The 573,412-nt window shown below is 48.5% G+C and overlaps 6 protein-coding genes across 15 annotated transcripts; 3 read left to right on the plus strand and 3 right to left on the minus strand.

Annotated features, from left to right (window-relative positions):
* Window positions 10,438-117,099, plus strand: KAT6A (lysine acetyltransferase 6A). Of its 2 annotated transcripts, XM_018041955.1 has the most exons (17): window positions 10,438-10,563; window positions 13,033-13,945; window positions 63,216-63,324; window positions 65,913-66,028; window positions 66,805-66,886; window positions 67,827-67,962; window positions 69,290-69,606; window positions 72,092-72,210; window positions 91,330-91,445; window positions 98,517-98,658; window positions 100,263-100,424; window positions 101,454-101,547; window positions 103,384-103,615; window positions 104,306-104,555; window positions 105,916-106,548; window positions 109,426-109,738; window positions 111,701-117,099. In XM_018041955.1, the coding sequence occupies exons 2-17, from the start codon at window positions 13,346-13,348 to the stop codon at window positions 114,343-114,345; spliced, it is 6,066 nt and encodes a 2,021-aa protein (XP_017897444.1). In that variant the 5' UTR covers window positions 10,438-10,563; window positions 13,033-13,345; the 3' UTR covers window positions 114,346-117,099. The 2 variants fall into 2 exon arrangements, with proteins under 2 accessions (XP_017897444.1, XP_017897445.1); XM_018041956.1 differs by lacking the exons at window positions 10,438-10,563; window positions 13,033-13,945 and adding an exon at window positions 28,117-28,296.
* ANK1 (ankyrin 1) lies at window positions 152,030-393,323 on the plus strand. Of its 7 annotated transcripts, none has more exons than XM_018041976.1 (44): window positions 152,035-152,278; window positions 289,743-289,844; window positions 312,417-312,515; window positions 317,777-317,875; window positions 318,403-318,501; window positions 319,393-319,578; window positions 320,596-320,694; window positions 321,139-321,237; window positions 321,500-321,598; window positions 322,553-322,750; window positions 324,724-324,822; window positions 325,241-325,339; window positions 325,791-325,889; window positions 328,089-328,286; window positions 328,689-328,787; window positions 329,937-330,035; window positions 333,175-333,372; window positions 336,052-336,150; window positions 338,366-338,464; window positions 339,193-339,291; window positions 340,332-340,424; window positions 340,866-340,938; window positions 341,698-341,721; window positions 342,992-343,085; window positions 344,503-344,581; window positions 346,622-346,719; window positions 346,805-347,029; window positions 348,150-348,304; window positions 348,590-348,801; window positions 349,306-349,510; window positions 349,800-349,896; window positions 350,160-350,388; window positions 352,036-352,161; window positions 352,512-352,631; window positions 353,858-353,936; window positions 354,169-354,243; window positions 357,937-358,068; window positions 360,102-360,248; window positions 375,354-375,912; window positions 378,955-379,192; window positions 384,413-384,496; window positions 385,398-385,538; window positions 385,781-385,914; window positions 392,578-393,323. In XM_018041976.1, the coding sequence occupies exons 1-43, from the start codon at window positions 152,153-152,155 to the stop codon at window positions 385,877-385,879; spliced, it is 5,778 nt and encodes a 1,925-aa protein (XP_017897465.1). In that variant the 5' UTR covers window positions 152,035-152,152; the 3' UTR covers window positions 385,880-385,914; window positions 392,578-393,323. The 7 variants fall into 7 exon arrangements, with proteins under 7 accessions (XP_017897466.1, XP_017897465.1, XP_017897467.1 ...); XM_018041978.1 differs by having other exon boundaries at window positions 152,036-152,278; window positions 385,398-385,463; XM_018041979.1 differs by having other exon boundaries at window positions 152,036-152,278; window positions 375,840-375,912.
* On the plus strand, window positions 397,901-402,372 carry NKX6-3 (NK6 homeobox 3). The gene is made up of 3 exons (XM_018041839.1): window positions 397,901-398,282; window positions 400,342-400,511; window positions 402,132-402,372. Exons 1-3 carry the CDS (start codon window positions 397,901-397,903, stop codon window positions 402,369-402,371), a joined length of 792 nt encoding a protein of 263 aa, XP_017897328.1. The 3' UTR covers window position 402,372.
* On the minus strand, window positions 419,084-449,711 carry GPAT4 (glycerol-3-phosphate acyltransferase 4). Of its 2 annotated transcripts, XM_018041984.1 has the most exons (14): window positions 449,570-449,650; window positions 447,273-447,374; window positions 435,355-436,298; window positions 427,765-427,834; window positions 427,341-427,641; window positions 426,574-426,648; window positions 425,750-425,839; window positions 425,519-425,612; window positions 424,629-424,744; window positions 423,829-423,884; window positions 423,266-423,351; window positions 420,083-420,211; window positions 419,920-419,999; window positions 419,084-419,740 (listed from the first exon to the last, which is right to left on the minus strand). In XM_018041984.1, exons 3-14 carry the CDS (start codon window positions 435,517-435,519, stop codon window positions 419,632-419,634), a joined length of 1,371 nt encoding a protein of 456 aa, XP_017897473.1. In that variant the 5' UTR covers window positions 435,520-436,298; window positions 447,273-447,374; window positions 449,570-449,650; the 3' UTR covers window positions 419,084-419,631. The 2 variants fall into 2 exon arrangements, with proteins under 2 accessions (XP_017897473.1, XP_017897472.1); XM_018041983.1 differs by lacking the exon at window positions 447,273-447,374 and having other exon boundaries at window positions 449,570-449,711.
* On the minus strand, window positions 487,309-501,377 carry GINS4 (GINS complex subunit 4). Its single transcript, XM_005698886.3, has 8 exons — window positions 501,200-501,377; window positions 500,170-500,284; window positions 495,500-495,586; window positions 494,309-494,422; window positions 491,162-491,259; window positions 490,927-491,015; window positions 488,454-488,544; window positions 487,309-488,362 (listed from the first exon to the last, which is right to left on the minus strand). Exons 2-8 carry the CDS (start codon window positions 500,263-500,265, stop codon window positions 488,266-488,268), a joined length of 672 nt encoding a protein of 223 aa, XP_005698943.2. The 5' UTR covers window positions 500,266-500,284; window positions 501,200-501,377; the 3' UTR covers window positions 487,309-488,265.
* On the minus strand, window positions 518,019-534,854 carry GOLGA7 (golgin A7). Of its 2 annotated transcripts, none has more exons than XM_018042032.1 (6): window positions 534,767-534,854; window positions 534,305-534,437; window positions 529,136-529,288; window positions 523,047-523,148; window positions 521,801-521,863; window positions 518,019-519,400 (listed from the first exon to the last, which is right to left on the minus strand). In XM_018042032.1, exons 2-5 carry the CDS (start codon window positions 534,413-534,415, stop codon window positions 521,816-521,818), a joined length of 414 nt encoding a protein of 137 aa, XP_017897521.1. In that variant the 5' UTR covers window positions 534,416-534,437; window positions 534,767-534,854; the 3' UTR covers window positions 518,019-519,400; window positions 521,801-521,815. The 2 variants fall into 2 exon arrangements, with proteins under 2 accessions (XP_017897521.1, XP_017897520.1); XM_018042031.1 differs by lacking the exon at window positions 534,767-534,854 and adding an exon at window positions 534,653-534,756.

Raw genomic sequence — 573,412 nt, forward strand, 5'->3', positions numbered from 1 at the left:
ACTGAGTTTTCCAATCCAGAAGATGTATCTTTCTATTTTCTTCAGTTCAGTTCAGTCACTCAGTTGTGTCCGACTCTTTGCGACCCCATGAATCGCAGCATGCCAGGCCTTCCTGTCCATCACCAACTCCTGGAGTTCACTCAGACTCATGTCCATTGAGTCAGTGATGCCATCCAGCCATCTCATCCTCTGTCGTCCCCTTCTCCTCCTGCCCCAATCCCTCCCAGCATCAGAGTCTTTTCCAATGAGTCAACACTTTGCATGAGGTGGCCAAAGTACTGGAGTTTCAGCTTTAGCATCATTCCTTCCAAAGAAATCCCAGGACTGATCTCCTTTAGAATGGATTGGTTGGGTCTCCCTGCAGTCCAAGGGACTCTCAAGAGTCTTCTCCAACACCACAGTTCAAAAGCATCAATTCTTCGGCGCTCACTTCTTAGGCTTTCTTTAATATTCTTGGCAGTATTTTATATTCAATAAACATATCTTGCACATTATTTGTCAGATCTACTCCTAAATATTTTGATATAACTATATACATTATATTTTCATCTCTAATTGTTGCTGATATGTAGAAATAAAATTTATCTTTTACACCAATACACTATACTATCACATATATATGGAATTGAGAAAGATGGTAACGATGACCCTATATGCGAGACAGCAAAAGAGACACATATGTATAGAACAGTCTTTTGGACTCTGTGGGAGAAGGTGAGGGTGGGATGATTTGAGGGAATGGCACTGAAACATGTATATTATCATATATGAAACAGATCAACAGTCCAGGTTCGATGCATGATACAGGGTGCTTGGGGCTGGTGCACTGGGATGATCTGAGGGATGGGATGGGGAGGGAGGTGGGAGGGGGGTTCAGAATGGGGAACACATGTATACCCATGGCTGATTCATGTCAATGTAAGGCAAAAACCACTACAGTATTGTAATTAGCCTCCAATTAAAAATAAATAAAAAAATAAAAATTTATCTTTAACAGTAGTAATATACACATAAAATTCACCATCTTAATCATCTTTTTTTTGGGGGGGTCATGCTCTCTGGGCCACATGGCTTATGGGATCTTAATTCCTCAACCAGGGATTAAACCCAGGCCCTGAGCAGTGGAAGTGCAGGGTCCTAACCTCTGGACCAGCAAAGAATCTCCAATCTTAACCATTTTTAAATGCACATTTCAGGGGAGTTCAATCCCTGGGTCAGAAAGCTCCCCTGGAGAAGGAAAAGTCTACCCACTCCAGTTTTCTTGCCTGGGAGATCCCATGGACAGAGAAGTCTGGCAGGCTCAGCCCATGGAGTTGCAAAGAGTCAGACACAACTGAAGCAACTTAGCACCGTTTTATGTATAGTCAGGTTCCATTTGCTACAACTTTCGAAAGAAATTTGCATCTGTGCATCCACATTCATGAAGGACACTCTCTTTTTTTAGTAATGCTTTTGTCTAGTATTGAAATCAGAGTAATGCTGACCTCAGAAAATAAGTTGGGAAATATTCTCCTACAATTTTCTGGAAGAATTTATGTAGAATGGGTTTTATCAATTTATTGTGTTTGGTAGGATTTACCAGTGAGAACAATGCCTGAAGTATCTTTGTGGAAGGTTTTAAAACTATAAGCTCCAATCCTTTGATAGATGTAGGATTATTTGAATTATTTCTTCTTGTATATCCTTTAGTAGATTATGTCATTCAAGGAATTTTTCCATTTAAGTTGTTCAGCGTTTTGGTGTAAGGTTGTTCATATTATTCTGTATTCGTTTACCATGTGTAGGATCTTTCATTCTTTTATCTTTAATCTATTTCGGCCGTGCCACACAGTATGTGGGATCTTAGTTCCCCAACCAGGGATTGAACTTGCGCCTCCTGCAGTAGAAGCATCGAGTCCTAGCTACTGGACAACCAGGAAATTCCTGGATCTTTCACTCTTTATGTTGTTAATTCTTGTCTTTTCTTTTTGCCTTCCTGGCCAGTCTCCTTAGAGTTTAATTGATTTCATTAATCTTTACAGCAAACCATCTTTTAGTTTCATTGATTTTTTCTTTTGCCTTCCTGCTTTTCATTTCATTGATTGCAACTCGTTATTACTTCCTCCCTTCCATTTACTATGGGGTTTTTATTTGCTTTTCTTTCTCTAATTTCTAAATGTAGAAGCTTGATTAATTGAGTTGAGATGTGTCCATGCTTCTAATATAACTGTTTAGTGCTCTAAATGTCCAAGCACCAATTTAGCTGCACATTTTGATATGTTTCTTTTCATTTTTATTCAATAAAACACTTTCTAATTTCTCTTTTAATTTCCTGGTTGACCCATGTGTTACTTGATTGGCAAACATTTGCTGATTTTCCAGATACACTTCTGTAATTAATATCCAGTTTAATTTCATTTTATCAGAGATCACACTGTGTACAATTTCAATCATCTTAAATATAGTAAAATTAGTTTTATGACCCAGACTATAGTCTATTATGACCCAGAATATTTTGTGTACACTAGTGAGAATGTGGATTCTTCTGTTGTTGGGTACAGTGTTTTATAAATTTCAGTTAGTTGACATTATTTCTCACGTATTCTATATCATTGTTCATTTTCTTTCTACTGACGTTTTAAATTAATTATTGATATGGGACTGTTGAAATTTTAACTCTAATTGTAGATTTGTCTCGTTTTCTCCGTTTTTGCTTCAGTATTTCGAAGGTCTGCAATTAGTTTCATGTACCTTTATGATTGTTAAATCCTCTTGATGAATTGACCCTTTTATCATTCTAAAATATCCATTTTTATTCCTGGTAATAAACCTCATTCTACAATCACCTTTTTAATATTAATACATCCATCCTAGTGTTCTTTTTCAAATCTTAATGAATTTGTTAAAGTATTGCTTCTGTCTTAAGTTTTGGACTTTTGACCACAAGGCATGTGGGATCTTAATTTCCCAACCAGGGACTGAACCTGTACACCCTGCTTTGGAAGCAAAGTCTTAACCACTGCACCACCAGGGAAGTCCCTCCAGTATCCTTTTGATTAATGTTTGCCTGGTCTATCTTTTCTTATTCTTTATTACTAATTTATTTGTCTTTGTATTTAAAATTTCCTCCTTATAGACACTACATATTTTGGCTCATACTTTTATCCCATGTGATTATCTGTACCTTTTAGTTGGATGTTTATATCATATATATTTAATATAATTGCCAATAGGGTTGAATTTAAATCTACCATTTTGCCAAAGTTTTCTATTTGTCTCGTCTGTTCTTTGCTCCTTTTTTTTTCTTTCCCTATCTTCTGGACTGAATAATTTTGTGAGTCCATTTTATTTCTAGTATTGGCCTAGGAACTATACCTCATATTTATTATGATTCCTTGTAGTGGCTGCTCTAGAATTTATAATACGCATCTTCAACTTACCCCAGTACCTGCAAATATTATGCACTACTCTATGCGCAGTGTAAAACCTTGTGACAGCTACTTCCATCTCCCTGGACAACCCCATCATCCCCACTTTATTCTATTCACATTTTAAACTCCACGCGTATTGTCTTTAATTTGCCTTACAATCAATCATAAGTTTTTTAAAAAAATTAGTCTTATCCATATATTTCTTATTTCTAGTACTACTACTTTCTACAAACCGACATTTCCACCTAATAAAGGATATACTCTTTCCTCTTCTTTCTGAAGAAATGTTTTCCACATTTCTGGCAGTTCAGGTCAGTAGTGATAAACTGTCTTAGCCTTTTCTTTTTGTATCTGAGAAACTCGCTATTTTGCCCTCATTCCTAAAAGACTTTTTTTTTTTTTCTGAATGAGGAATTTCAGGACGATTTTTAATCTTTCAATATTCTAAAGTTTTTTTTCTCTTTCTCGGTTATATAGTTTCTAATAAGTCTAATGTAATTCTGTGCAGCTTTATATATAATGTGGGCTTCGCTTGTGACTCAGCTGGTAAAGAATCCTCCTGCAGTGTGGGAGACCTGGGTTCAATCACTGGGTTGGGAACTCTGGAGAAGGGAAAGTCTACCCACCCCAGTATTCTGGCCTGGAGAATTCCATGGACTGTATCCATGGGGGTCGCAAAGAGTCGGACACGACTGAGCAACTTTCACTTTATATAGAATGTGGCTTTTATTCCTCTGGTAAATGTTAAGATTTTTCTCTTTACCACTGATTTTTCAGTAACTTTAGCATACTGTGCCTTGGTGTGATTATGATTTTGTTTATTGTGCTTGGTGTTCATTAAACTCCTTGAATTTGTGGATTTATAGTTTTCATTCAATTTGGGAGTATTTCAGCCATTATTGCATCAAATGTCTCTCCTAACCCCCAATAAAGGGTAAGTAGTCGGACACGACTGAGGGACTTCACTTTCACTTTTCACTTTCATGCACTGGAGAAGGAAATGGCAACCCACTCCACTATTCTTGCCTGGAGAATCCTGGGGATGGGGGAGCCTGGTGGGCTGCCATCTCTGGGGTCGCACAGAGTTGGACACGACTGAAGTGACTTAGCAGCCACAGCAGCAACAGCCTCAATACTAAGATGATACCCAAAGCTGACAGTGTTGAAAGCCTTCCATTCTAGCTTCTGGAAACAGACACTGTTTCCACTCATATGAGAGCTCTGGGAATAGTTTCCCTTGCTCTTTTTTGGTGGTTAGTTTGCTCTCAATCATGTGCAGATGAATATTCATTCGCAGGCTGCAGACATCTGGGGTTGTAGATAGATGCATCTTTCCCCTTTCTGGTTCCCTGTCCTGCAAATGTTAGCTAGATACCTTGTTCTCTCTCAGCAGCGATATTTGTATCCTCAGCTGAGCAATAATATTGCTGGGCTCAGGGCTGAGTTCTAAGCATGTCTGAATGCAGTAGGCCGGGGCAGTTTGCTGGTTCCACTTCTTCACTTCTCATTTCAGCCACCACTGCGTTACCCTGTCTACTGTTTAATGTCTTAAAAACCATTGTTTCATATAGTCTTTCAGGCTTTGCAGTTGTTTAAGGGGTGGGAGGATAAACCTCAATACTTGATCATGGTCAGAGCAGAAGTTCTTACTTGCAGTTTTTTAAAACACAGAGCCAAAGTCATCTCACTCTCAGAAACTCCGATTCAGTAAGTCTGGAATGGAATCCTTGAATCTTATTAAAAAGTACTCAGGTGATTCTGATACACAGGAAGTATTGGAAACTTACCTTGATACATCAGGCAAAGCCCTGTTCAGACATTCTTCCAATGAGAAGGACAGACCTTTTCACTTTTAACACTTTTCCTGGTTCTGAGCATGGTGGGGGCACTTACAGCAGGCCAAAGATCGAGCTGAAAACCATGAGGCGAGCAGGTACTGGATAAAACACCTACTTGAAGGCATCAGCAAGCAACTTAAGGGACCAGACTTAAGAGGATCCAGTCTCAACTAAGGGGAAACTTTACACACAGGTGGGGTGACATTCTCCAGCACCTTTGTTCCTCAGGGAAATTCTAGGCATATGGCCAGAGTCCGAGTTTGGGAACAGACCCACAAGAGGCCCCGAGAGGCAAAGAGACCAGCAGGAACTGTGGCAGTTAAGCAAGGTTGGAGAGACAAAATCAAATAGAGGGGCCAGATTTCCAGTGAAAAGGGACAAGTGAGTAACTGAGCCTAAGTCTCCGCTGGTTTCCTCAAGTTCCTCTCTCTCTCTCTCTCTTTTTTAAAATATATGGATCTTTATTTTTATTTTCTTGGCTGTACCTTGCGGCATGTGGAACTTCCCTGACCAGGGATCGAACATGGGCCCCCTACATGAGAAGTGTGAAGTCTTAACCGCTGGGCCAGCAGAAAAGTCCTCCCTCAAGTTTCTGAAGATGCCTAAGACAGAAGGTGTGTCGGTTGCTCATTTGTGTCTGACCCTTTGTGACCCCACGGACCAGAGCCTGGCAGGCAAGAATACTGCAGTGGGTTGCCATTTCCTTCTTCAGGGGATTTTCTGGACCCAGGGATCGAACCCAGGTCTCCTGCATTGCAGGTGGATTCTTTACCTACTGAACCAGAAGGTTAAGCCCTGGGAAAGCAGAGTGGAGGTTTTTGCCATCTCAGGGTTTTGAGGAAACCAGCATTAGATTTCAGGGTCCACAGTGACCACTGTCGGCTCCAGGGAACACAGACTTTCAGTTGGAACCCTGAAGGCTGTGCTGTAGGAGCTGCAGCAATATAGGAGATCAAGTCTGGCCAAAACCCAATCTCAACTGTGAGATTTAAACTATGTGCACAATTAAAATCCATGATAACGGCAAACACAGAAGGTGAAGGACTAAGTGGAGGAACAATATTATTCTATGCTTTTAGCATTCAGAGGGAAGTGGCAAAAATAATCCTTTATATTATAGTCTAATAAGTCAATCTTTTTGCTTTTTCATAGTGTTCATGGGGTTCTCAAGGCAAGAATATGGGAGTGGGTTGCCATTTCCTTCTCTGCTGGACTGTTTTGTCAGAACTCTTCACTGTGACCTGGCCATCTTGGATGGGTCTGCTCGGCATGGCTCATAGCTTTATTGAGTTATGCAAACCTCTCCACCACAACAAGGCTGTGATCCATGAAGGGAGAAAGGGAAAGATATACCCATCTAAGTGCAGAGTTCCAGAAAATAGCAAGGGGAGATACGGAGTACTTCTTAAATGAACAATGAAAAGAAATAGAGGAAAACAATACAATGGGAAAGACTAGTGATCTCTTCAAGATAATTGGAGATATCAAGGGAATATTTCATGCAAAGATGGGCACAATAAAGGACAGAAACGTCAAGGACCTAACAGAAGCAGAAGAGATTAAGAAAAGGTGGCACGATTTCACAGAAAAATTATACAAGAAAAGGTCCTAATGACCCAGATGACCACATTGATTGTGATCACTCACCTAGAGCCAGCCATCCTGGAATGTAAAGTCAAGTGGGCCTTAGGAAGCATGATTATGAACAAAGTTAGTGGAGGTGATGGAATTCCAGCTGGGCTATTTAAACTCCTGAAAGGTGATGCTGTTAAAGCTCTGCACTCAATATATTAGAACATTTGGAGAATGCAGCAGTGGCCGCAGGAGTGGAAATGGTCAGTTTTCTTTCCAATTCCAAAGAAGAGCAATGCCAAAGAATGTTCAAATTACCATACAGTTGTGTTCATCTCACAGTAATTATATTAAATGTAAATGGACTAAAACTTCTGTTGAAACAAGGATAGAGCAACCATCCAGTTTGAGGCTTAGCTGAACTCTGCATAAAACGTAGTTAACAGATACAGCTGAAAAGGCAGGGATATCTAGAGTGAAATGCGGAAGGGGGACAAGCTTTGAGCTGTCAGCCCAACAGGGCTGAATTCTGAGTAAGCTTGAAACAAGAGAAACTATCCTTTGGATACTGTGGATTTCTTTTTAGCATGCAAAAGATGAAGACCTGAATCAGTCTTTTGAGAAGATTGCCTGAATGTGCCATTAAGTTATGCAAATGTAAAGCAAAGACTCTCTATGGAAGCTGTTTGAAAAGCTAAACTGTGCTTTGTTGTTGCAAATTGTTTTAAATTCTTGCTGCTGGGTGCTTAAACTCCAGTTTGGTCTTTCCACAACAAGGGCTGTGGCTAGTTTTCTTCCAAATTATCCAAAAGGAAACAAAAGCCATCTTGGTTATTTTCTTCTGAAGGCCACGCACTCACCTCCCGTGAACTAATTTTTTATTAGTATGACTTTACCTGTCCTCTTTGGGAAATAAGAACATTGCTTCAGTCTTCTAAAAGAGTCTCTCCCACTCCCCGCCCACAGGTGTATTTTCGTTACAATCGTCTCTCATTTTTCCTGAGAATGCATCCATCTAACTCATCTAGAATGGAAATTACCCTAATATATTATTTTCTATCCCCACATTTCTCTAATTAGGGGATGGGGCTTAGTGGTAAGTAAAGAAAAGGATGATTCTGTAAATCTTACAATTACTGTTATCAGTTGTCACTGGTAGGATACTGAGTTCAAAATGTAAGTTTTTATGTTATTATTGAACGGCCTAGACCGTCTATGATGTATAGAGGAATAAGGCTAAGGAATAGAATGGAGAAAAGCTACAGAGACAAGAAAGGATAGGTTGAGACATAAACAAGAGACGGCTTGATGGGGGTGGAGGTGGACATTCCACCTCTTCAGTTCAGCTCAGTCAGTTCAGTTCAGTCGTGTCAGACTCTTTGCGACCCCACTGCAGCATGCCAGGCCTCCCTGTCCATCACCAACTGCTGGAGTCTAACCAAACCCATGTCGGTGATGCCATCCAACCATCTCATCCTCTGTCATCCCCTTCTCCTCCTGCCCTCAATCTTTCCCAGCATCAGGGTCTTTTCAAATGAGTCAGCTCTTTGCATCAGGTGGCCAAAGTACTGGAGTTTTGGCTTCAGCATCAGTCCTTCCAATGAACACCCAGGACTGATCTCCTTCAGAATGGACTGGTTGGATCTTCTTGCAATCCAAGGGACTCTCAAGAGTCTTCTCCAACATCACAGTTCAAAAGCACAGTTCCACCTTACTGTTCATTCACTAGCAACACCTTTTTGGACTCTGAACTGCACGTACAACACTACGCCACTAGAGATGCAAAGAGGCATTCCAGAATATACCTGGGAATACGCTCGTAAAACGTAGATAAAAGGCCATGCAACAGGTGCCACACGGATAGGGCAAGCGATCAAACTGCAAAAGTTCACGAAGGCAACGTTAGGGGAGTGAGCCAGAGCGCGGACTTTAAATGAAGCTGGGATAAATCCAGGAGATGTTTGGGGAGAACAGTCTGGCCGGTGAAATGGTCCGGGGGCGGGAAAATGTGTCCACACAAAAGTATGAGTTATTTCGCCTGTCATCTGTCATGCACTGCCCTTCCCTGGAATGCAGATTAATAAAAAGGTCTGACTCAGTAGTCCCAGCCACCGATGGGACACCAGACAAAGAAAACATCCGTGCGGCCGGAGGAGGACAGACGGGCCGTGAAAAGGGCCCCGTTCTCAGCTCGGCAGTAGATTCGGTAGAGAGAGGGCCCGAGCAGGGCCAGGCGCACCGGACTGGGGAGTCGTGGTGGGAGCCCGACGGAGGCTCCAGGCTCAGACGCGCAGCGGACCCGCGCGGGGCTCGCCGCCGAGCGCACACCTGCCCCTGCAGAGCGAGATGGCTCTGCGCGGTCCAACAGGTCCCCCGGGGCGGGGAGGGTGAGGTCAAGGCGGCGGCGCTCCGCGCGCCGTCCAACTTTCCGCCCCGGCCCTCCCGCCTCGAGTCCTCTCCTCTTCCTGCGAGGGGATACCGAAGTGATGAACATGGGGGAGGGGGCACCGACGTGATGACCATGGAGGGGGAGGACACCGAAGTGATGACCATGGAGGGGGGCACCAAAGTGATGAAGGTGGGGACACCGCAGTGATGACCATGGATGGGGGACACCGCAGTGATGACCATGGAGGGGGGACACCGCAGTGATGAACACGGAGCGGGGCACCGAAGTGATGAAGGTGGGGACACCGCAGTGATGACCATGGAGGGGGAGGACACCGAAGTGATGAACATGGGGGGGGGGACACTGAAGTGATGAACACGGAGGGGGGCACCAAAGTGATGACCATGGATGGGGGACACCGCAGTGATGACCATGGAGGGGGGACACCGAAGTGATGAATACGGAGCGGGGCACCGAAGTGATGAACACGGAGGGGGGCACCGAAGTGATGAAGGGGGGGAGACACCGCAGTGATGAAGGGGGGGGGACACCGAAATGATGAAGGGGGTGGAGACACCACAGCGATGAAGGGGGGGATATCGAAATGATGAAAGGGGGGACACCGCAGTGATGAAGCGGGGGGTGACACCAAAGTGACGATGGGGGGGCACCGCAGTGATGAAGGGGGGCGGCTTCCTCCCCCTCCGCCCCCTCCCGGCCCCGGCTCCAGAGGGCCGCCCGCAGAGGCAGCGAGGAGCCGGGCTCGGTGGCTGTAAACACGGGGCGCCATCAAGACTTCGGATCCTACCGGATTTCCGCGCCGCCCCGAAGCCTCCCCGCCCGGGCGCGGCCCTCCACTCCCCCGGCGGTGCCATGGGGCTCGCCGCGGCTGCTCCGGCCCCGGGGTGGGGATCCGCCCGGCCCTGCTCGGCCCGCGCACGGGCGCCCCCGGCCGCCGGGGCTCGGGGCGCGCGGCGCCGCCTCCCACTTTGGCCTTTTGTACCGGCCCCACGTGACCCGCGCGGCCGGCTCTTCCCTGCTGCCCCCGCCCCGCCCTCCGGCCTTCCCCGGCGCCCGGCCCAGCTCTTCCCGCTCCGCGGCCGCCTCCCCCCCGCCCGCCGCCCGCGCGGCCCCCTCCTCCCCCTCCCACCCGCCTCCCTCCCGAGCCGTTCCCGCGCCCTCCCCCAGGCCGCCGTTCCCTCGCGCCGCCACCCCTCCCCCCGCGGCTGTTCCGCCGCCTCGCCTCCCCTCCCCCCGGCCGGAGCGCACTGTCTCCAAGATGGCGGCCGTGTCAGTTCGGGGCATCTCCGCGGTCCGGCCCGGGGCCCCGGGCACCCGGCGCTCTCCGCCCCCGGTAAGTAGCCGAGAGGCCGCCCCCCGGCCGCCCCCGGCCGCCAAGCCCGAGGCCGAGCCGCCTGGGGGCCTCGCCCCGCCGCCGCGCGGGCCCAAGTGGCCGCTGCAGGCCCCGCCGCGGCCTGCGCCGCCTCCCGCTGCTCTGCGCCAGGCCTCGGGCTGGGGCGCCGCGGCCGCCCCCTCGCGCCCGCCGGGCGCCCGGCGGCCTCCCGCCCGCGGCCCGCGCCCAGCGCCCGGGCCCGGCTCCGCGGAGCGGGGGAGCCGCGAGGGGGCGGCGGCCAGGCCGCGGGCGGGCGGGCGCGCGGGCAGGCGGCCGGCCGGGGCTCCCTCGGGGCGCGCCCACCGTCCGGCGCCCGCGGCCCGGGTGCCCGCGACCGGCCCCGGGCCCGGCCGCGCGGCGCGGGCTGACAGGCGGCCGTGCGGGGGGCGCGGAGGGCGCACGTGCGGCGGCGGGTCCGCGCGCTGTCAGCCCGGGGCCGGGGGGCGGCGGGCGCCTGTCAGCGCCGATCTGCCCGGCGGGGCCCCCCAACCGCGCCCCGCGCCGCTCCCGCCGGGACCCGGCCCGGCTGCGGGGCGCCCGGGAGCGCAGACGAGCGCCGCTCGCAACTCTTTCACGTGATTTCATTGTTAACTTCGTCCCCGGGTTCCGTTCCCGTCCGGTGGGAGCCGCCGGGCCGCCCCCCGCGTCTGCAAGCAAGCCGCAGGCTGGTGCCAACGCCAAGTTGTTGTTGCTGTTGTTTTTAAAGTTTTTCTCGCTCTTTTAAAAAAGAGAGCGCGAAGCTGTGTCTGGGGGTGGAGGGGGTTGGAGGCGGGTGGGGGTGGCGGGGAAGGAGGCCCGGGAGGACTGTGGGGAGCGAGGGGGCAGTTTCCCCGAGTTGGCGTTCAAGTCTGCAGGCGCTCTGCTCGCCGCAGACCCGGGGCCCCAGCGTGGAGCCGGGAGGCCGGCAGCGGCTGTCATTCATTCTCTCTTCTTACCTGTGGGACAGGTGAGCCCGTGCGGGACGGGCCCCGCCGCTGAAACCCGGGCTGGGGTCGCTCCTTTCTTTCAGCGCAGATATGCCCCCATAATGAACTTCTCCGGCAATGCTATTATGATTTCTGTCCTCTCGAGACGCTTCTCACACAAATGTAGCTTAGTTCTCTCCGGGGGTGGGGGGGGGGCGCTTTTCAGCCAGAGCTCATTTAAAAATTACGTCTTGCCTTAGGTTTGAGTGTTTACTCGAGCCTTTTCTTTCTTATCAGAGTTAATAGTACTATCGGTTTCCTCGCATCTTGTTAAACTTTTTCTTTTGAGTTTAGTGGCACTCTTTAAGGAAGGATTGCTGTGCGAGCCACTATATGACATTGTTTATGTTGTAAAGGCTCCTCAGAATAAGAGTTCTCAGGAGCACTTAGGTAAGGTTAAGTTTATTTTTGGAAGCAGAGGAGTTACAGGGTTCATTATTTAGGTGATTTTTAAAAAGATGCAAATCTTTCGGGTTCTTTTGTTTTAAAGTGTTACTGACTTTGATCGTGGAGCGGCAACGTCATGTATATGCATAATGTTTTTTTTTTTTTCATTAATGTTCACTTCAGGACAACAGTCTTGAATCATGAGATCTCCTCTTTAGTCTACACACAGGCAGTATATTTCAGCCCTCTGAACTGTCCATTTGATATGTAAATAAGTGTACGTTTGAACCTAGGAATTTCCGGGCCATTCTCATTTCTAGTTTCTCTATCTGTAGATTGGTTGCGAACATTTTGACAGTTGTTGGACTCTCTCCAGTATATTGAATGTTACTAGGAGAAGCTATCACAGCATGTGATTCTTAAAATCTGAATGAAACTGGCTTATTTTAAAATTCTTCAAACACTTTTCACACTTGACTATTTTCATTGTTATTTTGTTTCCATTTGGAATGTATATAGTAATATTGTACTTAAAATATGAACTGTGCTGTGTGTAAATTTTGTTTCTTTTACTAGATGAAGTAGCTAAAACATTTTCTCAGTGGTTTTTTGCCATTCTAATTGACTGCTTTCATCCAGTCTAAATGTCTGGAATTTTGAAAGATGAAAGATTCACTCTTACTTTCATTGCAGGATTCTTTGTACTAATTCAGGTAACTTGTTGAAGTTCTGATTAGTTTGTTGGGGAAAGCTGTCAAGGAAGAGTTTCAGTTCATAGACAGGTGAGCAGAGATTGTGCAGAGCAGAATAGCCAGCACCCTCTGTGTAGCCTGAGGTCATTTACAGTGCATCTCATCTTGTTTCCTCATCATCTTTTTTTCCTTTTCTTTGTTATCCCAATGGTTTGCACACATGATTGTTTTGAACAGTAATAGAAACATGTTCACACTTTTACAGGTGCGCAGTGAACACTTGCTGTTGGAGTGCTTTAAAGGCTAGGATGCTTTTATAATAAGTTACAACTTACTTATAAAGTGGACCTTGATAGAAAACTGACTTTGTTTTAATTCTTTTTCAGGCATAAGATGCACATTTTTTTGCTGGGAATGAGATGTTCTTGAGTTTTTACACCTTTATGAAGAGACCCACATGTGGTGCTATTGAGAAGTTGGTGGGGAAGTTTGAAGACTTTTCAGATAACAGGTTTTCATTTCTAAAATAAAAGTGGGGCGGCCTCTGTTTTGTGAAAGGAGAAAGGACTGAGGCCAGGAAACTTGTATGCTATGGTTAACTGGTTCCCAGCCTCCGTGAATGGTGTTTTCCGCGGTGTGAAACTTACGCAGCATCAGGATAAGGGATAGCGACTCTATGGATATACAGAATCCTTCACCATGGTAAAACTCGCCAACCCGCTGTACACGGAGTGGATTTTGGAGGCCATAAAAAAAGTGAAGAAGCAAAAACAGCGGCCTTCAGAAGAAAGGATATGCAATGCAGTGTCTTCATCCCATGGCTTGGATCGTAAAACTGTTTTAGAGCAACTGGAGTTGAGTGTCAAGGATGGAACAATTTTGAAGGTCTCAAATAAAGGACTCAATTCCTATAAAGATCCTGATAATCCTGGGCGAATAGCACTTCCTAAACCTCGAAACCATGGAAAATTGGATAATAAGCAAAATGTAGACTGGAATAAACTGATCAAGAGGGCAGTTGAGGGCTTGGCGGAGTCCGGCGGCTCAACTCTGAAAAGCATTGAACGTTTTTTGAAAGGTCAGAAGGATGTGTCTGCATTATTTGGAGGCGGTGCTGCCTCTGGCCTTCACCAGCAGTTACGATTGGCTATTAAACGCGCCGTTGGCCACGGCAGACTCCTTAAAGATGGACCTCTTTATCGGCTCAACACTAAAGCAACCAATGTGGATGGGAAAGAGAGTTCTGAGTCTCTTTCCTCTTTACCTCCAGTGTCACTCCTTCCACATGAAAAGGATAAGGTAAGAAGGGTGTGCATATCAGTGTTCCCAGAGCTGGGGACACAGCATGGTACAGAGCCACGTTTCCAGGATGTTCAATAGAGGTTACATTCGGCATTCAGGGCCCTTTGTGGATAATCACTGCCTGGCTTTTATTGGTGGAATCTAGATGTGAGAACTCAAGAGATGTGATTGGTCTAATACTTTGACATATTTGATGCCTAAGATTTCAAAGTGTAGAGTATTGCTCCACCTAAAAGAACATACTTAGGATTAAGCAACTTTAAAACTGTTCTGTAAAAGTTTTTATAATATCTTTCTGCTGAAGTTGCTGAGCAGCCAAATGCTGGGAACTCTAAGAACCTATCTTTTTCCTCTCTTCGTTTCTTACTAGACAGGAATGAAACTGATTATCTTGACCAAAGCAGTGGCAAAGCAGATTTAGCAATTCTTATTTCTGCTGTTTGTATTCTAATTTTTGATCATGTGTTATTTTTTTGCATGCGATGAAGTCCTAAACATTATTTATGACAGATGTAGCTGCATGGGTTGGAAGTATAGTAGTGCACGTCACTAAAGCTCTGGGGAGTTGGGAGTCGGCACACATAGGCATCTTACTGTGTTGTGTTTTATGCCATTATTTTGTACAGCTGAAAGTACCTTCTTAACAGTTAACCTTGGCCCTTAAGTAGAAATTCAGGATGAGGAGAGTTGTTAGTAGCTCCTTTTCACATTGACCTGGTGTGACAGCTGTGAGTTTATTTCAGGTGCTCAGAGTTGTAGTTCTGTGGGAAGTGGTTGTACTTTAAGGCTGTCGCACACCTTAGCGAACGCCAGTAACATCATCTTCATTTTGCTGAAGACCATGGAGGCTATTTCTAGCATGTTAACATTCTAAAGTTAATAACATTGAATGTATTTAAATGTATTTTAAAGTATTTGAGGTTAGATCTAGATTCTTGCAATTAATAACCTGCCAGTAGATTTTTGTTTAAATAACAATTGAAAATGAGCAGTTTTTTTGGATCAGAGTTTTACAGATCTATTTTAGGGTTCCGCTTTCCCTGTGGACTTTGAAATAGAAGCATTATCTTAACTGTTATTACTCTTAAAATGATTCTAATGGAGTCTTGAATTAATAGGCAGTCCCATTCATAACATGGTTCTGTACCATCGGAACGTTCATTAAGGGTGTATTGAAAATTCAAGGTGGACAAGGAACTGAAATACTTCATTCTGCAGTTCAGTGCTGTAAGGATTGTATGAATTGTTTCTTGATCCCATGGCTGAAGTTAAATGAAATAGAACAATTGATTTCAACAACTGTTATCAAATGATCTCTAGGTTTACTGCCTGGGAATGGGAAATACTTAATAGTTTAGAAGGAAATCAGTGTCACATCTGTGAATTGGGTATTATAAATTCTTGTTAGAACTCCTGAGTGCTTTAATTTCTCTCGCTTGAATTAGGTATTTTAATTTTTAAAAATGTTAGCCATACATAAAATGTCAGTTGTGCATATCTTTTTTTAAAGGTAGTCGATATAGTACAGTATAGGATAAAACTGAGTCTTATCACCCTAAAGTTGTACTTTTGAAAGGGACTTTTGAAAACCATCTAGTCCAACAGTCCTTATTTTGCTGCTAGACCGGAGACCTTTGCATTAAAAAAACATTTAATCCAGTAGAGGTCTGCTGGTTTGCTTTGGTTAGAAATATCTCGTTGGCTACATAACTTTTTTATTATACACTATTGTAAACCAAAGTAACTGACTGTGGAAAAATTGAGTTTTGTTGAGTAGATTTTTGTGTATTTGTACTGGTCTGATTGGGAAGCCAGTTTATGGTAGTTATCTACAAAGTTAGGGTTGATGAGATCTGTTATATGTTTTTTAATAGGAGTCTTATTTTGAGGGGTTGAGTTTTATGCATGACTTTCCCCAAAGATAGGAAAAGCTCACATTGAAAATCATAGTGCAGTAAACTTCAGGGCAAGGAATTATTTCTCCCATGAACAGATTACGTTTGTTCCTTTTGTTGTATTTACGTTCTTCGTTTTTAAAAAACTGTCCAGTCAGTTCCCATTTGGAATTGATTGATTGCTATTATGAACCTAGGTGTTCTTTAAGAAATTATCCAGATTGTATTTGATAATACAAGTAATTATTAATTCAGCAAATAGTCACTGAGCGCCTGCTGGGGACCGGGTGCTGTGCTTGGAGCTGCAGTGGCCTCCCCGGTGTCTGCAGGGCGCATGTACCTGCCGGTCCGCTCGGCTGTGGCTGAGAGATCGAGTGCAGGGACTGCAGTAGCCTGAGCAAGTTCCCCTTTATTTTCTTCTGTATCAGCTCTAACTTTTAATTTTTTCTTTTTAATTGTGATGTTAACCTTTGGAAGGAGCTATATGTTAACTTTTCAGCAACTGAGTGGTTTTTGCTTTGCTCTGAAAGTGAGATGGCTGTGTACAAAAAATTTTGAGAGTTTTTGTGAAGACGCTTAAGCTAAAGTGTGTTTTCACGTTGATAAACAGGAGAATCTGGAGATACTGTGATTGAAGAGTTGTACCCATGTTATAAGGGGAATTTCTGTGCTAACTTCAGGGTGTGGTAGTGGATGGTGAGTTTGTTTACCTTAATGATTTGTTTATGCTGTGCGCCAGGCATTACTTTATGGCCACACGTAAGTTAACTCATGTGATCCTCTTACAGCTCAATGAGATAGGTGCTGTTATTTCACAGGTGAAGAAATCGAGGCATAAGAGCTTCAGTAACTTGTCCAAGTCTCAGAGGCGTTAGGTGACAGACAGGGCGCGGTTTTGGCCGTGGGCATCCTGGCTCCAGAGTCTTTGTCACAGAGATGCCTGCTGCCCCCTGAGAGTCGTTCGGCGTCATGCCTGTCACTGCTCTCGGGCACAGCTGTGAGTGTTCTTGGTGTTAACTGCGAGGCACAGGGAAGAGGACGTGTCCCGAGCTCCCCCTCGCTGTTTGCATCCCTTTCTTCTGTTTCTGTCGTGGAGTGGATTCTGAATTTGATTTCAAACCAGCAATAAGAATGGAGCAGAAGTAAAAGATTATGAATAATTTATTTTTGTATACCCGAGATCCATAACTAAAAAAAAGTTTGTTCTGTGTGACTTTTTTTTTCCTTAAAGTTATTTTTCTGTGTGTATTAATTTTCATTTCAGATTGCCCTGGAGTCTTCTGATTTGTAGTTTGGGGTCGGTTGCGTGGCTATAATAGAGTGCTCTAGTTTGGGACAGAATGTTGCTTTCCCTTGAATTATGGGCTATAGGTGGAGGTGGTGTGTGTAACTGGCTTAGATAAGAACTTCCGCTTGCAGATTCCCTTTTTTTTTTTTTTTTGAAGTAAACATTACTGTAAGAAAATTTGTTCATTTACTTTTATTTATTCGGTAAGTGTTTAGGTACCTACCACGAACAATGCATTTATGATTTAGGTCCTGTTGGGGATTAAGGCAGACAGCATAGAAATGGGCAATAACTTTTTTTACACCATTGTTTTAGTTCACAAAATATAACTTTTAGTTTTTACATTCACTGATTTTTGGTGTAACCATTAGGTGCTGTGAATCTCTTGAGAAAGAATAAGATGTTTCCTGGGTGAGGCTAATTATTACCTGAGATTTGAATGGTCCATTAAAAGAATTACTTTGGACACTGAATCTTGGAAGGATCCATTTCCCTTTCAAGAATAATTTCCACCTTCATTTCAAATTTCTGGGTTCGTTTAACACACAGAACAATGTACTTGAATATCTTTATCTTACGTTCCATATTACCAATCCAGAAAACTGCTCCTGTGGTGATCAGCCAGATGAGGAAACTGTTAATCTGTCAAGCATTGTGGAACAGAATTATATTTTGCTGAAGCATTTCAGTTGGGAAGGGAAGAGAAGATACTGTCAACCAGTGTTATTGTTTAGGTCATTACCCAGCTGAGCGACTTAGAGCCAAAAGATTAAATGATAAATTGCTAGCCTTCTAAGATAAGTTGTACTGAAATTCAGTAAACTCTTAGTAGAGTCCAAACTATTCTGTGTAACTGGAGCTTGGCATTTTAAGTGCATAGAATAAATGAGGCTTTGATAGGAACTTTGATTTTTGATGTAGAGATGCTGATTAGAATGGAAATATATTTTCAAGTTAGGACAGTTAAGAATGAGAGTTTTGATTTAGCTGTTTGGAAATGGCCTTAATCATAAAATTGTTTCACATTTTATGTGTTAGAATAGTGGATCTGATAAAATTGTTAATAAATGTAAGCTTGGTAATGTTTTCAGATATTTTGTTGCTATGGTACTTTATAGTAATCGTCCATGCTGTTAAATTCAGGGGTGTGTTTACTGCTTGGCAGAATGCTTGTCTACTTAAAACATGCACACACATAGCAAATACCAGAAAGCGAGACGCTGCAGAAAAGTTGAGATGACATAAATTAGTAGTAAAAAGTGAAAAAAGTTCTCAATTTAAAATCCTTATGAGAGCACGCAAATGTATTTTATAGTATAATTATTGGGAAACTCTTTAAGACGCAAGTTTTCATTCTAATTCTGTGGGAGAAGGAATGGAGGATAATGACAACTCTGTCAGTCTTTAAGTGAGGAAGGATTACTTTAGAGAAAATTATCCTAACCATATGTTGCGGACTTTTTTTTTTAAGTAATGGCAAGGATACAGCAACATGAATAATGTAGATTTTGTGATGTCACCGAGTTTGCAACTGACTGATCTCAGTAACTGTATTTTCTCACATTATAGTCAATTATATTTTATTAATTGTAATTACAGTATTGTACACTTCTTACATCATTGTTTATACCATTTTTTGATGACCCTTAAATGTGCAGGGTCCTGAGGAGAAGCTGGCCAGAAATAAAAATTTGTTACTAACAAGTCATTGAGGTGGGTTAAATATAAATGTGTGTGCGTGTATGTTAGTCGCTCAGTCGTGTTGGACTCTTTGTGACCCAGTGGATTGTCCACCACCAAGCTTCTCTGTCCATGAAATTCTCCAGGCAGGAGTACTGGAGTGGGTTGCCATTCCTTTCTCCAGGGGATCTTCCCCACCCAGGGATCGAACGCAGGTCTCCTGCATTGAAGGCAGATTCTTTACCATCTGAGCCGCCAGGGAAGCCTTAAATATAAATTTGGTTAATATAAATTGACTTTGTCTCAGCAGACTTGTTCTTATTTAAAAACAAAATTAAAAATAACTCAGGCAGAGGCATGTTTGTGACACAGCATCTATCTAAGTGCAGCCAGTTGTGCAGATATTTTTTGGTCTTCAAGCTCGCCTGTGAGCTCTGTGTGCTTTGGTTGTCTTCAGTCCGTGATGTTCCCTGAGAGAGAACTTGAGCCACTAAAACAACCTTTGATTTAGTCATTGCTGATCAAAACTTCTGTACTCAGCCACTTGCTGTTGAGTCATTGAGTCGTGTCAGACTCTTTGCAACCTCATGGACTGTGGCCTGCGAGGGCCCTATGCCCATAGGATTTTCCAGGCAAGAATACTGCAGTGGGTTGCCATTTCCTTCTCCAGGGGATGTTCCTGGATCAGGGATTGAACCTGTGTCTCCTGCATTGCAGGTGGATTCTTTACCATTGAGTCACAGTTGCTAGCACTTTGCTCTTTCTTGGGCTAGCTTCTTGTAAATTGATGAAATAAATGGAAGAAATTAAGGAAGACATCAGGTAGTACAGCAGATTGCTTTGGGAGTAGAGACTTAGATGATCTAACCTCTTTCTTTGCCCTGTATCAGGAGGCCAAGGAGCTGGAAGCAGTTGCTTATAGCAACTATTAATAGGTAGCATTTGTTAAGGCCTAACCATGTCTTGGCCACTGCTGTGAGTGCTTCAGCGTGTACTTTCTTATTGAAGTCTCAGAAGAACTTTACATGGTTAAGTTTATAGGCATAGTATACTTATATAATAGCTATTTAATAATACAAATGTTCATAATGGCATCTCATAAAACACCAAATGGAAGATAAATGTATGCCAAATATATTATCTTTTTTCTTATTCTTCTGCCAGTCCTTTATTCAGTTCATCCAGACACCGTGGGCCAGCACTTTTTTACATTGTATTTAATGTTAATACTATGAAGCAGATAGATAACAGAAACTGTGTAATGAATCTGGAAAAAAAAAATTGTATCATTTCAGGCCTCTTGCAGTTGTAAGACTCTCCTTCACAGATATTTTTTTCTCTTGCTGTTTAGAATACTGGCGAAAGTATAATTACACTGACCTGGTTCTTTGCTGTGTGAAAGGACTGACTCAGGGTGCCAAGTTTGCTGGTTAAACTAGAGTTAAAAATTTTTTTTTCTGGTGAACTGAGAAATTTTTTTAAACTTATAATGATAATACTTTATGTGCTCTGCTTTGAAACTTTTTAAAGAATCAAATAAGTGTTAGGTATGGGAATCAGCTGGCTGCTCAGGGGTGGAGTCGGCACACCCAGGGTCTGCAGCAGGTGAGTTAAACCTGTAGCGACTTCACCTTCTGCTTCTCCAGCTGGGGTGGGATTTGGACTCCTTCAGCTGCAGCTAGTGGAGAAGGCCATGGCACCCACTCCCACGTTCTTGCCCGGAGAATCCCAGGGACAGAGGAACCTGGTGGGCTGCTGTCCATGGGGTCGCACAGAGTCGGACACGACTGAAGCGACTTAGCAGCAGCTGCAGCTGGTTCCCAAGAAAATCTAGGTTGTTTCTTCTGGGTTTTTCTTTTGACAGGAATGTCAAAGTTCCCAACAGATGGCTTTCATCAGCACTTTACATAACTCTGTAAATTCAAGTCCAAAGAAATACTTTTGGCTTCGTTAGGGAACAGGTGAAGAAACAGTTCATAGCATGGCACTGTTTGGTTTAGGGTTGAAATTAAGCGTGGAGATGACAGGAGTGTAGCATTTAGGTTTGGAGAATGCCATTCTGGGTCAAAATAGTTTCTAACTGCTAGCAATTACAGAAAAGGACCTGCTGTGAAAAAATAAGTGTGGCTCTATAATGTTGAGTAAGTTGTATTTTTCAACTATGATATATTTTATATTATATATTTATTTATATTTTGTATGTTTTATATTAATTTTAATTAAATATGTTTTTATTAAAGTATATTATTTTTGTTTTGAATAATGCTTACAAAGTATGGATAAATTCTCAGGAAGAAAAAGAATACAGTCATCTGCATTTTGTAAAACTTGGGGCCAGTAGCCATCTTGGATAAGGATGATTCTAATCTTATTTCACAAACAGAGAAGCTGAGATCCAGAGAGGTTTATGAGTTTTGTTTAATGGCACACGGCAAGTTAAATCACATCTGGGTGATGTGATCCGGCCCTTCTCAGTTCTGTGCTTTTTTCATTAGGCGGTAGTACTGCTTTATAGTTTTAAGAGAGGAAAGAGTATAAAATAACATGGTTAGAAATCTCTTCTTTGATGGAAACCATAGGATGAACCCTGGTGTAGAAGATTTTGTTGGTTTTTGTAAACCACAGATCCATAAATCTGCTTGTCTCAGCGTTCGAAGATTCTGGAAAGTTGAGCAGGTGTTTTGGTGGCGGGAGACTGATGAGGGATTAGAAAGTTTCCTTCTGTTTTAGCTAAATATTATGAGAACATGTTAAACTACCCTAAAACTGGGAGATAAAATATTCCTTGAGTTTCAAAAAAAAATGTTCACTTGCAGTTAGGTCTGATTTTCAGAAAGTCATGGATGATGATTGAGTGACTTGGGTAGTTGGTTTGAACTTAAATTTAAGACTGAGATAGGGAGGGACAAGCCTTTCTATTATTAACAATTAATGAAGTGATTTTCATTAAAGGCATAAAGATGGTTGGCCTAGGAGTGTATAGTCGTATGTACACATAGTATTTTGGTTCTGGATTTTGTAATTGTTGTTCAGTTGCTCTGTCTTAACTCTTTCGAAACCCCCATGGCCTGTAGCCCACAGGCTCTTCTGTCCTTGAGATTTGTCGGGCTCGAATACTGGAGTGGGTTGCCATCTCCTTCTCCAGCAGATCTTCCTAATCCAGAGATGGAACCTGCGTCTCCTGCATTGGCAGGTGGATTCTTTACCACTGAGCTCCCAGGGAAGCCCTGATTTTGTAGTGCCAGGAAACAGACTTTACAGGAAAGGCAACAGACAATAAGTCATGTTTGTCTTTTTCGGTTTTTATGACCAACAGGTCATCTCTGCATTACTTTTACTTTGTTGTAAAACTTAGCAAATGGACTAGTGAGTGGCAAATAAAAGTTAAGATTGGGGACAGTTACTTATAAAATAATTGGGTAGAGTAATATGGCACTATTTGGTTTGGGTTAAAATTAAGCATGGAGACTATAGGAGTGCGTAGCATTTAGTTTGGCAGTGGGTACAAAGTGTTCTTGGAAAACTTTGAGAGGAGAAAGTGACTGCTGTAGAAAGATAATCAGGCAGCCTAAAAAAACTTAAAATTGTTGTGTGTATGAAAGAAGGCAGCTGCTTCCTTTTTACCTTTTGTGCAGAAGAGGGGGTCCACGTGTGTGAGGTGGTTATCATGCTTGCCCTGTAGGCTGCCTTTCCTCCAGGGAGTAGGGGACTGCAGCTGCCCCAGAAGGCTGTTGTTCAGTGTCGGTTTTCAGTTCTCTCTGCTTAGTAGAGTACAGGTTTGTCTTTTTTCTTCCTCATTGGCTGTAGTGAGGCACTTAACTCCTGACTTTTCTAGAACCTGTAACAGAATTCTTGAAAACATTATTGCTCTGTGTGTGTGTGTGTTGAGTGTAGTGCTGTACTTTAATAGTTTCCCAGCTTTTCTGTTCAGGACGTCTTTAAATGTATGATGTAGGGTTTAGATCCTCTTTCACCATTTTCCAATTTTAGTTATGTCTTTTCTTCCCATGCTAGTCTGTTTTCCTTTAAACAGACATAAATAACATAACATAAATCTAAACACAGATCTAAAGTTCTGTTCTTTGTAAAGCAGTGGTTCTTAATACTAAATCCGCTTTAGAATTACCTGAGGAGGCTTAAAAGACAAACACCAAACCAGTTAGATTGGAGAAGGAAATTGCAATCCACTCCAGTATTCTTGCCTGGAGAATCCCATGGACAGAGGAGCATGGTGGGCTATAGTGCATGGGGTCCCAAAGAGTCAGACACGAGCCAAGTGACTTACACACACATACGTGCACACGCACACAAACCAATTAAATTAGACTCCAGTGGTGGGGCCCAGATTTCAGTTTATTTACTGACATCTCCCTGCACGTCTGATACACAGCCATGGTTGAGAATCACTGCTCCAGTGCTTAGAACCAGCATGTCCTGGGGTGGGAACTGTCGGAGGGAGTTGAGGAGGAATGGGACGCGTGGGGAAGGAGTTGCCTGTAATTGAAATTCAAATACAGGGAACACTCTCTTGAATGTACCTTGAACTCAGGACAGTGTACCCCTGAATTTTGTTCTAGTCCCTGACTGTAACTGCCCTGTGTTTCCACCGTTCTCTCTTTTCCCTCTTGCTGCACCTGCTCTTTTATCTCATGAAGGTCTCCCATGGGGTATGTTCTTCAAGGAAGGTTCCCTATGCGATTCTGCTGTGTCCCGCCATGAATGCTTTCCTTCTAATTGCTTGGCCTTATGGTTTATCATTGCAGTTACTTGCTTTACTCCCGGACCTCATTGGCAAACCCCAACCTTGAAATTATGCCAGCTGTTCTCTCTCTATGGGCTTCCCAGGTGGCCCAGTGGTAAGGAATCTGCCTTGTCAGGCAGGAAACTTGCGTTTGATCCCTGGGTCAGGAAGATGCCCTAGGGGAAGAAATGGCAACCCACTCCAGTGTTCTTGCCTGGGGAGTCTCATGGACAGAGGAGCCTGGTGGGCTGCAGTCCACAGGGCCACAAAGAGTTGGACATGACTCCGAAACTACACGACCACTCCACCATCCTGTCCTTGCTCTTCTGTGGGACTCGATCATTTTGAAGAGAACTGTGCAAACTCACAGAGTGGTAGGGTGCCGCTTACAAGTTTCGTCTCTGTCGTCTGCTTGGGGCTGTATGTCTGTCTGCAGTCTTTTCTCTCTGCAGGATTTCAGTATTCTCTCCAGCCCTCTGCCTCGTCTGCAACGGATACTTGTATGTACTCCTTCAGAGAGAATAGAATGTCTCCAGCCACGTGAGCTCATCCAGCTTTACCCTCCCACCCTACCCTAAATGCACGGGTGCTTGTGTTTACCCCTCTTCTGCCCACTTAGAAGACGTGAGGGGAGCGTCCAGAGGCAGCGTATCTGTTCACGTGCAGAATGCTCTCCTCTCTTGCCCTGGAGTCTTGTTCCATCTTTTCACTCCCTGCCGTGTTACATGGGGACGTCGCTCCTGCCAGGTTAGAATAGAAACAAGCATCGCTGCTCCAGCTTCTCTCCATCTGCACCCTGTGTCCTTCCCTTCATCTTGAAACTTCTTGGGAGAAAGTCTAGAATTGTTCCGAATCTGTCACAGTCTTGCCTTTGGCCCTAAGCACCATTTGAAACAGCTCTTGCGGACAGTTTTCAGTCTTCATCTTTCCTGATGTCTCAGCAGCACTCAGCACTTGTTGATTATTCTCTCTTCCCTTGCCCTCTGGGATAATTCTTTCCTGGGTCTTCGCCCACTCCGCTCATCTTTCTGGTGATTCATTTTCAGTTCACTGGCTTTCTGTCTTTTGCTTTTAGCTTACCTTGTTGAATTTCCTAAGGTTCTATTCTTTGTCTCCTTATTTTCACCTTCCTGAATTATCTCTAGACATACCTTCTCTGTACTGATGACTCTAAATTCATTTATTGTTCAGTTGCTAAGTTGTGTCAGACTTTGTGCAACCCCATGGACTGCAGCATGCCAGGCTTCCCTGTTCTTCACTGTCTTCCGGAGCTTGCTCAAACTCATGTCCATTGAGTTGGTGATGCCATGCAACCATCTCATCCTCTGTCGCCACCTTCTTCTACCCTCAGTCTTTCCCAGCATCAGGGTCTTTTCCAACGATTCGGCTCTTTACGTCAAGTGGCCAAAGTACTGGACCTTCAACTTCAGCATTAGTCCTTCCAATGAATATTCGTGGTTGATTTTCTTTAGGAGTGACTGGTTTGATCTCTTTGCTGTCCACAGGACTCTCAGGAGTCTTCTCTAGCACCACAGTTCTTAAGCATCAGTTCTTCAGTGCCAGTGATTCTATCTTTCCCCCTTCTGTTTGCTGTGAAGTGGTGGGACTGGATGTCATGATCTTCGCTTTTTGAGTGTGAGTTTTAAGCTGGCTTTTTTACTCTCCTTTCACCCTCACCAAGAGGCTCTTTAGTTCTTCTTCATTTTCCGCCATTAGGGTTCTATCATCTGCATATCTGAGGTTGCTGATATTTCTCCTGGCGATCTGGATTCCAGCTTGTGCTTCATCCAGCCCGGCATTTTGCACGTATATAAGTTAAATAAGCAGGGTGACGATGTACAGCCTTGACGCACTCCTTTCCCCGTTTTGAACCAGTCCATCGTTCCATGTCTGGTTGTGACTGTTGCTTCTTGACCTGCATACAGGTTTCTCAGGAGACAAGTAAGGTAGTCTGGTATTTCCATCTCTTTAAGAATTTTTTACCATGTGTTGTGATCCACACAGTCAGAGGCTTTAGTGTAGTCATTGAAACAGAAGTAGATACTTTTCTGGAATTATCTTTCTTTTTCTATGATGCAAGAGATGTTGGCAGTTTGAGCTCTGGTTCCTCTGTCTTTTCTAAATCAAACTTGTATATCTGGAAGTTCTCGGTTCACATTCTGTTGAAGCCTAGCTTGGAGGATTTTGAGCATTACTTTGCTTACATGTGAAATGAGCACAGTTGTACAGTAGTTTGAACATTCTTTGGCACTGACTGTGGCCTACCAGGCTCCTCTGTCCATGGGATTCTCCAGGCAAGAATACTGGAGTGGGTAGCCATTGCCTTCTCCAGGGTGTCTTCCCAACCCAGGGATCGAACCCAGGTCTCCTGCCTTGCAGGCAGCTTGTTTACCATCTGAACTACCAGGGAGGCCCCAAAATATGGAATGCTTCATGAATTTGGGTGCCATCCTTGAGTGAGGGTCTTGCTAACCTTCTCTGTATCATTCCAGGTGTAGTGTATGTGCTGCTGAAGAGACCAGTCTGTAAATTCATATCTTAACCCAGACCGCTCTTTTGGTCTCTGGACTTAGGGATCACTGTCTTGTGTAGAGTCTTATCTCAGTTGATCACCCTCCTCAGCCTGCTCTTTTGATCTCATGCTTTGTGAGAGGCATTGCCCTTGACTCTGATTCCTAGTGGGCTGGAACTCTGGTGCCGCCTTCTGTACTCGCATGCTTCTCTTTGGGATTCAGCTCTAGTCCATCCCCAGCCTTTGCGCCTTTACTTCTGGAACGTCTCTTTCAGGGAGCTTCGTCTTCATTCCAGCCACTCCTCTCGGTGTGCGTCCTCACCATCACTCTCCTGACCTAGTCAGTTGAGAACAGAGGCTCAAAAACCAGAGGGTCTGGGTTTGCATCTCCTGTTGGTACTGCTTGCTTTATCACCTCGCATAATTTGCTTAATCTTTCTTTGCCACATTTCTTTCTATAGAATGGGGATAATACAGTGCCTGTCTTGTAGTGAAGCTCTGAAGATATGATGAGTTAATAGAGTGTACGTCAGTGTTGTCTAATAGAGCTTTGTATGATGACGGCTGTCCTCAAAGCAGTTGTCACTCGCCACATGGCTCTTGAGCCTATGAGATGTGGCTGGTTGACTGTAGAACTGAAGTTTACATTTGCTATACTTGTAATTTAATTGAAATAGCCCCCTATGACTAGTAGCTGCAGCCCTGAGCTGCACATGCCTCGTGCTGTATAAATGTTACCTGTTAGCCTCTTTCTAAAACTCTGCTGAAGGTCCTCAGTGCCAGATTCCGTGGCCTGCAGAGTATGTGTGACCTTGACCCCCTTTTTACCTCCCGTGTCGCTCCAGTGCCCTCCGTGCCCCTCGATGCGGCGCTGCTCGGAGTGTGGTCCCAGGGCCAGAAGGAGCAGTGATGTCCCTGGAAAACCTGTTTGAGGCACAGATTCTTGGGCCATTCTCACGCCTGCTGAATCGCGCACGGTGGGGTGGGGCACAACCGTGTGTAGGTTAATAAGCCCCCAGTTGATTCTGAGGCGTGCATGCTAGGGCTTGAGGACCGCTGCGCGTTCGCGGCCACCTGGCGTTCTGCGGGTCCACCGTGTTTCCTCCTCCTCTGTTTTTCTCCTGTCTCGGTTCCTTTTTCTCCTCTTCACCACTCAGCTCTTCCTTAACTTTGAAGACAGCCTCGGCACAGCCTAGACGTGTTCTCTGCTCCCTGTCACCCGTCTTGCTTCCAGGCTGACTTAGCCAGTCCGTTCTCCAGGAACGGCTTCTCCCTTCTCCACTTCCTCCTCTAGGCCCCTGATGTGCTGGACACGCTCCTCCTAGCCCGCTTGCATCATATGAATAGTGGACTGAGGGTCTGGTTGTCCGTCTCTGTGCCCCATCCATCTCGCACAGTGTCTGGTGCTTTGCACGTGTTTCTGGAGCATCTTCCAGGTGCCAGCACGCTGGTCAGGTCCTGAGTGAGGGAGATAGAGCCCTGGCATTAACACTCCAGTGGTCGGGCTCTGGTGGACTGAAGCAGGACTGAAGCAGTGTGCCGTGGAAAGGCGGAGGGGGTGGGGAGGGTGAGGGAAGCCTTCTCAGAGGAAGTCACATGTGAGCAGTTAGAAAGTGGGGAAGCAAGTGGGTGGGGTGGGAAAGAGAGTGGTTCCTGCAGAAGGAACAGCATGTACAGAGGCCTGGAAGCAAAACATTGTAGGCCCACAATAAACATTTAATTGAATATGAATTTTAAAAAAAGCAAGTCACATGTCTAACTTTTGAAGTGCTTCGCTCTCCCCAGCAAACTTTAGTTAGCACTTTATGAGGTGCTTTTATATTTGATATCATGCTTTCTTTGAGCTGATGTTTAGAGGGTGACCTCCAAGCCAGCAGAATACATTTATCTTTTTTCTTTCTTCCTTCCCTTTTGCCTTTTATATGGTAGAAGAAAGAATTTATCTGAAGCAGTCTTCTACAGAGTGAGGGACACATCAGTGCTAGCACAGGTAAACACATTCCTTTTATTGCATAAGAATAGGCCAAGGCTTTAAGCAAGCAGCTTCAAATTAAGGGCACTGACGAAGCATGTCCGGAGGAAGGCTGAAAGGTGGCCAGCATGACCGTCGCAGCTGTGGGCGCTCCTGTAGCCCAACTCTGTACCGGCCCTTTTTACCCTTGTTGCTGCCTCCCAGGCTTCTTGTTGCTCTCATTAACCCCCCGTTTTAAGGGCATCAGTCCTTGGTGCTATGTAAGTTCCCTTTTTGTAGCTGTTGAATGCCTGCTTCTGTCTGTATGAGACTTTATATGTGTGCTTTTTAGTAAAAAACTCATCTTTTACTCTCAGAATGCTTTACAAGTAGTTTGGCTCCATCAACTACTAATTTTGGAGAAAGAAAAAAAAACACACAGTTTTGTTTCTGATAACTTCAGCAATGCAGACAAGTCCTAACGTTAGCCTAGAAAGCTAGAGAAAGGAAAAGAGAAAATTTTCCCCCAAAACTTTATATGGGTGGTAATAACATGCTCTGGTGTTCCACAGATTGAAACGGGCTTTGCTTTCATACGTATTTTCTTTTGACACAGTATTTGTAGCAAGGTAAGCAGTCCAGGTCTAGGGTGACCAGGTTTTGCTTATTCAGAATTGTGTGGTTAGTTAAGGGAATAAATAGAACTAGAACCAGATTTCTCTCTCTCTCTCTTTTTTGGTGGTATCTTTGGTTTGGGTATCAGGGCGATGGTGGCCTCATAGAATGAGTTTGGAAGTTTTCCTTCCTCTGCAATTTTTTGGAACAGTTTAAGAAGGATAGGTGTTAACTCTTCTCTAAATGTTTGATAAAATTCGCCTGTGAAGCTGTCAGGCCCTGGACTTTTGTTTGTTGGTAGGTTTTAAATCATGGTTTTCAATTTCAATGCTTGTGATTGGTTTGTTTCTTCCTGAACCAGGTCTCTTTCAAGCCCAGTACTCTTTCAGCCACATTAGGCTGCCTCTTGTTCATGAAAATGATAGTGTTTTAAAAAAAAACATAAATGGGTGCTTCTTTAGCATTTTTAGTTACATACATCTGTGAAACCTCGCATCAAGTCAGACGTGTTATTAATCCTTATAACCAGGTCTTGACATACTGTTAGATGCTCAGAAAATGCTTGTTGAGTGGAAACTGTCAGGTTTAAACTGGAAAGGGGGATGATAGAAACAAGGTGGTTGGTTTTTTTCCTTCTTCTTCTTTTAAGTATTAAGTCTCCTAGTGAACTTAGAAGCTGAAACCACTTATCCTCTTAGAATATATAGATTGAAGGGAGAGACAGTTTCTGATGTTTTCTGCAAATGCTTGACACCTCAGCTGAAAAGTGCCTTCTACTACTTCCTTCAGGGTAGTATTTGTTCTGTTACCCATGTAGTGTTTTTAAAAGTTTAAGAAATTGTCTTTCCCCCATAGGTAACACATTCACTAGTACGTAAAAATTTTAAAAGTACAAAAGAGGAATATTCCATGAGACGGCCTCCTAACTCCAGTGCCCTAGCCGGCCAGTTCTCTTCCTGGGTAGCTGTCAGTAAGCTTTGTTTCCGTCTTGCCTTCCGAAGACATCTGTGTGTATGTGAGCAGTCACTCTCTATATGCACTTTTCCCTTTGTTCCCCCCCTCCACAGTTGATAATGTATCTTAACATTCTGTTCTGCACCCTCCTTTTTTTTCCCTCCCTGCTTAATGACATAGCTGAAGTGTATTCCATATCAATACGTAAAGTTTGGTGGTATTCCCTTGTGTGGGTGTGCTGTAATTCATATAGCTAGTCCCATGCTGATAGACATTTGTTTCCAGTTTTTTTTTGTGTGACTGCAAATAGTACTCAATTAAATAACCTCCTTTGTATGTTGTTTTACTAACAAATTCCTAGAAGTGGAATGATTGAGCAGAATGTGTCTTATCTTCGTAATTTTGATATTTCTAAGTTTCTCCCCGTGGAGATCCACCCACCCACTGTGTGTATGAAAATCCTTGTTTCCCTACACCCTTTGGAGTAGTTTTTTCAAACCTTTTGGTCTTTGGCAGTCTGATAAATGCATAGTCGTTACCATTTTTGACTCTGTTCTTTCGCTCTTGTTGGAGTTTGCTCTTCTAGCCTAGTGACCAGACAGCCTCTGATCACCTCTGATCCACCTCTGAACCTTTCTGCCTGATTACTTGAAAACACGCAGTTTTTAGAGATCGTTGTAAATCTTCTTTTAACTGTTGCCTTAAAAAGCATATAGGTCTTTTTGCTGAATCTCTCTTGTAAGCAATGACTTATACTGATAGATTTCTGTCGAGTAGAATGAGCCCCCTTTGCCTACCGTAAAAATTTTAGCCTGTCGCTTTACTACTTCTGGCAAGGAATAGATGATTTAGTATGACCTTGTTCGTCAATCTTTTTAAGTGCTTATATTTGAAAACACATAATTTTGAATAAATATTGTATGCTAGGTAATACATTTAGGTCATACCAACCTTTTAAGGAAGGTTGTCTCTTTTATAGAGGAAACAAAGGCTCATAGAGGTTGAGTGATTTGCCCAAGGTTGTATAGCTTTAGTATGTATGTGCCAGAGTGTAGAGGCTAGTGGAGTGGTCAAAAGAAAAAAACACTATGAATTCAGAGTTGACATAAACTGAAACTATGGTAAACTGATGCAGTGGTTTAAAGTGCTTCCAAAATTATATTAATAACTCTGATTAGCTTAGGGCTTATATTTAAGAGCACATATCTTGACCTCATTGATTACTTATTGTTTGATTTTTAAATTACTTCACCCTCCATGAGCTTCAGTTCCTTTCCTGTAGAAGAGAAGTAACCACCTTATGCATCCAGCAACTGCCTGTTAAAGATCGTTTCAAGCTTGAGCAAGTCGTGGCTCAAGTGGTTCCTTTCTTTTTTTTTTGCCTTCACTTGAAAAAAAATAAGCAGCAGGAAACAGTGCTGATTTGCCTCGCCTTTCTCCAGAAAATACCAGAACAAAACCAAACAAATTGGTTTATTAACCCACAAAATACTGCCATCATATTTTAAAGGCTGAAGTTTTCATGAACACATACCCACTTTTAACAGGACATAGAAGCAGACGTCTAGATAGATTAAAAAACATATTTCACACATCTATAATCCTTTTAAGTTAGGGTGGATATTCTCTGGTCATATTCTTGTAGAAATAGGGACACTATATGACAATCCCTCCTTTGGCCTTTTTTTAAGTAACAGTATTTCTCTCTTCTGTAGTAAAAATGATAACCAAAAAACCAACAACCCTCGCCACCCCCACCTCCCCAGGGTACCCCCTTTGTTAAAGTTGTCAAAATAAGTCTGTATTTTGTATCTTGAAGTTCAGGAGTAGAGTAAGGATGAAGCCTTAGAGCTGTTGTTTTTCATCATGCAAAGCAACCTGGCCCATATTGAAAATCAAACCAAGAACTTTAATGTAATTAAGCACCGTGTTATATAGCACTGCTTCTCAAATTTTCATCTGGAGATCTTGTTAAAATGCAGTTTCAGGTCTTCGCCTGAGATTTTGCATTTCTAACAAGCTCAACAATTCTGCTGCTGCACTGAACACCCTTTGAGCAGCAAGTTTCTGTAGGACTGAATTTCTCCTTTACTCTTGACTGATTTTCCTAAGTCATATGCTTAATTTCAGATGCTCAGCAGATTGCCCCTGAAACTCTGTGTCCCAGGCACTGTGCTAGGACTGGGATCATAATGAGAATGCTTGGGAGACACTGCTGTCAGTCAAGGGAAAGCCACGGAAATAAAAACAGTCCAGTAGTGAAGTTGTGATGGACGTGTCCAGGGAACTCTGAAAAAAATCTAAGTCAAAAGCTACTTTTTAAACAGGTTTATGGAGATCCTGAAACTGGGTTCTCTGATACGTTGTCATGTAAGTTCTCAATAGATGTAAAGTGAAACTGTTTGAATTGTTAGTCTAAAACAGATGTTGGCAAACTCTTTTTTTGTGAAGGGCCCGATAGTAAATATTTTGGTCTATCTGACCACTGTGTGGTCTCTGACCCAACTACCCAACTCTGAGCAAAGCAGCCACATGTATCTTCTTGGAAGGCTTTGCCTACAGAACTGCTGGCAGGCTGGATGTGATCTGGAGGCCACAGTGTGCCCACCCTGGTTATTACACCTTGTATATTACACTCAGTTGTAAGTTGTGTGGAAAATAACTTAAAGTAAGAATGATTTATTTAAAAAATGCGCTCTCTTGGAACATGATCATTTACCTAGTGATACCCCTGAGAATGGATCGTGCATGTAATTGTCATTTGTCCTGTGTATCATCCGGAAAAGATGGGTAAAGAATTACAGTTAATACTCTTATTGAAGAGCAGCTCAAATGCCTGTTTCATCCTTTTCTTACATGGAGAAAGAAGCTATGACAGGTAAGAGGGGTTAGGGAGTTTCAGTACAGCTATGTAATAAGACATTTCCATAATTTACTTTTTCTGGCCAGTATTGAAAAACATGTAATTTCTGGATCAAAAGAGAATGATGTTGTTAGGTACTCAGATCAGTTATTATCATTTAAGGTGATTAATAGAATTTAGGCTCTGGAGTTTGCTTTCTGGTCTCTCCACTTAACTAGTTGTGATCTTGAGCAAATAATTTATAAACTCTTTGCTCCTCAATTTCTTAGTAGGATCATGACCTTGAACACAGTTTTGGGGATGATAAGAAATGCTATTTGATAGAACTGGTAAACAGTAGGCCCTCAGTAGATGTTACTTTCCCTCCCTTCTGATCTGCTTGAAAAATTAAGAAAAAAAAGTCTCTGTCACATAAGAATGTTAAAATTTTCTTGGAGGTAAAAAAAAAGTGATGGAGGAGCAGCTCAAAATAACGTGCAGACAAATGTAAGGCCTGTTAATAGAGAAGTAAGTGGGTAAGAATTATTTAACTCTGGAACTGAAGTCTTAGAAATTCTTTCAATTTGAATTCCTATTTTTACAGACGAGAAGAGATTGCATGACTTCGCCTAAGTATCTCTATGTTGTCTTTGTAAATAGGTAAAGAAGGAGACTAACATTTATCCATTAACCAGATGTTTCTGGCTCTTGGTTAGGAATTTATCTCTAAGCTAAATTCATCTTGTTTCATTTTAAACACTTAATAGCTTTCTTTGCTTATTTTGAACCCTTGGTAAATGTTGACTCAAATAATTTTGTCTTCAGCAGAGATGAAGAGTAACTATAGTCCTGACTATAAATTAAATAATCTTGATTTATTTAATGTTGCCACTAGGAACAAATTTTTAATGACATATTTGTAGTTCTTTTAGCTTGGTTTTTTTGCAGACCTAAAAATTTACAATAGTATTAGTCTTTTTGAATTGCATCAGTAGAAGGGAATACTGACAAGCCAAAAAATGACACAATATATGTGTGTGTGTGTGTGTGTGTGTGTGTGTGTGTGTGTATGTATATATAAATTACTATTTAATGGCTTAACTCAGTTCTTTTCTGTCTTGGGTTATTGTAGTTGTCTTTCAGCTGGCTTTCCTTCATTCATCCAATAAGTAGTAATGATACCCGGCATGATAAATGCTGCGAATTGAGCAGTGAACCAAATGGGTACAAATCCCTGCCCTCATGGAGCTTGTATTACCTGGCAGACTTCAGTCTCGCCTTCTGAAGCTCACGTCTGTATTGTCTGATTATCCTCTCTAAAATGTCTCGTCTTCCGTTGTTTAGAACCTTCAAGCCTGTTGGACTTCTGTTACTATGTGGATAAAATTCAAGCTCCTTAGCCTTTTTGCAGCTTCATCTGTTGACACGCTCTTCTTGACCCATAGTCTTTCAACATATCACAGTTCCTTGTAAGCACCACGTTCTTTTGCCTTTCAGTTTTTATATGTATTTATTTCTGTTTGGAATGTCGTTCTTTTAGACATTCCTCCAGACAAAACCAAAAACAGCTAATAAACCTCCTTGAACGACCCGCTGCCATTACTGGTTTGGTGAGATGACTTTCTTCCTGTATGACCATAGCAAGTATATTCTCATGGTATGTTAGGCATGCTGATTTTTCTCCCTAGGTTATGATAGTCTGTTTAGCTTCATCTCCTACTGGAATTAAAAGCTAATTGCTCTTTCTTTCTTTATTTTTCCTTGTCTGTCAGGGCGCCTGGCTGGTAGTTTGAAATAATCCATTGAACAGTGAATGAAATGCATGAACTTCTATCTCAGTACTATCCAGATATCTAAAGAGTGTTGGGGGTTCATGCAATAAATCTTTGAATTTGTGGAGTGCTTACTATGTGCCAGGCAGTAGATAAGTAGCTGACCTGCTCTCAGATGAGTCTATAAGACTAACAGCTTCCTCACTTTTACAACAAGCTATCTTTTTTTTTTCTCATTACCGCCCCCCCCCACAGATGTCGTAAAGAGTGCAGATGAATCAGTAGTCTGTACTCTCGAGTCCAGTGCTGATGGTATCGTTCACATACACAGTGTTTTAAACTGTTGAATAGAGACTGATGAAAATGTGGGGATCCACAAACCATCTTAAGGTCATATGAGGAGGGAATGTGAGTCCTGGTTTATCAGGAAACCTTCTGTGGTACCTTCTGGCGAGATGAAGAAAGCGTCTACATCCAAACTGGGAGGAGCGGGGTACTAGCTTGGAAGAAGATTTTGGAGACCACAGTGAAATAGCCTTTAAGAATTACTGCGGCACTGACACCTGGATGGTTCAAAGAGTGATACTGTAAATGAGCAAGAACCCCCAGCAAAAACAGGAGAGCGTTCCAGAAGAGGTGGACTCTGAAGTTAGGAAAGGTGTAAGACACTTACTTTTGCTTACATTTTTCTTTCTTGTTTGCACAAGATTAATATATGATAAAATATAAGAACACTTAACAATATGTTTACATTAAACATTTAGGTAATAAGAATTTGGAAAGAACTGGAGCGGGGGGATTGGACATATAGATGTGTACGAAAGCGCTAGTATTTTTTGCACCCCTCAGAGATCCAAAGTTATTTGGATAGTTTAGTGGCATACAAAATGTATTTTAAACAACTGTGCTCATTAAATTATTGCATTTATTCTCTTTAAAAATGTGAAGGCTTCTAAATGGTTTCTTCCCCCGATTAAGAACAGAATTTTGACCTTTAAATGTTACCCTTGGAGGAAAATTTCTTCTGTTCCCCTACCTCTCACCTTTGTGATAGAGCTATCTGCTTGTACATCTCAAATTTCACCAGCGTCCCTCCTTTTTGAAGACTAATGGGCTCTGGCCTCTTTCATAGTGCCGTTGTCTTTGACTCCTATTTTACAGTGCGGCTTCTGTGTCTGTAACTGTTGGTCTCTGAAGTTGTTGTACGTTTATAGGGATGTTAAAAGTGTTTCGTATCCTCATGCTGGTGTTTTCAGTTCATGGATATGCATATGTAAATCTGCGGTTTTGGAAAGGATTGTTAAAGTATAAGGTGTGTGTATATTTGTTACGGGGAAAAGATTTAATTAATCTTTGATGAGCCTTGGTGTTAATTTTTATTGCTCCGTTTTCATACTGATTTTAAAACAGTAAGCAGAAGAGGGTTGTGTTTTCCAAATTGCTTCCTTGGGGTACCGGTTACTGAGTTTGTGTTCCGAGAACAGAGGGATCCCTGTCGCAGTGAGTTTAGGAACAGTGCATATTCATAGTTCACATAAGCACGTTAAAGGCATGTGGAATGCCTTTTCACTCTGCTTAAAGAAGCCTGTTTGTATAAGGGAAGGCACCTTCCCACCTCTTACTGCCCTTAAGATCTGTTTAGGAACCACAGCGATTATAGTTTTTCTGGGGCTCTAATATGCTTGCAGATCCTGGCCTTTTGGTGGTTAGTGGCGGGTAGAGTCTTTACTCTTGCCTGCTTTTGCAGTAAAAATGTCTGTGGGAGTTATTAATATTTAAAGGGGGGAAAAGGAGCCAGTCATTGTCAATCAGAAAAACCTGTGGCTAGGGCATCTGTTTATGTCCATGAGCAGACGTCTCTGCTATCTCTTAGTTCTTAAATGAACATCAGACTTGTTGGCTGTTTGGATTATTGGAGCAGGAATAAATTGATGTTCAGTTCATTTTTTATGGCATTGGAAGGGACAAAAAATGTTGAAAACAAAATTTTTATTAAATCAAAGTGCCTTTTTTTTTTTTAAAGAAAAACTTTTAAATGAAGAAAAATGTTCTTAAACATAAGTGTTTAGCTCAGCCTTTTTAATCACCTGTTTTTCTGTTCAGAAGATAGACTAATGCATATTCTAGGAATTGAAATGTCCCCAGAAAGCTTACAGGAAGTTGTGAGCTGGCACTGCAGGCTCCCTTAGATGTCTTCATTTGTAAGCACCTTGAAGAGAAAGTGTCCATCTTTCTATCGCTCACAGGCAAATTGTTTCATGTGAGGCAGTAATTCGTGTCCTCATTTACGGCAAGAAGGGCTTTGTGTTGAGTTGTCAAGTGCCGCCTGTGTGTCTCAGCACTGTCGACCGCCTGGGATAGCTGTTCAGTGCGATTGCGGTATCCGGAAGGTTGTTTGTGCAGTTGCCTCCTGATTCATCTGCCCTCCTCACTTCCCAGCTCCGTCCACCCCCGCCCCCCCCAGCCCCCCGCCCCCTCTCGCTCGGGCTGAAGGGGTCTGGCTGTGAACTGCAGTACTGCTCACCTTAGCACAGGACCGCTCACTTGAGTCAGGACTCGAGTACAGAAGGGGCACAGACGTGGCCCTGACCTCACTGGACAGATCGTTTGTGGGTTTGATGTGTCGTGTACAGGAGGCTTTGTGTGTCTCTGTGGATGACGTTGGTGGAGCATCTCTGACTGACTTGGCGTTTTCTAGCGTGCTCTGTTCTTCTCATTGCCCTAGTGTCTTCTTTCATGCAGTCGTTCAACCATTTGAAATTCTCTCTTGAGGCTTAAGGACAAGGAGTAGTGGAGGAATTACCAACAGTGTTTCCTCAGCTAATTAAAGAGGCTTGAACCTATAATCTGACCTATCCTAATCCTGAACTTGTAGCTAGGATTAATCATTGCATGTACCAAAGTATGTTATTCTGCTTCAGCTTCTGTCTCCCTTGCATATGGATTTGTTCATTCTAATTGAGTAACGCATCTCTGACTTTCTGTGTGTGTGTGTGTGTGTGTGTGTGTGTGTATCTACGTATATATCTTTTCCTTATTTTGATGTTCATTTGTCGTGTCTATCCTTGTCTTACAGCTGTGATCTCTGCCCCACTCAAAATAAAACAGAAACTGATCATGCTGTTTCATGATCAGCATCAGCATTTCAGGATTGAAGGTATATTTGTTGATTTAATTATATATATATATATATATATATATATATATATATATATATATGAAAAAAACCCTGGTAGCTTGAGACTTCTCTCTGTATGTATTTTAAGAAAGAACATAGTTTCCTAAGTCTCAAGCTGAAAATGTGGCTGTTTTTCCTGGTGTATTTGCCTTCAGTTGATTTTTCTGTGAGTTTCGGCCTTGGATAGCTATAGCGTGGGCACAGTGACTGTGAATGGCGTAGTAGCTCATTACAAGAGTCGCAGCGTTCTTACAGAGGTGCTTTTGCACTGTGTTGTGTGGGGGGCAGTTTGGTAGGAGTGCTGACTGCAGCAGAGCCTGGTGGTGAGTCTGACAGCTTTGTCTCACACGTCACCTGCAGTCCAGCGGCAAACGCTTCTGTCTCTGCCCTCAGTGCGCAGGTTGGTGATTTACGGCCCCAACCACACTGGCCCCCCACTTCTTTTGTACAACCTATGAGGTAAGAATGTTTTTAAACATATTATTAAATGGTTGAAAAAATTTAAAGGATAATATTTCATACTTGGTGAAAATTATATGTAATTCAGATTTCAGTGTCTTTATAAAGTTTTTTGAAGCACAGCCACACTTGTTCATGGCTTCTCTCTTCTCTCCCACTTAACAGAAGAATTGAGTAGTTTCCGAGGCTTCCCTTGTAGCTCAGTCAGTAAAGAAGCTGCCTGCAGTGCAGGAGACCCAGGTTCGATCCCTGTGTTGGGACGATCCCCTGGAGAAGGAAATAGCAACCCACTCTAGTATCCTTGACTGGAAAATCTCATGGACAGAGGAGCCTGGTGGGCTGCAGCCCATGGGGTTGCAAAGAGTCGGGCATGAGTGAATGACTAACTGCGTAGTTTTCAGCGAATGTGGTTGCAACTAATGCGGCCCGCAGAGGCTGAAGTATTCACCGCCTGGCCCTTTCCAGAGACAGCTTGCCAAGCCGCGCTCTGGAACACACGGCAGGGGCCATCACGTGTCTCCCCCCCACCCCCCACTCTCTGGGTCAGACTTATGACTTGACCATTGCTTTTGCTTCCTGATTATCTCCTTGCTCTTGTCCTTGTCCACCTGCATCTACACACAGAGGACTTTTTTTTAAAAAAATCAGATTTTGTGACTGCTTTGCTAAAAACCGTCTATAGTGGTTTGCTGCCTTGCTCAGTGAGTGTGGAAAGTGTGTCAGATTTCTCTGTTGGTGATTGTGGTGTAAAAGCAGACATGCAGTGTGGGAGCAGATGGACACGGCTGAGTCCCAGTAAAACTTAATTCACAGCAGCAGGTGCTAAGCTTGGTGCGGCCTCTGGGCTTTTTCTGACTTCTGCTCTAGAGAGTGTGAAAGCTTCCCAAGCCCTTTCCTTCCACGTGACATGCATTTCCTGGTGTACGTCCTGCTATTCTCCTCCTCTGCTGCCCACCAGCCGCCGGACTTTCCTTTCATCCCGGCACATCCCCGCATAAGCACGCTTGCACGTGCCGGGCCCTCTACTTGGAACATTACCACCACCACCCCTCCTCACCCCCCAGGCAGTATCTGTTGGGTACCTGCTATGTACCAGAGAATGTCCTCAACTTCTGGGATTTACCTGTGAGCAAAACCTAAAACTTAACACCTTATGTAGCTCACTTCAGGAGGAGTGTGTGTGTGTGTGTATGTGTGTGTAGACAGTAAAAATAACAGCAGATATAAAAAGTAAAGGATACTATGTGTCGTAAGACACATGCAATGGGAAAAACCAGACTGTGCTGAGAGAGGCCTTGTGGGTAAAGTGACGTCTGCAGAGATCTTTGGGAGTGGCTGTGGGAGGGGGTGGTCTCCAAAGTCAGTGTTTGCATGGCTTGGCTCCCTCCCCTTCTTCCCTGACTGCCCTGTAGAAATTGTGGAAATTGCAGCCTCTCCATCACACCCGGGACTCCCTGGTGCCATTTCTGTGTGGTTTCTGTACACAGGACGCACTGCCAGTTGACTTGCTCTGTATTCTAGTTGGTCTCCTCCTCCTAGAATGTAAGCTCCAAGAGAGCTTTCTTTTTGATTCCTGGTTTTTACTTAGTGCCTGGCACATAGTTGGTATTCAGTAAGTATTTATGCAGTGAATCCGTCTAGGTGAATTGATAACCCCTAGACTTTTTCTTTACCAGTAGTATTTTTGTCATGCTTATCACTGCATGTATTTACCACTTCTTGGTAAGAAATAGGTTATTGGGTGATAAATACGGAAGCACAGGGGGAAGGAAGTTCAGCAACACCAAGTACTCTTCAAGATGATTTTGTTTCTTTTTAAATCAAATGGCTGCATATGTATAGTTAGAAAGACACCATTAAAAAAAAGTGATGTTGAGACTTCTCTCCTGGCCCAGTGCTTTAAGACTCTGCCTTTCCAATGCAGTGGGTGTGGATTTGACCTCTGGTTGGGAAACTAAGATCCTACATGCTGCAGGGTGCAGCCAAAAAAAATAAAAATAAAAATAAATAAAAATTTTAAAAAGTGATGTTGGAAGGTGATTGAGGAAGGGAAAAAAACAAGGCTGTGCTTAGTGATAGTCTAGGTGGACAGTGAGCTGGATGTCCTGCTTCTAAACAGAAAGGCCCATAAGGACGTCCACATGTCCTCCCCCTTGTCCATCACTCTTCCCTTTTTCAATTTGAAATAGCCTCGAAACAGTTGATTTAGAACAGGGGTCAGCAAACTAGACCCAGCCTGTGAGCCAGTCCTGTCCAGGACCTGTGTTTATGTGGACTTTTAGCCAGTTTTATATTTTTAAAGGTTTATTAAAAAAAAGACTGCGCTGTAGATGACACAGGCTTTACGTGGCCTACAAAACCTAAAAATACTTTCTGCCTTCCTACAGAAGCAGTTTGCTAACCTTTGACTTATAGGTAAGGCACCTTCTTGGTTGCTTACAGCGTAGAAAGATATTTCTCTATGGTGGTATTCATAAATAACAGAACTTTAGATTTGGAACAGGTAGTCCATCTCACTTGTTTCGAAGGTTGTGTTGAGACCTGGAAAGCTATCTTAGCTTTCTGGGATAGCACAGCTTTCTAGGTATAGACCCCAAGTCCCTAGCTTGTTATTTTTTATGTACCTTTTTTTTATATCAGTAAAGAGTGGTGTGGAGAAGGCGATGGCACCCCACTCCAGTACTCCTGCCTGGAAAATCCCATGGACGGAGGAGCTTGGAAGGCTGCAGTCCATGGGGTCGCTGAGGGTCAGACACGACTGAGTGAATTCACTTTCACTTTTCACTTTCATGCATTGGAGAAGGAAATGGCAACCTACTCCAGCGTTCTTGCCTGGAGAATCTCAGGGATGGGGGAGCCTGGTGGGCTGCCGTCTATGGGGTCACACAGAGTCAGACACGACTGAAGTGACTTAGCAGCAAAGAGTGGTGTTCCCTCTTTTGTTATGTCTTAGGCAGACTGTTTTCTTCTAAGCCTAATTTTTATCATCTGTGAAACTGAGAAATTGATACTGTAGGCATTCTGTAATAATTAAATAATGCCATAAGGTACAAGTATACAGTTAAAAGTGCCCAACAGATCAGAGCTACTTTATGTTATTGTGGTGTAGTCAACAGATTTCTGGTGCCTAAAGGTCACGCCCCTCTTCCTGCCCACACCCATTGTTGAGGGGGTGGGGTCGCTCCGGTCTCCCCTCCATCCTCAAGTCAGCTTCTGCTCTCTGCGTGTGTCCTGTCTCCCTCTGTCCTGTCTCATAGGGATAAATATGATGGCTCACATGGTAATCCAGGATAAATGCAGTATCAAAGTGCTTCATTTAATCATATCTGCAAAGATCCTTTTCCAAATAAATGAACATTTACAGGTTCCTGGGATTAAGACCTAATATCTTTGGGAGCAGTCATTCCGCCTGCTACTGCAGGTTTTCATTTCACTTGGGTAAACAGCTAGGAGGGAGACTGCAGGGTTGAATGATAAAGGTATGTTTAACTTTATAACAAATTGCCAGGCTGTTTCCACAGTGGCTGTGCTGTTTCACATTTTTACCAGCAGTGTTTGAGTTTCATTTGCTCTGCATTCTAACACTTGGTATTGTTATTTAAAAAATGTATTCTAATAAGATATACCATTGTGATTTAATTTGCATTTCCCTAGTGATTAGTCATGTTGAGCATCTTTTCATGTGCTGATTTATTTATATCTTCTTTGGTGAAATGTCTGTTCATGTATTTTACCATTTTAAAAATTGGGTTATTTTCTGAGTTGAGTGTGTTCCTTTTTTCACAACTTTGTTCTCCCCAAGCTCATCCTGAGCCCCAGGGACTTAGGAAGATGTTGGTGCTTCTGTGATCCTTGGCATTTCTTAGATTTCATTGCTGTGCACTTTCCTTTTTGAGTTTCTAAAACTAAAAAGACTTGAGTCCTTTTCGAGCTCCTAATAGATTTACTATGTAAAAGAGATAGAATCTGAATAAGCCTGTGGTGGGTGTGTTGGTTAGGTCTAGGGTTGTGAAAGAGTGATTTATTCATGCGTGTGAGCAGACTGAAGGAGAGGGAGGGAGCTGGCTCTCCGGCCAGCTGGCCCAAGACTAGAGAACTGCGGATTCTCACTTCTCTCCTCTGCCACTCTCTTTGAATTGGTTATGTGGTCTCCTATCTCAGACAGGTTTTCTCTCACTGGATGTAGGTCTCTCAGAACTCAGATCCTTCCACCCTCGTGACCCTAAAGGAAAAAAAGGATCCTCTCTTCAGACTTTGTTCAGAAAACCCCTGGGTTTTCAGCGTGAAGGCATATGCAGATCAGTAAAACAGTCACTCTGCCCTAGTTGAACATCTTAGCTCAAGTTTAATGGGAACAAAACAGATTCTTGATCTCTTCCTTCTCTTTTCCCCATAGTTTTCTTTATATCAGTAAATCCACCCTTTCTCTGTCAAAACCAGAGAACAAGAAGTCCTCCTTGATTTCCTTTAAGGCATAGCCCTCTTCCTGCATATGCAGACCATCACCCTTGCTTGCTGCTCTGTAACCACACTTCTCTTTTCCAGTTTCCTCAATTTCCAAACTCTTCTTGAGGCCTTTGCACCTGCTGTGTGTTTCTGCGTGCAGTGACTTACCCCTCCAGGGTGTAGCTTCTTCTCTACCACAGGCCTTTGCTTGAGTGTCACCACCTTGGAGAGGTCCTCTTTCTAAGGCATGTGGTAGCTCTTCCTTTTTTCCCATCTCTTTCCAAACTCTTTATTTGCTTCCCAGTACTCCTTATAACAGCCAAGAGTCATTTGACCCATCTTCCTCTCATGGATTTTGCCTTTTTTGCCGCCAGGCTCTACCTAGTTTGAGTTTGGGGACTGTCATGTTTGCCTCTGTGTCTCTGGTTCTAGTTCAGCGTGGGGCATGTTGGGGACGTGAAGGTGTTTGAATGAATGAATCAGAATGCCTTTCACAGTTGGCCTGACTTGGGTTTAGTGCTCTCCCAGCGTGGGGCGTTGGTGGATGGACGGAACTACAGTAGCACCATAGTAGGCTCCAAGGGAACCTCTGTTAAGATGCCACACTTAATTTTATTTTTTTTAGTTTTTCTAGTAATAATGATTAATTCTGATATTAATCATTGTGTTTATTATTTTTATTTGAATAGAAATAATTTCTAAGGGTTATTTGTAGGCGTTGGTCTCAACTAAGTTTAAAATCTTGATTTAAAAGAACAGCCAGAAGAGTCTGATTAGCACTCTTTCCTCTAATACTTTGTGCGGTGTGGCCATGTTATGGGCCAGCTAGGTGTTTGAAAACATCAGTAAGAACATTCCCCTTCGTGTTGCTCTATTGTGCTTACCCTGGGAAGCTTCTGTTCAGCTTTCTGTATTGTCTCTTTCTGTCACTTTTCTTGGGATGGTCCACTTATTTGCTGCTCTCTTAATCAGCTCTGGGCAGTTCAAGACAGAATCCGAAGTCAAGAATGTTTGGAGATGCAGTAGAACACAAAAGTTCATAACCTGCTTGGGATGACTCCTGAGTTAGTGAGGTTTCAGGTGATCATACAACTTGACATCCAAAGCAGGGTGTTTCTGAGCTGAAAGGGAGTGCTGAGAAAACAGTTATAACCTGGACCTTCCTGCAGAGCCCGGTGATGGGGAGGTGACAGTCTGTTGTTGCAAGGTGGGGTAGGGTGCCTGAGAGCTTTGGGTTGGGAAGAGGCTTGCCACTTGAGGCCATTGGTTAGCATAGATCAACTAAGATCATGGCATCCGGTCCTATCAGTTCATAGCAAGTAGATGGGGAAATAGTGGAATCAGTGGCTGACTTTATTTTTCTGGGCTCCAAAATCACTGCAGATGGTGATTGCAGCCATGAAATTAAAAGACACTTATTTCTTGGAAGAAAAGTTATGACCAATCTAGACAGCATATTAAAAAGCAGAGACATTGCTTTGTCAACAAAGGTCCGTCTAGTCAAGGCTGTGGTTTTTCCTGTGGTCATGTATGGATGTGAGAGTTGGACTATAAAGAAAGTTGAGCACTGAAGAATTGATGCTTTTGAACTGTGGTGTTGGAGAAGACTCTTGAGAGTCCCTTGGACTGCAAGGAGATCCAACCAGTCCACCCTAAAGGAGATCAGTCCTGGGTGTTCATTGCAAGGACTTATGTTGAAGCTGAAACTCCAATACTTTGGCCACCTCATGCGAGGAATTGACTCATTGAAAAAGACCCTGATGCTGGGAGGAATTGGGGGCAGGAGGAGAAGGGGCCAACAGAGGATGAGATGGCTGGATGGCATCACTAACTCAATGGACATGGGTTTGGGTAGACTCCGGCAGTTGGTGAAGGACGGGAAGCCTAGCGTGCTGCGGTTCATGGGGTCGCAAAGAATCAGACATGACTGAGCGACTGAACTGAACTGAGAACATTTTCATTATCACGGAAGGTATCATAGAAAGTTCAGTTAAGAACAGTGTGAAAGAAGGAGCCAGGCAGGGCTCTTGGCTTCCTGTAGTCTTTCTGAGGACTGAATGTAAACAGCGAGCCAAGGGGTCTGTAGATCTGTCCCAGTGAGGAGATGCCTTACGGATAAGGTCGAAACCCTAGGGTCTGAACCAGATTCTCTTTTTGTTTTCCCATAGGAAGCTGGTTTTGCGTTCTGCTGTGCTGTTCACTCAGAATACACGGGCTGTGTGGTCTGCAGGCGCTTGGCCCCGTCAGCGGGTCACTGGGTGGCTTCCGCGCTAGCGTAGGGTTTTCCCTTCACAGCTCCCTGCCAGTTCGTCTGCCGGTGGTTGCAGTGCGCATGCGAGGGTAGGTTGGAATGACAGACCTTGAGTAGTTTTTGAATCTTATTTATGTGAAGCAAATTGGAACTCTTAAATTAGAAGGAGGGCAGAATTTTATAGCCAAGTACGCACTGTAGAATTTTGTCTTCGCTTTTGCAGTTCCAATCTGTAATTGAGATGAATAGCTGTGTTAGTATGTAGCATGACGGATTCTGTAGAGGTAAACTTATCACTCCAGAGTTGGGTTTACCTTTTCAAATTGGGTAAACACGTGCTTTTTCTTAAAAAAAATTTTTGCTTTTGACAAAGGATGCTAATATCAGATGTTTTGTGGGAAAACAGAAAAAAACATTCAAAGTTACATGAAGATTGTAAAACACACACACAGTCACCTTAGAGCCACCTCATATGTAACATTTTTAATGAAGACACTTTTGTTATGCCTTTTCTTAGATTTTTTTTTAACTTCCTTGTTATATGTGCCTTGAATAAATATAACTATATATGGTTGTTCAGTGAGGATCACAGTTATTGTGAAATTTCTTGAGATAACAACATTAAAAATAGTACTTAAAATTATATTCCTATATAAAGTAGCGACAGTGCCTCTTAATGTTTTAATTCAGAGTAATTAGTCGTTACCATTTGGTTTCATTTAGTCAAGTCAGACAAGTTATCTCCATTTTATGGTGAGAATGGGTAGAGTAGAGATAACTGGCTGTGCTTTCAGCGGCTGGCTAAACTAAACCCTCAGCGTTACAGTAAAGCGGAGGGAAGATGTGATGGAAGGCCCTTGGAATTAAAAACTGGCCTTGGACAGGGCACAGTGCATGTAGTCATACACTGGATAGTTGGTCAAAAATTTTTTTTCACGGTCAAAATTTGCTCTGTAGACGTTGTATTCAGTTTTTGTAATCTGTTTTTATGTATCAACTTTAAAACTTTATCAGTTTTAAAATGTGATTTCCTTCTATACAGATTTTCTAGAATGGTACCCATACAGATGCCATTAACTGCATGTGGCTAATTCAATTTAAAAATTAAAAAAAATTAATTTAGCTACATTTCAGGTACCTGGTATCCCACATGTGACCATTGGTTAGCATAGATCTAGAACATTTTCATCATCACGGAAAGTATCATGGAAAGTTCAGTTAAGAACAGCATTAAAGTATCACGAGAGGACAGGGTTTGTTTTTTGCTTATTAAGCTTTAGGGGTTTTGGGCGTTAAAAATGTTAACTTTGAATTATTTCTCCTAATGAGCTGGGCTTTATCAAGCTTGTCATGCTCACACTTGCCCTAATCTTTTATTAGTCTCTCTGGCTCTGTGTAAATCACTCATACTAGGCTGAGGTATTTGGGGCTAAGTAATACAAAATCTCACACGCTAGTAAAGTAATGCTCGAAATTCTCCAGGCCAGGCTTCAGTAATACGTGAACCGTGAACTTCCAGATGTTCAAGCTGGTTTTAGAAAAGGCAGAGGAACCAGAGATCAAATTGCCAACATCCACTGGATCATCGAAAAAGCAAGAGAGTTCCAGAAAAACATCTATTTCTGCTTTATTGACTATGCCAGAGGTTTTGACTGTGTGGATCACAAGAAACTGTGGAAAATTCTGAAAGAGATAGGAATACCAGACCACCTGACCTGCCTCTTGAGAAACCTATATGCAAGTCAGGAAGCAACAGTTAGAACTGGACATGGAACAACAGACTGGTTCCAAATAGGAAAAGGAGTATGTCAAGGCTGTATGCTGTCACCCTGCTTGTTTAACTTATATGCAGAGTACATCATGAGAAACGCTGGCCTAGAAGAAGCACAAGCTGGAATCAAGATTGCCGGGAGAAATATCAATAACCTCAGATATGCAGATGACACCACCCTTATGGCAGAAAGTGAAGAGGAACTAAAAAGCCTCTTGATGAAAGTGAAAGTGGAGAGTGAAAAAGTTGGTTTAAAGCTCAACATTCAGAAAACGAAGATCATGGCATCTGGTCCCATCACTTCATGGCAAATAGATGGGGAAACAGTGGAAACAGTGTCAGACTTTATTTTTTTGGACTCCAAAATCACCGCAGATGGTGATTGCAGCCATGAAATTAAAAGATGCTTACTCCTTGGGAGAAAAGTTATGACCAATCTAGATAGCATATTCAAAAGCAGAGACATTACTTTGCCAACAAAGGTCCATCTAGTCAAGGCTATGGTTTTTCCCATGGTTGTGTATGGATGTGAGAGTTGGACTGTGAAGAAGGCTGAGCGCCGAAGAATTGATGCTTTTGAACTGTGGTGTTGGAGAAGACTCTTGAGAGTCCCTTGGACTACAAGGAGATCCAACCAGTCCGTTCTGAAAGAGCTCAACCCTGGGATTTCTTTGGAAGGAATGATGCTAAAGCTGAAACTCCAATACTTTGGCCACCTCATACGAAGAGTTGACTCATTGGAAAAGACTCTGATGCTGGGAGGGATTGTGGGCAGGAGGAGAAGGGGACGACCGAGGATGAGATGGCGGGATGGCATCACGGACTCGATGGACGTGAGTCTGAGTGAACTCCGGGAGTTGGTGATGGACAGGGAGGCCTGGCGTGCTGCAATTCATGGGGTCGCAAAGAGTTGGATATGACTGAGCAACTGAACTGAACTGAATACAGAATTTGCAAATGTGTTTTATGTTGTTAATGTTTAACATCTTTTAAACCTTAAAGCTTAATATCTTCCTTGTCAGTAGAGCTCAGATAATGAAATAATGACTACATGGAATTTGAATTAATTGACTGGGTTTATGAAGTTGACAATTTGAATCCTAATGAACCTCTTGGTCCCAGCAGAACTCTTTGCTCTATTTAGGAGTTATCTCAGCTTCAACTTTGCTTCAGATGCTATGCCCTTAACGTCAGGACTCTCAGCTCAGTGCCTCATTGATCCGTGCACCTGTTACGTCACTCCTCTGGTCCACCTCTGTCTTACGTTATTTGCTAATTCATGTATGATTACCCATTGCAGTTACCCTTAATTAGATTATGAGCTCCTTGGAAGTAGGAAACGTACTAAACACAAAACTATTTTGTGTTTAAAATTCCTGTACTTTTAGAAATTAAGAACTGAAAGAGACTTTAGAGATAATCATGGCAAATATTTTCATTTTACAAATGAAGAACATAAGAGGTGAAGTTGCCCCTTGTTGGAGAACTTGGACCACAGAACTTGGATAGCTTCCTGTCAAGCTGTCTCCTTAATTAGCTGATTTTAAAATTCAAATTGAAGGAAGTCCTAAGCACAACTGTTGGTTGAAGCTACTATATTTTTGTGTATAAACTATATCAGTGCAGAACAGAGTTATTTATAACTACTGATTTCAACACACGCTATTTCCTGTTTGTTTCTTATGACACATTCTTAAGGGCAGATTGTATGCTATTTTCAGAGATACAGCATTTTGATCTTGAAAAGTCATTTTTGGTTTTAGACTAAAATAGATTAGTTTCTCAGGTTAAATAAATACTCAGGTTTTTTTTTTTGTTTTCCACGTATTGCTTTTGGTAGCAGTGACTCATATAATGTGTCATGGGGTTGGAGCATCTATTTATTGAAATTAATGGTGTTGAGTTTCTACGAGCTCTAAATTCTGACCTGTACTTTCATATTTCAGTTCCAGTTTTGGTTTCAGTATTATTGTGTACACACACACAGACACACACACACACTCCGGAGTGCTAAGAACGGCAAACTTTCCTACATTTACTACATTTCTGGGGCATCTGAACTGCTTCTTAAGGTTCTCTGTTTTTCTCTGTAGTTATTGGCAAGGAACTGCATTAGGCATGTGTAAGGTAATTGCATTAGGTGTGTGTAAGGTAACTGCGTTAGGCGTGTGTAAGGTAACTGCGTTAGGTATTAGGTGTGTGTAAGGTAACTGCATTAGGTGTGTGTAAGGTAACCGCGTTAGGCATGTGTAAGGTAACTGTGTTAGGCGTGTGTAAGGTAGTTGTTGCCACACAGGATGCTTTTGCATTAGACGTGTGTAAGGTAACTGCATTAGGTATTAGGTGTGTGTAAGGTAACTGCATTAGGTGTGTGTAAGGTAATTGTTGCCACACAGGATGCTTTTGGATTAGGCGTGTTTAAGGTAACTGCATTAGGTGTGTGTAAGGTAACTGCATTAGGTAACTGCGTTAGGAGTGTGTAAGGTAGTTGTTGCCACACAGGATGCTTTTGGATTAGGCGTGTGTAAGGTAACTGCATTAGGTGTGTGTAAGGTAACTGCATTAGGTATTAGGTGTGTGTAAGGTAACTGCGTTAGGAGTGTGTAAGGTAGTTGTTGCCACACAGGATGCTTTTGCATTAGGCATGTGTAAGGTAACTGCGTTAGGCGTGTGTAAGGTAGTTGTTGCCACACAGGATGCTTTTAGATTAGGCGTGTGTAAGGTAACTGCATTAGGTGTGTGTAAGGTAACTGCGTTAGGCGTGTGTAAGGTAACTGTGTTAGGCGTGTGTAAGGTAACTGTGTTAGGTATTAGGTGTGTGTAAGGTAACTGCGTTAGGCGTGTGTAAGGTAACTGCGTTAGGCGTGTGTAAGGTAACTGCGTTAGGCGTGTGTAAGGTAACTGCGTTAGGCGTGTGTAAGGTAACCGCATTAGGCGTGTGTAAGGTAGTTGTTGCCACACAGGATGCTTTTGCTTCTCAGCAGTGTTGCAGGTTTATTTCCGTGGCGGTGTGTGCTTGTAGTGGGCATGGGCCAGGCTGGCTCAGGCTCTCTCTGTGGACGCTAGTTGCTTGCCCACGGGGTTAGAATACCTCCCCATCCCCTTCCTTTTTCCAAGAACTGACAGCAGTTTCAGAAGGGAGTCATTTCTCGTGAATTAGGACTTTAATCATAGACTTTCTTCTTTCCAAAGACAGTTCTGTCTTCTGCAGTTGTTCTTTGGGTGGGGTGCACCTGTGTGCGTGTGCATGCGTGGGTGTGCGTGTGTGTGCAGCATTTGGGCCTGTGCAGCGGCAGCGCACTGGCTTTTCAGACATGCTTTGTATAGTAACGGCGTGTGCGGAGGGGTGGGCAGGCTGCACAGCAGCTTCTCTCCTCGCCCTGCTCTCAGCCTCGCTCCCTCCCGCGACCTGGTGACATTACGTGGATGGATGCGCCAGCTCGGAAAGCAGCAGCAGGAGCTGAGTGTCTGCCAGAGGCGTGCGGCGTGAGCCCCGCTGGCTGCCCCGGCTCGCCTCCCCGGCTCTTCTGGTGTGTGTGGTCTGCGCGCTCAGGGCTCGCTGTGCAGACCCTGACGTCACCGTGTTCTCCTCCTCAGGACACTGTCCTTTCTTCTGAAAAGCTGCTGGCCTCAGGCTTCAGGCCTGTGAAACACTGCAGGCTTTATTTATACTGTTATGGGGGTAGTGTTGAGGACGAAATATATTGACATCTGAAAGAGAGAGTTTAGTTTGATAGAATACCGGCTTGGGGTGTGAAGATACAGCATCCTTATGCCTACACCTGGGCAGCCTCCAGGTGGTGTAGAGAAGTAAGGTCCTGGTACCTCCCTGAGCTTATTACACTGCTTAAAAAAAAAAAAAAATTTCTTCTTCAGGAAGAGGGATGTCTCCTCAAAGGACTTTGAAGACAGCTGAGAGAAGTACTGATTTTTAACTGTAGATCAGCATTGCAGACAGACCTTTCTAGAACAGAGGTGATTCAGTTTATTTACTGTGTTGAATTAAAGAAGATAATATGAGATCTGGAAGTTTGCAGTTCTTATTTTCAAGGCTGCTAATGAAGTTGAGTATCTGCACTGTGTAAAATGTGTCAGCGATTTTAGAGAAATTAGATTTTTATGCTTTTCCATAGTTTGGTGAGACTGCTTAAATCCATGTCTAAAGAAAATGGTTATAGCTATTAAGGAAAGATTTATATAAACCTTTAAAAAATAAGATGAAGTCCTGCTTTTTTTTTTTCATTTTGGGAAAGCATCATTATAAATAGGTTCATTTGGGTGCTGCTCACTGTAGTATTTTCACCGTATTTGTTCCTTCTCTTGCGCTGCCCTGTATTCGAATGCATTTTTAATGTGTATGTTCTGTTTTTACAACTAGATTCTAAGACCCAAAAGCAAGGAACTAGTTTTGTTGTATCTTGTTTCTCCAGCATCACGTTGAGTGTCCTTCTGCGTAATAGGTGCTGTGGACAATAGCGTGTAGAGGTACGCTGAGGGTGAGACCTGCGTGAGGTCATTTTACCTGCCTCAGTCATCTGAGGCTTCCATGCAGAAGCCCACAGATGGGCAGCTCAAAACAGAGGCCGTCCTCTTCTCAGTTCTGGAGGCTGAAGGCCACGGTGAGAGCTCCAGCAGGGCTTGTTTCTCCTGAGGCCTCTCCCCTTCTCTTGCAGACGGTCACCTTCTTTTCCTCTGGGTGCACACACTCCTGGGGTCTCTTCCTGCTCCTATGGCACACCAGACCTCTCGGCTTGGGGACTCACTCTTGTAATCTCTCTTAACTTAAACTCCTTAAGAGTCCTGTCTCCAGGTACGGTCCTGTTGAGGGTTAGAGCTTCAACATATGAATCCTGGAGGGATACAGATCCATCCAGAACATTGACCTGAAGATAGACATGCTGAGTTACTAAGGTAGGAGATAACACACGTTGTTGTACACCTGTAACTAACACATCATCGTTAATCAAGTGTGCTCCAATATAAAGTGAACATTTTAAGAAAAGATACGAGATGACATATCAGTCAAGATGCAGTCGGAAAGCAGCAATCGCGAGAGGATGGAGGTGGTTCTGAGAGAGCTGTTAGCAGCTGCAGACCGCAGCCAACCGTGCTGCTCGGCTGGCCCTGGCCAGCCCAGGAGACAGGCCGCAAGAGGCACGTCCACTCTCTGCCGCTCACCGTTTGCTCGCCCTCCCGCGCCCCGGTTGCTGGGGCCTCCTGGGAAGGCCGCGGAGTGAGGAGAAGCGAAGCGGGCCCTCTGAGCCCAGTGTTACAGAGCCGCCTGAGGGTGAGCGTGGAGCTGAGAGACGACAGCCTCCTGGCTGGCACAGATACTGCCGGTGGGAGCCAGCCTTGCTGAAATGCACTCGGCAGCGTGTGTCAGAAATCTTAGGGAGGAGTACCTCTTTGACCCAGCAATTCAGGTCAAGAAATATATCCTGAGGAAACAGTCCCCAAAGTGAGCAAAGATGTATATACAAGGGTATTTGATTATAGTATTGGGTATAATAAAATATTAGAACCATTAAATGTTCATCTATATGGGATTGGTTAAGTTATCTTAGAACATGTAATGGATGTTTTCTAGCCACTAGAAAGTGATGTTGATTTATATTTATTGATGTGGAAATGTAACAGAAAGAAGATTATACATTATATGTCATATGAGCCTATTAATGTTTGTGTTTTAAACTGTCTACAGAGGAAAAGTTGCGAACAGTGTACATGAACAGAAACTGCACAGTTCCAGATTGAAGCACGTGGTCTCTGCGGCCAGCATACCTAGGTTTCTGTCTGGGCTCTGCCGCATTAATCTTTCTGGGGATCTGTTTTCCCATCTGGAAAATGGTGATCAGCGTCCCTAGCCCATAGGGTGGTTGTTGGGTCTGAACATGTTGATGCCTGTAAAGAGTATATGACAGCGCTTGGGGTGCTCAGTGGATAGTGGTTATTGTCGGAGAGGAAGAGGAGGGGGAATTTTACTGTCTTCTCTCTCTTTCTTACCTAACTTTTTAAACAGGGATGTAATAACTTAATTATGAGGATAAAGTTTTCTTTTAAAACGAAAAATGAAGATGCCAACCAAGTTGTAATAAGCGTTCTTGCATACTTCTGGCGGTCCTGGAACCTGCAGGCAGGGGAGCCTTTCCCACTGCAGTCGCAGCGGTGAGGCTGGTCTCCCAGTGGCTCCTGCCTCCCGCCGCGCAGGTCCCCCCGCTGCCCCGGGCCGGGCTCTGGGCAGGCTCTGGGCCATCGTGCTGTGGCTCCCTGAGTGGCCCTCTGCGCTGCTCCGGGAAGAACCAAACTGAAGTTCCCTCACTGTTTTTTTCATTACTGAAAAGTTGCTCACTTCTCTTTTTCATGTGGAGTGCAAGTTTGAAGATGTCTGTTGTAGCACAGAAACAGTCTTAGAACGGGGTGTCACACGGTTCTTCACAGTCCTTTGACCAGCCTGCTTCTTGGGGTTTGTTCCTGGCCACCTCTCTGTCCACACTCCCCGCTGCTTCCGCTTCCTTGACCCTCTGTCACTGCCCTCTCTCTGGGTTTGTAGGCAGGCAGTTTGCCTGCCTTGTTTACCAGGCCCCTAAGGTGCTGTGCTAAAACACAAGAGCTCTCTAGCAGGGACCTGCCCTGGCTTCTGCATTTTTGTTTTTCTTATACCCTCCTCAATCATTCTCTGGAATTGGGAAAAAGAGGTAAAAGATGGCTTTCCTTTTTTAAATAAGCTTGGTTTGGGCCGTGTTGTGCTGCTTGCGAGATCTTAGTTCCCTGACCAGGGGTTGAACCCTGGCCCCCGGCAGTGACAGCGCCGTGTCCTAACCCCTGGCTGCCGGGCTGGGCTCCCAGAGAGTGATTTTTCATTGCTGTGGATGACGCGCCTCGTCGAGGAAGGCAGGGGCGCACCCTTGGTCAGCTTCAGTTTTCAGGGTGTAAGGTTAAATCCCGCCACACCATGTTATTAGTGGTAGTGTTACTGTTCGCCAGTGATGGAAACGCAGCCTTTCCCGTCTCTAAGGTCTGTCTATTTTTAAGAAATTATCGTATCTTCAGATTGAGTCACTGAGTTGAAGCTTTTGACTAGAGTCAGTACTCTCGCTGTTGAATTTGGGGTACATACCTGACTTTGGGTGTTAGCTGTAGCCACTTGACTAGGCGCGTATAGCCTTGGACAGTGCTGTTAGCCCCTGCTGAGGTGCATGTGTAGTGGCTTTGAAGGCCCTTCCAGTTCCAGACCGACAGGAGCAGGGCACGGCGTGTTGTGTCAGATACGGGCCAGTTAGTATTTTTGGTCGGACTTGAGGGAATGACGCTGTTTGCCAATTTGTTACTTGTTTTAGACCATGGTTTGGTCAGAATAAATGCTGGTAAATAAATGTCTCTTAAAAAATGTAAGAGAACACAAAAGTCTTGTTGAACATCTTTCTCCTTATAAACCATCCTCACTTTTGTATATTTTTAGCATAGAAAATATTCTTTTGCTAATGCTCTTATACTCAAGTACCTGTATAGTTCTTTATTTTTTTAAGTGGTAATTGTGTGTGCAGAAAGACTTAAAAAAACTGAATGCAGTCATGCAAATAAATGGCATATATAGAAAGTATTTTAGTTCATAGGAAATTTTAATCACTGTGCCTTTTGAGGGAGTCAGAACAAAAATTTGCTCTGACTTAAAAAAATAGTCACTTAACAAAGGTAAACTTTGAAGGATAGATACAGTTTTGAAGTGTAAGAAATCAGCTGTTTTAGGTGCTTACGTTTGAGTTACAGTCTCGTAACTTTATCTCATTTAATCTTCTTGGTAACTCGAAAGGTAGGTATGTTGTACCATTTTGCACCAAAGAGTTATGTAACATGGCCAATGTGATGCTGTAAGTAAGGAAACCCAGTCTGTCCCTAAGCTCTCCTGAGTTGATTCTTAGAGGCAGGGATACAGAGAACTTCGAGGCATGGGGTAAAATGACCTGGAGAAAGAGCATTGAGTGTGACATCTGAAGACAAGTGAGTAGTCGGGAGTAGACGAAGGCAGTGTGAGAAAGGCAGTTTGGTGTGTGGTGGAGGAACGGCATGCCAGTGACGGGCTGGCGGTGGGGTGTGTACGTTTGAGCCGGGCAAGTAACTGGATTAAAGACGGTAGTATTTTAGGAGGATTAAACCAGGTGGCAGTAGACGTAAATAACCTTCCTGCCAATGCAGGAGACAAAAGAGATTGGGGTTCAATCCCTTGGTCGATTCCTGGGTCTGGCAGATCCCCTGAAGGAGGGCATGGCAGCCCACTCCAGTATTCCTGCCTGGAAAATCCCGTGGAGAGAGGAGCCTGGTGGGCTACAGTCCAGAGGGTTGCAAAGAGTCAGACATGACTGGAGCAGCTTCACACATACCCACGATCCGGACAGTCTGGTAGTAGTGTACAAAAACACATCAAAGAAATACTGGTCAGTCCATGTAGAAGATTGTATTGGTGATGTGACTCAGAATTAGGGGAGAGCCCTGGGTGTATAAAAGAAACAGAAGTAGGAAGGAAAGGCCACAGAGGAAGGGAGCGGCAGTCAGAACTTGGCAGTGTCGGATTTGGATGAATGAGGAAATTGATAACGTGGTGATGTGTCTGACAAACAGAAAGCAGAGCTTTCAAATAACTCAGGAATATGGGAAAAAAAGACGATTTCGTTACTATTTCTTAGTGTAGAATTTAAATCTAGCAAATATGCATATTACCATTTTTGATATCACCTCTGATTAAGGAATAGAAAGTTGTTATACTATCTTGACAGATGATTGCTTACTCATCTAAATGTGCAGTAATCTATATAGTAAAAGTGTAAATTGAAATTGATCATTACTGATCTAATTATATCATTAACTTATTTTCTTTCCCCAATGATCTTGTTATTATATCTAATTGTAGAAGTCATTGAATGAACTCATCATAATAAAAGAACTCAATTTAGTACCCCTATTAAAGCTTTGTAATGGCTAATTGGTTATGTTGGAACTGATTAAAATTATGCAAGGTTACCTTATTGTAGACTATAAATAGTAGAGAATGGACTCTTCTCCAGGCCATTCATGTTGTTTTATTACTGTGTTTCTTTTACAACTGTATACATTTAAGGAAAAGATTGTCCTGAAAAAATGTTTAATAAGCAACCATAGAGTACTTACTAGCATACGGGGTGCTGAAGAATTTGAAGGGATTAAATCCTGCCCAAGTATATCTCCCCTGAAGGTTATTGATTCTTGGAGGAAAGGCTTTGAGTAAGTAACTGATAAACCTGTATGGAGCTAAGCAAAATTTTGTTGTGTTTTAATTTCAATAAATGCTCATTTATTTAATACATACTGTGTGCAAGGCATGGATAAGACATGAATTAAGAGTTCTAGGGTAATTTCTGCTTACCTAGGGTTGTCTTTCTCCCTGGAGGAGTAAATGGGAGCCCACTCTTGTCTGGAGAATCCCATGGACAGAGGAGCCTGGCAGGCTGCAGTCCTCTGGGTCGCAAAGAGTAGGATACAACTGAGCTGCTAACACTAGGGTTGTCTTTCTGGAAAAGATGAAGACAGGTTGAATTCTAAACTGTTGGGAAGGATTCGGGAGAAGCATGAGCTCACCCGAGGCCATTGGTCGTGAAGAGCTGGGCAAGGCTGAGAGGAGGGCTCGCTCAACTGGAAGAGGACGGCGTATGTTAGAATGTCCAGCCTTCTCCACAGAGTACGATGCTTCCCAACATTCCCTAAAGTGAACTCTTTCTTATGGGCCAGTTTGCTTCCCTTCTAGTATTGGAAATAAGGAATCATGCCATCACTCTCTCAGAGAGCTTGCTTTAGAGTTTTGTCTGTGTATTTGTGTTAAGTGGTTAATGTGAAAAGTGAAAAGTGAAACCAGTTTAATTGGTTTCTAATTATTTTGTAGGGGTTTTGTTTGTTACTGACATTTGTAGGTGGTTTGAAAATGTGAGTCCTGATTCTCTGTCTTATCAAATTTTATTTTATATTATAGTGCTTACCAAACAGTAGCATTTATAAGACATTTTATTCTTTGGATAGTATTTTGAAAACCTAGCAATATTTGTTTTTGTTGTGCTGTTGGTCACTGAGCAGCATTTTGCTTCTCTTCACTATACAATACCTACGAGTAGTCAGTTTTCCTCTTTCTAAGCTAAGACTTACCTCCTCTTTATCCTTTGGGTACTTATTATTAATGTATATAGCAAAGCCATTCTGTTGGCTTTATTATACATAACAATACTTTAGCAGTACGTGTTATCAACTAATACATTATCTCTCTGCTGAAAATTATTTAAGTTTCAAGTTGTGTGAAATAAATATCTATGTAAGAAAGTTAATTGGCAGTTAAATTTACTTGATTGTAATTGCAGGAGCAGAAAGAGACAGGATAAACAGATAGCTCTGAACCACTAGAAGAATTCAAAGAGGTAGGTGAGGTTCATAGCTTGAGGAGAAGTTAAATATAAGGAAAAGAAGTCTGGGGGGTGGACTTGAGGGGAGCTTGTGGTGGTTCAGAACCCAGCTGGCTCAGATACGCAGCGGTTGGAAAGAGGTTTCTGCTTGAGACTGAGAGGTGCTTGATGGCAGACTATAGTAGTTTCTTCTCATCTTCATCAGTTTTGACCTTATTACTTAAATCATCTTAATACTTAGACTTGTTTTACAAGAAAAATTTTAAGGCATTAAGGGTGAGATGTCTTCATGTAATTAGATTAAAAGGTAGCCAACTTCAGGGTAGAGATGAGAATAAAATGAGAATGAGAATAAAATGGTACATGGTTAAATTCAGTTACCAGAATTTGTTATTAGTGATGAAAAACATTTTCATTTTGGGGAGTGTTAAAACTATCTCTAAGTCTAATTTCTGTCCTCAAAGAACAGTTAAAAGACACAGGTTTTCAAGATGAGGACAGATTATAGTAGTTGCTTCTCACCTTCATCAGTTTTGACCTTACTACTTTAATTATCTGACTTGTGAGAATATGAAAAATCTATACCACTTAATTTTTTTGTTCATTTTTTTATTATGGTAAAATTTACATAAAAATTTTAAACATTTTTTAGTGTACAATTCAGTGGCATTGCGTATATTCACAGTGTTTTGAAACCATTGCCACTATCATTTCCAGAAGCTTTTCATCATCTTAAAATCTCTTTATAGAGCTTTATAGATATTTTGTATTCAAGTCTAAGGAAGAACGATATGACTATTATTACTGCTTAGTGCATGTTTGAGTAGTTCAAGGAATCTTATATGAATTATGTATTTCTTTCATACTCTTAATATTGGCTCTGCTAACTTGTCTTAATCATTTCCAGTGGTCATAAAATGAGGATTTGTAACTTTTAAGAAGTCACAAAGCTTTATTACCTCAGAGTCTGTGACATATGATCGCTTAGAGGTTTCTGAAATCATAAATCTAAGTTTACAAATGCAGTTTTGTCCTTGAAAATTCTGGTGGTCACAGTTCTAGAATTTATCATTCAGTTCCGTTTTGAAAGAAATAATTAAAACAGATTCTTGATTATCCTTTATGTCAGTGTTTAGAAAGAGAGACAACATAAAGATAGGTTTGAGGTCCTCAGAAGATATGAGAACATAGAGACACAGACAAGTATATAGTGGTTAAAAAATTAAAGTCAGGTGTGGGAAAAAATAAAATTGTACTTTAATAAAGATGGGAATAACAGATGATGCATTTCAGCGCCTAGAAAATGTTACATTTAAGATTGTCTAAATGATTGTGTCCGAAATTTATTTATTTTTTTCATGTTTTAACCTCATGTAATAGAGATCATTGGGCAAAATTTTTGCTGTTCTTTTTTTCCAAAGTTATTTCCCAAAACCCAAGTCCGAATGCTACGCAGCCTTTGGCCTACTTACCCGAACCTCTGCTGTGTGTTTGTCTCAATGCTGCCATCTAGTGATTATTTGGGGTATCTCAACAGGGAGCTTAAGTCAGCCTGTGTCCCTCCTTGACACAGTACCATCTAAATGCCTCCGGCCACAAACCTCCCTCTGCTTTTGAGAAGTCGAATAGCAGCGGGTTGCTGTGGCAGAAATCTTAGTTATGAAGACCATGTAATCACTTGGAAACAGTAGTTCAGTTCAGTCGCTCAGTCGTGTCCGACTCTTTGCGACCCCATGGACTGCAGCACCCAGGCCTCCCTGTCCATCGCCAACTCTGGGAACTTGCTCAAACTCATGTCCATCGAGTCGGTGATGCCATCCAACCATCTCATCCTCTGTCATCCCTTCTCCTCCTGCCTTCAATCTTTCCCAGCATCAGAGTCTTTTTCCAGTGAGTCAGTTCTTCGCATCAGGTGGCCAAAGCATTGGAGTTTCAGCTTCAGTATCAGTCCTTCCAATGAACATTCAGAACTGATTTCCTTTAGGATTGACTGGTTGGATCTCCTTGCAGTCCAAGGGACTCTCAAGAGTCTTCTCCAACACCACAGTTCAAAAGCGTCAATTCTTTGGCGCTCAGCTTTCTTTATGATCCAACTCTCACATCCATACATGACCACTGGAAAAACCATAGCCTTTACTTTCTGGACTTTGTCAGCAAAGTAATGTCTCTGCTTTTCAGTATGCTGTCTAGGTTGGTCATAGTTTTCTTCCAAGGAGCAAGCGTCTTTTAATTTCATGGCTGTAGCCATCATCTGCAGTGATTTTGGAGCTCCCCAAAATGAAGTCTCTTACTGTTCCCACTGTTTCCCCATCTATTTGCCATGAAGTGATGGGACCGGATGCCATGATCTTAGTTTTCTGAATGTTGAGTTTTAAGCCAACTTTTTCACTCTTTCACTTTCATCAAGAGGCTCTTTAGTTCTTCTTCACTTTCTGCCCATAAGGGTGGTATCATCTGCCTATCTGAGGTTATTTATATTTCTCCCAGCAATCTTGATTCCAGCTTCTGCTTCATCCAACCCAGCATTTCACACGATGTACTCTACATATAAATTAAATAATCAGTAGAGTGTTTTTATATTATTGAGTTTATTATTGAGCTGAACATAGCTCTCTCAGTCTCATAACCAACTCATTGTTCTTTCTAAGATACTGTTTTTCTTATTGTTTCCAGTTTTTCAGGGTAATTTAATTAATGCACTGAACAAGACTTATTAAATGCATCTTATATGCTAGACACTGTTCTTAGTACTAGGAATATAATCCTCAGCAAACAGAAATCATAGCTTTCATGTAGTTTACATTTCATTGGGGGAACAAATGGTAAGAGATACATACAGTATTTCAATTAGTGAGAAGAGTTTAAGAAGAAAAAATAAAGCAGGGAAGGGAGATATGACTTTCTGTGGTTGGTAGATTGTTTTGAGGTGTTAGGTGGAGTGGTCAGAGAATCTTACTGAAGGCAACGTTTGAGTAGAGGTCTGAAGGATCTAGGGAAGTGCTCTCCAGACAGAAGGAAAGCAGGGGCAAAGGTCTTGGAACATCTGACTCATAAAGAAAGAGCAGAGTGTGAAAGAGAGAGAGCTGTAGCAGGTGAGGTTGGGGAGGCCCTGTGGGGGTGTGTGTGGGGGGGTACAGGTCACAGAGGGTCTTGAAACTGGATGTCATTGGGCTGGATGAGAGGTGGGCGCCAAGCTGTGGGCTCGCTCTGGCTTCTGTGTTCAATGGTGTGAGGCATCATTTGCTGCAGTTTTTTTCTCTTGTCGTATTAGCAGTAGAACAGATTTACTTTATGGAGATGCGAGAACGGTGAGACGTGAGGACTGTGTTTCGACAGTTCTGGGATCAGTGACTATATGGCATGTTGTGTATCTATACATATTTTAAAGATTTGCTCCTGGATTATCAGTTGTTCTTATTTTATTTTTGTGATGCAGGGTACTTGAAATCAGCTGGTGGAGTTTTACTTGGAAAATGTTATGCATGTCACTACTCCAGTACAATTCAGGGTCACCTCTTACAGTGAGCAAACACAATGTAGTGTTAGCCTGTCTCAGTGATCTTCATACGCAATGATACTTCGGGAATGAGAATCCTCTGGAGTTAATTTTTTTCACACTTCATGATATGGTTAGGGATGTGCCAAAACAAACCACACAGTTAGCTGATCAGCACTTCTATTTGCTCCACGCAGAAAACCTCATAGATTTATGTTGTAACCTAGATGATTTATTTAAACCACTTTTTTGCTTGTAGTTCATCAGCTAAAATGACTAATTCTCAAAGTACTATTACTCTTGCCCAAATTGTGCTTAAAAAGTGCCCTGAAATTAAAAAACAGAAAGCCCTGGAATTATCAGTTAAGTTACAATATCATGATCAGTTGATAACAGTATTTCTCTACAGGTTCCGTGTTTTTTTTTTTTTTTTTTTTTGTAGCTAAAATATTTATTGTTTTCATGCTTGGTCTTATGTGGTCAGAGAAGAAACACCCTCAGTGTAGTGTGGTTAGGTCAAGGAGATGACGGCTGCGCTGCCCTGAGCTCCATGTGTTTTCTGCTGTAAAGCACCTGTTGAAGTCGTCTGTCTTTTCCTGACTGATATGTAAGGGTTTTTCTGGGTAGTACTGGATATGAACATTTGTTAGTTAAACGTGTGCTAAGATCTGCCTTTCTGTGGCTTGCCTCTTCGCTTCTCTGATGGTGTCTCTCTGGTCTTCCATCCTTCTCTGTTCCCTACCTGCTACCCCTGAGGAGTTACCCGTCAGTTCCTGCCAGATCTGCCTTTTCCAGTCCTCTTATGTCTCTCCTCCAGTCATTTCGTCGGTGCCTTAATGCAGGCCCTTGTTACTCATGGCCTGGATCACATGTAGATCGTATTCCTTCCCGACCATTTCCACTTACACAGTGACTTTTTAAAACTTCAAATCTTGCTCGTATCATTCCTCTGTTAAAATCTTCTAGCGGTCCTGAGAGGCTGCAGCATGAAGCTCAAACCTCATGACCTTGCTTCTGCCTTCTTAGAGGTTACTTCAAGCTTCTGTTCCTGTATAATGTCTTTCCCAGGTTTATTCCCTGGTTCTTTTTAAAGGAAGGATGTGGTTGTCTTTACCACAGCCACAGTTGTTAAAAGACAACTCCCAGCTGTTCATCTCTCATTTCATCTCTTGGCTGAGCAGTACTGTTGGTTTGCTTGTGTTGGACGTTTTTATATTGATGTACCATTGAGCTCTCTGACTAGTCTATTTCTTTTCCAGGCTTTTTCCTCCGCCAGTCCCTTACATATTGGTGTTCTTGGCTCTCCTTGCCACCTGTTGTCCATGGGAAAACCCTTCAACTGATGGCATTACGGCTATTTTGTATGTATAGTCAGCCCTCAAGGTATCTGCGGGTTCTGGATTCCAGATTCAACTGATTTGGATCCACAGTTGGTTGAATTCAAGAATGTGGAACCCAGGGATATGGAAGGCTGACTATGACTTCTAGATTTTAATTTCCAAATCAACCTTTCTCTTGAGCTCCAGATCCATGGACATTGCTCCTTGGATGTTTCATAGGCATTTTAAGCTCTATTAAGACCCAAACTAAGCTCATTCCACCTGGCTCCCAAATCTGATTCTCTGTGATTCTGTGTTTTCTTTCAGCATCCTCCTCAGGTGTGCCGGCGCCTGTCAGATAACTCTAGGAAGCCGTTCCCTGGCCCCGCTTGCACCTCCTTGATCACCTGGTCCTTTGTCTCCCACTCTTGTCCTTCTGCCATGATACCTGTAGATGCTCTGTCTGCTCTCCCCAGTGGACTGAAAGCATGTGGAGGACTGGGTGTCACTGTCCTGCACCCTGCTCAGCGGAGTTGAGAGGTGACTGAGAGTACCTCCCTATGAAACACAGCTGAAATCAGGCTCATCGGCTCTTTCCTTTCCTCCTGACTTTCTTCGCTAGGATGACTTTCGTAGTTGATGATGTCACCACCTTTTCAGTTAAGTTGTTGTTGTTCCCTTGCTGGGTCGTGTCATGTTTAATTCATTTCCTTTCCTGTTACTTCCACTGCTGGTCGCTTTCTGAGCCTGTAGCTAGTTCTGCATTTCCATTCCCTCTTCCCCAGTCTGCCTTTTTTTATTGATACGGGGCTATTTTTCTCAAGTACAGGTGATCGTCTCTTGGTTCAGTAACTTATTGTTCTTTTCTGCAGAGTGAAGTCCAGCTTCTTTATAAGACATTCAGTGGCAGTCTTAAAGAACTGATCTAGCCTCTCTCTCTCGTCCCCTCACGCCCCCCGCCCCCGCTTATCACAGAAACTCTATCTTTAAAGTACTAGCCTTGGCAGACTGTACACCGAAGCTCACCTTGTTTACACTGCCTGTACTGCCCTTCTCTCCATCCACTGCTGTGGAGGAACCTAGAGACCGAGGTTTAAACCTGCTTTTAACAGTTACTATCTGTTGTCTTTGGAGAAGCTTAGATTACCATAACACCCATGTATTAAGTACTGGCACTTAATATGTGTTGTCTTGCTCATTCAGCCCATCTCTTCCAGACCACATTGGAATGTATTTTTCCCATTTGCATAGAGCTCTGTTTGTCTCGTTGCACTAATGACCTGCTTTTCATTATGATTGTTATTATTTTTCTCTTACATCACATGCCTTGTAAAGGCTAATACTATGATTCTTGTACTTAATTTAGTTGAATTTTTCATTCTTAGGTAGTTGATTGCTTTGCTTAACCCATATTGGGTCATTTAGTTTCTAAGTGACCAACTGATTAGGGTATGAGTTTTTAGACCAAAGTTGCCAGTGTCAGGACCATTTGTAAAGATGTAGCCAAAGCAGGCTTGGTAAAAACCCATCTACTTTGTGAGTTGGAAATTTCGGAGGGGTATACATTTGTGCCAAAGTTATATGTAACTCTTAAAGGAATTTAAATTGTACTTCTACTGTCTTTATATTAACACTAAAGAAAAGCCCCAGTACCGAGTGAATTGTGTTTTTCTTTGCAGCCGGTTGCTGAACCCATCCCCATCTGTAGCTTCTGTCTTGGCACAAAAGAGCAAAACCGAGAAAAGAAGCCAGAGGAACTCATCTCCTGTGCAGACTGCGGCAACAGTGGTAGGTGACCCTCTGTGCACGCACTCTCATGGGGTTTGTCAGGCAAAAGCATATTTAGCTGGAAATTGTACGCTTGATCCTTAAGAGAGTCACATTTGCATTTGATTCTGGTTTTAGGGACCTGAGATGAGCTTCTAGATGAGGGAAGAGTTTAAATGTATACTTGAAATGTTTGATTCAGTTAACTTAAACCAGGTCTTAGTAGCTGTTTTTTTATAAGAAGTATTCCATAGACTTCTTTTTGTTTCTGTTAGTCTTTATTTTTTTCTGTTAGTCTTTATATTTCACTATCAAGCATCTGTTCAAATCATAGCAGTCAGTTGGAAGTTATTGCTGGTTTCTTTAATAATCACTACTCACCCTTGATTTATGCCTCAGCCTTCGTGAATAGAACCAGGATAACAGATTTTTTTTTTTTTTTTACATAAACTTACATATGTCACATTGAGAAACAGAGTGTTGACTGCAATTTAGTGAGCTGTGTGAAATTTGGGGCTCTAAAAAAGATTTTTCAGAGTCTCCTAATTTGTTAATTTCAGAGACATTCTTTGTCTACATTTTAAGAACTAATGAAGCTTTGTAGTATCTTTGATCATTGGCTTGATATTCAGTGTGTTATACCAGTAACAAACAGGATTTAGTCCAGAAAGCAGAAAACACTACGTGCTTCAAGAGGAGAGGAATTTGATACCAGAATAAGGTTTTTGTAAGATTGTTGGAAGGGCTGAAGAGGCAAGCTCTGGACGGGCCTTGAGGCCTGATTCCCCGGGCCAGAGGTGGCCCACTGGAGAGAAAGAGCCAGGTGGAATGGCAGCGCCTTTCACTCTGACCTTAGCAGTCAGGTGGCCGTTGCAGCAGCGTCCTGTTTGGTGCAGAGAGGACTCACAGGGTGTGAGCCGGTGGTGTTGCCAGGAGGGCTGCTTGGCTGTCACAGTAACCAAGGAAGAAACCATGGATACGGTCAAGTACATGAAAGTTGGGCATTTTCCACATTGAAAGCTAAAGTACCCCAAATTTTAAACAGTAAGAATTGTTTGAGAAAAATAATTGTGTTAAACATTTGGCAAAGGGCCAAAAGCTATGAAGTACAAGGAACGCATTTACATTTTTAAAGTCCAAGGGGCAAAGGAGATGAATAGGCCATTTATGTGACAGAAATTAAGAGTTGAGCACATTAAAAATGTTTTCCCCAAATAATAATAGGAAGACCCACCAAAGCAGCAGTGAAGTGTTATTTTATAGCTTTTATAAAACTTGAAAGATAAGAGAGCCCAAACTGGAGCTAATAAAATTGTGGTAAAAGGTTTGTACGCTGCTGATGTCACTGGATATTACATCGTAGGGCTTGGAGCATGTTTTGGCAGGGCAGATCTACCTCTCAAGCTATAGAAATGTTTATTTCATTTCGCTTGCCAATTCCTCTTTTAGGAATTTATTCTAAGGAATTAACTTAAAAGAAGGAAAGAATCTGTAATCATGAAATAATTCATTTTAGTATTCTAATAACTGTTATGGGTTAATTGTGTAAATATTTACAACAGGCAGATGATCAGGTAGGTTCTAGTGTGTCAACTCTGGAGTATAATCAGTTTAAGGAATGTAAATATAAAGTTTGCTTGAACAAAATAATGAAAAGCAGAGCAAAGCTGCACATATCCTATAATTAAAACCATTCAAGGGCTTTAGTTAGTTTAGAAAGGAAAAGTAGAACATGAAAATAGCTCTTCTGGGATGATGAGATTACAGATGAGATTTTTTTACACTTCTACCATTTTTCTTGGATGTTAGTGATGTTTCGATGATAAATTTCTTATCTTAAAAAAGAAAATTTATTGCTAGAAAAGAGAAAGATAATTTAACCAACCCTTTCTCTCACTGAAGAAAAATAAACATAACCAATTTTTAGAGGAAACAGATAAATCTTTACGAGCAAATTGGCTATCCTGATTTTGAGAATCAAACTGATTGTAACTCTTGAGAGAGGAACCTTTTTTTCCCTGTTACTGTTAATTCTGATCACAGTGGAAATATTGCTTAGGGTTAGTTTTATCTTGAGTGCCTTAAGTCATGAGCACATAACTCGCTTTTAAATGATGGGATTTAAAAAATTTATTTATTAGTTATAAACGTAACACATTATTGTTTAAAAAATGTGAGCACAGAAGGATATAAAGTGAAATGTAAAATCCCTTTCCTGAAAAATATTTATAGCGCTGCATCCTAGGATGTTACAGCTGTAAACAGTTTTTGTGTTTATTCTTCCAGAAATGGCCCAGGCATATCATGCATTCATATACATAGGACCATGTGCACACACACAGTACTTTAATTAATGCAGCCTTAATATAAGTTTGGAATTTTTCAGGTTTTTTAAATAATCAAATTGGGAGGGGCTGGTGTATGTAGCGCGCATAAAACTGAACTGGAGTGTCAGGTCCTGGTGAGGCGCGTGTGGCAGGCTTCCCTGAGCTCCTTGTTTTCCTTGATGTTTTGATTTAAGATGATTCCCTTTTTTCTACAGCATTTCTTTCATACAGTTGCAGAGTGATTCTTGATTGTTCCGTTTGCCGCTTTTCACCTTTTATTAGGTCATCCATCCTGTTTGAAGTTTTCCCCCGAGCTAACAGTCCGAGTGAAGGCCTTACGGTGGCAGTGCATCGAGTGTAAAACGTGCAGCTCCTGTCGCGATCAAGGCAAAAATGCAGTGAGTAGCTTTGCCTTCCACTGTGAATATTCCATTTAGAAGTAGAGTGCACAGCTGGCACTTTCTTCTGTGTATGTTTGATTATTTTCAGTCACTTGGTTCAGCAGAATTTAGAACAGTAGCCTCTTAAAGTTCACATCATTCGTTTAGAGAACTTGCTCAGTGACGAATGAGCAAGTATTGAATAATTCTTGAATAATTTCTAGGCAGTTTTCTACCCCACTCCCCAGTTTTTTTTGGCCAAACTGTACAGCTTATGGGATCTTAGTTCCCTGACAAGGATCGAACCTGGGTCCCCCAGCCATAGAAGCGCAGAGTCCTCGCCCCTGGACTGCGAGGGAATTCCCAGATTTCTTGGTAGTTACTAAAGCACTTTAATTGTATGTTTGCAGAGAGACTAGCTACTTTAAAGAAATACTTGTGAAATTTGAGTCTTATAAAGGTATTCATTTAGGAATGATCAGTTGTATTAATTACAGTCATCTTCCTCTCTCTTTTATTAAAACAGACTAAAAACGTTATCTTGTATCTGGCTACTGGACGCACATTTTTTTTAGAAGTAATGAAGCTTTTAGTTCCTTGTTAAAGATGGATGAAGCAAAACTTTTTGCTAACTCAGGCTGTGCGTTTCCTCAACTACTACAGATTAAGGGAACTTTTATTACTAGGTAACTCATCTCCTCTGTGGAAACGAGCCCCCTAGGTTTCGTAAAGTCATGACCCTACTATGTTTCTGTTTCATGTGACTGAGCAGAGCTGTTCTTTCTCTGCTTTAGGATAACATGCTCTTTTGTGATTCCTGTGACCGGGGTTTTCACATGGAATGTTGTGATCCGCCACTCACTCGGATGCCAAAAGGTAAGAGACACTTTCCGAAATCAAGCTGGCGATAAGGGGCAGGGTAGTGAAAGCGCCTTTTAACCTACTTTGTTGAAGTGAAAGAACAGCTTACATCTTCCCCTCTGGGCTGTCTTGAGTGGAGAGCTGTGGCCCTAAGGATGGGACAGTCTCATGACGTTCTTATGTGGTGTGGCTTTAGTATTAGTTTCCTCTGTTTTCAGTGTTTACGCATCCATGAGGGTGAAGGTGTCCATTTACCAATTTTTGCCAGCCCTGTAGCTAGAGGGCAAAATACTTGACTTATATAATACTTTGAAATATTTATTTCTTGAAGAAGTGAGATTCTATTAGGTCATGTTGATTATATCATAACTCATCACCTTTGAGGGGCTTAAAGCTGTTAGAGCCTCTGGTTTATCAAAAACCTCACAAAGTTTTATAATATTTTGCAAGCAAACAAGTGCCCAAATCAGAAGAATACAGCTTAAAACTGTTATTTTATTCTTTTGACACGTGTTCCCTGAAAGGTATTTACTTGAGATATAGTTGCCTGTTGTTTGGACTTCCATATTATCATATGCTTACACTTTCTTCAAAAAAATCATTAGTCTTCTCTGCTTTGTCTTATCATAAATTCCATTTTCAACTCTGGTTTTTGTGATTCATAGATATAAGTAAAATGCTTGTGAGATACTTTATGTCTCTTTGACAAAGTGTTTCCTGCTGATGGAAAGAGACTCAGCCCTAGTTGTAGCCAAGTTATTCCACTTCAGGATTTTACTTGAGCCCTCTGTGCCACTATTGATGGTTACCTTTTGAAAGAGTCACACCTGTATGCACTGGGGGAACAAGTGTCCCCTCTTCCTACCTGTTCCATGAGTCACACCTGTATGCACTGGGGGAACGAGTGTCCCCTCTCCCTACCTCTTCCATTTACTCGGATCTTCTTTCTTTACAGGCATGTGGATATGTCAGATATGTCGACCTAGGAAAAAAGGAAGGAAGCTTCTGCAGAAGAAGGCAGCACAGATAAAACGGCGCTACGCTAATCCAATAGGACGTCCAAAAAACAGGTTAAAGAAGCAAACCACGGTGTAAGTTGCGCTTGTGGCAGGGTGAGGGGAGGAGAGGGCAGGGCCTTCTCTGCAGGGCAGGGCTCACTTGTTTGCCTTTGGAAAAGGAGGTTGACTTTTACGTACTAATAATAATGGCTAATGCTTATTGAGCCCTTAACAGAGGGCCAAGGCACCCCCTGTTCTAAGTACTTTACATGTATTAAATCATTTAATTCTTCCAATAGCCCAGGGAAGTAGGAACTGTTGGTACTCTGATTTTTCAAAGGAGGAAGCTATAGCATAGAGCAGTAAGTTGCATAGTTTATAGTAAGTGTTGAACTGAGATTAAAACCCCAGTAGGCTGGCACCGAAGTCTGGCTCTTAGCCGTTTCCTTAAATTTTCTCTTTTACCTGAAAAACAAGGAAGAAAAAATTACATTATTGAAGCATTTCAAAGATTCTTTTCTTAATGTTATCTCAGTAGTTTGTGTTATATGTACAAATTGCTGGATAGCTTCTCTCATTGCTCATAGCTAAGTCCCATTTCTGTGTCCTAAAGTAAAATAATGTGGAATTTTCACCTATTAGCAGAAATCAGGAATATAATTGTCTCTTGTGGACTAGAAAACTGGGCTATGTCTGGAGGAGGTGGGGCAAGATTCAGTAGCTAATTTTGTCTTTTTTTTAGAAGTATCTCTTCAGTAATTCACCTTTGATGATATGTAAATTACCTTTAAGCCTGTCCACCTCTCCTAAAATTTACCCACCTTTTCTACACTTAAGACTATCTTGAAGGTGATAATAACTGAAGTGAATGGGCATTAGCAGTTTGAAATACACAGAACCAGTACTGTAATTTATGCTTTTAAATCTTAAATCAAGCTTTAATTTTCCTATAAAAAGATCTTTTGATTCCTGGCTTGCAGGGAGTAACCCATCCTTATGTTGAGAGGTAAGAGTCTAACTCTGAGTTGGTGCAAAGATCCTAGGAAGAGCCTTCATACCAGGAAGGGTCTTAGGTTTTCTGTGGTACAGCTCTCATTGTGTAGGTAAAGATACTTCTTTAAAGAGAATGTGATTTGTCTAAGATGTGCAGCTAGTAAGTGGCAGAGTTATGACTCACATATGCTGTCTGACTCCGGCCTAGGAGTCTTTTTATTATAAAATGCATAGGCTTCCCAGAAGTGGATGTTTCTAATAATATTACTTCTTAATCATATAATATTTATTACAGTTTATGGGATATTCTTAACAATATGGATTTAAAACATACAGTTGTAGATATTTACTATATGTTATGTATTAAAGAGAAACCTTACAAAGATTTCTTTTTAATAGCTCCCCCTTTCCCTGTTTGATTCCTTAGGTCAAAAGGTCCCTTCAGCAAAGTTCGAACAGGCCCTGGAAGGGGTCGGAAACGTAAAATCACTCTCTCCAGCCAGTCAGCATCATCATCAGAAGAAGGATACCTAGAGCAAATAGATGGCTTGGACTTCTGCAGAGATGGCAGTGTCCCCTTGAAGTTCAATAAGAAAACCAAAGGGCTCATCGATGGCCTTACCAAATTCTTTACCCCTTCTCCCGATGGGCGGAAGCCTCGGGGGGAAGTGGTAGACTACTCTGAGCAATACAGAGCTCGGAAGAAGGGCAGCAGGAAGCCAAGCACTTCAGATTGGCCCACAGGTAAAGGCTGCTCTCCTGGAAACAAGGAGCATGCCAAAGGCTGTTGCTTGGAATAACACTACTTATCTGGAGTAGATTGATATTTGATTTATTAAAAATCAGTCTTGGAATATGAGAATATGTTCAAGGTCATGTATTTAGGTGATACTCAGGAGAAGGAGATGGCAGCCCACTCCAGTGTTCTTGCCCGGAGAATCCCAGGGACAGCGGAGCCTGGTGGGCTGCCGTCTATGGGGTCGCACAGAGTTGGACACGACTGAAGCGACTTAGCAGCAGCAGCAGCAGCAAGTGATAACAATGGCAGGAATTTAGAACCTAGAGATGAAGCTGGAGAGTGGACAAGTAGGAGTTTTCAAGAAAAGAAGATGCTTTTTTTGGTGGAAGCACAAAGAATCTGCCTACAGAAGTGTGGGTTATAACCTTGACTCAGGGATAGCTTTTTATTCCATAAATTGCAGAGTAAATCATGTGATGAGCTTTGTAGGCTCGCTTTTGTTCCTGGAAGGAACTGCAGCGAGTATGGGTAAATAGGCTGCTGTTAATCTGAGCATAAGTGAAAGACCAACTTATTTGGAAATATGATGAGGTCATTGATTTTTTAACTTCAGATCTTGGCAGATACAGTTGTAATTTTTCATGGATTATTCTTAGAGAGCCACAGCTTCAGACTATTTGCCTACGTTTCAGGCTAAGTTCCCTCATTTTCAGATTAGATAAGATCTGTGAAGAAGAGTTAAAAGTGCAGCAGATAATTCAGGTCAGAGGAGACAGTGTTGATGAGCTGGTTTCATCGCTGTGGAGCTGACAGCACCAGATAGTGTGAAGGAAGTAGGAAGGGCTCTGAGCAAAGTCAAAGAGTGAGAGTGGGCTCTCAGGTCGTGGGCTGTGTGTGCCCAGACGGTGCCTCATGGGCTGCAGGGGGCAGTCTGAACTCTGATTCCTTCCCCTGACTGTCCCACCGGGAATTGTACTCCCACTCCGTATCATTCCTGCTTCTATAAAGGATGGACCAGGCCACTGCAGGAGGGAAAGATCCTCATCCTTGTTAGATCTGCCCCCCTTTTATGCTGTATTGATTGACTTTTCACCTGAGTGGCAATCAACTAATTACGGTTTAGGCTTTTACTTTTTAAGTCTTTATCAGCCATGAAGACTGAAGATAAGGCCCACTCCGAGTACATTTATCTGAGAAAACATGCAGGCCGTTCAGGTTGGACTTAGGAAAGAATCTCATAAAGCAGAGGGTGATAAAAGGGATTTCTGAATTAACCATTTCACCGGAGGTAGATTATTAGAAGACTCTGCTGGAAGCGTCAGGACATTTTCGATCAGAGCGAATGCATTGAGCGTGCGGAGAACCATTGCTGAGTTTCGGGCGTGGCTTTGGCTTTCACGGCTCCATCATTTTGCCTCTGAGCTGCAGTTCAGGAGGCAGCCTGCACCATCTGGTAGAGCGCGTGGAGGGCTGTGCCCAACCTGGGCCTGTGTCCGGCTGTGGCACGCACTAGGGGGCAGTGAAGGCTCAGAGTATCTTCAGATCAGACACGTGTTTTTCAGTTTAGGACTATCATCGAGAGTGAACCCCTGTCCTGTTCCTTCTTCCACGAAATGAGTAACTGTGTATACAGTTGATTTTTTAAAAGAACTGTCCCTAACGGGTCTTTTCAGCTGCACACATTCAGAGAAGCAGCAGGACCACATTGATGTCATTTTCAAATGCAAAGGCCAATGCTCCGCTTGATCCCCCAGTACCCCTCTCACTCGTTTCTTTACCCATTTGAGGAAGGTGTGTCATTCAGTGAATGCTTATTTTAATTTCTTGTACTTTCCCAGAGGGTTACTGCCTGTGATCCTCAGGCTTTGGACTTTGTGCTTTTAACGGGCACCCAGAAGGGGAGGGGAGTTGGGGAGTTGGCACTGGGCATCAGTTAAAATAACCAGTTGAAATTGACTGTTTTGTTGAGATAAGAATGGGTTGGCCTTATGAAGACTGTGGAATCATTGAGAATTTTAAGAGGAGCAGAGTTTTCTTGTTTTACTCTAAAGTGATGAACATTATGTCCTGCTATACCATAAACTTCTTCCATACTACCAAAGAATGAAAAAGCAACATTTGTGTGTTGACATGTGTTAAAAGTTTTATATCCTTGTTATTTCAGAATAGGCTGCATATTCCTTAGACCTTTTTCCTGTTCTACTTTTTATATATACATGTATGTATATGTTGAAATACAGACTTGTTCAATGAAGTTTAAATTTAGTTGTGTAATATTTTTAAAAAGCTTTAAGTCAATTCAGGGTTTTCATTATAAGGCAGATATAATAGGTACATATCCTTTATTGACCAGTATCTTTCTGAAAGTCAGCTTAGTGTTGTCCTTTTCTCTCTTATATAAATAATATTAAGACTTTTGAAATTTGTTCTAGTTTGGGTGCTGAACTCATGATAGCATCAATAACATGTAAGCCCTTTCTTAACGTGCAGACAATCAGGACGGCTGGGATGGCAAACAAGAAAGCGAGGACCGGCTCTTTGGGAGTCAGGAAATCATGACTGAGAAGGATATGGAATTATTTCGTGACATCCAAGAACAAGCGCTGCAGGTAAAGTTGAATATTCGCATTGGACAGTCAGTTTGTTCGTGGGTAAGAAACAGGGTTAATTATATTGTGGGTAAAGCAGTAGCAGTTTATTCATCCGTCTGGTCTGATGTGGTTTGTGCATGTCCATTGCTGGTTAAGGTGTTCTTTCCAAACCCATGGTAATTGGTTTGGTTTTGCAGATAAACACATTGCTTTAACTATCCAATGAGCTTGGTTTATTTTCTGTCTTATATGAAGAAGAGTTTAGGATTTGACTGGCACGCAAACGAAAACCAAACCTCGCTCAGGTGATGAAACACATATTCATTAACTCAGGAAATATTTATTAAATGCTTGTGCCTTAATCCTTTGTTGTCACATAGCAAGATATAAACGTGCAGACACAGAGCCTGCTTATGTGCCAGCTGCCTGAGATGCCAAAGTAAATGACAGGATTCCTTCTCCAGCCAGGAGAGACTTGTAAATAATTTCCTTAATGTGGAAGTTTAATTATAGAATAGGTTAAGTGTGGGGAGTAGAGGAGGCAAGCCTGTACTTCTCTCTGGGGAGTCAGAGAGGCTTCATTGAGGGGAAGTACCGCTTGAGCTGGTCTTAGAAATGTAAAGGAGTTTATCTGGATGACAAGGAATGTGGTCTCATTAGTTAGGAAAAACGGAAGTGCAAAGATCTGGAAGTATTCTTTGAAACGCAGAGAACAAGGGTGTAGATAATGGCAGGAGAAAAGATAGGAGAAGTGCAGGTGTGGATCATGAAGACTCTTGGATTTTGCTTATCTTTTGTCTTGCTCCTTTGCCACCAACTCACTGTGTAAGCCAAATTGAGTTCTATCTCTTATCTTGAAATTAAGAATTTATAAGGCCACTGCTGGGGATTCCTGATGTGTGGGTGAACCTCTTTGGATTCAGAGATTGACTAGTGAACAGATTGTTTATGTATTTTTTTTTAATTGGAGGATAATCACTTTACAACATTGTGTCACTTTCTGCCATACAGCAAGGTGAATCAGCCGTGCATGCATATGCCCGCTGCCGCTGAGCCTCCCTCCCACCCCGTCCCCGCCCAGGCCGTCGTGGAGCGCCGAGGGGGCCCCCCCGTGTAGCGCTGAGCTGGCTCCCTGTGTTGTCACGCAGCTGCTTCTTGGCGGGTGTCTATTTTGCACATGGCTGTGTGTATGTCGGGGCTGCTCTATGCGTCTGTCCTGCCCTCTCTTTCCCCTACTGTGTCCGCAAGTCTGCTCCCCACGTCTGCGCCTCCATTCCTATGCATTTTTGAGAAATAAAAACAACAGTATGAATATTCAGGAAACATTTACTCAGCATTTCACCATCTTAGGACTTAACCAGGTTTGGCTTTGAGTCGGGGGATCTGGGTTCAAGCCCTGGTCTTTTATTGACTTATACTTCAGACAACTTGCTTATCCTCTAAAGGCATGTTCTTTTCCTGACAATAAGTAAAAAAAAAAAGTGTTACAGGTACTCTAGTAGGTGTTTACATGGTATTTAGTGGGAATTCAAAGGAGAGAGGAGTTTCTTTACTTTAAAAAAAATTTTTTTTCTTTTTATTTTTTTATTGAAGGGTAATTGCTTTACAGAATTTTGCTGTTTTCTGTCAAACCTCAACATGAATCAGCCATGTGTATACCTATATCCCCTCCCCTTTGAACCTCCCTCCCATCTCCCACCCTGTCCCATCCCTCTAGGTTGATACAGAGCCTCTGTTTGAGTTTCCTGAGTCATACAGCAAATTCCCATTGGCTATTTAACATATGGTAATGTCAGTTTCCATGTTACTCTCTCCATACATCTCACCCTCTCCTCCCCTATCCCCATGTCCATAAGACTATTCTCTATGTCTGTTTCTCCATTGCTGCCCTGTAAATAAATTCTTCAGTACCATTATTCTAGATTCTGTATATATGTATTAGAATACAATATTTATCTTTCTCTTTCTGACTCACTTCGCTCTGTATAATAGGTCCTAGGTTCATGCACCTCATCAAAACTGTGACTCACACGTGTTTGTTTTTATGGCTGAATAGTATTCCATTGTTATATGTACCACAACTTCTTTATCCATTCTTCTGTCAATGGACATCTAGGTTGCTTCCATGTTCTAGCTATTGTAAATAGTGCTGCAGTGAAAAATGAGCATGTGTCTTTTCCAGTTCTGGTTTCCTCAGGGCGTATGCCTAGGAGTGGGATTGCTGGGCCATATACTGCTTCTGTTCCTAGTTTTTTAAGGAATCTCCATACTACCTTCTGTAGTGGCTGCGTCAGTTTACATTCCCACCAACAGTGGAAGAGTGTTCCCTTTCTCCACACCCTCCGCAGCATTTATTGTTTGTAGACTTCTTGATGATGGCCATTCTGACTGGTGTGAGGTGATAACTCATTGTAGTTTTGATTTGCATTTCTCTAATAATGAGTGACGTTGAGCATCTTTTCATATGCTTGTGAGCCATCTGTATGTCTTCTTTGGAGAAATGTCTGTTTAGGTCTTTCCCCCACATTTGGTTGGGTTGTTTGTTTTTCTGGCATTGAGTTGTATGAGCTGCTTGTGTATTTTGGAAACTAGTCCTTTGTCAGTTGTTTCCTTTGCTGTTATTTTCTCCCATTCTGAGGGTTGTCTTTTCACCTGGCTTATAGTTTCCTTTGCTTTGCAAAAGCCTTTAAGTTTAATCAGGCCCCACTTGCCCACACTGTTTACTTTTGTTTTTATTTCTGTTACTCTAGAAGGTGGGTCATAGAGGATCTTGCTTTGATTTATGTCGTCCAGTGTTCTGCCTATGTTTTCCTCTAAGAGTTTTATAGTTTCTGGTCTTACATTTGGGTCTTTAATCCATTTTGGGTTGATCTCTGTGTATGGTGTTAGGAAGTGTTCTAATTTCATTCTTTTACACGTAGCTGTCCAGTTTTCCCAGCACCATTTATTGAAGAGGCTGTCTTTTCCCCATTGTATATTCCTTTGTCAAAAATCAGGTACCCATAGGTGCATGGGTTTAGTTCTGGGCTTTCTGTCTTGTTCCGTGGGTCTGTATTTCTGTTTTTGTATCATACTGTCTTGATGACTGTAGCTTTGTAGTATAATCTGAAGTCGGGAAGTTTGATTCCTCCAGCTTCATTCTTCTTTCTCAAGACTGCTTTGGCTATTCAGGGTCTTGTGTGTTTCCATATGAGTTGGGAATTTTTTGTTCTAGTAAAAAATTAAAAAATTTTGTTCTAGAAAAGTGTGCTGGTAATTTGATAGGGATTGCATTGAATCTATAGGTTGCATTTGGTAGTATAGTCATTTTCACAATATCAATTCTTCCTACCCAGGAACATGGACTATCTTTCCATCTGTTTATGTCATCTTTGATTTCTTTCATTAGTGTCTTATAATTTTCTGTGTACAGTTCTTTTGTCTCCTTAGGTAAGTTTCAGTTCAGTTCAGTTCAGTTGCTCAGTCGTGTCCGACTCTTTGCCACCCCATGAATGGCAGCACGCCAGGCCTCCCTGTCCATCACCAACTCCTGGAGTTTACCCAAACTCATGTCCATCGTGTCGGTGATGCCATCCAGCCATCTCATCCTCTGTCGTCCCCTTCTCCTTCTGCCCCCAATCCTTCCCAGCATCAGGGTCTTTTCCAGTGAGTCAACTCTTCGCATGAGGTAAGTTTACTTGTAGATATTTAATTCTTTTTGTTGCAGTGGTGAATGGGATTGATTCCTTAATTTCTCTTTCTGAATTTTCATTGTTAATGTATAGAAATGCAAGTGATTTCTGTGTATTGATTTTGTATCCTGCAGCTTTGCTAAATTTACTGATTAGCTCTAGCAATTTTCTGATACTGTCTTTAGGATTTTCCATGTACAATAACATGTCATCTGCAAACAGTGAGAGCTTTACTTCTTTTCCAGTCTGGATTCATTTTATTTCTTTTTCTTCTCTGATTGCTGTAACTAAGACTTCCAGAGCTATGTTGAATAATAGTGGTGAAAGTGGACACCGTTTGATTTTATGGGGAATGCTTTCCATTTTTCACCGTTGAGAATAATGTATGCTTTAGGCTTATCATATATGGCCTTTACTATGTTGAGGTAGGTTCCTTCTGTGCCCATTTTTTGAAGAGTTTTAATCATAAATGGGTGTTGAATTTTGTCAAAGGCTTTTTCTGCATCTATTGAGATTATCATATGGTTTTATCATATGGTTTTTATCTTTAAATTTGCTAATATGGTATATCACATTGATTGATTTGTGTATATTGAAGAATCCTTGCACATTCCTGGAATAAACCCAACTCGATCGTTGTGTATGAGCTTTTTGATTTGTTGCTGAATTCTGTTTGCTAAAATTTTGTGGAGGATTTTTGCATCTATGTTCATCAGTGATACTGGCCTGTAGTTTTCTTTTCCTGTGTTGTCTTTGTCTGGTTTTGGTATCAGGGTGATGGTGGCCTCGTAGAATGAGTTTGGAAGTGTTCCTTCTTGTGCAATTTTTTGAAAGAGTTTTAGAAGGATAGGCATTAGCTCTTCTCTAAATGTTTGATAGAGTGCTCCTGTGAAGCCATCTAGTCCTGGGCTTTTGATTTTTGGGAGATTTTTGATCACAGCTTCAGTTTCAGTGCTTGTAATTAGGTGGTTCGTAATTTCTATTTCTTCCTGGTTCAGTCTTGGAAGATTGAGCTTTTCTAAGAATCTGTCCATTTCTTCCAGGTTGTCCACTTTATTGCCATATAGTTGTTCATAATCGTCTCTTATCACCCTTTGCATTTCTGCATTGTCTGTTGTAACCTCTCCTTTTTCGTTTCTAATTTTGTTGATTTGATTCTTCTCTCTTTTTTTCTTGATGAGTCTGGCTAAAGGTTTGTCAATTTTGTTTATCGTCTCAAAGAACTAACTTTTAGTTTTATTAATCTTTACTTGTTTATTTCATTTCTCTTCCATTTATTTCTGCTCTGATCTTTGTGACTTCTTCCTTCTACTGATTTTGTTTTGTTGTTGTTTTTTTCCAGTGCAGGTGTAAAGCGAGGTTGTCTGTTTGATGTTTTCCTTGCTTCTTGAGGCAGGATTGTTTCGCTGTAAACTTCCCTCTTAGAGCTGCTTCTGCTGCATCCCACAGGTTTTGACTTGTCATGTTTTCATTGTCACTTGTTTCTAGGAATTCTTTGGTTTCCCTTTTGGTTGCTTCAGTGGTCTGTTAGTTATTTGGAACGTGTTGTTTAATCTCCATGTGTTTGTGTTTCTTACAGTTTTTTTTTTTTTTCCTTGAAATTGATATCTAGTCTCATAGCATTATGGTCGGAGAAGATGCTTGATACAATTCAATTTTCTTAAATTTACTGAGGTTTGATTTGTGACCCAAGATGTGGTCTAGCCTGGAGAATGTTCCACATGCACTTGAGAAGACGTCATCTTCTGCATTTGGATGGAATGCCCTGAAGATATCGATGAGATCCATCTCATCTAATGTATCATTTAAGACTTGTGTTTCCTTATTGATTTGCTGTTTTGATGATCTGCCTATTGGTGTGAGTGGGCTGTTAGAGTCTCCTGCTATTACTGTGTTCCTGTCAGATTCTCCTTCTATGTGTTCGTGTTTGTCTTATGTATTGAGATGCTCCTATGTTGGGTGCATAGATATTTACAATTGCTCTGTCTTCCTCTTGGATTGATCCCTTGATTATTATGTAGTGTCCTTCCTTATCTCTTGTAATCTTTATTTTAAGGTCTGTTTTTTCTGATATGAGGATTGCTACTCCAGCTTTCTTTTGCTTCTCATGTGCATGGAATATATTTTTCCATCCTCTCACTATCAGTCTATATGTGTCTTGAGGTCTGAAGTGGATTTCTTGTAGACAGCATATATATGGGTCTTGTTTTTGTATCCCTTGAGCCAGTCTGTGTCTTTGGTTGGAGCATTTAATCCATTTACATTTGAAGTAGTTATTGATATATCTGTTCCTATTGCCATTTTCTTAATTGTTTGGGGTTGATTTTGTAGATTTTTTTTCTTCTCACATTTCTTGACTATATATTGTTGTAAGTTTTGTTTGGTGGTACTGAATTCTCTCACCTTTTGCTTGTCTGAAAAGCTTTTTATTTCTCCATCAATTTTGAATGAGATCCTTGCCAGGTACAGTAATCTTGGTTGTACTTTCACTACTTGCTAGGTTCAGTAATCTTTCAGTACTTGAAATATATCCTGCCATTCCCTTCTGGCCTGCAGAATTTCTCCTGAAAGATCAGCTGTTAAGTGTATGAGGTTTCCCTTACGCTTATGTTAAGTGTATGTTGCTTGTTGCTTCTCCCTTGCTGCTTTTAATATTCTTTGTGTTTAGTCTTTGTTTGATTAATATGTGTCTTGCCATGTTTCTCCTTGGGTTTATCCTGTATGGGACTATGTGCCTCTTAGACTTGATTGACTATTTCTTTTTTCATGTTGGGAAAATTTTCAACTATAATCTCTTCAGAAATTTTGTCATACTCTTTGTTTTTCTCCTCTTCTTCTGAGACCCCTAAAATTCAAATGTTCTTGCATTTGATATTGTCCCAGGAGTCTGAGACTGTCCTCAGTTCTTTTCATTCTTTGTACTTTATTCTGCCCTCCAGGAGTTATTTCCACCGTTTTATCTTCCAGCTCACTGATTCGTTCTTCTGCTTCAGATATTCTGTGATTCCTTCTAGAGTATTTTTAATTTCAGGGACTGTGTTGTTTGTCTCTGTATGTTTATTCTTTAATTCTTATAGGTCTTTGTTAATTGATTGTTGCACTTTCTCCATTTTGCTTTCAAGGTTTTTGATCATCTTTACTATCACTATTCTGAATTCTTTTCCAGGTAGTTTGCCTATTTCCTCTTCATTTATTTGGAGTTCTGTTTCTAGTTTGTTCCTTCGTTTGTGTATTATTTCTCTGCCTTTTCATTATTTTTTTTAACATACTGTGTTTGAGGTCTCCTTTTCCCAGGCTTCAGGGTTGAATTCTTTCTTCCTCTTGGTTTCTGGGCTCCTAAGGTCGGTCCAGTGGTCTGAGTAAGCCTCGTCTGGGGTGAGAGTGTGCTGAGTGTGTGCGTGTCTGTCTTTCCCTTGATGGGCAAGGCTGCGGAAGGGCAGTCCTGTCTGCTGACGGCTGGGTTTGCATCTTTGTTTGGTCTGGTGCTTAGGTGCAGTGTGCTGCACAGGGCGCTGCTGGGGTCGGGTGATGGCGGGCCTTGTGTGCAGGCGGTGTCCTCTGTGGGAGCTCTCACTCTTCTCTCCCTAGGTCAGTTCTCTGCTAGTCCAGGCTCTTGGCGTCAGTGCTCCCTCTCCAGAGGCCCGGGGCTTGCTCTCAGGTTTTGCGTGGTTTTCTGTCTTCCTGTCCTCTGGTGGGGTCCCCCTGTCTGCTCCAGCTCGTGTCCTGCACGCACTTCTGTGTCTGAAGGTGTGCTCCTGATGTATCCGTGGAGAGAGATGTCCTCCACGTCCACACACTCCTCCGCCGTCTTGTTCAGTCAGGTTGTCGTTTCTTCCCTTTTTAAGAACCTTTTTTCCTGAATTAAGTTGCAGACGTGTACTAATGCTTTTTACTCCTGTTTACTTGTGTGTATTTCCTAAAAGCAAGGACATTCTTATAGGTGACCACATTCCAGTCCAGATCAGGAGTTTACACCCATGAAACATGTTATCTAATCTGGAGACTTTATTCCGATTTCACCAGTTGTACTGCTAATTTTCTTTATAGCAAAAGGAAAGGAGGCCTTGTCCTGGTCAACTAGCCAACTGAGGATTGTGCGTTTTGTTTACTCATTATGTCTCCTTATTCTCCTTTACCCTGGAACAGTTTCTCAGTCTTTATTTTTCATGCCCTTGACATTTCTGATGAGTGCAGGTCGTTTTTTGTAGAACATCCACAGTGGTGATGTGTCCTGTGATCACTTGGTTACAGTGATATCATGCCATGTTTCTTATCTGTGAACTCATTTGCCCGCTGTAATTAAGTAATTTTGGGGTATGTACTTTGTTTAAATATGTGCTGTTTCTCAACCGATTTTATCCTCTAGACTTTGTTGGTTGCTTTAGATGGAATTAGATGATTTTATAATTCCATCATATATGTCTTTTAATTGGCATACTACTATAATGAAGAGCTTTTCCTTTTTTTTGTCTATCTATCTATCCATCCTTCCATCCATCCGCCTCTCTATGACTTACAGATTCTTATTTAATGAGTTATCATTTGTTTTTACTGGTATTTATTTAAATGCTCAGGTTGTTCCAGATTTGGGCAGGGAGAGCTTCTTTGTGTGTGTGTGTTTGTGTGTTATTTTGTCCAATTTATTCTATTCATTTGATGATTTTTAAAGTTGAGGTATAATTGGCCTCAATTTTATATAACTGTAAAAAAGTTTCAAGTGTACAGTGAAATGATTCAATATTTATATAGCCCATCTTCGTATCTGCTTTTAGCCACAGCAGTATATCCTAGGCTCCCGCGTTCACGTTGTAGATTCAGCCATTTCTCTGAGAATCCCTGGTTCCTTTTATGGAGAATGGGCATCAGCAGTAGCTCTGTTCTTTCACTTTCTCAGGCCCAAAGAAGTGTCATCCTTGATTTTTTTTCTGTCTCATACCCGTACATATTCAGTTCATCAGCACATCCTGTTGGTCCTACCTCCAGAATATCTCCAAAACATGAGTGCTTCTTTCCCCACCCGCCTTCTTAGCCTGAGCTGCCTTCCTTTCCTCTCGGGCTGCTCTGATGTCTCCATACTTATGTGCTTGCTTCCACTTCTGCTGCTCACCCCAGTGTCTGAGCTGTATTCTTTACACGGGGGCCGGAATAAATGTTTCCAGACTTTCCACTCCTCTGCCCAGGAAGCCTCCAGTGTCATTCAGTCCTGCTGAGGCTATTTAAAGAGACCCACTGTGACTGCTCCTACCCGCGTCGCACATGGTCCTCCCATTCTGGCGCTTGTTCACACCTCACCAGCCGCAGGCCCCCCCCCTCAGATGCGCCAGGCGCGCTCAGGCGCCCCCCCCCCCCAGATGCGCCAGGCGCGCTCAGGCCCCTCCCTCAGATGCGCCAGGCGCGCTCAGCCCCCCCCACTCAGATGCACCAGGCGCGCTCAGGCCCCGCTCCCTCAGATGCACCAGGCGCGCTCAGGCCCCTCCCTCAGATGCACCAGGCGCGCTCAGGCCCCTCCCCCTCAGATGCGCCAGGCGCGCTCAGGCCCCCCCCCCTCAGATGCGCCAGGCGCGCTCAGGCCCCTCCCTCAGATGCGCCAGGCGCGCTCAGGCCCCCCTCCCTCAGATGCGCCAGGCGCGCTCAGGCCCCCCTCCCTCAGATGTGCCAGGCGCGCTCAGGCCCCTCCCCCTCAGATGCGCCAGGCGCGCTCAGGCCCCTCCCTCAGATGCGCCAGGCGCGCTCAGACCCCTCCCTCAGATGCACCAGGCACGCTCAGGCCCCCCGCCTCAGATGCACCAGGCGCGCTCAGGCCCCCCCCCTCAGATGCGCCAGGCGCGCTCAGGCCCCTCCCTCAGATGCACCAGGCGCGCTCAGGCCCCCCTCCCTCAGATGCGCCAGGCGCGCTCAGGCCCCCCTCCCTCAGATGCGCCAGGCGCGCTCAGGCCCCTCCTCCTCAGATGCGCCAGGCGCGCTCAGGCCCCCCTCCCTCAGATGCGCCAGGCGCGCTCAGGCCCCCCTCCCTCAGATGCGCCAGGCGCGCTCAGGCCCCCCTCCCTCAGATGCGCCAGGCGCGCTCAGGCCCCCCTCCCTCAGATGCGCCAGGCGCGCTCAGGCCCCCCTCCCTCAGATGCGCCAGGCGCGCTCAGGCCCCTCCCCCTCAGATGCGCCAGGCGCGCTCCCGCCTCGGCGCCTTTGCACTTCCTGCCCCCGGGCTGCACGGTCCTTGCTCTGGCCCAGAGAGCGAGCCTGCTCACTGCTCACCCTGTCTGGGTCTCTGCTTCTGTCTTCCATGAGAGAGGCTCTTCTAACTCCCAAACTGAAACAACGTGCGTTTATCCCCACTGTGTCACTCTCTGTCCCCCTACCTGCTTGTCCTACAGGCTACTCACCACTTAACTTATAAATGTGAATATTCATTTCTGGAATGCCAGTGCCTTGAGATCAGGTACCTTCTTTTTGGTCACTGCTTCATACTGAGTATTTGGAATATAGTAAAGGCTCAGTAAATATTTGTCTACTGAGTGGATATTTAAATGAAGTTTTCTATTGGGTGAAATGAGCCAGAAGTTGTAATAATAGGTGTGAAGAGAAAAGATGTGAAGAGGACGATGACTAGGGAGAGTTAAAAGGGGTGCTGAGCCTTGCTGAGGCCCAGTGGAGACAGTATGTTTCTTCCAGTGTTTTATTAAACTTGTGATTGTCCATGTACATATCTGGCACCAAGGAAATAGGCAGCTAGACTTGTGCGTCCTAACCTGTGCTGATCCTCATAAGCACACTATGGAAATAATTTAGTGCACTACCGTGCAGTGAGCTGAAGTTCTAATGATGGTATCTCCCCATGAAGTCCACGCATTTAGAATTCATGTGCCTGGCGTGGAGCTGGAGCTATAGGGTAGACAGACAGTCACAGACTCTGCCTTCATGAAACATTCAGTCTCATGAGTGCAACACATAGTAAACAGTTGTACAAATAAGTCTGTTGTTACAAGCTGATAAGTAGTGGGAACAAAGTAAGAAGGTGGTGAGAGGGCATAGTAGACACTTCCTGTACCAGTCTCTGGTATTCCTAGGCAGCGATAATTCACACAGGAACTTAAAAGATGAGTAGAAAGTCAGCAAGGCAAAGAGCTACTGAGAAGACATGGGGGGCTGCCTGTACACGTGTGGAGGCATAAAAGAACTTGGTACATTTGAGGAAATGAGAGAAGGCCAGGACAGCCAGAGTGCAATGAGCAAAAGCCACAGACGATGAAGCCGGAGATAAAATGAGGACATAAGTTAGGACTGGAGTGTTTATTGCACTCGTAGTGGGAAGGTATTGAATGATTTAAAAAGATGGCATTTCCATTGTGTTTTATTGTAGGATATACCTACAGTATATCTCTACAGTATAGCAGGATATACCTACAATATATCTCTACAGTATAGTAGGATATACCTACGATATATCTCTACAGTATACCCTTGTTCATCTCTTTTGTATATAGTAGCATATATTATCTGTCCCTTTCCCCTTTGGTAACCATTAGTTTGTTTTCTATGTTTGTGTCTTATTTCTGGTTTTTAAATAAATGTATTTGTGTCTTTTTTTTCTTTTTAGAGTCTACAAATAATGGTGTCATGATAATTCTTTTGATGGCTGAGTAGTATTCCATTGTATGTATACACCACATCTTCTTTAATCATTGAATGATTTTAGCAAGGAAATAGAACAAATATGAATTAAATTTTCTTTTTTTAGCCACTATATGAATGGATTGAAATTCTTCATATTCCAAGCCAAGAGCAGAAGCACGGAAACAAATGTAGAGGCTTTTTCAGTGATCGAGAAGAAAGAAGATGGTGACTTAGACTAGAGAGGCGGCAGTGGAGATGGGGGAGAAGATGAATTTAGAATCCTTTTCAGAGGTGGAGTCGGTGTAACTTGGTAGATTTGATGTGTAGTTTAAAGGAGTAAGGGGATGTTAAGAACAGCTTCCAGGCTCTCTGACCTAATGTCCTAGACAAAGTGAGTTAAAGCAGTGGGGCGACTCACTATTGATTAGATTAGATGATGTTTTTAAATAATAACAGCATTTATAAACATAACATACAGAGTCATTTTGGAGAGCCTAGACATGCTGTAGTAGAAACTGCTTCAACCATTGTTCCACAAATCTTGCAGGAAGATTTTATTACAGTGTCTTAGATGGCAATCCATCCAATCAATAGCTCATCATATTTTAAGTACCTACCCTGTTCTAGAAATTGCTAGGTGCAGGGGCTGTGAGTGAGACATAATTTGAATTCTCATAGAGCTTTAACCAGTCACAAAAGCAGCTCCCAATAGTGATAGCTTATAGTGATGATCTTGAGCAATTAAATTTTGTGTGATATATTACCTAAGTAAGTCAAACATTATTGAAGTATTTCACAGTGTTTCTTTTTTTCACCCCCCCTTCAAGAAGGGTCATTTAATAATTGGTTTTGCTTTTTGTTTGCTTTTTGAAAAATAAAAAAAAATTTCAGGAGAAGGGTATAGTTTGCCTGGTACTATGTTCCATCGTTAGTAGCTATTTAGTGAACACTTCCATAAAAAACAGCCACCTCTTTAAAAAAAAAAAAACAACAACACAGAAGCATAAACAGAAGCATAAGAAATTGGTAGTATAGGGTTTTATTTGGAATTATCTTTCAAAAGTGATTTTGTGAACTTGGAAGGAATGGTTTTTCTTAGAAGATTCATCACTGAAAAGAAGCATTTGTATTTAAGTTATTACGTTGAAGAGCGTGACAGCCTCCTCGAAATATATAGAATGGGTTTTTACATAAAATATCACCAAATAGTGTATTATATTTCCTTAGTAATTTTAGTGCTTTCTAATTTTGAAGGGTTTGACTGTGTGTGTGTGTGTGTGTCTAGAAAGTAAATAGCATTTTTGAAATAACTTTTTTCTTTGCGTAAAGAATTTAACAGTTAATTAGAAATGAAATAAACTAGGTTCAGCAACTCCCTTCACTCTGAGAGTTGTTATCCCTATCTAATTATTTTTTTCCTTGGAAAATATTTATCTTAGAATTACCAAAATGCATGTGAAAGCATTGACATTTTACCCTCAATGTCCCAACTACCTAAGCAGCCATTCTCAAGCCAGAATGCACTTTAAAATCACCTCATCCTGCCTACGCCCTGTTCAGATATTCATGAACTCCAGCGACTGGGGAGAAGGGCCCGGGCATAGTATTGGGAAATGCTCTCTAGGTAGTGTTGTAATTTGAAACTGCTCGAAGATAGGCATGCCTATTAGCGAATACTCCAATAGGAAAATCAAGATGCAAACTCACTCTTAAGCCGTGAGTTCTCACCCACAGTAACTGTCTGTAGATTTTTTGACAGTGGTGGACAGGTAACAGAGGTAACCAGTGTATAGAGCTTGTTTGGTGAATCTTCACCTTCTGGACAGCCCCCCCTTGGACACAGTGTGGGACAGTCCTTACTCTGGCCCAGCAGCTGCGTTGAGCCTGGTGTCAGGGCACACATCTGGAGTCCCCGCCCCCTTCGTGGCAGATTACTGGGTTTGTTTGAGTGCCCGGGGCATGCTTCTTGAAGTCCGCTTCACACTGCACTTGGGCGTGTCCATGGTGTATTCTCCGGTTACCTCCTTGTTGATGGCCCACTGGCCCTTCTTCTTGCTGCCCCTCTTTGTGGGAACCATCCTGCTGGACTGGACAGTTTAGCAAAATTTTATTGAATATTCATTAAGATAGTGGTTAAGAGCCTAGGTATTAGAAATAAGCTGCCCAGGTTCAAATCCTGTCTCTGCTGAGTGACCTTTGTCAACTAAGTTACCTAATAGGTTTGTTGAAAGGATGAAATGAATTTATATTTGCAAAGCACTTGGTGTGTCATACATGTGGTGAGCACTGAGTCAGTGCCAGTTTCTGCTAGCTGTCTTAGTGGTGGGTGCTGGAAACCCACAGACACATAGACGCTGTGTCCCTGCCCCCCAGACAACATGCGTTCATAAGCCAGCAGCTGAAGCCTTGTGGTTTGTCATGGGGGGTCTGTTATTGCGTTCTAGGTTCACTACCTTCACCATTATGTGTCAGCTTTTGCATTTAATAAAATCTTGCTGTTACTTGCTCCCATTTCAAACATCTGAAGAAACTGAAGCCTTTGAAGGATTATCATACCTGGAATTACATAGTTAATCAGTATCAGAATCAGCATTTGAACCAGGCCTTGTGACTCGAGATCGTTAACCCTTGACTGCTAGTCTGCGGTAAATGCTTGAGATGCCGGGAGAATGACAGTGTCTGCCTAGGCTGTGCGTGTCGTCCTCAGGGAGCAGGTGGTATTTGACTAGGGTGTTCAAGGAATGAATGAGGATTAGCTACTGGATGGGGAGAGGAGGGCATTTCTCATGGCATAGTTTGGGTGTGAGAAAGGTTACTGAACACTTAGAACTGTGTGTAATTTCTTCGGTTGGCGTTCAGTTAAGAGACGAGGTTGAAAAGGTGAGTACAGACCAGAAGACCAGGTCATGGAGATCCTGTGGTCCATGTTAAGCAGTCTGTACTTTGCTTTCTAGTTATGGTGGTTCTTTAAAGTCGTTAAATAGCTCTTGAGGAGCTCCTGAAGAATTTATTTTAAAGAGGATGGCATGGTTGTATTTGCATTTAGAAACCTAGTTCTGGTGATGCAGTGTGAAGTGGGTCAAAGAAGCCCTCCAGTCCAGCGCTCACAGTGGTCAGTGAGGGCTGACCAGGGCCTGGATGAAGGTGGAGGGGGTCCAGGAGGCAGAGGTTGTGCGAAGGATTAGGGTAGGATGGGAAAGGCAGAGTGCTGGGTTCAGTTGAGGTTAAACGAAAGGACAGGACCACATAGTTCCCAGTGTTCTTTTCTGAGTGGATGATGATCCTGGATGTGGGAAGGGGAGCTTCTTTGGATGGTCTCTGCCAGTCGTGGTTACACAGATTGGGTGCTTGTCCGAAGTCTAGACTGTTGTGTGTATCGATGTGGAGATCAGGAGGGCTTCCAGGTAGGATTGCCAGGTTATCAGCACACAGGTGACAGCTGAAACTGCATGGGTAATAGCTGAAGTTGTTAACATAGATGACGTTCATTTAACGGTAAACGTTGCCAGGTGCTGGTTACCATGTGTACCGTTGGGCACTAGAGATAAAACAGGGACCAAAGCAGACTTTTCTTATAAAAAAAATTATTATTCTCAGGAGCTAACAGTTTAGTAGTGGGGATGGGTTAAAGTAAATACTGTATCATGTGGTAACATTATGGAGAAAAAGCAGGCGGTGGGGGGCAGAGGACTCTGAGGGGAGGGATAGATTTGTGCAGTTTTTGAATTGTTGAGCTAGGGACTGTCTACCACGTAGCAGAAGGCTGAACAAGGTGAGGGAGTGAACAGCAGAGTATTGGAATCACAGGCTGGGGGCAGGGGCTTGTGCGTGGAATAATCCACGAGATACACGAAGGCCACGCGCTCGCTGACACTTGGCATTTTCTGGGGGTTTATTTATTTTTAGTAACCGTCCAAATGGTGTGAATGGGTGTGATTTACAGTTGCATTTCCCTGGTAACTGGTGACGTTGAACATCTTTTCATGTGCATATTGCCCATCTGTATATGTATCTTCTTTAGAGAATGAAAACTGATTAGAAGTCATTATATTGTAAGATCTTATCCTAATTCAGTTGTTTGGGAAACATAATCTGAACTGGTTTGAGACTCTATATATATGTGTGCACATATGTATAGTCTTTGCTGTGTCAGTCGCTGAGTCATGCCCGACTTTTCATGACTCCATGGTCTGTCATGGAATTCTCCAGGCAGGAATACTGGAGTGGGTTGCCATTCCCTTCTCCAGGGGATCTTCCTGACCCAGGGATCAAACTTGGGTCTCCTGCACGCAGACAGATTCTTTACCATCCGAGCTACCAGGGAAGCCCAATATTTTTTTAGTTATCCTATTTAATATGAATATTCATATGCTTTGCTGAAGAAATATTAAGGTATCTGATTATGCAGTGTTGTCCCAAACCCTACTGAGGCTGTTGATTTAAGATACATATACATACTGTAACACTTTTCTAACGAGGAAAGTTCACAATTCTAAAGCACATTCTATTCCAAGCGTTTTGGGTAAGAGGCTATGGATGTGTACTTTGGAAAGCTAAGTTCTAGTTCAAAAAACTTTACAAACTTTTGGAGTTCAGAAATTAATTAGTTCTGTCTCGCCTTGTGCCTGCGGTTCTTTTCTGTCTGTGCTTCACTCTTGCTGGCCCTGTGCTGCCCTTCTCTAGCTCTCAGCTTCTCTGAGCCTGGTTTCCCTCCCCGACATCCCTCCCCATCTGTGAAGTGGGCGTGTGTTTCCTGCTTTGAGGACTGAATGGGGAATGATGGAGAAGACAGTGCAAGATGCAGGGTCTGCCCAGGTGGTACCCCACACATGCTGAGGCTCTTTCTTCCCAGTTCATGCTCTCTCCACCTCGTAGCATGTGACCTCATTCTTACACATCTCTTTCATCAGGTAACTTTTAATCCTTAAGGAGCAGGACTGTTTTTTATTAAAGTTTTCATGGGAAATGTTCCAATGTCAGAAAGACATATCTTCCCCCACCATTGCACATTCTCGTGCTGATACTAAGGGGAATCCTACCTTCCACTCCCACCTCAAAGTGTCATTCCCACAGGGAATGGAAAGGAAACATCTGGCGGGGGAGGGGGCAGGGCTGTGTCACCTTCAATTGTGATTTTCCTTTTGTACCAGATCTAGACTGTGGGTCTCTGTATGCAAGAGTGGTCTCTCTCTATTGGATGGAAGTGGAGTTTTTTTGCAGAAAAGTAACAATCTTTTCTCCAAAATGGCTGGTAATAAGTTTCATTATCTACAATAGGCATATTTAAAGATACCTCTTTTGATTTAGCCCAATTACTAGTGTGTTCAGTGCCCCCTCCCGTGTTTTCTTAGGTTGGACAGTCCATTCTGGCCCAGAATGTACGTCTTGTTTTAGCCGTTCTGGCATATTCAAATGAGGAGGAAGGCGCAGGGTGGGAGCACCTGAGTTAAAAGCTTAAAATACTTATGTGCTCTTGATTTGTTAAATACCCACTACTTTGGAAAGTTGCATATTTAATGACATTTTGACTGAAATTTACACAGGAAATCAAAGATAACCTTGTAATTCAGACTTGGCAGTTCGATTTTGGCAAGGACTGGGTTAACGGGTGATTGGGTGCACCTGTTCCTTCCTGACTGCGCAGCCTTTGTTGCTTCTGCACGCTGGCTCAGAGGCTTCTTTCACAAGGGAGCTGGAGGGTGGCCGGGCGTGTTTCCTAGTGCAGGAGGCCGAGGGCCCTGACGGCAGGGAGGTGTGCCGTGCCTCCAGCCTTCCGCAGACCCTCTTAGTGTCGGCGATGTGCAAACAGCTATACTGGAGCTGGGTGTCCACCTTCACGTCAGGCATCCGCCTGGAGGAGCGCCCGGCCGCGGACGGGAAGGCTCTCCAGCAGCAGGTGATGTCGCCGCAGGTGCGTGGTCTCGCCCTGTGTGCATCCTGTGTGATCCTTGGCTCAGGAGGTTAGATTTGGTTTCTGACTGGTTATTCTGATATTTTCTGTGTTACTGTTCTTGTTATTTGGAGCTGTGAAGATAGGCTAAAAGATGCTACTTTGTGAATTACAGTACATGATTCTGGAATGTAGTTTAAAGAACAGTGTGTTTAAAACCTTTTGCAGAGCTCTGTTTGGCTTTTGAGAAACAAAATCTTACTCTAACCCCATCTTGTGTTTTTCTTTTTGATTTTTGCTCTTGAAAGAGCCTCAGTGCTCCTTGGTGTCATATTACAGTTTATCCAACTAACAGATGTTTGTTTTTTGTTTTGAGGTGTCTTAAGGAAGAGGTGAGGTTTCACCTGGCTATGCTCCAACATGAAACCTGAGATACGTCCCTTGGCCTTTTAGAAAAGGGAGTGGTTAGAAAGACCAGAGGGAGTCCTGAGATGAGTTATGGTGAAGAGGCTTTTTCTTTATAAAGAATATAAATTTGATATTATATCTTTTCAGATTTGTTAGAGGTGGGGGTGGGGTGTGGTGTGTGTTTGTCATGAGCTCCAGCAAGGGACTTTTAGTAATCTCTCAGTGGTTTTTAAAGCATAAAATGGTGAAGGGTAATTTTGATTGCTCCTTTTAAAAGTTATTAATACTTGTGTTAAATTAGGTTGAATCCTAGCTCCATTTTTAAAAACCTTAATTCATGTTTATAGAATATCCATGATAATTATACGTGGTTAGGTATTATATGTTATATATACAACACACACGGGGACATACCTTCTTTTATTGCTCTTCAGTTTATTGTGCTTCACAGGTAATAATGTTTTTACAAATTGAAATTTGTGGCAACTCTGAGTTGAGCAAGTGTTACCAGCAAGCACCATTTTTCTAAGAACATTTATTTGTTCATTTCATGTCTCTTTATCACATTTTGGTAATTTTTGCAATATTTCAAACTTTTTCATTATTATTGTATTTGCTCTGGTGATCTGTTATGGGACTTGCTGAAGGCTCAAATAATGGCTGGCATTTTTCAGTAATAAAATATTTTTAAATTAAGGCATGTCCGTTGTTTTTTTTAAAGACATAATGCTATTGCAAACTTAATAGACCAGAGGGTAAACATAATTTTTATATGCACTGGGAAACCAAAAATTTGTGACGTGCTTTATTGTGCTTCTTACTTTGTTCCTGTGGTCTGGAGCCGAATCCACAGTATCTCTGAGGTATGCCTATATGCATATATGAGTCTTGTTACATTGGGCGCAAGGCAAATCAAATCCCCCTGTGAAAAGCTACTAGGAAGGGAGTTTCAGGAGAAGTGTACAATGGACTGAAGACTCTTGTTTTGGTATATTCTTTTCATATTGTTCTTAGTACTGACTCTTGCAGGCTGGAGGATGATTGCTTTCTGTGTGCGCTCCCGTGTTGAGCAGGTCGTTGCTGTTGCCGTCAGCTGGGGCGCTGTATGTCTGATCGCAGCCTGTGGGCAGCAGGCCCTCCTCCCCACCCCTGACTCCGAATCCCCACGTGCCCGCGGTGTCTCTTTAACTACTGAGTCATTAAGGAAGGAGTTTAGTTGCGGATATTCACAGTATTGTTAAATATGGAAACTGTAGTGTCACCAGCTGCATTTGGTTCTAGGAGATTTATTAGCATATTTAGTTTTCTTTTGGCTGCTCGTTTTAAAGAATAAGACAGCTTATTTCAAAACTCATCAGCCTGTTTCTGGCTTTTCTAATTCCTTGTGGAATCCTGAGAACAGGCCACTTCAGTTCAGGTGGTTTTTGCGTTTTGTTTGTTACCTTTCTTAGTGTTTTTAATGTGGCTAACTTATATAACCAGTGTATTTTCTCACTGCGCTTTTAGTGTTTCTAATGTAGCTAACTTACGTAACCAACGTGCTTTCTCCCTGCACAGAAAGTTGGAGTGACTGGTCCTCCTGACCCACAAGTCCGCTGTCCTTCTGTTATCGAGTTTGGGAAGTATGAGATTCATACCTGGTACTCCTCTCCATATCCTCAAGAATACTCAAGGTATGTTTTAAGAGGCCATTTACCTTCTGCTCTTAGATTCCTGGAACTCCAGCACTAGAAGTGATCTTGGAGACATTGCTGTGGTCCAGTTTATCTCTTTACATTCAGGAAAACTGGTAGGTTTTAAGTGTCCATAATAGCAGCATACTTTGCCAGCCACTTAGTCTCAGTTGGCTTTATAATAGATTTTCTTTTCTGTAACCTATCCAAAAACTATTACTTACGATCGGAAACCTGACACATGGTCAGAATGAAAGGGGAACATGTTTTCTTTATGAGAAATTGACCTTCATATCTCACACCAAAAACTTCTTATAAAGAGATATTCTTATACTTAACTATAAATAAAGTTTTACTGAGTAGCCTTTTATTTAAATTTTTATAATTTAACAAACTTGGTAAATTATTTGTTTTCCCAGGAATAATTAGCCAAATGGTATAAAATTATATATAAATGGCTTGGGTTTCTAGATATAAAAATGCATCAGACACCAGCTTTTTGGGGTAACGTAGTGAGCTTAGTGAAGCCAGATTGTTTCTTGACTCACCTCTGACGTTTATAAGCTATATAACCTTAGAAATTACCTAGCTACTTGGTACTTCAGTTTCCTCATCTGTAAAACAGGGATAATAATAGTTCAGACCTCAGGAGGTTTATTGTGAACATTAAATGAGTAGAATCATGTAAATCACTTAAAAATGATGAGTGCTCAATAATGTCAGTTATTTTTTTCCTTTAGGGTTGAAATTAAAAGAGTTGAAAAATAAGATTCAGTCAAAAAATTAATCATTGGCTTAGTATTTGAAGTACAGCAGTCATTAATTCTTCAATCTGGTTTATAAATCTAAGCAAATTAGAAAAATAGGAGTGAGACCCAGACCTCAGTGACAGAGAGAGGGGGGTAGAAAGCAAAACCCCAGGAAATTAACATACAAGCTTATGAAACACAGTAGCTGAGAGCCATTTATTGTAGGATCAGTTACCTCCAAACTCTGTGTTAGACCTTTAAGGCAATATTCTGTTTATTTCATGGAAGAATAACAATCTGAGTTTGTTAAAAACATTAAATTATATGTTATGTATATATGTTAAAAGAGGGAAAGAAATTCCTCAACTACCTACAGAACACAGGTATTCAGTGCAATGTCTTCCTCAGGAGTTATGGCTAGCTAGGGTATTGTATAATCAAAAACAGCAAAGTTGAAGAATTAATTTCATCATTAGGTTTAAAGTGAATTATTACCATTTTTAAGTGAGCTCTTTACCAGCTGTGCAGATCACAAGAGTGCCCTTCCTGGGACAGAAAGCCTGTTCAGCCTGTGTGTCGCCTGTCCTAGTGGCTGCCATGTGGAGAGTGGAGCCCCAGGCACCTGCTCTTGTCCTTTCCAGGGCGGGAGGAGGAGAGGAGCTCCTTTAGTCAGGAGTGGAGATAGAGAAGATGAGAATGAGGCCGTCAATTTTAAGATATTAAGTCTGATTAAAAACGTTGCATTTTGCTCTGATGAGTTTGTCCCTAGACTTTGACTTCTTAATCAAGTTTGAGGGAGTTAGTTACCAGTGAAAGAACAAACATCGCCAGCAGAAAAATAAATAACCTAAGACGTTTAACAGGAATTGTAACAGAAAGCAGCAGTAGGAAAAAAACTGTAGCATCCATCTAAGTAGAATTTTAGACATTTTCTGTACTTTTCATTAGTCACCATTGTGAAGGGTTCCCTGAAAATAGCAGATAATATTGTGTAATTTATAAGTTTTTTTAGTAATTATTATTTTTTCTATCTATATAGTCTTAATTTTCTTAATTACATTTTCAAAAAACCATGTTTTATTGAGTTTAGACTTGTTTCACTTCTGAGTTCTTTAAATTTGAGTTGACTATAATGTTTAGAGATCACATGTTTTCTAAATAATAAACCTATATTTTTAATTTGTTAATGACTATTATTCTCTGCTAAATTACTTTTAAATTATTTTCTTATTAATAAAAGTTCTAAACACTTTAAAAATTTTCCAAATCGTAAAGCATGCAAAGTAGGACAGTTGGAGCAAAAACAAAGAAGAAAAGATGAAATAAAATGGATGAAAGGAGAATAAAAATACTCATAGTATTAATCTTAAATAGTAGCCATAGTTACCATTCACTGAGCTTACTAAACATCTCTGGAGTAATTCTTTGAGGTGGATATTGCTATCTTTGTTTTTACAGGCCAGGACCCAGCAAACATATTCAAGACCATACAATTTATAAGTGGGAGAACCAGGATTTAATCCCACTTTTCTCTTACCATATAGCTATAACTTTTAGCCACTGTACATGACTACTCCATATAGCATTGACATCTAGATTGATCTCAGATGGCTTGTACCATAATCTTTGACTTGAGTATTTGGTGTTAATTTCTATTGTATTAAAATTTTACTATTGACGTATTGTAAAAGCCACACAAACTGCTGCTATCTTGGGCAATGTTCTAAAGCCACAATAGGAAGAATATTTGCATTATCTTAGAGGTAAGGGAACCAGTACAGCTGCAGCCCAGTCCTGACTTCAGAGATTGTGGTATCCATGTGATGGGTGACTGTAAAATAAATGCAAGTGTGGGGGCCATACACCCACTGTGCAGCTGGTCAGAGTGACCGTGTATCTCCTCGATAGTCCGGGCCTAGGTGCTGTCAAGGAGAAGATGGCAGAAAGCAGTACTCGGCAGTGTTCTTTAGGTCGGGGAGTGTTCCTGATTTCAATAACTGCACTTCATTTCATGTGATCTGATGTTTTCTCTATTTGATATATTTTTTCAATGAGAGAACTGCAACCATTTGTACTCTTACTAGAAGAAATATTTGATCTTTTCTAGAGTTTTATTGAATGATTCCCATTAGACTAACAGTGTCATCCCAGTAGCCTTGGTTTTAATAAAGTCACAGGCTTTTAAAATACAAAGAGGATCATAAGAGACTATGACACATAGCTATGTCAATCAAATGGACAACTGAGAAGAAATGGGAAAGTTCCTAGAAATGAACAATCTTCCAAGGCTGAAGCAGGAAGAAATAGAAGATGTGAAAAGACCAATTACCAGTAATGAAATGGAATCAGTAATAGAACAACTATCAGCAAACAAAGCTTCAAGACCAGATGGCTTTATAGGTGAATTCTGCCAAACATTTAGTGAAGTGGTAGCACCTGTCTTTTCTCAAACTATTCCAAAAAATTGCAGAGGAAATAGTGCTCCCGAACTCATTCTGTGAGGCAAGCATCTCCTTGATACCAAAACAAGGTAAAGATACCACAAGACAAGAAAATTATAGGCCAGTATCACTGATGAACATAGATACAAAAATCCTTAACAAAATACTAGCAAACCAATGCAACAATAAACAATAAACAGTGTCAGACTTTATTTTTGGGGGGGCTCCAAAATCACTACAGATGGTGACTGCAGCCATGAAATTAAAAGACGCTTACTCCTTGGAAGAAAAGTTATGACCAACCTTGATAGCATATTGAAAAGCAGAGACATTACTTTGCCAACAAAGGTCCATCTAGTCAAGGCTATGGTTTTTCCAGTGGTCATGTTTGGATGTGAGAGTTGGACTGTGAAGAAAGCTGAGCACCGAAGAATTAATGCTTTTGAAGTGTGGTGTTGGAGAAGACTCTTGAGAGTCCCTTGGACTGCAAGGAGATCCAACCAGTCCATTCTGAAGATCAGCCCTGGGATTTCTTTGGAAGGAATGATGCTAAAGCTGAAACTCCAGTACTTTGGCCACCTCACGTGAAGAGTTGACTCATTGGAAAAGACCCTGATGCTGGGAGGGATTGGGGGCAGGAGGAGAAGGGGCTGACAGAGGATGAGGTGGCTGGATGGCATCACTGACTCGATGGACGTGAGTTTGAGTGAACTCCGGGAGTTGGTGATGGACAGGGAGGCCTGGCGTGCTGCGGTTCATGGGGTTGCAAAGAGTGAACTGAACTGAATGCAACAGTGTATTAAAATGATCATAAGCAATGATTATTAATAATAGGTGAGATTTATCACAGGGATTCAAAGATTCTTCAATATCTGCAAATCAGTGTGAAACAACACACTGAAGAAAAGAATTAACAAATTGAAGGTCACACTAAAAATAGTGTGACCATCTCAGTAGATGCACGAGAAGCTGTTGACAAAATTCAACATTCATTTGATAAAAACTCTCCAGAAAGTGAGCATAGAGAGAACACACATGATAAAGGCTCATAGGATGAGCCCACAGCTAATTGCATACTTAGTTGTGGAACGCAGGTCAGGAACAAGCCAAGGAATAAGACCACTTTAATTCAATGTAGATTGGAAGTCCTAGCTACCGCAGTCAGACAAGAAAAAGAAATAAAGAATCCAGATTGGAAAGGAACAAGTAAAATTGTCACTGTTGGCAGATAATATGACGCTATACATAGAAAAGTCCTAAAGAGGCCACAAAAAGCGTTTGGAGCTCACTGATGAATTTGGTAAAGTTGGCAGGATATAGAATTAACGTGCAGAAATCTGTTGCATTTCTATACACTGACAGTGAACTATCAGAAAGTAAGGAAATAGTCTCATTTTCCATTGCATCAAAAAGAATAAAATACCTGGGAATAAACCTGCTTAAGGAAGTAAAGGATCTGTACTCAGAAAACAGTAAGACATTGCTGAAAGAAATTGAACATGACATAGACAAATGGAAAGATATATTATGTTTATAGATTGGAAAACTTATTGTTAAAAACGACAATACCATGCAAAGCAATCTATTCATTATGTGCAATTCCTGTCAAATTACTCAGGGCATTTTTCATAGAACTAGGATAAAATTTTTAAAATTTGTATAGAAACACAAAAGACCCCGAATGGCGAAAGCAATCTTGAGAAAGAAAACAGAGCTGGAGGGTTGACTAAGGTGATGGCACCCCACTCCAGTACTCTTGCCTGGAGAATCCCATGGATGGAGGAACCTGGTGGGCTGCAGTCCATGGGGTCACTAAGAGTCAGACACGACTGAGTGACTTCCCTTTCACTTTTCACTTTCATGCTTTGGAGAAGGAAATGGCAACCCACTCCAGTGTTCTTGCCTGGAGAATCCCAGGGATGGGGGAGCCTGGTGGGCTGCCGTCTATGGGGTCACACAGAGTCGGACACGACTGAAGCGACTTAGCAACAGCAACAGTAATCAAAACGGTGTGGTCCTGGCACAGACACACAGAGATCAATGAAACATAATAGCCCGGAAATAAACCCACCACTTACGGTCAGTCTATGATGGAGAAAGCAAGCATGTACAGTGGGAAAAAGTCAGATTCTTCAGTAAATGATATTGGGACGATTGGACAGTTACATGTAACAGAATGAAACTACAGTTTTCTTATATCAAAAATAAACTCAGGATGGTTTAAAGTCCTAAAGATAAGACCTGAAACCATAAAATCCCTAAAAGAAAATATAGCTGGAATACTCTTTGATATAAATTGGAGCAGGTTTGTTTTGTTTTGTTTTGATCTGTCTCCTAAAGCAAAGGAAACAAAAGCAAAAGTAAACAAATGGAGCCTAATTAGACTTAAACCTTTTGTACTGCAAAGGAAACCATTGACAGAATGAAAGACAACCTACTGAATGGGGAGAAAATGCTTGCAAGTGATATGATCAATAAGGGAGTAATACCCAAAATATATAAACAGAGGTGTTTTTTTTTTTTCAATTTCCTTCAGCCTCAGTACATATTTATATGAAAGAAGATATATTTGAATTATATTTCTTGTCATTGTATCATCCAGTATTTTTGTCTATACAGTTTTTGTTATAGTATCAGATCGTGCTTACCGGTTTTGGACATAGTTCAGGATACAGGGGAGCCTCTGTGCTGAGGATACATGGGGTATGTGTTTATCATAGAGAGCCAGGCAGTCTTCTCAGTCCAGACTCAAATCCTTACAGAAGCCACTGGCTTTTAGTTCAGGGTATGCTCCTTCTGTGGCTTTATGAACTGGCCTAATCACTTTAGCAGAGCTTCCCAGGTGGCTCAGTGGTGAAGAATCCATCTGCATTGCAGGAGAGGCAGGAGACTCGGGTTCGATCCCTGAGTTGGGAAGGTCCCCTGGAGGAGGAAGTGGCCACCCACTCCAGTATTCTTCCCAGGATAACCCCATGGACAGAAGAGCCTGGCGGGCTGTGGCCATCAGGTCGCAGAGTCAGACATGGCTGAGCACACATGCGCACACAACCACTTTATTGCCTGGCTCCTTATCACAGAGACTTTGCAAGGGAGAAGTCCTCCTGCTAAAAAGCAAGTGCATTGAATAAATATAAATTACTATATAAAAATAACAATATAGATGAAGCAATAATTAGAGATTTTATTTCAGTCATTGAAAATAGACCTTTGAGGTACAGGATTCAATGTCATATTTAACTGGAGAGAAAGCCAGAATTTCAGAGCAGAAGGAAGGAGGCAGTGTAGCATGTCCTGACTTGAAAAAACGTTTTCCGTATTATAATTTTATACTTAAAAATGTGTACAAAATCTGCTCTTACAATCCCCACTGTATGTCCGTCATACTCAGCCTCTGTACCCAGTGTACCTGACGCAGGGCCTGATGGTGTTCAATACATGTTCATTTCCTGAAATTAGTGAGTGAATGATCTAATAAAGGAGGAAAGAATATACAGCTTAACAGAATCTTCACTTATTGGTGTATTCCCAAGGTAGGCTTTACTTTTTACTTATTGGAGATTATCAAGGAGGAGAGAAGGTGAGATTTTCATGGTTGTCTGGTGGGTAACTTTAAAAGAGAACAAAGATTAGTTTACTAGGAAGATCCCTGGATTGTGTGAATTGATTTCCCACCCTTGCCCTCTTGCTATCGATTAGTTGGATGCTATTATCCAAATTAGTTTTATCTTTGATTTTTGTGTTTTCTGTTTTAAAAATTTGATTAATGGGGATAATGATACATTCTTTACCTTTTTACCTGGGTAGTAATGAGAAAGAATAAGAGTGAAAGTTTGAAGTCTTATATAAAGCCCTCTTGTTTGTGTAATTATCTTTTTTTACAGGCTGCCTAAGTTATATCTCTGTGAATTCTGTCTAAAATATATGAAAAGTAGAGCTATCCTGCAGCAGCACATGAAGAAGTGTGGTTGGTTCCATCCTCCTGCTAATGAGATTTATAGAAAGAATAACATTTCTGTTTTTGAGGTAAAGTAGAAGACGTTTAGTAGTTGTCTTCCTATCCATTTCAAATACAGCACCCCCTGTGCTTTATCCGATTGCACAGCTTGATTTGTTTTGGAAATGTTTTACTATTGTTTACTCACTATGGAGTCAGTAGTTCAGCTCTATAGGGGAGAATCAGAATTAGGTCAGTCTAAGTGGTACCAGTTCACAAACTTGATCTCTGAATAAACTATTTTGTATTTCACTGAATCAAAGACATCAGTTGTAACGTATTTTATGTTCCACTCAGAAGGCAAAAGTACTGCAAATTATGAGATATGTATATATATATATGTGACTCCATTTGATATTTTAATGCCAACAGATTTTACTTTTGTATAGATGTGATAAGATTGTGTCTTAGACTCTATGAAACATGGCACTTAAAAGATTTCTACTGCTCTGTTTAAAGGAATATTGTGTAGAGGTATATATGTAATAGCTGTAGGAAATCCTAATATTTCCTGACTTCATCATGATTGTTTGACTTAGGCTACCTCTGTGATTCTGTTTGTTAATAGTGGTTTTTAATTCCTTGATCTCAGTTCTGGTTTGATTGCCCAGCTACTAACTGAGTGCCTACCATGTGCTCGGTTCTGTTAATTCCGATGATGACAGACTTTCAGGTTGTCAGAATCTGCTCCATCTCTCACTTTCCTAATCTTCCCAGAGCTTTTATTTTAGGTGAGGAATAGAGGAGCTCTTGACCTTTCAGGGAGGGAAAAGGTGTTTTGTACATTAAACTGCTAAAGAAGTGGCAGTCTTTTTTTTTTTTGGCCACAAAGTGTGGCTTCTGGGATCTTAGTTCCCCAACCAGGGGTTGAACCCCAGACCCTCAGCAGTGAAAGTACAGAGTGCTAACCTCTGGACTGCCACGGAGTTTCCAGAAGTTGCAGTCTTAAAATGTCAGTGTCTTTGGGTCTGATGTAAGCAGTCATTGGCGTGCTCACAGAGGAACACACACTGCAGGGTGCTGGGAGCATGCAGTCTCGTGCTGGCCTGATCCTGGCCAACCAGAGCCCAGGAAATACCTCACTTGCCAGGCTGCCGCCCAGGGAACCTGCTCCTTGCTTTTGACAATAGATAATAATCCCTCAAGGAGCTTTACTTACGGGGAAACCTCATTTTGGCAGTCTGATTACATTGCTTCTGGCTGCTGGCACACGTTAAACTGTTGTTTTACTTTGTTTTGCTTAACAGATGTATTTTAGAAGAGGTTACATTTAGATCTTTTGTTGAATTAAATACTTTTAAAAATATATCAGATCAGCTTGCCATCTGAAGGATTCCTGTAGTCAGTCTTTTTATAAAAGCAAAATGCTGTTTTGAAAATGGCCATCACCTCCTTGTCTAGCCTTTTTTTGTGCTTTGTTGAAGTGCAGTGTTTTGTGTATTTAGTTGTCTTAAAGTAGCAGATACTGTACTCTGCCATTTCAAGGGACAGATTCCAGATCCAGTGTGTTCTGAGAGTTGTCAGCTCCTCCTGGGCTGGACTGTGAGTACTCACAGGCACTCGTTGCTGACGTGTGTTATTCTAGAATTAAAGAGACACCTCGCTGACCGTTTTGTCTGTTTTTTCCCTCTAGGTTGATGGGAATGTGAGTACCATTTATTGTCAGAACCTGTGTCTCTTGGCAAAGTTGTTTCTTGACCACAAAACACTCTATTATGACGTGGAGCCATTTCTTTTTTATGTTCTAACCCAGAATGATGTCAAGGGCTGCCACCTTGTCGGCTACTTTTCTAAAGTAAGTACAGCAGCTGAAATGTGTCTTGAATTCATATGGAAATGTGAAACAGCCTTTGGTCGTGTCCAGGAGGCAGTACAGGATGCAGCCCCTTCTGGGTGCCGTGCAGCTTTCTGGAAAGGCAAGCAGGAGGACCGCTGAGACACTTAGCAGGTGCCAGCAGGTGCCTAGTGACGTTCAGCAGACTGTTCTCTGCTGGGAACACAGAACTGCCACCCGTGCCCCAGAGGGAAAGCTTTGCCATGGCCTCTACTCCCATGGTGATCATAGGGAGAACTCGTGAAATAAACAGAGTTAGTACCTGTCTGAGTTCTTTCTCTATTTAAATCTTCTCTTCCCAGTTTGAATTTTAGGCATAGAAGTAAGAATTTTTAAGAAGCCATTTTTTATTAAAGGATACTTTCTCTCTTTCCATTTTCCATTCTCTTGAAGAGAAGGAAAAGTTTCTTTTGTTGTCAGACAATGTTGAAGATGCAGTTCTATTTAAGATAAAATCTAACTGTGTAAACTAGTCAAGTGCAAAGCCCTAGCTGTTAGTAGGCCATTTCAGTAGTTAAGCATAATTTAAAATATATTGCTTGATCTATAGAGGTGTATTTATAAAAAACCCACCGTATGTAGTGCCAAAGCAGGTGCTACAATAGAAGGCACTTGGAAGTCGGTGATGAACTGTCCCACTTCTAGGGGCCACATTGACGGCAGCGTTTGTAGCTCTGCAGGTGGGTCAGGACTCGGATTCCTCTGCTCATCTCAGGCGCTGACATACTGTTTTTGAGTTGCAGATGGTGTTGGGTGGCGTCGCTTCAGTTTATGTTTTTCTCCTGGGGACGGTTGCTTTGTGGGGAATGCCAGGGACTTAACACTGTCCTCTCCCTCTCAGAGGGGTATTTTTTTCCTGATGTGCATTGCTAATCCCAAAGGACCAGGGCTGTGGTTTTGACTGTTAATCTTTGTTTTTTAAAAATTAACATTAGTGTTTAGTCTTACCAGCCTGTTGTTTTAAAACTAGACTTTTGTTTTCTTTACCAGGAAAAGCACTGTCAACAGAAATATAACGTTTCCTGTATAATGATTCTTCCCCAGTACCAACGCAAGGGCTATGGGAGGTTTCTCATCGATTTCAGTAAGGATTATAGTAACGTAACTGCTCTTCATTGTATCTTCATGTGGACTTTCTTTTGGTTGGACATGAAGTATTTTTAAATTGCTAATATTAGATATGAGTTTCTATGTGATTTATAGCAAATAGTTTTAATTTGTAGTTATTAATTTACAGTGGAACTTAGTTTTATTTTATGCAATAATTCTATCTCACAATATTAAAAAGCTTTGTAGAACTACTTAAATTAGCACTAATAAAGAAGTACAGCACCTGCCCTGTTTTTCTTACCCAGTTATCTGAGAAATGTGTGCAGCGCATTTTAGTTACAGGCTCTACCTAGTGGTTAAAAATATGCGATGCACCTTTAAAAATGATAGAAGTAAATGATAGGGTAGATAATGTAATTTCAGTTAAAAATTGAAAGCTAACTGTTCTAAAAAGGTCGTGTGGAACTTGCATTTTGTTTTATACATTGATAATCTTGCTTTGAAAGTAAATGTGCATTTGAGGTAAATTTTCTATTGATTCCTGGAGAAGGAAATGGCAACCCACTCCTTTATTATTGCCTAGAAAATTCTGTGGACAGAGGAGCCTGGCTGGCTATAGTCCATGCGGTCGCAAAGAGTTGGACATGACTGCACACACGTGCCTTCTGTTGATGATGAAATAGTGGTATTTGAGGGAATATTTTCCCTCAGATATTCGCTCAAAATAGTAATATTTAAAGGAATACGTTCAGAAGTAATGCTTATAAGGACTCTGAGAGGCAGTTCTTCTAAATATCAGATGGTTCCATTTCTAGTGTTAATTCTCTCACATGGACCAGTGAAGCTTATTCTGCTTAGCCTTAGACTGTGTCCCTAACCATATTTACTTGGAAATATGTGCCAATATGTGACACAGTATAACCACCATATGTGGTTATTTTTTATATTTTCCTGTTTTTCCAACTAGTAGTAGAGGATAAGACACACACAGTTTCCTTTAGCATCAGTATATTGTTTTGAAATAGAACTCATGATCGGATGTGTTATGCCATTAAGTAGCAGAGTTGGGAGGAATATTTTCAGTCATTTTTTTTGGAGCTATACACACAACAGTCTGTATGATTATAGTATTTGTTTTTATTTTAAAACTTTTCCTAATGTAATGTATTTTCCCACTTTACCATTCTTAGATGGATATTTTCTTTGATGACAAAATGCTACCTTTTTCTGCCATCTCCATTTTTGATACTTTCGCTTACAGTTTACTCCTTCCTTTTCCTGTTCCATGCATTGGACAAGAAGGCAGAGTAACAGCACCACACAGTGATGCTGGCTGTGGCCATTCGCGCTTATCAAGAATTAGGGTGGTGGGCGACTGCAAGGGATGCTTCGGTTGAAACCAGAAATTGTCATAGAGGCCCCTCATAGAACCACAGTCTTGGGACTATGTAAAAACTGAAGGCAGTCTTGTGCAAACAAATAGTTCTGTTGCCATCTAGTGGCCCAAGTGAAACATGCAGGGATGGTTCCCCCCATCGTACATTGAGGCAAAAAGCATTCTTGCCTCGATCTTATCTGTGCAGCCTGTTAATACGAAGTCCTGATTTTTAACGGTTTGAATATTTCTAACAATGTGATTTATATTAACTATAGACAAAATAATACTAATTCAATGTCCAGAGTATATAAATTGTGTAATCTTCTTGCAAATTTGTATTCAAGTAATTTTGTAATTTTGTTCTTGAAGGAATTAGCCTCTGAAATTATAGCCTATAATACTTGGATTGATTATGGAAGAAGGGCTTGTTATTTTTGTAAACTGATATCTTTTAGGCTCTCTGACATATTTGTGATTTGGGGGTTTCTTTAGGTTATTTGTTATCAAAGCGTGAAGGCCAAGCAGGGTCTCCAGAGAAACCGCTGTCTGATCTAGGTCGCCTTTCCTACATGGCTTATTGGAAAAGTGTAATACTGGAGTGCCTTTATCACCAGAATGACAAGCAAATCAGCATCAAGAAGTTGAGTAAGTTGACTGGAATCTGCCCTCAAGACATTACTTCCACACTCCACCACCTGCGAATGCTGGACTTCCGGAGTGACCAGTGAGTATTAACATCCCTTTGTATAACCTTTGAAAGGTGATTGGGTAAAGGTGTCTGGATCGGGCAGCCAGATTAATATCAGTTAAAGTGCATGAATTGACATAAGTGGTGTACTTGGTGATCCTGAGACAGCATTTCCTTTATATATTTTATACTAGTGATCATTTTTTAAAAAACGTTTTTTCTGGTCTTCCGTCTAACTTTCAGACCTAAGCTACTGAATCTGTTATTTATGGGAAGCACCTTCACAATACAAGTAACAGCTGCAGAAATAGTATCAACTAAAATACACCTTTGATTAATTTCCATACAGATGGCACAGAATGAGCTACAGGTCAGAGGAAAGACAGCTTACCTGTCTAGTGTGATGGAGAAAAGGTCACAAAGAAAGGAGGCATTTGGGCCAGAACGATGGGGAATAAAAGAAAGCGAGAGAATGGCAGAAGTTTCAGAGGTGGGAAGTGTGAGACAGGAAGTGACTGAAACAACCGCTTCCATCACTCTAGTTGAGTGTGAAGTCTTTGTCCAGCTTCGTGTTTCTGAGCCATCTCGGTGGTGTCTTTCCAGGCAGGCTTTTTTGAAGCATTTATCTGCTCTCATTTCCAGGGCTTTCTGGGAGTGCAGCTCCATACTCATTGTTTGGTACTCCTGGTGCGTCGTTGATTGCTATAAACTTTTCTCTGGTTTCAGATTTGTGATTATCCGCCGGGAAAAGCTTATCCAGGATCACATGGCAAAGCTTCAGCTGAATCTGCGGCCTGTAGATGTAGATCCCGAGTGTTTGCGCTGGACTCCCGTCATAGTCTCCAATTCTGTTGTCTCGGAGGAGGAGGAGGAGGAGGAGGAGGAGGAGGAGGAGGAAGAAGAGGAGGAGGAGGAAGAGGAGGAGGAGAGAGAGCCGGAAGAGCGTCAGAGCCAGGAACGAGAATTGGAGCCAAATGTAAGGGCACGGACGGTCCCCGGTGTTGGTAAAGGAAGAGCGCGTGTTGGTTTTCAGGCGTTTGTGATGTACATATAATGGGATCTGAAACCAGTACTATAAACTCACGTTAGAATTTCCAAGTTTATTTCAGTGATAGAAATTTCAGGAAGACTGGGTTTTGTTTACTTATTTGTATATTTTCAAGCCTTGTATCATTAGGAAACCTTCAAATTTGTTATATTGTGTTAGTTATGAGTATTTATCAAGAGTGCCTATAAGTAGCTAAGTTTGAAGCTGTATAGGAATTGAGGAATCTTAATTAAATTTAAATCTGACCGTTGTTTAAAATGAAGATTCATTTTCCTTAAAACATTAAGGAAATAATGTAAGCAGTGCGTATTTCCTAATAGAGCACTAAACGCTTCGGTGTCTTTCGCCATTAAAGGGTTAGTGAAGGTCCTACATCATTTTCATCATTTTTCTTCATGTGATGCATACTGTTCTCTGTCCTTTTCTTTTTAAAGCAGTGCTTTCATCCTTTAAAACTCTGTGTTCTCTTTTGATAGATATAAATAGTTTCAATGCCCCCTGTTTAGTGTAATTTTCCAAGTAAAATTAAGTATTCAGAATAAAATAAGTCAAAATCACTCCAGAAATTTTCTTTCATTTTTTGAGCATCCTCTTTCTCTTGCCCATGCCCCAGAGTTTGTCTCCTCTCTGTTTATAAATTTCTGATAAATTTCATGAACTGTCTCATTTAACATTTACTAGATTATAAGGAAAATAGTACAAGGCTTCCCTTGTAGTTCACTAGGTAAAGAATCTGCCTGCAGTGCAGGAGACTCAGCTTCGATCCCTGGGTTGGGAAGATACCCTGGAGAAGGAAATGGCAACCCACTCTAGTATCCTTGCCTGGAAAATCTCATGGACAGAGGAGCTTGGTGGGGTGCAGTCTGTGGGGTCACAAAGAGTCAGGCGCAACTGAGTGACTAACACTTAAGGACAATAATAGTCACTTTGTTTATTGTTTGCATAGTGGTTAAGAGTACTGGCTCTTGGATGGGACTGTTTGGGGTTACGTCCCAGCTTCTTCATTTGCTATTGCATGGCCTGGGGCAGGTTACTTACATGTTCTGTGCCTCAGTTACCTCATCTGTAAAACGGGGATATAATAATAATATTTCACATAATTGGTGTGGATTTTACCCATACAGCTTTTAAAACAGTCCCTATCACACAAGAAATATTCATGTTAAGTATTAAATAATGTCATCTTTGAAGCTCTGTTTTCTTATTTCAGCATTTAAAAGGCCAGAATAGGAGATGTAAGCAAGTAAGACTGGAAATTAACCAGCATGGTTTTATTTTCTAAAATCAGGTGGGGAAGTCTGCATCTCGTGAGAACAAAGAACAGGATTCTTACACTTCAGTAGAAAGTGAGAAGAAACCAGAAGTTACCACACCAGCCAGTACCACTCGTTTGAGCAAACAGGTCCTTCCCCGTGACAGTCTTCCTGCCAATAGTCAGCCGTCTCGGCGAGGCCGCTGGGGGAGGAAGAACAGAAAAGCCCAGGAACGCTTTGGTGATAAGGACCCGAAACTGCTCTTGGAAGAGACGCCAGCCCCCCAGGAGCAGTACGGAGACTGTGAGGAAAAGTCAGAACCTTCCCAGGAGCAGTTCGTGGAGAGCGAGGAGCCAGCGGCAGCCTCCCAGGAGCAGCCGAGCCAGGACGGGAAGCCGGATGGGCCCAAGAGGAGACCTGGCGAGGGGCTCGAGCTCTGGCGAGGCCCGCCGAAGAAGAGCCCCGAGCCCCTGAAGTGCGGGCTGCCCGACGCCCACGACCGGCTGCCCCGTCGCTACAGCGAGGGGCGCTACTGCGAAGGCCGCTACGCTGACGGGGACCGCCCCGCGCTGCGGGGCTGCAGCGAGAGCAGCGAGGAGGACGGGGAGCCCGAGAGTCCCCGGTCCAGCTCGCCCCCGGTGCTCACCAAGCCCACGCTGAAGCGGAAGGTGGGCCGCCCCTCCCTGCCCCGTCCCGGAGGTCAGGGCGGGAGTCCACAGAGTGTTAGCCTTTCAGCTGCAGGCCCAGTGCCTCCTAGCCTGTGATCTTCCCAGTGAGCGCGTGGGATGTGCACTCGGCTCCTCTGGTTCATGAGTGCTCACCTGGAAGTCATCCATGTATTTAAGGGCTGACAGGCTGTTTTCGGCTTGCTGGTTTGATTTCAAATTATGACTTCTTACTCCAGTACTCTTGCCTGGAAAATCCCATGGGCGGAGGAGCCGGGTAGGCTGCAGTCCATGGGGTCGTGAAGAGTCAAACAGGACTGAGCAACTTCACTTTCACTTTTCACTTTCATGCATTGGAGAAGGAAATGGCAAGCCACTCCAGTGTTCTTGCCTGGAGAATCCCAGGGACGGGGGGCCTGGTGGGCTGCCGTCTATGGGGTCGCACAGAGTCGGACACGACTGAAGTGACTCAGCAGCAGCAGCAGGGATTTAAAAAATCCCCTGGGGACTTCCCTCATGTTCAGTGGTTAGGACTTTGAGTTTCCACTATGGGGATCATGGGTTCACACTCTGGTCGGGGAGCTGAGATTCCATAATCACAAGGCCAAAAGCATGGGTTAGAAATGTTTCTACTAGAAAAGAAGAGGCAGACACTCCATAGTTGCATGGAGAGTGGGCAGGACGGTGCCCCAGTACTCTAGAGTGATGCCTGTCCCCTCGCCCTGCACGGCGCTGTGTCCTGCCTGGGTCTCAGTCCTCTTCAACCCTCTGTGGTTTCACTTAACTTTGTTTTCAAAGTATTTTCTAAGCTATATTTCATCATCTTGCAAAGTTTGAATGATAGCCAGGTTATTACTGAAGGCTGTGAGGTGGTAGTCACAGATTCTGTTAAACTGTATACCAGAGATCTCCCAAACTGTGGCGTGAACTTTAAACATTGCTGCAGACCAGCCAAGCTGAAGCATGCCGGCTCTCTGGATGAGCCACCCTGGACCAGAGAGGTGGCAGCTTTCACCCAGCGCAATAAAATCATTCTTCTCCTTAGCAGAGCCTTGGGGGGGAAAAAAAGATAGGGCTATTTATCAGAGGAAAAAGAGCTTTCCGTTTTAGGAGCAGTTTTAGATTCACAGGTTTATTGCAAAGAAAGTATGAAGAGTTCCTATGTTCTCCACTCCCCGTCTCCCCTGTTACTGCCCTTCTCCCTGGATGCGGCACATTGGTCACAAGTAGTGACCCAGCACAGATACTTCGTTAACTGGAGCCCATACTTTGTTCAGATCTCCCCGTTTCCCCAGGATACCACCCAGCACACCACATACATCGCATTCAGTTGCCGTGTCTTTTTAGGCTCCCTGGTTGTTGTTGACAGTTTCTCAGACTCCTCGTTTTTGATGACCTTGGCAGTGTTGAGGAGTACTTGCTAGATATTCTGTAGAATGCCCCTTATGGTATTAAAATGGGGTGAAGTGTTTTGGGAAGAAGGCCACAGAGGTAGAGGGCCATTCTCATCACATCATAGAAGGGTATCTGCCATCAGGCTGTACCAGGACCAAATACAGGGGCATCTGCTGTCCATGTGACTTCTCACTGTTGACGTTGATGTCAACTTCCAGGTGCCAGGCTTGTCAGGTCTCTTCACTCTTGAGTTACTGCCTTTTTCAGACCCCTTTCTGTACTGTACTCTTTGGAGGGAAGTGACTGCCTGCACCCCGTGCCTAAGATGCAGGAAGTTATACTCTGCTCCCTAAGAGCAGAATATCTGTGTTAATTACTTGGAAGTCTGTTCGAGAGAGTTAACCATTTTTTCCTGTTGCTTGACATATCTGTATGGCCTCATAGATACTTTCATGCCCCAGTCCTTGGATCAGCCATTTCTCCTTAGAGCAGGGCCGTGTTTAACCTCGTTTGAAAAACTGTGTTCTCAACTAGAAAGACTAGTAAGTTTGAAGTGGAGAAAAGTTGATTAAGCTGCTGTTCATTACATGACTGTGAAGAATATATCTTTGCCATCCTAGGCTTATGTTGCCTTTTTACAAAATAAAATTATGCTATTTCCCTGTGTAAAAAGAGAATATTATAACAGGCAGTGAGTACATGTACAGGATACTTGTAAAGTTTTGAAGAAATTTACTTGACTAGGAATCGCAAATAATTTTTAGCCATTTCTTTACTGTCTGAATGTGACCTTAAAGCAAGTCCTGTAACCTTTCTGGCCTCTGTAGAATGAGGGGATTGAATTAGATCAGCTTTGGTAATACATGATATCATTTTGTGATCTCTATTATGTGATTTAAGATGTTAGATCAACTCTAGTACAGAAGTATGCCTACTGTGCCACATCCCAACAGCACATTTGTTTATTTCTGAAATGCTCGCTAACACCAAGGAGATCTATACCGATTCCACATTCCCGTGCCCCACTTTAACTCTGGATAGTGCATAGCAGCGGCGCATGGCCTTCCTGCTGGTTCTGCCGACACGCACAGTGGAGCTGTGAGATGTACGCTGTTTTATGTCTTTTTTTCTCTTTTGAGGAAAAGAGAAGAAACTAGCCTTTGTGTCGTTTCAGTATTGAAATAGGCTGCTCCCTAGGGTACTAAGTGTAACCAAACCGTTAGTAGGGGAATGATAACATCCACTCTTTACTCTGTTTTTTTTACAAAATTGTTTTCAGTGATCCTTTTTGTATCTATGACACTTTATGTATATATAGTATCTTAACTATGGTATTTTGAACTAATGTTCAAAGTGTCTTTTGGCAAACAGCATACTCATTTGATACGTGCTAATTCTGTCAGGGTTTAAAAACTATTAATCGTTATTAATGGAAATGACGATGTTCATTACCGTAAATAAAATGCTGCTTTCTCTCTTAAATAGAAACCAATTCTTCACCGAAGAAGGAGAGTCCGAAAGCGCAAACACCACAATAGCAGTGTGGTCACAGAGACCATTTCTGAGACCACGGAGGTCTTAGACGAGCCTTTTGAAGACTCTGACTCCGAGAGGCCGATGCCGAGATTAGAGCCGACGTTCGAGATTGATGAGGAGGAGGAAGAAGAGGATGAGAGCGAACTCTTCTCTCGAGGGTACTTTCATCGCTTGGCCTCCCAGGACGTTCTCAGGTGTCGGTCCGATTCTAAGAGGAAGTCTAAAGATGAAGACGATGACGAAGAGTCAGATGATGCTGATGGTATGTTTCACAGAGCGGTTGCCTGTTGTAGTTTCCTGGTTTTGAAACATACAGCCGTGGTAGCTGCAAAGCGTCCAGCAGAGAGGGTGAAGGGCAGATGACCCGCCGAGCAAGTGCAGGATGGCTTGCAGCCTCCGAAGAGCTGTGTCGAGTGTGCTCATACTTGTCTTCTGCCTTAGTTCTCTGTCCTTTTGTCAGTGGTTTTTCCCAGTTCCCCCATAGCACCTGTTTTTGCCTCCGCAGATAGTAATCTTGCTGTTCGGAAATTGTTCTTTTTGCCTAGTCCTTTCTCGGCCATTACGTGTATCTTTAGTTAATGGGTAGATGAGACTGAGCGTGAAGAAGATAATTAATAACCCTTTACTGGAGTGCGCAGTCTATAGACCTGGCCTGTTCTGCTAATTATGTGTGCTGAGTGCTTAAAATAGGCACTCCGTAAATACAGTTAAATGACTAAGTGCTTAGAAGTGGCTCTCGAATAAGGTCAGACTCGTGTAAATTGGACTTGCTTCAAATCTGTTCCTGAATCCTATCTGTAATATGTCTTATTCAACGAGTAGTAAATTTCTCATTAAAAGGGTGACAGCTACCTCAAAATAAGTTAAATTTTATGGCATAGCTAAAAATCCAGTGATTAGACTGGTTGTCATTTCCTCTTTAAAGATGAAAAGAAGGGGCTCATATATGACTTGGATCCACATCGTCGCCTGAATTTCCTGCCTTGTGCTATGTGGCCTCCTTGCTGGGGTCACACTGAACTGCTTTGCTTTGCTGGGCGAATTCAAAGGAATCGCGTCCACACTTGGTGCATAAACCTATAGCTTTTATGTACTGACTAGTTGGGCTTTTAAAAATAAGTTCACTCAATTTCAAATCTAGTAGACAACTTGCATTTTCTTCAGTCTCGTATTGTTGTATAATCAATACTTTAAATGTAGTGATGACTTAAGTTTTTTGCTTTATTGTGCATGATTTTCCAGAATTTTATTGTTATATTTTGAGATATGTAACTAGGAAACTAAAAATTTATTTTGTAAAGAATGTGGCACTTTTGCAAAATTCTGTCTTATATCATCATAGATTAAAATAGTATCCTCTAAGATCCTATTGAACAGAATTTTCTCTAATGTAGCCATTTTCTTTGTTTATTTTCAGGTTACTACCTGTAACTATACCTTTTTAGTCTTACCAGTTCCACCCACCAACCCCCTAAAAAAATTCCTGTTCCTACCTTGCTGGTCTTATTTTTAAAAATTAATGGGAAATGTGGATGTACTTATTATGCTATGGATATTTCATAGTTTTTAGAAAAAGTGATGGTGAGAAAGTGATGCTAATATCAAATTTATTTCTAGTAAACCCTTATGATTCAGGTTAGTATTTGTCCAGGACTACATGCCTTGCAGCTCTTTTTACACAAACACAACACTGGCTGGGAAATGTTCCTGTAGGATTGCTCAGATATGGCCTGGAGTAGTTGGCTCATGATATTACCCAAAGTAACAATTTTGTAGAAACTAAGAAAACCAAAGCAATAATATAAATGGGGGGGCGGGGAGGAGGGATAAGTGAGCTGATATGTAACTTGCATGGTAAAGACAGCTTGTCTAAAGTAGCTGTGAGAACTGCTAGTATTTGTGTCCTTATACATCTTATCTCCATTTTTTAAATGATAATGGTGAGTCTTAGGGTAACTTCCCAAAGATGTGCAGTTGGCTTTGATGATGCACTTGAACCTCGTGGGTGGACCAGAATTCTTTTCCTTGTTCTGCCAGTTCACTCTGTGACTTCAGAGGATATCATGAAATAGGTTTCTCCTTTAGATTCTTAACTTAAAAATGAAGATAGTCAGGAGTTTGGGGTGGTAATAAAATCATTTCTGTTGTACATGTGTGCTTGGAAAACGGCACTAGCAAATACAAGATCCTGTAATTTATTTTATTTTTTATCCTTCCTGTGCAGACACTCCTGTCCTAAAGCCAGTGTCTCTCTTGAGAAAATGTGATGTGAAGGACGCTGCACTTGAGCCAGATACATCCACGCCCATGAAGAAGAAGAAGGGATGGCCCAAGGGCAAGAGCCGCAAACCAGTCCACTGGAAGAAGAGAGCTGGTCGCAAGCCGGGCTTTAAGCTGAGTCGGGAGATGGTACCCCTGTCTGCTCAAGAGTGCGTCGTTGAGCCCATCGTCCCCCTTCCGAAAGCAGGACGTAAATCCAAAATGGAAGAGAACGAAGAAACTGTTGAACCAAAAGACGACTTGCCTTTAACGGAGGAAAGGAAGGAAGAGGAGGAGCTGCCCCTGGAAGCGGAGGAGGTTGAGGAGGGGGAGGAGGAGGACACCACCAGCAGTGACGTCAGGGCGGCCTCTCCCGCCGACGCCAGCAGCCCCGAGGCCGAAGCCAAGGAGCCCGAGGCCGGTGAGGAGGAGGAAAAGCCCCGCGTCCCCGCAGAGCAGCGGCCGTCGGAGGAGGCGCCGCAGGAGCTGGCCAGGCGGGAGCCCGAGGAGGAGGAGGACACGGCTGCGGAGACCAACCAGAGCGAAGACCACGACGCGGATGATGAGGACGACGGCCACCTGGAGCCCGCCAAGAAGGAGGAGGAGCCGGGGGACCCGCCGGCGCGGGAGGGCGTCAAGGAGGAGCCAGGCGGCCGGGAGGCTTTTTTAGATCCTAACGTGCAGGGCAGCGGGGAGAACCCGAAAGACAAGGAGGAGATGGAGCCGGATTCTGAGGAGGAGCAGACTTCACACGAGGCATCCGTGGTGTCCGAGCACATGCCGGGCTCTGAGGATGACCGCGAGGAGGACTCACGCTCGAAGGAGGAGCTACTGGAGCTGAAGGAGGAGGAGGAGATCCCACACAGTGAGCTGGACCTGGAGACGGTGCAGGCCGTGCAGTCCCTGACGCAGGAGGAGCGCGGCGAGCACGAGGGCGCCTACCAGGACTGCGAGGAGACGCTGGCCGCCTGCCAGACACTGCAGAGCTACACGCAGGCCGACGAGGACCCTCCGCTGGCCCTGGTGGAGGACTGCCATGCCTCGGAGCACAACAGCCCGCTGTCCTCCGTCCAGTCCCACCCCAGCCAGTCAGTGCGCTCGGTCAGCAGCCCCAGCGTGCCCGCCCTCGAAGGGGGCTACACCCAGATCAGCCCGGAGCAAGGATCCCTGTCCGCCCCGTCTATGCAGAACATGGAGACCAGCCCCATGATGGACGTGCCTTCCGTATCCGACCACTCCCAGCAGGTGGTGGACAGCGGCTTCAGTGACCTGGGCAGCATCGAGAGCACCACGGAGAACTACGAGAACCCCAGCAGCTACGACTCCACCATGGGCGGCAGCATCTGTGGGAACAGCTCATCCCAGAGCAGCTGCTCCTACGGCCTGTCGTCCTCCAGCAGCCTCACCCAGAACAGCTGTGTGGTCACCCAGCAGATGGCTGGCATGGGCGGCGGCTGCAGCCTGATGCCGCAGAGCAGCGTGCCGCCCGCCGCCAACTGCGGCATCAAGTCCCCGCAGAGCTGTGCGGTCGAGAGGCCTCCCAGCACGCAGCAGCCGCCGCCACCCCAGCCGTCACAGCAGCCCCCGCCACAGCCTCAGCCACCGGCCCCGCCCCCACCGCCGGCCCAGCCGCCGCCCCCGCCCCCGCCCCCGCCCCAGCAGCCACAGCCCCCACCCCCGCCCCAGCAGCAGCCCCCGCTGTCACAGTGCAGCATGAACAACAGCTTCACTCCGGCGCCCATGATCATGGAGATCCCCGAGTCCGGCAGCGCGGGGAACATCAGCATCTACGAGCGGATCCCCGGGGACTTCGGTGCCGGCAGCTACTCCCAGCCGTCGGCCACCTTCAGTCTAGCCAAGTTGCAGCAGCTGACCAACACCATTATGGACCCCCATGCCATGCCTTATAGCCATTCTCCTGCTGTGACTTCCTATGCAACCAGTGTTTCTCTGTCCAACACGGGACTGGCTCAGCTGGCTCCATCGCATCCCTTAGCGGGGACCCCTCAAGCACAAGCCACCATGACGCCGCCCCCGAACTTGGCCTCCACCACCATGAACCTCACGTCCCCTCTGCTGCAGTGCAACATGTCTGCCACCAACATTGGCATTCCCCACACTCAGCGGCTGCAAGGGCAGATGCCCGTCAAGGGGCACATCTCCATCCGCTCCAAGTCGGCGCCCCTGCCCTCCGCGGCGGCTCACCAGCAGCAGCTGTACGGCCGCAGCCCGCCCGCGGTCGCCATGCAGGCCGGCCCGCGTGCCTTGGCCGTGCAGCGTGGCATGAACATGGGGGTGAACTTGATGCCCACCCCTGCCTATAATGTCAATTCCATGAATATGAACACCCTGAACGCCATGAACAGCTATCGAATGACCCAGCCCATGATGAACAGCAGTTACCATAGTAACCCGGCCTACATGAACCAGACAGCACAGTATCCTATGCAGATGCAGATGGGGGTGATGGGGGGCCAGGCCTACCCCCAGCAGCCTATGCAGCCGAGCCCGCACGGAAACGTGATGTACACGGGCCCCTCCCATCACAGCTACATGAACGCGGCGGGCGTGCCCAAGCAGTCGCTCAACGGACCTTACATGAGAAGATGAGCAAGACGGACTTGCAGTTCAGAACCTAAATATATATAAATAAAGGAACCTTTTATACTGACAAACCAGAGAAAAATGGACCTTTTTTCCAGTTAAAATATTGCTGTAGATTTAGAGGAATTTTTCTTTGGTTTATTTTATTTTTTAGAAAACCTGGTCTTTTTTTGGGGGGGTTCATTTTGTTCTGGGTTTTGGTTTTCTTCACAATCTTGAACATTTTACAATAGAACTCATCTAAAAACGGATTTGGGGATAGGGGAAACATGCACAGAAATCTTTTCATAATTAAAAAGAGCCTTACTTTCTTTACACGCCACATGGACAGAATTTGTGTAAAAGTGAATTATCTTTATTTTATTTTAAAATGTATGTTTCCCCTCAAGTGTTTGCAGCTCCCAGTGTCGTCATTTTTAAATGTTACTTATACATCTCGAGGGTTAGCCAGACCCTTTTCCTCCACACCCAGCCTTTCATTCCCTACTTCATTCCAGCAGGAGGCACTTATGGGAGACTCGGACGGGGACATGGAGAACAACCCAAGCTCCTTAAACTTATTATTATTGTTAATATTATTATTATTATTATTAATAAAGCGAGGCAGGAAAATGCTTCTCCTCCTAAAATCCCCTCCACTCCCTACACATACACACACGCGCACACACACACCTCTTGAAACCTTTCCCCAAGAATGTTTCTTTATAGATGGACTTCATTGAAATGTTTTTCTTAGATCAAGTGTAATATAATTTTTTAAAAACTACTCCCACTCAGCACTCAGAGACACAAAAATACTGTAAGTCTCAATTAACAGCAGAATCTCAGAGGAAAGCTGTTTGCAATCCTGATCAGCCTTGGAGGAATAGATGGTCAGTTAACAATCAAAAGAGGAACGTAACCTCTTGTTTTTTTAAACCACCTGGTGAATCAGCCATACGCACATAATTCCACGCAGCCTCTTGATTTTAGTACATACCTTGAGACTCTTAAGGGTCTCGATTCTCGAGCCTTCCTGACTCATTAAAGTGAACAGCAGTCCCCGGTGATTTGGCGATGAGCCTCTTACATCCTCATCTAAAGGGTTGGCAGATGACTGTACACGTCAGCGACTTGAGAAATACCTGACTAACCTTTGACACTGTTTACTTCGTGTTGGAAGAGATGACGCAGATAGCGTGTTGTGAGGGAGACCGTGGCGTGAGTCTCATAGCTACTTCAGTGATAACATACCTCTAGTTTTCCTTCGTCTTTTGAGATCCTGAGTCCCTTCCCCTGTGAATCGGGATGCGCGGCCCTTCCCCGGGGAGAGGCTGAGGAGAAGAGGGATCGACCAACCACCAGCATAGTCGGGCAGATCTGGACAGCAGGGTTTAGCAGGCTCCTACGTCACTTCCGACTCCATTCTCTTCTCTCTTGTGCAGCCAGTTTGCCCATTCTCTTGTCACTTGCTCCAGGGATAGGTTAAAAAACATATATATATAAGTATATATATATGTGTGTGTATATATATACGTATATATGTTCCATCATTGGAAGATGGACACTATTATACCACTTGGTATGTGCAGTCAAATATCCAAAAGGAGGAAGTACTGCTTAAAGAAATGCCTGTAAGCATTAAATTCTCTCCTTTATTTGTACATTTTATATAGATAAATTTTTGAAGTAACAAATTAGGCATTAAATTTTTTCAAATGCACAGGTTTGTTGGTTTTTTTATATATATATATACACTTTAATTGACTTTCTCAATTAAACGTGTTAGGTAGAACAAGACAGAATCCCGCCTCCTAACCGCTGTCTGAGCATTCTGAGCATGCGCAAGGCTGAGTAGGACCAGTCTCTGTATATACCTTTCCAGCCCCCAGTCCTGTGTGTAGAACGTGCCCTGTGCTGCCCTCTGCCGACTCTTCAGCGCTGTCATTGCTTCCTGGTTGGGGTGGGGACGGGGGGGTGGGGGGTGGGGAGGGAGGGGTCTTGGGAGGAGGGTGGGTCAGGGCAGAAGGAGAAGCTGTTGAAACGAGGGCCGTGAATTCAGTTTCTGTTGGTTTGCGGTTGTGTTTGGTTTTGTTTCTTTAAAAAAAAAAAAAAAAAAACAATTTTCAATCGGGCAGCTCCCTTTTTCCACAAGCCTTTTTGTGACTTTAGAACTATTGTAGAGAAAATGTTCTTTTCTATATTATAAAAGAAATTATCCAACACAGTAATATTGGTACCTGTCATTTTTTCACTTCTGTTTAAAAAAAAATGTATTTTTAGCAAGATAACTTGGGTAATCTTCTAAAAAAAGAAATTTAAAAAACTCACTGTTAGTGACTTTGATGCCTTTTAAAATAAGAGCTTTTTCATTTCATTCCATCTTTAAAATTTTTTATCTTTGTTGTAGAATATTAAAAACTATTTTAAGAAAGATAAAAATTCTCTTTAAAGAGATCTCTAGAGTGTGTGAATAGAGCTCCAGATGCCTCTAAAAGCCGCATGTACAAATGAAGCTAAGTCTATTCCTGTCTGTTTATATTTGCTTTTCCTGTTTTGTAACCTCTTTGTACTTTGTTCATGGTGACTTGTAAGCTCTGGGGAAGGGGTGCCTAGATGCCTTTGTACTTCTCCATGTCACGCGCTCCTGGGCCAGCCGGTCTCCTTCCTCTCCTGTATGTAATATCACTTTTTTTTTCCCCCTTTCTAGCAAGTACTTTCAAAAGAACTCTGTACATTTTAACATTAAAAAAAAAATAAATTATGTTGAGCCATTTTGGATGTCTGTCTTGCAAGTGGAATTTTTCTCCCAAGTGCTTCAAATTCTCTGATTCTTTTTTCTACACACAAACTCGGGAAGATTAGCCTTTTCACACTCCTCTTAAATTTCAGTTTTGATTCAAATAATGTTTCATTTCCAAGAATATAGATAGTTTTCCCTTTTCCAGAGAAAATGATATTAGAACTTCACTTTGGTGGTTTTTTGGAGTGGGGAGGGGGACCCATTTGAAAAACTTTCAAAGGGGTTATAATTCAGCCAACCAAAAAAAAAAAAGATAGTAACAAGTAGCTCCCAGACATGGAACAAAGCAGTGTTTTTTCTCATCTCAGTTGACCTGATTGTGTAATCTAGGAAGGTTTGCCAGAAATCTGGGTCGTAAACATCAGTCATTTTTTTGATGTTTTCTGAGTTACTGTTCTCGCCTCTCATCTAAGAATTTTGGGTATAAGGCAGATTCCAGAATCAGATTTGGCTTTGGGAAACTGACAGCTGTTTGGGGTAGAGAGGCGAGGCAGATGCAGGTTTTCATGCCCTCCTAACTTGATCTGATGCCCTTTGCTGCTGAGTTAGGAGTTTAGGAAGTGGACGTGAATCATGTTCATAGCAGACATTTGTTCTAAAGTTTGTGCCGTTGGAGTTTTAGGCCACGTCATCTCCAGAAAAATGTTTTTTCCCCCGCTTATTTGCTTGCTTCAGTAGTCATAACTTGGACCCCAGGTCGTCACTGCACTACGCAGTTAGTAGTGAATTGTCTCAAAAACATACACTGCCTTTAAAGCTACTGCAAATTCCCTGCTTTAAGTGATTTCAACATGGCAACAATTCTGATTTTTCTACCAAGATAATGTGACCAAATAGGCTTCTTTTAAGTGTGAGCAACCCCCACTACATATTAAGTGTAGAATTGGAGTAATTCCATGTGTAGCCAGCTCCCAAGTGATCAGGTGAAGAGGGCCTCTCTTTTCTTTGCCATCTGGCCTTTTCATTCTCAGCAGATGGGTAAGGGAGGAAAGGACCATACCCTTGATGTCTGTGTGTGGCTGAGCGCCTTGGTCCGGTAGGATAGAATCTGCTGCTGCACCTTCCCTTCCTGAGCTTCCAGGAGCCCTGTTCCCATGCAGTCTCTCTGAGCATCCCAGGTGGACCGGCCCCTCTGTACTATGGGGACAGCCCTGTGTACTCACTGAACGTCAGGGATTGGCGTGACAGCTCCAGCTCTTCAGGTGAGAATTACTGTTTTAGGATCTCTCTGGGACACCCTGTGCTGGGTGTGGTGTTTTTTGTTCTTCCTCTTGCTTTTTCATAAAGATGACAGTGGGAAAGCGTAGCGAAAAGAGGAAAACCTGATTGTTATTGGCCCGGCAGAGTAAACAGTTAAAGTGGTGGCGGTGGGGAGGCGTGCCATACTCTTCATGGAACTTAGATCTAAAACTTCAAGCGACACATTCTGTGTGTGAACCCAAGACCCTGCAGAGTGACATTTATATTGTCAAATGGCTGTAATTATTGAGCATGATCATCCAATTAAAAGTCAAAAATCCCCTGAATAAAACCCAGCTCATCTATTAATAAATTTCTGTTAAGGGGCAGGTTGGGTTTGTTATGTGAGTCAGTGTGGTTACTGAACTCAGCCCAGATCCATGGATTTGCTTTGCAGAGTGACAGCTACAAATTGGGCTTAACTGTGATTCCTTGCTACCTCAATAAGGAGCCTAAAGATTGGTATACAGATTACATAGAAACTCAGAAAGGTGGCAGGTGTAATTTTCGCCTGAAATAAGGGAAGCCATGGAATACGGTGGCCTTTGGCTTTCTGAACTGTTTTGTAACAGGAGAGAGACACAGGGGATTGTTCTCCTGCAACTGTTGTGAATAAATAAACTTTTTGAGAATGAGAGATACATTCTTGTTAGCAAGAAAAAAAGTTCTAACATTTAACTCTATACTAACAGACATTTCTGAAAGCCTCATTTAAGCGACATAAAAAAAATAACAACGTTCTCTAGGGTGACGTGTTCATTTTTAGTCTATGCACGCACAAAGAGCAAGCAAAGGCAAGCAGGTGAACTGAGATAAATGCACCGGCTGTGCCTACATCAGAGAACTACAGCTGGGACTGCCCGGGGTTTCTATGAATATGCGTCAGAAAACTTACATCCGTTTAATGCCTCCAGACCAGCCATTCAGATCACCTTTCAAGTTATTTACATTGGCCTTAAAGAGATTTTTGAGCCTCAGAATCTTCTATTTTTGAAAATGTCATTTAAAGCCCTTCAGCTGTTATCCTAAGTTCAAAGTCTTGCGAACAAAGTAAAGAAAAACATTCGTACATAAAACCTCTTTGCTAGGACCGAGGCTCTGCCTCATGTACAGGCAGGCTCTAATTATTTAATTGATGTATTCCATTTAATAACATTCAGTTCAGTTCAGTTCAGTCGCTCAGCCGTGTCCGACTCTTTGCGACCCCATGAATCACAGCACACCAGGCCTCCCTGTCCGTAACCAACTCCCAGAGTTCACTCAGACTCACATCCATCGAGTCCGTGATGCCATCCAGCTATCTCATCCTCGGTCGTCTCCTTCTCCTCCTGCCCCCAATCCTTCCCAGCATCAGAGTCTTTTCCAATGGGTCAACACTTCGCATGAGGTGGCCAGAGTACTGGAGTTTCAGCTTTAGCATCAGTCCTTCCAAAGAAATCCCAGGGCTGATCTCCTTCACAATGGACTGGTTGGATCTCCTTGCAGTCCAAGGGACTCTCAAGAGTCTTCTCCAACACTACAGTTCAAAAGCATCAATTCTTCGGCGCTCAGCCTTCTTCACAGTCCAACTCTCACATCCATACATGACCACTGGAAGAACCATAGCCTTGACTAGATGGACCTTTGTTGGCAAAGTAATGTCTCGGCTTTTCAACATGCTATCTAGGTTGGTCATAACTTTTCTTCCAAGGAGTAAGCATCTTTTAATTTCATGGCTGCAGTCACCATATGCAGTGATTTTGGAGCCCAAAAAAGTAAAGTCTGATACTGTTTCCACTGTTTCCCCATCTATTTCCCCTGAAGTGATGGAACCAGATGCCATGATCTTCGTTTTCTAAATGTTGAGCTTTAAGCCAACTTTTTCACTCTCCACTTTCACTTTCATCAAGAAGCTTTTTAGTTCCTCTTCCCTTTCTGCCATAATGGTGGTGTCATCTGCATATCTGAGGTTATGGATATTTTTCCTGGCAATCTTGATTCCAGCTTGTGCTTCTTCCAGCCCAGCGTTTCTCATGATGTACTCTGCATATAAGATAAATAAGCAGGGTGACAGTATACAGCCTTGACGTACTCCTTTTCCTATTTGGAACCAGTCTGTTGTTCCATGTCCAGTTCTAACTGTTGCCTCCTGACCTGCATAATAACATTGGTTGATTTCATTTTCTTTTTAAAAGAAAGTAGAAAAAAGCAGCTGTAGTCAATTATGTCAAAAGGACTGAATTTGATAGTTTTCCAGAGAAAGTGAGAGCAGTTGTATGTTGACTAGGAGACAGTGACAAAGGCTTTGCTAGAGGCAACGACCTCTTGCAAAAATGGAATAATTACACAATTAAAACAACAACATTGTTCAGCTCCTATTTAAGGGGAAAAAAAAACTAGAATTGACTAGAACCCCTAACTTGGCATCCCTGAAAGTTTTTTTTTTTCTTAATATATGTATTGTATTGATGTATAGTTCACTTACAATGTTTCAGGTGCATACAAGGTGATCCAGTTATACACATATATTATTTTTAAAATTATTTTCCATTATAGGTTTTTTTTTTTTTTACAAGATATTGACTACAGTAAACCTTTGTTGCTTGTTGTATATCTGTTTTGTGCTTGATGGAAAGAAAGTCTTGAATCTGAAACTGAATAATATGAAACATTGGAAGAACAACCGTGGAAGGCCGAGAAACAAATTCTGTTAGAATCACAAGGGAAAACAAAGCCAAAGAGATCGCAGCCAGGCACTACAGCCTATCTTAGTTATTTCTTTGGGGTGCCAAGGTATTTTATTCTCTTTTAGTGTGATTGTGAACGGGCTCATTTCCTTGGTTTATCTTTTTGAGAATTTCTTGTTAGTGTACAGAAATGGAACAGATTTCTATACGTTTTGTATCCTGCAGCCTCACTGAATTCACTGATGAATTCTCGTATTAGTCGTTTTCTGGTGGCATCTTCAGGGTTTTCATGTCATTTGCAAACAGTGACAGTTTTACTTCTTTTCCAATTTATATTCCTTTTATTTCTTTTTCTTGTCTGCTTGCTGCAGCTGGGAATTCTAACACTCTGTTGAATAAAGGTGGTGAGTGGGCACCCTTGTCTTGTTCCTGATCTGAGGGGAAATCCTTTCAGCTTTTTGCCGTTGAGAATGATGTTACCTGTAGGTTTGTTATATATAGCCTTTATGTTGAAGTATGTCCCCTCTATGCCCACTTTCTCGAGAGTTTTAATCATGGATAAAACTGGATAAAAATGGATATTAAATTTTACCAAAGGCTTTTACTGCAGTTATTGAGATGATTGTATAGTGTTTATTCTTCAATTTTTCAGTGTTGTGTATCACACTGATAGACGTGCAGATGTGGAAAAATCCTTGCATCCCTGGGATAAATCTTGATCATGGTCCTTTTAATATATTGTGGGTTTGGTTTGTTAGTATTTTGGTGAGGATTTTTGCATCTATATTCATCATTGATATTGGCCTGTAATTTTCTTTTCCTGTCATATCTTTGTCTGGTTTTGGTATCAGGATAATACTGGCCTCATAGAATGAGTTTGGAAGTGTCCCTTTCTCTGCAATTTCTTGGAGTAGTTTGAGAAGGATAGGCTTTAACTCTTTGCCAAATGTTTGATAGAGTTCACCTGTGAAGCCATCTGGTCCAGTCTTTGTTGGGAGTTCTAAAAGTACTGACTAAATTTCATTACTGGTAATTGGGCTGTTCATATTTTCTGTTTCTTCCTGATTCAATCTTGGGAAATTGTACCTTTCTAAGAAGTTGTCCAGGAGAAGGCAATGGCACCCCACTCCAGTACTTTTGCCTGGAAAATCCCAGGGATGGAGGAGCCTGGTAGGCTGTAGTCCATGGGGTCGCTAACAGTCAGACATGACTGAGCAACTTCACTTTCACTTTTCACTTGCATGCATTGGAGAAGGAAATGGCAACCCACTCCAGTGTTCTTGCCTGGAGAATCTCAGGGACAGGGGAGCCTCGTGGGCTGCCGTCTATGGGGTCGCGCAGAGTCGGACACGACTGAAGCGACTTAGCAGCTGCAGCAGCAAGAAGTTGTCCGTTTCTTCTAGGTTGTCCATTTTATTGGTGTATTACTTCTCATAGTCTCCTCTGATCCTTTGTATCTCTGTGGTGTTTGTAACTTCTTTTTCATTTCTGACTTTATTGACTTGGATCCTCCCCTTTTTTTTTTCTTGATAAGTCTGGCTAAAGCTTTATCAATTTTGTTACCTTTTCAAACAACCAGCTTTTCATTTCATTGATTATTTTCTGTCTTTCATTTAGTTCCTCGCCTTTATGATTTCTTTCCTTCAACCAACTTTGAGTTATGTTTGCTCTTCTTCCTCTAGTGGCTTTAGTTGTAGGATTAGGTTGTTTCTTTGAGATTTTTCTTGTTTCCTGAGGTAGGATCATATTGCTATGAACTTCCCTTTTAAACCTGCTTTTGCTGTGTCCCGCAGACTTTGTTGCGTTTTTGTTTCCCTTTGTCTCCAGGCATTTTTCTTTAATTGCCTCTTTGATCTCTGCAGTGATCCCTTTGCCTCTTCAGCAGCATGTTGTTCAGCCCCCGTGTGTTTGCAGTTTTTCCTTACAGTTGATTTCTAGTCTCATTGGCCTTTTTTTTACTTTCTTAACCGTCTTTTGATGAACAGAGCTTTTCCTTTATGGATAGTGCTTTTTCTGCCTGGATTAAGAAATCCTTTCCTACCCCGAGGTTATAATATTATTCTCTGTAACTTATGACAGCCTCCTTGTTTTGCCTGCATAGCTAATATCTGAAGTTGATTTTTGTTTAAAACCAAGGTAGGGGACCAGTTTCATTCTCTTCCCGAATGGATATACAGTTTTAACACCGCTGTCTTCCGCCACCTCTCTCAATCAAGTATCCGTGTATGTCTAGATTTCACTCAGTTCAGATCAGTCACTCAGTGGTGTCTGACTCTCTGTGACCCCATGGACAGCAGCACACCAGGCCTCCCGGTCAATCACCAACTCCCAGAGCTTGCTCAGCCTCATGTCCATTGAGTCGGTGATACCATCCTACCATCTCACCCTCTGTCGTCCCCTTCTTCTGCCTTCAATCTTTCCCAGCATCAGGGTCTTTTCCAATGTGTCTGTTCTTCGCATCAGGTAGCCAAAGGATTGGAGTTTCAGCTTCAGCATCAGTCCTTCCAGTGAATATTCAAGACTGATTTCCTTTTCTTCTTCAGAAATGACCAACGCTTCTCGGTCTTTTGTCTGCCCATAGATTTTTAGAATTAGCTTATTGGATTCCTTAAAAAGTCCTAATGACATTTTATTGTGATTGGATTGACCCTTAAAGCCAGTTTGACAAAAGTTGACATCTTAACAGCGCTGACTGTTGCATTCATTTAACATAATGCATGTGTTTGATTAATTTATATAAAAAATTTAATTGACTTTTTGCATAGATGTTCTGTACTTTTTTATTTTATTCTTGTATATTTAATATTTTTGAAATATTAACTTAAAAAATTTTATTCTATGTTTATTTTTGGTATATAAAAATTTCAGTGATTTTGTATTTTGCCCTTGTATCCGGTAACTTTTTAAAATTCACCTAGTAATTCTAATAATTTACCTACATATTCTTGGACTATTTACCTATTTTGTCATATTATCTCTAAAATGAGAGTTTTATTTCTTATTTCCAATTGTTATAACTTTTTCCTTTTTCAGGACTCACAGTGCTGTTTTTGACCCTCAGTGTAATGTTAAAAGTAGGCATATCCTTCATCAGATGAAAGAAGATTCATTTAGTTCCTAGTGTTTTAAAAAGAGCTTTTATAAAAAAATATATGTTAAATATTATCAAATGCTTTTTCTACATCTATTGAGAATTGATAGGATATTTTTTCTCCTATAATCTGTCAACGCGGCCAAACTATTGATGCTTTTCTAATGTTAAACCAGTATTTAGGAAAACAAACTAACTGGTATGTGTATAAATCTAATGGATTATATACACATATCATTAAAATGAAAAATGACAATTTCACATTAGTTAGAGGATTAAAAAAATCTTTCTTAAACGTTTTTTGGGAAAAAAAAAAACCTAAAAATCTCCTTAAAATTCTATTATGTGCTGTTTATATGAGAAATAGCAAAAGCATAAGGATGATCCAAAATTTTAAATAAAAAAATAGGTATGTCAGGAAATTACTATATAGTAGGAAAGCTACTGTAGCTATATTAACATGAGATAAAATAGAATTTAAAGCAAAAAGGATTACTAAAAGAGGACTACTTAATAGTGATAAAGTTTTAATTCACTGCTAATTTATAAAAATTCTACATACATATATACACTTATTGTCATGACTCCAAAAGCAAAAATGGCAAAACTATGAAAAGAAATTAAAAAAAAATCTACAGTCATAGTGAGAGATTTCTTTCTAGATTAATAAGTTTTGTTAGAGCAGTTTTAGATATACAGCCAATTAAGCCAAGTATACAGAAAGTTCCTGTAGAAACCCTGTGTCTGTACCACACGTGTGCACACCTTCCCCACTAAGGAACCCTCTCCCACAATGGAGCATTTGTTACAGTCGATGAGCCTACATTTCACATCATTATCACCTTCAGTTCATAGTTGACATTAGGGTTCACTCCTGATGGTGCAGCTTCCATGGATTTTGACAAATACGTATCATGTATCCACCAGCATGGTGTCATACAGAACAGTTTTGACCGTCTTGAAAATCCTCTGGGTTCCACCTATTCATCTTTTCCTCTACCCTGCTGCTGCTGCTGCTGCTAAGTCACATCAGACGTGTCCAACTCTGTGCGACCCCATAGACGGCAGCCCACAAGGCTCCCCCATCCCTGGGATTCTCCAGGCAAAAACACTGAAGTGGGTTGCCATTTCCTTCTCCTTCCGCTACCATAAACCCTGCCAATCACTGATTTTTTTTTTTTTTCTGTCTCCCTAATTTTGCCTCTTCCAAAATGTCATGCGGTTGGAAGCATACCTATGGAGTCCTTTCCCCTAGGTGTGTCCATCCAAGGTTCTTCAATGTCTTTTCATGTCTTGAAAATTCTTTTTTTTTAACCATTGAATTATATCCTATTGCCTAGACATACCACAGTTTATATTTGCTTCCAAGTTTTGGCAGTTATGAACAAGGCTTCTATAAACATCCATGTGCAAGTTTTTGTGTGGACATAAGTTTTAAACTCATTTGGGTAAATCCCAAGGATCGTGTAGTAGGAGAGTGTTTAGTTTTTTGAGAAGCTGCCAAACTGTCTTTCTAAGTGGGCTGTACCATTTTGCATTCCCACTGGCAATGAATAAGAGTTTCTGTTGCTTGACATCCCCACCAGTATTTGCTGTTATCAGTGTTTTAGATTTTGGCCATTCTGATAGTATCTCACTGTCGTATTAATTTACAGTCCCCTAATGACCCTTTGAGGGCTTCCCAGGTGGTGCTAGTGGTAAAGAACCTGGCTGGCAATGCAGGAAACAAAGGGATGTGGTTCTATCCCTGGGTCGGGAGGATCCTCTGAAGGAGAGTGTGACAACCCACTCCAGTATTCTCACCTCCAGAATCCAATGGACAGAGGAGCCTGACGTGCTAGAGTCCATAGGGTCGCAAATAGACAAACATGCACAACTGAAGCGACTTAGCATAGCACACAGCAAAATCACACTTTCATATCTTTTCATTTGCTTGCTTGCAATCCACAGTCATCTTTGGTGAGGAATCTGTTCAGATCTTTTGCTCATTATTTAATCATGTTGTTATTTTTCTTATTGTTGAGTTTTAAGAGTTTTTTTTTTTTATATATTTTGGATAACAGTCCTTTATTAGATATATATTTTGCAGATATTTTCTTCCAGCCTGATTTGTTTTCTTGATGTTGTCTTTCGCAGAGCAGAAATTTTACATTTTAATGAAGCCCAGTTCATTAACTACTTCTTTCATGGATCACGCCTTTGGTGTCCCTGAAAAATCATAGCTATATGCAAGGTCAGCTAGGTGGTCTCCAAAGTTATCTTTTGAGAGTTTTACAAAGTTTTGTGTCTTACATTTAGGTTTATAATCCGTCTTGAGTAGAGTTTTGAGTTTTGTGCAGAATGTAAGATCTGTGTCTAGATTCGATCTCTGGTTGGGGAGCTGAGATCCCCCATGCCTTGCGGCCAAAAAACCAAAGCATAAAGTAGGAGCAATATTGTAGCAAATTCAATAAAGACTTTAAGTATGGTCCCCATCAAAAATCTTTAAAGAAAAAAATAGGAAAGGACTGAAAAGGACTGAAATCAGAGTAAGTCTTCTGACTACTCTGTGATAATGCTGGAAACTGGTAACAGAAAGATGACTAGAAAATCTCCATATATGTGGAAATTAAGAAATACACTTTTAGATAATTCATGGTCCAAAGAAGAATAAAAATTAGAAAATATTTTAAGCTGAGTTATTTTCCACCTGTATGAAATAGGGGATCCAAGGGGGGACCATCAAACACTGCTAGCATCATAGTGAGAGAGACATCCAGGACACATCCATGAAAATCTTCCTGCCAGAAAGTCAGCCTGATTCAGAACCAACCTCAGTCTATCTGTGTGCAGGAAACACAAGTGGCTACAGAACATGCTAAACACCACCACAGTGAGGCAGTCAACAAAATCCAGAATGTGAGAAACTTTCCAGGATAAGTGACTCAATTTCCCCAATAGGTAAATTGCAAAGAATAATGAAAGACAGGAGGTGGTGGGAGACCAGCAGTGCAGTGGGAATCTCTTAAGAGATGTAAGAGATGTGTGGGGACCTTGTTTGAATCCTGAGTCCAAGAAATTAGCTTAGAAATGTTCGTGATACAGGGGAGTCTGAACACTGTGTATTGAATCATATTGGAGGTTTATTATGATTTTATTGTGTTATTCACATCTTTAAGTATAGTATAATGATTTCATTTCATGTTTCTTTTTAAAAAGACCATTCTCAAAAAGAAAGATCATTTTCTTTTAGAGTTAAATGCTAAAATATGTATATCAATGAGAGGATACGTGTGAATGGAATTTGCTTCAAAATAACCCAGTAATGTTGTAAATGACATAGTATTAGCAGTGGGCTGATAAATGTTGAAAGTCACTAATGAGAATAGGAGAGTTCATTATACTATTTTCTCCACTTTTGAATTCATTAAAATTTTTTCTGAAAAATGGTTTTAAAAATCACAAGATGCAACCAAAGAAATATTTAGAGAAATTTATGGCTTCATTGAAACACCTATATTCAGAAAGAAAGTCTGAAAAATGAACAGCTATTGTGTACCCACCAGGTTAATAAAAGTGAAAAGGATAGAAAATATAAACTACTGGTGAGAATGAGAAGAAAATGGAACTCTTATAAGCTGCTGGAAGAGTGTAAATTAGTTCACCTCCTTCTGGAAGCTTCTTGGGATCACCCAGTACAGTTGAAGTTTCACACGTCCTGTCACTCATCCAGCAATTCAAAAGCTAAGAGAATGCACTGGTCACAGCAAACACCCTCTTCCAACTACACAAGAGAGGACTCTACACATGGACATCACCAGATGGTCAACACCAAAATCAGATTGATTATATTCTTTGCAGCCAAAGATGGAGAAGGTCTATACAGTCAGCAAAAACAAGACCGGGAGCTGACTGTCGCTCAGATCATGGACTCCTTATTGCCAAATTCAGACTTAAATTGAAGAAAGTAGGGAAAACCACTAGACCATTCAGGTATGACCTTACAATTCAATCAAATCAAATTCCTTATGATTATACAGTGGAAGTGACAAATAGATTCAAGGGATTAGATCTGTTAGGAAGAGTGCCTGAAGAACTATGGATGGAGGTTTGTGACATTGTAACAAGAGGCAGTGATCAAGATCATCCCCCTCCCAAAAAAATGCAAAAAGGCAAAATGGTTGTTTGAGGAGGACTTACAAACAGCTGAGAAAAGAAGAGAAGCTAAAGGCAAAGGAAAAAAGGAAAGATATAAGCATCTGAATGCAGAGTTCCAAAGAATAACAAGGAGAGATAGGAAGACCTTCCTCAGTGATCAATGCAAAGAAATAGAGGAAAACAATAGAATGGGAAAGACTAGAGCTCTCTTCAAGAAAATTAGAGATACCAAGGCAACATTTCATGAAAAGATGAGCACAATAAAGGACAGAAACGGTATGGACCTAACAGAAGCAGAAGATATTAAGAAGTGGCAAGAATACACAGAATAACTATACAAAAGAGATCTTCATGACCCAGATAATCACGATGGTGATGCGAAGTCAAGTGGGCCTCAGGGAGCATCACTATGAACAAAGCTAGTGGAGGTGATGGAATGCCAGTTGAGCTACTTCAAATCCTGAAAGATGATGCTGTGAAAGTGCTGCACTCAATATACCAGCAAATTTGGAAAATTCAGCAGTGGCCATAAGGCTGGAAAAGATCAGTTTTCATTTCAATCCCAAAGAAAGGCAATGCCAAAGAAAGTTCAGACTACCACACAATTGCACTCATCTCATATGCTAGCAAATTAATGCTCAAAATTCCCCAAGCCAGGCTTAAACAGTACATGAATCATGAACTTCCAGATGTTCAAACTGGATTTAGAAAAGGCAGAGGAACCAGAGATCAAATTGCCAACATTTGCTGGATCATTGAAAAAGCAAGAGAATTCCAGAAAAACATCTACTTCTGTTTCATTGACTATACCAAAGCCTTTGACTGTGTGGATCACAACAAATTGTGGAAAATTCTGAAAGAGATGGGAATACCTGGCCACCCGACCTGCCTCCCGAGAAATCCGTGTGCAGGTCAAGAAGCAATAGTTAAAACTGGACATGGAGCAACAGAATGGTTCCAAGTTGGGAAAGGAGTATGTCAAGGCTGTATATTGTCACCCTGTTTATTTAACTTATGTGCAGAGTACCTCATGAGAAATGCTGGGCTGGATGCAATACAAGCTGGAATTAAGATTGCCAGGAGAAATATCAATAACCTCAGATATGCAGATGACACCACCTTTATGGCAGAAAGCAAACAGGAACTGAAGAGCCTCTTGATGTAAATGAAAGAGGAGAGTGAAAAAGTTGGCTTAAAACTCAACATTCATCAAACTAAGATCATGGCATTTGGTCCCATCACTTCATGGCAAATGGATGGGGAAACAATGGAAAGAGTGAGAGACTTTATTTTCTTGGGCTCCAAAATCACTGCAGATGGTGACTGCAGCCATGAAATTAAAAGACGCTTACTCCTTGGAAGAAAAGCTATTACCAACCTAGCTGCTACTGCTAAGTCGCTTCAGTCGTGTCCAACTCTGTGCGACCCCATAGACAGCAACCCACCAGGCTCTGCCATCCCTGGGATTCTCCAGATAAGAACACTGGAGTGGGTTGCCATTTCCTTCTCCATTACCAACCTAGACAGCATATTAAAAAGCAGAGGCATTACTTTGCCGATAAAGGTCTGTCTAGTAAAAGCTATGGTTTTTCCAGGAGTCATGTATGGATGTGAGAGTTGGGCTATAAAGAAAGCTGAGCACTGAAGAATTGGTGCTTTTGAACTATGGTGTTGGAGAAAACTCTTGAGAGTCCCTTGGACTGCAAGGAGATCCAACGAGTCCATCCTAAAGGAAGTCAGTCCTGAATATTCATTGGAAAGACTGATGCTGAAGCAGAAACTCCAATATTTTGGCCACCTGATGCGAAGAACTGAGTCATTTGAAAACACCCTGATGCTGGGAAAGATTGAAGACAGGAGGCGAAGGGGATGACAGAGGATGAGAGGTTGGATGGCATCACTGACTCAATGGACATGAGCTTGATCAAGCTCTGGGAGTTGGTGATGGACAGCGAGGCCTGGCATGGTGCAGTCCATGGGGTTGCAAAGAGTCAGACAAGACTGAGCGACTGAACTGAACTGATAAACCTAAAGAAATACATGGAAATGTGTCCCTGGATACAATTATAAGAGAGTTCATGGCAGTGAAATTTGTAATGGCCGAAGACAACCCTCATGTCATCACCAATAAAGTGGGTGAATAATGTGCATTGTGTACCTGCCAGGGCCACGCACCAGTCACAGTGAAGGAACCACAGTTGGTGATAAATCAGTCCCAGGAACAGTGCTGAGCGAACGAAACCAAATGTGAAAGAGCCATAGGGCACCAAGGACACGAACCATGCAGTGAAACATTTGATAAACTGGATTTTATCAAAAGAAAAAGCTTCTCTTCAAAAGACACCATAAGAGAATGAAATTTCGTCCACAGGCTGCGTGGCATACACGTTTGCCATACATATATCAGACGAAGGACTTGCACCCAGAATATACAAAGAATAATAAGACAAACAGCTCAATTGTAAAAATGTGTTTATTCGCCTGTGCTGGGCCTTCGTTGCTGCGTGCGGGCTTTCTCTAGTTGCAGAGCATGGGGGCTGCTGAGTTGCAGCGCTGGGCTTCTCGTTGCGGTGGTTTCCCTCGTCGGAGAGCTCAGGCTCTAGGGCGCTTGGGCTCCACTAGCTGTGGCTGCTGGGCTCTAGGGCACAGTCAGTGGTTGTGGTGCACGGGCTTAGTTGCCCTGCAGCATGTGGAATCTTCCCAGACCAGGGATCAGGCAGGAGGACTCGTCACCACTGAGCCACCAGGGAGGCCCCGATTAAAAAAAATAGGCACGTGACTTAGACACGTCACCAAAAAATGTATGTGAATCACCAATACGTAGGTGAAAAGATGTTCACACCGTTAGTCACGGAGGAAGTGGAAATTAAGACCACGAAGAGACCTCACTTCATGAACAGGTCTACCTTATATTCCTGGATGTGGAGCACTTTGAACTTTCGTATGGTACAGGTGAGAGTGCATGTAATGCCACCACTTGGAAGAAGTTTGATGGTTTCTTATAAAGTCAGTTGTAAACTGACCGCACACTTCACCTCATGTCCACTCCCTGGTTTTCACCCAAGAGCAATGGAAGCAGACATCTCTTGCAAAGACTGATCTGAAAATACAGCAGCTTGGCTCACAAATGCCCAACCCTGGAAAGAACCCAGGGTCCTACAGCTGCTGAATGGATGAATCAATGTAATTTATCCATCCAATGGAACAATGAACTCTGCAATAAAGGAAAAACTACGGGTGTATAACAACAGAGATGGATCTGAAAAACACTAAGCTGAGCGCACAAGAAGCTAGACTCAAAAGAGGACTTTCTGTGTCATTCCCTTTAAATGAAATTCTAGAAAAGGCAAAACTGATCTTTAGTGACAGAACGTAGATCAGTGATTGCCTAGGGGTGGGGTAAGGAATTAACAGCAAAAAAGGACAAAGGACTTCTTGAGGTGAAGGACATGTCCCGTATCTAGCCAAGCTAATGAAACTGCACGTGTAAAATGGGTCAAATCGTTGTATATAAATTATACCTCATTACACTTGGTTTAAAAACCAAACGAGAGATGTACAAGCACGTTCACAGCTGCATTATTCGCAATAGCCCCAACATGTAAGCAGCCCAGGTGTCCACTGATGGGTGAATAGACACGCGAAGCGTGGTCTATGTGCAGAATGGAACAATGCTGAGCCTTTTTTTTCTGTCCGTACCATGTGGCTTGCGGGATCTCAGTTCCCAGACCAGGGATTGACCCTGGGTCGTGACAATGACGAGCTGAGAATCCTAACCACTAGGCCACCAGGGACCTCCCTATTCAGTCTTAAGAAGGAGGGAAATTCTGACAGAGGCGACAATGTGGATAACATCGGAAGACATTGCGTGCGTGCATTCTAACTTGCTTCAGTTACATCCGACTCTTTGCAAGCCTTGAGGCTATAGCCCGCCAGGCTCCTCTGTCCATGGGATTCCCCAGGCAAGAATACTGGAGTGGGTTGCTATGCCCTCCTCCAGGGGATCTTCCCCACTCAGGGATCAAACCCACGTCTCTGGCACCTCCTGCATTGGCAGGTGGGTTCGTTACCACTACCGTCACCTGGGAAGGCCTTGAAGACATTACGTTCAGTGAAATAAGCCAGACACAAAAGGACAAAAGCTATACGATACCACTTAGAGGATGTACCTGGAGGAGTCAGGTTCACAGAGAGAAAGCAGAAGGGTTATTACTAGAGTCTTAGGAGGAGACAGGACTGGGGAGTGTTTGACGGGTTCAGAGTTTCAGTTGGGAAAATGAAAAAGTTTTGGAGGTAAATTGGTGGTGGTTTTACAGCAATGTGGATAAACTTAACGTCATTTAAAAATGCTGAAATTTAGGTTATATATATGTTACGACAATTTTTAAAAGAAGAGAAGGGAAAGACCAAATGGGAGGCACTGGGGATCAGATTTTTCTCCCTGAGTCTTCTAAGACTGCAGGTCAAAGGGTGTGTCAGGGGCCCATTTCCCAGCAAGATGAGGTTTTGGGGGGGGTCTGCCACTGGGCACAGCCGGGTCACACAGCTGCTGAGAGAAGGGCTGAAAAGTTGCTGATGGTGCTCACGAGACGGGAACACATGCAGGAGAATGGGAGCTGTCTGAGCGAGGCTTATGTAACTAGCTCAGACAGGAGTCCTTTACGAGGGCTGCCAGGAGGTCATGGAGACCTTCCTGGAGACAGCAACCAAAGAAGACCTGGCAAGTGATGTTTCTGGGTGCAATTAACTAGTAATTAGTAGTAAGTAAAGTAAGACGTGGTCTTCCCTGGTGGCTGAGTGGTAAAGAACCCACCTGGCAATGCAGGAGATGCGGCTTAGATCCCTGGGTCGTGAAGACCCCCTGGAGAAGGAAATGGTAACTCACTGCAGTATTTTTCCCTGGGATAATCCCATGGACAGAGGAACCTGGCGGGCTACAGTCCATGGGGTCACAGAGTGTCGGACGCGACTTAGCAACTGAGCACACGTGCACGCATGCACAAGGTAAGACCTGTGTTAGACAATGAGAACCTCATAGGAGGGTCCGTTTGCATGTCTGTCTGACTCACTTTGCAGTAAGGCAGAAATTAACATTCTAAAGCAACTCCAATAAAATTTACTCCAGTAAAAATTAGTTAGAATAAAAAAGGTATGTTTGCAATGAGCAGCTCTTTCCTCTCCCATCCCACCTCCTCCACGCCCTCCCCCAAGAGCAGCCTTGTGAAGGATTTTCCTGGATCTTTCCCGACAACCTTCAGTGTGGAGTATGTGGTTCACTCACCAGTTTCACTACCCAGACTCAGATCCACCATCAACACCCTTGTTCCTCTTCTCTGAATTTCTCACTCCCTTTGGCAGGGACTCGGGGCTCCAACCACCACACCGGGCACTGACTCGTTTTTGGTAAACACTGGATGGCTCTCCTTTGCGGGGAAATGTTCATCACAGGCAAATGCAGACCCCTTTCCACTTCTCTCTGGGGCCGCATAGCTTCTCCTGTGGCCTGGTCTGGCGCTTGGGGCCTTAGCCACGTGGTGTCTCCTCTGCACAGGCCCACGTGTTTGGTCAGCCCTGCAGTGAGTCACATTGAGGCTGCAGCCTCCAGGCCATCTAGACACTGCCCTGCCTGCACAGGCTTCCTGGAGCCTCTCTGTGTCAGGTGCCGGCTCCTCCTTGTTCATTTTCTCTTCTCCCTCCTGCCTGGCTCCTTCCTCCTGAGCTGCGGCCTCAGCCTCTGCTCTCGGCCCCGGGCGGCCGGGCCCCCCAGAGGCTTTTCCTTCTGTGTGATGAGCACAAAGCCTAGTCAGTTCAGTTCAGTTGCTCAGTCGTGTCTGACTCTTTGTAACCCCATGGACTGCAGCAACGCAATCCTCCCTGTCCATCACCAACTCCCAGAGACTGCTCAAAGTCATGTCCATTGAGTCAGTGATGCCATCCAACCATCTCACCCTCTGTCATCCCCTTCTCCTCCCGCCTTCAATCTTTCCCAGCATCAGGGTCTTTTCCAATGAGTCAGTTCTTCACATCAGGTGGCCAAAGGAGTTTCAGCTTCAGCATCAGTCCTTCCAATGAATATTCAGGACTGATTTCCTTTATTGACTGGCTGGATTTCCTTGCAGTCCAAGGGACTCTCAAGAGTCTTCTCCAACACCACAGTTCAAAAGCATCAATTCTTCGGCACTCAGCTTTCTTTATAGTCCATCTCTCACATCCATACCTGACTACTGGAAAAACCATAGCTCTGACTACTAGATGGACCTTTGTTGGCAAAGTAATGTCTCTGCTTTTTAATATGCTGTCATAGATTGGTCATAGCTTTCCTTCCAAGGAGCAAGTGTCTTTTCATTTCATGGCTGCAGTCACCGTCTGCAGTGATTTTTTGGAGCCCAAGAAAATAAAGTCTGTCACTGTTTCCATTGTTTCTCCATCTATTTGCCATGAAGTGATGGGACCAGATGCCATGATCTTCATTTTCTGAATGTTGAGCTTTAAGCCGACTTTTTCACTCTCCTCTTTCAGTTCCTCTTCAATTTCTGCCGTAAGGGTGGTGTCATCTGCATATCTGAGGTTATTGATATTTTTCCCAGCAATCTTGATTCCAGCTTGTGCTTCATCCACCCCGGCATTTCCTATGATATATTCTGCATGTCAGTTAAATAAGTAGGGTGACAATATACAGGCTTGACATACTCCTTTCCCATTTTGGAACCAGTCCATTGTTCCATGTCCTGTTCTAACTGTTACTTCTTGACCTGTATACAGATTTCTTGGGAGTCGGGTAAGGTGATCTGGTGTTCCTATCTCATGAAGAATTTTCCACAGTTTCTTGTGATCCATACAGTCAAAGGCTTTGGCATAGTCAATAAAGCAGAAATAGATGTTTTTCTGAAACTCTCTTGCTTTTTTGATGATCCATCATCATGGATGTTGGCAATTTGACCTCTGGTTCCTCTGCCTTTTCTAAATCCAGCTTGAACATCTGGAAATTCATGGTTGACGTACTGTTGAAGCCTGGCTTGGAGAATTTTGAGCATTACTTTACTAGTGTGTGAGATGAGTGCAATTGTGCAGTAGTTTGAATATTCTTTGGTGTTATCTTTATTTGGGATTGGAATTAAAACTGAAAAATGTCCTGGGGCCACTGCTGAGTTTTCCAAATTTGCTGGCATATCACAGCATCATCTTTTAGGATTTGAAATAGCTTGACTGGAATTCCATCACCTCTACTAGCTTTGTTCATAGTGATACTTCCTAGGGCCCACTTGACTTTGGACTCCAGAATGTCTGGCTCTAGGTGAGTGATCATACCATCATGGTTATCTGGGTCATGAAGATCTTTTTTGGCATCTGGTCCCATCACTTCATGGGAAATAGATGGGGAAACAGTGGAAACAGTGTCAGACTTTAATTTGGAGGTCTCCAAAATCACTGCAGATGGTGACTGCAGCCATGAAATTGGAAGACGCTTACTCCTTGGAAGAAAAGTTATGACCAACCTAGACAGCATATTCAAAAGCAGAGACATTACTTTGCCAACAAAGGCCCATCTAGGCAAGGCTATGGTTTTTCCTGTGGTCATGTATGGATGTGAGAGTTGGACTGTGAAGAAGGCTGAGCACCGAAGAATTGATGCTTTTGAACTGTGGTGTTGGAGAAGACTCTTGAGAGTCCCTTGGACTGCAAGGAGATCCAACCAGTCCATTCTGAAGGAGATCAGCCCTGGGATTTCTTTGGAAGGAATGATGCTAAAGCTGAAACTCCAGTACTTTGTCCACCTCATGCGAAGAGTTGACTCATTGGAAAAGACTTTGATGCTGGGAGGGATTGGGGGCAGGAGAAGAAGGGGACGGCAGAGGATGAGATGGCTGGATGGCATCACTGACTCAATAGATGTGAGTCTGAGTGAACTCCAGGAGTTGGTGATGGACAGGGAGGCCTGGTGTGCTGTGATTCATGGGGTCGCAAAGAGTCGGACATGACTGAGCGACTGAACTGAACTGAACTCTGTGTATTCTTGCTAGCTTTTCTTAATATCTTCTGCTTCTGCTAGGTCCATACCATTTCTGTCCTTTATTGTCTGTCCCATCTTTGCATGAAATGTTCCCTTGGTATCTCTAATTTCCTTGAAGAGATCTCTAGTCTTTCCCATTCTATTATTTCCCTCTATTTCTTTGCATTGATCACTGAAAAAGGCTTTCTTGTCTCTCCTTGCTATTCTTTGGAACTCTGCATTCAGATGGGTGTATCTTTACTTTTCTCCTTTGCCTTTAGCTTCTCTTCTTTTCACAGCTATTGGTAAGGCCTCCTCAAACAACCATTTTGCCTTTTTGCATTTCTTTTTCTTGAGGATGGTCTTAATCACTGCCTCCTGTACAACATCACAAACCTTGTCCCTAATTCTTCAGGCACGTTATCAGATCCAATCCCTTGCATCTATTTGTCACTTCCACTGTATAATTGTAAGGGATTTGATTTAGGTCATGCCTGAATGGTCTAGTGGTTTTCCCCACTTTCTTCAATTTAAGTCTGAATTTCGCAATAAGGAGTTCATGATCTGAGCCATAGTCAGTTCCTGGTCTTGTTTTTGCTGACTGAATAGAGCTTCTCCATCTTTGGCTACAAAGAATATAATCAATCTGATTTCAATATTGACCATCCAGTGATGTCCATGTGTAGAGTCTTCTTTTGTGTTGTTGGGAGAGGGTGTTTGCTATGACCAGTGCGTTCTCTTGGCAAAACTCTGTTAGCCTTTGCCCTACTTCATTCTATACTCCAAGGCCAAACTTGCCTGTTACTCCAGGTATTTCTTGACTTCCTACTTTTGCATTCCAGTCGCCTATGATGAAAAGGACATCTTTTTCTGGTGTTAGTTCTAGAAAGTCCTGTAGGTCTTCATAGAACCATTCAACTTCAGCTTCTTCAGCATTAGTGGTCGGGACATAGACTTGGATTACTGTGATATTGAATGGTTTGGCTTGGAAATGAACAAAGATCATTCTGTCATTTTTGAGATTGCATCCAAGTACTGTATTTCAGACTCTTTTGCTGACCATGAAGGCTACTCCATTTCTTCTAAGGGATTCTTGCCCACAGTAGTAGATAAAATGGTCATCTGAGTTAAATTCACCCATTCCAGTCTGTTTTAGTTCACGGATGCCTAAAATGTCAATGTTCACTCTTGCTATCTCCTGTTTGACCACTTTCAATTTACCTTGATTCATGGGCCTAACATTCCAGGTTCCTATGCAATATTTTTCTTTACAGCACTGGATTTTACTTCCATCACCAGTCACATCCACAACTGGGTGTTGTTTTTGCTTTGGCTCCATCCCCTCATTCTTTCTGGATTTATTTGTCCACTGATCTCCAGTAGCATGTTGGGCACCTACCAACCTGAGGAGTTCATCTTTCAGTGTCCTATCTTTTTGCCTTTCATACTGTTCATAGGGTTCTCAAGACAAGAATACTGAAGTGGTTTGCCATTCCCTTCTCCAAAGCCCAACCCACATTCAAATATCCAACGTGCCAGTGTATTTCTGGAGAGGTCTACATTTAAAGTGTGTTTGGTCTTTGTAGGTGACCCAGTAACTTGGACTTCACGGGCTGTGGCCATATCCGGGTGCAGGGTCCTTGCAGAGCAGCTCCTTGTAGAGGTGGGGGACGGGGTCCTGGGCGGTGAGGCGCAGGTGGCCTCCCTGTGGTCACACGAATAGACGGTCACGTTGAGGCTATGTGTGATGGAGGTGTGGAAAGGGGTCTCGCTCATTCACTCAACATTCACTGGCAGAGGCCACCACCAAGGGGGGACAGAGAGGCTGCCTGCGGAGGCTCAGTGAGTCATTTATTCAAGCCTCAGTGCACATCCCAGGGGCCACTGCTAAAGGTCACATGGCCTGGCCTGCTCTGGACTCTGCTCGGGCTGGCGTGGTGTGGCCCCGAGGTCCGCCCCCTCCTCCCGGCCCCTTCCCTCTCTGCTGCTGCCCCTGCCAAGGCTGTCTCGGGCCCTCCCTGCCCTCAGGGCCCAGTGGGAATCAGGGAGACTCTTGGCTGCTGGCTCCTGGCACAACCTGGGGATGGATCTCTTGACCCCGTGCTCCCAGAGGGCTGACTGCGCTTACTCACCTCGGGCTACAAAGCCCTCTGGAAGTGCCTTGGTCCCCGCCCGGGCCCTGCACTCTCAGGCTGCCTGGCCTGCTCTCCTGGCCCCTCCAAGTCACACCCCCTCCCCAGGCTTCAATTTCCTCTCTGCAGGAGGGTCAGAGAAACTTGACCTGCCTTTGGCTCTGATGGGGATTCCACCAGCAACCTGAGTCTTGGGCTTTGGACCTCATTGGTGGCCTTGACATCCTGAGGAGGGTCGGGGATGCCTGTGAGATCTTCTGAGCCTGATGCTGAGACGCACCTTGTCCCTGGGTCACAGGGGACCTCAAAGGAAGCTGCAAGGTCCCTCTGGTGCTGGCGGGCAGCGGAGCACATGGACCAGCCTCCCTCCTCAACCCTCCACGTTACCCCAGGTCACCATCCCGCAACCTCCGCTCACACACACTCCTGAGTCCAAAGTTGGGAGCCCAGAGCAGCCTTGTAGAAATTCTAGGGGAAAAAGACAAAAAGGTCCAAAGAAATGCCAGGAGGGCTGGGCCTAACTCAGCACAGGATGAGGGCCCTGGGTGGTATTAGATGAAGGCAGATGTGGACATCAACCCACATTCTAAAAGCGCCCGAGGAAAACCACTATTAAGGAAATGCACACTGAATCCTTTAAAAGAAAATAAGAATTTTTTTTTAAGATCCATTACGCAGCAATCACCCTTTCCTTTTGCCCCCTTCCTTTATTTGATGTTTTTGGCATTTTCAAATTTTTATGTATTGAGTCTTCTTAAAGCCAGGGCCACAATTACAGAAAATTTCACTGGAGGGGGAAAAAAAAGGGCTACATGTATGCTTCTCAGGGTGTGTTTTTAAATACCAAACAGAAGGGCAGGAGGGAAAAAAATTACACGCCTTCTGGTGCCAAAAGGAGATTAAGAAACGAAAAGGCCTTTTGCAGTTGGATTGAGAAGAAGGCACTGAGGGAGAAACAGTCCACTAACAGCTGAGCGAAGCCTGGCGCTCACCACGAGCACACGTGGTCGAGATGGCGAATCCATTTCCAAGCTCGTTACGCAATCTTTAATAAAAGTATTCAGTGAAAGAAATATGAGCACCAGGGTGTTCTGGAGGCCTTTTAAAAGTAGTTGTGGCTTTAATCAATTCATTAAACACATGTGAATTATATATGTGAGTGATGCTGTATTAGCGGAGTGTCTGCTGGGTCCTGGGCTCAGTTAGAGGCCCTGGGAATAATGCGCTGACCACCACAGACCCAACCCTGCCCTCAAGGGGCTGACATTCAAGTGGGAGAAACAAAAAGACAGAACCGACACTCATAGTGTGACAGGTAGCGACCAGAGCGCAGGAGCGAAATATACACAGGAAAGGGGGGAAGAAAGGGAATGGAGCTGAGGGGACGGGGCTTCAGGGAACATGATCAGGAAGAGTTTTATGGGCTTGAGGTGTGTCCTCCCCAGCCCATACTGAAGTCCTAACTTGCCAGCACTTCTGAGTGTGACTGTGTTTGGACACCAGGTCTTTAAAGAGTTGGTTAAGTCAAAATGAGATCATGAGTGTGGGCCCTGAACCAAGCTGGCTGGTGTCCTTGCAGGAAGAAAAGACAGGGACACAGATGCCCACGAGGAAGTTCATGGGGGGACACGGGGAGAAGACGACTGTCTCCAAGCCCAGGAGGGAAGTCTCGGAGGAAACCTGCCAGGCAAACACCTTGGTCTGGGACTTGTAGCCTCCAGATCCACAAGACAGTCCATTTCTGCCCCCCAAGCCACTCACATGTGGGACTTTGTTATGGGAGCCTTGGCAAACCCACACAAAGACCTCACTGAGAAGGGAACTTTTGAGCAGTGGTCAGAAGAAAGCGAGGGCTGAGCCAGCAGGGGCTGTGAAGTATGAGGTGGCTGAGCAGGTACACGGGCCCTGAGGCAGCGGTGCAGCCCGTGGGGCCGGAACAGCACAGCTGGAGAGGACTCAGGGGTAGCAAGGGGTCTGGGAGGTGAGGCAGGGGAGCCTCTGGCTTTTACTCTGAGCCAGGAAACCGCTAGAGGGTTTTGAGCAGAGATGTGAGACATGGTCTGACCTACATTTTACCAGAAGCATCCCGGCTGCTTGCCGTATGACTTGCAAGCATATATTGGGTAGACCAGCAAGTACGCAGGGGGACCAGTTAGGAGGCTGGTCAGGGCCTCCAGTGAGAAATGATGTCAGCCTCTGCGAGAGTGGGCGGGGGTGGCGTGATAAAATGTGGCTGGATTCTGGTTGTGTTTTGGAGGCAGAGCTGGTAGGATCGGCTGACAAATCTCTTGTACACAGTGATGGAAAGAGAAGGGTCTAGAGCTCTGCATCAACCGATCCACTGGAGGGAGGCAGCTGCCAGCACCTAGGATGGCAGCGGGTGGCGGAGCACCAGGGCTCTGTGTCGGGTGTGTTGGAGCCTCTGGCCTGACACTGGCTGCTGGAAATCCAGATGGAGACTGCTGGCCATCTGGGGGTAAGTGTGGCCTGAAGATCGACACGGGCCTCGTTGGTAGATGGAGGGTCTCAGCTGAGAGTGTGGCTCCAGGGACAGAGGGGTCTCTGCTGGCAGCGGTCGGAGGATTGTCACGTGGACCAGAGCTGGCTCTGGGGTGGAGAACGAGGTCAGGAGAGGAGCCAGGGGCGGCCAAGGCCAAGAATTGGGGAAAAGGACATGGAAAAGCTGAAAAGATTTTTATATCGGGTGTTGTGTGTGTTAGTCACTCCGTGATGTCCGACTCTTTGCGACCCCATGGGCTGCAGCACACCAGGCTCCTCTCTGTGTGGAATTCTCCAGGCAAGAACACCGGAGTGGGTTGCCATTCTCTCCTCTAGGGGATCTTCCTGACACAGGGATCAAACCCACGTCTCCTACATTGCAGGTGGATTCTTTACCACCTGAGCCACCTGGGAGGCCCTAAATTAGGGAGGGGCCCCATTCTGTAATCTGGAGATTTGACAGGACCATCACTGGCTGTGGACATCTTCCCTCCCTCATCACTCAGCAGAGGCTTGTTGACACGGCCTGGGTGTCCCTGTGCGGGCTCTGGGATGGGGGGACGGGGACCTCTGGTCCAGCTCTGGTAACTGCACGCCTTCGAAATCCTCAAAGCCATCCTTCCTTGGTTCTTTCGCTGACTCATCTCCCGCATCCCCCTGGAAACTGCTGGGTCCCCAGGGTTCGCCCTTTACTCACCTGGGTCTCTCAGAGCCTCAGGGGGTCTCTGTGTCCCCTACCTGCAGATGTCCAGGATGTGTAGTGACACAGACAAGCCTCCAGCTCTGGTCCTGGTGGCGCCTTTCTCTCCAGGTGGTGCTGGGGCTGCTCGCCTACCTGTGCCGATGTTTCCCATAGCCTGCAGCTCAGGGGATTCTAAGGATGACACGAGGCAACAGACACGGTGTCCACCACGGTGCCCGGGCGAGGGTGGTGGGGCGAGAGAGAGGGTGGCCCCGAGCAGGCACAAGGCTGGCTTTACCACAGTGGTCCTGACCCCTGTGTGAGTGACACTGATTGATCTGACAACTCAGGAGTTCGGGACGTTTGCTTGGTGCCCAGCCGGGTGGATGGGGAAATGGGAGGGAAGAGAAGGGCAGGGGGGCATGAGCGAGTATGACCACGGGGTTGGGAGGTGTGCAGACACTGTCCTCTGAGGGGCTACAGCGAGGGAGTGTGGCGAGGGGCCTGGGAGCCAGGGAGGCAGCCTTGATCACCATCGCCCTGGGGGCCCTTTCCTTCCCTGGGGAGCAAACAGGGAGGCAGCTGCTGAGCTTCTCAGGAACAGAGGAAAGCGAGCGTTGGGAGTTGAACTATGTCCCCAGAAAATGTTGCAGTCCTGACCTGTGGATGGGACTCTGGGAGTGTCACTCAGCCCTGTGTGTGACATAGGACCATCCCACACACAAAAATGGTCTTTGCTGATGAACAAGTATAATGTGAGGTCATTAGGGTGGGTTCTAATCCAATATGACTGGTGTTTTTATAAACAGGAGAAATTTGGACACCTGGCCCCCAGATCGGTGAGATGAGCAATTTCTGTGGTTTAAGCTGCACCGTCCGCAGCCCCTAGAAGACACCACGGTGAGTGATCAGATGAGGAGGGTCAGGCTGGAGGCTGGACTGGCCAGGGGGGTCACAGCTGGGCAAGGAGCCCCCACAAGGGAACTGGAGCAGGGCAGGAGTGAGGAAGAGCCCACAGTTGCAGAGAGGAAAATGCCAGGACTCGATAAAAGACGAGCCGGAGACCCGAGCAGACGCTGCAGGTTAAGAGGAATATTCTAAAAGCTGATACACACTTAGCAGTGTGCTCAGCTTCTCTCGCCATCAGAAATGCAAATTGAAACCACAGCAGGCAAGTGCTTCTCGCTCACCGGAAGGGTGGAACCATCAGTGATGCCAAGTGGGGGCAAGGGTGTGGAGCCACTGGTGGGAACGTCACTGGTGGGAATACAACTCGGTGTAATCACTTCAGAAAAGTGCTTGTGCCAAACAAAATGCACACATGCCTGACGATCACGCCATTTCACTCCTGGGTCCTCACCCAGCACAGATGCGTGTCAGTGCTTCTGTCCATAGAAAGGACATATGTGATCGCTGTGTCCATAGCAGCTTTATTTACAGCAGCCTCCAGGCAGAAATAGCTCATGTCCATCAGCATGAGGGGGCCTCTCAGGTGGCTCAGTGGTAAAGGATCTGCCTGCAACACAGGAGACGCGGGTTCAATCCCTAGGTTGAGAAGATCCCCTGGAGGAGGGCATGGCAACCCACTCCAGTATTCTTGCCTGGAAAATCCCATGGACAGAGGAACCTGGTGGGCTACAGTCCGTGAGGTCGAAAAGAATCAGACCCAGTTGAACAACTGGGGATGAGCACACATCAGTATGAGGATGGGTAAATTGTTGTACATTCACACCATGGAATATGCTAAACAGTAATGGCAAGGAAGCGACTCCTGAGCGATGTGGCAACATGGATGGTCTCAGAGAGGCGATGTTGGGTGAAGGAAGGCCCGTACAAAAGGGTCTATGTTGTGCCACTCCATCAAGATGAAGTTTAAACCCAGGGCAAGTTACCAAAGGGGATGGAGGTCAGAAGAATGTTGACCTTAGGGGCAGGCACCGTTAGGGAGGAGGTCAGACGTACCCCGCTGCCATGCTGGAAATGTTCCCCACCTTCATCTGGTGGCAGTACACAGGACGCGTTGAATTGCTGTGCAAGGGAGGGACAGAGGCTAGGGGCCTTGGTTGCAAGCCATGCCTCCCTTGGAGGAGTTCAAACTTGAATAGATCCCTAGGTGATTTGAATGCGGGTTCAAATTTGAGAACAGGTTTTGAAGAAAGACTCTGCTATCTAGTGGGCAGTGGAGCTGGGTGTGGAAAGGAGAGGAAAGGGGGAGCTCCGTGGGACCCCAGGTTCCCGACTTGAGTGAGCAAGTGAATGGTGGTCGTGTCATCTGGGAAGAGACGCTGGGAGGGGTGGGGCTGGGTGTGTCCTCTGACGATGCTGCCTCCAAGGCTTGGTCCACTGCTTGACTCTCAGGAGAGAGATCAAAGCTCTCGTTAGAGACCCAGTGTCATTGGAAAGTGGGTGCAGGTCACTGCCAAGCTGGGGATCATGGCAGGAAAGTGAAAGTGAAAGTCGCTCAGTCATGTCCGACTCATTGCGACCCCCTGGACCATACAGTCCATAGAATTCTCCAGCCCGGAATGCTGGAGTGGGTATCCTTTCCCTTCTCCAGGGGATCTTCTCCACCCAGGGATCGAACCCAGGTCTCCTGCATTGCAGGTGGATTCTTTACCAGCTGAGACACCAGGGAAGCCCGGGAATCACAGCAGGAGGAGAGCTAAACTGAAAGAGGCCTGGGCAGAGTTCTTACTCATGAGCCCTGGGAAGATCTGAGTTCAGGAGACAGGAGGGGAATCAGGCAAGACGGGGGCAAGACCCAGGAACTCAGGGAGACACAACCAAGCCAGAGCCAGATGTCCTCAGGAGTTACCTTCAGGATGGAGGTTCTGTGATGCGAGGACAGCATGTTCGGGGTGAGGAGTGAGCGGCGGGAGGCAGCGACTGCGCTTTCAGGCAGCTTGGCGGTGGAAGGAAGAGCCAGTGGTCCTGTGGGCATCATGGCTAGTGGAGAGGTCTGCGGAGGCAGGGCTGACAGAAGCCGCATTATTTCAGGAGGAGGGAGGGGAAGAGGTCCAGAGGACAAGCCAAAGGAGGCCTGTGGACCAGGGCAGTGGGCGTAGACAGGTCCACGTGCTGAGAGGTGAGGACGGTCAAGCTGGTGGTTTCTTCTGTGACGTGGAAGACGCAGGCACGGGTGGAGAGCGACGGAGGACCTGGTTGGGGGGAGGACAGGGTGCAGGGGGCAGGCAGGAGCGGAGCAGACAGGGTCTCCTTGGGCTCTGGGGCCCAGGGCAAGGTGAGTGAGCGCATGAATTTGATTCCAGCATTTTCCAAGAATGCAAATGTAATACCTCCTTCTGTTTTTCCGTTTCCTCCGAGTATCTTGGCTTTAGGGCTCCTTTATCTTTTCAAATCCCACTCTGGAAAAGGCAATGATTAAAATGGTAAGTTTCATCATAAGTAAACCTTGGGCAGGAAACGAGGAATCCGGGAGCTCAGTGATCACCTTTGCGATGAGCTCCTGACATTATTTCGGCCGAGGATGGGAGACAAGGGAAAGCCTTCCTCAAATATTGGAAGGGACATCACACAGAAGAAAAGTTTGACGAGTCTCTGTGTTGGCAGTGCAGGGGCTGATAAAAGCACTCAGGGAGAGGCTGTGGGTGCAGATGGAGCAGAGAACAGACCCTCCAGGCTGTCTGGGGAGTGACCTGGCTTGGGAACATGGGACCGAACAGAGGGATCCAGCGCTCACACTGGTTGGGAAATGGAAAGGCAATTCCTTTGGATTCTAAGAGTTTCGGATTTGGAGCTTTTTCTGGCTCACATTTGACTTGCACACCTGCGGAGGTGGCACTGGCGGGGGCGGGTTGGGACCCACAGAGGGACAGGACAGCCTCTGTTCTCAGAGGGCTCAGAGCTTCCCAAGACTTCTCATGTTCCTTCTTTGCTAAAAAGGGATTAAGAAAAAAAAGAAACAAACAAACAAACCAAAAAAAGGGATTAAGAACTCAGGGACAGAGTTGGACAGGCATGGCAACCCACTCCAGTATTCTTGCCTGGAGAATCCCATGGACAGAGGTGCCTGGTAGGCTACAGTCCACGGGGTCACAAAAAGTCAGACACGACTGAGCTACTTCACTTTCTTTCACTTTCCTACCCCTCCTCCATCTAGGATGGCAGCCCCAGAATCGCAGACTCTACAGACTGATTTTTTGTTCCAACCTTAGCTTTCCTAGGTGGTGCTAGTGGTAAAGAACCCAGCCGCCAGTGCAAGAGACATGAGAGAGGCAGGTTCGATCCCTGGGTCGGGAAGATCCCCTGGAGGAGGGCATGGCGACCCACTCCAGCATTCTTGCCTGGAGAATCCCATGGACAGAGAAGCCTGGCGGGCTACAGTCCACAGGGTCACAGAGAGTCTGACACGACTGAAGCAACTTAGCACAGCACACACACTAGGTCCCTCGGCTTACCAGCCAGAGACCTGGAACAAGTTACGCACCCTGTGCCTCAGTTTCCTCACCTCTAAAATGGCAATGGTGACGATGGCAGCTCCCACATGGAGCTGTTCTTGGGGTCAAATATGCTCAGAAGAAGGCCTGGCGCACTCAGGGTATTTTAGCTATTTATATTATTTAGCTCAGGAGGCAGCTTTTATCTCTGGAAGCTTTATTAATTATTAATAATGTTTCTTTTAAGAACAAAAATCGGTCTAGTTGCATAAACTCATAATAACAGAATGGGGTTGGGAACTGGAAATTCTAGGGAAGAAAGCAAAAATATAAAAGTGGATGCCCTGACTTTCCCTTAACAGCAAAATTAAAAGACTCCACTGAAATCTAGAGTTTACTTGAGTAGTAATTGTCTCTGGGGAGGAGAGAAAAATAGGGGCTTCCAGGGACTATCGCCTACACTGGGGCTTCAACTCGCATCCCACGGCCACTTTCCTGGACATCAGAGTGGACAGCCCGTGCTGACCACGGGTGCACACAGGACCCCGGGGAGCAAGAAGAAAAGGCAAGAAGAACCCAAGGAGGGTGACGGTCCTACCCCGCCAGCTGGTCAAAAGTGTGGAAGGTGTCCCTGGCAATGCTGTGCAGAGCCCTGTGGATTCTGCTTCTACAGCTTCAGGGGGATAGGCTGGCCCTTTGGTTGCCTGCCTATGGACAGTACCGATGGGCACAACTCAGGTCATTGCTGTTTCTTCCGCACCTTGGGGCCTGCTGAGTCACCTGCCCAACTGGTCATCTGCTGGTTCCCTTTAGGTCAGCCTGGGAGTTAGGGAGCTTGGGTCTGAATTCTGACTCTGAGTATTACATGTATGACCTCAGGGAATTTAGGTCAACACACTTGGTAAAGAATCTGGCTGCAATGCAGGAGATCCAAATTCGATCCCTGGGTCGGGAAGATCCCCTGGAGAAGGAAATGGCAACCCACGCCAGTATTCCTGCCTGGAGAATCCCATGGACAGAGGGGCCTGGAGGCCTTAGGGTCACAAAAGAGTCAGAGATGACTGTGCCACTAAACCACCACCACCTGGCCTGTTTCCTCCTGTGAGAAGCAGGGATAAGAAGGCTCTTGTCATAGGAAATACATGGTGCACAATGCGTATCAGTGCTTTGGGCACAATTAATAAATGTGATTCCTTTTACTATCATCTATTGACATGGGGCGGAGAAGGCAATGGCACCCCACTCCAGTACTCTTGCCTGGGGAATCCCATGGACAGAGGAGCCTGGTGGGCTGCCATCTATGGGGTCGCACAGAGTCGGACACGACCGACGTGACTTAGCAGCAGCAGCAGCAGCATTGACATGGGGAGTGTCTAGAAGGGCTATCCTCTGAACCCCCTAGATCACGGGTCCCCAACTTCTGGGATCTAATGCCTGGTGATCTGAGCTGGAGCTGATGTAACCAAAATAGAATTAAAGTGCACAATAAATGTAATACACTTGAATCATCCCCAAACAACCGCCCCCCCCCCAACCACCACCACCATACCTGGCCCATGGAAAACTTGTCTTCCACAAAACCAATCCCTGGAGCCACAAAGGTGGCACACAGATGACCAACACTGTCCTCTGACCAGGACGAAGGAACCCCTCCAGAGGCCAAGATAGCTGACGTTGCCCTTTTCTCCCATCTCTTCACCTGCTGACGGGACTCAGCTAGAGCGCCCACGTCCAGGTCACCCTGTTGGAGCAAATACCTTCAGAAGGCTCAATCGCATCTTCTTCTTCTCATTTTGAAGCCTTCTCAGTACCTAAGATCCAAGGGAACAACCTTATAAATGACCCCCAGCAGTGGACCAGATTTCCATCTTGCCCTCACTGAGGTTTTGGAAATCTAGGGCCATCCAGAGGGTATTTGGGGGGAACCGAGGCAGGACTTTTGTACCCACCTCCCACTGTTGATCAATGTTTCCCCTTTGCGCCTCAGGGGTTTTTGTGTGTTTTGTTTTTGGTCTTTGAAAGGCTCCTGTAAAGATCTAGATATAGAGAAATCAGGATTCCAGAGCTAAAAACGACCTTAGACACCAATTTGTCCGACTCATTGCCTTAAGAAACGAAGCTCACTGCAGCACTTTGTGTTTACTGAATGGTTTCTCCCTGGCCCTCCTGACCACCCTTTAAGGGAGGTATTATCAATGTCTCTGTTTATATATAGATAAGCAAATTGAGTGATTTAGCGCGATGTGATGGTTAAGAATTTGCACTGTGGAACCAGACTGCTCAGGTTCAAATTGTGGCTCCATTGTTGACTAGCTGTGTGACCTTGAGTGAACTGGTATACCCCTCTGTGTCCAGTGCCCCCATCTGAACAATGACGCTAACATCCAGTGCAGCGGAGGGCTGAGTGAGGGTCAGCTCATTTTATTGTCACAGAGATCCTGCGGGTTTTCTTCCAGACCACCACGGTAAAGCGAGTATGGCAAAAAGTGAGTCATCCGAATTGTCTGGTTTCCCAGCACAAATAAAATGATGGGTACACTCCACTGTGGTCTGTTAAGTGTGCAAAAGCATGACATCATTAAAACTGTGCCTACCTTAATTAAAAAACACTTTATGGCTACAAAGTGCTAAGCAGCATCTGACAATGCAGGGTGGCCACAAACTTTCATGTGGTGACCCAAGGACGAAAGAGCAGATGAAACCAAGGAGGGTCTTGGAAAGCAGGAACGGAAAAACCAGACCCTTATCCACCTTCCCTTCCATCCCCAATGTTGTAACTATTAATGAATTCAGGTCTTCCTGACCAGTATAACCTGTTTCCCCTCCTTCCCCATATAGGAACAAGGTATTTGCCTTACTCTTCCCCCCCGACCCAATATACCTGCCTCATCCAATCAGCAAATGACCCGCAAGACCCCTATCCCGCTCTTTACACCCAGGGTATAAAAATGAATCAAGGACCCGTGTTGAGCGTCGGCTCTCCCTGACCATCGGGAAGCCAGTCCGCTATACTGGCAGCCACTCTCCCCTCCCCACTCTCATAAACTTTATTCTTCTTTTCATTCTGCCTCATGTCTGGAAATTCTTTTCCAACCCACACACAGACCACAACATTTCATTTTGCAAAAAATGTTGTATCTGGGAAGTGCAGGAAAGTGAAATGCAATAAAATGCAATAGCCTGTCTTCCTTGAGCCAGACAGAGTAGACTTGTTGATTTCTTCAACACACGTTTATTGAGTCACTATGGTGTGCCTGGCCTGCAAGGAGCTGACAGTACAAGGGTGGGCAAAACAGCGTTCCTTCCCTCATGGACCTTAACATCTAGTGGGCAAGATGGGCATCGGTGGAAACAGTCACACGTGGGTGCAGTTGTACCACAGCAGGTCCTATGCAGGAGGCACAGTGGGGAAGGTAAGAGTCTGCAGGGCCTCCAGAAGAGCTTCCCTGAAGAAGTGAAAACCACCTTGATGTCTGAGGATGAGCTGGACTTAGGCAGCCTGGGGATGGTGGGGTGGGGTGGGTGGTCAGGCAGAGCAGTCTGAGCAGAGGGCAGTGAGGTCCAAGTCCCCGTGGAGGGACGGCACTGACCCCTTCAAAGGCTGCGGAGGCTGGAGCCCGGGGTACTAGGGCCAGTCTGAGGAAAGACCAGTCGGTGGGAGGAAGCGTCTGATCCTTCAGAGCCTTATCAAAGATTTTCTTCATCCCCAGAGCAAAAGAAGAATGCTGAGCTGAGACGTGACAACCATCAGATCGGTGTTTTCTGAAGGTTCATGTGACTGCAGTGTTCGGGATGGGTTGTGGGTGACCGAGGGGATGCAGGGAAGATGGAAGGAGGACAGGGGTGGGGCGCCGGTGTGTGGAACTGGCATTCGGAGGAGAGGTCTGGGCTGGAGATAAAATATGTGCTTGTTGGCAGGGTAATCACAGCCAGGGGCACAGGGGTGCTGCTCTGGGAAGACAGTCTAGAGTCACCTTGTCCCAGTAACCAAGTCACCTGCAGCTCTTACGTGACTAAAACGTGCCTCCTCTGAATTTAGATGTGCTGAGTATAAAGCACCCGCTGAATTTTGAATTTATTTGAATTTTGGCATTTACCATACTAATAAAAACAGCACTTCCCTCATGGCTCAGCCGTAAAAAATCCACCTGCCAATGCAGGAGACATGGGTTTGAACCCTGGGTCAAGAACATCCTCTGGAAAAGGAAATGGCAGCCCACTCCAGTGTTCTTGCCTGGAGAATCCCATGGACCGAGAAGCCTGGTGGGCTACAGTCCATGGGGTCGCAAGAGCTGGACGCGACTTAGCGGCTAAACAACAACAAGAACAGTATAAGACAATGTGAACTATCTCGCTGATAGTTTTATATCGGTTGCTTGTTGAAATGATATTTCGGATGTAGTGAATTGAATAAAATATATTATTAAAATGAATCGTACCAATTTCTTTGAACTTAAAAAGAAATATGGTACTTGAAAAAATGAATTACTTGTGGGACTGGGATTAGTGGCTCCCGTCATGTTTTGCTTGAACAGCGCTGATCCAGGGTGAGAAAGGGAGAGGGTCTAGGACCCAGCCCTGGGAAAGAAGGATGTTCAAAGCAAGATTTCAGACAGCACCTAAGCTACGGGCAAGCAGCTGGGTGGAGACGGTTGCCAGGGACATGGAGATCGAATGCTCACTTCCAGGCTCTAGTCCCGCTGGTTAGCCTGCCTCAAGCCCTCAGTTTCGGAGGGTGGAAAGAAGCAGATTGTTTGATAAAAACTTTTCACTAATTCTGAAATACCGTCCTCCACCAATTCCTCTTTAGCTCTACGTGGACCAAGAGCTCCCTCCCACTGGCCGGGCTAGAAGGGGCCTGGGAAAGGCCCCAGACTGAGGGACGGGGCCTGGCACTGGGTCATGCAGGGAGCTGGGGGATGAGCCAAAGGCCCCTTCCCCTCCGCAGCATGGGTCTGTGGCCGGTGACCCACACGACCAGGGGTGTGGCTCGTACAGCCGCACACACAAGCGCAGCACGGGGTGTGAGATGCCAGGAATGGGGGCGGGGGTGGGGCGGGGGGGGCGGGGGGGTCCCCGGGGCCGATACCTAGATCCACTTCTCTCAAGAGACCACTAAAGGCAAACTTCATCTCGGACGCGTTTCCTATCTGTAATTGGTAAATATGCAAATGAAAGGCCCACATGGTCTGGCCGGGCAAATCAAGCTCTAGGCGAGCGGCTGGGGGAACCGGAGCTTCCGGGGAGCCTGGACACCGTGCCCCTCCGCGGGCGCCCGAGGCGGAAGGCCGGGCGGGGGTCAGGTGGGGTGGGGTGCGTCCCGGGCCCCTCGGCCGCCGCCCGGGGGCGCTCCAGGCCCGGAACCGCCGCGCCCCCGACCCCCGCCCGGGCCACGCGGGCCTGGCCTCCGCGCCCCGCGATGCGGTCGCTTCCGCCGCCGCTACCAGGCGCGCTGGTCGGCTGGGCAGCCTCCCCTGCGTCCCCCGGCTCGTTGCGGCGGGGCCCTCCGGCAGCTCCGGGCGGCGCGGCGGCTTTGTTCCCCGCGACCCGACGGCGCGGGGGCCCGTGCGTCTGGCGGCGGCGGCACTGCAGTGGCGGAGCCCGGCCGGCCCGCGCGCCTGCTGCCGGGCGCTCGCAATGCGCCAGCGCGGGCGCCGCGCGCGCCGAGCCTCGTCGGGCCGGCGGGGCAGCCCGGCTGCCAGCTGCCCCCGCGCCCTCCTGCGTTAACTGCTGGGGTCCGCCCCTCCCCGCGGCCCGCCGCCCGCCGCTCGCCGCAGTACGAGCCGCCTCCCCGCCCCCGCCCCCCGCGCCGCCGCCGCCGCCGCCGCCGCCGCAGGAGAGGGAGGGGGCCGGAGGGAGGGGAGGAGGGAGGCGGTGGGGCAGAGCCCAGAGCCCGTCCCGGGCGCCCGCCAGGAGCTCCGGCCGCGGCGGGAGGCGCCATCCGGGGGCCGCCGGGCAGCCGCCGCGCTCCTCGCCCTCAGCGCCTCTTGCGGCCGCGTCCCCGCCGACCCGGCCGCAGCCTCCCGCCGCGGGGAGGGCAGCGCCCCCCGCCGCCCCGGATCCCCCCCCGCCCCCTCCCCCCACCACACACCGCGGAGGGCAGACTCCGTTTTTCCTCCCCGGGAGGGTGTCGCCACCTGGATCGCCAAGTGCGAAGGGCCCGGGAGGCGGGGACCCACCGGAGCACGGTGACCGGCCATGGCTCAAGCGGCCAAACAGCTGAAGAAAATCAAAGACATCGAGGCGCAGGCCCTCCAGGAGCAAAAGGAGAAGGAGGAATCCAACAGGAAGCGGAGGAACCGCTCCCGTGACCGAAAGAAGAAGGTAAGGGGTGGCGGGTTGGGGGGGCGGGCGGCAAGCCGGGAGGCAGAGGCGCCCGGAGGTGGCCGCTGGGGGAAGGGGCGCGGCGGAGCCCGGAGAGACAGGGGGACGCGGGGCCCCGCGGCCGGTCGAGGCGATGTTGCCGAGTGCAGGGCGCGCGGGGCAGGAGCGGTGGAGGGAGAGGGCTTCGCAGCGGCCGGAGGAGGACGGGGCAAGGGGCTGGAAGGGCAGAGCGGGCGGCCCGGAGGCTGAGGGCGCGCAGGAGCCCGCCCGGCCGCGGAGACCTTTCAGCACCTTGGACAGACGCCGCGGGCCAGGCGCCGCCGGGAGGAACTTTTCGTCCCCCCGCCCCCCGTGGTCGGCGCCGGGTTGGGGGCTGCTCGCCGTCTCTCCCGGGCTTTCCAAGGAAGCCGCTTTGGGAAATGCGGCCCCGGGCTCCGGAGACCGCTCTGCCCGCCGCCTCCCCGGTGACCCACTCTCGGAGGCGCGGAGAGCCTCCTTCCCAGGTCTCAATGGTGGAGCCTCTGCCCTTTCCCCACCCTCCTTGAACCCCGGGAAGCACCTTGACTGACCCTGTGGGGCCCCGGGGCAGAACTGCTTAGCCTGATGGAGGCAGGGGACGGGTGGGCATTTGGCACCGTCTCCAGTTGGGGTCACTCAAGATGAGCAGCGGATGACCAAAAGAACTTCCCTTTGGAAACCGGCCCCAGGTGCTGTCCAGCCTGGCTCAGGGGCCTGGTCAGAGAACAGGTCTCCTTTTTGTGTAGGAGTCGGTTGGTGGTGGGGGCCGGGGCTGGTAGTGACAAGACAGCCCCCACAAAGACCCAGACCCCTTAGGGCAATTGCTGTCTGTTCAGCACTCTGGGTCTGGGGCCTTTCTACCCCCAACTCAAAGCACCCTTTAATAAAAACACCTTTGGTGAGAAATGCCTTCACTTGTGAAGGGAGGGAGTCAGTTGACTGGGCGAGGGCTCCAGTCGGGGTGTTTTGGAGGCTCCCATGGAGGAGGCCAGGCACCTATGGATGCGGTTCTTTGGGTTGGAGACGGGCCGAACTTCAGCTCCAGCAGAGCCGTTTTAACATGTGGACGGTGAGGTGGGGCATGGCCTGTGAGCCCATTGCCTGGGAATGTGGCCCTCGGGGTTCCAGGACTGAGACGCTGGTCTTGGTTGATTGAGAAGGAAACATTTTTTTTTTTTCTTGAAATTGGCTCCCTCTGAGAAGGAAGTTTGAAGCCTGTGGTTGAGAGCAGCGTGGGGACAGGCTGCCTGTGGGTCCTACTCCTCCTCATACCAGCCAGTTAGCAAGACCCACATCCAGCCAGTTCCTCGAGATGAAATCCAGGAGCAAAGACGTTCTCTGATTGCACCCCAAGTGGCCGGTGCGCTAGGCTTTCCTATATCCCTTTCAAAGGCAGTCTTCCTCCCCCACAAGGGATTGCCGTCTCATGTGTAAATCGTAGTTGCACCAAGGCACCACCACTTTAGCAGGACCTAAAAAGAAGCCTTCTCCAAGTTGACGGGGAGCGGGAGTTTGGGTTGGTGCCACTTAGAACGCTCCATCAGGCCCTTCTGCTGCATCTGAAATACTGGAGCCCAGAGCCCATCTTGTGAGTCAGGCCGGGGGGCAGTCTTGTTATATCTGACAGTGCTCACCCACTTTCTTGGCATGAATGTAAACTTCTCCTTAGGAAGGCATGTTCTCTATTTCCATCCCTGCCTCGTGCTTTAGGAGCCAAGCCCATCCTCTCCCAAACTGCTCACTCAATGTTTTTATCCCACTTTTTGCTCCCAGCCTCTTCCTTGATGCTCCTGAGACCATATATATATATATATATATATATATATATATATATAGAGAGAGAGAGAGAGAGAGAGAGAGAGAGCCAGAATCAAAACAAAAGTCTCCCTTTCCTCTCTTCTGAGAATTCTTTCCATTCACTGTAACTCCCTTCAGTATAACTCTGAATCCCAACTGCCTGCAAGACACACCTAGAAAAGTAGCAAGTCCAATATTCTTTTTGTTTCTTAATCTGGACATTCTTAGTCAACTTAATCTCCATGTCAAGTCTAGCTGATAACATATTCTGCACTCCCCCCCCACCGCCCCACCCCGCCCAACCAGTTGGGTTATTTTGTTTTACTAGCTGGTCACAGCATACTGCGTCAGTAAGCATTTGAAAATCTTCCACACAGATTTTCATTATTTTACGCAGTATCCTGGGTGCTAGGAGGGATACAGCAATAATAAGGAAAGCTGAATTCAAAGTGATAGCGATGCTGTAAACTCTTCAAGGGATTTTTGGGCTAGAGGGGCACTAAGGTATGAGATGAGGTGTTGGGGTGCTGTATTTGTGTTTCGTAATGCTAGTGAGTTCTTTTTGCCATCAGCCTGGTCTTGCGAGCCATTTCAGAGTGCCAAGTTAAAATTTATAGCAAAAGGCAACATCGCAAGAAGGTGGCAGGCCCTTGGGGAAAGGTGAGGGGAGGCACAGCAGAGCAGAAAGGCTGGTTGGAGAGGGCTGAGGACGCGCGTGCAGGAGCTGGTTGAGCAGATGGCCGAGGTGGGGGTGGGGGCCCAAGGGAGGGTTCACATAAGGTGAGGTCTTCGTTAGACCCATTTTTCAACGAACTCATGGTTTGAGGCGAAGTATGTTAAGACTGAGCAGCTGAGGGCTCTACCCTGGTCACCCCAGACTCGGGGAGGCTGTGGAACCACCCTCATCTCAGCACGAAGAAAGAATTCACACATGCAGATAGTCGTTTGATGCCAGTGAACCGGTAATTCAGGGGAGCGCGGAGCTCAGCAAGGGCATTCTGGATTTACGGAAAGGGAAGGCGTTTGTCCCACGGGTAACCTACTTATCGGGGTCTGACGGAGCAGAACCGCAGCGCTCCCCGTTTGTAGAAATCATCACGGTTGTAACTTCAGTGGTGGTTGCAGCTTTTACAGTTGCTGGTATTGTGTGGGAAGGCGCTGGCTGAGGGGTGCTGTGCAGCGGGCCTGGAGGCTGCTGTTGTGACGTGCTGACTGACACAGATAGAAACCACCTCGACGCAGGGAATTGAGCTCAGACTCTGTAGCTGGAAAAAGGCCTGCATTCTTCTGGGGCTTCATTCAGTTCTCTGCTTGTGCGGCATACGTCCTCATCAGATGCCTGCTGTTGGAACTGCAGCTTTTTGGAAAAATAAATAAATAAGATCCAGTATTTATGATGCTGACTTGCTAAGTCCCCTGCATCTGAAGATGGGGATGGAAGTAAATAAATTGCAGGGCATGTGTTAAGCAGGCATTTGCATTAAGAACAGCAGCTTTCTAGGGCTGAAGAAGCCTTGGGCATAAGGATATGTATGCTTTTTCTGCCTTCTTGGAGCTTAAGGTTGGGAGACGAGGATGAGGAGTTTGGAGACGAAGGTGAGGTGAGGCAGAATTCAAGAAAGGGGTGGGGTAAGTAGGAAGAGGGAAGGAGGCAAACAGAGAAGGGGGCTGGAATCTCAGCCCTACTTTAAGGGGTGACCCTCAGCCTGCAGCACCTGTAAGTGCCCCGGGTGGCATTTACTGAGCTTTCTCCTCGTCTCTTATTCTGTCCATCTCCTTCATCCTCTGATGTTGGTGAAGGAGGGGACCAGGCCCTGTTCACAGCTGTCCATCTGATACCCAGCAGGCATGCCATGAATGTGGGGGTGGGGATGGGTGGGTGAACGGGTGGGGTCTTATGTCTGCCTCTGTTCGCCCAGGTGGTTCTTGGTCATCGCTTGTGTTAGGTGAGCAGTGCACTCTTGTCTGTCTTTAGGGAGCACCTAAAGAAAGCCCGACTTTTCTTTCATTCCTGATCACTTTGCAAACCACCGGAGCCTTGTAGGCAGGCAGTGGAACCATCTAATTTTTTGGTGCAGTGATTTCTACCACCGAGCCTGCAGTTAGTCCCTTGCAGGGTCCCTGCTGCACTAAATGTCAAGTGAGTTTAGCCATTTGGAACAGCAGTGTTTGCAGAGGGCCCTGAGGAGCCCAGGTGAGGGTACAGAAAGGAAAAAACGGAAGCCCAGGAGCAGAAAGTGGCCATCTCTGCTTAGCTGTGCAGACAGTGTTGTCGGCCCTGCCAGCCTCCGCAGCATCCTCCGGGGCCCTGGGCCTTCCTCATGCAGCAGACGAGGCTCTGCTCCTGGACTGCGGAGATGTCTTCCATTGATCCAGTGACTGGAATCACAGGGAGATTTAGGGGGACCTGTGGGAGACTGTTGGCCCTGTGGGGTGGCCAGGGCTTATTCCCAGGAAGAGGGTGGGATGGAGCAGGGAGGCGTGGGTGAATAAGAATGGGATGAAGGGCAGGAAATTAGGCAGGAGGGTCCTGTGAACCCACATTTCCCATTTGTAAAGGGTCCCAGATGTAAACGTCTGCTGGTACCTTCAAGTGAATCTATACATTCAACCCAAGAAGAATGCACAGGATCAGAAAGAAGCACGTTCCTCACACATCCTTAAACCAAGGTCCTGCCATGAAATCACTGCAGTAGTGTATGTCGCCGTATGCCTTGATATGTGTATGTGAAATCTCCACTTGGCTTTTGGAAAGCATCATGATTGCATGTTCACTATTAAATGCACTCATTTATTTAGTTTTAAGCCTTTAAAATGTATCACGACTTGGGTAACTGCCACCTTGGTGTCTCTTATTTTAGTACCAGGGAGCCTCAACACAGGGACGTGGCCTTGCTCTTCTCTGGAGTGCTGGGAGGCGCTGGCACTGGCTGAAGATGCGAGAACTTTCCCAACTCGCTCTCTGGCCATCTCCCAATCCAGTCCTCCCTCCCTGCTGCAGGGGCAGTTTTGCTGGGGCCATTCCCTGGGGGCTATGTGACGTCACCCTCAACCATCCGCTAGACCCAGAGAGCAGGGTCTTATGGGCAAAGAAGGTGTTAGACCCTTAGTTGTATCCAGCAGCGTGTGGTTGGCGCATCATAGCCGCTGCTCAGAGTAGGTGGAGCGGCAGCTGAGATTCAGAACCTGGAGCAAGGGACCTCTTGCGAGGGGACCAGGAGCCAACCCTGGGACCCTTCTCTTGCTCGCTAGTTCTGCTTATCTCCTCTCAATATGACAAAGTTTATCTTTTCACCTCAGTCTAAGGACTTGCTTGTTTTTTTTGGAAAGAAGGGGGAAAGAGTTCTCCAGTTCAGTTCAGTTGAGTCAGACATGACAGAGCAAATGAACAACTGAACTGAAGGACTCTTCCTCCTGTCTTTCCATAAACACAAGCAAGCTTTAGTGAGTGGGTTCCACGTGCCAGACAGTTTTCACGTATGTTGGTTCATTCCCGGGCTTTGTCTCCGTAGGGTGAACTCATCAACCATTCCTTCCTCCTTCACCATCAAAGCCCATCACTCTTCAAGTTCAGTTCAGTTCAGTTCAGTCACTCAGTCGTGTCCAACTCTTTGCAACCCCATGAATTGCAGCACGCCAGGCCTCCCTGTCCATCACCAACTCCCGGAGTTCACTCAGACTCACGTCCATCGAATCAGTGATGCCATCTAGCCATCTCATCCTCGGTCGTCCTCTTCTCCTCCTGCCCGCAATCCCTCCCAGCAGCAAAGTCTTTTCCAGTGAGTCAACTCTTTGCATGAGGTGGCTTTCCTAAATCCTCCATCACTCTTTCTCTGCATTCTGGGTTGCCCCAGCCTTTGTTCTGGGTGTGTGTGTGCACGTGCATGCGTGTGTGTGTATGAGACGTGTGTTCTTATTTTATCCCTTCTACTAGATTATAAGCTCCTTGAAGCCAAAGCCAGTCTTTGCACATAACTGCTCAACAAATATTTATGGCTTGAAATGATTCAGGAGCTACATTTAACTGGTTCAAAAGTTTTTCCCTTGGTCTTTCTATTTGATGTTTGAAGAGTTGGCCCTATAGAGGTGGAACTAAGTCAATCTGGGGTTTCTTTTCCCCCTCCCTGAATTATTCCAACTAAGGCAAAGTCTGGTGCCATCAGTGTTTTGGTTTTTGGAAAAGGCAGATATGCTTTGCTTGGCTCCATCTCGCCATTCCTGGTTCTTGAAAAGCAGCTCAAACATCTACCTTGTACAGAGCGCTGGGCTGGGAGTCAGGCGCCTGGATTCTGGTTTCAGTTCTCGTACCTATTGGCCACCAAATTTCTTTGAGCCTCAGTTTTCTCATCTGTGAAATTGAAATGAGAATAAAGGAGGTGTACTTTGTAAACTTTAAAACTCCTGTCTATTTAAGAGGTTACAGTTAGTAACATAATAACATTTGTTAATTAAATTATTCTTTCTAATGAATTCAAAGCCAAAGCTCCAGCCTGACTTCCAGTGGTGATGTGAAATCTTGACATTGGCTTGGCAAGGCCAGCCCATTATTATTTCAGTGCTGGTAAATGAGAAAAAGGACACTTTAAATCATTTTCTCCATTTCATTTTCAGGAAAGAAATGAATTTCCTATTTTGACAAGATTTATTATTGCAGGCTTAGTTATCTCCATGGGTGCAGTCTACAACTTTTAGATGGGCTTTATTAAAGCCCTGGGTGACAATTACAGCTGCTTGCCAAGAGAGGCACATAAACGTGGTTCCTGAACTTTCTGAGAATACCCTCCCTGTTAGAGCCCTGGCTGGTAAACCTTGGGTGTGGAATATTGCAGACAATGAAACATGTGTTGTTATGGGCAGACTAGACTCCTCCAGGGAGGACCCTGTGCATCTCAGGAGTGTAAGCCCAGCACATCCTCCAGGAAAGGAGAACTTGCATGAGGAACCCTCAGGGATAAAGCAAAGACTGTGTTTTTGCTAAGGTAATAATACTTCTGCAGTGTCAGTTAATGCCTTTTTATCCGTTTCAGGGCATCCTTGACCATGACAGCTGCAAACACCCTTCTTTGCTTATCCGAGGAGGGTCTGTATGTAATGAGAGGCTGTGGGTCCTACGGGCATCATCTCGCTGGATCCTCTGGCAGCCAGTGACCTCAGAGCTGGGGCCTGGGTCCAAAACTCGTTCACAGGCCTCTGCACTAGGCTGCCTTCTTACCCGTTTGTTACATCCTCGGTGTGTTCAAGGCTACCAGGTGCTGGGAGGAGAGCCAGAATGCCGGTATTTTTCCTGCCTACGCGGGAAGGATTTGCACATTAGAGGGAAAGCTGCCAGTGTGGGAAGTAACCCGAGGAGGCTGAGAACAGGGGCTGGTGATCTGGGCTCAGGACGGAAGCACTGGCATCGGGATGCTAGGTGGGTGGTGGGGTCCACGGGCTCCTCTGAACATCCGTGGAGCAGCCCATGGGTTGGTGAAGACCCCATTAAGGCCTTGGGTTAAGACAAGGGGCCGGATGATGAGTGACTCCCAGGGTGGCCTGCTCTGTTTCCATCTCACCTGCCTCACAGAACGGTCCTTTCTCCCTTTACTGCCTGTTTTAGAGATTTCTCTTCCTACCGGTGGTACAAGTGGTGAAGAGTCCTCCTGCCAGTGCATGAGACGCAAGAGATGCAGGTTTGATCCCTGGCCTGGGAACATCCCCTGGAGAAGGAAATGGCAACCCACTCCAGTATTCTTGCTTGGAGAATCCCGTGGATGGAGGAGCCTGGTGGGCTATAGTCCATGGGGTTGCAAAGAGTTGGATATGACTGAGCATGTGCCCGCCACACTTCCTGCCACAGAGCTGGCATCTTCTCTGTATAATCATTAAATAACATGCTTCTACATGGAGTTATAGTGAAGACGTGTCTCCGTTTTCATCCATTCCCCCTAACTCTCTGGGACTTTTGCTTTCTTCTGGATACCCGTGAGGTCCTGGGCCTCTATGTGTAATGCTTGCCAAGACCTCAACTTGGATGTGTGGGAACAGAAACAGCAGGGCCAGACTCCTGCCCTGAGTCCCTCCTTGAATCTCTGCGGTTTCATTTTCCGTTCCTAAGACGTCCAGTGGGCTGAGGTGCCCATGAGGAGCAGTGCAGTCAGAGAGAAAACAGGCTCAAGAGATGAAAAGGCACAGACTAGCCTTAAAGTCGAGTTGGGAGAAGTCAGGGTGGAGTCAGAGGAAGCATCCCAGAAGAGGGAAGGAGAGGAGGCACTTAATTATGGACTGGCCGGAGCCGTGACGCCTAATCCAGTTCTGAGATGGAAGGGATAGCCCCAGACGCTCAGGGTGAGACCCGCAAGGAAAAGGGAGGAGAGAAAGAAACGGCCCCGGCGGTTCCCCCACGTTGCCAGGCTCAGAGCCACCCCGAGGAGAGGGTTTGTCACGGGCATACCTGCCCCACTGCCTCCCTGCAGAATCGGCCACTGGGGGTGGTGGGGCCAGGAGCCCGCCTGTCCAGTAAGGTCCCCCGGGTGATGATGCTTCCATAGAGCAGCGTGGAGGCTCTGTTCTAGCAGATAGACAGGAAGCAGCTGGTGGACGTGGCAAGACCAAGGGCGAATCGAACCAGCAGGTAAAGGGAAGAGAGGAGAGGGTAGGAGGTTTGTCTGGACTTCTTATTTGTTCTGTGTCCACTTTCCCAAAGGACGTGGGGAAGGAAGGGTTGACTTGCGCGCTGTGGCCAGTCTTGTGGGACGAGTAAGCCTGAGTAGGGTCTGGGGAGGCTCTCTGGGGGAGAGGCTGGGTCCTCGTGGACTGTTGAGGGTCAGCCAGGTGTTGAGGGACAGGCCATTCAGCTGAGGCCACAGCGAGGGTGGAGGGTGAGCCAGTGGGGTCTGGAGACAGAGCTGGCCTAGGACCTTTGAGCCCAGTAGCAGGAGCTGAAAGAGTGAGGTTGGGAGGATAGGGGGAGCTAGAGAGGAAGCTGAGCTGGGGCCAGGCCAGGGCCAAAGCCCAGAGGAAGCCTGAGGTCCTCCAGAGAGAAGCGTGCAAAGCTGCTGTGCTTCCAGGGCAGAGGTGGGTCAGGACAGGGCGGTCGCACAGCGAGCAGGGCACTGAGAATGCTGAGCAGTGGTCCCGAGGGGGGCGAGGTGGTCGTGCTCGGCAGCCAGTGGTGATGGAGCATGTGACAGACTGTAGACGTCTGGGTGGTGGAGGAAGTCAGTCTTTGTGAGTAATAAAGCGGGTGTGAGTAAGCAATCGGGGATGATGCTGTGGGTTTCTTCTGGACATATGTTAACACATCCACTTGTGTGTGATATGAAATGGCAGTGAGGCCTCGTATCTGACTTGGCGCTGGGGTGGTTAGTTGGTGGTGCCCTTCATGGAGCAGGTGAGGAGGAAAATGATGAGTCCTTTTTATGGGATCTACAGTTTGTTTAGTCAAGGCTATGGTTTTTCCAGTAGTCAGGTATGGATGTGAGAGTTGGGCTATAAAGAAAGCTGAGTGCCGAAGAATTGATGCTTTTGAAATGTGGTGTTGGAGAAGACCCTTGAGAGTCCCTTGGAATGCAAGGAGATCCAACCAGTCCATTCTGAAGGGAATCAGTTTTGAATATTCATTGGAAGGACTGATCCTGAAGCTGAAACTCTAATACTTTGGCCACCTGATGCGAAGACCTGACTCGTTTGAAAAGACCCTGATGCCGGGAAAGATTGAGGGCAGGAGGAGAAGGGGACGACAGAGGATGAGATGGCTGGATGGCATCACCGACTCAATGGACAGGAGTTTGGGTGAACTCCGGGAGTTGGTGATGGACAGGGAGGCCTGGTGTGCTGCAGTCTATGGGGTCGCAGAGTCGGACACGACTGAGCGACTGAACTGAACTGAACTGAATTGTTCGGTAGCTTTCAGGGGCTCATGTGATGGAGGGGGAGCTAATAGGAAGTGTTCCTCAATGTGGGGGGAAGCTGTCAGACTCCATGGGAAGGAGAGGAAAGGCCCTCAGTTCAAGTCTGAGCTCTCCCGCAAAGCCCTGGTGTGCAGAGCATCTGAGAGATTGCCTTAATTAAGGCCCGTGCACCTGACAAGCCTGCAAGACTAGGCTTGGGGGGAGTTCAAGCATTTGACTGGCGGATACTCACGTCTGCAGGGGAGGCACAGGGCTGAGGTGCAGTGGGGACAGGACTTGCCATCTCAGCTCCCCGGCCAGGCCTTGAATCCAGGCCTTTGGCAACGCAAGTGTGGAATCCTAACGCCTGGACCACCAGGGAATCCCCTCGTCACTTTCTTTTTTGGCTGGACCAGATCTTCATTGCTACATGGTGGGCTTTTCGCTGGTTGTGGTGGGTGGTCTTCTCACTGCAGGGGCTTTTGTTGTGGCTCGTGGGCTCTGGGGTGTGTGGACTCAGTAGTTGCGTTCCGAGGCTTTAGAGCACAGGCTCAGTAATTGTGGGCCTAGTTGGCCTGAGGCATGTGGGATTTTCCCTGACCAGAGATCGAGCCTGTGTCTCTTGCATTGGCAGGTGGATGCTTAACCGCTCGACCACCAGGAAAATCACTGCCACTCTTAAAGATGTTACCTTGATGCCATCACCCAAGTTGTGAAATGCTATGCATTCATTCGAAATGATGCTTAAGAGAACAGATTTTTAAGAATATGCTTCTAATAAAAAAGTAGGAATAGGCTTCAGCTGTAATAGCATTTAAAAATGTAATGTAATTAAAAGACAGAGAATGCCTTGCTTGTCAAGGAGGGTCCCAGGCATCCTCCGCTTATGTGTTTCCTGGAGACGGAAGCTGGCATGGATGGATGACCTCACATGCCAGTAAAGAATTCCAAGGTGATGTGGACTGGAGCCCAGTAGGTGACAGAATGTTCTGGCGCCAAGTGGAGCTGGAGTGTGGTCCTGAGAGTCCAGGCAGCTGGGTCTTGGCATGGGGAGCTGTCCATTGTAAACCAGCCTGAAAATGTATGTGTGTGTGTGTGTGTATTGGGTGGAATGCTCAATTCCACAGCCAGAGTGATCTTCCAAAAATGCAAATCAGATGTCGACACTACTGCCTTTAAATCCTTCGCTGGCTTCCTAATTGCCCTTAAAATAAAGTCCTAGAAGTTCACTCCAGCGTCCAAGGTCCCCAGTCTAGCCCAGAGCTGCCTTTCCTGTCTCATCTCTCCTGCAAGCTACACTCAGCTGTCCTCCGACCTTCTTCTAGGACTCAGGATATGTGTGTGCTCTCTGCCTTTGGATCTCCCATTGGCTGAGGTTTCGGCCTCAAGCATGGACACCGGCTCCACTGTCAGAATTCAGTTTCAACATCGCCTCACAGGTGCTAGATGAAGTTAGCCCATGGTGCCCAGTAAGGAGGCCAGGAGATTGTATGGACCACTCTGTATGCCAGGAGGGTGTCTTGGGTCAAGATGTCTGAGCTGTAGAGACGCAAACAGTGGCCTTGGATGGAGTCAGGTGGCCCAGGGACTGTGTCCCAGATGTTTGCTAACTGGGCGATTCTGGGCAAGGTTCTGTTTTCCTCTGAGTCTCAGTTTTGTCATTTGTAGGGCAGAGGAAATATCTACTGGACAACCACTCAGGGTTATTGGAAGGATTGAATGAGTTAATGTATGTGAAAGTGTTAGTTGATCAGTTGTGTCTGACTCTTTGCAACCCCATGGACTGTAACCCGCCAGGCTCCTCTGTTTGTGGAATTCTCTAGGCAAGAATACCAGAGTGGGTTGCCATTCTGCTTCTGCAGGGGATCTTCTTGACCCAGGGATCGTACCCAGGTCTCCCACATTACAGGCAAATTCTTTACCGTCTGAGCCACTAGGGAAGCCCCCAAGCACCCGACATACAGTTCACTCAATACCTGCCAGTCCGATGCCTTAGTTCCTGCTTGCACCCATCCCCCTACCCTCCATGGGGAGCAACCAATGAGATCCAAGGCATGACCCTTAATAGGCTCAGGGTTCCTTTCCAGAGATGACCATCAAGGATTCCTCTCAAGGTTAGTATGCTCATCCAGCATCACTGCCAATTTCTTAAATGAATTAAGAAAAATGAAGAAATGTGAGCCTGATCTCAAATGCCAGTGAAAGCAAAGAATCGGAAACAGCCCAAGTCAGAAAGATGTCCAAGTCTGAAATGTCAGTAGAGTTGTGTTGAATCTATGGAGGTATTACTTTCTCCTGTGGTGTGGAGGTTTGGCAGATGCATTCACTGCCCTTGGAAAGACGTGGTTTAGTCTCTGCCCCCTGGAAAACGAGAAGCCGATCCCAGCTCATGCGGTGTGCATGGAACCCTGTGCCCCTGTGGACGTGGAGCCGTGTCCTGGGAAACACAGTGCTGAAGCCGGACCTTGCGCTCTGCTATCGGTGGAGCAGACCATAGTTCAACGGTTGGCCTTTCTTTTCACGTTATCTTCTGGCTTGTGCGTGTGTGTTGTGGCCTGAGGACCTGATTCTTGAGCATATCTGCCTTTGAAGGACATCTGGGCTACAAAGGGTTGAGTCTTAGCACTTTAACCCACTTGTCGATGTTGCCTCACGCACAACAGGACTTGGAAGAGGCAGATGGAAAGAGTATCCTTCATGACTCTGAACCAAGATGAAAAGACTCTGTACCAAGGTGAACGCAATAACATCATTAGATTCTTCCGGAGAAGCATGTGAGGGTCTCTCCCGTGAACTCAGCTTCCTCCACCCAGTTTGTGCCTCCACTGTGCCTTCCGGAACCTCTAAGGCTGCCCTTCTAGTCTGGCCTACGTCCTTTCTCGTCATGAGCCCTTCCGGTTTCCTCTTGTCACCTTTAGACTGAAGCCAGGCTTTCCCTCATGACTTCCGAGGCTGTTGACACCGTGCCTACCCCTGGGGTCTTACCCCATGCCCCACACGGTGCTGCCTGGGTTTATGGTACCACCCTGCCCCCTGCACCTTCTGTACCCACCGTCACCCCCTCCAAGAAGCTCTCCTAAGTGTGGGCCAGAGATACCAGAGAAGAGGTGCCTGGCCTGAAGGGAGGTCAGGGAGGGGGACGTCCAGGACAACTTTCCACTCTGCCATCTGTCACAGCGAATGGCACTTGCCGCCAAGTCCTAAGGACCACACAAGGTATGGACCCGTTACCTTGCGTTTCTCAGTGGGTGATGACTATGTGTGATCTGGATAGTAGGGGCCTCCCCCTCCTCACTCATCACCCCCAGATGGTGTGCGAGCATTAGCTGTGCGGGTTGTGGACGAAAAGAGCAGATTGTGGGATCAGGAGAGCTGAGCCTGGGTTCTAGTTCTTTTCTCTCTGGAGCAGCTCTGGACACTTCTCCAGCCTCAGTTCTCCACCTCTCAGTTCAGTTCAGTCCCTCAGTCGTGTCTGACTCTTTGTGACCCCATGGACTGCAGCACACCAGGCCTCCCTGTCCTTCACCAACTCCCGGAGCTTACTCAAACTCATGTCCATTGTGTCGGTGATGCCATCCAACCATCTCATCCTCTGTCATTCCCTTCTCCTCCCGCCTTCAGTCTTTCCCAGCATGAGGGTCTTTTCCAGTGAGTCAGTTCTTCGCATCAGATAGCCAAAGGATTGGAGTTTCAGCTTCAGCATCAGTCCTTCCAGTGAATATTCAGAGCTGATTTCCTTTAGGATGGACTGGTTGGATCTCCTTGCAGTCCAAGGAACTCTCAAGAGTCTTCTCCAACACCACAGTTCAAAAGCATCAGTTCTTTGGTGTTCAGCTTTCTTTATAGTCCAACTCTCACATCCATACCTGACTACTGGAAAAACCATAGCCTTAACTAGATGGACCTTTGGTGGCAAAGTAACGTCTCTGCTTTTGAATATGCTGTCTAGGTTGGTCATAACTTTTCTTCCAAGGAGCAAGCGTCTTTTAATTTCATGGCTGCAGTCACCATCTGCAGTGATTTTGGAGCCCCCCAAAATAAAAATAAAGTCTATCACTGTTTCCATTGTTTCCCCATCTATTTGCCATGAAGTGATGGAACCAGATGCCATGATCTTCATTTTCTGAATGTTGAGTTTTAAGCAAACTTTTTCACTCTCATTTTCATTAAGAGGCTCTTTAGTTCTTCCTTGCTTTCTGCCATAAGGGTGGTGTCATCTGCATATCTGACATTATTGATACTTCTCCCAGCAATCTTGATTCCAGCTTGTGCTTCATCCAGCCCAGCATTTCTCATGATGTACTCTGCATATAAGATAAATAAGTAGGGTGACAATATACAGCCTTGACGTACTCCTTTCCCTATTTGGAACCAGTCTGTTTTTCCATGTCCAGTTCTAACTGTTGCTTCTTGACCTGCATACAGATTTCTCAGGAGGCAGATCAGGTGGTCTGGTATTCCCATCTCTTTCAAAATTTTCCACAGTTTCCTGTGATCCACACAGTCAAAGGCTTTGGCATAGTCAATAAAGCAGAAATTGATGTTTTTCTGGAACTCTCTTGTTTTTTCAATGATCCAGTGGATGTTAGCAATTTGATCTCAGGTTCCTCTGTCTTTTCTAAATCCAGCTTGAACATCTGGAAGTTTCACAGTTCACGTACTGTTGAAGTCTGGCTTGGAGAATTTTGAGCATTACTTTACTAGCTTGTGAGAGGAGTGCAGTTGTATGGTAGTTTGAGCATTCTTTGGCATTGCCTTTCTTTGGGATTGGAATGAAAAGTGACCTTTTCCAGTCCTGTAGCCACTGCTGAGTTTTCCAAATTTGCTGGCATATTGAGTGCAGCACTTTCACAGCATCATCTTTCGGGATTTGAAATAGCTCTACTGGCATTCCATCACCTCCACTAGCTTTGTTTGTAGTGATGCTTCCTAAGGCCCACTTGACTTTGCATTCCAGGATGTCTGGTTCTAAGTGAGTGATCACACCATCATGGTTATCTGGGTCATGAAGATCTTTTTTGTATAGTTCTACTGTGTATTCTTGCCACCTCTTCTTAACATCTTCTGCTTCTGTTAGGTCCACACTATTTCTGTCCTTTATTGTGCCCATCTTTGCATGAAATATTCCATTGGTATCTCTAATTTTCTTGAAGAGATCTCTAGTCTTTCCCATTCTATTGTTTTCCTTTATTTCTTTGCATTGATTGTTGAGGAAGACTTTCTTATCTCTCCTTGCTATTCTTTGAAACTCTGCATTCAAATGGGTATATCTTCCCTTTTCTCCTTTGCCTTTCGCTTCTCTTCTCTCCACCTCTTAAGCAAGGGAACTGGTTTAGAGGGCTTCTGAGACTCTTCTGGGCTTCCCCGGTGGCTTAGATGGTAAAGAATATGCCTACAATGCAGGAGACCCAGGTTTGATCCCTGGGTCAGGAAGATCCTCTGGAGAAGGACATGGCAACCCACCCCAGTATTCTTGCCTGGAAAATTCCATAGACAGAGGCGCCTGGTAGGCTACAGTCCTTGGGGTCACAAAGAGTCAGACAGGAATGAGCACGCATGCACGCAATTAAGGCCCTTCTGGGGGAGTAAGGGTAGATCCATGAACATGTGAATTTCCAAGGCCTCAGGGCAGCTGGCCCGCCATGGCCGAAGGTGTGCCGGGCAGACACTTGGATGCAGGAGGCCCTCGGGTGTTGAGGTCCAGCTCTGATGGACCCCAGACCGCCGGGCACGGGGATGTTGGCAACAGCGTGGAAGACTGCGTAGCTCGAGGTGCTGGCTCAGTGTGTGGACACTCATCCCCTCTGACGGGTCACCCCCTCGAGGCTGGTGCTATCATGGGCAGACCAGGGAGAGGAGGGCATGCTGGTGAGGGCCGGGGTCACACGGGCTGTCGGAAGGCGGCCGTGCTCAAGGTCAGCAGTCCGGTGCCCTGGGCGCAGGGTTCGTCAGGCATCCCCCGTGACTCCTCAGACTCCCTGCTGTGGCCAGTTTGGTGCCGCCTCCTACGTTTATCACGAGTGCAGCCTCTGGAAGGGCAGAGGGCGCCTGCCAGGTGAATAAAGAATGAGAGAGCAGGCACCTTCTGTTTTCAGTGCTCGGCGAGGGAGGCTGTCACCTGCTTTCAAGGTCATGAGCAAAGCCAGCCTCCTCCCTGAGCTCGAAGGAGCCCAGGAGGCCCTGACTCTGATGGGGGAAGGGGCTCCAGGGGTCCCCACTGCCTGCCATTTCCTGGAGAGCAGACGCGGCAGATCCCCGGCCCAAAGAACAGGGGATGCATCGCGGGATAGATGCGTCCTGCGGTTTGTCAGCCCATCCTGGCTCTTCAGAGACTCGGCTTTTAGAGCCGAATTACGTAATTTTGGAAAATCCCTGCTTTGTCACCTACTGAGCTCCCAAGGAGCCAAGATTTTCAGAAGTTGATGGTGCTGGTGGTGGTTTAGTCACTAAGTTGTGTCCCACTTTTGTGGCCTCAAGGACTGTAGCCCACCAGGCTCCTTTGTCCATGGGATTCTCCAGGCAAGAATACTGGAGTGGGTTGTCATTCCCTCCTCCAGGGGATCTTCCGGACCCAGGAATTGAACCTGAGTGTCCTGCATTGCAGGTGGATTCATTACTGGCTGAGCTATGAGGGAGAGGTTGGTCTCCCCCAATTCAGCCCCAGACGAAGCTTGTTTACTTTTTTCAGCCTCTGTCCCCCATAGTCCTTGCCTTGTCTGGGGAATGCAACGTCCCAGGCCCTGCAAACCCATCCCCTTTTCTCCAGGGGCTGAGAGAGGAAGGAGCAGCGTTCCAGGAGGGGGATGGCCAGGGCTGTTGGACTAGAACCTTCTCCAGTGCTTGCATCATCCAGGAGGTGAGTGCCTGGGTCTCCGGCCTCAGAGAGCCCCACAGACAGTAGCCACTGTGACGTGGAGCTGGGCGGGTGGCCAGCAGGGCCAGTGAGTTACTTTGCTGTACTCTTGGCGGCCGTGCAGAGAGGCAGGTAACAGGCGTTTCTCTCGGGAGGACAGTGGGCCTGGGAAGACTCTGTGTGGTTCATACCGTCTGGACATACCTGTGCTGTGTGTCTTCAGACTGTCTCTCTCTGAAGTCCTGGAGTTTTGTAACAAGCTGGTAGAAGCAGATGTAGCGTGTGGTGCACTGAAATCCGTGTTGCATTTGGTTTTCCGCATCCACCAGCCGCCTACCTCGCCGCCCGCAGGGACGCAGCGAGGCCCGGCCATCAGTGGCCCGTGTTCTCTCTGCTGAGGAACAGAAGGGACAGCGGGGGATGTGACTCACCTGAGCCCACTCCACCCGGGAGGCTGGCTGAATGGGCCATTATACAGGACCTTGGAGGGCTCAGGAAGGTTAAGTAACCGTCCCAGGTCACACAGCTGATCAGAGCCAGGGCTGGGGTTCACACCAACTGCCGAATCGGAAAGCCTGCACCTTACCACCTCTAGGGCTGTGATGAGGCTCAGACAGAATCAAATACATTCCTAAGGGCGGAACCATGAGGGGCTGGAAATAGAGGACATTTTAAAAGCCCTTAGCACCGAGCTTGGAGGTGGACAAGAACGCCACACAGGTCAGTTCCATGACTCTGCAAGGTAAAATGCATCCCGTTCTATGCGGGCCTCCAAACCACGTGGCAGAGAAGGCATGAGCCCTCTCTCGTGAAGACTCAAGACACACAGAGACCTGGAGATGGATACAGAGAGACGTCCGAGGCAGTGCCCGACCAGCGCCTGGTCGTGGGAGCGTGCGGCACTGAGGATGCTGAGACGTGGCTGGGCAACCTTGGGACCGTCGCTTCGCCTCTCTGAGCCTCTCACCCATAGCACAGAGGGATTGGAGTAGGCCAGCTAACACAGCATCTTGGAAGGGACCTTGGGGATCTCACAGCCCTGCCCCTTTGTGGGGAGACAGTGGTCCAGAGACAGGAAGTGGCTCATCAGATCACACAGCCATTCCTAGTGGCCCAGCTCATGCTAGAGCCAGGCCCCCAGGCTCAGCTATCATGTGTAAAAGTGGCGAGAAATCCCTGCCCTTACGAGCTGGGATTCGTTGAGCATGACCTGGTAGGAGGAACTCGGAGAAGGACTGAGGGGCTCTGGTCCTTTGGTTCTTCGTGGAAAGGGCCCTGCCATGTCCAGGCAGCAAGTGGGAGCACCTGCAGAGATGGGGTGTTTCCCCTGCACCGTGGGCGGAGGGGCCCCCCGGGCACCCTGGCACAGAGGAGGCTGCCAGGGGGCTGAGTTTGGGTGGAGAAGCCTGAGCCCTCCCCAGGCCGGGTGGACAGAAAGGTGCTCTGGATGGATTGTTCCCACGAGCCCTCAGCCGCTGTCCTAATTCGTGCTCTCCGGTCCCACGTGCAGCTCGGGCCCGGCTTGGGACCCGTGCACGGCCAGCCACGGCCTGCTGTGGATGCTGGGTTTATTCCATGCATCCGCAGCCTCGGGGGCACGTTTGTGAAGGAAAACCTCCTCATTCTATACTCAGGAACTGAGACCAGGGCAGGGGTGGGGGGGGTCACTTCTCCCAGGCACATGCATGAGCAAGCTCTGAAACCTGGGCCTTCTGGGTACTACTGGGAGGTAAGGCCTGGTTGCCCCTTGAGTTACCAAGTGTGTCTGTCTATGTGTTATCTATCTTGTGCTGTGCTGTGTCCAGTCGCTAAGTCATGTCCAACTCTTTGCCACCCCATGGACTACAGCCGGCCAGGCTCCTCTGTCCATGGAATTTTCCAGGCAAGAATACTGGAGCAGGTTACCATTTACTTTTCCAGGGGATTTTCCCGACTTAAAGATCGAACCCGCGTCTCCTACACTGCAGGCAGTTTCCTTACCACCGAGAAGGCCTTAACTTCCCACTGGGAAGGCAGTTTCCTTACCTGGGAAGCCCTGTCTGTCTTAGTTGCCCTCTATTTCATTGTGTTCTTTCTTGGGGAAACAGGGGATAAGAAAAGCTTCTTGCAGGCACACTGTGTTCTCCATCCTTGGCCTAAGCTCTTCCTTCCCACTTATCTTCTTCCCTTCCCCCGCTTCATTATTTGTGCAGGGTCCTTGCTTACATGCTGCCGTACCCCATGCTGCACTCAAAGTTTGAAACCCCTCTCCCCTTGGCTACCCAACAAACTCCTATTCATCCTTAAAGTCCAGAAAAACTATCACCTCTTCCGAGAAGACGTCCTTGACTACCAAGCAGAAATAATTGCCCCTCTTTTGTGTTCCATCCATCCTACTAGTCTCACCATTCCAGCAATCATTGTTTTGTTTTAACCAGAGGTTGGCATGCTTTTATTTTTAATTTTTTTAAGAACTGATCTAATAACATTATAAGAATTTCACTAAACAGAGAAACATTTTTTAAAATCATCCATAGCTCATTCTCGAATACACTGTTTCCTGTATGTTAGCATGTATTTATTTTAAACTGTTCCTGTGTCCTGTTTTTGTGGACACAGCATACTTAGAATTTTGTAGTTTGTTTCCTTAATTTTCTTTATTCAGTGCTCTTGTCTAGGGTGGGGGCCTACACACAGCAAATGTGCTTCTGCTCTTTAGGGGCTCACACTTGACTAAGGGAAAGGGGGCAGAATAGATGATTGAAATGCCAGCAATTACCAGCTGTCCCAGTCTGCCTGGGACTGAACCGGTTTTAGGATTGGAAGCCCTGTGTCCCAGACAAACCAGGACAGTTTCTAATAGGTCACCCTACTAGAAGCAAGTCCAGAGTTGGGCAAACTTTTAAAAGGCCAGATAGGAAATATTTTTCAGCCTCAGTTGGAGGCATTCAGCTCTGCCAGCCTGGCAAAGAGGCAGCCATAGACAGTGTGCAGATGAATGAGCATGGCTGGGTTCCAACAAAACTTTATTTATGGACACTGAAAGTTGGATTTCAGCACCTTTTCACGTGTTACAAAATGTTATTTTTTTATTTCCCCCCCTACTATTTAAAAATGTGAAAGCCATTCTCAGCTTCTGGACTGTATGAGAACTGCCAGCAGGCTGGCTCCGATCCTTGGGTGCAGCTTGCCACGGCTTGGCCTGACTGCTGCTCCCCTTGTTAGACCCTGCAGAGAGGCTGTGCCGTGGTCATTTCTGTGTCCCTAGAACCTACTGGTTGGATGAATGAATCTGATGATTTATATTCAGCATGTGCGCAGAAACAGAATAATCACTGACTTCTTTTTTAAAAGTTTTGTGGTTTTTTTTTTTTGGCTGCATTGGGTGTTAGTCGCACACTCGGGATATTTGCTGTGGCATGTGGGATCTTTTGCTGTGGCTCACGGACACTTTAGTTGTGGCATGAGAGCTCCAGAGAGCTGCTGCTTCAGTACTTGCGATATGCAGGCTTAGTTGCTCTGCGGCAGGTGGGATCTTAGTTCCCTGACCAGGGATCGAACCCAGGTCCCTTGTGCTGCAAGGCAGATTCTTAACCACGGGACCCACCAGGGAAGTCCCAATGGTTGACTTTTTAAAGGATCTTTTTGACACATGGAGACGTGATGAGCATTATTGCTCCCATTTCACAGACCGGAAAACTGAGGCCAGAGGACTTGTCCATGGGAGAGTCTCAGGATCTCACCTCCGGCAGGGGCCCTGCTATGTCTTTTTCCCAGGGGGGCTGCTCTGGGTGTTGAGACCCCCTGAGTCGCTGGGGAAGCTCGGAGGAGCCAGGCCAGCAGGACGGCTGGCCGCGAGGGTGAGATCAGCCATCCAGGAGCGTGTCTTTCGGTTGTGAAAATAGAAGCAATCTGGTGCCTGCCTGTGGGGGGAGGCCTGTGTCACTGAGCCTTGGTCTCCTTCCTGCGTCTGTGGTGCTGCGCTGCTCCGATGTGAGGCACAGTGTCTGTGCTGCTGAGGGGGGATTGTTACACATAGCTAAAATTAGATGTTTTGTTGGAATTATGTTAATTTGACTTAATTGCCGGGGGATGTCAATGTTCTTCAGAAATCCCGGCGCTCGCCGGTCTGGCTGAATAATAGTAATCCGTCCTGTTTGGGTAGCGCCTGCCACCCTGGCCCTTCCACCTTCATTATCTGATCTGATCGCTCACAACAAACTTGGAGGCCAGTGGCCCAGAGGATGCTATCGGGTGGGGGTGTGTGTGGGGGTGTCACACGGGTCTGAGCTCTAGGAGGCCTCGATCTCACTGGTGCTGGGGTTTGAAAACTTTGTGCCTTTTTTTGAGCTGTGGGTGAGGCTGGAAACCCCTGAAGTTGCTGGGGGGCCCTGCTCTTGCAAAGCTCCTGTGCTTGCCTACATGCTGTTGTGGTCCTTTTGAATTATTCCTCGTTGTTTTTTCTTTTATGGGAGTATAATTGCTTTACAATACTGTGCTAGTTTCTGCTATACAGCAACATGAATCAGCTGTGTGTACACATATATCCGCTCCCTCTTGGACCTCCTTCCTACTCCCCCGCCCCACCATCCCGTTCACCTAGGTCATCACAGAGCACCTAGCTGAGCTCCCGCTGCTATACATCAGGTTCTCAATTGGGAGTTTTTTTTTTTAAAGATTCCTCATTTTTTAACATTGCATTTTCATTTTGCACAGGGCCATGCAAAGCACGCAGCCAGCTTTGGCCATCAGATCACAGCCCGGCACTTGTATATTTCTACCCTGTTAACCCTGGGATGTGATCTGATCTTGGCCATGGCAGCTGGGATATTCAGAAGAGCATCTTTTCATAAACAAGTCCCCCGACCCTGGCTCGAGGTTAGGTTCCTAGATGATGTCTGGCGAGAAGGCCGGCTGGTCACCCCCTGGCTCCTCCCACTTCCACCTTCGCCCTGGACCACGGGGCAGGTGTGTGTCCGTGTGCGTGCAGGGGATGACTCTCCTGTCCGAGGCGAGGTTGAAAATGCGAAGACGTGCCCTCCTAGCGCTGCCTGGGGATTCGGCCCCAGGCTGGGCACATAGTCAATCTTTGGGTGCTGTCTCCCCAGTGGGTTGAGTATTGGGGGCCACCCTGGCTCTCCCCGTCTGGTGTAGACAAAGCTCGCTATTAGTTCTTGTTGCTGCTGCAGACGGCATTTGGGATACCATCACAGGTCTCAGAGCGGGCGAAGCCCCTGCTGTCGGACCCGCTCCCTACCAGAACGTCGCTGTCTGGACTCCTAGTGGACTGTGTCCTGCCAGGACTGACAATGCCCTGGGTCACTGACCCCCAGCTGGGCGCCAGGTGTGACTGCCAAGCCTGAGCCTCCCCCTTACGTGCTGCCCTGTGGTCGTTCCCCAGGCCCCCGCCCCACTCAGGGCCTTGGTGCATGTCCATGTCACTGCCCCCTGGAGCCCCCTGGGTCCTCCATGCCTGTCTCAGCACAAATGTCACCTCCCCAGGAAAGACTGCTCCGAAGTCCCCACTCAGCTCCCCACCAGCCGTCCGCCCACCCACCAGCACGTTATTCTGTGTGATCTTCTTCATTGTCTGGAATCATCCTATCTCTGGTGCTTTATCTGTCTCTCTCTACCTGCGTTAAAAAAGTACATTCTCTGCCATGTATATGTATGGCTGAATCCCTTCGCTGTCCACCCGAAACCATCACAACGTTGTTGATCGATTGTGGTGGTAGTTTAGTCGCTCAGTCGTGTCCAACTCTTTGTGACCCCCTGGACTGTAGCCCACCAGGCTCCTCTGTCCATGGGATTCTCCAGGCAAGCATACTGGAGGGGGTTGCCATTTCCTTCTCCAGGGAATCTTCCTGACCCAGGGATCGAACCCAGGTCTCCTGAACTGCAAGCAGATTCTTTACCAACTGAGCTACCAGGGAAGCCCGACTAAGAAATAAAAAGTTAAAAAAAAAAACCAAACACATTCTCTGAGACCAGGGACCTTGTCTGGCTCATTCACTACTCTGCTTCCAGAGTCTAGAAAGAGTCTAGAAGTAGTAGGTCTTAATAAGTATTTGTTGAATGAAATGATGAATCTACCCTCCTGTAAACTAGGCACCAGTAGTCTCATAGATGGGGAGACTGAGGCCCGAGAGCAATTCAGAAACCTTCCCAAGGTCCCACTGCTTGGAGAGGAGGGACTCTGCGGGCTCCACAGTCCACGTGTGCCGCCAGGACCGAGGTCTCCCGCCTCCCCAAGGACCCTGCCCCCTGCCCCAGCCTGGGGTTCGTGTCAGGAGCGTGTGTGCACTTGTGCAGCTGGGCTCTCACTTTTCCAGCCTGTGCTGTGCCTGGTGGTCCCTTTCCCGGGGTCCTTCTGTGTCAGTGTGGAAGTTTCGTACAATATTGTTGTTTTTCTAAAATATTAGATGCCGAAATTGCTTAAATTTACAAATTTTAAAATAAGTCTTTCTACTAAATCACACTCAGTTTTACATTTTACATTAGTTTTATATTGATCAAGTGGCCTTTATTGACAAGAAAAAGTTCCACAACACCTGCCTGAACCGTAATGAAGTAAATTGAAGTGAAAATCACTCAGTCGTGTCTGACTCCTTGTGACCTCTTAGACTATACAGTCCATGGAATTCTCCAGGCCAGATTACTGGAGTGGGTAGCTGTTCCCTTCTCCGGAGGATCTTCCCAACCCAGGAATCGAACCCAGGTCTCCTGCATTGCAGGCAGATTCTTAACCAGCTGAGCCACAAGGGAAGCCCAAGAATCCTAGAGTGGGTAGCCTATCCCTTCTCCAGGGGATCTTCCTGACCCAGGAATTGACCTGGGGTCTCTTGCATTGCAGGCGGATTCTTTACCAACTCAGCCACCAGGGAAGCCCCTGATGGATCATCCCATCAACATGTGACAATGTATATAGAACTGCTCAGAAAACCTAGAAGTGGTACAGAAACGGGAAGGGTACCCAGCGACTCTTAGTTTCTTAATAAAATCAGTCAGTCCAGTGAGGATCAGGTGAAGGGGGTTGGGAGGTTTGTTTCTCAGTTCTTCAGCGTTCAGGTTGGAAGTGAGACCTTTCAGTGGTTGCCGTAAAGGAAAGCACCTGGCTTCTGAGGCCGGACAGACTTCCGCTCCGTCTAAGCCGCACTGTATGCTTCTTTATGAGCCTCAGTTTTCTTCCCTGTAAAACAGGCCTGCAGTTCCTCCTCAACTCCTCTGTGCGGCTTAAAGGTTAAGGGAAATGTTATATGCACACCCCCCCCCCCCATTCAGGTGTATGCTCAAGGTCAGCCCCGTTCCCGGGTGGGGCTGGGAGATGGGTAGGGAAGGGTCACGGACTCAGGACAGGACAGCCAGTGGGGGAGGGTGGCTCACAGCCTGCAGAAAAGGAGACTGGCCTCCGTGTTGGGGCAGCAAGGCCAGGGAAGTCAATGGGAGGCGAAGGCTTCTGTCCTGGTGGGAGGGTGCTGTCCCAGGGCCCACCAGGCGTGCTCTGGGCCACAGGGTGAGCCTTGGAGGTAACCCAGTGATGAAGGCGGAGGAAGGAGGTGTCCTTGGTCCTCACTTCTCCTGCCTGTCTGCCTCCCCTCCCCCAGCCCTTGGCTACTTTAGGTCATCTGAAAACACAGCAAAGAGAACGCACAGAAGCTGTGGTCCCTGTGGAAGAGAGGGTGCCCCGGGGACCCATCACACTTGGGACAGCCTGCACTTTGCTGCCCGTGGCCACATGCCCCATGCGCTTCGGGCCGCCGTTACCTGGCGCAGTGGGCGGGGTGAGCCGGACCTTGTGAGCGTCCACCTCCTGTGTGTGCACATGTCCGACTGGGGCACTGAGTTGGCCCTGATGCTGGGTGGCCCATTAGAAAGAGCCGGGAATTGGGGGTTGGGGGGCCTGGGGGTCGAGTCTAGGCTCCACTCAGCCGGGGCACTTGGAGCTCTTCCCTTCACACCTTTGTAGCTGTTCAGTGTCAACACTGAGGCCCTGCTGCTGATGTGTAGGGTGGGGAGGCCAGTGACCATGCTCTCGAGGACTTCTAGGTGCCCAGGGCTAAGGAGGCTTTCATCTCCCTCCTCGTGGACCCGTCTGTGCATCACCCCTCTCTCCTCCTCACCCAGATCCCTGTGCCCCCGCTGGTGCTGCCAGTCCCTGTGGGCAGGAGCCTGGTGCAGCTGACACCATGTGCCAAGGGGGCTGCAGAGACCCAGCTTCCGGACCCCAGAGCCTGGGGGAAGGCGGGATGGCCTGGGGTTTGAAGAAAGGGGAGGAAGGGGGTGGGAGGACGGCGATGTGGTCCTTCTGGTGCCTTCTAGCCTGGTTCCCTGCTCTTCCAGCCGCCACCCCAGGCTCCATAAATGCCTGGAGGAGATTGTCCCAAGGGCCTCCCTGGGGCCAGCACAGTGCCTTCCCCTGGACCACCGCAGTCTCCCACCTGTGCGTCCTGAGAGTCCTGCCAGTGGGACAACGCTCTTTCTTCTCAGAGTTGGACATCCGTGGTGAAAGGGCTCAGAGGAATGCCCCTCGGAGGGCCCGTCATCCCGGAGAAACGTAGTAAGTCACGACACTGAAGGGAGCAGAGAGGCAGATGAGGCTGGAGCCAGGAGCCAAGCCCTCGGTGCTAAACTTTGTCCTTGCAGACCTGGAGAGTGGGGCGGCCATCGGGGAGGCCCGCTGGGGTCTCCTTGGTTATTGTCGGGGATGACGTGGGTGCTTGTCGTTGCCTCCTCATTAGGACAGCGTGCCCAGACATGAAGAGAGGGGTGGAGGGGACTCACGGTCCCTCGGGTGCCCGCTCTCTCCAGGGCACTCCGAGAGCTGGGTGTTCGTCCAGCACCGCTGGCCGTCCAAGGGCCCGAGGGCATGTGACTGGGGGCGGGGGCAGGCATGAAGATGAGCCGGCTGACCTCAGGAAACTGCTGCTTCACAGTTCTCACCCCAACTCCCTGTCCTTCTCCTAGGCCCAGGGAAGCCTTTGAAATTAAATTTAATTTAGTCAAAACAAATTGTAATGGATGTGAGACAAAGCATGATCTGAAACAGAGGCATTTCCAGGTTTCTGAGGAACCTTGGTAAGTGGCAGTGGGCCGTTCAGTGAAAGTAGAAGCTTGAGTCCAGAGCGGGCCTCCCCTCTACAGCCCAGGGCACCCCCTCAAAGGCCCCGGGTACATGTCCCCAGCCTTGCCCACCCCAGGGAGCAGCTGCCCTCCCCCCACCCCAGGATGTCCAAAAATCTGGGCCCCTCCCCTCCCTGTTACGTGTCCACGTTGCTGGTGGTTCTGTGTCAGACCTCTGCCTCTGTCCCCAGGGACATGGGCCCTCGGACAGTGGGTAGGACAGGCTCTGAGATTTGGGGCCAGGGCAGTGGGGAAGGGAGACCCCAGCAGATCTCTTAAAGATCATGCCAGGGAAAGACCTGGGCAAACCTCCCTTCTTTCCAAGGCTTCATGAAGCCTTGCTGCAGGCGTCACCTTTAAAAAAAAAAAAATCTTATATTCCTTTTATAGTCTAGATTGAGGATTATGAAGCAAGGGCCTGCACCCGCTTGGCAGGCGCCCCAGCTGTGCTAATCAGACGCCCACGGCTGGCTGTGTCCCCACGACTCTCGGGGTCTGACCCCGGATCTTTGCCATCACTGTCACCTTCCCCCGGGATGACCTTCAGTAGGATGGGTCAGTTGGGAGGAGGAGCTGGGTGTTTGGGCTTTAGAGCTGGACTAGAATCTTGGCTTCAGATCACCATCAGGGGAGCTTCTGGCGTGTTAACTGAACTTCTTTGGACCCAAGTTTCTTTTTCTCTGAGATGGGTGGGGGGTAGCAGTATTGGAGGGGTCTGTGGGGTAGTGGGCACAGAGGGCCTGGCCCAGCACCCAGCAGATGGCAAGTGACGGTACCAGGCAGGGCAGTGGGGGATGGACAGAGGCAACCTGGGCTCAGAGCGGGAGCCAGAGCTCCCGATGGCTATGTCCCAGCTCTGTTTAGGGGTGCTGGAGCCTCCAGGGGGACCAGCTCCTTCCCTCTGCACAACCTCTGAGATGTTTAACTTGAAGTCATCTTGCCTCATTCCTTGGGAGGAAGTGATTTGTATGACTAAGAGCACGAATCAGCTTGGGCAATGCGAGGCTCATCTGTTTCTGAAATATTAAAAACTCTCTGAAGTGAGTTAGAGCAGAATGATGACAGAACCTTATAAATAATAAACCACCGGGGGCTGCTGAGGCCCTGTCCTCGGGACTGTAGGTGCCTCTCTCGGGCTGCCCCTCCCCGCTCCAGGGAGCCCTCCTCCCCAGCCATGGTCCTCGGGAGGGGCTTTACAAGATGCATGCATCCTGACAAGCACAGCCCCTGCCCTCTGTTCCCAGGCAGCTTCCAGGGCTCTGTGCAACTTCCCAGACTCTAAATCCACACTGTCTTTCAGGACTTGGTGTATTTGATTGCTAGGTCAGCAGCTGTAACAGTGGACTACAAACTGGGCAGCTTGAACCACAGAGGTTTACTCTTTAGCATTTCTGGAGGCTGGAAGGCCGAGATCAAGGTGTCAGCAGGGCCGGTTCCTTCTGAGGCTGTGATGGGGAAAGGTGCCAGCCCGCTCTTCTTGCTGCGGGTGGTTTGCTCCAAGTCTTCCGTGTTCCTTGGCTTGTAGACGTGTCACCCCGTCTCTGCCTTTGTGTCATGTGACATCCTCCCCGTATGTGTCTCTCTGTGTCCACACTTTCCCTTTTTATAGGCTACCAGTCACACTGACCTCATGTTAACTCAATTGCCTGTGTAAAGAGCCTGCTTCCAAGTAAGGTCACATTCTGAGGTCCTGGGGGTTAGGACCTCAACATGTCGATTTTTGCCGGGGAGAGATTAGGGGATGACACAATTCAGCCCATAACACTCAGGTGGGCATATGCTGAACCTGTGTGCCCCGGGGTCACAAGCTGTGGACACCGGAAACCCTTAACTGTCATTGGAGAGGGGCTCTGGGCTCTTGAAGCTGGTGAGATTCCCTCCTCATTTACTGATGAGGAATAAGCTCCATGAGGGGAGCCCCCGAGGCAGAATGTCGGCTGCCTGGACCCCACTTGCTGTTACATTCTGCTCCTGTTGTTGGGTCAAGCGCATGCATTCCCGTGACCAGGAGGAAGAAGGAGGGGAGGAAACATTCAGGGTGTGCCAGGTTCTTTCACATCTCATTTGGTTGTTTTTTTTTTTTTTTTTCATTTGGTTTTTAAGAGAACAACTATGCTGGTTATGACCATCCCCATTTTCCCCTTTTACTTGTAAAATGCATAAAACATGAAATTTACAATCTTAACCATGTTTAAGGTCAGTGGCATTAAGTCCCTTCATACTTGTGCAGCCACGACCACCACCACCAACATCCATCCACAAGCTCTTTTCATCTCACAGATCTGACGTTCTGTACCCATTAAACAATAATGCCCCCTTCCCTCTCCCTGCAGCCCTTGCAACCACCACCGTACTCACTGTCTCTATGAATTTGACTCCTCTAAAGACCTTGCGTAAGTGAACTTAGACAGTGTTTGTCTTTTGTGGCTGGGTTATTTCATTTAGCATCACGTCCTCAAGGTTAACATATGTTGTAACATGCTAGAGGATTTTCCCTCCTATTTAAGGCTGAATAGCATTGCATTACACACATGCCACACACATGACTGTCTGCTCGTGGACACTTGGGTTGCTTCCATGTTTTGGCTATTGTGAATAATGCCTCCATGAACATGGTCTACAAACATCCATTTGGGGGTTCCAGGTTTCCCACAGCCTCCTCACTACTCGTTCTCTGCCTTTTGGATAGCGGCCCCCTAGTAGGTGTGGATGGTACCTCACTATAGTTTTGACTGGCATTTCTCTAGTGATTAGTGACGCTGAGCATCTTCCTATGTGCTCATTGGGCATATTTGTGTATCTTCTCTGGAGAAATGTCTACTCAAGTCCTTTGTCCATTTTTGAATCAGATGGTTTATTTTTTTGTTGTTGAGTTTCCGCCTACATTTTTAAGATGAGAAAATCCAGGCTCAGAGAAGTTAGGTAACTGGCAGGAGATTGCATTGCATGGGCAGTGGGGGGCCTGGAATTAGCACCCAGCTGGTCCACAGCAGAGTTCTCCCTTTCCATTCCCACTGAGTGCTGCCCTGGGAGCGACGCCTGAATCTAATGGTCAGTGGGAAAGCGGGGGAGGGGAGAGTCTAATCAATACTTAAGGGGGGGATTTGTTGAAGCCCTCACTCTGGATTCAGCCCCTGCCTAGAGTTGTGGGAAGTTAGGTGGGCATATCCAGAGCCCTAGCTTCCAGTGGCTTCCAGTCCAATTGGGGAGAGAAGATTCAGACTCAGAAATGAATCAGAATTGGGACTGACGCATCCACACGGCCATATATAAAGCAGATGACTAGGGACTTCCCTGGCTAAGGCTTCTCACGTCCAGCGCAGGGGCCTGGGTTTGATCCCTGGTCAGGTAATTCGATCCTGCATGCCCCAACCAAGACTGAAGATCCGGCATTTCTCAACTAAGACCTGGTGCGCCAAATAAATTTTTAAAAATTCTTCTTGTTTAAAATGATAGGTAACTAATAAGGCCCTACTACAGAGCACAGGGGACTCTACTCAATACTCTGTAATGGCCTTATATGGGGAAAGAATCTAAAAAGAGTGGATTTATGTATATGTGTAACTGATTCACTCGGCTGTACAAAAGAAAGTAACACAACATTGTAAATCAACTGTATTCCAATAAACATTAAAAAAAAAAAAAGAAGAAATTGGAGACTAATACAAGAGCTGTTGCAGTCCACATCGGTCTGAATAGACAAGTCGTAGTCTGCACTGAAACCTCGGGAAAGGGGAGTGGGCCTCCCTGGTGGGAGGGGCTGGCCTGGGCAGGTGTGTGGTCCAGGAGGAGACAGGGGCTTGCTCTGGACATGGAGGCTGCAGAGAGGACCCTTCTTGAGAACGGTGACTGCTGCCCGTGAGTTTGGAGGACAGTGAGCGAAAAGGGACAGATAGGCCCCTTCATCACGGAGGGGGTGCAGCTTGTCTTGACTCTGGATGGAGCTTTCGTCAAGTAGAGGCTGCGACCTCCATCCCCAGCTGTGCTCCCGGCGTGCAAAACCCAGGTGCCCCAGTCAGAGCATCTCCAGCAGGACCAGGCGCTCTGCAGGTGTGAGCGTGGGCTGCTGCTGGTGGGTGCCAGGCCGACCCCTTCCCCCGCCTCTCCCAGCTCGACTCTGCCTAGCTCAGAGCTGATTGCGCTGCCTCTCTCTAGAACTGGTGTCTGCTCATCGTCCCAGGAATTGGGGCTCTTGGGAATGCTCTTGCCCAAGGCTGCCTGTTTCACGGGTCTCTGGTAGCCTTGCTATTCTAAGACCCATGGAGCTAGGGGTTCATGAGCGACCTCTGGCCATAGTGTGCTTGCCACTACGTGAATCCCAGTGCTTGTTAAAATCCCAGAGTCCTGCCCTCCTCAGTCTACTGAACTGGATTTTCTGGGGGTAGATTTTAAGAATCTGTATGTTGGATCCCTTTTTCTTAAGTCTCTAGACGGTAAAATTTGAAAGGCCAACATTATTGCTAAATGACTGGACGTTTGGATTTGTGACAAAACTGAAAATACACAAATTCCTAGTTCCCTTTGACTAACTTCCAGTTTTACTATGTTGTTTTAATCTCTAAGTTGTATCCAACTCTTTGCAACCCCTTGGACCATAGCCCTCCAGAGTCCTCTGTCCATAGGATTTTCCAGGCAAGAATACTAGAGTGGGTTGCCATTTCCTCCTCCAGGAAGTCTTCCCGAGGCCTAGGGGTTGAACCCAAGTCTCCTGCATTGTCAGGTGGATTCTTGACCACTGAGCCCCCTGGGAAGCCCTTTTTTCTGGGTATGGTGTCACCCAATCAAAATCTGTGTCAGCTGGCCAGAGCTACAGAGCGTCTAGGTGTTGGAATGCGTCTCCAGGCCCTCGTGGGTGCAGCCTCTGCAAGTCCTTGGGCCCTTTTCCTCTTTAGGGTGGCATTTCTCAGTGGGGTCCTTGTCTTACCTGTGTCCCAGCATAGAGCCCATCATAAAAAGTATATATAAATATATAAAATACCATCTGGGTCCTGCCTCAGAATGACAGAAGGAAGATCTCCGTGGATGTGGTCCCTGAATCAGTATTTCCAGCCAGATCCCCAATGTGGGATGTTCTTTTGCTCGGGAACATTCCAGAATCACAGGCTTCACCTCCCCACCTGGGACCTTCGCAATGGCATGGGGCGAGGTGGGGGACCTGCTGGTCTTGGGAGATGGGAGCCGCTGGGGACCAACCTTGTCCAGCCACACAGACTTCGAGACGAGGAGGCCTCATTTTCTCATCCCTCCCTGCTCAATGGCTGTGACTTTTCCCCTCTGCACACAGGAAGGAAGGTCCCCCAAAGGAAGCCAGTATATATGGAGCTCAAGAATATGAAATGATTTAGCAAATGTTTCACCCATCCCTTTCTAATTAGGATATACTTCACCTGGGGCTACAATTCTGGGCGTTCCTCATCCTCGGACCTCACCCTCTTCTGTTAAACAAGCTTTGGGTGAAATTTCCTCCATCGGAAAGTTTGGGCCTTTATAAATTTTCATCTCCCCTCCCCCTCCCTCCACATTTTCTAAGTTCTTTTTAAATAAGATCTGGATGGGAACTGCTTTGACGCAGCATTTCCACAGCCCAGGCTTTAGTGAGGTTTGTAAATAATGAATCAGACCAGGGTCAATATCTTATAGCAAATGATTTAAGATTCCTATCAGACGATCTGTTGGAAGAGGTTCCCAGGCCCGTTTCTTAATTATTCACAAGATATATAAAGTTATAAATCATTCAGGAGATGATAATAAATGTGGTATTTCTGATGAGATTTCATACATTGTCTGGAGTCCACATCCAGGCTTTGCACTTTTAGAACGTCCCCAAGGGGCCCTGCCTGGATCTTGGTGCAGAGGTTCTCACTGGACGTGGTCCACAACCCGCCCCCGCCCCCCAGTCCCCAGGGGAAATTCGGCAAAGTCTAGAAGCATTTCGGTTGTTGAGAGTGGGTTGAAGGGTGCTGGCATCCAGTGAGTTAAGGCCAGGGGTACTGCTGAATATCCTACAATGCACAGGAACCACCCCCCCCCCCCAGCAAAGAATTCTCCAGCCCCCAAGTCAGGAGTTCCGAGGTCAAGAGAGACCCTATCTCAGTATGTACCAATGCCCTTGACTACAGAAACTTGCCTGGGAAATATCCTTCACCCCTCCAAAAATATGTGAAGAGCTTCAACCATGCTAGGTTTTGGGGAGACAGAGGTGTCATTTCGAGGAACACAACTTCATGGGGTGATGAACAGAAAGCCAGCAGCCTGGTGGTGGAGACGTGCTGAGCGAGTGGGCATGACCAGCCTGGGTGGGGGGCGGGCGGCCAGGAAGGCTCTCCTGGGAAGGCTGGTGCTCGAATGAGATGCTGGGGCATCAGTAAGAGCCTGGAGGGAAGCTGCTCCAGGTAGAGACACGGAGGGGCTGCCGTTGGCTGCAGCCGGCCTGCAGAGCACCTGGGGAGAAGGGGCGCGTGCCCGGTCCAGATCCCCTCTTTCAGAAGCGTTGCTCCTTAGGCCTGCCTTACAGGGATTTTTCTCAGGGCTATGCCATCACCTGGATGCCACAGGCACCAGGGCAAGAGCATCTCCACTTGGCTCTCAGGTGGCTTATTTCCGAGAAAACAGCTCCTCCCTCTACAGACCTTCACACTGCCTCCCTCCGTCTGCCCCTTCCGCCCTGGAACGAGCCTGTCCTCAGAGCTGTGGGCCTCACCTGGCCCCCACCCTTCTCTCTGAGACTCTTGTGCTGAGAAATCTCCTTCTGCCTCTTAAGGAACTCCTAGCAACTTGTGTTACTGAGTCCAAGCTCACCCTGCTTGCCACACAGTGGGCCAATGAATCCGAGAGAAGAGGGGCTGAGGCGAGGAAGAGACTTTAATCGGGGAGCCGGCTGACCAAGAAGATGGCAGCTAGTGCCTGCAAATGACTGTCTTATTGGGAAGCGGGTGCCAGGTTCTTGTATAGATCAGAGATGGGGGGAGGTGAGGAAGCACAGGCCGTGAGTCTTGCAAACATCTAGAATGGCAAGCCTCAGGCAGGGGTATGTGTTAATTTCTTCCTTCTTGCCATCTGCACGTGGACAGGGTTCTGAACAAAGGCACTCTAGTTAAACAGTCAGGCAGAGGGGCAGGATTCCCTGTGGCAGGCCCTTCTGTATGATTATAGTAACAGAAGCAATGAAAAGCAAGCCAAAGAAACAATTCCAACATGGAGTCAGATTCACATCTTCTCTGCAACACTTGCAGCTTGACTGTTTCTCCAGGGGTCTGGGTCTGTCCTCTCCATGTTCAGAGCTGATGAGTGAGAAGGATGGAAAATAAAATGACATTTGAATGGAAGACAGTCTGGTGCTTCCTAAAAAGTTAAACAGAATGACTCTGGGTCCAGCTACTCCACACCTAGGTATCTATGTTTGTCCGTCACTCAGTCATGTCCGACTCTATGCAGCCCCATGGACTGTAGCCCTCCAGGCTCCTCTGTCCATAGAATTCTCCAGGCAAGAGTACTGGAGTGGGCTGGCATTTCCTTCTCCAAGGTATCTGTGAAAGTGGCTTAGTCATGTCCGACCCTGCGACCCCATGGACTATACAGTCCATGGAATCCTCTAGGCCAGAATACTGCAGTGGGTAGCCTTTCCCTCCTCCAGGGGATCTTCCCACCCAAGGATTGAACCCAGGTCTCCCGCATTGCCGGCGGATTCTTTACCAGCTGAGCCGCAACCCCAGGGGAACTGAGAGCAGAGACTCAAATAGGTATTTGTCCACTCACGTTCACAGCAGACTATTCGCAAAAGTCAAAACATGGAAGCAACCCAAGTGTCCACTGGAGGATGAAAGGAGAAGCAGAATGTAGTTCATGCATACAATGAAAAATTATTTTTAGCCTTAAAAAGGAAGGAGATTCTGATACACGCCACAGTATGGACGAACCTTGAGGATAGTATGCTGAGTGAAAATAGCCAGTCACAAAGGGACAAATACTGTCTGCTTCCATTCAGATGAAGTCCCTAGAGGAGTCAAATTCACTGGAACAGAAAGTAGGAGGCGGTCACCAGGGGCTGGGGGAGGGGGGTGGGGAGCCATTGTCTCGTGGACATGGAATTTCAGTGCTGTGGGATGAGGAGAGTTCTGGGGACAGCTGGGGTGATGGGTGTGCAACAATTGTAAATGTACCCAATGCCACCGAACTGTGCCCTTAAAAATGCTCCAAATGGTAGGTTTTATGTTATGTATATTTTACCCCGTTTAAAAAAAAAGGAAAATTCAATTTGGGGAAAGGTCGAAGGCATAGAACAAAAGAGAATACAGATTACCACTGGGTGGTCTTGTGTATCTGAAAAGGAAATGTAAGAAAGAGGGGAGGGCAGCTTCTCCACGGAAGGGGTGTCCGCAGAGTCCCTCCAAGTTCAGAGGAAGCTGGCGTGGGGGCAGGGGAGCGTGGGCAGAGGGGCTGGTGGTGGCCGGGTGTGAAGTGACTTGTACTGGAGGCCCGTGGAGCGGCCGTGTCACACTGGCAATTTAGGGAGACCTTCCAGGATTGCTATGGTCCACGGCTCTGAGGGACGCTGCAGAGATAGGGGAGCGATGGTGCTGGGGAGGAGCCCGAGGGCTTTGGGAGGCGGTATGGGGTTCAGCTGGGAGCTGATGGGAGCGGAGGGAAGCAGGGGAGGCAGGTGGAGAGGGGCAGTTCCCCAGGCCCTAGGTTGGGAGGAGGGGAGCTGAGGAGGCAAGGTTCCAGCCTGAGGCCTCCCCACCCGCCAGGCATCTGCTCTAGTAGCCAGTGGTGGGCATGGATTTGGCATTGGGGAGGAAAGTTTGGGGGCTTCCCTAGTGGCTCAGTGGTAAAGAATTCACCTGCCAATGCAAAAGACACAGGTTCGATCCCTGACCTGGGAAGATCCCACATACTGCAGAGCAAAAGGCCCCGCGCCATAGCTACTGAGCCTGTACTCTAGAGTCTGGGAGCCACAGGTACCGAGCCCACGGGCTGCTACTACTGAAGCCTGTGCTCGGCGACGAAGGAAGCCACTGCAACAAGAAGCCCGCACTCCACAATGAAGACTAGCCCCCGCTCGCTGCAACTAGAGAAAACTCTGCACAGCAACGAAGACCCAGCACGGCCAAAAATAAATAATAAAAAAGAGGGCAGAGATCATTTCCTCTCCAAAAAAAAAATAGAGGAAAGACTGAAGCCTTGGGAGAAGGCAGAGATGCAGCCTTCACTTCAGTTCAGGTCAGTCACTCAGTTGTGTCCGACTCTTTGCAACCCCGTGAATTGCAGCATGCTGGGCTTCCCTGTCTATCACCAACTCCTTGAGTTTACTCAGACTCATGTCCCTGAGTTGGTGATGCCATCCAACCATCTCATCCTCTGTCATCCCCTTTTCCTCCTGCCCTCAATCTTTCCCAGCATCAGGGTCTTTTCAAATGAGTCAGTTCTTCACATTAGGTGGCCAAATGATGAGAGTTTCAGCTTCAGCATCAGTCCTTCTAGTGAAAATTCAGGACTGATTTCCTTCAGGATGGACTGGTTGGATCTCCTTGCAGTCCAAGGGACTCTCGAGAGTCTAACCCAACACCACAGTTCAAAAGCATCAATTCTTCAGCAGTCAGCTTTCTTTATAGTCCAGCTCTCACATCCATGCATGACTACTGGAAAAACCATAGCCTTAACTAGACAGACCTTTGTTGTTTAATATGCTGTCTAGGTTGGTCATAACTTTTCTTCCAAGGAGCAAGTGTCTTTTAATTTCATGGCTGCAATCACCATCTGCAGTGATTCTGGAGCCAAAAAAATAAAGTCTGTCACCCTTTCCGTTGTTTCCCCATCTATATCTATTTGCCATGAAATGATGAGACCAGATGCCATGATCTTCGTTTTCTGATTGTTGAGTTTAAGCCAACTTTTTCACTCTCCTCTTTCACTTTCATCAAGAGGCTCTTTAGTTCTTCTTTGCTTTCTGCCATAAGGGTGGTATCATCTGCATTGCCTGAGGTTACTGATATTTCTCCCAGCAATCTTGATTCTAGCTTGTGCTTCCTCCAGCCCAGCATTTCTCATGATGTACTCTGCATATAAGATAAATAAGCAGGGTGACAATATACAGCCTTGATGTACTCCTTTCCCTGTTTGGAACCAGTCTGTTGTTCCCATGTCCAGTTCTCACTGTTGCTTCCTGACCTGCATACAGATTTCTCAGGAGGCAGATCAGGTGATCTGGTATTCCATCTCTTTAGAAATTTTCCACAATTTGATCCACACAGTCAAAGGCTTTGGCATAATCAATAAAGCAGAAGTAGATGTTTTTCTGGAACTCTCTTGCTTTTTTGATGATTTGGTGGATTTTGGCAATTTGATCTCTGGTTCCTCTGTCTTTTCTAAATCCAGCTTGAACATCTGGAAGTTCTCTGTTCATATACTGTTGAAGCCTGACTTGGAGAATTTTGAGCATTACTATTCCTGTGGTCATGTATGGATGTGAGAGCTGGACTGTGAAGAAGGCTGAGCGCCGAAGAATTGATGCTTTTGAACTGTGGTGTTGGAGAAGACTCTTGAGAGTCCCTTGGACTACAAGGAGATCCAACCAATCCATTCTGAAGGAGATCAGCCCTGGGATTTCTTTGGAAGGAATGATGCTAAAGCTGAAACTCCAGTACTTTGACCACCTCATGTGAAGAGTTGATTCATTGGAAAAGACTCTGATGCTGGGAGGGATTGAGGGCAGGAGGAGAAGGGGACGACAGAGGATGAGATGGCTGGATGGCATCACGGACTCGATGGACGTGAGTCTGAGTGAATTCCGGGAGTTGGTGATGGACAGGGAGGCCTGGCGTGCTGCGATTCATGGGGTTGCAAAGAGTCGGACACGACTGAGCGACTGAACTGAACTGATGCTAGCATGTGAGATAAGTGCAATTGTGCAGTAGTTTGAGCATTCTTTGGCATTGCCTTTTCTTGGGATTGGAATGAAAACTGACCTTTTCCAGTCCTGTGGCCACTGCTGAGTTTTCCAAATTTGCTGGCATATTGAGTGCAGCACTTTCACAGCATCATCTGTCAGGATTTGAAATAGCTCAACTGGAATTCCGTCACCTCCACTAGCTTTGTTCATAGTGATGCTTCCAAAGGCCCACTTGATTTCACATTCCAGGATGTCTGGCTCTAGGTTAGTGATCACACCATCATGGTTATCTGGGTCATGAAGATCTTTTTTGTGTAGTTCTTCTATGTATTCTTGCCACCTCTTCTCAATATCTTCTTCTGTTAGGTCCATATCATCTCTGTCCTTTATCGAGCCCATCTTTGCATGAAATGTTCCCTTGGTATCTCTAATTTCCTTGAAGAGATCTCTAGTCTTTCCCATTCTATTATTTTCCTGTATTTCTTTGCACTGATCGCTGAGGAAGGCTTTCTTATCTCTCCTTGCTATTCTGCATTCAGATGGGTATAGCTTTCCTTTTCTCCTTTGCCTTTCACTTCTCTTCTTTTCACAGCTATTTGTAAGGCCTCCTCAGACAACCATTTTGCCTTTTTGCATTTCTTTTTCTTGGGGATGGTCTTGATCCCTGCCTCCTATACAACATCACAAACCTCCGTCCATAGTTCTTCAGGCACTCTGTCTATCAGATCTAATCCCTTGAATCTATTTCTCACTTCTACTGTATAATCATAAGGGATTTGATTTAGGTCATACCTGAATGGTCTAGTGGTTTTCCCCACTTTCTTCAATTTAAGTCTGAATTTGGCAATAAAGAGTTCATGATCTGAGCCACAGTCAGCTTCTGGTCTTGTTTTTGCTGACTGTATAGAGCTTTTCCTATCTTATGGCTGCAAAAAATAAAATCAGTCTGATTTCTGTATTGACCATCTGGTGATGTCCATGTGTAGAGTCTTCTCTTGCGTTGTTGGAAGAGGGTGTTTGCTATGACCAGTGTGTTCTTTTGCCAAAACTCTATTAGCCTTTGCCCTGCTTTATTCTGTACTCCAAGGCCAAATTTGCCTGTTACTCCAGGTATTTCTTGACTTCCTACTTTTGCATTCCAATCCCCTATGATGAAAAGGACGTCTTTTTTGGGTGTTAGTTCTAAAAGGTCTTGTAGGTCTTCGCAGAACTGTTCAGCTTCAGCTTCTTGAGTGTTACTGGTTGGGGCATAGACTTGGATTACTGTGATATTGAATGGTTTGCCTTGGAAATGAGCAGAGATCATTCTGTCACTTTGAGATTGCATCCAAGTACTGCATTTTGGACTCTTGCTGACCATGATGGCTACTCCATTTCTTCTAAGGGATTTCTGCCCACAGTAGTAGATATAATGGTCATCTGAGTTAAATTCACCCATTCCCATCCATTTGGCTGATTCCTAAAATGTCAGTGTTCACTCTTGCCATCTCCTGTTTGACCACTTCCAATTTACCTTGATTCATGGACCTAACATTCCAGGTTCCTATGCAATATTGCTCTTTACATTATCTGACTTTACTTCCATCACCAGTCACGTCCACAGCTGGATGTCGTTTTTGCTTTGGCCCTGTCTCTTCATTCTTTCTGGAGTTATTTCTCCCCTGACCTCCAGTAGCATATTGGACACCTACCGACCTAGGGAGTTCATCTTTCAGTGACCTATTTTTTTGCCTTTTCATACTGTTCATGCTGTTCTCAAGGCACAAATACTGAAGTGGTTTGCCATTCCCTTCTTCAGTGGACCACATTTTGTCAGATGGAGCTTTGGGAGAAGGCAAAGCACTGGTCCAGGTGGATCAGGAAGGAAGGAAGGAAGCTGCTGGCTTACTTGTCCAGCAAGTGTCCGCTGAATCCAGCTGAAGTCAAACACCATGGTGGGCACAGCCAGGGGATACATGTCCCCTTGGTTACATGCTCAGGGAGATGGGCTGAGTACTGGGTGCAGACTGAGCCCTCCCTAGGAATACAGATGGGAGAAGGCCCAGCTCGGCCCAGAGCAGGCCCTGCTGCTCCCAAGAGCTGGCATCTTTAGACGGTGGCTTAAAGCCCCTCCTCAGACTCGCTGGGATGCCAGGGCCAGGGCCCGCCGCGGAGTCAGCAGAGCCCCTGAAAGCAGCTCACCTAGTGGCTCCTTCATAACAGGCAATGTGGTTCCTATAAATCAGGGAATCCCATGGGGCATGTGGCCGAGTCTGTTTCTTTGAATGATTTTTATTTTAAATTTCATTTATTTTCCTCTGTGCTGGGTCTTCATTTCTGCACGGGCTTTTCTCTAGTTGCGGTGCTCAAGAGTTACTCTCTAGACGTGCCGCTTCTCACGGCGGTGGCTTCTCCTGTTGCAGAGCACGGGATCTGAGGCACACAAGCTCGGTCGTTGTGGCTCCCGGGCTCCAGAGCACAGTTTCAGTAGTTGTGGCTCACGGGCTTAGTTGCTCCGAGGCACGTGGGATCCTCCTGGATCAGGGATCGAACCCGTGTCTCCTGCCCTGGCAGGCAGATTCTTTACTACTGAGCCCCCAGGGAAGCCCGTGGCCAGGTTTGTAACGTGTGAGTCTATGGGAGTGAAGTCTGCTAGCCGCCAGCAGCGCAGAAGTCGGCAGCCTGATAAGTTCTGGGTTTGTTTGTTTGTTTTTTGCCAGGACTAAAACAGGGAGTTTGTTCCAGGTGACAAACTCAGGCCTCTGTGTTCACAGATCCACACTGGGGCAGCAGGCTGTTTGCACCCATGGATCTGAAGCTCATGGGGTCTCTGGAGGCCAGAGGATCCGAGGGACAGAGCCTGATGGAGTCTGCAGCCAGGCCCGCACTCAGAGCTCACAACTGGGCCCCAACTGGGTGGCAGGAATGGGCATGATGTCCTGGGTCCCTGGGGGCACCAAGGCTCCCTGAAGGAGAGTTACCTGGATGCCCCTCTCGTTTGCTTGGGATCAAACCGGTCCACATTCCAGCCAGAGACACCTTTCTAGAGGTGTAGCGGGGTTGCTCGGGCTGTGGAAGGTTTAGCTGATGTTGCTGGAGGCACGCTCAGTTGTGCCCGACTCTTTGTGACCCCGTGGGCTATAGCCCACCAGGCTCCTCTGTCCATAGGATTCTCCAGGCAAGAATACTGGAGTGGGTTGCCATGCCCTCCTCCAGGGGGAAGGTTGAATAGGGAACACTTTATACAAACCTAGGCATTCAGCTTCATGTACACACAGCTTGGACCAGGGGTGCCTACAAGAGAGACGTAGGGAGATAGGTCCCCTGTGGTCCTGGACCGCTCAGCACACACTCCGCATCCCCGGGTTCAGTGACCCCCACAGGGAGGATGTTGGAGGGCCCCGAATGATCTCCCCTTCTGCTTCACTCTCTCCATCCCAAAGGGCTTCCTTTTCCTTAAATTCTGTTGATTTTATTGATGACGAACTAGTGGTTGCAGTTTGCTATTGTTTATTATGCAGCCCAGCATGGTCACCAGAGAATAAATCCTGCACTCCAACGTGAGGCCCTTTCCCACAGAAGGTGGAGCCCCGGGTGGGGAGGGCCTGGGGCTTAGATGGACCCTTCACCGTCGGGCACGCCCGCCAGCGCCTCGCCTCCACAGGACAGGTTGTCTGCAGCCCCTGTGACCTCAGAAAGTCATCCTGGGGCTGCAAATAAGGAGACCTTTGTGTTGGTTTTTTCATATATAATCCAGTGGGAGAAACACACTATTCCAGTCGGCTTTTGGGTGAAATGGCTAAAGAAAGACGGCACAGAGCCGACTCATTCTTTGCACCTGGTGTTATGTAATCAGAACAAACCTGAACTGACCTCTGGCGCTTTTTCAGTCCCAAGACTCTCAGGAACAGCCTGAAAGGAAGACTGTTCGCTGCTCCAGGAAGGAGGAAGCCTCAGCTCTGGTCCCCAGTCCACCACGTACAGCTTGTCTGACCTTCCTCAGGCACCATTATGGGCCTCAGCCGTTTCATCCACAAAATGGGGTTAGTAACATCTCACTGACAAGGGTGCTATCAGAAAAATTCTTCAGCTAGTCCAGCCTGGGCCTTCACACCCAAAGCTTAGATTCCATGAACATTATTAAAAGCAAAAATGTCTTCTTGTTTATTGTGTATGAATAGGCTCAATAACATACATCTATTAATGTGAATTCATGGGAAAAAAAAAAAGCAAATTACCAAGCCAGCACATCTTGTATGATGTCCTTTTGGTCAGTAAGTAAATATTTGCAAACTCCGTGTGCCTAGGAGGATGGTCAACAAGTTGTACACGGTTTCAAAATTACTTTTAGCCAATGAGATCATAATGATTTTTTCCAAGAAGGCATGTAGAATACGAGTCTCTCTGAAGACTTAGCAAGAGAGGCAGAAATCCAGAGAGTGGCTGCAAGCCCCTACCTCAACCCCCCAGGTTCCTCGGGTATTCATTTCTGCCCCGGTGTCATTAGGCCTGGCTGTTGCTGGTGGGCTCACTGGGGGGCTGGCGGGTCATGAGTGTGGGGTCCTGGGGATGGGAAGTGACCCCTGGCTTAGCAGCAGAGTACAGACCCCCAGGCTGGCTTTTCTTCCATAGCAGAGCTCTGTGGCACCCCCACAAGTTGTGTTCCGTGGGTTCTACCGCAAAATCGAACACTTGTAGCTTCAGACAAACTGCAGGGCCCCTTGGTCCGTTTCTCCTGCGTTGCAAGTGGACGATGGGGGTTCCTTTCTGCAGAGTTCCCAAACCCTCTAAGCACAGAACCTTTTAAAAATGGAGCACACTCCAGGATGGTTTCCACAGATACTCTGGGAAGTGCAGTTCCCCGGGGTTCCCTGCAGACTGTCAAAGCCTGCACCTCGTAAGACATGCCCAGCGGCCCCCGCCTCGTCGGAAGGAGAGCTTTGCTTTATCCAGTGCGTGTTGTTGCTCTGCTTGTTGAGACTTTATTCCACACGAGGTTGGTATCTACCAATCTGTCTCTTCCAAGAGCATCTCACTGGACAGCCTTCCTCCTCAGCTGCACTCGGAGACATTGGCCCCTGTTGATTTTCCAGTGAAGCTACGGTTCTGGGTTCCTGGCTAGTATTTCAGCCCCTCATCCCAGGGTTTCTAGGATGGAGCGTTTCTGAGGTTGTTCAAATGACAGGGGGGTGTCCTGGAAGTAGCGGCTGAGCACGTGTGACCCGTTCGTATCACTTTTGGTGGCAGCCTGGTTGTGGAAATGTTGACTTGACCTCGGGTGTTTTTCTGGGCACACGGGGTGATGCTCCGAGGACCCACCTCACCCCGTCTGTTTCTCATTTGGCCCCCAGGGCACCCTAGGAGAGCCACCTCCTGGAGAATGTTCTTAGTTACCTGGATACTCCTTCGCTTCTGTGTTTTCCCTGAACTTGAGAGAGATGCCTACGTGGGAAACAGCAGCTCCTGTTCTTTTTGCTTACTTGGTTTCAGGCACCATCCTGTGAGCATCGCCTGTACTGACCCTCGCCACAGTCCTTGGAAGGGGACTTTCTTTGTTCCCACCTTACAGATGAGGAAGCTGAGGTTCAGAGAGGTTAAGTGACCTGTCCACGTCACACAGCCAGTGCATCCTCTGCGACTCACAGCCCTGAGCGTGGTGCTCACCCTCCGGGTGTCTCCTGAGTGCCTTCTTGGGGTGATGGGGGGTCATGGTCTGGTCCCGGCCATGTCTTCACTCTGGGTGTTAGGTTTGGCCTTGACTGTTCGTTGACTGCCCTGTCTCCTTCGCCAAGGGTCGGGTGGGGGTGGGGGGCTCTGGCCCCTTTAGACCTCGGGAAGCCTGGCCTGTGAGCCCCAGCCTTGGAGCTGATCGAAGCAAGATTGCTCCTCTTACCCAGAGGCAGCAACCAGGCCAAGCAGGACTCTCCAACGTGGGGCATAAATCTTGAGCTATTCTTGGCCTGCAGAGACAAGATTTTAATGACCTGGCTCCTCTGGGCTTTGGAGACTGTGCAGAATTTTAAAGAATCCGTGAGACCTGCAGGCCTGCCCTGCCCCCTTGGCCCCCACCCGCATCTTGTCATCAATGTCTGAGCAGGTTCTGTCTGCCTCTGTCTTATTTGCTGATGTAGCTATCAGGAGGGTGATGTCCTTGCTGCAGACCCTACTGTTTCTCTGACTGTATCTGCCTCCTCACTTTCCCTTCTTCACTGCAAGGGACCTCTTGGAGGCAGAGGTCAGGCACGACAGCGGCAATTTTCCAGGGAATGTGGGGGGTGGGCACATTAATTCTGCCGGGTGCCTGGGGCCAGGGTCGAGCTGCCCTGTGTGACCACAGCCCTGCCGACCCCTGCCTGGACCTGTCAGACTCCAGTTCCTTAGAGGTCGGAAGCCAGCCATTCATAACCCTGTACCCGAGCTGCTGCGCGGGTAGTTTCATTTCTGGCAACAGTAGCCAAGGAAGAAATCAATCAGTACATTATTTATTGAGCATGTAGTCTGTAACTGTCGAAAACAGTAGCCACTAAAGCAATCTGGATTTAAGAAACTCAGCTCTTGCCGGAGGGCCAGGCCCCGGGATCAGCCTTCTAGGAGCTGACGGCCCACACTGTCCTCCTCCCCCAGCCCTCGGAGCCAGCCACCCGCTGTCCCCTTGTGCTTATTCCTGCCCCCCAGCCCTAGGCTCTCGTGGAGCCCCGTGGGGTCTCAGATATCCCCTCCCCCTGGGACCACCCAGTGGTAACCCAGATTCTGATGCCAGATTCCAGTCCCCTGTTAAGCATCCTTCTTCTGCTAGGTACCATTTCTGATGACGGTGATCAGGTTCCTAGGTGACCCCCTGTTCTCACTCCCATCTCCTTTCCTGCTCTGAATCCTCTCAGCTCTTCACTGCCCGTTGTCTTCCCTCCCGCCAGCAGCCTCCTCCGTCACCGTCACCCCACACAGGCGTTGAGAATAGCCTTGATCTGTTCAATGCCCTAAGGGGCATCCCAGACTCGGCGTTTATGTAAGCAAGTCCCTTAATCCACGTACAGCCCTGTGAAGTAGGTTTCATTATTGCCTTTCTCTGTTGTTTGTTTTTTCAGACTAGGAGACTAAGGTGAACTTGCCCTGTGTTTTATAGGTGGTAAGTCAGGGGGACAGCATTCAAACCGTGGTCTGCCTGCCCCTCTGAGCCCAAGCTCTGATCACCAGACCCTCAGGTGCCCCCCTGGGTCTGCACTTACTGTCTGAATGGCTCACCTGGCTCTTGGTAGCCATGACCCTTAAGTTGTATTGTCTTTTTCAGGGGACTGTGCTCATTTCAACTTACACCCTGAGGACCACACCCATGGTACCTCCCCCAGTGACTCACATGGAAAGAAGTGTTAAAAAAATTGTTTCTTGACAGTTGATGTCGGTGTTACCCCTCAGCCCAGGTGGATTTTTAGCAGAATTCTTCAATCAATGTCTTAGTATAAACGGATGAGTCAAAGAAGGGGTTCAAGGTGTGTGAGGGGGAGAAGCTTTCTTGGGGAATCTGTCAGTTCTTAGGAAGGAAAAGGAAAGGAGAAGGAGAGACTGTGAAATAATATGTGTTAAGCACCAAAGCGTAATACACAGTAGTCACTTTTTGAATGCGTTATCTGAAAACTACGAGGTAGTGTTATTATTCCTGCTGTTCAGATGAGAAAATGAGACTCAGAGAGGTGAAGGGGCTTTGCCAATACCCAGAGCTATTAAATGAAGAATTGGGACTCAAAGCCAGCTTTCTCTGATCAGACTCTGTATAGTTCCCACTCTGCACAAATCCTTTTCTCTCTCATTTCTTAAGTAACCTTTAGGCCAAAGGTTTAAGTCAACTCTCATTGGTGTCGACATTTGATAAGGTTCAGGCATGTTAGAAAACCAGAGCAAAAGGCTTCAAGCTTGCATTTCTATCAGGGGTTGTTAACCTAGAATTTCTGGACCCTAGAGATTCTGCAAATAGCTCTTAAGAACTTCCCTTAAAATTAAAAGCAAGAACTGTATTCATGTGCATTTTCCCTGGAAGAGGGAAAGGGGCCTTTATCAGCTTCTCACAGGTTTCACGACTCAGAAAAAGGTCAAGGGCTTCCAGTTTAGAGGGACAGGAAACAGATTCCCAAAGGAGAGTTCATCCACGGACTTCTGATGGAGGTGACGTTGTCCTGGGTCACTGGCAGAGTTTCACATGTGTTCGGGAGGGAGTCAGTGCCAGAGGGTCTCCCCAAGCCCCTTTGAACCTCTGGATTCGAGATGTCCTGGCTCTGCATCGGTGGAGCCTGCAGCCTCCAGGCCCGTCCTGGGCTGGGTGATGGATGGGATGTGACAGACGGTGGATGGTAGGGAGCCAGGACCTATAGGATTTTCCGTTTGGCGGGGGCGGGTTCCGAGGGAGGCTCTGCCCTCCCGGGTTAATGCATTCCGGCGAACTTGCTGATGCCAGGGGAACGGAGGGCAGGGATGTGTCTAGGCTGCAGGACACGCCGTGGTGTAACGTCCAGTTCTGGATGATTCAGTATCGTCGTGGCATTCACATTTATAAAAATAGAGTCAGTTATCTCGGGTAAGGCAGAGCGCTTCCTCTTGACTTCTCTCACTCAGAATAATTTGATTTCCAACATGGCCAGAAAACAGTGGCTCTGTGCGTCTTTCAGCACATCTAGCGGCTTCTTTCATTGAGTTGGACTGTGAAAAATACTCCCTAAACATGACCCAGTGATCTGAAATGTTGACAGAAGGAGGATGCGACAGTGTGGTTTGTCCTCTGCCCACGCATGGTCCAAATGGAGGGCTCGTCTTAGGCCTTGCAGCCCACTTTCTTCACCTCCAAATTAAAAATGGGAAGAGGGTGAATCTAGAGATGACCTGGATTCTGCGAGGTCCATACCTCTGTGACTTTGATCGCTTCACATTTTCTGGGTCCCGTCAGACAGTGTATCCTGTTTATTTACATACTTGTCCAGGCATCTGCCTATTGTTTGGCTGTCTGTCCATCTATCATTTATTATCTCTTCAACTAACATTCCTTGAGTATGGGCTATTAACTGACACTGCCGTTGGGAATGTGAAGATAAATAAAACATAGTCTCTAAACTCTAAATACTAGAGCAGAGCTTCTCGATGTCAGCGTACAGAGAAATCTCCAGGAATCCTGTTAAAAGGCAGAGTCTGAGTTGTGGGTCTGGACCCAAAGCTGTGTGTTTTTAAGATGCTCACAGGTGGTGCTGATGCTGCTGGCCTGGGAGCAAGTGACTCCGAGATCCTTAATGTGTCCCCCATCTTCTCAGCATTATCGTGCAGATTCAGTATATAAACTGTTAGTGTCGGTCACTCAGTCATGTCTGACTGCGATCCCATGGATCCCTCCAGGCTCCTCTGTCCATGGAGTTCTCCAGGCAAGAATGCTGGAGTAGGTGGCCATTCCCTTCTCCAGGAGATCTTCCCAGGGATTGAACATGGGTCTCCTGCATTGCAGGCAGATTCTTTACCATCTGAGGCACCAAGGAAGCCCCAATATATATATCCTGTCAAATAGGATGTTTGTTCTTGCTGGATTTCAAGACAGTTGCATGACGTAGATGCTTCTGCTGGAGGTGTTCTTGGCCACCTTGTTGATTCAGGGGAATCGGGGCCAAGCTAAGGTATGTGGATGCTGGAAGATTCAAGTTTTAATCTTGATTTGAAGTTAGATCAGGTTCTTTCTCAGATTCTTTTCCCTTATAGGTTATTACAAAGTACTGAGTAGAGTTCCCTGTGATATACAGTAGGTCTTTCTTGGTTATCTGTTTTATATATAGTAGTGTGTATATGTCAATCCCAGAGAGTCTTATATATATCTGCTTCACAGGCGAATCTTACCAAACATGCAAAGAACTTTTACCAATCTTTCTCAAACTCTTTCAAAAGACTGAAGAGGAGGGAACGCTCTCAAAGACATTCAGTGAGGCCACCATCACACTGATACCAAAGCTGGACAAAAACGCTACCGAAAAAGAAAATTACAGGCCGATAGCATTGATGAATATGTGTATATTCATTTGAATATATATTCATCTCTCTCTATATGTATGCATATATATATGAATCACTTTGCTGTACAGTATTGTAAATCACAGTATTTACAGTATTGTAAATAGCACAGTATTGTAAATCACCTATGCTGCTGCTGCTGCTGCTGCTGCTGCTGCTGCTAAGTCACTTCAGTCGTGTCTGACTCTGTGCGACCCCAGAGATGGCAGCCCACCAGGCTCCCCCGTCCCTGGGATTCTCCAGGCAAGAACATTGGAGTGGGTTGCCATTTCCTTCTCCAGTGCCTGCAAGTGGAAAGTGAAATACTTCAATTTAAGAAAAAGATCGAGCAGCCACATGCACTAAGTCCCCTCTTCCTGCTTCCCCTCTTCTAGTTCATGTGAGCTTCTCTACAAAGGATGTTCTCTTTCTCTTGAGATTACTCTGGCCCTGTATCACCCACAGGACCTCAGAGCACTCAGTAGGGAACAGCGGCCTGCTGCAGAGAGACGTGGTTTTGCTATTTAATCAGCAAGATTGGCAGCCATATTAAATAGCCAAACATTTAATCCAAGGTTGCTGCTGCTGCTGCTGCTAAGTCGCATCCGTTGTGTCTGACTCTGTGTGACCCCATGACGGCAGCCCACCAGGCTCTCCCTTCCCTGGGATTCTCCAGGCAAGAACACTGGAGTGGGTTGCCATTTCCTTCTCCAATGCATGAAAGTGAAGAGTGTAAGTGAAGTCGCTCAGTCATGTCTGACTCTTAGTGACCCCATGGACTGCAGCCTTCCAGAGTGCTCCATCCATGGGTGAAAAAATCCTGTTAGGTTGGTAAAGATGTCAACCTAACAAAGGTATGTCTGTCCTTTTTGAGGCAATGGTATGAATCTTATTCCGAGGTTGAGCATGGTACCCTTTTGTTAACTGATGCAGTGTTAACCCAAGGGGTGGTGACCTTGTGTTTTGGGAAGAACACCCGCCCTCTTTAAGTGTCTGTTATAAGGTGGTGGGGGTGTGAGGGGATTGAACTGAGAGGAGACAGAAGCAGTTTACTGTAGTCCCATCCTTTCATTCTCTTTAAGATATAAAAATTAAAATAAATGTGATTTGTAAAAGCAGTACATCAGCCTCACCTAGAACACAAGCAACACTGAAATTTCAAGGTGAAAGATTATCCAGAGGAAGAAAAACATGAAGTGTTCGGCCCCCAGAAGAAGGAAGAAATCTAAAATATATTTCACTGACCTCATCAGAGCATTTTTAAGTTTGCTGGTTTTCACAATGTAGAAATTCCAAAAGTGTATTTGAACACTGCGCTAAGAAGACATTGTAAGCAGAATTACCAGAACATTTTCGTAGAGTAAATCATTTCTCAGCAAACCCTGGTTCTCTCTGGCATGTTGGTATCAGGAGGAAAGCCAGGAAAGAGAGCAGTTTCGTTCTCTTGTAAATTGATGATGGTCCTGTTCCTGAAAAGTTGAGCATCAAATGAATTTTGTAAATTGAGTCTTATTTTTGAATGCGCTAGAGGAATCCCATAAAAACAAGAAGCCTTTTGGTTAAATGAATACTTTTCCTCTCTCACTCTCTCTCTCTCTCTCATTTTGCAATTAAAAATGTTTTCTCTAGGTCTGGAATTTTGTATCTTTTGTCTGCTCAGAGCAGGGACCACCTGTGGATAAAGAGAAGGGAAGGAAAAATAATCAGTCTCATCACGCTCTTCGGGGTCCAGGCTGGGAGACCCTTTGAGGGAGTCAGGCCAGATGCAGGGGTCCTCCGAGCAGCCTTCCACACGGAAGGTCTTCAGAAGCCGACGAACCCACGTCCCAGGTGGTGAGAGCGCCAGGCAGGGGGCCAGGCCAACCTGGGCTTGGCTCCTGGCTCTGTCACCTACAAGTTGTGCCCTAGAAAACTCATCTGACCTCAGTGCCTGCAGCTCCTCAAGTTTATGATGAAGCTGTTTCCCTTAGAAAGTGCTGGGGGGTGAGCCAGGACTGCAGCAAGCAAACAACAGATGCTCTGTAAGTGGTGGCTGCGTTTAGGGAGGGCCCCAGGGTATTTTTGGGTTTCCCAGGTGGCTCAGTGGTAAAGAATCTGCCTGCAATGCAGGAGATGTGAGTTTGATTCCTGGATCGGGAAGATTCTCTGGAGAAGGAAACGGCAACCCACTCCAGTATTCTTGCCTGGAAAATCCCATGGCTGGAGGACCCTGGTGGGCTACAGTCTGTGGGGTCGCAAAGAGTCAGACACAACTGAGCGACTAAACAGCAGCAATGGGGTGTTTGGCGCAGAGTCCCTTGACCCAACAGGGACATCCTGTGTTTCCCACACTTCTCTCTTTCTTGTCCCTACTTTAGCTGTTCTTGCCGTCTCCTAAGGATGGTCTTTCTCTCTGAGATCTGTGCGGGGAGGGCCATGATCAATCAGCAGAGTTTCTCACAACGTAACCAGAATGTCACAGTCACCATCTAGGTTTTTTTTTTTTTAATATTTGGTGGTGACTTGGTTGCTAAGTCGTATCTGACTCTTACTACCCCATGGACTGAAGCCTGCCAGGCTCCTCTGTCCATGGGATTCTCCAGGCAAGAATACTGGAGTGGGTTGCCATTCCCTCCTCTACGGGAGGAGCCCATTCAATCCTAGCCCAGGGATTGAACCCGGGTCTCCTGCATTGCAGGCAGATTCTTTACTGATTGAGCCACAAGGGAAGCCCCTTTCGATATTTATTTTTATTTACTTATCTGGCTATGCCAGTCTTACTTGCAGGATGTGGGATCTAGGTCCCCAACCAGAGATCGAACCCAGGCCTCCTGCATTGGAAGTGCAGAGTCTTACCCACTGAACCACCAGGGAAATCCCTTACCATCTAGTTTTTACACCAACCTGCTGCTCCCATGTTCCCAGCCTAGGGCAGAACCTTCAGAGGGCCCCTGGCTCTTAACTGACCGGCTCTCTGTCTCACAGCTAATGGCTCAGAACAGCCCCGACTCTCTATGCACCTCCTGCCTCCTCTCTCCCACCCTGGATGCCGTTCCAAGGTGTCCTTGGGCCCTGTGGCCTCCCCTGCAAGGCTCAGCATCCCTAACGTTGCTCTCCTTCCCTCCACTTGAATTTCTCCCCCTAGGAAGGTGGCCAGGGCTCAGCCACCTACGGAGAGCCTGGTCCACCAGCCTTCATCCTAAAACCACAGGATAAGATGCTGATATCTGACTGAGAAGGTCCCAAAGACCGAGGATCACTGTGTCGAGAGCCCCCAGTGCCGGTTATTTTTCTGAGCTGTCTGAGCTGAGCTGGCACATGTTATCTGCATTTGGCAGAAGCTTTCTGTACTTGGAGGCAAAGGAGCCATCCCCGGAGGCAGAGGGGCTGAGGAAAGAGGACCACAGGCAGGAGGGACGGAGGGGAAGAATGTGACCGAGAGCCCGCCCTGCTCCGAGACCTGCGCTGGGCCCTCCACGTCGGGTTAGCCTGGTGAGAACCCTCTCTGTGCCTCCGGGTCCCCTGAGTCTGGCTCTAGGAGGTTTGGCTCCAGTTGGTGGCAGGTCAGACCCTGGCCTTCCAGTTGAGTCTGTAACAGCCCTGGCCGTTCTCGGGCCTGATGAGGCCTTTGAGATAGGAGGAGAGGGAGACAGCAGGAGGAGCCGCTGAGCAAGCTGATGACCGTGCTGTGCTGCCAACATCGATCCAGATTGATCGATTTCTGTCTGTGAACTCTGCAGCCCCACTATTGATCCCGAAGCAGTAGAATTGAAAGGGAAAACGTCTTCCTCTCAGAAGGTAGGCATGCCGGCCAGCTTGAGTGCTGGAGCGCCTTTGGAGTGAGGGGACACAGGTGAGTTTCCCGTGGAGGGGACCTCCCTTCCAGAGACCCCTGGACTCTTCTTGAAGGACCTCCTTGAGGTGGCGTGGGGATGTGCTAGTGGGCTTTGGAGTGAAGCCCACCGGACTTTGGCTCCAGCTCAGCCGCTTGCTTTCCTGGCGTATTGCACAAGCTTTTCATTCATTTGTTTTCCATTCAGTAACCATTTATTGAGCACCTCGTATATACTGGGTACTTGGAATACACAAGTGAAGAAGTTCAGCCTGACACCTGTTTTAACAATTTTTCTTTTTTCTTGCTGGAGGAGGTCACTTTATTTTAAATTTTTATTATGAGGAATGTCAAATATACCCAGAAGAAGAGTTTTCACTAACCACCCTCCGCCTTACAGGGCACTGTAACATGTGCCGGAGCAGTTGCCGTGAGACCTGAAGTCAGTTACTGAGCCCCACTAAGCCTCAGTTTCTGCATCTGCAGAATGGGGGAAATGTACTTCCCTTAGAGGGCAGTACAGAGGGCTGAATGCTGCGCTCAGGGCCCTGCATGCAGGCTGGGGAGGGCCTCACACCCATGAGCAAACACAGGGCTGCAGGGAGGATGCCGTGAAGGGCGGCGTAGTGACGGGGCGGGCGTGGCACTAGTGGGCCCGTCATGGTTGTGACGCTGGTTGCTTACGGCAACTGCCTGACCAATCAGAGGCCCTCAGTAGGCGAGGATGATGATGAAGATGATGGTGGTGATGGTGGTGATGATGTTGACAGTGATGATGCTGGTGGTGGTAATCATGATCGTGATGGTGGAGGTGATGATGTCACGTGATAGTGATGGTAGTGGTAGTGATATGGTGACGGTGATGATAATGTTGATGGTGGTAATCATGATAGTGGTGATGATGATTATGGGGTGGTGAGATACATTTTCTTGAACTTAAACATGGTTGATAAAAAAGAGAAGAGAGAAAATTATGTGCTAATGAAAGGAAGTGAAGAGATCACTTAGAAGAGACATCATCCTGTTTGGTGAAAATAATATATTAAATATGAAAGTATGAAAATGCTGAGATGATGTAAAACCCCCTAGTGTGGGTTGAGGACCTTCCATGTGCAAGGCATCAGACTGTGCATTCTGGGGGCTCACGGCTCACAGTCAAGGTCAGGCGTTTGCCTTTGCCTTCAAAGAGATCATCCTCTATTTGGGGGAGACACAACAGAATCTCCTGATAAATTTTGACAAGTATTATTTAAATAGCAAAAGAGGAGCTGACACAGGTGAAGTGGATTAATCGGCCGTTAACGGTGCAGATGTTAAATGCTCCAAGGTCAGAGGAGAAGAGATCCCTTCAGGCAGAGCCATCATCAACCTCTTCTGATAAGACGAGTTTCTGTTCAGTCATCAAGCATATGTAAGAGATAAAGTCCCTCAAATACGGTTCAGAGGTCAGTGCAATGATGTCAAGTTTGATTCAAAGTGCATAGAGTTTCAGTTCAGTTCATTTCAGTTCAGTCACTCAGTTGTGTCCGACTCCTTGTGACCCCATGAATCGCAGCACACCAGGCCTCCCTGTCCATCACCAACTCCCGGAGTTCACTCAGACTCACATCCATTGAGTCAGTGATGCCATCCAGCCATCTCATCCTCTGTCGCCCCCTTCTCCTCCTGCCCCCGATCCCTCCCAGCATCAGAGTCTTTTCCAATGAGTCAACTCTTTGCATGAGGTGGCCGAAGTACTGGAGTTTCAGCTTTAGCATCATTCCTTCAGTGAGTTTTAAATCATTTTTAGGTGTGGCTCAAATCTCTGGGTTCCTGTCCAGCACTGGAGAGAAGAAGCCCATTAAATAAAGCTTCAGGGCAGGCTGCTGCTCCCAGGCCTGGAGGCTGGGTTGTATGCAGGTGGGGGAATGACTTAGGGGCCGGCCTTGGACAATCCACCTCCCTGCTTGGACTTAGGGGTTCCAGCTGTAAAATAGGAGTAACCAAACCCTCCACATGGCAGGGATTGTTGGGAGGATTACAAGATGACTTGAGGGCACAGTATATTCAGCTGTACAGACTCGGGTTGTTTACAAGTTGGTCTCATCTAATCCCACTTTCGAAAGGGTGAGTTTTTCCTTCACCCCCCAGGGACCCATTTTTCCCGGCCCCCAATACCCTGGGTGGTTTGATGAGAGACAGTCAACATAGGACAGAGTCTCAGGCACAGATGTGAGTGTCTCCAAGCCAGGCACTGGGCCAAGGGTAAGAGAAGACATTGGTTCTGTCCTTCTGCGTCTGTCTCTATAGAGACAAATGATGTCAAGCTAAGGTGTGAGTGGCTATTGGTGTTTCATGTCTACACTTCTCTTGGGAGGTATTTGCATTTTAGCCAAGACTTATGGAGATTGTACCTTATGCTACAAGAATCGCTCCTTGATGGGAATCTGGGAGGTTGAGAGATCTGGTGATAAAACTCTGGATACTTGTCAGGAGGTGTGTATTAGATTTTGTTACAAAATGATGTGTGTAGTATCCGATGTTGTTGTTCAGTTGCCAAGGCATGTCTGACCCTGCGACCCCGTGGAATGCAGCACATCAGGTTCTTCTGTCCTCCGCTATCTCCTGGAGTTTGCTTAAATTCATGTCCATTGAGTCAGTGATGTTATCTAACCATCTCGTCCTCTGCCAATCCCTTCTTCTTTTGCCTTCAATCTTTCCCAGCATCAGGATCTTTTCCAACGAGTCGGCTGTTCGCATTGGGTGGCCAAAGTATTGGAGTTTCAGATTCAGCATCAGTCTTCCCAATGAATATTCAGTGTTGATTTCCTTTAGGATTGAGTAGTTTGATCTCCTTGTGGTCTAAGGGACTGTGTGTAGTATAGGTCTGTTTTTTAAAGAAAATGACAAATCAACTGAATAATCACTGTGAATATATTCATGGACATAAATCCATGTACACAAAGATCCACAGAGTTGCACATCAAACTGATAACAACCGTGAATTTGGGGGAAATCTGGGATGGAAGGTAGGGTGGCCAAAAAGAATTCTAGTCTTCTCTGTGATGTTTCGGTTTTGTTTGCTGCTAAGTCGCTTCAGTCGTGTCCTACTGTGTGACCCCATAGATGGCAGCCCACCAGGCTCCTCTGTCCCTGGGATCCTCCAGGCAAGAACACTGGCGTGGGTTGCCATTTCCTTCTCCATCGGTTTTGTTTGGGGGAGAATATACTCATGTGTTAGAGCAGGGAATTTGGAGTTGGAGCCCTGTGTGTTCTTTGAGTCTCCTCACGTGTAAATGAAGATGAGTAAGCTTCCCTGGTGGCTCAGGTGGTAAGGAATCTGCTACAATGTGGGAGACCCAGGTTCGATCCCTGGGTTGGGAAGATCCCCTGGAGAAGGGAAAGGAAATCCACTCCAGTATTCTTGCCTGGAAAATCCCATGGATCGAGGAGCCTGGTAGGCTGCAGTCCATGGGGTTGCAAAGAGCTGGACATGACTGAGCAACACACAAACACACACACACACACACACACACACACACACACACAGAGTCTTCAGTGAGCTGTCTTCAGGACTGAATGAGATGGTGTGTATGTAGCTGCCGTCACAACGCGTGGCACAGAGGACTCCCTCGAGAAGAGCCAGGGTCATCATTCCTTCTGTTGCCGAGCGATCGAATGCCCACCTGTCCATTTCCTCTTCCTGTCCCACAGGAAGACTACATTTCCCAGCCTGCCTTGCAGTTGGCTGTCACACGGCCGGCTCTGGCTGACGAACTGTGTGCGGAAGTGCTGTCTACCTGTCCTCACCACAGATGCACCCGCGCCATCCTCCTCATGTTTTATCTCCCCAGGTGAATGTTAGATAAACGTGTCTCAGAGGACGTCTACTCAGAAAGCCACCCGACTCACATTAGACGGTGACGTGAGCAAAAAGCGAACGAGTTTGTTGAACCACTGAGATTTGGGGGTCGTTTGCTGTCAGCGCTGATGTGATAACCCAATGTATCGTTTCTTAAATCCATATTGGAAAATCCAATAAGAGCTGATTGTGAAGGGGCTGTGAAGGGGCCCATGCGGTACTGGCCAGGCTGGGCAGTGAGGCTCCTGAGAGGAGGGCCTGGTCTCAGACTCCAGGAGGGCCAGGGATGGTGGGTGGGAGAAGGGCTCGCAAAGAGGGCTTCCAGGCCTCCGCCAGCTGCAGAGAGGAGCCTCCATCTGCAGATGGTTGCTGCCACTTCTCGAGTTACAGGAGAGTCTGTGGATCAGGCAAGGCTCAGTTCCCAGGATCAATTCACTGCAGGCTGATAAGAGACTGGATGTGTTGTTGGGGGTTGGCCATCGCCCAGGCCAAAGCAGAAACCCTGCACTGTAAGCAGGAATTAAGAAGCGATTTGCCCTTGGCCCCTGTTCCTGGGACGAATGCCAGGCCCCGCGAGCCTTCAGAGCTGCCGGCTCCAGAGCCGGCTCGGCTGGGGGCAGGTGACACGCGCACGTGGGCCTGGGCAGAGCCCTGCCCTAGCTCTGGGTCTGGCTCCTCTGGCGCTCCTGTTCTGTGGGTGAATACTGCTGCAAAGGGGGGCTTCTAGGTCATGAAGGTGAGCCAGTCCAGGGGACAAGCTTGCCAGTGTGATGGGCACTGTGGAAGTGCCAGTAGCGGGCTGTGTGAACTTGGCCACAACACAGCCATGCCCTGGGCCTGTTTTCTCTTCTCTGCCATGGCCAGGGAGGGGGGCCTGTTTGTCCAGTTCTGGACCCAGGGAGACGGTCCCGGTGCTGGCAGCATCCCTGCCCTCTTGGAGCTTCCAGTCCGGTTCACCAGTCCGTGTCCCGCAGACAGGCAGTCTCCGGGGCTGTGGACAGCGAACCCTGAAACTGGAAGCCTCTTCCTTTGCAGACCAGATAGCGGAGCTGAGTGTGGGGATGAGGTAGGGAGAAGCGATGGAAGAAAGCAGGACTTGTTGGTGAGCCCAGTATATAAACATTCCGCACATCTCTGTAATATATGCAGTGACATATACTTTTTGCCTGTGGAAGCTTAAAATCGTGTTGGTATATTTAAGACAGTTGTGGGAGGGGAGGGAGAAAAACAGATGGGAAAGAGGAACAGAGAGGCAATTTCCTTTTGCCTTGACTCCGGGTGGATTATTTCGTGGGAAGGCACGGTTTATGTTCCTCTTGGCGAGCGGTTTCCTACAGTTAATCATCCCCACCCCCTGCCCCCCACGGAGGTAAGGGAGGTGCCGCAAAACAGGAGTGACTCACTGGTTCACCCCCAACCCCCCAAGTCTCAACCCCTGCTCCCCAAGGCCCACACCTTCCCATCTGAGGTCTCTTGTGCCTTTTAGGGAGCAGCCCCAGCAGCAAAACCCCAGCCAGGAGGCCACCGAAGGATGAGAACTGAGTGAAGAAGTTGTCAGCCCACTGGTTAAGACATTCCCATCTTCGTGTGATGAGATCGGCTGCCCTGCTGTTTCGGGGGGTGAAGTGTCTCTTTCAGAATAAAAATGAACAGGTGGATTAGTTTAGTAAGAAAAAGGATTTGCCTTTTTCTTCCCTGCAATCCTATGGCTGATGCCAGGGCTCGTTTCTGGCCCGGGGAGGTGCAGGGGGCTCCGGAAAGCTGATCCAAGGGCACCTTGCAGGCTCCTGCTTCCGACCCGCCCTGCCCACCCTCACTGGAACTGCCTCACTTGACTACTTAATGAGAGCAACAGCTTACCTTTGCAATCTGACTTATAAATTACACAGCTCTTTCAGACTTTTTTCTCCCCCCTGTTTGTTCTGTGTCGAGTGTCTTTGTTGGTAGGTCTGTATCTCGAGTGGTGGGGAGGTTAAGTGATGTGTCTAGGACCAGTAGAGGCTGATTCTCTATCCTGTAGGCTTCCCAGGTGATGCTCATGGTAAAGAACCCCTCTGCCGATGCAGGAGACAGGAGACGCAGGTTTGATCCCTGGGTGGGGAAGATCCCCTGGAGGAGGGCATGGTAAACCCACTCCAGTATTCTTGCCTGGAAAATCCCATGGACAGAGGAGCCTGACGGGCTACAGTCCATAGGGTTGCAGAGTCAGACAGGACTGAAGCGACTTAGCACGCACGCACGCACTGTGTCCTGTGCTCGCCCCTGCAGGGCAGCACTGTGAGGGGTGGGGGGCGTGGGTGTGTGTGATGGGAAGTCTGTGTGTGTCTCTGTGTGTGGAGGGCCGTGCTGTGCCTGGAGTGTGCCTGTGTGTGGTGGGGTGCGTGCCTGTGTGTGTAGGGTGTGGGGGCGATGGAGGTGGGGGAAATTTTATGTCCACTCACCTGGGCTGCCAGGTGCCTGTCCATCTGCCTTCTTCCCCTGGGCCTGCCTGGATTCCTGCAGCGTCCATGTTGCACCTGTGTCCAGCCATCCTTATGAGACCAGGTCACATCCATGGTTTGCCTGTGGGCATTCCTGAGAGGGTACCAGGGTCGAGCAGGTAGAGGGTGGACAGGGGCTGGGCGCAGCTGGCTTCTGAGACGTCAGCTTCAGAAGGCCAGGGACATGGCCACACCTGCTGACTCCCTCAGTGACGAATGTGTGGTGTCACGATGGGAGATTTCTGGAAGCCTTCTTGACCTCCCCCTCTCTGATTGCCAGACTGCACCATGTCTGGGGCTAACAAGCTCCATACACTTATATGCTGCTGGAAATTCATTCCCAAATCACCGCCTTCAAATCTCGAGAGAGGTCCCTTGCGGCGTGTTCTGGGCTTTGGTGAAGTCCGCATCCCAGGTCCCCCTCCTTGAGATTCCCCAGACGCCTATCACATCGTCCCTTCAGCCTCTCCAGGAAGGCCCGGGGCTTGACTGCCCCACAGGACAGAGCAACTCTTGCAACCCCAGCCACGTGGTCCGCATCGCCGCCAAGTGCGGGCTCTGTGCTGACCCAGGGCCGAGCTCTGCCTGCACAATCTCATGCCTTCCAAGTAACTTTATCCGAATGATGGATGCAGGTGGTTCACTGAAGGCAATGGTCCCCACCCCCGCCCCGTCTCGTCCAACCCCGTCCCCCCCAACCCCGTCGCCCAACAAAGCATCTTTAACAGCTTCTCCACGCACGTTTTCGGGTGGCTGTCTCCTATCTTGATATTAACACGCTCTTGGTTAGTCTCCACCGCAGTCCCGTGGGGCAGCTGCTCCTAGTGTCTCCATTTTACAGATGAGGAGACTGAGTCTTAAAGGAGACACGTGCTTTCCTCAGGGTCCCCAGAGCTGGGACACAGCCAAGCCACGGCCTGCCTCCCTGCCTTTACCTGAAAGCCACAGCGCATCCAAGAGGCCACCGTGTGCGTCCCCTCTTTCTGCCTGGCTGCCCCCGAAGCTCTGGCTCCCTCGCCACCCGGAGGGGGCTCCTCTGGCTCCAAGGCCGGGCTAGCGACAGACACAGCGCCCTCTCGCTTCCACCCAGCTCGGAGCATGGCTGTCATCGCAGCTCTAGGATCCCAGTCTGTTTCTTCTGGAAGTGATGCTCCCAGGAGACAAGAGCTGGTGGCTGAGGGGTGTGAGCTGCTCTGTCCGCCCCACGGCAGCTGCCTGAGCACACTCCGGGGAGGAGGGGGGCCAGGTGAGTGGTGGGAAGCATTTTTCTCCCTCCCTCCCTCCCTCCCTTCCTTCCTGCTTTCCATTCAGCTTTATCAAGGCGTAATTGATATATTAAAAAGCTATGTGTTTAATGTGTGTAACCTGATGACTTTGGACACATGCGTGTACCTATTATGCCATCACCACAATCACAGTGGTAAACATATCCATCACTTCCAAAAGTTTCCTTGCATCCCTTTATTTTGTTCTGATAGTTTGGGTATTTTTTTCCTGTTTAAGAACACTTAGCGTGAGATCTACCCTCTTAGCAAACTTTGAAGGGTGCAATGCCGGGTCGTTAACTGTGGGCACAGAGCTGTACAGCAGCTCTCCGGAACTTGCTCACCTTGAGTCGTCCTCCGTATCCACCGAACATCCTGGCTGCATTTCCCCGCCTGCAGCCCCGGCAACCACAGACCCATCATCCGCACCTGTAAGTTTCACTACTCTGGGCGCCTCGTGTAAGTGGAGTCAGGCAGTGTTTGTTCTGCGACTGACTTACTTCACTCAGCATAATGTCTTCCGGGTCCATCCATGTTGTCAAAAGTGGCAGAATTTCCTTTCCTTTAAGGCTGAGTAATATTTATTATATGTGTATTAACCACATTTGCTTTATCCATTCATCTGTTGAGGGATCTGGAGTGGTTTCCATACTATTGATACTTTGAATAACGCTGCAATAAACCTGGGGTTACTAATATCTCTTTGAGAGCCCAATTTCAGTTCTTTCAGGGATACAACCTGAAGGGGAGTTGCTGGATTATAAGGTGGTCTTATTTTGCATTTTTTTAGGAACCTCCACACTAGTTCTGAAATCAGTCGCACCATTTTACATGCCCACCAACACTGCAGTCGGGCTCCAATTTCTCCACCCCCTCGCCCACCCTTGTTACGCTTTTTGATAACAGCCATCCTGACAAGTGTGAAGCGATAGGAAGGGTCACTCATTTTCAAGGGGCCGCTTTTTCCTTCTTGGCATGCATGTACTGCTTCTGAGGCTTCCACGGTGGCTCAGTGGTGAAGAATCCACCAGCAGTCCAGGAGCCACTGGAGATGCAGCTTCAGTCCCTGCATTGGGAAGATCCCCTGGAGGAGAGCATGGCAACCCACTCCAGTATTCTTGCCTGGGGAATCTCATGGACAGAGGAGCCTGGCAGCCTACAGTCCGTGGTCTCACAGAGAGTCAAACCCAACCAAAGTGACTTACCACGAATGAATACTGCTGTTAAAGTCAGTTGTGTTATGGACTGAATGCTTGCATTCTCCCCAAATTAATGCAGTGAAGTTATAACCCCTAATGTGATGGTGTTGGGGGTGGGGCCTTTGGGATATGGATAGGGTCAGATGAAGTTGTGAGCGTGCAACCCCTCATGATGGGATGAATGCCCTTATAAGAGGAGGAAGAGATGGGAGAGCCTCAGCTATGTGAGGACACAGCAAGAAAAGAGCCATCTGCCAGCCAGGAAGAGGGTCCTCACCAGGAACCGAGTCAGCCAGCACCTTGCTCTTGGACTCCCAGCAAGCTGTGAGAAAAGTAATGCCTGTGTTCAAACCACCCTGTCTAAGGTATTTTGTGATAGCAGCCCAAGTTGAATAAGACAAATTGAAACGTGAAAAAGTAGACAGCTGTAAGTTTAAGTAGTACCACTGATGAGTATGCATGTCTTATATTTTTAGAGCAATTTTAGATTTACAGAAAACTGCACATACAGTACAGAGGGCTCCCAAACCCACTGCACCCACTTTCTCCTGTTGTTAGCATCTTAGCGTGGTACACTGATTACAGTTAGTGACCCAAAGTTGACACAGTTTTTTCACCGGGAGCCCACTTTGTTCAGGCTTTCCTAGTCCTCTCCTCACGTCCTCTTTCTGTTCCAGGATACATCCTGACGCCATGCTACATCTTGGCATCGAGGGTCAGGCTCCTCTTGGCTGTGACGGTGTCTGACTGCCCTTGTTTTTGATGATGTTGACAGTCTGGGGAGCCGTGGTACCCACTGGTTTCCTAGGATGTCATTCGGCTCATCGGCTGTTTTCTGTCCCTGGGAAGGCAAGGTCCCCACTGAAGCTGTCCAAATCTTATGTTGGGAAGTTCCTGCCATGGGTGAGGATTTGGAGCTAAATAGACCAATTTTCCCGGGCAAAATTTCAATCAGAGGAATTCTTACCCCACCCATCTGTGCGAGCTGGAAATGGAAGCCGCATCCAGGGCGGGGAAGCGGGGTGGCCAAGCCTGTTGTGCGCCCTGCGAGGCTCAGGGGCAGGGGGTGGGAAGCGGGGGTGAGAGGAGCCCCACGGTCTGGGCCTGCTTCCAGCTCTGCCCACGTAGCCACCTTCCGGCCAGTGACTCCGCATCCCCGCCTCGGTTGCTGGGAGAGCGCCGGAGACCCGCCTTGGTTAGCTGGTGCGGATGCAGACCGCCTGGACCTACTAGCACCGAGCAGGCACGGCTGTGCTGACGGCAGTACCAGTGTAACTGGAAACCACTGACCCGGAGGAGGCCGGTGAGTTCGGCAGCGCCCAGGTGGTACAGCTGTGTTTATGCTTGCAAGACCCCTTTAAGACACAGCGCAGGAGTGTGCGGCACGTAGTAAGGTCTTTACAAATGTCAGGATAGCGTGTCATTGCCAGCCCCTGGCGATTCCAGCCCTACAGCCCCAAGGGTAACCCATGGGCCCTGCGGTCAGATGCACGAGGGTTCAAATCCTGGCTGCTCTTGAGACAGGCTGGGACCTGGGACCATCTCCTCCAGCAACGAAGTACAAAGAAACTATAAGGGACTAAAAGTAACCGCGTGCACGGGCAGTTGGTGCAAATTATGGACAAAAGATACAAAAAGGCCAAGAATCCAACTACCCCTTCTGAAGGTCTGGGAACAAAACAGTGTGTTGGGAGCAAAAGCAGGGTCTGCACGCCCCCTACATGCAACACCACCAAGGGGGTGGGCAGACCACCTAAGCCATCCTCTGGCTCAATCGCCACACACCCCCTACCCTTACCACATATAAGGCACAAGGTCGCCCTCCTTGGAGAGCAGGCAAGGGAAACGGTTACTTGTTCTTGCCCCCGCCCCGCCCCCGCTGCAGCATGAGCCCCGATAAAGCCTTGTCTGTATTCCTTGTCTGGCCTCTGATCAATATTTGCTGTAACTGTAATCTGGAGTTCCGTAGCAGGCCAAGAACCCAGGCTGGTAGCACTCTCAGCATCAGCTGTGTGATCTCAGGTAGTTCACCAACCTTTCTGTACCTCACTTTCCCCAACTGTAAAATGGAGATAATAGTAGCACTTCCTTGTAGCATTGCTGTCAGGGTTAAATGAGATGATGGGTGTGGGATATAGTAAGTGCTCAATAAATGGGAATGATTGGTGTCATTAACACATCTGTGGGAACAGCCTTTGTGGAATGCACTGTTCAGGGGCTCGGGAGAGATCACCAGTAGTGGGAAGCGTGTATGTGTGCAAGAGGTGGCCTTCGAGGTCCAGTCACCCCTCCGCTGGGGGCTCAGGTTACCTGCACTTTCCCCATAGCTTCAGTCCTTAGGGTGAACATGTTTCTGCCACCCCGTATTGTTTATTGGGGTGTCATCTGAGTAAGGTAACGGTTTTAAAGTTCTGCCCTGTCCATAGGCCACACTCCATGCTTTCATACATATGATTTCACTCAGTTTTCACAAATGTTATCCCATTTTACCGATAGAAAACAGAGGCTCACGTATCCATACACGGGTCACAAGACTGTTGGCAATGGGCTTGGAAGCCCACGGATCTGTGCTTTTGCTTCCCAATGCTTGACCACAGAGAGCAAGTGCCCCAGTAATTAAAAGCACAGCACCCTCATTATGAAAAGAAGACTTAAATCTCTCCCAGCGGCAAGGGCTGTTCCTGCCTTGTGACCTTCCTCCTACACCTTAGTCCCGGAAGTGGCATGGAGTAAGGGTGTGATCAGTGCTTGCTGAGTGAATACATGACTGTCAGGCTTATCGCCTACAGCCCTGTTTCATCCTTCAGCCCATCTCAGCCTCAGAACCACCTGGAGGGAAAGAGGCCGATAATGTAATCTCCAGCTCCCGGGTCAAAGAAATGTACAGGAAATGACCACTGGCCCAGGCTGTTCTGCAGGGATGTGTTGCGGGTGTAACCTTGTTTAATCCAGGCGAGTGGACTCTGAGGATGTGTCCCGCGGCAGCAGACTGCAGAGAGCCAGGGCAACGGCCTCCATCCATGTCCAGACCCCCAGGCCCATGTGCTGCCCTGGGTACCCCTTGCCCTCCTTTCCAGAGAGTCCTGGAGCCCTAAGCCCTCGTGGGCCTTAGTCCAGGCTGAGTTGCCAGCATTCAAACCCCGGGGCGCTGAGAGATGGAGCTTGGCCTAAGACAAGATGATGCCCAGCCCCCCAAAACCGCCCCTGGGGGGATGGGGAGACAGGAGCCCGCCTGCGCTGCTGCAACAGTTTTGTCAGTAAAGGGCCTGGCATGGCGTCCGGCACGTGAGCTGTGCTCACGGCGCAGGACTGGTCATTGGACATTCTTGCTCTCATCACACGGCCCCTAACATTGCAGACCCGAGACAGCAGGAATCAATGGAGGGCGAAAACCCTGCTTCATTCATTTATGTTACAAATGGCTTCCTCTCCCCTCCACAAGAGCAAGAACTGAGGTTGTTTTTTTTCCCCTTCTTTAAAAAACTTGGGGTTGTTAACAAAGGAACTGAACCATCAGCAGGTTTTCCTCATCAAGAAGGGATGTGCAGCACGAAAGGAGGTCATTTTGACAAGTCTTGTGAGTTGCGCTGGGTGCAGGGGAACTTTCTGGCACATCTGGGCCTTCCAGAGCTGCTGCCTCAGAGGGCCGTGTCATCCCCACCAGGGTCCGTGGGGGAGCGTGACTCCCTCCACAGGAGCAGCTGGGTGGGGGGCAGAGCGCCCTGGGGGGCGGCACGTGGCCCCGAGCCGATCCTCTTCCAGTCCTTCCGCCCTCCCACAGCAGGTCCTCTCCCCTTTCCCTGGTGGGGGCTCCCAGCAGATTGGCCACCCTGGATGCTGTGTGCAAGGACCCCAGGGGGTTGTGGGGGGTCTGTCTGCTCGGGGGAGCCAAGACCTCCGGGTGACGATGTCCCAGAGTAGCCTGGCGCCCCATGCGACATCTCAGATGGCAGAGACCTCAGGTGTCCCGAAGCCAGGAGTCAAGAAACTTCCGTGAAAGGCCAGACAGCAGATAAATACCTTGGATTTTGCAGAACGTGCAATTTTTGTCACAACTGTGATTCCTGATCTTTTTTTTCCAACCATTTAAAAATGTAAAAAAAAAAATCCTTAGCTTGTGAGCTGTACAAAAATCAGCCAGTGGCTGCATTTGGCCTGGGGGCCATAGTTTGCAGACCCCTATCTAGTCCATGTTCCTTCTCTTGCCTCCTGAAGCCTCCCTGGCCCCCTGCTCCTGAACCAGGTGTTCCTCCAGCCCCAGCCTGAATGTCTTCCCAGCAGCCAGCAGCCATCACTCTTGCTAATGAATGTGAAAAGGCTCACTGGTAGTGACCTTGGTCTCCAAGACACCTCCTGCCTTCTAGCTACGCCCACCTTCTCGCTGTCTTCAGATCAGACGTTCAGTTGTTGGGAATTAGCCCGGCCCTGGGGCTCAGTAACCATCCTGGTCAGAGCCCTGCCCCGGGAGGGCCCAGATGTTCAGTGATGCCGAGTGTGTGCAATGGCACGAGGCGAGCAGTAGGCGGCAGCACTGAGCCACCTTTATTTAATTTCACCCTCAGCAAGAGCCTCAGACCCAATAGGGCCCTGGCCTTTGCATCGTCATCACCGGAGGAGATGGAGACAAGACTGCTGCGCTCCAGAGCAGGGGCCGGTGCTCCGAACTGCCCACCTGGGGCTCCGGACTGCTTACCGGGGGCTCCATCCGCAAGGGCCGGTGCTCCATCCGCCATATTGCTTCCTCCAAGACTGGGCCACATTCCTTTACGTTGGGTGACCTCTTTGATGCCTCTAGGACATCCCCGCGGTGACCACTAAAGGTCCGCTTGGGACCCTGAGCACCTCTCAGCAGGTCCAGGTCAAGCCGCTCCATGCACCAATGCAGCAGTTGTGGGGGCGGGGCTGGGCCAGGCTGAGGCTGCAGAGCGACTCTTGTTGGGCTGGGCCGGGTCCGAGTGGCCCGGCAGGTGCTTGGGAGTGCACCTGGACTTTGCAAGAATGAAACCCACCCCCGCCCCAAAAAAGAATGAAGCCCCAGTACTGCCGCCTGACGTCAGACCCATTTCCTTTCTGTCATCCTGGCTAGTTGACTGGTGTCCCAAATCTGAAGCTGGGGTTCACCTCCCCCACCCCTCCCCCTGCCTCACCGCCCATCTCCAGTTCATCCCCAGGTCTGCTGAATCGCCTCCTACGTGCTTTTCAAACCTGTCTCCTGCTCAAGACCTTGGCATCCTAACCGTGGACCAGCCCACCCCTCTGCCACCAAGCAGTCCTCCTAAGATGCACCTGGACTTGGTCCTCTCTCCCTCGTGCCCTCAGCATCCAGTTAGACGCTGGTCACCAGAGTCAGTGACCTTGGTGTCTAACCCTAACCCTAATTAGCCAGTCCTTCCACTCCTGTCTCCGGCCACACTGTTCCCTGTAAACCCTCCACTTTGTGTTGTTGTTGTTGTTTTTAACCTCCAGGCCTTTGGCCGAGCTGGGTCCCCCCACTGTAGCGCCACCCCCGCGAGCCCCCCCCACTCCCCACCTCCTCTGGGCCCACCTCTGCCAGTCCTCCCAGAGTCAGCTCAGACGTGGCCTCCAGGAAACCCCGCCGACCCTCCTGCAGCCCCCCGCGTGCTCCCAGCTCTGTTGGGTGCTGGTTGCCCCCAGAACGCGACCTCCCTGAGTGCCAGCACTGTCTGGACGCGGCTGTGTGAGCGCAGCTCTGGCACAGCATCGGGAACACAGGGGAGCTGCGCGGTCGTCATAGCAACAGGTGACCGGTAGGTAGGGCAGGATGAGGCTGAGACACGCCCGGTCCCCACACCGGGCAGCTCTCACCCGAGTTTGGGGCAGACAGGAACAGGAGAGGACCCGATCGCAAGTGGGGACCATTCCCTCTGTGGCCATCGGAACTTCCCGTGATCTAAATGAACCCAAGTCCCAGGCACTTCCGTTTAACCTTGTTCCGTCTATCCCTGCAGACGGAGAGCAGCTGCTTCGAGTCTGCTGGGGCTTTTAATACAAATTCTGCACCGATTTAGATTCATGGGGTCGCAAAGAGTCGGACACGACTGAGCGACTGAACTGAACTGAATGGCAAAATTAAAAAAACCCAAGAAGGGAAGTGACACCCCCTTCCCTACATGGTGGGGGCCCGTGGGTGACACCTCCCCCAGACACCTGTCACAATCACGGGGCCTTGGAAAGTGTAGGGACCACTGAGAGTTCCCTAGGGGTGAGGACCCAGGCTGGTGGCAGAGTCGATCTGAGCGGGGGGTGGTCTCGAGGATGAGCCCTGATGTCTTTTCCAGGGGGTCTGATGCATCCCAGAGGGGCTGCCTTCTCCTCAGCCTGCTTGTGATCAGAGTCTCGGACTGGGCCTCCCTTCCCCACTCACTTACCTGCCCACACGTGGCCCTGGAGTCCAGCTTCCAATGGGGAGTAGAGGTTGAAGAGATTATCTCCCTTGCTGGCCTTTTCTGCCTCTTCCCCAGCGCCCCAGTCTGCTTTGGGGCCAGGTTTGTAGAGAGGTTTTCCTAACAGACCCAGCTAGGTAGTCCCCAGGGGAGGCGCCAGGAGGCAAGCAACGTGTGTGCGTGTGTGTGTGTGTGGATTTGGATGCAGGAAGGCGTAACAAGCCACCTCCAGACGCGTGGTAGGCGGGCCCACACCATGGTGGGGGGCATGGCGGAGGATAGGGCTGCCCCGAGAGTTCACTTGGGGAATCCAGCAGATTAAAAAATGCGTGCACATATCTTACGGGACACACAGCAAACACACACCAACACGTTGCTGCTGCTGCTAAATCACTTCAGTCGTGTCTGACTCTGTGCGACCCCATAGACGGCAGCCCACCAGGCTCCCCCGTCCCTGGGACTCTCCAGGCAAGAACACTGGAGTGGGTTGCCATTGTCTTTTCCAATGCATGAAAGTGAAAAGTGAAAGTGAAGTCGCTCAGTCATGTCCGACCCTCAGCGACCCCATGGACTGCAGCCTACCAGCCTCCTCCATCCGTGGGATTTCCACTCCTCACGTATGTGCAATTTAGATTTATGGAGCTTTCTGTCTTTTCTCTGGCAACTCTGGTAGAGGCAGCGCCCTTGAAGGGGGTGGGCGTTCCCAGTGTCAGTCAGTCCGGAGAGGAGGAGTCCTTCAGGAAAACAGGGGCTGGGAAACTGGGCCCCGGGTACCAAAGTCGTTCCTCTTGGCTTTACTTTCTTGGGGTTCTAGGTCTTTGCCCACGTGGTGGTGACAGGCATCAATGGGTGCCCATCCCATTGATGCTGAGCAGAGCTAGGCAGGGAGCCCATGAGCTGGGCCTTAACCTCTGGGTTTCCTTCCCCCTTGTTGGACCCCCTAGCCTTTGTGGGGGAGCTGATAGCAGGGAGGGAAGGGTGTTGTCCTTGAGGGGCAGCAGTGTCAACAGAGGCCCAGCGGGTGGGTGTGGGAGGTGTGCCCCCCGGGAACCGAGTTCACTTGGAAACCCCTCTTTCCTCCCAGTGGGGAGTCTGGCTCTCTTTTCAGTCTTGGAGGATCTGGGTTTGAGTTTTAAAACAGTTTTTAACTTAAAAAAAAAAAAAAAAAAAGGCAGTAACAGTGAAATCCACCTCTTTAGTTCAGTCCTGTGAGTTGTGATGAATGCACAGAGCCACATCCATCACAGTGGAGACAGAACGTTTCCATCAGGCCCCCGGATTCTCTCAGGCAGCCCCTCGCTAGTCGCAGCCTCACCGCCCAGCCCCACAGTTCTGTTCCCCGCCCCTGGTTCTGCCTCTTCCCGAGTGGCCTGTACCAGGGTCATGCCAGCTGCATCTGAGAGCCATGCGTGTCGCTGGCTGTATCTGTGGCTCATTCCTGAGCAGTGACCCACTGCACGGATGTGACAGGACCCGTTGACTCGCCCGCCAAGGACATCTGGGTTGAGTCCAGTTTGGGGCGATTATAAACAAAGCCACCTCAAACATGTACAGGTGTCGTGCGTGAAGGGTCTTACTTATCTTGGACACATACACACTGGTGGGCCTGCCAGCACGTACCGAGTCTATGTTTGATGTTATAAGAAGCTCTCCAGGCCTGAGGGTTATGGGGAAACCAGTGGATATCCAAGCCTCCCACACTTTCCAGTTGATGGCACTATATCCCTGGTTTGGCCCTTTTACCGACGGGGAGGTGGAGGCCCAGGAGGTCCAGTGACTAGTGATTGTGTCACGGGCCTCTCCCAGGTCACCCTTCTGCTGCTTCTCACATCTTCGTCAGCTCCTGCTGCAGCTCCATCCTTATATTATCTGCGGAATACGTAGGCAAAGAGGTAAGGGAACCTCACTTAGAAAAAGGAAAAGATTTGGCAGGTCAGGTTTTTCTTTGTGAAAGGTCAGTTAAAGGGATGGCAGGCTTATAAACAATAAGGCCTCCTCATGCACTTGGAGAATCAGAAAGAGAATATGAATTTTGGAAGATGATGTACGCTTCGCTAGGGCACTAAAAATTCCAGCTCCTAGCGAGGGGGTGAGACCAGGAGAAAGCAGAGCTTAAGGTGAGGACTGGGACTCTGGAGTCTGAGTGCCTGGGTTCAAATCCAGCTCCATTCGCTGCTCATGTAGCCTTGATGTGTCCTTTAGGGGACACGGTGGCAATGACCACGGAGCTTCTCCATCCACTGATAAGGGGAACGTGACCATAAGGATTAATCCATTGGGTGGAGAAAGTCAAGTGGCTTAAACACAGCCACATCGATGTGCTGAACTGGCTTTAATGAGAGGACCACTGACACAGTCCTGGCCCTGAGTGGTTGGCCTGATGGAGTCACCTACAAAGGCATTTTTCTGTGATTCATCTACTCAATGATTCTTCTGAGAGCCCCTCGAACTGCAGGCGACTGTTTGCTTCATCTCGTTTGGGTCTGACTACATCCCCCCAGCGCCCCAGCTGGGACTTGTGTCCTGCCCCTGAAGGTCTGAGCCCCAGCCCTCTCTTCCTGTATCTGCTCCAAGTTCAGAATCGAGACGGCAGGACCTGATACTCTCTGGGAATCTTGCCTTGACCACAGTCCCAGCTTTTGAACATTTCCACGGAGGGTTAATTATTATTCACGCTGTCATTGGTATGTAGGTCATTTTTTCTTTGGAGCAGTTGATGGGATTTTTATTATCTGTGGAGAGCAGCCATGCCAGAATGGAGACTACTTTTGATTGATGATTTGGCTTAAAAATAGTTTCCCATTTTAATAATTCTCATCAGAAACAGATGACCCCAGAGAGCAACTGCTTGCTTATCTGGTAGGCTGAGTGCTTTGAAGAAATGTGTGTATTCTGAAGAAAAGGAAAGGCGTCCTGGCAGCTGAGCACTGGGGCAGAGATTGACCGTTCCAGCTTGACCCGCTGGCTTCTACACAGGGACCCACTGTGTTCCTCAAGCCGAGAAGTCAGGCGAGGCCGAGGGGCTTTTTCCAGTTGCATTCAGGCAGGCAAAAAATCAGATTCAACAAATATTGAGTACTCCCCGTGTGCCAGGCAAAACGTGCTAGATGCTTTCATTTATATTATCTGTGGAATATGTGGGCAAAGGTGAGGGAACCTGAGAAATGAAAAGATTTGGCAGGTCAGGTTTTTCTTTGTAAAAGGTCACTTAGGGGAATGGCAGGCTTATAAGCAATAAGGTCTCCTCCTGCACTTGGAGAATCAGAATCTGAATTTTGGAAAACGATGTACGCTTCGCTAAGGAACTATAAATTCCAGCTTTTAGTGAGAGGGTGAGACCAGGAGAAAACAGAGCTAAACGTGAGGACTGGGACTCTGGAGTCTGAGGGCCTGGGTTCAAATCCAGCTCCATTCGCTGCTCATGTAGCCTTGAGCACTTTGTCTCTCTAAGCCTCAACTTCTGTACCTGCAAGTGGGGGTAAGGATGGTCTCCCCCCTCATAAAATCACTGTGAAGATTGAGTGACATACCTGCAACCCTCATAAATGTCATCTAAGATCATGAAGCCACAGGAAGAAACCTCAGAGGTTTTTTTCTAGAAAATGCTGCAACTGAGGTTTTGCCTTGCAGCCTTGTGGAGGAAGCGTCTGAAAACCAGCTAATAGATCTGGAAAGGTTCTTCCCTGACCCCCTTGCTGTGTCAACAGTGGTCCCTGCAGCAGGTGGAGGAGAGCAGAGGGGACTTGAGCGCATGGTGGCAGGCTGTGCAGTGAGCGCCCCCCGCCCCTCGAAGCCCCATGTCTAACCATTGTAAAGTCGGGTCAGAATACCATTTCTTGCATTTGATCTTTTTTTTTTTCAATTGGAATATAATTGCTTTACAATGTTGGGTCAGTTTCTGCTGTACAGTGAAGTGAATTGGCCATATGCATCCATGTATACCCTTCCTCCTGGGCCACCCTCCCACCCCCACCCTCCCCTAGGTCTTCGCAGAGCCCTGAGCTGAGCTCCCCAGGCTCCACAGCAGGTTCCCACTGGCTGGCTGTTTCACCCGTGGCGGTGATATACTGTCAATCCTGGCCTCCCAATCCATCCCACCCTCCGCTTCCCGCACCGTCTTCACGCGTCCCTTCTCTTTGCATCTCTATTCCTGCCTTAGGCATAGGTTCATCTGTACCCTTTTTTCTTAGATTCTACATATGGTTGGTTTAGTTACTAAGTCGTGTCCGACTCCTGCGACCCCGTGGACTGTAGCCCACAGGCTCCTCTGTCCATGGGGTTCTCCAGGCAAGAATGCTGGAGTGGGTTGCCATGCCCTTCTCCAAGATTACGCATGTATGTGTTAATATTTAAGCAGTGAGTCCGCTCCCCGCAAGGCTCAGCGGCCGCCAGGGGGCGCCGGCGAGGGGGGCACCAAGCGGGGACGGGGCTCTGGGTCTCTTCCGGGGCGGAGTGATGGGGACCCGCTCCTCGCCGCTCATTTTCAGGGTTCTGCAGGAGGAGGGACAGCTCGCCAACACTTTCTCCCTCCCCAGCGCTTTTGGCAAACACTTTTCCCAAAGTCTGCAGCCTTGCATGGAACGTTTAAAGGGAAATGAAAAAAATCACTGCCCCACCGTAGTGTCCCCCTCATAGCTCAGTGGGTAAAGAATCCACCTGCAACGCACAAGACCCCAGTTTGATTCCTGAGTCTGGAAGATCCCTTGGAAAAGGGATAGGGGACCCACTCCAGTATTCTTGGGCTTCCCTGGTGGCTCAGCTGGTTAAAGAATTTGCCCGCCAAGCGGGAAACCCGGGTTCGATCCCTGGGTGGGGAAGATCCCCTGGAGGAGGGAAAGACTGCCCACTCCAGTATTCTGGCCTGGAGAATCCCATGGCCTATTCCATGGGGTCACAAAGAGTCGGACATGACTGAGCGACTTTCACTTTCACTTTACCATAGTGTCCCGGCTGGCGGGGCACGTGTGAGGAACAAGGCATGCTTTGGTTACAAGTGCCCTCTGCCCAGCTCTGTGAGCAGGAATAATTCAGTTAACAGTTGCATTCAAGGACATTTCAATGCTCCTCTTTCAAGGACAAAGAGTGGGTATAAGACTCAAACAGAGGAGCAAGCAAAACGCTCCTGGGGCACACAGGAGATGGTCCATCTGGTGACGGGGGGGGGTGATAATTATAAGGAGAGGGGCTTCCTAGAGGAGGCGACATCTGGGGTGCACCTGGGCTGCTGTTTCAGGGAAGGGGCATTGGGCAGGACTTAGAGGCTGGTGGCCTCTGATGGAGCCCACACCTCTGCCCAAGTCAGACAACTCCACGGCCCTTTAAAATCTGGAACATGAGATGGGGGAGGTGCAGAAGGTTCTTCCATAGAACACCTGACCCAGGAGCAGGAAGGAGGCGGCCACGCCTGTAGCGAAAAGGAAACGGAGGTCAGGTGGAGAGGAAAAGCGATTGGCCCAAGTCACACAGCTAACCAGGCGGGGGCTGGGAAGGGGTGGGGCGGGAGTGGTGGGGGTCTGGAGGGAAGAGGGGGCACCCAGACTTCCTGTTTCGTTGTCCCCCGGCACACAGCTTCAGTGTGAAACGGAGCATCAAACATCAGAGTGAAAGCAAGTGTTGGTCGCTCACGAAAGTGTGTCTGACTCTTTGCAACCCCATGGACGGTCGCCCACCAGGCTCCTCTCTCCATGGGATTCTCCAAGCAAGAATACTAGAGTGGGTTGCCATTCCTTTCACCAGGGTATCTTCCTGGCCCAGGCATTGAACCTGGGTCTCCTGCATTGCAGGCAGATTCTTTATCATCTAAGCTCCTGGGGAAGGCCACATCAAACATCAGGTGATGAAGAATTGATAACTCCAAGTAGATGTCTGGAATTACACCCCCTCCCCGGCCCCATCCCATGATCTAGGGCGGAATGTCCTGTTTAGATTCTGTGACCTGGGAGTGTGCTGAACTCGTGAACGATCTTGGTCCATATTACTAACAAGTGAGTTTCAGAGAGTGGGGCGCTGGCTCTTTCTTGCTCCAGCTGCGGGTAGGGGGTGGGGGTCTGTATGTGGGAGTGGAGGGAACAGCCTTTGCAAAATAGTGTCAGGAAAGAAATGCTGTTTCAGCCTGTCTTTAGTGTATCCTCAGTGTCTAGAACAGTGCCTGACAGAAAGCAACAGATGTTGAGTGAATGAATGAAAAAAAATCTGCTTAAGTGTCAGCAAATACCTCTTGTTAATTTTCAGTCCCATCGAACCTAAATTTTCTTTGGAAGACCTTTTTACTCATATATAAGTTTTGAAGAAAGGGTCAGAAGGAGAGTTTGCATTTCATTCTTTGTTTGATAAACTGGCCAGACTGTGGGATGGTCCACCCTTGGTAAATTCTGACCCAGGAAGGTCCAGGGTAGTTCTTAGAGAACCAAGCTGCGTCTCCTCCACCCGCCAAGGGAGGGGCTGAACACGAGGTGTGAGCCCCATACTTTTCGTGAGATTGGTGTTTATTCCTGGCTTCTGGTGACTTCTCTGAGAATTTCCACTAACATCAGAGGGCAAGGAGCGTAACAGAACTCACAAAATAAGAAACTGTCTGAAAAGCAGCAGTACTTACTTATCACACATGAGGCATAGTTGCTGACCTTTAGGGGCTCACATTAATTCCAGGGACATAAGACCAATTCAATTAGAAAAGATAAGACATGAGATGAAGCACTGAATTGTGCCATCTGTATCACAAAGGCAGAGCATATTGACAGGAACCAAATTAATACCAACTGGGATTATCAGGCCAGGCTTGGCAGGGCCGGGAATTAAAGGTAGTGGGAGATTTAAATGGATGGAGGAAAGGGATGGGAATTTGTGAACAGCGCGCCTGAGCTATAGAGGGAAGAATAAGAGGGGTGTGTTTATTGTTGGAGCGAGGCTGGGAAAAAAATCATAGTGTACAAGCTATTATACATGGTCTAAATCCAATTTTGAAAAAATATGTTTTATTCATATGCAAGAAAAAACTGCAAGCAAGTGTATCAAAATATAAACACTGCTTGTCGAATGATGGAGGGATGATGGATGGTTTTTAGTTTCTCCTTTTTACTTGTTGGTATTTTTTTGTTTATAATGAAATGATTTAGTCTTACAGTGAGGGGAAAATAACACATGGTTCCTTATCTTTATTTTTTAATATTCGTTTATTTGGCTGTGCTGGATCTTAGTTCTGGCACACAGGATCTTTCTTTAGCAGCATGTAGGATCTAATTCCCTGACCAGGAGTTAAACTCAGGCCTCCAGGATTGGGAGTACAGAGTCTTAGCCACTGGATTACTATATAAGTCCCCATTGTTCCTTATGGAAAGAAAGATATACTCGTGTGTGTGTGTGGGTGTGCTCAGTTCAGTTCAGTTCAGTTCAGTCCTGTCCGACTCTTTGCGACCCCGTGGACTGCAGCACCCCAGGCTTCCCTGTCCATCACCAACTCCCAGAGCTTACTCAAACCCATGTCCATTGAGTCGGTGATACCATCCAACCATCTCATCCTCTGTCGTCCCCTTCTCCTCCCACCTTCAAGCTTTCCCAGCATCAGGGTCTTTTCCAATGAGTCAGTTCTTCACATCAGGTGGCCAAAGTATTGGAGTTTCAGCTTCAGCATCAGTCCTTCCAATGAATATTCAGGACTGGTTTCCTTTAGGATGGACTGGTTGGACCTCCTTGCAGTCCAAGGGACTCTCAAGAGTCTTCCCATGTCCAGTTCTTCTGCGACCCTGTGGACTGCAGCCCGCCAGGCTCCTCCGTCCATGGGATTCTCCAGACGAGACGACTGGCGTGGCTGGCCATGACTCCCTCATGGGATCTTCCCCACTCAGGGATTGAACCCACATCTCTTGCGTCTCATGCTTTGGCCAGCAGATTCTTTACCACGAGCACCACCTGGGAAGCCCGTGTACTCATGGACCTGTGCCCAGTACCCTGGCGCCTTGGGAGGGCGTGCCTGGGATCGCACAGACCAGCGCTGGGTGGATGTGCGCGTGGTGGGCCACAGTGGTGAGGGGTGAGGACCCGTGGGTGGTGTGGGGCAGGTGGTGCCCTGCGGGCTGCATTGCATCCTGTCCGGCAGTGGGGAGTGGAGGGGGCCTGGTGGGAAGGGACCTGTGCAGAGGCCGTTCAGGGAATAATTCAGACCCAAGAGAACAGAAGACCCGGCCCTCGTGGGTCATGAGCACTGAGGGAATGAGCTTGGCCAGAAAAGCCTCTTCTAGAAAAATACAGCAATAGGACAGGCAAGAAAGGCAGGAAAAAACATCTAACAGTGGGCTGTCAGGGGTGCTGAGGGGCCCTGAGACGACGTGTTCCATCCCTCGGACTGGATGCCCCGGGTCAAGGGGGACTAATCCCCAGGACTCATCTCGAGTTTTTGTGGCTGGACTGATCATGAAATTAACACGGGATGGATTAACAGGAGAAAACAGACACAAATCTGAGCTCGGGCCCATCGAGGTCACACAGAAAGTGGGACCTAAGAAGTGGCCCAGGCAGGCAGCTTTCATACTTTTTAGACAAAGAAACTGGGTTTGGGTGCTCACTTAATGAAGAGTCTACGGAGAACTTGGGCTCGGGGTCATCAACTAGACAAGCAACAGGGTTTGTTCATACAGGTTTCTTGGCCCCAATTCCCCTGCACTGGTGCCATTATTCCCCGTTTTATACCTCCAGATGCGGGAGGTCACCTTTTGAAGAGGAGATTTATGTCCTGCTTTTTGGGAGACAGAGAGGAGGGTCAAAGTGTCCCTCTTGTATGTCTTTTCTGTTCCATTTTTTTTTTTTAATGCTTACTTAAATTTATTTTTATTTACGTACTTTTTGGCTGAGCTTCAAGGCAGGTAAGATCTTAGTTTCCCAACCAGGAATCGAACCCATGCCCCCTGCATTTCTTAGTAACTTGAATTCAAAGTAACCAGAGTGCCAGGGAGGGGGATTTGGGAGCCACCCACTCTGACACCCAGCCCCTCCTTTAGCAAGTGGCAAGACTTCCGAGTTGCTGGGCCTCTGGACTGGGGTGGAGGGATCGTGGTTGCCTGTGGACCGTCACTTGCAGGCAGGATCTGGGTGCAATGCCTTCACTCTGTCCCAAACCCCCACCTGGAAACGTGGTGGCTCGCTGGTGCCCAGCGCCTGGCTGGGACTCCAGAACCTCCTCTTTGTCAGCAGGGCAACTTCTCAGAGGCAGTGCCACACAGGTGGCCCTGAGCTCGGGAGCTATCCCGGGGGGCCCTGGGGTGCTGCATGGCCGTTTCAAGGTGTGGAAGGGCAACCTGGGCCACGTGTTGCCTAGGACAGAATCTTCACTAACGTCACTGCTCACCTGATCGGGACTCTCCCATCCAGAGGCCTGAGAAACACTGGGTTTCCCCTGGTAAACGCCACTGACTTCCTTCCACCCTGCGGGGGCTGCAGGCGATTCTCCCACCGAGAATGCAGGGGCTCAGTCAGCGAGCATCCCAGCATGAGTGGGGCTAACTAAAAGTACGACCCCAAGGCCAGTGCTTGGGGCCACAGAGGCAGGAGGAGTCCTGCAGCTTACCAACAATCTTAATAAAAGATGAATGGTGTATCAATCACTTAAGGTCCACAGGAGGATTGCTGTGTACCTCATCCCAAGAACAAGGAGGTCATGAACCCTAGAAGCCCTGGGAACAGGTAATCAGACTGGCTGCAGCGCGCCCTGGGTCCTCTGCTGGGAACTGGTGAACATGACTTCACTTTCTCGGCCCGCCCACGGGTGACCCGTGGAAAGCAAGAAAGGGGGGCTTTGAGGTCTTCACCCTTGAGCAGATGCAGGGCTGGAGCCTGTGAAAGGAACACGGGTCCCAGGCCCCACAGCGGGTTTGTAGCCAGCCCTCTGCACACGAAGCCCCTGGTGGACGGAACCCGGAGGGTCAGGAGTGTTTTCAGCATCAACGCTACTCAGATGCCTCCATAAATGAACTTCCAGGGATCCAGTACAGGAGAATCCTGCTCTGTTCTGAACTCTGATGTCTAATCTAGAGCCAAGCTTTGTGGAGGCAGGGTTTCCAGGCGTAACTCCTCCTCCACGCCCATCATGCACACCCTGCCTGCCTTCTGAGGGAAAGCCGGTTTAGGCATTTGTGGCAAGTTTTTATGCCCCAGTTCTCAAATCACAGAGTCCAGCTTTACTCTGTCTAATAACAAAGTGGTGGGTTCTCTCTTGAGATAGTGAAATAGAAGCAATCCGAATTTGTAAAGTCTGAAAATTACTTTGCAAAGCACCATTTTTCATGTTGCTTGTGCTGACGTCTTTGTAGGGAAGGGATTTCCCTGTGTATCACAATCCATCATGGCACAGAGAGTGTTGTAGGCGCTTTATAACTGTCTGTTGTGTGGATCAGTTAACAAGGCAATGTGATTACAATAACGAAATGAGAAGACATGTTTTTAAGTTTAAAAATACTTCGAATGATACTAGGCGCTGCTTAGGGATATATCCATATGTTATAAAGGTGTGCAAATGTGTGTGGAATGACAAACACCAAATTAATGTTATTGGGTTGGGAGGAAGTTGCAGAAGATGGGTAAGTGTTTCCAATGTTTTATTTCTTGAGCTGAGCGTTGGATACACAGCTGTTGTATTTTTGTTTGTCCCCTTTAGTATGTCTTCAATGTGGTAGGATACATTTTAAATATAAATAGAACTACATTTGAAAGATATCTCATATAAAGATGGCTTCACAGGAGAAAGCTGGAGGGCGGGAGAGCTGAGTAAATGTCTGTTTCTCCCCAAAGTTGGGCGCCTTTTTTCTCACTCCCTTCCTTATCTACACCAACCACTTCTCTCTCCCTAGATTGTGCCTTCCAGCGTTTCTAAGTAATTATATCTTCTACCACCGGCTAGAAGAAAAGTACATCCATGCAGTAAGATGGGGGCTCCTGCTGTGATCAGAGCAGCTTCATTTCTTCCAGACACCAGCTTCTAAATAAAAAGATCATGCATCATACGTGAGAGGGTGCAGACGCTGTTGGCTGGCCACCCGTTTTGTGCCCACAAGGCACCTGTTACCTCATTTAATTCTCATAACAGCCTGAGATGTAGGTATTAGCCTTCCTACTTTATAGATGAGTGATGGAGCTTGGTGGTTCTCAGCAGCTTGCCCGAATAAGGTGCCCCCTGTTTCCACACCCCTCTCCACCCCGCCGGCTGCTGGGAGTCCTTGTGGGCTTGCCTGGTAGCTCAGATGCTAAAGAATCTGCCTGCAATATAGGAGACCCATGTTTGGTCCCTGGGTTGGGAAGATCCCCTGGAGAAGGAAATGGCAACCCAATCCAGTGTTCTTGCCTGGAGAATCCCATGGACAGAGGAGCCTGGTGGGCTGTAGTCCTTAATAGACCCCTATGGGGTCACAAAGAGTCGGACACGACTGCGAGACTAAAGCTTTCACTTTCACCAGGGGTTCCCAGTCACAGTCACTTTGGGGCTCATGCCCAAAGTGGCCTCAGTTGCCCACCTTCTTGAGCTGTGGTCCCCACAGATCCAGCCACGTTTTGGGGCTTTCTGCCTTGTGATGAGCGGCTCCCATTTGGGAGATTCTTAGGAGGGTACCAGCTGACTCACTGGAAAAGACCCTGATGCTGGGAAAGATTGAAGGCAGGAGGAGAAGGGGATGACAGAGGATGAGATGGTTGGATGGTATCCCTGACTCTTTGGACATGAGTTTGAGTGAACTCCCGGAGTTGGTGACGGACAGGGAGGCCTGGTGTGGTGCAGTTCATGGGGTTGCAAAGAGTTGGACACAAATGAGCAACTGAACTGAGCTAGAGGGTTAAGGATACAAGCCAGGTGGCTGTGGAGGGCAGTGAACCGCTCTGGCCCTCGGAAGTATTGGCTCACGATCCTGACAGTCCTGGGGTCTCCAAACTTGGGTCCATGTACTCTCCTCGGTGTGCAGGAAGATGCAGGAAGAAGATCTCCATCCTGTAACAGTTTCTACCTCGCTGTGTTTTTTTATGTGCACATAATACATTGGCATAGCAGTACATGTATATGATTTATAGATAAATAGCCAGATATTGAAGGTACAGGCTCAGAAATGTTTTTATTAATAGGAGTGTGCAACTTAAAATGTTTGGAGGCTTTGAAAAGTCTACTCAGCTGCCCCAGCCCACCTTGTTTCCCAGGCGTGTGAGCCGCGGTGTGAGCACACACATGAGAAAAGAGCCCAGGTCTTCTCATCCAGACACACGTCCTCCCTGGGTGCTCAGTGCACTGGATATGTGGGCACGGAGGCACTCTGGGGAATGTTGGTGAAATTCAGAGAGGAAACCTGGAGACAGGTAGATGTCTCACTTTTCAAGAAATCAGATTTCATAGTGCCACATTCCAGAAAAAAAAATTTGGTGGCTCAGATGGTAAAGAATCCACCTTGGCAATGCAGGAGACCCAGGTTCGATCCCTGGATCAGGAAGATACCCTGGAGAAGGGAATGGCAGCCCACTCCAGTGTTCTTGCCTGAAGAATCCCATGGACAGTGGAGCCTCACGGGCTACAGTCCATGGAGTTGCAAAGAGTTGGACATGACTGAGTGACTTTCACATAAGCAGATGTTTAATGGCCAGTCAGGGGGAAAATCATGGGCTCTGGCAGCTAGCATGGGTTCAGTAGGAATGCATCGGCCCAGCTGAACTCCTGTCCTTCATAACACTCGACAGTGGTTTATTGGGAGACATTTTCATTCATTCATTTTTTCACACGTGCATACAATTCATGGTCCACTTGGCGGGAAATTTCTGAGCATCTAGTATGCTTAAAATCTCATGTTTGAATGACATCTAACGATGGGTGTATTGGAATCTCTGCCCCCAAAGAGCTTTCCTTTTAGCAAAGGAGACCAGCAGGTGCACAAGCATCTATAATAAAATAGACTAAGTGCCACGTTTGTCGTTGTTCAAACACTTCAGCCCTGTCCGACTCTTTGCGATCCCATGAACTGTAGCCTGTCAGGCTCCTCTCCTTTTTCTCAGGCAAGAATACTGGAGTGAGTTGCCATTGCCTTCTCCAGGGGATCTTCCTGACCCAGGGATGAAACACATGTTTCCTGCACTGGCAGCTGGGTTTTTTTTAACCGCTGAGCCAGCAGGGAAGCCCATAGGTGCCACAAAGTGGTTCTATTAGAAGCAGTGTGGTTCTTTCATAAATGAATGTGACCAGGATTCAGCAACAGGAGGATCGTCTAGAGACAGTGATCGTGACAGCAGTACCACACACTTCAGAGAGGAAGGAAAACCCTAGAACTTCTAAAATGCTTATTTTGAAATATCGTATTTCCTTTTTTTTAAACTTTATATATGTTTGATACTGGCAGAGTTGCTCAGAAGTCTTTGTGGGCAAAATGAAGAAAAGTGAAGACAGTTTGGGTTGGATGAGATGGTTAGGGAACTTGAAACTAGTTGAGCAGCCGTAGCCAAGTGGGTTGCTTGGTGAACCTTTACCAGCCCCGGGAGAGGGCTTTGGTGACATGCATGGGGTCCCGTCCTCGGTGGGCACTAGTTGACCCCTTAGTTTGCAGTTTTTTGGCAGGCACAGTGAACGTATTCACCTAACTCTGCAGGTGGGGTAGCACTGCGTGTGTTCCGATGCCTGGAGACCATGATTGCCCTCTGTCCTGGGTTGGAACATTCTGGAATATTTCATCAGGCTCTTCAGATGAAAGACTTTGAGAAACATGGGCAGGCTAGGAGGAGGAATGTGGAGGAAATAAACATAATGAGATAGTAATAGCTGCATTTCCTGAGCACACACTATTGTGCCTGGTGAGCGTGTATACACGTGGTCTCATTAGTCCTCACAGAAGCCCCGGGAGGTGGCCTCTGTGATCATTCCCACCAGACAGCTGGACACACTGAGGTTTATAGAGGGTCCCCAAGCCTGCCTGGCTGCCCAGGACTGGGGCAAGGACCTGGGCTTGTGGCCAGGATGGGAGGCAGCCTGAGGAGGTGGAGCCAAAGGAGGTGGGGTTATAGGGTGGAAGCCCCCAATGTGAAGGAGCTTCTGAACCCCAGGGACCGTCCTCCTGGATGGTCAAGGGGAGGTGGCCCCATTCCCCATCGAGATTCTGCCACAAGATAACCTTTAAGGTATGTTACCACTTTGAGTTCCATGATGTGTGTGAAACATTGGACTTGTAGATGGCGGGTTTGCCGGCCGTAAAAGAGACATTGATCTGGCTCGGGGTAGCATCCTTGGAGGAGCGCAGATGGCTTCACCGTGGACACCAGCTCTCTTCCAGAGAGGCCAGATCCCTGGCCCGAGGGGCGGAGGGAACCAGTGTGAGTGGCTATTACCTGAGATTTGCCTTTTAGGGGAGGAATAAAAATCAGCCTTCAAAGCTTTATATCATCTCATGTGAAACTTTAGATGCACTGATTATTCAGCTACATTTTGAACAGTCAGCATTTGTCAATATGACTGACTTCCTCTCCAAACGCTGCCGAGATGTAGGAAATGCCAGGTATAAATAATCAGACAAACTGTGCTGTGTCGGGAAGCATAATTTGGAGAATCAAGGCATCTAAATGCCCTCCCAGTTGGAAAATGACCGCCAGACAGAACATTCCACACTTGAAATGTTATCATCGTTGGATCCAGGGTAAACCTAGAACTGAGGGGGATCGAGGGAAATTCTCTATGTCTCTCTTTCTTTCCCTGCCTCTTCTCTCTTTCCTCCGCCCGTGACCCCTAACATAGGACCCCATCCATCGGATACCTGTGTGTGTGTGTGTGTGTGTGTGTGTGTGTGAGTTGCTCAGTCATGTGTGACTCTTTGTGACCCCATGGACAGTAGCTTGCCAGGCTCCTCTGTCCATGGAATTCTCCAGGCAAGAATACTGGAGTGGGCAGCCATTCCCTTCTCCAAGGAATCTTCCTGACCCAGCAATTGAACCCGGGTCTCCCACATTGTGAGCAGATTCTTTACTGTCTGAGTCACCAGGGAAGCCCTTTGGTAACATATGGTCCATGCTAAAATGGTGATCGGAGAGCCCCTGTGACCAGGTAAGCCCAACAACAGGACCGATTTCCTTTTACGAAGTCAAGGAAGCCCTGTGGTGTGAGTCTGGGATTAGCTGGAAGAGTGGATTTCAGCCTTGATCACTAATTAGTTGTGGGACCACAGTGACTCAGTTTGATTTTCCGTGTTTCCATTCCCCGATTTGTAAAACAAATGGTAATCATCACTTTTCACAATAATAAAGACTCTGGGGTTGTCCCGAGGATCACACATCACAGTGTATGCTGATCTGTCTGCAAACCTCTCTACAAATGCGTATTATTACCTCAGCTGTTATAGGGGGAACTTCCCGTGACTTTGGAGGCTGTTTACAAAGGTGCATTCACTCACTCACTTCAGTTGTTCAGTCGTGTCCGACTCTTTGTGACCCCATGGACTGCAGCACGCCAAGCCTCCCTGTCCATCACCAACTCCTGGAGTTTACTGAAACTCATGTCCCTTGTGTTGGTGATGCCATCCGCCCATCTCATCCTCTGTCATCCCCTTTTCTTCCTGCCTTCAATCTTTCCCAGCATCAGGGTCTTTGCAAATGAATCGGTTCTTCATATCAGGTGGCCAAAGTATTGGAGTGTCAGCTTCAACATCAGTCCTTCCAGTGAACATTCAGGACTGATTTCCTTTAGGATGGACTGGTTGGATCTCCTTGCAGTCCTGGGGATTCTCAAGAGTCTTCTCCAACACCACAGTTCAAAAGCATCAATTCTTCGGCACTCAGCTTTCTTTATAGTCCAACTCTCATATCCATATCTGACTACTGGAAAAACCATAGCTTTAACTAGATGGACTTTTGTTGGCAAAGTAATGTCTCTGCTTTTCAATATGCTGTCTAAGTTGGTCACAGCTTTTCTTCCAAGGAGCAAGTGTCTTTCAGTTTCATGGCTGCAGTCACCATCTGCAGTGATTTTGGAGCCAGAAAAAATAAAGTCTCTCACTGTTTTCATTATTTTCCCATCTATTTCCCATGAAGTGATGGAACTGGATGCCATGATCTTCATTTTCTGAATGTTGAGTTTTAAGCCAACTTTTTCACTCTCCTCCTTCACTTTCATCAAGAGGACCTTTAGTTCTTCTTCTCTTTCTGCCGTAAGGGTGGTGTCATCTGTATATCTGAGGTTATTGATATTTCTCCCGGCAATCTTGATTCCAGCTTGTGCTTCATCCATCCTGGCATTTTGCATGATGTACTCTGCATGTAAGTTAAATAAACAGGGTGACAATAAACACCCTTGATGTACTCCTTTCCCTGTTTGGAACCAGTCTGTTGTTCCATGTCCAGTTCTCACTGTTGCTTTCTGACCTGCATACAGAAATCTGAATACATATTTCTCAGGAGGCAGGTCAGGTGGTCTGGTATTCCCATCTCCTTAAGAATTTTCCACAGTTTGTTGTGATCCACACAGTGCAAGGCTTTGGCATAGTCAATAAAGCAGAAGTAGATGTTTTTCTGGAACTCTTGTGCTTTTTCAATGATCCAGTGGATGTTGGCAATTTGATCTCTGGTTCCTCTGCATTTTCTAAATCCAGTTTGAACATCTGGAAGTTCAAGGTTCACGTACTATTGAAGCCTGGCTTGGAGAATTTTGATCATTACTTTACTAGCGTGTGAGATGAGTGCAATTGTGTGATAGTTTGAACACAAAGGTGTACATTTGCCATAAAAGCAGAGTTTGATTTACAGCCCCTCAAGCACTTGGGATAATTAGATAAAAAAAATCTCTGCTAAGCCAGGATGTGTAACTGCCTAAACCAGTGGTCCTGCCGTTACCTTATAATAGGTATGGAGAGGATCAGTAAGGAGTGGGATCATGCTGGGGATTCAGTGTTACTCCCCAAATAAGGATAGTTCTTAAAAGCCTTCAGGCAGGCCCTGGGTGGAATCCCATCGGTGTGGTGGGTCTGGCTGTCCACCTCAGGCCCCCAGGCCAGACCACGACTTGCAGGACTGGCTTGCAGCTTCATGAGTGGTATAGGGTGATAAGGCTACCTCAAGAACTTCACTTTTCTATAAGTGAAAGAATAATTAGTCCCCATTGCCAATGGGGTGCCTGAAAACAGTCCACCCATTTTCTGGAGGAAAATTGACAATGCTCATCAAAGCCCCAGATCCAGCCAGCCTAGAAAAATGTCTGGGAAAGATGCTAAGGGAATAATCACATTCAAGAACACAAAGATATTAACTGTCACATTGTTTAAACTGGCAAAATAGGACTTCCCTGGTGGTCTAGCAATGAAGAATCCTTCTGCCAATTTGGGGGACGTGGGTTTGATCGCTGACCCAGGAAAATCCCACATGCCCAGGGGCAGCTGAGCTCATGCACCACACTACTGAAGCCCAATTGCTCTAGAGCCTGTGCTGGGCAACAAGAGAGGCCACTGCAAACGTTACCAAGTCCAAGCCCACTCTGCTCACTGCACGGCGGGCCAATGACTCTCAGAGGCGAGGGGTTGAACCAAGGAAAAGACTTTGACTGGGGAGCTGGCTGATGGAAAAGATGGCAGCTACTGCCTCAAAATAACCACCTTATGGGGTCTGGATGCCAGGTTCTTTATATCAGAGAGGAGTGGGGGGGTGAGGAAGCAAAGTAAAAAGGCCCTGAATCTTGCAAACCTCTCCTAGGATGCCCAGCCCCAGGCAGAGGATGTGTTAATTTCTTCCTTCCTGCCATCTACAGCACATGGTTCTGAACAAAGGCACTTAAGTTTACAGTCAGGCAGAGGGGCGGGATTCTCTGAGGCAGGCCATTCTGTGCGATTATAATAACAAAAGCAGCAAAAAGCAAGTCAAAGAAACAGTTCCAGTGTGGAGTCAGAATTGGCTTCTTCTCTGCAACAATGAGAAGCCAAGCTCCACAACAAGAAGTAGTCCCCCATCAGCACACCTAGAGAAAGCCCACACGAAGCAATGAAGACCCAGTACAGCCAAAAGCAAATAAATTTTATTTATCTTTCTCTTTCTGACTCACTTCACTCTGTATAACAGGTTCTAGGTTCATCCACCTCATCAGAACCGACTCAAATGCGTTCCTTTTCATGGCTGAGTAATATTCCATTGTTATATGTACCACAACCTCTTTATCCACTCATCTGTCAATGGACATCTAGGTTGCTTCCATGTTCCAGCTGTTGTAAATAGTGCTGCAGTGAACAATGGGATACATGTGTCTTTTTCAATTTTGGTTTCCTCAGGGTATATGCCTAGGAGTGGGATTGCTGGGTTATATGGTAGTTTTATTCTTAGTTTTTTTAAGGAATCGCCATACCGTCTTCCGTAGTGGCTGTGTCAGTTTATATTCCCACCAACAGTGTGAGAGTGTTCCCTTTCTTCACACCCTCTGCAGCATTTATTGTTTGTAGACTTCTTGATGATGGCCATTCTGACTGGTGTGAGGTGATATCTCATTGTAGTTTTGATCTGCGTTTCTCTAATAATGAGTGACGTTGAGCATCTTTTCATATGCTTGTTAGCCATCTGTGTGTCTTCTTTGGAGAAATGTCTGTTTAGGTCTTTTCCCCACATTTGGTTGGGTTGTTTGTTTTTCTGGCATTGAGTTGTATGAGCTGCTTGTGTATTTTGGAAACTAGTCCTTTGTCAGTTGTTTCCTTTGCTGTTATTTTCTCCCATTCTGAGGGTTGTCTTTTCACCTGGCTTATAGTTTCCTTTGCTCTGCAAAAGCCTTTAAGTTTAATCAGGCCCCACTTGCCCACACTGTTTACTTTTGTTTTTATTTCTGTTACTCTAGGTGGTGGGTCACAGAGAATCTTGCTTTGATTTATGTCATCGATTGTTCTGCCTATGTTTTCCTCTAAGTGTTTTATAGTTTCTGGTCTTACATTTGGGTCTTTAATCCATTTTGAGTTGATCTTTGTGTATGGTGTTAGGAAGTGTTCTAATTTTATTCTTTTATATATAGCTGTCCAGTTTTCCCAGCACCATCTATTGAAGAGGCTGTCTTTGCCCCATTGTATATTACTTTGTCAAAAATCAGGTACCCATAGGTGCATGGGTTTAGCTCTGGGCTTTCTATCTTGTTCCATTAGTTTGTATTTCTGTTTTTGTGCCAGTATCATACTGTCTTGATGACTGTAGCTTTGTTATATAATCTGAAGTCAGGAAGGTTGATTCCTCCAACTTCATTCTTCTTTCTCAAGACTACTTTGGCTATTCAGGGTCTTGTGTGTTTCCATATGAATTGGGAATTTTTTTGTTCTAGTTCTGTGAAAAATGTCATTGGTAATTTGATAGGGATTGCACCGAATCTGTAAATTGCATTTGGTAGTATAGTCATTTTCACAATATCGATTCTTCCTACCCAGGAACATGGACTATCTCTCCATCTGTTTATGTCATCTTTGATTTCTTTCATTAGTGTCTTATAATTTTCTGTGTTCAGTTCTTTTGTCTCCTTAGGTAAGTTTACTCCTAGATATTTAATTCTTTTTGTTGCAATGGTGAATGGGATTGATTCCTTAATCTCCCTTTCTGATTTTTCATTGTTAGTATATAGAAATGCAAGTGATTTCTGTGAATTGATTTTGTATCATGCAACTTTGCTAAATTCACTGCTTAGCTCTAGCAATTTTCTGATACTATCTTTAGGGCTTTCTATGTACAGTAGCGTGTCATCTGAAAACAGTGAGAGCTTTAGTTCTTATTTTCTGATCTGGATTCCTTTTATTTCTTTTTCGTCTCTGATTACTGTACCCAAGACTTGCAGAACTATGTTGAATAATAGTGGTGAAAGTGGACACTCTTGTCTTGTTCCTGATCTTAGGGGTATTGTATTCTAATGCATATATATGCAATCTAGAAAAATGGTTCTGAATAATTTATTTACGGAGCATCAGTGGAGAAACAGACATAGAGAACAGACTTATGGATATGGGGAGAGGGGAGGAGAGGGTGAGATGTATAGAGAGTAACATGGAAACTTACATTACCATATGGAAAATAGTTAGCTATTTTTAAAACTAGGGAATTTGTTGTATGGCTCAGGAAACTCAAACAGGGGCTCTGTATCAACCTAGAGGGGTCAGATGGGGCAGAAGACGGGAGGGAGGTTCAAAAGGGAGGGGATATGTGTGTACCTATGGCTGATTCATGTGGAGGTTTGACAGAAAACAACAAAATTCTGTAAAGCAATTATCCTTTGATAAAAAATTAATTAAAAAGAGAAAAAATACATTTAAAAAATTTAAAAATAAATTAGCAAAATATTTTAGGAAGCACCTAAGTGGTCAGCAGTAGAGGGTAGTTTAAGTGAAATAGCAAACTTTCTTAGGGACCCTTACTCTGTAACCAATAAAAGATGTGTATTTTTCTTACATCTGAATATATTAATATTAAATAATATTTCATATGAAAAATATTTAACAAGAGAGGCTTCCCAGGGGGCACTGGTGGTAAGGAACCCACCTGCCAGTGCAGTAGACACAAGAGACACAGGTTCGATCCCTCGGTCAGGAAAATCCCCTGGAGGAGGGCATGGCAACCCACTCCGGTATTCTTGCCTGGAGAGTCCCATGGACAGAGGGGCCTGGCGGGCTACCGTCCATGAGGTTGCAAAGAGTCGAACACGACGTAGGTGACTTAGCGTGCACGCCTGCACATGTAAACAAGGGTAGGTTATAAAGCACCATGAGTCCTATGTCTGGAGCCATGTGTATGTTCATACGTGTTGCACATGCATGTTTAGAGGGATGGTCACGTAAGTGGCAATGCCAGCTACCATTTCTGGAGCACTGGCTGTGAGGCAGGCTCCGCACACGTGTTATCCCCTCTGACCTGTCAGCAAGCCCTGAAGTGAGCACGTGTGTTCTTGTCTCACAGTGGAGGGGATTTAGGGACTGAGAGCAGTGAGTAGGAGGCCAGGCTCCCGCAGCTGCTCAGGGGAGAACCCAGGTCTGTCTGACTGCAAAGCTGGGGTTGGCAAACCTTTTTTGATCCAATCTTTCTGTCACAGTAGTGGTTCTATTCAGACTTGTGAGATTACGAGTTATTTTACTATTTTGAGGACCTCCTTGGTGGTCCAGTGGCTAAGACTGAGCTCCCACGGCAAGGGGCCTGGGTCTGATCACTGGTTGTGAGACTGGATCCCATGTGCCGCAGATGGAGGGTCACAAGGCTCAGCTAAGGATGCCGCATGCATAGCTAAGACCTGGCACTGCCAGATAAGTACATAGATATGTATTTAAAACCTACCTTTGAAAAACCTTTTATCTGATGATAAATTCTCATTTCCTGTGTATTTACATAAATGTGTGTTCCACGCAACTGGATTGGGTGGGGATGTCAGCATGGGGAATGACTGACATGAGGCTACTGGCATTTTGAAAATGGCCTCCAGTCCTCAGCTTATTGAATTGCAAGAGCAGGGGATTACATAACCCAGGCCATTACTGGAGTGTGACATTGTTCAGGGGATAAAAATAAAGTGCTTTTAGATCAGCACTTGTCCTCATAAAATTCTATGAAGCAAGCAGAGACGGTTTCTTATACCCATTTTGTAGATGAGCAAAACAGAGGCTCGGTGCCTGTAAGTGGCCTGTCCCAGGCTTCGTGGTCTGAAGTAACAAAGGATCCATTAAAACTGAGACCATCTAACTCCTCGTCCAGAGCTGTTTACATAACAAGGGGTTTTCAGAAAGAGGTGTTCTGGAGTGGAAAGAACCCCCTAGGAATTTGGGTGGGACTGAAGTTGGGTGGAGGGTCTGCAACAGGGGTTCTTGGGTCAGGAAACAAAGCCCTATGACCTCTGAGGAGGTGGAAGGTTGAGCACTGATCCATCTACGCGAGACCCTTTCGGGTTTGGCTCAAGGCAGAGGGCTGCTGACCTGGAGACGGGCCAGACAGGCTCTTTCTCCAGAAAAGTAACCTTCTCTTCCCTCAACCCCTCTCCTTCTCCTCCTCCAGACCACTGTTCTCCTAGAGAGAAACCCAACCCTGTAGACACTTGTAGAGAAGGAAGTTTCAGCGACATGGATCTGACCTTCTTCAACTAAGGCCCCCCTTGAAGACCAGTGTTTTATTCTCCAGTTTAAAGCTAAGAGAGCAGCCTCCTTGGCAGTGCGTGCATCCCGTTGCCTGCACGGCTGGCCCTAAGGGACCTGGAGACAGCCTTGCCCGGTGGGCATCCATGACTGGCACGCTGTCCCCAGTCCAGGCTCCATTCAGGTGTGCGTGGTGCCTCTGAAAAGCCCCAGGGCAGAGGCCAGGGTCCACACTGGCCAAGTCCTAATGTCCATCTACACCAGGCTGTAGAACAAAGAACATGTGACTGAGGCCCCCTGCACGGCCAAGTTCAAGTTCCCTGGCCGCCAGAAGATCCACATCTCCAAGAAGTAGGGGTTTACAAGGTCGAATGACGATGAATTTGAAAACAGAGTGGCAGAAAAGCGGCTCATCCCCGATGGCAGTCAGGTCAAATACATCCCTAATGGTGACCCCCTGGACAAATGACCCGTCCTGGACTCGTGAGAGCCTTGGCACTGTCCCCTCCTTACGCCCAGCAATGAATCCTACTTTCCTGTCCAAAAAAAAGAAAAAGAAGAAGTAAATGTCCTTGATTTCTTACCACTATCTCAGGACCTCTTAGAGATGGTCAGAGGTTTCAGGAACCGCCCACTGTCTTCAGCACATCACCACCGTCCCCAGGAGACCCAGCGTGGGGCAGTGCACAGCCTCTTAAGCTCCACTTCCTGTCACGTGGCGGCAGTGAAGTCATCCTGAACCTAAGGTCGCAAAGTGTGGGTTAGACGGTCGCCGAGAGAGGGTGAGAGGGTCAAAAGGAGTAGGGCAATAATGACTCCATTTTCCATGCTAGTCTTCAGGGGGCGGGGTGTAAATTCAGATACGTGAACTGCAAGCGGCTCAAAGCCATTCGTAGGCTCATGCGCTGCTGTGGGGACCGGAGGCTGCTCCAGGGTAAGACACACGTTGCTTCTCGAGCTCCGTGACCCTGGCGGGCCTCTTGCGCCTTAGTTACTTCATCGTGAAAATGGGGTTATCACAGTATCTATGCTGTGGGGTTGACGGAGTGAGAGGTGAATGATGGAAGCATTAGACTATTTCCTTAACCGTCATGTCCATGGTTCCATGCCTGGCATGTAATTGTCGCTTGTAAATACTGAAAGACAGAGCGATGGAAAGAGAGAGAGAGACGGAGAGAAAGAAGGGAAGGGAAGTGGGGACGGCGGAAAGAAAAGTGAATGAACAAGCTCATGATAAGTGCTTAATAGATGCTGACTATTATTATTGTCAAGCATTTAATCCTTCCACCCCTCCTTGGAAAGGGGAAGTACAGTTCCGTTGATTTGAGTGTGGTTACCTGATGGTGAGACTGTTCGGAGTAAGAGAACAAATCTGATGCAGCATTAACTAGGGATGTCTGGGGATGAGGAGGGCCTGGCGAAAACCACTGGAAAGTCAGCACGTGAAATAGTACAGAAGGGTCGCAGTCGGCTGTCTTAGGTCACTGAGCTGCGGCTGTACTAGCGTCTTCCTCTTCCCCTTCTCTGCATTCTTCCTCTTCTTTCACCCAGCACGGCAAAGGGGGAGGACTCGGGATTTGGCTCTGCAGATGTCCTGGACGAGTTCCGGTGTCTCTCGGGTGGGAATTTCATTTGCACAGTGAGGACGCAGGCATGGTTGCTCTCTGAGCTGTGATCAGCCTCTCCGGCTCCATGATTTTCCTTTCATAGCTCAGTGTCAGGGGATGTTTGATTCCCTGTATCTGCAGTTTGGTAAGTCTTAGAGAGTCTCTCAGCTGCTTTCAGTGTGTGTGTGTAGGGGGAAGGGTGTCAGTGGTAGAGGGTGGTAACAGTGGGATGGTATCCAAGGGCAAACCGATTCCCATAAGACTAAGATCTTATTTTCCCTTCCCATCTCACTCTCTCCAGAGAAGGCATTGGCACTCCACTCCAGTGCTCTTGCCTGAAAAATCCCATAGAAGGAGGAGCCTGGTAGGCTGCAGTCCATGGGGTCACTAAGTCAGTCACGACTGAGCAACTTCACTTTCACTTTTCACTTTCATGCATTGGAGAAGGCAATGGCAACCCACTCCAGTGTTCTTGCCTGGAGAATCCCAGGGACGGGGGAGCCTGGTGGGCTGCCGTCTGTGGGGTCGCACAGAGTCGGCCACGACTGGAGCGACTTAGCAGCAGTAGCAACTCACTCTCTCACAAGTGTAAAGAATATGAGATTTCACTGATAGTCCCTGAGATTACACACAGCCGCTAACCTTTAAGAAATACCCGCTTGCCGAGCGTTGGTGTCGGATCCAACAAGAAAGTTTGTGATTAACTTACAAGGCTGTGGCAGCATCCCTCCCTTTCCCACCTACATATCCGAGTGAGGCTGACTTCATGGACCTCAGCCTGAACAGGTTACGACACTGGACTGCAGAAGCACAGGAGAATTCAGCTGCCTTTTCTTTTAAGCCAGACACCAGACAGACCTGTGAACATACAACAACTCTCTTCTTACTTTTTAAGAAAGTATAGTCGTTTCCCATAAAAATGTTATCTAGGTCCATCTAGTCAAAGCTATGGTTTTTCCAGTAGTCAGGTATGGATGTGAGAGTTGGACCACAAAGAAAGCTGAGGGCCGAAGAATTGATGCTTTTGAACTGTGGTGTTGGAGAAGACTCTTGAGAGTCCCTTGGACTGCAAGGAGATCCAACTAGTCCATTCTAAAGGAGATCAGTCCTGAATATTCATTGGAAGGACCAATGCTGAAGCTGAAACACCAATACTTTGGCCACCTGATGCGAAGAACTGACTCATTTGAAAATACCCCGATGCTGGGAAAGATTGAAGGTGAGAGGAGAAGGACATGACAGAGGATGAGACGGTTGGATGGCATCACAAACTTGATGGACATGAGTTTGAGCAAGCGCCAGGAGTTGGTGATGGACAGGGAAGCCTGGCGTGCCGTGGTCCATGGGGTCGCAAAGACTTGGACACGACTGAGCAACTGAACTGAACTGAACTGATATTCATGTGAAATAGGCTTACCGTGCCATGTTCAAGTGAGTTAATAAGCGCTAGTTTAAAAAACTTTCTGATTTAGTTGCTAATACAATAAATATTGATAGATAAAGCCCACATTTAAGAAAATGCTCAATTGTTTTTAAAAGATAAAGGGGTCCTGAAACCAAAAAAGTCGAAGAGTCACTGTCCTAAATTTATGAGAATGAGTGGGTCTGCCAATGGATTGCTTGTTATTAGTTAAGTGTCTGTTATTTTACCTCTTCAACCGTATACCTTCCCCAACGCTTCATGCTGAAATACTTCAAGTGAATGAGGTTACGTCTTTGCTTCAGTGTTTTGCTGAACATAAGAATTTTGCAGCAGGCTAGACTTAGGGCAAGGTAGACGAAAGATGTATCAGGTTTAAGAAAATGGGAGTAAGTTTTCAGTCTGGAACATGTTCTAAAAATATTGAATGCTTATCAAACTTGTAGTCTGAAAACATGTGTGACTTTAAAACAGTTAGTATTCCCCCTCCCAATAGTCACCTTCACTTGGAAAAATGCACAAGGACAAAAGGATTTTGCTGACAGCTCACCCCTCTCGTGGATAAACCACGGCAGGGAATAGACAGGGAAGGAAAGCTATCCAATTCATCTTGAGTTTAGTATAGCATGATAAGAAAACTGGAGACAATATGGGAAAAAGAAATGATAAACCAGTGTGATGGCTTAAAATATGAACACAAACTCTTTGATATACTCCCTTTGACAACATGCTTGCCCTTGAGTGCAGACTGGGCTTAGTGACTTGCTTCCAGCAAGTAGAATCTGGCAGAAGTGATGATGCATGGTGTCCTGTTTAGTTGCTAGCTAAGTCGTGTCTGACTCTTTGTGACCCCATGGACTGTAGCCCAGCAGCTCCTAAGAGGCTTGTGGCTTCTGCCTTGCTCTCTTGGGTCCTTCTGGGGGCAGCCAGCTACCATGCTATGAGGACACGCAAGCAGCTCTGTGGAGAGATCTGTGCACTGAGGAGTTGAAGCCTTTTGCCAATAGCCATCCAAGTGGCCTACCCAAGGACCTCGCAAGCAGAGCCCCCAGCCCAGCTGAGCCATCAGATGATTGTAGCCCTAGTGACTTCCTGCCTGCAATTTCATGAAAGACCCTGAGCTGGGTCACCCAGAGAAGCTGCTCCTGAATTCTTTTTATTTCTTTTAATTTTTACTTTATATTGGAGAATAGTTGATTTATAAGGTATTAGTTTAGGTATACAGCAAAGTGATTCAGTTATATATACATCTACATATATCTATTCTTTTTCAGGTTCTTTTCACATTTAGGTTATTACAGAATATTGAGTAGAGTTCTCTGTGCTATATAGGAGGTCCTTGTTGGTTATCTATTTTATGTACAGGAGTGTGTGTGTATTGATCCCAACTTCCTGATTTATTCCCCCCTTTCCCCTTTGATGACTCAGTTTTACATATATATATATATATATACACACATATATATATATATATATATATTCTTTTTCTTCTTCTTTTCCACTGCGGTTTATCACTGGATATTGAATGCAGTCCCCTGTGGTGTCCGTAGGACCTTGTTTATCCATTCACACGTAATACTTTTCGTCTGCTAATCACAAACTTCTAGTCCTTCCCTGCCCCACTCTCATTCTCCCTTTGGCAACGGCCAGTCTGTTCTCTATGAAAAGACACTATTTTAAAAAGTAAAAAGGTGAGGCCCACCCAGGAAAAAGCTTCTTGCAAAGTGTGTGACTGAGAAACAATCGGTATCCAGACCATGTCAGGAATACCAGACCATGTCAAGAACTTCAACGCCTCACTAAGAAAAAGACAAATAACAGAACAGAGAAATGGGCGAAAACAGGCTTCATAAGCCTTTCACTGGAAGGAAGAAATAAATGGCCCAGAAGCATGTAAAACGGTGCCCAACCTTATTAGTAATCTGGGAAATGCAAATGAAAACTATGGCCATCGCGCACCTGTGTGCTCACTTGGTCGTGTCCAGCTCTTTGCGACCCCGTGGACTATAGCCTGCCAGGCTCCTCCATCCGTGGGAACCTACCTGGCTGAGAAAAATGTCAAAGTCTGACACTGTCGAGTGCTGATTCAACCGGGGAGCAACTGTATCTTCTGCTCTTGGGAGTTCCATACACATCTTGATGGTTCTAGGAGAACTGAGTGTGCACATTAGCCCCGTGACTTCACGCCCACTGACACACACGCCAAATGGATCTTACACATGCGCAGTCAGAAGCATGTCTAAGAATGTTTGTAGCAGTAAGTAGCAAAAACCTGAAGACGGCTCAAGTTCCATTATCTGCCAAATGGCTAAATGACTTGTGATATTTAAGTACCGACGAACACCTTCCAGCAGCGGAAATGAACAAAGGACCCCCTCTGAAGCTCAGGAATTACGCTGCATAAAAAGTACAAATATTAGTAGAAGAATCCGTATAGCATGATGCTACGCATTCAAAGTTAGAAACCATGACAAACTAAGCAATTTGTTGTTGAGGGATACATTCAGAGGCGGTAAAGCTGTAGAGGAGGCAAGGGAGGGATAAGCAGAATCCAGGACGGTGTTTACACCTGGTGGGCGGGATGAGGGCAGCAGGCAGGGGGCAGCAGAAGGAAAGTGTGGATGCGGGCGCCTATAACCCTCTCTTCAGTAGCTGGGTCAGGGTTCTTGGTGCTCAGGTTTTTTACACATTTAAAAAAATATATATTCTTCTCCATTATGGTTTATCACAGGATATTGAATATAACCCTGTGCTACACAGTGAAAGCCACTCAGTCGTGTCCAGCTCTTTGTGACCCCATGGACTACACAATCCATGGAATTCTCCAGGCCAAAATACTGGAGTGGGTACCCTGTCCCTTCTCCAGGGGATCTTCCCAACCCAGGCATATAACCAGGTCTCCTGCATTGCAGGCGGATTCTTTACCAGCTGAGCCACCAGGGAAGCCCTGCTATACAGAAGGGCCTTGTTGTCTATCCATTCTAAATGCGATTGTCTGCATCTACCAACCCCAAACTCCCAGTCCATTCCTCTCCCTCCCTGCCTCCCCTCGGCAAGCACAAGTCTGTTTTCTATGTCTGTGAGTCTGCTTCTGTTTTGTGGATAAGTTCATTTGTATGGCTGATTCACTTCCCTGAACAGCAGAAAAACGAACACAGCCGTGTAAAGCAACTGCTAAGTCACTTCAGTCGTGTCCGACTCTGTGCGACCCCATAGACGGCAGCCCACCAGGCTCCTCCGTCCCTGGGATTCTCCAGGCAAGAACACTGGAGTGGGTTGCCATTTCCTTCTTCAATGCATGAAACTGAAAAGTGAAGGTGAAGCTGCTCAGTCGTGTCCGACCCTCAACGACCCCATGGACTGCAGCCCACCAGGCTCCTCCGTCCGTGGGATTTTCCAGGCAAGAGTACTGGAGTAGGGTGCCATTACCTTCTCCAATAAAGCAACTATATGCTAATAAAAAAAAAGATGTGGCTCATATATACAAGGGATGCTCCTCAGCTATAAAAAAGTACCTGACGTTCATTTAATTATCTTTCTTTGTCTTCCACATGGCTATAGTGGGTTTTTATTTTTATTTTTGGTATTGAAAATTCATGGGACCAATAAATACCAAATTCTGGTTAGTCGTTACCTCTAAGCAAAAAGGGGATGGGATTAAGGTACATCGCACTGGGCCTTCAACAGTATCAATTATGTTTTATTTCTTTAAAAAAATCTGACATGAGACAAAACTTCAATGAAACCGAGAGATGTGTCCTGGAGTATTTACACAGACATTTTCTGTAATTTTCATTTTGTTTGAAATGTTTCCTAATAAAAATATTAGAGGAAAAGAAATGTGTGGAAAGTCCGGAGGGAAATGCATCAAAATCTGAGTGTAATCATATTAGGGGGCTGTGGGGGGGCTGAGATTACGCGTGATAATCTTCAATTTTCAAAAATTTTTCAATGAAGATGTCATTACTCTTATAATTAAAAGTCTATTAAAGATTGTTAAGAATTTGAAAAGGAATATGTGTGTATATATATAAGTATACATGAGTATACATATATGAATATGTATACATATGTGTATTACCAAATATATGATTGAGCCTTCAACGGACACGATGTCTAGACTTGAAGCAGTTGATCAAATGTATAGTTCAATATATGATCAATGATTGTAATGGTGTAACTCTAGTAGGCAATGGCACCCCACTCCAGTACTCTTGCCTGGAAAATCCCATGGATGGAAGAGCCTGGTAGGCTGCAGTCCATGAGGTAGCTAAGAGTCGGGCATGACTGAGCGACTTCACTTTCACTTTTCACCTTCATGCATTGGAGAAGGAAAAGGAAACCCACTCCAGTGGTCTTGCCTGGAGAATCCCAGGGACAGGGGAGCCTGGTGGGCTGCCGTCTATGGCGTCTCACAGAGTCGGCCACGACTGACGCGACTTAGCAGCAGCGTACATATGTGTACATGAATCACTTTGCCATACACCTGAAACTAACACAGCATTGTTAATCAACTATACTCCAAATAACATTAAAAGTTAAAAAAAAATCTATTAAAAACTTCTATCAACTTCTTTTTCCTCTTCTGAAACTGGAACACCAAGAACCCTTGAGACATTCAAACAGTTGCTGGATTCCATCCTTGCTAAGGGAATGGACTGGTCCACTGTGAACGAACCCAGTGTTCACCCTAAAGCCAGACGGCGACTCGGCTTCCAGGCCCTGGGTACAGACTCCCGGGTTGGAAACTGGCTGTTGCTTGAGCAGGTTCCTTGTTCTTTCTGTGCCTCAATGTCCTCTTCTGTAAACTGCGGCCAAGGCTACGGATGCCTCAGAGACAGTTACAAGGATTATATAGGTGACTGTCGGTGCTTAGAACAGCCTGGCATATAGGAAGCCCTGGGTATAAGCTTGTACATTGATAAGTCAGTGGAACAAATGAGGCAGGGCTTGGAGAGGGGACAGTGCTGAAATTTGGAGGGATCCTCGTGTTCCTGAAATAACCAGGCCTTGCACTTCCTGTGCTGAGATAGCGCTGATGGTTCCCTTTCAGAGTTGAAAAGGAAAGAAAGGCAGAAAATGCATGAAAAGCTCCTGGGAGCAGCCTGCTGACCAGGGGCTGACAATGTCACCTTGCTCCCCATCAGACCACTCGCCCTCCCTCATCCTGGTTGTCACGGGAGCTCTGCCCTGGGGAAGAGTCAGGGCCTCAGTGCGCCATGAGGCCGGCACTTTGGAGCCCAGTTGAGCCTGGTTGCTGGTTTTGTGCTTTGTACACTGGCCTTTCCCCTGATGGGTTCATGGGAGGAGAGCCTTGCACTGCCCACGGGGCTGGTTCTGGGGAAACTTCCAAGGCATCGGGCGGTCTGCGGGAGACCCAGAGCTGCTGGACTTTCCAGGCTCAGGGGCCTGTGAGATCCAACTTGTTACCTGAAGCACCATTCAGTGGCCTTGCAGAATCCTCACAGCCTGCCTAATGGTCCCTTTGCCAAAGATTTGAAGTCACAGTTTCTACTACAGGCATTTTCTAAGTCATTGTTACGCTCTGTGTTTAGTTGCTGGGGGCACATTCTCTTCAGCGCCTAGGGACTCTGAAGAGGAAGCCATTATGGTTTCTGTTCTTCCTGGGATGGTGACCCAGCTCCTTGCTCCCGTCACCCTGCTGGTGACCACCACGGTCAGGCCGGAACCTCCCCTGCGCACTTCCTTCATGCCAACTCCTCTAATTACACGCTCCCTCCCACGCCCAGTGGGTGTGGGCAGCCCCCCGCCACCGTGAACCAGCCTGGCCCAGCCTCTGTCACTAAGTAAGATCATCTGTCCTGTGGTCGAGTTGTTGGAAGTCAACCCTCACGTGACCTGCTTCTTTGACATTTTTTTCATTTTTCTAGCTTCTCAAAAAAAAAAAAAAACAACTAACCTTTTTTTTTTTTTTTTAAATTCTGTGCTGAGAACATTGTTTTGAAATTTTGTCTATAATGATTGTGGGCTTCCCTGGTGGCTCAGTGGTAAAGAACCTGCTTGCCAATGTGGGAGCCTCAGGAGACTTGGGTTTGATCCTTGAGTCAGAAAGATCCCCTGGAGGAGGGCATGGCAGTCCACTCCAGTATTCTTGCCTGGGAAATCCCATGGACAGAGGAGCCTGACAGGTTATAGTCCACGGGGTCGCATAAGAACCAGACATGACTGAGTGACTGAACACTGTAATGATCATTTCTGTTGTTCAGTTGCTGAGTCGGGCCCGACTCTTTGCGACCCCATGGACTGCAGCACACCAGGCCTCACTGTCCATCACCAACTCCCAGAGTTTACTCAAACTCATGTCCACTGAGTCGGTGATGCCATCCAACCATCTCATCCTCTGTTGTCCCCTTCTCCTCCCACCTTCAATCTTTCCCAGCATCGGGGTCTTTTCCAATGAGTCAGTTCTTCCCATCAGGTGGTCAAAGGATTGGAGCTTCATCTATAGCATCAGTCCTTCCAGTGAACAATCAGGACTGATTTCCTTTATTAAACACTGCTGGTTTGATGATGCTTATAGTCGGTATTTTTAGCCTAAAGGTGCCCTGGAACCTGCTTTGCCCTCCCCACCCGCCTCGGTGCTGGGCTGCTGGGGGGTGGTCAGGCCCCCACTGGGGGTTTCCAGCTGCTGTGAGAACAGAGCGTCATGAGTGGCCCTTGGTGGTGGTTTTTACCGCAGCTGTAGCCTCACAGCAGGGCCCGTTTGGATCTGCAGAAAAGCTGAGGCCAGATGGCTGCCCGTCGGGGCCTCTGGACCAGCCTCAGCACAGAGGGTGGCCAAGGGGCCAGCAGAGAGGCTGGAGAGACTTTTCTCAGGCAGGACAGAACCCAGCAGCGTCAATATAGCTGGAGAAGCAAAAACACCCATGTGTTAGTTACACCTGAGTGTGTAACACAGCCCATGCAGGGCAGGCCTCATGTTTCAGCCACTCCCTCCGCCACCAACTGCGATTCCAGGGCACCGTGTCCTCACCGGATAAAGCCGCTCCAGGCAGGTGCCCCCTCATCCGGTCAGTGATGGACGGATGTTGCAAAAGAAGCCTTCCATGCCAGGCCTCAGGAGCGTGGTGGTGGCTGGACCCACTGGGCAGCCCTGACTCTTGGCCCTTTTCCCTCCTAGGCACTGTTTCTGGTGACTCACCTCTGGTTCCCAGGAATGTGGTTATTTTGAGCCCCAATGTTATTAAGATGGTGCCCAGATTCCCTGCAAATCAGCTGTGAATGAAGACAGGCCCCCCCCTCCCCCTGGGAAAGCCTGTGAAAACCTAGACCCTGTGTCCCTGCAGCTCAGGGCTCTGAAGAGCCCTCTGCCCCTGGGAGGGAAGCTACCTTCACTTGGGGAACTCGTCCCCTCTGGATGCCTCCTCCAGGCAGCAACCCCGGCTCTGCAGGACTCCAGCACCCAAACTCAGCAGCCAGGGCTTGGAGTGGCCCCCCACCCTACTCACAGCCCGAGGGGCCCAGGGAGTGGGGCCAGGCTTCCTGTTTGAGCCCGGGCAAGGGCACCCCAGCAATCTGTAGGCCCCAGGCAGGCGCCTCCCCTCTGCTTGGCTCCTGGGCCCGATAGCGCCTGTGCTGCTGATAAAGCCCCCGAGGGCCCAGCCTCACGGGCCTCGCAGAGGCGCGGTGGCTCCGGCAGCCCCAGCTGTACCCACAGCCCACGGTGACTGACCTCGGGGACCCAGCCAGGGACGGCATGCACTTCCCAGTCTTCGGCAGAGTGAGTGCTCGGGCAGCCACTCCAGGGAGGGGAGGGGGCGATGCGAAAGAGAGGAGGCCTGTGGGGCTAGGGAGGACTGGAGCTGCGCATTATAAAGCTGGGCTTTATAATCATATCAACACGTGTTCTCTTTGTCGGCAAAGGGAGCAGGTGGCCTCTGCTTGACTCAATTAATTCAGTTCATATTTTTTACTGACCGAGATCTGTTGTCAACTTGAGCTCCACCTACCTGGCTCTCTGAATTATATTCTCTCTGTGCTAGGGGTCGGGAAGGAGACTCTGGATGCTATTTCTTTGGTCTGTCTGAAGAGTCTCTAGAATCTTGCCTCCGATGCTACTGAATCCTGCATCTTCCGGGAGTGTGGTCACAAGCCTGTGTCCCTGGGGGAGCATGAGGCAGGTTTCTGGGGGCTGCTCTGCAGGGGCCTGGGGTCAGCCCAGTCTGGAAGGGGGCTTGTTTTCTCAATGACCCACAAAAGCCAGTCAAAGTGCTGTCTGGCCTGCTCTGTTGCTGAAATGGGGTGCTTTGGATTCTTGTTGCTAACTAAGGAGAGGGAAAAGCTGAGGAAGGAAGGGCTGAAAGCGGCTCTGGGGTACGGGGTCTCAGGGTGTTCTTGGAGCGGCCTCAGAATGTTTCAGAGGTCACCCCACCCCCGATTCTCCCCATGATGATAGGAGGTATCATCGTGGCCCCGTAGGCTGCGCCTGTGTAAGGTGTCCTGGGTCAGGGCGAGGTTCTTGCTTTTGGTGGTGGATTCAGGCCAGACCCAGACCCCCAGGGCACAGGCTCAGGGATTGGTGGGTCTGCATTGAGGATCTTCTCTGGAAGCTGGGTCTGTGCTGAGGCTGAAAGTGGAAACCTTAGGAAAGGAAACGAGTCTAGAGTGTGTCCCCCTTTATAAGCAGGGTTGTCTAAGCTCAGCTGAGCCCTGACTTCAGGGGTCAAAGACAATGAGTTTCTAGACCCTGGTGGCCACCCCTTACCCCTCCTCTCCCAGGGTCTTTGCAAAACGAGCCAATTTATCTGGAAGTTTAGCTAAGCGAACCATGTTGAGAAAGGCAGGTTTTTCATTGTTGCTGTGGCCGAAAAAGTTAAAAAAAGGAAGAAAGATAAGAGAGTGCTTTCTAAAGGCAAAGTAACTGAAAATGACTGTCTCCAAGGTCTGTTCAGCATTTAATCTGGCTTCCTCATGTACCGCTGGGTCAGTCCTGGGGTGGCATTAGGGATGCGGCGTGAACAAACACACGCACCCCTGTCCTGTGGAGCTGACCACCCAGCAGGACGAGGAGCCGGGCTAGAAACAAAATAAACGGGTGCTCATGTATTCAAAGATGAGAGGTGCTGGGGCAGGGAGCAGGCAGGGGGCTTCTGCCATCAAAATAGGCACTCAGCAGGCCTCAGAGAGGTTGACTTTGGCCATTGTGTTTCAAAGTTAGATTCCACAGGACTACGAATAAAAGGTTGTAATTTGCTGTCTGGAATCTTAAATATCAGACTGTGTTGGGTCGGAAGCTGTGGATTTCTCAGTTACATCATCACTGTCGAGACGGGGCACCTAGAGATGGGGCAGCAGAATTTGTGATGCTGGCCTAAGCCGTGCTGTCAGACTCCAGTGGGACTGGCTCAGTGCTGGACTTTCTGTCTGGCCCAGCTGGATGGATGGATGACGTTTCAGGCCTCTTCTCTCTGGGGTTGCCAGGATTGCTCACATCAAACTGCTGAGGATTGTATTTGCCCATTATGATTCGGGGTAGGGGGGAGCTTGCTAAATGTGTTATGAGCACTGACAGATGTGACGGTCTTGGTTAGGAATATTCTCAAGAACAAAGAATGTTAGTTTTCATAAAGAAAGATAGTGCTAAGTCGTGTCCGACTCCTGCAACCCTATGAACTGTAGCCTGCCAGGCTCCTCAGCAAGAATCCTGGAGTGGGTGGCCATTCCCTTCTCCAGGGGATCTTCCCAACCCAGGGATCAAACCCAGGTCTCCAGCAGTGCAGGCGGATTCTTTACCAACTGAGCTACATGAGAAGCCCATTAGTTTTCATATCTCCTGTTTAAACATACAAACAAACCACTGAGCAAAGACCTGAAGGAGGTGAGGGAGGCCCTGTAGGGCTCTGGGGGAAACAGCCAAGCCAAGGCCCTGTGGCTGGAGTAGCAGAAGGTCATCGTGGTGGTGGGAGAGAAGGGTGGAGGAGGGGCGGGGTGCAGAGCTCATGGGGCCTTGTGCACCATCATGAGGACATTACCTTAACCCTGAGAAGGATAAGAAGCGTTAAAGACAGTCTTGGGATTGAACAAATAGGATGACTTGACTTATCCCTACACCTATGCCCTCCGAAAGCTTTTGCAACCAAACTCTCAGGTTTGGAGGTGGAGTTGTGGCTGACCCCTCGTGCAATTGATCTCTGCCGATTTTAACTCTGGGATGCGCAGGGCTGGCTGCTGACATAGTTACAGATGATCAATTTCATAGTCACACCCAGGTATTGATAACCCCCTCTCCCTTACACTCTGCAATTTAATGAGGAAATTGTGTCACAGACACTCTTGACTTTAAAAAATTACCATATGTAAAATTGAAAAGGAAATGGAAGCCACTATAAAATCATAACTTATATGCAGGACAGCAACTTGCCATCACAGCTGTTGCTGGTGGCTCATTGTTTTCTGTGGCGCTCACTGTGGATGGAGCTCCTGGAAGTTAGCTGTCCAGAAAGTTCACTGCGTGAACACGAGGAAGCAGAGTTGCTAGAGGGAGAAGCTTGACTTTGTTCTAAGTTTTGAAAAATAGCAATGGTCTTCCTGGTCTTCCCTGGTGGCTCAGATGGTAAAGAAATCTACCTTTAATGCTGGAGATCTGGGTTCAGTCCCTGGGTTGGGAAGATATCCTGGAGAAGGAAATCCCAAGGACAAAGGAGGCTGGCAGGCTACAGTCCAGGGGCTCACAAAGAGCTGGACATGACTGAGCGACACACACACACACACACACACACACACACACACACACACAGTGGTCTTCTTGGGTCTTCCCAGGTGGCTCAGTGGTAAAGAATCTCCCTGCCAATGCAAGAGATGTGGGTTCGATCTCTGGGTCAGGAAGATACCTGGGAGAAGGAAATGGCAACTCACTCCAGTACTCTTGCCTGGAAAATCCCACGGACAGAGAAGCCGGGCGGGCCACAGTCCAGGGGGTCACAAAGAGTTAGACACAAGTTAGTGACTAAACAACAACGAATGGTCTTCTTCTAAGTGGCCTTGCCCCCTGGGGATCCATTTTTCACATACAACCAAGGTGATTTTGTAGGAAACACATCCTACCCAGTCACTGCCCTGCTATGAACCTTCTACGGCCTCACCTTGCTCTTAGGATGGAGTCCAAACTCCTCTCTGAGACCTCTCCCACCCTGCCTGCCCATCTTTCCCTGCCCTGCTTCCTATTCCACACTTCCCAGTAGAACTGTCAGCTCCTTCAACTGGCTGAGCTTGGAAATTATTCTATTATATGTGAACTTCACCCGCGCATGCTTTGTTCACAGCGGTTACCCAGCATGTAGCACAGAGCCCTGCATATAGCAGGTCTGATTGCAATTGAAATCTGATTGCAATTCATGAACAAACAGTACATGACTTGCAAAAAAGCACCTCATGACTGATGACTCGTTGGGTCACAAGGCTGCCATTCAGGCTCTAGTGGTATGTGTGTGTGACTTTGTATACATTCTGCTCTTGGGATTTTTTTTTTTTTAACTCCACAAGTTTGTTTCTGCTTCCTCTGAACCCTTTCTGCATTAAAAAATATATATTTATTGATTCATTTAGCACTGGGTCTTTGTTGCTGCTCTTGGGTTTTCTCTAGTTGCAGCAAGTGGGGGGCTACTCTCTCGTGGTGCGGGGGCTTCTCATTGCCGTGGCTTCTCATTGTGGTGACTTCTCTTGTTGCAGAGCTCAGGCCCTAGAGCACAGCCTCAGTAGTGGCGGTGCACAGGCTGAGTTGCCCCTAAGAGCGTGAAATCTTCCCGGACCAGGGATTGAACTTGTGTTCCCTGCACTGGCAGGTGAATTCTCATCTACTGGACCAACAGGGATGGACTCGATGGACATGAGTTTGAGCAAGCTCTGGGAGTTGGTGATGGACAGGGAAGCCTGGTGTGCTGCAGGCCATGGGGTTGCAAAGAGTGGGACACCACTGAGCGGCTGAACTGACGGACTGGACCAGCAGGGAAGCTCCCCTCCTCGTTTTACTGGAACCTCCACTGAGACTCTTGTCGTTTTCTGCTACTACAGCTTTCCAGTTATTTAGACAGGTGTCATCTCCCCCAGGTGCGGAGGTGGGGGGAGGGTGCAGCCTGGCTACTCATCTCCGAGTCAGGTTCTTCTCCCCAGCACCCACCCAGGTCTTGAAAGTGGGACTGAGAAAAAAAGCATATTTGTTAAAGGAAGTTGTTTAAAACCCACGAATGAGCCAGAACTCTGGCTTCTCCTTCACTTGCACACCCTGCGAGCGCTGACCGAGTGTTAGGAACGTATCGGGGGCGTTTGTTCGGAAAATCCGCAGGCCCCACGCAGAAGCCGCAGTCACAGCCTGCTGCCCGGCCGGCCGCTCGCCCCGATTCCCTGCGGTGTCCGGGGAGTGGCGAGGCCCGCGGGGCCGGCGCTGGCAGACGCGAGCTTTGTCACCGTTCTCCTGCCGGCGGTGACAGTCAGAACTGTCGCCCCCGGGCCTCCCGCTCACCCCCGACCCTCGGCGGCGGCTTGCGGAGACCAGGCTGATTCATCTCCTGAACTGACCGTCGCTGCCGGGAGGGAAGGCGCTGTGTAGACAGGAGGCGGTCCAGGGCTAACGGCCGGAGCCGCCGGCGGTGGAAGGTGGGCGGACGGGCGGACGCAGGCGGCGGGGATGGATTGAGGGGAAACGCGCTTGAAGGCAAACGCACCCCTGTCCCCAGACCTTCTCTCCTGCCCGGGGCCTGGAAGGCAGGTTCCCTCCCGGAAGCTACAGGTACCAGAGTTGCCAGGATACGGAGGAGGCCGCGGGAGGCCTGTCTTGCCCACCCCCCCACTCTTCCCCAGGCCCGCCCCCCAACTCATCTCCCCACCCCCACCCCACTCCCCCAGCCCCGTTCCTGAGACCATATTGGTGAGAACACTGCCTTGCTTTTCCGCCAGGGATGATGGATTGTGAAGCGCATAGCTGTCAGGAAGAGTGCCGGATTTCAGTTTCCTTTAAAAAACGTGTGCCTGTAAAAACTGAAAAGAAGCTGGCTTTGGTCCAGCCGTGGACGGAGGGTGAAGATGATTTGCAAACATTGGAAGAAATTCCAGCTACTCTGCAAACCCAATCTGGGCTCTGCTCCCTCTGCCACTCCCGCAGCCTCTCCTCCCAGCGGGGTGGATCGGGGTGTACCTGTGGTGGTTTTCTTTTCCTCTTGAGGAAGGGAATGGTTGGGGTGTAACATCTGTAGGTTGTCCCTGCGCCTCCCCCCCCTCAGGGAGGGGGCTGGTTGGCATTTTTAAGTGGTGTGATTTGAAGGTACCCTTAGGCTAAGGAAGCCCCAAGTTCCACCGTATAAAGCATTCCTTAGGTTCTTGAAAGGGCTTTCATCTCTCAAAGTCTTCTATTAATTGCATATGCTTAAGCCTTTCTCCTGGAGAAGGAAATGGCAATCCACTCCAGCACTCTTGCCTGGAAAATCTCTTGGACAGAGGAGCCCGATAGGCTGCAGTCCATGGGGTTGCAAAGAGTCGGACAAGACTGAGCGACTTCACTTCACTTAAGCCTTTCTAATAGGATCTCAAGTCATACAGATAGAAGGAAGTAATTCTTATCTTGTGGGTTTAGCTGAGGATCAGGCTAAATCAAGGAGTGGAGTTTAGGGCAGGGACACAGGATGGGACGGAGGGGGCTGAGGAGTAGGAAGGAAGTCACTTTGCTCCGGACAGTGACTGGGATCAAGACCTCTAGGCATTTGTGTGTCCTGGAGTGTGGGTTTCAGGCAATGTGCCCGTCACAGTGCAGAACTTGATGAATGATGTTGGACTGAAAGTGCAAGTAGGGACCAGTGGTGGAGTCACTCGGATTCGGAACCCTCCTCGTACACAGGCCATCCAGGGGGTCGTGAGGTCAGCCCAGGAAACTACCCAGGGAACTACTCCTTGTTCCTCCGCTAGACTTTGAAGAGCTGTCCAGAATAATGTAGTTCTGAATTATTATGTTAATCCGTGCAGAGTCATGTAGCACTCGCTTTGCACACTTCATCTAAATGGGATCTTGAGACCAGCCTGAGAGATGGGTGTTATTATGCCCACTTTCCAGATGAGAAAACAGAGGCTGCACAGTCAGTTAAGTGGCTCAAGTCCCACAGCCAGGTTCCTGGCTCTTGTCTGTCTCCCAGCACCCTGTAGATGCTCACTGGTTTTGCATTCTCTTCATTTCACGTCCTGGTCGTGCTGAAACCATTATTTTATATGCCTGTCTCCCCACTGATCTGCATCCCAAGGCCCAAAGCTGGACAGGGCAGAGGTCTCACCCCAGCATCACCAAAGGCTGGTACGACTGCGGTGGTCCAGCCACCAAGCTCCTTGCCAGTTTCTCGGTGATGCTCTTGAACTAGTTTTCCTGAGACACCTCCTTGACAGATTGGGTGTCTCCCAGATCACTAGCGGTCAGAACATAGCTCGTCTGATCACAGCTCGGTGGGCTCAGTAGGTGCAGTACCCAGGTTTAGTTGCTCCACAGTGTGTGGAATCTTCCTCCACCAGGAATTGAACCCGTGTCCCCCACACTGAGGGAGCGTGGAGCCTTAACCGCTGGGCCACCAGGGAAGTCCCTGGAATGTGAATATTTCTGAACGGCAGCTTCAGACTCGAATTTCTTTTCCAGCTGCTGGGGAGCCGACCCCTTTAAGGGCTTTGGGTAGGACATTGTCAGGACTGTAGAACATTCCTTCTGATTGGGTGAGGAAGGGGGTCTTTAGAGTGTCGGGGAGTGGAAACCAGGTAGGAAAACGTCGCCCTCTCCAGGCAAGAATGGATGAGGTCCTGATTAAGGGGATGGCGGACCTTTGATATTCTCGAGGGGACCAGCCACCACAGCTCACTCAGCTCAGCTCAGCCGATGCTCACAGCAGCCCCTCCAGGAATCACTACCTGTGTTACCCATGAGGAAACCGAGTCTCGTTGCAGCCAAGAGGGGCAAGGAAGTCAGGCTGCTCTCTGCGGCATTGTCGGGGCGCCCCTGTGGTCTGGGGTCTGGTCCTCAGCTTTCAGGCCCAGAAACTTGTTCTGGAGGCGCCACCCGAAGACAGCACGTCTAGGAAGCAACTTCATGCTACCCCAGCCTGCAGGAGCCTCGTGTGGACACCAGCCGGCCGACTTCGCAGGGAGGAGGAGGGCCCCTGCGGTCCTTTGGCGCCCTGCTGTCTCGTGCACTTAGGTTCGCTGGCCAGTGAATTCGCCCCATGAAGAAAATCTAAGTGGCCAGTCGGTTAGAGCAGCGTCTGAGGAGTGCGCAGTCAGGGAAACAGGGGCGAAAGCATTCAGGAGAAGATGTCATCAACACTGCAGGGAGGCCTGATGAGCTATTCACGCGCCGCAGCCTAGAGCATCGCACTGGTTACTAGCGGCTGGTTGAACAAGACGGGAATAGAAAACGGGTCTCATCGCCCATGTCCACGCTGATCCGAGTGGTACCAGCTGCCTGGGATGCTGTGCTGAGCAGGAACCTGGAGCCGCTTTCGGGCTCATGAGAAAGCGTCTGTGATGAATTAGCAGCATCTTCCGGGCACCAGGTGGGGGAGGGTTAGGGTCCTGGTGGGAGGGTTATAGCAGCCATTTCTGGTCCCTGATTGTTTTGCTTTTTCTGCTCTTCCATCTTTCTCTTTCTTCTTCCTTTGAGCTGTAATCAGATGAGCCACGTTCTGACTGCTGTTCATTTGAGAGACATGCAGTCTGTCAAGGAGATGTCAGAAGCGAACCAGCCCTGTGCGTTGGGTGTGGGTTTCACTGGTTACCTCTCAGAGAGTGAGATTATATCACATGTTCCATCTTCCCTGTCTCCCCTGGCTGTGACTGTCAGGCTCAGGGGTTAAATTCACGTGAGAGAACCAGCAAGTGGAAGGGTCCATGCACAGACCTAGGCACGGAGCCCGCCGGCCCCCAGCCCTGAAGGGATGGTAGTAGGGGTCAGCTCATCACCAGCTGTGTGAGTTGCCACTCATCTCACCTGTTTGAATGGAGATTTCCAACCCAAGTTCCTCAACCAAGCTTTGGATAGAATCACCTTCCAGCCTGGACTGTAGACCTCCAACCCCATCTCTCTGCACCCATTCAAAGCCACCCTCCTTTGGGAAGGAAAGGGTCCCATTGTCCCTCCTCCCCCCAGCTCCCATGCCACCCTCCCCCCCGCCCCGCGATCTGTCCCCTCCAGGTGATCCTCTCTGCTTTCCTATGCCTCTGGCTCCAAATAGGTGCGGCATCGAAAAAAAAAAAAAAAGTGAATAGCAAGAGACTTCCCCGGGTGGTAAGAATCTTCCTTCCAATGCGATTCGATCCCTGTTCTGGGAACTAAGATTCTGCATGCTAATGGGCAACTAAACCCTCGTGCCACAACAAAGACCCAGCACAGCGCCCCAGAATTTAACAATAGCAACTGAACCCCAGCTCTGAGTGTGTGTGTGTGAAGCTTAACACTGTATCAAGTTTGCTGCACTGAATGACAATTCAGCAGCACTTGTTTCCATGGCTGTCTCTTTTCCTTCTTTACAACTCCCTCCCTCATTGAAACAGCCTTTTAGGAGAACTGCAGTCTTTCTCAGATTTGGTTAAGATGTATTTGCAGATGGAGTGACGAACTGACAAGCTGGGAGGTTTGGATTCTACATCTTTGTCTAAACTGTCTTCCTGTAGGTTTTTTTTTTTTTTTTAACACTTCATTTGGAAAGTTCTTGTTTCTCCATCTGAAGAATACGCTTGGCATCAAGGACCATGAGGGAGTTTGGTGTCAGGCGCTGTTTGTGTTCGCGGGTTGTTCTTTATGTCTCGGGCACAGAGCGATGTTCAAATAGATGCTCCGGGGTTAGGGTGCCTCTCCTAGTCCTTTCTCTCTACCCTGTTCATCCCAGTGTGGCTATTGGGAATTCTAACTCCAGACATTGAATAAGTGGGATATGTTTAAAGCATGTAGTGCATGCGTTGGCCTTGTTGGTTTTTTTTTAATTGAAATATTGCTGATTTACAATGTTGTGTTAATTTCTGCTGCACAGCAAAGTGGTTCCGTTACACATATGTATACTTTTTTTTTGGCCATGCCATGCGGCATGTAGATTCTTAGTTCCCTGACCAGAGATCGAAGCTGCACACCCTGTGTGGGGACCAGAGAGTCTTAACCGCTGGACCACTTAGGAATTCCCTTTTTGAAATATTCTTCTCCACTGTGGTCTACCATAGGATACTGAATATGGTTCCCTGTGCTATACAGTAGGTCCTTGTTTATCCATTCTGTGTGCAACAGCTTACAACTGCTAACCCCAGCCTCCCCCTCCAGCCCTCACCCGCCCCGTTCTCCTTGACAACTGCAAGTCTGTTCTCTATGTCTGTGAGTCTGTTTCTGATTTGTAGAGAAGTTCATTTGTGCCGTGCTTTAGATTCCACATGCAAGTCAGATCATACGTCATTTGTCTTTCTCTTTCTGACCTACTTCACTTAGTGTGATAATCTCTGGGTCCATCTATGTTGCTGAGAATGGCATTATTTCTTCATTTTATGGCTGAGCAGTATTCCATTGTGTGTGTGTATACAGGGTGTCCCACTGTGTGTGTGTGTACACAGTGTGTCCCACTGTCTATGCATACACAGTGTGTCCCAGTGTCTGTGCGTACCCAGTGTGTCCCAGTGTCTGTGTGTACCCAGTGTGTCCCAGTGTCTGTGTGTACCCAGTGTGTCCCAGTGTCTATGTGTACCCAGTGGGTCCCAGTGTCTATGCGTACCCAGTGTGTCCCACTGTCTGTGCGTACACAGTGTATCCCATTGTGTATATGCACCACATCTTTATCCATTCGTGTCAGTGGACTCTTAGGTTGTTTCCACGTCTTCAGCCTTAAGTTGTTGATTGAAGCTCTTTCCTTGGTTTGTTGGTGTCTAGTTTTGTTTGTGTAACAATGCACGTGTCTCCTGCTTAGAGCAATTGCTGATGGCTGGCCTGGGGAGTCTGTCTCTGGGGTCCCCCACGATCCAGTTGATCCCCTCCTGAGGCAGCTCTGCCAGGGCCCCAGGTGACCTGCCAGGAGACTTCCTTCCATCCTGCCCTTCCCACATGGAGACCTTCCTCCAGAAAACCTCCTCCCTCCCTCATCCCCAGCCAGCCCTGCCCCCTACTCCTGTCCCTTCAGAGTCTCACTCTGGAGCATCACTCACTCAAGCTGGTAAGTGATTCCTGAGCTCCCAAGATGGGCAAGCTCCTGCAGAAGTGAAGCCTGGCGTGCACAGAAACTTTGAGATCCCAAAGGTGGGAGGAATTTGCCACAAGGAATAAAAGGCTTTGGAAATTCCCAAGAGAGAAAATCCTGCAAGCAGAGGAAACCGAGGGGAATTCCATGGAGATAGGGCCTCCAAGGTGGCTATCAGGGAGAGGTTTGGTGCAAGGAGCTGAGAATGGAGGCAGAGGAGAGCATGGAAGGGCATCCCAGAGGAAGAGAACAGTGGGATGACAGCCCTGATTGGGTGGCACGTCATCAATCAGTTCAGGGCAGGAGAGGAAGGGAGGGGTGAGGTCAGGCTGGACACGCAGCTGAAAGGGGGACCAAGAAGGGCTTGGGGATGACCTGCCAGGGTGTTCAAAGGACCTGGAAAGCAGTGAGCCAGGAAGGTTCAGGAGACTGACTCTTGCACCAGCAAGTAAGTTTCACAGGAGGGAGCCTGGAGGTGGCGGCGCCTCAGAGGTGGCCACTGAGTGGTCCAGGTAAGGAATGATAAAGCCCTGATTTGAGGCGTGAAATGGAAACCAGTGGATGTGTGTGATGGTGGGAACTGAGGGCAGGAACTGTCACTGACACTTCCTGAGCCCCATGTGGGCTGTGCTCTAGGGACTAGGCAGGATCCCGGTCCTGGCCTGCAGGACTGCCTTACATGTGATGCTGAGGACACGGAGGTACAGAGAGGTGAAAATGCTCACAGCTGTGACAGCAAGTGTGCAGTGGAGCTGGGATAAGCAGCCAGGACAGCTGGCCCCAGTGCCTGGCTTCTGAACCAGGGGTTTCTCCTGCTTTCACGAGACCAGCTGAAGCAGGAGGCTTGGGAGGTGTGGCAGGGGTGGGCAGGGGGCTGCCATCCCTCCTGCTGGGTCCTGTGGCAGCATTTCCTTTGGAACTCCTGAGCCCACCAGCTAAACCTTTGACCCCAGGGTGCCGGGGTAGCCCTGTGGCAGGGTCATGTTGGCCCAACTTTCGGAACCTTCCCATCACCCCTGCTTCTCATCCCTTCAGTGGAGCCTTACTGGTTTCCCTGTACGCAGGGGTCTCTCCCCCCATAAACCAAAGCAGAAGCACCTCAGGAAGCGTGTCCCCATCTGAACTCAAAGCACAAATGTATGGCAGGATGTTTACTTAATTTGCAAAAGCTTCACCACGGGGTTTCTTTAAGTGACTAGCTCCCAAGTGTATAGGGAAATTATTATATATGAAAACTTTTGCAGAAGGCAAAAAAATATATATAAATAAAGCTTTAACAGAATGGATTCAGATGTACTGTACATGCTGAAGGTATCTAAAAATGCCTCTGATTTTCTCCTTGCCTTTCATATTTGTCTGTGAATTTAATGGCAAACATCAGTCATCTAAAAGAGAGTCTGTGTGTAGATGGTAGCCTTGAATTTTTTTAACAAGTCTAACTGAAGAAATGAAAATATAGTAAAGCTCACACATCCCAAACAGGACAATTGTGGAACTGATTCTTTACATTCCCAAAGGATATTTTGTTTTAGGAAGGAATCCACTAAATACAGTTTGCTCTTGCATCGAAAGTGAAAGTGAAAGTCACTCAGTCCCATCTGACTCTTTGCAACCCCATGGACTGTATAGTCCATGGAATTCTCCAGGCCAGAATACTGGAGTGGGTAGCCTTTCCCTTCTCCAGGGGATCTTCCCAACCCAGGGATTGAACCCAGGTCTCCTGCATTGCAAGCAGATTCTTTACCAGCTGAGCCACAAGGGAAGCCCAAGAATACTGGAGTGGGTAGCCTATGCCTTCTCCAGGGGATCTTCCCAACCCAGAAATTGAACCCAGGTGCTGTGTTCGCACTGTTACTTTGTTAGGGGGTTGACTTGTCCAAATGCTGGTCTAATTTCCTTCTCCCGTTGGGTCTGTGGGCCTCAACACTCGCATGGCTGGTTTCATAGCTCTCTGTGGAAGTGAGAAAACCATTCCATGGGAAATGGATTTGGAATGATCAGAGGAGCTTTTTCCAGTGTGGCTGTTTTTGGAATGCCTCTACCACTGAGTATATATGGCGGCTAAGAATCTTAGGACTTTCTGATCCACTGACGTCTAGGGATCAAGTCCATGAAATCCTTGAAATTGTGAACAGGATGGAATTCTCTCATCTACTTGGGGATCCAGACTGACATCTTATTGACTTAGATTTGCATGGGTGATAAGAGATAGAGAGGTCGTAATTCCAAGTGTAAAAATTAATGGCTGCAATATGCTATCTCTTGGTTCAAATAAAATGCTTAGACCTTGATTCACTAAGGATCTCAGACCACCACCTGAGAGATGATTCTCAGCAGGCAACACCTTCCCTACACGGGTGTTAGGAAATACCCAGGTGAGGGGCATACAGATATTTAGGGACAGGCCTGCAGAACGCAGAAGTGACTCACTCTGAGTGCTGCTTCCGCTGGGAAATAAGATTTTATCTTACGGAGGTGGAGACTGGAATGGTTGGGTGACTTGCTTGCTGGCAAACAGATCAAAGGAGACAAGCAGGGGGTGATATGAGGAAGCCCGGAGGATGGCAGCTCTCTGCTCTCCCAGTTGAAATACCCACGCAGGGACTGCCAGGCACATCCTCATTGACACAGATGGGTGTTTCTAGTACATCCCCTACTTTTTTTCTGGCCCTGTATTTGACCTTGAGAGAGTGCACGTTTCGTGTAACAGCCTTCCAGGAAATATTCTGTCTTCCATCAGGCAGCCCCTTAGAACTGGGGTGGGCTGGGGGCTGCCCTCCTATTTGGGAGGAGGGCAAGGCAGGCTCACCCCTGCGCTGCAGGGCTCCTGGCCCCCTTTGGCTGGTGTCTGGCAGAAGAAGCTGGCGTCCGGCATCTGAAAGGTCTACCTTCTCTAAACCAAGGACTCAGCATGCAATGACCGAGCTCCTCCTCTTGTACCAGTCATTTAAAACCCCAGTGATTTGCATTCTTGGGTTTCTTAGTGCCGTTCCCCATTTGGCCAAAGAGGTTCTGACCACTCTGCCTTTGACCTTCAGGCAATGGGGCCGGCCCCAGCTGCCTCATGCAAGCCAGGTGGTAACAGCCACAGACCGGCCCCCACAGCCCCTACTGAATTTGTTCCATGCCCCCAGCACCTGCTCTCGCCTCCCGAGCCCTGGGCTCTGGGATGGGACCTGAACTTGACCTTCTGGACCTTGGCAACCTTGTGCCTCCCTTCCCCCACTCCCTTCTCCTGGTTCCCTAGCACACCCTGCACCCAGGAAGGGGAGGGAGAAGGGGCCTTCTGAGCAGACCCCAGGGGTGTGGACCATACTGGACCAGAAGATGGACACTTGGCTTCTGGTCTGGTAAATACTACCGTATGACCTGTGACCTTGAGCTGGTCACTCCATCTTTCCTGACCCGAAGATGAAGGGTGGTTTCTGGGTCCCCAAATCTGTGCCTTTCCAGCTCATCCAGGGCGTGCCGCTCTCTCTGAGTCCAGTTTTGGTTTCCACTCTGGCTGGGGTTAGGAATGCTTGCACGCTGATCCCTCGGCAGGAGGCAACAGCAGAGTGTGTGGTGGGAATAAAATGAGGGCGGGGAAGGACGGTGGTGAGAAGGAGCCTGAACACCAGGGCCAGGGAGCCCGGAAGGTGGTCTTGCCAGCTCCCTCTGTGCTGGCATCCCTGGGGTGCTGCCCCCAGGCAGAAGGCAGGTGACACCACTGTCGGTAGGGGCTGGGGCCCTGTGGTACCCGGCCTGAAAGGCTTCTCTCAGATCACATGGAAATTAGGGGGATTGCACAACAGTTAGGAAGGGGCCCAGGGCAGGGAGTCCTGGCTGTGCATTCGGGATGGTCTGGAGCTGGCTGAGGGCTGGGATGGCAGAGGTGGCTGAGGAGGCTGGAGGGCAAGGGGCATCCCGCTCCCTATGGCAACTTCCGACTGCCTGTCTTCTCCTTTCCTGAGCCTTCCAAACGGAGTCCCCAGTTAAAACACAAAAGGAGAACTCTTTTCCCAGAGAGGGAGACTTTCCCACGAATGTAGACGCACAGGGCACAGACATTTCTCTTCAGCATCGCTGGTAAGGGATTTCACCCGTTTCCCAGCGAGGCATGGGAAGAAGTTAAATGTCAAAACCTCTTCTGGTTTTCTGTGTGTGCGTGGTGTGGCCTCTCCCCACTCCCACCAGCTTGTGCCTCTAGAAGTGACCTCTCTGGCCAAACTGTGACACACCTGGCCACAGAAACGATGGAAGAGACAGCGGTGAACCCAGCGGTTCTCTGCCCTCCTCAGCGTCCTGCCCACATCCAGCCCCAGACTCACCGCCTTCTGACCCACTGTTTATCTCCGTGTCTGATGTTGCCCTGACAGTGACGATCCACACACTCATACACACACACACGCACGCACATGCACGCTTGCACGTACGTGCATGCACACAGATGCACACACATAATCCCTGAACAAGTACTGTAGCCCCCAGGCCTTGGAATCCAGGAAAACCAGCCCCTGTGGCCCCAGGAACATCAACCGCGTGGGTGGGAAGAATCTAGTAAGAGGTAGGCGTCTGCTCCCCAGCTCCCCACTGTGGGGAGGGGCAGGTGTTGGGTGTAGAAGGATGAGTCATTCTTCCCGAGGAGGAGAAGAAGCTGGATGTTCTAATAATGAGTCAGTCAGGTTAACTCAACAAACTCCTACGGGCACTTGAAAAATGTTCCTGCTGTGTATGAATCCAGAGTCCAAGAGGAAGTCATGGAAAGACGTTGGCTCCAACTGAAGAGGATGTGAACCTGGGCCTCCGATCTGGCCTGATTAGCCAGCTGGGCTCCAGGTGAGGACCTGGGAGGGCCTGGGAAGAGGCTGCAAAGGTCCATGACTTCAGCCTCCCTGGTCGGCCCCCGGACAGGGTCTGCTGCTGCATGCTACGTCCCTTTAGTCATGCCTGACTCTTTTGGACCCCATGGGCTGTGGCCCACAAGGCTCCTCTCTCCATGGGATTCTCCAGGCAAGCACACTGGAATGGGCTGTCGTGCCCTCCTCCAAGGGATCTTCCTGACACAGGGATCAAACCTATGTCTCTAAAATCCCCTGCCTTAGCAGACTGGTTCTTTACCACTAGCCCTACCTGGGAAGTCCATTAAAGAGGCCAGGTTTGCTTTATGTTGGATGCTGGCAATATGGGGAGGGTGGACTCCTGTCCAAAAAGTGACTCCCCCTCCCAACTAACAATCACTGGGCAAGAGCTTTTATAGATGGAGGGAGGGGGCTCCATGCAGAAACAGCAGCGTCAGCTCTGACAGTCATCTTCAAACTGGTGCTCAGTGGTCCGACCAGCATCACCTTGCTTGTTTTAAGTAGAGTTACTCCTCAGTTCCAGAGTCTGTTTGTTTCCATTTCTTGAGGTCAGTTCTCGGAATTGTGGCAGCTTATGTCATGGGCACAGTCTGGTCATCACGCAGTTAACCTCTTGCACCTGGGGTTTCAGTATCTGTGAGCCAGCTCACAGGATGTGGCTCCGAATATTATCTACAGCCCTTGAGAAGGAACTAATGGTCCTTGGCTGTGCCCAACAACTACGTTATTATTTGGCCTCCTTTGGCTGCTCTCCTGTTCCCGCATGTTCTCACTTCTCTGATTAAGCTTATTCTTCGGCTAAAGTTTCTCTACCGACAAAAGCCAGGCAGAGGACATGGCGGTGAGGACCGCAGGGTCCTGCTGTGTTTTATGTACACGTGTCTTATTGCCTTATCCCCTTCCCTTCCCCACCAGAAGACAAGCTCTGTGAGAGCAGGATGTCTGTCTGTCTGAGGACATGCTGGGTCCTAGACAGTCCTGACGCCTAATAGGCACACAAATATTTTTTAAAGAAACAAGCACATCTAACAACCATCATCTTATCTTCCCCTTGCATAACGTCAGTATGAGGGATGGGAGCTCCCTTCAGCCTCATGACGTTTAAACCTCTATAGGCTGTACTATCACTGGGAATAAACTATTCTTTGATGTAGTTTTCACGCCATTCCCTAGAGTAAGTGTGCTTGTTTTGTTGACTAACATGCATATTTTTCATCGACAAGTGTTTCTGGATCCCTACCTTCTGTTTATGAAGTGTGTATTCCCTTTATCTTCTAGAACCGAACACCTAGCAAACAGGGGGCTTCAGATCAAATCCGTAGTGTTAAAACGGATCCCGGAGACTGCCTGAAAACTGGCAGCCTTTAAGGTTTGGTTCAGGAATCACTACTGGATGAAAGAGTCCCCCGAGTGCCTTATTCCCCTCTGATCTCAACTCTTGATTTGAATTTCTGGTACTTCTTGATGGAACCTCTTACTGCCTTAAAAAAAAAACAAAACTAAACTAAAGGAATAGAGTTCACTTACAGTGGTGTGTTAGTTTCGGATGTACTGCAAAGTAAGTGATCCCGTTACACATACAGATATATTCATTCTTTTTCAGATGCGTTTCTCTTGTAGGTTACTATAGGCTACAGAGTAGAGCTCCCAGTGCTGCACGGCAGATCCTTGTCGGTTATCTGTCTTACACACAGTGTGTGCAGGTTCATCCCAAACTCCTGCCTGATCCCTCCTCCCACGTTCCCCCTCTGGTAACTGTACGTCTATTTTCAGTATCTGTAAGTCTGTTTCTCTTCTTTAAATAAATCCTTTCGTATCATTTTTAAGTTGAATTCCACATATGAGGGCTCTCGTATATTTGTCTTTCTCTGTCTGATTTATTGCACTTAGTAGGACCATCTCTAGATCCATCCGCGTTGCTGCAGACGGCGTTCTTTCGTTCGTTTTTATGGCCGAGCAGCATTCCATTGTACATATGTACCAAATCTTTTCTTTAAATCCATTCTTCTGTTGAAAGACTTCCTCATGGCCTTTTAATCGGACACTCATGGGGTATCTCTTGAGCTGTTGTCTTACTGAATCTTTAGCTTGTGTATTGTTCTATGTATTTTCCGTATAGCTATATCTTTCCCCTCTCCTAGTTTGCAATCTTCCCAACGCCAGGAACCACAGAAGATGCTTATCTGTGTCTTCTGTTGGGTTCTCAGGTCGCACACAGCAATTCAGCAGTTCATACTTCAGAGTGGAAGAGGGAAGGAACGAGACAAGCGGAGCTATTAGTACCATTGTCTTGTATGGATGATTTTTCTCTGCTACCCTCATCCTCGAAACACTCACAGAACCCAAGGTTGATGTGAATATTGACAAATGATCTTCTTTTGGAAATGCCGATTTGGCCTCTAGGTATCTGATTTCAGAAGTCCTGGAAATGTGTCTCTGATGGCCAAGAACTAACTAGCTCAGTGATTACAGACATGATAACACTTGTTTTAGTGATAAATGATTCACTGCCCATTTCTCTTTCTTTTTCTAATACTTAACCTTTATTTGGGGGTTCAAGGTGTGGGGGCGTTGCTAAGAAAGGCCGTGTTGAAAAGTAGCTAGGGAATGGCTATCAAGAGTGATTTTAGAGTAGAAATGAGGTCTTCATGAAGTCATAACATTTTGGAGATGGCAAGAGAATGAAAACATCTATAACATTTTATTTCTTTAAAAAAGATATGAAGCCAAGGTTTCAGAGGACTGTCTAGTCTGCCTTCATCATTATCCAGATGAGAAATGTCTAAGTGAGAGACAGATCTCAGAATTCACCCATGGTGGCTGCCGCTTTCTGCAGATGAAGTTGGATAGAGAGAAATGTAGATTGGCCTGATGACTTATAGCTTATTTCCTCACCTTTTTTTAAAAATAATCATAAAAGGACTGATATAAATACTGTATGAAAAGATATTTGAAAGAGAAGCCAGCTGGAATTCACAAGAGGATTAAATAGAGAGATAATGGTCTCTATTCAATTATTAAGAGTACTATGACGAGCCCTGTGTGACATATCCTGTGTAGCATCTGCCCTGTTGCCTTGGTAGTAAAGAGAAAACAGCACCGGGAAGGCAAAGGCAGTTGCCAACGTGCTTTTCAGTGGTAACCACTAAGTACCCTGTTGAAAGGAGCTTAAGAGCATCTTAAAGGACAGAGCCTGCCTTCCTGTTGTCAAGTTGTGAAAAACAGCAACCTTCAGGGCCTGGTTGGTGGGCTGGGTGGTAGTTTAATTGGGTTTGATTGCCTTGAAACGTTTTGGCTCCAGGAAGAGAGAGAGGAAACCTTTTCGGTCAGCATTTGGCTGTCAGGGCCTGAATGGAAGGGGTGAGAAGTTGGTTCCACCGCAGAGGATCCCCAGGGGCTGCACTGCCTCGGGCTGAGCACGCAGGGCAGCCGGGGAGGCTTAGCACCTGTGGCCTGGACCTCCCTTCGCCTGGTTTGGAAGTGGGTGTCCCCGAAGTCACAGTGATGATTCCAGAGAACTCAACTGGGGAGCCTGGGATTAAAGTCAACCTTAGTCTGTGCATTTCCCTAACCCTCTGGGAAGGACAGTGTCAATCACCTCTTATTAAACCTTTAATATAACGAAACGGAAACAGACTTACAGACACATAGAGCAAGATAGTGGTTAGCAGTGCAGGTAGGGGCTTAGGAGATACAAACTCCTATGTATAAAATAAATACAAGGATATATTGTACAGCACAGGGAAATATTTCATAATGACTCTAAATGGAGAATAATCTATGAAAATGTTGACTCAGTATGCTGTATATCTGAAACTAATATAATTACTCAACTACACTCAACGAAAAAATAAAACAAAAAAACTTTGGGGGCCTGGGTTCATAGAAACAGTGGTCTAACATTCTGCATTAAACATGCCTTGGAGCAGTGGCTAGGGTCTTTTCTGATTATAGAGAATGGCCACATTCATAGACAGGTCCTAGTTGCACTCAGATTTCCAGGATTGAACAATTCTTTCTGGAAAATTCTGAATTTCATGTTTCTCACAAACCCTAAACACACCTTCGGCTCATTGAATCAAGCAAAACTCAGAGCAACTGCCTCTACTCTGCTCCGCGTACCAGCCAGAGCATCGTATCACTGTTCGGTGACTTTGGGTAAATTACTTAATGTCTTCATACCTTACCTTTGTCTTCTGCTCAATGGGGACAGTGATGGAAGCTACCTCATGGAGTGGTTGTTAAGGATAAAAGATGTTAAGACAAGTAAAATGCTTAGAATAGTGCCTGGCTTGTAAACTTCAGTTATCATTATTTTTGAATCATGTCTTTCTCCTGCCTTTCATCATCCCCATATCGAATTGTCATGATGGTGAAGTATCACGGCCATGGAGCATGGAAGGGGTCACCCAGCATCACCTTCCCAGGCCCCAGTTCCTAGTGGATGTCTCTGCCAAGCTGGGAAAGCCTTGCTACCCAGGCTGGACAAACTTGGGGGGCAAAGGCCACTCTGGAATCCTTCAGGCAAGTCTCCACTTAGCTAACAATGGGCCACCCCCTCCTGGCTCTGTCTCTTTAGGGAGAACTGTTCACATAAAGCCCAGCCATGCAGGGCTGTCAAAGCTGACGCTTGACCATCCTTCAGAAACTCTGGTACGACGGGTTTCATTACTGATAGACAAGCCTGTTGCACTACTTGAAAGAAAACAAGGGTTTCCGTGTTAGCATGTGCACCTGAGAAGTGAGTGCGGTTGTGCAGTTTCTCCAGCGTGTCCTCCTCTCCTCCTCACGCCCCCAGGTTGCAGGGCAGATTCCTGCGATGTGAGGAAGCACTGGGGACAGTTTAGTCAATGGGACCATCCGACAGGACATCGCATTGCATCGCACGTGTGTTTTCAGAAACATGTGCAGTGTCCGCCCCAGGTCTGGGCTCTGCACTCAGCAGTCAGGCAACATGATCTGAATGTAGCTAGCACCTTACACCATGGAGAAAGTGAAGTGTGATGTTCTGAAGGGGGCCAGTTCACTTGCCGATGAGGGATGCTCTTGGAATGATACCGACGCCTCTCACGACATCTCACACCCCCTCCCAGCCTCCACAGAGAGATGTGAACTGTTGCAGACCTGAGGAGCTGGAGTTGCTCTGTGGGGCCCAGACTGGCAATTTAGAGCTGATGGAGATTGTAGGGGAAGGGCTGGGAGCCACAGGCTGGGGTGGGGGACCCTTGTCTGCAATGCAGCCCCCCTAAGGACCATAACCTCCCCACTCAGAAAACCACAGTGGTCCCTAGGCTGTATCCACAGGCACCATTGTGGCTTATGGGGAAATGAACAATTGGGTCAAATAGCCCTGGACATCTGATTATTTTTTCACTGATGTGACATTTACAAATCTGAACTGATCAATTCAGATTCCAATTTGGCTAACGTTCCTGGAGCCTCTGGTGTGTGGGCAGAATCATGCTAACACTCACGTCTTGTTTTGACCCGGCCTGGCCAAAGCTCCCGTTTGGTTGAGACACGTACTGAGACCTGCTTCCATGCTGGGCACAGGGGTTCTGAGATGCACAGGAGAAGATGCCTCATTGCTTCTTTACTGCCCTGTCCGGTGGCCCCAGGGCTGCTCAGCAGAAGCACTTGCTTGTTCTCAAGGCAGTTCATCCTTTAGGAGTTCCAGGTCTATGTCTTACCCAAAAAGAGAAATGGATAGTGACGCTGAAACTTGTTATTGAACATCAAACATTCTGTTCTCTTCGTTTGGCTATTTGATGAGAAACTGATGTTGGTTTCTCACTATTGGGGAAACAATCTCGTCCCCTGCAGACATGCCCCTCGAGCCCCCTCCTCACCTTCTCTCCAGCACAGGGCGGGATTTCCAGGGTGGGGACTGGGCACAGAGACCCCTTCAAGGGTCAAGGTGGTTTTTTTTGCTTCCTCCTGTTGGCAAGCTTGGCTGTGGGCTCACAGGACTAAGGGGCAGGAGGAGAGGGGGTTTCCAGTTCTGATCTGAAAACCAGAAGAGAGGGAGGTGACTGATACATATAAAGGCAGGTTGATTTTTCACACTGAGAGGGGGTATATTTTTAAAATCTCAATACTGAAATACAGACCCAGCAGGCAACTCAAGGCTTCATGGTGAGTGGGCAGCTTCCACAAGGTCAGGTCCCAGAGGGGCCTGTGATGGACAGTTGGTCTCTAGCTCCAGCACGGACAGGAACCCCTGTGTGTAGGTGAAGGGAAAATCCTAGGTTCAGCTGCGCACTCCCCGCCTCCCCGCTGCGAGCTCGGGTTTAAGGCTGGCCCTCCCTGGAATCCATGTAACACCTTCTCGTAGGTTTAAAAATAGACTCCAGGCCTGCCAACCCTCTTAAAAGGAACATGATGAGCGGAGTGCCAGCATCGTAGGACCTGACACCCGGCTCCCATCAGCTCCCTAAATAGACCCCGGGCTCTGGGTCCCGCGGCCACTGAACTGGCTGCTGGGAACTCCCCACACAAAGTTCAACAGGAGAGCAAGCCGGGCTCTCTTTCCCTCGCCTCTCTTGCTTTCCTCACTTTTGCAGGTCTGAATTTCTCGGTCCACTGGATTTCTCGGTTCATTCAACATGACAGCTGTACCATCTGTTCTGTGAAGTCCCTCCCTAATTAACTGGAGAGGGGGCCAGGGCAGGAGGGTGCAATGCTGTCCACAAGAGGGAAGACATCTCCCCCCCGCAGCAGCAACAATGCTCTAGACGGTTCACAGAGTCCCGGGGTGGCTGACCACTGCCCCAGGTGGAGATAAGCCAGCCTGCCTTTCTCAGTAAAAGGCGGAGCCCTGGCGCCCACCCTTATCGGCCTTGGACAGAGACTCGGGGCCGGGGCACCTCCCTGCGTGGGTGCGGGGCCCAGCAGATAGAAGAATAGTCGGGGGCAAAGCCAGCCTTGCCGGCAGGGGAGGAGCTGTGGCTCGGAGCAGGGCTCAGGAGCAGGGCTTCAGCTGTACGCATACCCTGAGACCTGGTCCTCCGCTGCAGGGAAAGTGGAAATGGAAAATGATGCAGCGAAAGAAAGCCCAGGAGGTGCAGCTGCTGCAGCATCACAGCAGCGTGCTGGGGGTGCTGGGATCCTGTTCCCAGCCATGGCGGTTCTGACCTTGCAGAAGCAGTGACCGGGCCCGAATTTTCCAGTCTAGAAGCCAAATCAGTCATACCCCCTGTCTCAGGGTGGGAGGGGAGGAGGTCACCTTTGACCAAGGCTTTCATGAAGGAAGCTAGAGGGAAGGAAGGGAAAGAGCATCCTTGCCATTCATTGAGGACCTACTTCGTGCCCGGGGTGGTGCTGGGCATTTTTATGTTATTCGCACAATACCTGGGGCAGGGGACAGGGGAAGGTTATTTTCATTTCACCGATGAGGATGCGAATGCTCAGAAAAGTTATTTCCTTTTATCAAAAGTACATGAGCCTGCTAACTTTGAATATTTTAAAGCTGCCCAGAAAAGCAGATGGTGATCGTGACATTGCCATTCCGGGAAGACCGAGCGTAAGTTGATTACAGAGGAGGATTAAAACTGGAGGGACAGGAGCCCCATGAGTCCTCCAGTTCCCTGCAGGGGGAGAGGCGTGGTCACTGCTCCAGGTGAGAGTTGCCAGGAGGGCCATCTCTGGAATCCCAGCTCTGCCCTGAGTCTCAGCTTTGACATCCCCGAAGAGAGGAACCAGCTTGGGTCACAGCTGGCTCCTGCCAGAAGCCGCCTCTTCCTGTTTCCCCGAAAGGCTTCTGGGGAGGCAGTCATCCAAGGACCCCAAGCACCCGAGATCCTTTGCTTCAGGCTTCTGAGCAAAAGGAAGCATTCTCCCAGTTTGTGGAAGGAGCTAAGGTTCACAGGGGATTCCGTGGCAGGGCGCCTGGGAGCCGTGGCCCTTTCTTCTCTCTGTGCCACCTCTGCCTGGCGTAGGTGATGCGGCCCGGAGCACAGAACTCCACAACTCCTCCAGCACCTCATTAGGCTCATCTGCGAAGAACTGCAGAGACAGTTGGTAAAATATTCAGCATGACTGGGAAAAAACTGCACACGCCGTGAACCCAGAAGATGGAACAAGTGGTCCTTACCAAGCAGCCCTCATCTTTTCCTTAGCCCATCAATCCCTTTCTGCTCCTTTGCGTTGGCTGTTTGCTTTGATGTCAGTGACTTTCCTGGCAGATCTCCCAGGCACACTAAATACCTGTAATAAAACCGAATATGTAAACGCACTACCACATGTAAAACAGATAGATAGTGGGAAATTGCTATATAGCACAGGGGGCCCAACTCAGCGCTCTGCGATGACCTAGAGGGGTGGGATGGGGTGGGGTGAGGGGAGGTCCAAGAGGGAGGGGAGAGATATATAAAACATATAGCTGATACACTTTGTTGTAAATTGGAAACTAACAACACTGTAAAGCAATCATACTCCAATTTTTTTTTTTAAGACACATTGAGAAGAGCAGCCTTCAGGCATGAAAATATACAGGAAATGGACGAGCAGCAGTATGATTCCTTGTTGTCTAAGGATGTGGGAGTAATGGAAGGTTGAAGAGGGACAGTCCATTAAGAGGGAAAAATAAAGGCTTATGTTTCTGAATCCCTAGAGCCCAAAGAAACCCTTAAAAGTCATCAAGTTTATCCTGCGTTTCTCTGTGCTGTATCAAATGATGAGTTTTACATTTCTCTGCTGCTCCAAAGCCCCTGCCCCCCAGCAAGGATTCAGTTCTTTCTGAATAATGAATTCTCTTATGCCATATCCCTTAGCACTGGAGGAAAATTCTTCTGTCTGATCTAACCTTCCTCACATCAGTTTAACCCCATGATTGACAGTTTCCTTATGACCCATGGAAATATTCATACATCGGTCAGCGAGCATTTATTTGGCACCACCACCCAGCTCTGTGTGGAGTGAGGGAGAGGGGCTGGGCATACAGGGCACGTGGACCAAGCTGTCTCTACCTGTGGGAAGCTTATAGCTGAGTCACGGCGCCCGCGGCAGCTGGGGAAAGGGCGCCGTATAATTCGTCCCACTCTGGGATCTGGGTTCTAGTGCTGGAGGGGGTTGCATACATCTTAAGAGCCATCTTCTCGAACCTTCTGTCTTTTTTTATTTTTTGGCCGTGTGGCATGTGGGATCTCAGTTCCACGACTGGAGATGGAACCAGTGCCCCCAGCATTGGAAGCTCAGAGTCTTAGCCACTGGACCACCAGGGAAGCCCTGTGCCTTCTCTTCTTTAGTGTCAGCCACCCCAGGTCCTTTATTGAGTTGTCCTTTATTGAGTGCCTGGAGTTGTTTCCTTCTCCTCTTGGGCTTTGTCTGACTCTGCATATCTAAGTTGCAAAAACCTCAACCCTTCCGAGGTCACAACCAACCTCAAGAATTCTTGGAAGTCCTGAGTCCTCAAAGTCCTCTGATAATATCTCGGGCCCTTTCCCATTCTCTGCAGAACCATGGGTTGTATTCCGTTTCTGGTTCCACTCTCTTTTTTGTTTGTGATTGCATTGAATATATAACCCATAGCTTTATGCTGTAAAGAACCCTGGGCTTCGGAGTTAGATTCCCTGGGCATCAGAATTGGTTTGGGAGTTTTTTGCTATTTAACTTCGGATATTTCACTTGAAGGATCTCAGTTTTTGTGCTCTGGGGAGGAATTGGGTGGTTGGCAATGACCCATATACACTATTGATACTAGGTATACGATAAATAACTAATGAAAACATGCTGTTGCACACGGGGAACTCTACTAAATGCTCTGTGGTGAGCTGAATGGGAAGGAAATTCAAAACGGAGGAAATATACCTATATGTATGGCTGATTCATATTGCTGTACAGCAGAAATTAACACAACATCATAAAACAACTCTACTCCAATAAAAATAATTTTTAAAAATAGATGTGCTGTTTAGAAAAAAGCTCAGTAATAAGACGACAAACAACCCAGTTAAAAAAATGGGCAAAACATTTGAACAGACATATCACTGAAGACAATATGTGGATGGCAAGAAAGCCCCTGAAAAGATGTCTAGCGTCATTAGTTATTGCTGCTGCTGCTGCCGCCGCCAAGTCACTTCAGTCATGTCTGACTGTGTGTGACCCCATAGACGGCAGCCCACCAGGCTCCCCTGTCCCTGGGATTCTCCAGGCAAGAACACTGGAGTGGGTTGCCATTTCCTTCTCCAATGCATGAAAGTGAAAAGTGAAAGTGAAGTCCCTCAGTCGTGTCTGACTCTTAGTGACCCCATGGACTGCAGCCCACCAGGCTCCTCTGTCCATGGGATTTTCCAGGCAAGAGTACTGGAATGGGGTGCCATTGCCTTCTCCCACAATGAAATACTACTACACATCAATTAGAATGTCTAAATTGGGACTGACCATACCAATTTGGGGCTTCCATGTCCTAGCTATTGTAAATAGTGCTGCAATCAACATTGGGGTGGGCTTCCCTGGTGGTTCAGATGGTAAAGAATCCACCTGCCCCATGCAGGAGACTTGGGTTTGATACCTGGGTCTGGAAGATCCCCTGGAGAAGGGAATAGCAACCCACTTCAGTATTCTTGCCTGGGAAAATCCCATGGACAGAGGAGCCTGGCAGGCTACAGTCCATGGGGTCATGTATCGGACATGATTGAGTGACTAACTAATACCAAGTATTAGCAAGGATATGGACCAATGGGAGGGGCTACAAACAGGCAGGAGGAAACTGTTGGAGGTGATCTTGGAGGTTCCTTGTCATGACTGTAGTGATGGTTTTATAAGGCTATGTATGTATAAAAGCTTACCAAGTACATTTAAAATATGTAGTTTATAATGTGTCAATTATACTTCAATACAGCTGTTCAAAATGCTCTGTTTTTCAGTTCATTGTGTGAGTCAATTGTATTTGTGTTTTTGAAACAATTATAAGTACTGTTCTTCTTCCATTTGAGTAGGGCATTTCTCTCTCTCTAAATGTTAATGTTGGAACAGTGCTTTGGAATCCCTTGAGATATTGCGCTGGGCTATGATCGGGGCTGTTCCAGTAACCATCATTTATTAATTGAAGCTCGCTGTGTAGAGGCTTTTAGCAAATCTGAGAGGCAATTTTAAGGGGCACCGGAGCAAAAGACCTGTGAGAGAATGCGTGTTTTTAAAATGTGTGCATTTTTGTGCCTGAAGGAGGGCCTGTGGTGAATCCCCCTCACCCAGGCACCTGTCTTTGGTACAGGGAGGTGATGTTTTCCACCTTTCAGAGGTTGCCTGTCCTCTGGTGGTGATAAGGTTCTTGCAGGCCTGCAGAATTCTGATGCCCTGTCTTCAAATACCAGTGTTGTCACTCACACACGAGTTCATTGCATTATACACGGCAAGTCACTCTTTTCTGGGATCTTCCTGTCCCTCACTCTTGATCCCTATTTATCCCTTTTATTGGGGACCTTCCCCTAATTGTCGAATAGCTTTGAAGAGGACCTTACTTGTTTTTTTTAAATTGAAATATAGTTGATTTACAATATTAGTGTTCAGTTTCAAGTGTACAACGTAGTGATTCAGAATGTTTACAGATTGTACTCCATTTAAAGTTATTATAAAATATTGGCTATAGTCCCTGTACTGCACATTACACCCTTATATCTTGTTTATATAACACCTAGTGGATTGTATCTCTTAATTTTCTCCCCTATCCCCTATCTTCCCCCTCACCGACCTCTCTCCGCACTAGTTTTCTGTATCTGTGAAGCTATTTCTCTTTTTTTATATTCATTTGTTTGTTTTACTGTTTAGATTCCACATATAAGTGACAATGCATGGCTGTTTGTCTTTCTCTGTCTGACTTAATTTCACTAAGTGTAACACCTTCCAGGTCAATCCATGCAGTTGCCAATGGCAAACTTTCATTCTTTTAATGGCTGAGTAATATTCCATTACCAGCTTCCTTAGTTGCTCAGTCATCAAGCATCCACTTGCCAGCTCAGGGGATGCGGGTTCAATCCCTGGATTGGGAAGATCCCCAGGAAAGGGAAATGACAACCCATTCCAGTATTCTTGCCTGGGAAATCCCATAGACAGAAGAGGCTGCCAGGCTACAGTCCACGGGGTCATAATAAGTCAGACATGACTTAGTGAGCACATAACTCTTGCCTGGAGAATCCCATGGATGGAGGAGCCTGGTAGGCTGCAGTCCACGGGGTCGCTAGAAGTCGGACATGACTTAGCGACATCACTTTCACTTTTCACTTTCATGGATTGGAGAAGGAAATGGCAGCCCACTCCAGTGTTCTTGCCTGGAGAATCCCAGGGACGGGGGAGCCTGGTAGGCTGCCGTCTCTGGGGTCGCACAGAGTCGGACACGACAGAAGCGACTCAGCAGCAGCAGCAGCAGCTACAATATTCCACTGTCTATACCACGTCTTCTTTACCCCTTCCCCCGTTGATGGACACACAGGTTGCTTTCATGTCTTAAAAGAAAGTGAAGTCACTCAGTTGTGTCCGACTCTGTGGCTGTATGGACTGTAGCCCGCCAGGCTCCTCCATCCCTGGGATTTTCCAGGCAAGAATACTGGAGTGGGTTGGCCGTCTTGGCTGTCGTAAGTAGTGCCACTATGAATGCATTTTTTCGAATTAGCGGTTCTATTTTCTTGGGCTAAATACCCAGGAGTGGGATTGCTGGATCATATGATAGTTCTATTTTTAGTTTTTTGAAGAACCTCCAGACCATTTTCCACAGTGGCTGCACCAATTTGCAAGAGCACCTTACCTTGGAAAACAGTCAGTTTTTCTAACCTCAGAGCATCTCGCGTGGTGTCCCCTCCTGGCACTGTGCGCACTTGCGTTGGGGATCTTGCCAGTGCTGGTAACGGAAGGGCTTTGGGTCGGCTGGACCCTCTGTTTGCTAGTAGTAACCTCGGACCTGACCTTAACCTCTCTGGGCGCAGCTTGTCTACCCATACAACTCCAATAGCATCTTCTGGCTCAAGAGGTGGCTGCGAGGGTTAAATGAGGTAACGGCCATATGTCCTTCACCTCACAGTTAGTTAACGGGGGTTGATGCCTCCCAAACACATGGCCCTCCCTCCTGTGCCCCTGCTTCAGGGCGGGAGGGGTGGGGAAAGACCCTGTGCTATCTAGACTGCTCTTTGCAGAAAGCGTGAAGCTGGGCTCACGAGACAAAACACGCATGTTGGAGCAAGCCGTGTCGCCAGCGGCCGTGACAGCTCCCAGGGTGCTTCTGCGGGCATCGCTCAGAGTAATTCCTGGTGTCACCCCCATCTCCCCGACATGCCTTTGACATCGGCCCCCGTCCCCGCCCCGGAATGACCTCGGGAGAAGGGGAGGATGGTCCGGGAGCAGAATCTGGGCACTTTCTCCGGCCCTGGGTGACAATGCCCTAAACCCCGTGTCAGCCTGGAAGGATGAAGGAAGACGTAGTAACAGAGTCTGGGCCCTCCGCGCGCGCTCTCCTCGATTCGACCGCCGGCTGGAAACGCGCAAGGCGGCGATGGCTGATCTCGGACCACCTGGCCGGCTGGAACGCGCCAAGGCGGCATGGGCAAAATAGGACTCTGGTGAGCCACCCTGGCGGGCCCCGGCGGCCCATTCACCGGCGCCGGGCAGAGCAGGGGGGAAGCAGCGGGACGCCTCACCATTGCGGGCGCCGGTAGAGGGCCTGGCAATCGGCTGCAGAGTAATTCCTTGTCAATGTCCGACATGCCTTTGACATACGTGCGGAATGACTCGGAGAAGGGAGGATGGTCGGGAGCAGATCTGGCCCTCCGGCCCGGGTGACAATGCCCCCCCGTGGTAGCGTGAACAAGCCCGCCTGGCTCCGGCCCTCCGCCCGTGCACGCCGGCCGGGCTCAAATCTCGACACAAACTCCGGGCGGCCGGGCATTAGCCGGGCGGCCGGGAAGGCCAGGAGGCAGGGCGGCAACGCCATGCAGCTGGGAGCGCCTCACCTCCATTGGACGTGGGTGCCGCCCCCCAGCCGCCGCAGGACGCTGCCCCCCGCGGGCCGCCCGCCCCGGCCGCTCGGCCAGCGCGCCCGCCGCAGCCTCCCCGGGCCCGCGCCGCGGGGCTCGGCCGCAGGCGCCTCGTCTCCGGAGCCCGCTTCGCGTGAACTTGCCCAGCAGACGCGAGGATGGGGGACACAGTGAAGAGACCCCTCTAGGGGCTGGCGGGCGGGCCGGGGCTGGGGGCCCGGGGCCCGGGGGGCCGGAGCCCCGCCGGGCCCCGCCGAGCGGCCGGCGCCGGTATTTTTAGCCCGATGCCAGGGAACTTGCTGGCGCTCCGCGCGCCGCCGAGCAGATAACGGGGGAGGGGAGCCGCGCGCGGGCTCGGGTTTCCGCGCGGGCGCCGGACGATGGCAGCGCGACAGGGCAGGTCGGGTCCGGACGCCGCGGTGAGTGCCTGGCCGCCGCGCCCGCGCGGGGTCCCCGCCGCCGCCGCGCCCCCAGCCGCGGGCTCGCCGGGCGCCAACTTTCGGGGCGCGGGAGCGGGCGCGGGCGGGGCCGCCCGCCGGCCGCCCTTCTGCTGCCTCACGCCCGCGGGCACCGAGGCTTCCAGCCGGAGCCGGAGGAAAATTCCTCTGACCGGAGGCCACCGCCGCGGAGGGGCTGGTGCGGGACGCGTGCCCGGCGGGCAGGCGGGCGGGCAAAGCGGGGCGCACGGGCTGGCGCTCGGAGGTGCCCGGAGGAGAATCCCGCCGGGCCGGCTCTGAGGTTGGGCGAGGAGGACGGGGTGGGCACCCGGCTGCCCCTCGCGGGAACCCCCTCGGACCCGCTGGGATGCCCCGGGCTTGGCCTTGGCTGGAGAAGGGCCGCCTCTCTAGCCTGCGGCGCGCCTGACCCTTAGACCTCAGGAACGCGAGCGACCGGGCGTCCAGAAGCAGCGGGAAATGAATGGGGGAGAGGGAGCTGGCCGCCTGTCCTTTGTCATCCTCATCCTCCCCCCGGAGAGCTATGTGCTGTCCCCATTTTAGCAGTGGGAACGTTGAGGTTGGGAACTTGTCCGAGGCACAGCATCAGGTGGCAGAGCGGGGCTCCCCGCCAGCGCTGCCCATCCCGCCAGCGCTGCCCACCGTCAGGGTCTGCGGGTGGCTCTTCTCCCGTCCGGCATCGCCCAGCCTCCGAGCCCGCTGCCGGAGGAGCGCAGAAAGGGGACGGCTGGTTTCCCCCAGGCCTCGCACCGGGGTGGATAGCTTCAAAAAGGACCCTGGGGTTTCCAGCTTCCGCGCCTCGTTTGTCAGTGACACCTTTAACAGTTCAACTCTCCAGAGAGAAAAAGGAAAGGGACCCAATGAAAACGCACCCTGGGGCCGCAGGGGTTCACGGCTGCTTCTCTGTAGTCGGTGGGCTTGAGGCAGGAGCCAGGCAGGTGTGCGCCCGCGGGCGCTGCGCCTTCCTTTTGGAGGCCCCACCTGGCCGGCCAGGAGCGCTGAGTCCCAAGGGCGCTCTGAACTGGAGGGCTAGCCGGACGCGCAGGCCCTGCTCTGCTTGGCCTCCTGGTAGAGGCGCAGCCCCCTAGGACAGGGTCCAGAGCCCGGACCGGGAGATCCAACCTGACTCTGGCCAACTAACTGCCTTTTGCCCAGACAGGACCCTTTGGGAAGGAGATCGCGTCTTACCGCTGTTTACAGAAACTGATAAGATCTCAGTTTCCAGTCATCGTTTCAGATGAGAAATTTTGCACTGAAAGACCTTGAAAAAGTCATGATTCGTCCTGGGAACGCTCAGGTCCTCTCAAGCTCCACACGAGGCCTGCGGAGACCATGGGTTCTCCCTGCGCCTGGTCTAAACCCTCAGCTTCGCTCTGGTGTTGGGCTCTGGTCTTGGGGAGCTCTCCTACCCCTAGAGGCAATCTCCCCCGGAACTCCCCCCACCCCCACCCCCAGACACCAGGCTTGCTGACATTTGGCAGCTCGCTTCTGGCTCTCCCTCCTGGAGACACTGGAGCCCCCTGGGCTACTATCTATTGCTATATTCGTATGGCCCCACTCAGGAAGTGCAAGTTTAATAATAGTCTGGGTGTCTCAGTAACCAAGGCTTACCTCCCTTTCCGAAGAGCAGTCCTGATGGGAACTTGACTCCCAGGAGGAATCCTGGTCCCTTTCTTCCCTTCTACTTCCTTCCTCCAGAGGGAGGGCTGAAGAGGCACAGTCTCTGAGCGTGGGCAGAAGGCTCCCCACATCCAGCCAGAGCTGAGCTGGAGAGGAATCTCTGGGCAGTGAGGAAGCATGCTGAAAGTACGTCCTGACCTGCCAGATTCGCTGTGTGACCTCGGACAAAGTGCTTAACCTCTCTGTGCCTCGTTTAGCTCCTCCGAGCCCGCTGCCGGAGGAGCGCAGAAAGGGACGGCTGGTTTCCCCCAGGCCTCCGCACCGGGTGAATAGCTTCAAAAAGACCCTGGGGAAACAAGAATACCTGCCTCCAGAAACTACTGGGGAGCCAATGAATCTGTTGGTGGGAGGCTTAACACAGAGGAAGGCTTTCATGAAGGTAACTCCTATTGTGATGGAAGAGAGATTCAGGGACACCATGTGAGTTGACCTGTAGGGATGCTTGGGGACACCGTGATGATGTGTGTCCCCTCCTGCCCTCAGTGCTGGTGGTTCTCTCATGGGAAAAATTAGATTTCAATAAAGCTCAAGATGAGGATGGAGCAGAGGTGCGCTCGAGAAGCCTTGGTGGGTAATCAGAGGGGTGACAGCTCTCGGGGGTGATGCAGATTAGGGGCAGTATGCCCGGCCCGCCCCGGCCGCTCGGCCAGCGCGCCGCCGCAGCCTCCCCGCGGGCCCGCGCCGCGGGGCTCGGCCGCAGGCGCCTCGTCTCCGGGAGCCCGCTTCGCCGTGAACTTGCCCCAGCAGACGCGAGGATGGGGGACACAGTGAAGAGACCCTCTAGGGGCTGGGGCGGGCCGGGGCTGGGGGCCCGGGGCCCGGGGGGCCGGAGCCCGCCGGGCCCCGCCGAGGGCGGCCGGCGCCGGTATTTTTAGCCCGATGCCAGGGAACTTGCTGGCGCTCCGCGCGCCGCCGAGCAGATAACGGGGGAGGGGGAGCCGCGCGCGGGCTCGGGTTTCCGCGCGGGCGCCGGACGATGGCAGCGCGACAGGGCAGGTCGGGTCCGGACGCCGCGGGTGAGTGCCTGGCCGCCGCGCCGCGCGGGGTCCCCGGCCGCCGGCCGCGCCCCCAGCCGCGGGCTCGCCGGGCGCCAACTTTCGGGGCGCGGGAGCGGGCGCGGGCGGGGCCGCCCGCCGGCCGCCCTTCTGCTGCCTCACGCCCGCGGGCACCGAGGCTTCCAGCCGGAGCCGGAGGAAAATTCCTCTGACCGGAGGCCACCGCCGCGGAGGGGCTGGTGCGGGACGCGTGCCCGGCGGGCAGGCGGGCGGGCAAAGCGGGCGCACGGGCTGGCGCTCGGAGGTGCCCGGAGGAGAATCCCGCCGGGCCGGCTCTGAGGTTGGGCGAGGAGGACGGGGTGGGCACCCGGCTGCCCCTCGCGGGAACCCCCTCGGACCCGCTGGGATGCCCCGGGCTTGGCCTTGGCTGGAGAAGGGCCGCCTCTCTAGCCTGCGGCGCGCCTGACCCTTAGACCTCAGGAACGCGAGCGACCGGGCGTCCAGAAGCAGCGGGAAATGAATGGGGGAGAGGGAGCTGGCCGCCTGTCCTTTGTCATCCTCATCCTCCCCCCGGAGAGCTATGTGCTGTCCCCATTTTAGCAGTGGGAACGTTGAGGTTGGGAACTTGTCCGAGGCACAGCATCAGGTGGCAGAGCGGGGCTCCCCGCCAGCGCTGCCCATCCCGCCAGCGCTGCCCACCGTCAGGGTCTGCGGGTGGCTCTTCTCCCGTCCGGCATCGCCCAGCCTCCGAGCCCGCTGCCGGAGGAGCGCAGAAAGGGGACGGCTGGTTTCCCCCAGGCCTCGCACCGGGGTGGATAGCTTCAAAAAGGACCCTGGGGTTTCCAGCTTCCGCGCCTCGTTTGTCAGTGACACCTTTAACAGTTCAACTCTCCAGAGAGAAAAAGGAAAGGGACCCAATGAAAACGCACCCTGGGGCCGCAGGGGTTCACGGCTGCTTCTCTGTAGTCGGTGGGCTTGAGGCAGGAGCCAGGCAGGTGTGCGCCCGCGGGCGCTGCGCCTTCCTTTTGGAGGCCCCACCTGGCCGGCCAGGAGCGCTGAGTCCCAAGGGCGCTCTGAACTGGAGGGCTAGCCGGACGCGCAGGCCCTGCTCTGCTTGGCCTCCTGGTAGAGGCGCAGCCCCCTAGGACAGGGTCCAGAGCCCGGACCGGGAGATCCAACCTGACTCTGGCCAACTAACTGCCTTTTGCCCAGACAGGACCCTTTGGGAAGGAGATCGCGTCTTACCGCTGTTTACAGAAACTGATAAGATCTCAGTTTCCAGTCATCGTTTCAGATGAGAATTTTGCACTGAAAGACCTTGAAAAAGTCATGATTCGTCCTGGGAACGCTCAGGTCCTCTCAAGCTCCACACGAGGCCTGCGGAGACCATGGGTTCTCCCTGCCGCCTGGTCTAAACCTCAGCTTCGCTCTGGTGTTGGGCTCTGGTCTTGGGGAGCCTCTCCTACCCCTAGAGGCAATCTCCCCCGGAACTCCCCCCACCCCACCCCCAGACACCAGGCTTGCTGACATTTGGCAGCTCGCTTCTGGCTCTCCCTCCTGGAGACACTGGAGCCCCCTGGGCTACTATCTATTGCTATATTCGTATGGCCCCACTCAGGAAGTGCAAGTTTAATAATAGTCTGGGTGTCTCAGGTAACCAAGGGCTTACCTCCCTTTTCCGAAGAGCAGTCCTGATGGGAACTTGACTCCCAGGAGGAATCCTGGTCCCTTTCTTCCCTTCTACTTCCTTCCTCCAGAGGGGAGGGCTGAAGAGGGCACAGTCTCTGAGCGTGGGCAGAAGGCTCCCCACATCCAGCCAGAGCTGAGCTGGAGAGGAATCTCTGGGCAGTGAGGAAGCACTGCTGAAAGTTACGTCCTGACCTGGCCAGGATTCGCTGTGTGACCTCGGACAAAGTGCTTAACCTCTCTGTGCCTCGTTTAGCTCCTCCGAGCCCGCTGCCGGAGGAGCGCAGAAAGGGGACGGCTGGTTTCCCCCAGGCCTCGCACCGGGGTGAATAGCTTCAAAAAGGACCCTGGGGAAACAAGAAGTACCTGCCTCCAGAAACTACTGGGGGGAGCCAATGAATCTGTTGGTGGAGAGGGCTTAACACAGAGGAAGGGCTTCATGAAGGTAACTCCTATTGTGATGGAAGGAAGTTCAGGGACACCATGTGAGTTGACCTGTAGGGATGGGCTTGGGGACACCGTGAGATGTGTGTGTCCCCTCCTGCCCTCAGTGCTGGTGGTTCTCTCATGGGAAAAATTAGATTTCAATAAAGCTCAAGATGAGGATGGAGCAGAGGTGCGCTCAGGAAGCCTTGGTGGGGTAATCAGAGGGGTGACAGCTCTCGGGGGTGATGCAGAGGTTAGGGGCATCATGGGTTGACTTTTCTGGATGCAGAGAACAGCCTTCTTTAGCCCCTCCGGTCTCTCCACTCGGAGGCTGCCCTGCACGGACGAGCACTCAGGAAGGGCCAGTGACTCTGCTCCGGTCTGTCCGACCACTGAGGCAGTCTGGTGCATATTTGCCACTGTTGTTTTTCTGGTTGGCGTTTACTCATGTGAACAGTCTAAAATGGAGCCTATTGGAGTCTTTTGACTTTCCACCCTATTGGATTATAGACTGTTCCTAGATGCACCAGGAAGCGGTTCCCAGGACATGTCACTGAGTTGGAGGTAATTGAATTAGCGGCTCAGCAGAATGAGCTGGCAAGAGGTGGTCTCATACTCCAAAGTGGGTCATTTGCTGTGCAACTGAGATAGTCCCTGGCACCCAGGAGGTGCCCACTGCATGCCTGTTGAATGGGTCACTTTCTAACTCTGTCACGTTGCGCTTCAAATCTTGAGGGCAGGGACCCACATGCAGAATTTTTACTCTTTCCGTCTTTGCCCTGGCAGGATCCTGGACTTGCAACAGGACCTCGGGAAATACTTGTAGGGTTAACCGAGGGGGTACCCAGTGGAATGACACCATTATTACCTGCAATCCACCTGTAAGATACCCCCAGGATCCTGCTTGGGTCCTGACTACCCTGTGCCCAGAGAAGACCAGAGAGGAAACGAAAAAGACAGCAATTGAACCTCACCTCTAATTATCTAGGTGACCTTAGCCAGTCACTTCCTTTTTGCCATCAGTTTTATCATCAGAGAAGGGAAGGACTGGGACTAGATGATTCCTTTCTAGAGGCCTGTCTTGACCTCTACGCAGTGGCCAGGGTCAGAGCAGAGACCTGCCGGGTCCCTTTCTCTGCTGTGGGTTCACTGCTTAATTAGAAAAGGCATGGGCCCCTCCTAGCCGGTACATCTGTCAGGGCTTTCTGGTCACCCTCAGGTTTGAAATTGCAGAGAATGCACCTCGGGATCAAAGGCAGTAGGAAGGTGTCGGCTTGGTTCAGGGAGTCGTGGTGGCCTGAATCCCCAAGTATTAACTAACGCAGAACCTGGGCAAACTCTTCACCTCCCCCCAACTTCTAAAATGGACGTCATCATTACACCAACCTCAACAATCCAGTTTGTGATCAGGATTAAAAGATAGACTGTTGGTCATATATTGAATTGGCCAAAATGTTCATTCGGATTTTTCCCTAACAGCTTGCAGAAAAACTCAAACTTTTGGGCCGGCCCAATACTTGCCCAGTCATTGGTATAAATATAATTTCACCGTTCAATTATATACACAACAGAAAGTATTCAGCCTTCCTCATCCTAGTCTAGGTCGGGCTTCCCCTGCCCTCTATTTATCTGCTTGTCTGTCTGTTGTAAATATTCTCCTTTGCTGCCTAGATTCACTGTTTTGAACAGTGACAGTGCCATTAGCTGGCGTTGCATCTGTTTTTATCCACCATGCTTAGTATGCTGCAGAAGATGGTCTGGGCAGGTGGGAGATGTGTTCCTAGTACTCTCATTTTCCGGGAGTAGTATACTGTATTTTTCTTAACAGCTGAATCCACACAGGCCTTCTGAACCAGCAGGCACAGACATTTTTCGAGGGACTAAACCTTGAGCCTGATTTCTCTGGGAATCCAGCTCATAGGGAACCCACGGATTGGTCCTCATTTCTGAAATACTTCCTCCTTTACAGATGCCTTGCCAAGAAGCCTGGGGACACTAGGTGCCCTGTGTTTTAGGTCAAGGGATGTCTTGGCCTAGCAAACGATTCATGCTTTGAGGGATTCAAAAGAGAGAAGATTTGGTCCCTGACCCAAGAAGCAAATAATTTGCCCATGGGAAACAAGACTTGAATAAAAGAGGAGAGTCTATTGAAAATGCACTTTAAGAAATCAAGCTCTTGTTCCTAGATTTAAAGATGGTAAAGACTGAGTGTCCAAGGTTGGCATCACAGAGGACACAGGGCCTAAGTGGGCCGTGAAAACTGGGTTTAACAAACGAGAGCGCATCAGAGTGTGGGCCTGCTGGGAGACAGGATGGGAATGCCGGGGAGGGGGGTGGGGGAGGACGGGGAGGACCCCACCCTCTTGCTGTGCTGGGGGTGTGGGATGCATGTATGTCATGAACCGGCAAACTCAGGGCTTGGCTTGGAGCTAATGTTCCGGGACGCTCGCGGGCCTGGAGTCGGGGAGGACTGGCAGGACATCAGGGTTTTAGGAAGAGCAGCGGGGTCGAGTGGAGAAGTATCAGCCAGGAGTCTTGGAGCGGGACTGGAGGGCTGAGATGGCTGGGGGCAGCCCTCGGGGGTGAAGGTCTGTAAGGCTGGGGACTCTTTTTTTGCCTTGGATTAGCTGTTTGATTGGCAAAGGCGTGCAGGCCCGCTCTGGTTTAATCGCAGGATGTTGAAGTTGTTGGCTATAGATTTTGAATCTTCCATGGTTAAGGACCACATCTGCTCTAACAAACTGTTGCAAACTTGGTGGCTTAAAACCAGGAGAAGCTTCTCTCACAGTCTGGAGGCCAGAGGTCTGAACTCAAGGTGTGGGCAGGGCTGAGCTCCCTCTAGAGGTGCCAGCGGAGATTCTGCGCTTCTAGCTCCTGCTGGTTGCCAGCTTCCTTGGCTTGTGGCCGCATCACTCCTATCTCTGCCTACATCTCGTGTGTGTGTGTGTGTGTGTGTGTGTGTGCGTGTCCACGTGCGTGTTTTTCTGTCTTCTATAAGTACACTTATCATTGGATTTTGGGCTGGCTTCCCGGGTGGCACTGGTGGTAAAGAACTTGCTTGCCAATGCAGGAGACCCGAGAAATGTAAGTTCAGTCCTTGGGTCAGGAAGAGCCCCTGGAGGAGGAAATGGTAACCCACTTCAGTATTCTTGCCTGCAGAGAGTAGGACTAGAGGTGGCAAAGAGGAGGACACAAATGAAGTGCCTTAGCACAAAAGCCTACAGGGTATCGAGGGCATGCATCTCAAGACCTATAACACCATTACTCCACAGAGACACTTTCCACAGAGGGCACATGCTGGGGTTCCAGGGGTTGGGGTACAGACCTACCTTGGGCACCACCCTTCAGCCCACGACGGCACGTTCTCGGACGAGGGGAGTGTGAAACAGGGAGACACAGCACCCCCGGATGGATCTTCTGGAGGAGCGGCGCAACCCCACCAAACCTAAACACTCCCCTTCTCTCGCGGCCTGTCCTGTGACAGCCCTCACCTGTTACACTCACCCCGAGTGCCCACCACGTGCAAGCCGTCCTCAGTGCTCGAGCTGATGTAATCATTATCATCACATATAATCTGTGATATTTCCATTCAGTTTCACAGCCAGGGTATGGGACAAGCCTTGCCCTCCCCTCACAGATAAGAACGCAGGCCTGGAGGTACCTGCGGACCGTAGGACCCCCTAGACACGGCGGAGCTACTCGGAGCCCCCTGCGCTTGTCTGCCACGCTAGACCTTATGTCTAGCACCTCCTTTCCTGCTCTCTCACCCCTTCTCCCTTTCTGGCTGTCATTCATCCCTAACACGAGCCAGCATCCCGGGCAGGGCCTGCTTGCGTCTGTAGGGGGCTGACCCTCAGCCTACGGACCCTAAGTGCTTTGCTCTCGTTCTGGAAGACTGGCGAGGGGCACCTGCCAAGTCAAGGGGCAGGGCCAGGCTGTCGCTGCACCTCTTCCCCACTCTGTGACCCTGCACAAGTCACTTGGGCTCTCTGGGCCTCAGTTCCCGCATCTGTGAAATGGGGATGGCAGGAGTACTTACCTCCTGGGGATGTCTTTAATGGCTAAATGCATCTCTCTCCCCACCTCCCCCACCGCCCCCACTGTCCCCCTGTGTAATTGCATATTACAGTCAAGTGCTGATAATGGTTCTCGGTATGTAGTAAGTGCTGTGTGCTGTTTATGTGAAAACAAAACCCGCACAACAGCACCAAAGTGCTTGTGTTTGGTTCCCCGTGGAGTCTCTCCCTTGTCTCAGTGGGTGGGACCGGGTGATGGGGGCTGGGTGGTGGGGGCCGGGCTCCTGAGTGGGAGGGTGGAGTCCGGGGAGGGCCCAAGGCAGGGAGACGCCAGGCCTGCTGAGACGTCTCCTGGGTGGAACGGAACCCTCTAGAAGGCGGCCCCTCCTGGGTCCCTTATAAATACTTCAGAAGGAAGGCAGGCCGTGCTCTGAAGGCAGCCTCACCCTCAGACCAAGAGCCATCCGTCCTGGGGGGCTCCAGACCTGTGCACGCCTGGGGACCATGGTGGGCACTTAACGGGAGGGGGTAGTGGCTGCCGCTGGGACCTCAGTTCTGTGCGCAGCCCTGGGCTCGAGCGGTCCGAGCCCCTCAGCACGCAGACCCACTCACAGCTGCTCTCTGTCCTCACAGGCCGATGCTGCTACCAGCTTTCTGAGGGCAGCCAGATCAGGTAACTTGGACAAAGCTTTGGATCACCTGCGGAATGGGGTAGACATTAACACCTGCAACCAGGTAAGTGAGACGCGGGGGGGTGTGTGGTCTCTGAAGAGTGGCTCTTGCCTGGAGCCGTTTCCTGAAGGCTCTGCCTCTATTAACCTTTTTCTCCCGTGGCCTCAAACACCCCCTGGGGCTCCCACCCGGGGAAGGCCCTGCCCCGGGTGTGTGCCGCCCAGCGATGGCCCAGGGCCCCACGGCGAAGGGCTAGTGCCCCAACATCGTGGGCCACACCCCATCCACTCCCCGAGGCCTCTCCCCTCAGAAGTGCCCGCTGGTGCCAGCTGCAGTCTTGGACTTTGTGGCCTTTGAAGCAGGGGAGTGGGGCGGAAAGACTTTGAAGGATGCTGTGTCGCGGTGGCATTCATCTCCTTTGTCCGCCGGCGGCCTTTGTGGGTTTGCCACTGAGAAGGAGGTAGTGCTGGGGATTCCCCGTCAGGTGTTGCCGGAGGCTGAGAACCAGGGCGGCTGGAAGGGTTCTCTGGACGTTTCTGGTGCTGAGTGACGGGGCTCTGTGTGGGGAGGAAACTGAAGGTGCGTGGGATGGAGGGGGACAGAGTTGCAGCAGGTGTGGGGCCCGAGGCTGGAGGCACTGCCTGAACCGAGAGCAGCACACTCCCTGGGGAAGGGAGGACGGGGTGTGGCCAGGGCTGTGGATCCGATGCCTTTGGTTTCCTTTGTCTGTTTTTGCCAGTCAGTTGAGTTGTTCGGCTACATGGCCATTTCCGTTTCTAACTGAGAAGAAATTTACCCATTCCGGCTTCATAAAAAGCCATCCTAACCGTTAAAAAACTGTTTTTGATTGTGGTGAGAAGCACCTCACATAGAATTGACTGTCTTAAGCATTTGTAAGTATACAGTTCAGTGGCCTGAGTTACATCCATAGCCATCACCAATATCCATCCCCAGTTCATTTTTCATCTCGAAAAACTGAACCTCAGCACCCAGCAAACTAACTCCCCAGCCCCTCATGACCAGCACCCTCCTGTCTGTCTCTGGGAATTGCATGGCAGTGAACTCACGCAGAGTTTGGCTTTGCGGACTGCCTTATTTCACCGAGCACGGGCTCCCCCGGGTCTGTCCATGCTGGACTGGGTGACTGTCACAAACCAGCAGAGGAAACACCCAGGATGCAGCTTAAGTTTTCCACTGGCCGCCCGGGCCCCTCAGCCTCGCCTCCCTGCCCCCTACTCCACTTAAAGTGCACGGGACCACGTGCCGAGATTCCTTTAGGATCCAGCTGGGCTTCTGTGGTCTAGATCCACACGGGGAAGCGCAGAGAGGATGGGGCGGGGAGTGTGGGATAGAAAACAGAGGTGGGAGGGTGATACGGAGCAGCAGCCATCCAGTGGACTCCAGAGGGGAGACATGCATGTGGATGGACTCGGGGTGCACACTGGATGGGGAGAAGCAAGCCCCCGCTTCTGTCATCCCTCCCCCAAAACATCCCCGACCTGAGGCATTCTGGGTGGTTCCAGACAGCATATTAAAAAGCAGAGACATTACTTTACCAACAAAGATCCATCTAGTCAAAGCTATGGTTTTTCCAGTAGTCATGTACAGATGTACTTGAACCATAAAGAAGGCTGAGCATCAAAGAGTTGATGCTTTCAAATTGTGGTGTTGGAGAAGACTCTTGAGAGTCCCTTGGACTGCAAGGAGATCCAACCAGTCAATCCTAAAGGAAATCAGTCCTGAATATTCATTGGAAGGACTGATGCTGAAGCTGAAGCTCCACTACTTTGACCACCTGATGCGAAGAACTGACTCATTGGAAAAGACCCTCTTGCTGGGAAAGATTGAAGGCAGGATAAGGGGACGACAGAGGATGAGATGGTTGGTTGGCGTTACAATCTCAATGGACATGAATTTGAGTAAGCTCTGGGAGTTGGTGATGGACAGGGAAGCCTGTAGTCCATGGGGTCGCAAAGAGTTGGACATGACTGAACGACTGAACTGAGTTGATAGGTTCAGTGTGAAAGGTTGCCTTTGGGAAAATGGACACTCTGGCCCCATTTCTTTCGCGGGAAGGGACAGAGGAGCAAAGTCTTGGGGCCGCGATAGGGTGCTGGGGTCAGCGGGCTCAGGAGAGGGGCTGTGTGAGCCGTCATGGTGTCCCCGCCCCCTCCAGGTGGGGGTACCTGCAGACACACTCCTGGGGGGCCAGGAAGTAAGCTCCCCACTTCCCTCATTCAGGCCCAGAAATGCAGCTGAGCATCCCTCTGCAGGGCAGCTCCCAGTGAGAAGCATCAGTACCCCCAGAGGCCCTCCAAGGGTTAAGATGCCCGCTCTCCAAGGAACCGCTTAGCAGGATCAGGGGCAACCGCATGGTCCTGAGCCCTGAGCCACAGGCAGGTTCTGAGCACACGGGCAGGGCTCTCTCCTGATGGGGCTGCTGCCGGTGAGGCCCCATGCGCCCGGCCTGTCCCTGGGCCGCCACTCCGCAGGGCCCCTCCTCAGTCCATCACAGGCTCAGCCAGCACCCAGGCCATATTTGCACGTTATGGGCGCCGTCCTTGATAGGCTTAGTGCCGGAGGAGACTGCTGACTGCTGCCAGCGAGGAAAGGAGGAGAATGATGGTTAAAGGAAAGTCTCCCCACTGCGCAGATCCCCTCCCGTCGGCTTAGTCCTGCAGCTCCTTCACCCCCCCACCCCCCCCGATCTGGGCTCCGCTGGTCCTCGTCTTTCCCTCTATGCCTGCTGCAGAGCTGCCCCAGGACCGCTAGTGTCGCCGGACCCTCCTTCCCGTGTTACAGGGCGATCGGGCTTTTGCTCCGAGTGGAGATACAGGTGGAGAGGATGACAGGGCACTGGGGGCTGGGGCAAGGTGGGTCAGAACCTAAAGCTCAGCTCACCCTGGCGCACCCCTGGGACAGCGCCCTGACTTTGTGATGTGCACAGACCCATCCCCCTTAGGGGAAGAGAGCGTCTTCTCTTTAGTGCACACATTCACGGTTCTGAGAAGATTGAAAAACACAGGCTCCTGTCCTGGGGTCACTGCTCGAGAATTTGCTTCTGTTGGAACCTTTTGAACTGATGGATTGCAATCACAGTGATAGGGCAAACGCTGATCCTTACGTAAGTAACATACTTTCAGAGGATGTTTCGTGGAAAGAACGAGAGTCGTTTGCCATAATCGGAAATAATTACTCTAAGTAGTGTGGAAAGAGGCTTATATAAGAGACATCTGAATATTCAGGGCAGCTTCCTTGGTGCATAGATTTTTGTCTACTGATTTTTATCACCATGATTACGGTTGTAGAAAAGAACAAATCCACACACAAGGACACACAGCTACACGTGTCCATGCCAGTATCTCTACGTATATACCTTTCATTTATCCAAGCGTTTTTCAAGCTTCAGACCCACGTCGTCCATGTCTTGCCCAGATACTTCCTCAAGTGTAGAGCTGGGCTTTAGGGATTTAATAGTTAAAAAACAAAAGCCATCCTTCTCATCCACTCTGACCCATAGTCTGCTGACTGTGAGAGCTGTTAATCGAGTAATCACGCAAACGCATCTGCAGACAAGCTATGCTAGGAGCCTAGGAGGAAGGTCACAGGGAGTTAGGAGAGTCTGCAAGAGAGACTCGGGGTAGGGCAGGAGGTCAGAGGAGACTCCTGGAGGAAGAGCTACTGAGCTAAGGGGTGAGTCAGGGTTAATGAGGGGAGGGAGGGAAGAACATTCCAGAAGTGGAGAAGAGCCCCGAGAGTTTAGAAGGGAGGGTGGCAGAGTGGCTGCAGGTGGGAAGGAGAGACCAGGCACCAGATAATGCAGGAGAGGTGACCTTAGGGCTGGACGCGAGAGGCAGGGGTGACGGTCACAGCGGCCAACACCTGGGTCAGGGCCCGAGCCGCGTGTGCGCGTCATGCGTGTGGGCATGTGTGGGCCCGAGTGATTCCTGCTCCACTGCACATGAACCCTCTGGTTGCAGAGTGAGGTGGGGGGTCCAGGGCAGGACCGGGGCAGCCAGAGCGGCAGGGGTGGGGGCCAGACCGAGAGGGATGGAGGCATTTCAGCCTTTGACCTCCTACACTACCGCGTGTCCTGGTAGAGCGTCCACCCAGCCTATAGACCCAGTGAGGGGCGCCAGTCTTTACCCTGAGAGCCGAGGGGGGCGACCACAGATTCAAGCGCAGGCGCTGGGGCAGCAGGTGGCAGGACCCACGGGCGGATACAGGAGAGCTGGTTTTCAGACGATGGCAGTTGTCTGGGAGGGACGTGTCAGTGGCCCAGGTAAGGGTCGTGGCCGTGGGGATGGATGAGTTGGACAGGTGTGGGGGAAGGGGGAGGAGACTTCAGAAGGGACCCTCAGATGTCTGGCTTGTGCCGGGGGGTGAGTGGGAGTGACCGTAACTCACTGACCCAAGAACTAGGAGCCAGTGTGGAATCGGGGTGAAGAGAAGAGAACACAGTGGGGATCCTCTTACAGAGTCTTTGAGGAATCTGGATATTTGAGCCTGGAACCCAGATAAGAGGTCCAACCCAAAGATAGATATTTGGAAACCGTTCAGCACTCGAGGAAGCGAAGTTCTGGCCATTGGCTGTTGAGAACAAGATGGAGAGGTGTGTCAAATCCAACCCCCCAGCGTCAATCAGCACATGTGGTGGTCAATGCACCCGTGTTTATTAAACACCTTCTTTGTGCCAAGTATTGGGCGCTGAGCAAGATAGTCTAAAGGGACAACATCTGTAATGTTTACAGCTGGTGAAAAAGACGGACAATGAGAGTGCAAATATCTACCGCCTGCTAGTGAGACAGCCCGTGGAGGAGAGGGGGTGAGGGGTCTCATCTCGAGGGTGGTTAAGGAAGGCCTCTCTCAGGGGGTGATTTGAAAAGAAGTAAGGGAGAACCATGTGGTCTCCAGAGGCAAGCAGTCTTGGAAGACAGGGGGATATGCAAAGGCCCTGGGGCAGCATGGGGTTGGTTTCTCTGGGGACAAGCAGGAACAGGGTGGAGAGATGGAAGGGAGGCACGGAGGGGGAGGAGGGGACATTGCTGGGGCTGAATCTTGAAGGGCTTTTGGGGTCACGGCGAGGACCTGGGCTTCGCTCCAAGGGTGACGGGAAGTCTTCAGAAGGTGCTCTGTCTGACTTAATATTTAAGAGGTCACCCTGGCTGCCATGTGGAGGATCGTCTTGGGACACAGAAATGGAAGCAGGGAGATGGTGGGGTGTGAGGGAGGGGCCAGGCAGAACCCTGAGGGGGCTTTGAATAAGGGAGAGACAGCGCAGAGGGTAAAGCCCAGTGACTTGCCTCCCCAGGGTCACAGGGTTATCGCCTTGGCTAGGGCACATGGGATGTGGGGCCTGGGGACCCTCACTCAGCCCAGGACTGTCTCTTTCTCATCACCGGGGCTACCACACGGCAACGGACTGGTTGGGCTGTGTCTCAACTCAGAGGCTGTCGTGAAGACCCTGTGGTTCTCAGGGCCTGAAGGTCACTCCATGCCTCTCACAGCTTGGCGTGTCCAGCCGCCCAGAGCGGCTGTGTCTTATCTGTCCCAGTAGATTCTAGGTGTCTAGGGGTGAAGTCCACGGCTGCCTCTGCCCACAGCACCTGGCACACGACGTGTCATGTGGTCAATACTGAGCTGAATGAATGGCTGCATAATTAGGCACATCCTGACATCAGCTTCCTACGTCCAGTTTCCAGAATGGGTGCTAGAATGTGGTATCAAATTAAAATATTTTATTATGGAGGCCATAGCAAGGTAAAATAATACTTTTCTGGGATGAACTGATTGGCTGTACGCACTTAGCCATCAGCCCAATGAAAAGAGAATGAGAGGAGACCAAGTCAAAAGTCCTCTGTTCTCCCGAATTCCTAGAATTGCCAGGTCTACACAGGGCTCCAACCAGGAACAGCCTGCTCTAACTCCAGGGATGAAAAGCCTCACTGTTTGAGGTTTCGTCTCTGTCCTTCTGGTGCTGACCAAGCCTGGCCTTCTTGATAGGAGTAGAGTTCCTTGAGACCCTTGGGGGAAGTTGCACGTCTTCAGTGCTGGCGCAAGGCAGAGAGTTAGGAGGGCGTCAGCTGGAGCATCCCAGTTACCTCCACCCCCTGGCCTGTCACCGTTCTCCGTGGTCCTTACTGCTGCCTGACCCACTGCTGCGCGTCTGTGTCTCGTCATCACTCTCTATCTTCCCCGCTGTGGTGGAGGCACCCCGATGGGCCAGGGCTTTGCTCTGTTCAGCGCTCCTTGTCAGGGATCCTGCCTGGCTCGTGGCAGGTGCTCATAATTTCAGTCCCGAGCTGTATAGTCTGCTGGCACCACCAAAGGTGAGCGCTTATGTATTTGGTGCCCAGCCCGTGAAGGAACTGTGCTTATGCACTGCCACTATTTTTTGTCTTAAAAATTTATTTATGTGGACGTTTCTATTGAAATGTAGTTACAATGCTATGCTAGTTTCAGGGATTCAGCAAAGTGGTTCAGTTATATATATATATATATATATATATATATATATATATATGCTGCTGCTAAGTCGCTTCAGTCATGTCCGACTCTGTGCAACCCCATAGATGGCAGCCCACCAGGCTCTCCCATCCCTGGGATTCTCCAGGCAAGAACACTGGAGTGGGTTGCCATTTCCTTCTCCAGTGCATGAAGGTGAAAAGTGAAAGGGAAGACACTCAGTTGTGCCCGACTCTTAGCAACCCCATAGACTGCAGCCTACCAGGCTCCTCCGTCCATGGGATTTTCTAGGCAAGAGTACTGGAGTGGGTGCCATTGCCTCCTCCAATATATATACATATAATTCTTTTCTTATATTTGCTCCCATTATAGGCTGTTACAAGGTCCTAACTCTAGCTCCCTTTGCTATGCAATAGGTCCTCGGTGGTTATCTCTTTTGTATATGGTAGTGTGCTTGTGTGCCCAATCACTCAGTCGTGTCTGACTCTTTGTGACCCCCATGGGCTGTAGCCTGCCAGGCTCCTCTGTCCATGAGATTCTCCAGACAAGAACACAGGAGTGGGTTGCCATTTCCTACTCCAAGGGGATCTTCCCAGCCCAGGGATCGAACCCATGTCCCTTGCGTCTCCTTGCATCGGCAGGCGGATCCTTTACCCCTGAGCCACCTGGGAAGCCTCTGTGTACGATAGTGTGTGTATTTTAATCTCTCCCTCCTTCCTTTCTCCTTTGGTAACTGTGAGTTTGTTTTCTGTGTCTGTGAATCTATTTCTGTTTTGTGAGTTCACTTGTAGTCTTTTTTTTTTTGATTCCACATATAAGTGATATCATATGGTGTTTGTCTTTCTCTGTCTGGCTTGCCTCCTCCAGTGTGATCATCTCTAGGTCCATCCACGTCGTTGCAAATGTAAGCACTGCCACTTTTAAGAGCATAATGAAATAGTCGCTCTCGGGATAATGACTCTTTAGCAGGATGGCGGTTTTGGCACCAGCCACATGCGTCAAATATGTGGCAATATTTGCTGCCGAAGCCAGAAGCTCGACCATCTGAGCAATCACAAAAACATAAACAATTTCCTGCACAGCCCACGAGAGCGTGTAAAACCATCCGAGTTCCATCGATGTTCCCTAAATTTCCACGTGTGCCTTCCACACACAACCCACCACTGCTGGGTACTCGTTTATCTTCAAGGTGAAGGGTTCTCAGCATCTCAGATACATGGAGCACCTGAACAAGAGCCACAGAATTATCCTTTCTGCAGCAGCCAAATGCCAAGTCTTCCGATCAGGATGCGTTGGGCTCTGGTGATTGTGATAATTGCTACCTTTCCAAATTACAGACTTAGAGCTTAGAGGAGAGCGGGGCATTCAACTCTCACTTTTGTAGCTTGGAAAGCTGAGGTTCAGAGGTTACTTCTGAATGCCTGCTGAGCTTTATGACTTTGAATTTGGAGAGATGGGTTGGCAAAGACCGCTTGAAGTTTCTCTGCTCATTCATTCATTCTAAAAATTTTAGATGTATTAAAATTTTTTTTTCTATTTGGTTTGTTTCCTTTTTAAGACTTCATTTTATCGAAGTGTAGTTGATTTACAATGCTGTGTTCATTTCTGCCATTCGGCAAAGCGACTTGGTTATGCACATAAATACTTTTTCATGTGCTTTTTCATTATGGTTCACCACAGGACATTGAACCGTCCCCTGTGCCGTAGAGTAGGACCTTGCTCTTTACCCACTGCACATATACTAGTTCTGCAAACATAAACCGAACGCTTACAATGCCCCCAGCACATTGGTAGACACTTAATTCATCCATGCCCTGCTCTCAAAGAACTCGAAGGCTAGTAAAGAAGCCCAGCTCGGAAATAGAAGCTTACACGTCTTGTAGCATCCAGGAGGAATACAGAGGCTGTTTTCATTCATTCACTCCACACACTTCTTGAGCTGCTCTACTAAGCCACGTGCTGGCCGCTAAGAGGGAGTCCCAGCGTCGACTCCCCCGTCGCTCCCAGTCTGGGGGTGGTGGCTAGGATGCCAGTGAGTCAGAGAAAGCCTCGGAAGAAAGAGTGGGAGTCTGCCAGGGAGACTGGGCACGGGGAATTGTAGACAGAGAGCGCGGTGGCTGCAGAGGCAGAGGCGGTGAAGGGCGTGGGGAGTGGGCAGGGAGTGAGGCTGGGGGAAATGAAATGTCAGAGGGCAGGATGGGGGCAGTCGGGCTAGGAGGGTACGTCTGGATCAAGGTTGATACGCAGCCTGTTACTCTTCTCTGGATTCATCTTTCTTTTCCTTTTTTTTTTTTTTTTTTTTTTTTTACTGCACCATGTGGCTTGCAAGATCTTAGTTCCCCGACCAGGAACTGAACCCACACCCCCTGCAGTGGACTTGAAGAGTCTTAACCTCTGGGCCCCCGGGGAATTCCCCTCTGGCTTCATCTGTTGCTTAGGAACTGCTGATCGTCATAGAGATTGTGTCCAACTCCATCCTCCCCTAATTCTACCTGTACCCACCCCCCAAACTCACACAGAAAGCCTCTCCATGGAATGACAGGGTAAAACATTAAGCCTTCTGGTGGGCTTCCCAGGGGACTCATGGGTAAAGAATCCACTCGTAATGCAGGAGACCTGGGTTCGATCCCTGGATCAGGAAGATCCCCTGGAGGAGGGCATGGCAACCCACTCCAGTATTCTTGCCTGGAGAATCCCATGGACAAGAGGAGCCTGGTGGCAGAGTTGGACACGACTGAAGCAGCTGAGCGCATACGCACAAGCCTTCTGGAAGCGTGCAGCTCTGGGTTAGTGATGAGGAGAGGGGAAGGATGTGTAGTTGCAGCCCCCTTGTGGGAGAGAGGTGGTCCTGGGGAGGAGGGTAGTGCAGGTGAATGGGGGGAGTGCCAGATACCCCAGCGTCCAGTTCCAGGGACTCTCCTGGAACTCCAGTTTCCACCAGAAAAAGATGTTTGTGAAAAAGCCAGAACCTGAAAACCTCCTTCCCCTGAATTATTTTAAGTAGGTAAATTACTTCTGCATCGCAGCAGAAATGAGCTATTTGATGTTCATCTTGCTAATTACAGTGACTAATTTATCGTTTGAAAGGAAGTTGATTGCTTGATGGGAGTCAGAGTGACCCGTGGTGTTTAAGAATCGTAGGCTTCAGCTCTGCGGCGTCTCTGCTTTCTCAAGCCCCTCCAGGCACGTCCACATTGAAGGCCCGCATCACCCTTGTGGGGCGGGTGATAGAACAGGTGCTTGATTAGGGAGGTCGGCAGAGAGGTCTTCCTGGGCTGCAGCCGGGGTCTCCCAACACTGAGCTCCAAGGACGGGCTGGCTGTGCAGCGGGGGCCCCCCCTTCTCTGGGTGTCCTTCCTTGAGCTGGTTTTATTTTCATTTTCCTTCCCTCCTGGTGAAGGAGGAGTCAACAGACCCGCTTCGGGCAAATAAAGATGCCCACTTGTAGCAACAATGGGGACATCTCTGGGATCCTAGGGACTAGAAAGCTTGACAGCATCATCAGGAATGATCTGGCATGCATCGCAAGGAAAGCACAGCTTCCAACGTCCACTCAGCGGTTTGACTGCTCTGAGTTTATAACGTGAAGACCAGATGTGCTATCTTCGTTTCGAGAGACTGAAAAGAAAGATAGCTGTGTGTGCGTGTCGGGTGGCACGCGTGTGAGTTCAGTTCTGCCAACGCCTGGGGAGCACACAGTGAGTGCCCAGGCCCCAGGCTGGGACCAGAGGTACAGGGAGAAGCGGGACTCTGCAGACAGTCCTACTTGGGGTCAGAGACACGAGAGCTGGCAGACTCAGTGATAAGATAGTCATCAACTGCCCAGGGGACATGGTCGGGAGAGCGGCTAACTTAGGGAGCTGGGAATACAGTGTAGGGGGGGATGACGGAGGGACAAGGGAAGTCACAGAGGAAAATGACCCAGGGTCTGGGCCTTGGAAGGAGGTTTATCTCCCTGGCTAACAGAGGAAGTGTAAGCACAGTTCGCTTTCTTTCCAAGTAGAGTCGACCAGGCGTGTGAATTTGTCTTGGCATCGTTGACACTCGACTGTGAATTCTCTAATAAGCACGTTTTTGGCATTTGTGAGAACCATCTTCCTAGGTTTCATTGTTTCATGATTTTTAATATAATAGCAGATGAATACAGGGTGGTTGCTGAAAAAGTCACCCTTTATATAAATACGGAAAGTCGGTCTTCTGTAAGCCTCCCCTTCTGCCCCCACGTCCCCCAAATCACTGTGAGCACTTTGGCGTCAGTCTTGTATCTTTCTCTGCATCTCTGCAAGCAGAAACATATCTCTTGATTGTCTCCTGAGAGTGCGTACAACTGTTTGATTCTGGGATTGAGGAATTAAGAGGAAACAGGCCGGGAGTTCCCTGGTGGTCCAGTGACTGAGACTCCATGCTCCCAGTGCAGGGGGCCCAGGTTCAATCCCTGGCCAGGGAACTACATCCCACATGCCACGATTAAGACCTGTTGCAGCCAAATAAATAAATATTTTTAAAATACAAAATAAGAGGAAGCAGGCCTGCCATTTTGAAGACTCGCAGACGGAGACCCCAGAGGTGAAGTGACATGTCTAGGCATTAGGAGGAGAGCTGAGAGGCCTTTGTTCGGTATCTGATGTCCATCCCCTAAACCCCACTGCTCTGCTTCTGAGGGGCTAGCTGTTTCTATCCTTTTAAAGGAAGGCCAAGATCTCGGACATGGACGCTCTGTCCAGTCCATAGGAGGTATTCTTAGTGGCGGAGCTGCATGTCAGAGTTCCATTGTCTCATTGCCCTGAGCTCACCCTTTTCTGCGTGTCCCTAGGGGCCTCCAGCCCCTGCAGCTGCCGGACAGCTGAGCTGGGAGGCTGCCCAGGTGTGTCCAGTGAGGACGGACAAGGGACCAGGTTGAAGCATTTCCTCCCAGAGCTCCCAAAGACGTGTGGGTTTCTTTTTTTTTTTTCTTCTTAAGATAATGAAAAACGTTCGGGTGTTTCCCTCCTTGTGAATATCCAGTAAACCCAAAATCACAAACAGTACCTGGGTCGGTAGATAAACTCTGGTTGTGATAGAGCAGAGAAGGGGTGTGCTCAGAGCTGGCCCTGAGCGTTCCTCTGGGGCCCTGCACCTTCTTCCCAGTTTCTGAGCTTCTCCTCCTTTCCCCGGTCCTGGACCAGAGAGAGGCTGACAAAGGAGACGAAGGGTGATTTCCCGCCAGGGTGACAGCCATTACGTCGGCTCTTTCTGGCTTCCAATGCATTAGATCCAGGATCAGGTATTTTTAGCAGACCTTTCCCACCAAGCGGTCACATGATATCCGGGTCAGGAGGAGGCTGCAGGTGGGGGGCCTGCCCTCCCGTCAGCTGGTTCCCACACAGGGCTTAGGCTGCTCTCTGGGGTTTCCAGCCTAGAACGATCTCTCGACTCTGATAAAGGCGTCACCTCTTGGGCCTGCAGAACTCAGGGATGTGTGTGCTCAGCCTCCCACACCGTCTCTGGTCCTAGGTGTGCAGGAACCCCAGTGGGCTGCCCATCCTCTCTCACCATAGCCAGCGCCCAGGGTCACCCCGAGCTCTGCCTCGGCTTCACCGACATCCTCTGCTACCCTTTCCTCATGGCTCCCTCCTACCCAGCCCCTGGCTTTGTTTTTTAAAATTTTAAACTTTCCCACATATAGAAAAGTTCCATGAATAGTACAAAGAATCCTCCATCACCCAGATCCTCTGACCTTTCCTGTCTGTCGATGTGTAAGATGTACAGAGATGGTGTCATTCCCCATCACTGCTAAACATCCGGTGGGTACCATACGGAAGTCAGGACACTTTCCTGCATAATACAGGATCTATCCAGGAGTACACTTCGGGTCACTTGTCATGTCTTGTTGGTCTCCTTCGATCTGGAATGCTTCCTCAGTCTTGGCCCGTCTCACCTTCTTGACCGTCTTCCATTCTATACTTCGAACCCCATCTGTGTCTGCAGACATTGCCTGGTGCCCAGGCTGAGGCCATGCATTCTCGGCAGAGTCCCGTAGAAATCAAGCTCTCTTTCCATATCTGAGGATGTTAACCTTGATATTGGTGTCTGCCAAGTTTTTCTACTGTAAAATCATCGATTTTTCCCTTTGCGGTTGCTCAGTATTTTCTTGGGGAGGAATATTCCCAGGTAGTGCCAATACAAGTCTGTTTCTCATCAGACTTCCAGCCACCATTCTTGGCAAACATGGCTAACTTCTGCCTGCACTGGTTACCACTGTGATGGTTCCAGGGAATGCTTCTCCATCTTCAACATTCCCTCTACATTTATTAGCTGATATTCCACTGAAGGATAAGCTTTCCCTTCTTTCTTACTGATTCGTTTTTTCATTATTTATTTATACTTGTTTAGACTCATGGTTTCATTTGGTGGGTTGTAGTCTGATACTCGCGGATGTTCAAATCGGAACCAGGCCACTAGCAGGCTTTCCACTACGCTGGCTTCTGTGTTCTCTGACATGTCTGCATCATTCTTTGATTTCTTTACTTTATGGTGCAGGTTATCCTGTTTTGTGCTTTCCCTGCCGCAGTCCTGAATCAGTCACTTTTCCAAGGCCTCTGTTTCCTTTGAGTGGAGCCAGGTATGTAGACACCAAATCTGGCCACTCACTGTGCCCATGGCTACTGCTTTCATGCGTGTACACACATCTGTAACGACTTCTACATCTGTCTGTGTGCGTGTTTTTAAAAATCCATGCGATCAGGCCAATACTTCTAATCTTAATCCAAGACCTCAGGGCTCTTCCCAGCCTTTCCTCTTTCCAGGGTTTAGATTTCTTCAGTGAGAAGCCTGACTCCACTGATTTGCACCACCTTCAAAGCTCTTGTTTATTTGCTCTGTGTACCCACCTCCCAAGCACTCCGGAGCAGCCCCCGCCTCCCTCTCAGAGGCCTCTGCAGGGTACCCCTCTGGTTCTCTGTCCTGCATCCTCAGATGCCAGCATCTTCTGACTGGGGGGGTGAGGGAAGGGAAGAGGAAGAAAAAGGGAGATGGGAACATCCCCGTTCCCTTTCGACTTTGTTTCTGTTTGGGCTGAAAACTTAATGCAGGCAATTTGAGGAGAAGCCCCAAGATTTACATTGTTGTAGCCAATTCTTTGTCAGCAGCTTAGTTCAAGCCCTTATCTCGTGAGCCCAGGATAACAGTTGCCTCATCTCTCCCTCCCCATCACCTTGGGTTGCTCATCGTCTCCTTGGCCTTTGGTTTCCGTGGTCTCTGCCTCTCCTTCTTACCTGACCCTTTCTCTATTTCCCATCAATTTCAGGGTTCAAAGGAGGGATGGCCACCATTTCGACCTTTTTGTTTCTCTCCAGCGCCCCCTTCAGATTCTTATTTCCTGCTCTGTTGCTGGCTTCCCTGGTGGCTCAGAGGTTAAAGCATCTGCCTGCAATGCAGGAGACCTGGGTTCGATCCCTGGGTCGGGAAGATCCCCTGGAGAAGGAAATGACAACCCACTCCAGTACTCTTGCCTGGAGAATCCCATGGAGGGATGAGCCTGGTGGGCTACAGTCCATGGGGTCGCAAAGAGTCGGACACAACTAAGCGACTTCACTTCACTTCACTTCACTTCTTCCAGGGCTGCAGACCTGCAAATATATAACGGCAGTGATCTTGCTCCAATAATAGAGCAAAGCCAGAGGTCACAAATGCATCAGCAAGTTGTTATTCAGGAAATTAAGCTTCTGTAAGTGACTTAGCAGCAGCAGCAGCAACATAGAGTAGAATACTTATCTTCTCTGGACAGATAGAACAAGCTAATAGAGGATCCAGAGTGAATGGGAAAGTAGGGTATAACGTATAAGAACTAGAGGTGTATGATGTTGTGCGCACGCCCTTGTGCATTATGGGAGAGGCCCTCACTCTTTGCCGACCACCTGAAGGCAAGTTACCTAGAAGCCCCTCCCCGGCTTCCTCTTGTTCCCCTCTGAGGTCCTTGACTTCTTGGCTTTCTCTGCCACCACGCTGGCTTGTTCTTCCAGGACTCCACTCCTTTGCTTCCCCATCAAAGCTTCCCCTGCCCAGGGCTCCATTGCCTGTGGCGGTAGCACAGCTAATTAATCTGATAAGCCCAATCAATAGTAGGGTAGTAGGTGTTCATGAATAAAAAGGCCATGCTTCCCAGTTGCTACAGGAGCAGACATTGCTTAGCTCAGAGAAAAGGGGTAGGGGCTAGAATCATGAGTTTGGGGGGGCAGAGGGGTGGGAGGGCAGGTGGGCACGAGGCCCTTAGGACACAGCCAGAAACTGTACCCGTGCGGGCAGGACCAGCTGTGTGTGCAGGTGAAAGAATCACCAAGTGTGAGAAAAGGCATGGAACATAGCATGTCCACACCAGCACGCCAGCGTCAGCCTTGGAGGTGTTCTGGAGTTTCCAGAGGCCAAGGGTCTCCAGATACCATGGCCTCTCCATCTGGAACAGTCCTCTACTCTGGACAGGACGAGAGTTTGAATTTCCTGTGACACGTCTACTGTATTTGTACATTGAGAAATCAATTAGCGTAACTGGGGCAATCAGAGACATGAAACAGAGGGATCATTTACTGAGAACAAATGTCTAGAATTGTCTGTTTTGCCAGTGGAATTTTTCACAGTTGGTACAAGAAAATACTGCAAATTAAATCATTCAGGCTGAATGATTTTTTTTCCCTTTCTTCTTAAAAATGTTAAAAGAAACACAGCCTGGCTGAGATCTCCTGCCTCCCATCAGACAGATTGCTGCTCAGAAGAACCCACTAAATTGACATTTTACCTGAAAAAAAAAAAAAAAAAAAAGAGCAAAGGCAGATGAAAAACTCCAGGTGTGCATGCTTGGCATGAATCTTTTTGCCAGAGAGATCCTAAAATGGTTGTCTGCCGTGTTAAGACCATGTGGGACAAGATCATATGGGCCAGGTGCCCTCGGAAACTTAGGATATAGTTTCTAGGATGTGAAAAGCTTCGAAGAACATTGCTCCCACCCTAACAGCAAAAAAAAAAAAAAAAAAAAAAAAAAAAGCCTGGATACTCTGCAGAATTACAGTTTCCCCTAAGCCCATCAGAAGGCTGAGATCGCAAGGCAGCAAGGTTGGCCGAATTCTCAAAAGGGACAAACCCTCCTAAGAGAGGCCACTGTTTCAGTTTTGGTAGATGCAGGAGAGAAAAGCAGTTGCCGTGAAACCTAAGTCTTAACAGATTCTTGGCTAACAGGCCAGCGTGGCTGCAGTGTGTCTGGAACCTTAGACCTCCACGAGGTGCTCCTGAGAAATACTGGAGCAAATCAGATCAGAGAGCATCCCTGGCAAGCAGAGAGCTCACCACAGGAGAGCGGGTGTTGCCTGTGACTGTGGGATCGGGGCGGAGGGGACTACAGACAAAGCCTTGCCTGCGTTCCAGACTCTTCATTTAAGTGAAGCAAAAATAGAGCCTCTCCCCTTCGGACCCCAGGCAGAAATCCCATCTCGAGGGGAGAAGTGAAGTCACACTGCCTCTGCTTTTGGTGAGGGTGGAGAGCTTCCAGCCCCAGGACACAGGCAGAGACCCCTGCAGGAAAAGGGGGCACAACCTCTGCACCCTTAGGGAAGGCAGGAGCCTGGGGCCAGTAACTGTCTTATACCAAGAAAAAGCAGAGTCTGCTTCTGCTAGGGGAGGAAGAGCAAGGAACTGTCACTCAGCACCAAGTATAGGGACAGGGCAGGTTTCGCTGTGGAGAAGAGGGGAAGAAATGATGAAAAAAAAAACAAAACAAAACTTAACCTCCACCTTTGAGGTCCAAGAGCAAAGCCTGCCTAAGACTGAAGCTGGCCCAGGACAGAAGAGAAGCTCTCTGCTCCGACCTTGTAACAAGGAAGAACGTAGGACTGCAGGGAACAGGGCAAGAGTGTGGAGAAAGTCCCCAGTGGAGGCACAGGCGTGCCAGGATGGGTTGGAAGCTGAGGGGAGATTGGGAACACAGAACAGGCCTCTGGTGTCCCAGTTCCCGCTCTGGACTCAAGGTGACAGCAGCCTGCCAAAGGCTGTGTGCGCCAGGGGTCACAAAACACCCAGGCGCAGGCCAACTCCTGAGTGGACTGGCTCAGCTCCCCCACCTCCACTCCTGTGCTCACAGCTTCTCAGAAGAAGAAGAAGCATGCCCGTTTCCAGACACAAATGACTCCAGTCTCTACTGTTCTTCTGTGCATAATGTCTGGCACTCAATTAAAAATTACAATACACACACACACCCAAAGTGAGAGAAAACACAGCATTGTCAATAGACAAAGCCATCAACAGAACCAGACTCAGAGCTGACGACCTGCATGTTGGAACTAGCAGATGGACTCTAACTTGCTTAATACGGATCCAGCAGGGAAAATGGACACCATTCAGGAACAGAGGAAGTTTTAGCAGAGTGGTGAATGTAGGAAGGTCTTAGTCACTCAGTTCTGTCCCAGTCTTTGCAACCCCATGGACTGTAGCCCACCAGGCTCCTCTGTCCATGGGATTTCCCAGCAAGAATACTGGAGTGGGTTGCCATTTCCTTCTCCAGGGGATCTTCCCAACCCAGGGTTTGAACCCACATCTGTATTACAGGCAGATTCTTTACCATCTGAGCCACCAGGGAAGCCCCAACTGTAAGAAAGAGCCCAGTGAAATGCTAGAAATTAAAAACAAAACAAACAAACAAAAAAAACACTTTCTTGGCGATGAGAAATTTCTTCAACAGGCCCGAGAGTAGACTGGTCGCATCTGAGAAAAGAATCAAACAACTTGGTGATGAGTCTATAGAAATGATCAGAACTGGAACAAAAGAGGAAAAGAGTAATGAAAGAAAAACAGAGCAGAGCAGGCAAGCGCTGTTGGAACAAAAGCAGTTGGTCTAACCTGTATGTAGGTGGAGACCCAGAGGCAGGTGTCTTTAAGAAGAGGAATTGGCAAGCTGGCATTTTCCTGAGAAAGGCACGCGTTAGAAAACAACCACAAGTAGCTGCTGATTTGCTCCCCAGTTTCTACTTTAGCTGAATCTTTCCCTCTAATATCCCTCCATCTCCTTCTTGTTTATCTTCTACACCCAGTTATTTGAGCGAAGGAATAGGTGATTTCTCCCCACAGTCCCCCTCAATAGCCTGTCTGCCATTCGGCATGGAGTGGAGTCATTGTCAGTTTAGCTGGACCAGCTGAAAAGTTCGAGGAAGATTCAGCAGCCTTTTACTCATAGCCAACATCTTGGCAAATAGATGGGGAAACAATGGAAAGAGTAACAGTCTTTATTTGGGGGAGGGAGGCTCCAAAATCACTGCAGATGGTGACTGTAGTCATGAATTAAAAGACGCTTGCTCCCTGGAAGAAAAGCTATGACCAACCTAGACAGCATATTAAAAAACAGAGACAGTACTTTGCTGACAAAGATCCATCTAGTCAAAGCTATGGTTTTTCCAATAGTCATGTATGGATGTGAGAGTTGGACTATAAAGAAAGCTGAGTGCCAAAGAGTTGATGCTTTTCAACTGCGGTGTTGGAGAAGACTCTTGAGAGTCCCTAAGACTGCAAGGAGATCCAACCAGTCAATCCTTAAAGAAATCAGTCCTGAATATTCATTGGAAGGACTGATGCTGAAGCTGAAACTCCAGTAATTTGGCCAACTTATGTGAATAACTGACTCATTAGAAAAGACCATGATGCTGGGATAGATTGAAGGCAGGAGGAGAAGGAGATGACAGAGGCTGACATGGTTGGATGGCATCACCGACTCGCTGGAAATGAGTTTGAGCAAGCTCCAGGAGTTGGTGATGGACAGGGAGGCCTGGCGTGCTACAGTCCATGGGGTTGCAAAGAGTTGGACACGACTGAGTGACTGAACTGAACTGAACGACTTGAACCTCGATTTAACTCCAATACAGCACACGATCCTGATTTTAAAGGGGTGGTAGATTACAGTCCGCCTCTGTCCATAGTTACAGCTAAGAACAAGAAGCTCGCAGAATTTGTACCCCTCCCCCTTTGGATTTGAGCAATAACAAGTCTGCTGAAATAAAAAGGTAGTATGAAATGAGGTGTTTATTCATAAAACGCTCTTGAAATACTGAACATAGTCTCCTAGACAGACTAGCTGTGCCTCTAAGAAGTCAGTTGCACAAGTTTCTTCGTCTACATGTGCAGTAAAGTCATTTTCAGGCTTTCAGTGACTTCAGCTGCTGGAGGTGAGCAGTCATCCACCCCCTGAGGCCACCTACTGGAGAAGACTTGCTGGAGTGGGTCTGGGGGTTTGCGCATCCCTTGTGTTCAGCTACTTCCCCGAAGAAAGAGGAGGGCGCTTGATGAGAATGGCTTCTAGAATTTGAGCTCATGGGTTTGGAATTCAAACTCGCGTTGCCACTGTTAGTGGACCTGCACCCGTGGCTGTGTGCAGGCTGCCCTGAAAAGACCTCTGTGATGCTTTCTGACCCCTTTAACCAAGCAACTCCTTTCTTGTCTGTGCCGCGTGGTCTTATACCTGTATTTGGGGCATTTTCCACATGACTTCGCATTTGGCTGTGCATCTCTTTTCTCTGTAAAACGGAGTCCTTCGAGAGTCAGGCTTTGTGTTTCAGGCCTCCCTAGCACGGTGCCATGCACGGAATAGGTCCTCAGTAAATGTCTGCTGAAGCAGATTAATCGTGTGCTCGGCCTGAAGCGACTATCGCTGGGACAGGAGCTTGTCACAGCCGTGACCTGTGTGAGTTTACTCTGTGCAAACCTCTGGAGCCTTTTGCACACTTGTCACAGCTGTGCCACATGGGGCTTACCCTGGAGTCCTGGTGAGGGCGCTGGATTCAGATCATCCCAGAAATGGACTTGAAAGGACCTTAGGGTGACTGTGTTACAAAGTGAGAAAAATGAAGCCATCAAGAAGACATCTTTGAACCAGGAGCTGAGGTGCAAGCTGAGCAGAGCCATTGCAGACGCTGATCCCTTGTCTTCTGCCGGAGTGCAGCTTCAGGAAGGGCATGTGACTTAAAGAGGGAAGCAGAGGGGCTTCCTGGGGACCAGGGCAGCGGACGAGTAAAATCCTGGGGACCATCTACAGCGCTCGTGGCCAGCCCCACGGGTATGCTTACAGTGACTGGGAAGTCCCTCCAGGCTGCCTGGTAATCACAAAGGGAAACTGTGCCTTCATCATCTATGAAAATAAACATTGTAGTCCCTCCCGCTCTGGTTGAAAAGAAAAAACACAAATCCTTTCTTCTGGGGAATCCGAGTTAACTCTGTCTGTGGCGGCGCCCTAGAAAGGCTGTGTGACCTGAGCCAGTCATTTGACTGCTCGGCTTCCGTTTCCACAGCATCCAGGGATCTCCAGCATCCTGCTGGACACCAGCCTTCTCCGGGCAGACAGCACGCTGACCCGGTGGCTCCAAAGAGCAGGGACAGTCATCCTGGGGCTTTAGCAGCCAACATGAGTGTCTTCTTTCTAGACTTGCCACTTCCCCAGCTTTGAGGCATATTCAGGGCCAGTAACTGCCCCTGGAAGGTGACTGCAACCCACAGCACCACTGAAACCCTAGCAGTCAACACACACACACATGCACACACACACACATGCACACACACACATGCACACACACACGCACGCACACACATGCACAGCCACAGCCGAGACCCCTGCAGTGAGCAGACTGCGATTCCCATGACCGCACACGCCATCCTGAGTACCCACATAACCATGCTCAGCGTGCCTGCACTGAGCACCCTGAACCTTCCAGACTAGGTGGCTGTTGGGTGTGTAGACGGGATTGCAGCTCACAGTGCTGGGGAGGGAGAGGGTCTTCTGCCGTGAAGACCCCCCCCAGTACTGAGTCAGGATGCAAAGCTGGAGAGAGTGGGTCCTGGAGCCACCAGCAGGTCACCTGACAAATTGCTTTTCGGCAAGTTTGTGTTTCCCAAGATGATTTGAGGGGGGCTGGTGTACTTCAACCCCGAGCTGCCCTCAAGCCTACTCTTGGCTGTCTTCTGACACCCAAGGTACCTGTTGTATTTGCTGCATCCAAGACCCCAGCGTAAAGACGGTCTCGTACCCGTCTTTACTCTCCGGCCCCCTCTCCCGTCACGAGGCATCTGTGTCCCGTGCCTGCAGTGGTCGCTCAGCACTTTCCTCTGTGGTTTTAGCAAAGCAACAGGACCCATCTGTTCATGGGTGGGAACACTACCACTCCCAGGCAGAATATGTGTGCTTTAACTGGAATCTTCTAAAAATGATGCCCGGATGCAAAGTGAGAGAGGTTGTTTCGGGACCCCGAGGTGGAGCTGCAGAGGTGTTTGAAGATGGGTGAGCCAGAGACCCCTCCGCTCACATCAGCAGGAACCAAGTCCCTCCATCCTGGTGGCGAGGGTCTTTCTTATTGGCCAGAGCCTGGGTGGCCCCGGGGCACCCCCTGAAAGGGGACGTGTGAGCACGGGGTTGAGCAGCAGAGGAGACAGGAAGGGGAAAGTGGGAAGAAGGGAGAATTGCTGGTGGGGAAGGAGGTGGCTGGAGATCACTGACTGATGAAAACCATTCTCTACGTGGAACCGAGATCTCCTCCATTGGAACTGACGGCCATCACGTAGTCACTTATCTGTGCTCTGAGTAACTCTCTTTGAATTCAGCTTTTGCCAGGAAGTTTCGAGACATCTGAGTGCAAGGGCAAAAGAATCAAAGGCAGAGAGGGACCACTGGGACTGCCCTGGCTCCTGACTCTAGGGCCCAGAGGAGCTCCAGCAGGGCAGCTTGGAGCTGCAACTGCTGACTGAGAGAGTTCTGCTTTTGTGGACTGATGGTTGAGCCTGAAAAATGTTTGCTTGTTTTTTTTTTTTCCCCTAAAATGTAACTGTCAGACAAGTTTTGGTCCTATGTGAAACGCCAAGGTGGCCAAGGGGCTATTTTATTTCACTGAAGGATAGTTAATTTACAATATGGTGTTAGTTTCCGGTATATACCAAAGTGATTCAATTATATACGAGTATGTGCGAAGTCGCTTCGGTCATGTCTGACTCTTTGTGACCCCGTGGACTGTAGCCTGCCAGGCTCCTCTGTCCCTGGGATTCTCCAGGCAGGAAAACTGGAGAGGGTTGCCATGCCCTCCTTCAGCGGATCTTCCCGATGCAGGGATGGAAGCTGTGTTTCTTACATCTCCTGCTTTGGCTTACAGGTTCTTTACCACTAGCACCACCTGGGAAGCCCTGCATATAGTTACATATATTTTCAGATTCTTTTCCATGATAAGTTATTACAAGATGTTGAATATAGCCCCAGTGCTGTACAGTAAATCTTAGCTGTTTATCTGTTTTACGTATAGTAGTTTGTATCTGTTAATTCCACACTCCCAGTTTATCCCTCCCCAACTTCCTCTTTGGTTAACCATACATTTATTCTGTGTCTGTGAGCCTATTTGTTTTGGAAAGAGATTCATTTGTATTATTTTTTAGATTTCACGTATAAATGATATCATATATTTTTTCTCTCAGACTTATGATAGACCCTAGAACTATTTCTTAAATAAAGTATTGGCTTTATCTTACTATTATTATTATTTGGCCACACTGCAAGGGTTGTGTGATTTTAGTTCCCTGACCGGGGATTGAACCTGCACCCTTGGCAATGAAATCAAGGAGCCTCAACAGCTGGACTGCCAGGGAATTCTCCCACGGGGCTATTTTAATACTAACTCTTCTGTAGAGGAAATCTTACAGCCAGATGATTGATGGTATTTAGTTTTCAGATGACCTTCTTTCAAAATGCATTATTTTACTAAACATCTAGCTCTACAGATGCTTAGGAGACCCGGGTGTTGCTGCTTTGCCATTTCTGGTTGCTGCTGTGAAAATTAACCAGGGGGTTAAAGCTAGACCATCCCAGTTAAGTGGTGCCTGCGCCCGGCTAAGACGTGAATTTCAAGGTCGCTGCTGGTTTTATGAGAGCTTCCACACTTCATTCACACCCGGGGGTGGGGGGCTGGTTACCACCCTCTTTCTTCCCATCTGACTCACTGCAGAAATCCTGCTCTGGAGCCGGACTGGCTCAGTCCTGAGCCTGTGTAGACACCCCTCCGGGGTTCCTCGGCTCTCCCCTTCCAGCCCATTCGCTTCCCCTCGGGGGCAGGGGCCTCGGTCCAGCCTCACGGACCGGCGGGACACACAGACCCTCTAACCCCATCCTCCCTGCCTCTCTGCTCTCCACAGAATGGGTTGAACGGCTTACATCTGGCCTCTAAAGAAGGCCACGTGAAGATGGTGGTTGAACTTCTGCACAAAGAGATCATCTTGGAAACCACAACCAAGGTACGTCCCTTGGGGAGCCAGAGCTTTCCACTGAAATTCACGCATTGCCCCAAACCAGCAAGCCGTAGAAACCAGTCCTTCATGACAGAAACCCAGTCCTGCTTCTGAATTCCTCTCCTTCTTTCAGGCGCTTTCTAGGTCTATGAGCCCCTGAAGTCATTTGGAAAGCACAGGATCCCATTTCCGCAAAAATTCAGGGGGCCTTTATCCTCATCGCTAGACTATAAATCTAAAAACACAAGCTTTCTCCCAGTGGCTTCACACTGTCCCAGGCTGAGAGCACTGGGAGGCCCACAGGCAGGTGCCTTGTGTCCAAATCCTCGCTGAGATGCTTCATATTCTGTGATCTTACGCGAGTGACTCAACCAGTGAGAGGCCTTAGTTTACTCATCTTTAAAATGGGGATTCTGATAGTTAGTTGCAGGATTGATATGAAAGTTAAACATGGTACTATATAGAAAATGTCTACATAGAAATAAATCAATAAGTATTGGTGACTATGTCATTTGTGAGGGCTTCGGAAGAATCCAGATCCCTCCCATTCATTCTTCTCCAGCAGGTTCTTGATCATTTTGAGACCCTGCTCCTTGATCACTTCCAAACCCATCTGCTCTCTTTACTGGGTCCCTTGAACAGCGAACAGAGTTCTCTTTTACTCCAAGCATGGCTGGCATCCCACCTCTCATAACAGGAGGCTTCTCCCCAAAGCAGTAGATTATAAACACCAGTGACTCAAGTCCGGAAACTATAGTCATGAAATTGATGCACTGATACATGTTGCACGTGCATTTATACGTGTTGTGAAATCAGTTTCATTTCTTATGCATCTTATTCGTTTATTCAGCACCCTTCAGCCAGCGTTTAAAGACAAACAACATTAAATCAAAAAATCACCTCTGTTTGCCTTGTCCAATACTGTTTCCTCTTCCTCTTCCTCTGTTACGTACATCCGGTGGTTTTTCCCCCCTTGGCTGGTCCCCTCTGTGTCTTATTTTTCATTTGCTGTTTATTTAATGTGGCCTCAAGCACAGCGCTGATTTGTTTCACACAGCAAGCGTTTTGCTGCCTCGCGAGCTGAGAACAAGAACAACACGTAGAGAACAGACATAATTTATGGTTATGAAGTGAGCTACCAAAATATTATGAAAGTAGAACCATCTCTGAGGTAGAAGTCTGTAATTTTCATGTCATTTCCCGAAGGTGAAGAGATCTCACGGGTGAAATAGACTGACTTGCTCTTTCTGAACGTGTACAGGGTATTTTATTTTCTAACCCCATGACAAATTGAGTATTCACTGGAAGGACTGATGCTGAAGCTGAAGCTCCAATACCTTGACCACCTGATGCAAAGAGCTGACTGATTGGAAAAGACCCCGAGGCTGGGATAGATTGAGGGCAGGAGGAGAAGGGGACGACAGAGGATGGAATGGTTGGATGGCGTCAGTGACTCGATGGACGTGAATTTGAGCAAGCTCTGGGAGATAGTGGAGGATAGCCGGGTGGGCGACTGTCCTTAGGGTCGCAGAGTCAGACTCGGCTTTGCAACTGACAACAGACAAATGATGGATACTGGCTGTTTCCACCCGTTTCTTCTGTGGGTGAAGGGTCTGTGGCTCTTTCTCTCTTGATGCTCTCGCCTATCAGGCTGCAAGCACAAGGCCATCTGATCGGCTGTGGGGGGCGGAGCGGCTGTGCTTTCTCTGGCGTCCCCCCAGGAGCTGCAGAAACAGGACGCTTCAGCACGTTTTACGAGCTCCGAGTTTCCCCCTTTGATTGGTATTTTGCAAGCGAACACTTGGTGTGTCTTTGTTATTTATAGAGATGGTATAAGCTGGCGTGGTTTCTGAGGGCCCAACAGAGGGAGTTAAAAAAAAAAAAAAAAGGATGAAGCTGAAACCGTGGGCAAAGCAAGAAGCACAACAGATTGGGGAATTGTAATGGGTCTCACAAGCAGGAGCAAGATTAAAAAAAGACACGACTGAAGAGCCAAAACCAATATAGATTCCTAAACTGTGCTTAGAAATTTTAAAAGCGGGAAGCAAATGTGTTCCCTGCCTCCCACCTCCACCTCCAGAGGCCAGCTGAGCATCCAGGCTGGTGGTACTCAAAGATCGTTGACCCCCCACCCCCACCCCCGTCCTCACTCAGCACCCACTGCAGCCACCCGCCCTGCCGTGAGCTCTGGGACTCCCTGGAAATGGAGAAACTGGGTCTTTGTGGATCCAAATATAGCTAAGTAATTTTTCCTGCTGCTTTGAGGGCATGTTCCTTCATGCTGAGAGGAGGGGCAGAGAAAAACCCATCTCCCTGTGACTCTGAACCTGAGGCTGGGGCCTTCCTCCTGAGCCTTACAGCGTGTGCAAGTGTGTGGATGGGGGTGGGGGTCCCTTCCTCAACCTGGGCTGCCCTCGGCCCAGGTCTTGAATATGTCATGGGCTGAGACCCACAGCTGGGCCCCGACAGCCTTCCCTGGCCAGCTTCCTCTACGTGGGTTCACAGGTTGAGCCCTGTTGCAGTGGGTCAGGCAGGAAGGAGCAGATGGAAAGAAACATTTGATAACCCCTCCTGAGCTGGCCCGGTGCCTGGCACACATGTACTCAGCCTATGCAAATAAATGGATGGACACAGCGTGCCTCCTTCTAGGTGGGGAGGCCCGGAGGTCCCAGTCCTGATTCCTAGAGAAGGTTCTGGAGGCAGCACCCTGTTCCTCTCAGTACAGGGAGTGAGTCAGACCCAGGTGCCAAGGCCTCTAAATGTAGGCTCTTTGGACTTCTAAGAAGAACAGTTAATTAGCATCTATATACTCATTTCTGGCTCTTGCTCTCTGATGGACATTTGAGAAAGAACCCTTTTGCTTATCAAAAAGGAGAAATCAGAAAGACAAGTTCGAGAGGTAACCAAGGGACACTCCTGCCTGAATCATGTCATGCGGTAGAGACAAGAACCTGAGCCCTGGGGCCCTGGGGCAGTGGTGACCCATGGGGGCCCCTCACCCCCCAGGCGCTTGGATTTGTTGCTCAGACTCCCATGGGAGGCACTTGGTTCCTAGTGACTGGTCACTGGCCCCATCGCTGGGACCGAATTTGAAATCCCAGTTTGGTGGGTTTCCCAAGATGGATTAGCAAGTGGATTAGTTTGAAGAAGGCTGAGCGCCGAAGAATTGATGCATTTGAACTGTGGTGTTGGAGAAGACTCTTGAGGGTCCCTTGGACTGCAAGGAGATCCAACCAGTCCATTCTGAAGGAGATCAACCCTGGGATTTCTTTGGAAGGAATGATGCTAAAGCTGAAGCTCCAGTACTTTGGCCACCTCATGCGAAGAGTTGATTCATTGGAAAAGACTCTGATGCTGGGAGAGATTGGGGGCAGGAGGAGAAGGGGACAACCCAGGATGAGATGGCTGGATGGCATCAAGGACTCGATGGACGTGAGTCTAAGTGAACTCCGGAAGATGGTGATGGACAGGGAGGCCTGGCGTGCTGCGATTCATGGGGTCGCAAAAAGTCAGACACGACTGAGCGACTGAACTGAACTGAACTAGTTTAGTTAGAAACTAACTATAGTTAAAAACTATATGCCACATCACCGACTCGATGATGTCATCACTGACTCGATGGACATGAGTTTGAGTAAGCTCCAGGAGTTGGTGATGGACAGGGAAGCCTGGCGCGCTGCAGTCCATGGTGTCACAAAGAGCTGGACACGGCTGAACGACTGAACTGAGCTGATCTGCCTGAACTAGAAAAAGTGAGGTCATGAGAAATCTCTGCTCCTTATGTAGCAGAGGGCCAGATGGGTGCAGCTATGGTCCTTATTTGATGGACGTTGTCAAGTGCCTGCCCCTCCTGGAGCGGAGGTGCCCTTGAAGTCACGTGGGCGAGAGGAACTTCACAGGGAAGCAGGAAGGAGCCGAGCAGGGAGGCGGCTCAGTCCTGGAAACAAACAACGCCTTCAGGACCCGAGCCTGTCCAGAAAGTGCAGTTACACACACCCAGGACGGAGCCAGACAAGAAACCCTGCCTGTCCCCCATCTTCTCAGAACCGGCCTGGCTTCCTAGTCTCGGCTCTCAGTTCTCAGCTTTTAAGAAGTTTACTTTAACCGGTCCCTCCCATCAGGAAGCTTACACAGGCCTCAGTCCCCTCCATCACAGGGTAGACAGAAGAAGCAAGAAAGAATCACAGCCTCACAGTGACTAAAACCAAACCACGTTACAGAAAGTTAATCAGTGTGAAAAAGCAGAAAGTTACGCCCCGGGTTTTAGGGACGAGATGAAACCCCAGAGAAACAGCTGAATGAAGTGGAGACAGGCGGCCTTCTGAAAAGCTGACTTTGAAACAGCTGTGACCCTCACTGTCGTCCAGCGCTCCTTCTGAGAAAGGAGGACTCTCTCCTCTCTTGCCTGCTGATCTCTGACTCGCTGTATTTTATTATTCATATTTTTTGTTTGGACTTTCTGTTGCCAGATTTTATTTTGTTTATCCCCCCCCCCACACACACACTTAATTTCATATTTTTTCTTCTACATATATTACATAGTCCGTTTTATTACCTCCCCTACCCCTTTGCCAGTGTCGACGGGCTTCCCCTGGTGGCTCAGCGGTGAAGAATCTGCCCGCAAGGCAGGAGATGTGGGTTCAATCCCTGGGTCAGGAAGATCCCCTGGAGGAGGGCATGGGCAACCCACTCCAGTACTCTTGCCTGGGAAATCCCATGGACAGAGGAGCCTGGCGGGCTACAGTCCACAGGGTTGTAAAGAGTCAGACACAAGTAGGCGTCTAAACAACAACAGGAGCAACCCTCCCGCTTCCCCATCCCCTGCCCGGTGGGTGTTACCGTCACGGCGGCACAGGGTGCTGGCCCAAGGGATCTGCAGCCTCCTTTGTCCTGGAGCTCCGGGCCTCACAGGGCTCCACACCTTCCTGCAGAGCCTCGGCCTTCGAGGAGTTGGTCATCCAAGGAGCCGGCTTGCTTGGCAGTCCTTAGCGGGTCTCCGCCGATGATGGGACCCTGAGCCTGCCTGCAGCCGATCAGCTGAGAAGGAGGCGCTCTTATTCCAGAGCATTGTTTTTTCAGGAGGACAGGAAGCGTTTCCCTCCCCTGGCTTCCGTTGCCGCTCACGAGGTCTGGTGGGTCAGGCACACAAGTGTGTGTTCTGTGCCCCCTGGGGCCGTAAAGGAAGCCTGCTGCCTGCCCCGGGCTGGCGCATGTTTTCCCCAGCTGCGGCAGGTCCCGGGAACCTCCTGTCCTCCCCTGTGTTGCAGAAAGGGAACACAGCGCTGCACATCGCAGCCCTGGCGGGTCAGGACGAAGTGGTCCGGGAGCTCGTCAACTATGGCGCCAACGTCAACGCCCAATCCCAGGTGATGCTCGGGCCCCGGGGGGCTGGTGGGGCTGCCCGTCCGCTTCACCCCAGGGAGTAGAGGGGGGTACACACACTGTGTGGCCAAATCCGGGTTTATTCAGGTGTCTCCAAGCGCTTTCTTGCCTTTTCCTGCTTCAGTGGGCATTCTGAGCACGGTGGGCTGGGTCATTGTGGACCCTGTTCCTGGAGTTGAATATGTCTCGTTTAGCTGTGGTTCGTCTATGTATTATGGCTGGGGAGGGGGGTGGTGTGAAGAAGGGAGTGAAATTAGTGAGATGTGTGTGTGCACAGAAGAGGCTGACCATTCTGGGAGTGGCAGAAGCAGACCTCTGGGGAGGGTCACCCCACCTGGAGGCCTTTTGCAGTAACCTGGCTACGCCAACTGCAAAGTGTCAGGAGTTTTGACAGCTGTAGACACAGGTGGGGATGCTGCCCCCAGGGCTGGGTGGAAACAGGGTGTTGGAAGAGCCGTCCTTTGGTCAGTGACGTGGCTGGATTCCAATGGCTTTTCCTCTTGGTTTACAGAAAGGCTTTACCCCCCTGTACATGGCAGCACAGGAGAATCACTTGGAGGTGGTTAAATTTTTGCTGGAAAATGGAGCTAATCAGAATGTAGCCACAGAAGTAAGTACCTTGGGGACATGGCCTCATGGCTGAACATGTCTTGCGGGGAGGACAGGGTCTCGGGGGCATGGGTTCCTAGGACACGGGTTGGTATGCATCCTCTGTCGTGATGACCGACCAGGGTGCTATCAGACCCTGCAAGGAGCTGAGAGACAAAGTCATGGCTGTTGTGGGATGCCCAGACATGCACCAGAGAAATGACCGCAGGGGTGAATCTGTCATTCCCACTGCAACCAACACTGGAGGCTGGGCAGGGGTGGGGGGCATGTGTGCGTGTGGGTGACAGGTGTGCCTCAGACCTTTATAAGAAGTATTAAGGTCTTGCTCTGAGCCCACAAACACCTTTGGACAAGTTGTTTGACCCTGAGTTTTGTCACTGGTGAAATGATGGAGGAGATGAAACCAAAGCTTCTCTTGACTCTTAGCATCAGACGACTCAATGATTAGATGGCTGTTTTCATTCCGCTTTACCAGTTCAAGAGGGCCCTGTGCCCCTGTACACACCGAGGACATTAATAGCAGTAGCTCAGAACTGAAACCTCGGTGTCGGCTGTGGTTTCCAGCGTTTGGTAGGTGTTCAGTAACCTTTGTGAAATGAATGAAGGCCTGATTGTCAGCCATCCGTCCAGGGCCCTGTCCTGACACTGGGTGATGATGTGAGAGGGAGGGAGGCAGAGAGACAGGGCAGTGAAGCGCTCGGTAAAGGCGCTCGGAGCAAGTCATAAAGGAAAAGTTAGCTAAGTGCTAAAGGAGTGCTATCGCAGGCGCTGTGAGATGGCAGAGAATAAGGAGGAGCCAAGGAAGGCATTAGGGAGGAGGCGGCGTCTAAGCTGAGCTCGCAGGACTTGGAGGAGGGAGGCACTCCCAGGCTGAGGGGTCTCTCCTCTGCAGGACGGCTTCACCCCGCTGGCCGTGGCCCTGCAGCAGGGCCACGAGAATGTGGTGGCACACCTCATCAACTATGGCACGAAGGGCAAGGTGCGCCTGCCCGCCCTGCACATTGCGGCCCGCAACGACGACACGCGGACAGCCGCCGTGCTGCTGCAGAACGACCCCAACCCCGACGTGCTTTCCAAGGTGAGGCTCCCGGTGGGGCTGGGAGCACCCTGGGGCCCTGGTTGGGAGGCCTCGGGGGCCCCACGCGTTCCCCGCTAGTTCCCCGGAAACAGCCCACACCAGAGAAGCCCCAGGGTGCACTCCGAGCAAGTCGCGCCACGCCTGCCATGCCCAGCAGCCACACGAGTGCCCCACTTTAAATCCCCCGGCAACGCCGAGAAACACGTGCTGGGTCATTCAGAGCAGCGTCCAGGAGAGACAGGAGGGGTGTCTGACCAGAGTAGGGCTTTGGAATCCAGCCTCTGACCCCTGGTGGTGTGTTAGAATTGTATTCCAGCTCTTTCCCTGGCCATCCCCTGGTAGAGGGAGGCGGGGGTCCCCACACAGAGAGGGGACCCTGGAGCAGCTCCTGGGGGCCTGGCCAGCCCACCACCTGCCCACACCGTTCAACGTTCACACCATCTGTAAGTTTAGGCTGTCAATGTCTCCCTCCCAGGGGAGATGATGTATTTGCACCGAGTCAGTCATGCAGCACCCACCAACCTCCCACCCCTAAGTCACGGGGTTCCATCTGGAAAACTCTACCTGGGTTATTTGTCATGGGGCAAGGTCAGGAACAGAGTAATAGCAAGGGACACACCAAAGGTCAGAGGTCTGCCTCACCCACCCAGCTGAGTCATCGCAGCCCTGTAGGGGCTGAAACTGTCTTGAGGATTAAAGTCATAACCCCATAACACTTCTCTCATTCATGAAAATCTCTTCAGAAGTAGCCGTTCAGAGGATTGGGCCCTGTCTGAAGGGCTGGAGGTGACCCTGGTCTGTGGTTTGTCCACATGAACCCAGAGCCTGGGCGCCCCCCTACAGGCAGCACCTCATTTTTGGATGTAACTTGCCGTGGGATGTCTGATGACCTCTTCGGTCCAAATCTGCCCACGTGTGGGGTCCTCTGGTCCTGCCAGCTTTTCGGAGCCTGGGCTGATCCTGGGTAGAAATGACAATACACGCAGTACAATGCTGCTGTCCTCTATTGCGCCCCAGACGGGATTCACCCCCCTCCACATCGCAGCTCATTACGAGAACCTCAACGTAGCCCAACTGCTCCTCAACCGCGGAGCCAGCGTCAACTTCACGCCCCAGGTGAGGCTCTCAGGGGCGACGGGGGGAGGGGGGTGGGGGTGTGTGCCCACATACATGCGGTGACTGAGGGTCTAGAATCCAGTGCCCCCACCTCTTGTGGCACCGAGGACATCCTCGCAGTGCAGGTGGGACAGCCTAGAGTCTGTTAAGGCTCCTAGCAGGTGGATTTCAAAGAGATTGCAGCCAGCCCGTGTTGTTGACTCGCCAGGAGACCCAGCTTGGCTAGCTTGCGGGGATGAACCACAATGCTGGCCTGTCCTTAGAGGCTTGGAAATCTTTCTTAGGCGAGAAGAGTCTTAACAGTGGGCTCAGGCTGGCTGTCTGTCTTGGGGTGGGGGCATGGGGGTGGGGGCACGGGGGTGGGGGCACGGGGGTGGGGGCCATGGGGCAGCTGCTCCTCCCCCCAGGAGGATGTGCATCCTGACAGTCCATCCCTCCTTCCAGAACGGCATCACGCCGCTGCACATCGCCTCCCGCAGGGGGAACGTGATCATGGTGCGGCTCCTGCTGGATCGCGGGGCCCAGATAGAAACAAGGACCAAGGTGGGTGCCAGCAAGCTGCACAGCGAGGCCAGGGGAGGGAGTGCTACTGGCCAGGGCCCCACTCCGGGAGGTGGGCTCTCCGTGGCCAGCTGGGGAAGGGCGTCCAGCCTCCAGAGCAGCCCGCAGGGGCAGCTGGAGACCAGACTGCTCCATGGAGCTGATCCTTAGGGACTCGACGTGCCCCTACGGCTGGGATGATGCTCTCTCCAGCAGCCTCTGATGGGTGCCTCTGGGGCTTTCTCTTTTTGACTGTCTTTTAAAGGATGAATTGACACCTCTCCACTGTGCAGCTCGGAATGGGCACCTGCGAATCTCAGAGATCCTGCTGGACCACGGGGCACACATCCAAGCCAAAACCAAGGTGTGGGCTTCCTTTCTGTGAGGAGCATCTTTTAGGCAGGGCTCCAGGTCAAATGGCAACCCACTCCAGTGTTCTTGCCTGGAAAATCCCAGGGACAGGGGAGCCTGGTGGGCTGCCGTCTATGGGGTCACACAGAGTCGGACACGACTGAAGTGACTTAGCAGTAGACAGGTGAGGCCAACCCAGAGTAGAATCCCATTTCTGAGAAATAGACAGGCAAATGAATACTACTAACTTGGCCATTGTGTGCAAGGTTGACCCCAATGCCTGGCACATGGGAGGCACTCAGCTCTATTATCTAGATCAAGGTTGGCTAACATTCTCTCTAAAGAAACAGATATTAAATACTTTTAGGCTTTGCAGGCCATGGTCAAGGTCACAATGATTCAAGTCCGTCACTGTAGTGGGAAAGCAGCCCTGGATAATGTGTAAACAAGCAGCCCTGTTCTAATAAAACTTTACTGACAAGCACAGGCAGTGGGCCAGATCTGAGCCTCGGGCTGTCATTGGTCTGTTCAGCTCTATGTCAGGCCTCGTCTCTTTCACCCGAGCTCCAGAGAAGACAGAAACGGAGTAGTCAGGAAGTCTTCAGAACCTGGGGTGGACTGGATGATACTAAAAGGAAAACAAAAGAGTTGTTCTCAAAGTCCTTTCAGGGCTAGAAGGCCCTCAGTTCTAATGTGAGGTCTTAATCTTCCTGCGTGGGACTAAAGCTGGCAGGCTGCCCCAGCGCTGCGTACACCACCTCCAGGCCTGGAAGATTTGACCGAGTGGGAAGGGGAAAGTTTGCTATCCGAGACCAGCAGGAGTGTGGAGGCCAGAACAAACCAGGCTTACTCGAGAGCCACGTGGAGTCACTGCAGCTAGGGAGGAGATGGGAAGCGAGATTGGACTCGGTGCCCTGAATATCCGTGTTCATTTCCTTGGCAATTGCTTGCTTTCCCTCTTCACCAGAACGGCCTGTCCCCGATCCACATGGCGGCTCAGGGAGACCACCTCGACTGTGTCCGACTCCTATTGCAATACAACGCAGAGATTGACGACATCACGCTGGATCATCTGACCCCTCTCCATGTGGCCGCCCACTGCGGCCACCACAGGGTGGCCAAGGTGCTTCTGGATAAAGGGGCTAAACCCAACTCCAGAGCCCTGGTGAGTGGGAGGCTGTTGAGAAGGGGCTGGAGGGGCGAGGGCCAGAGCTGCAGGGCTGAGTCTCCACCCTGGAGATTCCCGGCAGGCAGAAGGCTGGGGTCCTGAGGCCGGGGGTCAAGCAGCCGTGACCTCCCTGCCTGCCGTGTTTCTGCACCTCATGACCGAGCCCACATAACAGGCCGAGGGCCACACACAGTGTTTGTGGGGCTCAAGCAGAGAGGGGCTCACCCTAAAGCAAATTCCCTCCTGGGTCCGTGGTTCCCCTTCCCTTGCCCCAGGCTGAGAGCTCCCAGGGAAGTTCCTGGTGGGGCCGGAGCGCTGCACAGAGCCTGCCCATGGCCCCCATCCCCTCTGCCCCTTCCCAGAGGAGGAGAATCTAGAAGACAGGACAGCCTCCAGGGCCACAGGGATGGCTCGTCCACTCTTCATTCGTTCATTCAGAAAGCTTTCCCTGAGCTCTCCCTCTAGCCGGGCACTGTCTGGGGCAGTCGGGGTTTTTTGACCTCAGCCCTACTGACTTTGGGGCCCGATATTCTTAGTTGTGGGCTTCCCCTGTGGCTCAGTGGTAAAGAATCTGCCTGCAAAGCAGGAGAGGCAGGAGCCATGGATTTGATCCCTGGGTTAGGAAGATCCCCGGGAGGAGGGCACGGCAACCCACTCCAGATCTTGCCTGGAGAATCCCACGGACAGAGGGGCCTCGTGGGCTACAGTCCATGGAGTTGCAAAGAGTCAGACACGACTGAAGCAACTGAGCACGAACAGGATTCTTTGTTGTGTGGAGACTGGCCCGCGAATAGTAGGCTATTTAGCACATCCCGTCTCCACCCGCTAGGCACTGACAGCACTCCTCCCCTAGTGGTGACAATCAAAAATGTCTCCCAGTTCAGTTCAGTTCAGTTGCTCAGTCGTGTCCTACTCTTTGAGACCCCGTGGACCGCAGCACGCCAGGCCTCCCTGTCCATCACCAACTCCCGGAGTCCACGCAAACCCATGTCCCTCGAGTCGATGATGCCATCCAACCATCTCATCCTCTGTCGTCCCCTTCTCCTCCTGCCCTCAATCTTTCCCAGCATCAGGATCTTTTCCAATGAGTCAGCTCTTTGCATCAGGTGGCCAAAGTATTGGAGTTTCAGCTTCAACATCAGACCTTCCAATGAACACCCAGGACTGATCTCCTTTAGGATGGACTGGCTGGACCTCCTTGCAGTCCAAGGGACTCTCAAGAGTCTTCTCCAACACCTAGATATTCACAAATATTCCTGGGGTTGGGAATGGTTGAGACAAACTCCCCTCCCGCTACCTTGAGAACTGCTGCCCTAGGGGATAAAGCACTGAAAAAATAAGCAGAGAGACAAAGCCTAGGAAACAGAAATCCCTCCCCTTGTGGAGTTTACATCCTAGTATTTCCTGCTTGCACAGTAAAGAGTTTGCCTGCAGTGCAGGAGATCTGAGTTCGATCCCCGGGTTGGGAAGATCCCCTGGAGGAGGGCATGGCAACCCGCTCCAGTATTCTTGCCTGGAGAATCCCATGGACAGAGGAGCCTGGCGGGTTATAGTCCATGGAGTCGCAAAGAATCAGACACGACTGAGCAACTAACACACATGACACATTACAGTAGGGATGAGGTACAGGAATCCATTTGACCGAAAGCTGATCAGTGGTTCCAGGGACGAGGGAATGTGATGTGCTTCACAGAAGTTCTCTTCATTGTAAATTTCCCCTCAAGGAAACTTGAAACAGCAGGCTCTTTCAGTGCATCCAAAAACACGACCAAATTTTTTAAAAAAAAGCTGTGCAGACATGTTCAGGATCATGCCTGGTGCATGGTGCATGCCGCCTGCCACTTCCAGTTTGTGGGAACCACTGATGGGCTGGGCCCGAGGCTTCCTTCTCATCAGCGAGGTGGTTGGGGTTTTCCCTGGGCTCGCGGGTAAGCCCCTGCTCGTCTGTCTCCCTTTGTGTGGGGCTGCAGAATGGCTTTACCCCCTTGCACATTGCCTGCAAGAAGAACCACATCCGTGTCATGGAGCTGCTGCTGAAGATGGGGGCCTCCATCGACGCAGTCACCGAGGTAAGGGGAACCCCGTGGGCGAGCCAAGGGTCTCCGAGGGTCTTCTTCTAATAGCCATCTTCAGAGTTGTCCTTTGTGGCTGCCTCTGTGGTGCCCATGTCCGCATGTGTGCTAGTCTAGAACTCTCAAAGGAATGAATCAGGGATGGATAAGACCCGGAGCTTGTGTCAGAGCTCAGGGAGCTGTCCAAGGTCAGATGCAATATTCTGAGTTGTGAATATGGATGGAATCACCCTGCAATGGGATTTCCCCTACCCTCCCCAACCCTTTTCTTGGAAGCAGACCCATTTCCTTGAACTCCCTTTCCTGGGAAAACTGTTCCAAAGCACTTAGAGGCAGGAAAGCCTAAGCTCCCTTTGGCTGTGTCTCTGGAGGAACCGGGAGGGCTCCTGTCTCACTCCCGTCTGGTCTGTTCCAGTCCGGCCTGACGCCTCTCCACGTGGCCTCCTTCATGGGGCACCTGCCCATCGTGAAAAGCCTGCTGCAGCGGGAAGCATCGCCCAACGTCTCCAACGTGGTGAGTCCGTGGGCAGAGCCAGCCCTTGCTGGGGACCGAGGGCTCAGAGGAGCCCAAGCTTTCGTTTCCCAGACAGAGGCAGAAATTTCAGAATAGCAGGGACTTCTGACTTGGGGAGAAGGTCTGTATCTCAGTGAAACTTGTTACATGTCTGTAAGTCTTGGGATTTTATTTTGGACAATTATTCGGAAACTTCTGTGTTATTCTAGGAATATATGTGCATTTATAAACATTCCTTTGCTCTGGGGTTTACTTTTAAGTGTATCTTGCATGCACACACACTCATACACACACGCACACCAGGCATCAGCAGGCCAAAGGCTGATGTTGCTTGCTGGGGCAACTCCACCTCTTGGGTGAAAACCCCCCAAGCTGGCACCATGGAGCTCTGTGTGTTCCCTTTTAGAAACCCGGCACGAGTTAACACTTCTATAATTTTGTTGTTTTGCAGAAAGTGGAGACCCCGCTACACATGGCAGCCAGAGCAGGGCACACGGAAGTGGCCAAATATTTGCTCCAGAACAAAGCCAAAGTCAACGCCAAGGCCAAGGTGGGTTCCGGAGGCAGCAGCAGTCCTGGACATGAGCCTTGAAGTGTAGGAGGAGCTCCGAGGCTGGGCTGCAGGGCTCGTGGGGCCGAGATTCCCTGTCCCACCCACGTGGTTGCACCCAGTGCTCAGGTTCTGCTTTGCAGGGCTTCTGAGAAGGCCAGATGTGTGCTGGCATCAGAGCTGTTTCTTTAGGAAGACAAAAGCCCAGTGAGCAGTGTTTGGGAGCTGAAAGGATGCATGATGGTTACAGTCACAGTATCAGAAGAGAAGTCACTTTTTCAAGGAAGTGTTGCCAGTGAAAATCAGCAATTACTTAATCTGAAAACAAAAGAGTCCCCTTGGTGGTAATAACAGGCATCTCAAAAGAACTGAGTGAACAAAGGGGAAGAATTGCTGCTGAGTTTGCAGGCTGGCTTTGGTCACCATCAGACGTCCCTACTGCATAGGCTTCAGAGGTGCTGTTGAGTATCAGGACTGCAGTCTGGGTTTGGACCGTGTGACAGAACCTCCACCCCTGGGCCCAATAACACAGAGATCTGGCCCACCAACTGCTTCCGTTTCAGGGGGAAACGGGGAGCGGCAGGGGACAGGGGATGAAAAGTCATCTTGCCCTTTCCCAGTTCTGACCCTCCATCACCCTTGGCATAGAGAAAGCCAGGGAAAGCCTTCAGGCAGAAAGACAAGCAAACACTCAGACAGGACAGACACCCTGGTTTAATTGCCCTTTGCTTTAGTGCACTTTGCAAATCATGTGTTTTTTACTGGTTGAAGTTTTGTGGCAACCCAGGTTGCTAAGCGGTTGGCATTTTTCTAGCAATAAAGTATTTTTCAATTACTATATATATATATTTGAACATAATGACACTGCACACACAACAGAGAATAGTATCATATAAAAATAGTTTTATATGCACTGGTAAACCAAAAAATTTGTGTGACTCGCTTTACTGAGATAACCCATTTTATTGCCGTGGTCTGGGGCCGAACCCACAGTGTCTCTGAGATCTGTATGTGAGAAGACCCACAATGGATCAGTTCAGCTCAGTTCAGTCACTCAGTCCCCTCCGACTCTTTGCAACCCCATGGACTGCAGCACACCAGGCCTCCCTGTCCATCACTAACTCCCAGAGCTGACTCAAACTCATGTCCATCGAGTTGGTGATGCCATCCAACCAATCTTTGGATCTTCCATCTTTCCCAGCATCAGGGTCTTTTCCAATGAGTCAGTTCCTCACATCAGGTGGCCAAAGCATTGGAGTTTCAGCTTTAGTGTCAGTCCTTCCAGTGAATATTCAGGACTGATTTCCTTTAGGATGGACTGGTTGGATCTCCTTGCAGTCCAAGGGACTGTCAAGAGTCTTCTCCAACACCACAGTTCAAAAGCATCAATTCTTTGGTGCTCAGCTTTCTTTATAGTCCAACTTTCATATCCATACATGACCACTGGAAAAACCATAGCTTTGACTAGACAGACCTTTGTTGGCAAAGTAATGTCTCTGCTTTTCAACATGCTATCTAGGTTGGTCATATATTTTCTTCCAAGGAGTAAGCGTCTTTTAATTTCATGGCTGAAGTCACCACCTGCAATGATTTTGTACCCCCCAAAATAAAGTCTTTCACACTTTTCCACTGTTCCCCCATCTATTTGCCATGAAGTGATGGGACCAGATGCCATGATCTTAGTTTTCTGAACGTTAAGTTTTAAGCCAACTTTTTCACTCTCCTCTTTCACTTTCGTCAAGAGGCTCTTTAGTTCCTCTTCGCTTTCTGCCATAAGGGAGGTGTCATCTGCATATCTGAGGTTATTGATATTTCTCCTGGCAATCTTGACTCCGCCATACTTCGGGTGAGACTTCTTATATACGCAGTCTGCTTGATCCTAACCACAGCCCTATGAGGTCAATACCATTATTCCCATTTTACAGATGGGAAGGCTAAGGCTTTAGGCAAATAAGTAGGAATAAGAACTCACTTGAAAGGTTGTTATAGGACTAAATGAGAGTTATAAAGATTAAAAGAGAAAGAACATACTGGTTTCTGTAACTTGGAGACTTGCATCTCAGCTCTTCCTCTTACTAGCCATGTGTCTTTGAGAAAGTCACTTAACCTCTCTGGGCCTCACCTGCCTGCTGTGTAAAATGAAGAGTTGGGTTAGGTAACCTTAGCGTTCCTGTTCTTTGTTTTCACTCTGGGTTCCAGGATGACCAGACCCCACTTCACTGTGCAGCTCGCATCGGCCACACAAACATGGTGAAGCTCCTGCTAGAAAATAATGCCAACCCCAACCTGGCCACCACTGCCGGGCACACCCCCCTGCACATCGCAGCCCGAGAGGGCCACATGGAAACGGCGCTGGCCCTTCTGGAAAAGGAGGCGTCCCAGGCGTGCATGACCAAGGTATGGGTCCCGGGCCGGGGAGGGCCGTCCCACCTCTGTGTTGCCTGGAACTGTAGTTTCCTTCTACCCACCCAGCCTTCATCCTTTCATCATGGAATGTCTCAGGGTCTGCTCTGAACAATCCATGCAGGTTCTGGGATGAGAGAAGGATGATGGTCCAGCCCCGGCCCTCAGCTTGATGGCTGTCAAATAACAGCACCAGCGGTTCTGACTCCGTCACAAGAGGGAGAGGGGCGGTGGCTGGTTGCCGGTCCAGGTGTCTAGGCGGGACCGCCTGTTCCATGCCCTTTCCTGCATCTCTGTGCCAGCCGGGGTGGGCACCTCCTTGGCCACACGCAGACCCTTTCCCTGGGGAGGACAGCAGGGGCTCCCAGGCGTCTGACGGCCGGTGTTTCTCCTCAGAAAGGATTTACCCCTCTCCACGTGGCAGCCAAGTATGGGAAGGTGTTTATGACGGAGCTGCTGCTGGAGCACGACGCACACCCCAACGCCGCCGGGAAGGTGAGCTTGACCTCGTGTCCCACCCGGGGTCAGGGGTCAGAGTGGAGCCAGGATGGAGGCACAGCTTCCCACGGGTGGTGGCATCTCTACCTTGTGAACGGGCAGCCACCCAGGGAGAGTGGCCTCTGGGGGGACTGATCTTCCTGACAGCACTGTGCCCTTCTAGAAAGACCTGGTGGCCCCTCTGAGCCAGAGTGATGAGGGCACTGCCCCGTCGGCCCCAGGATTGAGGAGGTGACCCTCCAGGAGTGAAGTGACCCCCAGGAGTGAGAAGGTGACCCCCTAGGAGTGAGGAGGTGGCCCCCCCAGGAGTGAGGAGGTGGCCCCGAGGAGTGAGGAGGTGGCCCCCCCAGGAGTGAGGAGGTAGCCCCCAGGAGTGAGGAGGTGGCCCCCCAGGAGTGAAGTGAACCCCCAGGAGTGAGGAGGTGGACCCCAGGAGTGAGGTGATCTCCATGAGTGAGGAGGTGGGCCCCCAGGAGTGACGTGACCTCCTAGGAGTGAGGAGGTGGCCCCCAGGAGTGAGGAGGTGGCCCCCCCAGGACTGAGGAGGTAGCCCCCATGAGTGAGGAGGTGGCCCCCCAGGAGTGAAGTGACCCCCCCAGGAGTGAGGAGGTGGACCCCAGGAGTGAGGTGATCCCCGTGAGTGAGGAGGTGGGCCCCAGGAGTGAGGTGACCCTCCAGGAGTGAGGAGGTGGCCCCCAGGAGTGAGGAGGTGGACCCCAGGAGTGAGGTGATCCCCAGGAGTGAGGAGGTGGCCCCCAGGAGTGAGGAAGTGACCCCCTAGGACTGAGGAGGTGGCCCTTCAGGAATGAGGTGACCCCCCAGGACTGAGGGGGTGACCCCCAGGACTGAGGGGGTGACCCTCAGGACTGAGGAGATGACCTCCGAGGAATCAGGAGGTGACCCCCCAGGGGTGAGGAGGTGACCCTCTCAGGACTGAGGAGGTGACCCCCAGGACTGAGAGGGTGACCCCCAGGACTGAGGAGGTGGCCCAGGTTCCGCTGGCTGTGTTCTCCAGTGGCCTGGCTCTGACATGGCTCTTCCGCGGATTTCCTGGGTAGCAGAAGTAACATGGACCCCAAGGCCTGGCTCCTGGGGCCTGGCCAGGGGGCCGCTCCCCAAGTGAAGGCTGTCCCCATCCCCCCACAGAGCGGACTGACCCCCCTGCACGTGGCCGTGCACCACAACCACCTGGACGTCGTCAAGCGGCTGCTACCCCGGGGCGGCTCCCCGCACAGCCCCGCCTGGGTAAGCCCCCCGGCCGGTGCCCACCTCGGCCCCACCTCAGGACCCTGCTCTCATCCCCCGGGTTGGGCTGTGGCTGCTGCTGGGGGACCAGGAGCAGGGAGGGAGGCGGGGGCACTTCCTACCACAGGTCACCTCCCAGAAGGGGGACTTGTTCACACGACAGATGTGTCCCCAAGCCTGACGTCAGACGTCAGCATGTACAGCGTGCTCTTGATGCTGGGACAGGGGCCCCTCTGGAGAACATTCTGGGTAGGGGGTGATCTCATGCTCTTCATGCTCGGACAGGGGACAGACACACTTGGAGAATATTTGGGGCAGGGGGTAAACTTGCCAGAACCTGGAAGCGCAGAACCTGTTTTAAAGGCGGGTGGTCTCCCCCGGCTGTTTTCCTCCTGAGTTCAGGCTCTGAAGTGGTGCTCCTTCTGTCCATATGTTCCACGGGGACGCGTGGCCACTGGCCGGCCTCATGCCAGCCCTTGAGATCCTCAGAGTCGCGGGTCCATCACCCCCGAGGGACCCTTAGTGTAGGCAGCAGGTGGGGTTTATGTTAGAGTGGACTGCAGGGGGCAGAACGAGGTACAGAGATGAAGCTGGACACCAGCATCATTGGCGGGGGCAGGCTGCCCCTCTGTGGGATGAGGTGAGAGGATGGCAAGATCTGCAAGGGCAGAGGGGCCTTGAGGGTTGGTGGCCATGTGGAGGAGGGTGAGGGGAGGGAGCAGGGCTTGGGGGCAAAGGACACATGCGGTTTCTCCACTCACTGTTAGATGGACAGTCGAGACTCAGAAGAAAGGAAAGTGAGAGTGAGGATAATTTATGGATTTTGGGGCCAGGGAGCGAACCCTCGTGCTCAGCCCTTTATCAGGAGGGGTCTCGGGAGGGTCAGAGTATGATTCCAGCCCACCCCTGCGGACCCCCGTGGGGAGACAACCCGGTTGGGGAAGATCCGTGTCAGCCTTCAGATTGCCCTCCCTGCTCAGATGCTCGTCTGAAATGTACAGCATCACCGTCCTGCAGACACAGCACACAGCCTCTCCCAGACACCCTGTCTCCTTGGGCTCCAGTCCCCTCCCTGCGCTGCTGTAGCAGAGCCTGCATCGCTGCGCAGACAGCACGCGGCCCCACGGGGGACGTGACTTACTCCTACCTCTAAAAATAAAACTGCTGGACTCCCCTCCTCCTCGCACCCCCCTTTATATAAAAGAAATCGGAGCCAGCCCCATGGTATTTAAAGAGAGCTTTATCCACACATAAACCCTGTACAGATGGGTTTTGTTTCCATGGCAAAAAATAGTTTCCAAAGTAGTCTGGCAATTTTGTAGAATTTCACATGCAAATCTCTCTGCACCCAAACCAAACCCGCCCCTTTCTAATTCTGATGCTGATGTTGTTTTAACGTTGAGGCAGCTCTCTCTCCAGCGTGTGTGCGTTCCTTTGGACGAGCTCACTGCCTGTGGAAAGAGGAGCCTTTTACGGCTCACATCCTCTCTCCCTGACTCTCCTGCCCCTTCTCTTATCACCTACAGAAGGTCATTCATTCCCTGTAGTCCTAGCTTGGAGGGAGCTCCAAGGGGCTGGCCCCTGATTTGAGACAGACAGAGATACATTGCTCTTATATCTCAGTTTTAACCGGGGGTCACCTGGCAGCCTGAGCTCCAGGGCAAGCTTGCCCATTGCCAGGACAGGATGCTGTTCTTGCCAGCAGACACCTTCCACTGTCTGTCTTGGCGGCCTGGACTCCTGATTATACCAACAAGAATAATTGCTGGAGTTCCTGTCCTCTTCACAGTGGAAGTCACTGATCCTTGCTTCCATGCAGGGAATGGAACGCAGGTTGCAGAGAGGCACCCTGGGTGAGCATCAGCCTCACCACATTGCATCCTGACCTGGGAGGTTTTCAGAATGCAGAATCTGGGGCCCGCCTAGTCAGAATCTGCACTTTAACAAGATCCCACGTGATTTCATACACACTCGAGTCTGAGAAGCAGGGCTCTGGCTAAAAGCACTTGCGTCCTGAAGTCAGAAGATTCTCTGATGCTCAGAGAGAAGGCTCTCCATGTGGGCTTGACTCCAGATCTCAAGCCTGATCCACTGAATCCCGCCTCTTTCCTTTGCTCCCTCTTGATACAGTACAAAACTCATTTTGTTTAATTAATTTTACTACAATAGAAATGCCAATCTTGTCAGGGGAACACAGCCTCCAAAGGATTTAGCGTTTTCTCATAACATAATCCAATCTAAAAGGAGGAACACTAGAGTGGTTTTACATAATTCCTCGAAAGAGAATGATTTTTGTTATTCAGTTTCCTTCTTTGGAAGTGACAACTTTTCCTTTCCCCATAAAATCCACCATGGAGATGGATCTTACCCTGTCCCTCAGTGCTTTAAACTGGAATTTTACTGTATTGGCCCACCTCCGCCTTGTACCGCCATTTCTGTATCCACTCATCTGTCAAAGGACATCTAGGTTGCCTCCATGGCCTAGCTACACTATCCACTTTTAAGGCTTAAAAAAATACAAAAGTGCGTCTAGAGGTCATTGACTCTTTTGCCCCTAGTCACACAGCTGGTTAAAGTAGATCAGGGACAGTAGAGCAACTGTCCTCCCATAAAAATTAATAAAAAATAAAATAAAAGTGAGCCAAGGACTGACTTCACGTCCGCAGGTCCCTCGCCAGGGCTTCTCCTTTTACGCCACCTGCCTGAAGCCATAGAGTTCGGAGGAGCTCTTGGGCCAGCCGCACAGGGAACCAGAAAGAGCTCTCTTCTTTCCCCTCCATGAACTGTCTGGAATGCTGTTCTCATGGCAGGAAAGAAGGTCTTGTATTTTCATCTGCACCTAGCCTGCTGGTTGTTCTATAGGCTGCCTGGCTGAATCCTAGCATCTGTTGGGGACAGGGCACTCACGCCTGGAACATAGATGGAGAGAACGGGAACAGGGCTTTGCTGGTCTGGGAGCCTCTCCAAACCCAGTGGACTCGGTCAGTTTGTTTGTTTACTGAAGTGACCCTCCCGGGTGATACCAGCCTTAAATCAGACCTCCTGGCCCCGCCTTGGAGGATCTAAACCGGAAGGCATGCACTCAGCTTGTCAACTCAGCACTCCTGTAAGCAGGCTCCGGGGGCCCCTTCCATTTCAGAACGGCTACACGCCTCTGCACATCGCCGCCAAGCAGAACCAGCTGGAGGTGGCCCGCAGTCTGCTGCAGTATGGGGGCTCGGCGAACGCAGAGTCGGTGCAAGGCGTGACCCCCCTCCACCTGGCGGCTCAGGAGGGCCACGCGGAGATGGTGGCTCTCCTGCTGTCCAAACAGGCCAATGGAAACCTGGGCAACAAGGTAAACACGAGTCTGTAGACTCCATCGCATTGGGGGTCAGCTGAAGCCTGGGAGCACCTGTGCTGTGCCCGGGTTCTGAATCCGGTGATGCACGTGTGTGTGTGTGCATGTGTGCATGTGTGTGTGACCCTTACAACAGCCCTGTGTAGGTTTTATCTCAGTTTTATAAATGAATGAACAGGTTCAGAAAGGTTGCTAATTCCAAGATTGTAGGACCCCATGCCTACCTGATGCCAAAGCTGGTCCTTCCTAAATAGAATGACTCAAGAACCCACACAAAGATCACTGTTGAAATCCACCGCACACTTTCCCACGTAGAGGTTAGTTTCTACATTCAGGAATCGATGAAGTTGGAACTAAATATTCTTTTTCTGTAGCAAAGGCATTGTTTTCAATGCTGACCTGTCCCTTAAATGAGATTATCAGTCCAGGGACTATTGGCGTGTGAGTAGAAAACCCTCCTGGTGTAGCAACCGGTGGAGGGGGCACCTGGGAATTTGTTCCCCGCTGACGTCCTCGTGGTTTTCGTCAGCGTCTCCCAGGAATGCATGGCCCAAGAAAGGCTAAGAGTCGCTTCTTTTGTTTTTTGTTTTGCTTTGTAACTTTTAAGCGTTTTGTTTTGTATTGGGGTATAGCCAATTAGGAATATCATGATAGTTTCAGGTAACAGTGAAGGGACTCAGCTCTATATGTCCATGTATCCAGTCTCCCCCAAACTCCCCTCCCATCCAGGGTGCACGTAACATCGAGCAGAGTTCCATGTGCTATACAGTAAGACCTTGATGGTTATCCATTTAATAGATAGCAGTGTGTACATGTCAATCCTCAACTCCCTAACTATCCCTTCCCCCAATCCATCCCTCCAGAAACCATAAGTTTGTTCTCTAAGTCTATAAGAGTCACTTCTTTCATTAAGCAGCTGTTTTATTGAAATATAACTCCCATACCATAAACTTCACTGGTTTGAACTGTACTATTTGGTGGTTTGGGGTATATTTGCAGAATTGAATGAACACCACCACTACCTAACTTCCAGACATTCCTGCCACCCCAAAAGGAAACCTCAGACCCATTAGTGGCCACATCCCATCGCCCTCAAACCCCCGTCCCCTGGCAACCATTCATCTGCTCTCTGTCACTGTGAATTTGCCTGTTCCGGACATTTCTTGTAAATGGAATCATACACTATAAAGGGTCACTTCTTTAGATGATACATGAACATAATACAGTTTCAGAAGGGCAAGCATTTTACAGATAACTTAATATTTCTTTAAGAATCTACTGAATCTACCGGCTCTTTCTGGACAGGTTTGAATAAGTGACCCCAGGAGGGAACCGTGGGGCAGCACCATTATACTGGTCTCCTGCTGGTGTCATTTAAGTGAGCTCTGTCGGGGACCAGGGGCCGGATGGCGAAGCTTTGCCCTGGAGACATGCCCACCCATCCACACCCACCATCACCAGGCAGGCTACTGTGTTTTCCCAGGGGTCGGGCATGGCGCCTGGTAGCTGGGGCTGAGCCCGGACCTGTTCTTCTCTGGGCCTCCCTGCCCACTTGTGCTGGCTTCAGTGTGGGGGGGCACTGCCCCTGGGCCTCCCTTCAGCTGAGGGGGAAAGGACAGATGGTAGGGAAGGGCGAATGGAGTTTCTGGAGAGGAGGCAGCCCTGTTTGCCCCATGGTTAGTAAGGCTTGTAGAGTCAGAAACAGGAGATAGAAGGCTTTCCTGGCATTTTTGTGTGAGTGCTGCCCACATATCAAGCAAGATTTCTGGAGTATTATCATCCTTGTGAGACAGATGGACTTCCCTGGTAGCTCAGATGGTAAAGAATACACCTATAATGCAGGAAGCGTGGGTTTGATCCCTGGGTCAGGAAGATCCCCTGGAGAAGGGAATGGCTACCCACTCCAGTATTCTTGCCTGGAAAATTCCATGGACAGAGAAGCCTGGCGGGCTACAGTCCATGGGGTCGCAAAGAGTCGGACATGACTGAGCGACTAACACTATACTATGCACTATGAGAAGGATGTGTTAAGAACTCCAAGAATCTGGCTTTTTTCAGTCCCAGCAGGATCTTCTATCGTTCCATCCTTTTTCCAGCAAATCACTGGCTGGGTGTGCAGATCACAGACTGCATTTAAATGGCACGTTTTTGTTTATGTTTTCTCAAGTGAGCCTTCCTTTGCCCTTGAGATTTGTCATTGCTAATCCCTGTTTTCTTGATAAGCAAACCAAGACTTCGAAGCTCATCTCAAGTTGTGGAAATAAGAAATGTTACCACTGAAATGGACAATAAAGTTCATGTAGTTCAGATATTAGCAAACTACGGCTTGAAGGCCAAATCCAGCCCACCACTTGTTTGTATAAATAAAGTTTTGTTGGAACACAGCCATGCCCATTTGTTTACCTGTTGACATGTACACTTTCTCACTATAACTGATGGAGTTAAGCCTAAAATATTGATGATCTGGCCCTTAGCAGAAGCCATTGCTGACCTCTGGTTTAGTTCAACCACTTCATGTTTTCATTAAGGATGTGGAGGCCTAGAAGAGCTTGCCTGAGGTCAAATAGCTGGTTGGTGGCTACAGAGCCAAGTGTGACTCCCAAACCTCAATGCTTTCCCAGCATGACCTAGAACTCTGTCTTGGCTGCAAACTGATGAACTTCTTTTCCTTCCCAGAGTGGACTCACTCCCCTCCATCTGGTCGCACAAGAAGGCCACGTTCCAGTGGCAGACGTGCTGATCAAACACGGTGTCACGGTAGACGCCACCACCCGGGTAAGACTCACAGCCTGCATCCTGTCCACACTTTCCCCCTGCGCCCGCGCGCCTACTCGCTCTGGCCTCCCTCACTGGTCCATCCCAGGAGTTTGGAAACCCCAAGGACACAGCGGCCCATTCCTGTCTGCCACTTCCTAGGGGCAGCAGTGGACCCCAGGCCAATGGGCTCACTTTCTAGTGGGGAGTTTAAGAAGTTGGTTGGACATTTGAGCCTCTGTAGCGAGTCATGATTCCAATCCCTGTCTTACATGAGCCAGGTGTCAAAATGTCAGGCTTCCCTGGATGCACTGGAGAATTCTGTGCCTTCTAGTCTGGCATTTGGCTCGGAGCAGGTCAGCATTCCTTGAGCCTCTGTGTGCAGAGGGTTGGCAGGGGGGGTGGGGGGGTGGCTGTGGGGTGGGGGATAGAGAACAACCCAGTGCCCAGCACACAGTGGATTCTGCCTCGAGGCACCTGCAGATGATGTTAGAGCAGAAAGGGACAGCGGGTGTGATGTCCGGTGCAAGGAGGGCGCTAGTGAACCAGAAGGAGCATAGAGGGAGGGGAGGGTTTCTCCATTTGGTGGGAAAAGGAGGCTTCCTGGAAGAGGCATCATTTTGTTCCTTTTCACTGCAAGGCAAGTGTATTAAATGAAAGAGACAAAGCAACACCCCTCCAGCCCCAGCCCCCTCCAGAGCCCACCAGGAACACCAGTCGGTAGCGTGACATTAAAGGCTCCCAGAAAAATCCAAGACGTATTTGATCCCCAACTGCCTACAGCCTCTACAGGAACCTGCTTAAAACCCAAGAATGTTCTGGACCTTTGAGGTTCTCTCACCAGCCCAGTTTAGTCTTTTGGGATCTTGCCCTGAGAGATCCCGTACTGTGAGTTAGAACTTGTTGCTGCTTTTGTTCAGTTGCTAAGTCTTGTCCAACTCTGCGACCTTATGCGCTACAGCACTCCAGGCTTCCCTGCCCTTCACCATCGCCCAGAGTTTGTTCAAACTCATGTCCATTGAGTCAGTGATGTCATCCAACCATCTCATCCTCTGTCACCCCCTTGTCTTCCTGCCTTCAATCTTTCCCAGCATAAGTGCCTTTTCCGGTGAGTCGTTGCTTCGCATCAGGTGGCCAAAGTATTGCAGCTTCAGCTTCAGCATCAGTCCTTCCAATGAAGATTCAGGGTTGATTTTCTTTAGGACGGACTGGTATGACCTCCTTGCTATCCAGCGGACTCTTAAGAATCTTCTCCAACACCACAGTTGGAAAGCATCAGTTCTTCAGCGTTCAGCCTTCTTTATGGTCCAACTATCACGTCCATACATGACTACTGGAAAAACCATAGCTTTGACTAGGCAGACCTTTATTAGACCTTAGAGATCTCAAAGCCAGCCTGTCACTTCAGGTCCAGCCTGCAGGGTCTGGATCCAGGTGAACTCCAGGATTAGGCTCCCCAGGACACTTAGGGGCCGAGAGAGCCTTGGCCTGTCAGCCTGTGGAGGGAGCGCTAAAATATTCAGCAAAACAGCTTCCTTGAGAATTACCTCCCCTGCAGACAAAATTCAAGTGAATAAATACCCAAAGTCCATTCATTCCAATCCATGGCCAGTTCCTACCCTCATGGTACCACCTGGTAGCCCAGGCAGCAGGGCAAGGCGGGTCTTGTCCGGGTCAGCAGGGACCTCCTTCTCATGCAAGGCCTCTGCCCTGCCAGCTTCCCTGGCTCTCCGAGGGACCTGTCTTGGCTTCAGCAGCATGGATCTCTCCCGGCTTTCCTCCTCCTTCTTTGCTGCCCCCTCCCCACCCTCTTTTCTGAACTCCCTGTAACTATTGCCTCAGTTCCATGAGCCCCACTTTTTTCTCACCATACTTCATCTGGGGAACTTCGCTCACCACCAAGGCTTAACGCCCACGGGTGCCTCCTTGCCGGGCCCTTTCCCCAGACCCAGGGCCAGTTTTCCCATCACCCGCTTGCCCGCCCCCCTTGAGTCTCCCCTGCTCACCTCACACTGCGCTTGCCCGACGCCAAACCCCGTGCCCCTCCCAGGCCCCTGGCCTCCGACAGCCTGGACAGCTGAGCCCAGGGAGCCACTGCCAGCCTTGCCAAGGCCTCCTCATCCATCCTCCCCTTTACCGCCGTTACCGTGCGAGTTTCCTTCTCGTCCAGCTCAGAGTGACTCGTGTTGTCCCCAGAAGCCCTGCCAGTCACCCTCTCTCCTCTCTTACTTTCCAGATGGGTTACACTCCACTCCACGTGGCCAGTCATTACGGGAACATCAAGCTGGTGAAGTTTCTGCTGCAGCACAAGGCAGACGTCAATGCCAAGACCAAGGTATGGGGATGCCTGAGGCAGAGACACGCTGGGACCACCTCCCCCTCTTTGCTGCAGGGCTTGCACCTGGACAAACATCTCCTCCAGCAACAAAAATACAAAGAATCTATAAGGGACTAAAAATAACCCCGTGCCTGAGCAGCTGGGGCAAGTCATGGACAACAAGATACACAGAGACCGCAAACCCAACTGCCACTTCTAAAGAGCCGGGAGCAAAAGCAGGCTATCAGAAGCAAAAGCAGGGTCCTGTGCATGCCCCCTGCATGCAACACCACCCAAAGGCAAACCACCTGAGTCACCCCTCCAGCCTGACCCTTGGACCCGCCCTACTGTCGCTCCATGTCAGGAACCAGCTTGTCCCTTCCCCCTGGGGAGCAAGCAAGGAAGCCTGTTACTTGTTTTCAACCCCCCATCCCCTCTGCAGCAGGGGCCCCAGTAAAGCCTTGCCTGAGTTTCTTGTCTGGCCTCTGATCAATTTCTATTGACTGGAAAAGCCAAGGACCCTGGTCGGTAACAAGACCAGTGCCAAACTCAGAGGCACCTATAATCACTCTGGGCACACGTGGGGCTCCGCCACAATTTTCAGCTTTGACGCTGGAGGAAGAAATGGGGAAACTGCTTTTTTTTTTTTACTTTGCATACAGAAGACATAGGCTCTGTGGTGGGTGGGTAGTGCTAGCTCATCTCTGTCGCTAGCTCATCCTCCCAAATGTCTACCTGCTTTACAGCTCGGATACAGCCCCTTGCACCAGGCGGCTCAACAAGGCCATACAGACATCGTGACACTGCTTCTCAAACATGGTGCTTCCCCAAACGAGGTCAGCTCGGTGAGTACCGCCCGGGGTCCCTGATTCCAGAGACCTGCTCTCATGGGGGCCGCTGAGACGTCCCTTCACCCGGGAAGCTCAGGTCAGCCTCCATTGCGTCGGGGGCCCGAACAGGCTCCCCGGGGCATGGGGAAGGTGGAAGTTTATCCTAGTAGCACCGCTTACCCTCTCCCTTTTATTTTTATTTAAATGTTGTCAAAACCTTCTGCAAAATCCCTGCTAAAATCTGTGAAGCTGTTCTCAGTGTGACGAGAGTGAACAGAACCAAATGTATTGGGTGGGTCCTGATGTTTGGGGGCCTCGGGGTCTTCAGCCACATCAGCGGTCACTGTTCAGCGGTCATTTCCTCCCCAAGCAGTGGGACTGTCAGAGATACTGGCTTATCTCTGTGACTGCCTCCAGCTTGGAGAGCGTGAGGACCTTTGATTGTCACCGTGGTTGCTGAAGCCATCGCTGTGGGTGGGGCCCAATCTGCATGGGGTAGACCCTGGGAGCAGAGAACTTTGAAAGGGCGTGGGTTCAATCCCTGGTCAGGGAACTGAGGTCCCATATGCCATGTGGTATGGCCAAAAAATTAAAAAAAGAAGGAAAGCCTCGTTATCCATTTAGTTTCAGTTAGCCCTTCCCTTTAAAATCAGAGTAGAAATTTACCCCTCCCTTATTTTCTGGTGACTTGTGATTTCCGGCTGGCCTGAGAAGAGTTCACCGAAGTATGTGGGTTATTTGAACCGTTTCCACGAACAGTAACTAACACCCGAAGAACCAGCCTTGGGAGCCGTGGGCAGTACCACCCGGGGCCCTCCTATTCCTGCAACCCCAGCTGGTATCTCCCCGGCTCTGACCTCCCACTGCCTCCCTTTCGGCCGCTCTTGGCTTCGGTGCTGAGATCTCCTCTGAACACCCAGCACTGGAGGTTTAAGTACCTCGGCACCTCGTCTCCTTGAGCACCACTGACCACGTGTGCAGGGTCTTGCTCTGAGTGTGAATGATTGGGGTGTGTGTCTCGGCTGATCATGCCGTCCGTCTGCTCTTCTCCCCAGGATGGAACCACGCCTCTGGCCATAGCCAAGCGCTTGGGCTACATTTCTGTAACAGACGTGCTCAAGGTTGTCACCGATGAAACCAGCGTCGAGGTACGTCTGTTCCTCCCCTGCACACCCACCTCAGACACGCACAGCCGTGGAGCGTGTTCTGGAGTCCTGGAGTCCTGAGGGAAACTTGAAGCCCAAAGAATTGAGGGTTGGGGGTGCAGTGGAGGGGGGTCCTCCTCTATCAGGTGGGGCTTTACTGCCACCTGGTGGGCAGAAGAGTTGGGGCGTCGACCAGACCAAGGGGTGGCCCAGATGGAGCTGAGGTTAGCCACCAGGCAACCAGCAGCTGGGGTTCCCTTCATCTCTCCTTATAGTTCCTGCCAGACCCCCGGAGGCCCTCTTAGCTGTCCTTTTCCTTGTTTGGGATAGACCTCCCTTCTCATCTCCTTCCAGTCTCCACTGTCATAACCAGATAACTGCCAGCTGGGTGAACGGGCCCACTGCGGTGTTGGGGTTGAATTCCTCGCTTTTTTCTCTTTTCAGTTGATCACAGACAAGCACCGGATGAGCTTCCCAGAGACTGTGGATGAGATCCTAGATGTCTCTGAAGATGAAGGTACAGGCTGGGATCCATACCACGTGCGGGTCGAGTCAGGTTGAATGAAGGGGGCCCCTCGGGGCTCTGAACACTCACTCAGGGGGCCTCTGGCCACCACCCCGGGTCACCAGGTCATCAGAGTCACAGCTGGACAGAACCACTTTCTAATGATGCTGTCCGTTATCGAAAGGGCTTCTTTAATGTGATTTTAAGAGAAGGAAATCTACATCACAGAGATTAAAAACAGAAAATCCCAGAAAGTTGCATAAATACATGAGTGTTTGCATATAGCATACCTGGAGTGTGATTCTGCTCAGATCAGCTCTCAGAGCCGTAAGGAACTGTCATAAAATTCCACCTGGTGCGTTCCTTGTGCTTTGAACGAATAGCAAGCTGTTCGATATAAAATGCGTTAAGAATTCCTTTTCATCAGCTGCTCTTCAGACCACATGGTGGGTCAGTCAGTTTTGGGGGTGGATCCATTATGAAATGACCATATTTCCCACTTCTGTGGGCCTCAGGGTACTTGTAGTACTTTTCCTGCCTCAAGTACACCTGTCTCCTTGCTTAAATTGGGAGAGAATCCTCGTGATAAAGAAGGGTGGAGCTGGGCCAGATTCTCTCTCTGCCCCCTTCCATCTTGGTAGCCCAGGGGGTGTGTAGCCTGGCGGGCTAGGTGGTAAAAGCTCTCCTGAACGCCCTTGAATGAAACACCCCTCACTTTACCTGACTTCAAACCTGTCCTTCCTTAAACATGGCTCTTTCTTTGCTTTCCAGGAACTGCTCATATAACTATAATGGGTATGAAACTCTCTGTTCCCTGTGGTCCTTTCTCATGAGTGCATTTCATCCTCAGCAACCCAAGCTCTCACTAATCCACCCCTGCTTTCCATAACAATCGGAGTTTGACTCAAACAGGACATTTCCGCCTGTAAGGTCTATGCCCTGGTGGGCGGCTCCAGCCTGTCCACGTCTGTGTCCATGCTACCTGCCACTGTGTCTGCGGTCATAACTGCATGAGCTGCTGCGGTTCCATCCTGTAGGCTCCTGACAACAAGGCCAGGAAGGGCCGCTGAGGGGCAGGAGAGGACTCTGCGAGGTCCAGGGCCCCCGCTCCAGGGCAAGGAGGAGAGAGAATCAAAGAGGCAGACAGAGGTTGAACCTCCTGGTGATGGGCTTCGGGAATGCAGATTCAGCCGCTGAGGTTACACAAGTCCCTAGTGCCTCTCCAGACGGATGGGCTCTGTTCCATGGGCGTTTGTTTTTCTGTTGCATGTGGTGTGGAAAAGAACAGAAGCACCTCTTTAGAGAAAGAGCACCCTCCACAAGGGCTGTTCTGAAGTGGAACTTGTCAGGCAAAGAAGGTTCCTTCCAGGTCTTCCCTGGTGGTCTAGTGGTTAAGACTTTGCACTTCCAGAGCAGGGGTTGTGGGTTTGAGCCCTTGGTCAGAGCTTCCCTGGTAGCTCAGCTGGTAAAGAATCCCCCTGCAATGCGGGAGACCTGGGTTCGATTCCTTGGTTGGGAAGATCCCCTGGAGAAGGGAACAGCTACCCACTCCAGTACTCTTGGGTTTCCCTGGTGGCTCAGCTGGTAAAGAATCCGGCTGCAGTGCAGGAGACCCTGGTTTGATCCCTGGGTTGGGAAGATCCCCTGGAGGAAGGAAAGGCTACCCACTCCAGTATTCTGGCCTGGAGAATTCCATGGACCATATAGTCCGTGGGGTCACAAAGAATTGGACACGACTAAGCGACTTGCACTTTCAGGGAACTAGTCCCACATGTTGCGAGGCACGCCACCACCCCTCCCCCCAACCCCCAAAAGGAAGAAAGTTCCTTTTGATTGAGTTGTTTTCTTCTCCAAAGCCTGGTGCAGTCTCTGTTAGGGACTGGCTGCCTGGCTCCAGGGCTGTTGGTGGAAGGTGAAGATGTTGCTATGGTCCCCTTCGAGCATCAGAGACCTTGCCCCATGCCCCGGCGGGGGCCAGCATTGAGAGGAGGAGCAGAAAAAACACTTTTTAAAAAGAAAGAGGGTATTTCCTTCCTATCACTCACTTAAACTTGTGTGGTTTCAGGGGAGGATCTTGGCTCCAGGGCAGAGAGGCCGGATGCCAGGGATGTAGATGAAGAGAAAGAGCTGCTGGACTTTGTGCCGAAGCTGGACCAAGTGTGAGAAATGCTCCCATTGGCGGCGGGGGGCGGGGGGGGGCGCGGTGGTCCCCCTCCCCAGACTCAGGGTAGAAGATTCCGGAGCAGGGAGGTTCCAGGAAGCCCAGGCCTGGACAGAGAGCTGGTCCAGTGTCTTAGGATAAGCCAGCCCTGCACCGGGGGTGCCAGGCGGGGGCCGAGGCCTCCCTTAGAGCCTGCCACCCTCTCTGGGGTCCCTGCCCCCCGCTGTTCCTCCTCCCCTCCCTCAGTGCTCTCTCCACACCTCTCCCCTTTTCAAACACTCAGTTTTGCACCAGAAATATCCACTCAGGGAAATCCCATTAGAAACTGTTGTCAGAAAAGGGGTGGGTTATTATAGGATGGAGTTTCCCTGGTGGCTCAGAGGGTAAAGAATCTGCCTGCAATGCAGGAGACCCAGGTTTGATCCCTGGGTTGGGAAGATTCCCCTGGAGGAGGGCACAGCAACCCATTCCAGTATTTTTGCCTGGAGAATCTCATAGACAGAGGAGCCTGACGGGCTACAGTTCATGGGGTTGCAAAGAATCAGACACAGCTGAGTGACTAACACACACACACATATTATAGGATTACATGAAATCACATGTGTGAAACTTTGGAAATTGTAAAGCACCGTAGAATTTAGAGAACCTTTCATTCAATTAAGAAATTTAAATAATAAGAAAGAAACTATTGCTAAGCTGAGCTCACAGGCCAGCCACGTCCCTCCATCAGCTGGTCCATTAGGGAACATCCACAGAGGGTCTGCATCTGCCTGGCACGTGTTTCTCATTCCTCCGGGAATGCGGTGAGCTATTCCCATGTGCGTGTGTTGGCGCACACAGGGATTCTGTGAACGAAGGTGAAAGCGACAACTTTGTAGAAACACTGAGCCCTTTGGGGTTTTCTGAAAAGACAGACGTGTGCCAGCTTGGTCCCAGGGCTTATGAGGGCCACGGACCAAGGAGAAGGGACCCTGTGATTAGTATTACTGAACTTCAGTTAGAAACACAAAACCAAGACCTCAACCACAGAGAACCTACATATGTATTTGGTAGAATGAAAACACACACCCAGTGGTCAGACCATGATGCAGAATAAGATGTTACAGCCAGAGCGAGAGTTCCCTCAACAAGGGGACTAAGGCTACAAAACTGGGGTGGTGCGTGCAGGAAGACTTCCTGGAGGAGGCAGTCTTTCAACTCGGGCTCAAGACAGGCTCTGGGGAAAGGCCTAGAGGTGGAGGAGGGCAGGCCAGGATGTAGCACCTATGCCAGTAGGGTTCAGATGGTGGAGGGGCGGGATTGGCTTGGATAGGTGATCCTGGAGGTACAGAAATGTCTCACTGAGGTGCCCAGTGGAAGATGACGGGCTATGCAGAAGGATCGTGCCCTGATGTCCTAATGTCCTCGGCGTACAGGGTGGAATCCCCAGCCATCCCACGGATTCCCTGCGTCACGCCTGAGACAGTGGTGATCAGAGCTGAAGAGGCAGATCAGGTGAGATGCGTCCTTTCTCTTACCTCCTCTTGGCGGGGAACAGATTCCCCGGGCAGTGATTGCTCTGAGATGACCTGAAGCACGGGAAGAATTCATAAAGCTCACAGCACTTACCAAGCCCCACGGATCCCAGGTTTCATGACTCTTCTGCAGCAGCTGCACCCCCAGAACTCATATAACCCCAGCTATTGGAGATCTGAGTCTCTGAGAGCCTGAGGGTGCCTGGGATGCCCTCATGCTAGTCTTGGCAGGGCTGAGAACTGGCAGCACAAGTTCTGGCTCCTAAGCCTGTGTTCTCTTGCACACACGCCCTGAGCACACGCTGTCTGCACCCGTGGGGGCCATGGGTCCCGGTACCAGAGAGGGAGCCCCAGGCTGCAGCCACACCTCTGTGGAGCTGCGGGCAAGTCCGGAACTTAGCACCTTTTTGTTTCACATCCATAAAAACAGGACAGTTTCTGCCTCATGTTCCCCAAGGGATTACTGGGAGCTTAAAAATACCAGTCCAGGTGGAAAGGGGATGTCAAGGAGAGCTGTCCTCAGCATGGCCATTACTCATTATAGTACCCTATTTGTGGCTTCCCCCAATGCTGCTTGAATTTGTCCCCCAAATGTGTGGGACGACTTAAAACAATGTAATGCTCCTTGATTTAATTTTTATGCCAGCTGGCACTTTTTTTTTTCCCCAGCAGCAAAGAGGTTTTCTGGGATCAGAAGGAAGCAGTGTAGTGATCGGCCGCCCTGAGCTTGGTCACTGAGCCAGACATGTAGGTTTTCCAGCTAAGGCTGGTCTCTGCCTCCACCCTGAAGGGATGCATGTCTGAAAGCAGCGGCGGAAGGCCTGGACCTGAGTGTGGCATTGGGAGAGGATGGCTGTGACGCGGTCCGGTCCGCCCTCCCACCCTAGGGCAGGTCGCAGGGCTGACGGTGGTGTCATGCCGTGGGGCCGGGGAGGGAGTTTGGGAGATACGGTCAGATACGGCCCTGGCACTGCCACGGCACATTCACCTGGTGCTTCCGAAGACGGCGACGAGAAAGCTCCAAGGGGACCCGGGTTCTGCTGTTCCCTGCCCAACCGTGTGCTCTGAGGCCCTACTAAGTCATGAACCGAGTCAGCAGGGGCTTCCTGGAGTCCCGCCAGGCACCCTGGAGGGGACCCTGTGTGGGAGGACGCAGGAGCAGATGGTCCAGCTGGGGAGGGTCTCAGAACGCAGGGGGGTGACTACCCAAGGGCTCAGTAGCCTTGGCGGCGGTGGGGAGCCCTTCCAGATCAAAGTCAAGGGCAAGGGCTCTCAGAGGAGGCAAGAGGCGGACGATGCACAGAGTGGTCCAACAAAGGAGACGGACGTGGGCACCTGGGCTAATGGAGATGCCAGAGTGAGGGCCAAGTTGAGAATAAAGCGGGAGGGGTAGATCCAAACCGACAGGCTTCGCGTCCTCGCGATGGACATGCCTTGGGCCAAGGCAGCCCTGAGGCCCTGCAACTACAGCATCACTGTGAGGAGGCGGAGCCGCCCATTTGCAGAGGAAGAAGTGGGAAGCGCCCCCGCCCCCGGCATGGGGGGGGGTCTGTTCTTTTTCCCTTGATGCCCCAGTTCACGTGGCTTGCCCAGAGCCAAGCAGCTCGTAGGTGATGGCGTGGGCTCAGGCGCCAACTTGCGTGTGAAAAGGAGCTGCGTGGAGCTCACGTGGCAGGGTTCACGGGGCAGGTGGGGCAGGGGGCAGGCTGGAAGTGCAAGTGGCACATGAGCTGAGACCGAGGCTGGATGGGAAGGACACGCTCCAGCGTCGGAAGTCTGGCCCAGGGTCCTGAGCCAAGGAGAGGCTGTGTAGGTCCCAGGAGGCCTGTGCTCCCTTTTAGACTCTGGGTAAGCTTTGTCCCAAAGGGTCAGTGAGTTCCGGGTAGCACTTCCTTCTCTGGGCCCTTGGTGGCTGGCCGAGCCTCCCTGGCCTCTGCGAGAGGTCCACTGGCCGGGACTATCGGCTGTAGCTATGGCCTGCGGGTGATAACAGCTGGCCTTTCCCCCACCCTGTCCCCAGGTGTCCAAAGAGTACGATGAAGACTCTCTGATCCCCAGCAGCCCGGCCACAGAGACCTCGGACAACATCAGCCCTGTGGCCAGCCCGGTGCACACAGGGTGAGTGCCCCGGGAGGGGCTGGCAGCCCTGGCCCCGCTCGCCCGCCCGCCCGGGAGAGGCCGACACGGACCCGCTGTGCCCTAGGTTCCTGGTGAGCTTCATGGTGGACGCCCGCGGGGGCTCCATGCGGGGCAGCCGGCACAACGGCCTGAGGGTGGTGGTCCCGCCGCGGACGTGCGCGGCGCCCACCCGCATCACCTGCCGCCTGGTGAAGCCCCAGAAGCTGCCCACGCCGCCGCCGCTGGCCGAGGAGGAGGGCCTGGCCAGCAGGGTCATCGCGCTGGGGCCCACGGGGGTCCAGTTTCTGAGGTGAGAGGTCACTCCCCTGCCCCTGACCAGTCCCTGCTGAGCCTGGGCTGAGGGGAGGCGAGCCCAGAGTCCCCACCCCGCCTGCTTTCTCTGTGTCCTGACTTGTCAGAACTAGAAGCCCCTGGGCTCCTAGGTACACATAGGAGGCTGGTGCCTGGCGCGAGCTTAGCATCCTCAGGTCCTGGGTGATGCTCTTAGAAGGGGATGAAGACGGCTACTTTGGAGGACCGCCTGGGGGTCCTTAGTTAAGTTCTGAAATGGTCTTCGTGGAAGACAGCCTTGCGGCCTTGTTCCCAAGGACAAGACTGATGGTTTCGGAGGCCCCCCTCACCTTTCCTGCCACAGACCTGCTTCTCCTGGCAACCCTGCATCCTTCAGGCACCACAGGATCCATGCTGGCACAGGCCTGGCCCAGGAGGCCCTGACCTCCCGTCTGCATCCATGGCCTGGCTTGCCCCCCGCCCCCGTCTTTCCTCCAGCAACTGCAGAGCAGCTAAAAACTTTCAAGTTCATTTCCCCTTAAAATGTGACGCTCAAAGCCATCCTTCTTCGCTTCCCTGGTGGCTCAGCAGTAAAGAATCTGCCTGCAGTACAGGAGATTCAGGTTCGATCCTGGGGTCGGGAAGATCCCGTGGAGGAGGGCATGGCAACCCACTCCAGTATTCTTGCCTGGAGAATCCCACGGACAGAGGAAGCCTGGTGGGCTACAGCCCATGGGGTTGCAAAGAGTCAGACACGACTCAGTGACTAAATAACAGCAATGACTACAACCATTCTCCCGAGGAAATGCCACTGTCTAGACTGACAGAGGAGGACGCTGAGGCTCAGAGGAGTTTGGTCCCCTGTCCAGGACATGGATGGGTACTCGAAGTCAGGTCCAAGGTCAGGGTTATTCTGGCCGTGGCAGGATGCACTCTGCGAAGTGAGATTGGGCCTGATGAGAGAGTCCTGGGGTGTCTCGGGAATATGAGGCAGGTCTGTCCGCTGTGAGGACCAGCCCATCGGGGGGCCCCCCGCTGCACCCCGCCTGCCTGCTCTTGCCTCCCGAGCCCATGGCCATCACCCATATGGCACACACACCTGCGTCCAGCCCCTCCCCTGTACCTTCTGTCCCCCTCAGCCCTGTCATCGTGGAGATCCCCCACTTCGCCTCCCAAGGCCGTGGGGACCGAGAGCTTGTGGTGCTGCGGAGTGAAAACGGCTCCGTGTGGAAGGAACACAAGAACCGCTACGGAGAGAGCTACCTGGACCAGATCCTCAATGGGATGGATGAAGGTGATCGAGTGCCCGGGGGCCCAAGCAGCGCCTTCCTCCCGGAGGAGGGGTTTGAGGCTACGCTGGGGGTGGTCTGGTGGGGCCTCCTGGGGTAGGGGACGCCCTGAGAGTCTAGGGATGGCCCAGCCCCGGCGCCCAGGCCCCCTGCAGCCTGGGCTCCTTGTGCTGCTCCCTCGGGGCCTAGACTCTCTCCCACCCCTGCCGGAGGGGGCCGCTGGAGCTGGGACGAGGGGCCCTGGAGGCCTGCGGCGGTGACCGCGGGCGGGCGTGTGCGTGTGGTTGCAGAGCTAGGGAGCCTGGAGGAGCTGGAGAAGAAGCGTGTCTGCCGCATCGTCACCACCGACTTCCCCCTGTACTTCGTCATCATGTCGCGGCTCTACCAGGACTACGACACCATCGGCCCCGAGGGCGGCTCTCTGACGAGCAAGCTGGTGCCCCTGGTGCAGGCCACCTTCCCCGAGAACGCGGTCACCAAGAGGGTGAAGCTGGCCCTGCAGGTGATGCACGCGGCCCCTCCTTGGCTGCTGGGGCCCCATCAACCTGGACCGGGTTCAGGGTGTCAGGGCCCTCGGAGATAGCCCGCGTCCTTGGAGATAGCCTTCATGCCCCCCAGGACATCTCTACCTGTCGGTCCACTGCCTAAAACAATCTCGTCAGAGCTCTGACCTTAAGCTCAGAAGAGAGTTGGGTGGCCGGGATAGGGCAGATGCTCTGTTAAGTTGCAGGAAACCCTAGATGGCGTGTTCAAACCGCCAGGTCAGCATTGAGGGGAAGCCACGTGGCTCCCTGGACAGGTGCCTAATGTCGAGCAAGGCCCCGAGGAGTGGGGAGAGCAGGGAAATGGGGGTGGGGGCTCAGACAGGGGAGCTGGGCAGGACATCAGCAGGATGGCCCCACACGCCCCCAGGGGACCTTCGAACCTGCCAGGACAGCCGCTCTCATCCCCGCCCATGAGCCCCTCGGCTGCTCCGGGCTGAACATCCCCCTTGGGCACCTCACAGGCCCAGCCTGTACCTGATGAGCTGGTCACCAAACTCCTGGGCAACCAGGCCACATTCAGCCCCATCGTCACTGTGGAGCCGAGGCGCCGGAAGTTCCACCGCCCCATCGGCCTCCGCATCCCGCTGCCCCCGTCCTGGATGGACAACCCCCGGGACAGCGGGGAGGGGGACACTACCAGCCTGCGGCTGCTCTGCAGCGTCATCGGTGAGGGACACCCCCTTGGTCCTGGTCCTGCCGTCTGGGGAGACGGGAGGGGATGGAGCTGGGGAGTGATGGGGCCCTCGGAGGGATGGGGGTTCTGCCTCTGGGTAGAGTCTCCCTGTCCCTGAAGAGCCCTCAGACCCCAGAGGAGGGGGTCCTCCCAGGGGGGACGAGGTCACACGGTGCAGGGTGGCGGGGTGGGGGGTGCCTGGGATCAGGGCCTCAGCCAGGTGTGCACGCCCTGCGTCGGCCTCTGGAGACGGTCCCCCAGCCCTGTCTACACCTGTGGCAGGAGGAACCGATCAGGCCCAGTGGGAAGACATCACGGGGACCACCAAGCTGGTCTATGCCAATGAGTGCGCCACCTTCACCACCAACGTCTCTGCCAGGTGAGACCCCGCCCTGTGGCCCGACTCCCCGGGCCCTGCATGAAGGGGGGTGGCGCTGTCCCTGGGGCGGCCGCACTCAGGCTGACCTTGTGCCCGAGTGCCCTCCGCTGTCCCTCCCCTTCTCCACCTGAAAGCGCCGCCCCCCTACCCCCACCAGGGCTGTCTGAGCGGCCACCGCCCTGCTCACAGCCTGTCCTGTTGGATGGAGGGGACGCCCCCACCCTGGACACTTAGGGACCGGCTCAAAGCTGCCCTCCTTTCAGGTTCTGGCTGTCGGACTGCCCCCGGACGGCTGAAGCCGTGAACTTTGCCAACCAGCTGTACAAGGAACTGACTGCGGTGCCCTACATGGCCAAGTTTGTCATTTTCGCCAAGATGAATGACCCCCGGGAAGGGCGTCTGCGATGCTACTGCATGACAGACGACAAGGTGGACAAGACGCTGGAGCTTCACGAGAACTTCGTGGAGGTGGCCCGGAGCAGGGACATCGAGGTGGGGGCCCCGCCCGGGCGCATTCCTCGAGGGGGATGGCACCTCCAGGGGTCGGGGGGAGGTGGCGCTGGAGCCCCAAGCCGTCAGGAGGGCGGCCTCTGCAGAGGGGTTCCTGGGCATGTCCCTCTGAGTCCCTCTTGAAAAGCATCCTTGGGGGGCCACCCCAAAGCTGAGGACACCACCCTGTGTTTCTCAGGGAGGCAGCAGGCTGTCAGCCCAGTGGTACTAAGAGCTGACGTTCATTAAAATCCTCACTTCCCAGATGCTATTAAAAGTGCTTGAGGGACTTCCCTGGTGGTACAGTGGTTACAACTTCACCTTCCAATGCCAGGGGCATGGGTTCGATCCCTGGTCGGGGGACTAAGATCCCACATGCCTTACAGCCCAGAATCCAAAACATGAAGCAAAAGAGATATTATAACAAATTCAATAAAGACTTTAAAAACGGTTCACACCAAAGACAAAAAAATCTTAAAAAAAATTTTTTTTAATAGAAAATAAAAAGACTCAAGTGATATCATCTCCCCTGATTCTTACAAAGGGGTGTCCTTTTCTTATCCCCAGTTTACAGACAAGGAAACAGGCTAGGCAGATTAGGTAACCTGCCCGAGGTCACAGCTAAGTTAATGGTAGAGAAAGGACTTGTCCTACTCTCTCTGCCATACCAGGGTTTGGGCGGTGCCCAGACGGGGAAGCAGGGGAGAGCTTGGGCAAACGGGAGAGCCGTGACGTGCGGGGCCTTGGTGTGAAGCTGTCGCCCATCCTGGAGTCCTCACTCGGGTTAAGATGTGTAACAAGCAAGGACCTTGCCCAAGATCTGGCCTCAGAGGCTGTCCTAAGCCTTCCAGGGGTTCTGATGGGCCAGAAGGAGGAGCCCAAGGCTGGGACCTGCCTCAAAGGCTGTTTGGGGCACTAACCGGGCAAAGGGTTGTGTCTCTTTGGGCCTCAGTTTCCTCATCTGTCAAATGGGTTCTTGGTAACTTCTCCATGGAAAGTATCATATACACAGTAGGGAATGTTATACCATAGGTGAGATTAAAATACCGCGTGATTTCTGGCACTCGCATAAACGAAACCTTGCTGGATGGGCATTAAAAGAGAGAAATGCTTTCGGGAGCTGGATTATGATCTGCTAGTGGAGAAGGCGATGGCACCCCACTCCAGTGCTCTTGCCTGGAAAATCCCATGGACAGAGGAGCCTGGAAGGCTACAGTCCATGAGGTCGCTAGGAGTCGGACACGACTGAGCGACTTCACTTTCACTTTTCACTTTCATGCATTGGAGAAGGAAATGACAACCCACTCCAGTGTTCTTGCCTGAAGAATCCCAGGGACAGGGGAGCCTGGTGGGCTACCATCTGTGGGGTCACACAGAGTCAGACATGACTGAAGCGACTTAGCAGCAGCAGCAGCAGTGGAGTTCTGGAGTCCTTTGATAAGCAGTGGCGATCAACCACACAGGGAGACATGAAAAGTCTTGCTTATTATAAAAACCCTTTGAAGTAAAGAAGCATCTGCCATGACCTTTCTAAAACCCTCCATGGGGCTTCCCAGGGCACAGCCTCTGGGGTCATGGGGAGGGAGAGACCAGGGCTGCCAGGTGGGACCGAGCGTCTGCATGGTCCCACCTGCTGCCTCTTTCCCGCAGGTTTTGGAGGGCATGCCCCTCTTCGCTGAGCTCTCGGGGAACCTGGTGCCCATCAAGAAGGCCGCTCAGCAACGGAGTTTCCTCTTCCAGTCCTTCCGGGAGAACCGGTTGGCCATTCCCGTCAAGGTGTGCCCTCCTCTCACCCACCCATCACCCAGGTCTAGAAGTTCAGGAGGCAGAGGCTCCAGAGCCGGCCAGGCTGGTGCCCAGGGTCGGGGAGGCGGATGTCCTCTGAGCCGGCTGGGCTGGTGGCTGGGGTCAGGGAAGGGGATGTCCTCTGATCCGGCCGGGCTGGTGGTCGGGGAAGGGGAGGTCCTCTGAGCCGGCTGGGCTGGTGCCCAGGGTCGGGGAGGGGGATGTCCTCTGAGCCGGCCGGGGTTGGGGAAGGAGAGGTCCTCTGAGCCAGCCGGGCTGGTGGCCGGGCTCGGTGGGGCGAGGGTGGCCCCTGACCCTCCATTCTGTGTCACTGAGTCCAGGTGAGGGACAGCAGTCGGGAGCCTGCAGGGTCCTTGTCCTTCCTGCGCAAGGCAATGAAGTACGAGGACACACAGCACATCCTCTGTCACCTGAACATCACCATGCCGCCCTGCACCAAGGTGAGCACCCCACCGGGGCCCTCAGTCAACAGACGGCCCGAGAGCCCCCCCAACTCCCCACCCCCCGGGGCGGAGAAAGGCCCTGGGCTCTTCTCTGACACAGGCTGTGGCCCAGTCTTTCCTGCAAAGCTCAGGAACAAACGTCAGGCTGCAAGGGTGACGCCTGTGTCCACCCCGAGGCCCCGAGCTTCCTGGGACGCCTCCTCCAGGAGGTTGGAAGGCAAGGCCTGAGAACCGGAGGGCTGGTGGCTGAAGGTGTCCCAGCCACAGCAGGGCTTCTTCGGAGCCTCTTTCTCTTGAGCTTGCTGAGGGGCCAGGCCCCCCCAGAGAAGGGAAGCCTGGTATCTCAGCCTAGGGCTCTGAGCTCAGCGGAGGCACGAGGACCGCGCATCACCAGGGCCAGGGAGCACCAGGCTGCACCAGGCATGGAGGGGCCTCCTCTCCCGTGTTGGTGTTTTCACCATCAGCCTTTCATCCCCAACAAGACAAGCAAGGCCACGTCCAAACGTCGAGGCTAGTTTTCTTTCCTAAGGACAAGGGGGAACCAACTTCTTTTTCACCAGAGGGGCTCCTGAAGCCTTGAACAAGCACCCCGCTGCCTGGCCACAGGGCCAGCATGCAAAGGCTTGGGCATCAAAACAGGTCTTTTGAGCAGAAAGGAATTCAGAAAGAAAAGCTCGTTGTTGTTGCTGTTTTTAGAATTCAAACCCCAGCTCCACTGATTACTGTCTGAGCGGCCTTGGGTGGGTTGCCCCAGCTTCTGGGCTGGTGGCTTGGGAAGAATGATGGTACCTGCCTCAGGCAGCTCTGACCATCAGGCAGGGCTTGGCATGTGATTAGGGCTGCGTGAGCTTATTATTGGGCTTCCCCGGTGGCTCAGTGGTAAAGAAGCCACCTGCAAGTCAGGAGACGCTGGTTCGATCCCTGAGTCAGGAAGACCCCCTGGACGAGGGCACAGCAACCCACTCCAGTATTCTTGTCTGGAGAATCCCATGGACAGAGGAGCCTGGTGGTCTACAGGCCACAGGGTTGCAAAGAGGCAGATATGACTGAAGCCACTTAGCATGCACTCACGAGCTTATTACTATCACTAGAGATAAAGCACGTGAACCTCATCGACTCCCTCTCGCTGCCCCCCTACACACAGCCTGTGTGTCATGGGGCTGCCTGTCGCCAGGGTGTCCTCCCCACACCCACAGCACCCCCTCCTGGTCTCTTTCCTGCAGGGCAGCGGAGCCGATGAACGGAGGAGGACGCTGACACCGCTGGCCCTGAGATACAGCCTTCTCAGCGAGTCCACAACGGGTACTCACCTCTCTGTGCTCACTCGCTTCCAGGGGGCAGCGAGGGAGGTCATGTCGCCGGGAGCTCCCCGAGCAGACACCATTGGCTCAGCCCTCGGCTGGGGTCTCCACCAGGCTCAGCCGCCGATCGGGGGACTCGGAGCGTGACCTGAGCGCTCTCTAGGTCCCCCACCCATGCTGGGCAGTTCTGTGTCCTGCCAAGGGCGCTGAACAGAACGCCGTGCTTCCCCCAGGTTTCCTCAGTGGCACAGACCGGGCCGACATGAAGATGACTCTCATATCGGATCACCTGGGTCTCAGCTGGACCGGTGAGTCAGGAATTGGGGCGAAAGAGCAGGGGGCCTGTCCACACCTCCCTCTGCACGCCTCCCCTCTGAACAGCAGCGCTGACAGTGTTGCTAAGCCTCTTCCCACCGTTCACTGTGCACCTGACCCAGGGTTGTCTCTGATGGGCCTGTTGCCCAGACAATGCCTTTGGGTACCAAGGGAGGTGGCCCCCTCCCTCCTCCATTTCTCTCTAGTTTTCCTCTTGAAAACTCAACTTCTGACATTACAGGAGACCTTAGGGCAGATCCAGTCTGCCCATTTTACAGATGGGAAGGCTGAGATCCCACTAACAAGGGTGACTTTGGTTGTGCGGCAAGTTATTGATAGAGCCCTGAAAAGACCAGCAAACCAAGAACACACAAGCAAACGCAAAATGTGTGTCCTGACTGCCTGCCACTCCCTACACCACACATGTCATCTGTCCTGCCAGGGGCTTTGTTGAGGGAAAGGAGGAAAGACAAGGGCAAAAAGCCTCTGCTGCTGCTTCTTGGTTTTATGGGTGTGTATGTTCATATGTGTGTGTTGTGTGTGTGTGTGTTGTGTATGTGGTGAGTGTGTATGTTGTGTATGTGCATTGTGTATGTGATGTATGTGTCTGGTGTGTGTGTGTGTGGTATATATATGCTGCATATGTGTCCTGTGTGTGTTGTGTATATGTTGTGTTTCTGGTTTGTGAGTGTGTATTGTGGTATGTGTATGCAGTGTGTGTGTTTATGTGTATTGTATATGTGGTATGTGTTTTTGTGGTATGTGAGTGTGTGTGTGGTGTGTAGTGTGTGTGGTGTGTGAGTGTGTATGTGTATGTGTGGTGCATGTGTATGTGATGTATATGGGTTGTGTGTATGCGGTGTGTTGTATATGTGGTGTGTGTGTGTGTTGTGTATGTGGTGTGTGTGTTTTGTGTATATGGTGTGTGAGTGTGTATATGTGTGGTTTGTGTGTATGTGATGTGTATGTGTTGTGTGTATGTGGTGTGTTGTGTATATGGGGTGTGTGTGTGTGTGTGGTGTGTGTATGTATGTGTGGTTTGTGTGTATGTGATGTACATGTGATGTGTGTGTGTAGTGTGGTGTGTATATGGTGTGTGTGTGTATGTGGTGTGTGATGTGTGTGGTGTGTGTATATGTGGTGTGTATGTGGTGTATGTATGTGGTGTGCTGTGTATGTGTTGTGTGTGTGGTGTGTTGTGTATGTTGTGTGTGTACATGGAGTGTTGTGTGTGTGGTGTGTGTATGTGTTGTGAATGTGCTGTGTGTATGTGGAGTGTTGTGTATGTGGTGTGTGTACATGGAGTGTTGTGTGTGTGGTGTGTGTGTGTGGTGTGTGTATGTTTTGTGTATGTGGTGTGTGTGTGTGGAGTGTGTGTGTGTGGTGTGTGTACGTGGAGTGTGTGTATGTGGTGTGTGTATGTGTTGTGTATGTGGTATATGTATATGGAGTGTTGTGTATGTGGTGTGTGTGCATGGAGTGGTGTGTGTGTGGTATGTGTATATGGTGTGTTGTATGTGTGGTGTGTGTATGTGGAGTGTTGTGTATGCGTTGTGTGTGTGTTGTGTTGTGTATGTTATGTGTGTACATGGAGTGTTGTGTGTGTGGTGTGTGTGTGGTGTGTGTATGTTTTGTGTATGTGCTGTGTGTGTGGTGTATGTTGTGTGTATACATGGAGTGTTGTGTGTGTGGTGTGTGTGTGTGTTGTGTATGTGGTATGTGTATGTGGAGTGTTGTGTATGTGGTGTGTGTGCATGGAGTGGTGTGTGTGGTGTGTGTATGTGGTGTGTTGTATATGTGGTGTGTGTCTGTGGAGTGTTGTGTATGTGGTGTGTGTGCATGGAGTGGTGTGTGTGTGTTGTGTATGTGGTGTGTGTATGTGGAGTGTTGTGTATGTGGTGTGTGTGCATGGAGTGGTGTGTGTGGTGTGTGTATGTGGTGTGTTGTGTATGTGGTGTGTGTCTGTGGAGTGTTGTGTATGTGGTGTGTGTGCATGGAGTGGTGTGTGTGTGGTGTGTGTCTGTGGAGTGTTGTGTATGTGGTGTGTGTGCATGGAGTGGTGTGTGTGTGGTGTGTGTATGTGGTGTGTTGTATATGTGGTGTGTGTCTGTGGAGTGCTGTGTATGTGGTGTGTGTGCATGGAGTGGTGTGTGTGTGTTGTGTATGTGGTGTGTGTATGTGGAGTGTTGTGTATGTGGTGTGTGTGCATGGAGTGGTGTGTGTGGTGTGTGTATGTGGTGTGTTGTGTATGTGGTGTGTGTCTGTGGAGTGTTGTGTATGTGGTGTGTGTGCATGGAGTGGTGTGTGTGTGGTGTGTGTCTGTGGAGTGTTGTGTATGTGGTGTGTGTGCATGGAGTGGTGTGTGTGTGGTGTGTGTATGTGGTGTGTTGTGTATGTGGTGTGTGTCTGTGGAGTGTTGTGTATGTGGTGTGTGTGCATGGAGTGGTGTGTGTGGTGTGTGTATGTGGTGTGTTGTGTATGTGGTATGTGTATGTGGAGTGTTGTGTATGTGGTGTGTGTGCATGGAGTGGTGTGTGTGTGGTGTGTGTCTGTGGAGTGTTGTGTATGTGGTGTGTGTGCATGGAGTGGTGTGTGTGTGGTGTGTGTATGTGGTGTGTTGTATATGTGGTGTGTGTCTGTGGAGTGTTGTGTATGTGGTGTGTGTGCATGGAGTGGTGTGTGTGTGTTGTGTATGTGGTGTGTGTATGTGGAGTGTTGTGTATGTGGTGTGTGTGCATGGAGTGGTGTGTGTGTGGTGTGTGTATGTGGTGTGTTGTGTATGTGGTGTGTGTATGTGGAGTGTTGTGTATGTGGTGTGTGTGCATGGAGTGGTGTGTGTGGTGTGTGTATGTGGTGTGTTGTGTATGTGGTATGTGTATGTGGAGTGTTGTGTATGTGGTGTGTGTGCATGGAGTGGTGTGTGTGTGGTGTGTGTATGTGGAGTGTTGTGTATGTAGTGTGTGTACATGGAGTGGTGTGTGTGTGGTGTGTGTATGTGGCGTGTTGTGTATGTGTACGTGGAGCGGTGTGTGTGTGGTGTGTGTGGCACACGCACGTCCTGGTTCTCACCATCACTTTCCACGCTGGTCTTCCTCATCCCTGAAGAGGCTCAGCTCCTGTGCTCTCCTCTAAAGCACCTGCGAGAAACAGCCATGAAGACAGCGGGAGAGGAAGAGCTTGCCTTCTGCGATGGTGCCTTGCGTTTAGATGGGGACTTGTATTCCCGTTTTAAATGTAAACAGCGCCTTTTCCTGAAGAAACACAAATACACAGATGTGTTTCCGTTATGACTGCTTCCCGAGGGAAGGGCGGCGGCTTTTGCCTCACCAACAGTGCCCAGGGCATCGGCTGTTCAGCCCTCCCCCAGGACCCCAGCTGGTCCTGCGACCTTCTGCGGCTCAGCCTCGTCACCCGTGTTCCAAGTGACGACAGCGAGAGTGTCCGTTCATTCATTCAGTCAGTCCTTACTACTCTCCCGTGATCATGCCTCCTCCTGGCGCATTTCCTGGGGATGCCGCAGGGCAGGTGGCACCTTACCCTAGGCACCCTTGGGAAGGAGGCTCCAAGTCCACAGGGGACTGTTCTCTATCTCGGGGTACTCCTCGGGGCGCCCCGCTCCCCACTCAGGCTCGGGGCCAGGGCCGGCTCCAGCTGGCCTCACCCTGGTCTTGGTTCCTTGCGTGCAGAGCTGGCCCGGGAGCTGCAGTTCAGCGTGGACGACATCAACAGGATCCGCGTGGAGAACCCCAACTCCTTGCTGGAGCAGAGCCTGGCCTTGCTGAACCTCTGGGTCACCCGTGAAGGCCAAGACGCCAAGAGTCAGTACCGGGCGGGGGCGCAGCTGGGACCCTTCTCTCCCCAAAGCCCATGCCAGGGAGCTCACCAAGCAATTCTCTCTAGAACTTCTCCCTCCAGACTCCCGGGGTGCTGTTGACCTTTGGAGCCAATCTCTTCTGCACACTCTGTCTCTCACACACACATACACAAGTGCACACACACGCAGGCACACACCTCTGAGGGTCCCTGGTCTTCTGGGCAATCCCGCCAGGAGGGCACATCAAAACCTTGGCCATGACCTCTTCCCATTCTCAGGATGAGTTTGCAATCACACTGTTACTGTTACTGGGTTTTTTTTGTATTTATTTTTTTTTTAATTTTTATTTTTACTTTATTTTACTTTAAAATACTGTATTGGTTTTGCCATACATTGACATGAATCCACCACAGGTGTACATGTGTTCCCAAACATGAACCCCCCTCCCACCTCCCTCCCTGTTACTGTTACTGTTAAGTTACTTCAGTCGTGTCCGACTCTGTGCAACCCCATATACAGCAGCCCACCAGGCTCCCCCGTCCCTGGGATTCTCCAGGCAAGAACACTGGAGTGGGTTGCCATTTCCTTCTCCAGTGCATGAAAGTGAAAAGTGAAAGTGAAGTCGCTCACTAGGACCCCTAAAAGATTGCATCTGTGTAGGGTGTGTGTCTCTTGGTTGAATTTCTCAAACGAGGACTGTTCCCTCAGAGCCCAGCCAGGAGTCCCCTCGGATGCAGTTCTTGTTCCCCCAGGGTTTTCTTCAACCTGGAGGGAAGATGTGACTCACTCTTTTCAGCTCCTCAACCACATTCCCGAACACAAAACACTAAGAGAAAACTGAGTGTTTACGTTTGCATCTCAAATCAACTGGCAAGGACCAAAGATTTCCAAAGGACAGGATCCAATTCTCCTCACTCTCATTTTCTTGTAGTATTCTTCTTGTCATTGTCGCTAAGTTGTGTCCAACTCTCTGCGACCCCATGGACCGTAGCTTGCCAGGCTCCTCTGTCCATGGGATTCTGCAGGCAAGAATACTGGAGAGGGTTGCCATTCCCTTCTCCAGCAGATCTTCCCGACCCAGTGTTTCCTGCATTGGCAGGTGGACTCTTTACTGCTGAGCCACCAGGGAAGCCCCAGTATTCCTTTTGGGTTACAAAAAGAAAAAAGAAAAAAACAGTCTTTCCATGCCTTGAAATTCACCTTGGGGTTTGGAAAAGATCTGTTAAAGGATAACAAAACCCAAGCCTCCCTCACTTTACTGTGCTTCAGAGATACTGCATTTCACCCCCCCCCCAAATTCATCAAGTCTGTTGGTGCCAATTTCCAGCAGCATCTGCTCACTTTGTGTCCGTCACATTTGGGGAATTCTCTCAGCGTTTCACATTTTCTCATGACGACTGCATTTGTCCTGCTGATCTGTGATCAGGGTCCTTATGTGACTATGAAGACTCACTGAAGGCTCAGAGGAGAGTTTGCATTTTTTAGCCATAAAATACCTTTAAGATATGTACCTAGTTTTTTTTCTAGACACAGTGCTATTGCACACTTAATAGACGAGTGTAGTGTAAACATAACTTTCATATGCACTGTGTATCAGTTGCTCAGTTGTGTCTGACTCCACCGACTGCAGCCCTCCAGGCCCCTCCCTCCATGGAATTCTCCAGGCAAGAATACTGGAGTGGGTTGCCAGTCCCTTTTCCAGGGGATCTTCCCCACCCAGGAATCGAACCCGGGTCTCCTACATTGCGGGCAGATTCTTCACCATCTGAGCCACCAGGGAAGCTCCTGGAAAATCAAAAAGTTTGGTTTCTGGCTCTTGTTGGCTTTATTGCATAGTGTGGACGGAAACTGCATCATCTCCAGGTCTGCCTGACTTCTCCTAGAGGTAGTTTGTTTGGACTTTTAGAAGAGAAGAGGCCTGCAAGCCCCTCACCCCCGCCCACACCACACATACTCGAGTTCAGAGCCCGCGGGCGGCCCACGTGGCCTGCTTGGGTAGCTGCCCGCGAGCGCCCTCTCCCTCCGCTCTGCCCGCAGTGGAGAACTTGTACGCCGCCCTGCGGAACATCGACCGCGGCGAGATTGTGAACATGTTGGAGGGCTCGGGCAGGCAGGGCCGCAGCCTCAAGCCCGACCGCCGGCCCGCCGACCGCGACTACTCGTCGTCCCCCTCCCAGATGAATGGTGAGTGTCCCCCGGGCGTGAGGGGCAGGCCGAGCCGCCGCCGCCGCCTGACCCTCCCTGGAACCTTCTCGCCGGGTGGCTGGTCAGTCTCCCTCTGGATGGGCGGTGGTGAGAGCAGAGGTGATGGGGGTCCCGGGGGAGGGGGGCGCAGCAGGATAAGAGGGGCGGCCGCCGCCCCCGCTCCGCTACCCTCCCCTGCTTGCCGCGCCCTCCGGCTCTGCGCAGACCCACCTGCGACCCCTGTCCGTCGGTAGGCACGAGGTTCTCGCGCAGGTCTCGGTTGGGGACTAGCGGAGAGGTGTCCTTAAGCCCTCGGGCTACCCCTTCTCTGGGGCTAAGCGGGCTTTTTCCATCAAGCTGGTTTCTGCTTTTGTCTCCCTTTTTTCTCGCCCCATCCCTTCCGGATCACTTGTTTGGACGCGGTTTGGCCTGGCACGGAGCCCCTCCCCCTCCGGTGACCCCGCTCCACGGGGGCTTGACCTTTGCCTCCAGCACCCCCTCTGCGGCCTTTAGGACACCTTCCTTGCAGCAGAGGACGGGCCGTGTAGGGAGCAAGGCCCAGATCCCCTTTCCCCTCCATCTGCATCCCTAATCCCAGCGCACAGAGGCAGGCCCGGCTGCCTCCTGCTGGGATGGTGGAAGCTGGGACCCTTCCTTTCCTCTTGATCTCTTGACTCCACGTGCTCGGCCATCACTCTCTTTAAAACCCACCAGTTGGATCAGAGACCTGAGGTTCCATACAGGTCTCGAAAAACAATTTGGTTCTGGGGACCGGCTTTCCAGGTGCAGGGTATGCCCCCCCACCCTACCCCTCCAGCTTGCCCACCGACTTCCCCCTGCTCCTAGGTCACCAGCCATCCTGGCCACTCCCACGTGCATGCCCCCATGCAGGCCCCTGTGACCGGACCTTGTGAGAGAGTGGAGGCAGGGGGCAGGGGGCATGGGCCTCCCCAGTGAACGCTATGCCCCTCACACTGGTCTCTCTCCCTGAAACCTGGCGTCCAGTGCCCCCGAGCGCAAGGCTCATCGGGTGACCGCATCCTGCGGCCTTTCTCTTCTGCCTCTGACCTCACCTGGGCTGCTGCTCTGGCCCGTACTGCTTGCCTTCACTGCCTAACCCCCCGCGGCCGGGGTTCAGGGCTCTTAGCCTCCCCAAATGCTTTTCCCGAAGATCCCCAGCCTGACCCCCTGGGGGCAGGGGGCTGCCCTTCCAGCCCGGGCCTGTGTGTGCAAGTTCTGGGCTGTGCCCGGGAAGGAGGCGCGCTCTCAGCCTCAGCGTCCAGGGCTCCTAGACCAGCCCTCTTCCTGCCCCTTGGGGGCCTGGCTGGACATGACGAGGACTGCTAAGTGACTGACTCGCTTTCACAAGGACGGAGGGAGAGTGGCTGAGAAACGCTTCAAACTGGGGGAAATCAAGAGATAAGACACTTTTCCCTTTTTTAATTAGATAACCAGTCACTTGGTTGGGTTTATTAGCAGAAGCCCAGAGTTGGTTCAGTCAAGGCAAGGCAGCATGTTTTGGGGGTTTGGTACCCCAAATCTATGGACACTGGGCACATAGAATTATATGAGGATAAACAAGGCAATTACAACAATTAAAAACCTGTCAAGAGGACAGATCCCATGCCAAGTGTTCTTATCACAATAAAAAAGGGTTTGTTTTAAGGGCAGTTGCATACCCAAGTATTTATCAATGTCCCTTCTGGCCCTGGGACTCCTGTGGGGCCTGGAGACTCTAAAGCCCGAGCAGAGAGTTCTAACCCCCATGGGCCTGGGCCCCGTGCCCCGTGACTGTGGAAGGGCAGTCCAGTTGGGCCACTCATTTGGCAAATGTTCTTTGAACACTTGTCATCTGCCAGAGGTTGTTCTAAGCCAGGCAGATAAGTCAGACTCCAAAAGGAGCAAAGCCCCAAACTCGGTCTTCATGGAGCTTGCCTTCTGTTGGGACAGGCAAACAAAAATTTATGGAAGTGAGTTAGGTAATGTGCTAGCAGGGTTATGGGGGGAAAGAATTGGAGTCAAGCAAGGTTGGCGTGTGGGATTGAGGGGTTAGATAGTGGGGTGGGAGTGGGTAGCATGTGAACAGAGGCTGGAGGGAGAGGCGGGGTGGCCATGTGAACTGGAGAGAGAGAGCCCCGACCAGCAGTCGGGGCAGGGGCCCCAAGCAGGTGAGCCTGGTGCATCCGCAGAGCATGGAGGGCCAGAGAGGAGGACAAGAGGGCAGAGGCCGCGGGAGGCCGGCTCCTCCAGGCCACAGTGGGGACGCTGGTTTTGCTGGGAGGGTGGTGGAGAGCCATGGCCGGTCTGGAGCAGAAGAGTCCCGAGATCTGATGAGTTGACCAGGGGTCCTCCCCGCTTTGATTGCAGACATACTCTGAACGCTTGTGTGCTTCCTGGCCGCTCTGTCGCCTGTCAGCCCTTCCGAACCCCTCATCCCACGGGTGTCCCGGCAGACACGGGCCGTGTGCCCTGCGTGCTCACTCCCGCCAGGCCGGAGCAGACACTCAGACGTCCGCTTGGTCCATCCTGGCCTTTCGGGGCACCAGAGCTGGCTTTGTGTGTTTTTCCTGCCTTCTGCCTTCCTGTCCCGGGAAGACCATGCCCTTCTGGCCTGGAGAGGAGGAGCAGGAAGGATCAGAGGTGGAAGAGCAGGCAGACGGCTGCCCCCTGCCCTTCCTCTGGCTTTCTGTCCCCGGGCCAGCCCGGCCCTCATGCTGATGGCCACGGCATTCCCTTGATTCCTTTGTGCTTTCCCTGCTCTCTGCTCGTCTGAGCCTCCCTCGGCCACCGTGGGCACGTGGGGTGGTGATTGGTTGCTCTGTGGTTTCAGGAAGATAGGAGCCTGAGGCCTCTCATCCTTCCTTCCTGGCTCTTCTTGCTGGGTTTGTCTGGACTGGCCAGGGCAGAAGGGCCAGTTTGCTTCTCCTGTACAGGAGGGAACTGCCCCAGACCCTGGGAATAAATGTAAAGGAAAAAAACTTGCCCATAGAGCAAAAAAAAAAAAAGTGTTCCTAAAAATAAAACAGATTTCTCATATGAAAGGGAAAGATGGATATCTCGTATCCCATTCAGTCAACTCCATTTGATTTCAGGGGTTGGATGCAACGTCTACTTGGAAATATAATATGTCGTTTCTTTCGACTCAGCCCAGCTAGGGGAGTGTGGCTTCCGTCTGAGGTCAGGCTGTCTGTCCCCCTCTTGTCGAGTCTGCTGCTGACATCAAATTATTAGGGTCATCGTTACATCTGGGTTAACAGAGACCCCGGGTGACAGCTGAGATAAGGAGGGGCTGGAATCAGGGGGTGGGTACTACTGGATTGTTCTGCCCCAAGGCTATGTGTTTGATTGCCTGTTACCCGATTTCCCCAAAATACAACCCCTAGGGGACAGCTCTAGACAGAGGGATGGGCTGGTGACCCAGGTATGGTAGGGTCATGAGAGACTGCTCAAGAGACAGGCACTTCTGGATCTCAACCAGAGGGCTCAGCCAACCTTCCTGTGCTCCAGTCCACCCAGAGTCCTCGCTGAGCATGGCCTCTGCTCAGTAGGAATCCCCACTCCATCGAGTATGGCCACCTACAGCCTCAGATCCATGCTTGTGGGGGTGTGGCGGGGGGCTCAGTGGGGTCCTCTGGAGACTGAGAGGGGGCAGGGAGCATAGCCCCCAAATCCTGTGATCAGGGAAGAGGCTCCAGGATAAACACAAGGCAGAAAGAAGTCCTGAGGAAGGGTGTGCATGAGTTCTCTTTGTGGACACACTTTCGTTTTGGGTGAAATTCCATTCATGTGAACCCCAGGAAATTTCAAGGTGGTAAAGTCACCAAAAATGAGACTCAGGCATACTGTGACTGGCAGAGTTATTACCCTCTCTCACCCTTAATCAAATCTTACTGAGATTCCCAGGAGTGATAGAATGTTTATCCAACCATATCTGAGGAGCTGTCTGAGATGCAGTCCACTTCTGGCTAAGATAAGGCAACAAGGACTGACCATATCGCTCCTGCTTAAAACAAGCAAAAAATGGACAAGCTATGTGAAACAGCAGTTTTCAAGACACTGACATCAGGCAGTAAAGGTCAGTGATATATGAAAAGTGGAAAATAAATGAGATGAACCCTACAATTGCCTGGATTACTGCCTCTAAAGAGTTTCTAAGTCATGGAGGAAGGAAGAGAAATCCAGAAGACCCCCTGGTTAAGGAGAAGTTGCTGACAGTCCAAGGAGATCAGGGCAGCTGGAATTCCCTAAAGAGACAGCTGCACAGAGACAGCACTCTGGAGAGCTTCAGAAGGTCCCCCACAAATTTTTGATTATTAATCATCTATTCCCAACAGTCAGACTGATTGTCACAGACGTTGCATAGGGAACACAGAGTGGTCCTTCTCAATAATGGAGAATGATTAGCCCTAGATTGATCAATGCTCCCACCTAATTAACCTTGAAAGCAAAACTCAAGAGGATCAAACTGTTTTCAAGTAACTCAATGACATAACAGAACAAAGCTCAAGAATCATTTGTTGTTGTTCAATGCTAAGTCATGTCAGACTCTTCACGACCCCATAGACTGGCTCCTCTGTCCTCCACTATCTCCCAGAGTTTGCTGAAATTCATGTCCACTGAGTCAGTGATGCCATCCAACCATCTCATCCTCTGCTGCTCCCTTCTTCTTTTTGCCTTCAATCTTTCCCAGCATCAGGGGCTTTTCCAATGAGTCAGCTCTTCATATCAGGTGGCCAAAATATTGGAGCTTCAACTTCAACAACAGTCTTTCCAATGAATATTCAAGGTTGATTTCCTTTAGGATTGACTGGTTTGCTTTCCTTGCCGTCCAAGGGACTCTAAAGAATTGTTACAGGAATACAAAATATCCAGCACCCAACAAGATAAAAATCACAGTGTCTGACATTCAAATAATCCAGTTAAAGATTCTCAGACACACATTCAAAGAAGCAGGGAAACAAAACCCATAATGAGAAGAAAAATCAATCAATTAAAACTGATGCAGATGTTAGAATTAGTAGACAAGAATGGTAAAAGTTATTATAACTATTTCAGATGTTCTAAAAGTCAAGTAGAAACTTAGAAGGTGTTTTTAAAGACCCAAACCAATCCCCTAGAGATGAAACTACAAGATCTAGGTTGAAAAATACACTGAATTAAATTTCATTAAAGGAGAAAAAGTGAACTTGGCAACATAGTAATAGAAACTCTCCAAAATGAAACACAAGAACAACAACAAAAATCTTTAAAAGCATCAGTGAGTTATGGGGCAATTTCAAGTGCCCTAATATTTGTGAAATTAGTTTCCAACAGAGAAAGGGGCTGAAAAAGTATTTGAAGAATTAATGGCCCAGAATTTTCCAAGTTGACACAAACAATAATTACACAGATCCAAGAAGTTCCGTTAACCACATGAAACATGAAATTTACTTTACCAGGGCACATTTTAAACAAATTGGTTAGAACCAGTGATAAAGTTTTTAAAGTAGCCAAAGGTGGGGGAAAAGATGCATTATATATGGAGATAAAGATAAGGATTACATCATATTTCTCACTGGAAACAATGGAAGTAAGTCAGCAGAGCAATATCTTTAAAGTAGAACATCTCTAAAGTAACCTAGAATTCTATACCCAGCAAAAATAACTTCCAAAAATGAAAGCAAATAAAGACATTTCCAGACATACAAAAACAGAAGGAAGTCGTCAACAGGAAGTGACTGCTACAAGCAATTTTCTTTTCATAAAACAGCCTTCAGGCCAAAAGAAAAATGATACTGGAAAGAAATATGGATTTACATGAATGAATGAACAGTGCCCAAAATGCTAACTGTAAGGATAATACATAATTTTCTCATTATTTAAATCCCTTTAAAAGATAACTGTTTAAACAAAATAATATAATGATGTGTTTATAACATATATAAAAGTAAAATGTATTACAACGATGGTACAAAAGTTGAAAAAGTTGAGAGAGGAAAACGGAAGTATATTATTGTAAGGTTCTTATACTATATGCAAAGTGTTATCATATCACTTAGAAGTAGACTGGGGTAGTTTAATGATGTATGCCAGAAGCCCAAAAGCAACTACTAAACTACTCAAAGAATCATAGCTTATCAGCCATCCAGAGAGATAAAATGGAAATTTTCAATTAACCCAAAAGAAGGCCTAAAAAGGGCTTCGCTGGTGGCTCAGTGGTAAAGGACCCACCTGCCAGTGCAGGAGACATGGGTTTGATGCCTGATCTGGGAAGATCCCACATGCTATGGGGCTACTAAGCCCATGTACCACAACTACTGAACCTGTAGTCTAGAGCCGGGGAGCCGCAGCTACTGAGTCCAAGCACCCTAGAGCCCGTGCTCTGCAACAAGGGAAGGCGCTGCACTGAGAAGCCCACGCACCACAATTAGAGAAAGACTTGTGCAGCAGCGAAGACCTAGGACAGCCAAAAATAAACAAAACTATTATTTTTTTTAAAAAAGGCATAAAGTAAGGGAAAAGAGAACAAAAAACCTGATAGGACAGAAGTAGAAATGAACAAATGATAGATTTAAACCTAACTGTATTAATAATCTCATTATTGTAAATTATCTAAAAAAAACAAATTAAAAGGCAGATATAAAGGTTTCAACTATATACTGCCTACAGGAAATGTCTTTAAGTGTAAAAACACAAATTCCTTAAAAGTCAGAGGGCGAGAAAACATAAACTATGCTAACGCTAATTAAAAGAAGACTGAAGTGGCTGTAGTAATAGCAAACAAGTAGATTTCAGAACAAAGAATCTTATCAGGGATAAAGAAAATAATTTCATAAGGATAAGCAGTCCATCAAGAGGGCATTGCAGTCTTAAATGTTAATGCACCAGTAACATAGCTTTAAAATACATGAGCAAAATCTGAGAAAACCACAGTGAGGAATAGACAGGACCACAGTTATAGTGGGAGATTTCAATACCCCCATCTTGCTAATTGATAGAACAAGTAGAAAAATGAGTACCCAAATAGATTTGAACAACAGTCATTCACCTTGACCTGATTGACATTCATAGAATATTCCACCCAACGACAGCAGAATACACACTCTTTTCAATTGTGCCTGGAACACACTGACAAAGATCATATTCTCAACCAGAGGTCCTTGACCCCTGGGCCACAGTCCACCTGTTAGGAACAGCAGGATTGAGTGGTGGGCGAGTGAGGGAAGCCTCATCTGTTTGTACAGCTCTCCTCAACACCCACATCACTGCCGGGGCGCCATCTCCTGTCAGAGCAACCGTGGTGTTCGATTCTCAACAAATCGAACACAATAAATGTAATGCGCTTGAATCGTCCTGAAATCATCTCCTGCACCCAGTTCATGAAAACAATTGTCTTGCACGAAACTGGCCCCTGGTGCCAAAAAGGTTGGAGACCATCGTCCTAGACTATAAAGCAAGTCTTGATAAATATCAAAGAATTTAAGTCATTCAAAGTATATTCTCTGACCACAGTACGTTAAATTACAAGGCAATAACCAAAAGATGCGTAGGAACTCTCAGACATGTGGAAGCTAAATAATACAGTTCTAAGTAACCCGTGGATCAAAGAAGAGAGCAAAAGGGAAATTAGAGAGTATTTTGAATCGAATGAAAATAAAAACACGAGATGGCAAAATGTATGGGATGCCAGCAAAGCAGTATTAGGGAGAAATTTATAGCACTAAACATCCACATTAGACAAGAGGAAAGTTCTCAAGTCAGTTACCTCAGGTTTGTAATATTTTAAGATATTCTAAAAAGAACAAATTAAACCCAAAGTAAGCAGAAGGAAGATAATAAAGATCAAAGCAGAAATGATGAAACTACAAACAGAAAACACTAAAGAAAATCATTAAAACCAAAAGCTGGTTCTTTGAAATGATCGATAAATTGATAAGCATCCAGCCAGACTGATCATGAAAGAGAAGAAAAGAATTACATGTCAAGAATAAGAGGTAACATCACTAAAGATTCTATAGGCAGCAAAAGGATGATAATACTATGATAATTTTATTCCAGTAAATTTGAAAGCATAAGTGAGACTGACAAAGTTCTTGGAAAATACAAACTATCAAAGCTCACACAGGAAGAAAGAGATACTCTGAATATAGTAAAGAAATTCAATGTATAATTTAAAACATTCCCACCAGTTTGTAAGTTGGTGCCGCCACTATTGGAGAAGGCAATGGCAACCCACTCCAGTACTCTTGCCTAGAAAATCCCATGGGCAGAGGAGCCTGGTAGGCTGCAGTCCATGGGGTTGCAAAGAGTCAGACACAACTGAGTGACTTCATAACTTCACTTTCACTTCTCACTTTCCTGCATTGGAGAAGGAAATGGCAACCCACTCCAATGTTCTTACCTGGAGAATCCCAGGGACAGGGGAGCCTGGTGGGCTACCGTCTATGGGGTCGCACAGAGTTGGACACGAATGAAGCGACTTAGCAGCAGCAGCAGCAGCCGCCACTATGGAAAATAGTATGGAGGTTCCTCAAAAAACTAGTTGCCGTGTAATCCTGCAATCCTACTCCTGGGTGTATATCCAAACAAAATTATTATTTGAAGATGCATGCACCCTAATGTTCGCTGAAGCACTATTTACAGTTGTCGAGACATGGAAACAACCTGTCCATCAACAGATGAATGGATAAAGAGGATGTGGTACACATATACAATGGAATATTACTCAGCCACGAAAAAGGATGAAATAATGCCATTTGCAGCAACATGGACGGACCCAGAGATTATCATGCTAAGTGCAGTAAGTCAGACAGAGAAAGACAACTACCATGTCATGTCACTTATGTGTGGACTCTAGAATATGGCACGAATGAACTTATCTGTGAAACAGAAACAGATTCACAGACACAGAGAAAGGACTTGTGGTTGCCAGTGGGGAGGGGAGCTGGGGGAAGGGCGAACTGGGAGTTTGGGATCAGCAAATGCAAGCTATTATGTACAGGATGGATAAGCAACAAGCTCCTACTGTATAGCACAGGGAACTATATTCAATATCCTATGATAAAACAGAATGGCAAAGAATATGAAGAATATATATATATATATATAACTGAATGACTTTGCTGCACAGTGAAAATTAAGACAACACTGTAAATCAACTATACTTCGATAAAACAAATTAATAAAAAAAAAAAGAAAGAAAGAAAACATTCCCACCAAGAAAACTCCAAGCCTAGATGACTTCACTGGCAAATGCTAGCAAACACTAAGGAAGAAATAACTCACTCAGAAAATTTTAAAGGACATAATATTTCCCAGCTCATCCTATGAGGGCCACTTTACATTTTTGGTCAAAAAGAAAAGGAAAGAAGGAAATTCATTAAAGAAAAAACTACAGACTGATAAGGAGTGAGCATTTATGCAGAAACTCTAAATTTTAGCAAATCCAAATCCAACGCTATATAAAAGGACAATGCATCATGATCAAGTGGGGTTCATCCAAGGAATGCAAAATAGTTGAATATTCAAAAATAAATCAGCATCTGGTTTTGCATGTAAGGAGCGTGGATGTCACCACACCATGCTGACAACAAGTACAAAGCTAAACACTTTGAAAAATCAGTAACTCTTCTAGAATCTGTAGGAGAAGTGAGGACTTAGGGCAAATTACCAAATTGTCCCCCAAATTGGACAGTCTGATCGGTGAGTATGAAGAGTAGCAGTTGACTGGAGCAGAGACCTAAAGGCATCTACAAAAAAACCTGAAGCTAACATTACACTTGATGGTGAAAGACTGAATGCTTTCCTCCCACATTCAGTAACAAGACAGCCATGCCTGCTCCTCCAGCTGCTGCTTTTTTCCTTTTCTTTTCTAAGTATTTATTTGTTTGGCTGCACCTGGTCTTAGGCCACTCAGGTCTTCAATCTTCCTTGCACCCACATTCAGTAACAAGACAGCCATGCCCGCTCCTCCAGCTGCTGCTTTTTTCCTTTTCTGTTCTAAGTATTTATTTGTTTGGCTGCACCTGGTCTTAGGCCACTCAGGTCTTCAATCTTCCTTGCAGTGTGTGGGCTCTCTTAGTTGCAGCATGCGATATCTTGTTCCCTGACCAGGAATGGAACCCCGGCCCCCTGCCCTGGGAGTGAGGTGTCTTAGCCACTGGACCACCAGGGAAGTCCCACTACCCCTGCTTCTGTTCAGCACTGTCCTTGAGGTGCCACTGGTACAATAAGGCAAGTAAGAGAAATAAGAGGCAGCTAGATTGGAGAGGAAGAAGTAAACTGTCCTTGTTCACGGACAACGTGATGTATATAGAAATCCGATGGAAGCTAACAAATGAGTTTGGTGAGGTTTCAGGATACAATTTCAGTATATAAAAAAATCAATTGAATCCTATATACTAGCGGTGGAAAAGTACAAACTGAAATTGAAAAAAAGAATAGCCTTTACAATAGCATTGAAAAAATAGAAATACTTGGAGGTGAATCTGATAAAAGATGTAGAAGATATACACTGAAAACTACAAAACACTGCTGAGAGAAATTAAAGAAGACCTGAGCAAACTCCGGGAGATAGTGGAGGACAGAGGAGCCTGATGTGCTGCAGTCCATGGAGTCACCAAGAGTTGGATACGACTCAGCAACTGAGCAACGACAAATAAATGGAGAGATACACTGTTCTCATGGGTCAGAAGACTCAGTACTGTTGTCAGTTCTCCCTGAAATGATCTGAATATCTGATGCAGCCCAATCAAATCCCAGTAGGCTTTTTTGTGAAAAGTGAACAAAGTTGTTCTAAAATTTATATGGAAAAGACCTAGAACATCCAAAACAACTTTGAAAAAGGACAAAGTTGAAGGATTTACAGTGACTTCAAGAAATAGCAATCCACTCCAGTATTCTTGCCTGGAAAATCCCACGGACGCAGGAGCCTGGGGGACTATAGTCCATGGGGTCACAAAAGAGTCAGACACAACTTGGTGACTGAACAAGAAGATTTATTACAAAGCGACAGTGACCAATGCAGTGTGGTGTTGCCATAAAGACAGATAAGTCAGTGAGTCCAGACATAGAGCCGCACATACAGGAACAACTGATATTCAGCAAAGAGAATTCAGTGGATCATTTTTACCACACATCATGCTGGAGCAATTAGACATTTACATGCAGAAATGAACTTCGAGTCATACCTTACCTCACATACAAAAATCAAACTAGATCATAGATCAAATGTAAAACCTGAAACTATAAACTTCTTGATTAAAACATAAGGAAAAAAAAAAAAAACCTTAGAGATCTTGGATAAGGCAAAGCAAAGCCCACAAAAGAACAAATCAACAAGTTGGACTTCATCAAAAACTTCTGCCCTTCAAAATGCACTACAAAAAATGGAAAAAAAAAACCCACAAGCTACTGATTGGAAGAAAGTATTGGAAAATAATCATCTGCTATAGGACTTGTATCCACAATATATAAAGAGCTCTCAAAACTCAATAATTAAAAAAAACCCACGCTTTAGAGTGAGCATAAGATTTTAACTTAACCAAGAAGATATACAAATGGCAAACAAGCACACACAAAGATACTCAGCATTATTAGTCATCAGGGAAATACAAATTAAAACTATTCATATAAGGAGCTACACTACACATCTGTAAGGAGAGCTAGAGTGAAAAAGACTCACCATATCAAGTGTTGAGGATGTGGAGAACTTGGGACCCCCATGCACTGCTGGTGGGAATGTAAATGGGACACTTGGGAAAAAACGTGGGTTGTTTCTTTAAAAGTTAAAGATATCCCTACAGTGTGACCTAGTCATTCAGCAAAAACAATGGATGAATTGTCAGTACATGCAACAACATGGATGAAGTTAAGCTGAGTTAAAACAAAAAAAAAAAGACACAAAGATTCCACACTGTATAGCTCCATTTAGATAAAATTCTGGCAAATGCAACTAATGTACCGTGACCGAAAGCAGATTAGTGGTTACCTGGGGGCAGGGTGGTGGAAGGAAGGACTGCAAAGAAGCCTGAGGAAAACTTTCAGGGAGGATGAACGGCCCCCTCGTCACTGTGCTGATGGTTTGTTTCCTGGGTGTTTCCCTGTGTCTGAAATTATCAGATTATCTACTTTGCTGCTGCTGCTGCTAAGTCGCTTCAGTCGTGTCCGACTCTGTGCAACCCCATAGACGGCAGCCCACCAGGCTCCGCCGTCCTTGGGATTCTCCAGGCGAGAATGCTGGAGTGGGTTGCCATTTCTTTCTCCAAAGCATGAAAGTGAAAAGTGAAAGTGAAGTCACTCAGTCGTGTTGGACTCCTAGCGACCTCATGGACTGCAGCCTTCCAGGCTCCTCTGTCCATGGGATTTTCCAGGCAAGAGTACTGGAGTGGGGCGCCATCACCTGCTCCGGTTATCTACTTTAAGTGCATGCATTTAGGGCTTCCTCCATGGCTCACGGAGTGATAAAGAGTCCATCTACCAACCTAAGGGACACGGGTTCAATCCCTGGTCCAGGAAGATCCCACATGCCAAGGAGCAGCTACGCCCGTGTGCCATAACTACTGAGCCTTTGCTCTACAGCTTGGGAGCCGCAATTCCTGAGTGCACATGCCTCAGCTGCTGAAGCCTGCACACCCTGAAGCCTGTGCTCCACAACAAGAGAAGCCACCACAATGAGAAGGCCTGGCATGGTAACTAGAGAGTAGCCCCCTTCGCCGCAACTAGAGAAAAGCCTGCAGAGCAACGAAGACCCGGCACAGCCAAATAAATTATATATATATAATGTGCATTTATCATATGCCAACTGTACCTCCATGAAGCTATCTTTAAAATATTGTATTGGCAAAATCTAAAACCACTCTGTGTCCCTTAGGCTAAATCTCGAGTTTCCTCATCTATAAGGTAGGAGTAATATTGTGACAAATGAAAATAACATGTTGGATATACTTTCATGAGAGAGAACTCAATTAGTAATGGTAATAATGGAATAATGCTTTCAAGAATAATAACAAGAAGACAACTAATTATGTGATTCTTAAACGGCCTGCTCACCTCTACCTGCAGAGGTTTCTGTGGAGGGTTGGAAGGCCGTGGCCCTGGTTTCCCAGTTCGGTCATAATCTCACACATAATGACTCAGCGTCACTATTGTGGGAAGCTCCGATGCACACGTGTCCCCCACCCTCCGCTTTGTCCCTCCCAGTTTGGCCAGAGCTGCGGGGCTCCCTTGGTCCCAGTCACCGCACAGCCCTCCCACCAGCTCACACCACCCCCAGATACCATGGTTTCTTCCTTCTTCTCCTAATTTGGGGATGCAAAGCCAAGTAGACGTGTAGGAGTCTTGTAGATCAGGCAGGAGGAAAGCTCCCATGGAAGATGAGAGTCAAGCACGTAGCTCGGTTGCCCGCAGCCTTGCGCACCTGTCCTGGCTAGCCGTTGCTGTTTCATGACTTACGGGCGAGGTCATCCGTCCTGGCTCCCGTGTCCCTCCCATATCTGAAGGCTCCGCACAGGGACAGGCTCCTTGTCCTCTGAGTGGACAGTCCCGGGAACCAGCTCGGGAGATCATGGGGCAGATTCAGAGATGGAGAATCCAGGTGAGCTGGAGTCATTGGGAAAACGTTGTGAAAGAAAGAGGAGGAAGAGAACCTGCTGCTGCTGTGTGTGTGTGTGTGTGTGTGTGTGTGTGTGCGCGCGCGCGCGCGCGCGCCTGTGTGTTTATAGTCCCCAACCCTTTAGCACATACGGGGTCTGCCATGGAGACGGACCTCAGTATGTTTTGGTGGGAGAAGGGAGGGAGAGGACAGCTGAGCTCTGTCAGAAGTCTAGCAGCTGGAGGGCAGGAGCTGAGGCCCAGCTGGGCATGAGGTGCACCGGTCTGGCCAGGAGCGGGGGCGGAAAGCCTGGACACAGTGGAGGGGGCCGAGTGACGTCGAGTGGCGGGATGGAGAGTGTGGACATTGTGTTAGGGGCCTCTCTGGGCTGTGGGAAGGGCCCCTGGAGGCCCTGCAGGGCAGCCCACCCACGCCGCAGGTCCCTCTGGGCTCTGCCGGATCTTCAGAGGTTGTGGGCGCAGGCGTGCGCCCGGGGCCCCAGACTACCTGGACCCAGTGGAGAATCTTGGCTTCTAGCCCTTCCCCTGCCTGTGGATCAGCACCGGCTCCAAAGCAAGGGCAGTGATTCCTTCCCTCACCTCAGTTAGAGGAGGGCTGAGGCTCCTAACACACACACCTATCTCACACTCACGTCTGCACCCCCACAGGATCCTAACATCTCCGCACCAGACCCAATCAGGAAACTGTCTGAGGTCAGGGTCCGGGCACGTCCCCAGGGAACAGGCGTGGGAGCAGGCTGCGGTCAGGGGCCCGGGCCCTCTGGCTCCCTGCCCACGGGTTCATGGCTGACCCGGCCGGACTAGGCAGACTTCCAAGGAAGCAGTGATGTGCCTGGCACCTCGTGGGCCCTCTGACCCGGCCTCCGGCTGTTAACCCTGGAGGACCCCCCACCCCCCGCCAACCTCGGTGCCGCTTTAGACCCTTCCCAGTTCCTGGAATCCATACGCCGCTGCTTGCAGACGGCTGACCCCATCCCAAACCTCCTCGGGGTTTCCCATTTGGCCACCTCGAGGAGGTCTGCGGATGCTCTCTGTGCTCGCCAGACGGCCCCCCACAACCCCTGGCGAGGGAACAGTCACCCACAGTGGCTCTGGGGTTGCACCCCTCCCTTGGAGGTGCCTCCCTAACAGAGGCCCCCCCCCCTGCCCAGAGCTGTGCCCAGGGGACGTGGGTGCAACGAGAGAGAAGCCCCTCCTTCCGCAAGGCTGTCAGAAGGCTCGGGCGCAAGCCTTTGGATCAAGGCGTCTTGATCCTGCTCTGGACTCGGAAGAGCAAGCGTTCCATCCTCTTCTCTTGGCGTCCAGCCTCCACCCTCGGCTTGCCCCGCGCCCCGCGCCCCAGAGCCTTGTCCTCTTGCCCACGTGCCCGGGCAGCAGCCACAAGGCTTGGGCAGCTCCGCCCTGGAATGCGCATGCCCGATCGTGGCCGAGCCTGTGCGCGAGTGAGTGGCCCTGCACGTGCGCGCGTGACGGAGGGCGCCGCTGGAGCATGTCGTCCTCTGTCTGCCCATCCAGGTTACTCGTCGCTGCAGGACGAGCTGCTGTCCCCCGCCTCCCTGCACTACGCGCTCCCCTCTCCGCTGCGCGCAGACCAGTACTGGAACGAGGTGGCCGTCCTAGACGCCATCCCCTTGGCGGGCACGGAGCATGACGCCCTGCTGGAGATGTCTGACATGCAGGTGTGGTCCGCGGGCCTCACGCCCTCACTGGTCACTGCTGAGGACTCCTCTCTGGAGTGCAGCAAGGCCGAGGACTCGGACGCCACCGGGCACGAGTGGAAGCTGGAGGGGGCACTCTCCGAGGGACCCCGGGGCCCCACCTTGGGCTCTCTGGACCTCGTGGAGGACGACACGGTGGATTCAGATGCCACAAATGGCCTTATCGATTTGCTTGACCAGGAGGAAGGTCAGAGGTCAGAAGAGAAGCTGCCAGGTCATGAGAGGCAGGAGGACTCGACAAGTGCAGGGCAGGACTCAGAGCGTGAAGTGTCTCTTGTTTCAGGCCAGCAGAGTGTACATGCCCGCGTCTCAGAAACCCCCACAGTGAGTTGGGCGACGGACTCAAGCCAGGACAGGTAAGGGCAAGTGCTGGGCTGCCAGGTGGGTGCCTTTTGCAGTCCCGGGCTTCCAGGGTGGGGGGGGCGGGCGGGGCCCTGTGCCTGGCAGTGAGTAATGGGGGACTTTTATATGCTGCTGCCCCCAAAACCTTGTGTGCGAAACGCCCTGGAGGAAATAATTCAGTAAGGTGCCAGCTTGCCCCTGTGCCTCCCAGCCGGCTCGCAGGCCTCTGTGTTGTGATAAAGACTGGAACTGCGTCTGCAAAGGCCAGTCCTTCCCCGAACCACCCACCCCCCAACTCCTGTGCAGCCCCCAGGAGAGAGGCTGGGGGTGTTGGGATGGGGAAAGCGATTGTCAGGCTAGGACAAGCCACGGCCCTGGCAGTACAGCAGAGCCGGGGGCCCTGGGCCCCGGTCGCTGCTGTGTTGATTGTTGAAAGCAAACCATAACTGGAAACCTGGAAGCTCCAGGGCCCAGGCAAGCGGGTGGGCAGTCACAGGGCCTGCATGTGACGGAGCTGATAAGGCTGCCCTTTCTAGTTATGCCTCTCTGGAGGAGTGAGGCCAATTGGACTTATCTGGGCGGGACAAAGCTTCAGCCGTTGAAGATGGTTCCTCTCCTGGGTAGCTCCTGGCCACGCTTCCCGCCGTGAGAAGGCCTGGGACTCAGCCAGGCTGGCAGTGCAGGCGGAAGGGCCTCGTGCACCTCGCTGGACACAGAGTGTCCAGGCCACGTCCATGCAATGGAGAGCCCGCTGCACCCTGGCGCTTGGCCTAAGTGCAGAGGGGTCTTGGGGCGAGAGTGAGACAGACCGACAGACGAGTGACAGGTATCACCGTGGCCTCTGGGGCTGGCCCAGGAAGGGCGTGGCCAAGGCCCTCTCCTCCCTGTTGCTTTGCTCCTCAGTTTCCCCAAAGCACACACGGTTCTTGTGCTCCCGGGAGGCCGCGGCCACCCCTGTGGAGCTCAGGTCCGGCCGGACCGTGGGAAACCTGCTCCCCTTTCCCCTTCCCACCTGTGTGCCCCTCCCAGAAGCCCTGGCAGGTGGCGCCTCCCCAGGGAGCAGCTGCTCAGTGTGGCCCCATCCCCCAGCAGGACGGCAAACAAGGCCATATAGGAGACAGGATAGCCGGGATTCATTCAGTGCCCCAGATGAACCCTTTGATTCTTGAGGAAAATTGGGCAGGCTGAGCAGTGAGGATCCAAGGTGAAATTGGGCCTCCTAAGCACCTGCAGTGGCCCTTTGCTCAACAAGCATGGATTGGATGCCTGTGTGTGCTGGCCAGGGCACTGCTGTGACAGCAGCATCCCTAGACAGGGACCAGGGGCCTGGCGGCCAAGCCTCAGAGCATGACCGGCGGGCTCTGTGACCTGGGCCAGCCCTCCCATGGGGACAGATGGATTTCATTCATTCACCCGATAGTGTGTGTTGAGGCCAGCTGTGTGCCAGGCCCCTGTGCAGATGCCTCCAAGCCAGGGTTGTGGCCTTAAGCAAAACACTGTCCCCACCTGCAAGACATTTATGTTCTTGTGCAGCGGTCCCCAACCTTTTTTGGCACCAAGGACCGATTTCGTGGAAGACAGTTTTTTGATGAAGTGGGGGCGGGGGGGATGGTTTGGGGATGATTCAAGTGCATTGCGTTTACTGAGCCCTTTATTTCTATTCTGATTACATCAGCTCCACCTCAGATCATCGGGCAGTGGATCCTGGAAGTGGGGGACCCCTGTTCTCGGGGAGGGGGGGAAGCTGACAATAAAGTTAAAGTAAACGGAATGGAAACTAATTTTAAAAAAGAAATGCTCATTAGTGCCAAGTGGTGAAAAGAGAAAATAAAGCAGGAAAGGAAAAGAAAAAAGAAAACAGGAAAGGGGAAGGTTGGAATTGTAGAGAAGGCGGCCAGGGACGCCTGAGAGTGACTCAGAGGAGGACGTAAAGGAATTCAGGTGATGAGCCCTGTCAGCATCTGAGCAGAAGTGCCCTCAGAGGCTCTGTTGGTGCAAAGGCCTTGGAGCAGAGCACACCCACTGCACTCCAGGGACAGCGAGGAGCTGGCTGCGCCCGGAGCAGGGTGATCAGGGAGGTGGTGGGGCCCGACATGGCAGGCCTTGGGGTCCTGGAAGGACTGTGGTACTTCTTGGGTGGGATGGAGAACCATCAGAGGGTTTTGAGCAGAGATCCAAGGTGATTGGGCCACAGCCAGATGCGGCCAGGAGTAGAGGCAGAGAGGCTGCAGGAAAGAGTCCACAGTGACGTGGACCCAGATGGTTGGCTGGGAGTAGTCATGCTCAGGATGTATTTTTGGAAGTGGAATCCCAAGGATTTGCTGGCAAATAAGATGTAGCAATTGAGAGAAAGAGGGGGTGTCCCAGAGGACACAGGTGAGCTTGAGCTGACACCTGAAGGACCCAGGGTGCTGGAACAGGCATGGGGAAGAGCCCCTCAGTGAAGTTGAGCCCCCGAGATGCCCATCAGAGACCTCCAGGGCAGGTGTCGAGGAGGCTCTCGGACACACAGGCCTGCAGCTCAGGGAAGAGCTGCTGGGGACCCGCCGGCGGGCTTAAAGCCACGGGTTGAATGACCTCACCTGGGAAGCGGGTGTAGACAGGGAGAGAGGTCTGAGAGCTGAGCCTGGGCCCTTCCAGGGTCAGATGCCGGGGAAGTTAGGAGGAGACACAGAGGACACTGAAAAGGGACAGCCAGCGAGGGAGGGAGGAGCAGGCACGTGTGTTCCCGAGGCTGCGGGAGAGCCTGCTTCAAGGGGTAGGGGGGCTCTTCTCACCAGCTGAGCCCTGGCGTGAGGACTGTGGGGTGGGAGCTGGATGGCGGGTATGGGGACCCCCAATGACCAGGCCATCTCGGGGCCGCAGGAGCGGAGGTGTCTACTCAGAGGACGGGGCCCAGCGGCACTGGCGTCCGTGTCTCTCTGGATGGGGCAGATGCTGTGTGATGGTTCATGCCCTCCCAGCCTCCAGAGCGCAGGGCAGGCTCCGGACGGGGAGGACCCCCGAGAGAGGTGGCTGGGGGTGACCGGTGTCCTCGGTCTCTTCCCGGGGGCCAGGGTGCACGACTGGGATGCGGAAGGCTCTATCGTCTCCTACCTGCAAGAGGCTGCACATGGCTCCCGGCCAGAGGAGGCCCCGCTGGGCCCACACTCATTCCAGAGAACGGTCGGCGGTTCGCCGGAGCTCGAGGAGGGCCTAGGGCCTGTGGCTGAGCAGTCCGAGGTCGGCAGGGAGCGGAGACCACCCGGCCCCCAAGAGTGGACACAGGAGGCTGGCGGCACCTTCTCCCTCCAGGTAAAGGTGGGCGCCCTCAGGCAGGGCCCCCCTGATGCTCCGCCCGGAGGACCAGGCCCCCGGCATCTGCTCACTCTCTCAGACCCCCGCTGGGAGTGGTTTCTCTATAAAGGTTGGGGCGGTGGCTTCTCTTTCTGTCTGCCCACCTGTCGGCCTCTGTGACCCCTCTGAGGGCGGGGAGGGGCTCTCCTTGATGGGGGTCCAGAGACTCCCAAGCACACCTATGATGCCCCCTTCCCGCTCCCCACCGCCGGCCGCTCTTCACATGCCCAAGGTGGTCACAGGATCAGAGGGGTGCTCTGTAGCTGATGTTCAGTTGCTCAGTTGGGTCTGACTGTGACCCCATGGACTGCAGCACGCCAGGCCTCCCTGTCCTTCACTATCTCCCCCAGAGCTTGCTCAAGCTCATGTCCACTGAGTCGGTGATGCCATCCAACCATCTCATCCTCTGTCGCCCCCTTCTCCTCTTGCCTTCTATCTTTCCCAGCATCAGGGTCTTTGGAGGGCTGGTTTTGTTTGTTTTCTTTTTCCGTCATGTTTTAGGAAGAAGGGCTTAGAACCCAGAGGCCTGGCCGCTGGCTGATTTGGGTCTTACCCAGTCTTTGGGGCCAATAACCAGCTACTGTCCTCCAGGCCCCTGGGTCCCCTTGTGTAAATGGGGTAGAGAAAGGATTGTCGCCAGGATTCCCTGGGGTGTCTGTGCCCACGCAGGTGGATCTCCATAGGGACAGGCTGGGACAAGGGGCAACCTCCGCACAGGCTGTGGCCTCCACCCTCCCTTCAGTTCAGTTCAGTTCAGTTGCTCAGTCGTGTCCCGCTACTTACTTTATTTATTCTGTTTTGTCTTGACTCCTCCCATTTCTGTGGACATCTGTTTCAATGTGTTTTTTGAAACTTTTTTGTATTGTGAAAAATTACAAATAGATACAAAACCAGATAGGATAGCCTATTACCTTCCAGCGCACACACACTTCCCCCTGACATTATCTTGAAACTAATCCCAGATGTCATGATCTTGCACTGTGTGCTCATTCGCTTCAGTCATGTTTGATTTTTCAACCCCATGGATTGTAGCCCACTAGGCTCCTGTGTCCATGGGATTCTCCAGGCAAGAATACTGGAGTGGGTTGCCATTTCCTCCTCCAGGGGATCTTCCCAACCCAGGGATGGAGCCCAGGTCTCCCGCATTGCGGGTGGATTCTTCACCCTCTGAGCCACCAGGGAAGCCCACGAATACTGGAGTGGGTTGCTGTTTCCTCCTCCAGGGGGTCTTCCCAACCCAGGGATGGAGCCCAGGTCTCCCGCATTGCGGGTGGATTCTTCACCCTCTGAGCCACCAGGGAAGCCCACGAATACTGGAGTGGGTTGCCGTTTCCTCCTCCAGGGGGTCTTCCCACCCAGGGGTCCGTCCCTCCTCTCTCACATCTGCATCTGCAGGCGGGTTCTTTACCACTAGTGCCACTTGGGAAGCCCGTTATGATCTTGACATAATTTTAAAAAATAATAATTTTATTCATTTGTTTACTTTTGGCTGCGCTGGGTCTTCGTTGGCGCGGGCTTTTCACTGGCTGCAATGAGCGGGGACCGCTCTTCCTTGCGGTGGCGTCTCCTGCTGCTGAGCGCGGGCCGCAGGCGTGTGGGCTTCAGTCGTTCCTGCTCATGGGCTCACGGGCCCTGAAGCTCGGGCTCAGTCTTTGCGGCGCACTGGGTTTAGTTGCTCCGCAGCACGTGGAGTCTTCCCGAACCAGGGATTGAACCCGTAGCCCCTGAACTGGCAGGTGCATTCTTATCCACAGAGCCACCAGGGAAGTCCTCGACATCGTGTTAGTTTGCGTTTGTATGAAGTGCGAGTCACTGCTCTGTAAACGCGCATCGATACTTGCAGCACGAGCGGAGCGGGTGCGCCGCGCCTCCCCGGTCCCTCGTCTTCCGTGTGCGCATGTCCTCTTCCGCCCTCCCCTTCACTGCCGGCTTCTCCCCTCGCCCCTGTCCCAGCCCGAGCCTCGCAGGCGCCTCTGAGGACCCCAGGACCAGGCAGGCTCCGCCGTGGCCGGGGCTGCTGGCTGCCAAGAGGTGCCAGGAATTAAACAGGGTTTTATTTAGAAGGCGTCCCTGCCAAGGACACGCCTCCGGTGGCCGGGCCGCTGGGCCTGTTTGTAACCCCAGGCCACCCCGGGCGTTCTTGGTGGTCGGACTGCACCCGCTTCTGCGACGCCTGATCATGCGCACTTGTCCCAAAGCACCAGGCCCACCCTCCCAACCCTGGGTCTGTGCCCCCCACCCCACCGCGAGTCCTGGGGACGACACCGCACAGGAGCCTGTCTGTGCTCGGCTTCGTGGGGCGGGGGAGGACTGGAGAGAAGGCAGGATCCTGGAAAAGCAAGCCCTCCAGGGTCATTGTGACCAGCTGCCTCGTTTACAGATGAGGAAACTGAGTCCCAGGAGGCCCGGCGCCAGGGCAGGGAGAGTCCCAGACTTCCCGGTCCGGGTCCCAGGAGCGGGCAGGGCCCGTACCTCCCGGTCTAGGGCGGATGGGAGGGTGGGCGAACTGTCTCTTCACGGTCTCCTGGGGCCCCGGGGGCTGATTAATCGAGAGGCCTGTTTAAGGTGACAGCGTGCAGAGCACCTGTTGACTGGTATTTAAGTGAGCCTCAAAGCACAGTGGGGACTCGGGGTGGGGGGTGACTGTAACTAGGGACCTCAACCTGGAAGTCAGCCAGCCCCTCTCTTCGACGCGGTGGGCAGCATCTGACCTTGGGCTCCTGGCCCAGGCTCAGACCCAGGGCTCCAGGGACCCCTGCATGCACCGTGTCTGCGTCCCCGGTGCTCCTGTGTTGCGATGAGACAAGTCATTAACCTCTCTGTGCGTCCGCTGCCCTTGTGTGACGTGGGAACACCAGAGACACGATGGTGTTAATCTAACTGAGTTCATGTGTAAAGGGCATGCAGAGCCCCACCCTGGGCAGCAGGCCGCGTGGGGTGAGGGCCCTCACGGTCCCTAGCAGTGGGTGAGCTCACAACCCACCCTCATCTTGACGGCCGGAGAAACCGAGGCCCAGAGGAGCATCCCCCCATTCCCAGCCACCCTGCTAGGCCTCCAGCCACCCCGCTAGACTTCTGCAGGGTCGGGGTGCCAGTCCTGATCCAGGTTCTTCCCGCCACGCCCACTGCTGCCCAGAGAGGAGCAGCCCCATCCTTTGAGCCTCAGCTGCTGGGCTGCCTTGGGGAGCCAGGCCTGCAGAGGCGAGTTGCGGGTGCCTGGTTTCTGACCCTGGCGCTGCCAGCCCCGCCCAGGGAAGAGCTGTGACGGAGAGGCCTTAAATAGACACACCGGGGACTCACTAGCATTTAGGATGGCTGAGCTGCCTAAGGCAGGGCAAGGGGCCGACGAGGGCCGCGGGGCTCATGAAATCACACGGGCTCCCAAGGTCCCCTCCACCAGTGCTGGACGCCTGTGCTCCTGGGGCTGACCACTCACCCAGGGGGGGTGCTGTTTTTGAAACAAACCCTGCACCCTCCAGGGTGTTAGCTGGCTCCACCCCATGAGCAAGCGAGTGGACATCCCCGTGGTCCTGGCAGTAGCCGCCTAGGACACACACCAGGAACCGCATTCTGCAGACGTCTAATTGTTTTTCCCGAGTCCTGAACGGGACCCTTTTCCTGGGCACGGCTAAAGCTGCCTCTGGCTGGCACAGGGGCAGGCTCTCAGTGGTGAGGGTGGGGGCGGCGTTGCTCACAACGCCCTTTAACACGCAGGTCTGGTGCCCGGGACGCGCACACCTGCCGGGTTCCCTCTGGCCTCGCCAGACAGCCCGGGGCAGCTGGCTCAGGAGCTAGAATTACTGGGGCCTGACGTCAGCCAGGCCGGGGGCAGAGGCGGGCGCTCAGCCGGGCGGGCACTCGGGCGGCAGTTCCACTGTGGGGGCCCTGCAGCCTCCCGTGCACGGGGGAGAATGGAGCGGGTCCTGGGGGGCCTCCAGAGTCCCCGGGGAGAATGAGTGGCTGGCCCCGCCGCCCTGGCTCCGCAGGCCCTGGAGGCCTGGGCTGGTGAGCAGTCAAGGATGTGGACCTTCATCACCCAGCTCCTGGTCACCCTGGTGCTGCTGGGCTTCTTCCTGGTCAGCTGCCAGAATGTGGCGCACATCGTCCGGGGCTCCCTGGGCTTCGTGCTCAAGCACGTCCACCAGGAGCTGGACAAGGAGCTGGGGGAGAGTGAGGGGCTGAGTGACGACGAGGAGACCATCTCCACCAGGGTGGTCCGGCGCCGGGTCCTCCTGAAGGTAACCCAGGGTGGGGTGGGGGCACCGGGGGTGCCAGACCGGATGCCCCACCGGAAGAGAGGTCGCGCGGCCTGGCTGGGGGGCACTGGGGATGTGCAGGCTGGAGCTGGGCGGCACTTCCCTGCCCTCCCCAACCCCCGTCCCTCACAATGGCTGAGAAGGCTCCGCTCTGTGACTCAGGAAGCTGGCCCTCCTCCTGCTTCTGTCCACAACCAGCTCAGGGAGGCAGCAAGACCCCGCACCTCGGGGCGCAAGCGTCTGTGGCTGGGGCGTTCTTCCCCTTAATGTGCCGTCTGAGTAGACGTCAGGCTCTCCCTCCCTCTCCTGGGAGTTCCTCCGTCAACCCGTTTTGCCCACTCTGGGGCATGATGGCAGGGATCTGTCACTCAGCACTCCCGTGAGCCTGGGCTCCCCTCCTGACCTCAGGCCCAGGGCCCCCCACGGTGCCCCACCCCCCGCCTCAACTTGGAGCAGCCACTGGTCAGTCCAGCTCACTTCTTGCTGAGTTTCGGTTTCCTGCCAGGGTGGGGTCTCATCAGACTCTGGCTGCTGCTGCTACTGCTAACTTATTTCCTTATTGGGCTTCCCTGATGGCTCAGTGGGTAAAGAATCCGCCTGCAATGCAGGAGACCCATGTTCAATTCCTGGTTTGAGAAGATCCGCTGGAGAAGGGATAGGCTACCCACTCCAGCATTCTTGAGCTTCTCTCGTGTGGCTCAGCTGGTAAAGACTCTGCCTGAAATGCGGGAGACCCAGGTTCGATCCCTGGGTTGGGAAGATCCCCTGGAGAAGGGAATGGCTACCCACTCCAGTATAGCCTGGAGAGCTCCATGGACTGTATAGTTTGCATCGGTCGCGACGGAGGAACTTCCGCTTCCCCTTGCTTTCCATGTCATCCCCCCTTATCCATCTCGAGTTTTCTCCCTTCCTCTGATTCCAGGGGAATGAGCTTCAGAATATTCCAGGGGAGCAGGTGACGGAGGAGCATTTCACGGATGAGCAGGGCAATGTCGTCACCAAGAAGGTGGGTGTGGAGTCCCCCCTGAGCTGGGCAGAGGGCTTTGGGCTCACCCTCAGCTTCTTGCTGCCACCCGGCTCAGATGGGACGGTTTGGGTACCTGCCGCAGTTCCAGACATGGTGGTCCTTACTTTGCCTGATATAGTCTGAGCTCAGCTGGGGCAGCTGTGTTCCAGAAGGATGGGGCCCTATGGATACAGCCCAAATCTAGTCCTGTGACGCCTGGCCCTGAAAACAGCTGTGTGACAGTAGTGTTGGGGTCCCCACGGAGCTTCCTGAGATAAAAAGGATGTGAGAACGCATGGGGTTGGCCGAAAGTTTATACCAGGAGCCGTGATTCTGCTGGACCGGGGCTGTGCTGGCTGAGAATGACCGGTGTGGCTCCGGGGCACACACTCGGCCGGAGCAGGGCCTGGTCTTTCCTTTCGCACAAGGAGCTTCATGCTTGCGCATATTCTCGCCTTCCCACTCCTTGCACACAGTCGGTGCAGAGCAGACAGTCATTGGCATATTCAGATGTGTGACTAGGGAGCAGACAGTCGAAGTGACAGACACGCCCTCCCCATCAGGGGCTCACTGTCATGCAGGGAAGACAGTGTAAACGTCCGTCACACACCAGCAGGCAGAATGGACCCCATGGGCTAGAGATGGAAGTCACAGCATCAGACCAACTTGTCCCTGAGCCCCGCTGAGACCCCCCACAAATTCCAGGCCTTCTGAGACCCCCCAGTGCAGGCTCCATACCCAACCAGGGGGATCAGAGGCCGCCCCTGACCTTGACCACAGGGAAGGGTGCCTGGGGCCACAGCCCGAGCCCACCGCACCGCCCCCTGGGACCTGCCCCCTTTCAGGCTCTTCCTCGATGGCTTCCCCAAGCCCCCTCCTGCCCTCCCTCTCATTTTTCCAGATCGTTCGCAAAGTCGTTCGCCAGATAGACCCGTCTGGAGCCGATGACACCCAGGAGCTCGAGGAGGTGATTTCCAGGGGGCCCCCGGAGGACCCTAGTGAGATGGAGGCGGACGTTGATTCCTTTATGACTCACGCCAAGGTACTGCCGGGGCTGCGGCCTCCCAGGCCCTCACCCTTCCGAGGGGCCGGCCTGTGACCTCCGCTGCCCCTTGCGCCAGCCCGCCTGGGGCTCTCCTCTCACCTGTCTGCCGGCTCCCCCTTGAGGCTCCTGGCACTGGTGGCCCCTCTCCCGCCGCCTCTGTAGAGTGTCTGTCCTCTCTGGCCTTTCCGCCGTCTCTCTGTGTGATCTGTCCTGCCTTCTGTCTGAACTGCTGTCTCCAGGTGGAGCGGAGAGGAAGTGGCCTGCAGCCGGACCTGATAGAGGGCAGGAAGGGGGCTCAGATAGTGAAGCGGGCCAGCCTCAAAAGGGGGAAGCAGTGATCTCCAGCCCCTCCTGTGGAGTGGCCTCTTTGGAGGTAACACAGGCATCGGTCTTGTCTGCATGGCCCGGTCTCCCGCTGCCCCCACCCCCAGCCTCCCCCACGGCCGCTCACTTCGCATCCCCATCCTTCCGCCAACTCCCGCCTCTCCCAGCATGAAGTGGGAGGACCAGGCATCGCTGTGGTCTCCAAGCTCAGACTCCCGCTTACTAATGGTGCCCTCTGAGCTGTTTCCTCCCCCGAGAGAACCGTCACAGCCTCTGCTGACCCGTTCCTCGGGAGTGCAAAAACAGACGCGGGACACGTGCTTCCCTGAGTGAGAGGCACAGGGTACATCTCCGCAGGATCGTTATCCTGGAGCCCAGCCCAGCAAGGGAGCCTGGGTGGGCGGCGGGCAGGGCCTCGGAGGGCGCACTGGGGTCCGCTAGCTGTGAGGTTTCAGTGCATGTGCCCAGGAAGATCGGGGAGAGGCCTGGAACCCATCTGTGCCTTGAACCGGGAATCCAAGGCTTCCATCCTCCTTGGTGTTTCCTGAAGTATGTGACTCCCTGGCTTTCTAGGAAGAGGCAAAGTTAACAACAGGAGGCTGTAGGGGCGACGGTGGCTGGGGGCGGGGGGTGCCTGGGTGTGATGTGAAGTGCAGGAGGGAAGGAGGCCGTGAAGACGTCGCGAAAGCTCTCCAGTGGGCTGAGCAGTGCTGGGTGGGGGTGGCGGGGGGGGGCTTCAAGGCCAGCTTGGACCTGCGTCCTCCCTGACGGGTCCTGTACTGAGCTGCCCCGAGGCCCTTCGCTGTGCCCAGCTCGGGTCAGCTCAGTACCGGGCGCGTCGGGGTGGGAGTCGGCCGGAAGCAGGAAGCACGTGGCCCCGGTGCCCACGCGCGCACAGGGTTGTTGTCACTTACACCCCCAGGGCCTGGCTCTGGGCCCGCGGCCAGCAGGCTCTCTTTCTGCACTCGGCAAAAAAAAAAAAAAAAAACACGCAGGGCTGCTGTCTCCCGAGCCCCCAGAAGTGCTGACTCTGGGCTTCCCTCAGCACTTGGGGGAAAAAAAAGTCTGGCCCATCCAGTCATAGGATAAAATTAGACCTGACTTCTCAGCAGCTTAAGGAGGTCACCGCGTTAACCCCTACACTGCCAGGGTCCCAGTGGGCTGCTGGTTTAGAGCATCAGCTGTGGTCAGTCCTGGAAATAATCCAGAGGTGCAGATATTTTGCGAAAGCACAGTGGAAGGCAGAGGACACTCTTGGGCCTTATTTTGCGTAGGGCAGCGACGTTTGGCTCGGGTTCTGCTGATGTTCCTGAACAGGAGACAGGTGGCCTAGACTGCAGGCAAGGGGAAGGACGGAACCTAGACATTTGGAAATTTTTTTCTGTAGATCTGCAAAGTGGCTGAACCCCGCCATACACACACACACACACACACACACACACACACACACACACATTCGCGCATGCACACGACATGCAGGTCCAACACCATCGGGTGTGGGTGGTGGGGTGCAGAGCGGCCAGGCTACCGCCTAGGGCTGAGGCTTCTGCCAGGAAGAGGCCAGGGAAGTGTGCAGTGCTGGGGCCAGCGTGGAGGAGGCTCCTGTCTGGTCCCAAGAACCCAGGGGACAGCCTGCAATGCTCTAACCCCTGAGCAAGACAGACTGCAGACAAGATGGGGAAGGGGCTGAAGGCTCTCAGTCCTTCATGCTTTGCTACCTGCCACTTGCAAACTTGCACAGGCCCCCGGGGTTCATGGATTCCAAATAATTGCTAACTTGCACAGTCGCCTACTAACTGCAGTTCATTGTAACCCCCAAACCCAGCATGCCCAGCGCTTCCCTCCCGGAGCCTTTCAGGGATGTGCAGGGGGTGAAACACTGAGTCCCCTGCGGGCCTGTTCCCAGTGGAGGTCAAACAAGGCGACCGTCTCTCTGTCCCTCTTTCAGATCACACTCAGATCCAGCGTCTTTTTGGTGTCTATTTTGTGCCACCTTTTTATAATTTTTTTTTGCATCTTTGGGCTCTTGGTGGGTGATTTTGCTGTTATAAATGGTCCTGCCATCTAGTGTCGCTAAGAGCAGCAGGGCTGTGATGGGCCGAGTGGAGAAAATCCGTGTGTTAGATGAGCTTCATTCAGTCATGAGTTAAAGCTCTGCAGGACACGAGTTCAGTATTAATAATGCAACAATATCCAGTTGACCCTTGAACAGCTTGGGACTTAGGGGGCACTGACTCTCCAGGCAGTTAAACATCTCAGCACTGCTCTGTCTGCCTAAAAAAATAAAGGCTTTGATGAATGACTCACCCCCAGGGCAAGAAGCTGGAACAGTCTGGATAGAATCCTGGGTTCAAACCCTCATTCTTTCAACTCTACGTGCTGTGATCTGTAATCCAATACGAACTTGACCCCACCCTCAGTTCATTTAAAGATCCTGTGAAATGAAAATGCAAGTACTGTATTTATTGAAAAAGAAAGCCAATGTATAAGTGGGTCCGTGCAGTTCAAACCCATATTGTTCAAGGGTCAGTGGTACATTAAATATGTTGTCTTTGATCAGAAATACACAGGGTTGTGTCTTCATAGGTTGAAAAACATGTCATGACCAGAGGCTGGCAGGAACCCTGAGCAGCACTTTGCTGGGGAGCAGTGGTCCAGGCCTGGCTAATTCAAGGGTCCTGGCGACTGGAGAGAACATGCCCCCTGCAGATGATGAGAACTAACTGAGAGAGAGCGAAAGCTGGGCAGGGGTCCAGAGTCCAGGCCTGGCTCCTCCTGCTCCTCAAGCTTCCGTCTCCTACGGGGAGGATGAAATTACTCCCTCTGAATGCGTGTCACTCCGATGCTGTTGTTGTTTAGCCACTAAGTTGTGTCTGACTCTTTGCAACCCCGTGGACTATATAGCCCAGTGGGCTTCTCTGTCCATGGGATTTCCCAGGCAAGAATACTGGAGTGGGTTGTCATTTCCTTCTAGGCTTAAAAATAACCATGGTAACCGTGAGGGCAACCATGAGGAGTAAGGAGAATACAAGGTGTATCCTGGCACTCAGCCAACCGCAGGTCTTACGTGCAGCGTGACCCAGGCGGGTCAGCTGACCTCTCCAAGCCTCAGGTGCCCCAGCATCTTCCCCCTGTGGGGTGGTTATGGCAACCTGTAGGTTTACGTTCGTGAAAGGGTTTTCTAAATTGTCCAGTCCCAGTCCACTGATTCTCAAAGTGCCGCCCACATCCCTGTATCACCCTCATCTGGGCACCTGGTGCAGTGCAGACGCCCAGCCCTGCCCAGCACTAATGAACCACGGTCCTGGAGCTCGGGACTGGGGCAAGCTCCAGGGATTTTGATGCAGACTGAAGAGTGGGTTAGTAAGACCCGTTCTGGTTTTTCTTCCCAAATTGCCTAGCAATCCTGTGGCACAGTCGTAGACTTGACGCCTAAAAAGTGAGCTGAGATGAGACGGCGACCGTTGGTTCAAAGCAGGGGAACAGCCCAGAGGGCAGAAGACCCTGACGCCCGGTGCCCGTTCCAATTCCGCCCCTATCCCGCCTGCCCTGGGGGAGGATTTTGCATGAGTTCTGGCAGGTGGGGTAGGGAGCTTCCTAGTCACATTGAAGCATCGAGGTAATTGCTGTGGAGTCAAGCCTGGTCAGTGCGCAGCAGGCAATAGCAGCTGGTGGGTTTTGCTCTAGGTCCAAGAATCAGGGTGTCAGCGCTGCCAGGGCACAGCAGGGAGCAGGCAGCCTATACCCTCTAGGTTAGAGGTGCCCAGCTGGGTGGCTGGGCAGTGCCACGCATGGGACAGCTGTCGCTTTTTTCGTTTCCTTTTTCAAGAGACACTTTTCATTCAGACATTGTGGTTGTAAGGCCTTGTGTTAGCTCTGACCAAAGAAAGTATTTTAATAGTAAATAAGTAACTGTTAGCTGCTTCAGTCATGTCTGACTCTTTTCAACCCCTGCACCACACCCCTCTGTCCATGGGATTTCCCAGGCAAGAATACTAGAGTGGGTTGCCATTTCCTTCTCTAGGGGATCTTCCCAACCCTGGGATCGAACCCAGGTCTCCTGTATTGCAGACAGATTCTTTACTGTCTGAGCCACCAGGGAAGTCCAGAGTATTTTAATAAATGAAAGTTAACCTATAAAGAACCCACCTGCCGGTGCAGAAGACCTAAGAGACTCAGGTTCAGTCACTGGGTTGGGAAGATCCCCTGCAGAAAGGAATGGCCGCCCACTCCGGTATTCTTGCCTGGAGAATCCCATGGACAGAGGAGCCTAGCGGGCTACAGTCCATGGGGTCGCAAAGAGTCGACACGACTGAAGCGTCTTAGCACAGCACAGTCTCCGTAGGAGGAGACGAGGAGGGCTGAGGTCATATTTTGCTTACTTTCCTCTTTTAAGTGACAGTCCACTCTCACCCCCAGCCTCCGCAGGTGTGGAGCCTGGGGCTGCAGGAAAGAGGAGATACCCCCAGACTCTGGGAGGGGTGGGGGCCAATGGCACACACAGAGAAATGACATGAGGGGAAAAGCCTGACCTGCTCAGCCACTTGGAGTTACAGGTGGCTGTCGTCTTAGCGTTTTGGGGGGTGAGACCTTTCTGGAGGGGCACCCACGGCAGTGGCGACCGGAGGTCTGCACTTCCTGGCCACCCCTGCCGCTGCCGGCTGGTCCCAACGCCTCCCGGAGCTGAGCTCACCCAGAGACAGGAAGAGCAGTTACCCCAGATTCATCCCGCTCCGCCTTGAACCTTCTCCTCTGCTCTGTGTCAGGGCCGAAGAGCGGGAGGAAGATCCTAGCTTATCTTCGCCAGGCTCAGGATTTTGTAAGGGCTCTTACATGAGGTGTGCACAGCGCTAGGGTAGGCACTCCGGAGCCCACAGGAAGGGTATGTATGTGCACGCTCAGTCGCTTCAGTCGTGCCCGACTCTTTGCGACCCCATGGACTGTAGCCAGCCAGGCTCCTCTGTCCGTGGGATTCTCCAGGCATGAACACTGGAGTGGGTTGCCATGCCCTCCTCCCGGGGATCTCCCTGACCCAGGGATCAAACCCGAGTCTTTTACATCTCCTGCAGTGGGAGGCAGGTTCTTTACCACTGGCACCACCTGGGAAGCCCCCCCCCACACACACAGGAAGAGTAAAGGCTGGCTACTGCCTTCAGAGTGTTGATACTCCGGCCAGGGAGGTAAGCAGATGAAAAACAGGACAGACAGCACGGAGCGTTTCTGGATCCCGAGCATGGCGGCATCCAGTACCGCTCAGTGTCCTGAGCGCTTCCTAGATGGTTAGCTGTCCAACATCACAGAGTCCAACAAGCTGCGTCCTCCTCATGGCCTCACTTTATAACAAGGGAAACTGAGTCCCTGACAGTATAAGTAACTTGACCGAGACCACGAAGCAGGAACCCGGCAGAGACAGGAGATGAGTGCAGGCAGCCTGGCTTCAGAGTTCATGCTCTCAACCAGGCTGTTCATTACATGCCAGGCAGTGACACAAGATGGGAGAGAGAAGGGAACCTGGAGTTTTCGAGAGGGCTTCCTGGAGGAGAGGGCTGGAGGGCAAGGAGCTGAACTTAGGCCAAGAGGAAAGTGGATGACGTCCTTGTCAGAGGAGCTGAGGTCAAAGGCAGGCAGCAGCAGGCACAGGGGTTTGGACTCCGAGGAGGTGGCTTCGCTAACAGGGATATGGGCCGTGGTGGAGGGGTCCCTTCCAGGGCGACAGCTTGCTCACGCCATAGTGGCAGCAAGCCTGGCTTTTCGGTCTGGCGAGGAGCTTAAGCCCGCTCTCCATCCCTGGGGAGCCACTCGGGGCTGAGTTCCCCTTGGTCATCTCCAGCCCCCTCCCCAACCCTGGCTCCTGTGGGACCCACGACGAGCTCCCTGCCTGGAGACAGCTGTGCCTCAGATGAGTTTCTGCCTCTCTATATCACTTCTGGCCCCGCTTAGGAGGCTGTCAGCTCATCTTCGTGTTAAATTCCTACAAATAGAACCCTGGGTGGCCGATCTTGCAAACTTGGAGTTTTATGCCACCCCGCCAGGCTGGAAGATGCGGCCCCATGGAGTGGCAGGCATGCCATGTGGCTGTGACTTTTAGGCTGCAGAGTTCAACTTCACTCGGCCGATACAGCTGCCATCTTCCAGCCTGATAGACCTTGTCTCCTGGGGAGAAAGCCTCTGGTTTTCAAAGACCTCTTGGCCCCAGTCGAGGCTGTCCATCCACAAGACATGGGGAGAGGAGCCAGAGGCCGCTGACAGGAAGAGTCATGGACAGAACCGAAGCGGCACTAAGGTCCCTTGAGGCCACGAGCTCCCAAGGCCACGCCCACTCCGTGCAGGCTGGTACACAGGAGACACCCGTGCCTCTTGGCTGGACTGAACTGAACGAGCCAGGGCGGTGCCGCCTAGCCCGGCCCCTCTCCTGGGGGCTGGGTACACGGGGGGGCCTCTCCCCAGGTGACCGTGCCATCCAGGGAACTCATCCGAGGGCATGGAGCCAGTGGCAGCCTCTGGATTCGGGAGTGGGCCAGCCGGGGTTTCAGGAAGGTCCCCACCAGGCTCAGCACCTTGCAGCTCCTGCCTTGCTTGGGGAGGCCGCTTTTCCTGATTCACTCCTGCCTGGGGGGCCACCAGTGCAAAAGCTCAGGATGGCGGGTTTATTTTTTTTTTGCTGGGGGTTACGCCTCTTCTAAGTGACTCCTTCTCTCTGTGTGTCCCCCAGGATCACACCTCAACACCCAACCCTTGAACTTCACACACTCTGCCACGCACCCAGGAGGAGAGCTGGCCCGGAGGCCCCGCGCACGCGTCCCTGGAGGCTGACGGCATGACCTCTGTAAGGGACTTCCTTTAGTCACCTATTCGCATGAACGACTGTAGACGCATGACCTACAGTCTTCAATCCTGCCTCTAGCGACGGTGGATCTCTGTGGGGAATGTGGATGGAAGCAGCAAGAGGGGGTGTGCAGAGAGAGAGAGGGACGCAAAACACACGCAGGAGAGCGCCGAAGGCTACAGCAAAACAAGGGCTCTTTTGTGGCTGGGATGAGATATTTTTAAAATCATTTCAATTTCGACTTGTTACAGGGTACTTTTTTTTTTCCCAACCTCATTCTGTAGGAAATCCATGTGAGCTTCCTGGAAAGGGGGAAAAAAAAAAAAAAGAGCTTCCTGAAAAGGGAAAAAAAAAAAAAGAAAACTAGACATGAAATCAGTTCCACATCATTAATCCCTTGCCCTCATCTGCCAGCCTTCCGCACCCACACACCTCCATGCTCCATGTGTGACCATCCTTGCCGGTGGACCGAACCTTCCAGAACCTTCCAGAATGTGCAACATGGCATCAGGACAACACAAACACACCCGCATATGCACACCTCTCCCCTCTGCTCAGTATACACACACAGATTTTACTGTGATGTCCAAGGCTGTATAGACTCTCCTGTGGATAAACTGGAATTTTTTTTATGTTGTCTCTCTCTCTCTCTCTCTCTCTCTCTGCCAGTATTAATCATCTTCCAATGGAAAATCATTACCTTCAGAATGCATTTGGGGGTTCCTTGTGTCAGGGACTTAAGAATCTGAGGCGAGGACCCCCCAGGCTTAGCTTCAGGGCTCCAAGGGAGCCAGCACCCCATCCGGAAGGGTCTTTGCTCTCAGCTGGGGGAGGGCCGATGGCTGTCCCAGGATTGCACCAGCATGTTCAATAGAGAAGAGGTTTTCTATACCTTCAAGCACTTATATCCTAGTCTGTGTTCAAAGTGTAAACTGTACAGTAATCAAGCCTTGTGTATATGAAAAACAATAAATACTATGCAAACCAATAGAAACACTTTAGCAGTATGTACAGAGCACTCACAAACAGCCCAGCTCCTGAGGACTTCTCCAGGCTGCGGGAGAAGGAACTCCACAGCCTGTCTTTCAGTGAAAGAGGAAGAAAGGGCATAGGGCTAGCGAATACGGACTTGCCCAGTTCGTAGGTCAGCCGCCACCCGAGGTCTCCCGGAGCGAACTTGGTGCTGTAAGTCCAGGTAGCCGGCGGGATGGGGCGGGGGGTTGGGGTGGTCTGGGCTGGACAGTCAAGGTACCCCCGTCCCCCGCCTCCTGGAGAGGCAGCGCAGGGCGCGCGGGCGGAGCGCAGGGGGACAGACGGCTGACTACCTGGAGGCTCCAGCCAGGAAGGAGACCCTCCCGGCCCAGGGCGCCCCCGCCGTCAGGGCAGGAAGGAGATGAAGTTCCTCGCCTCGGTGCCATCAGGGAAGAGCCTTAAAGTTACACCAGAGCCCCCGACCCCGACCCCCGGCAGAGGGAGGCCCGAATCAGCACAACGCGCCCGCCCCGCGGCGCCCTCCAGGCCCGGAGAGAGACTGCAGGCTCTTCTCGCCCGCCCAAGGGCCACACTGTGTGTGGATGTCCGGCCCCCGTCCTCCCCGCCGCTCTGCCGAGGTGTCCTCTGAACACATCCAAACCTTCCAAGTAGCACAGAAGCTCCCTCGACGGCAGAGCGCGCCCCCGACCCACAGCGCCCCCCGGCCCCGGCCGGCCCCAGAGCACACGTGTTCCCGGGGGTCCAGGCGGGGTCGGGGTCGGCCCGGCCTCCAAGGGGCGCGCGGGGAGAGGGAGCCCCCTCCCCGAGCGCGCGGGGCGGCGCGCAGAGCATCCTCGCCGCTGCTGCCGGCCTGACCCTTCGCCCGGCCCCGGCGCCCCCCACCCCTCCAGCGCCCCCGGCCGGCTGGACTCGCTGAAGGCCAAGGAAGACAAGGCGCAGGGCCGCCTCCCGCCGCCATCGGCCCCGCCTCGCCCCGGCGCCCCGACCCTGTAGCCCCCGGTAGAGCCCCGGCCTCGGCCCCGGCTGCGCTTTGGCCCCTCGCTCTGTCTGGCTTGGCTGCTTGGCCCGCCGGCCCCGGCCCTCGGCGGCATGCCGCGTTCGCTGCTAGTAGGAGCTTGTAGGGGAGGGGTTTGGGGTCGCCACACGATGCCTAGAGAATGCTGCAGTCTGCACCTTAGACGCTTTTTAGAAGTTTTGGAATTACCTTGATTTTTTTAAATTGTTATGAAAATGATTCTTTTCTTGACTCTCCCACACGGCTCTGTTCTCTGGAGGGAATCTCCCCCCTACCCACCTCTCTCTGATGTATAGACCATTCTCCCTACACCAGCTGAACAAATGTCAAAATTAATAAAGAAATCGATTCATGGTACAGGTGCCCTCTCTCCTTCCGGCTCATCTTTAGGGAGTTGGGGGTTGGGGGGAGCGGGGCTGGAGGAGTCTGGAGTCTGGGGGTGATCAGTCTGCAGGGAGACTTGCACCCCACCTGCCCACCTTCTGGGAACATGGGCAGCCCCTTAATCAGGACCACCCATTCTCTTAGAGGCCACTCACCACCCCCAGATGGTAGAGCAGATTGCTGTCCCACCCCATAAAGACCATGCGATGGGGGCAAGTCCAAGATGTTTGGAGAGGGGCAGAGGGAACCACAAAGGGCAAGGCAGGTGGGTAAGCCCACAGCAGGCATACACTTAAGAGGGACCCCCAGCGCTCCCTGCGGAGGTATCTGAGCCTTGCACTCAGTGCCAAAGTTCAAGAACTTCCAACAAAATGGCTCTGATCCTAACTAGTTCCTAACACTTCTTGCAAGGCTCGCCACCATGCTGGCCTCAGTTTTCTCACCCATCAAATGGGGGAAGGGATCAAGCAAGTAGTAAAGTCTCTTCAGTCTGTCATCCTGGGATCACTGAATGCAAACGCCTTTGTCAACCTTGGCGTGAAAAAAGAAATTATTTACTCTGGCTTCCCCTCCTAAGTTTGCGTCATTGGTGGAGGCGGGAGGCAGGGTATATAGCCAAGTCACAGTCATAGGGTCTTAGGAGCGCCCCCAGCCTCAGTCTGATCCTGAAGCGTCTCTGTCAGTATCCAGGCCAAGCAGTCAGCCATGCTGTGCACCACCATCACCCAGAGGGATTTTAAGACACAGGTTCTGAATCATAACCGCCAGGGTGGGTTCTGGCGGCCACATGAGGAACTGGAATATGGCTTCCCATAGGGTGGTGATGGACAACTTTGTAGCCCAGCCAACTCAGACGGATAAAAAAAACCTTTTCTTTTGTGTTTAATCCAAACTTCCGGAGTGAGGTCTTTCTTGTGTTTAGCCTGTGTCACTTGTGTGGCAGGGTCACAGCCAGTTCCAGCCTGAGCAGATAACAGAAGTGTGGGCAGAGCCGGCTCTTTGTGAAAGGGGAGCCATTCTTACAACCTGGGCCCTGGGCCTCCTGCTGAAAACCCAGGAGCGGGCTTGTCTCTGCCTGCCAAAGGGCGACCATGGGCTGGAAAGAAAGGGCTCTGGGACCGCCAGGCAGAGAAGGGACACAAGTCCATCTGTCTGGCAGCCACTGTGTTCCCTGTCATGTTGCATGTCCAAACCAGCAACATGCTGATGGGCATTTAAAAAGAAACTGCAGACGGGGAGGGAGTGGAAGGGAGGTTCAAGAGGGAGGGGACGTATGACTGAGTGATGTTGGCGTTTGGCAAAAACCAGCACAATATTGTCCCTGGAGAAGGAATGGCAACCCACTCCAGTATTCTTGCCTGGAGAACTCCATGGACAGAGGAGCCTGGTCGGCTACAGTCCGTGGGGTCGCAAAGAGTTGTACACAACTAAGCGACTAACACTGCAGCACAATATTGTAGAGCAATTATCCATCGATTAAAAATAAAACAAATTTGATTATTAAAAAAGGAAGTAATAAATAAAAATAAACTGCAGGAAAGGATGCTGTTCCATGCAGAAATGATCCAAGTACTTACTGTGTTTTCCCTATTTGTAAAATGAGAGAGAGACCCTGGTAGAGCCTTGTATGTTGTAAAAATTTATTAGAAAAAAAAAAAGGGCGTATGGGTGCCCTATGATTCAATCTCGTCTCACCCATCAAATATTTACTGAGCACCAACCAAAAGCTGGCACAGGCACCCATCGCTGAATCAATGGCCATCTCAAGCCATCAACCCATCCAACCCAGGTGCCAAGCCAGGCAGAACACGGCAGAAGCACAAATGAGTCCTTGGAGGCGGAAGGGCAGACAGAGGGGATCAGGGAGAGCCAGAGGCAGAGCCAGAGCCTGGGGAGCACCCAGCCAGCACCCTCAGAGGGGTCCCACTCCCACCCCTGGCCCAGCCTGCCTGGCAGGCTCCCACCTGCAGGCTCTCAGGCCCCAAAGCCCAGCCTCCCCACTTACCCATCCCAGCATGGAGAAGGAGCGGCAAGCCTCCGTGTCCACTCTGCACACTCCCCCAAGAAGCCTGGGCATCTGCTCAGAAAGGGGCCTGGGCACCTCAGGGTAGCATCTCCCGAGACCACAGGGGAGGAGCTGTGCCCTCCAGCTGCCCCAGAGACACCCACTTTTTCCTAGATGCTTACTTGAACCAGGAGCGGGTAGACCTTCTCAGAATGAACAGAGGCTCCTCAGCGCTCACTCTTTCTCTTTCTGTCTCTTTCTCTCTCTGTCTCACACACACACACACACACACACACACACACACACACACAGGCTGATTTTACAGTCAATCTTTCAAAGTGCAATTTGTCTAGGAAAAGCCAATGTGAGGCCCGAGAGGGTTTCCACCAATGGCGAGGCGACTCTGGCCGCTCAGCCAGTCTTGGGTTTGTATTCTAATGGGCCCCATCTTTATCAGGGAAATGTTGCTTCTCTGAACTGGAAACTTCTCATGGAGGGTCCCCGGACTCTGAGGCAGAGAGGGGCCTGAGCTGAGGTGTGGGGAGCCGCCTCTCCCCAGGCAGGGGGAGAAGGCAGGGGTGCTGGGGAAGGGGTGGGGGCTGGCACCTGCCTGGAGACACCTGACTTCCCGTGTCTGGCGTGGTCGGGGATCCGGGCAAGGACTGGGCTGGACGCCCTGGGAGGAGGCCGGCCCGGGGCTTGAGCCGATTTGACCCTCAGGAGCTGTCATGGGGTTCTGGACTGGACCTCAAGGGCTCTAGGGGCCTGGATTTGGAGTTCTGGCCTCCCCTTGGCCTGTTGTGGGGGGGGTCATGGAGTCCAACCTGCAGGGCCCCTTCCTGCTGAACAACACGCCGCTGGCCCAGTTCTCGGAGATGAAGGCACCTGTGTGCCAGTACGCCATGCAGAACTCCTTCTACAAGCTCAGCCCCCCGGGCTTGGGCCCCCAGCTGCCGGCCGGGACCCCCCACGGCATCACGGACATCCTGAGCAGGCCCGTGGCCGCTCCCAACAGCAGCCTCCTGCCCGGCTACCCCCACGTGGCCGGCTTCAGTGGCCTCGGCTCCCAGGGGGTCTACTACGGCCCCCAGGTAGGGAGCTTCTCCAAGGCGGGGAGCGAGTACCCCACCCGGACCCGGAACTGCTGGGCGGACGCGGGCCAGGACTGGCGAGGCGGGCGGCAGTGCAGCAGCAGTGAGTACCGGGAGGGGGAGGGGAGCGGACGCTCGTGGGGGCGCAGGTAGGGGGGTTCCCCTGGCAGCCGTTGGACTGCCTGGGGCAGACCCTGGGTCTGTCCCTCCACCCGGGGCAGCGTGGGGTTCCCCCCTCCCCCTCCCGCCCCGGCTTTGCCTGGATGGGCATCTTGACCCCTGCCCCCACCCCTTTTACCAGCCGCCCTCCTGGGGACCCTGAGGTCCAGAGAGGACCACACGGCCCACCCCATCCTTTGTAAGGTCCTGCTCACCTTACTTCTCCCACCCAGAGCCGTGTCACCACTTCACCCCAGTGAAGAGAATTTCCTCCCTCATCATCTTCGCAGAGTCCCCCCCCACGCCCCAGCAGCACTCAGGGACGTGAATGTACCCCGACCCCACCTGGGTCCTGCCCGGATCCAGGGGGCTGGTTCCCTCCTGGGGGGGTGGAGGTTCAGGTCAACAGCAGCAGGCAGGCCACCCAGCCTCCAGGAGGCGCCGCTGAGCCCCATCCTACTGGGCCCTCCTTGTTGTGGGGGGGGCCCTCACCCACCCTTCCCCAGACTGTGGCTTTCAGAGAGTTGGTGCCGGGCCTTGGGCCACCAGTCAGGGCCTGGGGGTGGTGGCGGGTTGTGAAGAGGCAGGGAGGCCTCCCCTGGGAGGCATGGGGGGTGACCGTGGCTGTCGGAGCCACCCCGGGGCTGCGTTACGCAGAAGCAGAGGGGGCGTCCACTTCTGCCCCCCTTTGGGGGGCCTCCACTGCGGCGGGGGCTTGGGGTGGCCCAGGAAAGCCTGGAGCACGCCTGCCTCCCACCTGTGTGCTCTGGGGTCCCCACGGCCCCCATTGGCCTGAAACACGGCGAGGCCACAGGGGGCCTATCTTACAGCTGGTTTGGGGTGCTTTACTCTGCCCTCCATGTCCCCCTTCGCACACACAGCCCCCTCTCTGCACCCTGCCCGTCAGCCCGGAATGCACACACACACACACACACACACACACAGCAAAGCATCTGAGAGTCTCTCGGGAGGTCTCCTCTCCTGGCTCTGCCTCGGTTTCCTCACCTGTGACCCGAGGATGTGGGATTTGGAGGTCAGACTATGCTGAACAAGGCCCAGCATATGGGCCTTCTGCTTCCCTGGGGCTCATCCACACTGTCCTCCCCTCCCCTCCCCACGCCAAGCCCCTGAGAGGCTGCCCTGGATGGGCAGGGGTCACTTCCCCCACGCCCCTCCCACGCTTTTTTGGGTATTTTTTAAAATTTATTTTTAATTGGAGGATAACTGCCTTACAAAGTTGTGTTGGTTTCTGCTGTACAACAATGTGAATCAGCCATAAGTATATATGTGTATATATATATCCCCCCTTAAGCCTCCCTCCCACCTCCACACCCCATTCCACCCCTCTAGGTAGTCACGGAGCACCGGGCTGAACTCCCTGTGTCTGAGACAGCATCACTGAAGCATATATATTGTCACACGTTAAACAGAGAGCTGGCGAGAAGCTGCTGTGTGACACAGGACTCAGTTCTTGAGGCCTCACCTCCAGACTCTCTGGTGGGGTGGAAGCCTCGTGGCTCCCAGGCCTGGGGACCAGGCAGTCACTTGGAGCTTAAGGCTCTGGTTTTCCCAGAAACCTGGAAACGGGATTCCAAGAGCAAGAAAATGGAGGAATTCCCAGGCCCCCGGGGTCCTGATCGTTGGTAGAGGCATTAGATCTGTTTCTTGGTGACCTGAAGGGACATCCTGGAGACCCAGAGGAGGCTTCTCCTGCCCTAAGGGCGACACCACTGAGGAGCAAGGATGTTCCACGGGAAGACACAGTTCTAAGCACCCTCTGACTGCAGTTAGCTACAGCTTAGGGGCAGGTGCCCTTGAGGTCCCCGCCCACCCAGACAAGGCAGAGGCAGGCTGCTCAGGTGAGAGGTGCCCCAATGACCCCGCAACCTCAGCAGCTTCTAGGTAGGGGCGCTCACCCTGTGGGGCAGGCAGGGCAGGGCAGGGCAGGGCTGGGACTCCCCCACACTCAACGCACTAAGGGCACACTTTCTTCCTCCCGCCAGCCGCGGACCCCTTGGGCGACAGCATCCACAAGAAAAAGCACACCCGGCCCACCTTCACGGGCCACCAGATCTTCGCCCTGGAAAAGACCTTCGAGCAGACCAAGTACTTGGCTGGCCCCGAGAGGGCGCGGCTGGCGTACTCCCTGGGGATGACCGAGTCGCAGGTCAAGGTGAGTCCGGGCGGGTGAAGAGGCTGTCTGTGTGGCAGTGAGGAGCCTGCCGGGACGGGGTGCCACTGCCTGGCAGGGAGGCAGCCCCGCGCTTGTGGCAACTGCAGCTCAGTGGGAGGCTGTCCAGGTGTGTGGGCACCGCCTGCCTGCCCAACCCTGGAGACGGCAACAGTTACCATCACCCCGATGGCAGTCGTCAGTGGCATCCTCTTCTGAGAGCTGGATGTGTAACTGCCCATTTAAACCTCACAGCAACCTTGTGTGTGTTGGGGGTGGGGGTGGCAATGGTGGGGTCTTATTACTTATTACCCAACTTGAAAGTGAAAAGTGAACATGTTAATGGTTCAGTCAAGTCCAACTCTTTGCAACCCCATGGATTATAACCTCTGTTCACGGGATTCTCCAGGCAAGAATATTGGAGTGGGTTGCCATTCCCTTCTCCAGGGGATCTTTCCAACCGAGGGATCGAACCAAGGTCTCCTGCATTGTGGGCAGATTCTTTTTTTTTTTTTAATGTATTTATTTTTTAATTGAAGGATACTTGCTTCACAACAGGCAGATTCTTTACTGTCTGAGCCACCCACTGACTCAGCCAAGTATTTTGCCCAAGGTAACTGGCTAGTAAGTGTGGGAGTCAAACCTGGATTACAGGGCTCCAACCCCATGCCTTCCCCAGCCCCTGCACGGCCAAGGTTGGAAACTTCAAGAGCTGATGGCAGCCTCTGGGCCAGATCAGCACTCACTTCAGGCTTGTTCTGTTAGGCAGCCTTGGCCTTGGTTCACCACCAATATAAAATAAATTTAAAGAACTTGAAAGTGAATATAACTCCTCCCCACAACTGCCCATGAACCTCACTGCCCAGCCAGAGGCAAGGCTCAGCGGGGGTACTCTCTCTCACTGCACACCTCTCATTTGAAAGTGAGTATGCAGGCTTCTGCTTCCTCGGGCTCCTAGGGCAACCCTGGCAACTCTGAGGCTCACTGTGCCCTGAGGGGCTTCGGATTGGGGCACCATCTCCCGCTAGCTCTGAGCTGTGCTGGAACTGCCTGGATCTGTGACAGGGGATGGGTTTGAGTGGAGAGGGAGGCACAGGGGCAGCTGGGGACCCGGTCTGGGCACCCCCAGGGCCCCCAAACCACCCTCATCCCCCGTCCTCCGTCCCCCTCATACTCCTCTCCCCCTGCAGCCTTCTCCGCCCAATACTAACTTGGCTGGAAAGGAAGTGCCCTCTCCACATGGCTCTGTTTCCACATGGCGCTCAGTCGCTCAGGGTCCTTTCTGCAGGGTTCTATCCCCAGCAGTAAGCATATGTTAAGTTTTATTGTTGGAGAAATTATTCATTAAGTTCAGTGCACGTATAGGAGGTTAAAAGCCTTTAAGCCCCTTCCACCCCAATACCAAGATGGCAAAGGAGAAGATGTATACCACACGGAAGGGTTACAGGGAAGCCGAAAAAGCTGCTGCACTCAGTTTTTATTTTATTGCCCTCCAAAAAAAAAAAAAAAAAAACCTGGTCCATTGCTGAGCGTAGTCCAGGATGCAGAGGGCTTGCCGCCGCGGGGAGCCACCGGCCCAAGAGGGGCGTGCGCGCCCCAGCCTCAGAGCCCCTCTCGTCCCAGGTGTGGTTCCAGAACCGAAGGACCAAGTGGCGGAAGAAGAGCGCCCTGGAGCCCTCGTCGTCCACGCCGCGGGCCCCGGGCAGCGCGGGCGCGGGCGGGGAGCGCGCGGCCTCGGAGACCGAGGACGACGAGTACAACAAGCCCCTGGACCCCGACTCGGACGACGAGAAGATCCGGCTGCTGCTGCGCAAGCATCGCGCCGCCTTCTCGGTGCTCGGCCTGGGCGCGCACGGCGTCTGACTTCGCCCGCCCGCCGCCTCCGGGGTCCCCGCGGTCCCCGCGGTCCCCGCGCGGACTAACGGGGGCTGCGTGGGGGGGCGGGGGGAGGAGGCGGAGGGGTCGGGGAGGAGGGGAGGAGGAGGAGGGAGAGGAGCTGGAGATGGCGAGGAAGAAGGAGGGGGAGGAAAGGCCAGCCTCCCGGGGGCTGCGTGCTTAGTGCGCACTGCTCAGTCGCTCAGTCTCAGTCGTGTCCGACTCTTGGCGACACCATGGACTGTAGCCCTCCAGGCCCCTCCGTACATGGGGGTTCTCCAGGCACGAATCTGGAGTGCGTTGCCCTGCCCTCCTCCAGGTGGGGGGCGCGGGGAGGGAGCCAAGAGGGAGACGCGAGCCTGGCCCCTCCGCCCTCTTGCGCCTCTGTGGGCCCAGGCCTGAACGACCAAGCTCTGCAGCCAGCACACTGGCCGCGGGGTCCCAGACAAGCCACCGTGGTAGCTGGGGTGGAGGCGGGGGGGGGGGGGGGGGCGGTGCGCCTTCCCTCCCTGGCTCAGTCAGGGGTCTCCCTCTAGGCTGATTAGAAGAGCAGGCAAGTCCAGGGCCTCTCCCCAGACCCTGGCACAAGAAGGATCCCTCCTTAGAGGCAACACCTAAATGCTGAACCCAGGCTGGAGGACCACCACCTCCACCAGGGGCGGGAAAATGGGTTCTAGCCAAGAAGGAACACCCCCACACCCCAGCTTAAAGATCACACTCCCGGAGGGAGCTGTCCTCCTGCGATCCTTTCTCCACCTTGCCCTAAGAGGGCACCCCCACCTCTACCCAGGACAGGAGGAGATTAGAAGCCCACTGGCTGGGAAAGAGGAAGGCTGTGGACAGAAGCAGAGAAAACAGGAGAGGCTCCTGGCAGTGATGCTGTCCCAGAGCCTCCCACTGGGCAGCCCTCGGGGCCAAAGCAAGGACAGGACCCTTAGAGAGAGAGGAGCATCCTTCCTGGGGGGACACTCGGGGCTGGAAGGGACCTCAGAACCCCTGCTCCTCCGCTGGGGTACCCCTGTAGGAGATGAGAGGATGGCATCCAGGGCTTGCATGGAACCCACGACCCTCACTTTCCTGGGATGCCCTGCGGCAGGGCCTTGGAGCGGGTGCTGCAGAGGGGGGCGCTGTCCACCAGGTGGGAGGGACTGGGGCTTTGGGAGGGGGAGGGGGTGGCCTTAGAGGCATGCAGCAGCAAAAGGGACCAAGAGTTGGCCCATCTTCCCTGGCTTTTAAAATATAAAAAGTAAAAATAAAAGTCCCAGAACCCTCCCCAAGGCTCATGTGTTTCCTTGAAACTGGCTGTGGGGGTCCCAGGTGTGCTGGCTGGGGGTGGGTGTCCCTCCCGATGACAGCATCTCTGCTTCCAGAGTTAGGGAACCTGAAGGGCATTGGGCAACCTGAAGTCTAGCTAGTAAAGGCCAGACAACACGGTGGGAGAGAAACCCAAGGGCATTTAGCGGGGTCCCTGACCCCCAAGAGTCCTCCCAGGAGTTCCCCCAGGAATTTCCTCCTGGGAGAACTTATCTGTGGGGAATGAGGTACCTTAAGGAAAAGATCCTAGAGCAGAGAAGAGCAGCACGGACCCCACTGAACACCAACTACTCCTCCCACGTGGAAGGCCCTGACTGTCTCCCATGACCGCACCAGAAACCTGGGATGGGAAAACAGACACCAGGAAGTCCCTAGACCAAGTCCCGGAAGTGGGCGGGGCCACCTGAGCTGATGCCACTCACGGCCTCTTGCAAGAGGTGAGAGGAGAGTGCTTTCAGCACCTTCAGCTGTAACCACCTGGCCAACAGCAGCAAGGCCTCCGAGCTATCAGCAGCCTGCCCTCCTCTGCTGTCCCAGCAAGTCCTTCTCTGATCCCTCGAACCCCCAGGGTGGGAGAATCGGGCTGGTAGAGTCAGCCTGGAGCAGGAGGGAGACCCCAGCCCTGGGGCCTCTCAGAGACTGAGGCACCAACCCTTCACCATAACCCTAGCGGACCCAGAGGATGGGGAAGGTGACGAGAAGATTCAGATGCTGTAACCCTTACTCTGCGATGAGACCGTGCTGTCTCTCTCCTTGCAAGGTGGGAAGGAAATAAGCAAACACCCACTTTGTGTGCTCCTGGCCACAAGCTAACACAGGAGGCTGAGCTGCAGCAGGTGGGGCCACTGGGAGGACTTGAGGACCCTCTGGGCACAGCCACAGAGAAAAAAGCTCTGGAGGCCAGGTAAGGGTCCAGGATTTCCTGAGCACTTTGCAGAGCGTTTGGGAGGAGGAGTCGCCTGAAGGAGACTCGCCACATATGTGTGCGTGCGTGCGTCTGTGCATGCTAAGTCGATTCAGTTATGTCTGACTCTTTACAACCCTATGGATTGTTAATCACCAGGCTCCTCATTCCATGGGATTCTTCAGGCAAGAAAACTGGAGTGGGTTGCCATTTCCTTCTCCAGATCTTCCTGACCCAGGGATTGAACCTGGGTCTCCTGCATGCAGGCAGACGCTTTACCCTCTGAGCCACCAGGGAAGTCCATGCTGTTTGGGGTCGGTATTAAATCAAACCCAGGGAAAGTTTTTTTCTGCTGGGGAAACATTTGCTAAACTAAACAAAATCTCCTCCAGTGTTAAAATTCTTGGGGGCCTTGTCACTGGAACCTCAGGACCAAGGAGCCCAGCCTTTCTGGTGTCCCCCTACTGCAACCCTGCTCCCAAACACAGGCGCCAAGTGACAGAGAAGCACGGCTTAGGTCTTGCCCAGGGACCAGACTCGGAGTCTGAAGGAGAAGGGCCAGAAATGAATGGCCCAGATGGCTGAGGGTAACGTGGGACAAGTTTTGTGCTCTGCAGAGACATGTGTATGCACGTGTGAGCGCACGCATGTGTGGTGTGTAGCTAGGGGGAACTCAGGACTGTTTTGCTTCAACCATCATAAAGAAATCATAAGCCATAGACTCCCCCTCACTTTTTCTTTTTATTCCTGGTCACAAAGGGCCTTCCTGTGTATGCTGAGTCAAAGAAACAAAACAGCACAACTTTTAGAATATTCATGCTTTGCAATTTGACCACATGACAAGCTTTTCGGGGATGAGCAAAGAGAAAGCAATTCAGCCTGGGCTCCCAGGAGTGACAGAGTTCTGCCCTGCCAGCAGCCCAGGCTAGGCTCCTGCAAGCAGGCAAGACTCTGCCCCATCCACAGCCCTCCTGTCGGTGGCTTCCAGTGTAGAAAGAACCCAGACCTGCCTGTCCCGAGTAGGGCGAGGGTGAAGGTAAGGATGGCAGCATCTTCGCAGGTTCTGAGTGGCCGTATCCCAATGGTGACAATCAATGAGAAGACTGGGAACTAAAATCACACCGCTGGCAACCCCTCTTCCTGCCCCAGACATCAGCCGGCCTCAGTCTTTCCTGAGTGTGGCAGAGGGAACTGTGTTCCATTAGAGCTGGGCTCAAATGCTGGCACCACCACTCTCTGTGTCCTTGGATGAGTGACGGCCTCTGAGCCTCAGTCTACTCATCCGTAAGATGGGACTAATTATACACAGCTTGCAGGGTCTTCAAGATCAGAATCCACAGGCATGCCTGACCTGTACAGACTCCCAACAGCATCTGCTATGTTATTTCGAGAGGGATGTGGACCCCGACAGTCCCCAGTTTGCGTGGCCACATTACCAAGTAGTCTCGGGGTCACTGTGACCAAGTTAGGCAACCTCTTGAAGTCCAGTCTGTAAAGTGAAGCTGACATGGGTGTCAGCAAGACCCAGCCAAAGATGCACTGAAATCCCCTACAAGGCATAAAATGGAGTGGGCATGCCCATATCAGTGTGCTCACGCCCTCTCCTTCCTCCTCAAATTCAGACCGCCAGGAAGTGCTAGTGCATGCGTGCTGAGTCGCTTCAGTCGTGTCCGGCTCTGTGCCACCCCATGGACTGTAGTCCGCCTGGCTCCTCTGTCCATGGGATTCTCCAGGCAAGAATAGTGGAGTGGGTTGTCCTGCCCTCCTGCAGGGGATCTTCCCGACCTAGGAATCAAACCCATGTCTCTTCTCCTGCATTGGCAGGGGGGTTCTTTACCACTTAGCGCCACCTGCAAAGCTCAGGCAGTGGCAGAGCCCATCCTAAATGGGTCTTCTCCACAGCGGGACAGGCAGATTCAAAGTCACAGATACCCACTCCTGAAAGTACGCAAGCACCGGCCAGTCAGTCGCTATCTATAGAGGTTATGGAAGGCTTGGTGTGTGACCAGATCTATTTACCTGCTATTAATAAAAGCCTGTGGTCCTGGACTCTGGGACAGGGTGTCAAGCCAGATGCCAAGGGCTGAATTCAGCTTGCATGTATGTTTCTCTGGGATAGAATTGTGCCTTTTATAGAAACTTTAACTGGTCCGTAGGCAGGGCAGACCTCGGCCAGTGAGTGATCGCCCCCTTTCCCAGCACATCTCCGGGCCTGGACCCCATGGGCTCCATCCCCTGCCTGATCCATCCTGCTCTGAAGCCTGGATACCCTGGACACGGTCCACACTCCAGCAGCAGCGGCCTCACCTGGGACCTTGTCAGGAAGGCAGGCTTTCAGGTCCCATCTCAATCCTCCCAAATCCATGTCTCCATTTTTAACAAGCTCTCCAGTTGGCTTGCAGGAACATGATGGGAGTGTGAGAAGATGAGGGTGGGTATGACCACGCGACTGGGTGCAGACAGCCCTTCCTTCCGCAGAGCACACTGTGTGGCCCAAGTTAGGAGCTCAATTAAAAAAACTGTCAGGGGACTGCCCCGGTGTGCAGTGGTTGAGAATCCACCTTCCAAGGCAGGGACACAGATTCCATCACTGGCTGGGGAACTAAGATCCCACGGGCAAGTCAACCTGCGCAACTCGAGGGGCCCACAGGCTGCAACTACCGAGCCTGTGTGCTCTGGAGCCCATGCTCTGCAACAGAGAGAAAGCGGGTGCAATACAACAGACACAGTGCAACCAAAACTAAAACCAAACAGAAAAACTTAGATGCAAAGAGGTGCACTGACCTAAGCTGAGTTTTGTATCGCCAAATGCCCACTGGGGGCCTATACTTCTGAAATGCCTCGTTCTCCTTTTTCCTCCTTTTATTTATTATTTAAATAACAAGTTATTTATTTTAAATAACAAATTATGTATTTATTTATGAAACCTGGCGTACTGCAGTCCATGGGGTCACGAAGAGTTGGGCATGACTTGGCAACTGAACAACATTTATTATCACTTTTATTAAGAGTATCTCTACTTTCCAATGTTGTGTTAGTTTCTGCCATACAGTAAAGTGAATCAGCTATTGTCGTTGTTGTTATTGTTCAGTGGCTCAGTAAGGTCTGACTCTTTGCAACCCTGTGGACTGTAGCCTGTAGGATTTTCCAGAGACGAATACTGGAGTGGGTTGCCATTCCCTTCTCCTGTTTTATTAATACGTGGCTTCAAATGCTGTGGGTCTACCTACCCAAGGTCAGAATTCCTTGACTTCCAGTCTAAGGCCAGGGCTGTGTCAACTCGCAGGTATGTGAAAGTGAAAACGAAAGTCGCTCACTCGTATTTGCAGCTCCAGGAACTGGAGCCCACCAGGGTCCTCTATCCATGAGGATTCTCCAGGCAAGAATACTGGAGTGGGTAGCCATTCCCTTCTTCAGGGATGGAACCCAGGTTTCCCGCATTGCAGGCAGATTCTTTGCTGTTTTGAGCCACCCTGGAAAGCCAGGGCTGTGTCACCTTGCAGGTGTATGAGGACCCGAAAGCTACAGAGGACTTAGGAGGGCTTGGTGAGGCCCCTCATCAAAGGCTCACGATCCAGTGCTTTGCAGTGTGCGACTACAGCACATACTGTTTCCCTCGGCGTGCTCTCTGCTGTTGTATAATTGACATCCAGTGTCCCTGCGTGGAACAGACACACCACAGCCAGAGAAGATGTTCATTTAGACAGTTTCCCAAGCTTGTGTGACCACAGGACTTGCCAGAGATAGAGATTCACAGGGCTCTTCTGGGATATTCCCCCTCAGGTGGGTGTGGTCCTGGAATGTGCCTGGTTACCAAGTGCCCCAGGACTTGGGAATGGACAAATTTGGCAAATGGTGATCTTAACAAATACATTTTAATCAGCTAGCTCTCAACTGATTTTGGCTGTGCTGGGTCTTTGCTGCCATGGGACTCTTCTTTGAGGGGCAAGGGGTTCTATAGTTGAGGTATGTGGGGTCTTAGCTCCCCAACCAGGGATGGAACCCAGGACCCCTGCTTTGGGAGGGTGGAGTCTTAACCACTGGACCACCAGGAAAGTCCCTCACAAATGGTGATCTTCAACAGCCAGTTTGACTTACATCCACAAGTTTAGGCTCTCGTTGAGTTATTCGGTGACCCGCGAAGAGTTCCGCAACCTTCCCTTCCTGCCCAGAGGACAGAGAATCGCACAGTCACGGAAGGCAGCCAGGGTGTACGTGGAAAAGATGCTCATCCCCAGGAAAGACAGAGAGATGGCAGGACCCTTCCGGTTTTCCGCCGTCACCGGCATCAGCCTTGTGGCTGTGATTCTGTGGGAAGGTCCGATACACTCAAACCTCCAAGGATTCTTGCGAGAGACCCTGCTCGAACTGAGGAATCTGCTCACCCGCCACCGCTAGGTTCTTGGTGTGGAAGTAGTGTCGGCCTCGCATTTCCAGCGCCCATTGGCGGACCACGGAAGAAACAGGCCAGGGCAGGGGTCTCCAAGGCCCAGCTGCAGCGACACTGTAGAGTTCTGTGCCCTGCCCAGTGAACGGCAGCTTCCTTCCTGTAAGGAGGAACGCGCTTGTGTGGTTTGGGCTCGCCGAGCACGGATCCCTGCAGCCTCTGATAAGGCCACCCTGATTTTCCACCGAGAACAACCCTCCTGCCACGTTTGATTGATGCCGTTTGGGTGGGCGGGCTCACCCCATCTCCAGGTGCGGATGAGTGACGCAGCCCTGAGCCAATCAGTGAAAGCCACCTCCTTGGTCATGTGACCAGTCAGTCCAGGGATGGGCCTGCGGCTCAGTCCCGGCCAATGAGCGAAGGACCGGGTTGTTCTGGGAGCGCAGGCTTCCCGCTCTACCCGCAGGACCCTGTGGTCTGGCCATCCGCCTGTCCCGGAAGGGGGCCACCCCAGGGCCACCTGAGAGGCGGGAGAGAGTGGAATTGGACCAGTGGCGCTTTTTTCAGCCAGTCGTGGTGTCCCTCTAGCCTTCTCAGGACAAAAGACACATTCTAGTGTCTTGATGAGTCGGGCTTCTAAAATTTATAGCTGAAAGAATACTAATAAAGCAAGAAAATGCTTCTGTTAACCTTGCTGTTTGCGTACAGGCTGGCCCTGCCATGGAGCCTGTGGGGGACAAGGGGACAGAGGAACGAAGGGGAGCTGGCCTGGGTTCGAATTTCCCAGGCTCCCTCTCTTTACTCCCCACTCTCTTCTCTCAGCTCTGGCCCCCAGATAGTGGACCATCCTTAGTGACAGAAAGGAACTGGGTTAAACTGGATTAAACCTCCCATCCCGGGTGTTACCTTCTTCCCTCATACCTCAGTTGGTAAAGAATCCACCTGCAATGCAGGACACCCTGGTTCAATTCCTGGGTCGGGAAGATCCGCTGGAGAATGGATAGGCTACCCACTCCAGTATTCTTGGGGCTTCCCTCTTGGCTCAGCTAGTGAAGAATCTGCCTCCAATGAGGGAGACCTAGGTTCCATCCCTGGGTTGGGAAGATCTCCTGGAGAAGGGAAAGGCTACCCACTCCAGTATTCTGGCCTGGAGAATTCTATGGACTGTATAGTCCATGGGGTTGCAGAGTCAGACAGGACTGAGCGACTTTCACTTTCACTTTGCCTTTCTCGGGTGTTTATTAGCTCCAAGCCACGGTCAATTCCTGATGAGAGCAGCACCCAGTCCTCATTGTGCGGAGTGACATGGCTTCCTTGAGGGGCTCTGCCAACTCAGGCTGCCTTGGAGGAGATGGCCTGGTTTTTCTGTCACCCTCAAGGCTGAGGACATCATCAGGGGACCCTGACAGTCCAGGATTTGGAGTAGCAACCTCCTCCATTTCCTTCCCCGACCCCCCAGCCTCCTCTATCTGTCTTGAGCTGTTCGGCTGCAAAGAGTGGAGCTGTGGGCCGCTTCTTGCTGTCTTTGAGCTGTACTGAACCTACTGTTTTTGTTCAGTCGCTAAGTTGTGTCTGACTTTCTGCAACCCTATGGATTGTAGCCCACCAGGCTCCTCTGTCCATGGGATTCCCCAGGCCAGAATACTGGAGTGGATTGCTGTTTCCTTCTCCAGGGGATCTTCCTGACCCAGGGATGGAACCCATATCTCTTGCTTGACAGACAGATGCTTTACCACTGCGCTATCAGGGAAGCTTTGTACTGAACCTGCAAAGTAACAAAACAGAAGCTGCCAGGGTCCAACCTTGTTCCCACGGTGGTCCTGATGCTTCTCTACCAGAAGCCCCACTTTAGATGGCCTGGCCTGTCCACTCTAATTCTCTGTCACTCTTCAGAGCAATGCACCAGAGACGGACCCGACCTTTGACAACAGCCTCGGGTGCGAGCGGAGGTGAGGACCCCAGCTTGCACAGGTGGGAAGAGAGCTTCAGGAGACAGCCAAGGGGGTGGGTGGGGAGCTGACCTCCAGGCCTTACGGTGCAGGTGTGGGGAGAAGGCCTCCCCCTCAGTCAGAGTCCCCCTGGGGCGGGACACATTCTTTAACCAACAATTCCTCCTGCTCCTTCCAGGGGGAGGGATGACGCTGGAAGTGGCGGAGGGGCTGGTCCTTCCCACACGGAGCAGCTTGCCAGCCTCTTCTGCAGAGTCCCCGAGAAGGCCCGTGTTCAGAACCCCTCATTAGGCCTCTCTTAGTGGGGCAAACACACATCATTAATCTTGGTGAAGTGAGTGAAGCACATTCACCTGTCTGAGCAGGAGAATTAATGTTGTGTCAATAGGAAATTCCTGTTTACCTCTGGCCTCTACGCCTTCCCTTTGCGACCAAACCCCAGAGCGGACCAGCCCAGAAGCAGGACGGTAATCAGAGGGGAAAATCAAAACCCCCAGAGGCCGGTGGGGCTCAGACATGGGGGCAGAGACAGAAGTGCCTCAGGGCACTTCTGGGGTTGGGGACATGTGCTCCCCACCCCACGGGAAATGGTGGCAGGCCAGGGGTATCTTTTTCCTTTTCTCCCCGGCACACAAGGCTGTGATCTCTCACGCCAGTGGGGGCTGACTGCGGCCACTGTTTACTGAGCACCTGCTAAGTGCCTGGCACTGTGCATGGTGCCTGAGACTCGTTTCCTAAGAGTCCTACAAAGCAGGTATGCTGTCTTCTTCTCAGATAAAGAAGATACTGCAGGCTGTACAGCAGACATTAACACAGCATTGTGAATCAAGTATACTTCAGTAAGATTAGGATTTCCCTGGTGGTCCAGTGGTTGGGACTCTGCCGGCCTGTGCAGGGGCCACAGGTTCGATCCCTGGTCTGGGAAGATCCCACATGCCTTGGGGCAACTTAAGCCCATGCACAACAGCTACTGAGCCCGAGCGCCCTAGAGCTTGTGCTGTGCAATGAGAGAAGCCACCGCGGTGAGAAGCCCGTGCACAACTCGAGAGTGCACACCCCCACTTGCTGCAACCAGAGAGAAGCCTGCACACAGAAACGAAGACCCAGAGCACTCCAAAAGAAATAACTTAAAAATATAAGATTCATTCATTCATTAAAAAAGATACTGTGGTGCAGAACAACGCCAACGTCAAGGGCATCTGCGGAGAGCAGGTGGGCTTGAACCCAGGTCTGATCCCCAAAGCCAAAGGCACTTTCGCAGCAGGCAGGGTCAGACCTAGCGCGTGAGGTCAAGTGCAAAGACAGGAAGTCTCGGAGAAGGACTTTCCGGGTCACTGTCCGCCGCCCCCCCGCCCCAGGAATGCCTCGCCAAGGGAGGGTCAGGGAGAGGCCAGGCTGGGCCACCGACTGGAGCATGAGGGTGTGTGCGTGCCTGTGTGGCCCAGGAAAAGAAACCAAGCTGCCCGATAAGGTCTCTCGTTTCCAGAGCAAAGCGCCTGTTAAACACGAGGCAGATGTGAGCAAATAAAGCTGCGGCGTCCAGAGAGAAAATCAATACGAGATTATATGCCTGAGCCCCATTGTATACCAATTAATAAGGGCGGGTGGCGCTGGGTGCAGGGGGGAGATAAACCTGCTGGCCACAGGCAGGGGCCAGAGGCGGCTCAGATGGGGGCTGCCAGCCCTGGTTCCAGAGTTGGGGGCCCGGAGTGAACTGTGTAGCCTGGGAGGGAAGATGCACAGAGCTTCCCCCAGCCAGGGGTGAGCCAAGGGAGAGGGCCTGGCAGATGAGAGGGAGGGGGCATGGAGCCCTCCGGAACGAAGCAGACAGCTCAGACCATGCGGGTAGGTTGCTTGGGACTTCACTTGCCGCACACACACAGAAATAAAATACAAAAGGGGCTTTCTTTGGAAAGCGATAGGAAAAAAAATGGAAAACGATGGCAATAATGGGAAAACCAGAAAACAAATTTCCACCCCCAAGAAATGATGTTGAAGCCCCTGGTTATGCTGCCTGTGTTTTATTTAATTCAGAAAGTACATAAGAATCTAAAAAAGAATGAATATATATATATGTGTGTGTGTGTGTGCGCACGCGCATGGATTTGTATAACTGAATCACTCTGCTGTATACCTGGAGCTAACACAACCTTGTAAATCAACTACACTTCAATAAAATCAAAACTTAAATTAAAAAAGAAAGTACAGCCAAGCCGTTAATCATTTTCAAGAGGGGTGATAAAAGGCAAGTGGCAAGGGTTTGCCACACAGGACAGCGTGACTGTGTGGGTGGGGCTTCCAGAACATTCCATGGACAGACTTCAGGCGCATCGCCGGGTGCCAGGGACAGGGCGGTGTGATACGCAGCCACCTGCCAACAGACAGAGTTTACCAAGTTTAGCAGTGACCGTGCCCCAGAGAGCTGGCCTTGGCACCGTCAGGACAAGTTTAAAGTGCCGACATCCCAGGGACAGGAGACCTGACTGTGGGCCTGGTGCCCGGTCGGTCCCAAGCACAGTTACAGATGGGGAGGTCCTGTCCACATGGCGGTCAGAAGGGAGGTTCTGAGCAAGAGCCCCTTCCCTGGAAATTCCCAGTGCTCTTGGGGAAAGGAGACCCACGCTGCGTGGGATGCTGGGAACAAAAGTGGAAGGAAAGATGCATATCAGGGATGAAAAGATCACCTCCTTCCGGAAGCCTCCCTGTACCCTGAAAACTCCGGACGCGAGCCTCAGAGGCACAGGCCCCTCGTAAGTGGGAGTTCTGCTGCCTGACTGTTGCGTGCCAAAAAAAAACGAAATTTGCCAGCTGAATATTTTTTAGACATTTTGCAAGATGCACGGCCTCCCTGACAATTTTTAATGTACTAACTGCCTGGTCCAGTGAGCTGATTAATTGGTGCTGGAGAGATCAATAAAAAACAGAAAATTAAAACAATTTTAAAGTGATTAAGTAGTTTAACACCTGTCTCCCGTCACGTCAGCGCAGGAAGAAAAATAAAGCAGGTGTCGAAGGGGCTCCTGAAGCAAGAGAAAACAGCGCCTGCCTCGCAGAAATGACAGATCACGGCTAGGGGATCAATCTGAGTGCTCGCAGCCCTTCCTAAGCCCAGGCTGCAGCCGCCTAACCCAGCGCCCCAAGAGCTGGGCCTCCCCTCCGGGGCCCTCCTGCAAAGAAGCTCCTCAGCTCTGGAGGGGCAGTGTCTGCCCAGACCCCCCAAAAGGGGGCAGGAGGGGTCAGGGGGAACAGAACATCTAGGCTCAGGACTCTGGATGGCATCAGATGCAAAGGGACCAGCTCGCCTCTCAACCCCAGTTCCTGCCTGCCACTCCTCACTGAGTCTGCAGCCCACAGAGGGTCACATGCAGTGAAGAGCAGCTTGAGAACTCTGGACTCTGGGATCACCAGGTCCTCCATTCTAGAAGGTTCAGGCCTCCGCCCTTATTCTCAAGAGACAGAGCCTGTTCACTGTCCACTCTGTCCACTGTCCTGCCTGCCTGGCTCTGCCTATAGGTGGTGCAAGCACCTGCCTGGCACTGCCCAGATGCCCCTGTAACTCCACGTGCCAACCTCACTCACTCCTCCTGGCCCCACCACCAGCAGCGGTTAACAGAAGCCGCACGGCAGGACTCACCTTCTCCCAAGGTAATGAATGCACTTGACTCAGACTCCCCTGCAGACTCCCTTTCACGGAGAAACCCTGAAATGGATCTTCTCCGGTGTCCCCAACGCAGAGTGGAATGAACAAGGATGGGGGAAGGGAAGAGAGGGAGAATGAACAAAGGCCAGAGGCGAACCCCGGGTGAAGCAAGGCCCAGGTCTCCTGTTTCACCTCCGAAGTGGACTTGAGTTGTGTGTGTGTAAAGTGCAGAATGGGCTTCCCTGGTGGCTCAGATGGTAAATAGTCTGCCTGCAATGCGGGAGACCCGGGTACGATCCCGGAGTCAGGAAGATGCCCTGGAGGAGGGCATGTCAACCCACTCCATGTTCTTGCCTGGAGAATCCCATGGACAGAGGAGCCTGGTGGGCTACCGTCCATGGGGGATGCAAAGAGTCGGACAAACACTTCAGCACTGAAGTGCAGAATATACTTACTGTGACCATGTCCTAGAAGGCTGTCCTGTGGCTCCCCTGCCTGGGGTCACCTCTACGTCCCCCTTGAGGGGAGGGGACCCGAGCGTTAGGCATGGGCCAGAGCTCCTTGGGCACCCCCTGCACAGGGGGCAGGATGGGCTGTGCTCCAGGAAAGCCGTGTCACCACCACCTCACCCAGCAGGATGGCGGCACTGAATGCCCTCGTCCCGCCCACCTTCACTGCCCCTGAGGCCACAGGCTGTCTCCCCCAAGACCAGGACAGAAGAGGAACTCAAGCAACAAGAGAAATCTCACAGCAGGTTTAAAACATTCAATTTTTAGGACATCTTAACACGTGATTTAAAGATTTGCTAACATGTTTTAAAAACATTAAAGCCCTCAGTGGAACTTACTAGCCATCCAGACTTCAGAACCCCTTCCTGCTGACATAGGTCGCGCTGGATGCAAATGGAGGAGGTGGGTCAGGGCGGGGGCGGGGCGGGGAGCTCCCAGCCTCATGCTTCCCTCTGGGCTGGGAGTTCTGGTTCTGTACCCCGTGGTCGGGCCTCTCTGGACCCAAGTCTGTTTGGGGCCATACTAGTCTCAGTGAAAACTTGCCAAACCCTCTACTGCAAATTAAACCCCCTCCAGCCAACTGTATGCTGATGACAAAAAGCATACAGTCTCAGACAAAAAAGATTCCAATCTTCAGCAGTTTGGCCCACTTTCTAAGACACTCTGTACAGACAGATCTCCATGTGAAATACAAACCATCTCCTGGCAGTCTCTGCCACAAGCTGTGACTTCTGTGATCTGGCCAGGTAGGAAACTAAGATGCCACGCAACTTTTTCATGGATCCCAAGACTGCGATCTCGTGAATCTCAATCTGTCTGCTGAGAGCGCCTACTCCAGGGCACACACAGGCCGTCTACGGCACAAGGTCTGTGCTATCCAGACAGTAATCTCGGGGGAGGCCCAGCCCCGGCACCTCAGCCCTCCTGGAAGCAAACACAAACTTCTGGACTCAGAAGCCCCCCGGTGCTGGCAGCTTCTCCCTGCAGAGTGAGCCTCAGGCTGACGGAGATAAAGTTTCCCCGAGCCCAAGTTCCAAACTCGGCTGTTTTGTTTCTGTTAAAATGCAATTGTTTTTCTCTGGAGGGTGGCCGTGACTGCTCACCCGTCAGGAAGATGTATGAAAACCTCCACTTCAATTCAGCATCCCTTTTCTCCCAGACAAACACGGTCGGATTTTAATAAATCAGAGAGCCACACTGTTTAATAAAAATTTATTGACTTACAAGTGATTATTTATCAAAAGACCATTAATAGCAGGTACTGGAATGATGTGGTACTGGGTGGTGCTGGGAGACTAATAGGAAATCGATGCGCCGGCCGGCCAGGATGCATACAAGGAGCCCTCCCCCCGGCTGGCCGGCGCAATTCCACTCGCAACACACACCAGACGCTACCCCTGGTGCAATGAAAAGTTCCCCCTTTTTATTTATCGTTTACAAATGAAATGATCAATACTTTTAATCTAGAGCAAAATTTATTAACTTTCCCATCGGAGAGAGACGTATTGACTCGGGGAGAGGGGGTGAGCGCGGGGCAAGATGGATGGCAGGATGGTCGTCTCTGAGCCCGTCCACAGTCGGTGTGCGGGCAGCTGCCCTCCCAGCCCAGGCGTCCAGCCACTCGGGGCAACCCAAGAACTCAGGTCTGGCTGCCTGGGACGCACCCCAGGTGGATCTGGTCATCAAGGACTTGTGGGGAGGCACCGTCTCACAGATCCTGAGGTTTTGGTCAACTTGGGAAGGAAACAGGGTGTATGGACCCTGAAGACTTTCGCAGGACAGCAGGATTAGTGCCCTGGGAAGATGCTGCTGAGAAGGGCTGAGCCAGGCTGATGCCCATGGCCTCGTCGCTGCCTGGTCTGGGCACTCAGGGTTCTGCGGAGCAGTTCCCCGCCCCACCCCTTCACATCAGGCTGCAGGGCAGCAACCTGGAGCGGGGTCCAACCCAGTAAAGAATCAGGTCCCCAAGTTGGACCTCATCCCAAACTGCTCGCTGAGCCCTGGCTTGGAAACAGACTTCTATATGGGGCTTCCCCTCAAGGGGATTTTTGCCTGCCTTTTCACAAAGTTCCTTCTCCAAACAGCTGAGGAAGGAGTCTCTCACATTCTGGTGAAAAAAATCTAAGATCAACCATCAAATCCACCCAGCCCCATGACCACCAGAAACCCTGGGACCCTCCTTGACACGTATGACACTCTCCAAAGGGGTTGAGTTTCACTAGCCTGATGTTCTGCACGAACCAAAGGGATCCAAGCTCACCTAGGACTGAACCTAGACCACTTCAGAGCTCAGAGCTCAAATCTGAACAACAGATTTAAAAGTTGCATTTCAGACATGGGAAGGGCCTTAGAGGTCATCCAGCCCAAGTCCCTAGTTCTGGGTCAGAACAGACACAGAGAAGTAAGGCCCGAACGGCAAACCGGCAGCAGGCCCACAGGTGGGATTAGGAGCTAGGCAGTGCTCATCCCACTAAGACCACGTGGTTTCACTCCAAGACAGGCTTCATGGCTGCCAGGGTCCCAGAAGCGGGTGGGTTTTGTACATCACATTGCTGTTTCTTTTGTCATTCCCAAGTGTCGAGAGGTTTTGTCTGACTTCCCACATGACTGACTGTTACCCCAAACCAATTATGACTAACTGATGACTATCTGGGGGGCAGCAGGGTCCCCCGTTTCAAAGGATGGAGCAGTCTGATGAGTCTGTACGCTTATAACAAGCACTATGTACAAGTTTCAGAGATTCCTTTTTATAGGAATGTTAATTCTCATCCTTTCTCAGTTGGTGAAAGTAAAAATAATCGTTAGTCTCAAGTATTTCTTTACATAACAGCTATTCTAGATCAGGTTCTTATAATACTCTGCTGTGTTATCAGCAACAAACTAATGTGCTGAAAAAAACATGAGAAAATGAAAACTAGCATGTTTCAAAGTACCTATGACAATCATGAAGCAAATGTACCAAATGGCAGAAAGCTTTTCCAAAAGGGAACTTGATTTTTGCAAAGATCATTCCAGAGAGCTTTTAAACCACCAAACAGTACTGCCTATAAAAGTCTAAAAAATCACTATTTATTCTTGCACGTTTTGTAAAACAGTTCATAAGAGGATGTTCTTACTGTTAAAACAGTGTTTTGGTTTGAGAATAGAGCAGAAAGAGAATTCCTCGCTGGTTGGCGGTGGATGTTTGGCAGGAGACGGGAGACTGTTCAGGGAGGAAGGGGGCAGCTAGGCTGAGAGTCAGACTGAGGTCACAGGAGATGCCGCTGCTAGTCTGGGGTCCCCTGAGCCAGGCTCCTCCTGGAGCCACCACCTCCCCACGTTGAGTCCAGAGGATGGCTTGGCCAGGTGACACTTCCCACAGCTGCTGCAAGACCCCCAAACGTGTGGTAGCTGCTGTGCCAGTGTAGGGGTGGGGTGGGGCAGGTGGGGGACGGATGCATGGATAGATGGACGAGTCGGGGGGAGAGGCAGCTCTGTCCTGAGAGCACTGAACCCAGTCAGGCCTGGACGTGGACACTGGGAAGGGGCCTGGCTTTGGACCTGCCTTCCAGTGACCACAGGCGGGCAAGGGAGACCAACAGCTTTCTTCTGGCTGCACGAAGCCCGCAGGGCACCACATGCCTGCCCGCCCCGGCTCCCGCCTGGCCCCCAGATCTCTGCCTGGATCTCCCTGCCCGTACTTCCAGATCGTCTCCTACCCCCCAACGTCACATACTCTCAACCCTGCGGCTCCCATGTGGGGGGAAACACCATCTGAACAGTGCTGGGGATTCCAAGTCACCCAGAGATGCGCAGCCATCTGACAGGGGGGCTTCAACTTCACCCCAGCAGCCATCTGACAGGGGGGCATCACCTTCTTCCCAACACCACAAGCCCCCATTCTGGAAGCCAAGCCCCCATGCCGGTTAACTCAGAGAACCGCAACGCTGGTGAGAAACCCACTGCTCAGGGTCACAGCCGGGGGAGAGAGGGTGAAGGGAGAAACCCCTCGATTTAGTCACCATCAAAGACAACTTTATTGACTCACAGGAACGAACCCCAAACCCTGCGCGGCTCTGGCTCTCCCTTGCCCACCCCCCTCCCAGCCCTGGACCACCACACTGGGCTGGCCGCCCTTCCCTCACAACAACCCAGGGAGGCAGGTGTCCCCACCCCCCGGTCTGGGGGCAGACGAGTGTGGCAGCTGCCGAGCGGGGGGACCAGCCTCTGCCGCGCCGGCCCCTCGGGGGGAGAACAGCACTCCCCCGGCCCTGCAGACACAGTCTCTCCCATGAGTCTGGCCCTGAGGCCGGGCGCTCCTGGGGCAGCGCTGCCCGGAGAGGTCCCCCGCACACACGGGCCTCAGACAGACGGTGCCCCAGGCCCCTGCGGGGACGTGGGCTCCCACCCAGCACTCAGGCCGCTCAGGCTCGGTGGGGAGGGACTTTTAATGGCATTCCTCCAATGAACTTGGCGGAAAGGGACACAAGGCAGCTTGTCCCAGGGCGGCTGGGCGGCTCGGACGCTGGAGTCCTTGCGTGGAGCCGGTCCAGGCGGCGGCAGGGCTCAGGACCGGCTCCGGTCCTCGTGGTTGCCGACGATCATCTTGCTGTACAGCTTCTGCTGTTCCTCCTTGAATGTGTCCTTCACCTTCTCCCGCTTCAGGCCACCGTCCCTGACGAGAGCACGGCAGGGCTGGGCATCCGAGCAGCAGCCCAAGCCCACCCTGCTCCCGGCCAGCTGTGCGCCCCCCACACCCGGGGAGGGGGTGTCTGAGTGGACGGAGTAAGCCGGCAGCACCCGCCTCAGAAATCCCATCCCCAGACTCGGCGGGCAGAGCCTGGCCTGACTCACCACAGCAGGTCCACCAGGCCGCCCTGCCTGGCAATGGCGGACTTCACCCTGTTGGCAAACTGGACCGCGTCCTCCTCCGCCTGCAAGAGAGGACGTGTGCCAGCCCTCGAGCCGGGCGTGGGGCACAGAGCACGGGGGCCCCGGGCATGGGCTGGGCACCCACCTGTCTGGTCATCGGGGGCAGGTACCACACGCTGCAGACGATGGCCCAGCTGGTCATCATCCTGAGTAGGTAGGTCATCATCCCGTACTTGCTGCTGTTATAGAAGGCGTCCCCGAACTGCGGGTCATACTGCAGGGTGACAAGGCGGGGTGTGTGTGTGTGTGCGCGCGCGCGCACGTGCAAGAGTGTATGTCAACAGTGTGTGTGCGTTTGCATGGGTGTCAACAGTATGTATGTGTCAATAGGCTGCGTGTGTCTGTGTGTGCATATGTGTGTGTGTCAACAGTGTGTGTTTGTGTGTGTGAACAGTGTTCTATGTGTGTGTCTGTGAACAGGCTCTACGTGTGTGCGAACAGCAACCTTTCCAAACAGTGCCCCCAACCCGGGGTGAGGTGAGCAGGAGGACATGGCTCCCCGCCCCACGACCCGAACACTCCCCAGTAAGCGCAGCCCAGGCACCGCTGGCCTCCAGCAGCACCTGCCTCCTTGGCAGAGCGGGGATGCAGCCCTTCCCCACCTCGTCCTGTCTCCCTCACGGGCGTCCAGCATCTATTCTTTAGGTCCTCAAGCCAACCGACCCGCGCGCAGAGGACGGGACCACGGTGCCACAGATCCAGCCCCGAGTCAACAATCACCAGGATGCCCACACTTGCTCCCGTTACGTCACACACTCACAAGCACTTTGACACGCAGCTCCCCAGAGAGACCTTACATGGCGGCCAGCCTTCAAAGCCCACCTCTGGGGCCCAGACCCGGGAGCAGACGATGAGGAAGCTCTGCTTTTGTCCTGACCCTTCATGGGGCTCGCTGACCGTGAGAAGCCGAGAGGCCGCCTGGGTGGCCAGGCACAGAGGCCTTCCCCGGGGGAGTGCCCGTCAGACGCTGTCCCCTGCCCGCCCCTCTGGTGGAGGCCCTGGCAAGGGGCATGTCGTGGGTGACGCGGCCACTGCTGTGAGCCACGTGCTCCCAAACACGAGTGCAGTGGGGTGGGCGGGATGGGAGGTGACAGGCAGCGTACGGGGCCGCATCCTCGAGGAGAAAGCCTGAGAAGGGCCAGGGCTGGGCCGCCACGGGGTCTGGGGCTCTCCCAGATGCGACGCCAGACGGAGAGTGACTGCAGCGCAAGCACCCAGGACCCGAGTGAAAAAGCAGAGGAGACCCCACGAGACTCGGTGGCCACCACGGTGGGCGCCCTCTGGAGTCCTCGGGAAGGGACACTGGCCGAGACGCCCGCGCGCAGCCGCTCACACTTGGCGGGATGGGTTTGAACTGCATGCTCTTCTTGCAGGACGAACAAGCCTGCATTCTATGACTCTCAGAGTGAAAGTTAAGAGAGCTGTGCCTAACTGCAGACCCGACTAGAGATGAAGGCACTCAGGCTTACTTATAGGAAATGTGGGAGAACGGATCTCACGTGGGACGGCAAGGAAAACACTGCCACGGTTCACGAAGCAGGACTGGAGAGAAACCCTGGCCTCACGTGTGAGAGCCCTCTGTTGAGGCCTGAGTCTCTGTTCCACGCTGGGCAGACACCGTGGAGAGAAAAGCAAGGCCAACACTCAGATCAGCAATACACTGCTCCAGATCAGACAACGGCTTCCTTTTGGTGGAAATGCAGGGAGAGGCTTGGAAACCGCTGAGGTTATGCAAGTTTGGTTACCAATGACAGTTTCACAAAAACTAGAAAACTACTTGGGTGGCAGAAGTTCTTAATCACATGTGGGCTTTCCTTAGCCTCGGATGGAAGGAAAATGGCCATGCCCGTGTTCCAGAGAGAATGTAGCTGTCCAAGGGTCCACACTCTGAAAATACCAAGGGCAGCTTCTTACTGAGATTCCCGGCCAGCAACACCAGCAGCACCCAGGATGGGGTCGAAATGCAAGCTCTGAAACTCTGGGCGTGGGGCCCAACAACGGGCATGCTCATAGCCCCACCAGCTGATGCTGACACAGCTGCGAAGACCCAACACTGGGGTTTCCAGGCACCATGGGTAAGAATCACCTGGCAATGCAGGGGACACGGGCTCCACTGCTGTGGTCTGGGAGGATCCCACTTGCCATGGGGCAACTAAGCCTGGGAGCCTCAACTACTGCGCCCGTGCGCCTGGAGCCTGTGCTTGCAGTAAGAACAGCACTACAGTGAAAAGCCTGCACACCACAAGGAATAGGAGCCCCCACTCACCACAACCAGAAAAACACGCCCAACACTCTGGAGCGAGGAAGAAGGGCTTCTGTGCAGCAGCTGGTTTTTAATAGACACCCAGTGGGAGGCCCTGAGCCCCCAGGATGCTACACTGCGGGACGTCATGCGTGCCACACCAACGCTCCCCATTCTCATACCACGGCAGACCCTGCAGACAGAGCCTCTCCTGTTCCTCCAGACCAGCATCCTCAACAACTCCCCAGCAGCCCTGGTCCAGAGACCCGTTACTCACCCTGCAGCCGCTCGTTCCCCACCAGCCTGGCCTGTCACCTCCCTGAGAAAGCGGCGTGGCCTGGGAGCCTGCGCTTCCCCCAGGGGAATGCCGCCTCCCCAGCTGCACCAGCTGCTGCCAGGTGAAAACAAGGACCATTCCTACAGACGACCGAGGCCCGTGAGATCCCAAACACCACTCTGACTCAAGCTCACCATCACCCTGTTCTGTCAACCTAAATAATTTAAACACAGTGACAAAGGCTGTGTATTTTTAGAGGTAGTAATGTAACTTGGCATTCTTTTATGAATAACAACGTGCATCTATTTATAAGAGCAAAGGGCTAGGAGGGGTGAGGAGGAGGAAAAAGGAAGCCTGGCAAAGTGCGTCCCTTCTCTCCAAGCGCGTCTGAACAGCCAGAGGCTCGGGTTCCCGCGAGGTGGGGCAGACGGGACAGGCTCCTGAGGCCCCTTTGTTCTCAAGAGCGGCCACATGAGCCAAAGCCGAGGAGCCGCTTCCTTCTCTGGTGACAAGGCCACACGGCCTCTGCCCACCCGCCCGCACCGCCAGGCAAACGCACAGACCCCCGGGCCTCCCCGCCCCACAGGAAGCCCCCTTCAGGTGCAGTGCCTTCCGAGCTGTGGGTTTATGAACAAAGAGGAGCACGTGCGGAGCTCTGCCAAGCCCCGAAGGCTCTGAGGCGTGGGCTGCAGCCGCCCACTCTCCGCAGCGGCCGCGGTGATGGCCACTGGCGCTGGGAGGGCTCCTACCTTGATAGCAACAGGGTAAACTGTGGCTCCAATTTCAAAACTTCCCTTTTTGAACATCATCACCGATGTATTATTGATGCAGGTTCCTAAAATGCAGAAGAGAATAAAATGCTTTTCTTTTCGGTCCTTTACCCCAGAGATCAGCAACAGTTTATGGACTCAATATAATAGTAAAAGTCCTTCTGACAGCTCTTCCGAGAGGATAAGCCTGTCACCTCCCCAGCGTGGGAACACACGCTGGAGGGAGGCGAGCAGACCACTGCCCTGCCTCCTCTTCTCTCCTTCCAGGACCACCTTCCAGGGTCCCAGGGAGCCCAGAGGGGAGGCCAGACCCCCCGCTGAGTTGGGAAGGCTGGGGAAGGACTGTGCCACAAGCTCAAGCAGCGTGGGGGCAAAGATGCAGGAGGCGGCCACATGACAGCACTCGCTGTCCACACTGAGTCCCCTGAGCTTTCAGTTCCAGGACCAGCCCAAAGGGCCCCCAGCTGAAGCGGTGAAGACAGGTTCTTCCAACACAGCCCTGGACTCCCCTGCCTGCCCGGCCTCCCTACACAGCAGCTTACCCTCCGGAAAGATGAGGATGGGCAACTTGCTTTTATCCTGCACGTGCTCGGTCAGCCTGCAGAAGAGAGAAATGGAAGGGAGGGCCAGCCAGCCTCACGTCCATCACCATCCACCTAGATGCGATGCTGGGTGTGGTATAAAGGCAGGCTAATGAACATGATCCTTTTACAAACCCTCGATCTAACAGACAAAAGGCCTAAGTTGGACAGGGAACCCGGGTTGATTACTATTTAGCACGAACAGCTGTTGAGTGAAGCACGTGAGTCTGAGTGTACAGGCTGTGGCTCTGATCTGAGACTGCCTAACGGGCTCACCTGCCAGAGCAGCCTCGAGAAATGCTTGCCCCGACTTCCTAGGGCCGTGCTGGGTGGCCCTGCAGCCCTGAGACACAGTGCAGGGAACAGGGCGGCCCACTGGCCCTGGGGAGCGGGTCTCAGGGGAGCCTCGACTCCTCGAGTTACACAAAGCTCTCACCCTAACCTGTGCCACGTCTGCCTTTTATCTTCCTTGGAAACAGAGCTGCGCTTTATTCTATTGCTCAAAGTGTGCTTTCATGTGTGACAGTGAGCTCATTTTGAGATTTGAACTCACATTAAAAGTTTGTAGGTTGTTATGACAATGGGTTCAAGGAATTAAATTAAAAAAAGGTTAAAAACACTACTAACTCGTTAACACTACAGTTTCCATACTTTCTAGAGTCCACATTTCAGATTCAGAAGCAGCTGGGCTCAGTGGAGAAGGCTGGAGGTACGACCTCCCCTAAAATCGGGCTGTGCGCGAGTGCGTGTCGCTCATTTACCTTCTGGCCACCAGGTGGCGATCCTTCACTTCGGAGCGCTCGAACCAGACGTGGGGGCAGGCCTTGACCATGGCTCTCTGGATGACTCCCATGAGGCCGCCGTGCACCTGCCCCACCTGCTCGCAGAGGAAGGGGCAAGGGCAGCGAGATCATCCTCACACAAAGTCCCCGGTCCCCAAGGGCAGCGAGACCATCCTCACACAAAGTCCCCGGTCCCCAAGGGCAGCGAGACCATCCTCACACAAAGTCCCCGGCACCCAAGGGCAGCGAGACCATCCTCACACAAAGTCCCCGGTCCCCAACCTCCTTCCCCCTACGCTTTACTGGTAACCAGAGGTTCCTTACTGTTTAGAAACCACTGTTAGTTAGACTCTCTGAATTTAAATCCTCCTTCTAACCTGTGACAGCAGATGTGCAAGGGAAAACCCTACAAAGAACCGTGAAGCAGAGCCCTCTGTGTCCAAATGCCCTCCCTGTGTGGATTCTCCAAGGCCTCTGCGCCCCGTCCCTTCAAATCCCCTCTCGGGGGGGTGGTGTGAAGACGGATACATGTATACGTATGGCTGAGCCCCTTTGCTGTTCACCTGAAACTACCACAACACTGTTCACTAGCTACACCCCAACATAAAATAAAAAGTGTAAAGTCTGGGGGAAGAAAGAAAACCCCCCTCCCCACCTCCACCCGCCTTTCCACTGCCCACCTCCACTTTCCCCACGTGCTCAGCCACTCGGCTCACAGCACCCAGGTCCCAAGGAGCCCCTGAGGCCACGGAAACCAAGGTGACAGCCCAGGCTGGGGCCCGAGTCTGAAAGCACGCTTGCCCGCTCACCCCCTGGAGACAGAGCTCCCGGCCGTGACCAGCTAGAGGACTCTCGGAGGGAGGCCTTACCATGGCGTAGTAGCCATCGCTGGCCAGGATGATGACGTCAATGGGAGACGTGTGGTTGGCCACGCAGATGCCGCCGTCTCTAGGCCGGTTCTTCCTGTTCACAAGGTTCGAGGAGCAAGGGGAATCGGCGTGAGACGATGCGTCTGGAACGTGCATCTGGCCGGGGGTCCAGCCCCCCAAGTTCCGGCAGCGCCACCCCGCGTGCCACGCCGCGCCCCCGTGGACCCTCACCTGTCGTGGTAGGTGATGATGGCTGTCAGGGCGCGCACACAGATCCGGTAGCACATGAGGTGCACGTGCTTGCTCAGGAACTCCTTGAACCTGCGACAACGGGACAGAGAGCTCTGCTTTCACCTTACGTGCACACAGGGAGTCAGCAAAGGGTGCCGGGTCTAACCATCTAACCATCGCTGCCTACGCCCTTCACAACTGTATATATAAGTATTTTTATAATTATTAGTGTCTACGGTAAGTATTAGCGTCTTTCTGTCTACAGACAAAGGAAGAAATGATGAGGACAGCTCACATTCACCGCGGGTGATGGACTCAGAAGTCTCAGCCCGAGAATTTCCAGCAAAGGTGAGTCCCCTAGAGTCTTTGCCAGTGACAGCCAGAGGCAGGCGGAGGCCAGAGAGTCAAACCTCCCCACCAGCTGGGGCAGAAGAGAGGTCTGCCAGCCCCAGAACTTCCCAGAAGGATCCCATTTCTTAAAAAAGAAAAAAAAAAAGGAAAAGGCAAACAAAAAGGACCTACCTACCTACCTACACTTCTTACCCTCTTGACGAATGCTCAAAACTCAACTACTTGCTTTGTAAAGCCTGCTAGCCCTGGACACTACCATTTTGTGCTTTCTCTGTTTTGTCTTTAAAGCTGGAGGAATGAGAGGGCTGGAGGGCAAAAAGAACAGTCACAGGTAAGATCAGTGAGGGGGGACAGAGCTTTGCTGCTGAGTCAGTTACTATGGAGCTACTGACTCCATCTAAGAACCTGTGGTTTGGGCTGCACCGCCCACCCCCTGCGGTACCCGCAGAGTCCAACACCCACGCTCCGCTCACCTCCCGTTTGGCAGGTACCCTACCATCGTTGTGCCCACCACCAGGAGGCTGATCCCTGTGAAAGCGAGAGCTATCCTGTAACGAGAAGACAAGTTACAGTACAGCAGACAGACAAACTCCTGCCCTGAGTGTAGACCTGAATGTGTGAAAACGCCAGACGTGATCGCTGGCTCACACAGGGCTCCCACCGGGATCGGAACCGGGGCCGCTCACTCTCCTGGGACAGGGTGCCATGACTTGGTTCTCAGCTGACAGACACCCCCGCCTCGGCACCAGGCAGCAGCCAGAAGGATAGGGCAGCCGATGGCTGGCCATGCTGCCCTCAGGCACCTGCTGTCCTGCAGCCTCCCCCTTCCCCTTGGCTTTAACCCCTGGCAAAAGCACAGCTTCTCTGTGAAGCAGCAGGAAGTAGGGTCCAAAGGTGCCAGCAGCCGGCAAGGCCTACTCAGAACAGCACATGGCACAGAGACCCGGGAGATCAATATCGCCTCTGTCCTGGAGAAGAAGCTGCAGGAAAGAACCAGCCAGGCCCGGGGAGGAGGGCCACAAAGAACACCGTGCTCCCGTCCCTGGGCTTAGTCCGTCCAGACAAGCAATTTGTCTTTGAGAAACTCAACTATTTCTTATTTCTGTCTGCTATGCAGACAACCCAGGACCCTTCTAAAGGACAAGCCGGGCACCCTTCCGAGAGCCGGCCGGCCTGGCTGATGGGAGGGCTCCACCAGCCTCCTCTGAAGTGGAAGCACGGGGCGTGGGCCGGGCCTTACCTGAGCGGCAGCAGGAAGCAGTAGCGGATGAGCACGCCCAAGCCCCACAGCACGGTGAGCCGCAGGCTGATGTAATGGAAGTTGTAATTGGTCCTGCTCAGCAGGTTCCAGGACTCCAGCTCCTCTGCCGAGAACCTCTTGGTCACCTCGTCGTCCATGATGGTCTCCATTCCTTTCCGGCAGAAGTAGAAAATGTCCGAGAGCTCAAACTCAGGAGTATTGTCCAGCGCCTTACTGCTCCCGCTCCGGCGGATTTCTTTGATCTCTTCCTCTAGTGACGTGGGGTCTTTTGCAATGATTCCTGCAAGAGAACAGCCCTTTCAGGTGGTCCGCTGGGAGAAGGGCGTCAGAAATGCTCAGGGCATACTCCCTGCCTGCCGCAGGGAGCAGGGGTGGGGTGGGGGGCCCGGGGGCCCTGTCTTACCATTGGTGTAGGGCTTGTAAAGCTGGTGGTGGTTCTCCTTGGCTCCTCTCTCCATCCTCAAGGTAGCCCACTGCAGGGGAACAGCAACACACAGGGTGAGCCCCTTCTCCTCTCAGGGGGCTCCTCCACTTCCGGTCTGTGGCAGCCTCAAGCCCAATCACCCCGGATCAGACTGCACCTGGAGTGCGGGCTCTGGGGAAGCTCGGAGCCCTCTCCTCTGGGCAGACCTGTCCCTGATGACCTGGACTGCTTCCTTTGTTTCTGCCAAATGACAGCTCTTCGCCAACTGCCAAGCCAATTGTCCGGGAAGGTACTGCCTGCTTCCCAAATTATTCCAAGAAAGCAACAATTTTAGCTTTTGAGTTGATAAAAGATTTAAATACTATGTATACGTGGACTGTCCATTTACCCTCTGAGTAATATCTAACGGGAAACGCCACAATTTGACACAAAAAGCTTGAAAATAGCTTAGTGTTAATTAAAAAAAAAAAAGTTAAGCAAAAAAAACTAGGTTCAAATCCCAAGTTCGAGAGTTCTGTGTGCCTTCAGCAATTCATCCCATCGCGCTGGTCTCTTTCACCCACAAAACTGGATGAAGGTGCATCGACCTTCCCTTGGCGAGGACATGAGAGGCTGTGTGTGACAGGCTCTGGGAGACTGCAAGCCCTCAGTGCCCTCATCTTACTAAAGTAACAGGGAGCACAGGGGAGCCTCTTCCTAGAGCCTCTTGCCCTTCATCAGAACCCTAAGTGCCACCCGAGAGCCCGGGGCTGGGCGGCTCCTACTAGCGGGAGGGAGGGGCGAGCATGCCAGCTCGCACCTGCCTGATGCCGGGACCGCGATGACAAGGACACAGAACCCGCGTTTCAAAGGTGTCCTTTCAAACTCCTGTCTCCACAGCTATGCTAGGGAGAGAAGAACCCTGTCCCTCCACGATGCCACAGAATCCACACAGCCAAAGCCTCTGTGAGACCCTGCTGGCAGAGCCTGAGGTGTGAGCAGGGTGGCGGAGCGAGCAGCAGGATGTGCGCCTCCTCAGCGACCTGAGCGCGTGCGGAAACCTCTCGGACGCCATGGTCCAGAGAAGACAGGCCGCTTACAAAGCCACCCACGCCAAGGTCTGAGGCGGGAAAACACACACGACCCCTGTCGGGTTCTTAGCCCCTGATGGGTTCTGGCACGGAGGACGTTTTTTCTAGAAGAAAATGTAAACATAACTGCTGTAGTGCAGGAAGACGAACTCCCACCCGGGAATGCCATCTAGGGAAGAGGCGATTCAGGGCCAAGCCTGGTACAAAGACACAGCTCGATCGCCCAGAATGTCTCTGTTCTGGCCAAGACTGCCTCAGTGTTGCAGGCCCAAGTCAGGGAACCTCGGTGCTGGCGCGCGGGTCGGACTGTGACAGGCAGGGAGCACACGCCCCAGGCCGCCGGAGCCCCAGAGCAGACAGCTGTGAGCACCGACTCAGGATGGAAAGTTCCAGAAGGCTGTTGCTTCCGCTTTAACTGGAAAGATGCTGGTTCAGTGAGCCTGTGGCTTCTGGCTCCATGATAAACATCCTCCTGTCCTCCTGCTTTGTTCTTCCAGCTTTGCTTTTCCAAACTTCGGGGACATCACAAAATGTGTCTGTGTGAAGGATGAAGTCAGCAGAACAGGGGCAGAGGGCAGGGCAGGGGCCGCCTGGGACAGGCACCCAGTGACCGGCTGCTCTGCCAGGCGAAGGGACTCGGGAGGGGGTACTGGCATCAGCAACGTCTGAGAATGGCACGCCTGGCTTCTCTGAGCCTCATTTTTAAGAAGTATCATGTGCAGATATCCAGAATAAAGTGAGAGCCCCAGGTCCAGAGCTCATTTCGCCAAAATCTCCTCTTCCTTCCCTTGATCCAACATGCCACTTGAGTCCCTGTTCAGGGTCAGATTACTTAATTATTGCCTTCTCAGCTTCTCCTGCACAGAGACTGTTAGGGGCACAGACACGCTGCCCTGTAGACTAAACCCAAGACAGCCCTCGGCAGGTGACAGGCAGGCCGGACCCTTAGAAGGTGGGCGGGGTGACGGGTGCATCTTTGCTGGTTAGTCACTCTGCTGTGCTGCCGCTCAGAAGCCCAGCACCCGGGGAAGGCCAGACAGCCTCTGCAGCCTTGTCTCAGCGAGACCTCCCCTCTTCTCCAGCTGGCCTACACCGCCCCTTCCCCGACCAGACTGTGGATGCCCAAGAATCAGCCCCCAGAGAAGCCAGGCTCCCAGCACCCCACCCTCTCCCACTTCCCCGGCAGAGATAGCATCTTTTAACAAGTCTCTCTTCCCTCCCTGCTTTGGCTAGAATCGCTCAGTGAGTGAAAAAGTGTCTGACTCTTTGCGACCCCGCAGACTACACATTCCACGGGATTCTCCAGGCCAGAATATTGGGGTGGGTAGCCTTTCCCTTCTTCAGAGGATCTTTCTGACCCAGCAGGGTCTCCTGCATTGCAGGTGGATTCTTTACCAACTGAGCTATGAGGGAATAACTTGATAGAAAGAAAGTGAAGTCGCTCAGTCGTGTCCGACTCTTTGCAACCCGGTGGACTGTAGCCTACCAGGCTCCTCTGTCCATGGGATTCCCCAGGCAAGAATACTGGAGTGGGTTGCCATTTCCTTCTCCATAACTTGGTAGCTGCCATCAAATTCACAATCCTGACTTCACACCTCACATTTCTGATCACCTGCTGGTCATGACCATGTGCCAGCATCCCTCTGCCCTCACATCCGGTGTGAGAGGGAGAGGCAAATGCACACGCCCGGACCCCACCGTGCTCCCCGTCACCCGCCCTCCTCCTGGGATACCCAAGCTGCCCATCTGTCCACCCAGTCCTTTCAGCCCGCCCCGGACGCTTCCTCCCCAGCTGCCTGAGTCAGGCCACCACCGGCCTCTCTTACTTACACAGGTGCGACAGGTTCCACTGTGCTCCTTCCTCCCTCCAAGCCAAATGACGCACACTGGTCTCATCCCCTGGCCTGGGCTTTCAGGGGCTTTTCAATGGCTTCTCAAAGCCTAAAGAACAGCCGGTTTTATAAGCTATCTCAGCCCCTCCAGGAACCTGATGGCTCTCCTATCCTGAGCCAGGCACTGTCTCTAAACCAGACTGCCCCTGCTCGCCTCTACCCACTGCATTCCTAGAGCACTGCTTCCTTTGTAAATCCATTCGAATGCCAAATCTTAGATGAAATGGTACCTCCCCAACTCCTGCAGTCAGAGATCATCCCCACCCGCATATTTTAACTGGTGTCACATTCTGAATCGGTTCTGTAGGCAGACATCGGTCTTTCCTACTCAACTATAGCTGCCTCAGTGGGCAGAATCCAGAATCCACCCAGACGTGCTGGGCAGCGGAGTCTGATCAAGTGCCATGCAGCACTTAGGCAGTCAAAAAGGACTGGGTTTAATTCACCAATGACCAAGGTTTCTCTTCATCAAGGTCTCCAAAACCACTTCTGAGCATCCTCCCCGCTGTAATCTCACTCTCATCTCCTTCCGTTCATCCTTTGAGCTACTTCCCCCCAGTCACACTGGAATCACCCTTCCCACGGGGGTGGGAAGGGGGTGCCGCTGACACACATCCCCTCTTGGACCTGCACCATGTGAAGGAGGCATGCACCACGCTCCCACTCCCTGGAGGAAGCAGACTTCCAGGTCTGAGGACTTAGGTCGTCTCACAGCTGGTAAGAAAACCCTCAAAAGGGTCACACCTACCCACCACAATGCCACCGCCTGTTCAGCCTCTTTGACCTCCTCACCTCCATCACTGGTTTCCAACCAGTTCTGCTGTGGAGCCTGATGTCAAAGCACATTACAGCCGCCTCCTCTGACCTGGTCAATCGCTTTGGCATCGGGCAAAAAATAAGTCATTTCCTCACCCCTATCTTTCTCCTTTATATATAGACTTTCTTCACTGCTTTCCCAAATCATTCTCAACTCAGTTCAAAGTCCTCTTCTAGGAACTGTACCCCAAACATCATCACCACCATTGTGCTGTGTAATAAACCTGAAGCACAAACATTAAGAAAACTAAAGCATTTCCACTCAGCGTTAACAGGACCTGCAAGCTGTCCTCCAGGAGGAAAGACACCGACTACGCGTCCCTCCAGCCCCTGGGCAGATGCACTGAGGCATGCGGGGAGGCGTGCCATCGTGGCAGACCAGCTGCACTGACTCAGGCCCTCCAAAGGCACGGCCTGATGCACTGTGCAGACCAGCAGACAACCAGCTTGATTCATCGTGATAAAGATTCTCTAGTAAATGTGCAGAACAGCTGGCTGAAAATTCTATGCACAGGCTGTTAAGACCACCATAAAATATTACCACAACCAAAAGGCAACACAAAACTATTATTATTTGTCTGGTTATCTACCACTGGCTTAAAATACCACCACTATTTACTCTGCTCTTGAATCTGCAAACTGCACAGGGTCTGGCATGGGCTGGTGGAGGCTGAAGGCAGGGGCTAGAACTCCCTGAAGGCCCGTGAGCTCCCGAGGGTGGCAGCTGATGCCATCAGCCTGTCGTCACAGCCTCCCCAGAACTGGGAGCTGGAACTCCACGGGGCCTGGCCTTCCTCGTGGCATGGCGGCCGGGCTCGGGGGCAAGTCTCCAGAGTCTGGTGGAAGCTGTGCTGTTGCTCCACCCTAACCTCACAGGTCACACAGCGTCAAGGCCACCATGCTCTGTAGGTTAGAAACATTCAGATTCCACCTCGTGATGGTAGATGTTAGAGTCACTGGGGGACCTTTTTAAAAATGCCCACCAAAACCAGTTAGACCAGACTTTCCAGGGGGTAGTCGAGTGCTCCCAAACAAGTCATTTGTTAAATGCTCCCCAGGTCATTCAGATGTGTAGTTAGGAAGAGACCCACGAAATGAAGATGATCTCTAAGCCTCCTTCCCACTGCAAAATCACACAGAGCACCCCAGTTTATGAAGGGATGAAGATGATAAAAAAGGCAAACTAAAGGTGCTGTCTTTATTAAAAGCACCCACCCACAAGTTTTGTATTTTAGATGTATACATGGATACCCTGATGTATTTCCAAGATCTAAAATCAGTTTGGCCAAATCCAACTTGTATTTCATACTACTGCTGATAAAAATGGCATTCAGTTCTTAATGTCCACCAAGATCAAATCAGAGCAACAACCCTGCTCAGACGGTGAGGAAGGACCACTCTTGCAGAACCACCCACTGGCCCTGCTGGGATGCATCAGCCCTTCCTCACCCACCCCTTACCTCACCCACCCCTTACTTGGGCTCACAGCCAAGTTGTTATCATCCAGGAAGCTCAACAGGACAGGAGTCCTGGGATACCCAGAACCCTCCAAGCGCCTGACACACACCTCCAGGAAATACGAGGTACAAACTGAGATCCTGAAATCTGAAATCTTGAGGTCACCAATGAGTGCGTGCGTGTGCACACACACGTATACATGACTTCCATTTCCAGTGATTTTCAAGGTGTGGTCAGCAGTCTCTGATGGCTCAGGAATACCTGTCCCATGGAACTTTAAAATACTGATTTGAGGAGACATTTTCAAAATGGAATAGGGAATGTACATATATTCTAGGTCTTCTTCACCCAAAGTGACCCAAATTTTAAGAATTTAGCTACTACAAAAGGACTCTGATCTGATTACTCTTATTTTTCTGTTTTGAAAATAAGGATTCCCATAGGTCTATGAATTAATCGCGTGCTTAAATGTGTGAATGAAAACTCGCCATCGCTGTGAGCTATCAGGTGCCCGACTCGCTCCATACAGCAGCAAGGGGGTGCGGGCAGTTACTTGGTTCACAGGAACCCTGGGTTCTACTGAAGATTTTCTTGGACTAAAGTTCAAGAAAATTACATTTCATAATTAATTAAAACAAATACTAATGACTGACTAGATTGCCACTTCTCAAGCTTTACTGCGCACCTGGGCTTCTTGGAGCACAGATTCGAATTAGTAGGTCTGAAGGGGGCCTGTGGCCTGCATTTCCAATGTTGTAGGTGACAACTTAGCTGCTGGTCTCAGAGCATTCTCTGAGTAGCAAAGACACCCCCAGAGACCATATGGAGTGCTCAGAAATCTTCGTACCAAACATGAGTGCTCAAATACGTACAAGCCCACCATAGCTCACTATGGACAAGAGCCAAAAGGTGAACAGCCCATCAATGGATGAGTGGATAAGCACATCACAGTACAAACACACGGTGGCATATTACTCGGCCACAAAAACCAAAGTATTGACACGGGTTACAAAGTTATGCTCAACAAAAGCACTCACAAGAGAGCACATTTTATAGCATTTCGTTAATATGAAATACCAAGAACAGGTAAATCCAGAGACAGAACACAGATTCACGGCTGCCAGATGTCAGGGGGTGGGGGGAGGGGACAGAAACGCAGCTGCTTAATGAACATGGGGTTTCCTTTTGGAGTGATGAAGAGGCCCTGGGACTTCAGAGGTGGCTGTCATACAACCCTGTGACTATGAGAAACGCTGACGAACTGTTCCCTTTAAAATGGTTAATCTTCTATAGTGTCAATTTCACCTCAATTTTTTAAACGTGAAAAAGTTATGTTCTTAGACAAATATTAAATATTAAAACACAAGTTTCAATAATATACATAGAAATATTTTTTGCTGTAATGGAGCATTTCATCTGGCTCACTTCATCTTTCTGAATCACTATTTCTTCACTGATAAAATCTATCGTTGATAAGACACCCTGGTCCACTGCAGAACTACAGAGAACCAAAGGACAGCAAGTGAAATTATTCTGAACTTTAAGATACTATCTGAACAAATACACCTGTAGTGTTTTCACTATTACGAGTGCATTTCCCCAGTTACACATGGTCTCAGCCGTAGAAAAGAACAGCTGAAGATCTGGTGCCTACTGAAAACAGATACTGCTCATCAATTACCAAACCTCCGAAGAGATACTGAAAAGCTCGCGGCACAGATCAACTTCCAGGAAATACCACTTCTTGCCCATTTCCTTAACCCCATGACCAGTTCTGTTCAGCGGTCTAACTACTTAGGTTCTGACATATGTTAGGAAATATTTTCCTTCTCCTCTGTCTTAAAGAAACTAGCACAATTCTTCAAATGCCCTTTTCTGTGACTTCTTTTTGCCTGAAGTCTAAGAACCTATTTAAGATAGATGTTTGAAACAGAAAAGAGAGACTCTCCCATACTTATCAGTGAGGCAGCATGCCAGCAGCAGCTCTGACTTTCAGTATCTGTTACATAATCACAGGTGGTGTCCCGCAGTGACTGTTTCTAAGTCCCTCCTTTTGAAACATATAGGCCAGGTGTGGTCCCTCTGCTCAGATGGACCAAACATGCAAGTACCTGAGCTCAAAGGAAAAGACTGCTACAGGCTTCACAAGCTCATGTTAGTTACCCTTTCTGCTCAAAATGCCACTTCCTTCCCACCCTACCCATACTCTCCACGTCCCTCCGAGAGCTCACAACCAACCAGACAGAAACAACTCTTTTTTTTTTTTTTTTTTTTGGGCTAATGGCACTTCTCCTCTCCTTGGGGAAGCAACCGTTTGTAGACAGCATACTCACCGCAAAGATCTTTAACAGAGTTTTCATGTAGAGCTTTCGGATACCAAAGGAGACTCCGAAAATGGCAGGGACGATGATGAAAACCAGGAGGAGGGTGAAGAGGACAGTCAGGGAGATGCCCAGGAGGCTGACAATCAGGTTGTCGAAAGGCAGCAGCAGGAACATGGTGGGGGATGCAGGCCAGGCCAGCGCCCTCCTCCCCGTGAACAAAGCTGGCCTCAGATGGTCCTCTCCGTCAGCACCGGCCTGGGGAGGGTCAACTCCATTCCCAAGTTCGCATCCCTCGATGGCCGGAACGGAGACTGGGCAGAGGATGAGTGCAGAAGGAGGCCCCGAGGGCCTCCCTGGAGACAGGCTGCAGGCGGACGGGGCGGGCTCAGTCTTCAGGCCAGGTGGGGCAGCCCGGCCAGTGAGCAGCCTGGGCGCGCTCTGGGCTCTGCTCTGCTGGCACTGCTTCCAGAAGTTTCCCTGTATCTCCTGCCCAAGAGCATTTAGCAGATAAATCTGTCCTGAAGGTCTGTCATTGCCAGAAGTACCAAGAAGAGTTCAACGTGCTGCCAGAAAAAGCCTGATAACTCCAGTGGGGATGGGGAGGGGGGTGTGACTCGCTGGCACTTCCCACAGAAGTCTTGTGAACGTGAATAACTGGAAATTAAATAATTGTTTTCCTTAAAACTCCTTCATAAGCTGAAAACTGCATTCACATCTGGCCCCATCCTTCCTCTGGGGGCTCCTGGCGCGCTGCTCCTGGGACCCTCCTCCCCGGAGAGCTACAGGCCTTGCCAGGGGCACTGAGGCGCTGGCAGGGAACGACTCATGCTGCCCGCAGGGAGTGTAATCCCAGGCGTGCCTGGCATCGGGCTCCTCTGGATGCTCCTCCCTCAGGCCCTCTTCTCGGCGGTGACCTGGGTTCTTGGCAGGAAGTTGCTTACATGCTGCCGAAGCTGGAGGAGGAGACAGAAACACCGTCAGGCTTGCGACACAAACGGCGCCGAGGGGAGGGGCGCACTGCGCTTGGGGTGGGGGCCGAGCGCCGGGGCGTTCCTCTTCCCCAAGGTCGAGGGGAGCCGGCAGGGCAAACAGGCGGTGTGTGCGGGCGTGGATGAAAACCGCAGGCGTTTCATCTAGGTTTCAACCCCGCTGGTCTAAGTACCAGCTGGGGCCGCTCACACTTTTCTAACAGGAAATACACGTGTGTCTGGGCTCAGCAGATGCAAACCACTACATGTAGACTGGACAGAAAACAGGATCCCAGCGTGCAGCACAGGGAACTATATGCAGTGTCCTGATAAAACTATAACGGAAAAGAACATGAAAAGGAACGTATGTATATGCCTAAACTGAGTCTCTCTGCTGCACGGCACAAACTAACCCAACACCATAAATCAAGTACACTTCAATTAAAAAAAATCATCACAGACCTCAAATTTTAAAAATGAATTAAGGAAAAGAAAATATATGGACACAAGACACCTTTCGAGAGATAAAGAGGGCACACTCCGAGGAGGAGAAGACGGGCCTCTTCGCTGTCCCCCACTGCCCGGAGCTCGGAGCCGCAGAAGCAGTCCCAACATGAGGACGCTCTGGATGCTTCCTGAGACCACCCCGCACACCCCGGGACACCGTCAGGGACCGCTCCTGCCCCAGCCGCCCAGGCAGCAGGAGGCCTGCGCTGAACGCTGCTTTCTGTCCTGTTTCCTAGCTTGACACGTCCTGAGACAGTACTGCCTCCGCGCCAACGGAGCTCCCTTCCTGTAGACAGGTGTACAGTTCTCAGCTGCAAGAATGCTTCATGAGTCGGTTACGGCTCTCTCCTGAGGGTGGACACCAATGTTTCTGCCCTTCTGCTCTTATAAACAATGCAACAGGCCTGTGTGATTTAGCATACAAAATGCACGTGCAAATATAGTTTCAGGATAACCTCCTAGAGATGGAATTGCAGGGGAAAAGGAAATCTAGGTTTAAGGGAAAAAAGTAACTCTTGTTTTTATTTCCCCTGATTTTTTACTGACAAAAGTTGGCTTAAAGCTCAACATTCAGAAAACTAAGATCATGGCATCAGGTCCCATCACTTCATGGGAAATAGGTGGGGAAACAGTGGAAACAGTGCCAGACTTTATTTTTGGGGGCTCCAAAATCACTGCAGATGGTGACTGCAGCTATGAAATTAAAAGACGCTTACTCCTTGGAAGAAAAGTTATGGCCAACCTAGATAGCATATTCAAAAGCAGAGACATTACTTTGCTAACAAAGGTCCATCTAGTTAAGGCTATGGTTTTTCCAGTGGTCATGTATGGATGTGAGAGTTGGACTGTGAAGAAAGCTGAGCACCGAAGAATTGATGCTTTTGAACTGTGGTGTTGGAGAAGACTCTTGAGAGTCCCTTGGACTGCAAGGAGATCCAACCAGTGCATCCTAAAGGAGATCAGTCCTGGGTGTTCACTGGAAGGAATGATGCTAAAGCTGAAACTCCAATACTTTGGCCACCTCATGCGAAGAGTTGACTCACTGGAAAAGACCCTGATGCTGGGAGGGATTGGGGGCAGGAGGAGAAGGGGACGACAGAGGATGAGATGTCTGGATGGCATCACCAACTTGATGGACAGGAGTTTGGGTAAACTCTGGGAGTTGGTGATGGACAGGGAGGCCTGGCGAGCTGTGATTCATGGGGTCGCAGAGTCAGACACGACTGAGCGACTGAACTGAACTGACAAAACCGACACATTAACACTGAGCAACTCTGTAGAGCCAAAGCAGGATTTGATATGGCACCCCACTCCAGTGCTCTTGCCTGGAAAATCCCATGGACGGAGAAGCCTGGTGGGCTGCAGTCCATGGGGTAGCTAAGACTCACACACGACTGAGTGACTTCACTTTCACTTTCATGCACTGGAGAAGGCAATGGCAACCCACTCCAGTGTTCTTGCCTGGAGAGTCCCAGGGACGGACGAGCCTGGTGGGCTGCCGTCTATGGGGTCGCACAGAGTCGGACACGACTGATGACTTAGCAGCAGCAGTGTGTTAGAGAGTCACCTTTTCTGTGTATGTGGTGAGAACATGTAAGATCTACCCTCTCCGCAACTTTCAACTGTCATCACTATGCCAGAACGTTCTCATCTCATAACTGCGCACACTGACCCTTTGCCCAGCATTTCCCCATCTCCCCTACCCTTTGGCCCCTGGGAACCACCACTCTTCTGTTTCTGCAAGTTCGTATTTTCTGGACGCCACATTTATGTGAGAATATACCGCATCTGTCTTCCACTTCTGACTTGGGAAATACAGGGGTTTTTTTGCTGCACTGTGTGGCTTGTGAGATCTGAGTTCCCCAAAAGGGGATCGGACCTGTGGCCCCTGTGGTAGAAGTGCGGGGTTCTAACGCCTGGACCACCAGGGGATTCCCAGAAGTACAGTTTTAGTTTCACGAGATACCGTCACATTTTCCTCGTAGGTTAACTCCTCCAGGCTTTCTGGCCACATTTTTTTTTTTAAGATTTCTTATTCTGGCTCTGGTTTTGGCCGTGCTGGTCTTGGCTGACGCGCTCGGGCTCCCTCTGGCTGCGCTGAGCAGGGGCTGCTCTGCAGCTGCGGCGCCCGGGTGCCTCACTGCAGCGGCTGCCCTTGGTGTGAGCTCGGCTCCAGGTGCACGGGCTTCACTAGCGCCTGGCTCGAGGGCTGTGTCCAGGCTCAGGAGCTGGGGTGCATGGACTTAGCTGCTCTGCGGCAGGTGCGACCTTCCCGGTCTGGCGATCAAACCTGTGTCCCGTGTATCGGCAGGCGGATTCTTAACCACTAGACCACCAGGGGCTCCGCCCGCTCTGCTATTAGAAAGGCTGTCTGCATTAGGGCTCACTCTTGGGGTTGTACATGCTAAGGGTTTTGGCAACTGCACAGTGGACAGTGATATGTGCTCATCATTACAGTAGCGCACACAGTATCTTCACTGCTCTAAAAATCCTCTGGGCTCTGATTTTTCATCCCTCCCTGCCCTCAACCCCTGGAAATAACCGATCTTTTCACTGTCTCCAGTTAAGATTTTTTCCCAGAATGTCATCTAATTGGAATCTTACAGGATGTAGCCTTCTTGGCTTCTTTCACTTAATACTGTCCCTTGTTCCAAACATGGGAGCATCCTCTCACTTTTCTCTGGCAAACATTTCTGTCCTCATACCAATCTCCTTCTGGCTTGGTTCCAGTACATTTAACAGTTCAAGAAATGGAACAGGTGAGCAGGTGCCTGACTTCACCATGAGTCCTGTCCACTGCAGTACAGAGCTCAGAGGCCTTTCTCGTGTTATCTCACAACCTGTCAATATGTATTCTCTCCATTTTACCACTTAGGGAACTAAGCGGGGGAGACCCGGACCCCATTCCCTGACCCCTAACTGCTCCCACCACGTCCCACACCCCTGGCAGGGAAACTAAGACAACGCTGTTTCAGGGGCAGTGGTCCTCCACTTCCGCTTCCACACGGTCATCGCTAATGCTCATGCAACACTACCAAGACGGACGCTGAGCTCACCGAACTCCCACCGCACCCTACGGTGGAGTTACTGTCAGCCCTGCTGTGGACAGGTGAGGGAAGAGAGGCAGAGAGGGGGAAGCTGCCTGGGGCTGCACAGCTGCAATCAGCAGAGGAGGCACGTGGACGAGGGCGCCCACTTCCCAGCCCCGCTCTGTAACCCCCAGGCCCTCCTCTCTCTCAAACACCCTGAGCTACATTAACACTTCCTCCATGCCGGGCAAGCTGCGTAGAACTTCTTGTGACCAGGGAGAAACCACAAGACAAATCTGGATTCCTGTAGCAGAATTTGCTGTTCTCAGAATCCAAGGTACAAACCTGGTTGCCCATTTCTATAAACTGGTCAAGCTGTCGGTACACGCCAGATTTCCAACAGTGTCCCAAAGGACATTCAGGAATTCAGATCTATTTCTGAGACTAAAATCAAGTCAATCTGCTGAGTCACTGTCTTCCTTAAACCTGTCAAATTCCAGCCTAATCCCAGGGCCATCTCCATCCGGCTCCCCCACCCCTGTGCCAGTGGATAGCTGCTGTCACACTGGCCACGGTCACCTTGACGTCCATGGGCCCAAGGTGACCGACACCAGGGTGACTCTGATTTCCCAAGTCAGAGCTTAGATCTCTTTACTCTGGACCACAACCAACCGAGAATTCCCAAGGTTATTCTGGGTTCATGTCCTCAAAACATGAAAGTAAACACATTTAGCAATAAACTAATTACTTCACCTAGTTCAGAAGTGGGCACACCAGGTCCCCAGGCCAAATCAGAGCCAGTTTTGACAAGGTTCATGACCTAGGAACAGTGTTTACATCTTTATAGACAGTCTTAAGAAAAAGGATAATGTGACAAGACCACAGCCTGCAAAGCCTCAGCTATCTACTAGGGGACCCTTCACAGCAGCAGCCTGCAAACCCCTGACCCCACTGCTCCTTCCTCCCCTCAGCGGCAGCAAACTGCCCCGCTGTCCCTAGCCCCCTACCCAGATTCCACCCCGGAGTACCAGACTCCAGAACACAGAACAGCAACCAGCCAAACAAGTTCTGTGGCCAACGCTGAACAATCCTCCCGTGGATTCTTAGAAGTAGGGACGAGGTGAGAAAGCTGTGGGTATCAGATGGGCCCCCAAACATGTTGCTGGATCGCAGAGCAGCCGTCACAGCGAAGTCCTGGTGCCTTAAGGCCCCTCAACACGGACTCCAGTCTCTGGAAATATGGCAAACTGCTCACATCAGAACTCTGTCACACCAGTGTCTAGATAAATGCTCTTGCAGGAAAGGCAACCATTTTGCTTCACGTAAACAGAACTGCAACTGCTTGACAGGAAGCAGGGGAAGTCATCAGCTCAAAGCAACAGTCACTCCTTCTCTTCGCCTCCCCCACTTTCAGCCAGATCCAGAGTCACTTGGACCAACGTTCCCCCAGGAGTCCAGCCAGTCCGAGGAAACCCTAAGAACCAACAAGTTCTGAGCCTTTCGGGAGGGAAGGTGGTCTCATCCCAGGAAGCTGACAGTCCACCTCTAAGCTAACGAGACTCTTCAACCCTGGGGTGCAAACTGGAGCCTCCAAAATGGGCCACTTCTCAGGGCTTCTCAGTTCTCAGGGTGACCAGCTCAGGGCACACGTTCCATGCCGCATACCACGTTAGGTACGAAAGCATGTCGTGGTAAACACACACACCGACAGGCACATCTTCCGCAAAAAGGCACACACAGAGTCATCGCTTCACACTTTGACGACTGTCAACAAGAAAAGAGTCGTGGGTGGAGACAAGGGGCCTCTCATACACTGTTGGTGAGAATGTGAACTGGCGTGTCCACTGTGGAAAACAGGATAGTGCTTCCTCAACAAACTATAAACAGAAGCACCATGCGATCCAGCAATCTCACTCTTCGGCACACATCCAAAGAAAACAAAAAACAGCAATTCAAAAAGATACGCGCACTGCAATGTCCCCGGCTGCGTTGTTTGCAACAGCCAAGATATAGAAGGCACCTAAGCGTCCACCAACAGATGAACCCACAGAGATGATGTGCGGGACACACACAGCGGAACAGCATTCCGCCATAAAAAGATGAGATGCTGCCACCTGCAGCAATGTGGATGGACTTGGAGGGCATTATGCCGAGTGACATAAGTCAGACAGAGACAGACTAGAGAATGTAACAAAAAAGAAGCCGACTCACAGATATAGAGAACAAGCCAGTGGTTACCAGTGGGGAGAGGGAAGGGGTAGTAAAAGGGTAAGTGATTAAGAGGTATCAACTATTAGGTATACAATAAGCTACAAAGATATACTATTCAACATTGATGATACAGTCAATATTCGACAATACTAATAACTATAAATGGAGTATAACCTTTAAAAATTATGAATCACTATATGGTTTACCTGTAACATAGATTATACATCAACTATACTTCAACTTATATATATATTTTTAAAAAAAAAGAGTTCTGGAAGAGAAAATAACAGAGAGATCTTACAAATTTAAATTGAGGCTTCTAAACCAATTCTGACTCAATCACCAGGCATGTGTGTGCTGAGCTGCTTCGGTTGTGTCCGACCCTCTGGATCCTATGGGCTACAGCCCGCCAGGCTCCTCTGTTGCTGGGATTCTCTGGGCAATACCGGAAGGGGTGGCCATTTCCTTCTCTGGGGGATCTTCCTGACCCAGGGATGAACTCGCCTCTTGCACTGGCAGGCGGGGTCCCTACCACTAGCGCCACCTGGGAAGCTCAGGCAGGGACTACTACACTCCCGGCTGCAGAAACTGCTTTTCTGTCAACTCTCGGTGGCTCTGTGACACACCCTGCACTTCAGGAGGCCACACCTGCTGTCCAGGGAGATGTCACACACCCACTCAGAAACAAGGAGACAGGCCTTTGTATGAAAAGTAAGTGCTTAGGCAACACAGAGATAGCGTATTTTTAAAGCATACTAAGCACAATGTCCGTTACACGTTAGATCTCAATAAATGGCACCTATGATTACTTCAGTATGATCAGGGACACCCTGGGTGCTGTCCACAATACTAAGTACCAAACTTTAAGAGGCTGAATAGGGAGGAAGGCATTTCAAAGCATGTCACAAAATCCACAGACCACAAGCTACTACATGGTGCCTAGCAAGCACTAAGAGCCCAGACAAAGGTCAGCTGTCAAGAAACGAGCATGAAAACCAGTGAGGCAGCAAAACAAGCTTCTGATAACCCGTCCTATTGGCGGAAAAAGAAAAGACCCTCAAACACTGCTGACTGGCACGCACAAGGGCACAACCTCTACACAGAACAATCCGGTAATCAGCATCAGGATCTAAATTACATATAACCTTAGGTCCAGCAACTCTACTTCTAAAAACTCATACTAAACATAAACTGGAGCAGTAGTTCCCAACCTGGGGCAATTGATTCTACCCACCTTGGGACCATTTGGTAATGTCTGCAGACAGGAATTGAAAGAAAGACACTAGGATTTGAAACCTAACTTGATCACTTTACTAGTTTTTGAGTGAGTGTGCGCATACGGGTGCTCTGCTCTTCAGTCAAGTCTGACTCTTGCGACCCCGTGGACTACAGCCCACCAGGCTGCTCTGTGTGTCCCTGGGATTCCCCAGGCAAGAAGACTGGAGTGGGCTGCCATTTCCTCCTCCAGGGGATCTTCCCAAGCCAGGGATAGAACTCCAGTCTTCTGTACTGGCAGGCAGATTCTTTACCACTCACCGCGCTGGGAAGCCCAGTCTGTTACTTTGAGTAAATTACTTAAATTTCTTTAAGCTTCTGTTCAACACCACCTACCAAAAAAACCTGTTCACTTTTCACAGTGCCTAGAACAAGGGAAATGTTCAAAACACATCATTACTACTATGCTAAGTTCCTGTTACTACAGAGAAGGGGTACTGGAATGTGTTTCCCAAGCCATGACGTAACACTAAGGAGAAATCTGCTTTTGACACCACTGCTGCAGAAAGGCATTTACAACCCCAAAGATGGCTAGAGCAAGCCATGACTTTATTAGTCAATCACCAAGAACTCTAATCCAAGCTCTTCTAATGGCTTAAATTATTGAGCCTTGGAAGAGTTAAGTGACTGAGGCGAGCTGCAAAGCTGGCCCGTTAGAGAGGCAGGACTACACCTCAGATCTGTGTCCCCATCTAGGGGTCTTTCTATGTTCTAGCCTCTCCTTTGCTCTGGGGCAGGTATCCACTTTTCTGAGTTTACTCGGTCAGGTCACAGACCAGCAAATGCCATTTTGATGTGATGGTAAATAAAGGCACGCACGCAGAGGAAATGTACACTGGGGTGAATCTGCTGTCGAGCGTGTCAGAGGAGTGGAGTGTATGAAACTTGCTTGAGTGGGATGCTGCTGCTCAGGAGGAAAGGTGTAAACACATTTCCAAGGAGACGGGCAGCCCAGAGCTGCTAGGTGAAGCAAACCTCAACTGCTGAAAATCCAGGGATACGCTTACAGCCGACAGCAATCCTGAATAAAACAGATGGTCCAAGACAAAGCCAGGACATGTCAGGCTCAAGGATGACTCAACTTACTGGGAAGAAGACAGGAATATGGTCAGCTTCAGGGCCATTATCTTAACTGAGGTCGACCTCAGTTAAGGCCTAAATACTTTCTCCTTGCCCAGAAAGGCCTCATGTGAGTTGGATCTGGGTAATAAGTAACGTGGAACCAAGTTCAACATACAGCAACATCACCAGAAAAGAAAAAAAAAGGACAAAGATACAGGACACATCGCTATTCTGGAGTCATCAGTTGAAGAAAGGACAATCTGATCTGCTGGGGCTTTAAGACCCTGAACACTACTCTCAGAACTCCATTTGAAAATTGGTGCTTTGATATCTGAGTATTGTATGTGTAATTGGAAGCAACTTCCTGTCCTTCTTTTTTCAGGACCTTTGTGCCTGGTTTATTTTACTTAGCATAATCCCTTTGAGAACCATTCAGCTGCTGCCCATGTCAGTCCCTACTGCTGAGCTGTGGCCCTGGGTAGAACAGGCCACAGCTTCTTTACCCACTCACCCAGCCATTGGTCCTTCCAGTCAGGGACTGTTACAAATAAAGCCGCTACCTACCAGCCACGTAAGGACACATACTTTCACTTCTCCTGGCTAAGTACAAATACCTAGGAGTGGATTGAGGTAGCATTTACCTTTTGATGAAACTGCCAAACCGGTTTCTCAACTGGTTGGACCAACAATTGTTACTTCTCACCAAAAGTGACCAAAGTTCCATCTGTTCTACATCCTCACCAACAGTTGTTACAATCGATCTTTTTAATTTTAGACAGGCTAATGGATGTGAGGTGTTTATCTCACAGTTTTGTTTCCCTCGTGACCAACGATATGAAGCATCTTCCGTGTGCTTACTGGCCATCTGAATGTTTTCCCTGGTGAAGTGTGAAAATCTTTATTTTTTATTCGGTTATTTTATTACTCAGTTTTGTCGCTACCCATTTTTTAAAAGTCAAGCTCCCTCACCCCTATGACTAAGCAGTCTTACTTAAAATGAGAAAGCATTTCATCACAAAAGCAAAATCTGTAAAACATGGGACTTCTTTGTTCAACTTGCCACAAGGTTGAAACAACCCTAAATATGCAAAGAGAAATCTCTGAAACAGGAAAGAAAGAAAAAAAAAAACCTCATGACCAAAACCACAAACTTCCCTGATGGCACAGTGGATGGGAATCTGACTGCCAATTCAGGGGACAGGGTCCTGGTCTGAGAAGATCCCACATGCCATGGAGCAACTAAAGCTGGGCCCCTCAACTGCTGAAGCCCAAGCTCTAGAGACCACACTCTGCAACAAATAAGCCACCCCAGTGAGAAGCCTGTGTGCTGCAACGAGGAGCAGCCCCCGCTCACCGAAATTCGAGAAAGCCCGCTCACACAATAAAGACCCAGTGCAATGGAAAAAAACCCTCTAACCTCAGACCTGCATTCTACCAGGAACATAAAACACTCTTTCATCTCTGTGTTCAGTTGACAGTGATTCTGTGCTGTCTGATACAGCAGCCACTAACCATGTATAACCCCTGAGCACTGGAGAATGTGGACAGTCGAAATTGAAATGAGCTGTAAAAACAAGACACTGGAATTTCAATGATTCAGGGTGAAAAAAGAGGAATGTAAAAGATCTCATTAAGAGCTTGTATGTTACTGAAACATATACATTACTGTATGTAAAATTAGACAGCCAGTGGAAATGTGCTATATGATACAAGGAGCTCAAGTCTGCTGCTTTGTGACAACCTAGAAGGGTGAGATGCAGTGGGAGGTGGGAAGGGGGGACACACGCCTATGGCTGATTCATGCTGATACATGGCAGAAACCAACACGATGCTGTAAAGCAATTATTCTCCAATTCAAAACAGATAATGTAACAAAGGGATTGTATGTTGATTACATGTTGAAGAGAGTCTGGATAATTTGAGTTAAATTATTAAGATTATTACCTGTTTTCTTTTACTCAACACTGACCACAAACTTTTGAGGCAGACCCTGAAGATAATGAAATCTCCAACGAGTAAGGAAAAACATTTACACATATAGTACCTTCCCCTCCCTAGTCCTCTGAGGTGTGAAGAGAACCATGCAAAGGAAGGGGCTAAGAACTGGACTCAGGAGTCCAGTCTGAGGTTGGACGTTCAGCTCGGTTACTCTCTGCTCTGTGTGACCGTCAGTAAGTCATTCACCTTTTGTGGATTTAAGTCCCCTCACTGGTTTTTTGGTTTGTTTTTCTATTTAAAAAGTCAACAGAAGTGTATTATATGCCTACGTTTTACAAAGTACTTTTCTGGAGTTGCAGATCTTGAGCTCACCATCTAATAGGAAGCAAAACAGCCTAACAATTCTTACGCTGCTACTGCTGCTAAGTCACTTCAGTCGTGTCCGACTCTTAGTGACCCCACGGACTGCAGCCTACCAGGCTCCTCCGTCCATGGGATTTTCCAGGCAAGAGTACTGGAGAGGGGTGCCATTGCCTTAGTGCCCCAAGAGAGCAGGCCAGCCTCCATATGGCTGCTGGCATGTGCATGTCCATGTTTTATAGGAAAGAGTGCCTTGAAGGACTTATGAGGAACCCCAAGCACTGATAATGCTCCTCCTAACTCTAAAATTCATTCCTCATGCTACGGTAAGCGCTATTATACAGGGCACTAACGACGCTTGCTCAGGTACCCACCCGGCCATGAGCCTAATGATACAGTAAGATGTAAATGACCTGTTATGATGAGGTTCTGTTTTACCTGAAGAAACAGTTCTGCAGTACAGCTCAAGCTTGACCAGGACCATATTCTCCAGCACACACCACCTTTGCCCCTCAAAAACAAAACAAAACAAAACAATTCCCCCAACCCCCCCATGTCTTCAGGGGTAATGATTTACCAAGATACCCAGATGCTGTTCACTGGAGCCGCATTTCCATAAGCTAGATGTGCATGACAATTACTGTATTTAGGTCACAAACTCACAGAAGAAAATTCCATCCTGAAAGTAAATTTATAAACAATTATGTCATATCATACAAACTGAACTTACAAGCAAACTCAGAGAAGTCTACATACAAGAATTCACAGCATCCCTCAGGCAGCATTTAAGGGTAAAAAAAAATTAAGGCCCAGGTACTGAATTTACCTGTCTTACTTGAGACAAGGAAACTTTACTGGATAAAGTATGCTAGAAAATGCAGATTATGGTTTAAAAGAAAAAAGTTTAACCTATAACGAACATAGTGCTGGATTCTTATCTGCTCATGTCAAGGAAAGATGTTTTATGGGAGGGTGATATTGTTTTTGATGCTACCAAGAGCATAACATCAAGTGTAAGTAAGGTACTTGCTCAGTCGTGTCCAACTCTTTGTGATCCCATGGACTGTAGCCCACCAGGCACCTCTGTGCATGGGATCCTCCAGGCAATAGTGGAGTGGGTTGCCATGCCCTTCTCCAGATCTTCCCAACCCAGGGATAGAATCCGGGTCTCCTGTGATCCAGGCAGATTCTTTCCTGTCTGAGCCACCAGGGAAGCCAAGGGTCAACCCCCCTAAAAATCATTCCAGTTTCTCTTAGTCACGCTTCATTAAATAGCTATGAGTGTTAATCTCAATCTTCAAGTTTCTTCTCATTCTCAGTCTGGAATTCCACTTTAAGGTCAGCATCTTCCCATGTTTCCTCAAAGCTATGATGAGAACTCCTCAGTTTGTCCCAAGTCTAGCTAAAGAAATAATTTAAGATCTATCCCAAAGTTTCATTATTCCAGATTTTGGCAGAAAGGATCCTATATGCCCACCCTAGCCCTTCATCGGAAGAGTTTTCAATCACAGCCCTTTCACACTTTTCTCTTTTCCAGAGAAAATGCCCAAAGGCAAGCAGCAGGGTACAGGAGGTAGATGCGGCCTCGGGAGACGTCTTTTCCAGCCTCAGTTCAACCTCTTTCTTACATTCTCTGCAGATAGGGACAAGTCACTGAATCTCTCTGGGCCTTGAGGGCTCATCAGAAATGAAAGTTAAGACAAGATGCTCTGGAAGCTCTCATCCCCACCTTTTGTTTTAACCTGTCCTCCAGCCGCTTAACTATTTTAGATGCCTTTTCTGATCCTTCTTCAATGCCATTAAGTGCTTCTGAGTTGAAGGCCTTGTAATGGTAGGCTCAGCCCCAATGCTAAGTCATAAAGTAAGATTTTTATTCTGACTCTCAAGCTACTTTTAACATCAAGGATTTATCCCAGAGATACGGGGGCGGCGTGAGGGGGATGAGACAAGCTCAATCATAGGTGAGCTCTTGAGTTTGGATGAGGCATACACGCTGGTTCACTGCTCTACCTACTTCTCTGTCTGAAAATCTACATAACACAAGATTGAAAAAAAAAACCGTTGTGAAAATGAGAAAAGAATATCGAACTGGCATTGACACAGGGCTCTTTTTCTACAATCTTTGGTCTAAGGATAACTGCTTTTCATGCCATTTCTCTTGGTTTGAGGTAGAATCTACACGACACGGAACTAAGCAGAGGTACTCGAACTTCAACCAAAATTAAGGGAAATGAACCAGAAAGGGAAATCCTCAACGGACCTCAATAAAGTTATTCATGAGCAGGTCCACACGGCACAGAGACCTTCCCTGGGCGGTGAGGCACTAAGGTCCGGTACGGGGCTGTCTTCCACAGAAGTGTGGTGTTTCATACGGTGTACATTTCCCCTAACTTTTCAACGGCAAAAGTTTAAAGCCCTCGGTGACACGGTAAGCCAGCAAATACACTAACTCCTCTGGTAGGAGGATGCTTCGCGGGGCGTGAAATCAAAACCAAAAGGCAAGGATTTCGAGGCTTGGGAAATCCCCAAGAAAGGCAAAATGGGGCTCCCTTGGGTATCAAGAGCGGAAAACCGACATCCTGGGGCCGCCTCAGCCGTTACGGCGACAGCGCCTCCCCATGACCTCTCACACGCCGGGGGCGCGAGGGCGCGGGGGCGCGGGCCCGGCCCCGGACGGAGGGCGCGGCGGGGACGGGCGGGCCGCTCCACCACCCGGAACCCCCCACCCCGGCAGCGGCAGTGGTGCCTCCCGACGCCGGGGCGGCGCAGGGAGACGGCGGTCCCCCGACCAGGCCCTCGCGGGCACCCGCCCAAACCCCCAGCCCTGCTAGAGGCTCGTGACCTTCAGGAAGCAGCCGGCAGCGGACGACTCACCAAGCGTGGGGCTCCGGACGCCAAATCCCTCCGCGGACCGTGCGTCCCGCCCTCGCCGCCGCCGCCGGCCCCGAGCGTGCGTAAGGACGTGCGCGCGCCCGCCCTTTGTCTACGCCGCCTTGACGTGACCCTCGCGTCCCAGCTCCACCCCCGCCCGCCGCCGTCTAACCTCACGCCCCGCACCTACGCGCCAGCGCGCGCCCGGCAGAGCTGGGCGTGGCCCCGAGGGGCGGGGAGATAGGGGACTGGGCTCCGGGAGATGAGCAGACGGGGAGCCGAGTGGTGGGCCGGGGAGGCTGGGAGGCGGAGCCCAGGGGTGGGCAGGGCTGAGGAGGCGGGGCTCTGAGGAGGGGGGCGCGGGGAGATGACAGGCAGGGAGCCGAGTGGTGGGCAGGGGAGACGGAGCCCAGAAGTGGGCGGGGACTCGAGGGGCGGGGCGCGGAGAGACAGGCCGACCGGGCGCAGAGTGGTGGGCCGAGGAGGCGGGGTCACAGGTGGGCGGGGCTGAAGGGGCGGGGCTCCGAGGGGCGGGGCGCGGGGAGACCGGCAGACGAGGCGCCAAGTGGTGGGTCAAGGAGGCGGGGAGCCGAGAGGCGGTGGGGGAGGCGGAGAGACGGGCTGCCGCGTCACTAGCTCCAAGTGGGCGCGCCCAGGAGCTGCGGAGCTGCCAGCAGGCGGGCGAAGACCGCTGACCCCGCCGGGCTAGCTGCTGCAGAGACCAGTATTGAGCGCCCTGGGCGCTCCTGGCGCGTGCCTTCCCGAGACTCCTGCTCTAATAAGGGGAAAGTGAAAAAGTGAAAGTGAACTCGCTCAGTCGCGTCCGACTCTGCGACCCCGTGGACTGTAGCACACCAGGCTCCTCCATCCATGGGATTCTCCAGGCAACAAAACTGGAGTGGGTTGCCATTTCCTAAAGACGGGTCTCCACGCTTCTGCGCTGCGCCAGGACCTGAATACTGGCTGCTTCGCCCTAGGAACACTCGTTGTAGGTTCTGAAGAGAGTGAAATCAGCCCTGATTAGCTTAAAGAGGCTTGAGTCATCAAACGGCCTTGTCATCTTGGGGCCGTCGTGAGTATACAGTGAGATACAGGTCGCTTACGGTCGGCACGCTCAAGAAATGCTAACTGACATCACCACCACCACCACCATCATCAGAGTCTCCTTTGCCAGCTAGCGAAAAGCCAAGGAGTTCAAGGGTTGGTGTAGGTATTTCCGAGTCCCCTCGAAGGTGCAGCTTTCCAATGTCTACCTCAACTTGGAACCAACCCCTCTGCTAAAGTCTGGTTACTGCCTGCTGAAGTTTGCACTTGTTTTTCTCACCATGTCTTCAAACTTCAAACGCCTGACCCGAGCTTATATCATCTGTCTTAAAGTTGATCCTCCTTTTAAAAAAATTAGCCGTTTCCTTCTTAAAAGGTCAAGCCCTCTCTCCTAGTTTCTTCTGCACACTGCTGTCAGATTGCCAATCCACACTAAATGACCTGACAGTGGGTCTTGAGGGTAACGTCCACATTCTTAGGCCTCAAAAACAACATATAGGAATGATGGCTCTGCTCCCAGACACGGGGCTGCCCCTCCTCATGCTAAATGCTACCATACCTGTGGGACTTTTCCCGAATTCACTAACTTAATCATTTATTCATTCGTTTAATGAACTTTGGTCTCAATGGTGCAGAGCTGAATGATGCCTGACTATGTCTAATCTTCAACTAGATTAAGTTCCGTTAAAGAAGAAACTGAACATCATCAGTGTCAGGGATCAGGCTTTGAAGTGGCCACCACCATCATAACTGCTTTTGGGGTTCTTACATCTGCTCTCCTTTCTTGACCCAGGATCAGTTAAAACGTAGAAGTCGTCCATTCACCTGCTTTGCTCATATGTATTCGTGTTTAAATTTCTTCACAATTTTTACCATACACTGCAGTTCTTTGTGCATAGTAACTCTGAAATTTAAAAATATTTTACACACACTAGAGAATGAACACAAATGCTGTTGATCGATTCTTTGCCCAACCAAATAGTAGACGCAGTTGTTGGTTGTCAACACACACACACACACACACACACACGTGAGAATAGGCACACACATTCCCTGGGACTGTCTCTAAACCTTTTGAGTTCAGGAAAGTAATCAAACTTCATTCCAAAGAGGAAGCCAATAAGAACTGAGTTAATGTAATTCCCTGAGGCTCCAAAGTTTTCTTTGCAAAGGCCGGTAATCTGGGCACATCTCTGTCATGGTCATTTCTAGGCAAGAGGAATACAAATGGGAGGAAGAAAATGAACAACGAATGCTTGAAAAATTAGACACAAAGTATGTTTACCTTCAGAGGACGCTTGTTGCTGAAAGCATGATCAGGCTTATATTCAACAGCAAATCCCTTGTCACTGGGAATTTATACTTTTAGATTATTATTAAAGGTATTTTCACATTCTAGAATGAGCATACTGTCATACTACTAAAACTACATGAGTAATTTAAAAAACCTGATGAAGGATAGTCCTTTAAGAGCTGGGGATCACAGGGTTCAGGGGCTCAGTGAGAAGTTTAATTAACCTCCCACACTATCCTAACTTTGAGTTCATTTCCCGAAATGGGCCTCTACAATCACTGCATTTGTTGTGTGTCTGACACACGGTCCTATGAACTGGGAAGATACTTCTTTCAAAAGACACTCTTTCTCCAGGACAAACATCCTGCAGGTGTATTGTATACCTTCTCTCCTCCTATCCAAGTCACCTGCTGTGTGTGCAAAGCTTTGACATTTATTGAGAGGTGAATCCTCAACTAGAAACATTGATTTCCAACCCTCAAGAGGAAATGTCAAAGTAAGCAAAAGTTGGGTTCTTTTAAAAAAAAATGTATTGTGATGAAATACACATAAAATTGACCATCCTAACCACTTCTAAGTATGCAGTTCTGTAGTGTTAAATATATTCACATTGTTGGGCAATTAACCTCCAGAAATTTATCATCTTGAAAAAAGAAAACTATATCCACTCAACAAAGCTCCCTATCCCCCCTTTCCCCAGCTCTAGGCAACCACCATTCTACTCTGTTTCTATGAGTTTGATACTCAAACCTCATGTAAATGAAGTCATAAGATTCATGTCTTTTTGTGACTGGCGTATTTCACTTAGAATAATGTCCCCCAATTTCATCGAGAATTTCCTTCCTTTTTATGGCTAAATAATATTTCATTGTAGGTATAGATCACATTTTCTTTACCCAGTCATCCATTGGTGGGCGTTTGAGTTGCTTCCACCTTTTGGATACTGTGAATAACACTGGTATGATATGAATGTACAAGTATATGAGATCCTGCTTTTAATTCTCTTATTTATACACCCCTAAATGGAGTTGCTGTATTGCTTGTACTGTTTAGTTCTATTCGTAATATTGAGGGGAACCACCATTTGAGATGTTATTCTTCGATACATGAGTCTGGAGTTGGGAGGAAAAATCCAAGCTTGTGATGTAAATTTGAGACTCATCAGAATATGGATGATATAGATTTTGGATGAGAGTAATACAAGAACATCCGGACTTCAGTAGGACTTTGCAGGTAAGAGCAAAATGAAGACAAGCTTTTCAGTTTGTATTTGTGGTCCTCAGTATGAAAATACATGAACTCGATTTTGCCAGTTCACAGCAGGATGATCTGGCTTTGGGTACTGATTTTTGTAGAAATCAAACCTACAGGAGTCTCTGATAACAAGATAAGGCTCATTCATTAATTTAGCTGGATAACTGAAAATGCTAAATTAACTAATAGAATTAGCATAATAGTAGATTTGGGATAAGAGAATCCATAGGTCAGTTCATACTCTTAGTAGCAGGAAATCTACTTGGGAAACTAAACCAACATCAATAGGTTGTTTGACGACTATAAAATTTAAGAAAAGAAAAATGGAATGTGTGACTCTAAAGGCTCTAATTGGATACAGCCACCCTCAAAGTCTGCTTGTACAGCCTTCTACCTGCCACGGGGCTGAGAAAACCTTGGCTGAGCAGAGCATCCTCTTGGATGAAAACGGGAAACTGCTTCTCTTCATCCAGCTCTTTGTTTTCTAACATTCACACCCACCTGTCATTACCACCTCCTTTAAGTTGCCTTTCTGAGAGTCTCAAGAAAAGAAAAAAGGAGAGCTTCAGTTGGTTTAATAATAACTCAAAAAGTAGCTTTAGTTTAAGCTAACTAAAATGCAATTTCTGGCTAACATCTGGTCACCCTTCAGAGACTCGTTAGCAGTCAACTCCAACAGGACGTGTTCCCTGATTTCTCTCTAGTGTCCTGAACACTCTTACTCAAGGGATTGAACCCGCACCCTTGACAGTGAAACTGGGGAGTCCTAACCATAGACCAGCAAGGAATTCCCTCTTCATTGTTTTGTTATCTCTTTATGTGTCTGGCTTCCTTTGCTGGGCTGTGAATTTTTAAAATTCATCTTTCCATTCTTAACAGTGAATATAAAGTCTGGCACATAGCAGTTGCTCAAAAATCAATGTTTGCTGAATGAGGAACAACTATACAGTTTAACTATCAGAAACGACAAATTATTTATGCAGTTAATGAAATCATGAAATGAGTTAGTACTGAATGCACGAAGTTTGGTAGACAATACATACTCTGTATAGGGAAAAATAGTAAAAGGGGTTTTTAGCAGGAAAAACACCAGAGCTCAGTGAATGGACACATTACCCAGACGGAAAGAGCATTATAAATTAGGCCAGTTTATCTTAGTCTCGATTCTTCAAAGGTCAAAAGAGTCCTGAGCCACTTTCTTTCTTTTTTTTTTTTTTTTTTAGATTATCACTAGAAAAAACTTCGTAGGATTACAGTTGTGATACAAAGTACATATATATTTCCAAAATTAATAATTTTAATAGAAAAAGGAGGCAATACGCAACCGCTGTGCTATTTACAATCTAATGTAGCCCAAAGTGGGGTTTGGCTGCTCATTGCTCAAAAGCCAAAAAAGAGGCCAGGCTGGTGGAAGGGGAAGTTTGCTTTATTTTGGATGCTGGCAGCTGGTGATGGGGGGAACGTGAGGAGTGGCAGACTCCTAACCAAAGGCTGGCTCCCTGCCCCCAACCAGTGGGCAGGAGCTTTTATAAGCTGAGGGAGTGGGGTACTCGTAGAAACAGCACAGTCAGCTCTGACCGTCATCTTGAAATTGGTCGTCGATGGTCTGACCAGGGTCATCTTGATTGTCGTTAAGTCCAGTTACTCTTCAGTTCCAGGGTCAGTTCGTTTCCGTTTCTTGAGGCCAGTTCTTGGAACTGTGGCAGCTGATGTCACGGCCATAGCCTGATCATCATGCAGTTAACGTCTTCCACCCGGTGGGGGTTTCAGGATCTACAAGGCAGCTCTCAGGATATGGCTCAGAATATAGCCCTTGAGCAGAATGAAAGGTCTTTAACTATGCTTATTGACTAAGCAATCATTATTGTTTAGCCTTGTTGGGTTGTTTTCCTTTGTTTCTGCATTTTCTCACTTCCCTGATTAAACTTATTCTCTGGCTAAATTTTTCCATAGACAAAAGGCAGGTGGAGGATGTGGTGGGGTAGGGGGCAGGGGGCAGCAAGGACCAGAGGGTACTGCTCCATTTCAATAAAACTTGATAGAAATATCAAATATGAATTCAAAGTGCAATATAGGCTTGTGAAATTCAAAGACAATGATGAGTAACATCTTTTTTATCAATCCTGTTAGCTACGGCTGTGGTTGGATGCATAACGACACTGGAGATAATACCAAAAGTCTAGATTCCAGACCCCAGTAATTGTGAGTCCTGACCAACACGGTCTTCCAGACTTTCCCTCCCCAGTGGTGGGTTTTAACATGAGCTGCATTTTTTCAGAGGCTCCTTGATGAGATTTCAGAAATCCAGTTTCATTACAGATAGATTATAACGCTTGCTCCTTGGAAAAAAGTTATGACCAACCTAGACAGCATATTAAAAAGCAGAGACATTACTTTGCTGGCAAAGGTCTGTTTAGTCAAAGCTATGGTTTTTTCAGCATGGATGTAAGAGTTGGACCATAAAGAAAGCTGAGCACAGAAGAATTGACATTTTTGAACTGTGATGTTTGGACTGCAAGGAGATCCAACCAGTCCATCCTAAAGGAAATCAATCCTGAATATTCATTGGAAGGACTGATGTTGAAACTGAAACTCTAATACTTTGGCCACCCGATGGGAAGAACTGACTCATTGGAAAAGACCCTGATGCTGGGAAAGATTGAAGGCAGGAGGAGAAGGGGATGACAGAGGATGAGATGGTTGGATGGCATCACCGACTCAATGGATGTGAGTTTGAGCAAGCTTCTGGAGTTGGTGAAGGACAGGGAAGCCTGGCGTGCTGCAGTCCATGGGGTCGCAAAGAGTCAGACACGACTGAGTGACTGAATTGAACTGAACTGAACTGAATATTACAGCACATTGTAGGGGTAAGTTACCATTATAGCTGGCTACTCATTTTTCCTGTTGACACTGATGAGATAAAGATTCACGTTTTAAGGCAAGACAAGACATTTAAATTAAAAAATGGAAATAAAATAAAATAAAACATAAAATAGAAGATAAACATAAATATAAAATAAACATAACACATACATAAACAAAAAGTTTAAACATAAAAATCCTATAAAATCTGTCCTTTGGGGCCTCCTCTGTTCCCTCTTGTGTGCATTTCGCATCTGCATCATGAATTAACTGGCCCTCTCCAATCGCAGAAATACCTGCTCAACCCAGAAGATCCATTTTTCTTCTTCCAGCTCCAGCCAGAAGATAACATTCCTTAGATGATAACATTCCTTTCTCAGTCTTGTAAGGGATCATGATGATCCACCACTCACCTGGCCCCTACAGACATATTTGGTGAGCTTTATGTCCAATGCCAAGAGCTTACATCCCTTAAAGATAGAAATTGGTGAACAGACTGGTCGGATGACCTGGGGAGACACACTGGTCATACCTCATGGACATTCTTAGTTTAAATACCTACTTATGACCTTATTAATGCCACTAGTGATATTACTTGTATTCTGCTAATTTTACAAGACTTGTTTCTTGCAAATGTGTGACTGAGTTTCAAATAACATTGATGATGATTAGGTGACTTAAAATGATTGATCAAATATATGTGTGTGGGCTAAAGTCACGTCCGACTCTTTGCAACCCTAAGGCTGTAGCCCACCAGGCTTCTCTGTCCATGGGATTCTCCAGGCATGGGCAACCCAACTGGAGTGGGTTGCCATGCCCTCCTCCAGGGGATCTTTGTGACACTGGAATCGAACCCACATCTCTTAGATCTCCTGCATTAGCAGGTGAATTCTTCACCACTAGTGCCACCTGGGAAGCCCTTGATCAAATATATAGTTCTATAAATTGATGATTAGAATATATTATAACTCTAGGTAAAGGAGGAAACAGCAAGAGGAAAACATTGCCACAAGAGACTAGTAAGCCTGGCAATCCAGAGGCTTTGAGCTTCTATTAACAGGGCCAAATGCAGTGATAGCCCATTGAGAGGCCTTTCAACAAAATCCTTGTCTTACCTGGGAATGAGCATTCCAAGTGCCATGGGGCAAACTAGTCACAAACTGCTTCTCAAACCTTGATCGAAATTAAGACTGAAAGGGAAGGGATCATAAAATAAAGAATATTGCCCGCCATCCAACACAACAAGAATCAAGTCACTAGCCACTGAAGCTGCTGATCTACAGGACATCTTGAAAGGAATCTGGGGCAAAGATCAGGATGAGACACTTTGCGCTCTGGGGAAACTGGCAGAACTGGCCCTCAGATAGTCAGATATTTTCAAGGAGAAAATTTTATGAATCCGTTTTCTTGCACCTTCCCATAGTTAGAGATGCAGTAAAATCACTAATATGTTCTTTGAGAACAGCAGCAACCTTCTACCAAGATGAGTGCTTGAAAAGCACTTGCCAAAATCACGTAAATACAGACTTGTTCCTTTGCCTTTACAAAAGAGCCCTTAGAGCCTTCTAAAAGGCTCTCTCTTGGGTTATAATCCTCAGGTTGGTGCGAATAAAATTTTCCATTTTTTTTCTTAGATTGACTGTTGATTAATAGTCGATTGCCTACAACTCTTACTAACTTTAATTTCAGAAAGTGCACCTGCCAGTCCTAACAACACATTCTGTGGGGACCACTCACCTTATTCCTGATCACTTAATGGAGTCAGGACTAGAGGTAGGATATAGAGACTGGGAGGGATCTGGCCTGGTTACAGTAGCCTCCCTTTTTGGATGAGGAAGCCGCAGCTGTGTTTGAACTGTCTCTGGAAGCCTGTGTGTTTTGCTGCCTCTGTCTTTACGCCGCTAACCACCTGGTTATTTTACAGAGTTGGCTGGGGGCAGGCCCTTTAGGGAGAAAAACAAATAAAGAACATGCTTCTTGCTCAATCACTATGACTGCATTTATACAGCCTGCCTCTGGCACAGACAATTGTAACCCAAGAAGTCAAGGATCAGAAGAGCTAAAGGATTTTTTAGACACATTAATGTAAAACTTGTCATCCATGAATAATAATCTGAGAGAATGAACAATCTCTGAAAAGAGGGTAAAGTCTTCCAAAGGCTGAACATCTCAGACCACTGTAAACTGAAGCTAGACGCTTACTTGGCACACTCTAAAAATTCATGTAGTATACCGATGCACACACTCTGAGCATGTCAGGGGTGGCCAGTCTGGGAGCCAGCAGTGTACACGGCAGCCTTTCCAGACCGGCCGGAGGTGTTGACTGAGATAAAAACCACCATGTGAGAGCCATGGGTTACAGTTTGATCAGAGAACTTACTGAGGACTGTAGCCGGGGATACAACCTCCCAGATAGCTCCGAGGAACTGCTCTGAAGAGATCAGGTCAGTATATATGTGATTTTGGCAAAGCGATACATGCATTCAAACATATGTCTCAGTAGAAGGTCGCTGCTGGTCACAAGGATTATGTATTTCAGGTAATGATTTTAGCGCTTTTCTCAGTAGAGCAAGATGTAAGAATCCAGGTTCGTAGAAAATTTCTCCTACATATTTCTGACTTTCTAAGGGCTCATCTGGCCTGTTTTCCTGGAGCACTGAGGACCTCATCCTGATTTTCGCCCTGAATTCCTTTCAGGGTGTGTTGATCGACTACTGTAGTGGCCAATGACTTGATTCTTGCAGAATCGGATGGTGGGCAGCATCCTTTATTTATGACAGTGTAGTGGACAGTTTCAATACAGGGTGGTAAATACAACAGGGAAAGGGTGGGTGTCCAAAGAAGCAAAGGTCAGCCTTCTGGCCTCAGTAAATTATAGTTTTAAAAAGGTGCATGCTTAGTTGCTCAGTCATATCCAACCCCATGGACTGTAGCAGGCCAGGCTCCTCTGTCCATGGGATTCTCCAGGCAAGAATATCAGAGTGAGTTTTTCCTCCTCCAGGGGATCTCACACACACACCACCACCACCACCACCACCACCCCCCCGCCCCGCATCACAGGTGTAAACATTAATTTTTTTAAGTGTGCCTATTATGAGGTAGACAGACTTGTCCCAGACTCTTCTCTGCTGAAGAGGAGAAAGGTCAATTGTTTACAGCTTGAAAATGCTTCAACAAACATTTCTTTCGGCAAAAGTTGAAGAAGCAAGGGACTTCCCTGGCCATCCAGTGGTTACGACTATGCACTGCCAGTGTAGGGAGTGATGAGGTTCCATCGCTGGTCTAGGGAACTAAGATCCCACATGCCGCAGGGCTGGCCAAAAGAAAAAGCTTAAGAAACTACCAGAAAATGAGCCTTTTCCAAAGGGAGAGGGAAGTAAAAGAACCCATTTCTGTGCTCAGTTCCCCCTCCCGTCCCCATCTCGGCCTACCCACCGGGACTTTGCCTACAGACACTCTCTTCCAGGCCTTTGAAATAATTATATACAAAACTTTGTTTACATTTGGCTTCTCTGCAGAGGGTGAAGGGGGCCGGGAGCCGTTGGCAGCATTTTTCTTTGAGAGATAAGAATGCAGGGCATTCAAGGCTTGCTGGGGGCAAGGAGTTGCTTTAGTCTCACCTCCCCACAGTGATCCTGAAGAGTCCGAGACGGGCTCCAGGGGAAATCGGAAAGGCTCAAACTCTGAGCTAGGGATTCTTGACGCAGAGAAAGCAACCGGCGGCGAGGACTCCCGTCTGTGCGCCCTCGAAGAGTTCAGTTTCATTCTGCTGGACAGGGCGGTGAACTGGGCGTCAAGCAGTAACTCTGACCTTGATCATCGTCCGCTGAAAGAGAACCACAACTGGATGGTTCCCCCAGCTCGGGGGACCTCGTGGCAACCCACGCCGAGGGCGAAGCTACCAGTTCCTTCAGGACTGGGCGCGTGAGTCGCGGCACTTCAAGGACGGAGCCCCAGGCACCCAGAGCGATGCGCACGGGAGGCACCTTCTGGAAACCTAGCCCTCGAGCCCGCATGGCGCCTCCCTGGAGGCCCCCGGCCGCTTGCACTGCCCTGGGCCTCTGAGGGGTCTGCAGACGCCTCGCGGGACCCGGGAGTCCTGCCCGGGGCCGGGCGGCCCGGAACCGAGGGTCTTGGCTTTGGCGAGCTGGGCGGTGCGGGGCGCGCTCCCCTGGACCCACCGCAGAAGTCCTTCTCTGAGCCTGCGCCCACAGCATCTTCAACGCTGTGCACGGCCGTCAGCGAGAGCCCCTTGGTGTCTGCGAACACCACCCGCTTCCTGGGCGTCCGGGCTTCTGTAGGTGGTGCCAGACAGGAACGGAAGGCCGGCCGGGGCCGCGGATCCCCGTGGCCGATCCGCTGGGGTGCGCGCCGGCCGAGGCAGAGGTGCATGGGGCGGCGCGCGGGCGACCGGGACCTTTGAAAAGAGGGGCGAAAGGCCTTCTGATAACAGGGCCGAAGCGCCAGCCGTTCCCGGCTGCAGCCCGCTGCCCCCGACCCCTCGTCCCACCACCGCCCTTCTCCCGCCCTGGGTTCCCAGTCCACCCGCGTCGGATGAAAGTGGACACGGAGAGGGTCGGTCAGAGCCGGGCAGAGCGCAGCGTGCCCAGCGAGCTGTCACGTTCAGGAGCGCTTACCCCGCCTCGGGACCGGGCAGCAGCGGTGGCAGAGATGCCGCTCCTCCCATCTGAGACCAGGTGCCCCCCACAGCAACTATTTGTATGACCCTGACCCCCCAGAGAGTCAGCCTGGCAGAAAAGCCTTTCATGTCAAACGTTGGGGGAAATGGACAAGGATGTGACAAGGAGCAAGCGTGACTCAGACACTGTGCGCAGGGGATGGCACTGCGTCTCTGACTTGGCAGGCCCAGAGTCACCTGTGGGAAGGCGAGTACGCCCGGTGTGGGGACTGAGCCCCTTGGGCTGTAAACAGACGGGCTTTCAGGAATGGGAGGCTTGCCCAGGGCTCCCACCGCACTCTGCCCCGCAGACTTCCTCAAGCTGCCCGCTTTCCGGCTGCTTTTCTCCACCGCGGTTTCCTCTCAGTCACACTCCTGTTACTGACTTCTCTCCCCGAGTTGGATTCTCTGTTGACCTACTACTTCGTACTTCTGTGTGTGTGTGTGTGTGTGTCTTTCAAGGAGACCACACCTGAACCCATACTGAGAGCTGGCAGAGAGACCTGGGCAAAGATCTCTGGTTCAGGCGCTTGTGGCCAGAGCTAACAGGGTCATGGAATACAAAGTGTATGGATAAGGCATCCCACCTGTGTACCTGGATGGCACTCCAGATCTCTGAGCCTCTGTTGGACAGGCTCAGATTGTCTCAAGTGGTGGAGAGACCCCTTGAAGCTTACCCCTTTAGCTTGAATGTACCTCAAGTCCTCAACACTCGTCCTTTCCTGGAAATCTAGTTTGTAGGCTGATGATTTGGAAGGAATGCGATTTTATTTTGTGCCCCTCTGCCATAAGGATGGTGTCATCTGCATATCTGAGGTTATTGATATTTCTCCCGGCAATCTTGATTCCAGCTTGTGCGTCATTCAACCAGGCATTTCTCATGATGTACTCTGCATATAAGTTAAATAAGCAGGGTGACAATATACAGTCTTGACGTACTCCTTTCCCGATTTGGAACCAGTCTGTTGTTCCATGTCCAGTTCTAACTGCTGCTTCTTGACCTGCATATAGGTTTCTCAGGAGGCAGGTCAGGTGGTCTGGTGTTCCCATCTCTTTCAGAATTTTCTACAGTTTCTTGTGATCCACACAGTCAAAGGCTTTGGCATAGTCAATAAAGCAGAAGTAGATGTTTCACTGGAACTCTCTTGCTTTTTTGATGATCCAGCGGATGTTGGCAATTTGACCTCTGGTTCCTCTGCCTTTTCTAAAACCAGCTTGAACATCTGGGAGTTCACAGTTCACGTACTGTTGAAACCTGGCTTGGAGGATTTTGATCATTACTTTTCTAGCATGTGAGGTGAGTGTAATTGTGCGGTAGTTTGAACATTCTTTGGCATTGGCTTTCTTCGGGATTGGAATGAAAACTGACCTTTTCAGTCCTGTGGCCACTGCTGAGTTTTCCAAATTTGCTGGCATATTGAGTGCAGCACTTTCACAGCATCATCTTTTAGGATTTGAAATAGCTCAACTGGAATTCTATCACCTCCATTAGCTTTGTTGGTAGTGATGCTTCCGAAGGTCCACTTGACTTCACATTCCAGGATGTCTGGCTCTAGGTGAGTGATCACACCATCGTGATTATCTGGGTCATGAAGAGCTTTTTCATATAGCTCTTCTGTGTATTCTTGCCACCTCTTCTTAATATCTTCTGCTTTTGTTAGGTCCTTACTATTTCTGTCCTTTACTTAGCCCATCTTTGCATGAAATGTTCCCTTGGTTTCTCTAATTTTCTTGAAGAGATTTCTAGTCTTTCCCTTTCTATTGTTTTCCTCTATTTCTTTGCATTGATCACTGAGGAAGGCTTTCATATCTCTCCTTGCTATTCTTTGGAGCTTTGCATTCAAATGGGTACATCTTTCCTTTTTTCCTTTGCGAGCCTGTTGATGAAAGTGAAAGAGGAGAGTGAAAAAGTTGGCTTAAAACTCAACATTCAAAAAACTGAGATAATGGCATCTAGTCCCATCACTTCATGGCAAATAGATGGGGAAACAGTGGTTGACTTTATTTTGGGGGGAGCTCCAAAATCACTGCAGATTGTGACTGCAGCCATGAAATTAAAAGACGCTTGCTCTTTGGAAGACGTGTGATGACCAACCTAGACAGCATATTAAAAAGCAGAGACATTACTTTGCTAACAAAGATCCATCTAGTCAAAGCTATGGTTTTTTCCAGTAGTCATTTATGCATGTGAGAGTTGGACTATAAAGAAAGCTGAACGCCGAATAATTGATGCTTTTGAATTGTGGAGTTGGAGAAGACTCTTGAGAGTCCCTTGGACTGCAAGGAGATCCAACCAGTCCATCCTAAAAGAGATCAGTCCTGGATATTCTTGGGAAGGACTGATGCTGAAGCTGAAACTGCAATACTTTGGCCACCTGATGCAAAGAACTGACTCACTAGAAAAGACCCTGATGCTGGGAAAGGTTGAAGGCAGGAGGAGAAGGGGACGACAGAGGATGAGATGGTTGGATGGTATCACGGACTCGATGGTCATGAGTTTGAGTAAGCTCCAGGAGTTGGTGATGGACAGGGAGGCCTGGCATGCTGCAGTCCATGGGGTTGCAATGAGTCGGAGACGGCTGAGCGACCGAACTTAACTATGCTCTTCTGACCGTCTTGTTGTGGCTTCTTTGTCTTTGGAAGTTGGATATCATTTTTGCTAGGTTCCAGTGACTGAACAATAAAAGCAAAGTGCCTTTTGGGGTTTTTTTTTGGTCGATGGTTGTTCAGCAGTGAGTTATGGTTTTGGTGTTTTCACAAGAAGAGGTGAGCTCCTGTCCTTCTACTCCACTATCTTGTCTCTCTCAGGGTTCTTACCTTGGGCATCCTTCTCAGTCTCCTTTGCAGACCCAGCACACTGTCTCCCCACCCCTTAAGCTTGAATGTACCCCGAGTCCTCAGCCCTCACATTTTCCACTTTATACCTCCCTGCCCCACCCCCACCCCCAACTTTCTACCTTTTCCTTGGATGTCCTAATCTGATGTTGACAATATTCAATTGCTTTCCTATGCTAATTCCCAAGTCTGTGCCTTTAGCCTGGAACTTTCTCTTGTGCTCCAGACTCCTAGGTAATGATTCACTCCTTGATCTGGGTGGTGGTAACTCAGGTATGCCCCTTGTGTAACTTTTTGTATATGTGTTTTACTGCAATCAATCATAAGTTTGTTTGTTTGTTTTTTAAAGGAAGAAGGTTGTTAATTATAAAATCGTTTGGAGATTTTATTCTTACAAAAACAGCCTCGGAGTATATATAGGCAATGTGCATTTTTTTACTTCTTATATAGTGGACATCTTTTCATATTAGTATAGACATAGCCCATTTTTCACTCTAGTGCGTGGGATTCCATCATCTCAGTCTACTGTACCCTACTGCAGACATTTAAATGTTTCTCAGTGTTTTTGGCTAATAAAATAGTCCAACCAACAGTCGTGTATATGTAAATTTGTGTACATGTGTGAGAATTTCTTCATGACAGATAGAATGAAGACTGTTAGTTCAAAGGTACATTTAAAAAGTTCTGTAAGTATGGCCAAATTGCCTCCAGAAAGGCTGTGTAAATTTATAATTCCACCAATAACCTTGAATTGCCTTTTTCCTGTACCCTCACCATCACTAAAAATGATCAAACTTTAAATACTTGCCAATATGATAGGTGAAAACCATCTCATGATTGTTTTGGTGAAACAAAAATAGTAGTAGTATTTTTTCATGATTTATTGGCCATTTCCTTTTCAATCAAATGCATATTCCAATCTCTGGCCAATTTTTCTAGTAAACCACTGGCATATTTTTAGATTAAGTGATCGTAGCTCTTGGGTTAATAAATGATATTGGCAGAGTGGGCTATCTAGCTGGAGGAAAATAAAGGTAGAACTCTACTTCACACCAAAAATAACTGAAGAATTTAAGAAACTATAAATTATAAGAAAGAATTACAGGAGAATATTTGTATAGTTTTGGGATGTGAGAAATTTTGTATGGCTAATGACACCATAAAAAAATCAACAGAACAAAAGATTGCTGCTGCTGCTAAGTCGCTTCAGTCGTGTCCGACCCTGCATGACCCCACAGACGGCAGCCCACCAGGCTCCCCTGTCCCTGGGATTCTCCAGGCAAGAACACTGGAGTGGGTTGCCATTTCCTTCTCCAATGCGTAAAAGTGAAAAGTGAAAGTGAAGTCGCTCAGTCGTGGCCGACTCTTTGCAACCCCACGGACTGCAGCCTACCAGGCTTCTCTGTCCATGGGATTTTCCAGGCAAGAGTACTGGAGTAGGTTGCCATTGACTTGCCATTGCCTTCTCCCAGTAAAATGTATTTGGAAATATTTGACCAACCAAGGTTATATTACCTCCTTCTGAGTCAGGTTCAATCCTTTGTATTTTCTTAGAAAATCAGCTATTTCCTCTAAACTTTAAACTTATATTTAATGATATGAGTTAGGCATAATATTTTAACAATTTTTTAAAAAAAGTTCCTTGTTATCTGCAGTCCTTTATTTTATTTTTACTTATTTATTTATTTTTTTATTTGCTACATTGGGTCTTCCTTGCTTCTAGCAGGCAATGAGCAGGAGTTGCTCTGGTTGCAGTGAGCAGGGGCTATTCTCTAGTCGCGACGCACCGATTTCTTCTTGCTGTGACTTCTCCGGTTGCAGAGCACCAGGTCTAGGGTAGTTGTGGCATGTGGGCTTAGTAGTTGTGGAGGATGGGCTCGGCTGCCCTGCGGCATGTGGAATCCTTCCAGACCGGGGATCCTGCACTAGCAGGCGGATTCTTAACCACCAGACCACCAGGGAAGTTCTCTGCAGTCCTTTTCTTATTCCTAATATACTGTACTTGTGTTTTCTATTTTTTTTCATGACCGGATGAGGTTTTCTTAAATTTTATAGACAGTGATTTTCTTTTGTCTAGTTCCTGATTGTTTGTTTTCATTTTGACTTTCCCCTTTTCTTTTTCTACTTTGTTTCTACTTTCTTCAGTGGAATACTTTATTTATTTCCATCTTTCATGTTTTCCAAGAAATGCATTTGGGTGTACATTTTTCACAGAAAAACCAGTACATTTTTATGTGCAGTATTCTCATGGCCATTTAATTTTAAATAGGCTCTAATTTCCACTTCAGTTTTCTCTTGGCTACAAGAATTGTTTTGAAGAGTGGAACTGAAATTTCTAAGGGATTATACTGGGATGAGGATGCACTTTTCATGTTGCTTGTGTCATGGGTCATCCTTCATCCTTTCTTCTTTATGAAACAAATATTTCTGGATCCCTACTGTGGGCTTCCCAGGTGGCTCAGAGGTTAAAGCATCTACCCGCAATGCGGGAGACCTGGGTTCGATCCCTGGGTCGGGAAGATCCCCTGGAGAAGGAAATGGCAACCCACTCCAGTATTCTTGCCTGGAGAATCCCATGGACAGAGGAGTCTGGTGGGCTACAGTCCACGGGTCTCAAAGACTGAGTCAGACATGACTGAGCGACTTCCCTTTCACTTTCACTGTGTGCTAACCAATGTGTTTGCTGCTCCAGTACAAAGGTGAACAAAACCGGCAAGGTTGCTGATCACCTTGGGGTTTAATTTCTAGCATGCAGAAAACATGGAATTTATTAAAATTTTCTTTGTTGGCTAGTATGTGAACAAACTTTCTTTAAAAAGCAACTGTTTTCTCAGTTTGTTCAAATAAAGTTCCTCCACTTGATCGTCAGATTCTGAGAAAAGAGAGTTCAAGTCTCCTGTAATGATTGTATTTTTGTCAAATTCAAATATTCTCCCAGAGTTTAGGCTTCATATTTTTGTAACAGTATCTTATTTGGTACGTGAAGCACTAATATATCTTCTTGGTGGTTTCATCTCATATCAGTCAATGATAGACCTCTTTATCCTAACTAGTATTTTTTGCCTTGCAGTCTGTGTTGACAATGCTGTTGGGACTTCTATTTTGCTTTGTCAGTATCAGTCTGTTACAGCTTTGTTTAGTTCTCTACTATCCACTTTTCCACTATGTTAAATGTTGAGTTATTTGGGGGGAACAGAAAGCAGTCAGACCGTGCTTTTCTAGATTTGACCTCTTTTTCTCTTGCCCTTTCAGAAAGCTCTGTTTTCGGTTGACCTATATTGTGTAAGTTTGTTTTTCTCTGTTTATATTGGCTGATGCCAAGCATCGAGCTCAGCGTGATCCTGGCACTGCTATCAGAGCTCAATTAGATTGCAAGAGCAGTTTCACAGGCAATTATCTAGACCTCTTTTATCAGGATTGCGTGCATTTATCCTGTATGCCTTAGACCTCTTGAATCTGTTCAACACAGAAACACACCTGCACACACACGAATATGCCAAAGTCTTAAAGATTCTAAAAATCCTTCACCCACAAAGAGACCCTAACTGGGAGGGAGATACTCTACCTGAGTGAGAACTGGAAAAGAGCTCCTACGCACTAAGTGACCTCACTATTCAACACAGGTTTTCCACGGGGCAGCTGGGAAGAATAGCCTGTGTGTGAGCTGCTTGAAGAGCAGGAGGCCAGAGCATAAACCCAGTGGACAAGCAGCACCGGATCAACCAGGAAAGGACAACTGAATTTCTGAGTCCGAAGGGCTGGGTTCCAGTGTTGGCCAAACCTCCTCCTGTTGCTTATGGAAAAGCCATGATACATCTTCCGATGGGACAGTGACACCTGTGACAATGTACAGGAAGAAGACAGGGCTTCCCTTGTGGCTCAGAGGTTACGAATCCGCCTGCCAACCCAGGAGACACGGATTCAACCCCTGGTCTGGGAAGATCCCACGTGTCTCCCACACTAAGCCTCTGTGCCGCAACTGTTGAGCCCGTGCTCTAGAGCCTGGGAGCCTCAACTACTGAGCCCATGTGTCCCAACTACGGAAGCCAGGCACTCAGACCCCGAGCTCCAAAACAAGAGAAGCCAGCACAATGAGAGGCCTGCACGCCGCAATGAAGAGTAGCCCCCACTCGCCGCAACTAGAGAAAAGTCAGAGCAGTGACGAAGACCCAGCACAGCCAAAAATAAATAAATAAAGTAAAATTTTAAAAAAAGAAAGCAATAATTGATTAACCATTTCTACATGCAAAATAGTTTGGAATTCTCAATACCCTTTCTGTACTTCATCTTACTTTTTCCTTACAACAACCTTGTTATGGTGTTATTTTCTTATTCTTATTTTACAGATAAGGAAGTCATTTCTCCAACGTTCCTGAGTTAATAAAAGTGTGTATGTAGGGCTTGAGCTTAGTTTTCTAACTGCAAATTTCATGCTGATGCTTCTAGCTTGATGGCCCATCCAGGTGGTATGGGATTTGGTGATATTGTAAGTGCACACCTCCTACCATCTTGTGATTTCTTCTGTATGCCTTTGGATGTAGAATGTATATATATATTTTTTTTTGGTAGATTCCAGACTTTTCTTTTTAATCGATGGTTGTTCAGCAGTAAATTGTAATTTTGGTGTGCTCATGAGAAGATGTGAGCTCAGGGTCCTCCTACCTTGCCATCTTGCCTCCAACTCTCTGCCCAGGATCATTTTTGAAAACCAAAAGACACCTTGCAGATGTAAGGAATTATACTGATTTTCTGAAAGAGGTGTGTATGGGACACAAAACCTGCAGAGGACTGATGGGCTGCAGGCAGATGGAAAACTGGAAGGCAACTCATATTTTCTGGTCTGATCTTCTGCAAGTGTTAGGTGAGCAAATATTTATACCTTTCAGGACAGAAAAACATCTATTCATTGGCATCTCCAAGACCATAGCTTCTATGACCTTCTGGACCACTCCAGTTAACTTGATGAGAAAAGGCCATTTCTTCAGGACACGATATAGGTCTCTTTCCTTTTCATAAAAGACCTAGGTTGGGCTTATGTTATTGTCCTGACTCTGCTCTATATATGTTCCAAGCATGCTACCTCATGCTTTAGAAAAGCAGTTTGATTTTACCAGACTCCATTGTTTTCCTCCTACGGTCATAATATTAGAAAATTTTGGTCTTTTAACATTCATTAAAAAAAAAAAAAAAAACTTGCTTAATTCCTTCCTTCTCTTCCTTCTGTTTTCAGTTCGATTCCTAACCATTTCCTCCTGAATTTTTATCCCACAAACTAATTTGCCCCTTAAAAACCAGGATCAAATTGGGTCATCAGATCTAGTTTATGCCTTGAATTACAGCATGCAAATTGATGATTTTGTCATTGAGCATCATGTCCAGATTCCCAGAGGTTCTGGTTCATTCACTAAATGGAGCAGCTTCTAAGCCACCATGGTTGGCTGTGAGTCACAAGCAGTGAGGCCCTTCCTGGGTGAGAGGGGACAGTGTTATGCCTTTCTTAGAGGCCCCCAGGGATGGACATTTCATGAATCCCTTCTTTGCTGTCTTAAGCTTGGGGCAGTAAAGCAAAATACCACGGACTAGGTGGCTTAAAGAACATTTACTGCCCATAGTTCTAGAGGCTGGAAGACTTGGGTCAGGGTGCCAGTGTGGATGGGTTCTGATGAGAGCCCTCTCCCTGACTTGTACATTGCTGCCTCCTTGCTTTATCCTTACATGGTGGAGAGAAGTATGACTTTGGTTTCTTCCTCTTTTGTAATAGCATTAATCCCGTCATAGGAGCTCCATCCTCATGACCTCAACTACACCTAATTACTTCCCCAAAGACTCCATCTCCAGGGGACTTCCTGGTGGTCCAGTGGTTAAGAATCTGCTTTACAATGCAGGGGACTTCAGATTTGACCCATGGTCAAGAAACTACAGAGCAACTAAGCTCATACTCCTCAACTAGAGAGTCTGTGGGCTGCAACGAAGGGTCTCACATGCCATAACCAAGACCCAACACAGCTGAATAAATAAATACGTAGTTTTAAAAACAAGACTCCACCTCCAAATACCAAGGAGCTTCAACACATGAATTTTGCTGGTGGCATGAGGGAGACGCAAACCTTTGGTCCACAATAGTCCCCTGTTTATACTTTAATCTTTGTAATTCAGAGACTTCCTTATGTTCAGAGAACATTTCTTTTAAAATATAGTTTTATTATTGTCTGGTCCTTTTAAAGAATGAACTACTATTTAGCATTACTCTAAAAATTATTTATTTTAGGGATATATATTGTGTGTGTGTGTTCACTATTTAAGCTAAACAATTCCTTTCCTTATTATGGCCTGTTTTCTATGCATTTGGTCATTTTACTCAATCATTTAATTCTAACAGAGAAAGGGAAGCGTATGCACAAATATTTTCTTGGTGTTTATTTTAGGATGGTGGGATTTTAGGTAATTTTCATTTTCTTCTCTCAGCTTTTCTTTTCAAACTGTTTACCAGACACATATATTTTTGTAGTTTAAATAATTAAACTTAAAAACTAAAAGCTATTCATATGATTTTATCATTTTGATACTGATTTTATTAGTATAACTTTAGGACTGAAACAAATTTACAGACTAATGGGAACGGACAGGCAAGCAAGAAACACACACACAGTTGGAAACTGACAGTCTTAGAAGTCAGAGGGAAACACACGTACGCACACGCCTCTCAAAGTAGTGTTGGAATCTATGGACCTTGCTGATCATTGGAAGCCAGCTGCTGTTTTCAGTTGTAGGAGCCGGCAAATCTCATTTATCCTCAAGCTAATTCAGGGTGACTTTTATCACTTACAACCAGAATCCCTATTCTCTACCCTTGTCTCATGGTTGGCTCATCCATCCCAGAACGTCAGCCTCACCTGAGTGCTGATGAATTCCATATCCCACTCCAGACCAGACCTCTTTCCTGAATTCCATCCCAGACACTCAGGCTCCTACAGCATCTTCCCCTTTCATATCCCATGAAATCATCAAGCTCATGATGTTCACGGCATCATCACTTTCTCTACTCACTTCCACCTTACAAATCTGTTCAGTGTTATCCATCCTGTATCAATGAATGGCATTGTTTTCGCAGTTACCCCAGATCAGATGTGTAGCTAGCCTCGTTTTTTCACTCAAGTTCCGCCCACTTCCAATCTAAGTGCTCATCCCCCTGCTTAGACTTGCTCTTTGCTAATGTTCTTTTTCAAATCTCCAACGTTACTCTCTATTCCTTCTAGATCCTCCCTGGAAGGTTTGCATTCATCATTTTTTATCCTCATGAGGATGGTTGGTTTCCAGTCTATTAATTCCACCATCTGGAGGATGTGAATCTCTGTTACCTGTTCCCTCTATTGGCTTCATCCTTACATGCTCAGTTATCTCTATGCTAGATACTGTATTGGACAGATTATGCATAGGAACTTCCCTGGCGGTCCAGTGGCTAAGACTTCATGCTTCCAGTGGAGGGGGCCTGGGTTCAGTCCCTGGTCAGGGAACAGCTAAAAGCTTGTAGGCTATAATGAAAGATCCTGAATGCTGCCTGTAAGACCTAACTCAGCCAAATAAATCAATAAATATTTTTAAATAAAAATCATGCATAGAACTCAGCTTCCCTGGTGGCAGCGTGGTAAAGAGTCTGCCTGCCAATGCAGGAGATGCAGCCTTGATCCCTGGATCAGGAATATCCCTGGAGAAGGAAATGGCAACCCACTCCAGTATTCTTGCCAGGAAAATCCCGTGAACAAAGGGCCCCGGCAGGCTAGAACTCACGAGACTGCAGAGTCGGATGTGACTTAGTGACACACACATGCATAGAAATTACTTAAGGCCTAGAATATTCTCTATCCTCAGAGATTATTTTAGTGCAGTCAGGTGCCTGGATTGCTTTAATCTAATTTACATTTTTGAAAATTTCAGGACCATCTACTGGATTCCAAGCTGCTAAGGTCTCTGTGTCAGGGGCTGGTATCTTAATTCACCTGTGAGTCTAGAGCTTGAGTCTGAGCCCAGGGTGGTTTACCAGAACTCTCAGCCTTCACAGGCTTCTAGAGCCTGATCCTGAGTGAAGGGTGGTTTATCAGAACTCTCAGCCTTCACAGGCCCAGTTTTTTCCCCGTGGTTCCACCAGGTCAGGGCTGCTTAACCTTTTCTCTCTCCTTGGCGGTTTGATGAAACTGCGGACACCTTCTCAAAACAATGTTTTTAAAAACCTGAAATATGTAGAGAACAAAATCTAAAAAAAGAAAAAATCAAAGGGGGGAAAATTAAAATATATGACATTACAAAGGAAGCCCATTATACTGAATAGAGTTATTAAATCATTTAAAAAACCTTGTGATAGTTATATATGGGTTTCCTTATTAAAGCATTAGACAGCAAGTTCAAGCAGCGGGTCTAAAAATGACTGCAATTTAGAAATAGTGATGAATGTAAATGACATTTTGAGATACAGACAGCTATAAATACAGTGTGAAAATAGCTGATTTCTGTTGGTGACCAAATCGCAGGAATACAAACGTTCGTGAGGCTTGTGGCCCAGACTCACAGTAGAAGGAAAATCCAAGTCTCATTTAGAGGTGAGTGAAAAGAAAGTCGAAATTTTCTCCTTCACCGGGTTCATGAACCCTAGATTTAGGGTCACTGCCTCTGCTGCCAGAAGCACTGCCGTTTCATGGCTACCACGTTGCCTTGGTAACGCTGGACTGTCCTGACCTGTTTCCCCCCCGGATCTTGTGCAACAATTCCTCACTAGCTCATTAGCCATTTGATGTCTTTAGAAAGATGCTTTCTCTATTTTGCCTGATCTATAAATTGTCTTCAGCATGAGAGGTGACCTCGGAGATGCTGGCCCATCGCCATGTGTCTCCACCTTTATGGGCTGCCGGGTCCTTATTCTCCTCGCCTAGATGGCCAGCACGGCCACTGGCTTCTAACTCTGTAGTCTGGCCTCCATTCTCTGCAGTCACCAGGGGGATTTTTCTAAATGCAGATCAGATTTCTAAAACTATAAATCTGATCATATCAGTTCTTAAGGTCCTTCAAAAGCTTCCAGATGTTTCAGTGCAAAAATTCAGATTTTTTTGAGCACAGTAAACCAGACCCCTGTAAGATTCCTATGTCACGTAAGTCTTACAGAGTCTCCTAGGAGACGGGCACTCTCATCCTATGCTCTTGCCAAGCCCCGCTCCTCGGGGGCCCAGAATGATCTGTGTGCTTAGAGGCTCCTGTGCCTCTACACATGGCATTTCCATCTGAAACAGCCATCACCTCTTTCCCCTCTTGGCCTGGCTAACTCCTTGAGAGTTTCAAGTCCTGGCTCAGGGCATCACCCCCTTCTGGGAAACTTCTGCTATTTCTTCATCTTTGGAGGTCTTTCTGTGCTCTTTCTTAACACTCCTTGCCCGTTCTTACGTTTGTAAAAGCGTGTCGTCTGTGATTTGCACTCTGGTTGGTCTGTCTCACTAGACCATAGGCTGTTTCGGGTCATGGGGCGTCCTTGCTCTGAATGCACAAGGGTACAAGCGGGTTACACACCCCAGTGTCTGGCCCTGTGGGTTCATGGACCAACTGAATGGAGTTACACTTGGCAACGACTATATGGGTTGCCTCACTGATCTGACCTCTTCCCTCTTTCTAGAGTTCTAAAGAGACGGGACTCTACAACTCTTGTCTTTATTACCACTTTTGTTCCTGCGCCTCACTTAGGAATTTGTGTTCTGTGAAACGGCTCATTCTCATACGGTATATATTTTTTTAACGGCTGTGCATGGCTGAGAGAGCTTTTCTCTAGAAAAGGGGCTACTCTCTAGTTACGATGCACTGGCTTCTGATCGCGGTGGCTTCTCTATTGTGGAGCATGGGCTGTAGGGCACACAGGCTTCAGCAGCTACAGCACGTGGGCTCAGCAGTTTCGCTCCTCAGCTCCAGAGCACAGGCTCAGGAGTTGTGGCGCCTAGTCGCTCTGCGGCAAGTGGGATCTTCCCAGATCAAGGCTCAAACCCATGTCTCCTGCATTTGCAGGCAGATTCTTTACCACTGAGCCACCAGGGAAGCCCCCTCACATAGGTAATTTGAAAATTAGGAACTTGAGGTTGCTCATAAATGACTATACTGCACTTATTTATTCTTTACTTAATTCTCCCTGGGGTCGCTTTTTAAATTAAGACAAAATAAAATAGAAAAGCTGAAGGTATGAAAAGGAGATCAGTATTTAGGGAAAGATCCAGGCCAATGTTACAGGAAGCTGAGGTAAGACAGTGAAACAGGAATCGCCTCTGAGTCTCGTGTTAGGAAGGATGAAAGGGGAAGTGATAGGACTCATCTGTGTGATAAAAAAGAAACATACATTTGAAGAGGCAAATGTTTATGGCACTAAATTCTAAGAAAAATGTATTGCATGGATCCTCATAAAGAAACGAATGGGTCATGTGACTGAGTGAGTGAGTGAGAGTCGCTCAGTGGTGTCCAACTCTTTATGAGCCCATGGCTGTAGCCTGCCAGGCTCCTCTGTCCGTGGAATTTTCTCCAGGTAAGAATACTAGAGTGGGTTGCCATTTCCTTCTCCATGTGATTGACAATGTCTTCAATTGTAATTTTTGGAAGACAGGAAGATGTTGTTCACAGGGCTATGTCTTTGCTGAAAGCAAGGAACTTATACATTAGCTCAGGGATGTTGCTCTCTGGGTTTCCCTGGTGGTTCAGTGATAAAGAATCCACCTGCCAATGAGGAGATAACGGGTTTGATCCCTGGGTAAGGAAGATCCCTTGGAGTAAGAAATGGTAACCCACTCCAGTACTCTTGCCTGGGAAATCCCATGGATAGAGGAGCCTAGAGGGCTATAGGCCATGGGGTTGCAAAGAGTCGGACACTCTGGCAGTGAAAAGGAAAAAAGAGGAATGAGTTTTTCTCTTTTCCTTCCTAAGAACAAAGAAGATAAAGAGAACACTGAGCAGGACTGAATTTTCCTAGTTTTTACTTTAACTGTAAAATGTGTAAAACTTGCATGTCTGTAAGTTTGGGTTTTTGCCCCCTAACCCTGCAGGAACTACAATTCACATTTTTTCCTTTGACTCTATACTAAATATATCCCCTATCTGGTGTTTACACTTACAACACCCTTCCTCTTGTAGTTACACATCAGAAAGAAGGCCACTGAGCCACCCAACTGCCAATTACTGATGCCAGTCAATGACTGCTCCCTTTACCAGACTGTGGAGGGTGGGGGATCCTGGCGACCAGCACCCACTGGTTACTCCTCCAGGCCAGGTCATCTCTTGTCCCCTGCTGGGTCCTGAGTGCTAGAGAGGCCTGCCTGGCACACAGCAAGTGCTCATTAACAGCCTTGAGGGGGTACCTGGTCCCCCATTTTCCACAAGGGGATACTGAGGCTCAGGCCTCCCGCCCCCACTTTCAGGCCGGGCTTATCTGGGAGAGACCCCATGGGGGGCAGTTCAGTTCAGTTGCTCAGTCGTGTCTGACTCTTTGCGACCCCATGGGCTGCAGCATGCCAGGCCTCCCTGTCCATCACCAACTCCTGGAGTTTACTCAAACTCACGTCCATTGAGTCGGTGATGCCATCCAACCATCTCATCCTCTGTCGTCCCCTTCTCCTCCTGCCTTCAATCTTTCCCAGCATCAGGGTGTTTTCAAATGAGTCAGTACTTTGCATCAGGTGGCCAAAGTATTGTAGTTTCAGCTTCAGCATCAGTCCTTCCCAAGAATATCCAGGACTGATCTCTTTTAGGATGGACTGGTTGGATCTCCTTGCAGTCCAAGGGACTCTCAAGAGTCTTCTCCAACTCCGCAATTCAAAAGCATCAATTCTTCGGCGTTCAGCTTTCTTTATAGTCCAACTCTCACATGCATAAATGACTACTGGAAAAAACCATAGCTTTGACTAGATGGATCTTTGTTAGCAAAGTAATGTCTCTGCTTTTTAATATGCTGTCTAGGTTGGTCATCACACTTCTTCCAAAGAGCAAGCATCTTTTAATTTCATGGCTGCAGTCACCATCTGCAGTGATTTTGGAGCTCCCCCCAAAATAAAGTCAACCACTGTTTCCACGATTTCCCCATCTATTTGCCATGAAGTGATGGGACCAGATGCCATGATCTTAGTTTTCTGAATGTTGAGCTTTAAGCCAACTTTTTCACTCTCCTCTTTCACTTTCATCAAGAGGCTCTTTAGTTCTTCTTTGCTTTCTGTCATAAAGGTGGTGTCATCTGCATATCTGAGGTTATTGATACTTTTTGAGCAGTCTTGATTCCAGCTTGTGCTTCATCCAGCGTGGCATTTCACATGATATACTGTGCATATAAGTTAAATAAGCAGGGTGACAATATACAGCCTTGACATACTCCTTTCCCAATTTGGAACCAGTCTGTTGTTTCATGTCTGATTCTGTTATTTCTTGACCTGTATACAGATTTCTCAAGAGGCAGGTCAGATGGTCTGGTATTTCCATCTTTTAAAGAATTTTCCACGGTTTCTTGTGATCCACATGGTCAAAGGCTTTGGCATAGTCAATAAAGCAGAAGCAGATTTTTTCCAGAACTCTGTTGCTTTTTTGATGATCCAATGGATGTTGGCAATTTGATCTCTGGTTCCTCTGCCTTTTCTAAATCCAGCTTGAACATCTGGAAGTTCACAGTTCACATACTATTGAAGCCTGGCTTGGAGAATTTCGAGCATTACTTTACTAGCGTGTGAGATGAGTGCAATTGTGTGGTAGTTTGAGCATTCTTTGGTATTATCTTTTTTGGGGATTGGAATGAAAACTGATCTTTCCAGTCCTGTGGCCACTGCTGAGCTTTCCAAATGGGGGTGGGGGCATGTCACCTGCAAACGCATGTTTTCATTAGCAACATGAAATGTTTATGACTATATTTGAAACAGCACAAGAGGAAGAAATCAAGATCTTATCACCTTTGTACTTCATCACCAACTCCTGAGAGCCAGCCCTTGCTTATATAAGCCCCTAGATTTCTCATGGAGGTGGGCACACGGTTCTTGAGGCATGAACGTTTTGTGTTCCACTCTCTGCCAGCTGAAAATAAAAGCCACCTTTCTATTTCCTCCAAACTCTGTCTCTGTATTTTTTATTTGGCTTCAGTGGGCAGAGAAAGCCGAGATTTTGGCCAGCAATAATACAACTGACTAAATAACAACCGTCGCTTTCTGGGCTCAAGTTTGATACAGAAATAAAACTTGAGAAGCGAGAGAGACGGATGGATGGCACTGCCCTTAATATGTTTCTTGTTTCCTTTATTAAACTGTGGGCATGCCGTGGATAGCAGCCTGTTCATGATCTGAGTCCACAAAATGCAGACTCGAAGTGGTTGATTGGAGATCGAAAAGTTTTTGATACTAGAAGATGACAGATTTTATGATCTTTTATAAAAATAAAGGAGGGAGCCTACACTCTCATTCAGACTGAAGGCCGACGACTCTGTCTTGAGGGCAGCCACGCCTGCACACAGAGCTAAGCTATTGCTGTTTGTTAACAAATGAAGTCAGGTGAAACATATGCCATTTTTCATTTAGGTTACTCATTGGAAGGATTGATGCTGAAGCTGAAACTCCAATACTTTGACCACCTGATGAGAAGAACTGACTCACTGGAAAAGACCCTGGTGCTGGGAAAGATTGAAGGCAGAAGAAGGGGACGACAGAGGATGAGACGGTTGGATGGCATCACCGACTCCGTGGACATGAGTTTGAATAAACTCCGGGAGTTGGTGAAGGACAGGGAGGCCTGGCGTGCTGCAGTCCACGCAGTCACAAAGAGTCTGACACGACTGAGTGACTGAACTGAATTTATTTTCATGATCAGTTCTGGAAATTAGGCTTAAGTCATGCCCAAATCATCAACCAGTCAATCCTAAAGGACATCAGTCCTGAATACTCATTGGAAGGACTGATGCTGAAGCTGAAACTCCAATGCTTTGGTCACCTGATCTGAAGAACTGCTCATTTGAAAACACCTTGATGCTGGGAAAGATTGAAGGCAGGAGGAGAAGGGGATGACAGGATGAGATGGTTGGATGGCATCACTGACTCATTGGGCTAGGTTTGAGCAAACTGGGAGTTGGTGAAGGACAGGGAGGCCTGGCGTGCTGCAGTCCATGAGGTCACAAAGAGTCGGACACGACTGATCGACTGAACAACAACATGCCCAAATCATCTGTTGGCACCAGTTGCTATTGTTAGCAGGTCCAAACTCACTCTGCTCACCACACGACAGGCCAATTAATTCAAGAGACAAGGGGTTGAATCAAGGAAGAGACTTAAATAAGAGAGCCAGCTGACCAAGAAGATGTCAGGCTAGTGCCTCAAAATAACCATATTAGAGAGGTCTGGATGCCAGGTTCTTTTATAGATCAGAGATGGGGGCGCGTGAAGAAGCAATGTAAGGTTTCCATTTATCTTGCAAACGTCTCCTAGAATGGCAGGCCTCAGGCAGGAGTATGTATTAATATCTTCCTTCCTGCCAGCTACAGGTGGACAGGGTTCTGAACAAAGGCACTTTAGTTTAACAGTCAGGCAGAGGGGCAGGATTCTCTGAGGCAGGCCCTTCTGTATGATTATAATAACAGAAGCAATGAAAAGCAAGTCAAAGAAACAGTTCCAATATGGGGTCAGAACTGGCTTCTTCTCTGCAACGCAATTACTGTGGAATTATTTATATCTTACTTGTTTTGCCTAAAGAATTCTGGTGGAACTTGAATAAAGATTAACTAGTAAACATGTAAGTATGAAAAAAGAAATTAGGAACCATTTAGGGAATGAGAAAGGACAATTTAAGCAGGAAGCTGGAGTACAATGCCAAGTCTAGAGCTTACTTTATAGGATTGTTACGAGGATTAAACAAAATAACTTGTGGAGGGCAATCAGTTCACTGTCCAGGACACAAATGCTCAAAAACATTAATCTTCTAGGACTTCCTTAGTGGTCCAGTGGTTAAGATTACACACTTCCACTGCAGAGGGGGACGGTTCGATCCCTGGTCAGGGAACTAAGATCCCACAGCCTGAAAAAAAAAGTTTCCTTTACCCACTTCGTCTGCAGGCAATGAGTAGCCACAGAAGTTTTTAGAGAGGCAATGACATGGTTAGAATTACACTTGAGGAAAATGTAGGTTCATGGATAACAGAAGCAGTTATTTGAACTTTTAAAACAATTACATTTGAGCTTTGGAAAAACTTCGAATCTTGAGCAATACCTCACTTAAAAGGCTGAAAACGTCTCTTATAAAAGCTTTGAACCCAAGAAAATAATTTCCTTTCAACCTTTGTAGTCATGGCTGTTAAGACAAATTTTTTTCTGAGCCAATCTCGTATTTTCAGATTTATTTAGGAAGACTTCTTAGGATTCCTGGTAAACTCCTTGGGGGCAGAAATAGTTATTTACTTTTGTCCTGATTCTCGCAGAACCTAAGAGAACTGGATAAGAAGCCAGGCTTGGGTAAACGTGTGCTGAATTGATATTGAATATTTTTCTTTAACAAGCCGGGAGAATATGTAAGCATCGTGATGTGTAGAACATGATCTGCTTAAAGCAGAAAAAACTCCCATGTTAAGAAAAATGCCATCTCCTCTAAAGGAATGTGAATGGTAGTGGTTATGAGACAGGTCTGGGGCCCTTTGCTGCAGTGCTGCAAATGTGTGCAGCTGAACACACCCCTCCTCGAGCTACAAAGTGCAAAGAAATGATATGGGACTAAATAACAACGTGCATGAGAAGCTGGGGCAAATCCTGGACCAGAAGGTACAAAAAGACAAAACCCACTGCCTTTTCTGAAGAGCTGGGAGCAAAACCCGAGCACTGGGAGCAAAGGGAGGGCACTGAGCATGCCCCCTGCACTCAGCACTACCAAGGGGGGAAGCACCCCAGCCACCCCTGCAGCCTGGCCTGCGGACATACCCGGCGCTGCTGTTGTTCAGTCGCTAAGTCATGTAGGACTCTGTCAGCCTGTAGACCGTAGCCCACCAGGCTCCCCTGTCCGAGGGATTTCCCAGGCAAAGAATACTGAACTGGGTTGCCATTTCCTTCTTCCCGGACCAAGGAGCAAACTCTTGGCTCCTGTATTTGCAGGCAGATTCTTTACCACTGAGCCACCAGGGAAGCCCAGATGTGCCCCTACCCTCACCCCATTTAAGGAACAAGCTTGCGCCCTGTTCTGGGAACAAGCAAAGGAACCTGTTACTCGCTTTGGCTCCTCCAAATTCCACTGCATCAGGGGCTCCAATCAAGTCTTGCCTGAATTCCTTGTCTGGCCTCTGGTCAATTTCAGTTGATTGGGGAAGGCCAAGAACCCTGATCAGTATCAGTTATTCCCCCAAGGAGTCTTTTTGGAAGACTTGCATTTACTCATTAAGTTACCATTGCTCAAAATATTTTTGGATCTTCTTTCCTTTTGTGGAGGGAATAAAGGGGATGGAATCTGGAACTCTGGGCTCTCTGGGGTTTGAATCCACCTCCTCTACCAAGTAGCTGGATGTGGCCTTCAGTGGATCAATCTGCTTTCTCATCTATAAAATGTGGATGTCAATATTACCTACCTTACAAATATACAAAACATTTAAAAATGTATTTAACTGCATAAGTTGCTTGTATATTTTTGAGATTAGTTGTTTGTCAGTTGCTTCATTTGCTATTATTTTCTCCCATTCAGAAGGCTGTCTTTTCACCTTGCTTATAGTTTCCTTTGTTGTGCAGCTCAATTCCAGAAAAATAAACGACCTAATCAAAAAATGGGCCAAAGATCTAAATAGACATTTCTCCAAAGAAGACATACGGATGGCTAACAAACACATGAAAAGATGCTCAACATCACTCATTATTAGAGAAATGCAAATCAAGACCACAATGAGGTACCACTTCACACCAGTCAGAATGGCTGCGATCCAAAAGTCTGCAAGCAATAAATGCTGGAGAGGGTGTGGAGAAAAGGGAACCCTCTTACACTGTTGGTGGCAATGCAAACTAGTACAGCCACTATGGAGACCAGTGTGGAGATTCCTTAAAAAATTGCAAATAGAACTGCCTTATGACCCAGCAATCCCACTGCTGGGCATACACACCGAGGAAACCAGAATTGAAAGTCACACGTACTCCAGTGTTCATCGCAGCACTGTTTATATTAGCCAGGACATGGAAACAACCTAGATGTCCATCAGCAGATGAATGGACAAGAAAGCTGTGGTACATATACACAATGGAGTATTACTCAGCCATTAAAAAGAATACATTTGAATCAGTTCTAATGAGATGGATGAAACTGGAGCTGATCATACAGAGTGAAGTAAGCCAGAAAGAAAAACACTAACACAGTATACTAATGCATATATATGGAATTTAGAAAGATGGTAAGGATAACCCTGTATGCGAGACAGCAAAAGAGACACAGATGCATAGAACAGACTTTTGGACTCTGAGGGAGAGGGAGAGGGTGGGATGATTTGGGAGAATGGCATTGAAACATGTATACTATCATGAAAGAAACGAATCGCCAGTCTATGTTTGATACAGGATACAGGATGCTTGGGGCTGGTGCACGGGGATGATCCAGAGAGATGATATGGGGTGGGAGGTGGAAGGGGGGTTCAGGATTGGGAACTCATGTACACCCGTGGCAGATTCATGTCAATGTATGGCAAAACCAATACAGTATTGTAAAGTAAAATAGAGTAAAAATTAAAATTAAAAAATAAATACATAAAAATTTTGAAGAGGGGTAAAAAAAGAAAGAAAGGCTCACTTTAAACATGAGGAAATCTAGAGAAAGAATTGTAGATTTCCATGTTTGGTGCAATAAATTTTTTCCATAGAAATTTAACAATAAATGATATTGAGGATCTAAATCTGAGAAGCTTATATATTTTTGTTAAACCAGAGTGCATTTTCACATGGAATGGACTAGGCCATTCTTTTAGAAGATAATCCTTACATTAAATCAAGAAGAGTTTATATAAAGATGTGGATTGTGTATCTCGCATATGCAAGATCTCTGATGCAAGCCTTCTCATCAAGCCCCACATCCATTCCATCAGCAGGCTCCGTTGCTTCTGTCCTTAAGTCCACTGACCTGTTTCTGTTTCCACTGTAAATACTTAATCCAGTTACCATTATCTTTCCATTTACAGAATCGTCTCCTAACACATGGCTGCCCTATTGCATGCCATGTTTATTCCCTTGGTAGCAGTCAGCACACTTTGTATTTATTAAATGAAATTGTTTATTAAAAAAATAAATAAATAAAAATGTATTTAATAGTAGAAACTGTTGATTCTCGGACAGATATAAAATGAACACATGCCAATGATTTTATTTAACTTACTATTTAATGAAAGAACCCGGAGAATGTTAAAACCAGTTCAAATAAGGATTTGGCTTTATTCTCTACAGAACAAAATTCAATTGCATTGCCATGGATAGGAATCACTTGATAGCAATTGTTAGGAAATATTCACATCACTATCGGTTTTCTATTAATTAACTTCTACCTCTACGGAGTTGTAAAATAGCCTATTCAAAAACACGGACGCACCCTGCAAGGATCAAGCCATCCCACTGAAAGGATATCCAGTAATCTCTTTTGTTCACTCCAAAAAACTTAAGTTTTTCCTTGCATAGGTTGTTGTAAAGATTTAAGGGGTTATCTACTTAAAGCATATGAGAGTCTGGCTCACAGTAAATAAGTGATAAACACTGGATATTACTATCATTATTGCCTTCATGTCTATACTGCATAACTTTGAAAATCTTGGTAGCTGTTTTTCTGCTGTGGAAGGGAGATTCGATTTTTTTTTTTAAGGGCAAAGTTATTTGAGGTCAAGTCTGTTAAATATTAATTAAAGAACAGCAATTTTGTTTTTGAAGGAACTGACGTTTTTTATTTTTCTGACAAGATGAGTGTACTCTCAGGTCTAGTTGACTAGATACATTAAAAAATCAGTTCTCAGAGGGTTCTGTGAGATGGCAGAGCAGGAAGCACCAGGAAGCGGTCTCTCCACCCAGACAGCAATTGCAACAGCAGAAATGCTCAAGGGAGGTCTCTGGGGTGAAATGAAAGGACACCAGACAGTAATTTAAAGTCCCATGAAGACATACAGATCTCAACAAAGGCAAACACACAGGCAATGATAAGAGCTAGTATCACCGTAACAATGGTTTGTAACTGCACTTTTTGTTTTCTACGTGATTTAAGAGACTATACATTTTTAAGGGAAAAAAATCACATCAATTACAAGTGTGAAACTAATACTACTGTACCTTTAGTTTGTAACTCTAAATCTAGACTAACATATTTAAATGAATTTTTAATTTATGTTTTTGGGCGTACAGTGTGTAAAGATGCAATTTTATGATATCAACCACTGAAAGGGGTGGTGGCAGAATTATAAGAAAGCAGTAGTTTTTTTTTTGTTGTTGTTACGGCTTTGCTGCAGGTGGTGGGGATCTTTGTTCCCCAACCAGACATGGAACCAGGGCCCCCAGCATTGGAAACACAGTCCTAACCACTGGACCACCAGGGAAGTTCCGAGGAGCAGTTTTATAAAAGACTTATTGAAGTTAAACTGATATAAATTCAAACGAAAGTGTTAAAACTTTATCATGTTATCCTCATGCTAACCACAAAGAAAATGGCTAGAGTACACACAAAAGAAAATGAAAAAGGAATTTAAACACTTCACAACAAAAAATCAACGAAAAAAGAAAAGAAGACAGGAATGTAGGAAATGAGGGGGGAAATGGCTGTAGGGCATATAGAAGACAAAGAACACAATGACCAAAGTCTGTCCCTTCTTATCTGTAATTAACTTAAATGTAAATGAATTAAACATTCTAGTCAAAAGACAGAGATTAGCAGAATGGATAAAAACACATGATCCAACTATATGCTGTCTACAAGAAACTCATTTGAGATGCAAAACACAAGGGGGTGAAAAGAGAAAGATGGAAAAAGACATTCCACGTAAATAGTAACCAAAAGAGATCAGGGGTGACTATACCAACATCAGACAAAACAGACTTTAAATCAAAAAAGTTTACAAAACAAAGGACATTATATATTAGTAAAAGAAGGTGTAACAATTATAAGCAATAAGATATAACAATTATAAGCAATAAGATATAGCAATTATAAACATTTACTACCCTAATGGAGGGCTTCCCACATGGCACGAGTGGTAAAGAACCCGCCTGCCAATGCAGGAGACATAAGAGACATAGGTTTGATCCCTGGGCTGGGAAGATGCCCTGGAGAAGGGAGCAGCTACCCACTCCAGTATTCTGGCCTGGAGAATTCCATGGAGTGTATAGTCCATGGGGTTGCAAAGAGTCCAACACGACTGAGCAACTTTCACTTCACTTCCAGTATTCATGCCTGGAGAACTCCACGGACAGAGGAGCCTGGCAGGCTACAGTCCATAGGGTTGCAGGGTCAGACACGACTGAAACAACTCAGCACACATGCATACTAGTGTCTTTAACTATTTTTTGTCTATTTCTTTCTTCAACTCTGTCAGTTTTTGCTTTATACATTTTGATGGTATGTCATTAGGATGGTGCATGCATGCTAAGTAGCAAGCTCAGTAGTAAAGACACCAATGTGCTGTGCTGTGCTTAGTCACTCAGTTGGGTCCAACTATTTGCGACCCCATGGACCGTAGCTGGGACAGGCTCCTCTGTCCATGAGGATTCTCTAGGCAAGAATACTGGAATGGCTTGCCATGTCTTCCTCCAGGGGCTCTTCCCAGCCCAGGGATTGAACCCAAGTCTCCCAAATTGCAGACGGATTCAACTTTATAACTTAAGGAACTAGAAAAAAGAGAACAAACTAAACCCAAAGTCAGCAGAAAGAAGGAAATGATTAGGTCTAGAGCAGAGAAAAATGAAATAGAGAATAGAAAAATGACAGAGAAAAATCAATGAACCCCAAAATCAGTTCTTCAGAAAGAAAAAAATTGACAAACCTGCACCTTGATGGACTAAGAAAAAAAGAGCAAGGAATCAAATTACTAAAATCAGAAATGAAAGTGGGGACATGACTACAGATTCTACAGAAATAAAAAGAATTTTAAGAGTTCTATGAATAATTGTGTGCCTAAAATTTGATGATCTAGATGAAAGGAACAAATTCCTAGAAACACAAACCGCAAGACTAAATCACAAAGAAGCAGAAAATACGAATAGATTTTATACCGACTGCAGGGATTGAATCAAGCATCTCCCAACCAAATAAAGCCACGGACTTGATGGTTTCACTGTGAATTCTACCAAACAGATAAAGAACTAATGCCAATCCTTCTCAAACTTTTCCAAAAAACTGAAGAGAACACTTCTTAACTCATTCGATGAGGCCAGCATAACCCTATGCCAAAGCCAGACAAAGACACTACAAGAAAACTAGAGCACACAGATCTATACTCAATATCCTGGGATAAACCATAATGGAAAAGAATATGAAAAAGAATGTATATATGAGCACAACTGAGTCACACTGCTGTATAGCAGAAATTAACACACATTGTAAATGAACTATACTTTAATAATAAAAAAGGAAACAACAGACCAATATTCCTTATGAACATCGATGCAAAAATTCTCAAAAAAATACTAGCAAACTGAACTCAACAGCATATTAAAAGGATTAAACACAATTAAGTGAAATTTATTAGAATGCAAGGATGGCTCAACATATGAAAACTATCAATGTAATAACTTTACAATTATTATAATAGCAAGTAAAGGAAAAAACAACTTATCAATTGATGCAGAAAAAGCATTTGGCAGAAATCAACACTCTTTCATAGTAAAACCACTCAACAAAATGAAAAGAGAAGGAAACTAGCCCCATGTAATAAAAGCCATATGTAAAAACTCACACCAAACACTGCATTCAACAGTGAAAGACTGAAAGCTTTTCACCTAAGATCACAATGCCTGGCTTCACTTCTCCAGCATAGTACTGGAAATTCTAGCCAGAGCCTTCAGGCAAGGAAAATAAAGGGGATCCAAACTGGAAAGGACGAAGTAAAATTAGGCTTCCCTGGGGGCTCAGTCAGTAAAGAATCTGCCTGCAATGCAGCAGACCCAGGTTCAATCCCTGGGTCGGGAAGATCCCCTGGAGAAGGGCACGGCAACCCACCCCAGTATTCTTGCCTGGGAAACCCCATGGACAGGGGAGCCTAGCAGGCTACAGTTTATGGAGTTGTAAGAGTTGGACATGACTTAGCGACTAAACCACCACCGCTACCACCAAGTAAAATTATGTTTGCAGATGATATGACCTCATATATAGAACCCTAGAGACTCCACAAAAAAGTCATTAGAACTAAAACATGAATTCAGCAAAGCAGCAAGACAGAAAGCCAATACACAAAATCCAATTGCATTTCTATACATGAACAATCTGAAAAGGAAATTACAAAAACAGTTCCATTTACAATAGCATCAAAAAGACTAAAATATCTAGGAGTTAACTGAGACAGTAAAAGACTTGCACAATGAAAACGGAAAGACACCGCTGAAAGAAAGAAGACATAAATCAATGGAAACACATTGCATGTTCATGGGCCAGAAGAGATAATACTGCTAAAATGTTCATACTACCCGAGATCTACCGATTCAAAGAAATCTCTATAAAAATCTGTTTTTTTGTAGAAAGAGAAAAAAACCCATCCTAAAATCTCTCCTTTTAAGATTCATATGGAATCTCAAAGAGCCCACATAACCAAAGAATCTTGAAAAAGGAGAACAAAATTGAAAGGATTGTGCATAAAAGATACTATCCACAGAGTAAAAGGGCAACCCACAGAATGAGAGAAAGCACTGGTAAATCATATATCTAAGGGATTAATATCCAGAACATAAACTGAACTCCTAAAACTCAGTATCAATGAAAACAACCCAATTAAAAAAAGCCACAAAGCACTTGACATTTCTCCAAAGGAGACACAGGAAGAGCCAATAAACGCATAGGAGATGTTGAATCACTGCTGCTGCTGCTAAGTCACTTCAGTCGTGTCCGACTCTGTGGACCCCAGAGACGGCAGCCACCAGGCTCCCCCGTCCCTGGGATTCTCCAGGCAAGAACTCTGGAGTGGGTTGCCATTTCCTTTTCCAATGCATGAAAGTGAAAAGTGAAAGTGAAGTCGCTCAGTCGTGTCTGACTCTTAGTGACCCCATAAACTGCAGCCCACCAGGCTCCTCCATCTATGGGATTTTCCAGGCAAGGGTACTGGAGTGGGTCGCCAGCGCCTTCTCCATTGAATCACTCAGTTAAGTTCAGTCACTCAGGGGGTCCTTGCTCACAAAGTGGGAAGTGATCTGGGCCCAGACCACTTCTCAGACCTCACGTACAGCCTTTCCATTGTGCCACTGCCTTCCAGCCTCACTGACTGTGGCAGAATTCATTTCTGCCACAGGGCCTTTGCACAAGCTGCCTTTTCTTTGCCTAGAAAGCCCTTCCCTCTGAGCTCTGTGTCTCTGGCCTCTTCTTGTTATTCAAACCCCAGCCTAACTGAGTGAGACTAGCTGAAATTAGTGAGAGCCCCTCAGAGCACCCCATCTAAGCATGCTGGTGAGCCCCTATTCTGATTCTCCACGAGGCGCTGTTCCCACCTGAGCAGTGACCCTCTCGTTCTGGGTGGAACCCCAGTGCACTGGACTGTACCCAGCACACTCTGCTCACCGAACGTTTGTTCAATGAATGGCTGAGAAGGGTGAGAATGCTCTGGAGAAAATAAAGTACTGCATGAGATAGAAAATGCTTTTACTAACGAATAAAAAACACTCTCCCCTGCTTTCACTGAACGTCTTCTCTTGGAGATGGCAGCAGCATCGCACTGGTTACTCTACCAGGCTACATCATGCAGACAGAAACCTCCCTTCTTGGGGAGCAAGAAAGGCTGGAACCCAGTTCCTCTGCATCACATTTCAAGGGAAGACAATTCATCTGCTGTCTGTACATCCCTCCCTGGGTGACACTGCCCATTCGCTGAGTTTCATTCCGTCCATCTCCCTGGAGAAAGTGAACGCTGGTCACAGGAGCGCTGCTGCTGCTCTGACCAAGTCCAGGCTGGCAGATGGCCCGCAGGCTGGCCTGCCGAGGCTGTGGTTCGGATGCATCTCATCAGGCCACACGCTGGGAACTGCCTACTGCTCCTTCTGCCACAAAACCCAGATCTAATAATAGTTTATTGGTTGGGTTGTGAGGCTCAGCTAAGCGTGACACAGGTTAGCTCTAAGTCCAAGAGGAGAGGTTCCAGAAGGTGAGTTTACACGAGTCAGTGACTTCCACAAAGGGCGGCCAGGCGGTTGAAGCTATTTACACTCTTCCTGCCAGGAGGGTTGAGCGCATGCTCCTGGCGCTGTTGGGTCGGGCTCACGGGTCCCCTCATCACAGACAGTGATGGCTTTCTGTCAACTGCCCCGGCCTCACTTTCCTCAGTTCAAACATCACCATCAAGGGGGTTTCAGTGACTCCGGCAGCAAGATCAGCACAGTGGCAGCATCATCTGCTGATTCTGGCTGGAGTGGCAGAGCTGAGGACAAGTAAGGGGGCTGCTCTGAGCAGATCTCCACGGCCCAGGGACCCACAGCACCACCGAGATCGCTGCTGTCCTTGGCACGGGGTGGCATGCAGGGTTTCCAAAAATGTGTCTTCTAAGGTCCCATGGCCTCATTTCTCGGGTAGTTATTTCTGGTTTTAAATTAGCTGTATGGCCCCAGAAGCAACCAGGGGTGCGATGGTTCTGTATCGGATCAAGTGCTGTGAGCCCTCCTCCAAGTCGATCACGTAGTCCCTGGAAAAGGAAGGGAACTCTGTACCCGCGCAGCTCGGCGGCAGCCCTGGTGGGACTGTTTCCCACTGTCCGCAGCGCAGGCGTCACTCACCTCTGCTCGTCTGATTCCGGTTCCACCAGGATGTTTTCTTGTCGCTCTTTCACTCTTAGAAACACGTATGCGTCTAGGTCTGGTTTGGGAACTGCCAGAAGAACGGTAATGTCATCAGCAAATGCTCAGCTAATAAGAGCAAGAGGGAAGAGCTGCTGAGATTAACTGCCTCAATCACGAAGGGACCCTTGATAGAAAGCATGGTAGGGAGGCAGTTGTTGCAGGGATTTGAGGAGAGATCTGGGCTCCTTCTAGAATCAGCCTACTTCCCACAGTCTCACTCAGCACCTGCTCGCTGGACAAGGGGAGAGGTCTTGAGATGAGTGGAAGCCTGGGAGGAAGGAGCAAGGACCACTGGAGAGAAACACGCTCAAGAGTCTCAGGAGGACACAGCATGTGAACGGAGCCAGAAAGTAGATCTGTGGAGAGGGCGGGAGGCCAGGATGTCAGGGAGATGGGGTCACACGGTGATAGCCTTGGACGTCAGGCTGAGGAACCCAGGCCACCGCTGGAAGCTCCCCTCCATGTCCCTCCGTTGATCACAGGTTAAGCTGCCCTTCCTCCTCCACCAGCCACACCTCGTTAGGAAGAGCCCAGAGCGGCTGCTCCTCTAGCCCTGCACTGCCAGCAGAGGCCCTACCACGCAGTGGGGTCCGGAGAACCTGCTGGACCACTCAGCGTTCAGGGCCCAGCTCAGGTGTGGGGCTGCCTGTGGTTCCCTATCCACTGAGAGGGCTGAGGATAACTGGCTGTAAAAGTCAGGCACGGGTCCCCTGGGCTGCTTCTGGGTTCTGGACCTCCAGAGACTCCAACTTCAGCAGAGTCAGCTGGGCCCACTGGGCAGGTGCTGATTCGAGGAAACCCTCAAAGGATGTTAGGTTACGACAACCTTCCCCAACCCTGCCAGCAGGGTTTCCATGCTCCAGGGGCCTGAGGGGACTCGGGGCATCTGGGCTAAGTGAGCCAGGCTCTGATCTCCCCAGGGCAGGCTGCCCCCTGCACAGCTCCAGTCCTAGGAGCCTGGCTCTGGTCTTTGGAAGGGACCCAAGGCAAGCAATGCTTGAGTGTCAGAAGGTGCTGACCAGAATCGAGCAGAAGGAGCTCCTGGACAACGTCCTGGGCCAGCTCAGGAATCGATGCAGGCCCATCGGCGGTTCCCAGCTGCTTGAATCCAATGGACACGACAGATAGCGCTGGGCAGGGATGAGGTTCGTGGCCCCCACTCCACTCAAACGTACAGACAAAGAGGCGAACTGGACAGGGACTGGGCCTTCTGTGTCCCTCAGGCAGGTTTTCCAAAATGACCAGTTCAGAGTTCCACAAACCCTGCCTGGGCTGGGCTTGCTCCTGGAATTGTGTCCCCTCAAATTTACATGTTGAAGCCCTGAGCCCCAGAACTTCAGAACAGAATAGATTTGGAGACCCGGCCTTTAAAGGGCTAAAAATGAAGCTGTTAAGGTGGGGCCCTAATCCAACCTGACTGGTGTCCCGATAAGAAGAGGCACAGACACCAGAGTGTGTGTCTGGTGGGGGGGGGCAGGCAGCCACCTGCAGGCCGAGCCCCACACTGTCAGCACGCCTTGACCATCGACTCTGGCCTCTGGATCTGCGTGAGAAAACACGCCTGCTGTTCAGGCACCCTGACGGCAGTACTGAGTATGGAGGCCAGAGCTAAGTCACCAGCCCCCTGGAGCAGGGCTCACAGCGTGGCCCCCAGACTGGGTCGGGGAGAGACATAGTTGGCAGGGAACATTCAAGGGTGGGCTATCCTAGCCTCAGTTTGTGAGCCTGGACTCCAGGCCCCCTGGGAGGTCCTGCGTGGAGACAGGGAGCTGGCAAAGATGAGGTGTGGACTGGAGCCCACGTGCCAGGGGCCCGCTGGCTGAGCCGACCTCAGGAGTTACCGCCAGGGCCCCTGCCCCTCGGCTCAGGAGACTCTTGGGGGGCCTGAGTGAAGGGGTGACGGCTGTGCCTCCCCTCTTTCCACCTCAGTCCTGTTCCCCTTTCCACAGCCTGGAAATTGCTCACAAATAAAGATCAGGAGCCCTGAGGGAGCCCTGGAGGCCTCGTAGCCTCCTGGCTAACATCCTCTCCTCACCCTCAGAAGAGGGAGACAGGCCCTGCACAGCTGGAATCTGTGAAGGGAAGGCTGTCCCTCCCACCCACCCCACCCCCGCCCAGAAAACAGAGACCTTGGCCGCTTCCATGCCCAAAAGAGCCCAGCACAGCGTGGACGCCCAGGAGGTAACTGAATATGCCACGAGGCTGAGTCTGTATTTGGAGAATTTCCTCCGAACCAGAAGAACACAAAAGTGATGCTCACATGGCCGCAAACGGCTACCCTGGTACCTGCTTTTAATGACTCTTGGTTTTTAACCCAGAACCCTTCCTCTCTGTCTCTTTTCTGCTCATCTGTCTACACATTTATTTTCCTTCATTCGAGGGAAGAGAGTGAAGTGAACGTTCTGCTCACCTGTCCTCACGAGATCCACCTTCTGTAGATTGGGAGGCATGTGCTTTAAGGCCGTGTCCTTCAGATAGGTCTCTGTGTTAGCCAGGAACCTGAAACACACACACCCAACGCCGTTGGCGGAGCCGCTGGGGCCCTCAGACCCACAACAGGGGCCCTGCCACCGGCCTCAGGGACACAACCATGCAACCCACACTCCCAAGCCCGGGGGGACAAAGGCGGGTCCACGCCTGCTCACTCTTTGGCAAAGACAAACTCCTCCGGAGAAAGGATGGAAGGCTCCTCCTCTCGGCGGGTCTTCTCCTTTTCAAGGATGTGAGGGAAAAACTTCTCTATCTGCAGGGACAGGAAACACCTGTCAATGCTTCATGCTATCAGTTAGCTTGATAAAGTGGGTCATCAAAGGTCTTGTCTGATTCCAGCGGCACACAGACAAGTCTCCTGAAACAGGCGGAGGTTAAGCTAGAAAGTGACTTTAAAAATGATGAGTCTTGGGCTTCTCCGGTGGTTCAGTGGTAAAGAATCTGCCTGCCAAAACGCAGGAGACACAGGTTCGATCCCTGGTCCAGGAAGATCCCACATGCTGCGGGGCAGCTAAGCCCGGGTGCCACAACTGTTGAGCTTGTGGCTCTAGAGCCTGGGAGCTGCAACTACTGAGCCCACGGGCTACTGAAGCTCTCGAGTCTTAGAGCCCCTGCTCTGCGACAAGAGAAGCCACTGCAATGAGGGGCCCTCGAACAGCAAGTGGAGAGCAGCCCCCAGTCTCCACAACTAGAGAACGGCCTGCACAGCAGTGAAGAACCAGCAGAGTCAAAAATAAGTAACTAAAAAGGCAAGACTGGGGGCTTCCCTGGCGGTCCACCGGTTAAGACTCCTGCTTCCACTGCAAGGGGCGCAGGTTTGATCCCTGGTCGGGGAACTAGGATCCCGCATACCACGTGCGGCCAAAAAAAGAGGGGAAAAAAAAAAGTGGGTCTTCATGGTTGAGCTTCTTGCTAATCATAAGACCTACCTGCCACACTTCAAGAAGGCAGGTTTCAGAGAATTCGGAGGGAAGACCAGGGCTGGAAAAAGGAAGACAGTTTAAAAAGGGTGAAAGGGTTTCATGAAGGAAACTCTGGAGAGACAAGTGGAAATGGAGTTTAAGAGGCAGGATGGGGCTGTCAGCCAGCATTTCTGTGTAGCTGTACAGGTGTCCTGCGAAATGAAGCAGACACAGGGGCGGGACAGACAGACACAGAACATATGAGCTGCAGAGGAGTCACGCTTGAATCAAAGAATATAACTGGCAAGGAGAAAGTCCACAAACGGGTGAGGCTTTGAAAAACGCTAAGGACTACCAGGAAAAAGGACAACAACAGAGCCAAAAGCTGGAGAGGTGCGTGGTCAGGAACCAGGAAGGGCAGCCTCTTGTTCGGAGTCAAGGCTGTCAAGATCACCTCGGCCAGGGAAACGCCTTGCAAGCAAAAGTGAGGAGGAGCTGAAGGCTGAGAGGAGGCAGCGTTTATCCTCAAAGGGGTGAGGTCTTCCGGCTCAGGACCACGGCCTTGCAGGAGGAGTTAAATTCACACGTGTATGGGGCCTGAGCGCGTCTCCCGTCTTCACGCCGACCGCCACTGCTGCTGCACTAGAATGCTTGCCATTTCAGAATCTCAGAGTCCCCGAGCTCAGAAGGGATGGGAAAGATAAGAGGCAGGCGCGTTTCCTGATTTTCAAATATACAAAGGAGGAGGGGGATCGTCAACACAGATCCCCCTCCTTCAGGATCCTTCACGTCGTACGTGTTGTCGTATTTGAATACATACTGGAAAAGATGGTTTGTGAACTCAAAGGAAAGTGACTGGTGACCGTGAAGAGGATTCACCCAACCACACACACAGAAAACCGAGCGGCCTGGCAGCTGAAGGTGGGGAGAGGCAGGCTGTGTGTCTCAGCTTGCTCCACACATGCGGCATTGTCTCTGATGCCTCTGTGGACAGGCTGGAGCAGGGGCGGGGAGACCGGTGACAGTAGAGACTAGAGACTCATAAACGACTGAACACCGGTTTAGTGATGGAAGCTGACCCTCGGGGAAGGCCCAGGGGACAGGCTAACTCTGGCCCAGTCCTATTAACGAGCCAGGTAAGACCTCTGACGACACACTCATCAAACTTGCTGAGGTAATGAATAAACTCGGTGACAAGATCGAGGTCCAGAGACCAGCGAACTGCCCAACTTAATAAGGAGCTTAAGAGGGACAAGTTTTGAGCCCCACACGGAAGGTCAATAATCAAGCCACACAAACATAGGAGAGTGACAGGAAGGGGTAATAGTCACGACAGCTGAAAAATTACATAAGAGGCTGGCACTCACGGTGAGTGCAGAATGAACCCAGGCTGTCGCCATCAGAGGCGCCATGTGACCCTGGGTGGCATTACTCCCAGTCTCATGTCCAGGAGAAGGGAAGTGACCATCCTGCTGTTCACACAAGCGACCAAGTGCCAAGAGGAAGTCCATGTTCTGTTACAGGTGGGATAATTTAAGGAGGATACTGACAAATGTTTTAGGGAAGAGACCAGGAGAGTTAAGGGAAATAAATGGCTGAAATGTTTAACTGAGAGGACTCCGAGGAGCCTTTGTGAGCGGTCCTCGGAATCGGAAGTGACCGCACGTGGAAGATGGTACATCAGGGATCGTGGTGATCCCTGAACAACAGGGGGGTTGGGGGAACCACACCTTCGACCCCACCTCCTTGAATAACCTCACAGTCGGTGCTCCGTATCCAAGGCTCTGCACCCGCAGACACGTCAACTGCGGACCACGTTATAGCACATATTTACTAAAAAAGATCCGTGTATTGGTGGACTGGCGCGGTTCACACCTGTGCTGGTCAAGAATTAGCCGTATTTGCTTTGTCGTAACTAAGAGGACAAGTGGAACCAAATGAGAAGAATCTTCAAGGAGGTAAGAACCTCCCAGGGTTAAAACAGACATCATACAAAACACTGAGTAAGCATGTTTTGCAGTTCCGTTTTGGTAAGTGAGATACAGCTGAATGTGATTATCACCGTCCACAAGACACTGCCTGAACGGCACGTAAAACAATTCTCAGAACTAGGTCCCCTCTGGCCAGTAGTCTTTGTTCAGCCGCTGCCAACACCGCCACCCTCAGCACTGCCCCGCGGTCACTCCAGGGGGCGCCATTCTCGCAGCAGACAGACTGAAAGTGTCCCCAGAGGAGGAGGCCGACCACCACCCAAGCCTTGCATCCGCTCCTCCAGGACAATCTGTCGCCTCGCCGTCTTGACTCTGGCTCCCCTGAAGTGGGGTCTGGGCAGTGCTTCCAGGCCTGGGACCCTCCCAGCCCCTACCCAGGACCCTCAGCGCCCACGACAGGCTCCCCGACCTTCATGAGCCGACAGCGCAGGTAGCTGCTCAGGACGAAGCGGATCCGCTCCATCTCCATCTGATGGATGCTGACCTTCAGGTCCCCCTTCTTGGCCCTTTTGAGATTTTCTTCCTGTTCAGAGAGAAAAAGAAGTTTGAAAAAAAGAAAACAAAACACGAGAGTCAAAGACTAAGAACATTTTTTTTGTTCAGTCTGCCCGCGGGCCACAAGGACCGTCATCATTGGCAACACTGAGGATTTGGAGGCTACGTTTAGGTCAGAGGAGGACAAAATACTCCCTGTGTAAGAGCTCTCATCTTCTTCTCATCTCTTAATTATACAAACAATACGTGACCACAAGCTCATGACATAGTACAAGCACTACTCATTTACTTTTAGAAAAAGACCATTTCGATAGCATCTGAATTTGGTCAGTCAGAAGGTCCCAGAAGAACTCCAACCCGAAGAACTCCAACCCAAGTGTAAACTAGATAATACAGCAGATAAGAAATGTCTAAAGGGTCTTAAAAGCAGTGTGAAAACACCAGTTCAGAAACTGTAAAATACCAACGTTTCAAAGCTAGCCTGAGGCTGGCAGTGGCTCAAACTGGCTCATCTAAGCCAAGGACCACACACTCAGAGGGCTTCCCTGGTGTCGCAGTGGTAAAGAATCTGCCTGCCAATGCAGGAGACGTGGGTTTGACCCTTGGGTTGGGAAGATGTCCTGGAGAAGGAAATGTCAACCCACTCCCATGGACAGAGGAGCCTGGTGGACTACAGTCCACAGGGTCACAAGAGAGTCGGATTCAACTTTGTGGTTAAACACAACACACTTAGAGGCTACAGGGCCAGGCTGGTAAGGAACATAGCGAGGAGGGCACCGACGGGCTGGCGGCATGGAGGGCAGGCTGGGAGGGGTAGCCCTTGCCCTGTGCTTGTCAGCTGTTCTCATGCACAAACGTGGGAAGGCTGAGAACAGGTTTTCAGAAGCTGACATCCCTGGGGTATCATGGGAAGCTGACGTCCAGGTGTTCCCAGGAGCTCTTAGGCTTTGTAAACACAGATAAGGAATTTAACATTAAAAAACTAAAAAACAAAAAACCCCAAACTAGGCTGGGCCCAGCAAAACAGATTTACTGTCAGACTTTCACTGCACTCAAACACCTCCTAAGGGTCTCTCCTTTGGACCCTGAGGCAGGCACCGCTTACCATGTGTTCCAGCTGCTCCATGACACATTCTACGATTTCAGACTTGTTTTCCAGCAGCTCAGGGGCAAACTTTTCATTCATCCAAGCCTAAGAGACAAAGCCAAAACAGAGCATTGCTCACCATGGAGCAAAATAACCCTGTGAGTCACCACATACCCTTAAAATCACAGCGACCTCAGCAAAGAAAACGACTGGTTAGAAATACTGGGAATGCTCTGAAGACAAGTTATGTTTAATGATGGCTTCTTTATTTCCTTTAGTGGGAAGGCTGTGTCCTTAGCACACCTACAGCTGAGAATAATCTCATGTGGTGTCCACAGGTCTATACCCGATATTGCCCACCAGGGGGCACTAGCACCCTTCCATTCTGAAAGATGAAGTTAAGCTCTATAAACCTCCCATCTCTTCCTTCCTGAAGCTTGGTGCACTTTACAAATACTTTTTCAATTATCACTACAATATCTGAGAGGAAACGGATTCAGTTATCCTTATCTCGTTGACAAGAAAAATACAGATTATGTTATTTGCTAATTGCATAAGAGCACAAAGGATCACAGACGAAAATGGAAACTCATCTGTTATGCAGTTGTGGAAGAAGAGGTTAAATCCCTAATTTATGACTCTGGCCCAGATGCTTGGTACATTTCAGAAATCACCAAGGCTTAGGGAACTGAAATATCCACAGGGGACTCAGGAACCTGCATTTATCTTTCAATCACAAAAAATTTAGTTTTAGCATAGCTCAGAATTACAGGCCAGGCAAGCTCCATTTATTCATTTTGACACCCTCCAGCCTCCGTTTCTCCAGTTATCACCATCCAGAAACATTATTAAATACTGGATGTTGCTACTATAGCAAAATTTTTTCTTTTTTCTTTTTTTTTCAGGTGTTTGGCTTCTGGAATAGTTTGCAGATATATAAAACTAACCAAAAAGAGGGTCTGTATTTTCAAGTAGCATAATGAATGAGAAAAGATCAAACTGTCAGTAAGGACTTACAGCAGGAGTTTTTCTTTTTTTTTAACGGACTTTAATATATACTGGATAGGTAAAAAAAAATTTATGAAATACATAACATAAACGAGCGATGAACAGCTGAGCGCACGTAACTTTACTAAAGCATACCATCTTTTTACGCGTCCCCTTGCCTCTCTCCCTCCCTCCTCAAAGGTGATCACTAACCTGAATTTAGGGTTTAATTTTCTGTCATTTCACTACATCTGTTGGTATCTCTACACGGTGCTTAACAACCTTCCCATGACAGGGCACTCCAAGAAAAGACAATGTTTGCATGGTACACTGGGTAAAAGGGAGATTTGGGGAGATTTCTCATGTACAGTATGAAATCACGGTAATAAAAATACATAACATTAGGGGAAGTTTATGCTAGTACAAAATGTCCAGATAAAATCTTGTCAAAATTTTTAGTGAGAATCTTGTGTTTAAGTTCAGACCTGGAAAATCCAGTTCTGTTTGAAATGACTTACTTCGAAAAAATTTTAACGACAATCTGTTTGTCAGTGCTACTGGGAGGAAATGTGCCCGCCTCCACTGCTCAGCTTATATGTTAAAGTCCTAACTCCCAGCGCCTCAGAAGGTCTTTGGAGATGAGCGCTGTAAAGAGGTTCGGTTAAGATGGCGTTACTGACTCAACGGACACGACTCTGAGCAAAGTCTGGGAGGTAAAGGAAGACAGACAGGAGCCGGAGAAGAATCCCGCAAGACTTAAGCTGCGGAAGGACAAACTGCGCAGGTTAAAATGAGGTCGTTAGGGGCGCCCTAACCCAACGTGGCCGGTGTCCCCGCAGGAGAAGAGCCGCAGGCGGATTCCGAGCGACTCGACGGTCAGTCCGTAGTCGCCTTCTCTTCTTCGTGGACGTTCACTCTCTGTGTGAAATTATCTCCGGGGAGGAAAGAGCACGCGAGGACACGGAGACAGGCGCCCCCAAGGCCAGGAGCGGGGCGCAGGGGAGACCGAGCGTGTCCGCCCCGATCTCGCCAGAGGAGCCTCCAGAAGGGGGGAGACACGCTTCCGCTGCTCGGGCCGCCCCGCCCGCGGTACTCGTTAGGCAGCCTTAGCAAACTCACACGACCATGACCGTGAAGACGGGGAACTGCGTCTTAGGCAATAAGTTTGAAATCCTTTTTCCACAAGCATTCAGGAGTATCCTACACGGGCTCCTGGAGCCGTGCTCACCAGTGGCCGGTCGGGCCACCCCCGAGGCCACCCCTCCCAGCGGCTGTCCACAGGGCATCACTGCAGGAGAGCCTCGGGCCCCGGCGTGCAATTCCTGCTCACCCCCTGCCGAGGCCGTCAGATCCGCCGTCCTTGCGTTGCCTTCCGAGGAGCCCTGAGGACACTCAGAAGCCATTGGTCTGAGGCCCCGCTGTCCCCGAGGACGGGGGGCAGCATCCGGGCCCTTGCGGAGCCTCGGCCTGTGCGGCCAGCATGCTGGCCAGCTCCGCCCTGGACAACAGCCTGGCAGGGGTCTGAGCTGTAGTTTCCTTAGCAACCATCGTTTGCTCTGCTACATCATGCTCCTGAGAGCTATCCAGGCGGCGGCAGGAGCTTTTATCCGTTTTCCTACTCTTTTCCCCCCTCTTTATGTGTATATGCCTTACTCTAGGCATGCACCTGAGAGGAGTAATAACTGGGCCATGGGATATGTGTGCCTTCTTCAACAGAAAATGACGTTATTTTTTAAAGTGACAGTACCATGTTACACATCCACCGTGGTATGAAAGGGAAAGTGTCAGCCACTCAGTCGTGTCTGACTCTCTGCCACCCCATGGACTGTAGTTCGCCAGGCTCCTCTGTCCATGGAATTTTCCAAACAAGAATACTGGAGGGCAGGTACTGAAGAAGAATCGTAAAGTATGAGAATGAAGAATCGTAAAGTAACAGACACAAGAGAGTTCTGAAAGGGGCAATTGCAGTGAGAGGAATAAGGCAGCAGGTGGACTGAATCAGAGACCTGGCTCACATCCTGGCTCTGATGCTGTCGTGTGACCCTGGCAAGTTCCTTTACAGCTTTCATTGCGAAGCTTCAGCTTCCTCATCTCTAAAGCGGAGATAACACGCTACCTCCCTCAGTACCGTGGGTTTACAAGTGTGCCAAAGGCTCTACACTCTTGCCGACACTCTATTGTTCACTCTTTTCATTTCTGCCCGTCTGATGGGTGTGAGTCATATCTCATTGGGTTTTAAATTTTCAGGGTGCCTGTGAATCTCCAGATAGTATATGCACAATTCTGTGTGAGTGTACATGTGCATTGCTCTGGGAGGAAGCGCCAGAGTTTTCACTAGATTCTTAAAAAGGTTTGTGATAGAATTTATTTTTTGAAGGATTTTTATTTGTTTACTACATCTGAAAAGAATGCATATACAAAGAATTGAGATATGAGAAAGCACTGGTTCAATACTAATGAGATCTACACGAATTAGGATGTCGGGAAAATTATGTAATGTTTCTAAAACTTGGAAATTGCAACCCAAATAAGCTGATCAAATCCCTATTAACACTTATGAACTGTCTTCATAAGACCTTCCCCAGGATTTTTATTAAACTAGAAAGCCTCACTTGGCTGCTCCAGGGTTTCTCATATACAGAACAGAAATAAGGGGATTTCCCTGACTGGTTAAAATTACCTTCCTTGGGTTTCGTCACTCAAGATGGCATGTAGGGCAGAGGAGAATGAAGAATCGAAAAGTAACAGACACAAGAGCGTTCTGGAAAGGGGCAATTGCAGGGAGAGGAATAAGGCAGTGGTGGACTGAATCAGAGAGACCTGGCTCTGATGCTGTCGTGTGACCCTGGCAAGTTCCTTTACACCTTTCATCGCAAAGCTTCAGTTTCCTCATCTCTAAAGCAGAGATAACATAGTACCTCCCTCAGGGGGCTGTGAAGAGCATTACTGCTCACAGGTGACATTCAGTGAGCCCTTCACATGCCTCAGTCTACACTCAGTACGTCACACACGTTATGTCATTCAATCCTCACAACAACTCCATGAGGTAGCCACTACCATTACCTCCAGGTTATAGTCAAGGGCGTGCCAGAGACAAACTATACAACCTGCCTACATTTGTAAAACAGACCAGGGGCATGGAGGGATTTAAACACAGACAGTCTGAACCCTTCAACTACCAAGGCTTCATGAGACCAGAAATATAAAGAACCCTGACACACAAGAAATACTCAATAAACCACAGTGACTATGACTAAAAGGAGAAACACCCCAGGAGTGATCTGAGGCAAGCAGTAGAAATGTACAGAATGGTTGGCAAAAGAAACTGGAGGAAAAGGAAGGATGAGACCAGTTTTCTCCTAAAGGTGTTTCAGCATTTTCTAGAACTTTTAAGTCTCTATCAAGCACTTCTGTAGTCCCCACAAATACCAAGTAGATCCTTGCTTTGTGAACCGTTCTTGTAACTGTCCCCAAAGCCAACCTTTACTGGACCCACCTGAGGATTCTGTGCTGGACATTATGATGTTTCTATCTGGCTGTGCCTATACTTCCTGCTTCTGTGGAGATGGTAAGACGCAGCCTCTTCTCTTCTAAGAAGCCTTGAATTCCATCCCCTCATTTCTTGAATCCTGACATTTGCAGCGTTGGACTAGCTTAAGAGGCTGTGCTTGCAGCAGGGGGATTCCGTGTGGGCTTCTTACCTGCTCTAGCCGGTCAATGAGCTCTGCAGGGGTCAGGACCACCTCCTCACTGTCCCCATCAGAGTCCTGTCCCAAGAGGTCTGCTTCCTCTGCCATCTTCTCTGAAACCAGGAACCTAGTAAATAAAAGAACCCATACTATGCTGTGTGTTTGTATTTACTTGCAAGAACACGCAACTATTGTACCTGGGAAAAAGAAAGGTTTACATGGGTTGTAGACGCTCTTTGGCAGTGGCCAGAGAGTTCACTGGCTTTGGTTTTGTAATGGGTTGCCTCTTCCTTCAAATCTTAGGTCAGGGATCAATTTCTCAAAGCGGTCAGTCCTTACAAGGGTTTCCACCTGCTGGCTGAATGGAGCACCAATCACATGTGTTTGCCTTCCAGGAGGAGGTCCTTTGCGCAGCGGCTGCGCTGGCTTCGGCTCTAATATTAATCACGGCACCTCTCAGGGCTGGGGACACAATGACCTGGCCAGTCAGTGACCCAGAGGCTTAGGAAGATGGGTGATGGAGACGAGGTCGCATCCTTGGGGCCTCAGTCAATTCAGTCAGTTCAGTCGCTCAGTCGTGTCCGACTCTGAGACCCCATGGACTGCAGCATGCCAGGCCTCCCTGTCCATCACCAATTCCCGGAGTTTACCCAAACTCATGTCCATTGAGTTGGTGATGCCATCCAACCATCTTATCCTCTGTCTCCCCTTCTTCTCCCGCCTTCAATCTTTCCCAGCATCTTCCAATGAACACCCAGGACTGCTTTTCTTTAGGATGGACTGGTTGGATCTCTTTGCAGTTCAAGGGACTCTCAAGAGTCTTCTCCAACATCACACTTCAAAAGCATCAATTCTTCAGCGCTCAGCTTTCTTGGAGCCTTAGGGATTCCGAAAGCACATTCCTCCCCGCTCCCCTCCTGGCGTCGCGGGCATAGCGTCACCGCCTACCCCGAGACGCGAACACACACACACAGACACAGACACGGACACACAGACACACACGCGGCGAGCGCCCTTCCAGTGGGCCCACGCGGACGCTCACCCGGGTCGGGGCAGGCTGCGAGGCCCTCTGAATCGGCGGGCAGCGACGCCCGGAGGCTCGCGGGAAGCAGCCGGAGGAGCAACCGGCCGCGAAACGCTTGGCGCGAGCCGCTTCCCGAACAGACCAGAGCGTTCACTTCACAGCTCCCGCGCTCCTCTCGGACACTTCCTGTCCAGGCGCAACGTCACCGCGCACTAGAGACGCTGTCCAATCACGGCCAGGCAGCCCCGCCCACCGGGGCGGGGCCTGCGTGTCCGCGGCCCGCTCTCCCCGCCCCTTCCCGAATGGAGGCGGCGGGGGGCGGGTCCGACTGAGCCCCGCCCACCCCTGCCAGGGTCCGGCGTGCGGCCCCGGCTCGCACAGCCCATGGGCCGTCGGCAGGGGGCGCCCGGCCCCCGCGGCTGAGGACTCGGGCTGCATGAGCCTTCGCGCCACCCGGCTCCGGCGCCCGCGTGTCCTCTGGCCGAGCCCGGGCGGCAGGGAGGTGCGCTGTGTGTGTTAGATCAGGCCGCTTCCACATCTAGGGTCGTCTTCTCCACACTTCTGGCTCCCGCGTCTCTGCCGGGGCTGCGGCTACACACACACACACACACACAGCCGGCTCTGAAAGCCTTTAGGCGACTGGTTCTTAAAATGCGGTTCAAGACCACCAGCAACAAATCGGGCTGGGACCCCTGAGAAATGGAAGTTCTCAGGGCCAACCCAGACCTGTGAAATCAGAAATGGGTGTGTGGGTGGGGGGAGTTCAACAGACTTGGCTCATCAGATGATTCTGATACAGATGACCTTGGAGAGCCATTGCTTTAGACAATCCCAGCTGCTCTCTAGGTTGACGTTTACAGTTTATGCCTTCTGCCTTGACTGTAGGGCAAAAGTACGCGCATACACACATACACATACACAGATACATAAAGACGGATTCCAAGCGAAGGGCCCTTTGAGCTGTGTCTTACAGAATGAGTCCTGCTAGTGACACATGATGACCTTTCCCAAGTCCCTTTCAACTCTGTTTCACTGGTTGGTGATTCAGTGGTTTTCAGTTGTAGAAGGTTGTGTTTTCCCCAGAGAGCTGCTCTGATATCCATCTCATCCTGAAGTCTTTTTACAGCAACATGACTGCTGACATGTCTCCATCCAGAGATGGAGTTTGTAATCTCTCCTCCTTTTAAAAAAAATGTTATTATTTTGTTGAAGTATAGTTGACTTACAATGTTGTGTTACTTTCTGCTGTACAGCAAAGTGACTCAGTTATGCCTATGTATACATTCTTCCCCATATTGTTTTCTATTACGGTTTATCACAGGATGTTAAATAGGGTTCCCTGTGCTATACAGTAGGACCTTGCTGTTTATCCATCCTGTGTATAACAGTTTGCATCTGCTAACTCCAAAGTCCCACTCCATAACTCCCACACCCCTCCTTTCCCTTGGCAAATCTGTTCTCTATGTGTGTGAGTCTCATTTTAGACTGCACATATAAGTGATATCACATGGTGTTTCTTTCTGTGTCTGACTTGCTTAGTGTGATCATCTCTAGGTTCATGCGTGTTGCTACAAATGGCGTTATTTCATTCTTTTTCATGGCTGAGTCATATTCCACTGTATCTATGTACCACATCTTCTTTATCCAATCAGCTGTCAATGGACATTAGGTTGTTCCATGCCTTGGCTCTTGCAAATAGTGCTTCTATGAACGTAAGGGTATGTGGTATCTTTTTCAACATCATTTTGCCCAGATATATGCCCAGGAGTGGATATGATCTCTCTTCTTCAGGCTGGGAAGAACTTTGTACCTGCTGGACCGAGAGAACAGGGCTGAAGTGATGCTGCCTGGCTTCTGGAGGTGAGTCATGACCGTTGGTGCAGCTTCTACCAGCTTTCTTGAGCTGTGTCCCCTGGGAAGGGACAGGGACAGGTAGGATGTCTGGCTTTCCCGTGGCTGCCGTGAAAGGTCCACATGCAGAGATCACATAGCTCCTGATGTGTGTGAGGAGCCCCAGCTGTTCTGTCCTCCGGAACTCCAAATTGGGTGAGCCTTCAGACGGTTGTTCTAGCTCTAGGCTTTGAGAGACCCCAGCTGACCCTGAGAGAGCAGGGACCAGACATCCCTGCAGGACTCTGCTCAGCTTGCAGATTTGTGAGCAAAATAGGGATGTTTTAAGGCTCTAAGTTTTTTGGGGTTTTTTCTTTATTTTTTTATTTCTTTCTGGTTGCACTGGGTCTTCATTCCTGCACGTGGGCTTTCTCTAGTTGCAATGTGCAGGCTTCTCATTGCAGTGACTTCTCCTGTTGCGGAGAACGGGCTCTAGGTACGTGGACTCAGTGGTTATGGCTCCTGCGCTCTGGAGCACAGGCTCAGTAGTTGTAGCACACGGGCTTAGCATGTAGGATCTTCCCAGACCAGGGATTGAACCCGCCATCTCCCCTGCATTGGCAGGCAAACTCATTCATTGTGCCTGCAGCGAAGTCCCCTTGGGTGGTTTTTAATCAGCCTCAGGTGACTGGAACAATAGTCTCTGAGCATAATCCTACTCTTCCATAATTCTCATTCCTGCATAGCTTTTCAACAGTCATTTTTTTAAAAATTGGCCAAGCAGTGCAGATTTCAGGATCTCAGCTCCCTTACCAGGGATCAAACTCTCAACCTCTGCAGTGAAATAGTGGAATTCCAGGGACCACCAGGGAATTCCCTTCAATGGTCTTTTAAAATATTCTGTAACTATTATGGGTTGGGGTACAAGCATGCCAATAACTTTTCAGTCCAAGTACCAATTGCTTACTCAGAGACTTCTCATCTCTGGTGCCAGCTGCCTCCCCAGTCCCAAGGGACCTCCTCTGGGGAGCTGGTATCCAGCTCCTGCTTCCTTACTTCTTAGAGCCGTGACCTGGGACACATCACTTCTTTGGGCTTCGATCAGTTGCATTGCCTAAGGGAGAACAAGAAGGCAGAGGGAAAGATACAAGATCGGGGCCCCTTTTTGCATCTATGATCTTTGATTCCAACTGATATTCATCAGATAAAATAACTTTGGAGTAAAATGAGTTCCCAGAGAAAGATTTCTTCTATTGATGGGTAAAGAAGGAGCATTTAAGGAGCCATCCAAAGAGAATCTAAAGGAGCAGCACAGACTTATGGTGGGAAAGTTGGCCTGTGACGTTCAGGAAGATGGGAGAAAAAGACACGTCTTAAGTTACACTATGTAGAAGGAAAAGTCAGGAACATCTAGTGCATGCATCCCCAGTGTCAAGAAGCTTTAAAAAATAATTATTTTAAAAATAATTACATAGCTGTGCAGATGGAACGTGTTTCATGAAAATGATCACGTAAAAAAGGGAGTTACATAAGTTACCATAGCAGGAGGGTGAAGTTTGGTGGTGATACATGGAATTGGAGGACAGAATTTATAGGCAAGTTCTGATGATTCAAAAAGCAAGATGAGGGACTTCCCTGGTGGTCTAGTGGTTAAGAATCCGCCTTCCAGCGCAAGGGATGCTAGTTGGATCCCTGGTCTGGGAACTAAGATCCTACATGTGGGGTTTGGGGTTGCAACTAAGCCTGTGTGTGGCATCTGCTGAGCCTACGCTCTAGAACCCATGCACTACAACTGAAGAGAAGCTCTTGATTCTCAACAAAAGATCTCGTGTGTTACAACTGGTCCCGATGCAGCCAAAAATGAAGAAAGAGAGGAAGGAAGGAAGAAAAAGATGAAGATGCCAACATGAATTCAGACTGGTAAAACATGAAGCTACCAACATAGCAAAAGCAGAAAGAAGGTACTGCCCAAAGGTGAAGAGGATATAGAAAATAGGACCCTAGACAGATGAAGAAAGTCAGTGCAATTTCTAGATACTGCTCAGTGAAGGAATTCATTGCAGTTAAAGCATGGTAAATGGAAACAGCCAAAATAGGTATAAGAAATAGCCATACATTAACACACATTAATAAGAATGGACCTAATTTTTTCAATCACTAAGGATAAAAGACAAAATATACATGTTTATACAGTACTGTGATCTTTTCTGGAGAAAGACACTTTCTAAATACAAGGCGATACCACCAGTATTGTTCAGATATCATCACTGCCCTTGCTCATTTGGTCAACAGCTGTTTCTCAATGTTTCCTTCCTCTGAATTTTTGTTTTCAGTACTGTAAGAAGCAAGGCATGAAGGCTTGGGGAGTGTATTCCTTAAGTAGAGTGTACCCCTGATCGTCTGAATGAATGAAAACTTGGACGAAGATTAGGAAAAGATTAGGAAACTTGCATTTTCAAGTGCAGCATCATTTTAGCCTCACAAAGAAAGCTGTTGACTGGTGAATTCGTAACTATTTTTCTGGCCAATGGTAAAACCCCACACCCACTTGTGTGACTGAGATGCTTAGAAAACTCAGGAGGCCAGAGCCCTGAAAAATGTAAAATCTGGGCAGTGCTCGATATTTCTATTTCTTTTTTTACTCTCAGACTTTAGCTCCTTGTCCCTTATCCAAACCCCGCCTTTAAGCACATTAAGTTAACCCATATTGGGACTTCCCCGGTGGTCCGGGGGCTAAGATTCTGTGCTCCCAACACAGAATCTCCTCCCAATGCAGGAGGCCCTGGATTTGATTCCTCGGTCGGGGAACTAGAACCCACACGCCACAAGGAAGACCTGGCACAGCCAAATAAATAAATAGAAATAAATATTAAAAAATTAACCCCTGTATGTTTCCAATAAAAATATAAATTTTTCTAATCTCTTCTAAGTTTTGAGATCATGGTTTCAAGAATGATGTGGCTTGGTAATATTGTTTAACTAAACCAAAAAGAAAAACAAGTGAGCACAAATGTTAAAGCTCTGTTCTCCTACCTGCTCCCTTGGAGGAGCCCGGTGAGGTCTTTCTTTAGTTTGGTCTTAAAGTGTCTCTAGTTTCCGGCGCAGACACACCCTCCAGCTCTGTGTCTTGTTGCCTCATATTTGATGCGAGGATGAGCTTCCCTGGAGGCTCAGAAAGTAAAGAATCCGCCTGCTAAGACGTGGGTTTGATCCCTGGGTCAGGAAGATCCCCTGGAGAAGGAAATGGCAACCGTCTCCGTTATTCTTGCTTGGAGAATCCCACCAAGAGAGGGGCCTGGTAGGCTACAGTCCATGGTATCGCAAAGAGAGTCAAATACGACTGCGCGACTTTCACTTCTTTGATGCAGGATGCCTTTTCCCTCCTAAGTCCAGGACAAACCTCGGGAATACCAGAAAGAGTCAGTTTGCTGTGGAGGGGTAGCCATGCCAGGAAGAGAAAGCTGACTCAGGAAATACAGCGTCTGGCTTTGACTTCAGCTCTAAGGAAGGCTTCCCCACCCGGGCAGAGCTGTGGGTGCCATCGCCCCACTTTGCTTCAACCTGGTCAGGGAGGAAGCAGAGGCAGAGGCCCGCCAAGGCTGGTGGAGAGGAAGACGATGCTCTTGTGTCCCACTGCTGCTGGTTCACATCCTTGGAGCTTTCCTTGGAGGGGAGTGGACAGGACGCCTCCTGGCCAGCTCCTCACGGCCCTCGGGCTGACCACTGCTCTCAGAAGCACGAGGCCACTGTTGGAGCTAGAGGGAATTCCCTGGGAGGAGGAAGGAGGGGATCGGGCGCTCTGTGATTTGAGTCTCGCTCTGAAATCAGCTCTGTTGATTTTCCTGTCATTCCACGCCCTTCGCTCCATTCACGTGCAACTACTCAGGGACCTGCGGGATTTTTGTCTCTTTTCCTTGCCCCTGCTGTGCTCTCTTTCTAGGCTTCTCTCTTTCCCTTTAACCACCTGAAAAGAGAGCTTCAGAACTCAGCCGAAGGACCGCTACATCTGAGAGATCATCCTTGCCATTTAGGTCACTGGTACACCTGACAGGGCTTCCCTGGTGGCACAGATGGAAAAGAACCTGCCTGCAATGCAGGAGACCTGGGATTGATCCCTGGGTTGGGAAGATCCCCTGGAGAAGGGCATGGCAACCCACTCCAGTATTCTTGCCTGGAGACTCCCATGGACAGAGGCTCCTGGTGGGCTGCATTTCACGGGGTGACAAGAGTTGGACACGACTGAGTGACCGACCGGCACACACATGTCTGACACTATTCTGATATAGCATTTATCACACTATATGGCAGTGCAGGGGCTTCCCTGGTGGCTCACTTGGCAAAGAATCCATGTGCAATGTGGGAGACCTGGGTTCGATCCCTGGGTTGGGAAGATCCCCTGGAGGAGGGCATGGCAACCCACTCTAGTATTCTTGCCTGGAGAATCCTCATGGACAGAGGAGCCTGGCGGGCCACAATCCATGGGGTCCCAAAGTGTTGGACACAGCCAAGTGACTAAACACAGCACATTCGGCAGTGCGGGCGTGTCCATTTCTCCTGTTAAGTTGTGAATTCCCTGAGGCTATCTCCAAATCTGGTACAGTACCCATCATTTCTTCACGCCTTCATTTCTTCATTCCACAAACATTTCCGAGCATCTAGTGATACTTGAGGTCCTACTGCCAGGCCCTGTGTAGGTGCTGAAGACAGATCAGTGAAGAGGAAACACAGACGCTGTGATGGGAGACAGAAGATAAACCAGTATCCACTGATGTCAGGTGGTGATAAAATAAAGCTGGCACCACACAGAGAACATTAAGAGTAAGGACAGTGTATCTGGTTGGGGTAGACACCTTCCTCCATTCAGGCCGCTGTAACCACGCGTTGTGCTAAGTCGCTTCAGTCGTGTCCGACTCTTTGCGACCCAACGGACTGTAGCCCTCCAGGCTCCTCTTTCCATGGGATTCTCCAGGTAAGAATACTGGAGTGGGTTGCCCTGCCCTCTTCCATTAAATACCATAAATTAAGTGTTTTATAAAGCACTGACATTTATTTCTCATGGTCTGGAGGCTGGGGTGTCCACGGTCATGGTGCTGAGAGAGTCAGTGTCTGATGAGGGCTTGCTTCCAAATGGCTGTCTTTTTCACTGTGACCTTATAACGTGGGAGGAAGGGGGAGCTTTCTGGGCTGCTTTTGTAAGGGTACTAATCTCATTCACGAGTGCTCCACCCTCATGACTTAATTGCTTCCCAGAGGTCCCACCTCCCAACACCATCCCCTTGGGTGGGGGTTAGGGTCTCAACATGCGACTTTTGAAGAGACACAAACATTCAGCCTACAGCACACTCCCTGAGGAGCTGACATGTGAGCAGTGCTTGCAGGAAGCATGAGTCAGCTTCAAGGAGATGGGTGTGCGGCACTGTGAGCAGAGCCAAAGGCTGTGCAGTTACTTGCTCACTGCAGAATACACAATGACCATGACTTTTCCTTTTAAAAAAAACATTAAACATATCTTCTGAAAAACTATGCCCGAATAGCATTTATCAGACCAAGTAAGATGATTTTCTTAATGATTTTCTGGATAAGACTCAAGCAAAGAGAAATGTGACCTTTCCATCAAGAAATAGGTGTACCTTTGTGTCATGAACCTCCGATGAAAAGCTTCTGTGTCTAAGTGCTGGGCAGGCCCTCTTGTTGATTAGGTCCACATAATTTACTCTAGGGAAATGTGTCTAGGTCTAAATGAAAACCAGACCAAGCTCAGTATTTCTACATGCTTATGTCTTAGGGCAATGCTCTTTTAAAAATATATATATATATATAGCTATAGGAAAAGTTTTGACCACAGTCATAGGAAAAAGCTAAAGGGCAGCCTTGCTCAAGAATGTACCCTGAACTGGTACATGAAAATATGCTTAACATCACTAATTATTAGAGAAGTGCTAATCAACAGTGCAATGAAGTAGCAACTCACACAGGCCAGAATGATCATCATTAAAACATCTACAAATAACAAATGCTGGAGAGAGTGTGGAGAAAAGGGAACCCTCCTCCACTGTTGGTGGGAATGTAAATTGGTACAGCCACTGTGGGAAGCAGTAGGGAAGATCCTCAACAGCTAAAAATAGAGTTGCCGTACGGTCCAGCAATTCTACTCCTAGGCGTATATGTAGAACAAACTATATTCAAAAAGATACGTGCAGCCCTGTGCTCATAGCAACACTACTCACAAGAGTACTCACAAATGTCCATTGACGGATGACTGGATAAGACGTGGTGTGTGTGTGTATATGTATATATATATACTCACACATACACAATAGAATACTACTCAGCCATAAAAAATTATGAACTAATGCCATTTGCAACAACATGGATACAACTAGAGATTATTGTACTAAGCGAAGTCAGACAGAGAAAGTCAAATATGCAATATCACTTACATGTGGAATCTGAAATATGATATAATGAGCTTATTTACAAAACAGAAACAGACTCAGAGACATAGAGGAGATTTATGGTGGGACGGATTGGGAGTTTGGGCCTAGCAGATGTAAACTATTATATAGAAAATGGATAAACAACAAGGTCCTCCTGTACAGCACAGGGAACTATGTTCAATATCCTGTGATAAACCATAATGGGAAAGAATTTGGAAAAGAATGTGTGTTTGTATGAATATACACACATGTATATGTATAACTGAATCACTTCGCCATACAGCAGAAATTGACATCTTATATATCAACTATATTTCAATGAAATAAATTTAGAAAAGAATGTACCCTGTATCACAATTTCATTCATTGTTCTTCATTTTAATGCCATCTTCCAGGGAATTCCCTGGTGGTCCAGTGGTTAGGACTCTGTGTTTTCACTGCCTAGAGGGTGGGTTCAATCCCTGGCTGGGGAACTAAGGTATTACAAGCCCACAGTGTGACCAAGAAAAGTAAAAAGTCACCTTCCTTTGATTAGTGGATTGTAGGCATAAAACCATTTTGAAAACTTCACCTTATGAATGAAATGGGTCATTCCACTTCAGACTAAAATTTATTAAAAATATATATATATATTTGCATAGAGACAACTCTTAGAATACAGTCAAGTTCATCTATATATAGGTATGGTTTCCTTGAACTGACAATATACAGTAAGATTTATTTTAAAATTTTCTCCAGTTCCAAACTTTCTAACTAGAGTTATAGAGATGGAATTGTATTGTAATTGTTACCATTTTGTTTTCATTCCTACATTGAGCATCTATAAATTATACATCTCTTGAGGTGTCAGTACTTGAAATAATAAGGAATAAGAGGCTTGAGTTAGTAGAAAACTGTGAAATTTAAAAATTTGTGACATCTTAAAAACTTTTGGCATTTTGTCTAAATTTCTTCATGTAACACTTCTTACAAGTTTCTCACTGGTGAAACTAAATATTTTTATTGAGTTCAATACTCACCCTCTATCAGACAGCTAAAGAATAGCATGATTAATTATGTCCCATGTCACTGGGTATATTAATGTTAAATTAGTTAGAACAGATAATGTAATAATTCCACCTTTGGAATATCCAAAAGGGATGCAAAAAATTAGATTTTTCAGTTTAAGCTGTGTTCAGTCAGTTATAAAAATATTTTCAGCTGAAAATACTGAAATTTTGGTCATGAAGTTCTAATTGCTGGTATTTTGGGAAACGAACCAGAAACCTTGGGTTGGTTGGTCTGTCAGAGGTGATCTTGCCGTAAGCAGCTGTCAACCTGTGTGCTGCTAACTCAGCGAGAATCAATAAAACCTGGATGTGACCCGAGGAGCTCTGTGAAGGCTGAAATTACTTTGTACTTTTCCCTGTTGGTGGTGAAGTGAGATCATACGTTTCCCAGTCACCCTCTTTGTTTCGTCTTAGACGTGTTTACTTTAAGAGAGAAATTCAGGTTGACCCTGAACTTTACCCTTAGCTAGAGTCTGCTTCTAGGTTGGAAGTTCAGTTCATTTTTTTTTTTTTTTTTTCAGATGCTCACTCACATATCTGTAAGTGGGAAAAAGCTATTTGTCTGTATTTTTCCACTTTTTTTTGGGGGGGGGGGTGGTGGATTATAATTAGAACTAGCAGGACTTAGAGGCTAGTGTCTCTTGATAATGAAACTGAAGAGACCAACTGGCCGGAATGCATGAAGGAAATCGCAAATAGAAACCTGTGATTGTGAAATCCGGAGGAGGCGGGGGGGGGGGGGGGGGGAGTGGGAGAGGTAATGTGTAAAATTATCAAAGCCCATTCTGATCCTGAAGATGTTAGCTGGTGTGCAGAATATTTAGGTTACAGTAGTTTATGTTGGAAAATATATGTAGCTTTTTGTTTTACTTTATTATTTAATTTTCATTTTATATTGGAATATCATTGATTTACAATGTTGTGTTAGTTTCAAGTGTACAACAAAGTGATTAAGTACTTCAAATATAAATATATATATATATATATGCATTCTTTTTTAGATTCTTTTCCCACATTGGTTATTACAGAGTATTGAGTATTACCCTTTCTTTTTAAAGTATAGTTGATTTATGACATATAATTGTTTTTGTCACAAACATTTTTTAGGCATTTGATGAAGTATGGAAAACAAGGCATTTAATATCAGGAGATCAATCTCAGGCCCTGTGTTCCTCTTTCCGACTCCACCCTTCTCCCCTCCAAAGGTAACAGCCTGGCATTCACACTCCAGGCATGTTTATATGTTTTACCTAATATGTTTGTACCAAAGAAAATATGATAACAACAAAACCTCTGTGTGTTTGTGTACCAAGATAACTCACAGAATGCAGTCATAAAGCAACTTTATTTTTGTCCCTTAACATTTCATTTGTTGGATACAGATCTTCCCTGTCACTGGATGAAAACTGAGGAAGGTCCGTGATTGCTCGTCACTCTTCGATTGAAATAAAAGAAAACCCCACGATCTCTTCAAGTCACAAAGCATAGTCCCAATTCATTTATTAAGATGTCTTGTTAACATCAGAAGCCCCCTGGAGAGGGGCGCCATACTGGGGCTTTGAATCGGCCTCCCGCAGCCGAGCAAGCACTCAGCCCTGGCGGTGGACAGATTGGGTGTGAAGTCCACGTGGTTGAGCCACATGCTGCCCACCCCACTCCCCTCTGCCCCAGAACCATTTCACGTGGTCCCACAGAGCAAGCACCAGGGTGCTGGGATGAACTGGCCGACAGCAAAGCGCTCTCCACTTTCTCGGTAAGAAGCTCTGCAGGGGATACTCTCCGAAGGGCACTCACATGGCGTGGGTCACCAGCTGGCCATGCCCCGAGTCAGTGCTCATGTTCAGATCAGGCTCTGAGCATCCCTCCCTCAGGCCGAACCTCCCGGAAGCCCGGGGACCAGGGAACCAAAGTAATGCTGTGCACAGGTCCAGGTTTCCAGAATGTAGAGAGGACACCGAAGGAGAAAGGATCGGAGGGGCGAAGACACTGTCCCGCCCACTGCACATGAGCCGACGGCCAGCTCTCCATTCTGCGCCGTCTTCCACGAGCCCCCCTTTGCTCCAAATCCACACACCTCAACTCTACGGCTAGCTATAAGGCACGACTTCACTTCTCCTAGCATCAGCGTGTCAAGTTCCATTAAACACAAACAGAAAACCAAACAACTCTCACAGGGACTTTGCCAGGCCAGTGGTTCTTCAGTTTCTAATAAGCTGGTCTGTTAAGTGAACTGACTACGTTAGTTTTACCCTGTGAGCCTTAATGCCCCCCCCCACCCCCGTTTCAGAGGCATTTTCACTTTTGCCTCTGTCACACGTGGGTAATATGTAGCTGCATTTTATCCAGACACTACAGTTTTCTTAATAAACAGAAATATTGTGTTCACTTCAAAATCTGTGTAGAACTTGGGCACAGAAAATGTATACAAGCAACTTTTCCTTTTCTTCAGAATTTTGTTTCTATCAGGGATCTGATTATTTTTAATGCATATCCCTTGCTGGCAGGAGTTGGTAAAGTGGCTATTGTCAATATGATTGCTGTTGGGAATTCTGGTTACTTATAGATGATTGTTCCTATCCTCAAGCAGTGCTTCCAAATCATTAGATATTAAGCAAAGATTTTTCTCTGCAATATTAAAAATGCCCGAACATGCTATCAGGCTTTTCCTTTCCTGACTGTCTAACTGAAGCACTCCTTGTTTTTAAATTAAACAAGAACATCTACAATAATGTTCCTGTTTCATAATCTTTCAAATATCTGAGAAAATATGAATTAGACTAAATAAAATATTTGTACATTATATGAGATGCACAAAGATGTGCAAAAATTGTGCACACTAATCCTTTAATTGGAAAGAAAAGGTCATAAATCATCTAAGTTTCTGAGTCCTTGCATATCACAGAATCTGAGCTCCTATAGTTATGTTGCTTGGCATTTATTTGATTGTTCCCAGAAGACTAATTGCCAAAACATTTCGAATAAAAATTATGATGTTCATTTCCTGGCGATAACTTGGTCTGTGAAAATATGAAGTAACAGAATATATACATGAACAGAAACATTAAGAACAACAGGTCTGGCAACCAAGGGACTGATTCTTTGCTGCCATCCCCCCACCATATGCCTCCACTTGCCTTTAAAAAACACAAAAAAACTCTTCGTATGAAAAACAAGAGGAAATTCTTCAAAGACAAAGTGACTTAATTAATTTGAAGATTAAAGATTTCATTGCCAAGGTAAAAAGTGACAGTACAAAGTCAAATTCTTGACAAGGTCCATAAATACTTATTACTTAGATTCCATGAAAAAATCTGAAAATTCTACTGGCGTAAATTCGTTTTAACTTGACAGTGCCCCTAGCCAAAGATCTTTGGCTTTGTTCACTTTATTATTTCCTTTTTGCAAAATGGAGGTTTAAGGTTTTTTTTTTTTTAAAGTAGGCATTAAGTTCCTATAGGGTTTCTTAGTTTTAGGCAGAATTTCTCAGAACTTCACATCTGCACCACTGAAGGTTTATGGGAAGAGCTTAGGATACAGCACAGAAGAGCCCTATCCTTTATTTGATCACATAATTCTGTTCACTCATTTTGGAACAGTATATATGTGTACCACTGTACTCCTAACTATCCTTGAACTTGGGAGGTCTTAAGCTATATTTTGGAGAGGGCAATGGCACCCCACTCCAGTACTCTTGCCTGGAAAATCCCATGGACGGAAGAGCCTGGTGGGCTGTAGTCCATGGGTTTGCTAAGAGTCGGACACGACTGAGCGACTTCACTCTCACTTTTCACTTTCATGCATTGGGGAAGGAAATGGCAACCCACTCCAGTGTTCTTGCCTGGAGAATCCCAGGGACAGGGGAGCCTGGTGGGCTGCCGTCTATGGGGTCACACAGAGTCGGACACGACTGAAGTCACTCAGGCAAGCTATATTTTGGCATTCACGATTCATGGCAGATAAGATGGTGCTCAGACATTTGCTGTTCTCTATAGGTTTCCAAGTTTTGTGGTGTGCAGAAAACGACTATAAAACCAAAACTCTGTGGGAGGAAGAAGAGAGTCTTCACATTTTACACATCTGCAGATTAAAGTTGGTCATTGTGTAATGGTTCATTTATTGATGCTTATCCTCCAGCCAAGGACAAATGATGCGGATCACTTTGACCTATATCAATTAGCATTTATCCCATTAAGAAGTGATTTGCAAGCCTGTTGGGTTCATTTTAACTGCTAAATGAAAGACAAGCACATTCTTCATCCAGTTTCTTGGAACTTTGTACAGAGAAGTCTAGTCAGTAAAATCGTAAATGAATACACACTATCATTTATGCTTTACAAGGTTCCAGAAAACTTTGAAAAGTGGAAACTTTCTAAAAGTGAATGTTTATCAGATTAAAGAAGTTTAAAGAATTCAGGAGAAAAATGTTACAATACTTGAAAGTGTTTTCTAGTTTTAATCATTCTCAGGCAGCTCAGATGGTAAAGAATCTGCTTGCAATGCAGGAGACTTGGGTTCAATCCCTGTGTCAGACAGATCCCCTGGGGAAGGGAATGGAAACTCCCTCCAGTATTCTTGCCTGGGAAATCCCAAGGAGAGGGGCCTGGAAGGCTACAGTCCATGACGTCACAGAGTTGGACACAACTGAGCGATTAACACACACACACACATAGATTTAACATCACACACTGGCAATGCCAATGACATACAGAATAACAAAAGAACGAAGTATGAGGCCCATTCTTTTCATTATGTTTCTCTGAAGTTTTGAAAGCAATTCCTTTCATTTCCCTGGGAATTCCTGATCCAGAGAGGAAAGCTCACTGGAATCAAGAATAGTTGTCTCTAGGCAAAAGTCCTAGAACCAAACATCCTGGAAGGTGAAGTCAAGTGGGCCTTGGAAGCATCAGTATGAACAAAGCTAGTAGAGGTGATGGAGTTCAGTTGAGCTGTTTCAAATCCTAAAAGATGATCCTGTGAAAGTGCTGCACTTAATACGCCAGTAAATTTGGAAAACTCAGCAGTGGCCACAGGACTGGAAAAGGTCCGTTTTCATTTCAATCTTAAAGAAAGGCAATGCCAAAGAATGTTCAAACTACCACACAACTGCACTCATCTCACACGCTAGCAAAGTAATGCTCAAAATCTCCAAGCCAGGCTGCAACAGTACGTGAACCGTGAATTCCCAGATGTTCAAGCTGGATTTAGAAAAGGCAGAGGAACCAGAGGTCAAATTGCCAACATCCATTGGATCATCGAAAAACCAAGAGTTCCAGAAAAATGTCTACTGCTTTACTGACTATGCCAAAGCCTTTGATTGTGTGGATCACAACAAATTGTGGAAAATTCTTAAAGAGATGGGAATATCAGACCACCTGACCTGCCTCCTGAGAAATCTGTACGCAGGTCAAGAAGTAACAGAATTGGACATGAAACAACAGTCTGATTCCAAATTGGGAAAGGAGTATGTCAAGGCTTTATATTGTCACCCTGCTTATTTAACTTACATGCAGAGTACCTCATGAGAAATGCTGGGTTGGATGAAGCACAAGCTGGAATCAAGATTGCTGGGAGAAATATCAATAACCTTAGATACACAGATGACACCACCCTTATGGCAGAAAGTGAAGAAGAACTAAAAAGCCTCTTGATGAAAGTGAAAGAGGAGAGAGAAAAAGGTGGCTTAAAGCTCAACGTTCAGAAAACTAAGATCATGGCATCTGGTCCCATCATTTCATGGCAAATAAATGGGGAAACAACGGAAACAGTGAGACTTTATCTTTTGGGGCTCCATAATCGCTGCAGATGGTGACTGTAGCCATGAAATTAAAATGCTTGCTCCTTGAAAGAAAAGCTATGACCAACATAGACAGCATATTAAAAAGAAGAGACATTACTTTGCCAACGAAGGTCCATCTATAGTCAAAGCTATGGTTTTTCCAGTGGTCATGTATGGATGTGAGTGTTGGACTATAAAGAAAGCTGAGTGCCAAAAAATTGATGCTTTTGAACTGTGGTGTTGGAGAAGACTCTTGAGAGTCCCTTGGACTGCAAGATCAAACCAGTCAATCCTAAAGAGTATCAGTCCTGAATATTCATTGGAAGGACTGATGCTAACGCTGAAATTCCAGTACTTTGGCCACCTGATGTGAAGAACCAACTCTTTGGAAAAGACCCTGATGCTGGGAAAGATTGAAGGCAGGAGGAGAAGGGGACAGCAGAGGACAAGATGGTTGGATGGCATCACCGACTTGAGGGCCATGAGTTTGAGCAAGCTGCTGGAGTTGGTGATGGACAGGCATGGGGTTGCAGAGTCGGACACGACTGAGTGACTGAACTGAGGCAAAAGCCCACCTCTAGTGGAATCTGAGCGCAGACACCGTCTCTCAGGACAAGACTTCTGTAAAGGGGAGTTTGCTGTGCTATGTGCTGTGCTTAGTCGCTCAGGCGTGTCTTATCCTTTGCGACCCCGCGGGCTGCAGCCCACCAGGCCCCTCTGTCCATGGGATTCTCCAGGCAAGAAGACTAGAGTGGGTTGCCATGCCCTCCTCCAGGGGATGTTCCCAACCCAAGGATCGAACCCAGGTCTCCCTCATTGCAGGCGGATCCGTTACTGTCTGAGCCACTAGGGAAGCCTAAGAAATCTGGAGGGGGTAGCCTATCCCTTCTTCAGGGGTCTTCCCGACCCAGGAAGTCTCCCACACATCAGGTGGATTCTACACCAGCTGATCTACCAGGGAGGCCCCAGGGAGTTTACGAGTCACTATTAAGCCAAACGCCTTACTCATCAAGATGTAGTAAAGTAACCGTTAATGACCTCTCCTCTTACATGGCGTGCATTTATGTACAAGGATACGAGTGCTAACTACAGTATATGTAGCAGTGTTGTGGAATGCTGGGTCAGGGATGGATGCGAGGGGAAAGAGAAACCAGCCCTGCTCTCAGGGACCTGAGGGGCTGGGTGGGGTGGCAAGGGCAAGGGGAGGTAAGTATGAAGACCAAACATGGCATGAAGACTCCAACTTCCTTTATGAGACTGAAACGAGCAACAAAGCCTGTGCCACTTGACAAGTGTTGACTTATCTAGGAACCAAGGCCAAATGGAATATGGAAGGAATTTAAGTTGGAATATAGACTCTATTTTATAAGCTGTTACTCTCTGCAAATGCACTTCATAAAAAAACACACACACACACACACACAACAGAGACATCAGATGATCTAAGATTGTCATGATACTGTGATACTTTTCCCCTAATGAAACATTCCAATCTCTTATTTAATTGAATACATTTTGACTACTGGGGACTATTTCTTGGTTTGGAGCCCTGTCCCTAATATATCTTCATTTAAGAGATAAAGCATGTAAAAAGCTGCTGAGTGTGACAAACTGTATGAACGTCAGATGTTTAAAAATACTAAGCTGCACTGAACCAGGGGTTCTCGCAGTATTGTCTATCTGCCAAACGTAATATCGTATCATTTACACTTCATCAAATCACACCAAATATGACACAGAGACAATTTGTTTAAGAAAAGATTTACTAATGTGTTAATATTTCAGCAAAGTTATTGCAACGGCTTGAAAAGGCAGACAGACACACTATTATAGGCTATTATAAAGTAACAAGTTATACAATTAAAATATTACATAGAACTATGGGATTTACTGAATAACTAACAGACTCATAAAAGAAATTAAATCTGAAAGGTTAAATCCAGTATTAGCACCTACAACATCTCTGAAAGTAAAACTTTTAACTGTTTCATTCTCTCCTAATACATGTCTTATCCTTCTCCCAAAAACAGTGCTCTCAAACCCCAAAGGTGAAGGGTCTGGAAGTCCCAATGCTAAGAACATACAGCCAAAAAAAGAACTCCAAACAGTGACTCAGGACTTTGACAGTTTTAGCTGGAAATCACTTATCTTACTGAACTTGAACCAATCATACATGTTTCTGTGCGCGGAATACTGTATATGATAAAGTCTATGAACCATAAGGACTGCCAGCAGGGAGAGTTAAAAATTAGCAATATACAGTATTATTCCTATCAAATTTTTTCTCTTAAGTTACATTTATAACAAAACTATAATTAAAATATTTATTACACTTGCTCGTTACACATTCAGGGACACAGCAGGGACATTTGAGTTTGATGGTTTAGCATCCACTTTATTGTGCTTACTCATTCTTATAAGAACAAGCGACACAGACCACGTCTTCCCAATGCTCGAGGTGATGTGGTACCAACAGAATTCTAAAAAACCCAAACCTGGAAAATGCATTAAATACTGCTTTAATTAGGAAACTGATATAATAAAACAAGAAAAATAATACATTATTTTTCCAATGAGCTTCAGTTTGGGGAATTAAACAGCAGAACTAGATCTTTAAGCTTTGAGTCACAGCAAAACTGGTAGTTCTCTGAAATCTGGGAGATGCGTTAGCAAAACCAGACACAGCCCACCCTTCACCAAAATCCTGGAGAAAAGCATTTCATGAATTTGGGGGGAGTAAGACTGAACACTGGCTAGGATACAACGTGCTGAAGCCCAAGGAATGATGAGAACCACTGGTACTGGCAGCAGGTGAGAAATAAACTGTGTTGGGCTGACCAACTGCATATTTTTTTAATGGCTTTGAATGAACAAAGTGAAACGCTTCACGGCATTTTCTCTGAAACTGATCAAAATATTGCAGAGTCCTACACGATTTGGAGACACAAAGTGGATGCTGAGCGACTAGAGGTCACTCCAGGTGCGGAATTTTAGAAAGTCAGTCCTTGGAGTGAATGGCACCGTGGCTCTGGCAGCAGATACGAAGGAATGATGCTCTGGAGAGGAGGTAGGGGGACGCTCTGCGGTCGGCCGGTGGACAGGTGAGGGTCCCAGCTGGACGTGGGATCTGTAGTTAGAGTGAGAAGCAAAGGCTTAGAAAGCAACACCGACTGACCTCCCAAGAGCAGCTGCTGTGACCTCCCCACGTGTGGGCTACACTCCATTAACCCAGGCTCCGGCTACTGAGATGCCCAGATCTGTCTCATCTGCCGAAGGGGGTCCATGGTTCGAGGGTCCAGAGATCCAAGCCTGTACGTTTGCATCTCTGACCGACCACGTCTCGAGAGGCAGCACAGAACAGGGGTGCGCGGCCAATCCAGGCCTGGCTGCCTCCTGCCGACCTGCCGGTTTGGGGCCCTGGACAAATAACTGAAATTCTCCGGGCCTCAGTCCCTTCTTCTGAAAAACAGGGACACCGCCACAGACCTCAGAGGGTGCTGTGAATGATGCGGGCACGCAGGAGGTGCCCACAAGCGCTGGGTGTTTTTATTATCACTTATTTATCGTGATAGGTTAGTGCTACATTCTGTTTTTTAAGAAGACGATCTTAATCTGAAGAGAGAAAACAACCATCAGTTTGTTGAATAATAAAGGTATCAAAAAAATTAAAACTTTTTTAAAAGGAGCAAGATGTAACACTTTTTAAAAAATAAAGGCCACCTCCATGATTTGTGTGCTCTTAAGTCATTAATTTTAATTCCCATACAATGCATCAAGCTGCAGACACCACGTACGCTTAAGAAAAATGACAGAACTGAATTCATTATTCTTCAAGAGTTTTCCCCTTTCCTCTAAGACCTCAGCCCACACAGAATCCCAGGTCTGAGGAACACATAGCTCTGAAAACTAAATTACACTGAACGAAAATATTTGCATTCATGAAATTACCACAAGTTCCTAATGTAAATCTCATTTCAAAACTTCGCTGTTGTTGAATATTGATAGATTCCTCTCTGGTGTGCAATTGCTCCAAGTCCCGCGCCACCTCAGGAAAGCAGTGCGTTAGAGCAACAGGAGCTGCAAAGTGTGTCATGACAAACGGCTTGTGCCAAGGCAGCGCAGCTGCAACTGATCAAACCAACGCGTCCCAGCGGCCCGCCACAAAAACCACACTTCAGGCTCCTGGCTGCTCGTCTGAGAAGTACCAGTTTTCAAAGTGCGTGTGAGAAAGTGTGTGAACAGGTAACACTACGTGCTCCAAGACAAAGTCTCAGTAACGAATAAAACACACGGCAGAGGGTGTCATTATTTAGGTCTGTGTCTTGTAAGAACTCAGGGGACACATTCCCTAGCGCTCAGAGAGGACAGCTATGTATTAATAGCATTCAACAAATGGTACAGACAAGATGTTATTTTTAAAAGGTACTGGAAAAGAAATGAAGGGGAAAAGCATTTAGAATAATGCGATGGACTCTTTTTTCTCCACATCTCTGCTGCTGCATGTACTTATAGGAAGTATGGTGAAAAGACAAGGCTTTATGGTCAACCAGACTCGGGTTCGTAACCCCGGACTATTAGCTGTGTGACCTGGAGATTATCACTTAATCTCTTCCTATCTTGGTTTGCTTATCTGTAAAGTGGGGGGAATACTGGTCAGGATTCTTGTGAGAACTGGAAACACTGTCTGTGTAACACCTAGCACACAGCCATGCCCTCAGAACAGCAGCAAATATCATGGCTATTGCCCTGGGGAGGAGGCTGTCTGCTCTGGCTGAATCTGTTCCTGAGCGGCCTCCTGCGAGTCAGGGACAGCTGCCTGCGGACGCGGTCAGGAAAGCTCAGCGGTAGAATTACTACTGGGAGGTGGAGTGCAGGATGGAAACGGGCAGAAATCGACCATTTTTTTTGGTCACTTAGAAGGTACGCTGGCTTCTAGGTGATTCTTCCTCCACATTCCCACCAGCATTCAGCAATTTGTTGCTCAGTTGTTCAGCGTCATTATGTGGATACGTGAGAACATGAACATTCTAAAGCGCGTGAACATTTATGTATGGTTCTACCCACTAGAGGTAAGGTTTCATTTAAAGGGCTACGAAGCCACTTAAATACATGAAATATTTAGACTCTCCCTATTCTGAAACATTTCTTTGGTTATTAAAGCCATCTGTCATGGCTTTAATGACAGGGAAATCTGTCAGGGGAAAAAATGTCAGGGAAATTTCTGACCTGATTTTTATGTGTAAGACCCATCTATTAAAATGTCCAGGATAGTTTTAAAATATTAAAATAAGACCCCCCCCAACCCCCCAAAACAAAGTAATAACAAAACGAGGCTGAAAACAACAAAGGGGGAAGAAAAAATATCAGGGTTAAACTATCACTTGGGTTAACAGAATTTGGGTTAATGACACATTTTAAATATCAAGTCAGTACAGAGAGTATGCCAGTATTTATGATGCAGATGAGAAAATTTATGCACCCTACAAAATTACAAAAATGGCACATAATCATACAATTTCATATTTACCTTTAATTCTATGGTTTATCTTCCACTGCTCATGCCTCTGTCTTCATAAATGGTAATTTCAATCTAAACAGCATGCCTGTTAAGAAAACACACTGGAAAACAGAACACAGGAAAAGGGTCTACGGAGAGAAGATGGGTATGATCTGTGCGGACTTCTCTTTACTTACTTTAAAAAAAAATTCTTTTGGCTGCACCTTGCGGGATAGCTCAGTTCCCTACACGAGACTGAACCTGCACCCACTGGCTGGAAGCTCGGAGTCTTAACTGTCGGACCGCTAGCAAAGTCCCCCTTGCCTTTACTTATCTTAAATTATTATTTAAGCAATTAAAATTATTATTTGCTTTACTTGTTTCAAAACATTAAAAATTTCTCCTGCTTAAGTTAAACACAGGGTTTGCCACACCCTGCTGAAAAATTCAAGAAATGTCATTGCTTGTGGTATACCACAGAGTTCCTCTCCAAATATTATTTATTTTTTAAAAGAAGAAAAGAATGTGAAACAGGATACTGTATTGCAGAACTAAGGGGGGCTCTTCACTGAGCATCCATAGTGAGGTAATGACGTCAGGGGTGTAAAACACCCTGAAATTGTATGCAAACTTTTTCTTGTGAGAGAGCTCACGACTTCTAAAAGTTTAAGAAACACTGATACAAGCATAATAAAGCCGTTGAAATTATTATCAGCCGGAAGGCCTGGGATTATCTGACCTAGGTTTTAAAAAAAACTTATTTTATCCAGTTATTTTACTTGTTATCAAGCTAAATTATTATTTTTTTGTAATTTTATTTACCAAATTACCAAAATAAACTTCGTGATTTTGTCAACTGCCTCTAAAATATACACAGTTATGTCCAAGGTAATGAAATGATACATCTGGCAGCTGTAACTGATTTCAACGAGTCAGATGAACCCACGGAGCTGCGATTTATTTGGACGACGAGCTCTCCGCGCACCGAGTTCATGCATTTCAAAGGGGCCTTTGGTGTAGCCTCCGCAGCTGAGATGCATGACTCACCCCACTCCATTACTACAAGATGCTGCACAGCCACCAAGACAGCGGCAGCCCCCACACTACACGCTCCAGAGACCAGCACGCCGCCCGGGAAGGAGTCGTGCTGGAAGGAGGGAGTGCCTTCCAGCAGCAGAGCCCAGGGCAGGTTCGAGAACGGAGGGAAATCCTCTCTGGCCAGGGCTGACGGCCGTCATCAAATATTTAGACCTTATGATCTGGACTGAAAAGATACAACTCGCAGTCCTCTCTCGATGGGATCTGTCAGGAGGAGGCCTTGTGGGGCGTAGATCTTCTCATTCTGCTCTTGAATGTATTTGGAGACTTTCTTCAGGACCTGACCAAAGAGAAACAACACAGCTCTCTTACCAACTTCATCAGATTTTCTTTTTGAGTATTCAGCTGAACTTCAAAATATTCAGGCAGTGGAATTAGTTTTCAAAGCAAGAAATAGGTGTTCACGTGGAGGGACAGCTCTGACTCTGTGGCTCATGCCCTGGGTCCCCAACACCCGCCCCCTAACCCCAGTTCTGAGCATGTCCATACAGCCTAAGTCCAAACAGAGATGCAGCCAGATGGTGGCACGAGAGCCACGCCCCTTCCTCCCGCCCGTTCCCTCCATCCTGGATACGGAGAAATTTGGAGGTGACCATACACACGTTACGTGCCTTCCCCTTCCCTACTCAGGAAATGTGCAACATGTGACCTCCTCTGATATCAGGAACAGCTTCTGGCTTTCCCCTGGACACTTAGGAGATGCTTCTCAGGACTTCTCTGCAATCCAGTGGCCAGGACCTCAGGTCACTGCTGAGGGCCCATTTGCATGCCTGATAGGGAAACTAAGATCCTACAAACTGTAAGGCATGCCCCCCACCCTCCACCCCAATAAAGAAAGAAAGAACTGCTTTCTCCACTGTACATTTTCATCAATTTAAAGTCATAATACAAAGCGGGCCTATAATGAAGGGAGTCCAGTACATTTAAAACTGAGAAATCTGTTTCCTTCACCAGGCACGTTTGTGCTGGCTGCCATGGAGGTCTGGTGACCAGTGTTCTCCATCATCTCCTGCCTGCATGGGAGGCTGCTCTGCAGCCTGCTCCTGAGTCCTAGATGGGAACCTCGATTTATAAGTTTAGTATTAAGGTTATAAAAGTCAAAGCAAACACAGACAAAAACCAGATAGGATAAAAAGGAACTTCTGGAAATTGCCAAATCTTGAGCTTTAATAAGGGCAATTCTGAGACAGATAACCTAGAAGAAAATAAATCTTAATAGTGATACACAAAATCAAAGAGTCACATGTTTTATTTCAGATTCAAGGTCATTATAATCCTTTGCTGGCTCTAATCTTCAAAGACGCTTTGATCCAATTCTTTAATTACTGTATGTTTCCTTAAATTCACACTAGCAGAATATGATAAAGTCACAGATAAATGTGATCACAACATAAAGGGAAAAAAAGAACGGTATGAAAATAAAGCTGGAAAGGAAGAAGTCTGATTTAAGTATGGGTCTATAATGTCCCAGAACAAACCAACATATTAGAATGATAAAACGTAGCTGCTTTGGCATAAACTGATTTAGAATTTAAAACTCTATGCTGCTTGTATAATGGATTTTCTCACTGAAGGACAATAAACAGTCTATTCAGGTTACATCTCTGGGGAATAATAAAATCTCATGTTTTACGTTTTTTAAAAAAGAGCATGATATTATTAAAAGAGTCATCTGCAGGGTTATGAAGTAATGTAAGAATACTATTTCTAAAGAAAAGACTTTTTCACCTTATTACCTAAAGTACATATGTCATTCTCCTATTTTCAACTCTCAAAGAATTTGAGCAGTGCCTGGTCTTTATGAGCAAAAAAAAAAATCTCAGTCACTCTCTTTCCACCAGCATTTGTCAATCACGCTGCTGCTGCTGCTAAGTCACTGTGCGACCCCACAGACAGCAGCCCACCAGGCTCCCCATCCCTGGGATTCTCCAGGCAAGAACACTGTCAATCATGCTAAAAAGAGGGGAAGCAAGTCACTCATGATGGTGCCCAATTCAGGATTCTCCCTCTTCGCTCCAATTTCCTTCTGTGCTCACCTGCCAGAGTTCGAAACCGGACAGCCAGGCTCCCCTCACCCTGTCCATTTATACTGGGCAGACACTGAGAAACCAGCCTGCATGGCTGGTTTCAAAGAAAGGATTCCTTCACATAGCTCTCCTCCCCTCCTCGAGTGCAGGTTATTAGCAAAGACACAGCCATGCTTTATTTGATTCAAGCAGAACTCTGTCGTGCAAGGCTTTTGTTTAAACTTTGGTAACACTCATGGACACTTGGGTTTCAGTTCAGAAAGAAGACAGTCAGTTTTCCTTGGGCGCCAGCTGCAAATCCTCCCACAGCACTGCAGTGAAGGCGGCACCGTGCTAACCCAGATGTGTTGTTAGCCACAGACAGCTCACGGACGTGAGTCAACTCGTACCTCACTCCTGCCAGGACAGAGCACCGTTCTCACCCTCAAGGAACTTTGTGTTGACATTTTATTCATACTTCACTATTTTTAGTGAATCGTTGTTAAAACAAACTATAATACCAACAAAATTATCTGTTATCCTCAAACCCGCAATAAAAACCTCAGTTTGTATAGTATTCACAAAGTTAAACACTCAGACCTCAGGAAAGGCTATTGTCCTCTTTGAGAATAAGCCTCTCAAAGCCCTTGAGGAAAGATAACCGAAGTGGGGTTGAGTGAGAGGCCCAGGGGCTTAGTGTTTCCAGAAAGATCTGAGTTCTCTGACTGCACTCTTTTCACATCACAGCCCATGGGCAGCAGGGATGTCTCTGGTGGACAAACACAGCAACTGCTCCTGAAAGAAGAACGTTCCACAGGCCCATTTGTTCCCTGATTATAATGGGCAGCAACGGAGGGGAATAACACTGAAGCCTTTATCTTCATTGTAAATCAATAAATAGCACATTATAGAAAAAAAAAAAAAAGCACGATTGTTCTAGTGGGTTTTAAAAGGCCTATTTACAATCTCAAAAAATTTAACCCACAGGACAAAGTGTAAGTGTCACTACGTTTGGCTTACTGTTTGTAGACTGCAAGTTTTAGTGTTTAAAACAATAAAGACTAAATGACTCAATTTTGTCCCTTCATAAAGGAGAAAATAATAGCATAGGCATTCCTAAGGGGCAAACTGGAGAAAGGGAGTGGCTGAGCGCTCTAACATTTTTATCATCTTATCAAAAATACAAATACACATTTACAATGTTTCCTTTTAAAAGTACATGGAGATTATATCTTTATTATGACCATTCCAGATATGTACTTTGCATGATCTAGTTAATTCATGTCCAAATTTCTTATATAAAATCACATTTATAAAATGTGCCATAAATTTGGGTTTCTTGACTAATTTTATTGGGTCTTTACTTGCTTTATAATACTTACTCTGTAAAAGAGACTTTAATTAGACTTGTAAAGTAATACCTTATATGTTATTTATGAACTCAAGTCCATTATTTTCTGATGTTGAGAAGTGCCTTCTGAAATTAATAATCAAAAACTAATCAAAAAAGATTTTAATTAAGAGTTGCTAAATGTTTTAGTAGGTAAAGAAACCAGCAAATGCTAAAAAAAGATTACTTATACACTTATACACTCAAGGTAAAAAAAAAAACCTGTACATGTAAGTGCACACATATCTGATTAAAACATATATATATATATATACACACACACTAACTCGATTTTTAAGTCTATCTTAAGAAAACTATTTAGCACCTGCCATATGTAAGGCAATTTATTAATTCAAAGATCCATTATATTTCTCTTTTGGATTTACCTTTTTTGTTTTTTCAAACAAATGTGTCCTAATTACTGATATACAGCAAAGTGCTTCAGTTGCACATGTACCTACGTTCTCTTTCATATTCTGTTCCAGGATGGTTTCTTTCCTATGTCTCCTCATCTGCATCTGCTAACACCCATCCCCACTCCTTGGTAACTACCAATCTAAGACCCGCTTACAACTGAGAACTCAGATCTGGAGAGATGAACTTGTCCATGACTCATAACTAGGAAATGACCTGGCTGGCACCCAGTGATCAGTCTCTCTATAACTGATGCCAGAGGCAGGTATCTGTATCTATTTTAGCAAAGACACATGAAAAAATAAGTTAATTAAAATTTCATCAACAAATTTAAAAACTACAGTGAAATAACAATTCAAGCATGCAATATTCCATGAGGCGTGAATAAAACACTCTGGAGGACATATTTCTGCCTTAAATTGGCTATATTGCACGTCTTCTACGGCCACGTGGCATGAGCATCTTACCTGCACAGGCCCAGCCCTCCCCGCCCACCCCCTCCTGTGGTCAGTGGCTCCCTAGCGTGCCTCCTCCTCCACCACCTCGTCCCTTGAATCCATTCACCTCCACTCACCTCCTGCCGTCCCTGCCGCTCCCTCCCCGCCCAGGCTCTCCTCCTCTCCTGCCTGGACTTCTGCGAAGCGTCTTACTTGCACTTTTATACCTTTCTTCCCCAGAGCCAAGAAATCTGTTTAAAATGAAAATCGGATCCTGCCACTCTCCTGCTTGAAAAGCTTCAGTGATCCTCCCCTGCATGGAAATAAAATCTAAGCCTCTCTCCACGGAGCACACACTCCATGGGGCAGAACGCAGGTCCCCTCACCTCTCCTGTCACCTCTGCCCTCTCCTCCTCTGCACAGGGGACCCACGCTCTGCACATCCTCCTCCAACCTTCTGAAAGGCCCCAGGCTCCCCATCTTTCACGTGGCAGCTGAACGCTAGCACCCCAGAGGCCCTTTCTGACCACCCCATCTAAATTAGTCTCTCTGGTTCTGGTCTATCCTCGGGAAGTTTGGTTTTTTCTAAGGCATTTATCACAACTTACAATTCTGTGGGTTTTGTTCCTTAGTATCAGTTTTTACCAGACTTATAAACTCCACAACGTCAGTAACCACGTCTACCCATTCAGTTATATCCTCTGCACAGTGCTTAGCACATAGTAGGTGTTCAATAAATATTAATCGAATGGATTCCGTGTCCCTTCACTCACGAAATGTATCACTAAAGAGGAGCTGCTAAGACAGAACAGACTGAAAGTGGATACGGATCCTCTGTGACTTCTGATGCCGAACATTAAGCAGGAAAGAAAGTGTGTGACGTGGAGAAGGGCATAAACTGCCTGTGTAGCTCTTTAAATGCTTACCAGGGGATTCACACCAGGATGGTAAGGAAGAACACGGTGGCACGTTCAGCCAACGGCTCAAAATGCTGGAGCCACACCTGTGTCCGCTCTCCACCACATGGAGTACAAGACAGCCACCAGGAGACTTTGGCCAGTGGGGTGCCTCCTATGCCCAAGGCCTCGTGCTAGGCATCAAGAGGGACACACTGTCCTTGATCACAAGAAAAACACATACTTGATGGGCAAGTAAGACAGGAATATAAATGCTACATTCCTCAGCAAAGAGCGCTTAAGTACCAGAAAACAGATTCCAGTAAAGCGCTGTGGGGACAGAGGGAGAGAAGGAATCCAATCAGAAGAGAGGGTGAAAAGTCAGCTGAGAGCAGGACTGAAGGACTGAGGCCATTCGGACATGGAAAGGGCATCTCAGGGGGAGGAAGGCTTCTCAAAGGGTGCACCTGGCTAAAAGATAAAGTGAGGACGGGGGAGACAGGGCTGGGGGAGGCGAGCTGGGGGAGGGCTTGCGACAGCCCCTCACGCTGCAGGAGAGGCATGGCTGTGTTTCACGACACAGCAGCTGTTTGGAAATGGAAGAGAAAGGCAGGAAAGAGCCTCTGTGGCTGTGGTGTTGGTCTAGGAGAGACGTCACAAGGGCATAAATCAGGGGGAGGCAGAGGGTGTCATAAAGTTAATGAATGGGGAATTGGAAGATAGCTCGGTCTGACTACTGATACAATTTCGCTCTTCTCGACCCCCACCTGAAGATGCTGGGCGAAAAAGACAGGGTGCCGCTGAGCCAACTGGGGAATGGGAGGCTTGACTTTCGGACCCCTGAGTTGAGGAGCCAGCAGCTTTGGCTCCAGCGGACAGTTCAGAGGGGAGACAAGGACTCAGGTGGGAGGAGGAGACGGAGGGTACAAATTTGGGGAAATAAAAACTCAGCACTCTTCTGCGTGTCTGGTCATAGAGGCAACAATAAAATCTGAATTATTATTATTATAAAAGGCCCTTTAAATTTTATAGCAAGCATCACCATGTAAACATAACCTGTAACAAACCCAACTTTTTTTTTTTTTAATGCTTATAAGAGATTCGGAAAACACGGGCAGGCTAACCTTCTCATAATGAGTTTCCATGCACAAGAAGATGGTGTACGCTGTTAGACAAGCCAGGCAGCCTTCCAGATACGACTGGCCCCCAAGCTTCTCGGCCTCGGCATAAAGGTTATTTAGGGTCCGAACTGTTTCTTCAAATTGCTGCCGATCAATCTGTACAGAGAAAAGAATTTTAAAATCAGTTTTGAAAAAAAAAAAAAAAGATGACCATGTCACTCCTGCTTGCGATCCCTAATTAGGTCACCGTCTTGTCAACATTTTATCTGTTGGCAAACAAATTTTTAGGTGATTCAAACTGGATCTAAGTTGCTGAAACTGGTCAGTGCTTGTTTCGTTTCATCTTTCTTTTGGACACTGTGTTATGTCCAGGCTGAAAAGGGTGTCGCCCGATCCTCTGTGCTGAATCACAAGTAACTTAATTAAAGAATACAGTCCTTCCAGCCCCGCATTCTCCCACACTTCCATTTACAGAGCTCGTACCTTCGGGTATCACCACAGGCAGGCCTTGGAGAGAGATGAGTAAGACACTGACTTGTCCTCACGGCATTCACAGTCATGAGTGTAACAGACACGTAACAGTGAAAACACAAGAAGCCGACTGAACAGTGCAACTGAGGCGTGCGTGAAGAGCGTGGGGCGCCCAAGGAGGGGCGGCACGCTGCCTTACCTGGAAAGGGCAGGCGACCTTAAATCGCGGTCGCTAAATGCCAGCAGCGACTGAGGCCCAAAAGGGGAGTAAGGACTTTGCCTGCAGATCAACAGGGGCAAACTCTGTATGCTTTCCCATCTCTTTTACAGTGACTACTTGGTTACTAAGAGCTCACACTGGACAAGGCAAAATCTCCCACTACCGCGGGGCTCTTCTCACCAGGGACGCCATCACCTAACACGTGCGCTAACACGACCGACGTACCTGCTTTTCTCTAATCACCCGCTTTCACTTTCTTCTTCCAGTATCCCTTTCCTTCCTTCCTTCCTTAACAGTACTTTGTCAATTTCAAATCTCCATGGGAATTTCAAGGCCCAAGCTAGAGCATCTCACCCAATTCTATCATTCTCAGGAGGTAACAAAGCCCAACCTATCTGTCCTTATCCTCAGCCCGCTCTCACACTGTACCCCCCTTATTCCTAAAACCAATACCCACTTACATATTAATTCTTTCCTTTATGAAGGCTTTACACAGCAACAGACTCAGAAAGAAACTCCAAGAACCTTAATATACACTTTGAGACAGAACATTTCCAAATTTCCAAAATTATGCTCCAAGAACATAATTCTTCCTTAACAGATTATCAACCTTAAGCTATTAAAAAAACCTTTAGGTAAGAGGCAGCTGCCTTGTCCTTCACGTGGAAAATGGTGAAGATTCAATGAGCCAAAGGCATGAAAACCTTAAAGTGGCAGTGACTCAACCTGCCTTTTAAGAGGAGCTACTTTAAATTTCCCAGAACAGCAGTGTTTCTAAAGGGGGCTGGGAAAGTGGGGACAGAGCTGGGAGCCAGGGCCCCCACTTGAAGATGTGCTGTGTCACTAACGGTAACCTGGGCAACCTGTCACCATTCCCAGAACACACTTAGAGGAGACCTGCTCAGTGAACAAGTGTTGATGGTAAATTGTTATCTCTACCTGGTTCTGTCAAAGTTAAGGTCTTCTGTTTATTCATCAGTAAAACCATGAAAGTCCAAATAATTACAAACACTCGCACTTGGATTTATCTACAGTGTTATGATCTGAAAAAGAAACTTCTCTGAATTATTTATGTTTCTTTGGATAGAATGATTAAAAACTAGGTGTTCCAACCCAGAAACTTTTTTTTTTTTTTTTTTAGCCACACCAGGTGGTCTATGTGATCTCAGTTTCCGGACCAGGGACTGAACCTGCGTCCCCTGCCTTGGAAGTGCTGAGTCTTAACCACCAGACTGCCAGGAAGTCCCCAACCCAGAAATATTTGATTTCTTTCCGATTTGGAATTACAGATCCTACCAGAAACACTAATTCTTAAAAGTTATTCCACGACTGCAATGCTTTACAGGATGGAAGCAAGTCATAGACCATTAAAAACATTTTTTTTAAATCCAAAGTGAAGATAAAAAAAAATAGTTTAATTAAAAAACAAAAAAGATGGGAGCTCCTTGGCAGTCCAGTGGTTAGGTTTTGGCACTTTCACTGCCGAGGGCCCCAGTTCAATCCCTGGTCAGGGAACTAAGATCCTGCATGCCATGCAGCATAGCCAAAAAAAAGAATATCTTAGAAAGGTTTAAAAAAAGCATGACAGGCAGCAGTAAAGGCAAGGACACACAAAACTAAGGGCTCTGCAGGGCCACCGCCGGCCTAGCTTTCACGCCCTGCAGGCTTTATGAAGCACGGCTGTCAGCGAGCCCCTCTGGGTGCCTGGACACCGACACAGCAGCTATCCTGACATCTGGAGGTTTGTCAAGTTAGAGCTATTTGGACCAATAAACAGTGGAGGTCTAAATGGAAATAGGAGTCAGGCTCATCTCCCAGAATTTTTGTTTCATGTTGAACTACCTGCCGAAAGCATCAGGCTGAAGCTTATCAAAGGTAATGAGTCAAAGGTAATTTCTACTGACCGGCTGTAGAGACACAGTTTTAAAGGGATGCAGGGAACAAATGCCTCAATTATAGCTCACTCAATTCTCTTTCTGCCCACACCAAGGGTTCCTAAGATGTCCGTATGCTGGCTAAAGTTAAGAATCAAGCTTTAAAGAAATGTCCTGGCGACAAAGAGCTTACACATCAAAGTATTATGTTCTCAGAGGCAGTGAGAAAGTAAACTTGTTAACACACAGAACTTGTTCTTACTCCCAAATTAAAGGGTACAAATGTGTGTGTGTTTAATGCTTTAAAGTCATACAAAACAGCTGGATGTTTATTTCTCCCTCTATTACATTGCCAAGTACGACGTTCTCACAAAGGGAAACTCAGCCTCAGTGGCAGCGCAATCAGTACAATTTCTAGGGTAAGCGGTAGAGAAACAAAGTAAGAAACCTTTCAATTTTCCATCAAACAAAGCAAGGGAAAACTTAAACCTGTAATTTAAATTTAATCTCAACACACTTAAAAAAAAAAATCAAAGCTTTCCCAGTTTCAAGTATAAGCTAGTGTTTTAACACACACATTTAAAAAGAAAAAAAAAAAAAAAAACTTCAAGGGTAGCTCAGCTGATAAAGAATCTGCCTGTAATGCAGGAGATCTCGGTTCAATTCCTGGATCGGGAAGATCCCTTGGAAAAGGGATAGGCTACCCACTCCAGTATTCTTGGGATTCCCTAGTGGCTCAGATGAATCTGCCTGCAATGTAGGAGACCTGGGTTCGATCCCTGGGTTGGAAAGAGTCTCTGGAGAAGCAAATGGTAACCCACGCCAGTGTTCTTGCCTGGAGAATCCCCATGGACAGAGGAGCCTGGCAGGTTATAGTCCATGGGGTCGCAAAGAGTCTGACTGAGCGACTAAGCACACACACACATAGTACTCAGAATCACAAGTGGTGCTGGGCTACACAAAGTCAGAGAAACGAAAGGACTCCAGGATTTGCCAAGAGCAACTTCCTATAGCCATCCATGGAGTACTGTAACTGCACCGTTTCTGTATTCAGACTATAAAATAAAGGTTCCACCACACACAGAGTTGAAGGCTCATGTCTGATTCTGCATAAATAGACTTGGCTCAATTATGAGCTGGAAGTTTGACTTTTAAATCCTTTAAACAAAGCATCAAGTGACATCCAAATAAGTGTGGGGCAAAAGAGCTGTTTACATTCTGATCCAAAAGCACATAAACAGTATTAAGTCAGAGTTCCCCTAAGAGACTTAAAAGTGAAACATTTGATCTATTTCATATAAGTACTAAAAAAGCCTGTTAACTGTAATGCTAAATTATTTTAAAAACCACATTCAGTAGCTCTAGCCAACAGGCAACTTGCTCAATTTCTATCTTCTCAAACCACCATGGAGGTGTCTATCTAGTGTCAGACTGAGTTATCTCGTAACGTGGCGACAACAAACTGCAACAATTACAGGACATTTCACAAACAAACTAATCTAGGAATCATCTTTATAAGGTGTGCTGGGGCCTTAATTTGCATTTAAAGAAACATACTTGGGCCACTAACCTGCTGAGGGTTCGAAATCAAGCCAAAGCGCACTGTCATTGATCTTTGTTGATTCTTCCGCCTTGGCAATCAGGTAGAACGACCTACCACCCCACGAGCTAATTTTAAATGACTGCTGCACATCGCTCCAGTACATACTCATCGACACCTACCTACTCCACGGCCAGCACTTCACAGCTCCACACCCATGCCCAATCACCCCTGACTCCCTCACCCTCTTGTCAAAGAGAAAAGAACCGCAAAACCTGCTCCCATCTAACCAGAAGCTGACCTCTGAGCAGGAAACAGGTTCACCTTACAAACCTCAAGACCAGTCTGTCTTTGGGTGTGTGAACACACTTAGGCACAAGAAAACACATACATAGTCTCACTTCGCTGCACCTTTACAGTAAGATCCAATGACCATTATTATTCTTTTTATTAAGTCTGAAGAAAGGAGAAACACCCCTTCCTGCGCGCAAGACCGCCCAAAGGACCCACATTCTGATGACAGTTCTGGCCCACAGGCCAACAAAAGTCGGCTCCCAGCGATAACAGCATAAGAAACCAGTTGAGGGCCTCGTTCTGAGATTATTTCCCTGTCCAGACCCATGCACTACTCTGTGTTTCTCAAGGTTCGGAGAAGGCCTGTCTGCGGTGCCCAGCACAGCACCGAATAATAAACCAGCACAAGCGGCCGGACGCCCGTCACTCGAATGATGGTGATCTCCTTTGCGTGGTGAGGTTGGAGAATGCAGCTTACACAACACGCCGAGGTGGGTGGCCTGGAGGGTCAGGAATCAAGCGCCTCATCACTGTGGTCACTAACCCGGGGTGGGGTGGGGAGGACGGCAGCGTACCGATTCCGGCCCTGGCCATCGTCAGGTCATCCGGTCCGGCGCTGGGCCTCATTCCTCCTGCTCCCGACGCCGGGTCTTGCTTACCAGACCCCTCCTGGCACAGCCCTGGCCCAGGCCCCTGCTGTGCCCGGCCCCTCCCAGACGCGCACCCTGCCGCCGCCCCGGCCGAGCGCAGGTGCGGGGAGCCCGGCTGCGTACCCGGTTCTCCAGCTCCGCGGGGAACTTGGTCTGGAACTGGCAGCGGGTGCCACTGCTGTAGTCTCGCTGAATGAAGACCTTCCCGGACACCGGCGCCTGCTGCGGCCTCATGGCGAGGACAGGACGGGCCGCGCTGCGGGTTCGGGGGACACCAATCACGGTCATACCCCCGGCCTGGACCCAGGACTCCGGCCCGCCAGCCCCACAGATCCGCCCAGCGCCCAGAGCGGCCCAAGGCCTCCCGGCCCCACTCCCCTTCACCCATGCTGGCACCACAGCCCTTCAGCTCCCTCCCCGGCCCAGGCCCCGCGCCCCCCCACAGCCCGGTTCGGCCCGGGAAACACGAACCCGCCTCCTCTGCCCTCCAGCTGCTGTCGCAACGCCTACGCCTCCACTTACGTCCTGCCGCAAAAGGCCTCTTCCCCGCGCTCCACCTCCCCGCCCCTCTGCTCGAACACTTACCTCAAGTCTAGGGCCCACCCTCTCCTCCGGCCGTAAAGCGATCCTGTCGAGACTGCGCGCTACCTTGCGGGGACGCGCTGTGGGCGGGGCCCGGGCGGACTCCGCCCCCCACCCTGCCCGTAGGAGTCCGGCTGGAAGGAAGAGGCAGGGCGGGGCTGCGGGGCGGGTCCGGGGGCGGGTCCTCAGACCCGGGGGGCGGGGCTGCGGGCCCTTGCAGACTGAGCTCACCAGGGGGTACTTGGCCTAAAGGCTGGGGATTTCTGCCCTGGGTCATTTCCCTGCTGTGTCATTTCCTCTTCTGTCGTGCGGACAGAGTTTCTAATCACTGACTGAAAGGTTTTATTTTCGCTTTTGATTGGAACTCTCAGTTTACACGTGAGAAGCCACTCAACCGTACAAAACAAACTGCTCACCCGCATCCCCTCCTCCAGCTTTCCTGGAGGTGTTGTCTTTTCCTTTCACCCCAAAGATTTTTACCTCGTACCCCAGCCTCTGCCCCTCAGGTGACCGGAGAGGCTTGTGTGGGCCCTTGGCGCGCTCCCCCAGCTCAGCATACCTTTGCAAGGCAACCACAGAAGGCCCTGGTGTGCCTGGCTGATACACTATTCCACCTTATCCTCTGTTTTGCTTTCTCAGGTTTCAGTTACCACCTCTCCCCTCAGTCAACCTCAGTCTGAAAAGATGAAATGGAAGTTTCCAGAAATAAACAATTCATGTTTTAAATTGTGTGCCTATTCAGTTCAGTCATTCAGTCCTGTCCAAATCTTTGCAACCCCATGGAATGCAATATGCCAGGCTTCCCTGTCCATCACCAACTCTCAGAGCTTGTTCACATGCATGTCTGTCAAGTCGGAGATGTCATCCAACCATCTCATCCTCTGTCATCCCCTTCTCCTCCCGCCCTCAATCTTTCCCAGCATCAGGGTCTTTTCCAATGAGTCTGTTCCTCACATCAGGTGGCCAGAGTATTGGAGTTCAGCTTCAGCATCTGTCCTTCCAATGAATATTCAGGGCTGATTTCCTTTAGGATGGACTGGTTGGATCTCCTTGCAGTCCAAGAGACTCTCAAGAGTCTTCTCCAGCACCACAGTTCAAAAGCATCAATTCTTCGGTACTCAGCTTTCTTTATAGCCCAACTCTCACATTCATACATGACTACTGGAAAAACCATAACTTTGATTCAGTTCAGTTCAGTTCAGCCGCTCAGTCGTGTCCAACTCTATGACCTCATGAACTGCAGCATGCCAGGCCTCCCTGTCCAACTCTCAGAGTCCACCCAAACCCACATCTATTGTGTCGGTGATGCCATCCAACCATCTCATCCTCTGTTGTCCCCTTCTCCTGCCCTCAGTCTTTCCCAGCATCAGGGTCTTTTCAAATGGGTCAGCTCTCCGCATCAGATGGTCAAAGTATTGGAGTTTCAGCTTCAACATCAGTCCTTCCAATGAACACCCAGAACTAATCTCCTTTAGGATGGACTGGGTGGATCTCCTTGCAGTCCAAGGGATTCTCAAGAGTCTTCTCCAACACCACAATTCAAAAGCATCAATTCTTCGGTGCTCAGCTTTCTTTATAGTCCAACGATCACATCCATACATGACTACTGGAAAAACCATAGCCTTGACTAGACGGATCTTTATTGGCAAAGTAGTGTCTCTGCTTTTTAATATGCTGTCTAGGTTGGTCATAACTTTCCTTCCAAGGAGTAAGCGTCTTTTAATTTCATGGCTGCAGTCACCATCAGCAGTAATTTTGGAGCCCCCAAAATAAAGTCAGCCACTGTTTCTACTGTTTCCCCATCTATTTCCCATGAAGTGACGGGACTGGATGCCATGATCTTAGTTTTCTGAATGTTGAGTTTTAAGCCAACTTTTTCCACTCTCCTCTTTCACTTTCATCAAGAGGCTCTTTAGTTCTTCGCTTTCTGCCACATAGGTGGTGTCATCTGCATATCTGAGGTTATTGACATTTCTCCCGGCAATCTCGATTCCAGCTTGTGCTTTGTTCAGCCTGGCATTTCTCATTATGTACTCTGCATAGAAGTTAAATAAGCAGGGTGACAATATACAGCCTTGATGTACTCCTTTCCCGATTTAGCGTGATGAAATCTCTTGCTATTGGCTCCATCTCTTTGGGATTTCCCAATCACCCACCTCTACCGCTGACATCCAGTCACTGACACAATCATGATCCAGGGTTACTTGAAACAGACGATCCTCTGACCTAGTGTCAGAAGTTAATACAGCCTAAGGCTATATCACAATGCCTCCGTCATTCACCTCACTTCCTCTCCTCACAAAGGCACTTTATCGTCTTGCATGATCACAAGAGAAGGGTGAATACAGTTCAATAAGATATTCTGAGAGACCACATTCACATAGTTTTCATTACAATATACTATCATTGTTTTATTATTATTAGTCAGGGCTTCTTTGGTGGCTCAGACGGTAAAGAATCTGCCTGCAGTGCGGGAGACCCAGGTTCGATTCCTAGGTGAGGAAGATCCCTTAGAGAAGGGAATGGCAACCCACTCCAGTATTCTTGCCTGGAGAATTCCACAGATAGAGGAGTCTAACAGGCTTTGGGGTCACAAAGAGTTGGACCCGTGGACACGACTGAGAGTTGGACACTGTCAGTTTCGTTATTATTAGTCATTGTTGTTAATCTCTTACTGAGCCTAATTTATAAACTAAACTTTATCATAGGTATGTGTGTGTAGGTAAAAACAGTATATGTGGGGTCTGGTACTATCTTCAGTTTCGAATATCCACAGAGGGTCTTGGAATGGATCCCCTTGGGTAAGGGGGACCACTGTATAACTTGTTAGCACCACCGTCTGATACTGTCTAATATATATTTAAATATTTCTCCTATTGTATTTTAAAAACAGCTTTCGGTGCAGTTCAGTAGCTCAGTTGTGTCTGACTCTTTAAGATCTCATGGACTGCAGCATGCCAGGCTTCCCTGTCCATCACCAACTCCCGAAGTTTACTCAAATTCATGTCCATCCAGTCGGTGATGCCAGTCAACCATCTCATCCTCTGTCGTCCCTTTCTCCTTCCACCTTCAATCTTTCCCAGCGTCAGGATCTTTTCCAGTGAGTCAGTTCTTTGCATCATGTGGCCAAAGTATTGGAGTTTCAGCTTCAGCATCAGTCCTTCCAATGAATATTCAGGACTGATTTCCTTTAGGATGGACTGGTTGGATCTCCTTGCAGTCCAGGGGACTCTCAAGAGTCTTCTCGAACACCACAGTTCAAAAGCATCAATTCTTCAGCGCTCAGCTTTCTTTAGTCCATTTCTCACATCCATACATGATTAATGGAAAAACCATAGGTTTGACTAGACAGACCGTTGTTGGCAAATTAATGTCTCTGCTTTTTACTATGCTCTCTAGGTTGGTCATAACTTTTCTTCCAAGTTAGGGAAGAATAAATAGCATACAATAAACTGGAGGTATTTAAAGCAGACGAATTGAAAAGTTCTAACTTACCTACCATTGCCTTAATCAAGATAGAGAAGATTCATTGCTTTCAAAAGGTTCCCAGAGTTCCTTTGTAATCCCCCCTTCTGGCCCCTCCCCAGTCTCTGTCCCCAGGCAGTGATCTGGTCCCTTAGTTCAGCAGTCCCCAACCCCTTGTTAAGAACCAGGCTGCACAGTAGGAGGTGAGCTTCATCTGCCCCATCACTGGCATTACTGCCTGAAGCATCTGCCCCTACTCTCAGTTCAGTTCAGTTCATTTCAGTCGCTCAGTCGTGTCCGACTCTTGGCAACCCCATGAATCACAGCACGCCAGGCCTCCCCATCCATCACCAACTCCCGGAGTTCACCCAGACTCATGTCCATCGAGTCAGTGATGCCATCCAGCCATCTCATCCTCTGTCGTCCCCTTCTCCTCCTGCCCCCAATCCCTCCCAGCATCAGACTCTTTTCCAATGAGTCAACTCTTCGCATGAGGTGGCCAAACTACTGGAGTTTCAGCTTTAGCATCATTCCTTCCAAAGAAATCCGAGGGCTGATCTCCTTCAGAATGGACTGGTTGGATCTCCTTGCAGTCCAAGGGACTCTCAAGAGTCTTCTCCAGCACCACAGTTCAAAAGCATCAATTCTTTGGTGCTCAGCCTTCATCACAGTCCAACTCTCACATCCAAAATTGTCTTCCATGAAACCGGTCCCTGGTGCCAAAAAGGTTGGGGACCGCAGCCTCAGTTTGCATTTTCTTGAATTTCATGTGAAATGAACCCTACAATGTGTACTTTTTGTCTGGTTTCTTTCACATATGCTAGTTATTCTGAAATTCACCTGTTGTGTTGTCAAGAATTCATTCCTCTCTGTTGCTGGATCACGTTGCATTGTAAGAATACATTGTATGGATAGCTTGTTATTCATTCTGCTGTTGATAGACATTTGAGTTGCTTCCTGTGTTTGTCTATTACATGTGAAGCTGCTGTTGGACATTCGCCTGCAAGTCTTTGTATAGATGCATGTTTTCATTTCTCTTGAGTAAATACCCAGGAATAGAATATCTGGATCGTGGATAAGTACATGTTTAACTTTTCAGGAAACTGCCAAACTGTTGTCCAAAGTTGGTTGTATCGTTTTACATCCCCACCGGCAGTGGATGAGAGTTCCAGTTTCTCCACATCCTCGCCAGCATTTGGGTTGTGGTATCTCCTTGTGGTTATAACTTTAGCTTTTCTCTGACTAATGACTCTGAACATCTTTTCATGTATTTATTTGCCATCCATACATCTTTTTTGATGAAGTATCTGTTCAGATCTTTTGCCATTCTTTATTTGTGGCTGTTTCCCTGTTATTGAGTTTGGAGAGTTATTTATATATTTTAGAGAAAAGTCTTGCATCAAACATACGGTTTGCAGTCATTTTCCCCGTATTCTGTGGCTTGCCTTTCTAGTCTCTTAACACATCCATGGGTTTAGGGGGAGTAGGCTGTGGACATCCTGAGGAGGGCACTATTCTGCCTACCACTGGTATGGAGTGAAGTTCATTTTTTCCTTCCATATGGTTATCTAATCGTTCTAGTACCATTCCTTGGAAAGACTCTTTCTCCTTTCTCTCCTTTCTCCACTGCATTGCCTTTGTGGTAAAAATCAGTTATTTCCAAATATTGTATATTAACACATATAGGTGGAATCTGGGGAAATGGTACTGATGAGCCTATATGCAGGGCAGGAATAGACACAGATGTAGAGAACAGACTTGTAGACACAGCGTGGGAAGGAAAGAGTGGGACGAATCGAGAGAGTAGCAGTGAAACATATATACTACCGTATGTGAAGCAGATAGCCAGTGGGAAGTTTCTGTATACACAGGGAGTCCAACCCAGTACTCTTTGACAACCTAGAGGGGTGGGATGGGACGGAGGGTGGAAGAGAGGTTCAAGAGGGAGGGGACATGTGTATATTTATGGCTGATTTGCGTGGTTTTATGGCAGAAGCCAACGGAACTTTGCAAAGCAATTATCCTCCAATTAAAAACAAATCGGTTGTGCGTGTGCCTGTGTGGTACTGGATTTTGTATTCTGTTCCATCATCGGATCTTGTTGTACATTAAATGGCTATTAGTGTTTATCTATGATGTTAATGCGTCCTTACTGACTCAGTAAGATCTCTTGGGAGTTGCTTTCCTACATACTCAATATTTATAGTTGGGAACACCCTAAAACAGGCACAACAGTCTCCACCTTCAAACCTCGGTTTAGTGGAGTAAGCAGAGAAAACAGTTTTTGTACATCATGTAAAAAGGTAATATTTTTGGAACTATTTCTCATTGAGACTGCCTGAGGGAAAGCACAACTCAACTCTTGACGCTTGGAAAGAAGAATCTGGTTGAGAAAGGGATTAAAGGACAGTATGTCAAACTGAGTGTCTACCCACCTCCACACACTCATGCGTCTGTGTCCTTTCAAAAAGGGCCTGCTAGGGGACGGTAGGAGGTATGAGGGAGATATCCAGGATGGCAGAGCAGGGCAGCTTGCTCACTGCTTCTCAAGATTTAGACTGGAAGTCTCCTCTCAGCATTAAACTGGCCACCAGAGCAAAGCAGGTGCTACAAGTGCTGGATAAGAGATGGCTAAGTTTGGTGGGCCAGAGTTGGTATTCCAAGTCTCCTGTTTTGGGTCTGCACCTGTGACTGAGGGAAAGTCCTCTGTGGAAATGCCCAGAGATCCAGGCACATGGAAGAAGCCTGGGATGGGGATGAAGAGGCTGCAAAGTATGAGGGCCTTTGGCTGGGCAGGCAGTCTTCTACATTCCTGCCAGCGTGATGCTCCTAAGAACTGTGTGTGACCAGCCATATCTCGGCAATTAGCAGCGCAAGATGCCCAGACTAGGCAGGGCAAGCTAGAGGATGCCAGAGCAAGAACCCAGCTCTCCTTCTCCCAAGACAGAGTGTTAGGCAAACTCCTCTAGATCTTGGATTTCCTCTAGGAGAAGGAGGAACTCATAGCTGACTGCACTTCAAACCCAACCTAGGTGGGAAAACATACTTTGATGGGACATTTTCATGAATAGACAACTTTAAGTTTTCCCCCTGCTCTTGCTACAAAGTAGGAATAAAGAGAATAAAGAGAAAATAAACGTTTATTTCTTTAAGCCACCTATCACAGCCTCTAAATTTCACCTCTTACAGCCAGCACTATAAAGTTATTCCCAAAGATGTAAAATCTGATTGTCCGTATGAATAAGAGTTAGCTGGGAGAGGTGGGCTTTTCCCTACTCTTGTTTTTGGTACCAATAAAGAAGGCTGAGCATTGAAGAACTGATGCTTTCCAATTGTGGTGCTGGAGAAGACTCTTGAGAGTCCCTTGGACTGCAAGGAGATCCAACCAGTGCATCCTAAAGGAAATCAGTTCTGAATATTCATTGGAAGGACTGATGGTGGAGCAGAAACTCCAATACTTAGGCCACTTGATGAGAAGAACTGACTCACTGGAAAAGACCCTGATGCTGGGAAAGATTGAAGGCAGGAGGAGAAGGGGATAACATAGGATGAGATGGTTGGATGGCATCACCGACTCAATGGATATGAGTGTGAGCAAACTCTGGGAGATGGTGAAGAACAGAGAAGCCTGGTGTGCTGCAGTCCACGGGGTCACAAAGAGTTGGACACAACTTAGCGACTGAACAACAACATTGGGGTTGAAGTTCTATCTAACTAAATTAAGCTGTTCCTAGTATCCACGGGGAATTGGCTCAAAACCCATGGATACTCAAGTCCCTTACATAAAATGGTGTGGTACAGCTGGCCCTCTGTGTCTGCGGGTACCGCAGGTTGGTGGAATCCGAGGATGCAGAATCCAGGAATATGGAGGGCCCACTGTATTTACTCAGATAAAAGTATGACCATGGAATTGCTCTTCTCCCATTGAGACTGATTAAGACTCAATTGATATGCTTTTACCGAGGGGCTCCCAAGCTGTTTTTCTGCCTTGATGCACCTGATGGGTGACAATCACATTGATGAAACACTTCCATAGACATGCCTAGACAAAGACTGCGGTACAGAGAAAAATTTCCATTTCTATCAGTCTTCATTCTCTTCCTCCTTCCTTTACTTTTCTTCCTCCTTCTCCTCCTCCTCCTTTTTTTCTCCCCTTTAAATCCTTCTTTGGTTGTTTTTCTACTGGTGGTAATGTTGTTTAGTTGCTAAACTGTGTCTGACTCTTTTGCGACCCCATAGACTATAGCCCGCCAGGCTCCTCTGTCCATGGGATTCTCCAGGCAAGAATACTGGAGTGGGTTGCCATTTCCTTCCCCAGGGGATCTTCCTGACCCAGGGATCAAAACTATATCTCCTGCACTGCAGGCAGATTCTTTACTGCTGAGCCATATAGGAAAGCCCTGTTGGTAATAAGTGGTTTAGAATGATCCCACTTAGTCTCTGTGTTCAGCATCTTTTGGAATTCTGTAGCCTGGGTCGGGAAGATCCCTGGAGTGGGGAATGGCAACTTGCTCCAGAATTTTTGCCTGGAGAATTTCATACACAGAGGAGCCTCCAGGGCCGCAGTTTAAGGGGTTGCAAAGAGTCGGACATGATTGAGCAGCTGAGCACAGCAGCAGCATGACTAATACATGTTCAATTTGAGCTATCAAAGAAACCTATAGCCATGGCATGGAAATGCCCTTGAAAAATTATCTGGAGACTTTCCTGGCAGTCTAGTGATTAGTATTCGGCTGTTTCATGGCTGTGGGCCTGGGTTCAATTCCTGGTTGAGAAACCAAGATCCACAGGCTGCATGCTATGGCAAAAAAAAAAAAAAAAGAAGGAAAATGATCTAAACAATTCCCTTGCCTAGCGGCAGATACACCAACGGTAGACTTCCAAGGACTTCAGGAAAAAGTTCACAAACTTTCACACAGTGACCTTTTCACATCTAATCCTTCTGATTCAAGCTGGCTTTCTGTGCATTCTCAATGGTCATAGTCAAAGGCTTGCACTCTCTGCCCTAGGAGGTGCGCACAAAGGGCCCGCCATGGGTGGAGTGTGAGTTGGTGACCTGTGTGGAGGACTAAGGGTGCCCAGGTCCCAGCTGTGGAAACCCACTGCTGATGTTCCCCGCGGCTCACCAACAGGCTTCCTAATGGGTCCGCATCCCTCTGACGGCCTTCGAGGGCCCTGGCTGCTTCTGTCTCCTGGGTGGGGTTTCACACAGCTGGGGAAACCTGGTGCTTACCTTCACGCTTTCCCTGTGGGAGAAATCAGAGGCCCAAAAGCTTTCTCCTGGCACTTTTTTGTGCCACCTTGGGGGCGGAGGGTAATGTGAATGAAGGAAGATATTCTCATATCCTCTTCAATATGTCCAATACAGGATTTTTTTCTTAATATGTATATTTTATTGACATATAGTTGACTTGCAGTGTTTCAGGGGCACAGCAAAGTGATTCAGTTATACATATATACATATATTATTTTTGAAATTATTTTCCATTATAGATTATTGTAAGATATTGACTATAGTTCCCTGGGCTATACAGTAAACCTTTGGTGCTTGTTGCATATCTGTTCTGTTTTTTAATTAGAAATCTAGCCTTCTATACTAAGTCAAACAAGCAGAATCAGAATGTCATAAATTTTTAGTTAGGCAAAAATTAATAAATTTTCTAAAAAATATATATATACATATTGTTTATATATGTATACAAAAGCTTTATTATGCTTGATAAAATTAGAGAAAGAACAAACAAAAGAGATGGAGAAATTGGAAAACATAAACTAAATGAAATGGGGACACTGAACATGAAACAGATAAAGTCCACTTGGTCTTGAACATGGCTGCTCATTAGAAACATATCTGGAGCTCTGGAGATTAAGAAAAACAATTCTAGGCATTTGTGTTTTTCAAAAAATTCCAAAATAATTCTGATATGCATCTGGATTTTACAAAAGATTACAGATTTTTCTATTAAATCGTAGTTTTGGTGGTATAGAGTTCTGTTATTTTTCTGTTGGCCAATCATGATACAATGGGATTAAGTGAGTAATAGTTACATAATCACAATAGTAAAAGATGTTTATCAGTTTTCACAATCAGTAGCCCGACAAAAATATATATAAATGCAATTACAATATTGGATTTTCAAAATTTTATTTATTTATTTATTTTTGGCTGTGCTGGGTTTTCGTTGCCTGTGTGGGTTTTCTCTAGTCGTAGCGAGCAAGGGCGCAGCACAGGCTTCTCATTGCGGTGGCTTCTCTTACTGTGGAGCACAGGCTCTAGGGCGCTTGGCTGAGTAATTGTGATGCCTGGGCCTAGTTGCTCAGAGCCATGCGGGAACTCCCCAGAGCAGGGATCCATCCTGTGTCCCCTGCATTGGCAGGTAGACTCCTATCCACTGTACTCCCAGCAAAGTCCCCAGTACTGGATTTTTTCTTACTCCAACAGTGTGCTGGAACTTCTCTGCTGAACTCCTGAACTTTCACCAAAATGCTCTTCTCCAAGAAAAATTATCAAAATTAGTGTTCTTTGTAAGAAAGAAGGTAGAAAACTCCTATTCCTCTATTTTTCTGACATCAGTTCTCTGCCACAGGTAATTTACAGCAACTCAAAATTCATTCTGTAAAGCAATTTAAGACTCAGCTGGGGTTATTGCCTGGGCCCTGGAATCTCTAAATGTAAAGTTTTGCAGTAGATCTGTGCACTTCCTGAGGGCCTGGCTGGAGTAAGATAAACGTCTACAGCACCATCCTACCAGGAGCCACAGAGCATGGCTTGGAACCACCCAAAGGCTTCTGTAGAAGTGCAAGTTTGGTGATACTGCAGATGACCGACAATCATTTTGTTGTTGTTGTTGACAATATTTTATTGATTTATTTTAAAATAAATTAAAATAAATCAACCTTTGTTTGGTGTATGCTGTCCATTAGTCCCTTAATAATCTTCTTCGTTATCAAGTCAGCTGTCCTGGTCTCGAAGTGCTTGTGTTCAAGTGACCCTATTGCACTTATCATTGGCTCCAGTATGTGATGCTGGCCATTTGGATCTGCCGAAGAGAAGCTGTAAAGTGCTTCTTTTAAGAGAAAAGGTAAACGTTCTCTACTTAATAAGGGAAGAAAAAAAAAATCATATGCTGAGGTTGCTGAGGCCGATGGGGAAAACAAATCTCCTACCTGTGATATTGCGAAGAAGGAAAGAGAAAGCCATGCTGGTTTCGCTGTTGCTCTTCAAACAACAAGGGCCACGGCACGTCCTGTTTAGTTAAGACGGGAAAGGTGTTAAATTTGTCCACTAACATATTTTGAGATGAGAGAGAGACCACGTTCATAGGACTTTCTTTACCAAAAATTGTGCAATTTTATTTTTAGTTATTGTAATTAATCTCTTATTGTACCTAACATATATTAAGCTTTATCATAGGTTTGTATATACAGGAAAAAATATAGGATGTATAGGGTTTGGTATTAGCTGAGGTTTTAGGCATCCACTGGGGGTCTTGGAAGGTATTCCCCAACAGATAAGAGAGGACCACTGTCATCTGAATTAGATACCGTCTGTGATCCTATGCTAGCTCTAAATGATTACTTTATTCTTTTGTATCTTTTCAAAAGACCTTTAGTATTTTAAGGGGCCAAAGTCAAGCTGCTGGTCTCTAGTCTTGAAGCTTCATTTGTTTCTCTTTTTTGAAACTTGAGTACATTGTCTATGTCTAGTTTCTTTGACCCCTACATGTTTATCTTATTACTCTGTCCATACTAAATTCTCAAGAAATGATTTGACAATGAATTCATCCAACAAATAAATACTGAGCACTTACTCGCAAGAGCTGAAGATGAAGTGGTGAACAAAGCATGCAACAAGATCCATTAAAACTCAACGCTTGCGGGCACCGGAGGGTGGGAGAAGGGAGATCATAGCAGGTAGATGGGCTTGAAGGAGGAGACGGGGTTCAACAGATGGAGCGCTAATAGGATATTCTAGCTCTGTGTCAGAGAATGATGAGTTTGCATGGTGTGATGGTTAATTTTATGCCAACTTGGTTAGGCCAAGGGATGCCCAGATAGCTGGGTGTGTGTGCAAAGGTGTTTCCAGAAAAGGCTAGCACATGAATTGGTGAGCAGAACACAGCAGGTGGTCCTTCTCACAGTGGGTGGGCATCTCTCAGTCCACTGAGGGTCTGCATAGAACAAGGCAGAGGAAGGTTGAATAAACTCGCTGCCTGACTGTTTGGGCTTCAACATTGACCTTGTTCTGCTCTCAACATGGCTATTCTCAGGACTTTAGACCCAGACTGGAATCTATACCATCAACTCCCCAGCTCTTGGGTCTTCAAACTGCATCATCAGCTTTCCTGGGTCTCAAGCTTACGGAAAGCAGACTGCGGAACTCAGACTCCAGAAGTGTGACTTCATGTCTAAGAGTCTCTTTATATATAAACCTGCCTGTCTGTCTTTCTGTTTGTCTGTCCATCTGTTTTCCTGTTTCTCTCTGTCTCTGTCTCTCTGTTTGTCTTTCCGCCTCTATATATGTACATGTTTTAGGTTGGCCAAAAAGTTTGTTTGAGTTTTTCTGCACCATCTTATGGAAAAACTGGAAAGAACGCTTTGGCCAACCCAATATATGTGTGTCTGTATATATGTATATATTGTTTTTGGGGAGCGCTCTGATAACTGATATACCTGGAGTGACCAGAGCTTGCTGTCTCCCTGGTGAGGGCAAGGTGGGAGTGAGGAGAAAAGATCTTTAACAGCATGGAGAGATAGTGGTGAAAACTGTGCATCCTTCTACATCCTCCTGTATTGCCTGCTCTTCTTCAAAATAAGTGAACCAGTTCCCTTTATCTTGTATAGTAGGATCTCTTTTCCAAAGCTTCAGCCTTTTGTATGACTTTTGGAACCTCCTGGCATTTGGAACTAGAGATAGGACTCCAGGAAGAGCATTTGGCTGTGCTGAAAATAATCACAAAATGGCCTTAAGTCCTTTTCTTGTAAACTCTATTTTTTCTTTCTTTTTTCTTCCTGATCAGAACAAAGCAAGCTTTTCAATATGGGATCCTATTCTGTATCACTGACTCATGTTCAACTTTTGACCCAGGGATCATTTTCAGCCCTGCTTGCAGACAGCTTTCTGTGCCGTAGTTTATTTCCCTCTTCAGCTACCATCCCTCCTTGGCTTTGTTCTGTTCATGCCCGACTGCTTTCTCCAAGGTCCTTCATCAAGATTTGAACTGCAAGGTGTGTTTATCCTAAAGACATTTGAAACTGTCCTCTGCAGCCAAGCTCATGCTGCTAACCAAGCCCCTGGTTTCTCTAACACTACTTTTGGTTGTTTCCTCCTGAAGCATCAAAGCAGGCTGGATGGGAAGGTTAGACCAATTTTCTTAGTTTTTGTTTCTTGTTTCCAGGGCTCACTCATACGATGGACAAAATTCCAAGGAGCATTGTCTCTTTGTGTTGACTCATTTGAACACAAACTAACTAGCTCCTGTTTCAGAAGCTTGCCTGTCTTTACTGGATTTTGAGATAGCGTTATTAACCTCCCTGAGTTGACAGCATCTGTTCCTTCCCATTTAAATCCCACCATCCGAAGCCACATGTGCCCCAGTTTCAGAAAGCTGGCTGAACAGATGCCTAACAGTCACCATGAAAGAGCTGTTCTCGCCTGCACTTTTGTGTCTATCATTGTGAAGGAAAAGAGTGGATTCAACAAGAGTGCTTTGCTTTTATAGTTTGGGTTTATCACGCAGAGCTCTCATATCTGAGAGGTGGTGGCAGGTTCGGAGATTTCAGACGCTCTTCACCAGCACAGCACAGAATTGTAGAGCTGGAAGCAAGACTGGCTTCGTGGACGTGCAGTCTGTGTGGTTGCACATGGCTCAGCTGGTAAAGAATCTGCCTGGAATGCGGGAGACCCAGCTTCGATCCCTGGGTTGGGAAGATCCCCTGGAGAAGGGAAAGGCTACCCACTCCAGTATTCTGGCCTGAAGAATTCCATGGACTGTATGGTCCACGGGGTCACAAAGAGTCGGACACGACTGAACGACTTTCAAGGCAAGAAGAATAAGAGGGCATGAGACACACACCATTGCTTTCTTGGGTAGATGTCTCAACTGAAGAAAAATGCATAACCTACAAGTTGTGAGTTATCTTTTATTCAAGGAACTTACAAGGACTATAGCCTGGAAGACAGCCTCTCAGCACTGAGCAATTATTCTCATGAGGAAAGGGAGGAGTCAGGATACAAAGGAGTTTTTATTAAAAAAAAAACAACAAACAACCCATGTAGTGGAACATCGAAGTGAAAGTCCCTCAGTTGTGCCCGACTCTTTGAGACTCCCTAGATTGTAGCCCTCCAGGTTCCTCTGTCTGTGGAATTCTCCAGGCAAGGATACTGGAGCAGAGGTTGCCCTTCCCTTTTCCAGGGGATCTTCCTGACCCAGGGATTGAACCCAGGTCTCCTGCATTGTAGACAGAGTCAAAATAATCAAAAGATTATTGCTAATCATGAAAACAGACATCTCAAGTTAATGATTTTAGTGCTTTTATATGTATGGGAAGATGCAAGAATCTGGCTCATGGAAACTGTCCTTAGATATGCATCATAACTATCTGGGGCCAGCATCCTGCTTTTCCCTACACTGCATTCCCCTTAGGGCACACCATCAGGTGTGGCTATGGAGACTTGATGGCATTGTTTAATGGAAGGGCAGGAGACATCCGTGGACATCATCCACAGATGGTTAAGCTATCATCTCTCCATGGAACCTGATTCAGTGTGAATTTTGACAAAAGTTAAAAAAAAAAAAAAAGAATCTCTTAAAATTGTATCTTCCAGGAGTTGGAAGGGCCCAGCAAGTTCTGCTCCAGGCATCAATCTCAGAGTGGGACACCATGAAACCATCTTTGTGACTTTAGGGGATGAAGACTTCACATGTCCCCAAGAGGTCTTTTCATATTCACTGCAGGCTGTGCCCGGTTTTCTTTTAAATTTTTAATTGATTTTTAAAATTTATTTGACTGTGTTGAGTCTTAGTTGTGGCATGCGGGATCTAGTCCTCCGACCAGGGGTCAAATCTGGGCTCCTTGCATTGGGAGCGTGGAGTCTTAACCACTGGATCACCAGGAAAGTTCCCTGCTTGCTTTTCTTATAAAGGACAAATATTTGCCAGACATGAAGGATTAATACCTATGGTATCTTCATAGTAATACACATTCATAGTAATACACATAGTAATTACTTCATAGTAATACGCATTCCAAGGCATTGGCAAAATGAGGATTGAGGCTGTCAGAAAATTTAAGATTTTTTTTTTTCTCCCGAGAACAAGCATTGCTGAAGAAGAATGCATACTTAGATCTTTGCTTTGGTGGGGGAATAAAATTACTCTGTTCTTGACATTTGGCCATTTGTTGTTCAATCGCTCAGTCATGTCTGACTGTTTGCAATGTCCCATTTGGCCATGGAGACTCCTTTATAGAGGGGAGGGGTGGGAGCATTCAGGGCTTGAAATGAATCAAGAGGGATGAATGAAGGAAGAATCCACCCGCACCCCCCAAAGAGAAAGAGAAAGAGAAGATGATGCCTTGGCCTTGGGGAGGACGCTGTTTGGGACAGCTATGTAACCGGCCATTGATTGAGCATGCTCTAGGATCCTCTCCACTTTCTAAACCACCTGCCCACATATGTTATTGAACCCTGTCCTGCATAAAGCACGACACATTCATGCACCCATGAACCCCTCACACCTGTCCTGCCGGGTGACGCTGAACCCTGCGGTTTCCATACTGTTTGGCTATGTTTTCAGTTCTTTCACATAAGACTTGCATGATGTCCCTACTAAACTCCATCTTGCCCTTGAAAAATCAGTCTTACTCATGCCTTGCCTGGCGTAGTGAATCTCCTACATTTAACCAGCAGAGTTTCTACTTTGCCATTTTAGTCGCTGATAGGCAGGATCCTTTGAGTAACAGGTAGAAAGAAATCACTATGTAATCAGAGAATTAGCCCAAGGCCCTTCTACCCAAAATTCATCTCTATTGTTAGATTTGCTGCTTTGATCTCATCCTTTTAGTCAGGAAACCACAATTGACAAAACAGCTATTTCTCCTTTTTTTTTTTTTTGCCAAATTTTCAATATATTTTTAAATTGAAGTATATTTGATTTACAATGTTATGTTAATATCTGCTGCACAGCAAAGTGATTCAGTTATACCTGTGTGTGTGTATATATATATATATATATATATATGTATATACACATTCTGTTTTAAAATACTCTTTTTATTATGATTTATCACAGGATGTTGAATATAGTCCCCTGTGCTATACAGCAGGATCTTGTTGTTTCTCCATCCTGTGTATAATAGCTTATATCTGCTAACCCCAACCTCTCACTCCGTCTTTCCCCCAAACCCGTCTCCCTTGGCAACCACCAGTCTGTTCCTGTGTCTGTGGTTCTGTTTCTGTTTTGTAGGCAGGTCTATTTGTATCATATTTTAGATACCACAGGTAAGTGATATCATGCGGTATTGCTCTTTCTCTTTCTGCCTTCCTTTACTTAGTATGCTAATCTCTAGTTGCATCCTTGAGGCTGCAAATTACATTATTTTGTTCTTTTTTATGGCTGAGCAATATTCCATCATATATACATACCATCTTCTTTATCCAAAATGACAATTTCCTACTGGAGGCATGTTGATATTCATCAGTGTGTTAGCCTAGACTGATTTCTTTTTTTCCTAGGGCCTTGAAAAGCCTTGAAGGATGTGAAGAAGTTTTCTTTTGATGAAGAAGTATGGAAGTAGTTTCAGTTCAGTTGCTCTGTCATGTCCAACTCTTTGCAACCCCATGAATCACAGCACACCAGGCCTCCCTGTCCATCACCAACTCCTGGAGTTCACTCAAACTCATGTCCATCGAGTCGGTGATGTCATCCAGCCATCTCAACCTCTGTCATCCCCTTCTCCTCCTGCCCCCAATCCCTCCCAGCATCAAACTCTTCCAATGAGTCAACTCTTCGCATGAGGTGGCCAAAGTACTGGAGTTTCAGCCTCAGCATCAGTTCTTCCAATGAACACCTGGGACTGATCTCCTTTAGGATGGACTGGTTGGATCTCCTTGCAGTCCAAGGGACTCTCAAGAGTCTTCTCCAACACCACAGTTCAAAAGCATCAATTCTCCTGTGCTCAGCTTTCTTTATAATCCAACTCTCACATCCATACATGACCACTGGAAAAATCGTAGCCTTGACTAGATGGACCTTTGTTGGCAAAATAATGTCTCTGCTTTTGAATATGCTATCTAGGTTGGTCATAGCTTTCCTTCCAAGGAGTAAGTGTCTTTTAATTTCATGGCTGCAATCACCATCTGCAGTGATTTTGGAGCCCCAAAAAATAAAGTCTGACACTGTTTTCCCGGTTTCCCCATCTATTTCCCATGATGTGATGGGACCAGATGCCATGATCTTAGTTTTCTGAATGTTGAGCTTTAAGCCAACTTTTTCCCTCTCTTCTTTCACTTTCCTCAAGACGCTTTTTAGTTTCTCTTCACTTTCTGCCGTAAGGGTGGTGTCATCTGCATATCTGAGGTTATTGATATTTCCTCCCGGCAATCTTGATTCCAGCTTGTGCTTCTTCCAGCCCACCGTTTCTCATGATGTAATCTGCATGGAAATTAAATAAGCAGGGTGACAATATACAGCCTTTACGTACTCCTTTTCCGATTTGGAACCAGTCTGTTGTTCCATGTCCAGTTCTAACTGTTGCTTCCTGACCTGCATACAGGTTTCTCAAGAGGCAGGTCAGGTGGTCTGGTATTCCCATCTCTTTCAGAATTTTCCACAGTTTATTGTGATCCACACTGTCAAAGTCTTTGGCATAGTCAAGAAAGCAGAAATAGATGTTTTTCTGGAACTCTCTTGCTTTTACCATGATCCAGCGGATGTTGGCAATTTGATCTCTAGTTCCTCTGCCTTTTCTAAAACCAGCTTGAACCTCTGGAAGTTCACGGTTCATGTGTTGCTGAAGCCTGGCTTGGAGAATTTTGAGCATTACTTTTCTAGCGTGTGAGATGAGTGCAATTGTGCGGTAGTTTGAGCATTCTTTGGCATTGGCTTTCTTTGGGATTGGAATGAAAACGGACCTTTTCCAGTCCTGTAGCCACTGCTGAGTTTTCCAAATTTGCTGGCATATTGAGTGCAGCACTTTCACAGCATCATCTTCCAGGTTTTGAAATAACTCCCCTGGAATTCCATCACCTCCACTAGCTTTGTTCGTAGTGATGCATTCTAAAGCCCACTTGACTTCACATTCCGGGATGTCTGGCTCTAGGTGAGTGATCACACCATCGTGATTATCTTGGTCATGAAGATCTTTTTAGTTTGGGCACAGGGAATAGCCCAAGGGAGCTCCTAGAGGGTTTCCTGACGGTCCAAGTGCTGCCCAAGGGCATAGGGTGCCTGGGAAAGGGGCTGGCTAGGTCTTAGCAGGTACTAACTTGTGATGTCATCAGATAGTCACAGTTTTGCTAAGAGTTGGTCCAGGACAAGACATGTCCATTCTGCAGAGAAGCTTCCTTCCGCACTGCCCCTTAGTAGCTGTCAGATAAGTCAGTCATCAGATGGGGCCGCAGAGAGCAAGGCTAAGACCGAGTGGACCTGGACCAGGGAGGAAAAGAGAGAGAGGTCTGAAGCGGGGTGGGCTCTTGTGTGGTGACATTTAAGGGGCAAGTAGGAGATGGACTTGGGATGGGAAACTAGAGGAAGATGAACTTCTCCTACTTTGCAGCAGTATGGGCACGGGTCTGCTCTGAGGTCCCCTTAAAAGATGAGCAGATGGAGCAAAATAACACGGTGAGAGTCAGACTCATCTCCCAGGATTTACTTCATTTTTTCATGTGACGAATAGTTTCTGAGAGCTGATCATTTCCAGATCCTGTGCTAGATCTTGGCATAGAGCTGGAAATAAAGCAGGTGGTCCTGCCTCATGGAACTAATGCTCTAGAGAGGGCACGCCCTGCCCTTCTTCCCTACTGGCCACCTTTCCATTACGCTCCCTTCAGGGCTATGCGTGCTGGTTTCATTTTCCCTTCAAACTTGACCTTCGTCATTTTAACCAGACAAAGGCTATTTTTAAAAACACGGTAAAGAGAATGAGAAGGCAAGCTACAGACTGGGAGAAAATATCTGAAAAGGCATATCTGATAAAGAAATGACATACAAAATATAGTAAGAACCCTTAAAAATGAATAATAAGAAAAAGAACAACTTGATTTAGAAATGAGCAAAAGATGTGAACAGACATTTTACCACAGAAGATATACAGGTGGCAAGTGAGCATATTAAAAGTCAGCATGTCATATGTCATCAGTTCAGTCACTCAGTTGTGTCTGACTCTTTGCGACCCCATGAATCGCAGCACACCAGGCCTCACTGTCCATCACCAACTTCCAGAGTTCACTCAGACTCACATCCATCGAGTCAGTGATGCCATCCAGCCATCTCATCCTCTGTCGTCCCCTTCTCCTCCTGCCCCCAATCCCTCCCAGCATCAGAGGCTTTTCCAATGAGTTGGCTCTTCATATGAGGTGGCCAAAGTACTGGAGTTTCAGCCTCAGCATCAGTTCTTCCATTGAACACCCAGGACTGGTCTCCTTTAGGATGGACTCGTTGGATCTCCTTGCAGTCCAAGGGACTCTCAAGAGTCTTCCTCAACACCACAGTTCAAAAGCATCAATTCTTCGGCGCTCAGCCTTCATCACAGTCCAACTCTCACATCCATACATGACTACTGGAAAAACCATAGCCTTGACTAGACGGACCTTAGTCGGCAAAGTAATGTCTCTGCTTTTGAATATGCTATCTAGGTTGGTCATAACTTTCCTTCTAAGGAGTAAGTGTCTTAATTTCATGGCTGCAGTCACCATCTGCAGTGATTTTGGAGCCCCCAAAAATAAAGTCTGACACTGTTTCCACTGTTTCCCCATGATGTGATGGGACCAGATGCCATGATCTTTGTTTTCTGAATGTTGAGCTTTAAGCCAACTTTTTCACTCTCCTCTTTCACTTTCCTCAAGAGGCTTTTTAGTTCCTCTTCACTTTCTGCCATAAGGGTGGTGTCATCTACATATCTGAGGTTATTGATATTTCTCCCGGCAATCTTAATTTCAGCTTGCGCTTCTTCCAGCCCAGCGTTTCTCATGATGTCCCCTGCATATAAGATAAATAAGCAGGGTGACAATATACAGCCTTGACGTACTCCTGTTCATGTGTCATCAGCGGCATGCAAATTAAAACAACAAGATTTATAATGAACAAAACCCAGAACACTGACAACACCAAATGTCGATACGAGGTTGTGGAGCAACAAACCCTCATTTGTTGCTGGTGGGGATGCAAAATGGATCAGCCACTTTGGAAGACAGTTTCAGAAGTTTTTTACAAAACTGAATAACTCTTCTCATAAGATCCAGCAACTTTCTGATATTTACTCAAGTGAATTCAGAACTTGTGTTCACACAAAAGCCTGCCGACCGGTATTTGTAGCAGCTTCATTCAGATTTGTGAAAATTTGGAAGCAATGACGATGTCCTTCAGTAGGTGAATGGATGATAAACTGGTGCAACCAGAGAATGGAATATTAGCGCTAAAAAGACATGAGCAATGGAGCCACGAGAAGACTTGGCAGGAATGCGTGCTGCTAAGTGAAAGAAACCAATCTGCAAATGGTATATACCGGATGATCCCGACTACACGGCGTTCTGGAAAAGGCAAAAATAAGGTGACGATAGGAAGACCAGTGGTGGCCGGGGGGCAGGAGCACAGAGAATTTTTAGGGCAGTGAGACTATTCTGTATGACACAGCAATGGCGGATCCAGGTCGCTATGCATTTGTGAAAAGCGCATAGGACGTACAGCACCGAGCGAGCGGTAACGTGAACTATGGACTCAGTGATGTGTCGGCGTAGGTCCGGCCACTGCAACAAATGCGCGACGGTGGTGCAGGACGCTGGCAGTGGGGAGGGGACGTGTATGGGGACAGAAGCAGATGGAGCTCTATTTTCCACTCAGTGCTGCTGTGACCCTAAACTGCTCTAAAAATGGTTTATTGCATTCAAAAACCAAACCTCAGAACTCATGGGTAAATTTGATTTGCGGGTGGGAATCGTCATCACTCCAGCTTTTGTACCTCTTTCTCCCACTCCACCTCCTCATGGATGACATTCCCAACCATTTCTCCTACGTCACCTGTGGCTCTGGTTTTCTTATTTTCCTTCCTTCCTTTTACTTTGTCAGAGTTCACGGAATGTCAATGTCCTATGCTAATGTTTCCGCTAACATCCAATTTCCATTGAAAAAACTCTCTTTGCTGAGGCCCAATAAACTTTACTTTGCTCCCCAAATCTCTCAAAGCCCAGGCTTCCCCATTCTCACCAGTCACTGGTTTAATTCTATTTAATTGAGTCTGTCCTTTATATATCGCCGTGTGGCTTCAATATGTATGCTTTCTGGATCTCCTAACACGTTATCTCTTAGACCCAGAGCATTTATAAAGATGTTGCAAGAGGAATTTAATTAAAAACAGATGGATCCTCTTTGAACCACTTCCTTATCAATTAACATTACCAGCTGTCTCACTAGTGCAACCCTGGAGAAGAGAGAAACCATGTAACTCCTGCCTTTGGTAGATGAAGAAAGTGAAGGCCAGAGATATGATTTTGCAAAGGTCACACAGCCAGGGAGTGACAACACTGTGCTTGGAGCGTTGGAAGACCCAAATTCTAGTTCAGTTAGGTTTCCATCAGCTTAGATCCTGCCAATAATGTGTGTTTTGGGGGTCCGGGTGGTCAAGTGTTCCCCTTGCAGAGTGCTCCAGCCACTGTGTGGAGGAAAGTTCATTCACTTCCGCTGACTTTCTCCTCTTGCCCTCCTCCTCCTTCACCTTTTCCTTCTTCTGTCAGACAGATAGAACAAAAATAATTTTTTTTTCATGATCTCACACCTTTCCTGGGGCTTCCCAGTTGCCACTAGTGGTAAAGAGCCCACCTGCCAAAGCAGGAGACATAGGAGATGAAGGTTCGATCCCCGGGTTGGGAAGATCCCCTGGAAGAGGGTACAGCAACCCACTCCAGTATTCTTGCCTGGAGAATTCCATGGACAGAGGAGCATGGCGGGCTGCATAGGGTTGCACAGAGTTGGACATGACTCAAGTGACTTAGCATACGTGCAAGTATGCCTTTTCCTTAAAAAAAAAGAAAAAACAGAAAAGATCATTCATGATACAAATGAAATTTCTTACAAAACAGAAACAGACTCACAGACATAGAATACAAAATTATCATCACCAAAGGGGAAAAGACGGGGAGAGAGAGAAATTAGGAATTTGGGATTAGTAGATATATACTATTATATACAAAACAGATGAATAAGGACCTACTGTATAGCACAGGGAACTGTATCCAATATCTTGTAATAACCTAAAATATAAAAGAATATGTAACTAAATGACTTTGCTGTATACCTGAAGCTAACACAACATTGCAAATCAACTGTACTTTAAAAAAAAAAAAAATCACTGCACAAACTTCAGAGGTCATTGAACCTAGCCCTGTCATTTTACAGATGAGAAAACTGAAGCCCAGCGAGTTGAATTAATTTGAAATCGTTTGCTCCAACACAGAGAAAACATACGTCTGAGATCAGAAGTCCACTCTGCAGACTTCTAGTGGAAAGTGCCTTCCTCATCCTCTTAGTATACCCTGATCTGCGGCTGGTGGTACTGTATCATCCAGGGGGTCCATTAGGAAGCATTTGAAAATGCACCACTAATAATTTCATATGAAGAGAATCCAATACTTCTAAAAAATGTCCCTGGGTCAGAGATACCACTGTTGCTCTGAACTGCTCAGAAGATGAAAAGCAGAAGTTTGTCCTGGCACAGTCTCTATCAGTCCACAAAAAAGGAAGAATGTCCTTTTTTTCCTTGGTGCAAAGAACCACAAGGATTATCAATTTCATTGTGTTTTCCTAGGAATTTGAGAGAGTGAGAACAGATTGACCTTTACTCACACATTTTTCCTCAGTTTATTTTGCTGATAAACATATTACCATTTCCAGACCAATTAACCTTTGACCTCCAGAATCCTGCCTTCCCAAGACACAAGCAAGATCAAAGATTATTTTGTGCAGTGAAACATTAGGATGGCTGTTATTCCACCAACTCAGCTGCTCCAAAATGTGATGTTTTATTCCTCTTCTTATATCTATTTTCAGAGGTTTCCTTTTCAAAATCAAAACCCGTCAGACTTTTATAGAGGCAATATTGTTTGTGAATTTTAGCATTCCTTGATAATAAATTTGAACACAGATTTTAAGCCCGTAGGCTTAAAGTAGCATTTGTTAGAAACTTGTTTACATTAAAAACCCAAAAGATATTTTGGATTTTAAAAAGCATTAAAAATGTTTAATTAGTGCTAAACTTCAAAGCTTAATTTTTATTTCCCAATAATCTTGATTTTGGTCTCAATCAAGTAGCAATTTCAGTAGTTTGAAGCAGAGAGGGTGTTACTGTTACCAAGTCCAAGCTTGTTCTGTTCACTTTGCAACAGGCCTATAAATTGGGAGATGAGGTGTCAAGGCAAAGAATAGCCAGCTTATTCAGAGAAAAATCAGCAGACAGAGGAGATGGTGGACTACTATCTCAAAGAACCATCTTACCAGGCCAGAGTTTAGGCTTCTAAAAGGGAAGGGGGTGTAGCTGGTTGTTGCAGACTTCATGGTGTTGGAATCTTTGGTTCTTGCAGCTGTCGTGACAGGCCTGGTCACCATGCTCCTGTAAACCTCCAACAAGACAAATATTATTCCTTGTTCTACAACTTTTTATCTTGGTATGAATGGAAAAGTGTTATACCTTTAAAAGTCAGAGCCCTGAGAATGGGCTTCCTGTAGGCTTCAGGCCACAGGCAACATGCTTTTACAAAAGGTGCGGAGCCAGCATGACTCAGCACAGGCCACAGGGCCCAAAGGTCAAAATAAAAGAAACAGGTTGAATACAGAGTCAAACTTGTTCTTCCCGATTACAATATGGGTAGAACTGTGTCCCATCCCAAATTCCAATGTTGGAAGTCCCAAACCTCAGTATCTTAGATGTGACTGTGTTTGGCGAGAGCATCTTTAAAAGCAATCGAGTTAAAAGTGGTCATATGAGTGGGCCCTAGCCAACGTGACCGGTGTTCTTACAAGAAGTGAATAGGACACGGTCACACATAGAGGAAGGACCGTGTAAGGATATAGGGAGAAGATGACCATGTACAAGGCCAGGAGAGAGGCCTCCAGAGAAAACAGCTGGGCCGACACCTCGGTCTCAGACTTCGAGCCTCCAGGATGGTGAGACGACAGACCTCTTTGCTTAAGCCTCCCAGTCTGTGGTACGGCAGCCCTAGCAAACTAGCAGGGAGAGGGCTCTTGGAGGGCACAAAAGGCCCTTGTTTCTCTTCCAGAAACAGCAGGAAGGTGGTGCCTCTCTTGCCCTCGGGGTGACGATGGTGGGAATCCCTGTGGTTGTGCAACCTGGGCTAAGTCTCCTTCGATTATGCTCCTCAGCCTCCTGCCCTGGGGGTCCTGTGACACCCTGATGGTAGCTTCACGTTGCTACTCAGTGCCCGCCCCCCTCCTGCTAGGCCCCCAGGGAGCTCGGTAAAAATACAGATTCCCAGGCTCATCTGCAGTTCTACTGATCCACTCCCTCCCTCTACGCTCCCACAAGGGGTGCACAGGAATCTCTATTTCTAACAAACTTCCCAGCAGATTCCAGTGGGAATGCAGGGTTGGGAGCAGCTGGATTGGGTCATCTGTAAGCTTTCTGCCTGAGCCAGAGTTCTGTGCTTCTGTGCAAAAGGCTTTGATTCCTGACCTCCAACAAAGGGGCTGGAAGCTGGAAGCAAATTGGCAGTGGGATCTTGTCTCCATCACACGCTGATTAGGGCCCTATTTTATTGCCTGCACATTTCCCTGCCTCTCTCAGGATGTTCTGAGGCATCACAAGACACCCTGGGTCAGCTGATGGGACGTGGGCTGCTTCCTGGTGGCAGGCTGTTGATGGCACACAGCCTGGAGCTGGTTTGGGGTTTAGCTAAAGGGACTGGAGACTAAGCATGAGGCTGGAAGGAAGACCCCGGGTGGCCCAGGGCCGTGGTGGTACATAGTTTGATGCACTGAATTCCTCTCCCAGGTTTGTAATGTTCTAGTCACGTGGTGTTGGACAGCTTAGTTGGAACTTCAGTTACTTACTTGCAAAATTCATTTATTTTCTGCTCTCCCTGTCTCATGGGATGATTCACTAAGATGATGGTTATCAAACTACCTTGAAAAATAGGAATCCCTTTCACTAGTCTCTGCTCCTATCATTAGGATATGCTGATAGGGGTGGCAGAGTTCAAGCAGAGGTCTTTGGAAAGCTGGAAAGATGAGCTGAGTAGCTGGAACGTTTTCTGATATATGTCTAGTTGAGCCGTGCAGCTTTGGTTAATGCTGAGCCAAGACTAGGGGTTACAATGCCAGATACTAACTGGTTCCAAGGTTCCAGGCCAAACACATGGCAGAGTCAGAATACATGTACATCCAGGTCTGCTGATGCTCTGATGCGAAGCTCCTAATGTCATCCCCCTGGCAAGGGTCTCACTCCCCAGTCCTACCCTTGGAAGGGCAAGTTCCAAAGAGAATCTCACAAGAGTCACTGTGGCCATCTTTTATCAAGTCTCTTTACTACCCACACCCTGATTTGTGGAAGACCCATCTGGTTTCTCTACATATGTGTTGATATTTGCACATTTGATTTTCAGCCTCAGAGTGTTTACAGATGTTAACTAGTAAACCCCCAGAGAGTCCCTATGTGAGACTGGCAATTCTAATTTCAATTTTATGAAAAGAGCAACTGAGAAATAATGGGACTTCCTCCAAATTCCTGTTAGTAGGGAGGCCAGATTCGAGAAAATTGATTATTTCAGCTCAGACTACACAAACTCTTCACTCCCTGGTATATCAGAAAGTCCCTTAGTCACCTCTTTAATGGCTTGAGATTAGTTGGAGAGATGGATTGAAGTTGATGGTTTTTCTGGTTTCTTTTATTCTTTTTTCGTGTCTGTGTATGTGTGTATAGATACGCACTGCTTCTGCTGCTGCTAAGTCGCTCCAGTCGTGTCCGACTCTGTGCAACCCCGTAGACGGCAGCCCACCAGGCTCCCCTGTCCCTGGGATTCTGCAGGCAAGAACACTGGGGTGGGTTGCCATCTCCTTCTCCAATGCATGAAAGTGAAAAGTGAAAGTGAAGTCGCTCAGTTGCGACCCCATGGACTGCAGCCCACCAGGCTCCTCCGTCCATGGGACTTTCCAGGCAAGAGTACTGAAGTGGGGTGCCATTGCCTTCTCCAATAGATATGCGCACACATACATAAATACAAATTTTAAACGAACACCTGTTTTCCCCAACAAAGTCATTTGTTGATTGATTATGAACAAGGAGTTGAGACTGACACATTGCTTTTGGTTTTTAATGTCTCTCTAATTTCTGTTCTGGAGAAGGTGATGGCACCCAACTCCAGTACTCTCGCCTGGAAAATTCCATGGACGGAGGAGCCTGGTAGGCTGCAGTCCATGGGGTCGCGAAGAGTCGGGCACGACTGAACGACTTCACTTTCACTTTTCACTTTCATGCATTGGAAAAGGAAATGGCAACCCACTCCAGTATTCTTGCCTGGAGAATCCCAGGGACAGAGGAGCCTAGTGGGCTGCCATCTGTGGGGTCACACAGAGTCGGACATGACTGAAGTGACTTAGCAGCAGCAGCAGCAGCAGCAGCAGCAGCAGCAGCCGTCTCTGTTCATCTAGAACAGTCCCATCATTTGCTCTTTTTTCCACAACACTGACATTTTCAGAGTCCACGTCAGGCGTTTTACAGAATATCCTACATTCTGGATTTGTTAGTCTTTTCATGGTGTTTTGGACCTATTCCTCTCTCCCCCGCTTTCCTGGAAAATAAAAATCAGGACCAAGGCTTGATTAGATTTAGGTCAAGCATTTTGGCAAGAGTAAATCACAGGTGATGCTGTGCCCTTGTCTTGCACCTCATCAGGAGACACTGATGCTGTGCGTGATCACTTTGGTATGGTGGTGACCAATGGATCTGTCAGTTGTAAGGCACACTTACACCCTGGCTGTCAGAGAGGCGACCCTTGGACACCCATGGACTCTCCCGCTCCCAATAACATCTCACCGAATGGTTTTATCATCTTTGGATGATCCTTACCTGACTCGCTGATTACTCTGTGGGTTGCAAAGAGCTGTTTTTCTCAGTGTATCATTTTTTTTCTTATTACCAGAACTTCTCTAAAGAAGAATTTCCCTCTGTGCCTCCGCAATCCCTTCTCTTTCCTTCTTTGAGAATCACTGTGGACTCATGCATTTTATATATTTAATGTATTACAATAAGTTACAGTCGCTGTGTGTGTGTGTGTGTGTGTGTGTGTGTGTGTGTGTGTGTGTGTCTGTGTGTGTGTATGCTCAGTTGCGTCCTACTCTTTGTGACCCCATGGACTGTAGCCCTCCAGGCTTCTCTGTCCATGGGATTTCCCAAGGTAAGAATACTGGAGTGGGTTGCCATTTCCTTCTCCAGGGATGCAGTACTTGTGATGCTAAATTTCCCCAAATTAGACAGCCTTCGTGCCTTTGAGCGCCCCCCGTGTCCTGGTTTGACCCAGTGCTCCTCGTGTGCAGTCCTTGCTTTCTCGCCCTTGATGTATCCTTGCCCTTTGTTCTCTGTCCCCAGACTTGAAATCAGTCATTTCTCAGAAAGCCCTGATTTCCTTTCACAGGAGGGGCATGAAAAACTGAGACCTGACTTAACAGTACTGACCGTACGCTCGAAAAGGTTAGGATGTTATGTGTCTTTTACAACAATTAAAAGAAAGAAGCAGCAGCCAAGATCCAGGTGCTGGGAAGACATGTTCATCGTTACTGTCAGTTTCTATGTCATTTCAGGGGACAGAGCAAGGAAAGAATGCTTCATGAGTTTATGTTAATATTTCCAAATGTAATCTCATATTGTGGGCTTTTTTCCTCGCTTTTATAGAGGAATATCTGCTCTCCTTCTGAAAATCTTCACTTACAGAATAACTTATTTAACTTATTTTCTTTATCCTGTCATATATATAATTTCATGTCTATCATCACAATATCGCTGCTAACAGTTTACCAAATGAAGTTTAGTTTTTGGTTTTTTTTGCAAGACTTTTTTGTCCTTAGAATATAGTCATACAGAGAGAACAGGACCAATGGTGATGCAGAGAGTGTGATATTCAAAAGTTACTTGAAATAATACGTTGTTATTTTGATATCCAGTTAGGCTGATTTGTTTCTGCTTCCTATCCATTTAAGTTTTTTTTTTCTCTTTTTGATTGTATTTCAGGTTTTAAATATTTATAAAGTTTATGGTGAGAGTTGGACCATAAAGAAGGGTGAGCATTGAAGAATTGATGGTTTTGAACTGTGGTGCTGGAGAAGACTCTTGAGAGTCCCTTGGACTGCAAGGAGATCAAACCAGTCCATCCTAAAGGAAATCAACCCTGAATATGCATTGGAAGGTCATATGCTGAAGCCAGTACTTTGGTCGCCTGATGTGAAGAGCTGACTCATTGGAAAAGACCCTGATGCTGGGAAAGATTGAAGGCAGGAGGAGAAGGGGATGACAGAGGATGAGTTGGTTGGGTAGTGAGAGAGTCAATTCCTAGAGTCCAGGGGTCCCCAAGGAGAGAGGGGTCTGGAATTCTCAAGGAGAAGAAAAGGACAAACATTTTTTTTTCCCCTCTACATTCCTTAGTCTTAGTCAATTACACAACGAAGTTTAAACTCTGTACTAGAAATTATACAACAACAATGTATCCTGCTTGAGGACAGTTTCTCCTTCCTGAAAAAAACCTTCTGACTAATCCTGATATCTTAGAATGTATATTATGGGAGTGGGTCTGGAGGATCTTTCTATTGTTAAATTCTAATCTTGTTCTCCTAAAACATAAATCGTGGGAGTGGGTCTGGTAAGATTTTCACAAACTTGAGACATTCTTTTGATTCATTGTAATAACTAAGTAAAAGGTATATAACTCCATTGCTAACCCTAGCACGGGGGTACTCTTTCTTCCCCCTTCTGATGTCTATGTCAGAAGCTTTCTCTATCTCTTTCATACTTTAATAATAAAACTGTATTACACAAAAGCTCTGAGCGATCAAGCCTCGTCTCTGGCCCACCCCCCCCCCCACCCCCCGGTTTGAATTCTCTTCTGGAGGCCAAGAATCCCGGCGTCTTTCGTGGTTCAGCAACAACCTTTCAGTGGCATCACTAACTCAATAGACATGAGTTTGAGCAAGCTCTGGGAGATGGTGAAGGACGGGAAGCCTGGTGTGCTGCAGTCCTTGGGGTCACAAAGAGTCGGACATGGCTGAGCAACTGAACAACAACAACAAATATTTACAAAGTTTAAAGGTCAGAATCGTATAAAAAATTTATATTACTTGGAAAATCCTTGGTCCATCTGCCTCCCATTCTGCACCCACCTGTTGATCCCAGAGTCAGCCACTTTCATTTGTATATGGTTTATATTTCCTGTGTTTATTTTTGAAGCAACAATAACAGCAAAAATGCATATTTTTCCTCTTTCTTTCAAAAAAGAAATTATATTTTACTTCCAAAGTATACTTTAGGTACTAAGTATACCATTTGTGTTTTTCTTGACTTTTCCATAATAAAGATCTTGGAAATAATTCCATATCCATTCACTAGAGACGTTCATTTCTTTAAGGTTGCATAGAACTATATTGAGTAGATGCAGCATAGTTTATTTAAGCAGTCTCTGCTTGGTGGCAATTTGTATTTTTTGAGTCTTTGGCCATTGCAGATAGTTTAGTGACTGAGTGTGTACACATGTCACATGTGTTTGTTGAGCTAGATCTTCAGGGTAGATTTCTAAAAGCCCCAACTCCTTCAAGCCTTTTTGCCACTCTTTAGCTAGTATCTGTTTGTTTCCTCTTCAAACGCTTTGTCCAAATTAAAGCAAAATGTAGTATGAAATATGAGAGAGAATTTTGGATAATTATTAGTGAACATCAAAACTGAACAAAGAATTTTAATCTTTAACTCTGCATAAAAACTCACACTCTCCAGCACAATCACTTGTAGACTTTGTAGTGTGTACTTATGATTACCCTTGTCTTTGGGGTTGGACTACACATAGGAATTACACAGAAATTATCTTCTTTTTTTGGCCTGTGTTCTTTCCCAGTGCTGAGTCGTTGCTATTGCTATGTTTCAGAATTCAGATCACATCTTAGACAGGGAATTTAATTTAAAAAAAATTGACTCATAGTGGTTAGACTTCATGTGAGCACAGTTCTGCTGAATGGAGTATGAATTTTTACTAAGTGGGGTAACTCCGTATAGCCCAGGGTCACTGCTCAGACATTCAGTCACATACTGTGCTTACTTCCTGACCTCTAGGTAATTAAAATCCCTCTGTTTACATATAGATAGATAGTATATAATCACTCACTCACGGATATCAAGAATATTCATTATCCTAACCGAGACCAAGCTTAGAACTATTCCATTCCTACTCTGAAATAAACTGTAACTCCATCTGTCAATTTCTAAGTTTACTGCTCCAGTCTCTAAATCATGAAATTCTTGTATCTCTGCCACTTCCCTTTCCTCTAGGAACGTTTGGTTTAGGAAAGGGTGTGATTGATTCATCCACAGAGAACAAGTGAGCTGCTGTCTCTTGTGCTTTGTGTTTTGTACTCATGATGTATGTGTCTCATACAGCACTCAAATGTGTGGACACAAACTTGTGACAATAAGGTGCGAGATTTCCCCTCTGGACTGCCTTGAGAGTACAGTTGGCATCCTTCCACTGGCACAGTCTGGGGCACAAATGAGGGATGACCATCCCTTATACTCACTCCTCCTGGGGCCTTCACGCGTACCCACCAGGGAGAGCTGAAACAGTTCAAGAGATGATGAGAACAAACAAAAACCCTGTATGGATATCTGCGAAGGGTTGGACATGGGGAGAAAGAGCGAGCTGCCATCTTAATAAATGCAGGCTAAAGAAGGCATTCTAATCCAAATCATTAATTGAAGAGCCACAAGAAACGCAAGATGTAAGCCAGTCACTTCCATCCTATCTTCTCTGCTTTTCTAGTCTAGCTCCCAAGTGACCACAAGTGAGTCTCTGCCTAGGTCATCCCTGGGTCATCTTTTCTTTACTATCCAAATAAAGTGATGAGGTCAATAAGAACTTCTTACATTCCTACAGAAAGAACATGCTGCTTAAGGAAGTGTCTTTTAGGAAGCTCTCCAGGCTAACTTTCCTTTTGAAGGTATGCAGAGCTGGTGCGTCCATCTCAGGGTGCAGACAGCCTCCAGCTGGACCTCCATCCTCCCATCCTTCACCCTCCATTTGGAGTCACAGAGCTGGCCCCAGTGGAGCCCCATGTCTAGCCTCATAGGCGGGGTACATGCAGACTCTGGATAAACTCCCATCAGCAGGCCCAGACCCTGTGTTTGGAGGAGGTTTTAGGTAACCCTGAGATATACAGGTGGATGGACAAGTGTCCCTGCCGTCCAGAAGGCAAAGTTCACCAAGAGCAGTGATGGAAAGAAGAAAGTGACCATCCTGACTTCTGAGGGGCCCTGAGGATGGCGTTTGGCATGAGACTTTGGAATTGCACGGATCTGGGAGAGACAAAAAAGGGAAGGGAGGGATTTGCAGAGAGGGACGTGCCTAGGAGGTCTGTTTCTCTGGCCCTTCCTTTTCCCAAATGCGTGGCCATTTGGAGAAACAAATTGGCCAATTTGGGGAGAGATGAATACAGAAAAAGGTAAGGGAGATACGTAGCAGAGAGTTTTGCAGGACAAGGCCAATTTCTGTCATCTAGAGACCCAGGAAACGATAGCCAAGTGTAACTGGGCTGCACTAGGTCTAGCGGAAAGAACACATTTAGGGAAGCAGACAAGGAGAGGGCTAGCCCAAGCTGCCGGCTGACAGAGGAAGGCCAGCGTCCAGAGGTCAGGCTGAGCTGAGCGGAGGGCGTGGTGGGTGACGTGGGAGATGAGTCTGGGAGAGGGGTTGAGGTTGGGGGGGTGGGGTGCACCCAATTAAGAGCTTTCCATTTTACCCTAAAGTCGCAGGCAGAGTCAAGTTTTGTGTGTTTTGAAGTACATGAAATTTTTTGGGGGGGAGGTCTCAATTGAAGAAAAAAAAAATCCAAAATTATGAAAATGAACTTGCTGGGCTCGTTGCTGGGGCCTGTACCAGTGACAGGCAGGGAAGATGAGCCCTCATTAGCCTTGCTGTGCATAGGGGTACCTTGGATGTTTCAGAGGTGGGGTGGGGGAGGTGGTTTCTCAGGCTGCCATGCTGAGGTGGGGTGGGGGAGGTGGTTTCTCAGACTCCCATGCTTGTCTAGAACTGTCTGGATTAGGGCTGGATGCGGACACAATTTTTGGAGTGCCCAGACTGGAGTCAGATGAGTTGGGATGCTTAAGTGAGGCCCTTGGAATAAGTTCAGCACAAATGGAGTGGCTTTAAAATGATGGAACTTTATTCTCACGGTTCAGGAGGCTGGGCCTGAAACTGAGGTGTCTCAGGACTGGGGCTGCTAGAGGTGCTGAGGGAGAAACCCTCCATGCCTCTCTCCCAGCTGCTGGTGGGGCCGGTGATCCTGGGCGCTCCTTGGCTTGTTACCTCAGTCTCTGACTCCACCCCCACGTGGACTCCATCCCCACGTGGCCTACTTCTCTGTCTCCTCTTCTGCTTTAAAAAAATTGTTTTTTTCAAATTAATTTTTATTCGAGTATAGTCACTTTACAGGACTTCTCAGGTGGCTCAGTGGTAAAGAATCCTGCCAAGCAGGAGACCTGGGTTGTATCCCTGGGTCAGGAAGATCCTCCGGAGAAGGAAATGGCAAGCCACTCCAGCATTCTTGCCTAGAAAATCCCATGGACAGAGGAGCCTGGCAAGCTACAGTTCCTAAGGTTGCAAAGAGTTGGGTAAAACTGAGCGACTAAACTCACCAGCAGCAGTTGCTTTACAACGCTGTGTGAGTTTCTGCTTTACAGCAGAGTGGATTAGCTATACATATACACATATCCCTTCTTTTTTGGATTTCCTTCCCATTTAGGCCACCATAGAGCACTAAGCAGAGTTCCCTGTGCTATATAGCCGGTTCTCATTGTGCTGTGCTGCGCTAAGTCGCTTCAGTTGTGTCAGACTCTGTGCAACCCTATGGACTGTAGCCCACTAGGCTCCTCTATCCATGGGATTCTCCAGGCAAGAATACTGGAGTATTTGCCTTGCCCTTCTCCAGGGGATCTTCCCGACCCTGGAATAGAACCTGGATCTCCTTCATTGCACGCAGATTCTTTACTGCTAAGCCATCAGGGAAGCCCCATTAGTTATCTATATTATATATGAATGTGAAAGTTGCTGTCGTGTCTGACTCTTTGCAACTCCATGGACTGAATAGTTCTCCAGGGGATCTTCCCAACCCAGGAATCAAACTGGGGTCTCCTGCATTGCCGGCAGATTCTTTACCAACTGAGCTATAGTGATGTATATATGTTAATCCCAGTTTCCCGTTTCATCCCTCCCGCTTCTCCCTTAGTGTCCATAGGTTTGTTCCCTGCATCTGTGTTCTCATCTTATAAGGACATTTGTCAATGGATTTAGGGCCCCCATTGAACCCAGGGTGACTTCATTTTGGGATCTGCAAGGACCTTATTTCCAAATAAGGTCACACTTGCACATACCAGTAGTTAGGACTTGGACATATCTTTTCGGGGGGTCATTATTTAACCACTCTGGGCACTAAAAATAAACTGTACAGTTTAATGCCCGTGTCTCCACCATGGACCTCTCTTGCCGCCGTGAACTCGCACCCAATCTGAGTCTTGACTATGAGGCCTTGGGTGAGTTATTTAACTCTTCATTTCATCCAGCAGAAATGGAGATCCTTGACATAGATTCTCACATTTTCGTTCACGTTAGAACTTAAAAATCTTATTGCCCAGGCCACATCTCATATCAGTGAAACCATAATCTCTTGGGGTGGGGCTTATTCATATTAAAAAAAACACACGCACAGGGAATATAGCCAATATTTCATGATAATTTAACATGGAGTGTAACCTATAAAAATTTGGTGCTGCTATGTTGTACACCTGAAACTAATATTGGAAATCATCTGTACCTTCTTTAACAAAGAGACACACAAAGCCTTCAGTGATTCCAATTCACAGTTGAGTCTGAGACTGGTGCGCCTCAGCTTTAAATTTGCATATGGATCACGGGGCGGGGGCAGGAGGAGTTTTGGGATGTGAAGGGAAGAGTCTGTGAAAATGCAGATTCCATTCTTCGGGCTCAGGGGGCCTGAGACTCTGCATTTCTAAGGAGTTCCCAGGTGATGCTGACCCTGCCTGTCTTCCATAACCTCACAGCATCTCTGTGAGGATGCTACCTTATGGAGACCAACCCACTCTAAGAGGGCATCCTAGAAGGAGTGACATCTGAACAGAGTTCTGGAAATCGAAATTGCCCAGGGGAGACAACTGTTAAAGGAGAACCTTCCAGGTGGAGGGAGAGACCTGTGCCAAAGCCTGGAAAAGGGAGGGGCACGTGGACTCGAGGAGCAGGGGGAGGTGGCGTGGGATGCGATGCAGGCGGAAGGCAGGCTGCTGGAGCCGGAAGGGGTGGGGCTATGTCAGGTGCTCAGCGTCCCCTTCCGTAATCGCCTCCGTGTCTCTCAAAGTGTTTCAGTTCAGTTCAGTTCAGTCCCTCAGTTGTGTCCGGCTCTTTGTGACCCCATGAACTGCAGAACGCCAGCCCTCCCTGTCCATCACCAACTCCCAGAGTCCGCCCAAACCCATGTCCATTGAGTGTAACATCCAACCATCCAACCGTCTCATCCTCTGTCATCCCCTTCTTCTCCTGCCCTCAATCTTTCCCAGCATCAGGGTCTTTTCCAATGAGTCAGCTCTTCGCATCAGGTGGCCAAAGTATTCGAGTTTCAGCTTCAACATCAGTCCTTCCAATGAACACCCAGGACTGGTCTCCTTTAGAATGGACTGGTTGGATCTCCTTGCAGTCTAAGGGACTCTCAAGAGTCTTCTCCAACACCACAGTTCAAAAGCATCAGTTTTTCGGTGCTCAGCTTTCTTTATAGTCCAACGCTCACATCCATACATGACCACTGGAAAAACCATAGCCTTGACTAAACGGACCTTTGTTGGCAAAGTAATGTCCCTGCTTTTGAATATGCTATCTAGGTTGGTCATAATTTTCCTTCCAAGGAGTAAGCGTCTTTGAATTTCATGGCTACAGTCATCATCTGTGGTGATTTTGGAGCCCAGAAAAATAAAGTGTTCACGCTCACCCTTTCCCAAGAAAACTCCTCCAGGCAGATGGCTTGTGCCTCCTAATTGTTTCTAACCTTTTTCTTTCTTCACCGTCGTCCACCGCCTTGACCCCATCACTGAAGCTGACAAAGACCGTCACCTACATAGTCTTCATTTAATTTTTATAAGGTTTAAGATTAAATCATTGTTTACAGAAGAGGTAGTTTAGATTCAGAGAAGTGAATCCACTTGCCCAGAGTTATGGGATGAGTGGGGACTCTCTTTTTCCCCCTCTTCCTCCTTTCTTTCTTTTTTTTACTTCCTTTTTCTTGTCTTTCTTTTTACAACATGGAATACCAGTAGATGTGCTAATATTTTACATTCTGTCACATTCAAGTGACACAATCGCTCATTATTTTATTTACATTCTTAAATATTCTTCAAGAAGCTATTTTTTTTTTTTAAAGCGACTGCCTAGTAGTCTGTTATTTGAATGTATCCTAATCTGGTCAGTCGATCCTATATTACTGGGTATTTGTTTTCACTGATTGTTCTCCGATAGTCGTTGTTCTCAGCAGTAAACAACCTTTGAAGATATTTTTGATCACTTCTTTAGGAAAAAATTTATAGATAGGATTAGTGGATCAAAGGCTGTGTACAGTTTAAAGATTTCCTACATATATCTCCTTCCGGACAGACTGAACAGATGTAACTTCCCATCAGCAGCGTGTGAGGTCGTCCTGGGGACGACTCTTCAGCTAAGCAAGACCGATTGATCTGTAGCACTTTAGTTGCTGAGAATATTTTGATCCAAGCAAAGTGACGAGAGAAACAGCATACTTCACAATATGCTGCTCTTCACAGTGGGACCCACTCCTCCTTGGTTAGCGCTCATCTCTTCCCCATCTGGTTTAAGTCCTGAGGACCCAGGGTAGCTTTGCTCATGTTTCTCTGGGTCTGCTCTCCCCCTTTGCCCTCCCCCTCCTCAAACCTTCTTGTCCATCTAGATGGAGCTTGGGTATCACTTGAAGTATTTGTAAGATGCATGAACTCAGGTTCAGTGTTGTCTGGTCATACCACCCTGAACACGCCTGATGTTGTCTGACCTTGGGAGCTAAGCAGGGTTGGGCTTGGTTACGACTTGGATGGGAGACCCTTAGATTTGTTACCTGAAATCTTTTTCCAGTATCAGGAATTCCAGTTTTATAGTCTTAGGATTTCAGGACTTTTAGTGTTGCAAAGGACCTTGGTGGTCATCAGGCCCATCATTCCATCTGCAGTAACCACCTGGTGATGGTCGAATGGCTGGGTGTCCATCACTCGAAGGTCCTTCAAGTGGTTACACTGAGAGCAAAAGTCTATTTTGCCCAGAGATTCAAAAGTTGTGTACTATTTCAAACATACAAAAATCCAGAAAATAATGTGATACCCATATCCTACCATGTGTATTTACCAAATATTAATATTCAGTTATATTTGTTCTAGAAATCTCTTCAAAAAAGAGAAAGAGTTCTAAATACTGATACTACAACTGTTCTTTTTTGAAATTGTCTTGACTACGCTAGGTGTTTTTGTTTTCATATAAAATATAGAATAATGTTGTCCCATGATTTGTAAAGCTAATCTCCATTTTTGGACATTTTTGCCCATATTCCACTACTGTGAATCATGCTTTGATAGTTTGTACATAAATATTTATGCATAGTCTTATTTTCTTTCTTAGTATAAATTGCTAGGAATTTACTTGCTAAGTCAGTGATGAAAGTGAAAGAGGAGAGTGAAAAAGTTGGCTTAAAAGCTCAACATTCAGAAAACGAAGATCATGGCATCTGGTCCCATCACTTCATGGGAAATAGATGGGGAAACAGTGGAAACAGTGTCAGACTTTATTTTTGGGGGCTCCAAAATCACTGAGGATGGTGACTGCAGCCATGAAATTAAAAGACGCTTACTTCTTGGAAGGAAAGTTATGACCAACCTAGATAGCATATTAAAAAGCAGAGATATTACTTTGTCAACAAAGGTCTGTCTAGTCAAGGCTATGATTTTTCCAGTGGTCATGTATGGATGTGAGAGCTGGACTGTGAAGAAAGCTGAGTGCCAAAGAATTGATGCTTTTGAACTGTGGTGTTGGAGAAGACTCTTGAGAGTCCCCTGGACTGTAAGGAGACGCAACCAGTCCATCCTAAAGGAGATCAGCCCTGGGTTTTCATTGGAAGGACTGATGCTAAAGCTGAAACTCAAATACTTTGGCCACCTGATGCGAAGAATTGACTCATTGAAAAGACTCTGACGCTGGCAGGGATTGGGGGCAGGAGAAGGGGACAACAGGGGATGAGATGGTTGGATGGCATCACCGACTCGATGGACATGAATTTGGGTGAGCTCCTGGAGTTGGTGATGGACAGGGAGGCCTGGTGTGCTGCAATTCATGGGGTCGCAAAGAACTGGACACGACTGAGCGACTGAACTGAACTGAACTGAAAGGGTTTTCACACAGATTTTCACACCGGCCACCTGAAATGTATGAGTGGCTTTTTCTTATGCTCTTGCCAACACTGGGGCTTTGTTATCTTTAAACTCTTTTCTATAATAAGATAGGTATAAAGTACTACTCTATTGTAGTTCTAATTTGCATTTTATTAGTGACTAAGGAAGTTGAAAATTTAATCGTATGTTTGTGGGTCCTTGCAAGTGTTTTGTGAATTGACAGCTTATCTCCTCTGCTCACTTTTGTACTGGAATGTTAATATTTTGATGTTGATGTCTAAATGCTTTTTATTGTTAAACACATTGCAGGTGTTATTTTATTTGCATTTATTTGTTTACTTTTCAATTTCCTTTTTATTTTTTGAAACAGAAGTGTAAACATTTTATTTAGTCAAATCTACAGGTCTTCTCTGTGCCTTTTTCTTTTAGTGTTAAGTATAGAAAAATCTATTCTAAAGGAGATCAGCCCTGGGATTTCTTTGGAGGGAATGACGCTAAAGCTGAAACTCCAGTACTTTGGCCACCTCATGCGAAGAGTTGACTCATTGGAAAAGACTCTGATGCTGGGAGGGATTGGGGGCAGGAGGAGAAGGGGACGACAGAGGATGAGATGGCTGGATGACATCACTGACTCCATGGACGTGAGTCTGAGTGAACTCCGGGAGTTGGTGATGGACAGGGAGGCCTGGTGTGCTGTGATTCATGGGGTCGCAAAGAGTCGGACATGACTGAGCGACTGAACTGAACTGAACTGATAGAAAAATCCCCCGTTATCTAAAGTTCATGTAAGTCTATTTTATAGTATTAATCCATTCTCCTATAATAGAGTATATAAATCTATTTTCTTTCAGTCACTTTTACATTTAACTTTTACAAATTTACTTATTCTGAGAATCCTTATTTATTACCTTTTGGCTGTTCCGGGTCTCCGTTTCGGCATGCGGGAGTTTTTAGTTGCGGCATGCGAACTCTTGTTGCTGCCTGTGGGATCTAGCTCCCTGACCAGGGATAGAACCTGGGCCCCTGCATGGGGAGCACAGAGTCTTAGCAACTAGACCACCAGGGAAATGCCTAACTTTCTGGTAGAGTTGGAATTTTGGATAAGTTATAACTTTCTTCCCATCGTGATTCATGCACCCATCCTGGCACTATTGGTCATCTATTACTGTCCCAGATTCTGCCTTCATCTTATACCGACACTTACATATCCTTGGGTTTGTTTGGGGTCTCTCTGGTCTGTAACAGTGGTCTGTCCTTTTGTTGTGT

The sequence above is a fragment of the Capra hircus genome, chromosome 27, assembly GCF_001704415.2.
Source record: "Capra hircus breed San Clemente chromosome 27, ASM170441v1, whole genome shotgun sequence".
NCBI classification, from domain to species: domain Eukaryota; kingdom Metazoa; phylum Chordata; class Mammalia; order Artiodactyla; family Bovidae; genus Capra; species Capra hircus.

What these genes read in the sequence shown, in the direction of transcription:
- NKX6-3 (XM_018041839.1), top strand. Translation starts at nt 397,901, where the DNA reads ATGGAGTCCAACCTGCAGGGCCCCTTCCTGCTGAACAACACGCCGCTG. An exon ending in CGGGCGGCAGTGCAGCAGCA is followed by an intron (nt 398,283 to 400,341) that starts GTGAGTACCGGG and finishes TCCTCCCGCCAG; the next exon opens with CCGCGGACCCCTTGGGCGAC. An exon ending in TGACCGAGTCGCAGGTCAAG is followed by an intron (nt 400,512 to 402,131) that starts GTGAGTCCGGGC and finishes CTCTCGTCCCAG; the next exon opens with GTGTGGTTCCAGAACCGAAG.
- GOLGA7 (XM_018042032.1), bottom strand. Translation starts at nt 534,415, where the DNA reads ATGAGGCCGCAGCAGGCGCCGGTGTCCGGGAAGGTCTTCATTCAGCGA. An exon ending in CCGCGGAGCTGGAGAACCGG is followed by an intron (nt 529,289 to 534,304) that starts GTACGCAGCCGG and finishes TTCTCTGTACAG; the next exon opens with ATTGATCGGCAGCAATTTGA. An exon ending in TGGAAACTCATTATGAGAAG is followed by an intron (nt 523,149 to 529,135) that starts GTTAGCCTGCCC and finishes CTCTTTGGTCAG; the next exon opens with GTCCTGAAGAAAGTCTCCAA.
- GPAT4 (XM_018041983.1), bottom strand. Translation starts at nt 435,519, where the DNA reads ATGTTCCTGCTGCTGCCTTTCGACAACCTGATTGTCAGCCTCCTGGGC. An exon ending in TGCTTCCTGCTGCCGCTCAG is followed by an intron (nt 426,649 to 427,340) that starts GTAAGGCCCGGC and finishes TTCTCGTTACAG; the next exon opens with GATAGCTCTCGCTTTCACAG. An exon ending in CATCCTCATCTTTCCGGAGG is followed by an intron (nt 423,352 to 423,828) that starts GTAAGCTGCTGT and finishes TCTGCATTTTAG; the next exon opens with GAACCTGCATCAATAATACA.
- ANK1 (XM_018041976.1), top strand. Translation starts at nt 152,153, where the DNA reads ATGGCTCAAGCGGCCAAACAGCTGAAGAAAATCAAAGACATCGAGGCG. An exon ending in CCTCAATGGGATGGATGAAG is followed by an intron (nt 348,305 to 348,589) that starts GTGATCGAGTGC and finishes GTGTGGTTGCAG; the next exon opens with AGCTAGGGAGCCTGGAGGAG. An exon ending in TGAAGGCCAAGACGCCAAGA is followed by an intron (nt 358,069 to 360,101) that starts GTCAGTACCGGG and finishes CTCTGCCCGCAG; the next exon opens with TGGAGAACTTGTACGCCGCC.
- KAT6A (XM_018041955.1), top strand. Translation starts at nt 13,346, where the DNA reads ATGGTAAAACTCGCCAACCCGCTGTACACGGAGTGGATTTTGGAGGCC. An exon ending in CACTTCAGATTGGCCCACAG is followed by an intron (nt 69,607 to 72,091) that starts GTAAAGGCTGCT and finishes CTTAACGTGCAG; the next exon opens with ACAATCAGGACGGCTGGGAT. An exon ending in AGCCCACGCTGAAGCGGAAG is followed by an intron (nt 106,549 to 109,425) that starts GTGGGCCGCCCC and finishes TCTCTTAAATAG; the next exon opens with AAACCAATTCTTCACCGAAG.
- GINS4 (XM_005698886.3), bottom strand. Translation starts at nt 500,265, where the DNA reads ATGGCAGAGGAAGCAGACCTCTTGGGACAGGACTCTGATGGGGACAGT. An exon ending in TCATTGACCGGCTAGAGCAG is followed by an intron (nt 495,587 to 500,169) that starts GTAAGAAGCCCA and finishes TTTGTCTCTTAG; the next exon opens with GCTTGGATGAATGAAAAGTT. An exon ending in GAGTTTGTCTTTGCCAAAGA is followed by an intron (nt 491,016 to 491,161) that starts GTGAGCAGGCGT and finishes TGTGTGTTTCAG; the next exon opens with GTTCCTGGCTAACACAGAGA.